Raw genomic sequence first — 483,449 nt, 5'->3', positions numbered from 1 at the left:
AATATGTATGTATTTTATGGTAAAATCTAGGTCACAACATCCTCAGTAGACGGTCTTAGTTGTACTTGTAATAAGACTTTGTCGTGTTTCCTTCCGCGCGTCGCTATGTCTGCCGTCTGCTCTCGCATTCGAGTCATTAGACAGTGTATGTTTTAAGCTCTCAAAAGAGTATTATAAGTCCATTGAGTTAATGCGGGTCGTCTTCATCATTTAGCAAGACAGATAAAACAATATAAACAAATAACAAATAAGTCAATATTAATAATTAGAACATGTTTTTTATACTTTAATCTTAACGTTTTAGTACACAAAAGATTTGATTAGTGTACACTTTTTACATATCCTAAATTAATGAAACATATTATAATAAATATATTATCATGATCTAAATATTAAGTGGAAAACATTACCAGTCCGAACTTGTTAATTCTGTCAAAATTTCTCTAAAACAACTCAGTCGATAAATATGAATTTGTATTCAATTAACAATTTCTATTACCTCCATCAAAACGTTGGAGTAATTGTCATATTGTAAATCGCATAACAAGTACCATTTAAATTACAAATACGTTGAAAAAGTTGTTAAGACTTAAGAATAACTTGTAATTTTTTTTTAATCTGCAGAATACACAGTTGAAAATCAAACAAATTATAGGTGCAATTTCAGTTTTTAATTTTGAGAGGTTAGCTACACATTACCATAAAACAAACTAGTGAGAGGGGAGAAGGGTTCTGATCAAATGCCTTTAAAATATATTACTCAAGTCGTTAGCTAGCTGAAAATGTTGGAGACTCGAGAAAATTCTTAATTCTCAAAGTGGGCAATGGATGAAATGTATGTTTAGTGTAGGTAAAACATTTAAATAAAATATAACGTGACTCCACCCATTGCTATAATAGTAAGTAAGTTGATACACGTACGGAAAAAAGTTTATTTTTATATTATTAGCATCAAACAACGATGGTGATATTCGAGGACGCTTCTATAGGGCCATTGACATTATTATACTGTTAATATAGAACACTTTTTATCAGCTGTAACCGTCCAATATATATGCGAGTATATAGGTAGTTGCTCGACGTGGTAATGTGCGAGTAGTCATCGGCGTAACGTCCACATTACTGCAGTACTCGTTTTCGTCGGAAACTACCAAATTTTTTTAATAAAACGAAATTAGAACGCGCGCAAAGTTGTTATCGTATATTATAATATATAGGTGCCCGCTGTGTATTGATAATGTGTCTGGCTATATGAATAAAACAACGCGATCTCATTGATAATGGTGACGACGAAAAACTTCAAAACTCTATTAAAACTAACTGCTTTTTATTATAATATTGCAATGTGCTACTATGTGTATAATGTTGTAGGTACTATTAAATTTTTCTCAAGGGTCGTAAACACGGCATGAATTAAAATAAAAACGCTACGCGTGTATAGTTACTCCTTTACCATTAACAAAGTAAAAAAAAAAAGAACCCGTAAGCAAATATTATATTTAAAGTAGGCACTAAAACATAGTTGGTACAGTACCTACTAACTAATAAACAATATTATATTTTGTATAAAAGCGCAAAAAATCAAATAAATATCATGTATATTATGACAATTTTCGATAAGAATATAATACACAGACTAGATTAAAAAAAAAATTACTGCGAGAAAAAGTTGTTTTGTGCTACGACGACCCACTGCAACAACATTCGATAACTTATCGTAATTTTATAACACAATCATTTTATGTGATATGCGATTATATTAAAACATTATAACAAACAAAAAATATTAGATATGTCTTAACCTTTTTGTAACTATTGGCCTTTACTGTCGATGATATTTTTTCAAGATCAATCAAAAAAAAAAAAAAGTAATAAAGAATAAAATGGCATTGGTTGTATGGTGTGGTTGTTATACATATTACGTTATTGGAATAATAACCAAAATATAAATAAATCTATCGGAAAAATAATATCTAATCATTATTAATTTTTAAATAGCATTTCATAAACACCAAAAAAACATCAATGTCATAATAATTTACAATTTTGATTAAAGTATCTAAATCTTATTTTAAAATGATTATTAAATTATTCTAATTATCGCAATTGAATTTAAAAATTTTAAAAGTGTTTACAAAAAAAAATCATATAGCAAATAAAAAAAAAATTCTAACTATCAGTGTATTACATATACTAAATCACTCTTATTTTACTATTATTATTATTATTATTAATTTTAGTTTTCTTGTTATAAATCTATTATTTTTTTTTCTCTTCTCTCGTGTTTCAAAGATAAGTTCACTTACCCTTCGATACCTCAATGTAGGGAAAATTCTTGTAATAATTTGCGATATTTATTTGTACTGTGTATATTGTATATTTCTTGTTTCTTGTAGGTAACTAAAATAAGCTATGTCCATCTAATATCTATCTAATAAGTTTCCAAGAGATGTCCACACGCGTGTGAGAATATTCGATTTATTCTATTTATCATGTAAAATATATAATAATTACAATAAAATGTGAAAAGAAAATTCGTAACCACAAAGTATGGTGGCATTATTGAACGCGGACGTTATAATAAATTACCTACAATATAACATCATTCACTGATCGAAAATGAGTTTATTCGAGTGTTTGCATGGTTCGAGTATAATTGGGGAATATATATGTACGAGATGAATGATAAACTTTCATCGAATTGCATCAGAAATGTACTATATTCATTCGATCAGATTTACGTCTAATACATTCGGTGCGTGTAGTGATATTGTATTAAAGGCACCTATATTATATACATGTATACTATATAATTCATGTCTACATACTACCTATATACTTATATTATATACATAAAATCCAGCAGGTATATATACCGTTGCAGTACAACAGCGCGTGCACATTGTTTGGCGTGGTCTTTAATCAGCGGCTAAAAATGATTTATGAACACAGCGGTAACAAAAAAAAAAAAGAGAAAGAGAGGATGGAAGATAGAAAAAATGGCGAATATTATGTATCTCGACAGTGGAATAAAGTTTATATTATAATATATACATATATTATTTAACATCGCGAAAATGAAGAAAACCGTTCGACAGGCGACTTTATTAAACATATGCAACGCGTACATATTTCCCCAGAGCCAGTCGGCAAACAGGCTTTGAATGATTTGTAAGCTCTGAAAAAACCATTTTGATTCGCTCTGGATGCATTCGGCGGCAAATCTCCGGGGAGTGCGTATTCACTCATACATATTTTACCGCCAAACTTCAGTCTGGTCAGGAACATTAAAGTTTTCTTGTGTAATTTATTTTTTTCATCCCCGTCCCGCTCCTAATAAATATTCTTTTACCGTCGTACCGCGAGAAATTAAAAGTAAAAACATGACGTTGCAGCGGGATTCAGGAACAGGCGGAAAGCGAACAATTAACTTTAATTTGGTTTGTTTTCAAATTCATTTTATTCTTTTTTATTCAACAGCAATTTTCCTTGGTGGTTATCAAGTGGTGGAAGGACGTTTCCTTTCTTGGACAGACAGTGGTGTTCTTATTTTTTGTATTAAATCCTTTTTTTTCTTCCATATAATTTAAAAACAAACATTGTGCGGAATGTTCCGAGTAAAAGTGTACACTGTTGCTTACACTGTGAAACATCAAACAATTTTTGTGAAGTTTAAAACCGTTTTAGCAGAGTGTGATAATCAACCATGGCATCTGCAGTTTTGTTTTAAATCGCCTACATAGTTTTTCAGTTTTACTACTTGGATTTAATTTTTCTTAATTTCTTATGTATAAAAAAAGTACTAAATTTTTCAAAGGAGTGAACTTGAAAATCAAAAGTTTATAGTGATTTTTACAGCAAAGAAAATGTGTGAAAACCAATGATAATAAAATATACTGTTCGAACTACAGGTATGCGTGTAATACCTATATCTCAAATATGTTTCCTTAAAAAAAATTCGAAAATTCAGTAGTTATAGCGTTGAATATGTAAATATAGATATACCTAATTACATCTTTACTTTATTAAAGCGTCGAAACATATTATAATAAACTTATTTTTAGAACCAAACTGAAATGAATTATTGCACCTAGTTAAGAGTGCTGCATAGATAATATTACTATTCATTAATCATTTATTATCATTATCTTATAATTATGTATCAATAATATTGAAATGTTCTTTGTTCTGGTGTTATTATTTTTTAATCAATGTATAAGAACTTCGATGTTATTTTAATACAATAAGAGAGAAATCAAGTTTTTTCGACAATAAATTTAAAGTCGACGATAATAATAATATAAAAATGCATAGGACGTATCGGACGCATGGGATAAAATTTAATACTTTGTTTCCAAATCTGAGAAACTAACAGTCCACTTCAAATCGTGCAGCGCAAAATGTATTGACAAATAAATTACCTTGAGAAACCACCCCAAAAACTCAATATATATCCTCGTAGGTATATAATAATAATTAATTAATTATTTGTTTGTGTACGAGTATTTGTGGCATGTGTGGATCGCGCGCGTTATAATATATTGATCTCGAGACCGAATGGCTACTGCAGTGGCGCAGAAATATAACACAACCCAACGTGCGAAAGTACAATAGGTGTATTGTAAGTATTAAAATATAATAGAAAATAATAATATACTATAATCGTATGTATGAATTACGTGTGATTTCATCATGCAGCCTACCGAACAAATTCCGCACTGAGTCGTATACACCACTCGTATATTATATAGGTACAAACACAAACACACACACACACCATCACGCGAATCCTATATAGTAAGTCCAAGGTAGATATAGGTACCTATATATTATGAGTACTTACGAGTACAGTAAAACCTCATTATAAGATGGGAATCTTCTTATCACGGAAAATACTAACAGTCTCATATATATATATATATATATATATTTGTGTCTGTGTGTGTTTAATCCATATAAATCCCGTATATATTTAGTACCCATACAACGGAAACTCCTTAATAACGGAAAATCAGTTGGAAATCGAGTAATTCTGATATAAGGAAGTTTTACTGTAACTAATATTATATTGTATACATGAATATTTTAATACCTATATACACATCATGCAAACCACCGCATGTAGCCCGTAGTAAGTCCATATAAGCCATAAGATATCTCTCATGGCCACCACATAGGAGCCAGAGGGAGAGGATGATGTACTTGGAGTACTACGATCCGGCTATTTTAAAGGCATGTTGAATGGATTTGGATTTTTTGAAATTTTGATAGAAATACTATTATTTTATGTATTTCATATTATTATAACTATATTAATTTCAGCTGTGGGTTAACCACTGATTACCCAGATATTATCGTGTATGTAACACCCATATCGCTTGTAATGGATCATATTTTATTATTGGAAGTCTTGTATAGGGCCCTCAAAACATTTAGTATGCTGACCAAATATGGGATGTGAAAACTTATGATGAGTACCTACAATGTACCCAATATATCGAATGCATGAATTACGTACGTGCGATTTTCTGCAGTTGCGCCAGACCGGCCAAATTGAATTCCGCACTGGGTCGTATTCTGCACTCGTATAATATTATACATGTGCACACCACCATCATGCGTGTCCTGTATATAGTAAGTCCATAGGCCATATATATATAATATATAGGTACTTCCTTTATATGTCAGACCTACCCGTGAGATAATCTCGCGAAGGTTCCTTACTCCAGAGCACTATGCTGCTGCTGCATCGGCGCGTTCGCTATTATAGACGACGACGACCGCGGCGAAAGAATTATGGTAAAAATGTATACATATATAACAAATACACGTATACACGTCTTATATACCATATACGCAGTACGCGTTTTATAATACAATGTCATGATAAAAGACCGACAGAAACGGTCGTGTCGGCGACCGTTTTTATATATTGTATATTATATTATTTTTATACTGTGCGTGGTGTATGCGTTAAACAATAATAATAATAATAATAGATATTGTGTATAACCTCTGCTGTAGTATATATATATATTTTCAGTGTGTCGTATGGTGGATGTCGTCGTTGTAATAGTAGTAGTATTAGAAGAGATGTCTGTGGTAGTGGAGGTGGTGGTCGCTATAATAGTATATAAACCGTATTCAGCGATTCTTGTGGATATCGCGTGGCGAATCGTGATTGAAACGTCGTCCCGAGGCAACTTGTCATACACTGCACGCGCGCGCAGCAATAAAACCCGACTTGTCGATGGACCGTACAGATTAGAAACATACCTCTATATAGCAGTAGTAGTTGTGGCCGTTCCACTGCACACCCCCGCCGACCAGCCATCGTCGTACAAATGACACTGCATAATATTATGCTCCATAGGTATAGATATCTGGTGCAGTCACTTATATATTTAGGTATTTGTATAATATAAACGTATTATATTATATCGCATATTAAACATTTATACCGGAGATTAAGGGTTTTCCAACGGTTCGTGGAAGAAAGTGGGAGGATGTGGCACCTTGACGTATAGATTATGTTGCATACAAGATTATATACATATATATAAATAAATAAGTATGTGAAGGAAAAAATTGTATTAATATTATAATATAAGATTATTAGGTATATATATTATATTATAATGTCCATGTAAAGAGCGAGAGTATAAGCACGTGTGCTATTTGGCAGGGGAAGTATTTTTTATTTTTTTTTCTCTGGTTAACGTAATTTATTTCATCTGATCTATATATTACAACAAGCTCGTGTGTGAAACGATGAATAACATTATAATTTCAGTTTGAGTGACACAAAAAAAAAAATCAACCGCTGATGACATTTTTTAACGTGTTATTTTTTTTATGGCTGCACTTTTCTTTTTCTTTTTTATCAGAGAAATGTAGTATATTATGCAGAAGTTTCTCGTAGATCAGGTAAAGCTGAGCAGGGAGACTACACTATTATGGAATTTATAACAGCCGGGTGACCAACAATAATTATACAAAATAACCTGAATTATTGTATTCGTCGCAATATTAATCATTAATGTAATATCTTTAAATATATATAACAGATAAATATTAGGTAATAATAATAAATAATATTATAACTTACAAAAGTTGATAACAAATATATTTTGATTTTTTTATGCATAATATTTACATGTGTGTGTGGTCGTTGTGTAGTCTGCAGGGAAGTGGTAAAACTGCAAAAGTATGTTTTTTGTAGGGATGGAAATATACTAAAATTATAATTATAGGAAATAACTAGTTTTTCGCCTTAAAATATAATTTTGTTTAATATACTATATTATGCTCTAAAGCTAATTTAATTCTCTTATTTCACGTCTACCTTCACTACTATTAAAGTTCTCGTAACGTGAAGTCGTGTAAATAGGTACGTTTCAAAAACGAGGGTGGTGCGTTTCCGCCTATCTGGATTCGCATATATTTATCTCTTTCATGCACAGGTTTTTGTATGTTTTTTAGACATTAGTTGCACGTGTATTTAATTTTTTTTTTTTTTAATTTTTTTTTTTTATATATATGTTTAAAAATATGTTTAAAACAATTATCAAAAAAAAAAAAAAAAATTTAGTTATGAAACTCAGGAGTTACAATATGTGGGATTACGTATATCCCACCATACATACTGAGCTCTTATTTACTCACACACTGTGCCTGTTCGTATAATGAATTTAAGGATTCGATCATTTTTTTTCTTTGTCTACATTGAATCATTGGTCTATACATTCCTACTATTAACTATGATAAAATCAAATAATATAGAATACGGGTTTATACACATTGATTGAACACCTTACCTAGTAAAATAAATTAAAAATAATAAATAAAAAAAAAAATTATTATTACTCTTTTATATATATTTGAATAAAAAAAATCAAATCCTTTCATATTATACATAAATATATAACTAAATCATATTAAAATTAAAAAAAATATGTATCAATACATTAAAACTTATTTCAAATCATAGTTCCAAGACTTTTTATCAGATTTATCGTAAATAATAATAAATTAAAATTGTATTTCGCGGCGTCGAAACGTGTAGTGTGTACTGACGCGACTAACACTTATTGCACGGTGGGACATATAATGGACGCTCATTATTGCACAAATATTGGGCCATATATTTAGAATAGCTAATCAAAACCAATATTAAATTAAACCATATTATATTTAGAACTAAATGAAAAAAAAATCATACAAATCGGTCGATTCGATAAGGAGAAAATTAAACATTAAGTTTTAAAAATAAATTTATAAATATAATAATTTGATAAAATTAATTAACCGATATTTAATAATCGTAGACTTCTAGAAATGTACACGAATGAGCCATATATAATGGAAAACATATTAAATATCTTAAATAAAACCAACAAACTACTAAAAATAGAAAAAAAAATATTTTATAGGTGGTATACTATTTGTCCCACCGTGCCGGAAAGGTTATTTTTTTGGTGGGACTGTGTATATCCCACCGTGCCGGAAAGAGTTATACAGGGTGATTGATTCATCATAAAACACTCATTATTTCAAAAAGTATTGACTTTTTCAAAATATTTTTTACATGGTTTCAAGTTGTTAAAAAACCAACGTTTTTTTAAAAAAATATATTTTTTATCCTTATCATTTTTTAAGTTTTTTACTTTTTTGAATGACAACATAGAGTTTTAATTTCATATTCCAAAGCAGAATATGTTTCTAAGTATTTTGATACATAGAAATCGAATTTGGGGCTAGTAGTTTATGAGTTATAAGTATTTAAAGTTTTGATAGGCAGAGTGGAGTGGTACGGGGTTACCCCGCAAAATGTTTGTCCACTACTCCGCTTGTCTAAACTTTAAATACTTATAACTCAGAAACTACTAGCCCCAAATTCGATTTCTATGTATCAAAATACTTAGAAAAATATTCTGCTTTAGAATATGAAATTAAAACTCTATGTTGTCATTCAAAAAAGTAAAAAACTTAAAAAATGAAAAGGATAAAAAATATTAAAAAATATAATTTTTTTATAAAAACGTTGGTTTTCTAGCAACTTGAAACCATGTAAAAAAATATTTTGAAAAAAGTCAATAGTTTTTGAAATAATGAGTGTTTTATGATAAATATACTCGTCAGAATGATCGATAATATTATAAATAATTTTGAGATTATTATACAATATATTATTATCAACAAACTTGATCGTAATCATGTCAGACGCACGAAGTCACACACACACACATTCCTAACCCTATATACCACGATATGATTTTATTAGAGGCGTTTTTCGCCACTTGAGATCATTAAAATGGTCCTCGATTTTCGCATAATATAAGCAAACATATATCCACATTTTTCAATATTACATCATTCACTTTATTGTACACTTAGTAGAAAATTGGGTTTTCTTTTGAAAAAATTCTCTAATTATTTTTCCAGCTTTTCAACTGCTCTTTGTTACAACATAACAAATATTAATATGTATAGGTCGGTACAGTATGCATACGGATTTACGGTATGCGCAGACATGTTATTGTAGAGGTAGCATACTACACATTTACTTATCAAAAAAACTTAACTGGAGAAAATGATGCCAAATTAAAGTAAAATAATTAAATAATAATATATTATTAACGGCAAAAGTAATAATTTACAATTTATTCACTCAGTGATTATACAGATGTCAATGATTATCGTTCTTGCTAAGTTATATACATTTTATAATGGTTTATTTAACAAATATTTGTACAAAAAAAAACATGTACAGAGGAATATTTGTATAACTTATAATAAGAAGTATAGTTAAAAAACAAAAACGTGGAATAATAGTAATACTATAGGTACTTAAACGATTTGTTTTAATTTACGTTTTTGAATTAATTAATTAATTAAACATCCATTTAAATATCTCGTAGTTGGGAAAATTTATCGAAATTCTTGTTTATATTATGTTCATTGTTTTCTGAGGTCTAAGTAGTTAAAAAAACGGTTCAATAACTAGTAATTGAAACAATATAAACCTTTCAGTTGTTTCTATGATTTCAATTTGATTACCTAACTGACTCTCGATAATTTTTTTTTTAAATACAATACAAAATAAAATTACAATATTTTACACTTAATAAAAGGCGATAATTAAATAGTTTTTTTTTCTCAACTAATTTAAATAACCTACACTCATTCATCAAAATATTACTATAATTATAAGTCAAACACATTAGATTTCATGTGTGAAAAATTTTATGTTTAAAAAAAATGATGATACTTATTTAAAAATATCTTAATTATTATATTAAATCAATAATACAATATTATTTTAATAAAATAAAAGTTTTCATTAAATGAACAGTATTATTGTTATTATTATTATTATAATTTTTTTTTTTAGTTAAAGGTTCAACGTCTTAGGTCATTAAAGACTGTGCCGCCGAATCCAACCCAGAAGCACGCGGTTCTTAAAGAAGCGGAGGAAGTTTTCAAACTTTTTTATCGAATGGTAGAAAACATCCTTACTGCAAAAGAGGATGAGGAACGACGACGTCAGGTCGCAGAAAGACCTCCAGATTCACCAAACTAATGATTGCGTAGTTAAATTTATTAAAAATATAGCCAAAGGCAAACTCTCGAGTATTATTGTACATAACTACCTACTGTAATATAGCTATCGAACGTGAGATTGGCCCGTCACAGCTATGTAATATTGTGTAATCGGTTATTAATTATTATCAATAAACGGTGTGGCCGGAGGAGAAATACTGGCATCACGTTTCCTCCTCCGGTTCTCGATACTAACGAAAAAAACAAAAGGTCATTAGATTGAATAGATTGGTTTAGAACACATGTGTATACGGAGAAATAAGAACCCGGATGGTCACCCATCTGGAGAATAGCTATACCGAACGATGCTTGACTTAGAACACGTAAGTAACTGTGGCCAACCCCCGTGCCACACCAAGCCCCATGTTTGTTCGTCTTATAAAATATAAATTGTAAGAATATTACTAATGACATAATATTATTAGGTACGTGAGAGAATTTCGAGTGTCAATTACTTACAAATACCAATCAGCTATTCTATTGTCTTCTGTCTCTATAATGTGCTTTGCTTAATGCGTTTTATTAATTTTTAACGCGAACGAGTATACACAGCTGGACTTGTAACAAGTGATTTTTTGTCTCGATTTACTCACCCTGGAGCTGGTCGGTGATGTGTTGTGGTGCTTGATATAAACTATTATTTATAATTTATTTATTTAATAAATTCGATTTGATATCGATTATATATTTTATTATATTTTAACATAGGTGACTATATTTTCGATATTTTGTTTATTATTGTCCGACAAAATTGATGAAAACATTAATCACAAAGAGAGCGGCTAGTATTCAAAAGTTATTCCTTCTTTTTCTCTCTCACTGTCTACATCTAGCGCTATCTGTATGCTAGTGATGCGGAATTCACTGAAATACGTTAAAAATCAATAGGTAGCTCTGTTTGCAGACTGTAAAAATACTAAAAATTGCAATACTCGTTCAATATAAAAGTAAGGCAGTATGCTTTATTAGTTTCAAAAATTACATAGAAATGTTTGAAAAAAAAAATTGACAAAAAGTGTATCTTTAAAATTAAGATTGAAATGATAAGGTGCTGCTTAAGTGCATATTATACCGTAATACAAAATTATGTAAGACATTAGTTATGAAAAAAAAAATTAGTTATAATCAAACTTACATTCTAAACATGGCAAATCGTATATTTAAAGTTCCATCTTAAATGCAATAAAATAAAAATCAATTATTACAACGAAAAATGATTAATGTAGTACAAAATGAGTAAAATGCACGTAACATACTATTATTAATTGATTATAAAATGCTCTTCTTCAAAAATAAAGAAATTAATTCAAATAAATTGAACAGTTATTAATATTATGTTTAGTAGTTTAATTAGTTGTAAGAAATATTTAAATATAGTTTAGACACCTTGGAGTAACCTTTGAATAACGTTTCCATGTATTAACTTATCTAAGTAATATATTATGTAAACATAAATGAAGTGCTAAAATTATTGGAATTGAAAAAAATGACATATTATTTTTATGATTACCGTATTAGTATAAAAGTTTATGACATCAAAACTATGATTAAAAAAAAAAAATCATAAATTGCAAGTTTATAATAAAAAAAAAAATAGATACGTAAAAAATGGCTCCATGTGGAAATTATTTTGATGCAGGCGCTGCGTACGGACATCCCAAAAACTTGTCACAAATCTTTCCGCCCTCACGAAGACCACTAAGAAAAGCTCCATGCACTGTGGCCGGATAATTACGTATAGTATGTTCACCTACATCATTTTAGACAGACACAAAACGTATTATTTAGTTGACAGGTCGTATTTAATAGTAATAATTGAACGTCTTCATTTGCATATATGCCTCCCTTATAAGTAGCGTGTATGATAAAGCATTCAAAATATTTTTAAGAAAAAGACGACACAGACGTACACGTCATTTAGGATTTTTGAACTTCACTATATGCTTAATATATATATATATATATAATATATTATGTAAAAAATACACACAACGGTGATTAGGTATTGAAATTAATTTTACTCAGTAAATATGACTTATTATTCGAAAAAGACACCCCGTCATCTCACGCTCTCTTAAGCCGCCGTCACGGTTGTAAATCAGCTTGACAACTTCTTAAAGGAAGAGTAATCGGTTGACGTGTCAACGGCCGTACAACACCAACTGGCAGGTGAATCAGGTATGATATAATAATATTACGTATATTGTATACGATAGGTACGTCTTCGTTTTCAACTGCAGGGTAGGTACCAGACGGTCAAATACTATAATGTCTATAAGCCGTTGTTCGACCACAGTTTCTTTTATTCTTAAAACCGAATTTTTATGTCCAGACGTTATTTTCATATTTTAAAAATGGGTTGGTTCTTTCCGAGTTCATACAGTCATATACGACTATGTACGCAGGACTAACATCGACGTGACGACGGTTGCGAGACAATAACGCGCGTGCACAGCACATGATTTACCGAGCATGCTAAGTGCTAACAACCCCATAATTTATTTCAATAATGAATTTATTCAAATTATAATTTTTATAATTCTTAAATTTACTAAAATATATTTTTTTTAAAGATCTTAAGTATTTTTTTTACTACTATTAAGGTTTTGCAATTATAAAAAGTTACTAACTTCTGTTCTCCAAATGATGACCCACTTTTATTAAATATATTTTTGAATATATTGATAACTAACTAACAAATTTGAAAAATAGTTTTTCAGAATACTCAGAATAAAAGTCCTTACAAATGGTTTTACAAAAATCTAAAATAAGTGTGACATTGTAAATTTATTACATTTTTTTACAAACTATACCTATTTTATTTATAAATTGATATTTATCACTAATATAATATATATTTCATAATACTATTCACTATAGTTCCCATATCTTCCAAACTCATAATCATGAACTTATATGATTCTTAGTAATTAGTACACAAAATGAATAATTCAAAAAATAGTCGTTTGAATTTTGATACGTCAAATAAATTTCCGAAAAATTATCCACTAAATAATTTACTGTAGAAAGGGGGAGAAATTCTCATTTGAAAAACAGAAGATGTTATCTCTGCAGGACTCTATTCTTCAGTAGTATAAAAAATGTCAAAAAATTGAAAATATAGAGTCTAGCCTTTAAATTAATACATTTATTATTTATACAACCTCAAACTACTTATTTAACAAGCCATCACTAAGTAGGTTAATGTTGAACCAGTGGCTTACTGGTCCCTTGTTTTTAAGTTGAACAATTTTTTCTGTTTTTACTTTTTTCTGCTCTTTAACTGTCATATATACCAAGTTATGCATGTATTTAATTTTACCTTAATAATTTACTGTCAATACTCATAACGCAAAAAAAGGATTCCCCATTAAAAAAATAAATTTACAATTCCCAAAAATCAGAATTCAAATAATTGCATTAATTGAAGACAAAAATGGTTTTTTGTGCTTTGTGAATCATCCTGTATAATATTGTACATCACGATGACGATATTAGTTATGGAAAATATATTACCAGCAAAATGGAGACGTTCGCTTCCGTCAGTCGGGTTCGAATTTGTATTGGGTTCCGTGCTTCTGGAACATGAAACGGGAGCCGCTAGCAAGTCGTAATCGGATCCGGAGGCACCTACAGCCACAAACGAGTAAGATCCTCGTGCCCATGGATCGGCTCTCCAGCGTGAAACGACAGTTTCCTTCGGCTGAAAATAGATCACATGACGGCGTTAGAAAAGTAATAACAAAATAACTTTATAGGAACCTATACGTATATGGCATGATATACCGCGTGGTTATGGATTATAATATACGAATTGAAAGTTTAGTACAACAGTGTAGTAAGTACGTACCATACAGAGTCATGAGTTATTAAAATATCATATGATATACGTTATTGATAGAATAAATGACTAAATCACTTGTACGAAATAACATATTAGATGATAATATGATAATTATATTTTATAAACATAATAGTATACAAAACAAAAATTTACAATATAAAAAAAATATTTTGAACTTATTTTTTAATGAATGGGTAGGTACCTAAGAAATATTATAATATATAGACAAAAACGAGAATTGAAAATAATTAAAATAAATATTAAGTTATTATTAATATTAAATTTATAAATTATTAATAGGGATCTTATTTACAGTTATCAAAAATTAAAAACACAAATATCGTGGCCCGTGGGTTAAGATCCTTAAGATACTATTTCAAAAATAAAATAATAATTGTTTCAACGATTGTAAAATTCAAAAATTAACCAAAGTCGGGGAAAGGTCAGGCATATATCTAGAAATCTGAAATGGGAAAACTAGGTACATTTATTTTCGGAAAAATACAATTATAATGTTAGTACCTACACATAATAGATTATACATAAGGCATGATAAAGATAATAACATAGTTTTTAGACTAAAATGTATCATACAAAAAAGTACGTAATACACTGATATTAATTTAACGATATCACGCGCGTATATTATAAATATTCTCTTTTCAACCGTTTACTTACGTCTGGAACGTTTGCTGTCCCGAATATCCCTCTCAACACCAACATGCACCTGGAAATAATGATTTCGTCCGATACCTCTTCCATGACGCTGGCCGCCTCGCCGGCGACCAAGGCCAAGAGGACGGGCGCGCGGTACAGGTTCCAGAACAAGAACAGTTCTCCGCGACTGGCCGTGGTACTTCCGATATGACCGAACAGGTTACCGTTGGGATCCCAGAAAATGCGATCGAAGCACAGCACCACCTTGTTGAGGTTACCAAAACCCAAACGTTCGATGGCGGCTACCTTCCAGTCGGGCAACGGTGGCGAAAATTGCACAGTGTTTGGCAGCGATTGAGTCTTCGGGTTGGTGGATTGCTTAAGCACGCCCAAAGGTAGTGTACAGAGCACAACATCGCCTATAATTAATAGAATATTAAACGCACACGAAATTATAATAACACTTTTTATTAATATGATCTTCAATGTATATCGCAATAATAAAACAATATAATATATACGTGGCGACGATAAAACTACATTTTATCAAACGTCACATGAATTAAAAAATATAAGTGCATTTAAACAGCATGTAAACGTGGATATACGAGTTATATATATAGTTGTATATATTTGACTTATGATATGCCGTGAATCGGGCAATAATGCAATTGCAGATAGATATAAAATATACCTACTTAAAATATGATATAATAATTACACAGTACTATGGATGCTAGCTGTATAACCACTGAGATCGCTCGAGAAAAAAGAACGAACCTAAAATACGGCGCTATATCCATTTATCTCTGGTTTAGTGTATCTCAGTCAAGAGAAAATCGGAATCACGATGTATATTGCTTTATGGACTAATTCGAGATAAGCGATCGAATATATCATTTGGTACCTATATTTCCAAATGGGGTAAACTCCATAGCAACCTATTATAGGGGTCTCAAGGAAAATGTGTGCGAAATTTCGTGCTAATTGGTTCAGTAGTTTCCAAGTCTTTATTAAATGTCCTATACATAAACGTTCATTAGTTTTTATATGCAATAATAGTTAAAATTGTGAGTCTTAATTTCGTTAAATTTATTGCAATATACAACGGGAACAATATATGCTGTAGAACTACAGTTCTGTTATTGGTTTAAATTATATTTTTACATACGAATTAGTAATTATTATAAGAATAAAATGCATGATAAGGATTGAGCCTTTAGAAATCCCAAACTCAACATAAAAGATTACAAAAATACTTATAACATTTTAATATATAATATCATTATTGTTATTATTATTATTATTTAGTATTATTATCTTGTACAATAAAAATGCTAATACGAACAAAATTAAAATAAAACATTTTATCATACGGCATTATAAATAGGCAAATCAGGTACAACACTGCAGTCGTGGAATAATTTTAATACCGTATTTAGTTACCCATTAGAGTATATAAGACCAAATTGTTTTTAAGCAAAATTGTTGTTTTCGAGAATACGATGTTAAACAACTTTTAATTAAAATATCTTATAATTAATATTAATTATTTTATTTTATAGAACTAAGTTTGAATACGTGTTCAAAGTTTTGTGGTGGCATAGAAGTAAAACAAAGACCGTACAAAAATGTCCGAAATAAAATTATTTGAAACATCGCGGTGGAGACGAGTGCTGAATATTTCTTACGCAGAAAATGTACGGAAAAAGTAATTATAATGTTTAACAAGTAATGCATCGCCTATTATTTTTAATAAACTTGTAAATATGGAGTATATTTGGCATACAAAGAAAGAATAAAAAATGCATATACGACATAATATAATATGAAATAATAAACAGCATAACCTGAGAAGCAGGATTATTGCTTATCTCAGTTTTACCAACTTTTGAGGAGGAACAAAAAACAGTTTTGTGCTTAAGAGTTTTTAAAGTTGGTATCTCTCTGAACAATTATTAACTCTAAAACATATGCTTATTGTATTTTTCTGAAAAGTTATTCTGACAAAAATGTATTTTTACTGAAACTTTATGAGATTGGCTTTGATAGTGGAATATTGTAATATTTAAACTTTAGATGGGCCTTTATAAATAGATAAAGAAAAAAAATTATGTCGAGAAATGGCTATGATAACAAACACATTATTAAAAATAGGTCATAATGAAATTTAAATTTTTCACATCGAACATACCTTTCTAACTTTGTAACTTTAATACCATGGTTTCTTGCGTCATCAAAACACTATCCCAGTTAAATGAAAAAAAGCAAACACGTATGTATTAAGATAGGCAATGATAATGGTTTTAAGGCAACAATAGGTAGCTAGAATAGTTGAAGGTAAACTATATTTTAAGACTGATAAGGCAATACTGAAAATCGAATTTTCAAGGAATATTATAACAATAACAGAAGGCATTGGGAAAGCAACTTTCGAAGACTTTTTAATAGAAGCTAAGAAAGAGTATAGAGAAGGAATCTCAAAGTTAAATCAGTTAATCTAAATACAAAAAGAAAAAATTGTTTTAAATTATGTAATCACTTGAACATTTTTAGCCATTTTATTATACAAGTTGAAATATAGTATCAGGTACCTACTTAATTATTACTTTTAAGCTTTTCAACCTTTGTACTAGGCATTATAAATTTACTCCACACTTTTTACCCACCTAAAATATTTAATTTTAAATTTCCTTTAACATTTTATAAAATTCAGACGTTAATAATACAGACTATACTACCTATAACTTATGCACTATATGAAGTTAGGTAAGTCTATCAAAGGTAATTTTTGTTTATTGATACTATATGTTTAAAACTTCCAATAGTTTTATGGACAACTGTATAAAACTAGGTTATTGCAATATAATGGAAGACATAAATACTTTATAAAATCAATACAAAGGGTACGATATAACAATCAGAACCGATCAACTCTATATTAATGAGTTGAAAAAGAATATATACAAAAACAGCTCTTCTCGGTGACATATTTATATTCAAGACTATTTTTTTTTTATTATTTAAAGAAATAAGGCTGCAACAACTTAGGTTATTAGCCGACATTAGTTTCAAGACTATTCTGATACAGAACTAATAAGTTTCTAACTTTTACAGAAAACCATATTTTCATAACAATAATAGAATATTATTATTATACAGTAAAATATATTATGTATTTATTATAAATATTTTATTATTACCAAGGATTCATTATGCAGTTAAAATGTATATGAATTACAATATGTACCTATTGATACTAAAAAATATGTAAGTATCTATCGTAATTATTATACTATTAATATAATATCTGTCTAACAATAATAACAAGTTAACTATAATAATTTATTGCTTATACATTTATAAGGCCGGTAAAGACAACTATAGAATATTCGGTACTAAAAATATAAAATTTTATTAGGTAAAAAATAAAATAAATTATGACCTTTTTAATGCAATAATATAAATTACATCTATATTGTTTATATTAAACACTTTGACTTACAATCCACCCCTTGTACCTCCTCACATACAAGGACTTGCAGTAGTAGGTATAGAATTCAACGGACACGCTTTGTACCATAGATGATAAATGAGTGTTTAATGTGCACAATGAGAATTCGATTGAAATAAAAAACTAATCGAAAATAAATGAATTTCAAACAACAAAAGGCTGACGAGACGTATTTGACCACGCGAGATTACAACAAACTCGTGTACAAACAAGGGTTGATAATTTGATAATTTAAATTTTTCCCCCTAGCTCATCCGAAAATGAATTAATACAACATATTGCATTGAAAATCTGACGTTTTTTTTTTTTTTTTTAATCTATCCGATTTTAATTTGAAATTCAAACACAAATTGAACAATAATACCGAATCTGTATCCAAATATCAATCAACGACTCCACGACCGTGTTTTTAGAACGTTATATTTATTTAGCATTTGGTTTCACAGTTTAAAATATGAGTATCAACCAAGGTTGTGAAAAAATCGCAGACCTCAAAAAATGGGATCTTAAGTAATTGGTATAAATTTTCTAAAGGTTGGTAATCGTGATTCGTGTAAATTCATTACATTTTCTTCTTTACTTGATATACATAATTATAATATATTATATCGATACTGTCACAGTGTCACTATTTCAATTATCAAACATTCAATATTCAAGTACATTAATTTCATTAAATTTTAGGAAATGTAGAATATTTAAGTTCTTGGTGGGAACTATTATGAGTTAAGAGATTTATAATTGTTAGTATTCATTACCTTTGTATGAGACTCCACTTGTATTTGATCGAGGATTAGAAGTTAATACTTCCACGCCGTTTGGGCCATAAGTGATTTGTTTGACAGCAGTATTTAACTTAATATCCAAACCTTCTGCCATAGCTACAGGTACACACGAGTAACCATTTCGCACTGTAAACAGAAAAATATTAACAAACTATTAAACCACGTTGTATACCATTATGGAATATAATATACGCATTAATAAATACAAAATAAAAATCACAACAATAAAAAGTTAAATTGAAGATCGAGCCAAATGTATTAGTTTAAAACTGTTGACATAAGGGAAAAAAAATATTGAAACGTAGTTTTATTATTTAAATTTTGTACATTCAAAACAGCCCGAAGGTATGAAAACAGAAAACAATTTTTCGTATTGAACATATTGAATTACCTCTGGAGAATAATTTTATATTTTCATATCCCCGGGGCTTGTTTTATCCTTTTCGAAACATGCGATTGTTCCCAATTTGAACAAATATAATAATAAAACAAGATAGGCCACTAAGGAAATCGAGTTTCGATTTACTTTTGTCGAAGATTTAAATCATAACTTTTTTGCATTGAACCACTGATTAGAATATAAAACCAATATAAAAATGTTGCTTATTTATTTCTACAAACAAGAAATTCACAACACCTTGTAATATAATACCTATATATCTTATCTGATATTTGTATAGATTTGACTTATAAACTTACTATGTCACGAAATTACAGAATATCTATAGATAATTTTTCGAAAATAATACAGTTGTTGAAGAAACGATAATAATATTCTAAAACATATTTTAAGATATTATTCAGTTCATGATAATTTAACTTAGTTACTACTGCAAGATGAAGTTTGCACGAGATAATAAAAGTTGATAGGGAGGAATGACCTTTCCGATATTTTCAGAAACATGATAACCCCGTTGTCGGCCACATAAACGTATCATGATTAGTGGCATATTATTATAGTAGGTAGTTTTAACTTCATATTATATAAGTCCATGCAACGACTGCGCTTGGAAACACGGGAAGTAAACTTATTGTTAAAATACTACAACAGCCGCGGCCGTGTACGAACTATACGAAGACAAGACGTGGATTATCTTACAGGCGTTTAGGGAACTTTGGACTTTTGTTTACGGATCGAGTTAATTAGAACGACCGGCATAATAAGATTTCTGAAAGCACGCTGTTATTATATTCGGTCCCTATCATCGCCAAAGACATATAGTATAGTTGCACGGCACGAGACAATGAGAGCGAGTAGGGTATCGTAATATAATAATTATAATATATGTCGTATAATATGAGTCGTAATATCACACCCTTTGGCGAGGCGAATATGCAGAGAATCTGTTCATTGAAAATGTGCCGTTGTAGTTGGTGCATTGGTAGGTAGGTATAATATTATGCATATTTTAATATTACGCATCTGAAAGTTCTGGAACAAAATTCTAATAGGAGTGTCAGTGTATGCATGTGTATCAATTTGAAGAAATGTATAATTATTATCTTATCGTACCTAAGTCATTTTAACCACAAAACTATAAAGTAAGAACGCCACGATTACGTGATAACCGGAATATATAATTATGAAACATAAAGGTAGGAGCATATCATTATATAAAATACTATTTATCTGAGGTGCCGTTAGTGAACAGCTTCATCTATAAGTAATCCATGTGAACATTTTATTTTTCTATGTAGAAACTTATTATAATAGTTACTTTAATCGCGACAATAATAATATTAACCATTACGAATACGACTAGTACGAGTATGTTTATAAAAATAAAATCAATTACGAAAATCAACGATTGCTTTCTTGTTCTTCGTGTATGAAGCATAATATGGTACTTAACGAAGTGTTTAAACATCGAGAAGATAGTATTATAATTAACCATACTTAATAGACGACATCGGCTATATGACTTATGCCTATTCCACAGACAATGCATGCATTGAAAATGTGCAATTATCGTTGATTGTTGATATATATATATATATAGGTAATATGTAATTTGGAAATTGTTGCATTCACAATATTTTTCTTTTTCTTTTAGAGCGGGGCTATTAAATTTATCGCTAAGAGATCTAAAAATTATTTTCACGACACTATGAAAAAAATAAATAAAAATGTATGGTGAGTGCAGAGTGCATATATTTTTTCATATTTAGTGATTTTCAAATTACAAGAGCATATTTTTCAATTTTATTATTATTTAAAGTATATTTTATGATTAATGACAAGTTTGTAATACAATTAATTGAAAATTTGGCGATGAAAATATAATGTACTTATATATTTTATTTTGAAAGTTTTCACACCTAGGTTAATACAAAAAGGGATTAGTTTCTAAAATGTATGGTTACTACAATTTTCTATTTGTATTAATAAATATTTAGTAAAAACAATAAAATATCCAAATTTTTTTTAGTTAAATATTTATGAATATGAAAATTCTGGATAATCAAAACTAAGTGCATATTTTTAAATCCTATTTGAAATTTTTCAAACTCATAAGTATAGTACTTTTTAAGTACATTAAGTTGCGATCCCTAGACTAATATGCATACTATAATGGCACACCTGAAAGTCCCAAGACCAAGTTCTTAATATCAGTGTCAGTGTGTGTGTCTCTCAATTTGAGGAAATGTTTAGTTGTTATCTTATCGTAAGTTGTATTCGCGAAACTATAGAATAACTTATTAAAACACTAAGATTACGTAATAACTTGTATATTTTATACAAGATACGCGCATATTATTCGACACTAACCATGATAAAATAAATTAAACAAGCCTACTACTATCTTGATAATATTTTAACATTTTTAACCATTAAAGTTGTGCGAGTATGTTTATAAATTCAATCACGAAATACAACGATTATTTTCATGTTCTTCGTTTATGAATCATATCGTAGCTTTAGAGTGCTTAAACGTCGAGAAAATAATATAACTTAGCATACTTTATAGGTAGGTAGGTAAACAACATCGGATATGACTTATACCTATAACCGATGCCGTATGCGTATTATATACCTATTATCTATATATATATTATTTTATATACATAATATACCTACGATAAAATAATAATAAATTGATTACTAACTGCAGCGTACTAACTCGTTTTTGTACTGTTCATAAAAAGCAGTTTTTAAATAATTGTACAATGGTTTTACCATTGATTTTATAAAACCAATGGTTTTACTGAATATTACAATTTTATTTATATGTTTATGTTTTTTCTTTTCATATCAATATTACGTTATCAATGTTTTTTTATTATTAGTTTTATGCGATTGACAGTCATCCTATACAATTCTCTAACATAATATTTATATTAAACTCGTGATTTTCTGTCATAATATCTATTTTATATTATAATATTATGATTTTTTAAGGTAAAACTCGGTAGTTTATTATGTATTACTGCAGTCCTGGTTACTAATAATTTTAAACGAACATACATTTTTTATTGTTGATGTAGGTACATTTTAAAATCAGAACTATTTTTTTTTTTTTTTGTTAAAATATTGTTCAAGTGATTTGTTATGCAGCAATACATACAGAAGAGATTATATTGGACTTTTATATGTAAAATTTGCTACTAAAAAAGTCTTAAATGTCAATTTATAATATAGTTGGAATACATTATTGTCCAGCAGTTTAATAGGGTCATATTTAGTACCGTTGGAAAACTTTAATAAATTTGTAGAGTAAAATGTTCCATACATATTCCAGGAATACACAAGCAGTGAATTTTTAAAAACTTTCTAACAATTAATATTTAGCATAACAATTTTATAGGAGCCATATATAATAAAATATTATATAATAGACTATAGTAGATATTATCAGATACAGTGTAGGTACAGTAAATATTATTTATTATTAATTACCTATATTACAATAAAGGTGCAATCACATATTATTATTATAGTTATTGAATGCGACGGTATTATAGTTGGTTTTGTCGTTATTAACTGATCTTGTCGATATTTTATCATTTTATCAAACGAGACAAGTTGTTATATTTGGAAATTCAATAGTATTAATGCCGTACAATATTTCATTGCATATATAAAAAGAACACAATAATGAAATGCTTTTCGTTTCATTTATTTCAAACGAACATTTATTAAACATGGCCAACTATGGTTGTGATCATTCGGGATTTTCATTTAAGATAAATGATAATAAATATTATGCGTTGGAAATAAAATATATTATTAGATTTGGATACAATCTAGGCGATCGTATAAGTTTTATGGCTTAAATACGTATTGTTTGTATTGTGCGTTTTAAATTATTTTCAAAAACAAATGGTTTGTGAGCATAGAAATCGTTGTTATAACTTTATTTATTGTAATGGTTTATATTGAAAGTGTTTTTAGTAGTGACTGTAAAAATGTTACATTTTAGTAATAATTATAAAAATAGCCAAACATTTGTACACGATAAAAAAAAACAACTTAATTGTCTAATAAACATGATGTCAAAAATATTTCAAAACCATCGTGGACATGAACAAAAACCTGGTTATTGTATTGGACATAAATAAATAAGTAACTGTAAATACACAATTACTTTAATTGGCATCGTGGTAGTTGAATTGAATCATTGTACCTAATTCGATGACTAATACTACTATTATAATGTCACTCATTGTTGTAATTTGTGACGATACTATACAACTCTCTCCGTTCGAAAGAAAACTAATTGGTTAGCTTAGATTCTCATTTAATCCAGATTAAAATAAGTGAATAATAAGTGGACCTCAAATGTTTGATGTAGTAAACTAGCAAAGGCCAAAAGGTTAACTTGAGATTTTGAAATTTAATTATTATTTCCTATACTAAAAAAACGTTTTATCATTTTGCAAGGAATTCATACAACCTACAAATTAAAATTAAAACTGTTTTTATTTGTTTATAGGTAGTCATCGCTTGTATATTTCAAATAACTAATAATTACGCAATATGTTGTGATGTGTTCAATATTAACTTATATTAACAGAAATAATTTTTTTATTGTGATTTTATTCACTTATATGAAATATATTATAATAGGTATCTTGTGTAGTTGTGTACTTGTGTGGCTCATATGTAGCTCCCCTAAGAAACAAGTAAAAGAAATAGTAAGATAAATCTTATAAATAAAATATTGTTATACGCTATAAAGAATAATATAATTTAAAATTTCAATGTGTTTTATATAATTTAGGTATTGTGTTTTTTAATGTTCAATTTTCCGATATTTTTCTTGCTATACAAATGTAGGTGCTTAATATTGTCTTTTCAACTTCAGACGGTCATCGTCTTATTTAATATAGAAATATATTTTTATAATAAACATATTATACATATTATATTATCTTTATTTATATTGTTCTTATTAATTTAAAATTAATGAGGGGAAGAACTACAACAGAAAACTCTAAATAGATTTTGTGAAGATCCTAGACGATTATCATTAATATAATTATACGTACAAAATTGTTTTATTCAATTTTTTTTTTATTTATATTTATTTATTTTATTACCTTACCGGTTTTTTTTATTTTACTTTAAAATATTAATATATTTATTATTCACATTTTTATAATCTTGTTTTAATCCCCCCCCCTGATTGAAATATTAGCTACGCCCATATTAATTTTAATTTTTGTTATATTTTTTATTTTCTTAATTACTTACGACTTTGTGTCACATATTCTCTCATTTTGCACAAGCTTAGATTTTGAAAAGAGAACCAAAGATAATAATTAATTTATGTTGTATTGTTGTATAACATGTTTGTAAATTTAATTTTATAATTTACTATCAATAAATATTATTATTATTATTATTATTATTACATATATGCTGATTGTAGAATATTATTTTAAGTCAACTTTTAATGTATAGCATCTTTACATGTTATATTTTAAACATTAAAACTATGGTCAGTCACGTTTAAATAGCTAGTTTGAAATACAACTTATTTGCACTTCAAGAAACCAAGTCGTCGATAATAGATTATCTCATTGTTCAAGTCTGGCTTCATTTTTTCTATCAAGAGCTTAATTTGATTTAATCAGGTATAAGTACGCTTTTATTTTACACTAAATACATATTTTGATGTGCGTGCCATATCAAAATGATGAAACGCTTTATCAAAATAACTACGCAAACCAAGATTTTTCAACTTAAGTTTTTGAATTATTTCTTGAGAACATGTATTACATTGAATATACGAATACACAAAAATGTATTATTCATGTTTCACGTATAGGTCTCATATCATTGAAACTACCACCCCGTCAAGCCATCACGTGCCTCTCATTGTGTTTCGAGGGTTATGTCTTTTGTGAGTACTTAATGTATGATACAATTATATGTGTTACACAATTATAGAATTTACATACGACGACTTTAATAATATTAACTACTGTAACGCCTATTTTTTTAGCTTATTTATAATGCAGTTTATTTCAAGTTTGATTTCGTTTAAATAATTCGAGACGATAAGTTAAACTATGAATTATATAACCAATCGATCAATCAGTGCATTTATTGTTTTAGAAATTGTGTTTGTTTTAAATCATTGTTAAATCCTTTTCGCGGATAATACATTCTGACTTAAGTCCTACATTGCGTCAATAGAGTTTTTTCACACTATTATGCGACTATAATGAAGTATAGTAGACCTATCACGATAAGTAAAGAAATTACAATTTAAAACTAATTTTATTATTATATTCGACAAATATACAAAATCTAGTCAAAAATATAAAAATATTTACACTATTCTTTCTTTAAAGTATAGGTACCTATATTATATGAATAGGTACGAGTGTATTGCTATAATAATATTAGAAATCTGAAATTTATGTTATCCAATATCCCTATAAAAATGCAATTAACCTCGTTTACATAAGTGACTCATTTTATTAAAAGCCGATCGCGCTCTCAGCGTGAACTGAGGTTTTGCGCAAACTGCCAGTGCTGCAGCAGTCGCCACGAAGAATTGGAGAAAAGTGTTTTGGTCCATAAACCATGTGGGTGTGACTATATAGACGACTGACTAACGATAGTATTATTTAGGTGGTATATAGAGGATATAATAATATTATCACGTTGTATTATTATATACCTACGTGCTTGAGGTCTAGATGAACATTGTCCGGATACCGTTTTTTTTTTTAAATATCAAAAAATAAAAAATAAAAAAGGAATACCGCCTAAATTTACACTAATGGGACCGGATTACTACTTAGTCGGTGAACATTAATATGTATACACGGCAGTAATAGTAAAAAAAAAAATCGTTCTAATTTAGATCAGAAACGGATAAAGTCAAACTGTAGGGGGTTCAGTTATAATTGCTCCGATCAACACTACGGCTCGGTCAGAATGGTCAGATACGTATTAAAGTTTTATCAAGATCCGCTGTTGGCCATCTCACCACACCCTCTCACCCGTCCTCGTCGCCTACCCGTTAACGGTCAGCCCGTTGCCCACTCTTCCGTCATCGTCGCCGTCGTTCACCGAGCGGTCTCGCTCACTTCTGACAACTGTCGGAATAATACAACTAATGCGCCCATTTACTGCATATATTATTATAGTGCAGAGTTAAATATTAAATAATAATAATAATAATCAATACCGAGCCGTATAGTTATTGCTGCTGCTGTGACGCGGACGACGCGATGGGCATGCGGCAAGGTGTAATGTAAGACCTTAGGTATATTATGTTTTATATAAGACGTAATAATATAACGTATATCGTATACCTACTTATAGTATATTATTATACGATACGACTTCAATCGTTTTACAATATATAAATACCTACCTAAATGCAAAAAGAGGCAGCGGCGCTACGGAACGCCATACTATTAGGGTTAAGTAGTCAATTTTAATTACGCCAATCGATAATCAACTGGTGCAACTTGCTAATAATATCATGTGTACGTATTAAAATATATTAAATATGTCATAGGACTAAGCCCAAAACGCTTAGGGATTTAATCAAGCGAGCCGTTCGAATGGGAAATTAAAAATGTAAAACTACTCCTGTAACAAGTCTGAACACTAAAAAATAAATAGATGCCTATAGAGTATAAAAGTACACATAGATTTAATGTCAACTAATAATTTCTGGGTGGTTTTTACGTCCAACACAAGTCTAAAATTTTATGCAATTTCAAAGTATATTTTAATATTTTATTGTCTGTAACTAAGTCTGTGACCCTGCTAACAAATTCCTATAGTCTGAGTCCCTCTTTTATAATATGTTGCGTTTAAAAAATCGACTTCGATCACGCATTCTCGAATACAGGATTATCAACATATACAAGATTACGCACGCAAGTGCACACACACATACATACATATGGATTATTACAATATATGACGTCGTATAAAATAATATAATCTTGGAGTTGAACCCTTAAATTATGCGAACAACAATTCGACAGTCACTACTGCAACACATAAAGGACTTGGGACAGTTTCGATCGACGACGTAATCGGTTGTAAGTACACACGACTCGATCGTTGGAATTATCACCGTATAATACCCAAAGCACGAAATAATAATTAATAATATACAGAACAGATAGCTGCTCCTAATCCCGTCGAGTCTTGTGCGTCGCCACTGAATCGTGTGATTCGTGCGAGCAGTACCTCCAACAGTTGTACAAGTGGCCCTTCCTATGATGATCAATACCAATTGACTATAATAATAATTATTATAATTAGATAATACAAATTATTGTTGTACAACAACTTGAAGTATGAGTATTATAGGGTATTATATCAGCTTTACATGACAAAAGTGAGATTAAATCATTATGTCGGATTAAGATTATTCAGACGGGTTCAATATAATATTATATACATATAATACCTACTACACGTCTTTTGTGATTCGTAGAATAATTATTTGGGTTTTTATTTAGAGACATGATATTATTTTAGAAAAAATATTATATCGTGTTTAATTCTCCAAAATTTGAAAACATTCGAATATTTATATAACGCACAACCAACATTTATTTATAAACTACCAAACGTCTTGTTAACATCATAACCTATTAATCGGTATGGTTGGTAACCACTGATATCGATCTGTTAATATATCTTTCAAATTATCCATTCGCATGTAGTAATTATTGTGCTTTCATTTTATTTATGTATCTATATACAAGATAGTTTATAATTGACATTGTGTGAATTTGAAGAAACTATAATATTTATGACAGTAATAAAAACGTCAATTAGTTAAAACCTTGGGTGATAATTATCAGTAGGTAACTAACCGTTCGATCATCTCGATTTAAATAATTAAGTCTGTATAATATATAAATATATAATATAAGAATGTATGTCACACGACGCAGAAGAAGCCGTAGCATCGTTTAAATTTCAATGAAAAATCAATGTATTTATAAACAATTTATCGTATGATTGAAGTCATAATAGTATGGGTAAATAATAAACTAATTAATGTATACGTTTATAACGGACTGGGAACCAAAGTGGATCAGTATTCCAACGATCTGCAAAAGAAGAGAACTATTCAGTGGTATATTAATATATTATATCTAACCACAGGCAGAACATTCCAAAAAAGAAATAAATGTTTAGATCTTATCCTTACTTTATTACTTCTGATTTTCAAAATTAAGATATTTTGTTCTATATGTATATAATTATATACGAATATAAAATGTAATATATGCAAGTGAATACAAATATTATCATATTATTTCAGAAATGTAAGTATGAAAAATATCATGGAGTTGAGACAATTAGAAAGTAATAGTCTTTTAAAGGTGGGCTAGATCCTAGGGCCAACCAAGGGCGCCACAACTAAAGTGTGAGATGATAAAAAAATTTTAATTCTTCAGAGGTTCGACAAATTTTTTTCGCGTGCCACTTAAGTATGGTATTATGGATCATAATCACTATTCATGCATCGAAATCCCACCCCTAATTATGACTTAAAATAGTTGAACTAGATATTAGAAATGCAGTCATTATATTTTTAATGATAATAATTTAGGTACACTTAACAGTTAACATGTATAACAAAGTACCTACAAAACAAAAAACAATACAGAAATGTATTTGTTTTCCGTATACTATACCGCCTATATACAGTAGAAGTGCTACTACCCTCCTGAGTACCACCACGATTCGTAGAGAATCGCTGCAATAATATTATATCATTCAACATAATATAGATTAGAGGTAGTGGATAGGTACTATAGAGGTTAGACTACGCAGCGGTGGCAAACACGTATAACACTTAATAGAGCACCAGCGGATTATAATATAATATACTCAAACGTATATTTATATATTATATTTATAGGGGATGAGGATAACGTCGCGGGGATAAACACAAAGCTCTATATATACAACGTAGCTAGCGCGTGTCTATATCACCCCTCCCCCTCCACCATCGATACGTTATATTATGCAATACGTATATTTGTATATAATGTGTACGATATAATATATTATTGTATTACTGTCGCACAATATAACGGCAGCCAGCGACCGGGGACAGGCCTCGGGCCACACAAATCACGAACACTCCACTACCCTTCACGGCGCGCCACCCCCGCGGTCCCGGAGTATTACCCCCGTAGTTGTATATATATAGTATCATTGCAGTCGTCTACTTCGTTGTTGCCGTCTTCACCGTACGCCACTGTTTCCTCCGTCGTATTAGCGCCCATAGTTCGATTATATTGTATTATATCATATACATATATATTATAACCAAGCGCGTCTTTGCCGGACTAGTAATTTTAATTAGGAACGTGACACGACCGTCCGTCTCATATATATATATATACCCACGACCGACGCTGTATTATTATTATTATTACTGCTGCTGCAGCTATTACTACTATATTGTTTGCATATATATATATGCACATAATATACACCTCTATATAGCGAATTCTGCCGTCGCCCCAACGGGGTCTTTTATCATTGCGGAGCGACCACCGCAAGCCCTTCGGATGACGTGAAATGCGATACGATCGGGTGTGCGAGCTCTGAGACGCCGCCACGGGCTCATTACACGGCCTGAGCCCCCGAACCCATATAATTAATAGGATTTTCCGATCGCGGTCCGTCCTGCTGTGGCCGCCAGTGCTTAGCAAAGCAGGTTTCCACCACGACCCTGGTATATAAAATCGTCCACTACTATAATCGTACGCCAACTAGCTTCCACAATAGTACCTATAATGTATGTATCATTGCAATGACGTTTGAAGTTGAATGGTGTTCGGAAAAATCCGCGGTGCGATGCTAAATCACCTGCAGAAACGTCCTAGATTATAGTATTCACAAACTGCCACGAAAGTGTTATTATTTTTTTTTAATATATAGGTGCCTAATACCTACCTTTAAAGGAAATAACTAAAATACCTTAATAGCCATCATAGGTACATTTCCAAGCGTAACAGAAAGATTTTTAGGAACGGAATACAAATTTAACGCTCTGAATAGTGGCGGGAAAATATCGGAGGGTGTCCGATATTTAGAAATTTAACTCTATGTTAAGTGTTTCGAAAACCGGTTAAGATGCAAGGTGGGTTAGGAACCAAGGCATAGCTTTAGATGTGAAGTACAGTATTCTGTGATGTTATAAAATATCAATACGAAAATTGAATCACATATGTCGCATTTAAACCGTTAAAAATGTCCCATTCACAAGTAGCTACATAAATATGTAAATATGTGTACTCAATAATAGATATTTTCAAGAAAAGAAATAGAAAAAAAACGTTATTAATACATTTAAAATATCAAGTGGAATACTCGGAATTCAATGTTTATAAAGTATAAGCTCAAGCGTTTTCAATTATATTTGAGTCAATAAATACATCCTTATTATAATCTATTGGCTCTTTTTATTTTTTTATTCTAAAACTTTTTTTTTTTTAAATATACCTCATTTAAATGTTGCTTATTATTGATTATTATTTACTCGATATGAAAAAATGGATTGAGAGACTTACTTTAATTTTGTTATTATACCAATAATTTCAAACTCGAGTAGATAACTAAAGTTGAATAATCCATTAAAAGAAAAATCTAATATTTACAATAGCTGATTGATACAAAGAGTTTTATGCTGTAACCCTTTGTATGAAATATTTTTTTATTAGTTTAGACTGAGCAAATTATTAAAAATATAATAATATTATCTACCCAATAAGTAAATAGGTACTAAAATAAATTTTTCGTTTCCTTCTATAAACTTTATTAAATTTTACGTTATGCACCAGATACATTCAATTTTTTTTTTTTAAGAATATTTTCAATCTACAGCGGAGTATAATAGCCAAAATATGTGTCGATTAATATCCATTTTTTAATAATTGTTAATAATATAAGGAGGAATACCAATTAGTGATATCTTACAACGTGTATGATACAAAAGTAGATTCAATTATGCTATTAACTATTAATCTTATTTATTGTTGTTCGACATTATAAAAAATATAAAGAGTGAAGAGACAAATAGTTTTTAAAAAACAAATTTAAGTTTCGACAGTACAATTTGTATTCAAATTATGCTATTAGTCATATTATTTTAATAAGTAATATTTTATTTCCGTTTGTAGATACATTGCAAATAAATCGTTGTCCCAAAGGCATAGTTAATTTATACTATAATATGTAACTAATATTACAATATAACATTTAACTGATTCACTTTACATTATAATATATTATACACTATATACACATAATACGTTTTACAGGTTATAATAATTAATGTATATACTTATAAAAAATGTGTTTATATTTAGTAGTTTAAATATATTCGGTGTATACAAATAAACAATTTATTTACATACATTATACAAAATAATAGTACCTATTATAATATATTGTCTCGAATATTTAAATCGTTATTAATACCACGGTGTCAAAACTAAAGAATAGATTGGAATTTATTTTGAAAAAATATTAAAATCGTTATTTACATAATATAATGTACGCTCTCTAATACCAATGAAACAATTTACGAGAATAAGATTTTCTGTTCGAACATGCATTATATTAAAATATACGTGTTCTATATCAAAAATAAGTTGGCACACACGCGGAAAGGCTATACTTATTATTATAATATTATACACGTACGTGGAAGATAGCAAATACACAATAAACACTGCACGTCTTCGTCGATGAGAACGTATTATTATTATTATTATTATTACACATTTGACAGAGAATTATCATATTGTACCGTTCAGCGGTGGTATTCTTGTCAGACGATAATGGGTTTCTGGATATGGAGACGATAAATCGCCGTGCACGTGGTCCCCTACGTAGGACGAAAAACTTCGATGACCGCGAAACTATACAAGAGCTATATAGTATACATACAATAATCCAGTATATATATATATATATAATATACATAGTATTGTATATACTAACTGATATTGTAATATATAATAATTTATAATAACATATACTCTATAATATTATTATAATATTGTGGTCAAATACGTCGATAATCTAGTAGGTACTAATAGTATAAAATATAATACTACATAGATTCTCGACGATAAAATCGAAACATTTATAATATACACGTTTATTATGAATAGCTGTTGATGGTGTATAACGACTACGACACGGTACTTTAATTGATATAAATATATTATGCGTAAAAGAAAATGTTAACCATTCGAGTATACCTATACCATTATAAAATAGGTATCTAAAATATAATATACTACCTAGCCTACACAAACGCGCGATCGAAAAATCTTATCTGGATCGATACTGCTGAGCAATACGCGGACTCCGCAGTAGACGTTGCATATATTATATATTATATTAATATATAGTATCTAGGTAGGTAAAGGTAAATTTATGAATAATTAATCGTTCTTTTTTTCAACTCGGTTGATTCGCGAATGCAAATTCAGATTAATTTAATACAATATTAGTCGTTCTCGATATTTATTGGCCTAGGTAGGTCGTAAGTAGGTGTACTAGAGGCGTAAAAAAATAAATAACGTTTGCAAAATACAGTGTATGTTATTATAGTGAAATATTACTGTCACGAATCGCATAAACAGCGCACGCTGATCTCGGAAATAAAAATGGCATAAAACCCACCCGTGTCCACGTGAACGTTTATAATATATAACGAGATTGAAAGTTCAGTATATGAGTATATCATGTAGGTTATGCAGACTCAGAATGAAGAGGAAATGGGCCACGAAAAGCGCGAACAACCCGAACCATAAACCGGAGTAGGTATTGTGGTGTTTGTTCGTACCGAATTAATTTACGCTTTACTCGAAGTTCGACCGTAAGACTATAAGAGTATAATTATGTCTGAATTTCGAAAAAAAAAAACTGAAATCGCGACAATCGTCCACCTCGGTGTAAGTACACGATATAATACATTATATACGTAGGTATATGTGCGGTCCAGGAACTTCGGGGATGGTGATTACGCACCCTGTGCAGGCTCTGATCGTATGTGGGGAAAACGCGTGTCGCAGCTGCAAAAGACCCAAAGTGGGTAGGGTAGGCGCTTAAGAAAGAGGATCAGAGTGAGATGAAGAAAATCAAGGGGTAAGAAGCTGCAGGAGCAGGATAAATACCACCACCACCTCCATGATGTATAACGCACAATAACAGCAGTGTGCCAGTGTGCATGATATTATTACGCGGTCGCGCCACGTGCAGTGTTATAAGAGACGAATGATGGCCGAAAAAGAAATAAGGAAAAAGAAAAAACAAGACCGAACGACGTCGACGTGCAGCACTCACACACCACACGATGATGGTCTACGACGACGATGTGACGTTGTAGGCGTCGCTCGAGCAAATGCGTTTCTCTTGTCACCCGTGCCCCGGGAACTCCCGAATCCACTTAATTATCATACTCCGCCGCCGCCGCCCATAAAACAATCGCCAAAGACGGAGAACGGTGAAGATAAAGAGAGAGAAAAACGTGTTTTCACACACGCGCACACACACATTAAGACAAATCCAAAGAAATCTATCAAAGCAACACACGAGCGGCGGCGGCGGCGGTTAACCGGACGTGTTTTTTCTCTGTCATTATTTTTCATCCTTTCCGCGAGAAACACTCGCCGACGCCCCTATAAATATACGCATTGCGTTCACGACATTTCCATTATAATACGACGACGACGACACAATAACATATTTTATATATCGTATTATATTATACGATACGAAACGGCGCCGGCGAACGAGATGAGTTTTTTCTCTATAGATAAATCAGTACAGCATGCGTTCGTCCGTCATCGTGTACGTCATAAAACCATGGTTATAATAGGTGTAGGGTCGTCGAAAAACGAATATTTCAATAATTCTATGTGTCACCGTGCCATCCCCGTGCAGACTCGATATCGAAGGATTTCCGAGAATAGATCGCCTCCGACCGCGGTAAAGCACCAGTATATAGTATCCCGTCGTCCGCTTCAGACAACCATTATTATATTTTCCACACAAGTGGCGGAATTAAGGGAGGATCAGAAAAGGACCAACACCTAACTATGCCATATATATATATATATATATATATATATATCATGATAAATAATATATTATAGTTGTAATACGAAATTCGTGAATAATATAATTTATACTAAAGTACTTTTAAACTTTCATATACCCTTATAAGTGATAGCGTGCATAATATTGTAATTAATAATATAATATGTCTTTATACTAATTACCATACAAAATATAGGAGTAACAAATTTTTATATGAAATAATTGTGTTTAACCCTTTCACTGCTGTGGACGTGTATACACGGTTTTATCAATTTAAATTATTTGACGAGCCGTATAGAAGAATAAATGTTATAACAGACTATAGATTTTTGAATTGTCTATTTAATGGAGGAAAAATCAAAAGCGTATCACAAAAAACGTCATTTGTTATCTGATTCATTGAGCATAGATATATCCTTATATGTTGTTTATATTGCTTATATGTTGTATTAATGTTGTGAAAATCCCCCCCCCCTTACAAACAAAATCCTAGAAAAGTCACTGCAGTCTTCCAAACGCCCTTCATTAGAAAACTACGTATAATGGTGACCGGCTCGGATATAACTCGATTTCAAGAGAAATTCAAATGGTGGGGATGATCATACAAAAGCATACAAATGCCATACCAAAGATAAATAGCACAAACTACCTATATTTCAATATGGGATGGGCTAATGTGACGTACACCGTAAATCAGACAAAAAACAGCTAAAATATTATGCACACAAGGCATAATACATGGTAAAAATACGGGTAAGTATACCGAGAGGAGCAAGAAAAGCTGAACGGGAACGTTCACGTTTGACTTACATAATACCTTACTTATGGAATCGCTTTCGGCTTACGCGCGTTCAGACGATTTAAACAAAGTAAGCATAAGTTGAGACCCCAATAAATATCATGTAAATGATATTTTTTGATATTTTTCCACCACTCGTTTTATATTTTACAGCACTTGTTTGCGGTGCTTTACCATTTTTATTTAAATAATATTCAGTTGAATTTAATCTAATTTTATATATTTTGATAGGGTAAAATAAAAACGACAGTTTCTATATGAATTATAATAACATATTATATCTTAACCTATATGACGTACTGTTAAAAAATTCCAAGAATTTAAATCTGATCAAAATCGTAGCTGTATATATTGTGGGCAATCCAATCAAAATGGTTATAAACGATTATAATTTTTTGTAACTAATATTGCAATATTATGATAAAACTTTTTTTCAATCTCGTTACTATGCATCTGTCACGAACGGAAACCCGGTTTCTGAGTGCTACGATTAAAGATTAAAAGTAATCGCTCCTGAAAGCTTATTTAAGATGAACATAGTATTATAGTGTATATTTTTTAGATCGATATGATATTAAAATATCTATTGGACAATAGACAACTTTATATTATGTGTTTGTTTATAGAGAAATGCCAACTATGTAATGTAAATAAAAAATACTTAAAAAATAATTTTTGTTACAATTAATGATAAATAAATTGTTTATAAATTTATATATTTTTCAATTATTACATTATACGTTTGTTTGAGTAATTTTCATTTTATTATAAGCTTGACGACGACAATTATTAAAACGTAACAGTCTTCCGAAAACTCGTTAAATGTCAAAAACTATAAATTCAAATTCAAACAAATTAAAAAGATTACATAATATTATTATTACGCATTTTAATAACGTTTAAAGACAATAAACATAAACGTGTACAGTTTGTGCGTTGAAAATGATTAACAGATTGTTGATTCAAATAAAACTATTTTTATGTTCGGGTACTTTATAGGCGTTAAGACTAAACTGTGTTTGATTTATTACGAAAGAGGCATTCCATGACGGATGTATTGGTAGTAAACTAACATTTATATAGTTGGAAATGTTTCCTAAACCCATACTAATGCTAAAGGCACCAGGAAAGTTATATTGTAGATTATAATGGTTCTTTTTTTTATTATTAAAAAAAAACTAATAAAATTGATGGTTATCAAGCGTTAAAAAATATAAAGATCAAGATTATTTTTAACGGCTATCAAATTAAAGTTAAAACCCCTTAAAGCCAGAAGTTGTAAATAAAAAACAAACGGCAACAGCTAAATCGTATTTTATATTATATTATCCGTTTAATTATTTTTTATTTTTTATGTATTTTTTATATGAATTATTATTTACATATCCCACAAATCTACATAGCTTAACTTGACGCGGAAAAAAATAATAATTTCCGTTCGCAAAATAATATTCACTTTATAAAAATTTAAAGATAATTGATAATTGTATATTATAAAATATATGTTTATATGATTGTACCATCCAATAAGTTGGAAAGTGGATAGCTATTTGAAAAGTATTATAGGCATAATTTTTTTCCGGTCAAACGTGATTATCATTTTACACTGACGTTTTTATTTCTTTATACCTAAACCACGAAACATTTAAACAGTTTACTACCTATAATTAAAACAAATATGCATAATACAATCATATACATTGGTATATTATAGTATGTTTTCTAAATTTAATTTGTCACATAATTCAAAGGTGTGTACGAAATTAGAATTAACGGATCGAAAATGTATTTATTATTATTATTATACGTATTTTTTTAATGTGCTTAATTGAACACGTATCATTTTTTTTCTTTTAAATCTGTAATAATATAATATTATGCACTCTGTGTCTCGTGTAGCGTGTTTAATATATTATTATAATATCACTGCGCGAACCACCACGTTTATATTATATTATTATACGAGTTATTGTTGAGAGGTTATTTTATTTCCAAGTGTACAAATATCACCAACATTTATCACGTAATGAATACATTACAAAAACACATAAATATATAGATCAGACTAAATTAACTGCACTAAATTCACATTGAATGTGTTTTGCTGTCACTTACAACGTGCAGCGAAATATATTATAAACCTCTCTTAGTGGATTCACGCGCGTCGAGGAAATTTGTTATTGTATGACACGTTATATACATTTGTAGACTGAATAATATTATCAATTATAAATTATTCTCGATCTCGATGTAAAAATATAACGTTTTACGGTTTTCTGTAAATACTGATAATACCGTGTAAGTGTGAGAGGATACATAGTGCGTATATGCCGGAGAATTCGGTTAAATTGTTTATTCACAAAATAATGTTATAATATTGTATCGTTCATATACTTAGACGGATTACGTTTATTAATTTGTTACAGAAACTCAGTAGATTTGTTACTTTTTATGTAGAGATAAAATTAAAAGAATTCATCATCCACCGTGGAGGATTTTGTAATGTGTCATAGTGTTGTTATTTTCTATATATTTGGCATGTTTGATTACATTTGAAACCCGTTTTTTAACGGACAAGTCAATTCACCAGAAAGTAGAAAATTCGCTAAGATTTGATAATATTTTTTTCAGGTGTTTTTTTTAATGTTTTAACACAATATTTATTTCACCTGTTATGATGATATAATTATACGAGTATAATACATGTTAAGTTTGTATTAAAATATTGCTATAGTGACCACCTAGAACTTTGAGCTTTTGACTACACAATAAGGAGTTAAATAAATATAAAAATTGAATTTCCGTTTACAAGTTTTGAGTATTCTAAGAAACAAAAATTCACATTTTCTGGAAGCACGGTGGGAGTAGCGTGTTAGAAGATGTTAATTAAATCATCTCCCATTTAAATAGACGTGTATATTACATAGTTGCAGATAAATATATTTTGTACAGAACGAATTGTATACCTACACTACTTATAAATCATGTGATTTAAACATGATTGTATTAAACCGTTTTTAAGGGAAAAGTCAGTTCACCCAACAGTAGTAAATCTGTTAAAATTTGAAACAATTTATTGATATCACACGATTTCATATCTTTAAGGCACGAGATAATATATACGTGTTCAATTTGTATTAAAATGTTATTGTCACTACTGTGGTCGCGGGGAACTTTGAGCTTTTGGATGATCTTAAAGTGCTATATATAGGTATAGGTTCACGCAAATGTTACGTCATTTTATTATGTTATTATATTTTTATGTAAAATTGAATATCTAATTTCTCTATTGCAAGATTTGAGTTTTCTTTGAAAAAATTCACATTCTCTAGCTAGCTGGGAAGAACAATCCGGGGAAGCGCAGTATATTATATCATATTTAAATCATCCCCCACTGGCCCCACTTGAATATGTGCGTAGATTAAATTTAGGTACACATATACATATGTTATACGGTATACGAGTTGAACTGCACGCTCGGTGTGCATAAATCATGTGCAGTACACATTGAAAAAACTGTTACTGTCGTTGCGTTTATCATGTTGCAAAAAATTTTTTTTTAAATACCAATTCGCATAAAATATGATATTATTAAATTCCACGCGTTAAGGCCGTCGTCAACCACCACGAAGATATCATTATTATTATGTTTGTTTACCACTCTCGGCATTCAGAGCCGCCGTAGCGTGCTGCTGCACATTTGTGTGTTAATTGCGTAGTACAAAATTACAATAACTTACACGTTGATTTAACCATATATATGTATAGCAAATGCGATATTTATATATAGCTCCGTGTGTGGATCATACATCGCCGTCGTTTGCATACGCAGGGAAAATTAATTTAAAACCGAGTATCTCATTTTTCTCGTACGCGATGAAATATATGACTGTTGTACACGCATATTAGTGGTATATACGTACATCGCGTGTTAAGTCTTTTTGCCGGGACCGAAAATAACGCGCTTTCCTGTCAATTCGTGGGCATGTGTGACTTAGGTTATATATTATTTTATTATTGTAAAAATATAACGTGTAGACGTCTGCTATTTCGGGCGTCGAACCGCCGTGTGATTTTTCGAACCTCACATTACATACAATTACGTAAATTGTATATTATTATCATCATCGAGTCAGTATACGTATTATGCTAACGATATTACATTGTAAACTCGCTTATGTTTTAGTAACTCATTTTTTCAAAGCCAATCGTTGTCGATGGTAATGATTGCAGCAGCGCATGCACAAGAAGATCGAAACGCTAGCTATGCATCGACAGTAAAAACGCCGACATAATATATATTATATTATGGATATAATATAGAAAATGTTTGAAAAATATGTATGGAAAATAAAACCTCCGTTTCAAATATGATACCAGGATAAACAAAGACAAAATTCGTACACACAAAATCGTTTCTGATATATTTGAAAAGTTTTGACTTTGTCCCGAGCACCCATAATATGTACGCGAATTAGTTAAAACGTAAATAATCTGTACCTACAACTCGTATATTACAGATTATACGCGTCACGCGAGATTCACCTCCATTGGTTTCACAGAAAACGGGATGGACATGCGACAGACTATCTTATATTATATCAACTCATAATAATTATCAAATTAACAATTATTGTGATCAAATGCACGTCACGGTAACTAAAGAAATTATGTTATTGCTGTTTGTTGCACTGTTTGTGTATAATAATATGCAAAGTTTATGGTTTAAAATTTAAACAATTTCATTCTGAAAGATTTAAAATATGTATTGAATAGTTAAATCATCTAGATACACCCTATAATATAATGTGTATATATATATATATGAGGGTTGAATTTCAAAATATAGTTGAAGGTTTTCTAGTCGAACCGAATCGTTTAACCGTGTGTAAACTTTTTAATTATAGGTCGAATCGAACAATTCAGTGTGGTATCGAACATTACGTTCAATACTAAACTGAGTTGAATTAAATGTAAAATGAATAGACATAAATATAATAAATTTCAGACATTTTGTTTATATAATATAATACTAATTTAATACTATTTACATTTTAACATAATTATTTATTAACTATCAGTTTTAATTTTTTATTTACACTTTTAGAGTTATAATACCAATCACTTTTCTATATTGTAAACATGTTAACACCAACATGGTGTTCGGTGGGGTGTTGTTGAAGGAGTAATAAATTTATTCATTTTGAAAACTTATTGTCTGTTAAAATATAAAAAAACAATAATGTTTTTAATATTAATTTGGGAAAGTATTACATTATACAGTATACGTAAGCTATTAATATATTATATGCATTTAAGCGAATCCATAAAGTCCGCGGCAACGTGTGTTTGGCTACATATTCAAGTCGCTCGCACTCGCACACCAAAAACACACGTCTTTGCACCATGCCCGCGTTGAACCGTGTACTTACTACTTACTAGTTACTAGGTACTAACTATTAAATAACAGCTGTACACAGAAAAAAAAACGTTTTTTTAATTGATATAACATACACGGCTAAGGGATGTGCGCCAAATGTCTGTGCACAATTCGTGTACGATGTGTCCATGGAAACAGGATACACTTTATCACTCGTCAGCCGTCACCATGTAAATATTTTTCAATTCTGATTGTAGAACATGAACGCAACGGTTTTCAACCTATATAGGCGTCGTGACCCGCAAAGTGGTACGAAAGATAGCTTGGAGCCCCCCCCCCCCCAAAAAAAAAAAAAAAAAAAAAACGAACATATGGTTATTCATATCAAAATGTATTATTTAAAAATTTGAAAAAAGGTTGAAAACCACCGAACTAGAGACCTAATAGATAAGCGCCGAACGAATTACGTACGGCCTACAGACATCGCAAGCGCGAGTCGTCGCGTGGGCACACTAGTCCAATTATTATTCTGATAATATTATATCGTATACACATATAGTTAGTATATTATAATATTATAACTATGTCATCATCATAATTATTTTACGCGTCCGATAGTACAGACAGACTTCAAGGCATGTCCTGAAGCGGCTTCTGAGATGAGATAACTAAAATAAATATTATTACAAGACACAATATTAGCGTAGAGTCACCCAATGTGATATAAGTCATAGTTGTCGCTTGTAGGTATGTGTATAATTTCATTACGTGGTGGCAGTCCACAATTTTATGATCAAGTATGTATATACGGTAAATAGAACAAATTTTGAAAAAATAATAAATAATAATATTATATACAAGATGTTTAAACAATATTATCTATATTCATTATTCACACATTACTTCGAAAAATATTTATATTATTACGACCTTTTATTGTCATCATTCATTAAGTTTTTACTTTTAATTTTTTAATTTTTTTTATTAAAACTTACATGTTTATAGTATAAGTACTTATTTATTGTTTGCACGAGTATAGAATAGAATAACACAGCCACACAGGGGTACGCCAAAAACAGTCGGTCAACTACTCCGCACATATAAACTTAAAAAATTTAATTTTAATACCAATAAATTATAACTATACTATTTTTAGAATATTAAATTAAAAATGCATTTGGTGTTAAAAAGAGTAAAAATTTAAAAAAACTATAATGATATGAGATCGTAAAAAATATTATTTTTTTTCTAACTATCGTTTAGTTACGACACTTCAAATTATGCGAGAATAATACTTTCAAAAAAGTTTAAACTTGTCCATATAACATCATAACAAATCACTTGAATGAATCACCTATATAGTGCAGGCTAGTGTTCTATAATAAAATATTATTGTATTTGACGAGTATAATTCAACCTTGAGCCACATCCACGGGCTGTAATTAAAACGTTTAAAAACAAATTGTCGAAACGGGTAAAGAAAATAATATTATTATGTATATTATATACAACACATAGGTACCTATATCTGCCCATGTCGAATACTAAAAAAAAAAACAAAAATCATACCGTGGGCTATAATTTCTAACTACCTATTTAATAAAACATACTTGAAATAACATAATATATATCATGTATAATACGATTGCTACTGCCACGCCACCGCCGTGACCATTTACCATTCGTCCCACATTAATATTATAATAATGCTTCCCTTGTGGAATATTAAAACACAATGCGCGTATCCCGCCATCGAAGACTCGCTTTACCCCCGAGGAGACGGATAGCGGCTCAACGCCAGTTTTTCAGAACCCTTCCCCACTCCCCCCCCTTACTCCTCCACAGATAACGTGCACCGCTCACGTATACATGACGTATTTAAAGAATCCCATTGCTGCTCCGATCGTGCGTATTAATTATTATTATTACTCAATACATAATATTATATTAAACGCGCTGCACTTTCGAAATTTGTTTGAAAATATGATATATATATATTATCATCATCATTGTATTATTATTATTATTTCTATTAATATAATTCGTTCCGCATTGATAATTCGATGGAATTTAATAATAATACGTATGTACATATTATACATATATATATATAATCAGAATCTCGATTGAAAGTTTTAAATATTTTTTAGCATAAACACAGTCGAAATTGAGGAAATTTATAATTCGCCATTTTTTGAATATCATGTAGCGTGTACGCGATATGGATAAATACAATATTCCGCTCAAATAGTTCGTTGGAATTCTAATGGGAAAATATTTTAAACGAATATTATTATATTGCTATGGGTATATGGACTGCACGTTACAACCCTTTGGTAGATGAAAAGTAATGAGAATATATCGAGTTCATCACGACACGCTCTCTTTTGATCATTCTGCTTTAGCTACAACATTTCCATTGGCTGTGTGTTATATATATATATATACATATATTATAATATAATGTATATTTATAGATTGCAGTGGTGCATCGAAAGGGGTTATAAACCGTATCCGGAACGTGTCAAATGTCAAGCAAACCAAACAAAATTAATATTCTTATTTTTTCAATTACATTATAAAATTTTTATTAATAGGATACCTAATACCTAGTGGTTGTTGTACATTTGATGTGATAATTTCTTTCGCTATGCTTGGTGGTATTTTTCTGGTTTTGGGCACTAATTTTTTCGCTAAAATATTATATAGAGAAAAATAGTAGATTTGTACATTACCTCATTCTCCGACAACCCATCAACACATGCAGGTCTTGCATTTTATAGGATAATAATAATATTATAATGTTATCGCATTATTTAATTTATCGATTTTTCCTGCTCTGCAAGTATATCTTATATTATAAAAACGTCAAATTTTCGTCGAACACATAATATTTTAATAATGATAAAAAAAATATGTGCATCTGGACACAAGAGTTTCTACAACCGGATTAAAAATTAATAAGTAGTTTTCGAACCGTTCGCTGATAACTACTGATAAACGGCATACGATTTCGCCTCATTTGAGCTGTTCTGTATATGAAAACAGTATTTTCTCTCCATATAAATACTCTCATGTTGTATATGATATAATATATATATATATATATATATATATATATATATATATATATATATATATATGTATATAGATAATAACGTACAGCTAAGCTCGTCGGACAATATAAATTACGGCCACATAATAATATATTTACTGCCTTTTTCGTTTTTCGCTCGCGAATAGACGCGGACAATGATCGATGTGGAAAACACAACCCATTTCGTCTTAACGATTATACGCAGCATTATGTATAGCGTGTGATTTAATTGGAAAGTCGGCGCTCGTATCGGCGGCACCCGTTAAGTGAAGCGATTACAATAATTATACATTACAACAATGCGATAAACATAATAATATACACCACCACTATGTCATTTGCGACACATAATATTATGATCATCGCCAACCTGTACGATGCGCGTCAGACATAATAATATATTTCATGATGGTTATGAGTGTTATGACAGTCGTCTTTAAATGTATGTTTTGTGTTTTAACGAAACGAGTTGGTAGCTAAATATTTTTGATATTCTGAGAGAATATCTGATTACATTGATTTTGCAAAAACGTGTTTTTCATTTTTTTTTCTGTCCGTAGCCTATGACCCTTGTTGGACAGTAAAAATACTCTGATTTCGAACTTTGTTGTGTTTTCAGATAAAATATAAAATCTAAGTTGGTTTTCTGGAAGTTGAAATTCCCTTTTTATTATTATTTATTTAGATGATTTTTATCACTGGTAACTCGGTTGAAATTCCAAACGTTTTACGTCAATATAAACTGAAGATTTTATGCATATTATTATCTGTTATTTAAAATTAAATATCGAAAATTTGCTGTTTGATTAATTATCACATCGATCGTTGTCTCGGCAGCTATCGTGCACTCAATTTTAACACGACAGCACCACATATTACACACACTCTATACTTTATTATCATTCGAGTGAGTACTCGACATGTTGTCCGTTGCCAGAAAACACATCGAAATATTGCACATAAATCAGGGACCGTTAGAGTAATTCATTTCAACACTGGGACACGCAATTTATTATACTGCAGCACATTTTATCCAAATAAATGCATATATGGCAGGCCACAACCAACACAATGTAATGTAATAATAATCATAAAAACATAATACATATAAAATTATATTATATTGAGAAATAGTTGGCGCTAATGACTTATTATACATCGCCCTTATCTATACTAAATGCTGTTGATAATAATAGTAAAAACATGACAGGAAATCGTACACTACTATAGTATCATAAAGAGATGAAATTTAAACGTTTAATAAATAAAAAAAAACATTCGCAATATTATGCTCACTGATCAGTTAAAACACATAGAAAAACGTATTTTGTTTTGTGTAAGTTACAATTATAACCTATAATGGCTATAATGTGATTGTAGATATAATTAGCAATAGTTTATATTTTGTCATGCAATGATGCACAGATTATTCGAAATCGTATTAAATGGCCTTTCGCCGCTCTTGACGGCCGATCGCGATAAAAGGTTAGACGAACTTAACGTGTATTATCTGTAATAATAATTAAAAACACTTTATCACATTTTCAGTCATGTGTCGCACAGTTCAAGATTGCGAGCATAGTAAATGTCTGAAATCGACACATGGCGTCGATACCGCGATATCGGTTAACGACAGTTTATTCGCGAATGCCGTTCGAATACGCGACCACTGTAGAGACTGCGTGCGAACTCGGCTGCAGTAAATACTCACATGAAGCACAAACTTTTTAAAATCGCCCAACAATAATTAATACAGAAGATACCTTATACCTAATTATGTGACATGTTGGACTGCGTTGGTGGGTTTAAAGATGTTTGTGCTACCCAAAAAATATTGCACAACTGGCATATTATTGTGTTATCGCATTAAGCTTTATAAACAAAACGTTTGTACATATTATAAATAGCTGTCAGATATCACTTCAATTAAAGTATAGATGTAGGTCATGAAAAGTTTGATCTAAATAAACACCTCGACTTATAATAAATATACAACTTACTTTTTTTATCTAAGAATTTGAAGCATAATGATATAAAACTTAATGTATACAATATTATGTTGGCACATTTATTCTGGTCATAAAAATACCTAAGACTATTATAAAACTATGTTAATAATATTATTGTACACAGTTATCAATTATTTAGATTTCAATCGAATAAATTAGCATATACCTACAACTAAAACTGAAGAGCAACAGAAGAATATATTTAATAATATGAGATACCTCTAGATACCTAGGTACTTAATTTGTTTGTTTTTATTTTTTTATTGTTAATAAGCACTAATAGAATTTAAACCGAACAGAACTCTACGAGAACCGAGAAAATACTTAAAAATATCCACTCAGGTTCGCGATCAATTCAAATAATACGGCTCCTCGAGGTTTCGGTTTCAAAGTTTTCGAAATGTTCCCGCGTCACTACACTCGGGTATTTTCAGATCTAGAACCCGCCGAGTATACAAATCAAAACATTGCCTATATCGCGGTATAATTGAAAATAATAATAAAAGATGTGCTCAATATCCTATATAAATATATATTGATATCTTCTCCGATAGTTGTAATATTATATCGTCCAGGACACGAGTCGTGCGGCATTCTGGCGCCAGTGTGGCGACCCTTTCCCCTAGTGTGACTGAATTAGCGCGCCCGCTTGTCTCTCTCTCTCTCTCTCTATATATATATGTATGTATATTTATATAATATGACGTGTACAAAAATATAATAGACCTTCGACTTCCGGCCCGTAAGAAGGTTGGCCGCGGGGGAGACGACCGCATAAATTATTAATATCGACGGAGCAGCAGTATAATTATTATTGTGATCAGCAACAGATTATGTACAGGCGCATATTGACAGACCACTCGTCGTGATAATCTCTCTGCTGACGCGTACCTACCAATCTACCTATAATATAGGTAAACGTACACATTAATGTCGTAAACGGTTACGAACTGACGTACCTACACTATTATCAATTATCAGTTATAGGTACAATTATTGTTATTGGAATTTAATAGTTCTACTGCAGTGACATCGCGGGTCGCTCGCATGAGAACAGGATATTATATTATGTTATACCAATTATTATTATTATCATCATATGCTGAACTATAATTTACCTCGCGAACCATAACACTCAATAATAGTTATTAAGAGAAATATTATTGCGTTACTGTTTAATATTTTTAATTCAAAGATGAATCTAATAAGATTACTTTGAAAATAACTTCTTGTAATTTGGCTTTGTATACACTTGTGTTACAATCTCATGCGAGATCTAAGGTTTTGTTTTGTGAAGTCGTATTATTATATGTTATGTGTATAGTTATATGTATTTTGGCCCTATTGGATTGTTGTGATCATTTTACAGATAATATATCAACGTTCGCGAGAAAGATAAATTTTTTGATTTATTTTAAACCTAGTGCCAAATTCATAAACGTTTCATTATTATTACGCCATCGATGATTGATAAACAATAAATATTTAACTGACATTTATCAAATACAATAATATAATTATTATGTCATTTAGAAAATACATGCAGTAGTCCTCATCGATGTGTGGGTTTCTTATCACGTATTATTTACTAGGTATAGTGAATAGTGATACTACAGAATCGTTAGGATGACAAACCAGTAATGTAAGTATCTAAGATTGTAACCGGCTATACGACTACACGGGTACACGATAATGGTTTGTTTTATGAATTGTTTATCGAAATGGCGTCACTGAAAAAGCTATGCTTATCATATTATAATAGTATGTAAAGATTGTAAAGTGATTTCGACAGACGTCCAAGGGCGCAAAGGGAAATCGCACAAAAGACAAAACGATTGTTGTAGAAAACGTTTCGTGCTTGAAGTACACGTCTATGAGAATTTTAAATCATATAATAGCGAGAAAAAATTACAATGACGATAAGTAGACTTTTATATAATTTTAATGCGCAAGTATATTTTTTAATAATAAATTATATACATAAATAAAATACATTTTGTATATTATTATATTTATATTAATAATAAAAAATTATTAAGAGTGCGCACGGAATAAATTATAATTATAATTTATATTTTCATTGCGTTCCGTTTCAGCTGAAATATGTTTTATTAAAATTCTTAGAAAACGTGACAACGGTATGTATATGAATATACATTATAATATTGTATAAGAGAGGATCGTAAATAATTTACAATTAATTAATTCAGGTCAACTGTTTTTTTTTTTTTTTTTTGACGGGTACCTAAATGTATGATAGCTTAACGTTCATAATTTAACATAATTACCCATGAATACAAATACAATGCCTAGTACAATAGTTAGTTATATAATTTTAACTTTTACAATGATGATAAAACTGAACATATTTCACGAAAAACATGCATTTAAAATGTCAAGTTTTGTTTTACATGCATAACCCTGTTAAGTTAAACGATATATTATAAAATTTTGTTTTTTATCAAGTACCTAGTTCTGTATTTCGATATTTAAAGATACAATTTAATATACAATAATATTAATAATCCTTCACTAAAAAATATTCTTTAACGCAGCAATGATATGTTTCACGAAATACAAAAATATAATAATAAATACAACCCTTAGAACTAAAAAAATAATATATTATTAATCATAATATAAAACGTAAAAATGATCCAACAGGTGCATATTATAATTAATAATAATATGTACCACGACCGGTATACAGAATAATATTATTATAATCTACCTCTTCACATGATTAAGAAATGACAGAGAGGTTTAATGTTAACATGTTTTCAGTATGAATGAATATCAATATACCAGAAACATGCGAGTATCGAAGAATAAATATTTACATAATATAATACCTACATGATGTAAAAATAAAATATTTCTACAAAATAAAATGGACGACTTAATAATATTATACCCCTTTTTAAGTCACATTATGTATTATTATATTATTAATTATGTAGGTACCTATATTGTGCGTAATGTGTATAAATATAAAATATAGTGGAGAAATATGGATGTAATTCAAATTATTGAGATAGGTATATCAATATCAGTTACGGTTACATCATTAAAAATAATTCGGTGATTCTTTTCATTTATTAAAAGCTTGGCGGTAGACAATCTTACAATCACCGCAAGTTATATTTTAATAAGTAGGTTCAACGCTGCAGAGTTCCTGTCACGAAATATGATGAATTGATATAGGCATTGTAATGTACATCCATATTATTACATATAATATGCATTGTGATTTATTGTTCTAAACCATAAAATGTTTCTTGTTTTCGTTGTGTACATGATTTTTCAGTGCGTTATTAAATAAAAACACAAAAATTAATGATGATAGACGTTGCTCTGCGTATTGGGTGACATTTTGTTACAAGCTAGTGTATTTATTATTATTATTATTAGCTATAGTACGCACAAGCCACAATTATACGTGTCTTATTGTGGATAAAACGATATAACAACCACCGTTATCCAAAACGCTCAAAGACGATTCCCGTAAAATTATTGAATATAAAGTGTCAAATCGGGTGACGAGAACGTCCTGCTAAGATGAAGAATGGAGCGGGTTCATCTATACTGTAACGCGTATATCATTGTCATAAGTCCTTCGGAAGTTAGAGGCACTGACGGGTGTTAAAGATTTTATTTTTTTTTCAGAGAGGACTCTAGTGGGGATTTTATTAGACGCTATTAAATATGAAAATAAAATATTTTATTTTATTAATATAATTATTCAGACGCTCTACACAAACTTGGCTCGAGGGGCGATCTCCTTCCGGACTCCTGTAAATATATACGCGCTACTGCAGCTCTGGACCGCGGCAATCATTATACGAAGACGTCACGCGTACATCATAAAATATACTATGATCCAACATGTTGTTATAATAATATTATTATAAACATTGCATTAATATGATCATCGTGACGAGGAGAAAACCCCGAAAAACAAACACATGGCACTATTATTTATTTTAAACGAACCGCTCGCGCGCGTGTACAAACAGTACTACCTATATAGGTATATGATTGAAACACAACGCGCGTCTATGATGAGTGCAAACGATGAAATACGATTTTGGTTCCTCTTAAACCCAACCACATCAATCTTCGAAACATACCACTGCACGTCGGACGCATTTTTCAAAAACAGAAAAATTTTTTGTCACGTCATACAATACTACGCATTCCTATATATCGTTACGACGTAAAATTATTTTAAAATATTACTGGCAGATATTTCACGGTATTGCTTGCGAAAAATTAAATGCTCACGTGATTATTTGCCCCTAATAGATGAAATATGTTAAATGAGAACTGCAAAGATTTTTGACTCGGTTGTTCGAAATGTTTCGACTAACCCATCAGAGTGAGCAGACCCTCTTAAAATTAAAAAATTTAAAAAAAATGGATTTGGAGTGTGGTATACATCCTCAGGTATTTCTATTAACCTTACCTATGTAGTGTGAACTAAAATTCAGAACCATGAGTGATGAGTAGTGTAATATTTCTTAAATATACTTTATTATATATTATTACCATATATACATCGGTCGTTACACGGTTCGCTAGATTTATACGACAAATAACTAAGCCCCGCACTCGTACATTATACTTTTCAGATAAAAACTATAGCACACGCGTTTTTAGTATTTATTTTTAACTTTTTTTTTTTTACGTATCGTTAAAACTAAAAGCACTTACACAAAGTTCGGTCCGCACAAAAAATAAATCGCTTCATATTAAACGTTTAATGCTCAAACTGCTGCCAATTGAATGTGCGTAGTTTATGTAACTTTATAATACGTCAAATATATATATATATATATGTATTATGGTATAAAGTAGCTTAAGGGTAGCCCAAGACCCATTTATAGTTCTACGTGTATTGTGCTAAACTTTTTTGGCCTGCGAGTCCGAAAGATAAGGTCTTTATTATTATATCATACTCGCGCGTAAGACTATTACATTACCTACATTGTAACACACATAATAATATATCATTATATTATACGGTTCACGTTCAGCTACTAGAATACAATATTATATACACCAATATATTGTATATTATTTTTCAAAGTTTTTAATCAATATTAACTGTTTACAAGAAAAAAAAAATAATTAAAAATTGTGTTGACGTGGGTGAACTAGAAATTATCCAATCATACACACAATATAAAGTTATATATAATATATGGATAGATAGGGGTTTGTGTGTGTGCGTAATTTAACCTGCCGGCGTGGCACTCCAATTATTCGAAGCACTTTTCAATTCCAAATTTTGTTCTGAAACCAGTTTTAAGTCATCATTGTCTACTGATTTATGAACAGACATTTCTTTAAATAAATAACTGTCGATGATGAAGTCTATAAACATATTTCTTTTTAACACTTTATAATAATATAATGATATATACAGAAAATATTTCATTCTGAAATCTTATTCGAAAAGTCATCATAAACATACTTAAAGTAAAAAGAAGGTATAATTCATATAATTCATACACTAATATCAAAATCAATAACTTTTCGTTAAATGTTATATAAAGGTGTAAGGTAATAATTGTCAAGAACAATTCGCGTACTTACTACTTTTATAACTAATCTAACCTATATTGCGCTAAACAGAAATCGTTTACGATAGTTCAGTGTTATTATTCTATGGGAGCACAGAAGAATATTTTAGATTTTGGCGTGTGCAGATGGTGTCTAACTTGACTAAAATATTATTATAATGTTATTTACATAGAATCAACATTTATATTTTATTGTAATTGTAATATTCATATGACGTATTGAAAGAGTTGGGCGGAAATAAAAATCATAATGACCTAATATACATTCACATATTATATTATATTAAATTTGAAGTCAATTAAAAATATGAAAATACAAATATGAAGGACTACGGTTTTAGTTCGGAAAAAATGATTAAGTTTTGTTGCATTTTTCTGGAACTACAGCGGTATAAATTATTTAGACTGAATTTTAATTTTAATACGGTCTATTACCACATAAATCTCGTTGAGTAGAATATTTTAAAAATGTTTCTGGTCCAAAAGCGCCGACGGAAGTGATTAAAAAAAAAAACTTCGGATGCCCGTCTCTACACATATATTATTATTATTAAATCGTCGAGAATTGGTGCGGTGATTAGTTTTTTTTTCGCCTTCCGTCGGTAATAATTACTATTTGAACGGTGGCCAGAAAACAGCTTCCACTATCTGTAGCACTAGATCTCTTGCGTAACGTCTTCAGACGTTTTAATTACCCGCGCGCTCCTCTTCCTTCACGTTCACCGGCTCAATATTTTAGTCCCCTGAGCAAAGTTATCGTAACCCGAGCGATTAACAATCTCATTATATTACCGTCGTCGAGGGCATAATAATATCATATTATTATTATTATTATTATATTATTATAATCATCATAGCACGTCATTGTTGCCCACGTCCAAAATAAATAAAAAAAAAATTTTTAAAAACGGAATGAAAAATAAAATACGAAAAACGTCCATTCATAATATTGTAATATTAAGTGTTTCACATGCCCATTTGGTCACGTCGAATGATTAGTATTAACACACACGTTGGGCGTAACTATTGTATTAGGTAGGTAGTGTACCTAGTAGGTACCCATGTCGTTTTGGTGTTTTTATTTTTCATTAAATATCAATTTGAAATATTTTATGATTCAGATGCGATTCACATTGCTATGGAAATAATATATAGGTGTATACGCATAACACAGCGAAAATTATTTAAATGTTCAAAAGCTCTTTAATTATTCAATTTAAAAGAGTTTTATAAAAAATATAATCATTTTTTTCACTACATTGCCGCTGCCGCTGAACGCTGGTGTCAGTGTGCCGTAAAGAATTGCGTGGACTTAATTTTAATCTGGAATTCTCTACGTCTGAAGGAATAAAAACCTTTTCCTCTCGAAATTTCAAAGGAAAAACTTTGATAATTTTTTTCTCTTCAAACTTTCAATGCACGTGGGCAAATGTTATGACCGGGTAAGACCGAGTGAAATATAGAGATGGACGAATTTATATACTCCCTACAGATGAAAAACAAATAGTTGCCTAGCGACTTTGAAGGAACACACTATAGCGCGTTGAAACCGCTTTTGCGAACGAATTGCGACTAACGGTTGACAACAAATGAATCATATTTGATTTGAAAATTTCAAGACTTGAGCGTTTAACAAATATAATAATAATTTAATTATTACCGTATATGCGAAATAATTGTGGTTCCTCCGTTTCAGTGTATATATTTTGAACATTGAAAGAGTGTTTATATATGCCTACATTTATTATAGTGACTTTGCGAAAGTCGCAGTAAAAAAATGTATACAGATAATGTATATTGTTTTCAGTGTTATTGAATTGGTCTTTCAACCAACGAAGTGCAAGTGAAACGTGATTCAACGCTACGATATATAACTTCAATAATTGCATACATATGACAATATATTATTATTATTATTATTATATACCAATGTCGTGCGACAGGAAAATCGGCTAGAGCTTGCCATGGAGAAAATCATATACGACATTGCGCACATCGCACGTATCAGTCCGTCGTAACACACACGTCGACGCACATATATAGTAAAATATTTTGCACGGCTCGGCGAATAAGCGGATATAGCGTGTCAGGCACGAATGATATTAATGGAAACCGATAAGGTGAAAAAAAAACGAAAAATATATTGATAGATACCTATACCTCCTCATATATGTGTAACATTATTATTATACCGTGGAATAATATTTTGAGCGACATCGCACGGCTGCAACTACGACGATCTTAGACGTTACGAAAAAAGTAAAATTTAATTTAAATAGTGTTAACGATAAAAACAGTGCCAGCCCAAAAATGCGGTTAAGTGACGACTTAAAATTATGAAAAATTAATGCGATTTCTGAAACGAAGCGAGTGCACACGTATTGTATACTTTTATGGATCATATGGATGCGCTGTGTATTTATGCAAACTATATTGGGTTTGAGACTGAAGTTTGCAACTTTATTGTACAGCGTTATATATAGTCTTTCAATGAACGATGTGCAAGCGACCCAGTGAAACGCGTTTCAACGTTACGGTAAACTTATAATATCATATGACGTACAATGACATTGTATTATTATCACTTGGCGAAGTCATGTGGAAGGAAAATCGACCAAAAGTTCGTCAAGGAGAAAACCGTATCTGACATTCGCATATATAGTCGGTCAAAGCAGACTCGTCGACGCACATACTAAAATCTATATATTATATTAACGTGTCGGGTACGAATGATATTAATGGAAACCGAAAAGGTAAAAACGAAACGAAAAGAAAATCGTTAGGTCCACGTACCGACCTATATGTAATATTATTTTTAGCGTGGAATAAAACGTCTTGAATAAAGTAATATGATATTGTGGCTGCAACTGCATTGCTCGAGGCCTGTTCGCTAAAACATCCATCACATACCTATCGCGAATACCACATTAATTTATTATTGCTATTATTATTATACTTCTATCAAATCGTAGCATACAACTCATTATAATATTATGGCTTCGGGTACATACATAACATAAAGAGTCGACATGCAGCGCACACAATTATACTATATCTGTATACAATATACTTACATCTGAGCAGACCTTGTTGTCGTCTGAACATTACTACAATAATATTATAATTTTTTTTTCATTATCTAATAGTAGGTAATAATAATAATAATAATAATATGCAGGGTGCTGCAGATTATATTGACCACGCGATCACGCGATATCGAAACGGCGGCATTCCGAGCGACGAGTCCGATAAATCAACCGACTTTACGTACATATTGGAAAGTGATCGGTGCGAAGGTACCTATATTATAATTTAAATTTATATTTATGTATCCTACCTCCATGTGTTGTACGTCGCGTAATGTGCGTTCGCGTGTCAAATGCACATTATAGACGATGGCCGTGGACAAATTTTCGTACTGGCCGATGTATAACAATCGTGTGTTCACTGGACGTGTAAATATTATAATATTACGTATCTACGTTAATGAGACCGGCCGGTCGGTCAGATATCGTATCACCGCATACATTATATTATTATATTTTATATCCATACAAAATTGAAAATACGTAAAATATAATAATGATAGTATTTGGTTAATAATTTTATTTTTTTACAAGGTGGCCGTGTGTTTTAATTTGTATTTTATATTAGTAAAGGATTTGCAGCCCCGCAAGTGTAATTGGGTGTGCAATTCACATGGGCCACCAGCTCTAGGTTACATCCCCAATCAAAGGCTAAAACTAAAAATACCATTTAACTTAAGTAGGTAGTATAATATATACCTAGTTTAGAATGCCAAAGTCATCGCAAACATGTTTGAATGACAATAAAATAACTTTAAAATTGTAATATTATACGTTTAAATAATATCCGATTTCGTCAACATTTGAATTTCAAAGTTCAAACGGTTTTAACATAAAACTTTGGCTGAGCCGAAATATTTAAATCAAAATTTTGAATGGGTACTTTTTTGGTAGACTAAGATCCGTTTTTTAAATATTATATTTGAAAATATTATATAGATATTAATAGTTTGTTGATACTATGAATCGAAAACCTCATGATCTGCAGTACTACAATAAATAAATATAAATATTATAGAGTTGGGAAATTACTAGACTTGAAAACATTTTTGAAATGAGTTAAACTAGTTTAAGTACTCCAATATAGTTTTTTTTTGTGCTTGACTATCCTCCACATATTACTGAACTTTTAGTTTTTAATCCATCACATATTATTACTCGAATTTTCATGAGTACCTACTCAACAAATTTTGTGTACTCCACTTTTGATCTCAAATCGACTGGAGAAGATTTAAAAACCCAATTTTTCAGTACTTAGTAGTTAGTATAAATATATTTAAAAATTCCAAAAGGTTAGATTTCGAATAACTGCTTTGTTGGATTTCAAAAATTTCGTGGACATGCTTGGTGATTCCTTTTGTATACAATAGTAATATTAGTAATAATAATTATATGATAATAACATGGTACTGTTTTTGTCAGGATGTCTGAAAACCCTATATTGAACTATTAACGTATTCTTGAATAGAGGAAGGGGGGAACGCGAACAATGATCTCGTCGATTGTTATAAATTACTACCAAAACATTATAATATTATATTATGTGTGTGGAAGTGTGGATATAATGGTTTATATCATAATAATTAAATATATTTATATTTTATACTTATGTTTTTTATAAATAGTTTGTAGATTTTCTTTTTTTGTTTGGAGGGGGAATCGAAAATTATTTTCGATAGCTTTTAATCACATCATCTAAACGATCGAAAGTTTTACAACTTAATTAGCTCCTAAATTAGACTTTCTCCGCAAGACGTTAAATAATAATTACGTTACTACTACGCAATATTATGAAAAGCTACAGAACTTAATTTCTTCCGATAGCAACAATTTCGGTGTATTCGAATACATTTTACCGTCCTTCGTTTTAATTATTATTACCTACTGCAGCATGTACTGAACCATTAAAACACATAAATTATACACTTCAGTACCGAATACCTATATAAGTCCTATACATATTATATAAAACATTATTAAGTGTTCGAACTAAAATTATTTTAATAGGTTATTCGGTCCGTTAGTAGTTAACAATTAAAACGCATTTAACGATAATCATTTTTGTAAACATTAAGTAACAATATACCATATTGTAGTCTAAAAGTAGTTATCTATTCTATAATAATAATAATTACAGTGCGTAAAAGACAAATTAGCTTGGCACTCCACGTGGTTCCCATGGTTAATATCCATATTAACTCGACCCAACATGATTAGTTCCGTTTTAACATTTTGAATAACGACTATTTTTAAGTACGAGAACAAAATATTTTACGTTTGGATCTTCCGCTCTGTCGTCACCCGCGTATAATCCTACGACTATTTTCAGTAGACTATCATTTCTTGTAGTTGTTTCATTACAAGTTTCTCAATTAGAACACGCCAGAAACTTCGCTCATCGCTTCACACATTTATAATAATAATACATGTCCTAAACTGAATTTGTTTTTAATTTCGTATCCTCTTCTGTCATGCCGGTGCAGAAACAAGTCAACTTATATTATAGTTTCGATGGAAGTTCGTTCGATAATGCGCATCCACTTGATTTATTTTCAACGTAAATTGACAACAAAAGTAATTTTTTATCACAATACTAATGGTATACACGCACGCATTCCAATGGTTCAAATAATATAATAAAATCTGCTACAGATACTGAGATACCTTTTACCCATTGTCTGCAATTCGAGTATATATCAAAGGATATAATTCTTTTTATATTTTAATTTATCACACCCGCCGAGTAGTCTCACTTTGAACCGTTATTGGATTTCATGTAAAGTCGTGAGCCATTTCTATATAAGATATATTATTACATAGGTATTGGATATAATAGGGGTGGTTTGAACTCGAAATACGTCTTACCCCCATGGCGCTTTTTTTTTCAACGCACCCCTGTTACTTATGAGTATTATAATTATGGTTCGGTCGGTTTTCCGTTCAATATCACTGGCACTGGGAACAGCTTAACTGCATCGAAGAGCGGGCAATAAAAAAAAAAAATGGAGAAACAGAAATTTTGAAAGCTGAAACATTATAGTGCTATTATGAATCATTTTTTGGGGCCAAATATTATATTTAAAACTTATATTATATACAACGAAATATAATATATCGCTTTACAGTTTATACACGTTAAGTCACTATATGTAGTAATATTTCCCATAACCCTCGTGATAAATTAAATACCTACTTGCTGAATCATGAGTCCGAAACCAATCGGTTATGAAAATTATGATTTTGATAACAACGCACACATACACACACACACATTTTAATATTATAAAACATATTTTGTGTATTATATATATAGTTTTTTTATTATTATTAATTTGTATCTGTATTTCTTTTCGAAATTCTTTGACGAAGAACTTGCATTGTGTTCCAGCCATCCGGTATTACATGGGAAAAAATGGTAATAATAATAACACAGCTATAAAGATATTATAATATTCTAATGGGCGGGATGACCGTATTATATATAGATGATCTGATTGGCAAAACGGGAAGGTGAAAAAATTCTCAATACGCGTATGACGATATAGTTCACGGTCGAGTGGAAGTTTACGTGCAAGAAACGCTGATTTGAAAAAAAAAAACAGATTACATATTGTTATTATTATTCAGTGGTGATGATGAGAGGAAAAGCTATTTTTTTCTCCGTTTTACAACCAACACAATTTGTCACTTTACAACGGTACAAATGTCACTGACCGCTGCTATGACCACAAACACCAATTAAAATTATTATTATTATTATCATCATCATCATCATCATCATTAATATTATTTCAGAGTGTTAAAATCGCAGAGCACAACCACAACTTTACAGCGTGTGTGTTTATATAATAATGATAATATTAGTAATAATAAGTGTGCGATTTGGGGGCGATAGGTACGTGTGGAAAAAAAAAGGCACCGCACCGCAGCCAGTTCTTCGCTGGCATAGGCAACATAACTGTCATGCTGGTATTCACATTGTCAGTTGAACTACGATATTCGAAACGATAAAAAAAAAATCGAACGCACCTTACTTAACATCGTCGTGATAATAATTATTATCATTGAAGAAAAAATATTGCGATAATTATTATTTCAATTATTCGCCTGACACGTTGCAGAGTGTTTTTATTATTATTTTTTCATATTATACGAATCGGTTACCCGTTTGAATAGGAAAAGTGTTTTCAGTACATACGCGTATCATCTACATTAAAATACGCTAGATATATTGGAGATACATTTGCTAAACGAAACGATAAATCATTAGTAAACAGGTTTTACGAATTCTATAGTTGATGCGGCCCATGGAATAGTATTATTGATAAATTTGATTTCCATCCCAATTGTGAGATTCTCCAAATACGTACCTACGTTAATCTGTATAATATGGTATATAATATAACAATAAGTTTTAAAAAGGTAATAAAAAAGCAACCAAAAAAAAAAAACAATTTTTTAGATAATATACTTGTTTAATGCTGATTTAAATTCCACTGATCAATGTAATATTATAATATGTGGTCCAAGCTAGGCTAGGCGAGTCAATGATGATTGAGTTGAGTTAATTTGAAAACATTTTAAAAAGCTTAAAGTTAATAGTTATCCTAATTTTTTTGAACTCAGTTAAGTTAAGCTATATGGAAACTTATAATTAATTAATTAAGTTAGGTAAGTTATTTTCAACCTAATATAAATAGCCAGTAATATGGTTATAACTTATAAATAATAAAAATTAAATGTGTATGCAATATGCATCATCGATAATGAAACTCAGATTTAAAAAAGTAAAAATTAACTTAATTTTTAAACTCGTTTATGTCCAGGCTTAAACACGTCAAAACTTAATAATAGAATACTGAAGCCATGGAGTTTTTTTTTGTTTTTTGTAAGAGTTGTATTATAGTGTCTTCAGTCTAGTTATGACATGTATATATTATAAATAAACCATAAATGCATTTTAAAATACTTTGTCATTGTTTTAGAATCAAATAACAAATGGTTTAATAAACGTACCAGGGCAGGTGGCATTAACAGGTTTTTTTTATAATATGACATGTTTTGAATGTAGGGTTATCCATCAAAGTTTACACCAATCCTATCATATTCCTATCGATTGGCCTTAAAAAATATCTCAACGCAAATCATGTTTCTTAAATTACATTAGTGTTATTATTTTATTTACATCAAATCTATTAAATATTTTTATTGCTGTTAACGATTTGAACGACACGTAAAATACAGAGATGTTTGAGCCTTAACGCCTAAATTTTATAAAACTATAAATAAACAACTATAATATATTATAATAGTTTATTATAATATATATTATTTTTCTCTTCATTATAATATGAAACCACGCCGGCATTTGTTTTCTCCGTCTTACTAATGTTAATATTATTATCGTAAATTTACGCTCGGCAGTTTATATTGATTTAAAAATTAGGGTGAATCAACCAATTTAAGTATCCTGTGTTCGTATTTTAGTTTTTTACGATACTTAATTTATTTAGAAATTTTTTGAGTAGATGTATAAATAGCGCAATTTAAAAATACGAAAATTCGCTTAAAATCGAAGTATCTTAAAACCCCATTAAACAAACACATACATCATTTTCTTCCCAATTGAGTTTCATAATAGGTCGATTCACTCTAATTTTTAAGCTGACAAGGGTAAACGTGAACAGTTAAGTAGGTATACTCTTCGTGAGACGGAGACAATAAATGTAAACTTCTGAGCATAAATTATTGAAGTCGCAAGTGGGCTTGCTGCAAATAATTAGTTTTACTGACATTTCCAAACTGTGGTCTATAAAATTAATATATCGTTGATACAGGTCAGCAATAATTTCTGATATTCACTGTCAGAGATACTATCATCCCTTTAATCGTCTCGATTTACTGTAAATAAATATACTTAAATATGCATATTAAGTAGAAAACATTAGAAAGCATCATCTAATAACATTCCGTATTTATCGCGTACCATTCAAGAACACCAATTTCAATAAGGTAAGCAGGAGAATTTTTTAATAATAAATTCCAGTGTAGGAAATAGAGAAAAATTACCGTTCTACGAGTAGTATGACGATATAAATTTACAATAGTTATATCGACCGTAAATAATAGATAGGTATTAGGTAGATATTCTTTATTATAATATTACGGAAAATTTATAAAGAAAAATGGCATTCCGTATTATTATTAATACTATTATAATCTACATTTTGTACATGGTGTATGTTTATAACGCGTCGAATTACGGTATTTTCATGTAAAAGAATATAGAATATAATAATCATAATAATAAAAAAAAATACGATCGATAAGCTTTAATAAAATTAAAGCGTTAAATTGAAATCAACGGTTTACGCACGAGCATGTGTACCACCGCTATATGTGTGAGATGGTGGGTAAGAATTAAAAAATATTTTGATTGAAAAAATATAAAGTGTAATATATATAATAAAACCCAATGTCATTGGGACAATCCAAGGACGGAGTTTTCGAGCGGAACACGTGGGTTTTTGTTCTGACCGCGTCCTGGAATCGACGTGTCTATATAGATTATTATTATATATATTATGTTATATATATGTACCTAGCTACGCGCGTATATATATATTATATAAAGGAAACATCTGAGTAAAAAGAGAGCTTTAGTATTTGAGTTCTATTTATTATTATTTTTTTTTTCATCTTCTTTTTACGAGTTCGGAATGGATGGATTTCAGAGACGTCAGACCAAAGAAACCAATTTGTCTTGTCTCCAAAACAGATCGCAATAAACAAATTCTTATACCGCTGCTCTGCAGCCATGGCGGGTCGACGGTGAGCAAAACGCCCGGATTAAATTCCAACTCTTGAGACGAGTGAGATTTAATCGAGTACAAGCGGCACTAATGCAATATATATATATATATATATCGATGGGTACGCATACTTATATATATTGTATTTCTGAGAAAAATATTGCAAAATTGTATAGGCATCCTGCAGCTATCTAAAATAAGAATAATACTCTCATCGCCCATCGGAACTACTACAATTATTATACCTACACAATACTCGTTGAGGAGTCGTAAAAATAATCAATTTACTTTTTGAGAAACTATATGATGGCGATTGTTTAACGAATATATATGAACCGTTATTGTAATATATAGGTAATATTTAATGAAATATAAAATTTCGAAGATTACTCTAGTTTTTTATACATTTTTTTACACATTTATATAAACCACAACGTATACATATATAGCACGGCGTGACATACATACGTAGGTACCTACATAACTGTATTTACCTATATAATATATAATATTATGTAATAAATAGGACACTTTTTTTTTGAAAAAAAAAATTAAATTACGAGTAAGTTATGCGCACAATGTTATACGATAAAATATAATTAAATAAACATCATACTGTTGCCGTTAATTTATTATATCTATCATCGTTCTCGGGTGTATATACATATATATATATATATAATTATTATTATTATTATTCAAGTGAATTTAAAAAAAACAACCCGGACAAGATACTGTAGAGCTACAGAGTCCGAGTATTGATTAGCACACCTCGGCGCAGAATATAACTTATAAGTACCTACAACTAGTCGTGTGATTTAAATAATGATCTTCGTATAATGCATTTTTCTCTCATCAACAATCATCGTAAAACATATAATATAATAATAATATTATTAGAGTACAACAAAATCGAAACGGAGATATCGTGTTGGTTGTTGGAATTGAGAAATGACAGTGTACACGCGTTGACAGTTGTTGTCTCTTCACACCGCAAAAGTAAACGACACCGTAACAGGAAATTAAAATGTTGATTAATGTTTGTACAAACATATATTGTACATATAAATACACTGAACACGCCTAAACGATGTCGACGTCGTCGTTGCAATGTTGTTACTTTTCAAAAAAAAAAAATTTAAAAATTCATTTACAATTAATTGCCATAATATAATATTAAAACATATTGAATTACTTAAAAAGCAGTTAAATTCAATAATATTAGGGTGTGTCGTATACTTAATACCTACCAATCTATCTAAGACTGTAGAACACGACACGATATTTCCATATATGTTATAGTTATATTAAAATAGCAATAATAATTTATTAACCTACACATTTTAATATACATAATACATAACTTTTAATACAATAATAATATTTCTACAAGTGTAAAACGTTTTCAAATTTAGTGAATTAAAATAAGTTTGACAAAATATTCAAGACATCTATTTAATATTAATTTTTTTACATAACCCATCACATACCCACGGCGACATAGGCCCTTGGGTTACAAAATTTAAGTTACATTGAATTGTATTTACATTTTACAATGTCAACTATATTATTTTACAATGTTCACATTTTATTTTGTAGTTCTGCCTCTGTGATGAACTTGATGGTAGCTGAAAGTGATGAACTATTTTGGCCGAGAGACTCCTAAATGTTCTTGAGGCCAGTCTTGATTCAGAGTATGAACGACATTCGATCATTATGTGCTTTATTGATAAATCAGTGCCACCGGTTGGACATACTGGAGGATCGATTTTGCTCATTAAATCGCAGTGAGTAATTTGTGTATGCCTGATCCGTAATCTAGTGAGTATAACTTCAAATTTTCTAGGAAAGTTTGAGGGATGAGACTATGTAGATACATCATGTTTAATTTCGTGGAGTTTAGTTAGGTTTAGTTTAGTTCTAAGACTTGCTTGTGTATTGTATCTAATTTTCTTAATTTTTTTTTTTAAAATTAATTGAGTTTATTGATAGTGAAATCAACAAAATCTATAAATTAATAATTTGATTTCTCACTAAATAACAGATTTTGCTGGACTGTGCTTATCCACTCTACTTCTTACTATAGTATCAAATATTATCTACCTATCAATTATGCACATTAATCAACACATCTAAAAACTAGTCTAAATAAAAAATTGATTCCTATTCCTATTTTGGTTGTTTAAATAATTAGTTTTTCCAATGGTAGGTATTAGTAAATATTAGCCAACACTTGGTATATAAATCACAAAAGTTCAAATTAGTACCTATAACATAAGTGAACAAAGTTGAAAAATAACTATTAATGAAACTGACAGGTAAGAAAAAATATGAAGTATATGGTTCAAGATTTTAACTGAGAAATGCGCTTTGGACTATTCAAAAATCAGACAAAGAAAAATAATAGTAGAGATAGGTACTTCACTTCTCAAAATTTCGATCGCGTTCAAGAGGACCAGTTTGGTTACGAAAATAAAAACGGTGAGAGAGTTTAAAAATTAATAAACGTTGATAAAAAAAAATATATATATCCTGAAACAATTATGCGGACTTTAGAGCATCGTAATTAATTATATTATAAACACACCGGAAAAAATATAAACAGGTTGATTATTTTAATAATTTTAATCATTTCAAAAAATAATAATTTCGTGTTTAACATGCATCTTGCAGCATACTAAATAATTTTAAGACACCATTCTTGAAAATAAATTCTATTTTTCTATATTTTATCGTTACCTACCATTTGTTTTTTTATCCTTTTTTGAATAATAACATTCTTCTTTAATTTCATATTCCGTTTTAAAATATTTCTTCCATTATTTTGATAAATGAAAATATAATTATTAAAGAGCAGTAATCATTATTTAATTATTAATACTTAAAGTTTGGATAAACAGAATATACAGGATACTCTATGACTATTGACCAGAATTTTCCGATGTATACCTTAGGGTCAGAACATTAAATCTTAACTAATTAAATGCTAATAAAAAATTCGATTTGCATATGTAAACATTATCAGTAGACTATTCTGCTCCGGAAAATTAAATTTAAAATGTATGCCGGGGTTTATAAAAGTAAACAACTAAAAAAAAATACTTACAACAAAAATGTATTTTATTTTCATGCATAAGGCTTATAACTTAGAGATAAGGAATGTTTACTGTTAAAACAATCATACTGTATATTATAGTTTTACTTTTCCTATTATATTTTCCGTTTTTTCAAAGAATTTCGTATAAATAAGTAGGTTTTAACGTTTTAAGTCTGCGGTTTTAACGAAAAGAAATCGTTTGACACACATAATAATAGTATGAAGTACACACGTGTTTAATTTTAATCTTATAAAAAGCTTGTCAAGTCATTATTTATATAATTAAAATGTATTTTACGCAGTAAAAATACATTTCCAATTTATTCGAACAGGAGTTAAAAATAAGTCTGTGCAATGCCGTTACCTTATGAGAGATAAAACAATATTTTTTTTTTAAGATATATGTATCTTAAGTACCTATTAGCATTGAATATGAATCGTCTTAAAATATAATTAACAAGTTTAGCCTGATTTCGGGTCAGTATACGAAAACCATTCGTTAAAATTTGATTCATCGTTGTTGACATGTGAACCTAAGCATAATACTCAATAATTACTCATATATATATATAATATATTATACACGTAACAATGATTACTTAATTAACAAACAGGAGCGTTATTTTTATACAGGAACTACTTGAAGTAGAAATTTAAATAAAAACCTAAATATCTTGATAAATTTTAAAACTGATGATATACAGTGTAAATGCGTTGTAATAATTGAAAATACAAAATTAAGTTTAAATATTACCTATTATTGAATAGGTAGAATGACTTACGAACAACGTGCGGCTTCCATAGAGAAAAGGAAATTGATAACATACAATAAATTTATAACGAGCGTGGTGGAACGAACATTAAAGGTGACACGTGTTTAATATTATGTTATTTTATGAATGATTTTTAATTTATTTGATTGTGGGCATTGAGTGGCTATTATTAAGTTTTAATCTTTTTTCGTTTTATAGCTCGATCTGAATTTTGTATGCTCAGAAGTCAGAATTGAAATTGATGATATTTCAATTATGTTCATACGATTAGATATACAAATAATATAATAATATCTATTTATATATTGTATTTAACACAATTTATCTATTTTTTATTTGAGTGACAAATGAAGTACGAAAATCACTAAATAGTTTTAAAATTGTGATTATTGTTTTATTTATAAAATACCACTTACATATTTGCGCTACTATATAATATATCTCGTTAATAATAATTTAGTTGAAAAAATTATAACAATTTATTCTGTATAGTCTATAGATATAATTACCGTAGCCAGGAGTAGATATATATATATATATATATATAATAGGATTTTAAATATATTTAAATAACTAGGATTTCGTTTCAGTTATCATTAAGTTTTATTGTATATTAAACACTTACAAATAATAATACTCAAAAGCTATATAAATTAAATTCTATCCAACTATTTGACTATAACGTAGTTATACGGAGTATTCATTGAGTGTTGAGGTCTAAGGTGCAACTATCTTATTTCATACATGGTGTGTATGGCCATAGGCTTTACAATTATGAGTGTGTGTTAATATTATTGTATTGGTCAGCAGTTGATTGTACATAATGCTAAGTGTGTAGACGTGTAGTACACACACATATACTTAGGTATCATGTAACATATTATAATTGTTACAATATTATATTATAACATGAACAATTTTAGATTAAAGTCTAAATAAGTATAAATTTTAAATGTTCCAAATTAGATAAGAAATAATATAAGTAATAGAATAATTATTATAGGTACAACCAATAAATCATAGCATAAATCAAACTTTAAATATTTCTCGCACCTGTGAAAATAGTAAATATAAGTAGGTTTTTATCAAAGAATTTAAAACTATATAATCAAAATACAAATGGAAAAAGACAAGTGCAAAGTTTATTTAATTATTGACGATGTATAATATTATAAAGAAGTTGAAACAAAATACAAAATATTTATTTATTTATTTAAAATATAGGCAATACCTAGAAATATATATATATATATATATTTTTTTTATTTGAATGTCAAAAGGTTATAAAAAATATATTATTATTTTAACGTTATAGTTATGATTAGTGATTTCATAGTACGTGACATATTATTTTGATTCATATACCTAGGTCTTAAAATATTTTTTTTTGAAACAAACAAAATATAAGCAACAGTTATCTAATGATATCAAATAGAATTTTATATCATTTTATGTTAAAATTAAATTTGAATATTAAATTAAATGTAATATGTTATAGTTTAACTTACTTTATTAAGTATTAATATAAGGTGATAGTAAAATACTACCAAATGGAAACAATAAAATTAGTTTATTTTATCAAAATTTAAATCGTTATTTGTTATACAATTGTTTATCATCTTTACCACAATATTATTACACAAGTTAGGTAATATTTATGCAGAATATGAAAAACACAATTTTGAAATATTTTATAAAAAAATGGTAAAGTATACTGCTCAAAGATGAACTATTAAAAGGTATAGTTTACAAATAAACGCAATCACGTCTGTTTAACTCAAACATATATTATTCTTTTACACAAAGGCATACGTCATATTGTACAATAGGTACATATTATTACAAATTTATATTATATGTTAACTTTTTATAAGATAAAATATCTCGATGATTTCCCGTGATATGCGTACAAAATGTACACCATAAGAATTAATTCCTATACTTATTGATGATTGATCCGTAATAATAATAATGCATTGTTTATATATTATATATATATATATATTTTTTTTTTTTTTGTTAATATTTTTATCGTACTGAAAATATTTTAATTTGTAAAACATAAGATCATGAAACAAATTATATATTATATTGTATATTATACGTCGTAATGCACGTGTCACGTTTTTGAATCATTTGATTTCCAGCGTATCATGGTCGGTTCCGTATAATCATAAAAAAGGTAATGCATTTTGACAGTTACGTTTTAACGGCATGCCATGGCATAGGTGTAATTGTGTAAAATTATCACAGTTATTGTTAATTTTTTTTTCAATTTTGTTTATTTTTCAAGTCCAAAAATTCATCTTCGGAACGAAGTGAACACAACAATAATAATAATACCTGACCACCACGGCCGCTACAACTTAAACGATTGTGACTGACGCGCATTGAACGTTAAACTGCGTGTAAAATAAATAATAATAACAAAACGTCGTTCCGTCAATATAACATCGATTAGTGCGCTTACGCCGTAGTTGCAACCCGCGTGTATATATAATATTTACTATCGTGAAACATTTGAATAGGAACTTGATTCAAGGAGTCTCTTGAACGATGTTTACAGTGGTGAGTCGACAACTATATATTTTATATATTTGATGCAATGTATGTTTATATATATATATATATGTATATATATATACATACACACATACGGTATGCATAAATATATATAGGTACCGCGTAACTATATAAAGTTTTGGAATCCAATAGCTTTGAACGAGGAGGAGGAGTAGTAGGAGGAGCAGCGGGTAAGGACATCGCGTTGAATTAAACACACACACTGCAATACTGCATTCGATGTATATAGTGGACATGTATATACTACACATAAGCACACTCACACACACACACACATATATATATACATATATATATATATATATATTATACTTAAATGACGAGGGGCAATAACGATTTGTTTCAAAACGAGGCTGCATCGTGAGTATAATATATTATGAAACGGGAGTGAAGTCTTAGGGACATTAGTTTTTTTTTACTTTCTTTTTTAAATATAACTTGTGTACATGGGAGATATATACCTATAGGACTTGTTCTCGATTCGGTTTTTGAAAGTTTAATAAACAATAATAATTTATAATTATACAAATTTAGGTAGGTACATATATATATATCCAAAGTTTAATTAAAATAATTACATTGTTTTAGATGTTCACGGGTTGGCACAAAAGAGTTTGTACGCCCCAACTAAAGTTAAGCGTTATATTCTTGGATAAAATGTTTATTGTTATTTACTTGGATAGGTATAGTTGTTTCAATTTTGATTAAATGATTTTAATAAAAGACAATGCCTGCTCATAACTTTGATAATTATTATAAAGTCACTGCACCTGACTCATGTATTAAATATTATAAAATAATAAAAGGCATTTTAAGGACCAAAAGATTGAATTATTTTTATTTTTAAATTCTATAGTGCGCAGTACAACTGTTAAACAGTATCCGTTTAAATTTTAATTTTAATAATATTTTTTAAAGGTATATCAAACAAGTTTGAAGAAATGCATTACCTATTGTATGTATTATAAGATAATATAGTTAGTAAATACCATTCAAGGCGTGTGGGATCGTCTTTGTGAAGTCCGATCTTCGCCAAATCATATCAATTCAAATCTATGCAAATCACATGATGACAGTATTCAAGACAGTATAGGGAGGATATTTCCATACTTCTCAAATCAATTTCATGAGAAAATCATTCGACTGTGATGGAGTTACGCCGTTGTCAAGGAGCACAATTATTTTAGTTCGGTTTCCTTAGTCATCGATCATTAAATAAATGAAATATTGATTGGAAAGAAGATTATGGTATAACGCACATACTTTTTTACTGACCTTAGTATGACTATCTGCTGTAAATTACTACGATGGCGAAAATTTGATTTAGACTTTTATCACCGTGCGCTCCACAAAAAAGCGCATTTGATGTGTGACTAATTTCACGCCTGCACCGTCATAACAATACAGTACATGGGATGATTACAATGTACCTACCTACGTTCTACATATTTTTGTTATTATTATGTTAATATATTATTATGTCCAACGACAGTGATAATAATAATAATACATAACATTATATTGTATACACATAAATATAAATTATTTTTGGGGGCCCGAAACGGGGTTATATTATAATAACGGGCAGTTCTATCTGAGGTATCAATCTCACGGCTATGGTGCTGCTGTTGCAGGTTGTCCATCTCTGCGCGCGCGATGGAATCGAGATTTGAGGTAGGTATATTATATTATAGGCGATGTACCTAGTACGCGTCCAAAGACTTCCCACGGGGTCGCGTCACTTCGAAGTACTTCATAATATACGATAAACTCATTGTGTATGTGCATATATGTATATATATGCATAAACATATTGCATAGCTGTATATAGCTTTAATTTTGTAATATATAAGTAACACACGCTTAAACGTCTTCGGTACAACTGTCAATCATAATAAAACAAAAATTACAAAACCATATATTACATTATTATAGTACATTGGATAATGTGGATGATGTCCATTGTCCATGAATTATGCGTGAACCCACGATAGTGCAAAAGATCTATTTCCTTTTCGAATTTCGTCGATCGGATCCTATGGCCTATATATGTGCACAGATTAGAAGAACTTTTCGTGCGTGTAGGTATATACAGATAAATTTATGGTATGTGGACACATGGTAAACACATATACGCAACCACGAGTACAAAATATATAGTTAATAATTTTTTTCATTGCGAAAATTAAATGTTGTATAGGTGCCTGTGCATAAGTATTCATATATTCAATGACTGCAAGTCCCGTGTATACGCGATTCTGCAGCGGTGTATGTGACGACGTTGGCGTCAAAGAGTTTGTCCAGTTTTTCAACATGTACACATAACACAAACGACGCATACTGATTTTATACATATATCTTACGCACGCACACACTTCTACTTTTGCTGCAGATTCGCCGGCGCGAGCATTTGCAAACAATGACTTGTACGTACGACTATAACAACTACTACAACAGGCGTCTGTCAAATTTATTAAGCGTTTCTGGGACAAAGAACGACGACGCGAAACGTGCGGTGGACGAGATGCAAAAATATAATAATAATAAAAAATCTGCACACGGAATAGCCGCCACCGGCTCCCTCCTCTTGTGTGTGGGGGGGGGGGGGAGAACTATCGGTTTTCCACAACCGGTTGCGGCCGGGGGGCGACGATCCTAGAGACACGCCGAAATTCCGAAGCTGACAAACACACTAATGGAATATGTATTAGCTATCCTGGAACAATGGTTCGGGGTCGAATAAACAATAACGGTATCGACGTACGGCGACAATGCGATTTCGTATAATTTTATTGTCTTCGTCTTTTTTTTCGATCCACTTGCCAAAATTTTGGATCATTATTGAAGTGAGCATCGAAGGTAACCGAATAAAAAAAAAACCCCCGTCCGCGAAGCGTCGGAAATTTGAATACTGCACGAAAAAAGGTATATATATATAGCTGAAGTACCGATAATACCGGGTAACAATAATCCGCGCCACTTCGTACCTAACACAATAATATGACTTTTTCAAAGACCGTTTTTTCATTCGTAATACATATCCGAACACTGCACTTGTTTAATATAATATATTTTGAGGCTGCGTACTTACAACTATACAGGTATAGGTGAAACACATGCATCATACGCGTAATGTGCATACATAAGTGCATACATTAAACATATATGTACATGCACCAGTTTATATAATATTATAATACAATATATTATCATCGGATTTAGTTTAAAAGGTGAACCCGCAGTTTAAATATATATACACGCGTTTTTGAACATCAAATAACCGCGAAACAATTGTTTAGAGTAGTACATTCGGGCGCTCGAGAACAATATAATATAAAATACAAAAATAAGTTAAACAATAATAAAATGAATTGAAATAATATGTTACTGACAACTTCTTGCTTTTAAACCGGGCTGGAAAACGAGTTGGAAGTTTTAACAACTTATTCTATACATATGTGTAATTGAAGCGTATCGAGTATACGGTATAATTGAACTACCAAGAAGTCTAAACCGAAGTTTTACGGAAAAAGTTTAAAAATCTAATTTTCATTTTAATATAACTCGTAAGAAAACATCCTGATGATGTTTCGAGTTTCAATATAAATATTATATAAGAAAATATGCAGTTTAAAGCTGAAGGGCGAGTTAAAAATTAATTCAACAGCAATCATTTTTTACCGCAAAACCTGGGTTTTTGAGTTTTTTTTTTTTTTTTGATTAAAAACTGTAATTATTTCCTAATAATAATATATATTTTCATTTGTTTGAAAAGTATCCGCAGTTATATTATTAGCATTTTTTCTCATCTATAAAAGTAGTGTTTAAAAATTCATACTCGTTTGAAAACAATTTGAATACTTAAATAATTCTATTATATTAAATTCCTTAAAATATTTTTGACATATTTATATGTAACTGATAAAAATAATTCTATATACTTATGAGTAGGTACTACATAAACGTTAAAAATTTCTTTCTGCATACCTATCTAAAAACATTTGAAACACAGTAAGTATGTAAGCTATATTTCATGAATTTTTTAAGATCGATTATCCGAAATATTTCAATGACAAAACGCTCTGTAAGGTTGGATTAGGTTGGGTTAAATTAAAATACATACTAGTTTGAAAACAATTTGCCTACTTCACACTAATACAATATCATAATATTCTTTTGGACATTTTTACAGTATTTATGTGCAACGTATGAAAATAATTTCATAGATAACAAACACTACACGGAACAGCTAAAAATGTTTTTTACATACCTAACAGCTAGTTTTGTATAAAAACTGGTATTAACGCGTAAAATAGTAATGCAGAAAAACGTTTGATACTCAGTGCCTATACATAAATATGTTATATTTTATGGATTTATTTAAAACTGATGGTTCGTATTATTTCAACGAGGCGTTCGTCCGTTATTCGCAACGATTACACATCTCGGCAATAGAAAAACTGTTGGCACGGAACATCATTATATACTTTTACAGGTGATAGTTTTACCTACCTATATAATAATAATAATAATAATAATAACAATATAAATGGTCGTATACATTGGTACAAATAATAAGGTTACCATTGCGAACTGACTGCACACGAGTGCGACGTTTTTTACACAGCATTAAGTCACCACGACACCACGGCGTTAATAATCACCTTTTTTAATATATTATAATATGCTTATGGTATAATATAATATATCGTCAAAACATTATCTACGCCAAATCTAATCCAACAACTGAAACGCGATTAATATCATAGGTATGCGTGCGTGCGATGGAACAAAATTTAAAAAAATAATATCATCAAGTGTATTGTATTATAAGAAGGTACACTTTTTTAAATATTTGTTGTATACGCGTGTTGCACCAACTACACAATACATCATAGTCACTTATTATCGGGTAACAACTATATTAATTATAATAAATATAATAATAATAAAATATCAGTATTAATATTAATTATACGAATAATAACCGACGGTAGGATATAGTAATACTTTTTTAACCCTCTAGATTATAATATGTGTACTCACATATGATCAACCGATCATAAAAATGTCTTATCTTCACAATCCTTAATCGAACATTATATAAGATGGCCCTGAAATAAAGCTTGTAAGTGTACAATGTACAAGTAAATTGTCACGAAATAAGGGATCAAATATGGTTTAATTCTCTGCATTATTCTACATTCCATCATGTTATGGTTTTAATCATCCACTTCATCGTAGGATGCTTCATAGTGCTAATAATATCGTCATGCCTTAACATAATCTAAGTATTTTTTTGTCTATTATATTTGTGTTGTAGGTAAACTCGTTGTGTCATTTTCACAATATTATATTATTGATATTATAAGACGATGGCATTCTTTTCCGATCGCGGTTTGGCATAAGATATTAAAAATAAATCAATAATGACGCTGCAGTTCTAAAAAGGCAAGGTAATGAAAAAAACGTAATTTTAACAATTACATACACATATACATTACAAGGTATTATTATGTTGATCTCAGCAAGCGATATCGAATGAATATGATAACTTTTTCGTTACTCGAAACTGATTTTGGTCAACAATTAACCGATATACACAATAAGTATAGGTATACGAGTATAGTTTATTATGATATAATATTGACATCGTGTTTTGAAATGTTTACCAAAGTTTTGGAATCTATTACGTTTTAATTCATGCGCGTGCAAACGGATTTCAACCTCCGGGCCGCCGACAACTGTTGTGCGTGTGCGCTGCACAGGTGTAATAATTGCAAGGTGAAACGACACATGTTCGTAGACCTCTGTCAAGTATATGGACGAAGACTCGGGACGTGTGTGTCAGCGGTGGACCTTGGGACGTATTATTATTTAAATAAATCGTTCAACGTGTTTACCGACGGGCTTAACGTGGTGCGGATACGTAACAATATTATAATAATACCTACTATACATATTATAGTAAATATATAAGTATACGCTCGCGCCCAAGTCACCGCGCCGATTTACGACGTTCGCAGACCGAGAGCAAACCGCTTTCGATTAAAATATTATTGCAATATTATATTATATTATCATATCGTTATGTATAATATCGCACACAATGAATATTAAAGTAGCCCGTTGCGGTGTTAAATACGCGATTGCGAAACAGAGAAAGATGGAGAATGAAAGAGACACGCGGACACCGATCAGGACTACGCCCAGAGAACTGGTGGACACGTGCGCGTTGATGTCAACATAATAATAATAATATTGCGCGTCAGCGAGGCGTTCGAGTGTGGTACAATAATAATAATAATGTCACCTGACTTATCCCAAAAAAGACGTCTCACGACAATATTGTGGGATATGACGTGTTTGATATTAAAAATATTTCATTTTTTTGTTCGCGAATGTAGAAAAAGTCAAGCAAGGCGCGCGTAAGCACACGCGTATTTGTGTGGTTACCCATGGTACAATCATATGGTATACCTACATGAATACCGAAAATCATATACTATGCGTTTACTTCACATATCTATAACCGTAAGTATTAATTATTACTTAGAATTTAAACTTGCTTAGCATTGATATTACACGTTCAATATATATTATATTATATTAAGCTCTCACGATATAGCTGGTAAATGTCGATCGTTTTTTATCGCGAGGCCTTGATTACAATTTCCAAGAAGGTGCTTAAAATACGCGATATCACGGGATGTAGGTTTAGGCTAAGTTAAACTTTCTATATATAGGAAATCGTACAGCTGCATCCGGCAACTGTTATAATAGGTATCCCATTGTATAAAGAATCTGTGGATACGGAGTGCTTATAATCCATATATCATACGCGGACTAAATAAACCAAACTAAAATTAATTTGAAATCGGAAACGTTTCTCAAACTGATCGATCCAAGACTCCGCCGGAACGCTTCTTGATAAATGTAATTAAGAACCGCAATCGTAGTGAAATTTATTTATTTATTTTCATTTAAAAATAGAAATGTATACACTATACATAGGTACATGTAAATTAATACATATATTTATACTTATTATAAATATGGCATTATACATAAATGATTGTCTCCATAAACTAGGCTTGTTGTGGAGAAAAGATTCTTAAAAATATCTCATACATTCACTAAAATAATTAAATTAACACAATATAAGTCGATCGTAGTTGATTTAGTGATTATAAGTTTATCATAAATATATATTTTTAAATATTTTAGAATTACAGAATTAATATAACAATTTGACTGGAATACAGATATAATAGGATGAAACAATATACAAGATTTAAAACTAATATTATAATAATAAATGGTAATAAAATACAGACATATATTTTACTTTTACGATCAAAATAAATGTATAATACCATAATGTATAAATGTATAAATTAAGCATAAAGGACGAGTATAGTATTAGACGTACATATCTACATTTTACATTCATAAAATGCATATTTTCGTTTTAGAATTGAAAAATAGTTATTTTAAAAAGACCGGTATCAACCGGAAGCGCCAATGAACGTTAAATTCTGTTTTGAATAACCAAGACCAAAACATTAATTTTTATCTCGATTCGTTTAAATGGTTTCAATCCCAGATATTTTCAATACATTGGTGTAAAATATTGTACTACGTTACAGTGTTATTTATTTATTGTTTTTACAATTCAAAATCAACGCGATTTGCGCGTTTAAACGCATATAGTATTGCTCTCGGCCATAAAAATGGGATAGAATAATATATACCAGCTAAGAAAAATGGGTTTATTCAATTTTAATCGGACATTTCGATTCTGGCGAGTTCAACAATTTCACGACTGGACCAAAATAATATAAACGCCAAAATAATCGTCCGACTGTCAACCGTATACGATTTATGATGTACAAGGTTGTTTTCTTTCTTCACGTCGTCGTGTCTCTTTTATTTGGAAGCGACAAATATAAAAGAATGGTAAACGGATTTCGTCTGTCGGCAATATCTTGCTGTAGTTCTGATGGTGGTCCAATGCACTTTATAGCAACAATAAAGATTCTGATATATACATAAAAATTATACAGGTACCTATAATATTACTTTTTATTTATTCTTAAAACATCTTCACAAACCTAATAGTTGTAGGTATCAACCGCGTTTTCTAATGATTTTCTCATAGTTTCATGGCATCATATCGTTATTGGTATCAGAAATCCAATTGAATAAAGTTTTGATTATGTAACAAACGTTTGAAAAAAAACGCGTTTAATTGCTTTTAAACGTCCGATAAAATTATTAAAAACAACAAAATTATCTTATATATTATGTTTCCCACGGAAATTTGAAGATTCCATAGTAAGCTTATAAATATGACGGCGCGATAGTAAGTTAAAATTATCATGATCTCATCAATATTATTATAGAAGCAATATGATGAGAAATAATTGAGAATTCGTTTGATCCGGAATACTAACAATGTACAATCTGATGTCCGTTGAAAAAAAAAAAAACAACAGCAACGATATTAAAATACAAAGATCACAAGACAAACAAATTACATACTATTATTATAAGTGTCAGAGTTGAAGTCGCGACGCGTCCTCATATTATTTATATAATAGAGCGTAATAGTAGTAGTAGATGATGTTGTAGTGAAGATGACAACAATGAGTATCGAGTGACGACGACTTAGGGTCTCCGATACAATATATGTCAATTTATATCGATCTCACACGGTGATAGTGCACAATATAGTACGAAAATAATGACAACGTGCGCACATTATTGTGAACGTATTGATTTTCGTTTATTTTTTTTTTCGTTTTAATAAAATAACAACGACCCGCGTAAACGTCTGATGAAGCAGCTGAGAGCGTTGTTATGTAAGTGATCTAGTTTATATTAAAACATGATATATTATTACAGTTTATATTTACGAACTAAATATATGAATCATAAATGATTGTATTTAAGAGACAACTACAACGACATTAATATTACTACAAAGTGGTGTTTTATTATTATCATTATATAAATAAATTGCATTATGCATAATATGATATTATTTTTTTAAAACTGTCAAGTCTCGCTCCTACGAGAGGGGGGGGGGGATAAAAACATCATAGAGCACGTCAACGACCTTATCTTGAGGCTCGTACACACGCCACCGTCGCCGCCGATGCAATATTCCATTAGTATCAATCAGAAATGTGTATATATATATATATTGTGTATATTATATCAATGTGTATATATGTATATAGGTACCATCTCACTGAGAGGAAACAATTATTATTATTATTATTATTATTTTCGGTTTACCCTTACCGGGGTCACAACGCCGAGAAGTAGTCGTCATCGTTGTCGGTGTGTAAGGAGAAGTGACGCTGGTGTATATAATATCATATTAAAATATATACTTCATATTGTACACGACAAGCGACAGGTCTCTCCCCCCCTCACTTTATCACCTTAAGCAGTCCTGCGCGCCGCTGATCGAATCGCCCCACTCTCTCGGCGGCAACAGCAGATTCGGTACCTTTCGGCTCGCCAAGAACAATGGAGAACCTAGTCTAGGGTTATAAACGCGACCACACTTGTATGTAAGTATATAATATTATTATAAGAACAATAATACAATACACGAGTACTTGGGTTGTTAATATATTAATAACACGCCTGTGCGACGAATATATATATGCTGCACAAATACATATAAATATTATATTGTGATATTATTAAGTCCATAGCACTCGTGCAGTACTATATGCATATAATATATATATATGTATATAATAAACAGTTTATTTTATTTTTTGTACAGTATAAACTCTCATCGCGAGCCGAGCGTCGTCCATTAATCAAGTTGGCGTAGCCGATTGATGTGGAGAGAATCGATTTGTTTAATGTCCCGCTGGTTAACTTGTCTATCTCTGCCGCCGCCGTCTCAGACTATATGGGCGCACATTTACACCTCTTCGGTCGGTTGAGAATTATTATTGTTATTGTTATTATTATTATTATTATTTTTAAATTCAATCTGTCACTTTCCGTGTAAATGGGTTATTTATCGCTCAAAGTACGAAAAAAAACCAACTCGATCGGGTTGTTGGTGTATTGTTGTTACTATTATAACTGTTGTCGGAGAGTTGCTGTATTATTACTGTAACATCTTCTCCAACCATCGGGCATTCGGGCACGATGTGATATACGAGTAATTCTTCTCATACTATATTTTTATTTACATTGGAAAAAATTCAAACGACAAGGGGGGTAAGTGCGGCGACACTATATGTATTTTGTCCAACGAGATGCTTATCTGAGACCATATTATATTGTATATACATAAGTAGGATAATGTATACTGTATATATGACTATATGAGCAATGTATGTCTAGCCGAAAAAACAAGGAATTTGTTCTTATGAAGGTTACACTTGCATTAAAACGATTTGTTCACAAATAAAAGATTAAACAAAATGATATAATTTATCTTAACATATTTTAATAATATGAAATTCTAAACAAACTTTATGTACCTAATAATTTAAAAATATGATTTAAATTAAACATATTTTTATCTTCGAAGTAAGACGAAAAACATGTAACTAATATATTCTAGCTAACCAGTATGAATACCTAATGTTATGTATAATCTAATTTGTGTGGTTAAAAACAATAATAATAATAATTGGTACCTATATGATACTATGTACCATTTTACCTATTTTGTAAAACATATGAATAATTATTATGTTTAAAAAAATGAAGATATTAAATACAAATATAAATTATATTTATATCAAATTTAAAATTCTAAAAATCAAACTTAAGTATAACTTAAAATTATATAATCTAGGTACATTTTATCATAAAAACGTTATAATTATTGGACTAACAATAACGTGTTTTCAGAAATTTAATTTTTATTGTCTAAGTTATTTAATACAATAGTTTTGAACATTTCTCTCGATACATGAGTTTCAATTATATTATGAAATATCCTGGAATGTTTTTTTTTTTTTTACCTACCAATAATTAATAATTAGTAACAATATACGATTAAGCTATATTATTTGATAAAATAAACCGAAAGTAATATGAAACCATCAAACCGAGAGCTCTCGTATTTTACAGTTGAGTCTTTCCAAGAACCGGAAACAAAATTGTCCAGTAATCTGTTATAATTTTAAATTTGAAAGCGATGATAAATTATCCGCAAAACAAGAGCGATTCTGTGTTCAGAATTAAGCTCTCCCGTAGTCACCGTCTTTTTTGACATTTATAGCAAAAACTAAAACTATAGAAACTTCAAAGAAATTCTAGTAGGACATTTTAGTAGATATAACTATATAAGTGCTTATATGGAATATTTCTGTGAAGACTTGAAAAGGGATTTACGAATTTCATGTATCATTTAATAATATCAATATACTTACCAACTTACCTACCTAATTCATTTTATAATTATATAAAATAAATAATAATTAAAAAATACTGAGTATTTCATTTTACTAATAATAGAATCCCACTAAATATTATAGTTTTATATTCCACATTATATTCTGCGGTTTTAAAACATTGAAATTTTTACCTTCGTCTAAAGCCTGCGATTTTAATGAGAAAATCGTCTGACATACACAATAAACCATTAAAATATTCAGCTTTGTTTGCTTAATTTTAATCACAATAAAGATGCTTGGTAAATTATTGTTTATGAATGAATACAAATGTAATTTGCACTTGCAATGCATACCTAACATTATTTATATTTTACATATATTAAAAATATTGCCGAATTTACACAATATAAGGCCCAAAAATGTGTTAAGTAATTCTAAAGCTTGTCATTTATACATACCTAAGGTAATAGAATAATGTTTACCTAAAAAATAAAAACATTAATAGGTAATTCGATACCTGAAAAAAATGTCATAAAATATAAAATAACAAAATTCTGCTCCGAAATATGAAATTAAAAACGAATTTAGTAACCATACAAAACAAAAAAAAAAAATTAAACAAAATATAACATTAAAAATAGAAACAATTTTATAGTATTTTAGAAATATTGTTTTGGAGTAACTTAAAATTACGGAAAATACATGTTTTTAAAAACGATGATACTTTTCAAAATAAGTGCTTACCGCTAAAAAAAAACCAAGTGTATATTTTTTTTATAAATAAAAAATAAAAAAATCTTCGAATTTTTAAAAACTAAAAAAAGGTCTAGTCGTATGAGGACCTGAATTGTACATAAAATATAAGAATATAGAATGATAAATACTCTTTCATGTGGTAAAAAATTAAAATGCAAAATTCAAAGTAAAAAAAAAAAATGTTTTCTTTAGAATTTGAGTTTTAAATTATTATTTGAGCTATAACTTTTGTATTATTATTATTAATGTTATGTTTTTAGAGACTGTCTGTGTCTTAGTTATTTATTGTAAGTATCAAATATTATTTAATTGTCTCAGCTGACAAGTTTTTAGTACATACATTATATTGTGTCTATTTTATCGTAGTAAGAATGTCAGAAAAGTTATACGACAAAACTAGTGTACTAATTTAAGTGGAATTAATTTGAATTAAACTAATCGTTTCTAACTAACTGATTATTTGAGAATTAATCCATTTTTTTTTTAAAACTTATCTAGTAATAATTTAAGCCCATTATTATACAATCTTATAGTTGTTAAGTCCCACAAAAGTGCTAACAATCCATAGATTGAAAACGTAAATAGTTGTAACAATTGACTGCCGCCGAAAGATTAATTATTTTAAAAAAATATTTAAATGCAGGTAAAACACATAATAATATCACAGTTGGATTTTCTCTACCTAACAAAATGAATTATTAGAAAACGCGCTGCAACGCCATATAAATTGAATTATTATTAAACATTTATTATTTATACAAATTTGCATACGTAGTTTGCATACGTAATTGAATAAAAAATAAATAAAAAATAATATAACACCATAAAAACAATTGCAGTGTACGTAATGGCGGCGCGTAACTACTCACGAATCGTGCTTGGTAACCGCGGTATAGTGTCAAATATACATAATATACTCGATACACGGATCGGGCGCGCTTTGGGAAAAATCATCGAACGGAAACCACCATCGCGGTTCTACTTCCACCAGCAAGCCGTCGCGTGGAATAATCATAAAAAATGACCAACATAATGCGGTTGACAGTCGCGTGGTGAGCGGCGACCACGGCGGCGGGTCGGGTCGGTAGAAAAATGATTTAAATAGAGATTAATTTAATATTCAATGAGTTTTAACAGTGGCGAATTTAATGCAGCCATAAAGTGTGCACGAGTGTATATTATATAAAGTGTTTTTCAGTTACACACACACGTACCTAGAACAGTATGTACAATATACATACAATGTGCCGACGACTGCAGCAGCGAGCGCGGGTACGAGCAGAGGAAGAGTGAAAAAAAAATGTTAATGAACTGGAAATTATTTTCAGAAATAAAAAAAAGGGTTTGAAAATCATACAGTTTGTGTGTATACTGTATATGTATATATTCACACAAACTGCATAGTGCAGTATATTATATATAATTTACATAAATCGGCGGGGGTAAACACCATAAAGAATATATACTCACCGGGCCGTTGTTGTTATAAGGGTTTTTTATTATTATTATTAATTTTTTTTTTTTTTGGATATACGTTTTTTAATACACACTCACAACGATGTGCACGGGGCGCGATATAATATCGGGGCTGTCGTACAGTTCGATAAATTTGTTATTTACAACAGCGACGTGCGTTAGGGGCACACGAAGTCTGCTCTCTACACACATCATCATTTTTTTCGAATTAATTTTTACATACGTACATAAATACATATATAAGTACTATTTAATAATATATATGTATGTGTTACATCGTATATATATATATATATATATAAGATATAAGATATGTGCACTGTGTATAGGAATAGTGTATACTAAAGATAAAACACACGACGATACGACGATATGGTAAGACAAAGAAAAAACGAGGACATTGATAAATTGTCAGAGGGGTTGTAATAGGCATCTAGAGATAGACATCTACGGGCGGCCGTTTTTTGGCCAGTGGGAGGGGGTACGGGTATAATAAAGTTTTTTGAATGTCGTATCATTATTGTTGTTGTTGTTTATAGGTAAAATATAATATAATAATATGTAAGCGTATGTCAGGTAAACGAGCGCGCGACCGACCGCGCAAACGGTTAATTTCCATTTTTATGGTAGTTTACAGCTGAAGTCATGTTATTATTATTATTATTATTATTACATTATAGTATGGGTATAAAGTCGTCGTATATCGTAAGGGTGCCCGCATTTTAATGGTAAAAACTAGAATTGGAAAAATATTTATTTTTTTCAAAAACACGATTTTTTATTCGAAAACGGTTCATATATTGTAATATTATATGTAAATGTTTCATTCCGTAGACGACTTTGATTTCCAGCTCAGTTTATGGAACAGAAACTTAATATTTTACTAAACTAATTTTTTTTTATATTTTACCGTGAAAGAATTATTTCAAAATACTCGCAGAATAAATATAATTTGTCCCACTGCAAAAGGTCGAGGAATTGAATACAAACAATACTCACTTAATTATAATATATCTGTGAGAATATGGAAAATTTCTAGGAATTCGTTTTTGAGATGGAGATAATAATATGATTAGAAGCAATTTCGTAAAAACAACAATATCCGGACGTTTTTAAATTGAATTCAGTTGATCTTTTTAAGTATTTTTTTAAATATGCGCTTTCCGAGAGTAACATATTGGTTTAACGTTTTGAATTACCAAGCTATATTAATATTATTTTTAAAAATCAATTACAAATGAAAATGACTATATAGCATTTAATAGTAATAATGTGATATGATGTCTATTTAAATCTCTCGAATTTATTTTTGATTTAAATCATTCATAACATTTTTACTATAGTTTTTTTCACATTGTTCAACTTTAGTTCACCCTAATCACCCACTCATTAGAAAATAATATTTAGATTATTGAGATGCATAATTCAGAGTTTAATCATTTAATGTCGACTCGCGTGATTTTATAATATTCTTGGAATTACTATACTATTCAACTTACTATTTTATAAATTATATACGATAAGTCGATAACGCAATAGATTAGATCGAACCATTGATCTTTCCGCCTAGATAGTAATTATTAATAAGTATTATTATAAGAGAACTTCACACACGTGACATTTTTATAGCTATAATAATATTGTATAGTTTCGAGTGGATACAATTCAGGCTGTTGAGTCATATTTATTTGGAGAATAATTTTTTCACAGAATATAATAAATAAAATATATTATCATCTTTGTAATGATAGTAGAAATGAGCGAGTTATCTGCCATGGTACGATTTATCGTTATTGTTTTACACAACGATTCTTCAGATGATATGACACGATTTATATTGGTGTTATCAAATAACTAAAAATGGCAAAACAAAGATAATGTTGTAGTTTTTTGTGCATACAAATTTGGTCTCTCAATTATTTACGCTTTTACGGGATGTACCTAGTCTGCATCCTGCATAAAGAAAACGTGTAAAATATTTTTTCTACCTAATAATCTCGTAATTACGCAACAACTGATGATTATAATTTCTTCATAGAATTTTAAAAATAACTTAACGAGACTAATAATATTACACAAGTTGTTATTTTTTTAAATAGTTTTCTTTTAAATAAAAGTTCAATGAAGTAGAATGATGTACGTCGTTTATACAGAATACCCGAAGAACAATATTATCAAAACAGCACTCACTATAAGAAAATCCTAAATCTACACACACACACACACGCGCGTAAAAATGTGTGGGCAGCTACCAACTCATATACAGCGGGGATGACGGAGCGCAAAATAAAAATATTATCGTATGGCATTCGGAGCATCGCAGTCCGCGGGAAAGTGCAATGAAGCCACCACCGCCGCCGTCGGGCAACTATATCGGTCCGAAATGATTAAGTACCGACGACTCTTCGCAACAGCGGTCGTCTTCTTATCGTTATTTATTTATTTATTTTTTTTTTTTTTGTTCCATTCGTTCCCCGACCGACGACGATGAGATCGTCTTACGGATAATTATTATTATATTTTCAACCGCACCGAGTATATATTTTGAACGAACAAAAGGGTATACTATATATTATCATACACGCGGTGGTGCTATCTCACTATGCGACGGCGTATATTATATTATTACTATTATTATTATCGTCATCGGTGCGTATATATTTTGCGGATTAAACAACGACGACTCATGGGGCTGCCGTCGTAGATGACAGTGCGTATATTCTATATCTCTAAACGATTATGTAATACCTACGCTCATTATTGTTTTTGTTTTTAATCGACCGCGGCGAGCGTACGTCGCCAGTCGTTTTTAGGGGTTGATCTTCGCCGTAATGGGGTGCCACGAGCAGACCTACATAATATTTTTTTATAATATATATCGCACGACGTACACCACCCCGATCTACAATTTCTCGACAGTATCGCACATCCATCTATGTATCTATATAACAATAAAGAACAATGTGTGCGCATGTGCGTGCGTGCTACAGTCAAGTCTATCGTACTTGTGGATGTTCAAGTAAATTTTTAAAATTTTTAATTTTAAAGAGAAGCTCACTCTCACATGGATTTTTTTTTAGTTTGTCTACGCTGAGTTACCATCAGTTACAGGAAATTAAAATATTATTATGGTTCGACGTGACACGTGATTGAGTGTGCTCACTGCCTACAATCACTAGTTAAATCAAAAAAAAAAAAAAAAAATTATTATTATTGCGTTGTATGTAATATGATTTTAGACCAGTACTTTATGAAAACAAACACAAACAACTGTGATAAAAAATCTGTGAAGTTTACATACAAACGGAAACATAGTTTAAGAAGGGATAAATCCACGTGCAACGCCTTGGAAGTCTCGCAGTATTCGCTAGTACCTATATTTTTTTACATATTTTATAATATTATTATACATTCGACAACTATCACATACTTCATAATTATGTCTCGTTCGCGATGGGAAAACGAACGGGTCGAGTGTAGATGATCTTTGACTATATAGAATATTATTATACACTCACTGACTAACGTGTATATTTATGTTATACGACTGAGTTCTCGTCGTATTGTCCCACACCCCGCATCGCCACAGTAATAATGGTCAATCGCATCGTACGCCGTCGTCATAAGGACCAGGACACCAGAACAACACGTAACACACACATATATATATATATACATAAACATTATAATAAAGGCAAACATCGCAAGGGGGGAGGGAAGGAAGGGAAGGGCAATAAAATTCGTGAATACATATAGCTGAAGATATTGTATATTGTAATGTCCTGCGAGGCTGCGACTAATGTTTTCGAAAACTAAGACTGGACGTCTCACTGCAACATCTGCAGCGGCGGCACAGTACACGACGTTAAAAAAAAAACATAATAGGTACCCATATAATATCATATAAAAATAAACTTCGTCGACAACTTGCTATACTTAAAATGAAATTTATTTACGCTCAACGAGAAAACGACCAAAAACAACAATCGTTAACCGCGTGAACAATAAATGATATAATATGTACACCGTTTGAGCTAAGTATTATATTATTAGTTTATTACGTAAACGCGCATTCTTCTAACCGTCGTCCAATTTGTTAAATTACCATGTATTATAATAATAATTATTATTATTATTTTCGAAAACGAACGCGACGGAAATAACTGAGGTTTAACGGTTTTTCAATCAACGCGAACCACATCAATAATTTATCATCGATATACGTATACCTATATAGGTACACAATATATACCTATATATACAGCTAATTAATAAATGGTTATAATTATTATTCGGTGACTAGACGCAAAAATATCGTTAGTACCTATTAATACAGCTATGATTGATGTACACGAAACAAGTTTCTATGAGGTGAATGATCCAAGGACCAGTTTTTTCTTCGATTTTCAGTATAATATATAATAAAATAATATTCTGCCAAAAAATACCTACTCTATATTTATTCCCACTGGCGTTAAAATACTACAGCAGCACATGGCTACTGTAAATAAGCGACTTGAATTCGGTCAAGTTGATTTATAAGGTTTAAAAAAATGTAGGTACCTAATTTATTTTAAATACTAATCTATAAATGCTATTTATTAGAATGTCTGTATGCGTATTTTGTTTTTTACTGAATAATTAAATATTTAGTTGAATAATGTTAAAGTATATTTTACAAGACTGCCTAATATGACTATAGGACAACAATTGGCAAGACAATATACTATACTTAATACATATTATATAGGTACTATTTAAAATGCCATTACGAATGCAGCGATAATGGCTGCATTATTTTTCCCTCACAGATATCTGATGATTTGATATAATATCCAGAGTTAATACATTATGTACATTATTTGCATTGTATGTATTATTTAGTAATATAAAAATAATTAAATAAATAGAAAATAGTTATTAGCAATTTGTTACAAGATGTATATTATTGTCATCGGTGAAGATAACTGAGGAAAATGTAAAATATTATTAAATCCCGAGGAAAATGTATAAAACTCAATCGTTAAGTTTTCAGCACCAATAAACTTTTAGCTCGCATACAATAGGAGGTAATCAAGTGAAAAAAAAAAATAAAAATACGCATTAACTGGGCTCGGGGTGATTTCTTAATTGAAGCTTAAAACTTTGTTTGCGGCTTGATCAATTTAATCTAATAATTATATCTACAACACGGGGAAGAATAAAAACGCCCACGCTATATCATTAAAACGTTAAAAAATGGATTCTTAAGCGAAGAGTTCATAATAATATATATTTATATATTATATGATGTGCAGGTGATACACTATAATATAATATAAACTGAAATCTAGTCTATGTGACTTGACCGCGCATATTATAGGTACGTTTCAAATGAAATATTTAATAATATACATATAACGCATTTATCTCAGCTCATGCGTTTCAAAGATTCAGAAATTTTTGTGAATGACACGTTTGAAAGGTTTTAAAAACCATCGTGACAATGGGAAAAGGTAAACGTTGGTCCGTGTTCGGAACAATAAATTGTATGTATATAGAACACTCACACTTCAAATCGGAGCTATACGGTACGCATTATATTATATTATATAGTTCGAGACGACAAAACTCGTTTTACAATAATAATTATTATTATATAGGTATTATACGAGCACACAATATTATCATATACCATCTATCTGTATAGGTACGAAGACTGACTACCCGTCAACACCTGTACACAATATATTTATACACTGTATATACATATTATTGTTTATGGAGGTACCTACGTAGAGTGTCGTCAACGCGGTTCGAACGTCGTCGCATGCATTGTCGGCGTGATGTGTTTTCTCCACCCGACGAGCAGATATCAATCAGGGTGCCTAAGTACTCTAACACATACACACACACGCACCGTGTTTTAAGGTCCCTCGATCGTAATTTGTTTCTCGTAGGTACCAACACCTATACACAATATATAATATACGGAGTGCGCTTGCAGTTTATACCGAAATATACGTGGACCGGGGAAAGGGGAAGAGAAAAAAAATTTTAAATAAATAAGCAAAAGACCGTCGTCGCGATTTCCAGGAAGAGATAAGGAGTGCGAACACTACGCCATCTATAACTGCAGCTGCTGCTCGGCATATATATATTATAATAATATAGTAACATGGACGGCCGCGGCATTTCGCCGATCGATCGATATCGTCGTCGGCGCTGTTCAATCCATAAAATAATATAACGCGTGTACCTATGCGACTATAATATGTATATACAATATGCAGTATACTATAATGTAATATATGATCGTATACAGGGTGATTTACCTGCAATCGTGCTAATCCCCATGTTTAATTTTCAAATTTTCAAAACTATTGTAGATAACAACTTCTGTTTTTTTTTCAAAAGATAGAACCCGGTCACTCTCATACTGCAGTACAAAAATCACTGACAACTTGTTGTCCCCTGAATTTTTTTCTATAACTCATGGATTTTCAAATATTTGTCATTCAAAATCGGCTGATAAGTACAACCAAGTAATGCAGCTCATAAAATAATTATTTTAGTGTCCATGGTATTTAAATTAGTATTATATTATGTTAAAATTGTATTTGTAATAGCATTTATTTTAAATTTGTACGTATGGCTCTCGATGAAAAACTGATAAAAAATATGGCCCAAGTAATTGAAAAGGTTGCCGGCCCTTGTACTAAAATCATTTGGCAGATTATTTTTCTGAAAATGTCAACACATCGAAATCGAAATTCCAACGAGTAGTTTTTGAGTTAGCTTTTTCAAAGTTATGCAATATACTCGAAAATATAGTAGGTTCACGACACTGGATTAGAATATTCGGGAGCTGCGATGATCTAAAAATGTTGGTAGATTATATTAGCGTTGATAATTTTAATAAATGATCAAAGTAATATACTGTAACAGATAAAATACGAAATGCATTCTACATTTTTGAACGATCATTTTAAGGACTATTATACTCATTAAAGTATATAAACGTTAAAATATTTTTGACAATTATTTTAAAAACAACATATAGTTGTATCGTCGACGTGGGATTGTCTCCTCGTCCCTCGAGTAAAAATCTCTAGAATTTGAAAATTTATGGTGTTTGAGGCGTATATAGAAATTTTTTTAACGTCATCAGAACTCCAATAAACCCATAGTTTGATTGAAGGAAAATAAAACAGGGACGAACGCGTGCCTGGCTAATCACCCTGTATACACACGAACGACGAGTAATACCGGATGGACTAACAGATTTTTTTTCCCGCCACAAATATCTCGTATTCCTATATACACCTCCATAATATTCTATATTATATAAACGCGTTATAATATTATTATAATAGTAGTATACAATATACAGGAACGGAAATCCGCGAAATTATGGAAAATAATTCAGACTATATCGGGACACACCCCGGCGAGCGTTCACATCACACATAAATATATATATTTACGCATAAACATAATACCTTATACATACATATTATATATATATATATATATATATATAGTATATTATGTACACACAGGTACGCGTGTACGGTAATATGCGCGCGCTAGTGTATAGTGCGGTGCTTATCTGGCCGAAGAAGTCATATTGTCTTTGCCCCGGATGCTTTATTGCAGTCGCACGCACACGACAACACAATAGTCCCGAGGACCCCGGGGACGTGAACTCTCAGCAGGCACGTTTTCGCAGATAAAATACAAAACTAGTCACAACTACGCAAAACATATAATATCTAAAACGGGCAGAAAATTATTTATTGACTCGACGGTATTATATGTATACACTGCAAGCGGCGTGCCTATATATTTTATTATTATATATATATACATATAGTATTATATACGCGCGCACAACACATACCTATCATAATATAACGTACTATATATATAATCATAAAGTTGTACTAAGATACATGCATATATATATATACCTGCATAATATACAATATTATAATGGATACGACGTGCACATCACGACCCCGTTGTGATGATGTTTACAGAAGAATTGCCGTGAAATTGCACGCGCAATGATGATCCTCTGCGCAGGCCAAACACAGTAGGTACACTTAAATTATTATATATATATATATACGCCAGTGTGTGTGTATGTTTGCGTGTTACATATTTCATCGCTTTCGCTTTCTTTTCGGCTATTATGTAGGTATTATATTTTATACACTGCTGCTGCAGGAGAGGGTACCCTGTAATTTTTCGGCATTTCGTAGTATACGCATATTACACACACGTCCCTCGGGTTTTTTTTTTCGTCCATATCTTTTTATTTCGTTACTATATAATATAATATATTTGCTCTAAGCCGAGAGGACCACACACGTCCGCGTGACGAATCTCGGATCGCGTCGCCCGATTAATCATCAGCCCCGTGTGCTGCATATAGTGCACAGTTCGCCGCTCGGGGTCGTCGGAAGCGTGGAAATAATGATAATGATAATGAAATAAAAAATCGTTATATTTTAGAGTTATTGATAGTTTCGGGACACCGTCATCACTGCCGGCGACTACCGTTCAGCATAATATTATAATATACCTAACCGTGTTTGATTACTATTAATATATTACCGATATATATTGTTATTTGTTTTAGACGAATATCGAAAACTGCAGGCATACGCTTATAATACGTATATACGAGTATATACATGTATAATAGGTACCTAACTCACAAGTAGGTACCAATAATCTATACCTATACATTATACGAAACACGCGGCACTCGCCAGACGTACCGCGGCGGTATCGATGATACCTATATTTGAATACATGTACATTTACAAACACAACGTAATATATTATTGTATTATGTAAATGCGCGGCGACGACGATACGAATTGGATAACTGAAATTCGAAAATTCCTTCTCGGACAACCATCAATTAGCATTTTAAATAATGCGCGCGCGAGATGAAGACGAAACGTGACGGCGACGAGACAAGAGACGCGATACGGACGTACGGTATTTTTGTTTACCTATATAATATTATTATATTATCATAGGTACCTACCGGTGTATACATTTAACGTCAAACATAAACAAACACTATCGAAAATCAATCGGCTACGTATAGGTATATATATATACCGGACGCATATATAATATAAAAACAAAAAATATATTATACCATGGGCCGGTATGTGTCACTGCAGCACTGTACGAGATTCTATAGAGAACGTCTTGATTTTAATCTTCGGAAGGGTTGTTTTTTTTTATATGTAAACTCGAAGCAACACAATAATTCGTCGACGGTTAGTATTTTTTTGATGTCCGTCATGACGTGCGATGTTCTGTGTGACTATGTCTATATTATTATATAATAATAATAATATTATTATTATTATTATTATTATGTATGACTCGATGTTTGTATACGATGCGCTGCTGGTCCAATGATAAATTAATCACTGACAACTCGTAATAATCCGAGATCGAAAACCAAACATATCTTGCGTATACCTACTACCGGTAGGATCATAAGCAATAATAATAATTATTATTATTATTTTACTCCACTCACTATACGCGCGCGTGTATTACTACAACAAATATCGAAGGCATTTAAATTGCATTGCAACCGATTATTAATGATATTTAATTATAGGGTTAAAAAATTAGAATCGTATGTTTGAACAACTCCGCGGCATATGAGTGAGTATCTATAGTGGTTTTTCTCGTCTAGTTTTTTTTTTTTAAATTACATGGTGAAGGTGCGCGGATAGGGTGCCGGGGCATTGTTAGTAGCTAGAAATGTCAATAATCGAAAACGAACCGGTACAAAAATATTATATATTAAACAGGTATAGGAGGAAATGGTTAGTTCAAATCTCAAATATAATAAATACCGATAAGATCCCATAATAAACCGGTCGATTAATAGGTCATTTGAATAATATAATATCTTGTCGGGTGTAATATTCTAATATAATATAATGTGCCTATATGTATGGTAAAAAAAAAAAAAAAAATGTTTGATAATTATAATAATAATCACGGTTGTCGTAACGGTGCGAAACACAGTATACAAGCGTAATTAGAAATGTATAAACAAATAAAATACTGCTAACTATTTGACAAACGCTATATTTTTATTTTACTGTCCGCTACGAGAGGCACTCCAAGCGCGATAATAATAGTAATGGAAACCGAATAATAATTAATGTATATGCGGGCGAATTATAAAAAATGTATACTTCTCGATATTTATTACACACGCGGCAGACATAGGTACGCCTAATATATTATATAATATATTGTAATAGACCTACACCCGGGACAGGACAGAAGCGTTCCTCCAGTCGAATATTTTAACACGAAACGAGACGCAATAATAACATAGGTACCACAACACGTCATGCATTATTATGTTGTGCACGAAATAGCATAGCGTCGTATAGTCGGATAAAATGTGTGTTGTTTATATATACACCTATATATGACAACCTCTCCTGCGTATATACATATTATTATATTATGTTATGTATTGAAGATGGCAGGAAATCGGCGCATATTATCTCGGCCGGAGAATACAACGATCTATCGCCATAAACTATATATATTATAATACGCGCACCTACTATTATTCGTGTTTATGATAAATGCCTGCATAGAAACGATTGTATAGTTGTGCTTGGACGCATACAATATAATAATAATAATAATAATAATAAATAGGTACACACGCATATGGTGTAGAAACGGACGGCTGGGGCACGAACTGCTCAAATCGTTATGATATTAATTGTTTATTTTGGTCTTTGATGTCCGAAGACATCGCGGCAATAAAGAAGATTGGCGATAATGTGTCTACGCAACAGGTACTATGGGCTCCCTTAGGTGGATTCCGGGAGGGATTTAACCAACCCCCTGAAAATTATTATACATTGTATAAAGCTCTGAGTCTTAAACTTCATAATATAAATACAACTGCAGTTAATATTGTTATCAAATAGTATCTATACAACCCATATGCTATTCGTTTAAATAGTAATAATCGCAGTTGTTCTCTAAATAATTTAACCACTATTTTTCAGATTTCTATACATCCACTCGATAAAAGCATAAAACAAAAATCTTGTTACGATTTTATAATACAAAATTACAAAAACCGAAAAGCGGTGGTACACTGATAACATAAAACATATTATTTACATCGAGTATATTGTATATAACAGCACAGCGTTACTTGATAAAGGAACTTTCCAAACTTCGTTATTTGCCCGATTAGGCGTTGGAGAATGATTGCACTACGATAGGCATAATAGTATAAAATATATTATAACAACATAAACTATACGAAATAATAATAAATTATACAGCTCGTCGAACCGCAGCAACCGTCCGGAGTGATGAATAAACGTATTCAGTATTCACGATTAAAGAATTGTGTACATTATATTATTATAGTAGTCTGTTCGAGAACATATATTATTATTATATTCGTATATCGACTCATGATAAAACTGCAGAGCGCGCGCGATAATTATCTACCTCCACTCACACGCGGCCACTGCAAGTAAACAATATAACCTGATCGCATTGTATCATACACACACACACATACAGCCACGCACATATTATACAGGATGATTATTCACCGAGTGCGCTCAACTCTATTTTTTTCGTTTAGTACATAACTAATTAATTTAGATTCTTATTTTTGAAATTTTTTAAATATAATATACCTATACAGAGACCATATGATTTTCAATTCTAGTGGTTTTCTAATCAAACCTTAAGATGATGTTCTGCAGTAGCGATAAAGATTTTTGATTTCTAAAATATATTCAAATGAATAGTTTGTCGAGTACCTATTGAAATATTATGAATAATTACCTGAATTCAGGATACAATTCTTTGGCAATGGTTTTACAAAAAATATAAAATAATTACAATTTCTAGTAGGTACTCACGAATTACACTCCGACCATTTTTCACTAACTAAAAATGATATCGATTACTAAAATGTTCAAATTACTGTGGTACACAAAGTTATTATAACTCAACAACTTCTCGTTGGAACCTAACAGCTAAATTATTTACGGCAGAAAAGGTCCTGGGTTTTCGTTACATACGAATACAACTCCACAAGATACTCCCAAAATTATATGCATATAGCAATAAAAAACAAAGGATTCGAAAAAAAATTATCTTATAGTATATTATTTAAAAATACCAAAAATCAAAATCAGAAAAAAATCATTTCAGGGGTCAAATGAAATAATAGGGTCGGAGTTTGCTCGGCGCATCACCCTGTATAATATATCGCATGTAGGTATAACGCAATATATTATACGTGCCTAATAGCAAACACGCGGCCGGCAAAGAGGACTACGACGAGTACGCGTTTTATTCAAATCGGTCGTTCAATCAAAACCGCCACCGTCGTCGTCGCCGACCGATTATCTCGGCGCTCTGATCTCTCGCCAGCATTCATATTATATATAGGGACATTATTACACAAACGGGTGGGTACAGACGTATGGGTGTATTATAATAATATACCGTATAATATATACCAACAACACTAATCGTTTTTAATTGGCGATGCTCGTTTCGTGAGGCCCTGGTGACGTGCGACGCGACGACTATTATATATATACATAATATATTATATTATTATGTAGTTACGTGTTTAATGCACGTTGATGCTGCAGGTCCTGGCGAATGCATTTATTATATATTTAAATGATAAGTACAACATGGAGAGATAATGCTGCATACGCGACGGAAAGAAGAAAACAAAAAAAAAAATTGAGGAAAAACGCAGACGGACAATACGTATAGGCACCTATATTATAATCGTTAATATAACACGTCGGCTAGACACTCGTCATGATGAACAATAATAATATGTGTACCAACTGGATATTTCCGGTGGAATTATATTTTATCATTTATTATATAAATCAATATACGATCGACAGGTCATAACTCATAATAACAATAATAGTTACATGCAGCACATTGTTAAAATGTTTATATTATCATCAAGATAATTGTTTGGAAACATTAGTTACCAAATAATGAAACCTTCATCGATTTATTTTAGTTTTTTTTCTTCAAATTTCATTAAAAACTATTCATTTGGTAAAAAAAGCTTGAAAATATTGAATAATACACAGTTGCTCAAAACTGAATCCAAGTGGATACCAATATGGTATAGTTCATAAGTCTATTCTGTTACTAAAAAATCTTTAATAATTTTTATAAAGCGTATTGGTATGCAAATGCAATATTTTTTCAAAAATGAATTCAATCCACCTATTATCACTACACTATAGAAATATCAATGTAATACAAAATATCCTATAATATGTTGACACACCGTCGCAGTTCAGAATTTTTTTCGTACCTATACTATAAATTATTGAATTCAATATATTAACACAATATTATATACATCGATGTTGCAGTGACTCACTCGACACCTACAAGTGTGCAGCGGAAGGGTGGTATCCATTTGTCCACCTTTTTTAAAAATGTTTATTAATTGTATAGGGTGCATCATTGACGACTGCTGCACGTAGAAAAAATAAAAATAAAAGTATAATCTGGTCCAGTACGTGGTAATAACCGCGAAGTTGTAATGTTTGTATATAGGTAATTAAATCAGAGATAAAATCGTAATATGCATTATACGCTGGAGCAGCAGCTGTGTACCTACCTATAGATAAGTCAATGATATATTAGGCGGAATGGTTGTAGCGCGGGAGACCTCTCTAAGTCGCGGAAAATTAATTGTCACTTGTCACAGTGTCGTTGTTTTTCTTCCCCGAAAACGACTCGCCGATTACTCACTAGTCCGACAGAGCCCTTGGTGACAATTTACGACACATTTTATATATTATACTAGCAAACAATATGTCGACCGCCGCCAACGCTTTTTTACATCCGACTGCATCGTCGTCGGTCACATTATACAGCAGCAGCAGTCGCGCGCTCGGTTAGGTACTATCGAAACTGTCGTCCGGTTTTATATTTTATTTTTCTTTCATATCGCCATATATATATATATAAATATATACACTAAGTATGTGTATTTATGATTATCATCGCAATTAAAATCACCAACATAATATTATTATTGTCGTTGGACTCGTTCCCAGTTGTTAACCCCCGCCGCGATGACAGCGTCGGTAAAATTGACAAAATAATTCTCTTGACTACCTGTCTACCTGTAGTAATAATAATAATATGTGCCTACTCTCGACACACACTCACGTGAGAGGAGGTTCTGACAATAATTATTTGAAATTATGTCGTCTCGTTATTGCTCCACGGTCTCGTTAATGGTATTTCGTCGAGAAAGAAATAACAGATACATCGCTACTGCTCGAACAAGACAAAACAACAGTATAGGTATATGCACGACAGACAAAGTTGATTGGATTTGATTAAATAGAAACATTTCAAAACTAAATTATAATTATTGCCAAGATTGCCTAGAAGTTCTCGATAACGACGACAACGTTATAATCAAACGCAATATTCGTCTGACCCGTTATTAATTATTCAATAAGTATATCATTAATTTATTGATGTTTTTTTATTTCCTGAATTATACCACCCATATTTAGTGAGAATTACGATAGTCCGGCTTTCGGGAAAAAATACATTTATTTTACCATGGATGACGATAATTATTTTTCAATAAAAAAATTGGGACACTGAAATAAGTAGTTTAATCGATAATAAATGAGAACAAGTGAACCACACGTGTCCTCAACAAATCCCTTTTCCGTGTGAGTTGACAGCTTCCCGTGTATGTACATTCTGTTTGTGACGGGGTTTGAAACGGTCAACACACAAAATGCACCCCGAAAAGTAAACACAGGAGAAGAAATAATTTTTCGAAGTGGTTTGGGATTTTTAGAAAATACATTATACCTACTCTCGTTTCACGGTCGTTTTACCGTATTATATTATACAGTATATGAATAGCGTATACGACCAGAAAGAATATTATACCGACTGACTGATGATGACGACAACGGTCGTTCGTATACACGAAGGTCAAACGGTCGTTAAAGGGGTAGGGCCATATATTATTATATACTGGGAAATAAGAATTTTATATGATGTTTACACAGGTTACTATATAGTCACTAGTTTGTTATTCGTTTCTTATATATAAAAATCGAATATTATATTGTGATGGTAATGTATTACACGTATATACCGTGCGCATAATATTCATAATTCTTGTTAACCTCAATCTTTTCGATTTTTGAAAAGTCCTAACTTTATATATTCGTCACTTTCCACTACCACGCAGACATGAGCCAATATTGAAATCAAAAATAGTTCGATTCCGTACAAATGTACTAAAACCAAAACAAGTTGAAGTACTTATATAAATATTACACAGAAATAAATTTAAATTCAATAAAATTAAAATACACAATTTTAGTTAAAAAATAAAAAAATATGCGTGTAACATAAAAAACATAAAAAACAGCATAGGTATATTAATGCATATAAAATAGAGTGACCATCATCATACGTCCCGTTTTTCATATCGCTGTCCCGTTGTCCCCTGTGGAATTTTTGGGATACTAAAATGCAGGCGTATAAGTATTGGACTACAGTTAAACAAGATAGCACTAATGCTTGCTATCACTAGAGTTTTGTAGTTAGTTTTGTACTACTGAACGATTATTTCTCGAGGTATAAAAAAAGTGTTCCAACAGTTTTAAAGAATTTCTTCGACCGTCCAAATTCCGCGAATTATGGATTTGTTTGCCATGTCAAAATTACACAACTAAATTTATGTGAAGTAATGGAATTTCTTGTACCTATATTTTAAAAACTGGACTTGATTGTATGTTCAATGTGTATTTTGCACATTAGTTTGGTAATGGGCGACGCCCTTTATGTTATACGATCCATGTGCAAATAACTCGGACTAGTCGAACTCAAATGTGAATAAAATAGTTTTGCATGAGTATATAATTATAGAAACAGCGATATTTGTTTACAAGTGGCGAAGAAAATAGGACAACAGTGTTGATGCATTTTTTATTCGATCAGAACTGTAAGTATTAATTATTTATTATTTATTATTTTGTAAATTTTAGATCGATGATGATTGATAAATTTGAAGCAAAAACATTTCGTCTAATGGCCCGTTAGAGTATGTTTGGAAATTTTTAATTGCTCGGACCTATAAAAACGTCATCCTTGTTGCAAACGTGATTTAAGCTAAAACCAATAACGGTATAATATGACTTGGGTAATATTATATTAGGTATACCGTATACACTATAGGTATAGTATTATAATGTATATAAGAAACGGCGACGCCAATTGCGGTGTTGCACGGCGTTGCCACGTATTTTAGGGGTTTTGAAGTTTTTTTCTCACAATAATATTTTATAACGGACCCTTCTTCTGGTTTGTGTCACAATGCTTAATGTATGTGGTTCTCGGTATATGTATACATATACATTCATTGCCCTGTCTCGGTAAACATCATATTTTGTGTAAAAATACGGAAAGAGGAAAAAAACCAGTAATAATAATAATAATAATAACAGTTTACGATTATTAAAATGTATGGAAAAATAAAAATATAAATTAAAATGCTACCTTTAACGAGTCGCACGCACGACAGCGTCGGGCAGCAGACCCGCAGACGTAGGTGTGTTCAGGCGACAGACCTCCCACTTGGCGCCCGGGGCCCTCACATCTACTACACACGGAGTTGTTTACGAGTGTGTACAGGCGACACACGGACTTCCATATGGGATGTGCTCGGCTACTGTTTGCCCACTTCACGGAATCGGCGGGACCCAATCTAGTTTTTGGTGGCCGACGGGGTATGTGGGGCACAGCGTACGTCTGCCGCGGCTCAGAGGGCTGGTGGGTGGTGGGGTGTTCGAGAGAAGAGCTGCGATGATGTTTATCTTGAGAGCGTTTCAGGAATTCACGAAACGCGTACGACGGCGACGGTGCATCAAGTAGTTTAAAACCCGACGCAGAACAATGCGTTTACACGTAGGTATATATATAATATACACCTTTATATATTTATATATATATATATACATATATAATATACACCTTTATATATTTATATATATATATATACACCTTTATATATATATAACATTATAATGCTCTGCGCTGGCTGCACAACCGTCCAAAGAGATGAACGACAGTTTTTAAAAATCCCATAACAATACATCGTACCTATACATCCAACGATTTTGTTTCGAACCCTTATTTCAGTTGGGATATATGCATAATAATTTATAGATATGTACTAAACTAATATTAATTTAACATAGATTACAATTATGAATTATACCATTGGCGATTCAACTGACGCATTCTGCACTGCACTATACAGAAGGTTAATCAAACACACTGCATCACCACATAATTTATGATTTTTATTTATTACATAATATATTATGTTTACGAAATTGAAAGTATTTAAGTAATTATGATTTAGATAGGACCCCATATATTATATTGATTTTAACGGAACAATATAAACGCATTGCTTATATTATAATGTAGTAATGGCTATTGTCATTATCACTATATAGAACCAATCAAAAATTTAAGGATTTCAATAAATTTTTAAACGAACAAATACTGCAAAAGTATACGAAAACATAGAATAATAATACATTATATTAATTTTATATTATATTATTATATAATGGTTTTTAAATATGTTATATAACATATTTAAATAAATCATCATATAGTTTATCACATGAATTTTTCATTGCTCTGTTTGTACACCTCTGCAGTTCAACTACAGCTACCGTACCACGAGACTACTCGTTTCACTCGGGAAGTTGCGCAGTCGATCTCCAATTATACAATAAGAATAGCGTGCAGCAATACATATACATGGTAAATTATAACCCTATACAGCCTATTTGGATGGCGATGATTCACGACGTACATATTAATATGTATATACGCGTAATAGTCATCTATACGACAATTTTACGACGTTTGTTTGGATGATGATAATAATAAATATTGTACAGCAGCAACAGTCATTGGTACCTCGACTCAGCGGGATAGGCACCCCCAAGTCGGCATGTCTCGTCGTCGTCGGAAACTGAATAATTATTCGTTTACCATACAAATACAAACTGCAGCGGCTGTTCGTTATTATTATTATTATTATTATACGAGCTGCCGACCTTGAGCACATCGGGACTGCAGCACACCCTTCGACTACGATATTGTATTGTACCACAGTGAATAAGAAAAGGGTTGCGCCGACGACGTTCCGAGGTCAGAAACCGCGGGCACCAGCGTTCACGGTCACCCGAGCCATTCGCGCCGGCGTCACGGGGTGTACGTATACAACATATATACCAAACATTATAGAGGTATACCGTCGAAATATATACATCGAATAATAGATCGTATACGTTACGCATACCATCACGCACATACAGCGACAAAAATATAATAATAATATGTGTTTATTGTGCAGAGGATATAGTATATAATATAGACCTATATATATAGACCTTGGCGATGAGACACACGACGACGGTTGTTGTTCAGGGCCGTTGACGACGTAAAGCATACACGCGTTAAATGACGGTAAATGACGGTGCGGCTCTAAATATCATATTATCAACCCGAAGAAGACGTCACATTAGGACACGCGCCGCCCTGTCGATGGGACATATGCCCGCCGGAATCGCTTGCATATACGCGCGGGTCTATGTAAGCATATTATATATATTGTATCGTCAAGGTTGTTGTAGCGTTCCCGCTGAGAATTTTACGGAACTCAAAGTGTATACAAAACTATATTATTATTATTACTATCGTCGCGTACGACTATAATATACGGTCGCTTCGGGCTCGCTGCTGCAGTAGGATAATATTATAGTTTACTACCCGAAGTACAACCCGGATGATGTATATAATATGCATAGAAGCCATAACTCCTTGGCCCGAACATAACGCAGTCCACTCATCTGCAGTAGTTGTACATATAGGGTCCGTCTGAAATGTCCAGCGGCGATCACATTATATTATGCACGCTCGTCCCCGCAAGGAAATGAAGTGGTTCGGCCCGGATGGCGATGAGGGGTCGGACCCAAAGGCGGAATTCGGATTTGTATATTTCAGAGGGTCTCTTACAATAATTTTTAAACAATACTACTCAAGCTAATACATAATCAGACAGCGGGTGGCTTATTTGGTAATCATATTGTTGGAACGATGCGGGAATCTATCGGCGGCGGTCTTAAAATAATGATTTTTATGCACACGTACTTTTTACATAGTACGTTTATTTCTATAGGCATTTTTGCAGACGAAATTTCTCCAAAAATTTTTTAATTTTTTAAATTACATCAGTATTAATTACAAATGAAACATACCATACAGTATTATAAATATAATATTAAGCAATTATTACTCACCACAATAGCAGTCGTCTACCAAAATGATCAATCACCAATACATAATATACTTTCATTTTCATATTTTTATACTGTATGTAATCGCCAAAATAGATCGCCATGTTGGCTAGTGTAGTGTGCAGTGGTTATTCGGGAGAACTTATTTTAAACTTTTTTTAATTTATAATACATCATGTAGTGCTTTGTTTCAGAAATAATTTTAATGATTATTTAGAGTATTAGAACTACTTTGTAGTCCGATATCAAAAATACATCCAAACTCGTATGATATCAAAATACGATGACTAAGAATACCAAATCGCGGTTACTGTCGGAATCCACGTCAAGGAACCATGAAATTAGATCGTACAACTTTTATATACAGTGGCCGAAACGATAGGATGATGGGTCAATTAGGCTCTATAGTTCGTTATAAAACAGTAATTTTATGTTATCATCAAACGGATTTTTCCCCCTTCGTTCCTAGTGTTGAGGCGGAAACACAACGCTGCACACTTCGCCAGTCGTAACGGAGAAAAACAGACCACGTTTAATAATAAGTGTGGTTTCATATACACAGGTGCATACCTAATACGATCGGCAGGGTTAGTCACACGTTCTAGGTATACGATTCTGGTATAAAGGACCTCCCAGACTTGTGGTTAACTAAAGCGACATTTTCAATACCCTGTTTTTTTTTTTTTTTTATCGAAAACTGTGAATAATTTGAGTATTCACTGTACATTGTAGCTATATATAAAATATATGACTTAACACATTCTTAAGAATATAATATAGGTATAGGTACGTCATTATACAATATACATATTATATACGACTACTTATGAGAATACATATAGTATTATTATTGTTATTATATACCTACCAGTAAACGTGATCATAAATATTTAGAAAATATTTGTTCTCCCTATTATGTAATAAAGAATCTGAAGTACCTATGTATATTAATAAAAAATAAAAAAAGGATGGCAATATTTTGTTTTTCATTGAATCATAAGTTATTTTGTTGAACACTTTACATTCTCAACTTCAATAAGTAGTTTTTACGTTTTTCATTTAATAACACAAACAGTTTATAGAATTTTAATTTACTATGTTCACAGTCGTCAATTACATTAAAGTTTTTACTCACTGCATTGAGTGTTGGATCAAAAATATGAAAACTATTTTCTGCGTTATATAATATTATAGCTAATCATGTTTTGCTGTTGTTATTTATAAATATTTCTATTCACTAAAAATAAAAAAATTATAAATAAATAAAACCTAGAAGTATAGGTAGGTACGTATTTTTAAAAAGCATTTTTACTCGAATGAAATTTCTCAGAAGATTATATTTGATGATAAAGCCTATATACATTAGAAAGTTAACCATATTGTTTTTGAAATATACTTGTGGTATTCGCACATACTTTCAGGGCATGGTCATAATAATAATAGTAATAATAATAATATGACTCACGGTTATACCTATACATATCAATAAATTATAATTACGAATAAATCGGTTAAGATAGAAAGAATTAATATAACTGCATGACACTGATTATTTTAAATCGTCCTACGTATTTTATGACAGGTAAACGTTGGCATATGAATAGCTTATACTCTATACGGTGAGAGTAAACAAACGATGATGACCCACAGCGGGGAGTCGCGTGAATAATTGAATTTATTTGTTTCAGAAGTTTAAGAACAAATTGTAATGAATTCCACGCACGATAAAATGTACACCTAAATGGTATGTGTACTTATCTCTTTGCTATCGCGTGACACCAAAAGTGAAAAAAGGGATTGATAGGTAGATAGGTACACAGAACTTTTTCGAACATTCAAAAACATAAAAATGCTTTCAATTAATCGATTTGAAATAAATAATCGAAAAAAATATCTAAACTCTAAAGGTGGTGTGGGATTACGGCCATTATTATTGTTTCTATCAACGAATATTGACGTCGCATTACCTTCATTTCCGCATAAACCTAGTAGATAATTAAAAACAGACCTTAAAAATAACGAATAATTATATGATATATTTGTTTTCGATTTATAATATATCAAATTATTGCAATATAATATAAAAATTACATTCAAACAAACGAATCGTTAGTTATACCTCCAATTTATTGGACAGGAAATAGATCTGGTAGTACACAGTACAACTGTATTGTCTAAAAAGATCTAATAGATGATCCAATTCGTATCAAAAATATCTGTATCGAAACATCGGTTAAAAACATCGCATTTTTCTATAATAATAATATGTATTGTATTAAGAATATACTTTTGGGATATTTAAACCGCAAATAGATGTAATATGTAGAAGTACTATCAACATGCAATCATTTCATAAATTACCACGTTGACTAACGAGTAGTTATATGTATTAAATGTTTGCATTCTGCAGCAGAGCAGTTTTTATAAGGAAATAAGGAATGTCTCATTTTTATAGTTTATCAAAGTCACGCTCGTCTCATCGAATCGGTAGCCATGTAAAGTTTTAACGAGGAGAGGATAAAAAGTAACACAAAATAAAAATATATATATATATATAAAAAACCAGATTTCAAACGTTCTCGCAAAACACTAAGAAGAGAGTAAACAAAATTATAGTCGTTAAAATATTATATACATACTTAATACTTATATATAAATATTATTTTTATCCCGGGCTTTTATATAATATACCATTAATTCACTGGATTTCTCGTGTGGATATAATATTTATTAGTACCACGCGGATGGGAAGCAAGCAGCAGCTCAAATAAAGCCCTTTAGTTCATTAAAAATGGCCGTCCTCCGGTAATTTGAACCGTGACCGAGTCACTTTTGTGTCTTTTCCATGTTTACACTGCGCGCATATATATTATGTATAGGAAATTGTTGAGTAGGTTTTTTCCACTTTTTATCCTCTCTCGTGTATATACCTATCAGCTCTTTACTACGACGACGCGCATAGGTAGTAAAATCGTGAAGACGCCTCTATGATTACCGCGGGTCAACTACCTTTTCGAGAGATGAGAGGAAAAAAAATGAAAATAAATACACATAAAACACCACCGCGATATTTCTCACGCGCGCGCGCGCCACTGCAAGGCCGACGACCCAAATTCGACGCGAGTGTACGACGACAGACGACCTCTGCAGCAATGGCGCCGGCAGCACTTTTCGGAAGTCATAAAATACCTACCTAGGTACATGCTTGCAACCGGAAGACAATACCACCGTGATCCCACGTTGACGGAATCTGTACTAGAGTAAGCAAATAGAAATATACGATTCATAAAGCTGTGTTCATTTGACTGTTTACAAATATAAAGGTGTAATAGCCGCAATGTACGGTTAAATTCTCATAAAAATGTCAGTTCTTAAAATATACGTTTACAGTAATAGCCAGGTAAAATCGTGTTAAGACATGGTCTTCTCTTGACAGCTATTTAAAATAATTAATTATACGCATCAAGTAAATAATTCGGAAAATTTCTCAATTTTATGAAAGCCCCGTTGCAGCGTTCTCCACAGAGAACGTGGTTGAAATATTTGGTGTAGAAGTTGAGGCTTTCTACGTAAGAATATAATATGGATATGGTTTTATGATTATACTGGTTGTTACTATTGGACGGCGCTTAAAACGAAAGCGGCGGAAGGAAATTTGGCTGTTTTTCACATGATTGTATATCGCTTTGTCGTTATTATCATTATTATTATTACTATTCAATTTTAAAAACGTCAACTTCCATCATCAAACTACGTTGAATACACGATCGTACGCCACGCGGAAAATCGGACATTGTTTGGATTCAATTAGATCCCTCGAAACGCATCGAACCGACCTTAATACCGCGGTCCGCGCACAAAAAGACTGTCCCGACATGTGCGCGAGTATAATTCAGTTTCACGCGCTCCATGTGTGTTTTCGTGCGTGTGTGTGTGTGTGTGTGTATGTGTGTGTGTGTGTGTGAGGCGTATGAAATTGCTACTCACGTCACATATTATACCCATCGGATAACTCATATAGTTTTTGCTTTCAATTAAAACAACATTTCTGTGTCGTTTTGGCCTCGACTAAGACTTGTTACTTTTTTTTTCTTTTTCTTTCTTATGATTTTATTTTTATTTCTTTACACGTATACAACGTTATATAATAACTATTTATATATATATATATATATATATATATATATATATGTGTGTGTGTGTGTGTATAGGCCGGTTTGCGTGTGCAGAATCTCTTGCTCCTCGAGATGTCTTCCGTTCCCGATGCAGACTCACACTCTATCCCGAGCAGTTCATCTACTCCTTCCCATATTATGTTCCACAATGTATCATGCACGTAATAAACTCGAGCGCATACTAATATGCCGGTCACGTCCCGTTCGAAGATATTTAATAAAGCTCTGGCGCGTCTAGAGTGGGCTCAAAAATTATATCAGCGAAAATGATAAAATCCTAACCCTCGCGAATCTACCTCCTCTTCTCTCACCGCAATGTTAAAAGTGATTGATTTTCATGGCGCCCACGGGTCCGAGGAAGTAAATAAAGTCAGATAAATAATATATATTTTACTGCATTGCGTACTTTATGATAGAACTGCGACATTATTATTATCAAACCGTCATGTTTCTTAAATTATTATTATATATTTAATTGGATTTAAATTTTAAGAGGTCTAAGCATGTGATTAAAAGATAAAAATCAGCTTAATGACAATAAAAACAACATATTAACATATTTGTATATCTAGGTCATGTATACATACACGTTAAATAAGCATAAAATTAAACAATTAATTTTAATATGTAAAATTGAAGCAGCCGTAAATAATCACTATACAGTATAGGTACCTGGTACACACATATTATAGTGATTCCGAATATAATTACTATAACATAAGAACTCAACCCAATCAATGGAATCAATTACATAAATAATATAAAATATTGCGTTCATTTGCATGAAATGTTTGATGAATTTTCATAAGAAGTGTAGCAAATTCTAAATGAGTACCATATGCGTACAGCTTAAACCTTCCTCTCACAGTGACACATTAACGCAATGTATTTATGGATAATGCATTTTATTTAATTTCCATATATTTTACGTAAAAAACAACCACTCTAACTATATCTTTTCAACTGGATGATCTTGACTGATTTCAATTTTTTTTTAACCTCGCATAATAATAATAATTTATAACATTATAATTTAAAGACGCTGATTTCAGAAGACGATTCTGTAATTATAATATATTAAGCATATTTTTTAAAGATGCGGTAATGTCAGAGCCTATAATAGGTACAAACGATTGAATTACAATAGTTCGATAATATAATTCAAAGTGGTAAAACATTTGTTTACAATTCCTAACATTCTTATTCCTTTGTCAAGTTTACGACTAAATAAATACAGATGCCACGGAGCCCAAGAATTCAGCATTTTATTATATGTAGCTTCATTTCAATTACGAGGTCAGCTAGTTAAAGAATTTGAGTACCTAAAGGTTTTTATTTTATTTTAAGAACACTTAATTGTATATATACCTACAATTTATATGTAGGTAACGTTTTTGTCCGAGACGTCGCATTACAAGAAGTCCATTTTAAGGGCTCCTTCGCATATTTTTCTCTAGACCAATCAACAAGCTATGGTTTGAAAAAAAAAAATAAAAACGTAATTAAGTTGTTTACAGCAACCAACTACAATTATTAGCAGTAAATTTACTAAAGGAAAGAGCAAGTTACAGTTTAAAATCTCCATTAAAATAATATTATCATTTCACGCCAATTTCCGCTGTGAACAATTTTATAGCAAGTATGTATGCACAAAACACATTTAAAAAACGAAATGCCATTTTTAAAATTAAATTTTACCTTATATTTAAAACTAAACATAATTTAAATAAAATTTCAGTATAAGCCAATGCAGCTTTATTTAAACTGGAAATAATAATAAAACAACAACCGAGTAGTTATTCCAAGAAAATATAGCAAGCAATGGTACATAAATTACACATAGTACAAAACAAAACAAAAAGTGTATAATTATCTAGAAAAGTATATTATGTATATTTTAAGTAGGTACTGCGTTTGAGTAGATGATAAATTATTATTATACTTCGAAAATACCACTACGTTACGTGTAGTTATTGTTGAGTACCTATACCAAAACCTGATAAAAAATACAATATCAAATTGTTAAAAAATTTCAGCCATACTAAAATCATACTCCTTTATTTTTTTTTTTTATTTCAAAATTCTAAGAACTTAAATTTAACATTCCGAATCTAACAAAGTGTATAACGGATATAAAATTAAAAACTAATTGTATTCAATTTTTGGTGCAAACAAGAATTTAGATTTCTAAATTATTTTAACTTAGTAATATGGAAGGTATAGGTGTATTAAAAAATACATTATAATACAAAACTCAATCGCATATGGCATAAAATCAATCGTTAACATGACATTACATGATTAACACTATTTTTTTAATTTCCAGAAATTCTGTAAGGGTTGTAAATTAATTTATTTTATATTTTAGTTGCCAACTTAATTATAATATACTTTTACGCTAAACTTATTCGGTGGGTTGGCACGGATTTTTAACAAAACTGACTTCACAGGAAAAATTTCCAGATAGCATATTAAGATAGTTTGATTTTAATTCTTAACAACTTTTTTTTTTGTCAAATAGAAGAAGACTATATGGCATTGAACTCCTGGAATTTTTATTCAATTAAATTTTTAAAATTAAACTAAATATTAAATTAATTTGTTTTAAAAAAATATTAAAACTGTTTTAGACAGATAATTATTGAGTATGATCGAATTTCCAGAACAGGATCATCAGGATCATCATTCCAGAAAAGTGCAATAATTAAAACCTATAAAATAATATAATATACAAAAATATAATAAGTAGGATTCAATAATAATTAGGTATTATATAACAGGTATTTAAATATTATAATTTATGATGTATACAACACTGTCAATAAAATAAATTAAGTTTTTTTTGTCATAATATATTATTTTTATAATCAATCTATGTAAGTATTTAATACCTATGTAAACCTAATAGTCAAAACTATTCACAACTATAATGCGATGTATACTATATAGGTGTTGATTTGGGGTGGACTAGTATGACGTACGTTTGAATTTAACCATTTCACTATATTAAGTCGAGAGAGAGAGAGAGGATAACGATGGGTCTTGTGGTAACTATGCATAAGGTTAATCGAATTGTTTGTATATGCATTTCAAGAAGAGTAGTGTGATAGGATACTTATACATAATTTATGTAATGTACATAAAGGTTTACACAGAGACGACCTTTGCTGTACAACGGTTATAGTCGTCGTACGGTCTGGATTTATATTATGATCATTATTTTAAAGTAGGTACATTTCTTATAATTTAAACGACGAATTACACGCTGTATTTATTACGTATTTAATCATTTAAATAATTTTCACGGACAATCGAATACGGATATACCGTGAGTACTAGACACTAGACTGACTTTAATAACGGATCATAATATGTTGTTAAACATTGTAACTATACTGTAAAATTTTTACGTTTCTAAACATAAGTTTAGATCGCCTCATATTCCTATCGCGTCCGTCTGTCTATTCGTTAGTTAACACTACTCACAGTCTCACAGGACATACAAACAAATTTATGAATTTTGAATTACAAAATAATTTGCAAATATTCATGGCTTTGACGAATTTTTGTCAATATTTGAACTTCAAATGCTAATAAAAAAAAATTGTGCTTATGTATTCTTATAATTTTTTAACCACTATAAGGATATCTTATGAGAAACTTTGTATTAAATTTTCAAATATTTTGATAGGGCCAAAAAAATGTTATCGACACTTAAAAAAAAAAATTCTCATAAAAATCGAAAATTTCAGTTGTCTATAAATAACTCAAAAAAGTCAAAAAATTTTGAAAATTAAACTGTATATAGATAACACACATGAACATTTGGTGATTTTACAGTGATTAGTTTTTGAATTACAACCATATAAATTAATCGATTTGGTCGAAAAATGGTTTTGCGTAAAAATTCCCGTTTTTCTGTCATTTTTTTTTTTTTTTTTTTTCTCGATTTTTTTGAAAACTGTTGACTTTTACTTTTGACCTCTATAAATTCACCAAGAATATTCACTTTTACATCAAAAACCACCCCCAAAGTTTGAAATTGAATAACTATTACGACTAGTTATGCTGTACACGGACACAAAAAAAAAACACATCATTGTAAAATCAATACATTAATCACTTCGTTCAGAATCTAAAATATGTAATCAAATAATTATTTTTAAATTGTATACTATGGATTTTTAGCTAAGCGCAGTATTGTATTAAAATATGTTGAGAACCGGGAATTCAATACGCTTTCTTAACTGGTTATGAGATATTAAGAAACTGTACATTTTTAAACAAATATAGGTATTTGATTGGTTTCCCGCTCTGGTCCTTTACCACTCTGGTCCTCGATACCATGGCAAAAAAAAAGGTATTTGATTGGACATTATGTGAATATGCACATTGATGATGATTCACTAGGTACGTAATTAATATAAATATAAATATATGATAATTTATCACAAGCACAGAAAAAAGCATTACAGATATATCTTACTATACTTGACCTATATGGTGGGAGCAGAGTAGATAAGCGTATATAACGTTTCGAAAAATCGCTATATTAATACATGTAATTAACCCATTGCAAGCGATGAATTATAAAAAAAAATCGATTTTTTTAAAGCATATTATTTACTATGACAATATTTAATGAAATGGAATCATTTGAATAATACATGTTCAAAGTATAACTATTTTAGGTAGTAATATGGTAACTATGTATAATATATAATAATTTTATATGCAATCAATGACCAAACGAAACGATATTAAGTTTACAAGGTTTATTCAAGTTATAGTATATTATTTATAATTTAATAAAGTACCATGTGGTTTAATAAAATTTTTATAGCTAATTCCATAGGTTAATTTTTACGATGCATTGATCGGTCATTTAATTTGAACATAAAATCATTTTTATGTAACTATCACAAAAATTTAAATTATAAAAATTACAGGATCACATTTTCGAATATGAATACCTACTAAAAATATTAAGATATTTTTTACAATATTATGCCCAGATATTAATTTTTTATGCATAAAAAAAATAAATCGTGAAAGCATTAAAACAATTATTTAAAATCTAACCTTGCCTATACAGTATACACATAATAATAATATGTATATACTATGATGAATACCTCCATTGCCTATATATCATTTTTGATCCATCTAAACTATATTATTAGTTTTTCATTGAGAAACAACTATTATGGGTATAATATATTTATAGGTAAATATTATACTTCGATACACAAATTGTATAATATTGTACATACATATTATATATACCTATATTGATGGTCGGTTAGGTACACGATTTTATAATGTATACATTTTCCATTCGTGAACAATATTATATTTTAATCGATATGGAATAAACTGTTATGTCTGCATATAATGGCCATGTACACACACACACACGCGTTTGAGGTTGTTAACTTTTAAATTATATTTTTGTCTAAATAATAATATAACGACCAACAGCGACGGCTGCGAACCGGATTCTCAATAATAATCGACGTTGACCCGATCTGAAATTTTGCTTTTCTCCCACTCGTAGGCGCCCGGTAATGAAGACGAATTGCTCATTTATGTGTTATTACTATTATTATTTTTATTATTATTACTAAACATCAACAGATAGTTTATAGATAGGTTAGGTTGGGTATACGCATGGAGTATAAAATATGTTCTATGGTATACGGAAGATCGTTTATATACGCATATGTGTACGAACCCACTAACGTACACAATATATACATATTATGAGCAGTAGTCAGACATGACGAGAGTAATTATTGCGTCCAAAAGCATTTAAATATACAGATAGTGATTAACCGAGCGTGTTCACCCCCTACCCCACAGCATTTTTTCCTTTATAATGATGATTGTACATTCATTTAAACTCCATATTTTCAAATTCATGATAATATATATAGAGTGTCTTGTGACAATATACAAACTTCTGTTTTTCAAAAGATATCACCCTTCCTTATTTTCAACGTGAATAATTATTCGGTCGATAATTTTTTTGAAAACGTAGAGGTATCGAAATCAAAATTCCGATGAATAGTTTTTGAGTTATTATAAAATGTGTATACCAAAGATAATTTAATATCGTAAATCATTAATCATAATTTTATCCTTAAAATAGTGTACAAAATATAAAGTAGATGTTATATTTTTTATCCTTGGATCATTTATACAGATTTCAAATGTCGTTGATTAAAATTAATTAGCAATTTCTGTTTCTCCAAATGAAACTCCTTATAGTGATTATATAATATATGAAAACCTCAACAATTTTAAAATATAGTCTCTAAGCAGGTATACCAATATCTGAAAGTTCCAAAAAATCATATTTTTAAAAACTATAAAAGAGAATATGGGGTGAACAATGATGAGCATGGTCGGTAAATCACTCTGTAGTCTGTATACATATAGGTACCCACGTATATACGCAGTGCGTCCGACATTAACCAGTCTCGTCCGCGTTTCGTACGGTTTATTGATGAACGCAAACATTGGTCGGTGTCTAAGCGAGGCGTAAGTACCTAAATGTTATATTAACATATTATATACTCACATACAAGGGATATATTATCAATAAAATATATGCTCATACTGATAAACATTATATATACATGGATCTAGGTATAATTATTACCGGGTCTGCGATCAACATCCCCTGACTTTTCCCACCGCGGGCCACAAAGAGACATGCTGAAAACAGATTTATTACACGAAACGCTATCGCTGCAGTTACGTACAACGTAACGTGCCGTGCGTATATCGCTTCCTTATAATTATTATATCGTCTTCTTCTGCTTCTTCATTGTATAATATAATATCATATACGAATAATATCCGTGTAATATATGTTATCATTTTATAACCTTCAACTATGTGTATTTTTTTTTTCTTATACATTTTTAATGTAAATATACACGGGCGGCGGCGGATGCCCGAGGGAACCGAATTCTCGAGCTTATATATATTATAAACGCGAGCGGGACGGGAAAACGAAAACGAAAATATTATTATATAATATACATTGACGGTCTGATGACTGCAGCGTACTATACAACCGCACGGCGGCGGCGGCGGCAGCTTGTTGTTATATATATATAGGGCTACTTGTGGACGCACAGCATATTATAATATACTGTTATGTATACCATGTATATACTATATTATGATAATATTCGAAGAAATGTTCGGCTAATGGTAAACGATTCGTTGTATCATCATTATTATTATTAGTAGTAGTAGTATTCGTGTACCCCTCCGCCGACGACGGTTTCTCAGTAATGTAAATATGACCCTCGGGCATCCCCAGGGTACGCGTGCGCTACTATTCAATCGACGACGATGACGGAAACTGCAGTATACGAGAATATTCCCGAGAGATGATGAGCGGAAAAGCTGTGTGTGTGAAACTCTCACCGGTTCCGCAGACGATTATTATTATGACTACACCAGTGAAATATTATGTTTCCGCACAGCAGAAAAAAAAAACAATTAATAAACCATAATCGTTTTCGACGGAAACCAACGACCCTTGGATACACATTATACGAGTACAGTGTTTACTTTATATACATATCTGCAGTATTGTGATACCATATTGTAATCGATCTTCAACAACGAAAAAAAAAAAATATTAATATGCACTGCTCTAGATTTTGAAAATTTATATTATGGCCTATGGGGTTCTCTTGAATCATTCTAACAAAAATATATTTACGGGCTGGATAAAAGATTTTTTTGTTTCTGGCCGATTTTTAAAAATTTTTCGTTATCTTGGTTGCATAAAACAAAATATATTTATGATTCATAGATTTTTCTTGTAGGAGAAAAAAGTCGAGTAGCGTGCTACGGGTTTTTTTAAAAGTATTTAATTGTATCTAATAACGATAATTTGTATAAAAAAAATCGGTAAGATAAATGTTCTCTTTTATTAGGTATATAATATGTATATAGCAATTTCTGGGATTATATAAGAATTTTTCTATATATAACACGAGGGTGAAGAGTGGAATGATGAAGAATTAAAATATGTTAAACGTTCATTATTCTACATACAATTCATAAAAGTTCAACGGGTCGCTGCAGGCAGCATAGGTATATGTATATTATTATAACAGGTAGGTAGGTTAGGTTAGGTTAGGTTAGGTAGACGATACCATCGTATCATATTTAGTGGAGCGTCTTAAATCCGTCAACGGGGTGAAAATCGAAAAGTATAATATACTAAAAACTACTAATAATGTGGCGCACGGGATGCACTTACCACGCAATTCATACTATAGTGGAACATTAATGAACGTACCTGAAATCAAAAAACAAACATAATATGTTAAACTTAAAAAATGGAAAATGGTAAAAAAAATTGAGGCCAACATTATAACTTTATTATGTAAACATTTATGTCATATTGAGCCGGTATATTGATCGCAATTTAAACGATTATCATATATCATGAGACATACATCGTTATATATACAGCTGAGGTTGGCTGTTTTACGTAGTAATGGAATGTATATTCTATTTGTACAAAAGTTATATACTTATAATGTTAAATTATTTAATTAATTAATTTTATACTTAATGTATAACCCGCAGTTACGCGATTAAAAATTTTGTATTAAACAGATATAACTTTATCGACTTTTAACGTTTAAGCCTGCAGTTCTATTTATTGCATTATACAAATAATAATACAAATTTCAAAATATTACTATGTATCTACATTCTACAATCCCACATTCGACAGACGACAACCATCGTTTAAGTCACCGACGGCGACGGGTTCGCATAATATTATGTCTGTGAAGTTTTGTAGCTGGTATAACAAGTACCAACCTAGGTAATACTGCGTGGTATATTTTGTGAAGTAATTACTAATTAGCGCATTGTTCGATTGACTCGAACATATTAGAATATATGAATTGCGTGTAACGAGAAAACCTGGCAAGTAAAAAATGAAAACTGAATACAAGTTAAGAGTTTGAAAGTAATATAGATACAAAATAATTATTAAGATTTAAACTTATATCTGAAAATTTTGAAAACAATTTTACGCCTTTTTCAATTTATACTCAAAAACAATTATATTTTTAAAAATGATAAAAAAAAATACCTTAACTACTTAACTTGAACCGAAATTTTTACCTAAAAATTAGACGAACAAATTAAGTGTTTTAAATTTTTCCAACAAAACATTAATATAATTCAAAATGATGAGTACCTAGTAAAAATGAAAAACTAAACATAATCTAAAGCGCAAAATCTAGGTTAGATTCTAATCTAACCTTAGATAGAATAAGTTTACGAAAAAATGTATTAAATATTGATTTGAAAACAAGTCATTCGATTTTTGTCAGGCTATTCTGTTACACCTTGTATATAAGAGTACATGGTACATGCCTCTATCACTACAGGAAAATCCATACATCGGTATTATTATTATTATTATTGTACCTTTTTTTATGATAAGTATTACACAGCGAACAAAAACTGACGTAAATAATTTTCCCAATAAATAGAACGGCGTACTATCCAACACATGTTCTACGTTCGTTTTTTTTCGGATCAATCGGAAATGTGATACATTCATCTTACCCTTTCGTCACCTTACACGATATATATATTATACAAAATGTTATTATTATTAATATTTATATTACCCGCACATAAGTAGGTACTATAGCAGGTAAATCTATATTATTATGTATAATGTACGGGACTGCGCCACGACTTCCGGAAATCGCTCGGTCGTATGTAACAACTAACAATACTTTACAATTATTACATTATTATAATATAATGTACCTATAATAGGTGGGAAACCGTACCGGTGGCGGTGACCAAGTGTCGCCGGGGAGGGAGAAAATGTGCCTAATGAGGTGTAACAATTACCTATACACGTGCATATACCCCTCGTCCGGGGCGGCACCCGCGAGTGATGTAATATTTTCATGTGTACCTACCCACATAATGTTATTATATTATTATTACTGTAACGGAATCGGATTTGTTTGTTCATTTTTGGTTCTACCATTACGCGACCTCTACTAACTCTTCGGCGTTCACGCGTTAACGTCGATTTTCAGAGTGGTTCAGATAATGTATATAGGTAAATGGATGGATGGAAAAAAAAAACTTTAAATATAAAACAAGGAGAAAAATCCGATTTTAACGAGCAACGTCCGTCGCATGTATGTACAACGAGTAATAACAGTACCTAGCTGCCTACCTATGTAATAATATAATTATTGTGCCCCCGCCGAGATAACGCAAATTACGAATCTCTTTATTCCACCACGGAGAATATCGCAGCATATAAGTCACGAGTTATCGCCGTATAAATATCATATGCATATGTATATAATTTATTATTATAACTATAATTCGTTTTATTACGATTATTATTACGCGCGACGTCCCGCGGGGGAAACCGTTTAAAAAAAAATCCCATTTCGCCCGATGACGTCGATCACTGTTAATTTCCGTAGTTGTTGCGTTTTTATAATATCCTTTATATATTATTCTTTAACAATGCAGTTCAAACGTTTGAGCTTCGACTACACAGCACACACACACACACACCACCATCAGTGTGTTCCAGCTAAGTACGTATAGGTACACGTAGCTTCGGTTGCGGTTTTTTTTTTTTTTTACGTGGTATTGTATTTGACAGCATGTAATTTAATCGTCGTTTCACAAGCGCATCGTGTAGCCCCAAGTCATAATCGGTCGGTCCCTAATATTTGTCCGTCGCCGTTAAGAGAACGATTTTAATTTGCTTGTTTTTGAGGTTTTAATAACACTAATAAAACGGAAAAAAAAACAACAACACGTGGGAGTTCGGATTTCATATTATTCAATTTCAGTATATTATATTATATATGCTATTATACCTATTATACTATACCTAAATACCTATTCGGATATAACGTTGGTACCTACACCTATTAAATTATGTACCTATATATTGACGCGACAATGACCCCGAAGGTATATCGAGTCTGGGTCTTTATACAACTACGCGTCACAATAAACATTAATTTCGACGACAATTTTATGGAAATCTGTGTGGCGGGTTCGACGGAAAGAACGCGGTCGGCGTGTGTGTGTGTTTTTGACTATCGCTCGCTCGTTTGTCGGACATCGTGGCAAGTCGTAATTTTATATTATCTACTCATAGGTATAATATGTAATGTTTTTGAAAACTCGAATGGTTATATATAGGCAATGCTATGACACACGTCATCAACACGCGATGTATATAGAATCCGATATTATTATTTTAAGCAATTATGACCTTTTTGAAACTGTATACGTTTTTATTTTCATTTTAAAATGATCAAAACTTACTTAAAAATAATAATAAAAGCTTCCACTGTGCCCTAGATAATATTCTTACCATTTAGTTTTGTAATGGGTCAATACACTCAAATATTGAAAATAACAGAGTAAATAGATTATTATTATTATTAGAAAAGTGAAATTTGGTATGTTGTACGTTTATTGGACAGAGACAACATATGCGAATATCACATCCTCTAAAGAGGATATTGTCATTTTTTGTCTCAAGTGCGTAACATAGAAAATGTATGTTAATTTAAAAATTAGAGTGAACTGACTTCTTACGAAACTTGACGAAAAGAACTTTATCTGTATTTGTATGTTTGTTGTACACGATAATTCAGTTTTTAAGTGAGTTATATAAGCATTTTTAATTTACGCTACATTATATACTAAACTTGCTGAAAAATTATAAAAGTATCGTAAATTTACTGTATAATACAAATTAAGTTCTTGACATTGAGTTTCATAAAAGGTCGATTCACTCTAATTTCTTAACTAACGAAGCTAAACGCGTGATCTGTCGAGAATTAATTTGCCAAGTTAGCCATTTGTCATACGGAGACAACAAATGTCCGTGTATAGCGTCTTCTTAAGTCTTCGACTTACTATATAATATATAAGATGAATAATAATATAATAAGTATGTATAAGATAAGACTAATTTATGGTGACAATTTTTTATGATCAGTTATTATATAAAGGTAATTTAGAAAAATTCGATTGACTCATGGAATAAAATCGACGTTTTCTTTATGTTAATGATGCACGTATTCAGGTTCATTTTATTAAAAGTCACTTTTTAGTTATTTAAGCTGCATGTTTGTTGAACAGCGACAATAAGTCGTTATTTTATATTGCGTATAGAAGCATATATAACAATTTGTTTTGAATTAAAATGGTTACATTACATACCTAGTTGAATATTATGGTTGAATTCAAATATTGTGGTACACGTCATCTATGCATGACGATATGACCATCAAGTCTCCGCCATACTATTTATATTTTTAATAAAGAATAACATAATATGTGCAGTTTAAGAAAAGGTTAAGTTATGGAGACAATCGTTTTACATAGGTTTTTTATGGACATAATTATGAGAAAATAATGTAGGTACGTGTAACTCGCGGATAATAACCTTGCAATTTATTTTATGTTTTAAATGATGCACAACAAGTTTATGGTTTCGATTAGTTGGTAGTTACTTTTTAGTCATTTCAGTTGCGAATGGCCGTCCCAGTATGAACATAAAAATCAATGACATTATACTGTACTTATACATACAGTATTATTATATACGGCCGAACGTTTTATATTAATGATCGAGTTCAAAAATTCAAGATAACCATTTTTAAATCTGGCAAATCAGCTTTTTTTTATGCAATTATAATAATCAAACGGAAAAAAACCACAAGTTAATTTACACATCAGCTAGAACTTTAAGTAATATATTATCAATCATTTAAAATTAAATTTATTAATACCTATAGACGTTATTTTACACTAAAATTTGTTTAGAGAATAACATTATTTATTCTTAATTATCATAACCTATTGGTTTTATTATATTATTAGGTGTACCTAATCTATAGCTGATCGCCAGTATAATATTATGCCGTTCTGATTGTTCTGAAACGATTATTTACAAAATATTATCGTTACGCACTAATATCATAAAATATAATATTATTATAATAAGCCGGAGTCGAATTTAAAACTAGTAAATCATCTATATTGATCTCATGACGTGTAAACGACCGGATGAGCCAAGGTTAAAATGGTTTATACAACATAATATTTTTATAATAATTTAACACCAATCAAATATGCCAATCAAAAAAAACACGATACATGCGAGAGTAAAATAAAATAGGTGTCAGTCTGTATTGGTAAGTACGCGTCCGAATAACGTTGAGTTGCCAACTGAATAACGTTAAAATTTATTTTTAATCAGTCAATGCGCATTGTCAAAAGAAACGCGCGTCCTGCTCTTAATACGTAGGTATATTGTCCTTTTTAGTTTTTAGTCACATGTCTGACGATTCCGGATGTGTCATCGAATTAAAACATTTTTTTTGTCATTTGTACACGACGTGAATGCAGGTTAGGTACATACAACAACAAAAAACTCTAATTTTCTAAAATTCCGAGAAGTTTATATATAATATGACTATATAAGAAGACTATTATTATATACCTATACCTCTGAAGCTATATTATAGTTCGAACGACATCAATCGAGTGTGTCGTTAAAAACAACGAACTATACGCGTTTCACGGAGTTAAAACCAGCTTGGTGATTATGCGTGTATAGTATAAACATATTATTATACATAAGTATATATGTATTTTATAAACATCCGTTTTTTTTTCATTTCGGATGACTCCTCGTCAAAAAAAAAAAAAAAACATATAAATAAAAAACGCGATTGTTCTCGTTGTATAAAATACGCGACGAAGAAAAAAATCACTTCTATCCGCCCAATACGTGGACGACCACTTCCTTCCTATATATACGACGTAACTACATAATATTATGTTGTATAGGATTTATCTCAATCCGTATAATTGGCGTATATTTTCGAAAAAGTCCTGCGCGCGTCTCTGATTATTATTATTATTTGGTTCGGTAACATTTTTTTTCGTTTTTTGTATGTGGCGGTGGCGTGCGGTGGAATAATAACATAATAATATATTTTGACGACTTCTACGCATTCACTATTACATTTCATTGGATTATATAGTGATGTCAATATTATTATTTCGTTTGCAACGATACTACAGTGACATTTATATATAATGAGATTAAGAATTAAATAAAAACCATCATAAGCATATTTCAATGCAAGCATAGTTCTAAGTTATAGCAACAATAAATATAAAATAATGATATTTAGTAAAATTTAAACTTAAATTTCTTTGCAAAAGTTGTTTATTTGTAACTTTGTCGATACCGTTTAGGCTCAACTCGAACTCACTGTTCTTGAACATCCATTAGTAATTTACCTCATGGCCAAGTGGCCTAGCTGTAGTTTCCTTACATTTCTGCATCCTTTGATCCTGAGTACTTCTCCAGGCTTCTGCCTAACCAGAAACTAGGGATGTCCCTGTAGTCACTTCGCTTTTTTTCCCATAGGAGCCATAACCAAGCATGCTGATTATCTATATCATGATACAATATACTTAATATTACAATTTCAATCTTTTTTTTATTGATCATTTTAAGGCTTCAGCAACTGGGTCATGTGGTTTTGAATTACCTAAAACCTATGAATTATATAAGTGTCTTGTTCCTCGGATGCTTCTTCTATTGTTGTAGAGCCAAAGACGGTTAAGTATAGTACCTATACTATAATAAGCGACTAACGGACGAGCAATTTAAATATTAAAACATATTATTATTCTTTTTCAATAGAATATTATCTCTAATTAATAAATTCTATACGCCTTTTTTTTTTTCAAAATCACTGATTTTTTTACATAATTGTATTATAAACCAGCTGCTTTTCGTTGTTATTACCGTCATCGATCATTATATTGTTATTATGCGTCGTCTAAAAAACAATAATTTGTAAGGCCTAGTTTGTTTAGCAGGCCTTAGGCACATATAAATACATTACATGTATATACCTATATAATATATATATATATATATATAAGCTGTAACACGGACCTGGTGATCATAACCGCACGCTTGTACATTACGTATATTATATACATATAGGTACAGCCTGAAACGCTGAAAATATATTATATTATGTTCATTTACACACACGCTGCAATATGTGTAACCTATAATATATAATAATATTAGCTTAGACGACCTAGCTCGAAAGGAATGCACTGGACACTCATCTCGACGACGACATCGGAATTACAGATTCGATCGGCTGCAGAGGCGAGATCGGGACAAAAATTGTACGTACAGAATAGTAATATTGTTATAGTCATGTGAGGAAAGAACACGGAGAAGAGCGTTAGAGCAGGGGAAAAAACCGAACGAATAATACGATCTGTTGCAGAAATCGTATGATTATTATTATTATTTTTGCTGCAATGTTGCGCGTTCAACCTTATATGATACCTACTTCTATATAGGTAGTGCAGGCGTTGCGCAGGCGGCGGGGGAGAAAAGAATTTTTCTCTATTCGATTAAAAACAACAAACGACCGAACGACGACGACGACGACTGTGGCAGCGGCGGCGGCGGAAGAATGAAAAATAAATAAAAAGGACAGAGAAGTCTGCCGCGTCGGCCGCCGCCCTCGATGCGATATAGTAATTGTCACCGGACGATAAACCATCGTGACGTCGTCGGTAGGGGCAGTTCTCGGTTTACTTACGAGTGCTATTATTATTATTATAATTATAAACATAACTGCAAGTTGCAACAGAAGTGTGCGTGATATTTAAGTGATAATTTATATAATATCGTGTTTGATTGGTACGCGACCAGAAGAAACGCGGACGCGGCTCATGCCAGTTTCGCAACCATAGATTTTTCATAGGGTGGTCGGACAAAAAAACCATCTTAATTTCTATGAACAATAAGTATAATATGTTTTTACTAACAATACTATAATACATGACAAGGGGGGAGGGAGAGTCAACCCCCTGGTTGCGCCACTTGCTCACGCGACGTTGACATACGTCATGTGTCCTTACGAATATTGTATAAAATATAATACTATCTGTGTGGCCGAAATCTAGCAGACTTTTCCAAGGAGGGAGGGAACAGAATGAATGAACACACATGAAGTACTGCGCAGCTATACTATATATATATAGGTATTTATCGGTTTTAATGTGTACGTATGAAGATGTAGTTATCGCGGACAAATCGGCGAAGGTGTGAGTAATTGGGTATGTGAACTAATTCGACCGAGACGGTGGGCAATCCGCCTACTTGTCGGTTTTGATACCGCACTAGGTGTAGGTATTTTTGAACATAGTTCAAGTAAAATTCTACACTTAAGCACGATATCTCTGAGATCGAGTGGTTGCTGTAGGTTTCTAAACATAAGTTATTAGAACAATATTTATGTCCGTATGTCCGTCCGTCCGTTGGTTACCTTCGGCACATATAGTAATGATTGTTGATGTTAAGATATAAATATAGTAAGTTATTGTTTGATTTTATTTTATTCAACGGCATTAAACAAAGCGTTACACGAGAATCGGCCTAGCGAAAATCGATTGGAAAAAAAAATTACCTGACCCAAAAACTTATCTATGTTTTTAATATAAAGCGAACTGCACGATGAAGTCCAATACATTGCCTATACAGCAGCTATAGTATACTCATTAGACAAAATGTGTTCAAACTTACGCATGATGGCATCTCGTTTTATAAGGGGTTTAATATAGGCAAGTTTAACGACGTTTTATGAAAAACTGTGTTGCACATCTATAATATGTGCATACAAATTAATGTTAGTATGTATGTCCCTCACCTTTATACCATTACCTTAGCACCATGAAACTTTCGTGGTGGAGTTTAGGAACCCCTAGAAAGGTTTTTAAACTATTCTGAACAAAATCAGACGAAAAGAATGTTGTAAATCATACACGTGTATAATAAGATTTAATGATAATCTTTGGGGATATTCTACACCTATATAACAACGGGAATGTATGTCCGATAGCGATGAAATTTTGGGAAATTGTTGAATACACTTCCGCCAAGGTTTTTGGCATATTACATCTTGGTGTAGGTGTTCTACAATCTGAACTCAACCAAAACCGAGATACGTCAATTATTATTTATTTGTACAACGCCAAATTTTTCATAAATTTATCAAAAAGGTGCCGCCAATAGCGAACGTACGCAATCGTATTTTACCCGATAATTTACATCCCGCATAATCACATAGACGAATCTTACGAGTAACGCCAGTCGGGGCGGCCATAATATAATAAAATAATCGTACGTTTACAACAGACTGACTCACTGACTGATCAACGCCGAACCCAAATAATGGATAGTTTGAGGCTAGAACCATGTAAGTGTGCGCTATGAAAGTTTTTTCCAAAATTCGCATTTTAATTTTGTGCTTGCACAAGTATTTTAAGATTCAAGATGGCCGAAGAGGATATTTAAGATTTGAACACCGAATATTAGATAACAAATTGAACAAAGTCTGAATTTTTTATGCTCTGTTTTAAGTCTCGGCGGCCTAGGGTATGGCCGGCAATACTACATGTCAGTTGTACAGATAATTTACGGTTAGAGGGACCAACGGGTGTTGCCTAATTGCGGCGCGGCGAAAACTGTTCACTGACGACTACGTCTCTTTACTTGAATAAAGTATACATACTTAACATTTTAACGGACAACGGAGAGCACGGTATCAACTATAGTAATACATAAAAATGTATGTATTTAATTGTATGACTTGTAAACTTGGGAACTACCAAACGGATTGGTATTTAATTTTGAATAAACATTTTTGAGACTCAGAGAGTGTTCGTATGATTTTTTTTCAACTCCTATATAAGATGGCTCATACTTTTGTTTTGGCTCCTGAAAATCGAATATTTTATTTTTCTTTAATTATATGGGGTTTCCATTGGTTATTGAAATAAAAGATACTTTTATGCAATCGGTAATTAATTATCGTCAAAGTATATAATATATATATATATACTATAAATAATATCGTATGCTTGTAGCTACTACGACACGATCGATTTCGACGAAAATATTAAATTGTTCTTTCAGAAAAGTTTTGACTTGACTTTCGAAGGCACCTCCTATCGGTTTCTCGCTACATTAAGTCAATTCATTTATTTTATTTTATTTATTTAGATTTCTAAGTTCGTCATTTTTTTTCTTTAAACGTTTTTTAACTTTTATTCTCAGAATACTCAGAAAACACTGATGTGTTTCAAAATGTTGTTATATCTAACTTTGATAACAGAAGTTCTATCTTTATAATCGATCATTTGGTATTTACTCTGCGTAAACTGAAATTCTATAAAAGATCTGTATCGAAGACGTGTATACGGCGTATATGTTTTTATGTAGGTACCGAAAATATTGTGGGGAGAAGTTATCTGCTAAGCCACATCTACTTGAGGAGTGTACAATTTTCTATTTATTTTTTTCATATAATCTCTTATAGTTACTCGCTTATTCTAATAACAATACAAATGGAGCTCACAATCAATATTTAATAAATCACCGCATGACGTTATCATTAAACCAATACAGGAAATTGAAAATCCGTTTAAAATGTCACGACAATGACCATGTTGGTTTGGCGAGTGTACCTATGCAATTTACAGACTCGCAGTACCTAGTATTACGCCGCAGTGGATAAACGAGTTCGCGAAATCTGATCGAATCTACGCTATAGCCAAATATTAAAATTTTTTGTGCCTATATATTATTATTATTAATATTATTGAGAGGCACATAATTATTTTCCGCGCTTCCAATTTGGATGGATATGAATATTAAACTGATCCCATCACACACTCTTAAACATTTCGAAACCCAATTAGCATATACTATAAAAATATTAGCCCAAACAATGTACGAACGTACACATTACACTGCATTATCATATAATATATTATTATAGGTGCTATATAACTAATATATACATATGTAGGTAGGTATACCCATGTACTGAAACCGGAAAACAATAACAATAATGTTTAAATTCGAACATCATATACGTACCTGGTTAGAATTTAAACAACAACATAATATTATTATACGCGTACACAAAACGAGATTGATCTCTCGCAGAGACATACACTGCAACACAGAGTTAGGTAGGTTACCGTGACTATAAACAGGTGTTTTTATGATATTATTATATGCAAATGTTATAGTGTGTGTGAAATTGTTTCAGTGGCGAAAACGGCGCATAGCGCCGTAGCACGATAATTGTTAAATTGTATTATAATTTCAAAGACGATTTGCATAATTATTAATCGTGGAAAAATACACGGCTGAACTTATATACCTATACCTATATACTTTTATCGTTATACTTTATAATGTTATGCACACTACGTATAATATTATGATGTAAGTAGTAGATGTGTTATCTCGGCTAATAAATAATATTCAATCACGTAGGTGAGTATAAACAGGTAGGTAGAGGTACACACACACACACACACACTATAAGTACAATGGGATTTGGATATATACCTACAAGCGCTATTTGGATACGTGTCAAAAGTTACACGCCTGAATAACTTTTAACCCGTTGAAAAACGCATCAATCTACTACAAACACGGCTATAGCACGCACGCATAGACAAAACATACTTATATATAGGTATAAACAAATAATTAACGAAAGGCAATAAATTATCGACTCTACAATTTCCCCGATACACATAATGTAGTACCTATAGACGACCGTGCCGAATAACTTTTCGACCTTTTCGGGAAATTTAATTTAATTGAGCAAGTATGTTGTTCGCATACTCGAGACTAAAATGTTACCGAGTATTGCATGTTGAAAACTAAATTAAATATACCGCGGTATATTATACAATAATATTGTAAAATTATATTTGATATAATACTGTTATTATATTTTAGCCAACACTTTGACGCTGAATCGATTAAATACTCATAATATGAATAGACACCTTAATATGGTAATATTGTGCTGTACACTTACCTACAATGTAATATTGTTCGCCGGTATATGGTTAGGTAGTCATCATTTAAAAACAATATACAAACGAACGACCGTACTGTGATATTTAAATATTTATTATCGTCCGCAGCGTCCATTAAAGCTAGTCGAAGCGGATTTCATCCGTATATTATTATGTGCAAACCACACTTATTACTATTAGAGACATTAGGCTATAAGTTATTATTATTGAGCATTGTTGGCCAGTTAATGTGTACCATAGTTTATTAAATTTTTTTTATTAAACATTCGAGTTGAATTCATCTTTACGAGCATATCACTATAATAAGACTGAAGCGTGGTGTTTGTAAGAAAAATGAATAAATAAAATATAATGTAGAAGAAGGAAAAACAATAAATATTAAACCAATTGGAATGTGCGGTTCTTTGAGCCATTATAATATATTATATTATTAACGGCACTACACGCTTAATGGTTGTCGGTTTGCACAACAATTTGTATCGCGGGCGAAAGAATAATTTCAACTTTAAAGGTAATAGGTAATAATAATCCTATGGTGTTTGTGCAGTTTAACAATAGACGTCGATATACATATTAATATTAATAATATGCGATGCGTTGGTATATAATATTATATTGCAAACGCGTTATTTACTGGCGCGAACGTCTCTAGGCGGTTGCAGGAATGGAAAATAATATTAATAATAATATCGCGGTATGCGAGCATGCGTATATATATTGGTGCGAAATAAACGCGTTTCTGCAGCGTCGAGACATTGAATCGTCTTCCATTCACAAGGTGACCGTCGGTAATATTTCATAAAAATGAGATTAAAAAAAAAAACGAGCGGCAGCAGACATTCTGATGGGAAGGTGTACAACTGTTGTAATGCCATGTCCTGGGGCGTCATTGCTTCCACGAGTTTTCTCTCAGACCACGCGACACACACACACACATACATACAAACACGAGAGACAGTTTATTCTATAACATATTTTGTATTATTTCACGTCTCTGAAAATTATTTTTTCAATAATAATAATAAATACATGATTAATAGGTTTATGCTTCGCGAGACGAACACGTAAATCTCACGTAGAGTATTATATAAGAATTTGAATTTGGTATGACGTATATTATATTATGCTTCAATCGTTCAATAAAATTATGTTCGCCGAGCACAACGGTCAGTGTTTATTGAGCGGTTGCGCGAGTGCGTTAATAAAATATAATATGAAAATAATCAAATAATAAGGTTTTTATTACTCTGTGTGTACGCATAAAATATTGTTGTGCCATTATATTATTATCTAAGGACGTAACAGATTGTTGATTTATGTGCATACAAGTATATTTGTGCGATATAATTAAATGGTATTAATGACTATTTGAAATTTAAATTCATGGCCAACGATTTGTACTTAAGAAACCAAACGATTTTCTGTATACATTAAAAGCGAGTTTTTTGTATGCACCTTTATATTACCTACCTACAGTTTAATAAATATTACTATATGTTATATATTATTATACACACGTACGCACACTACTCTAGGGCGTGCGGAATATAATGATAATAAATTACGAACATTTTTATTCGAATATCAGCTGTTTGTATTACGTTTATTGTGTAAGTCGAAATACACGCGAAATGGCGCTGTTCGGTTAACGGATTTGGTTGAGCGTATAATAAAATTTTGATTTTTAAACTTTGCGCATTAATGTACGGTCACGCGGCAGTCGGTAGGTATACAAAACAACAATATAGCGGAGAGGTAGAAAATAATAAAACAAATAAAACATTTAAAATAATAAATATCACTAAATCGGATGGGTCGAATACGTTTTCATGTAATCCACACGTTGTTGCATTATAAGTATGTTAGTATGTATATAAACGTTTTAATCCTAGGCAGAATAATAATAATATGAATATGAATACAAATGAAAAGGGAGTCAAAAATGTATTTTTTTTTTTTTTGTATCTGTTGCACCATAAACAACGTGTGCTTATTTCTCGGTAAAAAATATAATATAACATTCGCGATCCACTCGATATATTATAATTATTATTCTATATAATATATATAATATTATAATGTAACATATAAAATACCTGTATTACTGCACAGAGATAAATGCGCATAGGTACTATGTATTGCCATAACGGTGCACAGCGATTTCGTGTAACGGCCAAAATCGTTTTTCGTTCACATGGTTATTCTGCTTTATTATTCGATACACTATAAGCATTTTTTAAGCAATAATATAAAATATATTGTACGCATGATGTACGATTATTACCTATATAATCATATTATATGACCGACCATCGGCGTAAACAATCGTATTATTATATTATAAATGTAATAATTTATTTTCGCTTTACGATATGCGCTGCAGCACCGTCTCTGTGCGTTACGTTCATATTTTTACTATCGTAATTAAAATGCAATTAACGCGGATCGCTCAAATCTATAATGCATCATAATAATAAATTATAATATGTGTATATTGCAGCACAGTCGATGGCGGCAAAAAATAGGTACGAACGATAGGAAAACTTGCCGCGGGCGGAGAGCACACCGCCACCGCCACGCCGAAAATAGCGAAATATATTGTATGGATAAATAAAACCGACGAAAAACCACTTTTGCGAGCGTGACGCAGTGCACACATAATAATATATAATATACATTTTAACATAATATGATGCACGCGTCATGTGATTAAATATCGTATTAAACCGCCCGAGTGAATATTCACACCTCGGGCCGCGTAATTCTCGATCGAAAGAATACATATCATGTTATTATAATTCGTTCGGACGTCGCGTAATATGCGAAGGACGACGACGCGCGTGCTGCCGCGGCCGTCTTCGGTCGTCGCGTTAACGATAAGCTCGCGGGTGTCGGCGGAAAAAAACACCGTACGAGAGACCGAGAGAGACGATCGCAGACATCATAAACGGAGACAGATATGTACGCGGAAACAGAAAGACATGCGTGTAAACGGACACAGACAGACGGAGAGCGAGAGAGAGAACCCGAGAATATCAGTCGTCTAATGAGGTGACGGCGGCGGCGGCGGCTTATTCGGCGAGAACAAGGCCCGGAGGGAGCCTCCGTTATAAGAGTCGCCCACGCGGTTCGTGAGTCGGCGGCTCGGGGCTCTCGTCCCACACACACACACACACACACACACACACACACACACACACACACACACACACACACACACACACACACACACACATGCATCGAGATATTCCTATAGGTGGTGATCACACCCGACGACGACCGGTATATGTATACCGCACACTCTGGGGGCTACCGGTACCATTGTTGTGAGCGTACGCGTCGGTTACCGCGTGTGGGTCTCTACAGCAGTATATCGGGGTTCAATTAAAATCCGATATACTCATTATCAGCATCACCTGAGCATTATAATGTATTAATGCGTGCGTGTCTCGATTCGTGTATATATAATATATATATATGACGATGAGGTATATAAATTATCCACGTTTATTTATACAGGGTGATTCACCGAGCACGCAAACCATTGGTTTTTCAATTATACAGTTATAATTAGTATAAAATATATGGTCCGAGTTTAATAAAATATACTAAATATCTATTCTGTATTATAACATCCATTACATTTTTTCTAAGACTATAATAATATAGTATCCTTTGATTCCTTCGTACAAAAATTATGATAACTGATCAACTGCTCGTCGTAATACTAGTTTTCGAATTATTGAATGGTTCCTACAAACGAAATTCAAAAAAATATCCTCTAAAAAAACTTAAACAGTAAATAAGTCCTGAAACCTCCCAGAGTATTTCCTAACTTGAATACTTGACCTCGTAAATATAATAATGATTTGATATTTCTAGCTCTCCAAATTTTTAATATAATTATTAACGCCTACGCCTATATGTTATATATAATATTAAAGATGACATTATTTCTATAAAAATTTACAATATATTCAATTCACACTGAAATCCTAATTATATGTACCACAAAATATAGGCAAAAATCCTTAATATTTAGGTGCAAAATTGTCATTTCAGAACAAGTTCGTCCAGAAGAACCAAAATATTCAACATATTATTTTGTTCATCGAGGTTTTTAGAAAAGTGTTTGGTTTCATAAAATTATGAAATTCAAATTAATATGATATTATGTATTGAATTGTAAAATTCAAAATATTTTATAAGTATTTATTACTGATGGATAATTTAAACAAACATTTGAGTTTGATAAAAAAAATTGGGAAAAATAAATTAATAGAATCACAAACGACATGAAAACTTTACGTTCATTTCTCGAAACAATGAATGATTACTATAGAATCATCCCCTTTATTTATATAATACATTTATAAATTATCGATGATTTCGATACAACTGAAACTAAATCAAAACAAATAATCACTTGAGACGATATATTATACAGATCATCATCGTACAATATAATTTTTATAATAAATGGTAATAAATGTATTTCCACAGAATTCATGATGGCATGAGCTCAATAATACGGATTTTAACCACCCTATACCAGCCTTAACATTGTAATTTCGTGATTTGTGCTAAAATAATAACGACTGCTAGTGTAAAATTTGATGTATCTATAATTTAATATTTGAGGAAGTAGAGCTTCAAAAGAAGTCTTGTTTTTGCATTTAAAATCAGAAAAAATTTACAACTAGTACCTACCTTATCATAACCATTTCAATCCTATATTATACGAAGGATTCAATTCAACAGCCAGACAGCTCTCTTTTTCGTAAAATAGTTTTACTTAAAGTAAAATATTACGAAGAAAAAAACCACACCTAAGTGATCTGCAGTGGGTTTAACAAACGTACAGACGTATACTATAGGTAATCCGGCAATACATAGCCAAATATTAGTCTGATACGAGTTGTCTATTTTTTAATTGAGCTTATGAAGAAGATACCTCTACATATTTTGTTGATTAATATTTTTGTTCCTTAAATATAATTAAATAATATTACCTCAGGTTTGTCCAACTAATAACTCCTGCACAGACGCAGACTGAATTATTAACTTTTCAATCATTTTTTAAGGGAATTATTAAGAAAACAATTTAAAGGTTATTTTTACATTCCGTATTATTATAATACTATGAAATATTTATATTAAATCATAAATTAAAGGTATGTGCATATAATTATTCTGATAAATTTATTTATTTATTTTTAAAATTTAACTATTTTTTTTTTTTTTTAAACGTCATAATATGAAAACGTATACATTACCCGGTCCGTCGCATTGGACGCTTCATTATTTTATAACTACGTAATGACGTGTTTAATTTTTCTGTATACGACTGTACCGCGTAATAATATTCTTCGTTATATTACACTGTTTGCTGTTTCGCTGTACAATATATACCTAGGTAAGTAAGTACGATGATAATAATTCGTCGTTCTCTCGCATCCGTGATTCCTGCTCCTGCAGCAGTACACGACTACGTGTAATTATACGAAGTAACTACGCGTTCAGAGCGCCATAATCTAATCCGAGTCGTAACCGGGTAAGACCGAGAAGGGCGAGTGGTATAGCGAGGGACGATTTACATTCAAATCAAACTCGGTGAAAATAAAAATAATTTCATATCTATATACATACCTACGCGCACTATTGTTGATATGATAATTATACGATTCGGTGAATATAGTAAATGTGCGGTAAACGCGCGCGCCGACAGAGCGCATATATCCTGCACTGCGAACACGATGTGTTCAACAAATGTCTTCCAAACAATAGCTTTTCAATTCAGAAAAAAAAATTACTTTCCACGTCAATAAGTTGAAAAAAAATTCGCATGAAGCATAATGTAAGCCACGTTCGTTCGGTCGGTCGCGGTCGACGTGTCTGTTGCAGACATCGTGATAATAATAAGGACCGCTGCGGAAAATATAATAATATAATATGTTTCCATAGGGCCGTTTTAAATTTTAATGCATTTATAGAAACCTCAGGTATGTGGGATACAATACCGCAGTAGCAGGCGTAGGTACAACTACAACAGCTATACTGTAGTCAGTTAACAATAATTTGTTAGAATATTACTTGAATTGAATAGAACGGCTATTACTCGACTATTCACCATTTACCGGTAAAAATGCAGTAAAAAAACAGCAAACAGTATAGGTAATGTTTATTATTATAATAGGTATTATACCACACAGTAGGTACACGAAAAATGCTGCTCCAGTAATGAGAAAACCTAAAAGGTAGATATGTACGATGTATTGTTATTATTTTCATTTAGGATTTCCAAGAGTATACTGACATTAAAAACCTATAAAATACTAATTTAATTTGTTTCGGAAGCTACAATTAGTGTTATTCGCACAGAGTATTATACAGCGAAAAATAGACATCTCGGTTATCATCATATTATTTATATTGTATTATTTTGTAAAATGGTAGTCAAACATAATAATAACAGATAAACAGAATTCAGCCATTGTACAAGGAGAAGTTTCTGGATAGTATTGAGTTGGTTTTGTTTCTTAGTCTTATTAATAATAAAAGTATACGCGCAAAACGTTTCTCGGTGCAACTGCATTATTCGTGACTCCATACGATTCTGCAAAATAATTCCATCATAATTTACTAACTATATTATTATTAATTTATTGAAGCGTGAAAGCAAAGTACGCGCACGATATATATATATATATATATATGTATATATTATAATATAAGCGTATATCTATAAAGACACGGGTCGCATTAAATTATGCATTGAATATTTAAAAGTTTTTTTTCGGCGTTGAAGATTGTTTGTTGAATCACGTAGGATGAGAAAGAAAAAAAAAATGAAATGGACAAGAAAATAAAATTATTATAATATAGGTAGCGGCGTACTCGGCGTAGTCGTCTCTTTGGCGGAGAATATTATAAACAATAATAAAATATGAATTTCGATACGCAAAGTAATATTTTTTTCTTCTACTCTTTGCAATATTTCCGAAACATCGTATTACGCACACACTCAAACTCACATGGACACATATATTATATACATATTTTTATGCATATATGTATATATGCCACGGATTGTGTGCAACGGCAACCTACCGTCGTGATATTACATATAGACATATATAGATGTGTATTGTACTGAGCACACACACACACACATATATTATAATATATATTATATACATCATGCCTCCGTGATGATGATCTGGCTAGACCGTAACAAAATATAGGCACGAGGTCCCGCAGTATATAGCGGCAAGCGTTTCTCGCGATTTCACACGCCGAATCATTGACCGTACGGAAAGGCGAAAAAAAAACACAATAATTCTATATATAAGATATCAGCACGGTAATAAAAATGAAAAAAATTAATATTATTATTATTATTGCTATTATTATATTGCTTGCGCATCGTGTATTTTCGTTATAGTTTTTGTAGTATTTCGTGTTCGTTGCAGTTCGCGCGCCGACAATACTATATACAAAGCCAGACCTCCTCCACAACCGTATAATTAAACATCACATTAAATTCCTTATATTTTTTTTTTTTTTTTGTTCACCCTCGTGCGGGGATGATGGTTTCATTTTATTATATTATTATATATTTTTTCTTCTTTTGACCTACTACCTATATATATATATATATATATATACCCTATACCCACTATATACACTCATAACCCGCACTATACCGCTGCAGTTGTATACGCTCAGCTGCAAGCACGCACAACAACAATACAAGACTGACCTCGGGTGTATTTACAAAAGGGACGACAAAGTGGACAAGGGAAAAAAATGGAATTCAACTCCATTCAGGTATAATGTGTACATATATAATATATATAAATATGTTTAAATATAGTATATATGTACTATGTAAGTATGGCAGAGGGACCGTTTTCGGATCTCGAAAATGTCACTTCCTTTACTACTCGTGATACAGCACTATTATTATGAACGTACAGCGTATATGGCCGACTTAAATCATAATACACACTACTAGAATACCTAACTGTTTTTATTTTTTATTTTTTGTTATGCTTCTAGTCCGCAGCACAAATCAAAGGAGTTTGTATTTTACAAATGAGTACATATAAGTACATTATAATATTATGGTGAAGCACGTTACTGAAAAATGAAATTTATAAATTTTGTCGTTGGAAACGCGACTCGATCTATACATAATACGATACAAATAATAAAAACGCATACGTATCATGAGTAGGTTTCAAGTGAAATAATAAGATCATGATTTCGGCGAAAACACATTTACGATTTCACACAAATTGAAATTCCCCTAAAATTTGTGCATAATATAACAACGCATAGTATTTCAATACTAAAATTTATACATATCAAGCAATTTGAATTCGTATAGTATGACTACGACGGAAATGAGATTAAATCATCTCAACAAGACCATTTGCAACGTATACGATGCTTACTTACAACGCGTGTTTTTTAATAACTCATTATGACATAGAAGTTTCGCGAAAACATACTAACTAAAATTTCTATTGAATAAAATTAGTGAGGTAAAAAAAAAATTAAAAACTTACTTCATTACATTAAGCTACAAAAATATGTAGTTGAGTTATTAAATTCTACCCAGCACACTTGATAGCACACTATCATAATATTATTATTTGAATCGAAACATTTTATTATTTTTGTACCCACATATGACGAGGTAACCAATATGTTTAAGATTGCCTATTATTCGGTATACTACACATTTCGACAGCGTAAGTTAAAAATATTACAATAATATTTCTGTTGACATTTTTGTTTGAGAGCGAGTTTTACTTTCGAAATTGATTTATTTATATTATTATTATTATACTGCACCACGCGCATATAAACGAATATGTAAATTTATTCTAGTCTAGTAATATATTATTATTTATTAATAAAATGTGCACAAATGATAACTACTACCACTATAATATGCAACTGTTTTAAACGATGATTTAAATACAATACGCGCATAATTAAGTGACTGTATAATATAATATATGATACCGCTTTAGCAGCAGCAGCGTCGATGAGGATCGGAAATTGTTCATTCAAGCTGATATTTATACAAAATTATTGACTTTATTTGTGTATAACTTTGTGTGTGTGTGTCTGACATTATATGCCTATATGTTTAAATAAATATTGATAGAATATTAATCTATTGTCTATATACAATTTCAAAACACTCACATAGGTATAGGTACTGTACGCAGTGATTTTTGAGGTATTTTACTTTTTATATAGGTACACATTCTATCGGTTCGCGAACAACATTTTGCGCACGCCGCACATTATAATATAATATAATATTATAATACCCTCCCCGATGTCGTCGTCGTCCGAGTACCATATAATATGTAAATAAATGTAAATTAAAGGACGTTTCGTTTGTACAATATAATATAATAAAATACTACGAAACTTATATTATTATACCGATATCGTCTTGAACCTGATAATTGCATTAGGAAACGATGCCCACAAGCCCGCAGCAGTGACTTTAAACGGCGTCGGGTGCTATGGGAATTTTGCCAGACCGTTTGCGTCAATATATTACGATATATGTGCTCGTAATATAGGTATATATTATTATAATGCACATCGTTTCGAAGACCGACGACGACGCCGACGTGGAGTGTACAATATAAAAATAAAGTCATATTATATTATATTATATTGTTATAACGGAATAAAAATAATATACATATATAATACGGGATACAGGTACACGGTTTTGTTAAACAATAATATCGTGTTTTTGGTCGTAACCTAACGCATTACAATAATATATTGTTTGTCAAAACTGCGACATTATTATTCGGAACTTATTTCACATATTAATATAATAATAATATGTATAATGATGATATTTGCAACAAGTCCTGCAGCCGAATAATTAAGACGTTTCGCGAACACACACATACACTATACAGATACATTTCGCCCTCCTCGCCAGGTACAACAAGTACATAATCTAATATATATATATATACATAGGAGTAGCTGGTATATACCTACGACATCGTGGTTATGCCCACATACCGGTCTCACGACGTGTTAAAAATAAGGCGCAGCAGCAATCTCTAACTGCTGTCTGCTGTAGTTGTATTATATATTATATTAAACACGATGAGGTATTATTATTATTACTATTATTTTTGTTAAGTTTTTTTCGCTGAAATTTCTCCGCGGAACGAGCTCGTAATAATAATAATAAAACGCAATGGAAAATCACCACCGGGCAATATTTGATTACTGTAATTTGGCCGTGCATTATGCTTGTGCGAAATGTGCGCGGTCCGCGAGCCGCGGCGGAATGATGGCGAATAAAAAAATAAAACAGAACAAACATTTGCCAACTCAGTCTTTACACGGAATATACGACTCGGAACCGCATATATATTCATTGCACCATATATCTAACCTAACCCATACCTATACCAACGTATATTAAATGTATATAAATATATATATATATATATTCCGGGTCTCTTGGAAACGGGAAAAACGCACGCGGAGCGCACCACCGAAGGCAAGCAAAAAAAAATACAGACGTTGCAATGTTTACTGGCACCGGTAAACACGACGTCCCCGACTGCTGCTCGCGTATCGCGTATGTGTGTGTGTGTGTGTTTAAGTGTACGGAAACAGGAGGAGTAGAGAAAAAACCAGCAAAACGAAATAACCTGGGAGGTCCAAAGTAATAACTAGAAAACGGCGGAAAAAATGCGGCGGATTCGCTATATATATAATATACCACCGTCGCCGCTGCGATGGGTGATTAGCGAAAAATTCGCCTCAAATAAAATAATAAATAGGTAATTAACGGACGAGGACGTGACGGTTTTTCGGGTCGTTGAGTCTGCTGCAGATGCACTGCCGTCGCAGTCGGGAGGGACGCGCACAGAAACCTGTTTAGTAGTGCGGGGAGGTAAGTGGCTTTTTTCTATTTCCTTTTTTTTTTCCATTTCTATTTTTTATTTCTGGAATGGGTCCAAACGTCGTCGTCGTCGTCGTCGTCATCGACTTGACATCGGCGCGCGCGCGATGCCCGACAGATAAGATATCAATTATCATTATTATTATAATACACCAAACACAATAACGACGACGACGACGTTCATACATATTATAATGGATGGGTGACCGGTGATTCAGCAACAACTACAATCGGTTTATATAGATAGATTAATATTATGTATTTTTAAACAGCGCGGACTTTCACCACCGATCGGTCATCGTGAGCCGTTTGTACACGGTCTCTAGATATATACAATATAATAATAATAATATTAAAAATATAACGGCAGCTCTCGGATACCGAGCTCGTGGCTCGATTGTTGCCATCATCGAATACATATAATAATATTATGTTATATTATATTGGATTCCCTAAAGTCGGTGAACCGTGAAATCGATGTTTGACCGACCGGGGCCAGGATTTCGCTGAAAAATGCTTTGCGCGTACACGTCCCGCAAAGGCTTGCGATCACAAACGTTATGGCCACTGGGACGTTATTGATGTACAAATTTTGGACGTTGCCGGCACCGGACCAATAATTCGGGTATATACCGTCATAGGGAACTTCTAAAAAATAATATGTGCAAAGGAATCCGGCGCGAGCGGAACGCGACGAATGGCGGCTGTATTGTGCAGTGCACATAAAAATAATATAAATAAACACGAACCGATGAACCGAATCAAATTATAAGCGCGCTGAGGACATGGACCAAGCACGCTGCACGTTTTCGTATATTAATTGCGCGAGTGCGATTATCTATATACAGCTTAAAAAAATAAATGAAAATCCGATGCGAATTCTGCACTGTAGTATGCTGTAGTATAATACCAATATAATGTTATAAATTATAATATGTGCATTATCGAATTCAAATTTAATACAATTCAAATATTTTCGATTGGCAGCAGATCCCGGTGGTGGGTGGAAGGGGTTGGCTGGGAGCAAAACACTCGAGGGACAGACAATGAACTATTTATACGAGGATGAATACTTTAAACACTATTTTATTATTATTATTATTTCGGATATCCCTAACTACCATGATATTATATTATGCAACTTCACCTCCCCGGTCAAGAGGTGCACCCACCGCCGGGTCGGATCACGATTTTATTCAAATCTCCCCGTCTGGTGCACTTTGAAATGCGCGGTGCCGCATAATGTTTGTCAGCGAAAATCCATTATCATTATCGCATACGATATGTTCCTGTTTGTATAATAGTAATAACGTTAATAAAATACAACGAACCGGTCGTTGTGGCATAATAATAATATGTAACGAGCATGTATAATATAATAAATACGCTGTATGTTTGAAGAGAAAAAACGCCTTTAGTGTTGACGGGTTTGTAAATGTGATAATATTTCATCAGTTATAATTTAATATTATATTATATTATGTTGCTGCTGCTGCTGAATTATTTTTATTTGGAAATGGGAAATTGTTATAATAAAAAGCGTGTTTCTAATTAATATTCAACGGTGTCGGGAAATGTGTACATTATCCTAGAAGTTTACTATATATAGGTAGTATAAGGATATATCATTACTGCGGGTTTCATCGAGAACTAGGTTAAATGCATAATATTAATGTTTGAATTAATAAAGATATTAACCTAAACCCAGTAAAACTCAATTCTAATTCAAAGCCAGTGAGACTGATGCCGTTCAATGTTTAATGTTCATGGGAAAATATTAACTACCTTTAGTGACATAATATAATATGTAATTCGTAAAAAACGTGTACGTGCAAGCGGTGGAAAATTCAATCGCTTACAATTGCGAAATGCTGTAAAACCTTTTGCCATTATGTGATTTGTTTAAACGTATTCAATCCCGCGCGTACGAATAAGATTTCCAAAGTAAGGATTTGTCCTTTTTTATACACATAATTTTGACATAGCGTCAACGAAATAAACAATTTTCAAAAAAACTTCAAAAAGCGGTCGTGCAGCATCGCTGTCTGCTGACGGGAACACGGCTCAAAACATGTCTAAACCCCTTTTATTGTGGGTAATGGGTGGTACACAAGGAACGACTTTGATGGAAAAAAAAAACCATTGCATCATACCCAAACGATTTGTCTTTTTCTTTTTTAATCCTCGCCGATCCGTACTCTGATGAATAAGGGTTGTAAAAAACGTATACCACGCGTACGGTACGATATTCCTTTTCAGTTTCCATTTACCTGCAGCGGGAGTAGCATTAATGGACACGCCGTGAGTACCATAATAATAATAATAATATGAAGGTAAGTATAATACACGGCAGCTGATCTGTGTCGCACATTCGAAAAGGTTTTACAAACACCGAGAGCGCGCAATGTTTGCCGAACACACACCCGGCGGTGCTCGTCCGTAAAATGGTTCACGTGAAATTTATTTATGTATACGTCATACTTATAGTTTTTTGATAAATATATGATATTAGTTTAATTTGTTTACTAAGTAAACACCCGAACCTTATTCTATACAAAATCGAACTATATTTTTATTATTATTATTATTTGTTTTTTTTTTTTGCAAACCCTCCTTGCGGTGCTCTTAAAACTCGAGTAGGCCTTCTTATTCAAGTGTATATTTTATATTTTCCAATAATGGATAAACATTGACAAACAATCGATCGAAATTCAACCCCAACAACCATAAAATTTAAAAACACATTTCTATCGAGCAATAATAATATCAGAACAGTAGAGGTATTAAAATTGTTTAACTTGGAAAAAAGAACTGTTTGAAAAATGTACTTGATAGTTGATATTCCATGCATATTGTATTCAAAACTAATAAAAAAGAGTAACAGCATATATAGATATTAAATAGATATTATATAGATATTATATTACATAATATATATGTTACAGATAGAGTATAAATATATATATCTAAAAATAAATAAGTAGGTAGTATCAAACGTGTTCCGATGACAGACAGATCAACTTATAGCCTATTAAATATTACAATAACCGTTTTACTAACTATTACAGTATTACTATAAGACACTTGACATTTAAATAGTTGTTATACCTTCGTATACCTATAACATTTATAATGGTGCACTAAGAAAGGATTTTCCAAAATCATCATTATAAAGAGTAGGTACTCGCACGACGATTTCGACATTTATATGATGGAAATCATACATTTTTTTGATAATATTTCAGGTTTTCAATTATTTACACTCTACAGATTATAGTAATTCGTATTTAGTAGAAATGACTATTTTTTACTAGTTACATTGATTAAAATTGTTATTATATGACTGGATATAACTTCAACCTGTACTTGATATTTGGTCACTATTTATATATTATATGTTATACTAACGATGTAATTGCTAAAATTATAATCGCAAATTCATTTGTATCTGTTAGCAATTGGTTACATGTTAAAAAAAATATGTATACTATCCGTCGCCTTAGAATTAAATTTTTTCAGTTTCGTTTATTCAATTTGGAACATAAAACTAATAATAAAACAACACATTTTTGTATAATAATATATACAGAACATTAAATAGGTAACGAATTGAACAAAGTCTGTTGGATGATAAAATAATAAGAATTTTTACGGGCAACGAAATTAATAGTCAGATAGTTATTATTATTAGTATGGTTAAAAATATTATGATCTTATAATTATTTCAGTTTTTAACGATTATAAAACTGAGTTAACCTAACCTAACCGAGTTGTTCTATGTATCTTATATGCCACGGGCGGTGATCCGTTCTGTTGAATAGTATTTAAATGTTAATTTGCACTCTAACTACTTTTAACACGTTCAATATCTATCATGACTGTTTACCTGACGAATTTCTCAACCCCAAACTGTGGTAATTACAGGTGAGTTTTATAATGGTTACATATAACAACAACAAAATTAACCGGATGAACGCATTGTTTCCGGGATTTTATCGAGCCAATTTAACTCGTTACACACGACATGGGTATACACGTGTATGGTAAGCATTAACGACTGTTCTTTGATAGCGACAACGACGACTCATCGGTGTCTGCAGGCATCCGTTTTTCCCATGGAATTTAATCAAACAGCGATACAACCTGCGGGGCCACCAGTGGCGATAATTGACCGGCAATATTAAAATGAATTATTTTTCTGAAATGTAAATGGAACAATGAGCAAGCATAATGGTTCGAATATAATATGTATGGAGAAGAAGGAGAAGAAGAAAAAACATTTTTCGGGCTCTTTATATTATACTCGTGGCGGCCGGATGAAGAGATGATGGACCCGTTGGTGCAACGGACCAGTGGTCTTTCACAAAGAATACCTCCGGCGCGGCGCGCCGCTGACGATGGTCTAGAAACAATATCGGTGAGCCCCTCTGTCAAATCATCGTTCCTCGACGACACACACACACATACACATACAAACGCATTAATATATATAGTGCGCATGCGTGTGAGCTAGTGTGCGTCTAGTCGTAAAAAACATATCATCTATAGGAGAGACAGAACTCGTACTTGGTATGTATATGACGATATTGTCTACATGTAAAAATACACTTTATCCGTCTTGTATATATGTATATATTGTATATTGTATATAACCACGTGCGTATGGTGTACCCCACCCCATTTTGACAATAATTCACGAGGTCCCCGTGACACGAGAAAGGAAAGTTATTCATCCGATTTTCGTGTTATTATATTATATGTATATAATATGTGTGTGTGTGTGTTTTTTTTTTAAACTCCGAGCTCGGCGACATCCACGCAGAATGGAGTTAAACAATGGCATATTCTAATTTTTCACATTAGTCACACCGGCCCACTTAAAACGGGAAGGTGGCTGAGGGGCAGATTTCGGCGGTGGTCAAAACGACGACGCCGTTCAAAATTCAATTCTATAATAGGCGACACGTATTCATCCACTCGGTACGATATTAATATACGACGTGTTATTAATACAATGCATAATATAATCGTGTTTAGAGAATTAATATTAATAACAAGTAATAACTCGCTGCAGTAATGACACGCGACGTTTGACACGTCGGGTATATATTATTATAATAGTATAATACGAGAGAACACAATGTGTGACTATTAATATTGCTAACACATTATTATTGAGTGGGAGAGCGTATAAGCATAGTATCGTGATGACATTTAAATCAAACATTCAAACACCAATAATTTCGCATTAAATTATTAGGATCGATTAAAATAAATGCAGCAGAGGTGAATTATAGAGAATCATGGCGCGTATGATGGAATTGTCCGCGGTTTAAAGTGTTTAGATTAAATTACAATATATGAGTATTATAATATGTGTACCTATCCATCAACGACAAAAAAAAAAAACATGACCGTGCGGTTTCGGACCGTTTAAAAATACTCGGGGTTATTATTCTTCCCCATCATCGCACGCGGTATGACCGCATTTGTATTTTCCCCTATTATTGCGTGTTTTTCACAAAAATACATCAAAATCCTGACTTTGTCTCCGCTTGTCGTGCACCCGAGACACGCCTACAAATATAACAATTTCTCAAACTTTCCCCTCCGACTGTGGTAAAATAATATACACGCCCCGATGTGATGATTTATCGCGTAATATACAATATTATATTATTATGTAAAAAAAAAAATAAAAACGAGCGCACAAATTTCTGGTGTTCTCTTTTGTAGTCGTTCGATCGACCTTAGTTCCTCCGCAAACGGAAAGTAATTATTGACAAATTCATTCTCGATACAAAAATGTGTACCTATATATATACATTTTATTATTATACCCTCGTATATACACCAGCTACTGCTGTTATATAGGATGTTTTTTTTTTTTTTGTGATTTCTAAATAAACGCGAGTCAGCAGCTCTGTCTCGACCGAAACGACCAGGTGCAGCTTTGTGTATGTGTGTGCGGAAGGGAAGAAGGAGGTCTTGTGCAGAGTTTCGGAGCCTTCTGTTAATACGCCTTTTTATCGCCATCACCGCGTATATTATAATAATATAATAATATTATATTTACCGGAATAAAGACGTAATGATCGAAATTCGATTGTGACAACGTCTGGGCTGGGCGTGAATTAGGTTGACCACGAATGCTTACCTGCATACCTATATACGATAGCACATTATACACGTAAAACGTATAATATTATAGTATAATATGGTTGACACGGACGTCAGGAAATACGATCGATTTTGTGTGTTTGTGAGTTTCACGACAATATTATAAAGTCTTTGAAAACGCGTTCGTTACCGGATAACGTCATTTGGTATCCATAAGTATTTGGTACCTGCCTGCTCGGACTATATATTATATAGGTACGCCTGCAGACGGGATTATTTGTCATCCGACTGTACGCAGTTGTATAGGCGCGTAACATAAATTGTATTTTATGGCATTGAGCGAATAACACGAAAAACACAAATGGGGACCTAAATAAAATAGGCTTATACGCATTGTGTTTCGAACCTCGTTACGGATCTACCTCCATTAATACATTTATCGTGGCTGCAAGAACGGACGAACTGCAGAATTGATCGGACAGTTATTATTATATTATTAATAAGCAGCGATAAAAGTACATGGATTTTGATTTTCCTCATCCCAATGGTTTTATAGATGGACAGCCACCGCACTGCAGGTATATCGTGTATTTTCAATAGTAATTTTTTTTATTTAAATTTTGATCGACAATTATTACGTCGTAGTATATAGGTGAAGATAGGAAATCACAGGTTTTTTTTACAGAAAAAAAGGTACGGCCTATACTCGTATATAGGATTATGATATTGAAAAATACAGTTAAAAATTATTAATTTTATAATTACACGCAACTCATAATAAGTATGTAGAACCATTATATATTATATTGTAAATCTATAAAATGTTATTGATATTATTTTAGTGTGAACCGAGAATAGCATCTGCAGATCGAATAGAGTTATTCGTTTACTGCAGTGATTACATTATTAAAGTTACTATAATAAATTATATAATATTATTGCGTTTTTAGGTATCCGATCTGTCTTTTCGCCATTATTTTATGATTTTTTCGACGTATATATTTCAAACAATAACCTAATGTACAACGTTTTGCGTCCATATTTTTTGCGGCTTTTATTTTCCACCATCGCAGCCCACGGGTAACTACATAATCGCAATGACAGAATGGAAAAAAAAAACACATGTATAACATATAATGTAATACAACACGATTATCGCGGACGCCCGAATCCGCTGACTGAGAAAGTGAGAAAACATGTCCGAACTGACTATGACACTGTATGTACATTGTAATATAATGCAATGTACGAGAGAGTGAAATTTTCGGTACAAAAACCACTCAAATTAGCGTAATAGTGACTATAATACAACATAACGCACTGTATTTGCACAGTTGTACTGCTGTTGAAAGTATTATTTTTCGTCTACCCCTGCAAATTGGTAATACTATTACATGTATATACATATATAGGACCGCTGGCAAAAATATTTTGTTATGTGGCGTTTATAATATTAAATATACGATATGACGTTTGGGGAACAGCGCTGAGCGTTCTCGTTTTTAAGAGCGTATTAACAACAATACGGTCAAAATATTGCGAGCCATATGCGCGGTATATATCGTGCGGTATACATCGTGTACCAAATGGCTATACCAGCTATTATCCGATAATGGATGAGTATATTATAATATATAGGGCAGGAGCACCATCTGGGAAAGGGCGGAGAGCGGTGTACAAACTTTTTGTCGCACTATACTCGCACTTATATTTTGTTTATTAATCTACCTAAGAAAGTAAGAATATACACTAAAAAATACGCCACAGAAAAAGTTAAAATATATTATAAAAAACCCAAACGCGTATAATGAATATGTATGTTATTATTTAGGAATCCTCATTTATGGGAACGAGCCGAACGTGAAAAGGACTTCTTTAGGTATATTGTTTACAATATAAAAACTTGCATTTTTGATTTAAACCAACACAAGATGACATTTAGAAAATATTGCACTCGCCCTAAAGTCATATTTTTTTTTTGTTAACATTTGCCGTAACATTCAACACAAATTTTTATTTTATTCATAATTGATTTTATTTTCGAACGGAGCCACTTTTTTTTGGTTCGAATATTTATTGTTTCAAGTTTGTTTTGGTTCGGTCTGAAATTCAAACAGTTTGTAACATAACTAATTTGTGCTATGTTTAACCTAATCGAATTTTGTTGTCGAGACGACAATTTGAACTCGTAAAAAGCAGCATATTAAATATTTCTTGAAAAATTCAGCATTGGCAACGCAGCAGCATAATAAGAATCACTTAAACAGCAAGAATAATAAATATAATTAAATTGGCATATCATAATACAATATAATAATCGTCAGTGGCATTATTTCTTCAGTATATATTTGCTAGACTATGCGCTGCAGAGCAAACATCACGATCATAATAATTGCGCTCATATATAAAATATAAATAGTATATGATATATATTTTTCGTCTGATGCTTGTTTATTATACGAGAGGAGAACAAATGAATTGAGTACGATATACAAGCAGTAGATATATACTCGTATGCATTCTATCATCTTATAAAATACGAGACGGAAATTTAAATGTACAAATAAAAGTGAAAAATAATTTCAACGCAGATTATAATATATAGCAGACACTAATACAACAACAGTCTGCATGTGCACTATAGCCTATGTCTGCAAAAAATAAAAATAGAGTACGCTCAATTATAACTGTATCAGTTACTTATATTACTCAGTAACCTATGCATATTTTCTATTCTAATTTCGGGACTTGAGAGATGATACTAAAATATGGGATTATAATCTTCAATGATTACTTACAATATTTTTTGACTCTTGTACTTAGCGTAGGTACACAAAACAACTTAATCTTTTTCTGTGGACCCTGTTTTCACGATGGACACACAGTGTATACACCGTGGCGATTACGCCGTATTACTATTATAATATATGTCATATGTGAGTACGTCTCATTTATATAATATTATATTGATGCCACCTAATTCCCAAATCAACCTCGTCATGAAAATCTCCACCGAATTAAACGACGACGTCTCGGTGTATATATACCTATAATACGATAATATGATGATTCGGTAGCGACAATATAGGTAGGTACGACATGCGAGTAAATACGTTGAATATATAATATAATATTATTATATGTGAAGATATTTTACAAAGAGGGTCTTCCCTATAGCGTCGTAGGAAAACAAATTAGTCGCTTCGAGTGTTTGTCCATATTATATATATATATGACATAGGTGTATAATATTGTATATACACGAGTACCTATATATAAATACATATATGGGATAAGGTATTGTGTATAAGTAGGTAGGTGCCTATATAATATAATGTGTGCGGAGGAGGGAGGCGCGAGGGGACACGTCGTATAACAATAATAATAATATATAATATTCTGTTTGAAATGCTCGACAAAAACATCTCGAAGAAAGGACACCCGAGAAATTCACGTATATGTATATATAGGCCTGATGGCAGGCAAAATGTATCGAATTTTAATCCAGTTATTCCGAGCCCCCCGGATCCCTTAATTTGAACCCGTCGCCACCACCGTCGTCGCCGTCGTCGATTATTGTGTACCTATATGTGTATAAATGTATAAAGCGTATACAGAATGCGCGTGTGTGTATATCGTACAAAAGAATCGAAACAGCCTACGGCCGCGATTTTAAAGGGATTACCGCCGGTACGTTTTTTTCTCCTCTTTTTTTCGGGTGCTCATTCAACCGTCAATCACTCTCGCCCGCGCGGGGTGGATCGGAGGAATATTATATTAGCCGGAGAGCACTCACCACCACCACCACCCCTCCCCCTTTCCGTACACTTACCTCCCCACCCGCGTCAGTGCGTTTACCTCCACGCCCTATTACGGCCACCACTGCATCGGGGGGGGACCAGAAACGAATGTTTTTCGCATAAAACCACCACCACCACGCGCCGCTACACCGTCATATATAGGTCCGTGTCGAATTTGTCGCTATCGAAAAATATTACATATTGTACACAAGCACGCGGGGATCGAGGGAGACTGCTACAGCACATACGCCTATTTAATAAGCCGCACGCATGTCTCATCATAATATACGTAAATCGCACACTCATTTGCCCTCTAATGTCCTCCCACCCCCTGTCCCTCCTCTTCTTTCCCCTCTCGTCGTCGTCGGCTGCAGCTGCCCTCCGGCCGCGTCGGGTAGTCGGGTTACTACTCTCTATATACCCTCTTTGCTCGCGTGATTCTGCCGTAATAGTAGTGACAAATCGATTTCCGCGTGATCCCTTTTATTTCAACGGGCGCTCCTCATCGCTGATTATGACAATGACTGGCGCGTGTGCGGCGGCGGTGAGTCTGCGCCGAACAGGTCACGGCACACGCGGCCCAGAGAAAACGAGCGAGCCACGTGTGCGCTTAATACACTTCGCGTCCGCAGCGGACCGAGCGATGAGGGACACGCCGAACGCCCGGAGGTCCGACTACATTATAGAATAATAATAATATTAATAATATGCGATATTAAATACATGATATCGCGCACACAAGTCGGATTTTTTTTTTTAATATTTCACCTTTAAGCGGTCGCCTACGATATAATATGCAGGACTGGGGGTACACATCACCGCTGTATAATCCTCGCACAAGTCCATGATGTGCATAACGTAATCATCATAACGTGCGACATTTGGACGATTCCGTGAGCAGACGCGTGATTTTGCCGCAACGACGATCGTCCTCCTGTCAGGTTTATGTGATGGTCCAGTCGCCGGTGATATTCGAGGAACATCTGGTTAATGTTCATGACATATTTGAAAGACCGGACAGCGTATACATGCGCCAGGCACACGGAGCAGTGTGCGGCTAATATGGATACTGCCTCCATCATCACTATATAACGTGATGTGCTATGATCTTCGTTTCTATACTCATATGTATTTCCAACAAAATCCGTTACGTCAAAATCATTGATACATAATATACGAGTATAATCACTTTATACGAACTTTGCCTTTTTTTTTATACTTCAGTAATATTATAAAGGTTCTTACATATATACGATAATACGATATGCATACACATCATGGTAGGTGAAAGGTGAACGTTTATCAATTGAGCTTTACGTTTATTATGTTTATAACCGTCGGAATTCTCATTTTATGTGTAGCATATAATATGTATGTAGCACAAATATAGTTAATAATAAATATTATGTCATAATAACTGATATATAGGCTAACTACCGAAATTTCATAAGAAATTATTACAAAACGCATGTTATATTTTTTTATTTAAATCACAATTCATTCTAACAATGTATTACTCGTACTACTACTATTATTAAAAAGTCGTATATTATTCAAGATGATTTCCGCAGCAGTTAAAATCTGCATCTTTGTAATTTCTACAAAAGGTTTTGATGGCTGTCTGCGAAGCCGGAAAATAATTTCGACAGAATCAAAAATGTTTTGATCACAGAGTAGCGTTCAGACTTTATACTTTATAGTTATTTAAAAAAAAATGTTTAAACTATAACATAAAAGACCTAGCATTCTGATCAAAACCTAAACGTTTATAAACGTATATATATGTTATTATAATAACATATATACATATATATAATTACCAGCTTTTTTTTAAAATCTATCCCCGTTATTAGGGACCCATGAAGCCTCGGGCCTTGATGAAAAAAATAAATTGTAAAATACAATAGCAGATTTCGACGCCGAGTATCAAAATGGCCACGGATTAACTGCCAAATGATTAAATATTAAAATCTTTAATATCCCTATTTATTATGAACATTATATATTTTAATATTATGGTCATTCGGATGCTATCGGTCGTTATGTATCACAATCATAATGCGTTTTATGATTTATTACACAATCAAAATTAAAAACTAGTGTGTCATAATAAATTATATTCATAAATGTATAATAATAATTACGCATTGAACTTTGTTTATGTACAATTATTAACTGCATGCATACGTTTACGTAGAGTGTAGAGAGTATCATCGCGTAAATTTGTCAGTGCTACATCGAAATCACATCGAAAAACATTGTTACTCATGATAGGAAGGGATATCAAAACACATCCACAGCTGCAACTACCGAAAAAAGAATTTATGTGTATTTCATAATACACATTATTTTATTACGAATAATATGTTATATTATATAATAAATATTAAATACCATACTTTTTTTTATTTTATTCGTATGGCAAAAAATTAAAAAAAACTCTCACCCACGTGTAAATACCATACTAAAACGCGGGTTACGTTAAAGCTCATTAATAATTATATTTTTAACAGTTTTAAAATTCTAAATGAAGTTTTAATGATTACCTTTAGATATCATATTTATATAATTCATATTTTACAACCTCATCTTGAGATTTTTCTATTATTGTATTTACCAACATCTTAATCGTAACATATACAATACAAATCGGCAGTAATTGGTCAAAAACGGTACGTGCAAAATTAAAATCTATAATATCTATAAAATCTAATATGATCAGAATATGATCAAAAAATAAATATAATAATTTACAAAAGCCAGCACTAAACCTCTGCAAATGACAGGTTGTTCTTTTTTAAAGACTAGCTATGTTTAAATTATTGTTTTTCATCTAACGTCTCCCCTACGTTTAATATTGCGTTATCGTTGAGAGTAAAATACGTCAAAAAATACATTTACAAAAATGTCAAACATTAAATTCCAAAACAATTCAATATTTTATTATATTCAGTCCTTGTGCAGACATTTTATGAATCGTATTTAATAGATAATCTAAAGCATTTTCTATATTTTTTTTTTTTACTTCGATTTAAATTTCAAATAATTTTTATAATAACAGCATCTGTAATAATGTATTCCAGTAGAAAATTATCATAAATGGATGTTTTTATATTAGATATTTCATTTATATTATACGCGTAAATATGACTATGAATGTATTGTGATTTGTATATATATTAATATATTATATACTATACCTTAGTCATGTATATTAACGTTTTACATATGAATATTGTATTTAGTGTGTATGTATACGCTACATACCTATATATATTACCGTATAAATGATTTCTAGCTATTTGTTTAGTATTATAAAAGAACATTAATTTAAATGATTTCATATATATATATATATATATATATATATATATATATATATATATATATATATATATATATATATATATATTATTAATATTTGTTGTTCATGGTAAATTCTGTTTCTATAGAATTTTCATTTATAAAATATCTAATGCCGTCGTCGTGAAAAGAATGTCTAAGAGAATTTTTTTTTCCATATAAAAAAATACACTGCATTATCAAATAAGCATTTGTATATTATTATGTTCAGAGCCCAAGAAAATCCTTCGCAGTTTTTTAAACTGATTGAAAAACTATTCCGCTCGCGAGTGCATGGACTCAAAATAAAATAAAATAAAAGTCATTTTAGCAACGCTAACGTGCGGCGCTTAGGTTAGGTATACAATATGGAACATAAATTGTTATTTTGCTCCGAGTGAAGTACCCAAGCTTTTTCTTTCTGGCACTGAAACATCAAAAATAAACATAGTTTCGACCTATATATATATATACGACAACGGTGCAGAGTTTCCCACGGAATAAGTTTAATATTTTTTATTATTTTTTTCATTTTTTTTTTATATATATATCAGGAGTATATTATATACAATAACAACGCGAGTTCGGAGTCTGCTATAGACATAAGGCTGCACCAAACTATACGTTTCTAATTTGTCGTCTTCCCGTCTGGTGGGCGGTTTTTGTGTTGTGGAGAGGGGAGCGGAGGGGCAGCGCGTTCGTATGGTTGTCGACTTGTCACCGTTTGCAGCAGTCCATCCATCATCGTCTTCGGGGCGAAATGGGAAAAAAAGAATGCGTATTATAGAACGAAAAAAAATATGATAATAATAACAACAACAAAAAATATCTCAGATTACAGGTTATTATCATATATTATTATTATTATTATTATTTCTACATTATTGTGTGCGCGAACGACGACGACACAAAAGTCCGAAACGCACAAACCGTGTCCACCGCATGGAATACTAATAGGCCGCCGCCGGAATGACTCGTCGATCGACTGCCCCGGTGCGATTATAATATACACACACATAACACAATATTATTGTTGTGATGGATCGGTTTGCCGTTTTTTCCCTCCCCCTCCCGCCTACCACCACATTCGACTCTTATTCTCTCTCGATAACACCTCATCCTCTGCAAGTCCAAATACACATGCATCATCTCTGCGGTCGTCCGTCCGTGTATTCCCCGCGGGGACCTTCATGACCGTATACGTGCGAGCCGGACTCGCGGACCTCCACAGGGCGGACGGACATTCGACGACAACGTCAAACGAAAATATTCTTCAGTTCGAACGAACGGTCGATACTTTATGATAGATTATAATATCATAACACTATATGTGTATTGTAATATAGTTATAATAATGCAAACGGATTTTTATATTATCATTATTAAGCAGCGTATAAGTACCTACATAAAATAGACTTTTGGAAATTTTTCACACGAGATATTTTGTGCGAACTCATCAATATTTCAGGCATTTCAGTGTGGTTATAATTTATGTTAATACATGCGAGTATACGGTTTCGGAGCACACACATGATGATAGCCTAGAATCCTAACAGCATATACGTTTCGAATAAGTGTCAAAAAAATATATTAAATATCAGCAAAACTAACAACACAAATCCCCAACGGTTCCGTCGATTCGTATTATTTAATATCGAATCTACACTGAATAATAATCGTTCGCACGTATTTAATGGTAATATGAATAAGAGATGGTGCTTAGTAGTTAGTTATATATTACAATATTAACCGTCCATAAAAAATATCACCTCTTATATAATGATACAAACTTTGATTCGTTATGGTTAAATGTATATTTAAACCGGTAAAAAAGTTCACTCTGCGAACGTCCTGATTTCATGGTTTTTGAACTTATTTTAATACAAAGTAATGATATAGCCATAATAAATTCCAAATACAATTTGGCAACCTTAATATTTTGAATAGTTTGAATCTATATTTATATACACTTAATGCATTTAAGTACCTATACTTAACAGTAATCATTAATTACTTAGAAATTAGAATGGACAATTTTAATTTTAATACATTAATTTAATACATACAAACATAACTGTATAAAGTAACCATGACCAATAATGAATAAATAATATTGACTTTACATATCATCAGTCGTAACTGTTAAATATTTATTAGTAATTAACGGACACAACGGGGAAATAAGATGTTCTAACCATCTTAAAACTGAATTTTTGTTAACATATGAATAGGAAAAAAATATTTAGTAGTAATACTGCAGTTAAGTAGAGCGGCCACAGTTATAACATAATGAGCAATTATAATTTGTTAGTGTAACCAATGATGACAACCATTTATAAATTTAAAAAACGTTATATTCGATTTTCGTCTGCTAAGACAAGATCTTTGAAGCACAACTTTAAAATACGAATTTTTGAAAATCCTTTCTTAACGTGCACTCACATTATGAAACGAAAGTTTTGTAAAAATTACGTCTCTCTTCTCATTATAGTTTATATAGGCTCTACGTTTATTCATTGACAGTCAGTCAGGACAAAGCCGCTTATATAATTATGTACAGAGATATTATTCGATTACATTCAATATACTTAATCAATAATTATATCAATCATTTAAAATATAATGGATACCTGTATTATCTCGTTCCTATGGAAACGATTATAAAAAAATAATAAAATATAAATATATAATAGAATATACAATGCTGTCAATATTTGGCAAATGCCCCCTATGCCCCCCGTTGAACACTCATCAGATAAAGTGTGTGGGTAGATATACCACGAGCTAAACAGTGATATGCACATCAGTCATGCACAGGACTAGCACTCTAGATTGAATACGTTCCATCATCTGGTATATTTAAAAATTAATCAGACGACCATCGCGAGTGACAGAGCCACGCAAGTTTTTACCATCACGTCTTGTTGATCGTTAGCTTTACTAAATATTTAAACCGTCTACCAAAGGAAAACACTCGCGACGGCATAAGCGTTAATAATAATTGTAATGCGGGAAATCTGCCCATGTGAATTGGACCTTACAAATTATTATTTATTTTATAAATGATGCGGGCCTTCTCTGAAAAAAAATTAAACCACTTTCATTGCTGCGGTGAGTTCAACCGAAGCGTTTCATTTATTTCATACATTTTTGAAATGTTAATTAACCTCGCGAGGTGTTATTAAAAACTTAAAACTTAACAAAAATAGTATTGATAATAAGTCTAGGTACTGAAAGAAAAAAGAAAGCAGCGCACGAGGATAATTATTTATTTATAGTTATTCTTATTCTATTAGTCATACTCACACGCACTTCCGATTTAACTCGTCGTCAAATTATATATTTTGTTTCTCGTTGTCATCGTTTTTTTTTTTTTTACCTCATCGTTACATAATGTGTGGCCAGTGGATTTTCATTATAAAAATATAAATCGTCGCTTGTGGTATTTAATAATGCGCAAGTGCGCAACAATTCGTGAATTGTACACCAGAGTAAAAATGATGTTAAGCTCTTTAGGAGTGAAACAGATATGTTTTTCAAATATTGCACGCACGACCAAATTCTTAATGAATAATATTATAAGAATCATCAATAACGAACGACTTCGCATAAGTCTACGATGGTTTTAATAGTGTTACTCATTTTTTAATTAAAATTCTCGAAAGTGAGTCATATCATCCTATTTAAATTGTATGCCGTTTTCCTGATATCATGAGAAATTATAATATTGTAAATATAAAAACTAAGTTGCTTATATTTAAAATATTTTTGTTATATTAAATTCTGATTATATGCATATCGCAAAAATTAAAACGCAAAAAAAATATACATAATATCTATTGTCTGTATAAAAACCGGAAACAAAATAATAATAAAAATAGTATTTTAAATACCTTATATAATAATGATATACGTTAATTTCAAATTATATTAATAACTCCACAACTCACAGAAACTGCAGGAAACATATTAATTTCATTAAAGAATTTTTATCTTTTCAAAGTGCATTCCAAACATTTTACATTTTTACAAATAATTCTGGCATCACTCAATCAAATTAAAATTAAAAACCCAAAGTAAATACTTTAATAAGGCTGCAATGATTAATGATAAATAGATTTCATATAAAGCACATAATTCGATTAAATCGTATTAAAAATGCCCATATATCCATATATTATTATAATAATTATTCATATTAAAGTTGGGCATTTTTTGTTAGAAAAATAAGAGACATGGTAACCAGCTGCTGGCAACATCATCGTGTTAATTTTTCACACCATTATCACATCTATAGGTGTAATTCCATATAGTTTGTACTGATTCGTTTCACCATTTCCAATTAACCATTCAAGTAAATTGCAAAAAGTCAAAGCGCAGCAAACAAGGTTCACCAGGTCCGAGAAAATAATTATGTTGTAGAAAATATAATATTTTACAGTCTCAACACTACAGTGAACATCCTGCTGGTGAAATGTTAACGCATCATCCACGCCTTTGATGTTTACTAACAGAAATATTATTTAATACGTCTTGTTTCAAGAGGTACCTAATACCTATGTCTTATTGGAATTTAATATTTACATTCATATAATAATAAAGATATTTATTCATAATATATATATATAAACGTAGGTGGAAAGTAGTATATAAGTAGATTATTGTTATATTTCAGAGGCTTTTCCGTATTACACATGAGCTGTATAATATTTCGTTCAGCGATACACAAAAATGGTTTTTCGGGATTTCTAATATTATGGTCTCTGCACAAGAACAGCGGAAATTGTACTGCGGCAGCGCGCGTCTATCGCAATAATACTATTCTGTAACTATATTATACCATTATATACGTATTGTATTATAGGTATTATATACTGATATATGCATTATTATATTATATGCATCAAAAATGACACTATTTTTTATTACTTTCCTGAAAAAAAAACATTACCTATGCAAAATACCTTTTTTATGCGCTGTAGAGAAAAAACATCCTGCGCCCCTCTCCCGCCAGTGCAGCTTATATAGACTTATTCACACGTCGACGAGGTTCACAATGAATTTTTACGATCTTGTCCGGTCGGTACACCAGCATTAAGTACACGAAACGGAAGATTTCGGCTGAGAAATTATTTTACGACTTTTTTAACACCACTGCAGTTCAGAACCCTGACGGATAAAATCGTAGCACTGCATATTTAAGTACATAATACATACATCATTTTAGTATTTTTTTTTTTTTTTAATTTGTTATATGAATAAATGATTTTAATATATGACTTGACCGCCCGGCGGAGATGTTAATAAAATATGTGATTGGCACATCAGATAAGTGTTAATCACGATTAATAAAATACAAAATGCTATACATAAGTACGACATATCGATGAAATTTAGAATACATAAAACTTGTGTATAGTATTACGACGATGACGCGAATAGCCGAAGTTTGATTGTGCGACATCGTTTTTATAGCTTTACTCGGGAGTTTTTCATTAAATTATTGCGATGTTACAATATATATATACTAGTAATAATAATATTATGCACGCGCTCAATGCTCGATGGGTCGCTTGTTTATGATAATATAATATTATACAGGACGAGTCGCCTCCGCCGCGGTTTTCACTCTCGTGAGACCAACACACGGAAAAACGAGAAATCGCTCGATTAGTCCTGTTATTACGTCATAATTCACACGTATAATTAAAAAAAAATCCCAAAAACGACAGACATTATTATTACATACTATAATAATACGGTACCGAAAGCATCCAGTCGATCGATACATTAATGTACCAACTGCAGTATTTATTGACCATTAAATCTCATTAAAAATCCATATCGTATTATGACGATGAGACGCATAATATACAGTGTAAATGATTTGCAGGCGTTATTATATAACATTATACTAATATACTACGGTACCTACTTAACGTCTGTGGTTCGAAATTTCCCAGGGTCGTACCTCCATATAACATGCACAATATCGTATGCTACACAAGGTGGATTTATAGATCCATCTTGATATTCCACTACCTATAAACATATATTATATCACAAACATATAATACATGCATAATTAATAACGATAGAAAATATGTTTCCCGTCGAATTTGGAACACTACTCACGACGTTATTATGATATACACATTATACACGGCATGACACACGAATTGAATAATTATTATATTATTATAAACTCGTCGTCCCTACAATATGTAGGTACCTATAGAGGATGCAGGTATCGCGGTTTAATGGTTTTTGTTTCTAATCCCTACACGACATATATAATTAGACATTTAGATAGCATCTGAGCCGATTGTCGCGTGACATGAGCGGTTATAATATGTTAAAAAAACAAACTGTTTGTTTGACTAATAAAGAAAGACGAGTATAAAAATGATTGCTTCATTCGGTGAACTGTCGGTCGTGTCGAGCCTGACGATAACGCGACCATGTCAGCGTTAAAAACGAGAAAATTACTTTGGGCACGAAATATCGTCGTAAGATTCCTTTGAAAAACGATTTGTTTTTCTGTTAGCGTTAACTGTCAATAAAATTATTATACTTTGTGCTTTTACGTAATGCGTCAATTGCCATAGGTATTTATAGAAACGCGATTTACAATTTGTCAGGCAACTAAAAGTATTCTAATTTATATGGGATAAATTAATTTTATTTCCGTCGGGAAGAGAATTTAATTTAAATTTATATTTCGTAAGACACAACATTTTTATTACAATTTCTTTGAATCAATTGATATTACAAGTACAAATGTATTTATAAAACATTTTTTTTTGTTCTTTTCTTTCAGACATATAATACGAAACTATTGAATTGATATTGGAGAGTTGGAGTGTTCTGCAACTTGCAAGAATCGATATCTTATATAGACAGATTCTAGCGCCGTCCATGATTTTTTTGTTTTTTATAATTTATTATGAAGTCAAATTAAACAAATGGTACTACGGCAATATTTAATTATATTTAATAAGCAAAAAATGTACTATCATGCTTGTATTTTGTTTTTCAATAAAATATCTCGCTCAAAGACCACCGCATAAATTCGGTCCTGGAGGGTACCACCACAAATTATGTGCAACTTTGTATGTGGTACTAGTAGCACTGCTTTCTACATAACATTATACTGTAATATTCGACTGAATTGCTAAGTAAATAAACATTATAAACAGTACAGACAAAATATAAACAAGCCTGCACACGACATTTTATGATTATTCATATATAAGACGTAGACACATGAATGACCAGAATTTGGTATGCGGTGAGAACTTTGAACAAATGAATTGAACGTCTCACTCGGCGTAACTGAAGCCAACTATACATATATACTACATTTAACAGACCCGTGAATATATAGTTTAATATATATAATATTATTACCGCGTGTCGACCGGATTATTTGCGATAATCTCGAGCAGAAACAGAAATTCAGACCGAAGCGTCAATGCGTGCAAGAAAATTATTGTCAATTTACGGTGTATGAAAACAAAAATATATCAGAATTGTGGGATGGCTACATGTTTTTATTTTGTTTATCGTCGTACATTGTAAACCATGAAAACTAATTTTCACGACTCTTTACTTTTAAGACGAATCGAACAACACAATATTATTTGGAGGTATATTAATTTAACACGCGCTTATATTGCCCCGATACTACCGGTAAATATTAATTTTGACACATTCACCCCGAATTTCAAAACTTTGCAGTCAAAATCTGCTAGCGTAAACGTAACAAATTCTTATGAATAATTAATAATCGTCACTTGTTGATTTTATTTATGTTTGACCTGGCATATTTCATTACTTTTCCACAGAATATTGTCAAAAACTAATTCCATATATTGTACCAACCTTTACTTAACTATGACCTACAAACATAATAACCAAAATCAAATTTACTTAAAATCTATTCTCTGCAGCAGGTTATCATATTATATACAATTAAAATCGACCAGTCTGTTGCAGTACCTATATATTATATGTGTAGTATGTACGCATAATATAGAAAATGCGAACATAAATTTTGTAATCTCGGTTGGCTTGTCAAAGGTCGTCACGAGGAGCTGTTGATCATCCATATATATTATAATAATATGATATATTAAAGTGTAGGTACGCCATAGGTCTTAATTTGCGTTGGCGGCGGCGGGACAGGCGCGTGTCGGAGTGTTATTTGAAATCTAAAAGCATTTGACAGCGATCGAATTATACACACGCGTTAATACAACATATTATAATATGTATAGTATAATATAATCTTTTATATATATAAATTATAATCAAACGTTTTATAGTATTATTATGTATAGGTACGCTAATCCTTTTATAAAAAAACACGCGTGTAAATTTAAACGCTGATGTATACATAATATATATAATATGATGTTGTTATAATGAGCACGCGACCGTGGTATACTTATAATATTATATACCTAGCTATAACTATATATGTGTACAATACCGAACGCTTAATAGGTATATATATATAATATACTATATAGTTGGGTACTGCAGATGATGATGCCCAAGAACACACCATCGCATATTTTTATTAGGTTTGCGGCACTAACGGGTCGGACCATAACTCCTAATTTCGTCGGCGTGTTAACAATTATTTATACAAATAATATATTATACAGATACCTACCTACATAATATTATTCCAGGTTCGCGGCGTCTTTCGTTTACTGCACCACGTCGTCGTCATGCCATATCATCATCATATAATTATTATCATCGTTATTATGTTATTAATTATTATTATTTTGCATGCGACACACTATAGGTACTTGCGTACCTTTATTACATTGTGTCCGCTGACATGTACATAATAAATATTAAATTATACTATTATAATAATATGCACAATACGTTCGCGAAGCGTCTGCTGGCCTGCTGCGGAGCATATATATATATACTTGAGTTGCGGACAACCGTTGACTTTTGATCATTAAATCGCTTCGACGTAATAATTTGATTTCTTCTATAGGAAGTGTTTTTAATTTTTAATCTCGTCTATATACACTAGGAGCTATCCAGACGGTCGTTCTCTGACGATTTCAAAGTCAATTCCTCATTTTAGAACTTATATCATTATGTACATTTAGTACTGCAGATACAGTTACATACAATTTATTATTTCGAATCAACCGGTTCATGCGAAATGGTGTTTTTACATTTTCTCACATTTATGTCATAAAAACAGAATACTATATTGAGTGCTATTGCACTTTTTGATAATCATTTAGAGCTACAGCTTTCAGTTTAATATTTAGCGACTAATCGTTAGATTACGATATATGACATCGACGTGGTCAAAGATATGCAATGATGAAGGATGACTATAGGTTCTACATCAACTGCAGTAATATATTAATATCTAGGTAAGTATTATTATTTGAAAATATTTTAGAATCTAATGAAAAACACAAATTTTAAGATGCATTTACACTTTAATTGCACTGTTTGTATAACTATCCATATTTGTTATTTATATTTATAGTGATAACAACTTATAAAATAAAATTTGTTTCCTAGGAGAAATATATATTCTCAGTAGATCTTAAACGATAAAAGTTTGGCCACTTCTGTTGTCCAACCTGGAAAACTTTTTAAGCTTACTTCCCATTCTCCCCCCTGAATTTTTGCGTGTGTATGGTGATGCTGTGCTATAAAACCACATACATCCCACGAGAGATATACCTACTACTATTCTGTTTATATCCAACGCAAGCGAATCCAGTGAATAGGAGAGATGACAGTATACATACCCGATTAATTGCATAATTTCGAGGTTGCAAGAAGGTGCTGTAATTTCAACCTCTGTAAGTAGTTTCACAGGCCATCCTCTCACATTACACTTTGGTAAAACCATAATTTTTAAAATCGAACAATTATATATTATAATGTATAGATGATGTTGTCACAATATTACGAATATATGTATTTCTATAAACGGTCGAGTTTACAAAAAAAATATAATAACTATCGATTGTATTCTTAAATTTATTTTCATAACATATTTTATTATACATTCCGAGTTAACAAATCTGTTGTTTATTGATTTTGTTTGTAAATGTAGTTCCTCATTTTTGAGTTACAAAACATGCATATAAATGTTACATTATTTTTTGTAAATTATAGGGTTCAACAGTAACGATGGTGTTATTAGCCTACTTTTAGATTTGTTGTACAGGTTATAGATAAAATCAAATTAAATAACTTCCAATTTTTGAGTTGCGTTTAAATTATTGAAAAATAAATATATTGCTTCCGTGTTTTTCGTCAAGTGCGTGTTGTAACGAGTCTGGTTTATATAATGATCCTTCGTGATTCAGTGTATTTTGGGCATTTAGTTTCAGTGTGATTGATTCTAAGGTTTTCTTTGGATGTGTCACTTGTATAGGGGCCGGTTCGTTGATGATGAGGAAAGAGTGGGTTGGAATACGCGTGTCTTCTGACTGGAGCGATAATTAGTGACGGAGTCTCTTATATATTATTTTTAAATTAGGGGAAATTTCTATTTTGTAATTGAAGGTTTTATATATCATCTTAATTTGTTTGTAAATGGTACTTTAATCCAATTATTTCTCTACCACGCTTTCTGAAGCACATATTATTATTATTTAGACGAAAAACCTTCGTATGCCACGGTTGTAGAACTTATGAGTAAACTGACAATAGGATTATCACCCAGGCCAGTAGATACGGAGAGGCAAGAGGGGGAGTTCCCTTCCCTAAACCCAATCGTTGCCCTCTCTAACAATATAAAAAATATTAGAAAGGCTTTTTTTTAGGTATAGGTATGTATTTTATTGCGTATATTATTATATATAATGTACCATAAAATTTCGTTTGCCCCACCTGAAAATTTGGTCTGACTTCAGGCCTGCAATGGTCATAGGATACACTGTGTAGCAGCTTTAATGTTGTCTGAGTGTAATTACGACGTCGATAATGATGAGTCCGATTATAGTCTGATGGATATGCGCCACCGTGTGATTGGATTGTCGTCGATCATAATGTTTTGTATTTTATTTCTATACAACGACGATCAGCGGTCATAAACTTCAGCGTGCAAGATAAATTGTTCTAAAACCATAAATCGCGAACGTCGTTGTGCGTACATACAGCACTTACTATATAGGCACTACATAATATTATGTGATATAATGTACTTAAAGCTAAAGCGGCAGTGAACGTAGGTATACTCGTATCATCTATAGAAAAGTGAACTCGATAAATTTACCCGGTAAGAGGTTTTTACCGTTGTCGAAATAGAACGACCTCCCCCTCATTTTACAAGTTTTTTTACAGTCGTATAATAACTATAATAATTTAGGTACCTATAAACCAATGTACCATTTCGGCACAGTCTTCAAAACTATACATTAATAAAGAAAAAGGTACTGTATAACATTTTAGTCTAATCTACACGTTAATGGAAATTGCCAGGCATTTTCATTTAACATCACACGATGAACGCATACAATCCATAAAATCGATACATATTTACACGATTTGAGTTTTAGAATTTAATACTTAATACTTGTACATTTTATTATTAAGTAAAGGTACATTTTAGGCGGTACAAACTATATTCAAAAATAGTTCAATATAATTTACTGAATAATTTATTTAAGATCACTGGTAAAATATATACGTAAAATTACACACAAAAAAAATGGTTTAAGAAAGTCATCAATTTACCGAATTTTACAATAAAGTTAATAGACATTTTTTTACCGGTAAACTCTACATCTTTAGGCTGTTTATCATAGTATGATGTCTTTTTAATCACGCAATATCGCATTATAGTATAATAATTATCTAAATCGCGTTTATATTTTGTCTTCAATAACTCGGCAGATCTCCACGCTCAGATATCGCGGCGGAGTTTAGATCACATTTTTTCATTCACGCACAATGTCGTCACACAGCACATCCCCTCGTCACCACGACGAAAAAACCAACTCTTCGGCGCGCATTTAATGGCCACTTGTTAAAAATTTACATAAATGATCAATTTGCGTGGAATAATATTTATCGTACTTTGTTTTATTTTCTCTGTATCGAATAGTAAATAGCTATACCTACCTACTTTATAATATATATTATGTCGTTTAACGTCCAATATATTATACATAGCTGCAGGTAGGTATACGCGCTGTGTTGCACCTGACGGGATGAAGCGAGCGAACGGACACGCATACATTTTATATAATATTATAAGAAATGAGAAAGAAAAAAACGAGGACATTCATCAGCGGCGCGATGTTACCGTCGCGGATCCGATAGGTTTTTAATGAAAATTGATGAGTTACTAATTATTATTATAGTTATAGGTACGCGTGTAGTATATGTATATGTATATGTAGGTGGTGAGAAAACTACCAGCGAATTTTCATTGGTTATTTGTTTAGATCGAAATCCTAAACAAAAATACACACGAAAAAAACAGGTTTAAAAAAAAAATATATATATATATATACATATAATAGGTATATTTTGATAAAGTACTTGTCGTTTGTATATATTATTATCGTGAGCTTATAAGCATATTATCATTTTTACGCGCGCATGTGTGTGTGTTTGTATATCTGTTGTTTTAATCCACATGTACGTGTATATTTCCCCGGATCGCTGGTATATAGGTATCGTGTACCACTGATGCAACAAGCGGTAACAGCAGGTGAAATCTGGCCACCCGGGCGAGCTCGTTAATATTATGAATAATGGCTATTAAAATTAATTCGGACGAGCGCGTGGTCGCTCTTGCCACTATATGTATATATAGTATATTAGTATATAACGTATATATATCGTACGTTGAAAAATGTAGGCAATAATATTATTATGCATATTATAATAATGTATATAATTAATATATTTGTCGCGTACACGCTAATAATATCATTATATCGCTGTAACATAATATCATCATACATATTGTGTGCGTGCACGAACGCCAAGTGCATCTGAAAACGAAATACCTAAATAAGAGTGACGAGCAATCGAGAGAGAGATGGTCAACAACGATGGCGACGGTCATCGTTCACATCGTCGTCGAAAAGCGGTTGTATTATAATCATTGCAATTTGCAACTACTGCATACCGTTTTATATATTATAAGCGATTATAATTTATATTATTAATTTATTATTATACTCAATACTTATATCAGTTATATAATATCATAATATACATTTATTTAATTTGTCTCGACGTTCACAAAATATATCAATCAATATATCAACAATAGATAATATTATTATTATGTAAATCAAATTAATTTCACGCCAAACGTAATATTATACAATATATTTAGGTTATCTACACTATATTGTACAGACATTAAAAGACAATATATTATTCTTTATTGAATAAATTGAAATAATTGATTTGGCGTGTACCTACAACACGTATTATACGAATAACATAATATTATAGGTATAGGTACGTGAAGGCTGCTTATTATATTATGTTCACACGTGGCGCGTTCAATCGCGTTGTTGATGAGTGTAAAGTTGTAAAGTAGTGATTTATTGCGCGTAAAAAATACAATGTCGTGATAAGTAGTAAGTATAATTTAGAAAAATATGATAAGTGATAACTTACAGTTCATATTATAATGATTAATTGAATTTTGCTATTCCTATATAATATGGTAGTACCTATTATACAATTCTCGATTTCCGTTTCTTGAAATTTTTCGCATTTATTTTTTATTTCATTTTTTTCCCCATTTGGGTTCATCTCAGTTATTATAATATGATAATGGGCAATAAAACGAAAGTTCTACACACCGCTGCTGCTGTCGCAGTATGCAGTTTTATTACTGTATAATGAGGTACCTGCGCTGCAGTGCTATTCGCAAGAGTGCGCACATTATCACGACGCTGCGGTCAATAGTCCATTAAAAAATAAATAAATATTAACCACGAACCGACCGCAACAAAAGGTTAGAGGTGATGGTTTTTGCGGTGTTAAGATGGGAAAAACAAAAAAACAAAATACAGAACCTAGTCTGCACCACCGCCACCATCATCACCCTGTATATTATAATAACACCAGTCTAACCTCATCGCAACACCCGACGCGACCGGACTTGTACCTATAATAAAGCACTTGACGTGAGGTTAATGAGTCTATTTTATCACGCATTTCTTATATTCTTTAGATTGCTGCGAAACCTAGGAAGAAACGATCGCTTGCTATATTATAAGTGCAAATAATAATAATATGCGCGCACAAAGCCGTTATATAGTATATATAGCGTACTTTTATGTAACTATATATATATACACACATTTGTAAGTATACACGCCGTATATCATATGTATATTTATACGAATATATAGGTGCAGGATGTGCGCGCGTAAGAAACCATTTAAAAATACGCGTCATTAGGAGCTATTACCCGCGCAGATAAGACCTATTAAAACATATTACGAGTATATATTATATATATATGTATATGAATAATATACGCATCTTACAAACTAAATAAGTGTACATGTATATATGTATATCGCAGTCTTGTTCTGACGATTGGCCGCTGATTAACCGGCGCGCGCCTAATAACAAACTGTTGTCGAATATCAATTCATATTGGTTTCTAATGCGTGTGTGTATGTTTTCATAGTACCTAACCCGAGAGGCCGAGTCATTTGAATAATATGCCGAAAATGGCAAACCCGTTTTCGACGGGATATGAATATATTGTGAAAATTTTACACGAAAATCACTAATAACACCGATCGATTACGCGATATATTATTAATTATATCGTATATATTTTTTATAAAACATTTAGTCAGTCTCAAACCCGTTTAATCATTATCGTCGTGGATACGAACCGTCGCATCGCCAACGGTACAGCTGAAGGAGGAATAGGTTATTACATATACGTATACAGATATATTCGATTATTATTAATAAGCCATCGATCTTAACGCGTTTAAAATGATATTTTTATTTTTGATTTGAGTAAACGGTGAATGCATTATGATGATACTGGTCGTTACATATATTGGGCAGCGCGGTCTTTTTGATTCAGAGAGAATAGTTAGGAATATGTAAAGCCAAAGGAATGCATTGGATTGACAGAATATTTTATTTCCGTTCTGTTTTCACGTATTGAAGAAGGCAATTTTGTTTCTATCGAAAAATGCTTCTACTGCAGGTAAAAAGCATCAACCGATTAGCATTAAATCATTATTCCAATAACTACTTTTCCAAATAAATGGTAAAAACTATATTTAAAAACTGTGAGAAAACAGGAATATTTACGCTTCACACGAATATTTCTTGTTGAAATATTCAGAAAGGAACAACTTACATAATAGAAACTTGAAAATGTATCAAATCATTTATATTGATTGATTCTAGACATTATACGTGTATATTATGTCAAAAAATTTGATTAAATAAAAACCCAAATAAATGTAAGTAAACACCTTAATGTTTTTTCACATAATTATAACGTACAACGAAATTTGACTTTGAAAAAAAATTCTACCTTATACTGGTGACATTTTCATTGATGGTCAAGTAACTTATAAAGGTAATGAAAGATTCCTAACTAGTAACTATAGGTTGATTTGGTTGATTCTCGATAAGTTTGTATTGGGTTATGCCTATAATATACCTATTGAATGTAAATAACACTAACAATTCTAAAAAATCGATACTGATCCGCGCTGTCTACTTTTCTGAAAATCGTTTTTTTTTTATTTTATAATGATTTATCATGATAAAATTTAAAATTTACTCGTATATTTTTATTATAACTGCAGTAACATACTCAACGGGGCGCAAGTAGCAATCCAAAGTTGTTGCATCGCAAGTTTCCTGTTTAACCTAACCTTTTTTTTTTTTTTATATTTATCATTCGATGTCTATCGTAGTAAAAAAAATGAGTATGCTTTGGACAAATAAAAAAAAAAATTAATAATGGTATACAATAAATATTTCAACAGAATTATTGGAGTGAAGCATATAACATTAAGTGCGTTGTGCATAACAGGACGCCCGCTGCAATAGGTTAGGTTAGGTGCCTACAAGGTATAGAAAACGACATGAATGAAAAACAAAATAATATAATATTTGTTTGAGAAAAAACCTACAACTGCAATAACGACCGAAAAGAGGATGTAAATCATAATTTTTTTTTACGAATATTATTTTTTAAACTTTTGCGTATACTGCTGCACAGATGTTTGTGGGTTTTAGCGTATGTCCAATAATCAATAGGTACTAAAAAACTATAAACCGCGTATTATTTAGAATACACGATAATAACCGTCGTCGACAAACACAATAAATATAATATAATGTTTTAGCTACTAAGTCGCGTGCGTTCACCCCATGCAGAACTGCAGCTATTGTGTGTCGAAAGGAGATGTCAAATACGCATATATATTATATAGGGTATTACTATTATTATATCATCACGATGAAAACGTCAGATTTTTTTCTATCTATATATAGTCCGCATGCACACAGTACATTTCATCCCGGAATAACGTTATTTTTGGAAACCCTAGGGTCCTGCGATTATCCAAAATATTATAATAACGCCCGCCGGCGACTAATTTGCCGATTGCCACTCGGACGGCGTCGTCCCCGCAGAGACGAGCAATAATAAGCCTTTTGCGCACGCATGGACGCACGCGGACGACCCCCACGCCACCCACGCGCACGAATCTAATTTATCGCGAAAAAAAAAAAGCCAATAATAATAGTATTCGTAAACATAAATCATCCGGTACACGGCGCATATTATCACCCTCCGATGAACATTATACAACATTATTATAATAACGTCACTGCTGTTAAAGTAAAACAAACTATGATATTATGCTACACGCGTCAATATTTGAGCGTTGCGTGATAACAGCCTATAGTCGGCGATAATATTTGAAAATGTCTAAAATGATTATTACTATAGGTATACATATTGATTAGTATATATTGACATACCGTTGTAGGTATGTTTGAGTGATGATTTAATAATTATGTTGCACTAACGTGACAACCTCACGCCATTGCAATAATAGTTAAAAATATATGATACCAAACGCGATAAAAGCCTGTGATCAAAGGTCTAACCTATCCTGGTTTTTATGACGGAAAACAATAGCTGAACATGATTAGGTGTACTACGACAAACAATGAAAATTTACAAAATAGGTATAGCCATATACATAGCTATAGGTGATGTATCTTATGCGATGTTAGTACAAGAATAAATCGAGAAAAACACACTTTATCGTTTCAAATGCACAGACTCCTTGCAAACTGTGACTGAAGTCAACAGACCTGCACAATAGTAATTATATTGGCTAATTGACGCATACCTATAATGCTAGCTGGTGGGCATCTGGAATATGCACTTATACGGGTATAAGATAATGGACTTGAAAGAAAAAACCTATGGCCATAAAAACAAATATGCACTCGACTCGGTCTTGGGTCTCATGGACGCGTGAAAACGCTCGAGCGCGTGTATGATTATAGGTAGCGGTTGCATATATTACAATTTATCTTAATTGGCTGTGATTTACCGATGATGATGATTCGAATCGATTCGGAAACGCGATAAGATTTTATTAGGCAGCGGCAGCGGCGGCGGTGATGGCGAGAAGAGAAAAATAAAATATAAAGTAAAAATAAATAAATAAATAAATATCTGTTGGTTTTTTTTTTAATATTATTTTTTAATCCGTCTCGTTTGCAACACCCACGTACTTCAAGTTCAAGGCTCCCCTCCGCGCGCATATATTCCACCGTGCAATGGTGTGTGTGTGTGTGTGTGTGTGTGTGTGTCAAAGGTTAATTGGAACGCATCCAACGCTCCTCCGCCGCAGCTATATATATGTGTGGCTGTTTAGCGTCTATTTAAAAAACGGTGGAAAAACTACACATATATTATACACATTTCGTGTACAGGATTGTGTAGTATATACGTAATATTATTATTCCTCTTTGGTTCTCATCTCGTTGTTGTTATTATATTATTATTATTTATTTATTAGTTTTTATTTTTATTTCTTCCCGGGACGCTTGACACCCTCTATATATATAATCGGATTCTGAACCTCAAGCGCCGCGAACTCTTGCAGAACGATGATGACGGATAACAATATTACAATCGCTCTTTGCGCTAAATAAATATACGCGTGTAATACACTACGATAATGTAATATGTAATTGTTGGCGTGATGATGATGATAATAATTATAATAATAAAAAAAAAAAAAAAAACGTGCCATCCGCCGGCGCGTTTCAACACTTTGGCAAAATGGCTCGCGCGAGGGGGTATACAATGCCGCCAATCACACATATTTAGAAAACGAAAACTAACTGTTATTAACGAATCGCGGGAATGCGGTTGTATTATAGGTACGTGTAATATATTTTATATAATATTGTGTTGTATATATTATATTATTTTTTTAATGGTTTGATAAAAAAAAAAAATTATACCAAAGCGACGGATTGTATTGAGCTTGAATCGCGGGGCACATCACGAACGAATGTATAATATTTATTGTAGCTTGTGAACCAATGTATGATATATTATGCGCGTTTCAATTGAAAATCATTCAACTGTGTTATACAATAAGTATGCATGTAAGTAACACAATAAGTTATGCAAAACCTAAAACACGTGTATAAGTGATACAATATAATATTCGTTTTACCGCCACGCAAGACTATCGTCTTAAATGGTCCTATAAATTAAGTATTACAATGATTGTTTTTTTAATTCCCGACTTCAATAGCTATATATATTCTCATAGCGAGAAAGCATCATGTTTTCTAGCGACGTTTTTACAAGTCAAATTATTACCACAAGTTTATACATTATATAATATATTTTCTAGATCGGGTTCACGAATTATATGGAAAAATAGGTTGTGTTCAGCCAATCTACAAACAGTAATGCTATTTCAAAGCAGGGTTTAATTCAATTAAAAAATAACTTTTTTTTTATCCAATTCAATAGTTAAATTAAAGAAGGTTGAACCCTCATATAATTAAGACTCGAGCACTTAAAACTCCGTTGAAAAATGAAATGGATTAACGATGGAATTTTTTCGACGCACTTCATTATTAATACATGTATAGTATACGTGTATATAATAGCATAAACACAGTAATAATATTTCTCACGGTACTTATATATGGACAAAAGTAAACAATACCGAAACCTTTTGAAATGTCTAAATTCCACGAACTAGACGATGGCCAAATATCGGTTTAATAGTATCAATATTCGCCTGTCATTTGCTTTATTGTTTAAGATTTTGTAGGTATAATAGGTATATGCATTACAAAAAATATTATTTCGTAGTAAGATTTGCCACATTCAATGTGTTGTCAGTTTGTCACGACGGGTAGGTGAGTCGGACATCTAATCCAATATAGCCATATAGGGTATATGAATTCTATGTAAAGTATATTTCCGAGTGTGTACGGTCAATTGATTACCAGGTATCTTTTTACTTAAATGGATATCAGTGAATTAGTTTCCCGGGAGCAAAAAATTAAGAAATGTATCCTACCAAGAGTTAATACCCTTTTTGTTGTACACCTGCTCTGCAGTAGAAAATGAAAAAAAGTACCCATTTATGAGTGGAATGATCCACAAGTATAGGTATTATAGTCAAAACTTCAAAGGCAGATAAACATTTTTAAAGCAATGCGTTTTTAATTTCTATTTTAAATTTCTACCCCAATATAGTCCTCCGGTATATGAAATAAAGCCTACTACGACGACTTTGATGCTATAATAATCGTTAAATATCAATAAATCTAAAAGTTTTCATATACAAAAAAAAAAATAAGTACCTACGTATATTATTATTGTATTTCCGACTATTTCTTACCCCAGTCGTTTGAATAATCGAGTATTATTGTTCTTAGTATTATAATATTAAAATATACTCGATATAATATGATCAGCCGCCGATCATACTCCAACTACAGAAGAATTATTACGCTTTCGACACGTCAATTGAAAACTATTATCATATAGTTAGGTACGTATGTTGTCAATGAGAATACACTTTATTATTATTATTACATTCTATGGACGCTAAACAAATAGAGCGCATTATAATATTTATTGTATCGAAGTGGACGCGAAAAAAAATAAATAAAAAATAGCCAGCTCTCCAGCCTTGGGATCGTTGTTGTGGGTGCTGCTATATTATATATATATACCGGACCGGACCGGATCGAAACGCTGAACGGACAAAAGAAACCTAACCCGTTGTCAATTTTCTAAAATCGATTTCCGATTAAACGCTCGTTTGTAACGTAGTTACTATCATTATTATTATTGATACTATACCTATTATTGTTGTTATTATTATTATTGTGGTACGTATAGGTAGGTACACATTGTTGGTCGTATTTCGTTATGGAAAGTCGTCGCAGTGTATGCACGATAAAAAGTACCTATATACACAAAGCCGGAGCAATAAATGATTCTGTGGAAACCGTAGAAAACCTCTGTACTGACGGACAAGCGAGTTCGACAGGCGCAGATGAAACGTGTTTTGCAGTAGATGAACTCGATAGTTATACAATGAAAAAGCGACGTGCTCAGTTCTCCAAGTGGTGTTACTTGACGGAACCGAGCCGAATTTTTCTTTAGGGCGATTATCCGTGACTTTGTTTATGACGCGAATATTTAAGGAATTTTTGGGATATCGTTTTTAGTGAAAACCGTCGAAGCATGTTAGACAAAAATTCAGCTAAATTTCAACTCAACACGTCAATACACCTTGACGTATACACATCTAAACGATTCAAATCAAATCAAATTACAGTATCAATCGGAATCCTTTAACTGCAATTATGACCACATATACCTACCATATACGCGGCCAATGAAAATAAGTGACACTGCCATGCAGCAGCTGTGCTACATGGCCTACATGGAGGCACATAATATGTGTCCTATCGTTTAAAAAATCATCGATTTGTCCATTTACATTGATGTGATCATAAACGGCAAAACGAGAAGTTGTAGACAATTATTGTACTATTCGAAAATTTACTAAATTCTCATGTAACCAGGTAAAATAATGATTAAAAAAAATGTGTTGAAACCGTGAAATCCATACACTTTATCTGCTCCTAATTTCGGAACTACGTACATGTTTTCTACTAATTAACTTATACATTACTGCAGTTGTAGATACATGTGGAAGATGACGCGAGACATGTAATATAAAAATCATAATTATGTGTATATACAGTAGCCAGGTGCGTTACAAATTATAGAACAAAAATTATGAAACGGGTGAAATAATAAAAAAGTTTCGGATATAATGCATAACATAATAATAATAATAATAATATACATTGTGTACCCATAAATTACTAAAGAATATTATGTTATTCGGTAAATCGAGTGTCATTCGGTAGTGATTAATGAGTACTTCTCTTATAATAATAATACAATATACAACGGTTTATATGACGTATTTGTCATCGAATATACGCGTATAGTATTACAATCCTCTCAATATGACTATTATTATCTAATTACTCGGTCTATAATGCACATAATATATTGTATAGTATATTTGTAATCGTATATCACATTTTCCACGATAATTACTGGTAAATTAATGTGTCCATTGTTACTTATAATTAGTAGTTACTAATGACTAACGAAATAAATTACGAAACAAAAATCCCATAACACTGTTTTAGGCCCATTACGTGTGTACTGCTATGGTACTCGTATAGACGTATAGTTCCCAATTCCCATCGACGTGTAACAAATTTCCAAATAAATATAAAACAAGATAAATAAGGCTCAAATAACATATAATACAGGCATTCCTCAAATCGAGCAATTAATAAAGCCCGTTTGTGATTCGAAAAAAACGTAAAATCACTTATCTCAGTAATTTATTCAAAAATAGTTTAAGAAAAACTTATAAATATTTTTTTTATTCAATATATTATATGGATTTTTAAAATAAAACAAAATGTTTAAAATATAAATATTTTTTTTTTGTTGATAGATTGGATAATCAATAGTCTATACGAGAGTTATGTAAACAATCGCTTTGATTTGCCCGGTTCAAAACGCATGTGAATATTTCACTTATATAATTCGAAAATCCGGAAAATCTATTATAAGTTACTATGGTACAGGGAAAGTCACGATTTCCTTAAAAAAAGGATATGTATTGTTTTTCATAACAAATGTATTTTAAGGTATTACTAGGATAACCAAAATAATAACTTCTATTCAGTATAGGTACAATTTTTATTCGAATATTTTAATATAATAAGGTGTACCCCTTTCCCTCACATAAACTGAAATTACATAAATAATTATTATAGCATAGTATGGTCTTCATTTGAAACGCGTATACGTTTTTATAACAGTGTTTTCCATAAAATATTTTCACTATTCATTTGATCATACCTATTATTATTATTCTGAAACCTATAAAAACAATAAACACGTAAACAATTTGTTTTAAATCGCGTTTTATTAATTTGACTTAGTTTTATGTCGCTCTTAGACTATAAAGAAGAAAATATAAATAATCATTTAGACTCTTAAATTTCTAATTAATTGAAGTTTCGTTTTAGTGCAGTTTACCATCGTAATGAATAGTCGTTTTAACTACCTACACACTAATACAGCGTATTATATATTTACTTATAAGTTTCTTCAATGACGTCAAAGCGTTTGTATTATTTTGTACTGTGTGTAATTAAAGCCCCGTACAACCGTCGTTTAGAGAACGTATAATATAAGTTTTTGTTGAGCGTTAAGTATGAGACTAAAAAAAAAAAATAAATAAATAAATTTCATTCTTGCGTATGATTATCATTAAATATGTCAAAGAATAAAAAGTGCATCACCGAACGGAAATTATGGCAACCCGGAACGCTTATTTTTTCACAGTATCCCTGTACTTACCTATTCAAAAAATGTAATCATTAATGAACGCCGAAACCCGGCAAGTAAAACTATTGGAAAACCATCGTGATAATATCTTGGACAAAAAAAAAAACTCTTTAATTGCACTCACTCGTGTATATATATATAGTATATACCTCAACATTATATTATTATAATGAATGATATATATGACTATCGGGACAACTGCAAATGCACATGTAAATGACGGTATCTACTCGTGTATGATCGCCAGGCGACACGTGGTACCGATGCAACGGTGCGATGTTGATACAAGTGTTGCATGTGGTAGAATGTAGTGAGTTGTACTCTCATATATATAATTAAATTGTTTTTTCCTCCCTCTCTCTCTGTCGCTCTCTCTCTCTTTCTCTCACCAATAGTAGATATATATCAGCTGTTAGGTATATATTTTATTACACGAACGTACAGTATAATATATAGGTATTGAATCTCTCTGGGGCATCGTAAAAAAGTAAAGGCGAACTCTATCAAAGCGTGTTCGCTGATATTTTTGGAACCTTTTTAATAGATTCTCTTTTACGGCCTTAAAGAATACGAGAAGACTCCCCCTTAAAGTATATTATATACGTAAACCCGCGAGCGTGGCCCCAACGGCGGTGATTTCCACAGAGACCATCGTCACAGTGCGAGACATTAAAAATTAGGCACCAGCACGAGGCAGCTGATTTATAATTCACTGTACTCTGACGTTTATTTATACCTATTCCTAAACAAATTTAGGTCCATGTAAGATAAAATAGTAAGAAAATTCAAGAAAATTTGAATATATGATAAAGTCTATATCTATTTCTCTGTAAATAATATTATAAACTTTTATTTTACAAGCAAGTTTAACGACACCCATAAATATTAAATAGACACACCAAGTAAATATGATACAATTTTTTTTTTTTAGATAAATATGCAAATATTTAGTCTGAATTGTATGTCTATATACTTAAATATTATGTAAATAAGTTTTCTTACTTATTAATTATTATACTATGTGTGGTGCTTTATTTCTGTTCTATAATTTTATAGCAATCGTCAAAATTTAATTTTCAATATTAAATTTACTTTTTATTTTTTATACAAGAGATAAAAATATTAAAAATTCACAAAACTTAAAAATTGTCTCAAAACGTAAAGATCCAAGTAAAATTTTCTTTTTTTTATGAAAAAAAAATCGATTGGTCTTATTTATGGTGAAAAATTAGACGAAGAATTTAAGGAATAGGTACCATATTTTAGTGTGACTTAGAACGTGTTCGGAGAGATATATTATGTTTTACAGTATTTGAGCAGTTTTTCATTTTGAGGGACACTCGTTGCACTTGTTTTTGTTAAATCTATCAAATATATATTCTTTTTAAATACTTTTATTTTGGTTATAGTTAAATTGCAAATAACGTAGTTTTCATTTGATTATAAGCTTAACCAACCATTATGACGGTCATTTAAATATCACACCTCGTAGTTTTCATAAAAGGTTAAGTTGTTAAAATTAAAATATAAATTATACCTATATAAATTATAATATAACAATAAATATCCATTTTATATTTGTTTGTTTCTTACTTTACAAATGATAAAGTTTCTAATTTAGTATAGAATGGATTTATCATGATTGTGCAAAATATGTGTGCATATTTTTTACATTATTATTATTATTGTTATAATATATATTTTTTTTTCATATAAAAACGTGTATTCTCTATTTTGTAAAATTAAAAAGTGGAAAAATATTAAAAAATCCATTCTATTCATAAGTATTATACACAACCGAAACGCGTAAGCAAAAATTAATTATATTGTTGATTGTATTCGTCATGAATGATATAAAAAGTTTAATGGAAATAATGGAATGCTTATATTGTACAAAATCTAGTGATTAAAACTATATTTTCTTGGAAGAATACATATTGCATATATATGATGTATGTATTATGTATACATATTTCTGTATAATATTATACAGTTATACCTTTGAATAAAAAAGTGACCAAAACAGCTACCTATTTAATGAAGATTATTTTTTTAAATTAAAGATAAATATTGATTTATTTATTATTACGACTCTGTGAACGCCTAATTGCATACCTACATTGTTATTACATATGCATACGTAAACGTAAACCTGCATTTTATATATAGTAACAAGCTGTATGTAAGTACTTAAACGAAAAGATTGTTGAAATATGCATTATATTATCCTAAATTTAGGATCTGATAAGGTGGGTGAACAGATCAACTATATAATAAGCATGTAAAATAATATCGAATGTCAGGTGCCCGGATGAGTAATCGTTAACAATTAAAACAACGAAAATCTTGAATAAAACGAGTAGGTATAATATTATACTATAAAAAGTAATAGTCTTTCAAAAGAAAATACATCGTACTTGAAAAACATTAACGTTAATGTTGTACAAAAGGGTAATATATGTCTGTAAATGGATTCTTCGAATATTTTCACCATCAGAACGTTCAAGAATATCAAGTTTTAGTGTTTTAATATTTAAAATTTTTTATTTTTTATTTTTATCATACACGAGACATACCATCTCACATTTAAGGAAAAAAAATACAACAACATCGTTTGTTTGACATAAATAAATAAAAAAAAGATACGGTCACGTGCACTGATAATTATAATACATGTAAAATGCATATATTGTAAATAATACATCGAGACCCCATAAAAAGTGTAAATATATAAAATGTCGAACGTATTATAATCACATTAGCTTTTATTATGATACACACGAATCACATGATAGTTCAGACAAAAACGATTTTATAAAGACATAAAAAAAAATAATAAAAATTAACAAACGATCATATTATATCTACCTAATAAAATAGTAACTGTAGGTAGTACGTACGTTGAGAGGAACAATAAGCGTATATACCTACTATATATAAAAATAAATACAATCATTGGTAATATGTTTAGACATCGGGTAGACTGTGATGGGGATAGGGTATCATCATTTTCTCTACCACATTTTACAATATTATTCTTTGAAAACTATTTTATGCAATATATAATATATTGCATAAAATAATATATTATATTATATTATTTTTTAAACCTCAAACGTGTACGCCTTAAAAGTAGTTTTCTACACGCATTTGTCCAACTATAGGGAGGTAATCACAGCATTTTATTAAGTTATATTATTTCGCATTATGTTTTCATATCCTATCTCGACGAGATGAAATTTTATCTTAATACGGTTAAAAATATTTATACGCCATTTAAAATGAAATGTCTGTGACAGAGAATAATATTGTATTATCATATTATTGTATTATATATATTTTATTATTGTAAAGAGTGCTACTTCAGCAGCTGCCGTGTGGTATCTGCAGTACTACCTACCAGCTACTTTGAAACATTAATTTCCCCAAATCGATGGTGTACAGTCACCACGTGTCAGGAGCACAATGGTAAATAGAATTAATGGCAATGTATGATAATAATATGATCGGCTGGTCGGTAGTCTAAAACGTGATCTTTCGTTATAACAATATTATATACATTGTCAACCCGATAAATCGATCGGATTCGTTTGGGACATCAAACACACGGTAGTCTTGGGGCTTCCGAGAGAGGATAATGATAATAATAATAATAATAATGATTTCTCTAAACGAATTCGTGGCTACGGGTTTCGGAATGCACGCATAACGCACTGTAAACGGTCCGTGACGGACGGCCACCTACCAACATCGGCAGCAGCGATGAGACACCGTCGCAAGAACTTCTCTTCCTCCTACACACGTGTATTATATACTATGATATTATTATAGTATATAATAAACACGGACCTCGGTGGTTATTGATGATGATGTTGAATAAAAAGAAAAAAAAAAATTGTCCAGTCGTTCTCTTATACGTTGAACGCATTTTTCGGGTCGTACGGGTTGTCAACGCAGGTCGTTAAGACCGTGTCCGCGCGGCTCGTTCACGGTGCAAATCAATTTTTATGGTCAAGCCAAAATACGTCATTTATTCTTGAACAAACAATGCCCCGCCGCCGCCGTCCTTCCGGAAGAAAGAATAAAACGCGTAAAGATGGAAAAAAAATGTGTGTATAATACGCGCACTACCTACATATTATAATATTATAAAGCGCGTCGTATGCTCGAAGAAAAATCACACACAAGCTCTTTGTTGTGCGCAGCCGAACGTATTTTTCAAGTCCGTAATGACCGGGTGACACAAAGGAGGAGGCGGCGGTGGGTCCACCCGGACTATATATGTATATGTAACCTTTCGGTCGTAGGCGCAGTGGCGCGCGTTAATGAACGTTGCAGAAAACTAACTCTCTATATATCATATGTATGTCGGACGGATTTTAGGCAAAAATCGATCAGTATACCTAACGATAATGGAACCCTGCTGCAACGTGAAATACCATCGACTCGCAGGCACAGCAAGTGTACAGTATCAGCCTTTGTCGACTAATGTTCTGCTGGAGGGTTTTTTTTCGCGTGAAAAACAACCATTTGTTATATAATATTATATTATGAAATAAATGATTTATCAAAATTCAACAGAAATGACCTAACACACACACACACACTATACGCCCCGAACGCGGTGCCTGACCATAGACGATCGGTTGTTAATAGTCGTGATAAGTAACGAATTCCATTCAGACCTAAACCGCATATGGACTTTTGAGAGAGAGAGAGAAAAAAATGTACTTCCTGTATGTATGAAGCGTCCGCGTATTGTATTTCCACGGACAAAAAAATAACAAAAATATTCGGTTACCACTGACTATCACATACCTAAACGGTCGTATTGAAAAAACTATATTTTTTTTTTTTTTGCCATCAATGGTATTATATTTTTGTACATAGGTACCCACTTAATAATATATCGAACAGATTGAAATGTTTGAAATCGACAGACTGGAAGTCGTTATCTGTAAATAAACATCATAAAATCACGCAAACGACTGTGTGTATATATTATGATAATTCAGTAAAATACTATATACAACACACGAAAGACGATATTAAAATATTTATAATATCGGCATTTAATATGGTATGACAATAAAATCTCCAATTTACATACACAGATCCTTATAATAATCGTATATCGAAATGTATATAATATAAAATACGGGTCGATATAAAAGTCAGATCGTTTTATAGCAACAAATTCTACCCTATATTTTAAGAATATGTAAATAACTATATTATGTCGTTATTATAAGCGTTTGTAAAAGTCACAAAAAATAATGAATATTTCGTGTTTAAAACACTATAGATATACATGTGCTACGCCTACCACACAAACGCGTAGGTAAATATTTATCGAATGGATGTTCAAACAATTTCTATACGTATATATTGCGCGATGTACTGGGAGACTTATATTGTAATGAAATTCATGCTTCGTCAACATTAATACTTAAATAACACGAACGTCTGATTTTCAAATTATTATTATATCCTATGTATAAAGGTTGATGAGCGTATATTTTAATAATGTTCGTATTTTCTACGAAAACCTATTACGTTGAACACGTAATGCCACCGACGAAACGCTTCCGGTAGCGCTTATTACTGCTGCAGCGGCATGACGTAACGTGGCATCATATAATATATTGTGAGGGTGCAAGCTGAAAAGCAACCGCTCTTAAAATTTTAAGGATTTTTCGGCGCATAACAGGAGGGTAAGTGCGAAGAGTATTACTCTCGCTACAATGTTACACTGCAAACAATTTATATTTATATGAGTTCACCGCACCACTGCAGGTAGCAGGTATAATACATATTATATGTATAATATACTAATATATCTTTGAGACGAACTGCTTTAATCCGTCAACGGGGTAAAAACTGAAAAGTAAAAACTAATAACTGAGCACTAATGCTGTTGCGCACGGGGTGCACTTACCCCGTAATATACTGCAAGAATAATTGTGATATGAACGTACCTGAAAGCAAAAAAAAAAAACACACACATTATGATATTAATAACGTACAAAATTTTGAAAATAATAAAATTCGACGTCCACCATCGTATACTATATACAATATAATAAATTATATTTTCTAGACACATATACTACAGACGAGCGCATATATAGATCGCGATTTAAGCGATCATCATCATGTGGCTGTGCGGGTACGTTGACGGGGTGTGCTGGGTACCGTACACGTGTTCCCTAAGTGTTCTCCTCCGTATAACATATATTTACAAAATATTTTACGTACATATAATATCATATTATCTTCTATATATTCGCTCTCTGCTGGTGCGGCGGAAAACACGTTGCATATCGTTAATAGCCTCCCCCGCCGCCCACCAAAAACCGTGTTAATGGCGCGTCCTGTATATTATGCTTGTGCGAGTATATGTGTGTACATAATATGCATATGGGATATTTTTAAACAACGAAATATTATTCTTCGGCAGACAGCCCACCGGTGCTGCTGCAGTGTGTACGCATACTCGTGGTGATTTATGATTTCGGACGGATGTGCTCCGCTCGTATATATATATATATATATATATATATATATATATATATATATATATATACGTATAATAAGTATAATATAATCACCTCGAAAGACGTGTGTCTGCTGCCTACCTACCTTTGATATATATATTATTATATTATGTACGGCGACGATAGTGTATATACTATACAATATTTTGTAAAAACGACGGAAGACGCCAAACTCGCGCACTCAACACATTATGTGTTTATGCACACATGCCTAACACTGGTTAGGTATACCGTTTAGCTAGGTATACGGAAATATGCCGTGGTACTATACCTAGTTATTATTGTCGAAGTATATAATATATGCATCGATGTTGCAGCAGTGCGATATCTGCACCGTTATGCGAGTAATGCATATAAATTACGCTTTGGGACCTCAAATGATTATTAATATAAATAAAACAGAATACGGCTCCTCGGATTTTGTTCGTTTGTCCCTGCAATTATTGCAGGTTGAGGAATCTCAAATAAGAGCAGCGATCGCGTATTATTATTGTCAAACTAACAACTTGAAAGACCCTATATTGCGCATAGAATACGTATAGATCACTTTCCAAACATCATCTTATAGTTAATCGCGTAAAGTAAATTTGTTATACCAACGGAAAAAACCATCTGTTGTATTATGTACTTGTTGTAAAACGAAATCTTAAATAACAATTTTCGCAACGAACGGTCGTTATCATTAAGTGCGTTCAACTGCGTAATACGCGTGAATATAACAATAACGATGTGGTCAACTAAAATATTATCAATACAAATGATGGTAATGACCAATGATGTTTGATATGTATATACTTTGTATGTTTAAGCACATACATTTCACAAATGTGTATGATACAAGATATCTGTATGTACAATGCAGCCAGTGGTTGAATTGATGGGGTAGGTATGAGGGATGAGCCTCTTTAAAAAAAAAAAAATAATATTTATGCATTTATTATTCTACCCTTCTTATTATAATCTAATCAAAAGAAAATTTAAATAATTAGGTATAGTGAATTTTTTATTTTTTAAATAAGTACCATATAATTTATAAACCTATACAGTTAACTTTCGATTATACCAGCCTAGAATAGATAACCACGGATAAGCGGATTCCCACGTTGGAAGGCAAAAACCTTAAAAAAAATGTATAATATTTCCATTTCAGGTTTCAAAAGCTCTTGGGTAAGACTGACATCGTCGTAAGCAACACATCATTCTGGAATAATTTATTCTAACCGATCTCCGTACAACATTGTTTCTTATATTATGTTTTACATACATACATAATTATTATTCGTATAGCTTCGCAGAAGACCTGCACGGTAAATCGAGTTTTCTGAACTCGAATGCAATATTATTACCAAGTATGACGAACACTTTCTAATTTACAGATTTAGGATCCGGATGGAATTTCTAAACTAACGATATGATATGTATCTTCGTATACGTGTGAATGATTTATGAAAGGTTTAGTCTTTAAAATATTGGTAATAATATTGTAGTTGGGTTATTACAATACGAATAGGTATATAGATGTCGATGTCGCCGATGTCAGTTTACAGCTATACATTTTCAATACGGTTAACATCGCATAATCTCAATTTATCGTATAGTATATGTATTGTTATTATCTATACTAACATACGACCATAACTCTTAAGTATATAATATAAATTATTATTATAACGCGATTACTATAATAATAACACAATTAAGCTTCTCCCTTTTCTATACAGCTTGTAAATTATAAACTATGCAAAATGGAATTTTTGTTAATTAGTACCAAAAGAGTAAAAAACAAAATAAGCAATTTATCATTATTTACACAGAAGCGGTATTATACTGTTAAAACAAAGAAAAAGGGTACAAAATTAAAATTATTTACCGTGCGCAGCTAGTAATTTTTTATAAATAATAAAACTTTTAATTTTATTAAAAATAAAAATTACAAAAACAAAATGGTGAGATTACATTATTTTCACATATTATACTGCAAGAACCCGGGATTTAAATAATGACTAAAAACGTACATATTGCATTCGTTTTGATAACAATATATAATATTATACAAATAGAATTAGGTTACATCTATAATAGGACGACACGGCGCACAGTATTATAAAGATTTTAATTTAATTACGGTGTCCTCGTGTCCTGCAGTACAAAATATAATATATGGCCATATGCATAATAGGTAGGTACAAATAATACTATATACACAGTTCCTGCATATTATATTATTATTATTATTATTATTATTATTATATAATATAATGCATGAAGAATATTATTAAAATTGCGCGCAGACACATTTGTGAAGTCAAAGCACGCGTCACAACTAGACCATAAAGTTATAGGTTGTGAATTATTAGACCACAAAACGTCAAGAACGGTGCAATGAATAGTCATAATTTATGGCGCGCAATGTAATTTTTTTTTCCTTAAATAAATTACCCAGTCAATGTAATGACATTCCAAAATACCATTTTATTTTTTACGCAGTGATACGGCGCGCGAGGACTTAAACTAACAATAATTAACCGCCTACGTGCGCTTTTATTGTATATACCTACACCTATATAATATATATAGAGGTACGCGTTTATATACTCGCCACAAGTACCAGCGTTAAACCTACTTTTCAATACTTAAATATACGAGCACAAACCAATATTTCATCCGATATACCGATAGGTACCTACGCGTGTATATATATACACATATATATATAGGAACTACAGTACCACAAGATTAATGTATATTAAAAAAAATAATCGATTACGCTCGTCGACACAACATCCGATACGTAGTTATTTTGTTAATAAAATAACGTGCCGGTACTTATATTATATTATATATTTATTGAACTATACATAATATATATAGCTATAGGTATGTACACAGTGTGTATCCTATATGTCATATATTATATATGTATATAGTTGATAGTTCAATATTCGTCGCGGTCGTCGAATTTAAATTCTGTACATAATCTGCTGCGGAGTAATGGCTACTCAGAGTGAGTGAGATTGAGCTGACATCTTCTAAAAACTTTTTAAAAAAATCTAAGAAATGTGTACCTATTAACTACAGTTCAGTGGATCAAAATAGTCACATTAAGCTGACTGTACTTGATATATATATATATATATATATATATATATATATCTGGATTAACTGATTAAGGTATAAGAAATTACGATCAATATTAATTTGGCGCACCTGCTTGGTCTGTTTATATAATATATCTACCTACAGTAATTTTCCAAAAGTTAAGGAAAACAGTGACACAAGCCGGACCTCTGTCCAAAGTTCCACAGTATTTTGAACTTGCTATTCATATATTATTAGCTACTATACAAGCGATACCCCTCATTATACAAACCCTACCTGCAGGGTTGAAAACCTTTTTTATAATTCACCAACAATAAAGTAATAATTTTAAAAACGATTTTCTAGCGCACCACCATCTGGTGGACTTGTACACTGCACAATACGGTGTAGTTTGGTGACACATTAAGTGGCATCGCGCGGATAATCGCTATACCTATCCGTTTCGTTCAACATGTCACTAAACCATCGACGACGATCGCCGACACTGTATTGTCCACGGTTTTCAACAGTTTTATATCGGTAGGAGCATATTATGCATTGTAAACGTAGACTACGTATAGTAGTGTGTATTATCATCATGGTTGTTATTATTATTATTTTTTTTTTTCGTATCATTCTAACCATGTATGCTTTGACGCGATTATCCGGGCTGACGACGACGCGACGATCGTTTAAGCTCATTATACCGTTTACGGGTCGGCGAAAAGGGCGATGCGACGGGTGCCGTTAAAAATAGACAAACGACGCCGCCATGTTCTTATGTATGTACTGCACACGGTACCTACACAATATATACTATTATATTAATATGGTATTTAATTAAGTGCATTGACAAATGGTCGATGTCGCCCGATCGTGTCGGTCGTGACCCGCGATGCTGAGCGCGGCTTATCGCGGACATCCTGCAGCGGGTTCGTTTTAAAATGGGGGAAAATTGGATTTCCCGCCCCGAAGTACACCGTATCGTGTGGCTCGCGGACGTCAGTTCAATTGAAAACGATAATAATATTTCAACTCGTTTCATACTGTTATTTTTTTTTACCTTTTCGGCTAAGGTAACTATTAAAAATATTAAAAATAATAATATACAGAACAATACTACACGGGAAGAAAACCACACGCGCCTTCTCCACATCTACACATCATAATATATTATATTATTTGCAGCAGTGTTTGGTTTTCGTCACTTATTAGCTATAAAATAGTTCACACACGCAAAGTATATTTTTTCTTCAATCTTTTATTAAAAACCTTTTTTTTATTTATTATCTTTGTCACCTACGGGCTGCGATACACTCATAAAAATATGACGTACCTATATACTACAGGTACACACAGGTTTTAATCGTATTTTCTTTGTTAGATTATATACAATTGTATATTTAATCAATGATAATATATATTACTTATGAATAATGCGTAATCCAATAAACGATATACACATAGACGTATTATTACGTGTGATGAGTTATCAGCCGTGTAAAACAGATACGGACCAAAATGTAACTAATAATAATAATAATAAATAATAATAATATGTATGTACGTAATAATGTAATATATTAAGTATAAATAATAGGTATACGCACGCTGCAACGGAAAATAAGAAATAGTTACGATTGGTGGGACAAAACTAATAGTCGATGATGTGTAGTAATAATTAGAAAACAATGAACCCATCATAGGTACCTATCTTCTAACTCACACATGGGTAGCCAAATATACGTGTATATAAATAGTTATACGTCTGCATGAATTAAATAAGTAATAATATTACGCATTTTAATTATATCAAAAATATAATAATCTTTGATAATGATAATTTAAGATTATGTCAAGGCTCAAGATGCTGGACACAAGACAATCGAAATATCGAATAATATACAATAGTACCGAATGGCTAATACAAATTAACAGATTTTATAGATACCGAATTTCTGTGCATATATAAAAAAATGATTATGATTATAATTAATATATAAATATGATGATGCATAATAGTAAAAAAATATAAATACACCACTATTTTATAAACTGTACGTATTGTGATGTATATAATATGACATAGTATTTAAATTTAATTTCATTGAGGGGTATTGTCAAATCCTACAGCTACAGGTACCTTATACACTTCCTACAGTACAACAGCCGAGTATACCGAGTACCTAATACAAGACATAAAAAAAGTTAACGAGATTATCGAAGAAATGACCTCCTCCCCCCTTACAATCCACAACTCATAAATGCAGGACACGCCGCCCCCAAGAAGAAAACCCCTGATGGGTATATAATATAACGATGTATACACATACATATTAACCTCCATGACGTTTTGAACTGCATCAATTATAGTGCTCACAACTACATATATGTACTTAACCTATTATCGCGAGCCCAAATGCAGACGATAACCTACTCTTCACTGCAGTTAATTACCCCCCTCACCCCCCGACAACCATACACATGCACGAGCGGCTGCGTGAGGAACGTTTGGATAGGTTGCTTTTTATATTTGGTAGTTATATATATTATTACCTATGATGTGTGTGTGTACTCGACAATGTTTATTTTCTTATTTTTTTTTTTTGTTTTTGTTTTTGTTTTTACCTATATAAGGTTGTCGACATCGTTAACTCCTCCCATACGCATTGTAATTACAGGAACCCACGTGTGGGTTTAATGACAACCAAACATTATAATATCGTTATCAGATCGCTGTCGTTCAACGACGTTTCGATGCCTCCGAGGAAGCGAGCCTATACGCGGTATACATAATATATATAATAACAACATGTATATGTAGTATATATTATAATATATAATATGATCAAAACGGATCAAATAGGAAAATAACGTCTATTTAATTACGAGTACACGCTTGTCTCCGGGCAAGTGCCTATTATAATATTATATATACATAATATATTAATATATTATTTGGGTAGGCACGAGGAAATCGCAGCAATGGTCTTCCTTTGCGCATATATATATATATATATATATATTAGGATATTGTACATAGATATGAGCTACAAACAAGTTTTCTTTCTAAAACTAATCTATATACTAGTTAAGAATTATCATTATTACTATTATTAGTCTTTGTTTTTTTTTTACCCAAAAATTTCTTGGTGTTTTTTATTGGTGTTTTCCTATATAGTGGTGTTTAATGAATTTATTTTCGTCCGTTCGTGGGCACTCACAAAATACGTCAATCGTCACCGAACGCTGCTGTCACTGTATATATAGTATATTATATACAGTACTGCTGCGCAGTCGAACGAACAGTGTTTTAGTTTTTTCACCGTCTCGAATTATTTTTTTAACTAATGATAACAGCTGAATTCTATCAACCCCTTTGCACGTGCGAGCGTGTGTGCTCGCATCTCGGAACTCATAATTTTTTGTCGAACCCCAAATAGAAATTCGTTCAGCTTTCCGCGAGTGTAGTGGCAAAGAAATAATCGCAAATGAATACATTGGCATTTACTTATTATTTTTTACGTCCATCCATCCAGAAAAAAAAAATGACTTATGGGCCGTAAAAAATACCACACTAATTTCGTGTCCAATGCGATATGATGAACATTTCTCGGCGGCGCGGTCTCTCACGATTAGTTATAAATCAACGAGCGGTTTGGTATTAAAAATGCATTTTTTAACAGTGTATAAATTATATTATAGTCGTCGTAGTCTTCTTCACCTGGTGCATTCAGGTGGTTGGGGTGCGTTTTAGCACGGGTCGAGGAAGATGAAAAGGACCAGGAAAAAAACTGGGCCCTACCTATGCATACAGTATAATATATATGCGGCGGCGGGTAGTTAGGAATAATGAATACCGCCTGTCCTATTGTTGCGCGAGCTGCTCGCATATATATATATATTCATATAGAAATACACAAGTAGTCATATATGTATAATGTACATGAACCCTCCCGACGACTAAATGCCAAACGAACACACATAATTCGATCTCCCGGTGGAAACGGACCGTCTCCTTTTTGAGTTGAGTATATGCTGCTGCAACGGTCTGGCTGCAACGCATCACAAAAGTAATGATAATATATAGACGTCAAATTAGATAAAAGGACATTGGTCAGGGCTGCGGGGAGGCCGCTCGGGACGCGAGACGGAGAGTAAATATTTTTGAGAAAACTCGCGCATCGACAGGTGAAATGGATATTGCGCGCACCGTTGTAACAATATATATTATCGTACCCATATATTATTATATACACATATCACGTTCCCATAAATAGGGAAATATAAGTGGCATGCACGGACAAGCGAAACCGAATTCGCAAATGGAGGGCGAATGGAGCACGTGGTGATCCAGTACGTCATATGTAGCGCATAGGTAGGTACAACAGTGCAGGACCTCAAGGGACCGTGTGCATGTTATTTTACTCGGCCAAATGTTTTAAAATCGCAAGTCACAGGACAACGGTATACATATATAGAGCCACGAGCAAAGAGCTCCAATAAACATATTATGACATGAGGTACCTGCTGCAATATACATATATATATACATATTAAATATTACATATTTACAAATAAATATCAAATCTTAATTACAATAACACTGTATTATATAATTATTTAAAATGCGGGCGTAAACGCTCGGACGACCATTGCTGAAGTGTACCGACGAGTGTATAAAACTATACGAGAACAAAATTAGTTTTTGTACCTCTATACATATATAGAAGTACACATCATGTAGCACACAACTCATTATCCTTATCGTTTTTCCATACACCATATAATTTCTCTAACGAAAATATTCCATTCTGTTACTCACTCGAAAAATAGTATAATAATAACATTATTCTAATAATGAGATATACCTAACATAAGAATAATATAATATAATATTTTAAATTTTAATCGATTTTAACACACGCTGCGCGTTATACGCCAAGCCGAACCTTATAACAATATGTATGGGTATATATCATTTTTATGAAGCACAGCTTCGCGTCGGCCGTATACGCAGGTACGATATTATATATATATTATGTATATATATATTATATGAGACACATAAAATAGAAAACCGAAACAAAATTAAAAATCGAAGTCATCCGCCGACATGATTGTAAACATTATAATATTATGATACTACCACGGTGTGTACGCGGAAAGCAATAACCGAGTTATTATATTATTATTATTATTATTGCAGTGAAGTCGTTTATAACAGTCGGTTCGGTAATAATTCAAAGTGTGCCTCGTCAATAATAACGTGTTCGACTACTCGTCATGTTCATTACGCGCCGTCGTTGACAGTGTAGTGAAAAAAAGACTGAAAAAAGCGAGAAAAAACTCGGCACTCGACTACTCGAGTACACCATCATGCACGCACGCACAAGTCACCAGCCGAAGTCGGTAGCGGTTGCAGTCTCGTATGCGATGCAACAGAGGTGAATCAAAAAACGTCCATCTCAACGCGTATGCTGACTATTTCTAGCGAGATTTTTCGCACTTATGGTCAATTTTTTTCTCTCCACTCGCGTAAATTTGAAATTGTTATTTTAATAACTTTTTTTGAACAGGGAGATAAACGTTGTAAATTGTGCAATAACCGTCTTAACGATTACAGTAAACTACACAAATACCGCGATGTCTAACGAAATTCGGCGAAAGATTTGAGTAATTGGAAAACATTTTTAATCATTTTATTTGGATTTTATAATATAATGATAAAATATATCGATTAGGAAATTTTACTCTGCGAGCGTTTTAAATATTCTAGGTTTCTAAACGTATGCAACGGAATAAACTGTATAGTTCCATAGTTTGGTAAAAGTATACTAACCACCTATTTTTTTAATCATTGGCTGGTATCAAATTTCAACCTATGTTAAATACACATATTTTTATATTTTTGTATACTGCAGCCAGTATGGCCGTTCTAGTTACTCTGAATAGAACCGTTATAAAAATATCTCAAACAATCGTTTAGCCATGTACCAACGGACGGAGGATCCAACGGCGGGACACAAGTTATTCTAATAAGTCTAAACACAAACACAAACGTGGATGTAAATGAGATCATCATTTATGCATACCTATATAATAATATAATATGATACAAATAATCAATAATATAGCCATCATAACACGATAACGTCATAACATATCTATAACTATTGCACCGAATTCACACCGCAGCGGGTCCATGAACATGTTGTTATTATTATTATTAATATAGTTTGCCGACGCTATATTATAATAAATGCGTACGCTATACAAAGTGTGTTATAATAGTGTGCCACCGCGCACGAAATACCAAACAATGCTGTTATTAAAATATATCGTAAGCGACGAACGAGCGAAGACGATGATTTTTTTTTTTCAGGATATTTTGTAATATTTTATAACAACGCGAGCTGCGGCGGCGGCCGGAACGACGACGGTCCGAGATCCGACCAGGTGAGGAGACCGGGTGAGCGGAGGGGACGGCCCTATGTTAAGTAGGTGTTAAAAGTGTACCGGGTGAATAGACGGACGGACGGACGGACGGACGGACAGACTGCGTGTGTATAATACGTATATGAAACGACGCACGTACGCGCGGCGGCGACGGACTGGGAAAAAAAAAAAACAAGACGACCCTGGCGGCGGCAGCAGCAAAAGCGAACGGAGAGCATAACACATACACATAATAATATTCCATGTGCGGTTGGAGGGAGAACGGCGGCGGCGGCGGCGGCGGCGGTACACCAAACGGCAACCAGTCCTCGTTCCGCCCGCAGCGCATCGCATTCAGTCTCCGAGTGCCTGCCGACCGTCGTAGTGGTGTTTACGCGCCCGCGCGCGTATCTCAGAGTGTTTATTAGTTCGCGTCGCGTTAATTCCGGTCCGACGATAATCGTTTGAATAATAATATTTTTATACGAATAGTATTATTTTTTATATTGCGCGTGTGTATCGTGCGCGGATGTCGCCTGTGCGTGCGTGTGTTTTCCTCGAGTGCGCGCCCGACGGATACCGAGTACAAAATATTAAATTATTATAATACCATATCGGCGGTGGATTTTCGTTGCAATTTTTTGATATCATCGTAATATCTTTTTCTCCCGCCTCGCCACCATGCCCGTTCGTTGATGTCTCTTTTCCGCGATCGCACGTCGCAAATGGTGTCCAGGCGGTGACGGCGATCGAACGCGTATCTCTTGCGTTCCGGTCCCACTTCACGTCCGCGTGAAAGACAATCACCCCCTCCCCCCCGACCAACGCGCCCCCTATCGCCGCCCTCATGGCTCTGACGTCGGCCGCGTTACTTGTCAGCTCGGTGCTGCTGGTCATGTCGGCGTCGCTGAGTAAGACGCTCCGGCACAAGCCGCCCAACGAGTGCGAGTGGCTGGCCGTGACGGCGTACGGCGACGAGACGATCGCGTCGCAGACGGTGTCCGACGAACAGGAGGTGGCCCTGCACTGCCGCGTGCGGACCATGAACTCCGAGCTGGAAAAGACCAATTTCAGTATAATTCAGCCGCAGTATACGGTCAAACTGAAGATCGAGTGCAACTCGCAGCTGTACCTGCTCAGCTCGCTGGGCACGGGCACGTTCCAGACGCTCATCGATCTCAGGGAGCTGACGATCGACTCGTGCAAGCTCAACGGCCTGGGCCGGGAATCGTTCCGCGGGCTCCGGCAGTTGCGCAACCTGACGGTGGTCACGCACAACAACGACTGGACGTCGGTCAACATGGAAGTGCAGCCCGACACGTTCGTGGAAGAGCTCAACATGCTCGAGCGGCTCGACTTGAGCCACAACAATATCGCCAAGCTGCCGGAGGGCGTTTTCTGCTCGCTGCAGAATCTCGTCTACCTGAACCTCACGCGGAACCGTCTCCGGCACCTCGAGCTGTTCCACTTCGGGTCGTCCGGGCAGCGCAAGTGCGGCGCCAGCCTCCAGGTGCTCGACTTGTCGTACAACAACTTCGACTCGATCAACTCGCAAGTGTTCTCGCACCTGTCCAACTTGCAAGACTTGCACTTGCAGGGCAACGTTATATCGGTGATCGGCGACCACGGTTTCGACGGCCTGTCCGCGCTGTCCGTGCTAAACATCGCCTCCAACCGGCTGGTCAACCTGGCGCCCGAGCTGTTCGCCGACACGCGCGACTTGCGCGAGATGTACTTGCAGAACAACACCATCAACGTGCTGGCGCCCGGGCTGTTCAACGAACTGTCCCGGTTGCTGGTGCTGGACCTTTCCGAAAACCAGCTGACCGAGGAATGGGTGAACGCGGCAACGTTTACCGGTCTCGTGCGGCTCGTGTTCTTGAGCATGTCCAACAACAACATAACGAAATTGGACTCGACGATATTTCGAGATTTGTACCGGCTCCGATCGTTGCGGCTGGATAACAACGGTGTTCAGTACTTGCCGGAGAACGTGTTCTCGTCGCTCATAGACATGAGAACGTTGGTGCTCTCCAGCAACAAATTGACCAGAATCGATCAGTTCACGTTCGACGGTCTGCCATCGTTAAACCAACTGTCGCTCGACAACAATCAAATACAGTACATCGATCCGGAAGCGCTGAGGAACTCTACCGATTTGGAATACTTACACCTCAACGGGAATAAACTATACGATATACCGGCGGTCCTGAACAATATTCCCAATTTGAAAACGTTGGACTTGGGCTACAACCAGATCACCGACATATACAACACGTCGTTTCCGGCCATGGGTCAGCTCATCGGGCTGAAACTGTTGAAAAATCAGATATCCAACGTGTCCAAGGGCGTTTTCGATAGATTACCAGAACTGCATCTCATCAACCTCGCCAATAATAAAATACAAAAAATCGAAGCCGGCACTTTTGACAACAACACTAGGCTGGTAGCGGTCAGGGTGGACGGCAATTATTTACGCGACGTCGGCGGACTGTTTTCCAAACTGTCGAATCTCGTGTGGTTAAACATATCGGAAAACTTTTTAGAATGGTTCGACTACGCTCTGATACCGACGGGCTTACAGTGGTTAGACATACACGGCAATCAAATCACCGAACTCGGAAACCGTTACGAGTTGGAAACACAACTGACGGGATTCGACGCCAGTAACAATAAACTGACCGAAGTGACCGGCAGTTCGATCCCGGATAAGGTGCAAAATCTGTATCTGTCCAACAATCAAATTTCCAAAATACAATCGTACGCGTTTTTCAAGAAACCAAATCTCACGCAAGTGGACCTGACCGGAAACCGTTTGAGAACACTGAACCCGCAATCGCTGAGGATATCGACGGTTCCGGTGGGTCGGGCTATGCCACAGTTTCTGGTCGGTAACAATCCGTTTGTGTGCGACTGTTCGATGCAATGGCTGCAAGCGTATAGTGTCGAACCCGACCGGAACAAACCAAAACTGGTCGACCTGGAGACGGCCACGTGCGAAGTTATATACAATCGGGGCGAGTCCCGAGTGTTGCTGAAAGAAGCGTCCGAAGAACAGTTTTTGTGCCAATACGACATGGAGTGCGCGAAACGTAGCACTTGCGATTGTTGCGATTTCGACGCGTGCGACTGCAAAATGATATGCCCGACGAACTGTACGTGTTTCCATAGCGTTAGTTCCACGTCGAACGTGGTCGACTGTTCGAGTGCTGGTTACGTAAACAGAGTGCCGGAAAAAATACCCATGAACACCACGGTTTTATATTTGGACGGCAATACAATCAAGACATTGAGCACGCACACGTTCCTGGGCAGAAAAATCTTGAAAGTTCTCTACTTGAATTCGTCGAACGTGGAGCGCGTGCAAAACCGGACGTTCCACGGGCTCAAGGAACTGGAAGTGCTGCACTTGGACGACAACCGTGTGTCCACGCTGTACGGCGACGAGTTTTACGGGCTGGACAAGCTCAAGGAGCTCTATCTGAACCACAACCGCATAGCGTACATAAACAGCACGACGTTTCGTTTCCTGCAACAGCTGACCGTACTCCGGTTGGACCACAACCGGATAGCTCAGTTCCCGGTGTGGAGACTGTCGCCGACGCTTACACGTCTGACGCTCGCCGAGAACCAATGGAGTTGCGCGTGCGATTTTGTTCAACAAATGAAAGAGTTCCTACAGTACGCTGCCGACGCGGTGGTGGACGCCGAACAGGTCCGTTGCCTCGACCATTCGGGCGGGTACAACATGAACAGCGAAAACGGCACAGTTTGCGGGCCCACGACCACCCCTTCGTCCGTCGAAAAACCGTTCAACGCGTCGTCGAACACGATCGAAGGGGCGCTGAACGGCGGTAACCTGACCGCGCCTACCAAGACCATAATCCAAAGGCCGGACATCCAGGATTACATACCGATGCTGATCGTTTCGTTTTCCGCCGTGTTTTTCATCATTGTCGCCGCCATGATGGTGTACGTATTCCGACACGAAATGAAAGTTTGGTGTCACTCCAGATTCGGCGTGCGGATATTCTGCAAAAACACCGAGTTTGAAATGGACGAGCGCGACAAGCTGTTCGACGCGTTCGTCAGCTACAGTTCCAAAGACGAGGCTTTCGTCGTCGAGGAATTGGCCCCGACACTGGAAAATGGCGATCCGTCGTACAAGTTGTGTCTGCACTACAGAGAGTTTCCGGCCGGCGGTTACATATCCGACACGATCGTGCAGGCGGTGGAATCGTCCAAACGCACGATAATGGTGCTATCGGAGAACTTTATCAAGTCGGAGTGGTGCCGGTTCGAATTCAAATCCGCACATCATCAAGTGCTCCGCGATAAGAGGAAGAGACTGATCGTTATACTACTGGGAGAGGTGCCCAACAAGGACCTGGATCCGGACATCCGGCTCTACCTCAAGACTAATTCATATCTGCAGTGGGGCGACAAACATTTCTGGGAGAAGCTGAAATTCGCGCTTCCGGACGTCCCCAACAACCAAAGGCCGAAAACAATCAACCACAAGCATCACCACCACCATCATCACCATCACAGAGGTGTACACAACAACTACTCAAGACCGCTTGCCATTCATATATAGTACACGGTATGAAAATTCAAAACTTATCTTGCCTAATAATTAAATTTGTGATATTAGATAGTGACTATTTTGTAAAAAAAAAAACAAAAATGTATTTGTACAGTGTATATAAGGCTTAAATGCCTACCACTCCTGCATAATTATTAAATATTGTATTTATATACTATTATGTATGTTTCTTTTATAACTTTTTTTTAAACTTTTCTTTTGTGTAAAATAAAATGTAAAGATCATGAATAAAATGTCCTCCCAGTCATTACTATTAGGTTATAATATTATTATTACTTAAATTCAAATGTGTTTTAGCCCTTTAATAAAAATGTATTAAATAAATTTAGCTCTTTGAACGCGAATCTAAGGTGTATTGTTTTATTTTTTTTTTTTATATCAATAAGTACTTAACGTTTAGTACAAACTTAATTTTTGAGGTGAAAAAATAAGCAGATTAAATTTTTAAAAACAGAGAGTTGCCATATACACACAAACTAGTTATTTGCTGACAAAGAGTTAAATGACGATTTTTTGAGATATATCGCGGGGTTAGTTACCTAGTCTAAGAAATATCTTGTACGTTTGGTAGTATTATGTTTATAACTATTAACCCGATTTATTGTAAAATCAACGTTTTTTTATCAAAACGTTTAACTAAAAACAATGCCATTTTTTACTATTGTTTTTTTTATATATATTATTATTATTTTTATTTATTTTCTTACAATGAAGACTATAAACTTCTAGGTACTAGAACATTGTTGTGATATATTTTTGTTAATTTAATTGATTGACTGGTACTCGAAAAAATATCGAGAACCCAGCGAATAATAAAAAAAAAAAAACATAAAATTTAATTCGACTTTGTTTTTATTTATTATTTTATAATTGCGCCCATACGTAGTATTTAAGTATAGCTGCCTATAGTAAAATAATCGTGAAAAGTGCAAGAAAACCGAGAAGAAAACGGAAACTATTAAATCCAATAAAATTTAATCAATCACGACCGCGTATCTGAAAAAAATACGGTATTCGAATAGGTTTATTTACAATAACATCCGTAATAATAACATTGATATTATAATATTATAATGGTTTCTATTTTCGCAATCGTCCTTCGCGGGATCAAGATAACATATTATTATATGGGTTTCGAAGAAAATGTCGAGTTTGCCTTTGTACGTATCGTTACGCCGTATATACCAATCACGTTAATTAGCTGTCGAATTATTACGTGTGCCATAAAATAATAAACGGTGTGTAGGTAAGTATAAGCATAGGCACTATTATGTAACGGCATGACCGTATTCGTCGATATTGGGTAAACAATTACCGCGAGACGAACTTATGAATGATAAAAGGCACAAAATAATATATTATGTTTAGACCATTGGCGGCGGCAATGTACGCGGTTCTCGGCCGCCCATCATCGTCATCGTACTTTAATATTATACTATTATGCCATTATCGTCGTCGTCGTCGTCGTCGTCGTCCATCTCCGAGACGGCCCCGCGAAGTATTTCGTCGTAGCTCACGCACAATAACAAACGACCGACCCGTAATACACACGACGTCGTGTGCAACGTGCTGGTCTCTAGTTGTGGGTGACGTGTGCGGGTGGGGGGAAAGGTGCATTATATCTGATCGCGTCGAAATGTCACAGACGACGACGAACAACCATTGATCACCGACGACGACGACGACGACTGCGGCGGGGAGAGGAGATCGGCGGACCGGGCGGAGGATAATCCTCCTTGGTCACGGAGTAATTATTACTTCGGAGAATGAAAATGAAAAAACGTAGGTATATAAATATATAGCTAGTGCGGTTATTTTATATACATTTCGTTTTGTAATGTATGCGGTAAACGGTAAAAGTCGAAAAAAAACCTAACCAAATTCGCCTACGGCGTCAAACTGGCGAAACGACATTCTTCTCGGACGGTTTAAGGTATATAGCACGGCGACGACGGCGACTACGGCAGTACAGTAATACATAAAGCGCAAAATTTTTAAACAGTTTTTTTTTGTCTTCAGTTCGTTCGAAACACGTTCGTTTTACATGCACTGCGACAACGACCAGCCGCCGGCGCTTTGTCGACTTGTAGTCGCGCGTCCGACCGACGACGCATCATCGCGCTCGATGACAGTCCGACCGATAACTCACCGACAACGGTTGCGATTTTAATAATATGATAAATTATATTTTCTTCTGTGCACTGTCGTCGCCGTCGTCGTCGGCAGCGTTTTTTGTTTTTGGCGCCGTAAAAGGCTATCGTCGTCACGACGCACTTTCTTCACCAGAGGCGCTCCTCCGCACAACCGGCGACCAACCGGTAAAGCACGATTCCGTACGTTTTACCTTTTTGGGAACACGATTCCGTACGATTTTGATCAAACAATGGATTCTCAAAATGACCCCAAAAACAACACGATTCCGTACGATTTTATGTGCAATGTTGCCATTTATTATATTTATTTTCAATTTGTCATTTAAAAAAGTTGATGAAAGTTTGTCAAATAAAAAAATATGTAAAAATATATAAAGTATAAGTTGTATAAAAAAATATGTAAAATAATAATTATAATTTGATACCTTGATACTTGTTACAAATATTTGACAAATATTTGATTATATTTTTGTGAGTTAAATATTCTTTATATTCGTCAATTGTGTGGTATAAACGTTGTTTGTCGGCTAAGGCCATTTGATTAAAACGTCCTTTAGATACTGATTTTATTTTTGTGCAAGTCTCTTCTTGTGTTTCCTTTAGAACTGATATAACCAAATGAATAGAAGGGTGTGGACTATGAAACTGTGCATTATATGTCCTATGGAAACTTTCCGATCCATTTGTTGTACTAAAAAAAAAAATATGAAAACAAAACGTTATAGATATTAATTTTTTATATCAATAGTTTTACACCTTATATATAGTTATAACAGTATTACCGAGGATTTTCTGACGGCTCTTGAGCCCAAATTGCTGGTGGAAATAAACAATCATTTTCTACGTAAGTATGCAATATGTAATCAGAAAATAAGCATCCTATATCTATATTTGGACATATAGATACAAGTTCAACGAATGCATTTTCGATGTCATGTGGTGGTACGAATGGCAACCCGAAAAATAGTTTTAACCATTTTCCTAACTCATCGTCGTTTGTATATGATGTTCGGAGTTGCTGCTCAGAATTTATCTGTAAAGTTAATACAATACGTTAAATTTTATCATTTTATTGTGTGTATATTTATAATATGTCTTAAGCGTAATTACTTTTCGCCACCAACACTGCCCTAAATGAAATCGACATGCTTGAATTTCCACATTTGGGAATACCTCTTTACATGCTTCATGAGCGCTTATCTCAAAGTCTAAATGTAACTTGCGAATAATAAGTCTTTTGAAAATTAGTTTTTCACTTAATTCCTGAAGAAATGTCCACATATCAATGTAAGTTTGTTTGGATTTTTCAGGCAAGAAAAAATAAGCCACGGGTATATAAAATCCATTTTGTAAACAATTAATTGTATAAAGCTGAATGTAATACTTTGGTGCATAATTAAAAGTACCATCGGCAAAAAAATCTGATGAATCAACCATACATCTCAGATTTTGCTTTGTAGTAATACAAACGAATAATTTGTTTTCGGGTACAAAAACAAATTGGTCACCTTTAAATTTAAGTACATCATAATTCTCCATACTTTTAAGTTGTTCAATTGATTCTATAACAGATTTTGGAAATGCCGGATAAATTTGTCGTCGTTTGTCGTACATAGCTTTTCTGATTGACCGTATATCTTTATGTTCAATTTCTGAATTAACAGTTTTTACAAGTTCTGTTCGAATTATTTTTATAGGTCGGACAGAAATAGAACCACTTGCCTTTCGTTTACAGTTTTCTCTCAAAACTTGTCTTTCAAGACTTTGGACTGAGTTTTCAGAGTGTTTATGATCATTTGCTGTTTCATGGAGTAAATTTCCGTTCGTCACAATGCTAGCGTAGCAAAATTTTTGTATGCATAACCATTTTTTATAACCATCCTTTCGTGTTCGAATAAGCCGATATTTATAGCGATTAAGTAATGCAAGTGGTTTTCCTTTTTCCGAAAAAATAAACTTCACTTCGTTATTGATTTCCATATTGACTACTTAAAAATATGATTTGTATAACACACCGCACTTTACAACTTAACACATTTACAAAGTTACCGACTGGCGACAAGCGACTGGCGACTTGGTAAAATGTATAACGTTCAACGGGGATAGTTAAGATAAGATAGGTATCGTATATTATGATACAACAAACTTATCTGATAGATATATATAACGATTGTATCGCTGTGGTACGTTAACCTTAACATGTTACTAAACAGATGACCGGATTTTACCGTCCGGTTTTTATATATAGAGTTCGATTATGGTAAACTGAAAATGCCGTTTTTCGCCGGCATCGGTCAGTTCGCCAAGTACGCCTGGCGTTGGCTCCGGCATACTGCGTTTGGAGGAACACGGCGACCGGTAGGCAAAATCCGATCGTCTGTACTCTGTTTGGGCCCTCACTATAGTTACAATGTTACAAATACGCACAACGTACGTAAAAGTGTAAAACACTATAAAAGTCAAATATATACGTAATTTTATGGAAACCTGGCAACATTGCACTAAAATCTTGGGTACAAAACGTACGGAATCGTGTGCCTTTAAAAGGGCACGATTCCGTACGCTGATAAGGACCGTACGGAATCGTGTTCTACCCCGACCAACAACACTTTTTTATATTTTTATAATATATATATAACCTTTTGTATTGTGATTTATTTCCAATGCGAGTGAAAAAAAAAACCGATATACATATTAGCTGGCTAGGTACATGTACATACATATACATATATATATATATAGGGCAGCATGTATAAAAATAATAAAGGAGGTACCAGCCACGTGTACCGCGGTATAAACCCGAGCCGGTAAGTATAATATACATTTTGTAAACGCGTATATATATATAAAATATCGGTTGTAGGTTTTTATTATTTTTTACGACGATCCTCGTCGTGTTTTTCCGTCTCCGTCTCTCACGCCCGGGCAGAGTATCTGCCGTCACTCTCTCTCTCTCTCTGTCCCTCTCGCTCGCGCGCCCAACAGCCCGCCCCGTCGGAGAGCTCTGGCGAGTCAGTATTATAACGACGTGGACGGATGATTGTTATGCTTGTATGATCAAACTGATTAGCGGAACAGTAATAACACGTTGGGCAACGATCCCCAGTGCTGTTTAGACCGGGCAATTTATTGCTCCGGAACACGCCGCCGCCGTCCCGAGTATGATTAGTGGTCGGCGGCACTGCAGAGCCGTATACGTCATGTACACGCGCATTATTATTATTATTATATCTACTCGCAAGTCCATTCTCTCTCACCGACCGCCGCACACTCTCCCTCTCGCTCACTCGCCAGCCGGTCGTCTATATATATGACCATATATATGTGTATATACGTTTAGGTGCGCGAGATGGCCCAGTTCGGCGCAAGTACTACCAGACCCATAATACCTAAATAATATTATTTATAGCACGACGTAGCAGCGAGGGCAGTCGCCGGGAAATCACGCCAGAAGAATGTACGGAGTTCCCGAAAAATGCGCTCAAAACTAAATCTATAAATAGGTGCGGTTTGATGTGGCATATATATATACGCCTAGGTACCTGTGCGATTTTTAGAACGGCACAACCGTATAATAAAGGTATATATATGAACATACTATACGCGAGCTGTGGGTGTAGGTGTCGTGTTGGGTTGATTTATTTATTTTTTATTTTGCCAACGCCGCCGCCGCCACCGTTAATGACGGCATTTTCTTCGATGCGTATATACTAATATTACATAGTGTTAAAATCGCAGCGTACGACGACGACGACGACGATGATGATGATGATGATGATGATGATAATATATAATATAATATAGAATGTGATGATGGCTGCCCCGGGAAAATGAGTGCCCCACAGAGTTGGGTTAATGATCGTCGCCGGACACATATGGTGCGTTTCATCCATCATGTCGAACCCGACGCACTACCAGAAACCGAGCGGTTTAGTACATCTCGTTATTATCATTATTATTATTGTTGTTGTTGCTGAAGTATAGTGTCTCCTCCTTTCATTATTTTTAGTGTCACGGCGAAAACCCGTCGTCTGCGGCAGGAAACAAGTCGCGCCCATATAAGTCCGACCGAAAAGTAATGAACGAATAAATGTGAGTACATATTATTATGGGTAGGTACAACAGAAGATATCACGGAAAAGCTGCCGGTTCTTACCTCCGTTTCTAGAAACGATATTAACACTCGTAACGTACGTTCGAAAATCTCGGTCACTTGTTGGCAGACGTGTCTGATATGATATATTATGTATTTTGATATCAGTCGGACACTCGTGCGTTCGTTTTTGTTTTCGAATTTTGTCCGTCGTTAATATAATATCACAATATGATTTGAGACTATATAGTGGTTCACGACGAAATTAAACGATAATCGCTTTCGATTAATGTTTTACGACGTTTGAATGAGCGTTTAACGGCCGATATAATAGTAAACCGTAATAATATTGTATTATAACATTAATTGTAATTCATTTATTTTTAATTTAGCGGCCGTACCGTTGTGATATTTTATTATTATTGTTCGAGCACCATCATTGTCGGAGAATCCATCATCGCTCGGCCAGAACAATTGAAACCTCACAACAATCGACCGTGAGGCTCATCCGAACGCCTTTAGATTATATTATATACATCGTAACACGTGATATTATTATATTGGAAACTGTATAATGGTTTCCATTATTTTTATATACACACTTCTCACGTTCGTGTAAACGGTAACGCTTTTTTCGGTGTCTATTACGACGACGAAAATGCTATAATTATTGTATTATAAATAATATACTCGTCGGTAGGTAGGTATACATATAATATAAGAATGTGTAGGTAGGAACGGATTTGGGTCGGACTGCAATAATTATTATTGGTGAGCTCTAACGTATGAGAAATCGGGTTAAACGGACCACGTGGGTTAATTGTTAAAAAAAAAAAAATAACAAAAAAAGGACATACGCGCGCGCTATATAATATTACTTGTTTTTAAAAACGAATTACCGGCGAACAAAAAGCCATTTAAAACCCCGCACCGGCACCGGTGTGTGTGTGGAAATTCGTGTCCGCCATTTCCGACAAAAGCCCCAGGGCGAACGGCGGCGACCGCTTTAAGGGGTTGCACCCCTTTTATGATTCGCCATTTCTTCCCCTCGGGCTCGCGTAATGTCTTCAATTAGTTTTATTATATACGTGCGCGCCCGCGCGGTATATAATGTGTACATAAATCAGAGTTTTTTTTTTTTTTTTATCCATTTCGCTTTTCAATAATCCACCGAGGCTTTTATATGTTATATATATGTATATATATACATTATTATCGTCATTTATATTCTTTCCTGCGCGCCGAAGGGGATCCGAGTGATCATCGAGCAGCAGGGCCCTGCAAGGAGAATTCCTGCACACGGCGTCACTATACATGCATCGTGACGACGACGACGACACGTCATAGGTACAAAAAGAACGTGGTAAGCGCATTTACTGCCATATGTACAACACAGTTGCAGCGGCAGCAGTAGGATCTGCATTCTGCAGGTCGTCGAGAGACGAAAACGGATGATTCACGTACCTATAATAATAATAATAATAATAATGCGTGTATATATATAGAAAGAGAGAAAGAGTGCGAGGTACCTGTGCGCGTCGATCAAACCGGTCCTGCCGGTGTTCGGTTATCGTGCCTACCCGGCGGATTCCCAGTGGGTCCCAAAAAATTACAAACTATATTACATAGTATTTATATTGTATTATCATCATTAAACACGTCAAATCAAGTACCTACATGGCACACACACACAGATGTGTGCTATACGTGCCAGTGCACATAAATCGCACACGCGAGTCCGCGGCGCATATAGTTACACACACACACACACACATGTATAATATTATACAGGTACACGCGCGAGAGAGGAAAATAATATAAATATTATAGCCATTGTTCGAACAGCGGCCGCAGATATTATTACAATATTGTGTATCGCGAGGTATCGGCGGCGGGGAAAAAGCTAACCCGGCGAGATCAATTAAAAATAAGAGTGCAACGCACGTTTTATTACGCCAACCCGGTCTAATTATATACGCGCCGGGACCCGGGCGAATACAATGGAGGAAACGCGTGAGCATGCGTGTGTGTGTGTGTGAGTACTGTAGTTTAATAAAATATATATATATTATCGTTATTTATTGTAGATGCGTTCCGTGTGCGTACCGTATATACGTTTTTTTTTTTGTTTTAAGTCATGAAAATAATAATACGAGTGCTGCCGCAGATTCGTGGGTTCCCGGGTCGCGATTTTTCACTCGTCGTCGACGGTCGGCCAGTTCGTTTGGCTGATATCACACGCCTTATTTATACCCGCACTGCGTCATAAATATGATAAGGCCGTATATTAATATACGACAATACGTGCGAGACACGGCGGACCGCAAAATCGATGGCGAGAGAGAGAGACTACAACGAGTGATTCAGCAATATGCCAATATCGTTTTTGTGTTTCGCGCAAACACTGCTGCACAACGTACACCGTTGCAATATTAATACGATTACTTTATACACTCGTCAACTGCAATAAAATGTTCCGAATAGTCGCAGTGCAAATTTTTACATAATATTATTATAGGCCCGCTGACTGACCATGATTTCAAACCGTGTTTCGTCGATACTCGATGGTTCAGTGCGCGCGTTGTATTGTTTGAAATAAACGTCATGTGACGCCAAAGCAGACATCGTTCTAGTAAATGGTATTCTCGAATCGACTATTATTAAATTATATTACCTTACGTACGCACAGGTAAAATAGGTCCTACACTATAACATAGTAAGACGATATGCTTAACGTGTAATCTATATGTCCCGCTGCGATCATCTTCTATGTGTTATCCTCGGACCGTGTGCGTAATATATCAAAATATTTAGCGGTATAATATATTATTTTTCAAAAAAAGTCTCACAATCAGAGTTATTAATCAATTCCCAGAAACGTGTGCGGATGCTACACGGTTAGTTTTGTTATTATTTTAGTTTACCTTTGGCGAAATATAATATAATATGAATAGAATATCTATAATAGTTGTTGTCCAATATTATAATACTGCATGCAGTCGCGGCCGGGAAGACGGGCGTGCACGATCACGGCAGGAAATAAATCCTCGAGACGTTATTTTACAAGGAGACTAGCAAACCACTTTTCGGAACCGAGTTTTATTACACGCACAACATAATATAATAATACAAAGAATTAAGGACTGAGAACACAACGCATTATTTATAAATTAATATTTCCAAGTTTCTCTTAAAATGCAGTTAGTATACTAGGTGTATTTTTACGACATTTCCCGAGCAGACCGTTATAAATAGCATGGGTAATTGCACTAAATAACCACTATTTTTAATAGTAACAAATGCATTCAAATTCGGTAATAAACGTGCGTTTATATATACATATTTACACTCTGTGGATGTTTTACAGAGAGCTATTTAATTCCGATTCTGAGGTAGGGAAAACGTAGGGGGAGTGATAGTATAATAATATAATAAAAATAACAGTCAAAACAACAGTGTATGTGAAATGGTTGCCCAAGGCGGCGGCGGCGGCGGCGACGACGACTCGCGAGTTCCGCCGTTTAAAGCATGAGCAAATAAATCATCGTTAATTATACGGAATGAGTCGTCGTATATATACGTATACCTACGGTTTATTTTGTAAATATTCATATTTATATTTATTATCATGTGTATAATATTTGAGAGTAAATATAATGCCGAGCGCAATCTATATGGCGGATATACTAATACGGTACACGTACCACGATTTTGTACTAGAACTTTTCAGATTTATCGCCTAAGCTTGACGTGAAAAAATAAACACTCAGAAAAAACAACGACGGCAACAGAAAACGGTGCGAGCGTTCCGAGAGACTTGAACGCACGCGGCTCACGTCGAGCCGCGCGAGAATATTCACGGCAACAACTTCTAATTACAACCTGCTGGCGTTGGCAGTAATACTACACACACACACGCATCTGGTGCGTTTCTTCAAGAGTACCGTTTCGTTTGCCGCGAGTTTACACAAAATAAAAAAAAAATTTATGGAAAAAAACTGTAGGTACATATTACAATATTTTTATAAACTATTGTAGGCGTTTATTTATTATTATAAACATCTAAAACCGCAATTGCGCCACGTGGACTTATAGTTATAATGAATAATAGTATATTATATACATTGTATTCTTATACATATTTAAGAGATATCTACGTTTTCATCCCTGTCTTATTGTTCGAAACCGTTTTTTCCTCCCTTTCAAATTTCAATACAATACACATTATGTCTGTTCACGACATTCTATTATAATAATAACTACATCATATTATGAATACTGTAGGTATACGCAATAATACAATATATCATTTGTAGCGTCATGTGTCCCGTCAATTTACACAACAAAACTTTTTTTTTTTAATTTTTTCGACCTGTGAGTTGGCGGTCACCGGATTTTTGATACTTATATATCGTCCCATAAGCAGTTGCTATATAGTAACGTGTACAGTTACGCAGCGGCCACTAGTCGGTGAGACGGTGACAGAGTAGGAACTTGAGATACGTATAGAGACGATGACGAGATTAAGAGCTCAAAACACATACCACGCAGCTTATTTTCAATAACGACGACGACGATGATAAAGTAATTACGTAAATTTTTTCTATTTTTAGAACATTAAACATTAGCCACTACCATATTAAATAATTGATATAATATTCAATAAACTAAATAACATAATATTATATTATTATACTGCACAGTGCACACAACGGTTTAAACTATATAATATGACTTCAATTCTGCGAACGCCGTTAAACTTGTATTATAACATGCAAACGGTGATTTAATGTATAGGTATGCTGAAGTTAAAAATCGTTGAGACTATCGATAATAATTACAGGCAAATTATTAACACAAATCATTTTAATGTTATAATATTTTATGTACTTAGCATATAGTTGCATGACCGCGAAACGAACGATAATTAAAACCATTATTATTGAGCGCATGCAGTTCCGCCGCACGATATTTATATTTAATACGAAACCCATTATTAAACATCTGCTCGTATGTCCCGAGATGAAATAAAACCAATGAGCCGTCAAAAACGCGGTCCGGCGTAGAATATTATTATATATAATTATAATATAATGCGATTCCTCGTGGTAATATAATTTGAAGTATATATCGATCAAGCGGAACGTAAGAAAATATTACATATCATAAGACCGTGCAGGTACAATGATGTATGCGTGCATATCGTATACGAAAAAAAAAAAAATCAAAATCGAAACATATTGGATTTTTAATTTATTTGTGTTTTCCATTATTCATCGCAAAATGTCGCTGCGTGCCACGGCACAATACAACAATACGCGCACGTATACCGCGAATACGAACCTAGGTATACCTATATAATATATATATATAACGAACGAGCATATTATCTGCGTGTAAACACAGAAATACACCTATGGGCAGAGCATTATTATTATTACTTTGAATTACATACAATATTTACCTACCCTTCGCGACCCATCGCGCAGTCTATATGGGTATTGGTTTGTAACCACTTCAACCGTGACTGCACCGAGTGTCTTACAATATACTAATAATAATGTATTATATGGGTACCCATCGACGAGCCGTTATCACGGTCGCCTGCACCGCAAAAGATGCAGTGATGTAGTGCATTCCGAGTGCTGATCGCGTGATATAGATCCATATCGGTAAACACATAATATCGGCGAAAGAGGAAGATGAGATACACGCATTGTTGTGTACTATATACTCGTATTATAGTATAGGTACATGTAATACAAATAAGCGGACGGTGCTCTGGATGTTTACAGACGGCAAAGTGCAATTCGAAGAACTGTCGATGCGTTAAACTGGAAGATTGAAAAGAGAATACGAAAAAAAAAACCCATAAAAATTTAACTTACAATCCGAGATGTACGTATTTATATATATATATTATATAAGTGTGCGTGTGTAGGTACGCACGGAACGCATATTATATAGTGTGTCATATAAGAAAAGTATAGAAACCACAGCAATCGTTTCAGTGGTTAGATATGTTTGGTTATTATAAGTTGATATTTAATTGTTTTGTGTTATTAGATTAGTAATTGATATATCGTGCTATAATTTCAAATTGATTCGATTAATTAATTCTTTTTGAAATTTCATTGGTCTGGTTACGATATTATTCTTATATGATCATTTTTCTTTTTGATGTTGCAGATGACTATAATACAGATGTTCATATTTAAATAACCACTGCAGTTGACCTTATGACGACGGTAACATGCTCTTCATCGGCCATGCTGTTGTAGCAAGGCCCATCCTTTTCTTTACTTTATACGATCTTGCTTTTTTTTTTATTGCAGCACGAGGTCGAGACGTTAACGCAAATGAATAATGCTACGTAATTTTTCCATATTTATAAATAAACGGAAATATTTATAGTGGTGGTTTTAACTTCTCTCGATTTTTTTTCCAAATAATGACACACACACATACAATATGTGAAACACGATATAATAAGGGTTGGTCGGACAAAGCGTCTAAGTGACGGTGGAGGCGGCGGCGGCGGCGGCGTTCGGTCTGGCGGCGACCTTTATACTATTTATTGTTTATATCCATATCGGAAGCGGCGAACGAGACACGCGGACACAATAATGATACACAAGTATATAAGCACGACACATCTGCCACGAAATAGCGGCGGAGGGTTCACAAAACGTTTCCGCATCCGCATGTTGCGTGACTGTTAACGACGCATGTATATAGGAAGGTACCGCCAGAAAATAACTCTGCGAGGAATATACTATAATAATATAATATATATATATAAAGCGATAAAAAATAAATATATTAAAACGGTTATTTTTCGCTCTCTAAGACAATTCTTCTTCGTCAAAAAAAACAAAAAAAAAAACTATACACAGGTACCTATATAATTTTTTTTATTTAATACATAATGGCATTGTGTAAACAAGATTGTCTTCACGATATTCACACGCGTTTTTAAAGGAATAGAAACTCCGTAAAAATGTACACACACACACACACTGGGCGCTCGCTCGCGCTGCAGGAGTGTATGGTATACATATATAATATATATATATATTTATATAGGTATATGAATTCACATGTTTATAATACAAGTTTATGTATATATGTGCGTACGTGGATTATTATTTCTCCAACCCCAATAATTACAGGCGTATCACGACCGAGCGGCGGCGCGTTAACGAGATTGCCTCATTCGTGCGCGCGGCGTACACACGCGCCATAGGTCCTGACCATGTACATATAATACGTTTGTGTGTGTGTGTGTTGTTGTTGTGAGTGTGAGTGTGTGCGTATTGTTTATGTCGTCGTCGTCGTCGTCGTCTCGAATTTATTAGTTTCGTATTTATTTCGTTCGCCTATTAATTAAACGACGATGCTATATTATATGCACCACGCGTTGTGCGATAGAGGGAGAGGGCCGCGGCTGCAGCGTTGGCCGAAGAGAGCGGACGACGCGCCGCGGAGAGATGTTATAATATGGTACGCGAAGTCGGCCATAGTCCGGCCGGTTCGAATATTACACGTATAGATATAACACTTTTAGACGCGGCGCGGTCCGGAAAAATAATAATAAAACCAAACGGGATGGAGTATAATATTATTAATACTATAAAACGTGTACAATATAATATTGTGTGTGTGTGCGCGTGCTGATTATTATTATTATTTGTGTTTACGCCGAGGGAAGGGCGAACGGCGGCGGCGACGACGACGACGACCAAAACCGCATAATATAAAATAATATACGCGCTGCAGCACACGCATCGTATACGGTACTTTAGCGGCGTTTTATTAATCAACGCCGCGGACGACTCTCTCCCCCGAGCGATGACGACGACCACTGCAACTTCGATACGCGCCCGTTTATGGTATGATTATATATTTATATGTGTGTAGTGTAATATGTGTGTATATCTTATATTATATGTGATCGGTATACCGGGGTAATGTATGTGTGTGGTGCGGTTTAATATGACCATAACATTATATATATATATATATATATATATATATATATATATATATATATATACAGACAAGACGCGGTAACTTAAGGGATTTTGGGGTGGTATTAAGCGTGCAGACGTCGCCGGATAAAGCTGCGACTATCGATCCGGAAAATTGGTTTTATTTCTCACCCACCCCACATGACTCCAAATTTTGCTAATTTATTGGCGAACCCGACGATATTTCCGGCCCGCCGATGATAACTAACACTCTCGGCGGCGGTACAACAGTCGTTGCATGCAGCTTTATAGCAATGTACATCTGCGTTTCCACTGCAGAAATCGATCGTTTTCCCTCCTCGCATGCATACCATCCCACTCCCCCGCCATAACTGCACCGCTCGACCGTTGTGACTACTGAAAGTCTTGGAAAACGCTTAACTCACTGGAGGCTTAATAATTAAACAGAAACCATGCGCATAAAACTTTGTCTATGCTTGCGTTTAAAACCATAGACGAAATTATAATATCGTATTTTGCACTAGGTCGGGTACTCAGGTCAATTCGTAGGGTAAATATTCGATACAGAATACCTAATGTGCAGCAGCGACTATACGCCACCTACGGCTGTAGGCTTAATGATGTATAGAAAAGTATTAGAAAAGTTTGTTTTCAAAAAGAAACTCTTTCCTGTTATCGTTCAGTCCCTCTAAAAAATATACTTCTACACATAGAATATAAATAACTAATAAGTAATAACCATTCGGAAAACACCATAATCTATTTAAATCTTAAACGAAAAATATTATGACGATAATTATTATAATATCAAACATCAATACGGCATACGAAAATGAATATTTATATAATATATTATATATTATGTATAAATTCAATCGATTTCCATGTCCAACATTCTTATCTGTATAATATCGGTTGCGACGGCGGGGTGTGTAGTGGTCATGTCATTAGTCATGACGTGTAAATAATATACTAATATTCAACTATAGTCTATAAATACCTTCTTACTTCTTAACGCGTAGAAACACCAAAAAATATATTACGATATTGAAGCAGTTCCAATCTTCGTTAATACAAAAAGAACGAACGTATAAAAGGTTTTTATCACCACATTATCGTAGGTACAAATAGGGTACATATTATGTAGTATACCTATATAAATGCATATTATGCACTAACGGAGTGTCGGAGAAACGCATATTGCAAATTCAATTCAATTGCACCCGCGACGATATAATATATTAAGATAATGTACTACACACAAATATAAATAAATAAATATATTCACTTCGGATGGTAAAAAGTCAGCCGACTATCCAACTTTTTCTCTCTCGTACTAGCCGTTTACAGCGTCGACCTATAAAAATACATTTTTTATCGCACGCGAAGACGACGACCATCACTAGGTAGGTACATGCAGAAAATTTACAACGAATTTTTTCTTGTTTAAAGTCTATAACTGCGATTGTCTACATGCTTTTAATTTCTAATTTATTCATGACCAGTGCAGTATATAAATATGTAAAACAACGGTATAAGTATGCACTTTAAATGTACAATTTTAGAAAGCTTTTTTCGTTTTATTCTTCAACGAGTAATGCAATACCACGGTAATCGATGTTCTCCCAGGCTTAAATTGATACGCTCGCGGAGAACCGTTGGATTATTCATAGGTATATAATATAATCGATTCTAAAATGTCTTCATTACGGATCGAGTCTAGCTGCAGTTACAATAATGATGGTAGGTATTCAAATAGTAAAAGAAGACAGTTTTATGACAAAAAATATAAAAACTTTTTGTTAAAAAGTGTATTTTATTTAAATCTTCATTTTGTTTTATTTACACTATTTCGTTTGTGTTTGTGTATATATATTTATACATACAGGGTAATTGATAGCCGGGACAACACTGCAGCACTCGTGAATAATTGAAATTTCCTTAATACAAATAAAAAATAATAGTGTACGATAAAAATGAGGATATGCGCGTTTATTAAGGTAAACTCTATTAAAATATATATTATATTTTAATAAACAGAGGTCATAAAACGGTACAGCCGAGTGTTATAATGGGTCATTCTCGATATAAGTACGAACACATCGCATGTCGAACGGACGTCACAATAAAACACACATCCGACATGGGCTTTATATAGCGTTCGACAAACGCGTCTTGTCCGCTATAAACGCGTATTATTGAGAGCTCGTCCCCGGATTTTACATATGCGTGCGTCGTCGTCGAAGGAGAAGAAATCGTACCGATCGTAAAAATAATAAAATATACGAAACGCTCGACGACGCGCAATATAAATAGAAGTATAACATTATATTAGATATGCACGTATATGTATGTACAATAAAAATATATATAATATTATGTTGTCAGGTTGTCTCATATTCGGTGATATTCGAGGACACGGGAAGAATTTACGAAAATGTTGCGTTATCATCCGGACGACCTAACCGCGTTTCGATATAGGAATGATACATATTTCAACAAAAACGCCATAAAGAAACAATATAACAAATTAGGCAAATAAAATCTGTGCGACCTAGAAATTAAATAAAAGAGAACATCGAATGTAACGATTTCGTCTTCTGTAGCAGTGTAACAACGCGGCGTTTATGTCGCGGAATAGGTACCACCTTTAACATTATTTGCCACGTGATATGATCACATCAGTGGTATAAGATTTTATACGAAAAAATTTGCATGACTGTACGCCATAGCCGGTTTGTGGGAGTGGAAGTTGGATGAGAGCGTTTTCAACCTTTTATTCGCTTTGCATTTTTCATCCTCCTGCAGAGTAGATCCTATTAAGAAAACCTATCACTCCGTGCAAGAGACTCTAATCATATTATGTACTCGAAATAATATAATTGTTTTATTTCATTTTAATCATTATAATTAATAAACAAATCAAAGTGCTAAGTACATTATATAAATATATTGATAATACGATGTCTCTGATCAGTCTTATCTTTTATTGTAATATACCTATTCGAGGCCACGTGAAAACGTGAAGTATTTATGGACAATATTATTGAATTATTTACATTATTTGGTTACCCGCACAACATTACTGTGTTTTGATCTTGGAATGACTTATACAAGTACAAATTATAAACATTGTGTGATGTAAATATTATTAAAAAAAAAAGAGAACTTTAAATGCGATGAAACACTTTCTGCACCAGTGCAACGTGGCGCTTAGAATATCACGATATACTGCGTATACCATAATTTTGTGCTTATAAATTATAATATTTAATTTCGTACCGTCACGTGGCTACATCAGATGTTTAAGATTTTTAAACAGTAAAACTAATAACAATATGCGCGAGTGTACGCCGTGGCCGGTTAGTGATAGTGAGAGCTAAAGGGGGAGCCATTACACCCCTTTTTTCAGTTCACATATTTCATCCCCCTACACGATATTTTAATTGAGAAAACTCCCCACCCCTCGTAAGTGACCCTGGTTTGATTCGTACTCGAAATAATAATATTTCATTCTTACCGCATACTAACTAAAGTGCCAAAAGTAGTAAGTATATACCTAAATTTACCAAATAGTCTACCCCTTCAACACATACACATGTATACGTGCCTTTAGGTATATCGGGAATCGACACTCCGTGGGTGAAATCGCCTGAATACTTAACTACATACGATACGAGTAAAATTGTGCATCCACCCCCTTCACCACCCATGGTGTACATTCAACATGTGTGTCACATAATCGGTCCACTGCGATGCTGATGCAGTGAACATGGTATATGATCATGTATGAATATAAATAAACCTTGTCGGTCGATAGCCACAATAACATGCATCGGTAATTTAGTGCACATATTAAATTAACACGCTAAATGCGTGTACAAAGGACTTGTACAAATATTATATATTTTTATTATGAATACACTTTTTAAAACGTAATCGCCGCGAGCCGAAAACCCGTTCCTCTGGGCTTCCGATCCCTCGTGATGTAACGTTCCGAACGCGTAACATGATTTTTCAGCTCACCGTGAGTAATGAGACGTGAACGGACAGATTTTCAAAATATTTTTATATACGAAATAATGGTTACATGGGCAAGAATGTGGCATTGGGGGGGGGGGGGTGTGGTAGGAACAGTGAAAATTTGACGAAACACAATGTAACATATTATACGACCGTCAATGACAAAACGGTTTGTCTTATAATATTATAATATTGTTGTGTACGTTTTACAATTGCTGCAGTGTACGTTGTGTTTCTATATGTTTACACTATATTATTATAATATTGAAGTTGACTAAGATAAAGCATGGTAAAAACAAATAGATATATATATTTGTGTTTATACAATAGCGTGCAGTGTGTGTGATTATCGATAATATAGTATGTAATAAGTATATGTACAATTTTTCAATGGTCGTTTGCGCTTGGGCGCGGCAACCAAAGGTAAACATTTATTTTTGCGGAAGAAATGGTTATTATTATACAACCGCACTATAAACACGTTTATTGTTTTTTCAATAATTTTTTACACTATGAAAATGTGTAGATGCCACCTATTGGTTATCCCGCGGGACCTTCACGTCCTGTTTGACAACGATTTTTTGATAGCGACGAGCCGAAGTGTTTCGACTATAGAGGGGCTGAGGTGGGGAGCTGTTTATCCACTCTGAAGTAAAAAAATGTTACAGTCTATGGCACACCCTCGCAACCTATAATAATACAGTAAATGCCTCGACGTCCTTCCGAAAATATTATGCGCTGAGAGTGTAAAATACAATATAAACGATTGTGGAATGCAACAACGGCTTACGTCAACGAATACCTATAATAATAAATTAACAATGAATGAAGTCCGACATTTCAAAATGGAATAGCTATTTTTATTGAGTACACACACACACACACACAGCTCGTTCAATTTTAATTAAGCATTTTTTTATTATATTTACTTCACACCCAAAGTTATAAAAAAAATATATATTCAACCCAATTCGTCGAAATTCAATTATTTTCCACCTGAATTTAAGACTCCGATAGATTTACGTCAAATACCTATATATAGAACGCGTTATGCGACGACTATAATATTCAGATCGATATAAACACAGCGAATGTTAGAAAACATAATATACACGTGAAGTATATGCATGGGTAGGTAAGTACCTACGCGTAATAATAAAAAAAAATATATATAGCGATATTATAATGATAATAATAATAATAAACAAAAACCTGTATGCCAACACGGCGCGTAGTAGGTACCTACCTATATAATATTATTATATTAAAGCCGTCTAGTTCTGTTTTGAGAAAAACCGATTACATTTAGCGAATTCGGCGCGAAGTTATTTTGTCTCTAGGGCAGTAATATATCAGAACGCATTATCACCAACACAACGGACGTCCAGCCGTAACGGGTCCATTACAAACAGACAGTCGAACGGATTGTTCTAGCACGCATAGTTATATATTATCTACACAATATAAGCATGTGTGTGTGTGTGTGTGAGTGAGAGTGTGTAATTATGTATGTATATAATAAATCGTAGGTAAATATAACACAAATATTTATATATATATATATATATACATAAATATATTATACAATACGCATTGTGCACGTTGTACTCGCTCACAATATATCTATGTGTGAATATCATTTATAAACAAGACGCTTCATCTCGAAGCGTATATAATATAGTACTGTATACAATATATTATATTGTACACGCCGGGCTGATTCAAAAACGTATGTTACAGCCATTTCGTTTCAAATACAAATTATGATAATTATTTAATATTATATAGGTACCTATATAATGATGGTTTTTGAAGTTATTTATTTCCATAGAATTGTAAGTCGTCGTAAACCAACATTTTCGTTTTAAGTATAGTTATTAATACTTTACTTAATTTTGAATAATATTTATACGGTGACATTAGTGTACCATACATTTTAAATCATTCGTCATAATATAATATTATTATTGAAATTAATATATTTTATTATTATGCAGTCTATAAATAATAGCGGTCTAAAACCTATTAACGCGGTTTTATCTGTGGGGAAAAACGAGATTGATTTTCTACCTTTGGCAGTATTGCGTAGCGCATTTATAAGATCACAACTCTTCCGGTCAAAAATCCGTGTTTGCCGATTGATAACATAGTGACAGTCACTAAGTGACTTGATAAATATTATAAAATATTACGTATAGTACAGTATATACCTAGATATTTATTGACCGCGTTAAATCCGATGGACTCGGAAACGACGAGCTGTGGTTTCACCCAGTTTCTGTTTCAGTTTTTTTCTCGTACCTATGTAACATTTTCGCATCGATTCTATATTATATTATAATATATACATGCCTCAATTTATACGAAACGCGTAGAAAGTTCAACCATCAGGAAAAAACATTTTTTTTTTGTAATAATAACATACACACAGTAGGTACTTACACCTCTGCATAACATCGCACACATACTATAATATACAATCACATAATAAATCGTTCAATATATCATCATCATATTATTCTAATCATCATACAGATAATATATATGTAGGTATACATACACACCTATAATACAAGACTGGTGTGACTTTTCAATTAAAAATAAACATAATTTAACACTTTGATATTGCATGACGATGAATTATTGTTTTACACACAATGTGAGCGTGTGTTGTTTTTTTTTTTTTTTTTTTAATTTTAATACAATTATTTGAGATCACGAGATTAATGCGCGCGGTCGATGGTACCTAACGCACGCCGCGCACGTTGGCCCGTTGTTATAATAATAATATAATATATAATCCGATGACGACGACGACGACGGTGATGATGATGATGATTATTATTATTATTCCTCCTCACAGCTACGCGCGAGATCTATTCGATTTAAAAACGGTTCGGGCCCACGAAACGCCGCACGAGAATAAATAAATTAAACAACGTTCGATATATACGAGATCAAGATTAATAACACGTAATAAGGGTTTCAAAGGATATACGATTTCCGACTGGTTCACAACACGATCTAGAGACAACACAACACAATAATAATATAATAACATTTCGACGCCGCCGCCGCCGTTATAAGAAGGTTGAGTGGGCGTGCCATTTTCGACTTTTTACAAACCATGGTTAGGTGGTGTAGATGATAAAATAGGTACTTGTGACGGGAAGGATGGTGTGGGGAGGGGGTTTTCGTAAACCAAACGGAAATAATATGCTTTTCAACAGTAACGAAATAATATTATCATAAGCTCTGTTCATCGTGAAATTCCGATAATACATTATAATAAATACACAATATACCTACGTTGTGAATTATTAACGGTGAGTGCAGGACCGATTAAAGTTCGAGAAAAGAAGAATTGAAGGCATGTGCAGCAGTGTACCAAGATGAAACGATAACGAATAAGAAAACTTTTTAGCAGAGCAATAGAACAATCAAAGGTAAACAAATATATTATATACTTCATGTAGGTATACTGCAGTTGACGGAATGCCATACGAATATTCATCGAACAAATAAATAGATGAAAAAAATAATAACCTTATAGTAGCTGATATGAATAAATTATTTAAAAATACATTAACACGTAATTATAAATTAGACGTCTAACGACTAAATAAAATTATAATTAAAAACGAAAATAATATTATATAATACCTGATAAAATCTGGTATCCAATTATCTTCAAGGTACATTTCCATGAGAAAATATTATGTTATAATAAATAATAATATAATCATCCATTAAATGGCCGACGGGTGTTTATCAAATAATTAATATCAATCAACATCGATCGGAATATATTTTTCTTCACATTTATAATAGAACCCTAAACGAAAGTTGTGTACCTACAACAGCGTTTTCTTCTCATATATATATATTTTCGAAAGATTGCATCAAATTCTCACTATATGATACATATATTAATGCCATATTATTTGATATAAATTGTATAAATATGCATAATATTTTATTTTTTATGGTAATTTTTATTTTTCAACACACGTCGTCCGCTTGTAACGGAAATATATCGTAGAAATACAAAATATGACTTAATAATATATAACTTAACTACCCATATATTATATCACTCACCAACACCGAAGCCGCAACCGCTGCATTGTTCTTGTAATAATTATAAGATCGGAGGGGGGGGGGGTAGAAAATTGACGCCGCACCTTTACCTACCTAGTTAATAATAGTGTTGTTTTGTGGAAATTTGAAGAACTGTGATTCTACCTAACCGCGGTTTGCAAGACTTGACATTTTTTCATATAATATTTAAGCAGTTTTTATTTTACCATATCATAATATTACGTATAACCGTTGGTTACCGCGGTAACCGTATACGCGTTATGGCATAGACTTTATACTTGGTATATATTATTTATATACTTAGTTATAATTAGTATAAGGTCTATGCATTACGGTCACTATGCTATATATAATAAAGGCTTTGTCCAAGCAAACTGACGGAGAATCGACGTAGAACCTTAACGATATAATACCTAGCTAGTTTCTTTGAATTTCGACAGTACTATCCTCGTTTTGTAACGTAAGTGCATAAACTAAGAAAGAAGGATTTCGATATATTTTGATTTTAAATTTCCAAAAAAAAATTTATATTTAAGATACACTTTTTTGTTAAATCGTGCAGTGGTGATTTCTTTAGACAGCTATATAATATCAATAGTTGAATATTTATTATACGCTTAGCTACACTTTTGTACGAAATCGATTCCGTCGTCGTCGGGGTTGGTGGATAATGAGCGCGGCGGCATAGACGGCGACGATCATGGTATACATATACATATACATATACATATACATATACATATTATAGTATACAGTGGTAGTGATGGTTGTGGGCAGCAATGAATATATATACGACGTCGGTATAATATATATATATAAACAAGCACCTACGGTAGGTACGTCGCGTATACATAATATATATATAGGCACATTGAACGCGGTAAATACGCTTATATACATATATGATAATAATATATGGGTATATGATATTATAATGTATATCTGGGCGCGCGCAAGTACTGCAGCGGGCAGCGTGTCATCACACCAGCGGACACTATCATTAGAACATCACTCGACGCGTTATTATCGGGTCACGTTTATCCCGTCCGCATTATATATGTTATTATACACACACATACATGGTATACGTGTACATAAAATATCGTGCATGTGTGTGTGTGTATTTTGTACACACGAATGCGTTGTATATACTTTTTTTCTCCTAAAAATTTTTTCGACCTATCTTTCTTCACCAAAATAATAAATAATAATAATAAAAAAACCACTCATACATGTATATACTATACAAGTATAGTATTTCCCACACCGCCTTATCCTCTCCGTCTCCACCAATATTCCCAACAACCACCATCGCCCTCTAAATACACACACACACACAAGACGAATGTCAGGACGAATAATCAATAATAATTACGGTGGGTGTAAAATACCAGTATATATAAAGGTGCTCCGGGGGCCTATGCCTTCCTATAAAATTATGTGTGTGCTGTATATAAGACGGCGACGACGACGACGACTACGACGATGATGGCGACGAACAAGACGAGGTACGAATTAACGACCTCCGAAAAAAACAACACACTACCACACCGCTCTCGGGAAAACTGATGCTCGTTATAAGTGATTTTTTTTTTCGTTTTTTGTTCTTCCCGTGTACGCTGTCGTATACGGGGCACTGGGGTCAATGCAGCGATTGCTATAGACGAGAGTATAATACATAGAAACTCGTAGAATTGTATTACCTATTTTATAATATGGTGTAAGGAAAAAAATCACGAAAACGGCTCGGACGATTATCGACGAGCGCACACATAATAATAACGTATTAAAATATACACCTCATCTCGTCATTATAGCGTGGCTCTATAATATGTGTAAAATGGGCCACGGCATTATTGTTGTAATACTCCGGGTGATGTAAACAAGTATCTATACTCATCAGTATACTGCAACGATGCCAGAAATTGTTGTCGTCGATATAGACTTATTTAATACACGAAGTGATCGATTTAAGACATTTTAGACACTATCATTATTTCAGGAAAAACTAATTACATTTAAAAAAAATGTATTTTCGAAAAAATTGCCATTATTATATCGTTTTAATTTTAGAGGATTTTTAGCCTTTTGAATAATAACATACATTTATTGTAATAATACCATATACGCGTTGTACGGTATACGATTATGCAGTACAGTATAGGTATATGACATGTGTATAAATTCTAGTAAGTTCGCTATTATTAACCGAACTAACAAAATATAATGAAATTGAAATTGAAACGAAAATACGTTTTTAATCCGAAACTAAAACATTACACTATGAGTATAAAATAAATATAGTATAACACGTCATGATTACTATATTCGTGGTATATCGACCTTTGCAGTTCAAAATATATTTTGGAGTATCGAGTATCGCAAAGAAGGTAAGTATTATACCTACCTACCGGTCCGTGGGGACTTCAATATTAACAACACGGTGGCCATAATAATAATAATAACACGAACGCGATAATTCATCGAGTTTTAATTATTTAAATACGTTTAGTGTATCTTTGGCAGGCCAATAGTTAAATTTTTAATTTATTTCATGATTTATTGAAATAAATAATATTTTTATAACCGCGTGTGGCACTCAACTCGCCGTGGTAAGGAGGTGAAAAAAATTATACACACACATTATTATTATCATCTCCACGAGAGATGTGTACTATATACCCAAAATATATGTAAATAATACCCAACAGCGTAAAAACAGTAGGTAGAACGCTGTAGCAAACTACGGTATACCGGTGTGTACATAATGCACAGCGCATACATCACTATTTAACTCATTTAAAATCAATCAGACAATTGTAACAAAGTACAAAAACACGTTTGTACTATTTATTAAACCGTATTTTATCGTCCACATCGTGTAAAATATGCAATACCGGTTAACTTTTAATTTCATGCCTCGACGTACCTACAAATAACGATAATAATGTAAGGTATAAAATAGCACGCAATTCGTCCGGTCTGTTAATCGTTTTTTCATGTCGTCCACCGTGTAGGACAGTTTCAGTTCACCACTCGGAAGGAAAAAATGTCAAACAAACAGAACATAATCGTATAATATCGTCTACGTGTACAATATATATATAGGTATTACCAACACACTTTTTTAGTGTTCTAACTGGTTTTCCTTTTAATTGTGACGTTAAAAAAGAAAAAAAAGTCTTAATTGTTTCTGCGACGTGCAGTGCTCGTTATTTGTTTTCGTCTTGGAGATTTTAATATGTTCATTAACAGGGAGAAAAATATACGACGACTATAATATAGAGATGATATTCAGATACATAATAAATACCATCCCATTTCCGAACCAGCAAATGGAAAATAAAATCTAATACTATATAATATTATTATTATTATCATTGTCATTATTATAATAATTTTTTAAGCATTACATCACCATTACATATTATGATTTTAAATGCGCGTGTTATATTATACCCGTCATTATTTTTAATCCCATCGAAATTATTGTATCCGTTTAATATGATCTGTTTGACATATTATAATAATATGAACGTATAGTTACATCATTAAAACGCGGTAACCGCAACACGCATAATAATAATTAATACTCAATACGTTATATTCAATATCATTAATACAGAAACGATCGTTCGAATATGTGGTACCTATAATACTATTAAAATGAAATACAATATTTGGTTAGAAGTCACGGGACTTATCTAATCTTAAACTCAACTAATCGTTAGATTATACTACGGAGCATTAATTAAATTAGATAAAACAAAAAAATAGCAACAATATTATAATTTCATAAAATAAAAATTCGAATGATTATACCTTTGATATTCCTTTGAACTTTACCGCCGAGTTCAATTCACAGATGAACTATAGTTAATCGATTGAATCGATTCTATTCAGGCGCATATATGCTTAATTATAAAACCACTAATAATATAGATCAATATTTTAAGCGATAAACATAAACACGAATACCGCCAATACATTTATAAAATATTATATTATATACGGGAGAAATTGATTCGAGTTTTTAATTAAAATTCTACAATATCAATATTGATAATATCGATAGTTGCTGCCCAAAATATTTTTTTTTTTAAATGTTATTATTTCAATGAACAATTTTTTTAATTTATTCTTATATACCTATACCTGTATAAATATCAAATTAAATAATTCCCTGAACTTATTGTAGAACATATAATGTATACCTAATTATTTCTACTAAAATGTATATAAATAATAAATACCATAGCACCTCATGCAACACCGTGACTACTGTCAAACACCTTCTAACAGAATGCCTCCTCACAAAAGATGCCAGAGAAAAACTCATGCTCCCCAACAACCTATGTGAAATACTAGCATCACCAAACACGGAAAGAACATCTTCACTCCTAGAACTTCTCAAAGAAACGAACCTTCTACAAAAAATATAACTATATATTTATTGATATCATATTATTTATCTTATATACTTTTCTTCTTTATACTCTAGTATCATTATGTAAATATAATTAAACTGTAACATGTATATCTTAAACGCCAATAACCCTGGTAGTTGAGGCGTATTTCTAAATAAATAAAAAATAAATAAATAAATACCATAAGTAATTTTCGGCAGCACATTTCGATAATGTTTAGCAAAATAAACGTGTTTTCGCAGAGTTTATACGACCGTAAACGGACTCATTATAAAAATGTCTTAAAACAATGTAATGTAATAGGTAGGTATACTATATAATATCCAGTTTTTAATAAATTCTGTCAAGTAAAATTTATTGCTTGGCTGATGACGATAATATATAATAAACATGCGATTTGTTTTAAATTCAATTTCGGTACAAACTAAACCGTACATAATAATATGATGAATAAAATATGTTATTTCTGAAAGCTAAATGTGGAATCAAAAAATTAATATAACAGTGGGTAAGTCGTTTTGAAACCATAAGAAAGAGAAAAAAATATACGCGTGACTGTGATTACTGATTTTTAATAAAAACAACAAATGGGCAACATATTATTAATTTTGTGTTGGTATTACGTAAATATTCATTTTATTCACTCAACATATAATGAGATTTGATTTTTTGAGGAAAATTACACACGCATATTATCGTTTAAATAAATATCATATATCATTAACTTTTATTAGTTTATAGTTGCTACATTGACTGACAACATAAAAGCTTCTGGTTTTCGTAAGTAGGCATAGGTATAAATCTTTATTATAATACTATAAATTATTATTGAATATTGATCGTATATAAATTTTTGAGATTTGTGAAGGTTAACCGTTTCAATTTAAAGTTTAAATTAGCCGCATAGTATTTTGACACAAATTTCGTGCAAATTTGTAGAAAAAAGTATTGTTTTCCAGATCATGAAATTAAAACTAATTGAAAAATCTAACTGAAGAATCCTAAATCTACAGCAGTTTTACCTACAGTTTTAGACAGTTTTAGAGTGAACATTCAGCAGGCATTCAGGCAATAAAAAAACACGTTAGTTGAGCTCGATGCGAGACAAAAAAGTCACCACTTTTCGAAATATTCACAGTGCTAACTAATGTTGTATATTCATATTTCTATATTATGTAATGATAGCCACTCTTCACAACTATGCTATACTAAAAAAGGGTGTCATCATCATGTCCCTCAACAATATAATATAGTATGTAATAATAATATGGTATTATAGAGCCACATAGATGTTTATATTATAATAAACATCTGTGGTCATATATTGTTATGTCCTTTTATACAAAAATCTGTTCTATCTGTGCTCGGACGATACCCTTCAACCATCGGCCAGACACATGCAACAGCCGACTTAAGATACTTAATTTTCTATATTTATCTCTCAAATAATAAATGCTCTTTTTATATATCTCTAAATTAACAGTTGTGTTGTCAATTAATATTGATTTATAAATTAATTAGTGTTAATTAGTGAACTCAAAAGACTTCAGTCGAGTGGGGTCAGTTAATTCAAAGTATAAGTAATCAAAAACCTTATATGCATAATGCATATATGTATTTGCGTGTGTATACATATATATATACACATAAGAAGGTAGTAATCTAGAGTGTATACATAATATACATAAAAGAGGTAAACACATATACGTTACATATTCTCCTCTTTTTTACATTACTACAATTATATACATACAAGATCCTGCAATGTTTATTTTTTATATATACTTTAAAAATTCCTGGAATAAACTCTCACAAAATAAGCACCCGTTGCCGTCAACAACGTATAAACTACAGGAAACGTGTTTGTTTCCGTCTATATAGCACACATATTTGACTTAGAAATTTAATCGTATTCTGATAACAAATGCGTAGGTCTGATAATGCAAAATGTGATTTTTTAAACACCGCCGCGAATTGAATATTCGAATTCGCCCCTGAAGTGGCATATGTATTAACATTTTGACAATCATTACATTATTATGAATCATTATAAGCTCGGTTTTTGAGAAAACGAAATGAAAACGGGGGAAAAGCCGATTTCCGCGAGTCACAACTACGTCACGATCGAGAGACTTTAATCTGTTTTTCATTTCAGCGCTCTTGCTGCGTCGCCAGATCGATTCAGTATTAGCGTCGGAAACGGAAATACGACTGTCAACCAAGTCCCCACGCCACATCAGTCGTGCGTTCCGCGCACAATATGTGATTATTTATATTACATATTATATTATTATTATGAAATGTATACACGTCAACGTGGCGGCTGAAGGATTGAATATTAAAATACCAAAATAAATGACGCGCTGCCGATGTATAGACGGACGCGGTCGAGTGACTTTGCGACGGCGGTGGACGACCTGTGTGCTGACAAACGATATCGTAATGCATATAATATAATATAATAACGATTTTCCTCCGTCGTACACACCGCTCGCGATCGTACATAAAATAGCCATATTCAAATGACTTTTTATGATTATTATTATTATTATTCAATTTTTTGTCTCCGTACACTCAGCGCGGCGTACTGCAGGGGCAGTGAACGACGAATGTAAAGAGATTTTCGTATGCTCGGAGCAAAGACGCGCGGAGGGACGATACTACAATGAAACACGTTTACAAAATTTTTCACGCTGTCCGGAGTTAATAATAATAATAATAATAATAATGATAATAATAATAATATATATGCATGCGTGCAGTGTAGTAGTACATGTGTACTAGTATGTAACAACGAGAGCGTGCTTTTCTATTATGCATAATCAATCTGGTAGGTTTTTTGATTGGGAAAAAAAAGTCGATATAATTTTCTCTCTATTCTCATGGTCACGTATATAAAATATTATGTGTGCGAGAAGCGAGCGCGGAGAGAGATGGCGGCGGCGGCATACTTATAATATATACAGTATATACATACAGCCGATGTATAATATTATAATACAAGTAAAGAAAATAATAATATACTATATATATATATATATATATATATATAAATAGTCATATTATACCGCGTAAGAAAAGAATGGGAAAAAAAATGTCGACGATACGTGAAATATAATATTATATAGGTTCAACAATATTTGATATTTATACATAAAATTATTATAATGTATACGGCGTACGCGTAAGTAGGTGTGTGTTGTCAGCCAGACGCCGCGAGACATTTAATTTTTGTCTGTTTTTAACTGAAAGAAATCAATGATTGACAAACGTCCGGACGAAGCGTTTGAAAATTAAAATCAATGGTCACAAAATATCATCAGAATTCGAGTTACAGATTATTTATATTATATCTAAAGATCTGCTCGCAAACACGAAATCAGATCACCACGTCAATTCATTGGCCATCCGATGACGATTAGACGACTCCAACAGCATCAGACGTTTTAACAATCATGCCTGAAACCATACGATTATACGGGTTGAGAAAAGGGCAGGAGCCCCATCGTTGGAAGTGTGACTTTGTCAAATTTGGGTCGTTTATGAGTATAACAAATCTCCGCTGCAGGACATTTATAAGGAAATAAAAACAAAATGTGCGCTATTGACGAGTGCGTAGATAAGAAGCCATGCAGATAGCTAACCTAACTTAAACATAGCCGATGTATATAAAAAATACGATTTAGGCATACATAATAATATATAACAATAGGCGGATTGTATCGCGTGCACCGTGGAAGAAAGAATTTTGAAGAAAAAAAATGTCGGTCATACGTGAAATTATGTAATATATAATATCATACAACAATAATACATAATAACAATATTTATACATAATACTTATAACATATACGGCGTAAGTAGTAAGTGGGTGGGTGTGTGTGTGTACTTGTAGACGGACGCCGCCGCGAGACATTTAAATTTCGGGCTGTTTGAAATGAATATTTATGCGTCCCGCCGCCGCCGAGGTCTCGGGACCCTGTTTGCCCAACCGCGAGACGGTCTGCTGCTGCTACTGTTTTTAAACGGCGGAAGTGTGTTCCGACCGGGGCGCGGTGCATTCTCTTAATGGCGGTTTTTCTGAGGGGTGACTCGCGCCCACCTCCCCCCTCCACATTCCGATTTGAAGACGAACACGTGTGCATGTGTGTGTGTGTCTGAGTGTATACAAGACGACGAATCTATACATATAGAGAGACTTAATTAGTCGCGAGCGTATATTCATGTCGGTACATAATATTATAATACACACGTCACGCGATATTATACACAATAATGAAGACAATTCATTTGGGCGAATAACCTATTTTTTTTTTTTTTTACAAATAGGTTCAACCACATAATTTGAGCTGGTGGAAATTACCAGAAGAAAAGACCAGACGTGTTTAATACAGAACCTAATTTGAGTAAAATCGGATTTTTTTTTAAATATTATTATAATTTATTTCATCGACAAAAGATGTATCCTATATTCAACCCGAGTATTGTACGTTACACACTATCGTAAAAATTACAATATCTGTTTTGAGAATTTAAACGTTCCCTTTATGTTTAACCAAGTTTAAAAAAAAAAAGTATAATCAATAATTTACCGCTTGGGACAAGGAAGATGACAATAAAAATCACATAATAATATTATAATTTATAATAAACCTCATCTGGGCTAATGCTGTGACGTGTCGTGTGTCGGTATGACGCCAATTATATTATATTGTACTCGTATATTTTTTTATTATTATGCATATGCATTTGTTGTCAACACATCACATTGACCATTATCCATAGGTACTATTATAATTTTATAATATATTAATGCGCTATACGACGACAACAATAATTGTTATTGAAAACGTTATTCAACAACAATAAAAAATATGTAAAATGACACAAAGTGTCCCATCGTGTCTTTCCACTCCAATACTTTTTCATTTTTTTTTTATTTTTTTTTTTTGTACGATCGGTTTTATAATAGATTATGAATAGACCAAACATATTCTTCTAAATTATTACTTTTGGTTTATTAAATATCTATATCGAATGTCTATATAGAATGTCTATATAGAATTATGAAACATCAGAATTGTACAATTTTTTCATTTTAAATCATAAACAAGGCCATGCTAGTAGTTTAGTCACTACGTTGGTGAATTAAAACAGTTTGCATTAATATAAAAACGAATTTAAGTAAGTTTTTTTACTTAACACTTGAACGGAAATAGTAATATAAACATATGGTGAAGGGGAAAACATTAATATTATTTTTATTTTTTGTATTCTGACTTGATGTTGAGAAAACTATTATCATACAGGTTTTTTCTCGTATACAGAATACCATTTTCCACAAAATAATTATACAATTTATTTGGCTAAAAAAATACAACACTTTTTTTAAACAATGTTTACTCTATATTTTACAAGTACATAATTAATAGTAGTCATTTTTATGGACGCTGCATAGCAATACTGCATCGTAAGCGACACGTAAGACGAAAAACAAATTATCACCGTGGCAATCTTACGCCTATATGTAGGTTTGGGTTTCGGAAAAAAAACAAGTGGGAAAAAAGTTATCAGAGGGACGAACACCGTATAGTGGTACATCGCATCATGTGTGTACATTGTACGTATAATATTATATGTATAGTTCCACGCCCTCGCGCCGGCAATCGTGAAAATTAAATAGCACATTCCACTCAATGATTGTACATGGACCGCACGACCCCATATAATATACTCTCGTTGACCGTGATCTATTATATTCATTAGCCGTAAGAATAATTATAATAATGAAAAACCAGCGATGAATGATGAGACCCAAACGATGTGTACCTATACACAAAAAACAAAATAATATAACGCGTATAATACCTATACCCATGTATTATAGTACACTCGTGTAAGATCCCGTGATCCTCTACAGGATATCAACCTTAGAATTAGAAAAATCACTATAAGAATTAATTTGAGTAGACCGCGCATAGTAACCTACCTATAATGACACGTTATTATGGAAAATATTACGTTATATTATGTTTGTTGGTGATTCGAGTACCACTATATGTATACTTTTCAATTTATATTTTTCGACCGTTTTCAAGTCTGCGTCAACCGAACAATAGAACCTGCACAGCGATATATGAACACTAAAAAACTGGTTTCCTTATACATATAACCATCAATAAACATAATAATAATAATAATAATATAGCAATAAACACGTGAATATTTTTCGAGTCTTATCGAATGTATCCAAAAGATCATTAATTATATTACATTTAACCCTACGTTTTTAATGACGTTTAACACCAAAATGTCATTAAACCACTATACACACAAACACACAACACCAAACGCGTGGCAGTATTTTCGAATGGCTAAGATCTTGATCACTGTTTTTGGTCTGAGAGGGGGTTCTATACTATACACACTGCTGTCTTATAATTGTTGATAAAAACCTCATCATAATATAGGTATAGGTATGTTTTTTATAATTAATATTAACTCCATGTCTCTAATACACGAAAGGATAACAAAATACTGTGTGATTAAGAATCAATAGATTTTTCCATTAGACTATACCAATCCGATTCGTGTTATATTTACATAAATTAATATTTCTTTTTACCGGTAGGTATATATAATAATATGATACTGTTACATAAATGATATACGCAAGTGATTAGACGCATGTCATTACTCCCTTGGCGTGTGTATAGACGTATATTATATTATTATCGTTATTATTTATTTACGATTTGTATTATTAGGCAACATATATCCACACAATTACACCCAAGAATGTTCGTACGCAATTACTAAAATGATTTTAAATACAGACATATATCTATATATGTTGTAATATATAAATTATAATAACTGTGCGAGAAATGAAAATTATTACTCTCTCTCATCATCGTGGCCCGTGTGTTGTTCCTCAGTAGTCACGCCACATCGATGTCCGCGTAATACAAAATAACGCGACCATTCTCACAAGCACACACACACACACGCGTACATGTGGTATGTACTGTGTATAGTGAGTTTTTCAATTTCGATAATTAGCATGTTTAAACGTAATAACCGATTTTCCATTATTTCGAGGGAAAAAACACGTGTCGGACGGCATTCCTGTACAGTATTGCAGAACAAAACGTTTTGGTATTAAATAAATAAACTTTAGTTTGTTCTTATTTTTATTCATCTCTTAAAAGTCGCTCACAAGTTAATAAGCAATATTATCAACATTGAATGCATATTATTCCGTTGACAAGGGCTGAAGGGGAAAATAGAAATATATACAGAATATATTATGTCGATAGCAATTCGTATACATACACATTATATACATCAGACCATAAGCCCCTCCTCGGCCGTCGTTCGCCATATTATTATTATCTTAAAACGTTTCAAGAGTTGATTAAAATGCAAGTAAACCGAACGTAATCTGTCCTGCCAACACACACACACACGCACACACGGAGAGACAGACGATTATAATAATATTAAATTATGTGTACATTAAGAGCGAGAGACGATTGCATTTTCCGTTCTGTCTTACGCATTAAATTCTCTGGTTCTTAGACAGTGCAGTGCACTACGGCAGCAGCAGTCATCATAATATTATATTATTAATATCATTATTATTAGAGTTCGACACTGGCGTACGGCGCAGGGCCTTACGAAACAGGTATAACATTATTTATATATACTAATTATTCAAGAGTATTACAGGATATTATAAATTATTACAAATGTAACAATTTATCATATTATCATATATGATACGAGAACGTCGTCTAACTGAAATAATAAGAGTATATATTTTGTGTGCCATAATCTCTTAATACTCTATAACCCTTAATACCTACGACCTGCTTTACCTCCCACTTAGCAGAGACACAACCTAATTGTAATATTATATTTAACGGACGATTCCGAATTCTCGGAACGATACGTTTTATGTAGAAATAACCGTAGCCGGTATCGAGTCGAACACTGCACAATGCACACTACACGTTTCGTTTTGAATAGGTACCTATTATACTTGTATATCGTTAGCGATCCCGAAAAATATTTTTTCCCGCCGTCTTTGCCTATATATGCGCGTGTACACATAATATAGTAAAGGTCATAAGGATATAGAATAACTATATAATATTACATGTTTTTCCCCAAAATATCCTTTTCCCTAAACACGCTGTGAAACGACCATAAATAACATGGTCGAAACTGTTACGGTGGCACTTTAAGTCCCTATGTACAATAATAATATAATATATGTACACGCGTCAATACTTATTTGCGCTCTGCCGCCAACACCACCCCGGTGCAGTGGTCACTGGTCGCCACGGTGGCGGTGCTACAATACACCGAGGAGTGGATATGGTCTCCCGCCGACATTCAACCCGCCCACGTCTTTGATATTTCATTATTGTTATTATTATTATTATTTCTTATTCGGTCCTTCCGCGTACGCAGACCGCCGCCGTTCGTATTGTCCGACGGGGTAGTTGCCACCGTTGCCGCCGACGACGATTGTCGTGAGAATGTGAGATTAGCATCGTATACAGGCCTCGAATAGGTAGTGGAGAAAAGGCAGCAAAAGGACTACTTATTTAACGCGGGACATACACACGTATATATATTATATATGTATATATTTAATATTATATACATATAAACGATAAATAATCGAAAAACCTGTCGACCAGCGACACTGTGCAGGGTAGACCTATATGACGTATATATATGCGATAATGCTGCAGCCGATGTCGTATGGCGCGAAAAACGATTGTCGTGCCGATTATTGACATTGTACGTATAATACTGTACACATTGTACACATATATTATATAGTTTGCCACGGTTATACAATAAGTACAGTTATTTTCGGACCTTTTTCCGAGGTCCTGTTTTACGCGCGCACAGCGGTGTACGCGCCAAACCTTTGCTCGCAAATAGATCATATCATATTGTATATGGTGTCGGGCACCGTTATACAGAAGGTTTTTACACGCGTTATAAACACCCTTTTTTGCGATCATATAATAGCGTACGCCCATCCCCGGATGACGATATATATTCAGTAATCGGCTTTTCGTGCAGGCCTCTCGCCACACAAGTCGAAACGGATTAAAAGTGTGTGTGTGTGTGTGTGTGTGTGTGTGTGTACTGGATTTAAGCTCGAACCTTGTGTAAACTATTTAACCATATTATTTGCTTGAACGTATGTTGAACGCATGTCGTGTTTTCATCAAAAAAAAAATATATATATATCTTGTCATCGTGCATTTAAATACTCGTGCTCTAAATAACATAATCATTCGGTGTGTGCGGCATTCCGCTGCAGCAAATATAAAGGTACCTATATATTATAACTCAAATCCGATTTCGAGTCTTCGCGCTGTTCTCTGTTCGAAAGACTTCAAGCGGATTTTATAAACAGCTCAGTGCACACCCGTACCTACACGGACTGCAGCCGGACAGGTAAAACCCAGTTAATGAAAACGAAAAAGGGTTGTTTGAGTGCATCATGTATATGTATATGTGTGTATTTGTGTAAGTACCTACCTATCCCCCGCGCCGTGTCGTACCTACAGACCGTCGTCCGCCACACTGTATAATACCGATATATATAGGTTTAGCTATATGTCGTCAACGCAAACATTCCATAAAACGTGACCTGCAACAGGTGTGTATTTCTAAACCACGCGCGACAAACACGTCGAGCTATTTGCGAACTAAAATACATTTTAATATGTAGACAAACTATATTGCAGGAAATATTTATAGAAATGTAAACTTTTTTTACGAAAATAATGTATATTTGTACAAAAAAATATTTTTAAAACTCAACGTAGTACAGTATACCTACCATCTATAATATACTTGATACAAATGATAAAATGTCGACAACTAATCAAGAGCATTTTTTTTTTTTTTTTATCAAAACTTGTAATTTTATTCGATTTATATTTTATAAATATTAATATATTACGTAGTGAATTATAAATGATTAAATAAATAATCTATATATGAGTTTAATTTCGTGTGAAAATCTCATAACACGTAATTTTCATTAAACATTATAAGTTGGTTTTAATTATATATTCAGTAATATATTTTTTCCTCGGTACAGATATAAATGTTCATAGTTTGATACTTAACTTTATAAACGATGTAAACATATTCGCCTGGCATTAATCCAACGTCAATTCATTATATTTAATGAAATGTCACTTTGTTTATCTGATTAAACTATAATCATTGAAATAATTCATAAGAGCTGCGTCGTATAGGATATATATGCGTACATAATATATACTATATTATGCTATCATAATATAATATAGCAGCACGTACTCGCATTATATATTATACGAGAACAACCGTATATATTAAAAAGAAAAAAAACGATTTTACAAATTTCCTAAAAATTCGACTTGATTTATTAAAAACAAAACGCGGACAAATTAAATTGTGCCGTAAAATGTGTGTTATACAGTGTGTCCCGTGAGGATTTACCCATTACGATATCTCCCGAAATAATGGTGATATCGAAATTCTGGTTTTGTAATAAGACTTACAGGGATAAGAACATTAAGAACTACAATTATTTCATATTTTAATGTTTTGGTAAAAAAGTTAAAAAATATATTTTTTTATTTAATTATATCAAAAAAAAAAATTAAAGATAGCCATTTTGTTGAGTTTATTTTTCTGAAAATATTGACGTTTCAACATTTTAATTTCATTGATTTCCTGATTTTTTATATTTTTTTTAGTTTCGAGAAAAATTACGAATTATTTAACACCGTAATGTTATCAAACATGTGACCCGCCGCGCCGCGCGCATTCCCATAAGGCCGGAAAAATATGTTCCGTGTTCCTAGTTATAATATATCCTATATAATAATTCCTAGTATATACATTATCATATTTTATTTCTTCAAAACTAGAAAAAATATTAAAAATCAGGAAATTAATGAAAATAAAATTTTGAAACGTCAATATTTTTAGAAAAATAAACTCTACAAAATGGCCATCTTTAATTTTTTTTGAAATAATTAAATAAAAAAATATATTTCTTAAATTTTTTACAAAAACATTGAAATAAATTTAAAAATGAAGTAATTGTAGTTGATATCCCTATGAATCTAATTATATAAAACCAGAATTTTGATATCTCCATTATTTCGTAAGATATCGCAATGGGTAAATCCTCGCGGGACACCCTGTATATGCATATAAAATATAACCGATTTACCCGGAAAGCTATGGCTGGAGGTAAATACCTCAAATACGACTTATACCTATATAATATTATAAATGTTAATGTGTGCGCAAGTACTGCAGTGCAGCTGCAGCTGTAGGTAGATATATCGTATATAGGTAGGTACTGTGCAATGCGCCTATTCACCACCCGACGAGTCTAAAATAATACAATATTATATTTATAACGCACCATAACGGTGATTTAAACGCACCTCGTCTTGCCAGTGAAGTAATAAAACTCATCGTGCTTATTATAATATTACATATAGCAAGGTAAAGGTACACACGCGGTCGAGATAGACTCAAAGATCGATGCTCGTTATTTTATATTCGAACGATCCAAATAAATTACGTAATATTATCGTACACACACACACAAATAATAATAATATTATAATGTATAAACATGCCGAGCACGATAATGTCGAGGGGCGCGGCGCCTCCTCCTTTTCACATTATATTTACTCGAGACCGCGAGAGCGCTTATCTTTGGTGTTTACACTGAAACGTTTTCAGGCGACGACGATTACGTGACGTGTCTGGGTATGAGAGTATTATTATGGAGTGTGCGGTTGCGGTGGGGAAATTTTTTTCGAAATTTCCGACGAGGTGAAAACTGTAAATGAAGCACTCGCGGTACATATTATATATTTTTATAATATATAGGTAGGTATATTGTAATGAAAAAACAGGTTAGGTACTGAAGCGACGCCACCCACACAATAGTATGTTTATATAAAAAAATTACAGCCGGGTTCGATGAGGCTTACAGCGCATTTGCAACTTATGTTTTGGACTGGACATAAAACCTATAGCTAAGACGGAGCTGCGGAAAGAGCAGTTTTTAAGCGTTTTTTGCAAGCGTTTATTATGATAATATTATAGGTTAATCCCATACTATGTGTGCACGAATAATAACCATCTGCTACTGCAGCCAAGGTAAACCAGCGAAATTGTGACACGCATTTAAGGGAAATGTAGAAAAAAATTCTGCGTGTAAATCTCAAATTTGTGTCAATTTCTTGAGAGCGTTTATCGGATGCGCGATCGAATTGCGTGTCTGCAGCACTGCTGCACGTTTACAGAACAGACAGAACAAATAACAATCGAATTGCATGTCTGATTTTAACCAATAATTTAGTAACGTTTAAATATTTATCTGCCGTGCAGGCGATTCGAACGAGCCGAAAAAAAAAGAAGTGTTATCAGCACGCGTTGATAATAGTTTAGACTTAAATGATCATCGAGGTTGAGTTTATGGGTCACGAAACATTTGAGGAATATTTTTCGTTGGTTTTTTGTAGTAGCAGTGTCCTAGGAAAATTGTGAGGTTTCCTGATCGCTGACCGTTTTAGTCTTCTCATCCACTACGATATACCACACTCTAGACATAGTTCCTTCATAATTAAAACTGACCAAATAAATAAAATATGTATTGCACGTGCGCGCGGGTATGCTCTCGCGATTACTTACGACGTCCGACGACCGTTAATCTGTTGACGAAAACACGTTCGTGGCATGTCTTTTACTCTGCGTCCGCCATCATTGCCGTTCGATTATTTTAATATACATCTAATAAACCGTCCACTAGGGCGTAAAGCTTGTCGTGTGCGACGCATCTCGTCGAAACCTGTCTTGTTTGCGAATACTAATTATTGGGAATCTCATAACTTCCGGTCCGGCTGAACACGTCAGCAACTATTTCCAGCATGGTGATCTGCCGCCGAGTGTGGTGTGACAAGGTGATGAAAAATACATCGGTGAACAGTGTGCACGTTATTCACAGGTTAATAGTGCTGTGGCTCATGTATAAAACTCTACGACGATTATTTATACGAAATACCTACGTATAGTGGTCGAGCATATAATAATATAATGCCTACAGCGTATACCTAAATATAGCTTTATATATAGAATGCAAATTAAACCTTATTTGAAAAATAGTTGAGCTTGCTAGGTCCTTTAATGCCTATTTATATATACATGTATTGAAAAGTTCCAAAAATCAGAATTTAATAATATATTATTAAGCGTACCTACAGATATATCCAAAAATCATCCTGTGTATACCATATATACATATTATATATATATATATATATATATATATATATATTATACACGAGAAGTGATCTGTATGAAGTTTAGACATAAAGTAATAAGGATTTTTGTTTTTTTTAGAATGTCCAGCTTTTACAGTTGTGTTGTGGCACCGCGAAGTTGCAGCTAAATGAGCTGCAAGAAACTCGAATATAAATTAACTATATCACAAGCTATATTACAGATAACTTTGTTTTTTCTAGGTATATATATTACCCATACCACGCGCAAAGGAATATTATATTACATTTCATAATTCCCGCCATCGTCGTAGTTGGCGAATGCGTTATTACTATTTTATATTTTTTACAGCAGTATACATGAGCTCAGTTGATAAATAATAATAATATTGAATGATTTTATCCCTGAGCCGGTTGGAGTAGATACACCTTTTTATTTCTCTCCTTTTCTCACATTTTTTTTTTCATTTTTTATTTTATCTGAAATCAAACACTCCGAACAAACCAAACACTCCTCGCTGCTATCGTATACACACACATAGGTAAATATTATATTGTTGTTATACAATAACACTTACAAAGATATCATACTACCTACTACCACGCATATATTATTAAAATATAAATACAATATAATATAATCTAAAATATATAATACGGCAGACAGCATTAGAGACGATATAATTGTTGTAAAATGTAATCAACATATTAATTCACTTGACACGGATAATTGTTGTAAATGTTAACCAATAATCGTGTTAGTAATACAACGATGTACATAATACTCATCTTTTATAATAACGATAAAATATTATATATTATAAAGAGCTCAGTGAGTGTCAGTGACCCCCCATGATGGTTTATAATTTTGGCTTGATTATACACCAATAAACCAATGTGTTTATAAAAAGTGTATTCGAGTACTTACGTATGTGGCTGAGCATATATACCTACTCACGCCAAATAGTGCCATCATCGATGCACATTGATCGTAAAATGAAGCACATAAATATGGTTCGCGGTGTTTGTCTTTAACCAAAAAAATAAAAATACGCGAGACGGTAGTAAAAACACAAAATCGACTTCCATATATAAAGCATCACGATGCAGTATAATATATTATATTATACATCTAATAATAACATGTTGTTTTGGATTTAATGGAAAAGCAAAATAATAAGAAACCGCGCAGTTAAAATATCAGACTAAAAATTTGAGGGTCTTCTGCAGTGCGTTATTATTACAGCTTCTGTTTTTTATTTTTGTTCACAATATAATAATATATATATTACTATTAAAAATAGGAGGACGGTGTAAAAATAATAAGGCCAACATTTAAGAGTATACGCAATATAACACGCGAACGAGTGGAGAAAATAATATATTACATCGACGGGATCATCATAAAACTGTGACATATATATGGTGTATAATATACACTGTATATAATATATATATATAGGTATTATGTAGAAGTTATAAAATCCTCGGATAATCAATTGCGCGCCGGTCAACGTGGTAGGTAGGTGTATAGTGTATATAAAAACAAATCGAGTAGACTTACGAGATTTTTTACGCATCGTATCTATATAAATTATTATCAGCGTATACCGGTCGCGCAATAAGATTTAGTATAAGTTAGTACATTACCTAGTATAGGTACCTACTAGATATTATTTATATATTGTACGTCCACGAAAACGTAGTGCACAAAAAAGTTAAATTGTTTCACGTATGCACGAAGTACAAGAGATAAAAAATTGTAAGTCATAAGTGTGATTAAAAGAATCTACGATCCAATAGTTTTAAGTATAATGGCCGGCAGACTGAGTTCAAAAATAGGGTATAGGTATACTGAATAATATATAAGTAACTGAGTTATATAAAATGTACTCTATTTTTGTGGACACACTAGTATAATATTATAATACCCGTACTATATTACGGGTGTAATAGATGGGGGTGGTGGCTTTTTATTGCAAAAAAAAAAAAATTCCCATCGTAATATTATGCGTGTAACAGTAACGTAGAGATGTGGTGATTTGGTACTGTAACCGTCCCTTCTCACCACCACAACACTCCTTATGATGCAAAAAATATATTCTTTACTCGATGACCTACATAATATTATCAAATCATATTTGTTATACATAATTATTATTTTAAATCGCAATATATATATATTATATATGTGAAAACGGATACTGCTGGAAGAATGATCCATGACGTCCGGGCCCAACGGGGTGCGACTTAAGCTGCTTCAGGATAGGGTACAAATATTGCTGTAAAGGGCACTCAAGCTGGTTGAAAGGTCACAGCACGCAATTATCTCGCCACTATATGTATATAATGGCACAGAGTCAAGACGAGGCAAAAGAAGTGTAATTTCGGCGAAAATTTAGAAGTGTCAACGGGTGGCGCAGGCGGACTGCAAGTTCAAGGCGATGTCGACGGGTAAGAATCGTATCGTTATGTTATAAAGCGGTATACAATATACATAATTTCATAGTATATAAGGATCAAGAGACCTGCTGTAGAACCGAATGTCGTGCTGTGAATTATGTTTATAATAACGGTATACGACGGTTCCTTTTCCGAAACAAAATCATATTGAAGCGGATTTATGTTGGGCGATGGGTTTAATATTATTATAATGCTTATATGAATTGAACGGTATAATTTACTGTATTAAAATAAATAATATGATACATAATATAACTTTAAATCAATCTGTATAATACATATAAGTTTAGCATTTGAGGTTTTTTAATATTAATTTTAATATTAAAATTTCGGTAATTTTATCCTGGATCTTTAATGTTGATTTTAGTTTTTAATTGAATTTGTTTTAAAGACATAAAAGTATAAGCATAATATCAAGTAGTACTCGTAGATATTAACAATAGTTTGAATATTTCAGTTGAAACCACCAATAAGTTTTGGGCTTGCCTCTCATTATTTTAATCAAATGTCTTCGAGCGATTTTGATGATAAAAGTTAGATTTTAAGGATTTTAACCTTAGATATAATATTATTACGTGCATAAAATAATAAGTATAATATATAATAATAATATGATTTTGTGACGCTTCAACCGGCTGTACATTATGCGCATAAAAATAACACGATTGGCGTCAAATCATGTCGCTATATTGCAATCGGCGCCGACGACGACCGGGACCTTTAAACACGCGGTAATATTTACTCGGGACAAACGCTACATATGTACACACATTGATGCATTGTTGCATATATTATTATTATTATATTATGTCCTGTCGTCGTCTATACAGGTACGGCCCCGACGATAAAGAAACCCGAACGTGTGGGTAAACCATTAAAATATTAAATAATATCATATGTATATAGGTGTAAATGTTAATAGTCTCGACTTGTGTTGTATTATCTGCAGTTGAACATAATATAATATAATAATAATATACGAATACGTGATATTTTGTCACGTCACACGCCGCCTTGCCCGCACGCAAACAAGCGAGTCGCGTAGTCGGGTTTTAGACGCCCTCGACGGCCAACGAACGCGTCAGGTTTTATGTACGCACGCGCCAACAACGGTCAGTGTTGAGACCAGATAAGTAAAAATTATCTAGATATAGATAAAAGATTATTGCTCTAATATTATCTAGATTAAGATAAGATAGCATGTATTTAAATTATCTCAGATAAGATAAAATACAAACAAAATTTATCTAGATAAAAAAAAAGATGAACATTTAAATGTTTAAAATAGTTTAATTTAACCAACAATTAAATTTATATTTTATCGTGGAAAATTAATATATCTACTAATAATTGAAATCTTAAGATTAAGAATACAGATTTTTTAAACATAACATAAATAATGACCATCAATATTCCACAATTTTCTTTATATATGTTTACCCATTGGCCATTTGTCATTCTTACTTACATAATTTCAAAGATTAATATAAGTATAGTTTGTGTTTTAAAATGAATTAAAAGTTGAACAATGAGACTTATTAAATTAAGTACTCTATCTTATAGTGCCATAAAAATTAATCAATTTTGAAGTTTAAATTGTTAATAAATAACTACTTCCATAAACCATTTTTAAAACATTTATATTGTATTTAATGACAATACAAAATAAAATGTATGCATAAGAAACATTTTAAATTTTAAGCATTATAATTCAAAACATAATTCTTCCAAACAAAAATCTCTTTTTATTAATAACATAAAAATTCCAAACTAAAATTTTACATAATGCATAATAATAATGAATATTTTTAAATAATTAATAAGTGTAATATTATATTTTATACATAATCAGTTATTACTTTTAAACTTTAAAATAAAAAAAAAAAAAATAATAATAATATATACATGTACATATACAAATGTTGGGATTTTTCGATTTACTTATATTATCTAGATAATTACTAAAAAGATAACGATTTTTTTATCTTAAATAATCCTTAGATACCTATCCACATTTTCATCTAGATAAGATAAAATATAAATAAATATTATCTAGATGAAATATCTAGATAAATTTATCTAGATAAGTCTCAACACTGACAACGGTGTAATAAATAATTGTACTAGAACTATATTATTAGATTTTTGATGCCCTATAACGGACGAATGAAAAATAATATATATTATATATATTATGGGCGCTTATGTTCATAAAAATTCACAAAAAATGCTCTGAAAAATAAGAGAATTGCAGAAATAAGACCTGCAGCAGACAGACAGATGAAAAACTTTTGTTCTCATCAATATTTAAACATTATTTGTATAAAATATGTATAATAGACGCTTGCGCTATAAACACACTAACATTTATTTATTTATTTATTAATATTGAAAATAAAAATAAAAATTAAAAAAAATTTTTTTCAAAAAAATACAAAATAGTCGATTGTACATCTAATGTTTGGACAAATTTTTCTGATAAAAATATTTGTTAAACAAGGTAATTTATTATTACAATTTTTTTTAAATATCAATATTGTTTTGGAGTAAATTAATTTGAAACAAAAATAACTTTTTTCAAAATGTTATGTTTTGTAATTTCCTGACATTAGTATATTTCTAAAAAAATTTACTATTCATTTAATATTTATAATTTGTGTCGTACGTTTAACTAAAATATCATTTTTTTGCTAAGTAGTTCTGTTACACCTACATTAGTACACTGCGTCATATATATTTACTAATGTTGTCATGTTGATGACCTTTAAAATAAAAAATTATATAATGTAGGTATGCCTAATAATATTATAATATGTTAAAAATTTAATTAAAATATTTAATCGCAAAGAACAGAAAATTATGCTAAAATTTATTCCGTACATTAAAACGTAAAATATTTAGTATTATATAATATTTTTTTTTTTGAAATGAATATCTAATTCTTAATTTATATTTATATATTTAATTTCGGACATTTTACAATCTACATAATATGTACATTTATAAATTATAACGTTTTAATGTAGTACGTACCTATAGGTGATGACGTTATAATTTATTTATACAATAAGAATAGACTTGAATGCGTGGGAGAAGAACCATATCGTTCAGTGATGTCATTTTTGCGTGAATTATATTTAATTTCTAAATTTAATTTTAGCATTTTGCATACAAACAGTCGTCGGGTCATGGTGAAACCATTTTGGTATACACCTGCAGCTGTGTTTTATTGACCGACCAATAAAGAGACGCAAAGGCATATAAATATATCTGCCTTATGGCTTATATCATCATATTATAATAGGTATACATTATACATTATAACTACGTTATAATTTATATTACACTAAATATATGTTTGGTGTGAATAATATTCGTCGGCATATCGTATAATATGTATATCGCCATTTTCGGTCACGCGGGAGACTGGCGGACCATGGAATAAAGACGATTTTTTTTTATACAACATCGTACAAATCAACGGACACGCGTAAAATTTTCGCGCTGGGCGTATATATACTTACATGGGATAAGATAATAATAATAAGTAATAACTAATAAGTAATAATAGTAATATATAACGGTTCGCCCATAGTCCCGAACTAGTTGTGGCGCTGCACAATCGGTAGGTCGATTATAAAGACGATCACCCGGTGGACTGTGTAAGTTGTATAAAAAATAATAATAATGATAATGCGATTCGTGGTCGATTGGTTTCTTCGAGGAAGGGCGGGGGACACCCGTGGGCGTACGAATTACAAACGAAAATATTAATTTTTTCGTACTCGCGAGACGCGGCAAAAACGTGAACGTGTTAACGTATCAAATTACGGACGTCAAAAGTTTAACAAGTCTTTAAACGTTTTTTATATATAGGACGACCGTAGTTTAGGCGCTCGACCGGAGTTCGCCGCGCAGATGCATAATATAATAAATAATATAAATTAATATGTGTTCGGTAAATTTGTGCTGTAAAAGTACCTACGCTGCGGATAGTATACACATAATAATAATAATATTATTATGCTGTTTTATGACTGTTATATACGGCAACACGGGGAAAAAAATAGTAAGAATAAAAAATAGGTATAACCACAAACGCGTCACGGTGATAGCTGATAATTATTGTACAAAGAGAAAAAAACAAAATGTAAATGCGAGACTATGACCGGATGGCACATTATTATTATCATGCGAACGTATATTATTGGAGGGCGCAATAATAATAATAATACTCGTGTGCGGCGAACACTGCAGCGATTATGGCAATAAAAGGTCTTGTAAGTAAATTATAAAAAAATAAATATAATATACGAATAATATTTTATATTATTTACGGTGTGGTAAAACATCATTTACGAACAGTCGTCGTCAAACCGTCATCGCGGATCGAATGGGGCGATGAATTTATTTGCACAGTACGTAATAATCAGAGATAAATAATGATCTTCCGCCATTCGATGGGCATTTTTGATTCGTACACATATAATAATGAAAACATTTTGTATTTTTATTGCTGCACAGGTCATCGCGGTATTTTTGCATTAATGCGATTCACGCAAAAAAACGTCACTAATTCGTTCGCGACACTTTGCTTTAAGGTAGATTACGCAAAGTTCTTTTTGACGAAATCGATTAAAAACGAGAATGTCCACGTAATACTATTTACATGGACCATAAACTATAATTGTAATTTAACTATAGGTTACTTAAGTCGACGGCAACAGTTACACAATTTTTACATTTTGATATTATTATCTACGATTTTAAAACGATCAATAACCAGCTAAAGCTTCCGAAAGTAGTACCAGTGATTATACCACTTAACTATCAAGTACCTGCACACATCATACAAATTTTCAATTTTTAAAAGTACGTAAATATAATCAGTATGTATCTTCTAAAATTGTATACATTTCATACACAATTGTAATTCGAATTACGTTTGACAAAGAAATTTCAAGATTTTGAATTCGTATGAACTACTATAGTGTACTTGGACGCGCGAACGAATAATCTAAAATTCAGAAACAATATAAAAAACGCATAGATATCCAATGATAAATTATCGAATTATTAATATATTACACACAGCCAGTTTCACGGCATTTTGCTTATTTTTTTCATTAAATTTTCTGCAACAACTCGGAAATACATCTTATTATAATATATATCATTTTATCAGATGATTAGTACTGACAAAAACAAGAATTTTATATGTGTTTGACAGTCTCCATGTCAATTTGACATGAAATGTGTATTGGATGATACTATTTTTAGTCACATAAAAATATATTTTCATAAACGTTATATTATAATACGATTATAGTGGCATACTACTCAAATTTGTCATAGTTACAAGGTCCTGTGAGTACTTATATATAAAGCTAAACGCGTACAATTTTTCATCGGTATACTTTAGAAAAATAATAAAAAATAATTTATTATTATAAGGTATTATCTATATTTTACGTTAAAGATTGATACAGAACGATTAATTGAATTCAGTATAATATTTTTATATTAATAAGGTAGGTATATTATGTTATAGGTACTATCATTATTGTTTCAAGCACTGACAAAAATATTATTAGTTCTTAGGTTAGGTTAGGTAACTTTCAACTTTTAACTCGTTAAAAAAAAGGAAATTAATGAATAACTATAAAACTTATATTTCTAAACACGGTTAAGCCTCCTTATAACGAACCCGCTATAAGTCCGAAATCTCATCACAACGGACAATAACAACAGTCCTGTATTATTATAACCATCATTATCCCGTCGTATCTCTCTGCTATGATAGAAACTTCTGTTCATCAGTCGATTGATCGAGTGATTCCACTATATAATAAGCGGTTTACTGTAATATTATTAATATGTAGTGTGATGTACTTTCGTATGGTAAAAACGTTCAATATTCGATTTAAACGAATAAAACAATATTACCGTCGTAAGTCGTCGACCTTATACAGTTATACGTAATAATATAAACACACGTATCAATTACAAGTCGCGCGCAACAAGCAAGTCTCTGCGCAACGGAGGACGTACCGAAAACCATATAACAATACCTAATAATATACGTCATATATATATAATACGATCATCGTCGATTTAACGTCACTCAACCGAACACATGTGATAATAATATTATTATGCCTTTATAATTTTATATTACCATCATCGTTATTATTATTACATGCTTCATAATATATAATTTAATTCTACAATCTACTTAATTATATACATAATACTATATAGGTATATATTATATTATATATAATCGAGATGTGTATAATAATTATGAGTAGATATATGCGCTACGACAACAATAATTATGATGCGACATGCATTTTTTTACGAATAAAACAAGCGTATACGTACACGCATATACAGTGATATACAATTTGACGCAACACTCATATACTGTTTTATAAAATGTCTTACATATTTAATGACAACGTACATTTTTAATAATTCTTTAGTGGAAAACAGAATATTTTTTGAAGCACTTATCCATACATAAAAATCGAATTTATACCAGTAGTTTAAAAGTTACTTTGAGTAGGTATTTAAAGTTTACACGAATGCAAATTTTTGTCCACTAGTTACTGATCCACTGATCAAAATTTTAAATACGTATATAACTAATGATCTACAATCTACATAATATTATATACTTGTCGGATAAATGATTTTTACTGTTCACACTGTTCGAAGTACTCCGAATAATATTCTGCTTAGAAATATGAAATTAAATTTAAATATAATATAGTTTATCGTTTTTAAGTGCAAAATCTTTAAAAATGATACCGTTAAAAAAATAGTGATGAATACAATTTTATCATGCTGCGAGTATTATTTTGTTACAATTTGATGTAAAAGAAATAGAACGAGTGACTTTTAATTAGGTACTTTGGAAGTAACGAGTGTCTCACGTCAAATGGATCACTCCGTATACACACGTTTAATATTAATATATTATTATTATAAATCGTACGCCGCCGTGTTCCGGTCTGGCGTTTCGCCCGCCACGCCGTCTTGACGCGTTGCGTGCGCCGAAGCAGGACGTCTAACGTCTACTCCGGCAGCATAAAGACTTCATTACATATACGATATTTTGTCCCACGTCGGAGCAGGGAGTGCTTTCGATTTATTAATATTATCGTACACACGGACTTCAGAATGAGTCCTGATGAACGGGAGGAGGGGGAGGGGACGGCGGAAAAACGACAAAATGTACATTACAGGTAGGCACCTACTATATTATATATATACACGAGTGGAAAGACGCGTCGGGGGACCGCATGCTGTCCCGAACATAAATAACACCTATATAATATAAAATAATATTATAATATTATTAAATACCTACACGCAGTACGCGCGCACACACATATACTTCTGTAAATAACACACAATATATGAATATAATAATAATAATAATAATAATATATAATATATATATATATATGTGTGATGTAGGTAAAGCGGCGGCCTTACAACGGCGACATGCGGAAGAGACTCGCGCGGAGAAGCGTCACCGCACCACTGCAGCATATATACCTATATACACGCCGCGGCTTGTGAAGCGTACATACGATATATACATTATATGCCGTATGGGTAGGTCTCGGCGTGTGCGTGTGCGTACGAGTTTCTTTTTTGCCGTCGTTCGTCGTACAGTTATTTTTATTATATTTTTTTCCTCCCGAGTAAATATTATCATAATAATAATAATATTCAATGATGCGATCGTTGCCGCGTCGCGTTATTTATACCCGTTGTTTTAAATCTGGTCACCGAGCAGCGCAGCAACAACGGTAGCGTAATTTATACCGTCGGCCGGACAATGGCCGGAGGTGGACTTCGAGCCCCGGTACCGGTGTGGAGGTGGGCGAGAGGATCGAGAGAGTCGTCGTCGTGTAGCCGCGGACTCGCGACACGAAATTTCCGACTACCCCCCCGCTGCGACCCGAATATAATCCGCCTGCATATAAACGGGACGACTGTGCAGTCGCCCGTTGTTTTACCGCATCGCGTTTCGTACATAATGCAATAACAATATTATATTATTCTATCATTATTTCGAGGTAGGCATATCGTGTGTTATATAGATTGGTACAGGTGCCATAATATCGGATGACTAGTTATTCATCATGGGCGACACTGCAGCACGCGGAGTACGAGTCTCCGCCACTCACTCGCGACCACATAACCATCGCCGAAATCATCCGAAAATTCGAGTGTGCCTACAATTTCTTAAATTGGTGCCGAGTATCAAGAAATAGTAGTTTTTATCTAGATATCCAGGCAGTGAAGATCTACGACACCATAAATTATTATGTTTTGACAGTTTTTTTTTCTTCAAAACTATACGGCCAGAAGGTGTTTAATTTTCTAATACGTTATTTAGAAAGCCTCAAGACTTGGCGCGACTATTTTTATAAAAGTTTTATTTAGCTTTCACAGGCCTACATCAATAATCGCACCAAAAGGTCGTAGTACGTATTAATAAATGGTCGAATTACAAACAACTAATAAACAGTGAATAACATAATATATACCTACTGATATATTATTATATACCTAATTGTAAACATTCAGCCAGTCCTAACGGGAAACAAGTGACTATAATATAAACTATAGACGGCGATCATATCGACCGCGGTATTAATTTGATGACCACTGGGCACCGTCCTGTTCATTGTACCGCGGTTACACGCGGTATGATCACGAGCGGGTGACCACTATATAATTACCATTATATAAGATTTCTTCACCCGGAGAAAATATTATAAATTCATTGGTGTAATATAATTCTGCCGTATATAAAAATGCGGGACGTCATCCACAGTATATGTAATTCGGTATACTGCACGTCTGCAGGACATAATATCCCATACCTACTATTAAAGCCAGACTGCACGCAGTGCCACCACAAAGGGGGGGGGGTCAGAAACACACATGGTACAGGAGTCCGAACTTTCGAGGGGCCCGGTGTTCATGCAAATAATTACTTCAATATAATATATATTAGGAAAATTCAAAAAAAAAATGTTTATTTAAGAGGGGCCTGGATTTAGTTCTGAATTATCAGGGCCAAGAATATAATGTGGGGAGCCTGCCTGCACGAACATTTACGGTACAGTCCCCTTTGTGAAACACTCGCGGTACCCTTCTGCCTATATTATACTGAATTGCACACAACTTATTATATTTATATAGATTTTAAAAAGATTGAAAGGGTTAAGCACCGGCACATCATCGGAAATCGATTGCACAATTTCCAGGCATTTCAGTGGTCAGCTGTACAAACGTAATCCTAAAGTTCGGATAAACGATGACAAAAAACTCATTATCAGCAGCCTATACATAATAAATTAGTATATTATATACATTGAATTCAATTATATACATTTCTCACGATTCAATAATATTAGATTATAATATGACAGTGTAATTAATGAAAATGTCAAATTCAGTATAGTATACTTGCATAAAATGCAAACACGTACAATTTTGATATCAGAAATTCTCGTTAAAGTTTAAAATGAAGTTCAGAAACTTAATCAATGTAATTCCAAGAATATATTTTATAGATGACCCAAGGCTAAACGATTTTACATCTTTATATATTTATATATACTAATAACCCACACATTGAAACTATTATACTACAGAAGAGTTAAAATGCGTCGTTATAATATGTTATACTAAAATGAGTACATTTGCATGCGACGCATTCGAGCAGCGCATGCAGAAAGTATAGACGAAATTCAAAACGTATGGATTTCTAAATTATTTAAAATACCTACGTACAATTTTTTATAACAATATTGATTCATTTTATTTAAAATGTACGTTCGTGTTAATCCACATTGGCGGTGTATATATATACGTTGACGCTGCAGTTGCATTTATTATAACTACAACTATTGGGTTTCGAACGCATCGAAGTGTAACTTTCCGCTTCGGAAATGGCCAACAACGGGAGGCGGATCCCATCGGAGACCAGTGTGGTAATTTTCCCCCGTTAGTTTATTTATTTTTTTTACATGTTTAACTTCATCGCGATCCTGTATAATATTATTTATATATTTATATGCTCTGAGAGAAACGCTACAACAATAAAGGCGATCTTTAATTCGTATAATACACGATGGTAAATCCGGTAAGGAATCGCGCAATGACCTGGAAACGACACGAGCGGAATAATAATATTTGCTGTTTTTTAAATCAGCGTGAAAAAAAAGAAACTCATATCTGATAAGATATACTCAATGATACAAAAATATATACACCACACCATTGCGAAAACGTAGGTACCTAATACATCTAGTGATAACAGTGCGTGTAAGTCGTACATTCCGATTCATACAAAATAATATTTTATTGTCCAACGACGCGTAAGCACGGCCGACTGCCGAATATTGCAGTATATAATATTATATACCTACATAATATTTTCGCGAGTATATATTTGTACATATCGTGTAAGTTGTATACATATATAGTTTTATCGATTTCCATCGCGAGATTGACGTTTAAAGCGTTTACAATGACAAAACAAATTCAGACCGAAGGGCATATATATATATATATATATATATATATATATATATATATATATATATACATACGAATTCGGAATCTTTGATCTCAATAATATAAAATAGCGCAGAGCAGACGGCTACTTGTTCTTATATGAAATAATATAAAACCAGACGTATAGTTTTTTTATTTTTTTTTTATTTCATTAAGAACAAAAAGGCGAAAAGAATCTCGCGAATTCTGCCGTGTCGTCGTCGGCAAGTGCAGAATATTACGCGTTCGCCGTACATGTCAAACAAGAGACAATCGTCGCAGTGTCTATACTTACATACATATATACATACATACATACATACATACATACATACATACATACATACATACACGTTGTATATTGTAAATTATATCACACTGCTGTACACCATTGAACCGTCCTTATAACACATGTTCGCCGCTGTAATGCGCCTCGTTTATAAGCAAACGGTCGAAATAAAAAAAAAAAAGGAAATAATAATAATAATAAAAAGTCGTTCGTGGTTTCAGTGCATAGCCGGAGGAACACGCATCACACCGCACACATAATACATAAGAGACTGCATAGGTGAACCGAACCACGTCCCGTGACATTACTACATTGAATGTAAATTTGTACGTAATATAGGTATATAAGCGCGAAAGAGGCGCTCTGAAAATACCGGCACAATCGAAAACGCTATCACGGTCGCCGCCATTATACACGAAAGTACCTATATATAGTATATAATAATAATAATACATAATACGGTCGAAACTGCTGCAGCTGCAATTGTGCGGCGGTAAAATTGAATTTTTCTTTATAGCTGCATGGTATAGCGACACCGCCGACAACTGCACAAATTGCAAAAGCTCGCCCGCACTGCTCTCGGATGTGTGACCATAGTAATAAATAATAATAATAACATACAGAAAACAGAAGTTTGTCCCATCCTAGGGTTGCAGTTGTGACTGCATACGAACCGCGATGCTCCCAAACAAAACCTTTTACAGGAGCCCAAGGAATTTAAAACATAACTCTATATAAGTCTATGCATATTAAATATAAATACCGCACCAAAATCCCATTTTTCAAATCAAAAACATTTTTTTTTTGTAAATTACATGTATATTGCATTATACTATATATATATATATTGCTATATATTACTATATATATATATATATATATTGCACTTGACGACGGCAATTTAATATGATGAAAAACAACGTACGTTTGTTCGAAACGAAAATATTTTTAAAGATGACCACATAACCGCACACAATATGGGCGTATATTATAAGGTATAGTTATATTGTTATAGGTTACTCTTGTCTTAAACAGACGTCGCGATGACCGACCGACCTGCCGGCGATAGACATCGCACCGTGGACGCGCATTTTTCGTCGCGGCGGCGGCGGGGAAAATACGCGCGAGTTACGTGTGGATTATAATTACACCGCCGCCGCCGTCGTCGGGAGAAGAGCAAAATAATATTACAACTACATTTTTCGAATTCTAAGAGATTAACGACGGCGACAGTGAAACGTAGGTACGGCCGCGCACTGATAACGAGATAAAAAAAAAGAAAAGAAAAAAAACGTAAGACGCGGCGATGTAACCATAATATAATAATAATAATAATAATATATAATATTGTATAATGCCTCTGCAGCCGCCGCTGCAGCACACACACATATGGTATACGTATAGGTGACACTCTGGACGTCATGTAATTTTATTCACAAGTGTGCGTTCTGAGCGCGTGTGTGTATGCTATGTGAATATTTGTACATGTGTGTATTAATAATTTTGTAATAATATATTATGCGAGAAGCCGCTTGATGTGTGTATTTATAATATTATAATATCTTTATCCCGCAACACTCGCTCTTGTCTTATACAGAATGCGGACTAAGACGACGACAAAGAATATTATTATAATAAAATGATAGAAACAGAATTGGACGTATGTTAATTATAATAATAATAACAAACGTAATATGTGCAGCAGCTTTGCACCCGGAGCAGCAACAGCGGTGATTATAGTAATAATAATATAAAGTAAACGAAGCGAATTGATTCGGATACCTGCAAGGTATCCTCCCACGTAGTCGGACGCATATAAGATGTCACACAGTTCGTTTTATACTATGTTACACGTCGTAATTTCTGCAGTACATATAGGTATACACGTTAATAGGAAAAAATGAATTATTCGACTCGAAGACGATCATAAAACAATAGCGTTTTTTGAAAAAAAAATTTGTGTGGGGGATTACGGAATATGACCACTACATATCCTGACGAAATGAAGTAAAATCATTGTTACATTGGTACATTTCACTGATAGTATTATTACAATTCGTAACATGTTCCTTAACTTGTAGCATCACGTTATAAATATTGTATACAATAAAGTAGTCGAAATTTTGGCCGTCCATTAGGGTTGCTGCGCACGAAAAGATGTTAAATTAAAATTTAAAAATTTTCAAATTTTATATTTGATGGGATAGCAGAATATATATGTGAGTTTAGACTTTGTACGTGAGCGGCTTATTATAGTCAGCCAATCGCGTGAATGTCAACTTCAAATTCGAAACACGCGATCCCTCGTGTCCGACGAGATCGTTTTGATTCACTCGCAAAAAGTCACACGAGAATAAAATAAAAAAACAAAATTGATTCGTATACATATTACATACATTCACCAAGCTGGTCTATGAATAATCAAATACTTTACTTTATCTAAATGATAAAACTGAAAAACACGTGGGCTCCTCTGATGTATATATATATGGGTCAAAATATAAGACATAATATTATATGAGTGTAGTAAATATACATATTATGCACTTAAAATAGAACGGGCGGCAGTTTTTAATCGGTTCGCCGAGACTATATAGCGCATTATACATTTCATCGCCCGTAACCATAAAAATAAAAAATAAAACATTGTAAAAATTGTATTCATGATAATATATACATACATATATATATATAAATCTGTGTGTGTGTGTATAAACGGCGGTGCGTCTCCGAGAGGATTTATGGTAAAGAGACGTTGTCAAACAATATTACAGTGTCAATCACAACATGACTAATTGTTTTCAGGCCGTCGGAGAACAATAATTATTATTATTCTTAGACCCGTCCTGCAGAGCTATTCTCAAGATCAAATCGACGGACGGTCAAGCGTTCTCCTATCACAGGCGCGCAATAATATTATAATAATATGAATAATATCATTATGCTGCTCACGCGACTCCTTTGCGGGACTCCAACGCCTACTCGATAACCGCACCGTTCGCGGGATAATAATACGCATTTTCTCTCTTTTTTTACGATGGAAATTGACACTTGATTTCTTTTCACCTGGAAACGATAACGCTGTGAGAAAACGCGGATACAACATCGCGACTTTACGCGTCGGGGCGGAGACTTATATTATTTTTGGTTTGCAGGAGATCTGCGGGATAAGCCCTCGAAAAAATATATCAGAACCTATTTGGTCAAAACGAGAGAAAATAATCGCCATCACTATGATTCTGCGTTACTATATTCGAGGTGTGATTCAGCAGACATGCTCATATTTAAGCTTATTTTTCCTTATGAATTTAATAAAAAACTAATTTATCATTAAACCCAAAGACTTTCTTTTATATCATTTAAGCCTTTTATAAACAGTGTTCTGTGGCGATATGAACTTCTTTTTTTAACGAGGACCAACAGTTTTAGACATTTTTTATCGTTATCTAGCCGTTTAACGGATAATTTTGTTTGAACATGTTGATGTATATAGATACATCAGAAAAAAATAAATTGGTATCGTCAAAGGACACGCTTTAGGTTGAATAAAAATCCAATTTTTTAAAAATATACTCCTTAAAAATTTTGGTGTAATGGGTAATACTTATAAAAATTCCTAAAATCAAAATTCGATTTATTTTTTTTACTAAGCTAACGGGGGCGAGCATGTTTTGTGAATCACCCTGTTCAAGCAATACGTTATTAGGGGTGGATTTAATGTTGCAATGCGCTGGCATAAAATATTTTAATAAAAAATAGATTAGTATTTGAGCTGTACGGGAAAAAAGGGGAATAAGAACGTCATCGTGGTACACGCGTCTATGTGTACAGCACCCAGAAATGATATACAACGTTAAAATATTGTGCGGCTACCGCCGCGAGGCCGAAAAGGGAGAAATTTGAACTTATGATTTGTGTACGCGATATCTGAAGCGCGACTAACAAATACCGGACAACCGGTGTACGCATATAAACCTTTAAAACACGCGAATAGCGTGATGGTGCACGGTCGTCATGTGTGCTGGAAACACTGCACGCATACACATGTGCGGAAAATAAATAATTAAACGACGAAGGCGAGCACGTTGTATAAATCAACCGTGAATCGAGTAATCCTGCGGTATGGTGGTGGCCTTTGAAGCGGAGTGTGCGCGGTTCTCCTAACAGTCATGTTACCATTAACCGCTTCCTCCACTATATATATATATATATATATATTTATATATCGGGTACGCGATAGCTCTTTCTACCGATATGATGACATATTATATCATTTTTTTAATGTAAACTCTCACCTTTATTCCTATCTAAACATAATAATATCATGCTCGCCGACGACGAGTATAGTCCTACTGCAGTATACACACGACGTATGAAAATGTACGTGAAACGTACCTCTATATAGGTATATTCATGGCAAATCAGATGTATATATATATATATATATATAATATATATATTGTATCATATATATTATATTATTATCGTAACGTTGCGCGGCGGTAATAAATAATATACAGTGGCGGTGTGTTAAAAGTATATAATATATTCTCCATATATGTGTTAGAGTTTCGAGCATATTACTGACGACTACGCGGCGACGAGTGAGCCGAGGAAGAGGCGATGGTGTATAATATATATATATATATATATATATATATTATATTCACACTACGCGGGGGGAGGGAAAACCGATGATGAGAATCTATGCAACAAATTTCCCGACCGTTTTGTGTACATTATAATAATATATGTATAGCTCTACTGCATATATATAATACGCGTTTATAATGGACAATCTGGCGACATAAATAACGCCAGCGGCGGCAGCACGAGCAAGAGCAATCTCGCCGAAGATGTCGTAAAGGTATACATTGTGTGGTGTACTTATATATATATATACATGTCGCTGTCCTCCGGTTAACTTATCCTACCAGACCGTATACCAGACATCACTCGCACGGGCGCGCGTGCAGACGTCGTCGTATTAATTGCGTAACGTAGGTAGGTCGGGGTAGGTACGCGTGTGTCGTGTATATGTATGTACTATGTATATACATCGAAGAAGAAAAAGAAGAAGTATAGACGTACAATGTAATAAAATACGCAAACGTACTAACTAGGTATGTACATCGACTTTAGTACATTATTATTCATTATAATAAGAAGTATAGATGGTAATATATTATTAGATAGGTTAAACGATATGATTATAAAATTAATGGTAATACGTTTAATATTCTCACGGGACCCAAATAGAAAGTAGACTATTTTAAATGTTTTTGTTTTATTACTGTTGACAGCTTAGGCCTCTTTTGTAAAACTCAAAAAACTAAAAAAAAAAAATTAATATAATAAATTTCAAATGATTTAGACTTCAAAAAAATTATGTTACCATACATGGATCGATTTCATATTTGATATTATTATTATGAAGATTGAGTGGAGACTGGAGAGTATGTGTTAACTCCCTCTCCCAAGTGATATTTTAATATTAAATTAAAACTTCTCCCTGAAAACCCTTGGCTATTTTTCAAATTGCTCAGAGATCATTTCATAATGCGTTTACTCGCACGAGTACAAATAATAATCAAAAAAAAATCGTTAAATCGAATAATTCGACAAACCACCAAATCTTTATAACCCCGTTAGCTGCGCGGACTACCCATTATGCTGCAGGGTGCACAGTGGCATTATTATACCGACGTATGAAGTGTTATCAAAACTACCCGTTCAAAATATGGATTGTTTGAAAGATAAATCATAATTATAATTGTTGTTCGGTTTAATTAAACCTCTATATGGTACAGATATTAATATAATATTAAATGCATAATAATTTATATGCAAACCTAAAGGTAATCGGAAATAATGAAAATATCTATACATCGGGATATACCTATAGGTACATAACAAGTCGATCCGACTTAAGTAAGCCAGACCGGTCGGGGGGGGGGGGGGGGAAGTTATTACTACAGGATTCAGTTAGTAGTCAAGTACCTACACATACAGAACGCTTTTGTGATCAATACATTTATATCTCGCAGGTATGCGTACGTGAATAATACGCTTAACATTGATAAATATACGAACGGGGCCCGGCGGTAATAGTACCTACTTATTTATATATTAAACGTCAGTTTGTGCAGTAGGTACCTACAATACGATGATAATAATATCATCGTATAATAATGTAATACGTCTCGTCGCCGCTGGACCAAGATCAATATGAGTGTCAGGTTAGCACATTGCAAGTTTTATTTTTTTCATTTATTTTTTTAAATTTTATAACGATACATCGAGCGGTGGCTGCAACGGTGGTGCATAAAAAATAGTAATATTGAGAGAGATTGATAGTGAGAGAGATTGATAGAGAGAGAGAGAGAGAGAGAGAGAGAGAGATGAATGGACGGACAGGCGGATTCTTGAATCACGGCGGCGGCGGTGCGCGCGCACACACACACACACACACACACACACACACACACACACACACACACACATACTTTATTCCAACGTCCGTCTTCCGATTTATTTATTATATATTTATATATAATATGCACACAATAGAAACTCGACAACAGGTCACACGTTCGCGAAACAACTCGAAAATTATATGAACGTTTATTTTTTTTATTTCGCATTTTATTTTCTCGTTACCGAATTAAAAACGGCGATAAATCATAATAATAATAGTATTAAATGATACGCATAAGCGAGTTCCGCACCGCCAAACTAGTCCTGCCGAGATTCCGCAGGTGTTGTGATGCAGGGAAGGGTGGGGGTTGGCAGAAGAGTGTGCCGTGCGGCAGTACACGCAGATTAATGTCTGTGTCGTGGAAGGGGTTGCAAGAGTTAGCGATAGGGAATTGTTGGGGGGAGGGGGATGGTGCGGTAGAGATAATCGGATTAACATTACATATTATAATATAATTATATTTGACCGCAGAATGTGCAGATATCACGCAGATTTTAATTACGAATATCACACGCACGGTATATAAGCGTGTTAAACATTATTATAACTGCAATGAATCCGTTTTTAATTAAGTGTGCATGGCTTTCTCGCGATGTTAACGCACAATATATTTTAAACTCCGGATACAAATTACAATAATAATAATACGTAGGTACACAATTTATATGTGAGTGCAGTGTGAGTGTGTAGACACGAAATACCGACGACCAGCTATTATATACCACAGGTGGTATTTCGATATTTTCACGTGCACATACATAGATACAATATATAATACTATATTGAATAACGGTAAACATATTATACTTATATACTCTGACCAATCGGTTACGTTGAATATTATATTATGCACTACCGGTATTGCAGGGTATGGACATTTTTGTGCAGCAACTAAACAATAAAAGACCATCGTAACAATAATGTATATAATATAATATAATGCCATCCTGCAGCAGGGTCTATTTTTAAAAGTCCCGTTCTTTCCACGTTATATTATATCAAAGGGATGACTCGCTATGTTGTCTTCGCGTCGACAATGTACAGTTTTGACCGTAAAGGTCCACGCTATTGGAATTCGTATTATTTATATATTATTATTATTGCGCTTTCTTTTTTCACCCACATTTTTTCAAACAAAACTAGGTATGCAATAAATATAAAGGAACTCTTTTGCTTATACTTATTGCGTTATTTTTCATTCTGCGATCAATACTATCATATAATATCGAGATACGTCTTTCTGATCTCATCATCAAATATGGGCTTGGACCCGTTGAGATTATAACAAAATTTATATTTTAAGATCAGTGTCTCCACCAATTGCGTATGCATGATTTCGAAATGTTCTTATACTTAAAATGTTGATAGCTGATTTGCAGCAAATGGACTTTTATTTAAGTCACCACCACGGTCAACGTACAAGTATATGAATTTGAGATATACACACAAAATCAAGTTTTCATTTCCAGAAGCTATTTATCCCAATTGATTCTTCGCATTGCACAACACGGGGTAAAAATGATGATAATGTTATTATAGATACTTTTATATGACGTACAATAAATCAAATAATTGTAATTTACTGTAATTTATGTTCATAATACCCAAGTATTAACTATATATCATGTTTTTATTTAATTTAAGAGGACGCTGGCACAACCGTTTGTCGTTTCCGTGCATAACATTGCAAAATTACGATCAGCAGATCACGTTTAAATCCGTTAGTTTAAAAATTAGAGTGAATTGAACTATTATGAAACTTGATAATAAGAACATTATCTGTATTTGTATGTGGGTTTTTTTTTAAGTGAGTTACCTGCGTTTATACAAAATATAAATTAAAAATGCTCATAACTCGTTTAAAAACTAAGTTATCGTTTAAACCCACATAGGTGCAAACATCGATAATGTTCTTACCATCAAATTTCAATAATAGATCAATTTACTCTAATTTTTAAACTAACAGAATTAAACGTGATCTACTAAGCGTAAATTTGCTATGTTATGCACTATTGTAAGACGGAGACAGCAAATAAGTGTGTAGCTTCCTATTAAATACCTACTTAAAGTAACTGTAGGCTATACGGAATAAAATACAAATATTTTTACATATTTTAAGTTTAAATTATCAAAGGTTATTATTTTGCGCAAATTAATATAACAACCCTGACAATCATTGAAGGAACAACAATATTGTTCTATGAATTCTGAAAATCATTGAGAGCAAATGGTATACAAAAAGGTAATTTTATGCATAATTATTGGTAAACTCTCAAAATGATATACTGATTCATGTAGAAAGGTATTTCCGCTAGTTTTATTAATTTTTTTGTTTTTCAATCCAAGAAAAAGTCAAATGAAGACATAATAATATGAAATACATGATACCTAATAATAATTGTGATTATTATAAAACTGTTTTACGAAATAATTTAATATAAAAACGAGACGGAGCGTATATTAGTTTCGAGTATAATAATATATACTATATATAGTAGATACATAACCGTGAATAAAACTATATTTGCTGTTCAAACTTAATTTAAATAAAGTAAACGGTATTATTATATAGTAGTTGCAGCTATAAGGAAAACAAAATTAAAATGGTGAACAATATATATGTATACAATTCATTATTCTGTATATTATACAACACTAAAATGAATTTAATATATGAATAATATAAAAAAATTGAGTTGGTATACAGTTCTTTATTAAATATATATATTATTATATCGTATATATTAATAACAAAGTTATAAACTCTCGCGGAGAACAATATTATATAAACCATTGTACTTTCGCTATTGTTAACTCGATTGCGAAAAAAGGTCGGTTTTTATTTAATAATGGTCATAATGACACCATTACTCTTTACTCGGTTTACAATGTAAAATATTATTTTATGTGTTTTTTGTTTATTAACATACGTGCACGGAATAAAATAATATGCATAATCAGATCACCGGACGTTGTTATGCTATGCTGCTGTCTTACCTACATATCGTAATATACGTTAAATATTAATAATAATAATGATGGTGCGAAAATAAGAGGCTTATGCCGATGTAAGTAGATATTAGGCATACCTACACTTATTATATAAATAATAAAGGTACCTGCTCGCATATCAACTAGGGACGTTTACTCGAAACAAATAGAATTTTTTTTCCGGACTCGCGACTGCAGCAGTAAGTTGTGATACCTATCGTATAGTGTATCTACGGTAGTTTAGAGAGGATACCGCCGAGATTAGAATATCTACCTATGGTTATTCATTTATTTATATTTCCGAAACATAACTTCACTTCGACCGGATAGTGGTCGCGGACATCATGGTCCAGGCACGTAACTAGACATTTTTCTATAAGGGGGCCAATATTTTTTGGCCCCTTTCTGTTTTTTGTACCAAATTCCGCACTCATCTCCTTATCATGCAATATCTGTAAAAAATATTACTACATTTCACAATGTATTGTCTGTATTAGTTAAGCGTTATATTTTTGTTATTTATTAATATAGGTATACAATATACATTAAACATCTTAAAAAACTATATTAGAACAAGTCGTCTATTTATATGGTTCGCTGCTTAGTGCTAAGTCTCTAACTCGATAGATAATAATATTATATTGGGACATATCATTCTGTTAGGCATGTTTATTTTATTATACGATTACCGTATTGGTCCACTATTATATATAGTGTTGTCTGTAGTTGTGTTTATCAAATGTGCGTTCGATACCGCCGTATTTGGCATTCCTAGATTTCAATTTATTATTAGACGTTTTATTGTCTATCTTGTATTATTGACGAATAATTATAAAATTTCGGAATTTAATTTTTGTTATACGGTCGTTAACTTTAATATATTATGGAGTACCATATAATTTACAATTAGGATTTAACCGGCTTGGGACAATTATATTACACACTTTAATATTTAAAAATCAAAATCAAGGGGGCCAGTCCGAGGCCACTGACATTTCTTAGTGGGCCAGGCCCCCTAAGGCCCCCCCTTGGCGACGTGCCTGTCACGGGCACCGCAGCTGCAGCGCCGCCGCGATGTCCGATCGACAGTGATAACAGCGGCTGTCCGTCGTCGGAACTCGGACGTACACGCGGTACACACAGCAGCCCATCATTATGAATACGAACCAGTTTTCCGGTGGACCCTACGGTCATCTGTGTGTGTGTGTATTATGATTTTTTGTATCATTACCTGCCCCAAAAAATAAGTCATGATGAGTCGCCACAGCGCGTGCGCGCACCATAATAATATTATACACATCTCAGCAAGCGCGATGCAGTTGTCCCACGGTCCACGATAAACTGCTATATGTGTATATATATATATATTATATATACCTATATTATAATATGTGTAATACGTCCGCGCGATGTGACAGGTGTAATCCGTTACACATGGGTGGACGAAGTTGGTACGAGAATTTTATAGGTAGAAAAAGAGTATGAAATGTTTTTTTTTTTTTTTTTTTAACGCGTTAACGATTGATAAATAAAATACGAAAATAAAGAAACCGAGAAGCAAAATACTCTTGAAAAATTCACAACTCTACCGTGGCAGTTATGCAAAGAGCGAGCGAGAAAAAAGCATATATATGTTATATATATACCAATAGGTACATAGGGGGGCTTCAGGATAGCTGGTATATATATATAAGTACATAATATTTATATATATATATTTGCGATAATATGGAAAGCATTGTTATTCTAGTCATTTACACTAGAGAACGATTTATTGTGACCATCATTGCATCTTCTCGTCGTCGCAGCCGCTGCCACGCTATTACCCCGTAAGAAAACGTTTTTAATAATATATAATATGTTGAGTCATCGCTGCTGTACACATTGTGCGAACACCGATGCCGACGCACACGCTACTATTGCTGCAGAAATCATCCGGTATGTCGTGAACGATATATCTATAAATATTTGTGAAGACTGAAGGCGAAACAACACGCTCGTACGTACACGGTTATAATATATATAAATGTATAATATATGTATAGCTGCTGGTTTAAAGCCTCCTATTTCTTCGTAAGAAAAATATAACATATATATTTACACCATATTATACTATGTGTGTCTATGTATATAATATATATTTTACGTTTTTAAATGTTAATCAGGTCATATATATACCGCGAGTGCCACCCGCCGCCGTTTCTTCTCTTACCCACACACACACACTCACACAATATATGTATTATACTATTATTATATAGACAGTCGCTTTTGTGCACATATGCACGTCGTCGTCGAATGGGCAGAAGAAGAAAGTGTGTTTGTATTCAAATGTTCCGGCCGGGTATTTTTTCCCTACACGCTGCTCCCACCATGCGTTCAATCCTCTTCATCCTATTATAATTATAATTATTCATAATTCTTTATTACGCACTGCGAGGACGTAGTTTTTCGACTACCTATATTATAATAATATTAAATGAAAGCGTCTTGTTGTATGCGTGCACCATCATCACAAGCTAGCGGACTGCCCTGCAGAACAGCGACGATAATCGCGCGCGCGAGTCCCGAGAACTAAACGTATTGAAATAAATATCGTACACAAAGCTGCATTTCCTGTCCGGAACTATAATAGAAATAACAATAATGGTTATGTAACTGCAATTAATCCATATTTCGTATGTACGCTAGGTTAAGCCTATACAATACATATACATTATACAATGTATGCCACCTTAACTACCGTGGAAGTCTGTGTTTCAAATAAAAATAATAATATCTCATCTATTTAATCACTTCATTGTATCATATTTGAATACAATATTTTTTTTTTAAATATAAACAAACAGATAAACAATTTTTGATTTAATAATTTAGTTGAAACGAACATTTAATCGCCTCAATAAATAAATTATACATTGTGTGCGATAAAAAAAAACATTTAAGAATGATTTTATACCAAAACGGTATAGTGTCATAATAAGGATTTTTTAAATTTAATACATTAAATCGATTCGTTTAACCTACCTGCAGGTACAGACAGCCGAGCACGAATCAAGGTGGCTGCGAGAAACCACATACGCAGCTATAGTTATAATATTATTTGAAACAATAATTGAAAATCACGCGATCACTTAACCTAGGTATAGATATATATATATATATATATGTCTCATGATGTGTGATTCCGGATGGTTAGGTTAGGTTAAGTCACATATAATCTCGAAATTATTCATCAATCGCACGATTATCGTATTTAGTTGGATCGATTTCGGTCAATTCGAAAGAAAAACAACAAATAAATTAATACTATTTGTAAGACTTCGATTGAACTATTGAAGTGAATTATAAAGTATAGTACATACATAACTATATAATCATTGATTATATAAATATTTTATAATAAATAATATATAATATATGCTTCAGCTAGGACACTCCAAGATGAAACTGGTATTCATTTTTTTAGAAAAAGTTGAAAACTACTTGTGGACTTGTGCCAACCGACCGTTATCTTGAGGTTTATATCTTTTACCGTTTTATCACTGTTGAGCATGTCTTCTTGAACATTATCGAATAATCGTAGTTGAGTGTGTATGTAAAATAAATAATTTAAAAATTCACTTACACTACAGTATACAGTGATTAATAATAACTCTGGTGAAGTGGTCAAGCAAAGTATAATTCAAAATATGAGTCCGCAGACGTATTTGTAATTCAAATAGAATGTGATCGGTAAATGGAATTCCTGAATATTGAGATAAACCTATACCTACCAATACCGAAATGAAAGATAATTACAAGGTGATTCACCATTTTTATTCTATTAAAATGTTCACATTTGGAATTATTATGCTAGGATAGGTTAGGACCAAAATATTTTAAATTATTTATAAATTGTTTATACCGTCTAAAGATGTCCCATTGAGTTACGATCTTTTTTAACTTCCAAATAAGAACCAATTTTTATTGTAAATTTATTGTTAAAACAATTTACAAATGATTTTCAAAAATGTTGATGAATCCAAACAAAACTAATAGTTTCTGAATTATTAAATTAACATTTCACTAACATTACCCACGCTAAGGATAATATATAGGTAGTTCTTAAAGATGATTGTACAAAATTATAAAATAAAGATTTGATTTTGAAATTAGTATTCATTATACTCTGACAATTTTTACGAAATAATTAAATATTAATTAAGTATTTCGTGGTTCCCGTTTTATCTTCTAAATCACTGTCAATACCTATTATGGATCTAATATTCTCAGAACACAGAGTTGAATAACTCAAAAACTACTAGTTCAAAATTTCAATTTATCCATCAACATTTTCAAAAAAGTATTTTTTTGACAATTTAATGCATGGAAAAACGATTCTCGTTTGAAAAAAAGATAAGTTATTGGTACGTCATAGTGAAGTATTAAGCGACCGTTATAAAAATGGTCTTATAAGGTATACTCGAAAATTTCGAAAAAAATATCGAGTGGGCGGGCTCGTTGATTTTTTGTGGGGTATTGTGTCGAGTCCCTAACTCATCTAGGGATAGTTAAGGCCTTATGGGTATACAGTTGTATATAGATTTGGTGCTCATCAACCCTAGTGTAATACTACATACATCTTATATTTGTAGGTTAGGTTATTACCGACTAAGTGTTATTCCGTCAACCAAAGCATCTTAAATTGCAATAACCGTGGAGTCGCGACAGTCGCGTCGAAGGCCCTCACCCGAAGACAATAATAATTATCGTGATAATAGTGTCGTAATATATGACCATATCGTGCGGGCGGTTTGTTACGCGACGTCTGCTCGCACAGCCTCCGATGACGTGACGCCCGAGCTCGCGGAGACGAACCTCATCGCGGCACTGGAAAATTATTACCTGCTCTACCGGACCCGCTGGCCAGTTGCCGGCTACTCGCCGTACACGATTATTATAAATAATATTTATTTTTTCGTCGCGTTCAAGGTCGCTCATCATACGCCACATATACTTCGTCATATTATAAACACGGTATTGTATTATTTTTGATGAGTATATGTATATATATATATATGCGACGCGTATTATATATATAGGCAATTAATAATAGTTATGGTATACAGCGTCGTATAATAATATAATATTTGAACTCGGGTCACCACGCGGAATTTACCGTTTATTCGTCCATCAGGCGAGCCGTTTAACGACCCGTCGAGCAAAAATCTACGCATTGTGCTATGATGTTAATATAATATGACGTATATATAATAGGTATTTTGAATTTCCAAAAATTGACCAGAAAAGCTCGTAAGCCGCATAAGACCCGGGCTGTAATCATAATATATAAAGAGCATGTTTCAGGATTTTCAATAACTTTTATATAATCTCGAGATTTTGTGTGCGGGACATCGTGTTGTTTTAATGAAAAATCATAATTTTTTGCGCTTCTCGATGATTTTCTTACGTTTAGTGGGACGAGCAGATCAAGAATGAATTATTTTTTCGAATGGTTACAATTTTTGAGAAGCTGCAAAAATACATTCTACGGAAATAATAAACCTGTTCTGTTGAAATAAGCAAGTCTAATAATTTTTAAGTTAGAGGGAAATAATCCACTGGCCACATGGTACTCCGATTTCCAATATTTTAACATATAACTTTAAAATATGTCTTTAAAGATATATGACAATTTTTTGCTCTTTTTAAAAATTATTTCATAAATTAATTGAAATTAAAAAAAGTTACAGTTCGATGTGCGCGCAACAATTAAATAAATTGACTATATTTTTTAATCTGTGGGTACTAAATCATCAATAAGTAATCCCAAGTGCCTAGTAAAACAAAGCATTTCAGTTACAAACATTTTAATTTTATTTGTTTTTAAAAAGTCAATCGATAAAAATGGCGGTCGATTTTGATTCTCAACAGGACCATAATTAAAACACTGAATTCCGTTATTTAATGTATCTAATGAAAAGTATTTAAATTTTGTTATAAAATTATTTAGTAAAGAAGCCAAGTCATAATTGCACACACCCTCCAGAACATCATGCATAATATCTACAGAATAATTTTGGGTTACATGAAAATAAGGTATTTGGTTTCATACACATATTTCTTTGATACCACTTAAACAATTATTATTCATTGCCAGTTTTTTACGATAATTCAATTTTTAAGTGAGTTATTATGAGCATATACAGTACATTAAAAAAGCACAAAACTCACTTAAAAATTGAATTATCGTAAAAAACCAACGTACAAACACTTTTAGTGTTAAATTAACAACAAAAAATAATAAATTTAACACTATTTAAAATTGTTATACAATCAAACTAGTTATTTGCTAAAATAACTACATATTTTTCTTATTTTAAGAAACTATGGAGTTGTATTGATTTAATTAAGTTTAGATTAACAATATAACTTCTTTAAAATGACATAATCACTATTGCTATTTTAAGATAATTTGTTGTTTACCAAATGTATTTAAATGTACCTTTTTTGGCGTTAATTCAACTACTAAATGTACGTAAGTCTACAATTATACTGTCAACAATGTAAAAATTGTTAAAACAACAACAGTTTTCTCCATGGCTAAGATAAAAAAAAATAGCTTTCAAAATTCAGAAAATTCTACAAATTCTGAGAAGTTTTCCTGCAGTCATTATTGTTCATATAATGTTGTAATATACCATGACGACTCCTGCAGGTAAATAGGTGTCGGACAGTAGATAAGTGAAAAGTATTATAATATATATATTATAATATTAAGGCGACGGCTAAAATATGAGAGGAATAATTAAAAATGTTATTGAATAGCTGAACATTTGAAAAACCGGCACCGCTCCCCCCCCCCCTAAATAATATATTGCCTTAGCAGTATTATAGTCAGATACACATGCTGAACACGCGTTTAGCAGCCCAGGTATGAGTGCAATGATCAAAATGATCAAAATGAAGATGATAATGATGATGATGATAGTGATGATGAGATCACTGCGCGTTCACCTACACAATATTATATCTAGGCGTATAGGTATATAAAATTATATATATACGCTCGTCACGGGCCCGCGTCGAAATTATGTCCTCGCGCGACCGCCAGTACATTACTCGGTATACGGTAGGTATATGTAGGTATATGATGGCCGCTACCAATTAACGGTCATTATAAAACGGTCCCTTCGGTCGAGAGTCGAGACGTAGTTATTATTCTCGTTAACGGTCAACTGTGTGTTCTCGTCGAAACAAATCGTCGACCCAAAACATTAAGGTCCCCGGGTAAATTATATTATACACATATACAATATATTATAATGATATAATGACCGAGCGCGCCATTACATTCCGGCACATATTATTTTCCCCCCTCGTTTTTGTTATTTTATGTACTTTCCGCGTTTACAATCGGATACCGATTTTCTCATTAAAAGGCCGCTACTAAAATAACAAACAATGACAATATTTTTAAGCGGTTTTTTTTTCTTTTTGTCTCATAACGAGTGAGGCTATACAGTGCGACCGAATAATAACTATGTATGTCAGGGGTGTCTAAACTGTTGATGTCTATCGAGAGGTTGATCTCGGACCATTTAAAAGTCAAACCACATTAACTAAGATATTATTTTACATTTAGTAGGTACATATTATGTTTAATAGTAGCCTGTGTGTATGGTATTGCGTTATCATTTATCTAGCACACGGAAGTTATAGGTAAAAAGCTGCAGAATACATAGCTACACTTTCTGATGACAATATTTAGAGCAACGTCTATTCGTTTGATTGTAATTATACCGACTGTTCTCTAAATTACAATTTACTGACAAAAAAGGGTGTGCTTCTACGCCGAAACTATACTCCAGTATAATGTTAATTTATTTAGACATTTAATGTGAAGCACTAATTTTTAGACAATATTGTTTATACTTTTGTTGAATTATATTTTACATAAATAAATGATTATTATTTATATTTGTGATGAATAAATTTAAAAATAAAATACATCATTATTATACTTTTCTTACGTTAATTGATGTCCAAAAGAAAAATATATTCTCAGTAAATCTCGGTAGAAAAAAATTTGACCACCCCTGCTGTATGTACCAACTCACTTAAGATCCAAATGTAGGTGAGTAAGATTAACGCACTGCTTAAGATATAATGCAATGATCATTATCGTTTGTACCGATCGATTACTTTTAATGAGTAATTAGTTTACAGTGAAGCATTCTTCGCTTTACTCGATAACAACTTCTATACCTACAAGTTGTTGTCGATTAAGACCCGCATTACTGCTTGGCTGAAAATGTCAAATATGTCTGCCTCCGTTATTATGCTATAGTAGAACCGATCCGAAATTACATTGTTCATGGTCAATTATAAACAAAGTGTTTACGCGTTAACTATATGAATAATATAAAGTATTCGTCCTCCACTAACACATGGTATAAGTACAGAAAAATTGAAGTAGTTGAGAATGCGCAAAATACAAGAATTAAAAAAAAAGAATGTCATAGGAAATTATGATGCAATAGTTTAATATGAGACTAACAGGATTATCCTGCAAACAGAATAAATTGTTATAGAGTGTAGGTACTCTGTTTTTGTGAACATTATTAGGAATATATCATTAAATATTATGTATTGTGTAGGCATATGAAAATATTTAGTAATCGGTACATGTCTGAGTTATTTCATTAGATTTTATGCACGGAATAATATAAAAATTAAAATCCATCGATTTTAAAATAGATAAATAATAACACCTGATAATGATCGAAATAATTATTATATTGTTTTTTGGGACTTAATCCGAATGAAAATTAAATTTTTTATTATTTATTTTTTAATAGGTATCTACATCATTCGAATCGTAACTCCCGTTTATGGATATTAGTATTTAAGATAGCTTGTAAACGGTTTGGATTAATGCATTTGACTTATTTTTATTGGAATATCGTAAAAAAACACACCCGCGAATAATATAAACAAATAAAACCTACCGCCAAGAAACCGTCGCTGCAAACACATTCATTCAAAGATGTTACGATATTTCAAACAATGGTCATTGATGTTAAACTCAAATTAATAACTAGTATAAATCACTAGGACAGAAATATGTGTCTAGTTCCGTATAATAAAACTCATCATCGGTGTTGACAAATCTCATAAAAATTCCTTATCGACCTTCAAAAGCCACCACCAACCTCAAGCAACTTCTCATATTATTTCAAATACAATAATCATTGGTATTCTTTCTCTTTTCAAACAAAAATTCTATGAAACATGTATAAAAAAACAAGGCGTATGTTTGCTATACCGAACCCACCATAATTTTTCAGCTATTTCCTCGCTGGTTTCGGCACGTCACGTCGACATTATAAATAATCGATATGCAAATATCACATAAATAAAAAAACATCAATTCTTTGATTCTTTCTGTAAATTATGCCACTAAAACTTAACTATAAGGTAGGCAAATGTAACTATCAAAACAAAATAATGTGTCTGCTCCGCGTGATTGAAGCTCATAAAATAGAAAACAAATGTACAATAATCATTATTGCAATATACCTACAATTATTCCTTACACACAGAACTAATGCGTTTAGTTGAAATGTATGGCAATTGTTTTTATTTTAAAACAGTTTGAGTTAATAATATATTTTTTATTACCTATTATGCATAATTAATGCCCCAATTTTATTGTTCGTCCTTGGAAAAAGGGTCAGGTTGGTATCATTAACTTATTTTTGAAAATATCTACAGATACATATTCTATAATGATTAATGATATATAAGATATAGTAATTACCAATTAAACAACACGATTCATTTAACTATTAGGACAGAAATATGTGTTCGAAGAACTTTTTAGTACCTAACTTGAAGAACATTCCTACAGTTAAATTTAAAAAATAATTAATATTATTATTCTTTTATGTTCTAAAAAATTAATGAATTAGCAATTATTAACTATCGATAAACTTGAAAAATATTTAATAATTAACACTTAAAACATATTATAAAATATAGGTAAACTTTTTAAAATAAATTTTCCTAGCGTTAAAAGAAGATATTATTCTTTTTAGTTTGAAAAATCCTTGAGTCATTTTTCCTGTATTTACCTATTTCAGACTCTGTACATTTTGTATCAAGTCCAGTTATATCATGCAGAATCTATTCTATCGTTTCATAGATAGTTTTTAATTTTGTTTTACACCATGTAAAACAAATTTATGATAAAGCTATAACGTTGTATCTTATGCCGCAAAATATATGTTATAAATTATGTTTATGTATATTCCAATGATTTTCAACGGCAGACCGCACTGCCGACTCGGTGCGGTCTGCTGTTGCCACCAACGTAGAGCGTGTTTACCTCCACAATGGATTCCACCGAAATTGCAAACCGTACTTTTTTTACACACTGAAAATAGTAACTATAAAGTGTGTATACTTAAAATCATTACCTATACGTAAATTCTTACACTAAGTGTTCACTACATTTTTATTGACTTACCACATGTAGGTTACAGCCATGCAGATTAGGTTACTATACTTAGGTACTGTTATTATCGAACACACTAATCTAGAAAATCAATAGATATTATAATATATACCCAGTTATTATTATTTATTAATATTTAATCATTGTTTTATTGGGAAAAATAGGTATAGTAAGTGACTCGTAATATTTGAAAATTTATCGACCAAAAATATAATTACGTCCGTGAAAATGATCAGATACTATTTACCCAATTGTGGTATACGTGGTAATTAAATTTTATGAATAATTTCGGTTCAAAGTTATAAAACACTAAACGTTAAACGACCAACCGAAAACCCGAAGTTAATAAATAATTTTTATACAATTTTTGGTAATTATTATTATTGACCGAACTTGTATAACTTTTAGTTGCTTACACGACTTGTTCAAACATCGCCCAGCTAATTTAAATAATGCTGTACACATATAAAACGATTACTAATAATGTTAACGGTGAACTGATTTTAAATAATCATCAATATTTTTTGTCGAAAATCGATGTGTGCGGTTTGTGGAAATGATTAGCATAAATTATTTTTTTCCGTATAGTAAATACATGCATGGGAAAATATAACGTGTTATCGACTAGGTAGTTATTATTCTGTTATTTGAAAAAATGTAATGCTAATAAGACGAAATAATAATTAATTTGGAAAATAAACAATTTAATAAGTAATAAACATAATAAACTCAAGTCAGCAGCAAATTTCCTGTTCAAAATCAAAAAATCTAGCAAACATAATGTCACTCATTGAGTATGTATGCACCGTGCATCACATAATTAATCATACATTTGGATGAATTCGGATAATTCAGATTTTTGTATTCTTTAAGCACACTCAAAAACCTACAGGCTGCTGTCAAATTTAAATACTTAGATTTGTATACTATTTACTATTTAAAGAGAGTCATATGTGATGGCGAAAATAAGAAATATTTTTTATTTCAAAGAAAACCACACTTTTCCTACTGTAAATCAGATGAGGTATAATTTTTGGAAATTTTTAATGAATCGAAGTTTGAATAGGTAAATTCTAAGTTGTTCGGGTGAGTATTGGTAGTTGAATTACTATTATATGTATAAAATATAATATTTACAGTAAGTATTGGGAAATCTGAGAGGCGAATGATAGACGGTATTGTCTAATACCTACATAAATACAGCTGCAGTTGTGAGTGGATGAGAATTATGAAACTTATTTCGTTCTGGCCGATAAAGTGTTTAATAAAAATTATTAAATCGAAATAAATCATGACCACCCATAAGAAATAAAACGAATTTTATCGAACACACGCAGCCCTACATACGAGTATTATGCAGATTTTATACAAAGCTGTAGGTATAGGTGTTTGGTTATGTTATATACACGCTACGAGAAGTCTTATATATTCGATGAAAATTCTTTTCACAGGATTTTAAGTCACCCGCGCGTCTCTCTCTCTACATAGGAGTCATGTCTTCAACAATCTACATCCCACATAGAACGTCGTACTGTGATAGTTATTATATGATATTATTATAAGTATGGCGTGGTCCGTTTCCGATCCAAGTGATCCATCGAGATGTGTGTTAGTATGCATTGCAGCACTGTGGGGTAAACGGAGGGGGCAAATCGAAAAGAGTTTCGTCTTAATATTCTTTTCGATCGTGGCGGGACGTCGTCTTAGAATAGAGCCCTATACAGCTATATATGCTATTGAAGTTTTGGCAAAGTCTCGACCGCTGTCCGCGCCCGTCATCGTAGTCGCCGACACATGACGTCCGTACGGGTCAGATCAAGTCGTCCGTTCGACATAATATATTATTATCGATTCTAGTCGAAAGATTTTATATATTATATTTGAATGTAACATAATAATAATAATAATAATATCATTATAATATTATTCTCGTTGGCGTCTTGAACAATATAGGTATAGTACCCCTACGAGAGTATTATAATAAGAACACAATATTATAGCGCGGGCAACGGGACTGATTGATGATTGGCGCCGCCGTGACTCGACGACGACCGCGATCCGTACCTGCAGTAGAAGTACATAATAATAATAATTTGTTTAGGCACTGCAGCATATCGCATGATGCGTGCGCGCAGTGAAGTCGACCGGGCGAAAATTAAACCGCGAGGATATTATTATAATATTATATCGCCGCGTTGTTTAATAGTGTTATTATTATTATGTTATGAATAGGCGACGAGAGACAAATAAAAAAAAAAAAAAAAAAACCGGCACGACGGTATACTTTACATGGATATAAATCATACACACACGCGCGAGCGGGGTACACAAGCGTTCGTTCACACCGGGCGGAAGACTGCTACGCATGCAAAGAAGGCGAGGCGGGCGGAGACGGACGGACGGGAGATGATCGATGGGCTTCCCAGGCGGTTGTACTACGGGCAACGTGAAAAATTCGTGGTCGACCGCGACTTTTGAGGTGGCGTTGACAAATATTTTCGTAGCCCGTCCATTGTGACATCGACGTGGCATTTGAATACGAATAGCCACACATGATGTGTACATGTATATTTAATACATGTGTGTGTGTGTGTGTGTGTGTGTGTACAAGACACGCGCGTTTAGACACAATATCAGAGGGAAAGAAACTATACACACAAGCGTGGCTCCAAACTCTAACACAGCTCGAAATGTGACGTGCAGCTTTCGTGAGTTATGTAGGTTAGAGACAGCCGAGACACGAGACGACGACGCGAAATCTGTATTGTCTTCATCATATCATTTGATAATCGGTCAATTTTTATTTTCATTATTATTATTGTTTTTGGTGGATTCGGTGAGCGAAACACCGCAGTTGGTTCGAGAAATGTTCGGAATAGTATATTATTGAAATGAGAAAAATCGACCAGCGATCGATCTAGTTGTACAGTGTGTGAAAAACGAAGACGTTTGTGATGTAACTGGTGATGTCTTGTTGAAAAAAGAAACTAGCTCCGACGTACAATTTTATATAATGCGCGCGTACTTAATGCTTATAAAATGGTCGGCAATTCACAAGCACGCGAGAAACGAGATTCAGACGTTATATTATTAATATCATCATCATTGTTGTTATCTTTATTATTATTATTTTATTCATTTCAACCCCTCCTCCCAAAGCGACTCGCCGGTTCTGAGTAAATAATAATATTATACGTTTCCATTATATAGGACAGGTATATAGGTGGGTATTATAGGTACGTATCGCAGCGTGCGGATTTTTAATTGACTCGGCGTTATCGATCTCCATCTCGTGTCCCCGCCGGGCTAGAGGGGTGCGCGAATCGTATTGATTTTCACGCATACATGTGTGACGTGCCACAATAATTATATAATGATATATTAACCATATATATATAATAAAATATGATAAATTACGCATATTTTTGGCGATATTTTACGTGTTGCCCGCGCATGTAGAGGACCGCAATAATAATAATATTGTAATGTGCGAACGCTGCGGGCCGCCGCAATAAATCAAGAATCGCGACCCGAAGACTGTTTTGCTCAATAATTATTTGTACGAAACTAATGGACTTAGCGCCACGGCATGATGACCGCACTATTTTACTATACATATTATATACCAGTTCTCCGGGGCGATGACAATTATTATAAAACATCGCGGTTGTTGTCGCGTTACACGGTCATCACGTGATACGATATAAATAATAATGATATACCGACGATACCTAACACGACGACGGTTATGCGACCTATCTCGGGTCTATCTATAACGCCGAATGTGCGAATATTATACACATACTCGGACTCTCGGACGCGCGTGAAGACGGCGATTTTGAGCGTTCCTAAATATCAAACGAGTTTTCGTCCAATATAGGTACTTATAATAAGAATTTATAATAATTACAAACGCAATCGCCGGGTAGATAGTTACGAGATTATTTTTATGAATAAGGTGAAGATCTAGATATCAATAATTGGGGGCGAGGGAGGGCGTTACGTTTATTTCAGAAAAAATATAGTTAAAATCACCCCGCACAAATGATCATCACTGATTTATAAGCAAAATATCACGGAATTTCGTGCACTTACATTTAATGTTTTCAAAATTACCATATAATACATAAAACCAGCTATATAAATATGTATATGCAAAGTGTTTAATGCAATATACTTATCTTTATTTTTGTACCCAATAAGTCGTATAATTGATATTGATATATATATATAAATATATATAACTACGTGTCGACTATGAAGGGTTAAGCCAGTTTTTAAAATGATAATGTTCGTAACATTTTAAACGACAAGTAGGTTGGTAGAGGTTTTACGGAATAACTTAAGAATGCTTTAATATCCAACGCTGTGCTAAAGAGGATAGTTGTTCCTAATAAAACACGTTTATATTCATAAATATAATACTATATACGGCGTGTGCACATACCGCAGCAACCTATGAAGGTATATAATATAATATATTATATACTATATGCATAGTTGAGCGTGTGTGTATTTTAGTAAAACTAATTAAATACGCGTTGAGAAATTAAAAAAAATATATCAAATAATCAAATCAATTAATATAATTAAAATACCTATTGTAAGTGTAAAACCAATTATTAAATATTTGATACTAATCGTAATTTGTTTTATACATTAAAGTAATATAATTTTATGTATATAAACAGATTATGTATATATTATGGGTAACACTATAATACTATATAGTTTTTCACGAAAATTGGTTAGACCTATAATTTTAACAACACAGAAAATTAACACGTTTAAGATATAAAAATATTTACCTAATACATATTTTGACGTCGGATCGATTCGTATAAGTAATATTGTATCGTTGAAATATAATAATATTATAATCTTCGAATATAATGATAATAAATAATAATAATAATGATCTGTCTGTGCCAAACCTGTGCCCCGGTGAGGTGCATTAACCCACGTGGTAACTTGCGGACGGACAACACGAAGGTTCGTGATGCGAAACCGCTCGATCGACAGATACGAGTAGTCACAGCAATCGAACCGCGGACGACTAGACGGGGCGAAATAATAATTATCATTATCATTATGTTATTATTGTTATTATTATTATTATATTATATTGTGCCGTGCGGAATATGAAGAGGAGGAGCTGGAAGTCGCGCGGAGTCGGTCGGATCGTGGCAGACGACGTCGGGTAGGTTAAAACGTACACACACACAGACGTCGGTCTGCAAAAGGGACGCCACACGCATTGTTACGTTATGTTAGTTATTATTTGTTCAAAATTATACACACGAGGGCGATTTGGCCGAGACATCCGAGTCATCGGGAACGCGAACCCATCGAAACAACAATGCGCGGCGATATGACCGTATAATTATAATTATTTTATATCGTTGTGCCACCGCGCGCAAGGTTAACCTACAATTATTGATATTACGTTTTCGATACACACACAATAATATAATATATGTATTTTTTGTTTTTAGTATTATTATTATACCCCTGAATCGACCACCGCCGCGGTGTATCTATTATACCTATATATATATATATATATATATTGCACTTTAATCTTATACGCCGATCCGCAAAGGTAGTTGGTATATTATGTTGATAAATAATACAGTCATGATGTACCGCAGGAAATGGCGAATAAGTTTGTAACTATATAATATACATATATATTAAGTTCGAAATTGCAGTGTCAATATTATTATTATGCGACCGGCTGTCGTCGCCGTCGTCGTGCTGCCGATGAAAAACATAATAATAATAATAATAATAATAATAATATACATTTATTATATACGACTATCATATATACATATAGGTTCAACGGTTTCTGTTGATATATACATATATATATAGCGAAGAGCCCACCAACGCACTGAACTCGTTGTCGGTTTCAAGTGCATAACATTTTATATACCTACGTGTAGCCTGCGCCTCAAGTACCTCTGTATATTATATGTATATCTTTGGGAAACAAAAAACAACAGAAAATACCACAAAACGGAAATGCGTTTTACACATCATCACCGCACGCGGTGTATGTGGTGGCCGACCGATTGTTTTTTATACGCACTATTTTCGAGCAGTTTTTGTCATAGCCATTGTTAAACCGAACAACTATACCAATGGAATATTATGTTATGCTGCACAAGCGTTATTGCTATTGCGGAGCCCTTGCGGTAGATTATCGACGGTTCGATAAACAAATACTTATAATATGTAATTATTTTTATGTTTTTTTCGTAACCCATCCTATTATTTCAAATAATATACACAAGCGTGTAGTGATGTGTCCGATACAAATATAATACATAGAAAAAGACACGCGTGTTCATAATATACAATAAACATAAGTTATCGTTGCCTAACAAGAGGCGTGGGAAGAAGAACGATAAAGACAATATATTTTAATATATGGGACCTTTTCGTGTGTACGCTTTACTATAGCCCTGCGATGTACGACGAAGAGAAACTCCGAAACAAAATAGTTCAAATATTATGGGACAATCAAGTCGACTGCAGCTGACAGAAGTTAACCAAAAGCTGCAGAGACTGGCATCGCCTCTATACGATCAAACACACTATACTCAAATTAATACGCAGTAAACAGTGACGGATCCAGAAATTTATCAAGGGGGGGGGGGGTAATTAAAATGTATCCAACAGATACTATTCATACTTAATAATTGACTACTTTTTAATATCATTATTTTGAATTTATTCTTACAAACTATTGTACCAATGACAACATTTATGTACTGAAAACAACAACACTAATTTTATAGATATTTTACAGCAAAAATAAGAAAAATTTCCACTAACAAAAATACACATTTAAAATAAAAAATAGAATAAGGTACAATAATAATACATTTAAATAATACATTTACATTGTAATTCGAAATGTATGTTTTGATAGGATATAATATGTCAATAAAATAATAATAAAAATATAATATTGAATTCAAATTTAAAGAATTAAGTCTAGCTTTCTATTTTTACTTTTGGCAAACTGGTCAATGACTTCATCAGACGTAAATTGAACATCATTATGTACATTCAGCAGAGCTAATCCAACTAATCTCTCTTCACTCATTCTATTTATCAACCAGACTTTTAACCTTTTCAGAGAAGAGAAACTTCTCTCTGCCAGATGACACTGTCACAGGTAATACGACCAAAATCTTAACGTAACGCTGATTAGAACTAGTATTTCTCACAGGTAACAATGTAATAATTTTTATAAAATAAGCTCAAGAGGGGTATTTACCCTATTCTCCTCTCCTTGGATCCGCCAGTGGCAATAAATGGACTTAAAAAACATGATTGAAAAAAATGTTGACGGACGACCGACCGATTTAAAAGATGATACCTCTAGGTAATTCGTCCAGTAAAGTCGTAAAGAGACGGATAGATTTCCACGTAGATACATTTAAGCACGCTTGAGCTCCATTTATTGAACAGAAGTGTGGTTAACTCCGGTAGTTAACGAGACACATTACTATTGCAGTTGTACACATTAATTAGCTCTGCAAGGACCTATGCCCACAATGTACAACTCGAGATTAAATCCCCTCGGTATCTTTACACGATAAAAGTATTACTCAATTTCGTACGACATTCTCAGGAACATTTTCATTTGTGTAGAGATTTCAAAAACCAACAGAGAAATGTGGCTTATTGTACATTACTTCTCGCATTATACGTAGGTACCTACCAGCCGGACGAGTTACCCGTTAGCAATTATTTACGTAACCGCTTATCATTTCAAGAACAAAGTGCGCATTAAGGAAAATCTAATGGGCCTATTATATAGCGAAGAATATAGTCATAATAAGAATTTGGACATGTCATTCTCGTCCACGGGGTATACAACGGAATCTCATCACGTTTTACCAAATATGAAGTATAATTACTCGGTCACTATCATTTCCTAAGTGTATATATTTTACACAGAGATAAAATAATATAAATAGCTATAACCCCGAATCTCGCGACCGATGACATTAAACAATAATAACCGTAAAAAGTGAACAATTAATAGGTACCTACATTATGATAATGTTAAGTTGTAAAACCTTCGGGAGAAGTCTTGTCAAGCATTATATAGCACTTAGTAACAATATACAAGAAAGGACGTTGATAAAGTTTTACGTCAAAATATCTAACAAAGTGATTGCAGAGAACTACAGTGATATTTCTGATTTGCTTAACATAAATGTTCGTTATTCTAAAAGCTCTTTCCACTGATTTAAAATTTTAATCCATAAATTATATAAATTTGATTTTTAAACGAAATTATATTTTCATCCATCGCAGGACGCACGTTATTTATTATATAAAATCAAAGGCTTATCTGATGATGTTCCTTATACGTTAAAGTGTTATACGCAAATCTATTGGTTTTGACCAATAGTACCAATAAGTACCCTATATACCTATACGTTTCATCCTATTGGCATTCAACCACCGAATGTTGGCATGAAATGTTGGTTTCGGTTGACAAAAATCAAATATTTTTTCATATACATATATTATAAACAAGATTGCCATTGGTTACAGAAAATACAATTTAGTTATTAGGATTAAATATGATTTTCTTAATTGTATTATATATATATATACACACATAATATTCGGTAACTGTCTACCGACATGCCATTGGACTTCAGAAGGCTTCAATTTACAGTAGGTATTTATGTAGGTATATACCGCGGTTATTAGCATTCACGATAACGATTAACTCCAAGGTCACGGGGATTTATTTGGAAAAACCTAGATTTTCTCACGGTCAATTTTATAATTATCATACATACTTTGTTCTGGATTAGGCACCCCTAACATTTTGAACGTATACATTCTATAAACAACATGAAAAAAAAAATTGTTTACCACACAATATTATGGATGATTGATTTTCTTTTAATATTGTAGGTACATTATATTATACGGTCTTATTTTTATTGCGTCTTGGGTATAAAAAATGTATGGTGTTCAAATTTTAAACACTTTGATTTTTAAAGACGACGTTATATTGCAAAAAACGCACGCAGAGAAGTTGAGGGCTGCTTGTTCGGGAATTGCTTCGAAAGCCGATTTTGTCGAGGGTTTTCACAGATATTTTATTGAAGCAATAACACAGTTTTATAGTTTTTGCCAAAAAACGAAATACCGAACACGCATTAAGTGGATTTTTTTTTCAAACGCACTGAGCACGTTGTTAAAGAGACTTCGAATAAATGTGTGCGATGCATATTATCCGTTTATAATTTACACACCTCGGCAAGACGTTAAACTCGCGTACGTCATACAATACATTGTGTATATATAATATTATAATACGCGATAATGCGTGACCGAGAAACCCATAGATCAACCCGAATCGGCGAAACGGTTTTTCGGCGTTTCGGTGCGTTCGCGAGACGACACGGACGTGCGCAGTGTGTAGGTATGTGTGCGCGCATATGTGCAATGAGGCCCGCACAGCTGCGATGGAACAACGAAAAAAATATATTGTATAATATCCTCTACGGCCCAGGTGCAGCTGCACCGCCCCTTGGAGATATAAAGTTCCACCGCGGACGTCGGATACACAATAATATTATAACGACCGTGGAAACGACATCGCTGTAACGGAGTACACGTAGGTACAGTATAAATGGGTGAGCATTAAACGCGCGGGCGTTTCTGTTTCTTCCCTCTGGTAAGATATTACACATTATTTCAATATTATTAATGCCTTTTTAACGAGAAATCCTTCTACGCGGTCCGAACAGCGCAGTACCGCGGTGACGATCCAGCACAATATAATATTGTTGTATTATATATTATATACCTACGCGTGCAGTGCGTGCGTTCGTGTGTTCAGCACTGGGAGGTATTTAACGACATCGCACTAAAATATATATTTTTATCCAAACAAAAAACTAAAATATGTCGTCGTCGACGTTTTGCCCGCGGCGATTAGTCATAACGCGTTTCGTACGAATTCGCATGTGTGTGTGGTCGTGTATACAGTCACCAACTCTCCTCCACGACACGTAAAAATCTGAACGTAATACCTATACGTGTGAACGAGCACACCCGGTAGTCCATGTCTAATCGACGTGGACATTTATAGGACATAATATATATCTACACATGCTGATATATAATGTATCGTATAATATATGAATAAGAGTGTGCGGGGTTGGAGCTCTACGTGCAGACTTGTGGCGGGAGAGAATTTTTTGTTCGAAAACGAGTCTAATTACTAGAATAGGCTCATACATATTATAGGTAGGTATTATATCACTTATTATTATTATTGCTATTACCATAACCGTCGCACGTCACAACCCGTCATGCGCACCTGCCACACGATGATAACAATAATAATAACGTACCTATACCGATATTCAAACACCTCTGCAGCGGACTATAGCTTTGTTTTCACCGGAGTTCTTAACACCACCATATTATAACCATTGCCATTGTTTTCGTTTATTTTACACGCATATTTTTTATCCTATACACCTCGTTATTACCATTGTCCACGGAACACATCGCGATGGGGCTACTGTATTACAGCATATACAAGTACCCATATTATGTAATATAATATAATGAGGTGTATTAGGCATGTTATAATAGTATTTATAATATATCATATTATGTCCGATGGAAAATTGGCCGACTAATTTTTTTTTATCACGTTGAAAATAAAACACACACCGCACACATAACATATATTGTTATGTTTAACATAATATTACTGTGTAAATACTAAATAGCAAATACCTACGTATTGACTATTGACGTACTGTAGAGCTAGGTTACTATACCTATATATTGTATGGTATGTATAATATCCAATTGGAAACGTCGAGGGCTGATATTGATTGCGGCACGTTTCGTAAATCACCTCGAACTTGGTTATTGGTTTTTTTCTGATTTCGTTTTTTTCCCCCCGTACACTCGTCACCGGATGCCAGTACAAATTACTCCGGTCACGCCTATTATCGACTGCAAATTGATTTTGTCGCACGGTGTATAATATAATATATTATTATAATAACAATAAAAAGAAATACATCAGCATGTTTGCTTATTACATTTTTTTTTCATCGTATACAATATGTATATACCACCTACGTACCAATTGCATTTTTTCACGCCGTATTAAAGACGCGACTACACGCAGCGCCACTGCGTCCACGTAGTCATGACCAAAATTATTGGGTTGGGTAAAAATCCTTTTTAGAATATGTCGAATCCCACGAAATCAGAGTTTCGAAACCCGGAATCCAAATGTATAATCTTGAGGTTGGTGGTTTTGGATTTTTAAGTCCATGAAGGATCGATTTAGTCCGATAAATAAAAAATCGTTTAGAATCATTGAATAGAAACGCTATAGGAACGATATAGGAGCCGGAATTGTTAGCTATTTACCTACATTTTTAGTGATTCGAAATTTTGAGGCATTATACTATAGAGGTTGGTTCTCGTGCGAAATTTTCGATTTAGTGGCATTAAATTCGATCGTCGGATCTTGTTATGATTGCTTCTGACGATGTAATTAATGTTAAATGCCAGTTCACAAAACCGCAGAACCATATGGTTTTTTTTTTTATTTTGGCAGACTTAACCAATACATACAACCACATTAATATGACAGTCCATGTGGTATAGTACTTATATAGGACGTGCCTACACGCAGTACACACTCACTATACAATAATGCAAATAATATAAATTATAAATAGTTTGCAATTTGCGTTGTGAATAATCCGCGCGTTATGTACACGCAGCATAATACGCATATCCTATTATATACACGTCCGATGCCTATTTAAAGGTGTTAAATAGCATTTTTTTTTTTTTTTTTTTACCAACTCGTTTAATATAATATCCATATTGTTGTAGTTGTGTTTGGCGCGTAGGCGTACGACGAAACCGGAGCTGCCGGCTGACCCGGCTGTTGATGCTGCTGCAACGAGTGTGCGTTTGACGGACGTTCCCATTATTGTTACAGCGCGGGGGGCGTCCCTCACCCCTTGGGGGGTCGTCCAAACTGGTTCGTCGGATCACGAGCGCGTACTTATTACAATACGAAATTAAATTATAGGCACTCTCGACGCGACGACGACGAGGAAAAACCGCTCTCCGCCGCCCCGGAGACGCGTGTGCTCCGAATCCGGAAATATCTGTCGCGCCATCAAGACGACCCTTACGCAGCTCAGACCAACGATGGTATTTGATTTAATTATTTATATAACAATATGATATAATGATATGTATATATAAAGCGTATACATGAGTCTAGATTTTTTTTTCCGAGCGAGGTTTCAAGCCCAAAATTTGGACTTGCGATCAAGACACCTCTGCAGCGCGCAACCAGGACGAACGATGGTATTTGATTTAACACCTATATTATAATTTGTTTAATATGATACGATATGTATATAAGTATATAATATGTATGTTTTGTATGAACTCAAACACTTTTCCCATTACGTCGTTGAAGATTTTCATTTTGTTAATTGATAAAAAACTACATAGGTATAATATTAATATTAAATGAATGATGTTGTCCACATATAAAAAGTATATAGTTATTATCCTTCTGTAGCCCAACACAGCTGCACCGAACCCGAGGTGGTACTCCTATACTGTTCACAGCTGCGCAACAGTGTTGGAACTTATCGACTGGAACTTTATACATCAGCTGGCTGCTGTTACGGCTATATGAATGTATTAATGCGTCTCAATGTATAGTTTTAAATCACAAAAAAAGATTTCAAATGTTTCAATGTGAGTTTTCAATCTTGAGAGGACGCCACACGGGCATTTGTTTTATCTGTCTTACAAACGTACAACATAAACAATTTTACTCTCACAATAATACGCTTATTGCTCTGTAATTACTAAAATTAGGGCAAATTTATTTCTTAAAAAATTTAAAGGCAAGAATATTATCTATTACATCTCGTAGGAGATTATTGATACTATTAAGTTTAAGTAAGTCATGATAATTTTTAAACTGTTTATTTTCTTTTATACATTTTAAAATGATCATATTTAAGTTATAGGTTATGATCATTTTTATGAATCTTCCGTCTTTTGCTTATAGACTAAACTTAAACTGTGCAGATGTACCTAACAAGACAAAATACATCGAGACTATAGGTATAGATAAATGTGAAATATATATGTTTATCAAAACAAATGTATCGGGGTATTCGCGAAAAATTTATATACGAGGTCAATGATAAAATCAGACTATTTTTTAAATAAATCGTTAATATTATACAAACAGTGTAATACCTATATGCCTAGAACGTATTTAAAATCATACATTTAAAACATTGTGCTGTACGTGTTGTGAACATTGTTATTTTCTGTTTCAAAAAGTAAATCTAATGCATCTAAGTCATATATTATTTATATATACTATATAGGTATACATTCAAAGCATTTGAGCATTTTAAATATTTGATTATAGAATGTTTGCTGTTATGAAACTTAATTTTCTTAAATATAATAATACGACTAATATATATATATACTCGTAAATTATTTTTTACCTTTATTCACATGGTACGGTTATTTTGTATACGTATTATATATTAAATGTATAAATAGGGTTCCCAAATATATCTTCAGCTTCCACATTGAGTGATTAATACATTATATTATTGCACAATGTGTTTAATAAATACGGACAAAATATATAAAGTTGTCATCAAGTTTCTATGTTTCTAAAAGTTCTTTTGAATGATAATCGTACATACCTGCAAAACAAAAAAAAATGAATTTAAATTTCAGTAAAATTGTCATTATACATACATATATATATATTTTTTATTTAACCTTAAAAATATAGAATGCCTTTCAAATTGTTGTCTAAAAATAGTAAAAGGGAAAACACGTTTTTCATAAACACAAAATTTGTCTTGGAAAATTTGTGTAACCATTAAAATAAATCACGTATAATAAAATAATCGAGTATATAATAAGCCAACTAATAATTTCACGTCATCGTTGCGTTTATACAATAGAAGCGATTATGCTCTCGGATACAACGGCCGTCAATCGTCATTATAGGTAGGCGCTGCTGTAGAAATGCAGTTTAAGCCTCTATGTAAATCGAACCCAATTATTATAGGTACACGTATTATATAATTATATCGTCGCGTCGAAAAGCTTCAGCGCTGTTGCATCACGTCTGCACAGTACATCCATACGATATACGAATAATCATCACTCTATTCGGTTGTCTCCTGCTACACCTAAATACACACCACATATATGTAGTATTCGCGGAGTAGAAGTTCCGAATTGCTTGCTGCAGCAAACACCAACCTCACCACGCTTCCGGTGTCGAAACGACCATATATATTAACAGTTGAATCCGGATATCCGCGGGACGACTCGACGTTGAGTCTCATCGGCACGTCATGACGCGTAGCGTTTTCGCTGCAGAACGTCGAAAAATGACTATATACATATACACAGGCATACATATACCGTGTGTCCGCGGAAACAGGGAGGGTACACTTTACCACTATTGGATCTTTAATTTCGATGACTTACAAATTTTTTTACTCACGTATTTTACGCATGCGCAACACAACTTCACTTTTTTTTAAATGGCAACCCCTATTTTGAATATCATTTTCGGATTAATGAATTTTGATCTAATAACTACTACTCTCAATCCAATATTGACCGAATGAGCGTTTTAAATAATGGAGGGACTCTCGAACAATTTATCGAGTAACTTATGTTAGTGATTTTTGTAAATTGAATTGTAAATAAAAAATGTGAAGTAGAGTTTAAAATAATTAAATTTAAATTTAAAAATAAATGTTAACAAAATAATTGTTTTAAATGTTTTTTTTTTAAATTTTAAATCGCTCTCATTCGGTCAATATTGGATTGAGAGTAGGTAGTAGTTGTTAAATCAAAATTACTTAAAAAAATTCATTAATCCGAAAATGATATTCAAAATAGGGGTTGCCATTTAAAAAAAGTAAAGTTGTGTTGCGCATGCGTAAAATACGTGAGTAAAAAAATTTGTAAGTCATCGAAATTAAAGATCCAATAGTCTAATATAATGTCCCGAAAACAGAATTGAAAAATATGTATAGTGTAATGAGTGGTAAAGTGTACCCTGTTTCCGCGGACACACGGTATATACATAACGTGACCTTACGTACCCCTTTGGGCGGGATAGACACGCTTTCGAGATAAGTGTCCCGCTGTCCCCAAAGAATTTAAAAATGTTCCTCTTTCAAACAAATTTGACTTGTTGTGGTAGGTATTTATTGATCACATATTACAATCATACATTTAAACTGTACCTATACAGTTAACAGTATATGTATATCTACATATTTTACATATACTGTAAAACACTAAAACCCATGTGATCTATCATCTATGATTGTTGGGAGTCTATTGTTGTTAATATGTTATCTGCGTTTTTCTGTTGTCATTTTTTATAGAAACAATTATTAATGTTTTTTTTTTTCAATAAAAAAATTTTTATATTACGCAAAATTATATGGTTTTCTTATTAAAATGTAGAGGTGTTCCCGCTTTGAAGAAAAAAAATTATGGTCACGTTATAATATATACGTATGTAATACACATTGCGACCCATGTGCGTATACTGCATATATTATATACACAGAGCGTCGCGGCTGATCCTCACTATTGTTCCACTGTTCCACATCATGTCGGTCATTAAGTGAACGATACTTAACGAGGAGTCAACCGAGTCGTAACAATAACGAGCCACCGTCCATTTCACCTACAGCATAATATATATACCTAAGCGAGGATTGACAAATGTCGGTCGTAGATAGGCACATATTATATGTAGTTGAGAAAGAGGAGAGTGAGAGAGAGAGAGAGTGCGTGAGTCTATGTGTGGTGTACATTGTGGGTATTGAAGGATACGAAATATTATACGCGTACACGTTATATATTATTATTGTCGATAGGGGGAAGGGGTGAGGGGGATTTGCTGTGATAAAACTATAAGAAAGAGAGAGAGAAAAAAAACACTACGGCGAATATCGAATCTCACGTTGTCAGCCACCGTGGAACACGATCCACATTGGCCATCGCACGTATACGCGTATGCAAACATACACACACACACACACACACACCATACGCTCGTCGATGTACCTATATAGTCTCAACAAATAATGCACAATGCGATATTAAAATGTATGAATATAATATTATGTGTATCGACAGACTATACGCATGCAAACGACCGTACGTACCGGGTGTATAGGTATATGGTATATGTATATACACACACGTATATGGGTATAGTACTGCAATGGTGTATACAAAGGACGGACCGGAGCAAAACGTTTTTGTACCTAAATAGACGAACCGGTTCACGATGGCCAGTAGTGCGTTTAAAATGAAAATAATAATAATAATAACGTAATATTATTATAATAATATGTAGACGATATGGACGAGATTCGACGACAAACTGCTGAGACGCAATGAACGATGGCGGATAAATTATTATGCGCATACATATCTAGTTATAAATTTATAATATGCACCATTGATGCGGGGTCGATTTGGATTCAGGCTTGTAGCGAATACTCCGTCAACGAAAATGTTATTATTGGGGAGATTAAATGCGTTTAGGTGCCAAAAATTACAAAATTTATATTATACTAAAAAAAAAAGAAGCAATATACAATCTATCGGTCTAAACAATGTTTTAACTAGGAATCTAAAAAAAAGTAAACAGTATCAAACATTTGTTATATTAGAAAGTCGATGGCGAAGTTTAGGGTAAAAAAATGGCGACAATATCACCCTAAAGGAGTACTACTGATAACAAACATTCTTGGACGGGTGGGCATGTATATAGATAACGCCATAATGTATTTTTGCGATTATGCACTTGCGGAGATACGATCGTATAAACGTGTACGTTGCAGACACATCCGACGTCTCTGATTGATGATATGACCCACATAGACGCAATTGTGCAGCTACAAGTGGCCGTTATACATAAAAGCGGCGACGGTGATGACGTGCTGGCTTACACTTGATGCAGCATATATTATTCATATACACACACACACATATATATATGCTAATATAATATATAATATTATTATACTGTGTGTAATATGCATGGGGACGACGGCGAACCTGCAGCAGCATTGTTTCCATCTCTAAACCGAAATATTCACGTTGACTTCTTAAGACGGCGAGGGTGACAGGGAGATAGATGACAGCGAGACGAAGGCGAGGGAGAAAGAGTATATCGACGGAGACGGTGATATTGTACGGGAATATATTATGACATATCCCTTATTATTATTCGCACATAAATCTGTGACACTTACACTTAGTACCTACATAATATTTGTAATATATAAGATACACACTATTATCGTATACAAATTAACAACATTGCCTACACAATAACCAACAAATGTAAATATTCAAAAATATTTAAACCACATATTTCAGATCTTGGTACATTCGAAAAAAAATTTTACATCATTTTTATCAACGTACAATACAATTAAAATTGCTCTCTATAAATAATTCAAATCAATAACTCTCGTACAACATTAATTATATTACGATGATGCTAAAAAGAGGAAACGGTTTTACACTGCAGTATAAATCCAAATCCAGTACATAATATGTTTTACAGTTCGTTTAAATTCCAATCGTATACTTGTACACACCCAAGTGTAAATATCCTCAGACATCAGAGTATTGATACATCTACCAATATATACGTACTGTAATATTATTAAAAATACGCTTATATTTGTACTCGCTCCGACGATATTTCATAAACGAACATAAATCAAACTCTGACACGAATAATTACGTTTGAGGTAACCACCATTCAAAAGTCAGAAACTCGCGATTTTTTTTTTTTTAATTATAATTAAAGTTCTAACCGGATAGTTTACGTCAAAAACAATGCGCGATAACAAAACATCTAGCAATACATAACTATACTCACATTACAAACATACGAAGAGGAAAAACGTTTTTCTATAATCATATCACATGTAATACCGACAAATCACAAATACAACGACGTCGATAGGAATGTATACTCACATATTATACTATATAAAAATAAATACGTTACAATATTATGGTGCAGTTTGTTGGAGCGCATTCGGTATTAAAAAAGTAATTTTTACGGTTCGGTTTGCTTGATATAATAATAATATATTATTTAATTATCATATTTATTATGTGACGCGCATAACGCATGTACTTTCTATACGTGTGTTCACGATATTTACAATACCGATGTTATGTATTATTGGAAATTTAGCACCTTTTCCCGCGAGGCTGTAAATTTTGTAATGGCACTAGTTATATATAACAGTATATAATAAAATTATTTTAATATAAGTCATCTGGTTTTTTACACAATACACAATAGTATTATATAATATGCGAATGTAAAACTCGGAATTCCTTCGATAAATATATCGAAACGATCGCGTGTCAATATCGGTCTATAATCGGGCCAGACGAACGTGCAGTTAATCGACAATATTATAATGTAAATAAATACCCATGTGATATATTATTGTTATTGTACGAGTGCCATTGAGATTTTCGATGGAAACGATTTTTCTTCACCCGCAAAATCCTATGCGCAAACGTGTCAGCGGCTACCGAAGCCGGTCCTTCATTGTGCAGGATTTTTGAGGATGGCCGACCGCATATCGTTATCGACTTAAGGATCGTGTCGCGTAAATCCTCCGCGCCGGCGTCCGATCACGGACCGATATTAATCCGAAACTCCTGAGAATATAATCATATATAATATCGTATAGGAGACGATAAATGCATGATAAATTATAATATTTTTACTAATATCGATACATTTTATACGATTGGGGCTGCACCGGTGGAAATCGATGATTTATTATATTTATATTGTGTAAATTAGAGCTGGGGCACGCGAGTGCGTGTCTTCCATCTACGCCCCCCTCTCCATAGAATAATCGATGTGATATTCGGTATATAACTCGACAGAAATTAAAAATAGAATTAATAAAAAAATATGAAAATGTTGCGAGCAGTTAAAAACTCAATGTACAAGGATATATTTTTAGATGGTTATTATAATATACTATTGTCTAATATGATAAATATACAATATTATGAAGGATATGGATATACATTTATCACCTTCTTCTCATCATAAACTAGTGTAAAATCATTTTTTTAGGTTTTACTTAAAAAAGTAATACAACTTATAATATAGTTACATCCTAGGGAATCTGGGAATTCCAAACTATATGTTAAACTTTAACATGTAGTTTAACAGTTGAAGCAGTCTGTATGTTTATTTGTTTGTCGTTTTTTCTATTATTAATGAATGGTATTTCGATATATTATTACTAGTTTATTACATATATAGGGTTGATTTTTAATTTTAATTAAATTTGTTTTAAAGATATCATGAGCATAAAGCTTGTTTTTTTGTAATATTTATTAATATAAAGTACTCGTTTAATAGCAGGACTATTAATAATTATATTATGACTTAACAAGGTGAAATGTATTGAATATATTTTTATTGGTACCTACATATCTTGTATCACGGACGATACCTCAACTGTAAGACACGACACCTTTTATAGTACACACACTACACACACACACGCGCGCGCGCAGCTATATGATAAATAATAATATACAAGATAATCGGAATGAATGGGCTTGCGCAATGGGTCACGGATGATTCGTCGTCTGCGATGTACGCGAGTATAATAACGTCACGTACGGAAAACCGACGATTTTCACGCGTGTGTATGACGGTGGCGTTTCTCGCTCGTTTGTGAGTATACGACTAGATTATTTTAGGGGGCCAGTGAGAATGAGACGGTGCAACAAAACCGCAAGAACGAAACAGAGCGGCGTGTCATTATGTTAGATATATAATACAATATTCATAATGCGCCTATATATATAATGTACATATACAATATAACATCCGGTACATACCGCAGTATCGTGTGTACGCGGACTATTGATGGGAATAAATATCGTTTGTTCTATACTAATAACGGGACAACAATGAGATATTGTTTAAGATTTATCATTCCTAAATAGAATAATTATATTCCAAACAATTATTTACCTGAAAATTAGGGTTCTGTATTGAGATTTTCCCGATTTATGTGAGCTACTGATGTCTATTTACCTTTTAATATACGTCTATCTTTGATAATTCACACGTATATACGAGTTTATGCAAAATGTAGGAAGCTGAGATTGTTACCAAACTAGTAGCAGATATATATTACGAAATGTTGGATGAATAGACAATTATTCAAATTAAAGGATTTCTATCTGTTTTTTTCGGATAAAAATAACATTATATAAAGTGATGGTGAGACCGAGAGCCATATATGCATTCATGTGGCGCATGGAATACAGCAAAAGATAAAGGAAATTAACTAGCAAAGTAGCAACATTCAAACACAAGATCCTTAGAAGGATATTTTGTCCGAAAAGAAGCATCCAAGAACGAACTGAGCAATGAAGAACTGCAATTTTGTAACAGTTGGAAAAGCGGATCCTCAGCAGCTGACCCGATCATATTTATATGGTGGTCAGAAGAATGGAGAGGTCAGATTGGGTTGACTATATACGGATAGCTAGACAATAATGTAAAGATAGATTCGTTAAAGACATAACACATTTGGTAGTATAAAATGGATGATAAGAATGAGTAAGACACAGGCAATCGATAGTTGGGCAATGGACCTAAACTGCCCGAAAAAATCTAAGAAGAAGAAAGAAAATGTCTACAGGTAAGTAATAAATAGTTCGCAGTTTTGGGAGATTAAGTAGTAAAGCCGAATGTATCCTTTCCCCCCCCCTTTTATACACTGGGAACGGGTGGGAACTGTTTAGCACATTACTGCCACCCGAATCCGTATCGTTTATTCACCATAACAAATAACAATATACATAAAACATAACAGAGCCGAATGTATCCTGGAATTTACAAAATCCTCATCAAAGATGAAGTTCTAAGGTAGTACAATTATGTGTATACAATATAAAATACATGTTTGATAAAATATTAGAAATAGGTGACTAATATGGCATCTTAAAAAAATGCGTTAGAATTGAAAACACAACTCCAAAATGTATGTTTGTATGTTAGATCAATATAGGTATCGAAATAACTATTATCTAAGATATGTCTCGTATCATGTTCAAATATTTGAAAAGAAACACCTGATTATTTCTGAATATTTTTGTAGGTATACATAATCAAACCCGATTTGACACGAAACATCGATTTCGATGTTACAATAACTAATAACATTGTAATGCGTATTATAAATGTGCTCACCCCAGCTGTTCTGGACAGTAATCTATTGAATAAACCCTTTTGATGAGACGACCAACTTGTATATGCATTAAAAAGTGATAATAATTGTGTTCGATCATGATCTGACACAGAGCATCGCACAATCATGGACTGGATAATTTAATGGTTTTAAGTTTCGTTTTTAAATTAACCTGTGTTTCCAACTGGACATTTTAAAGGCTTAATATATATGTATATAACCGGTGGTACCTTATTACCTTAATAATATTCGCCCAATTATTTGAACACATAAATCCACCACTGCTATACACTATATTATTGATAACATAGATATAAATTGTAATCACAGCTTTTATCTCATTGTTGCAATTATTTCGGTTTCTTGGCAGTATAATATAATAATATTGCATTGTGCTTTGGGCCGTTTTATATGAAGGTCCGACTACACCAATTTAGCGAGATGTCGTCCTAACGACACAAGATGAACGTAATAAAAACTTACAACTCCGATGCACAGTATACCTACATAGTACAGCAGTTATACTGCAGTTATATGGCCTGTAGGTGTACACGTATGCACAATAAAATAACGAAATAAACGGTGCCGGTAGAACATTATATACATCCCATTTAAATTACTCGCGGGACATGGTCCGAGGACGGTCCATTCGGACGGTTGTTTTGACTCCTAACGGCCGTAACGACGTCGTAACGGATGACATTATTACGAAAAGGACATTTGCAAATGTGAACTAGACCTTTATGCGAAACGACCGTTTTTGTCGCTTTCTTCTTTTTTTTAATGAACGCTGCTATTTTATTATTTATTTTTCGACGAATCATTTTCCAGTCGATAACTCGCTGAAAGCACCATTAAAAAAAAAAATTGCATTTTAAAATAGCACAGCGTGAGTTATTAAGAAAAATAATGACCATTAAAACTTATATATTTTAGATCCAATATAACCATAAAGTAAAGTATTTAACAACCATTTTAGTGCATTTAAAAACAACTTAACTCATCATCTATAGGGAACCTATATAATATTATATAGAAAAATATAGTCTGTACCCACCGATGATAGATGTCGTAAAATAGCATACGCACCTAAGAAATTACTTAAATAATATGAAATATATGAATACACGTTTCAAAAACATAATTTGGTATTGTTTAGTCCCTATCTTACTTATTCTTACTTAATCTTTTATAGCCTACGATAATTGCAGACGGATTATGTATAGATAATAATTATATTATTTTCTTAAATATGAACATAAATTCACAGTAGACGATTAGTTTTCGTATCATTTAACTCAAGAACTGAAAATTGATCGCAACCTTTAAAATTCGCCTGAACTCTAGTTGCATTGGTTGTAAAAAAAAAAAAAAAAACAATTTTGATGATTATTTTCTCTTTGTACAACGCCAACGAATTAAATTTGTAGTTTTTGTTTTATATGCAAAATAAAATGTATGGTCATTGTAATATTTTATTCTGAAATATCTTCCCCGCGGTTACTTTTAATTATCTTAACTTCCACATTTTAAGAAGAAAATTAAAAACTACACTACAAAAATATTACGTTAATTACGTATTACGATAAAACGTCTAGACTAATATATACATAGCGTTATTAATATATATATATGTTATATAACGCGATTAAGATCGATAATTGGACGTAAACAATCAAAATATTACCAAATAAGGCGAAAAATCGTGAATAACTATAATTGTTATTCTTGTCTACTTAGTTTTGACGTCAACGAGGACATTGAGGAATAATCAAATATTTTAAAATCGAATATTCGACAATCGATCAAATTACCAACTCCCGATGCATTTAATATATTCTAATTTAAATAATTCAAACAGAAATTCTTCAGTTCTTTGTTTTTACCGTGTTTTTTTTAATTTAAAAAATCTTAAAACAAAAAAATATTTTTAATATGGTAATTACCTATATGTATATAGATACAAATTTATAAATCGAGTATATTTAACCTAAAAAGTTTAATAAGTTTTAAGTTTAATTATTTAGGCGTACCTATACATCTATTACAAACGCACTATTTAAAATTTTTATTTTTTTGACTTTTAATATCATTTTTTAAATTTTCATGCACATTTAATGAATTAAAGTGAAATTTTGTGTTATAAATGTTTGACGTGTTCTTTCACACATAATTACCTCTTATTCAAAAATAAATTTTTAAATATTTTAGATCGCGATTCTTTTGTGTACTTATAGAGCCACATTTCATAGTAACTTTTTTTATATTTTAATGCACCTAAGTCTTTTTAGTGCATTTTTCTAGATTTCAAGTGCACTTATATGGGCTTAAAATGCATTAAATTCACAGCCCCAGTTAACAGATACTTGTTGACTATATGCTTTCAGGTGGATCCAAAGTGACGCCTATCCCTCGACTGGGCCTTGCATACTATATACATGCAATAACAACCGACGGTGAGCAAGTATATACATCACGAACACAAAGTTTCATAATTTCATCAATTCAACATCCAGAGTTTGCCGGCCAACCACTCCACTGCTCTGGCCAGACTAAGTTTGGCTCAATCCTCTCGATCGTCTAGCTGCGCAGCCATTCTCGCTCTTCGCTCTTCTCTCCTCGACACGCGCTCGTGATGCTTAACGATTCGTTCGACTAGAACCCTTTATAGGTGCACGCGGTGCGAATAATAGCTATACAAATCGTGTGCATCACGGTCAAGGTCGCTGACCGATATTCCCATGGCGATCGCGTGTCCGTTAGCAATAACCATCGGCGGCGACCGCGGTGTCCGCTGGCGAGCGCACTGCACTAGCGATTTGTCGGCAAAATGTTTATGACCCCCGTCGGAGAGCAATATCGATCGAATGGATTGCCAATGCGATTTATTTTTCATTCTTCTTTATTCTTCGCTGTACCTGCCTATATACTTGCCTACCTATGTGTGTATACCCATAATACACGCGCATATTATCATTATATTATATTATATAGCACCAGTGCAGTATTTATTTATTTTATTATTTTTTATTTCCCGGTGCTCCGGAACGCGGTTTTATAGATTTATTTATTATTTTTTTCACGATAAATATCGGAGAGTCGTGACAACGATAAATTCGTCGAGTTCGCGCGCGCGCGTCCGTTCCGTCGGACGAACTCAAACAACAGCGCCGGCCAAAAGTCAATATTTATCTCGCTCTCCCACGTGTGTGTATATACATATATACTGAGATATGATGTTTTGGCGTTCTATACGTGTATACCTAAATATAAGTTTATATATATATGTGTGTGTATGTATATAGATTCCACTTGTAAACCATTTCACTCGGAACCGTTCGTGATGAAGAACACTCGAAACCTCTGGTTACGAAACAGTTTCGAGTACACGAAATGCGTGTGTGTATGTATACCTATGTTATATTGTATGAATGTACTACACTATAAATACAAAACAGGGCAGGTCAGCCAACGGAGAAATACCGAGAAATGCGCCTGAAAAAACATCGCAGGCGAGGACTGACAACGCGTGTATGTACCTATAGCTATAGACAGTGAGGAACGTAATAATTGGTCTATACATAAAGTTCCATCCTTTGTAATCAAAACATTCAAAAACCGAATAAAATTACGGCATATGGTGTAACAATATATATACCGACAAATTGAACACAAAAACGGTGGCATTGGAATTTTAATAGGTTTTATATAGTCATTTCGCATGTAAATATAACACAAAACTAAATAGTTGGTAGATATAGGTGAAAACAAAATAACTTTGAAACCAAAACCCGTTATTTTATTACTTGTAGAAAGATGAGAAAAATGTATAAAGTTTAAAAAAACATGAGTTCCGTTAGATTCTAACGAGGATTCATCCGACGGCAATTAATTATATTATATTATTAATTAGGCAGCCATTTAAAACAATTTCCCAACCTATCATGCTGTAAACAAATAAGAAACAAATGCTGTGATTAAACAATTGTAAATAACAATCAATATAATATTTTAATAATAGCGTATAGTTTTCTATTTAACATAAAAATAAATATTTATTTAAAAAAATAAGATAATATGTTGTTTGTTAAACTATAAACAGAAATAAGAGAGATTATCGAGACCTATTAAAGAATTTAAGATAGTAAATAATCGTTATGTGGAAATCAAATTATTGTCATTTTTTTGGATTATAGGTCATTTTAAAATACTAAGTTGATCCTAAGTTTTAAATCAATTACATTTATTTGTTTGATAATTACATTTTTTGTGAACACTTTATTGGTAGAATAATCAAAACAATTCTTATACCAATTAAAAATACCAAGAATCCAGTCCAGTGATCCTTAAAATAGGTAAATATTAGATTTTGTTTTTAATAGTTTCTTTTAAGTGTATAATGAATATATATTTTGACCAAATATCGAACGTTTTTAAGGAAATAGGCAAATTTGGTTTTACCGAGTTTTACTCGAAATGGTTTTTTGAATAACTCAATACATCGAATTTATGATGACAGCAGTCTACTATCCTGATTAGCGATCACACAGGAATAGAGACGAGTGACAAACATCCGGTATCTGTATATGGGTAGTGCCTAGTAACTGCCATGGGTTTTTGTTAATTTTAAATGTGAAAAATATTTATTAGAAAACGTTAGGTACGAATGTACAGTAGTACCATACACTAAGGTAATAATAAATATCAGATATGATTAAAAACTGGTTATATACCAAAATTGAGTAACACGAATTCTATATAAAATATATTTGTATGTATAAACGATATCAAAATTAGCATATACATAAATGTAAGTGTCAGTAACATATTTAAAATTTATTTCGGATTGATGTAAATTAAATGAAATTTAGATAATAGAATGATAAAAATATTTAAAATATTGATCAGATTGTATAGCAGGTATATTAATTACTTTTAAAAAACGGTAATATTGTATTAGACGTATTATAATATTCAATTTGTATTCCACGTAATACTATACTAAAATATATATTCTCGGAGTTAAATTGAACTCATCTTGATTTTTGTTAACTTATTGTACATCAGCAATTTATATTTTCAAAGCATTAGATATTATATGCTTATTATTTATTTTAAATCTTTACATCGATATAGCGTAATATAACGTAGGAATATGTATGCAACAGTGTACGCATATTAGCATAATAATAATGTGAATACCTGCAAATACAACCGAAACGCATTACTGAGATCTATCGCTGTAGGTAGTAATAGCGTTTTAGCCGATTTTGAAGTTATCGGACGCGACGCATACACTGCAGACGGGGTTTCGGAACGGTTTCTGAATATTTTCAGTTTTCGATGGTAAAAATCAGATTGAAATAATATTGAATATATGATAATAATAATAACATTTAGGTGTACGACCAGTCGCATTTCGAATCATAGTTTTTTATTTCTAAAATATCGCAGCAGCGCTCGTCCGACAAAACTGCAGCATATATATATATAATAATATTATTGATGTCTCGAATAACTACTATAATATCCAACTAGGTAGGTATATATAAAAAGAACGACGGGAAAAAAATCGAAAAAAAAAACCAAAAAAACAAAAACTAGAATCAGTTATGGAAATCGGCTGCGAGATCTTTGGACGACGACGACGACTGTCTATATAGTTCTCCGACGAAGCGGGCACACGTATACAGAAGTCGTGTAAACCGGCGAAACCGGGGTCTCGTCCATAATATCTCGGGGACGACGCACAGCAGATTACCACCGTGTTGTTTATTTAAGTTTTTTTTTTTTTTTATCCTATCCTTAAATACACGTCGTTATTATTATGTATATATTATATACAGTTCTTTTAATCGGGTCGCCGCATCATCCGATCCAGTGACATTGATTGTACACGAAACAACGTCGGACGGAATGAACAAAAAACACCGATGGCTAACCGACCGTGAGCGAAACGCCACCTCGTATTATTTATGTGATGCGTTTAAAAAACGATAACCGACCGTCCCGTGAAATAACCGGAGACGACAGTAAAAACGAAAATAATAAAAAGTGGGATAATGGAATAATATTTCGACAGACTATGGCGAGAGGCGAGACAAACGAACACGGATAGGCGCCGCATGTATACCATCAGTATATAAAATGTTTCTGCCGTCTGAAAAGGTCAAAAAGGTCGATCGTTTTTTTACGGATATTGACTCATAACAATATTACACCTGATAATATACGAGTCACCTAGCTCCCAATGTATTTTAAATCACATATGAAAAGGGTCGATGTAGATAGATACTAGTTACCTTCCAAGACTGGTTAATACAAATTTGATAAATTATTTAAATATATTCCCATAAGTGGTACTTAAACGATTTGAAAATTGTACTACGCATATCCATAATTATAATTATAATTTTATTTTCGATCAAATCGCTTCAAAAACCTTGGTTATAAGCGTTAAGTGTGTTAAAATGTTTGATTTACAATTTTTTACATATATTAATTTATATAAATCTGATTTTTTTTAATGCTTTACATTGTTTTTCATTTCTGCTCGAGGTCTTAGGACTTCGAAGACGTATACTAGTAAATAATTACTTTCTATTCTGTGTTCGTATTTGAGGCAGTCCATTAAAATGTGCTCGATTGTAATTTGGGTTTCGCGTGAGGTATACATATTGGAGCGGCTTCTTTGGCCATTAAGAATCCGTGTGTAAGCTTTGTGATCCCAATCATTAATCTGTTAAGGCTGATTCGAATTTCCTGTTTGAAATGTGTGATGGCCGCTTGTCAATTGTTCTTTTTAATTCATTGAGATTCTGACTTAGTTTTTTCCATGTATGGTTCCATTTTAATTTGCAGATATTTGGTATATCTGCGTATGTTTGTATATTTATAGTTTTTCCTAATTTGTTTAAACTATTTGCTTTTTGAATTATTATATTATCATTTTTAATAGTCATGTATTATTTGTATACATTATATCATAAAATTAAACTTCGATGATAAAATAAATAAAAATATGTATACCTATACATATATGACTACATTTATTATAATTTTATTTTTCGATATTATATTAAACATACGTTATTATAAACTTAATTGATTATAACTATAACGCAATAAAATATTACCTATACACACATTTATTCATTTATTTACGACTTGCGTAGTATATTTTAGTGAAGTTTATGAAAAACTCTGTGGTAGGCAGCAAGTATACTTGATATTCTATAATGGAGACAATAAGTGTGAGCATTTTTTTGCAAGACAGCGACTTGTATAGGTATAATGATATGAACTACTTATAAATATATATGAACTATCGAAGACAAATATATAGTTGTGTATATTATCCTTTTTTACATTTACGATAAAGAAGGATGGCAATAATTCGTATGGAGATATGTCCACTTTTGATTTTCACTTTTTCCATAGCCCAATAGGTCGGTCAACAGCTGTAATTGTATACCTATGCCTATTTAAGAAAAACCAATCGACTAAAACTTTTAAGACACTGCAAGTCCCAAAAGTCATGAGAGGGAACTACAGTACCAATGCACCGAATGAATTATATTCTCGTGTCGTCATCCGATAAGATAGTCGCGTCGTTTCCATTCCGCTGCTTTACGGGTTACGGCTGTACCTGCATAGCATATCGAAAACACTTTTGCTGTCCGGACGTCAAAATCCTTTTATTGGGCAACACGCAACCGCGTCCCGCTGACAGCCCAGACGGGGACGGGGGAGGTCAAGAACGCAATTATGATATATAAAATGTAGTGTAGTCGTTAGCAATCACATATTTTTTCCGCTGTCGATTTATAATGCGTTGCCGCCGATCATCGATTATTATTATTATTACAATCTACAAGCCGCGGTTTGTTGAAAACGAGCCAAATCAGCAGTCGATTTATGTTTAAATTCGATAGGTGCGCGAGTTTTATGAATACCTAAAATGACTTTGAATATTATAATGTAGGAGATACCTACACCATTAAATGTAAGTATATACAGTCATAAATCACAAATCAACTTAGGCGTATATTAGCGTATACATAGCTGGTAACCTATTGTTGCTTATAATTTGTAAATATATTTATGTACGACTTTTATGCAGCGCTCTTTAATATTAATGTCAAGTCTAAGATTTCTGTAAAGGCAATAAAATATTTTCGTAGCTGTATAATATCGCATACATATACCTACTATAGCTATTAATTGACCTAATTGATGCAAACACTCCTCGTCAACCCAGCAAACCGGAAGGGGCGTAACCGCTCCGCTGTTTGTGGGTTTGTTATTCACCTGCAGCAGCAGTTTCCGTCGACGCTCGGCAGACCCTGCAGCGGAAAATTCAACTGACGGCCATTAATTATATCGCGGGTAACATTGGGAAAAAACAAAACCGTTGTGCTAAAAAAAAAGGACAAAATTTACGCCGAAATGGTATTTTTTTGGTATACCTATATTTGGTACATATATATATATTATTATGTACCTATTTAATATACTAGCACGGTTAATTTTTTTTTTTTTTTTGTAGTTCTTGTTTCAATACTTCTTTCCTGCAGCTAAAGATTTACGTTCTGCGTATGCCAACGACACGTAGAAACTGGTTTTCTCAATGTGTGTGTACAGTCCGGAATGATAAATAATTTATTATGGATATTTCTAATCGACCGAATGAATTATCCGAACGGGGTTAATAAAAAAAAAAAAAAAAACATCGGATAATGTAAAATTCTTCTTTTTTCATTCTTCCGTAATGATAGCATGCATCTAAATCCGAGGTATAAATTAAAGAGCTATTAATTCGAAAACAGATTACAAGACCCAGATATATTATATATAATATGTACGTATATATAACAAGCACTGCAGCCGGTATATATCTATAACGCCTGATCGGTTAACGCGTTTCTATTTAATCATATTCTCGTCGCGTTATCATCGCCGTTTTCGTATATTATATTATAGACGCGTGGATGCAGGCAGGTATATTATATTATTATCATTATGAAATAATGTTGTTTTCGATCGTTTACCGTCTGCGCAGTGCCGCCGATCTGCCCGGCATTGCCGCATCCATACGTTTAATTATAATAATTCATAATGATAAAAAAAAAAAAAATGCATTATTATGATCATCAGCACGTGCCCGTCCTGTTGAATCTGCAGTACAAAAGTGCGCAGGTATTCGCGTTATGTTTACGCACAGAGGTATATTAAGTGTAAGTACAGTACTTGACTAAAGTACCTTGAATTTCCGAAAGAACCTATACAAAACATTTGTGACTGAGATCGGATTAATCACGATGAGGACTGAATAGTATTATGTTATTTCTCCGAGTCATAGAACGAGTACAACGTAAGTTTCCTATATTTTGCAGGTCATGCTCTCCAAGTCTCTAGGCATACAGAAAATCTTCAGCATGATTATTCCAATGGCCTACACCAGTAACGAACGCAGGATTTTAGTTCGTTTAGGGTTTTACACGAGAAAATAATTTAAATAAATTCAAATAACAGTTGCTAACAGTTTTTGTATGATTAGTAAGTTATAACTAATAAATATAATCAACAATTTAATCAATATCTATTAAAAATTACCAACAATTTTACTTATGGATTTTGTGTATTGAAATGGTGGTAAATAAGAGTATTTGTAAAATGAAAAAAATGCAGAGAGGGGGTCGGAACCCTACGCCTGCGTACGCCACTGCCCAACACTACCTTGGTTAATGCGCCCTGACTGACAGATGTGTGGCCGCAATTTTCATCGTTTTTGAATAACATGATTATTTGCTCTGTTGATAGTGTTTACATCACAAGTAAATTATATGGTTCCTTAAAACACCTTACGACACTTCATTCCCTTTGTAGTCCCGTTCACGCCATGAGCTATGCTCGTGACCATCATCTAATTCACAACATATTATGTGCGACTTAAGACCCTTCTAACCTCATACAACACTAGTTGTTTTGTAATTTTCAGTTTTGAATTTCTTCAATATGTCGTCTAAAAAAAGTTAAATTTGTACCAAATATTAAAAATAGTAATATAAAACATTCGATTTCTGTACTACATATTACAATACACCTACCTATGGATTGTAGACAGCGCAATTTATTGTCATTGTACTCAGTGGCGTCATGACGTACATTTTTGGAACAATTAACCCAGACAATAATTTAAGATGGTTGGGTAATTTTTTTAGGTGTAAAATATTTTCATACTTAACTCATCTCGTTGAATAAGCATAGTAATATTATGTTAATTCCATTTCAGTGTGATAAATTATTGTACAATAAGTATATGTTTCACTCTAGGAGTCAGCGTATGGGTAAAAAAACATACGTAGTAGGTATGTAATAGCAGTGGAATTGTAAGAAGATAATATTATATTGTACATGCGTAGGGAATTTTTTATAGGGAGACGTGACAGATAACATTAATGCGTTATAACAAACACAAATTATCACACATCGGTAGGTTTTAATTTTATGAGTGGGTGAGTGACTTTTAATATTCACCCTTAAGGATAAAAAATTAGTTCAATACGCCACTAAATTTGACCCATAATCAGCAGGTAACAGGGCAGAGAAAATCACGCCACAAAGAACTACGATTGGGAAAAATGTGCAAACAAGTGTCTTTTATTTTCTCTGTCGCGTGTCGAGACAATGCCATCAAATAAAATGATGAAAACGATAATCACGTGCAAACCACGGATCGACGGGGCACACGCTGTCCGAGAGAAACTACGGGGACGGCGGCGGCGACACCGGCGTTCATCAAATAATGGGATGATAATCATAATAATAATATATGAACCTGTTGTTTTTTGTTTTTTTTTTTTGTCGAGAGAAAAGGTGAGACGATTTATTTATTACTATATTTTTCGGTTTTGTTTTTTCTTATACAGTATATTATATTTACACACTCACACACACCCGACCCAGTACCCACACAATAAAACAGGTTGTGCCGTCGGTCACCGCGATGCTTCGGAACGGCGGAGAGGTCGATAACGACCGGAGATAGGACCATATAATATCATATTATTATATAGTTGTGTATAATATCAGTCGATCGGGCTGCACTCTCTCTCGGCCAGGGTATAATAATAATATGTGCCTCCGCGTGTATCATTATCAGCGAACGCAGCGACGATATAGGTTCGTGCTACACCATGCCCAGTGATTACAATATTATCTCCGAGTTCGTGTCACTGCGAATTAAAAAACGAAATCGAAATCTTCGTGGATGCTTTCGCGGGAGTTATGATATATTGATAGGTATTATAATTTCTCGTTGAAAAAGCGCTAGACACAGCGTTCGCCGCCATATGCCGTAATATATTACTACCGTACAGCTGAGTAATTGAACGATTTTAAGGGACTTGACGTGTCAGAGGGGGGTGGTGGTGTGGTACACGTGAAGGCTGTATGTGTAAAACGAATACTTATATATGCATAGAAAAAAATTTAAAATATTTGAATGTAAATAAATTATTTTTATCAGCTCTCCTCGACAGCAATACTGCATCTATATGAAGGTATCCTGCACAACTGTATAATATCACTAAACAAGCAAAGCATTGGACGGCTGGCCATCATACGCTAAAAGATTTCTCAATATTTTCCCAAGCATTAATATTACCTTTATATTATACTGTATATACATGCACGTTTTGTTCAATAATAATATATGTTAATAATAAACAAATACAAATATCCGGTTATTATGAAACGGTTATAGTTTATTTCTAAATTAAAGATCAAATGATCTTGCTCGGTTATACTGTGTAGAGTACCTACCTATGTATTAGCACGTACAAGTAGTCGATCTTCATAAACATTAATAGCTACGAGATATTTTCTCAGTGTCGTAAAATATAAACTTTAATTAACAACAACATTAAGGTGTATAGGTACTCTGAGTATGCATATAACATAAAACTTCAAGGCTGTATACTCATTCGCTTGAACAGAGCATTTTCTTTGCAATGTTTCAGAACGTTATTATAAAGGTATGTTTTATAGGTACCAATACGTAGTTAGTCGATAAGTAGGTAGGTACGGGTAAAGCATTGTAAAAGTGTATTGCAACTGATTTTTATCTGCTTCTTCGCTTTAAAATAAATTCATATTAGTCTCTTTAGGTACTATTATAGGTACAGTTTATGTTCTATAATTATCGGCTGTGCGGTGCATAAAAAAATTTAAAAAAGAAACATTAATATCACCGCAGTGCAGTGTATTGAAATAATTTCATAGTACACCGACACGCTGCAGCGGCCATTTCCCCGCGCAAAGTGTGGAAATAACCTTCAGATCATTGCTCACAGAGAAGAAAAAGACAACTCGCACATTTCACGACATCACAACTCGCGATGCAATTGAACAAGAGGAAAAACGAGAATTGGGTTTGACGGGCGTAAACTGCAGAGATTTAATCGCAAATTGAAACCATGCAGGTTGAATAATTACACTTTTTTTTTCATTCGATATTTTTTCACGTCCAGCCATCACACCATGGTGTAAGCTACATTATAACAATATTATACAATCGAAAAATATTAAACAATACACGATCACGATAATCATTTCGAATTAAGTTATCCTTAATATTATCATAACTTTAAGATTGGCGAAAACCACAAAAAAGTGTTTGCAACAAAAAAAATGTATTTGAAAAAAGGTGGGCAATAAGTGAACCCCATATTTTTGTACAGTATATACAATAGAGTGAGGTCACTTTAATGGATATGTTAAATTTGAATTCAATGATTAATTAATATTGCATACGAAAAACGATTCTTAGGAAATACGGTCTGTCAACTATTATAGGACATAGTGTTGTTCAACTTTTCTATAATATTTTTCGGGTTTCTGATGCTTTGAAAATTACTAGGAACTTTTTACTTATGATCCTCTCCACTCCCCCTACAACTACAAGCTAGACACTTTTCTACTAGAAAATATGCCTAAGTAGGAAATCGAAGCAATGTTTGTTGCCCTGCAGAAAGTTTATTGATAATTATTTTTTGTAAAATGTATAACCTATATAGTTGCAACAATGCTCCATTCAGAATGTAGAACCCACGTCCCACACTCATAAAACAGTTATGAAAATTTTTTATTAGATAAATTCAAATCACGATACACGATATCTCTCTTTTAATATATATATATATATATATATATATATATATATATATTAGTCTCGAATCACGGAATGGATCCTTCGAAAAATGAGTCAGAGCTCCGCGCGCTGTTAAAAAAATTTAAAACACGTATGTTGACACTTTTACAACAAATTCTTTGACAGTTTTGATCACAACCGCAAAAGCTCAATCGCAAAGTCTGCAACAACGTTGCTATATGTCAATTGTAAAATCAATGTTTACACACGCTCGGTTTTCCAAAGATTAATGTGTTTTAGTTATAAAATCAAAAACATCATCATAATATTATTGATGTCGTGATACACCGCTTATATAATTCTTTATACTATCATAAATTACTTCACAGGGAAAATTTTCAGACATTGCAGAATTTTATAATTTTTTTTGTTTTTTTACCTGAAAGAATAGGTAGAACTCCAATTTTCAAATCAAAGCTTGAAATTGTCTCATGTTTAAGGTCGTATTTCAACGTTTGTAATTAAAATATCGAAAAACGAAGATTAATTCGGCCTATAAATTATTACCATCTAATAGATGGCATCTATTGAAGTTCAAAATAGTGTATTATTATTATTAATTATTAATGTCATATAACTGTCAAGGGCTGGTCCTATTTAATATTGTAATGAAATAAAATTTAAAAAATAGAAAAATAAATGATGACATTTTGTTAGTTCTACAAGACAGGATCATTATTCGGGAGTAGTGTAATTTTTTTGACAAAATGACATTGGCACCGGGTGCTTTAAGTGCATTATAATAACTGCGTACGAAAATTTGTCTACCTGGAAAACGGGTGGAACCAGACGAAAATTAGTAAATCGTAGTACGTCACTGTCTCGAACGGGGAAACTTGTGTGTACACATTATACATATATATACACTATACACACCACCATCATCATTCATAACTATATACATATTATATATTATCATCTGCAGCAATATGAAACGTCACGAAGCAACAGGCAATTAATTAAAAACTCGTTTACCGAATTACATGGCAGGACCAAAACTATGTTTTAATTTTCCAACGGCATAATATTATATTTATTATATAATACTATGTATTATTATAACAACAATATAATAATAATAATAATAATAATGATAATGATAATAATGGCTTCCCGTCGCTGTCGTATATATTATAGTGGAGCGGTAGTCTTCAAGTCGTTGTACATCGCAAGGCGGCGCGGTCGGATTAGATATTATATTTTACTCTTGTGGCGTGTGTGTCTATGGAAATTAGTACCATAAATACGATTGCAAGTGTAGGTACGCGCGAGTGTGCGCGCGTCAGTCGTTTGTTTTGAGTGTGTGTGTGCAAAGACTCGCGATGATATGTATATATATATTATATTATAAACGTGTGCCTATATAATATTATTATATAAAATATATATATACATATTTATATGGGCACGAGGGGGGACCGGTTGTTGGTGGCGGCCATATTGCCGGATCTGGTTGGTCGCCGGGCACCGAGACCAAACGCAGGAAGCAGCTGGCGTAGTGGATATATAAGTCTCCTGCAGCACCTAGGAAATTGCGTTCTACTCGAGATCCCCCCCGGTGCCGCCGCCGACGTACCGAGACCCGGATCCCGGCGGCGGCGCTGCAGCAGATCCTTGTAATAATAATAATAATAATAATATCGAATAAACTACGATGCAGCGATAATTTTTGTGCACCGGTGGTGGGGAAAATTAACCGCGACTGCAGCAGGAAACAATGATGTGGGCCGGCGGAGGTGGTGCAGAAGCAGCAGCAGCGTGCAGTATATTATACCTATAATACTATATTATTATTATTATTATTATTACACATATAAATTATAAGTAGGTAGGTGCGACAGGCGCGAATGCAGCTGCAGGTGTGATAACGAGACCCGCGTACGAGCTAGGGATCCCGCCCCGCCACAATCATGGTGCATCCGCCGAAACCAGTAGCACGTACACGATCGCCAGAGATATGGTGGTCTGCAGGTCGTGCAGACTTCAAGTCGTGACAAGTGGGCGGGGGTTAATATTAGGTATATATAAATAAGTCATGCAGGACACTTCAATTAATATAATATAATATATACATTTTTTTATTTCATCGATCCAAGTTCAAAGTTAGCATAATATTTTCATTACCTATATTATACTTTTACATGCTGCAGTCAATTTACTTATAAGATTTTATGTAGTTACATTTGTATACGCATTCTCTTTACATAAAGTTTGGATCTTTTACTTGTTATCTATCATATAAGTAGGTATTTACTCAATAAAATCGATTGGAACGACGGTAAGCAATAAGGATAGGTATCAAGTGCGGGGGTGGTATTATGCGATACGTTCAGCTATAAATCTTGAGAGCTTATTTTAACAGATTGAAATGACTTAATGGAGATTCCGCATATGGGGTAGTTCCTCTCTTGCTATTATATAAATCCATCATGAGTCATTCTTGTGCAGTGTTCAGTGCACAAGTCTGTATTAAGTATTGTTTTCTCCCTTACGTTTGAGGATGGTGTTTTTTCATCATTGATAATATGTCTGTAGTTTTGTTCTGTTTGTAGTTACATCTTACGCACGGATGTGATCGCTAGAATGATATACGACAATATTGATACGATACGATAACTGCAGATATGGGATACGATATTTTCAAATTTTGTTTTTATTAAATTATTATTTGTTCAACGAGGTGAAAACCCGAACGAAGAGATTGCGTGATTTGAGTATTGTCCCGCCGTCCATACAGCCCACGAGATAATTTAGGCCGAAAACATGATTGAATACACATATAGTTGGCATATATTATATTATTATATGCATTTTTGCGTTACATGCTTAATGTGTATTTTAAATGCTGTTAAAATAATATTATTATTTTATTTTTTTATAATAATCTTGACCAGTATAATAATACTATCGTTATTCCGGCACGCGGAGTTACTGCCAGTTTTATTGCTTCGGTACTACACAGCAAACCCTCCTCCCGTGGCTCTGCAGTCGTCGTATTACGCTTATATACGTATGTAGTGTATACTCACTCACTTGGGACAACGATAATATATTATATTGATAAATATACCTAACTAGATTTTGTTTCGCGATTTGATACGCGTTTTACCGCATGTCATCATAAACGATACGATTAGAGCTATTAAACGTACATAATATTATATATTAACAAAAACATTATATAGTACCTTGTTTTACGCATTAATGTGTTTTATTTTTCAAGAAGGATTACATCATATTATGCATTTAGACGACGGCATGCCAACTATACACTAGCTATTACTTAGCTGCACTCGCACGATTTATCTCTTGCTCTCTTTCTTCTCTCGATTTTAGTGATGGAGCTGAGAGTTGTAGTGCACACGTTGGAAAAAAAAAAAGTCTGAACAAAAATAACGAAACTGAACTAGTAACAACAAGTTAGGAAAGCTCAATCTGCGAGCGTTATAGGTAAGTTCTCTGAAAGTATTTTAATGCAAAGCAACAAATATAATTCCAAACATAATCTAAAAAGAATTTGGTAGAATTAAAATGTCGGTAGTATTTAATGAATGGTATGAATCTATACATCAAATATTTATACAGTAGTAAAAATTATCTTAATACCAACAATCTTAATGAAATAGGCATCTTAATTAATTTAAACAATCGTATCTATATGTGCTAGTAACAACTAGCGGACAGACGGACAGACGTTAACGGGTATTTGAATGTAAAACTTATGTTCAGAAACCTAAAACTATAATATTATACTACTAAGTGCAACGAAACTACAGCAAGTTGTATAATATGATACCTACATTATAAAATATGATTATTTACTGACAAACGCATGTAATAAGATGTCGATAAAAACTGGCTGCAGGCATATATTGTTATTTATTTTATACTTTAAGTACATCGAAATATAAAGCTAAAAAGAATTTTAAAAAACGTGGTAAAAATACTATTTTTAAATATTTGTATTTCGTATAATATATATATTAATTTACTGTAATCCGCCGTCGAGTTATTATACCTGCATCAATTATTATCGTATTAAGTATAGCTGATAGTCTAATCTACTGTTGCAGGTTTCCTCTACTAATTTATCAAGTCACAGTATAAAATGTATTATAAACGCACGTGTTAATAGTTTCCGCCCATTGATGTTTCATTATCATAAAATGTTTTTATCTCATTTAATCTAGAGAAGTAATAATGTAGTGTCATTTTTTTGTTTAATGACAAAACTAACCCTACAGTTATTAACCTCTGGAGACAGCATTGCCATTCCCGCCTTTTTGTAGTAAATAAAATGCGTATCTCCTTTTTTTGGTGTTTATTATTATTATAATTATACAAGAGCAATACTGCCGTTTATAAAACGACCATTACACAACGTACACGCCATAACTTTTTATGAGAACTTTTCAAATGAATGGTTTTGTCAAAAATGTAAATTTACATTAATTTTCGACACACCCGTTTTCATTGTACGCGTATAGTTTTAATGGGATTTTTTTTGTTTGCAAACACACGGATTTTAACGAAAAATTGTCTAGGGTTAGTGGTTAGTTTAACCCGAAAAAGCGTTATTATTTATATACCAAAAATCTGTTTTAAGGGAGGTCATGGATCCGGTTACACACATTTGCATGTTTAAACATTGACGATTGAGGTGCGCTCAGCTCACCTTTGTTCCACCGCATGTTTAGCAAAATATATTTACTCGTTTTTAGCAAATCAATTTTCTCTACCGGAAGTCGAGTGTTGAAACTCTTGAACTACCTAAATCAGACACCTGAAATCTACACATAAAATGTTATATAAAACAGTATTAAACACCCTTGCAAAACGTATGGATTCAAATCATACAGGTCCGAGTCATAGGTATTGAGTTTAAAAAAAAAAATTATCTAGTGTGCACTTAGGTTATAAGTTCTATGTATTATTATACCGATTTATGATAGTAATATAGGAAGTTTCAGAACGATGTTTAATAATAAGAATAACAATAGCCCGTCGTCGCATATATGTATATAGCACATATAATATGAACAGCGAATAGGACAACGGACCCGGTGACTTGTCGGGTCGGAGTCCAAATTTTCCGGACCTACGTTACGTTGTGTTGCGATCGTTTCCTCGACTGACATTCCACACCAGACCCGTTTCTATACATATAAATATATAATATATTGCGCATACGGCGCGCGAGTGACTTATTTTTCACTCTTTTTTTATTTATCTATTTTGTAAACGCTTTTTGTTTTGTTTATTTTTAGAGTTTTTGTTTAAGCACACACACACACACACACACAATGCGCAATAAAAACCGAGTGGTGCAAACAGCGAAACCGCATATATATGTGAAAAACCACACACGCAGACGCGCTGCAGGCAAACGGCCGCGTGGAGAGCATAAAATGAATAAAAGCTTGCCGACGAAGGTTTTTGATTACTTTTCCAAAAGGATATATATATATACCCATACCTACTGATGAGGTGTCCGAACGGTTCTCAGCTGATTTACTGCTCCAGACCGTTCTTATAATAATACATTTTATCGTTCGTTTGGCGCTGCAACACGCATATTATTATTATTATTATTATGTAGGTACAATATAATATATTATTATACTGGTTTGCGCTCAGCGCTTTTTATATTATTCTCTAGCGGTCCTCTCTTGCGAGTATCGTCTCTCGTTCGCTCAGCCCCCGCCTGCCACCGATGACCTATATATATTATAATATACGCGATCGCCCTGTCTATTTTACGACTGCAGTCCGTATAACTATATAATATCATGCCGTTGAAAAAGAAAATCGGAGAAGACTCCTTTACCAGCAGCCAATATTATGTTATGTGTAGGTTATATATACATACATTTTACTAGACAGAAAACGATACTTATCCATTGCCTGATATTTGTACGTATATTTGCAGTAGCAGTATATATCATGTCAGCCAACATCGAAAGTCCAAACCAAATCTGTTGGTTTTTTCTGCAGGCCGAATATTTCTCATCGTAATATTATGCGATATTTTTTTATGTAAAATATGTTTAAATATATAAGAGTTGTGCGTGTGCGTTTTGGGTGCGCGTTTAATATTATAACACTGCAGAGGGTACTTACCTATACATATGAATATCATAACAGATTCCTAACGGTTTTAATTTTTCAGATATTGTGTAAATTTAGAAATTAGAAAACACCTACTCTCCACGAATTTAATTTATAAACACAGACATTTATTGTTTCTGACCATCAGGGGGTATTCGTAAAGCGTCGCTATGCAAATGAGACTACAGCAGGATCGACTGTGTTTATAGTAATGATGTAGCACACTACTATTACATATTATTATTATTATATGTGTTGGGACTGTTGGGAGAGTGTCATATTTTTTTTTTTTTTTATCTCGGGTATTGGATTTTTTCATTTCAAAATTCCATGTGAACTCATGTGGGGTTACGACATAAGAGAAAAAAAAGACAAAACAATCTCGTGCAGCCGCGGCCGACCTTCGCGTGAATACGCTCTGCAGTGCTGTACGTAGTATACGTATAGTGTTAGGTAAGGCGTATATCACAATAAATATAAATGTAGTGCACGTGGGGAATCACAGTCACAGTGTCATATCGACGGAAATTTTTTACTGAAACACATAACGCGAGTTTTTCGACACTAATTGCAAAATACATACCGTACATCAACCTATCAAAAACTGCTGTTCTTACCTACCTAAATTGAATAACACTGCACACTGCAGAAAAAAAGGGCATTCACTTATAATATATACATATAAGGTATCTTCTGCATCAAGTCACGCGTATGTCGTTATGGTCTTAGCTGTCCTAACTCGTGTTTTTTTCTTCTAAATTCTCGTTGATTACTTCCAGTCGAGTGACCAACTAAAGTATTAAACCATAAGCGAACTATATACATATTATATGCCACTGATCGGGTTTCACTGCTGCAGCAGAGTATCGCGCATCACATATTGCAACCATATAGCGCATTATTGACCGACGTTCGAGATTTTTCATAGAGCGGAAGACGCGGTATGTGCGGTTAGTCGATGATATTATACGTTTTATTTTTAAACCCCTCGCTGCAGTACACATAATTTTATATACTTACAAACTCTGGCGAACGGCCAGATCCGGTGCCATACAGACAATGTGGAACGTATTCACCGCGGCTCGGTGCAGAGTTCATATATTATACCTATTATTTGAAGTGATACGATTTCAATATTTCACCGTTACATTATATATATAGGTAAGAAGGTACTATTGAAACTCGTGTAAACACCAAACAGCACTACCTACCTATGCATTGCATATACCTATATACCTATTCGAACCGATATATACGTGGGGCTATGCGGTGTATATACGCGCATTCGTCTGGATCACGAAAACGTGCAAAGATGATTATGAAAAATAAAATAAAAACCTTATCCTAGTTAAGCGCATGAAGAGAATGACGGACAAACAAAAACTCGAGTGGGTCTGATGATGTTGTATTGACGTTACTATATTTATCAATTACGTGTGGACACTACACACACACACACATTCATATATCTAGGTAAGTAGTGTTAGGAGATGGTACCTACACATAAATACACCATATATATATCTATATACTAAGCTCACGACGTCTATTCTATAATCGATTATTTTACGTTATGAATCGAGGTTTAACCGCGCAATAGCTTGTGTACGAAATTGACAATAAGAAACAAATCTAAAGATTGACAATAATAATAAAAATAAATATTGAAATTCAATGGAGAGACCCGACAGTTTTTAAATTCATGATAACCAATCAATAACCTATGAAAAATAAAAGCAGCGCAAAGACCCTCAGGATCATACGAAAACGGAAAATGTGGGTCGGCTAACTAAAATAGTAAAACGTAATGTTAATAGGTATACGATGCACGAAATACATGTATAATATTACACTAGTTGCTTATTATCTTAAGATTTACCAAATCACATTTGTAAAAGTCCGAACTACAAATATCATTTTGAGTTTTACCAAACGATATTTCGTGTATCTTGGGTTTTACCGAATACTGTTACCCCGGTAAATCTTAGGTTATACCAGCGTTTGTACTTTTACAGCCGAGTCACAATACGTCAAAGTTAGAGTGGGATAGAAATTCGCATCGAGATATCTAACCCGAGTTAATCAATATTCAGTTATATAGGCAAATAAAAAGAAAAATTCGAGTTGTCAAGTTATTCGAGTTATCACGACTAGAATGTATTATGGTTTATAAAGTGTGTCGTGTAGATAAGGCATACGCACACGGAAGTGCACTTAGCTTTCCACATTCGCCGGAGCGTTTATGTATTTTAGTGTTTTTCCGATCCTCAGCTGCACCCGTTACATAATATGCACCACTGTGTGCTGCGACATCTGCGACATCTGCATTATGCGTCCATTTTTAACGATTCCCATCGTGTATTATGTTGACATTAGTGCTAAACTTATTAAAACGGAATATATAATTTGCACCAATATTGGTATATATTTCAAAATATTATACAAAATCGTCAATAATCAATAATATTACTTATGTAAAATCGTAAAATTTTATATTATTTTGTTTATTAAGAAAAATTCATAAAAAGCATTTATATTTGAAATGTTTTCTAGGGTTAATTTTCCCTAGATATAGGTTACGCAAATGATGCTTTCTAGGTATGTAGGTATTATAAGTACTTAAAATATAATGTCATATCAGTGCGGAGTACAACCAAGGTTAGATGTGTTATGTGTATTATGACATATATAAAATGATACGCTTTCAAAATTTAAATGCCATACAAAATTAAAGTCACGAAAAGTTATATATGACTATTAATTCATTTTATAATATATTTGATGAGTAGTAAATTATTCAAAAGTATGAATGTATAATAATGAATACATTTCAGTTTGAGTTTGAAATATTTATAAACGGCGTTCAATGCGGCCAGTATACCATTGATTTGTTGAAAAAACAATTTGTTTGAATCAACAGAACATGTGACATTATTACTGTTGACGAGTGCATTTTTGTGGACGAAATAATATTACTGGCACCGTGTGCCTATAAAACTCGAGCTGACATCGCGTGATGTTTAAAACGTCCATCATTAACTATTTTCATCTGTCAGATTTTCGTTATACTGTCACCTTTGCTCAGGCGATCGTCATGCGGATCAATCTATATGTTGTTTTTACGTGTCGTTGTATGCGATTAAACGCAAGCGGATCCGCTCATGATGTGTGAGATACTGCTACAGCACAACGTTTTCAACAATAAATTACAATAATATTATCTAGAGCCAAATACCCACCCACATCACAGGGTTATGGGTTAAAATATGAGACGTTAACGCTTCCGGCAACCGGTGGCGCTATCTACCAGCAGCGAGTATTTTCGAACAAAATATAATAATATATTCATGCGATCGCGCCTTGTCTTCTCGCCTGTTGCCTGTGACGTCTCGTCTGGAAATAATCGCGTCAACACCAATTACGTGTTAATATCCCATCGTATTCCCGAGCTACGCATTTTCCCGTCTCTTTAACACTTGAAAACGTCAAAACCAAATACGTGTTACGTAATCGTCAATGTTTCGTGCCGTTGCGTATCGCTGCGACTTATCATATTCGGCATCTGATGCCGTTAAATAAAAAAAAAAATGTGGTGACTAAAATACTATAGGTAATTCACGTAATGTTGTAACAGTTAGAGTGGACATATTAGACATATTAGCTGTACGAGTGTTTTTTAAACGTTTCAAATAAAATTAACGAAAAGTCTTCTCTCTCGCTGCAGCGGTTCGCCATCCACACCTAACCGAAGTTTCCACTATCACCTCCAACGCGCATTGCGATAATATATCATTATATAACTGGAATAAAATTTTTTTAAGGATTTACGAATGAAAAATTAAGATTTATATTTATCCAATCGGAGCGCTCCGAGACAATAAATCTTGTGGATTTTTTATCCTTTAATTTTGTTTCTGTTATTTTTTTATTTTTTATTTACCATTACATAATAATATTAATTCTATAGACATAAATCAAAATTAATAACAACCGAGAGAACTCGACGAGCAATATCATCGTGTATCACTTTCCGAAGTGTACAGCCCCTCTGAGCCATCATCATCATCATCATCATCATAACGAGTCGTCGTCGTGTGTATGTAATTTTTGGCAAACTAGTATTACGATAATAACAATAATAAACACCCGACAAGATGCCGGCCGGTTCATCTCTCTATAATATAATGTATAATACGGCTGGTTATATACGCATTATGTTCAACGTGATAAACTCGTACGGTTTAATCATCCGATCTCTCGTGTTCAGATTATAGTTGTTGACGAATTGATGAACAGAACACGAAAACAAGTATATATATATACGCAGCAGCTGAACACAAGGGTAAACGGTAGGACTCACTAAAAACGTCTCGAGTATATTATATATAGGACGCACACACATATTTATAATGTAATACATATATTACGATACTTATTGAATATTTGCTGCAGCACCGTAAATTTAATTCCCAAATTGCAATCAGTAATTATAATTTATATTTTATATACACGCAAATCGTATACGACGTCTATAGTATTTTTGGAATTAACATATTATTATGAATATTAATATTTTTTTTGCAAATTTTTTTATTTAATTAACGTTCATTATTGATTCCTCCGCAACCGCTTAATGTACTAGAGCAATAAAAACAATCATCTCGAAAACGAAGACAATCCGAATCAAGTACGAACCACTCAGTTTCGTTTTGGATCACGTAGTTCACAAAATATGTGTCCAAAAGAGACTACACGTGTATCAGTGCAAAATGTATGTTACCAGTAGTGAGACCTTAGGACGGGGGACGTTAAAAAAATAATATCAAGCCCAATGATAATATTGTTGACAGGAACTTTAGACAGATAAGAAACAAACAATAGCCGTAAATTATTAAACATAAGTTCGGAAAGCTCAATCTGCTAGTGTCCGCTAAAAATTCTCGAGGTTTCTAAACGTATTTTAATACGATGCAATAATGTAATATAATTATATTTATAATACAATTTCAAAAGCATACATGGTAACTTTACAGCGAATAGGACCGTTGTACAGTTATACAACTGAAGTATATTAGCTGAATATAAGGTGTTCAAAACATATGTTTAAAAAGCTGAGACCAACCATAATAACGAGTTTTCGGCGGTCGACGATCGCCACATTGAATGAAATAATCAATAACCATAATTTAAAAACAAAATAAATCAAAAATATCAACGTCGAGGCATATTTCTCATAGTGCAACTACATCCCCCCTTCCCTGTACACCAATTTTTCAATTCCTACTGAATGTATAATAGTATCTCGCAGAATGAGACAAATATTTAACATTGGGTCGTGTTCTAAGAATATCCTATCGTAATAAAAAATATTTAAACACATACATGTGTGTAACTCGTGTATCATTACATTTAAATTTGTAAAAAATAAAATAAAAAGATTGTTCGTATGTCTAGGGTAGACGTTAGCGCCTCACTGTCTCTATTATTATGACGCTTGGCCACCGAGTATTACCTATTATAAACCGCCCTCAGACGATTATACAGGTGAACAGTTATTATATCCTCGCTGTTGGAAATTACAAGTATATTACCGACAACAACGACGACAAAACTAAAAACACTATACACGTCTCATTTAACATCCTGGTCGAGTCTCCAGTAGCACCGCGTTCATGTTATGCTATAGATTTATCTCGCGTTGTAAATAAATCTTAGGGTCGTCAAGCGTATTTAGCTCCTTAAACTCACGCCTATAAACCTCTACACCTATAAATGATGTTCTTCCGAATTCATTTTCATATATTTTCTGATTACACGTACAAGCCACTATATACATGATAATGATATACTCGGGATAATAACATATTCTTTAAGATGTGCGAACACTTGACCGTTGTTATTCGAAAAGTTTTGACTCGTGTTCGGAAATTTTCTATTTGAAAAATGTAAGTTACATAATGGAACATTACACTAATTGTATTTCATTACTGTAGCTGTCGGTTGATCTAACTCTTATGAAATTATTATACAAAAATCGATTTATATTTATAAAAATGTTTACACACAAACAATGTGTCTGATCAAAAGGTACTAAAATATAATATGCTATAGTTTTAATTAATTAGTGCATTCAAAGTTTGGATGAGCACTGCAACAGTCCCCCGAAAACTTGTTTCTGTAACATATACGATCCTTATAAGGATACTATAATATATATAATACCCATCTTATATAAATAATCTGCTTCAATAATATATGTGTGTATCACATAATATTGCTCCAAAAATAGCGGCTGCAGAGATATAATATTTTCATATTATATATACTATATACATATCATACGCCGTCACACTAAAGCTCGACACCATATACATAATAATATAATAATAAACTATTATAATAGGTACATATACTGCCGGAGACGCTAAAATAGTTATGCGCAGCAAGTGTGAGTGTATAGTATGTTATGGGTATATTTAAGTCTACATACACGTCGCGTATTCAGTCTGGGATAATTGAAGGGTTCCCGGGTATAATAAGATAGTGTTAATTTTGAAACGGTGTGTTTACCAGAGAAGGCGGAACATGTCACTAGGTGAAAATTGCACACGCCGGCCGGTAGACGGTGGCAATTAATGCGGTGTATATATATTTTATAATCATAATCTACGGTATACCTATGTATTTCCTCCTCCCTTCACTCGTCTCCATCTAACCGCAACTCGGACAACTTCAGTTACCACGCGCGGCGTGGCGTTCATGGCTAAATATATAGCCATGATGGTGGCGTTATATAGTCGTCTGCAATTATTATTATGTATTTTTGATATCTAGAATCCGTTTATTTTTTTTTTTAAGGTATAACCAACTACTCTGGCACATAATAATACATAATCTCTTTGTCTGCGTAACAGACAGCATAATACACATCTCTCTCTCGAACTACTATAATCTATACGTTCATTTCTATGACAAACTAATTCATACATGATACACACCCAAGCCTAAGAGATAGACACATAATGACAAAAATTGTATTTAGTTAATCTCATATTATACATTCTGGTGAGAGAAATTCATCGCAAAAGTAAAAACTGGTTTATTATTCTAGGCGCAATGCAGCGTAAAATCGTAGAGTTATAATAACACTGCAATGGTTTAGCAATCGAAATTTTAAAAAATGTTAAAAAGTCTTTTTGTTTTATATTATAGTTTTTGAAAGTGTAATACACATTGAGTAGGTCACTGTAGCAAAATACGATTCTGTATGTGTGAGTCGGTCTGTCAGAAACTATATTTCTAAACCCTAAGGATATTTTACTATTTATATCTGTAATAATATCAGCAATTTATTTTTCTAAAACTATACATGGGTTGAACTAGTTTTCACTAAAAACATTGCGTTTATTTTAAAGTAATAATTCTGTAATATTATATCATATTATACTATTGATTTTAACTATTGTAATAATCAATATGGAGTATCGACGTACCATTTATTTAAAAGATATAATGTTAAGCTTTTTATTCAATGAAGCGAACAATAAGACGTTTTTTAAACATTTTCTAAACTATAATAATCCAGTTATAAACGGAATATATAAAATTATTATATGTTTGGGATGATAAAAAGAATGTACCATGTAGATTAATCATTCAATTATTTATTACACAATATACGTATATCCAATTATGTTAAAAACAAGTTTGACAGTTTTAGACCCATTTATACATTTATAATCAACAATCCTTTTTATTCCAGTTCAATAATTCGTCATTGGTCTCCACCATACCACGGATGAATTAAATTTATTATTTAATAAAAGTTTGTCAATAAACAAACTCATATGAAATATTCATCATTTCACAAATCCCGAACCCGTGGTGTGCATATTATTATAATTATTCAATACCATCATATTTGACATATAAAAAATTATGTTAAGACTCGCAGATCTTAAATAAAATAGGAACACATATGTTAGGTATATACTTTCATTCATCATATATTTTTTTATTAATATTATAGTAGAACAAATATTTAAGACATTTAAAAATTATCAATTTACATTATATTATTATATTCGTTATAGCGCGAATAGAAAAATAAATCATCAACTATCTATAAAGTAGTTATAACAAATAACCTAATTTATAAGATAAGTGTACATAATAAACAAACGTCAAAACTTTTAAAATTTAACACAGTTAATGTGCATCATCATTTTTTTTTTTTTTACATTTATATGACATACTGTATTTATTGATAAACCTTATAAACATAATACAATACAGTATAGTACAATTCAATTTCACACAATTTATACTGCATATTTCACGATAGTATTAGCCTATACCTATTTACCTAATAAAATTTTGTTGGTAATGCATAAATGCCATACCTAGTGATATTTGATACGTCCAATATCAGTGAAATAACATAAAATGTGTCGATTTAACACTTCAGAGTAAGTAATAAAAGTCTCTGTAAAAATATCAGAAAAACATCAGTAAATCAATATGTCTGCACCTCCTCAGCGAGTCTTGTGACGACTGACAACCACTGTCTCCACACAAGAATGGATCTCATATACTTTTGAAAACGACAAAAATGTTGAATAATATATTATGTAATTGTCAAGAACGATACGAGAATAAGAATAAACAAATAGTAAGTACAAACGCGTGAACAGTTCGCTGGAAACGGACAAATCATTTTTGAAACATTATAATATATTGTAATATTCTAACGTGTGTGCACTTGTCCCCGTCCAAACGTTGACGTTCTGCAAAGGAATTTCTCGAGGAATCGTTCATCTGTGCTGCTCTTGTATCACATGACGTGTCAGTCATGTGTCTGTCCCTATACGTACCTATATGTATTATACTTGAACAAATACAGAACTTTTTCTTATCCTCGCTGTCGTTATTATATTGTATTATATGTTTTTTATCTATTTTCCACCCGAATGCATATATTCGACACATGCACAACGTTTGCAGTTACCACCGCGTTTACAGGTATATGACTATACAAATAAAAAGGCAAGGTGTGTGTATCATCGCACTCATGGTTCTGAATTTGTTACACACATAGCTAATCCGAGGATGCGTGCGCACCTCGAAGCCAAATTATTTGCATTTTAAACAATATGTCGGCTCGTACGGGGTAAGAAAGATGTGTGATTGTTTTATACTTATAGAAGTCGACGCGTTTGTGCATATGTGGTGCTTCGTTAGCTGTTAGGTCTGCCGCCAATTCGTCGCCTGCTTCCGACGCCTGTAGTATATAACACGCGTCCGCGGATACTACTAACTCGAATGAAGGCGGGATTTGCCCGGATGTTGTGCAATTGTTTAATTCAATCCCAAAATGTTTCTTAAATTCGTGACTATCATACGTATAAAATTATAAATAAACAAATGATAATAATATAATATGTTATAATAACTCGCGTAGTAAGCGCTGCGTACAATAATAATATACCTAATATGCCGTTGTTGTTTTCCGCCATACGCGTTTGACCCGCGCGCAACGAAACCACCTTCCGGTTAAATCGGCCGGCCGAGAGATATCATTGTTTTAGAGAAATTCGTGATATAATTACCCGGTAGGTACGGATCGTGTCGAAGCGCCTCTCGGCTCGCAAACATACATTATGCATTGGTACCTACATAACACACAGTTTATAATATATACCTTGGTACACGTGGTTCGCTCGGCGGTTTTTTTATTTATTTTTATTTTATATTTCGTTATCTGATCCGCGAACGCTGGGGCCCGACGCGCGGTTAATTAATGTCGGGACACTACTGCTGCTATAACGCCGACTGCCCGGACCGCGCGCGCCGTTGCTCACCCACACGCCACCGCGCTCACCCACACGCGCGCAGCCGTTTAGCGAACTGCGGTTCTGCCACCACGCGGGTTAAATAATACGAATTGCCTGCACAGCGGATACGGAAAATAAATAAATAGCATTTCGATTTACCGTACATCGTAATATACGCACACACAGGTACACGATACAGTATATTAGATAAATATACAGAGTGATTCACTGAGCATATATTATAATGTTTTTAATCCATCATAGGCTGCTTTGTCCTTTGATTTTATAATAATAATTGAGGATTATTGTGCAAACAATATTGCTGAATATATGCACATACGTTTTTATGTACATTGCACACCAGTGGCGTATCCAGCATTATTTTTCGGGGGGTAAAAAAATATAACATTAAATTGTGTTGAATTTTATTTTATATATTTTTTATAATTTTATATATTTTATTATCTGTAAAAAAAAAAAAATTATAAATGTATATTCAATTTTCGTTTTGATTTCTTAGCAAGCTCATCCGCTAAGAATGTAAAAATACATTGGGGATTATAGTTTGTTAAGATATCGATATCGCAATCGTAAAAGTCGCTAATCGGTTTTATTATATATTATCTGTATTCTGTATCATATACTATCATGTAATGATACCGCTGGGTGTCGCGTGATGTGTCGATCGATCATTAAATGAATTAAACATTGAATAATTTTCGGGGGGGGGGATTACAACCCCATACCCCCCCCCCCCGGATACGCCACTGCACTGCACTGCACAACAAGAATTCTTTATTGTCTGATAAAAAAAATAAAAATAAACGTCTTGTACAAATGTATGATGTAAAAAGAAAATACCTATATCGGTATACTTCAGTAGATTTTACGAATATGTAGGTACAAAACTAAAAACTATCACTAAACAATATAACAATATAGTACACACACGAAGTTACATAATAAGTGATTTTAGATTTTCAAATTAGAAATTTCTGCGATCTTCACGCAGCAAACCTGGGAAAACTTACTTGTACTTCGTAAGATACTATATATATTATGTAGACGCATATTTACATAAGAAACGACCTATGGCGAAAACTCGCTTATCCATTTTTTATTAATTTGAATAAAAAATAATATTAATTTTTTATTCATTATCGTAGCCTTTTCTCAACTGAACAATCCAAAGTTTGTTTTTGATTTGAGAGTCACAAAGAATTTTTGACAATACTTTCGATGGATTAAGTATAACAGAGAATTATGCCTGTTCCTCTTCATTCAATTTATGTCAAATATTTAAAAACACATAATATTATACTTCTGAATTTTTAAAATTTTCTAAGTAAACACGTGGGAAAAAGAGGCCATATTTTCAAAGAGTATACCTATTCTGCAATAGTCATCATAAATAACTCAGAAAATACTAATATAGGTAGGACAGGTAGCTAGATATGAACGTTTACAATAAAACACATAGTTGCTCAACTAAAATGGGAAGTTCTTTTTTGAAAATCAACACACGATACTATATGGTATACTGAAACTGCTATAAAATGGCATAAAAAGTTTTACAGAGTTTTTTAAAATATACTTTAAGATACCATCACTATATGAAATTGAAACGATGGAATATTGGTTGGGGTTGGGGGGTGGAATTAGGTGAGTGTAAATGCTTGGTTAACTACTCAGCGAACACACAATTTATGAACAAACGTGGTCATATATAAATAAATATAATGTACCTAGGCTAAGGTAAAGACAAAAACCGTGGCGATACCTGCACACTATATATGATATATATATATATATATATATATATATATATATATAATTGTGATATACGTACGACAAGAGGTGTTTAAGACACGAGCGAATAGCGAACACGCTGTTTGCCGAGGAGCTGTTATATAAGGCCCCTGAATGGCGGCGGCAACCGAGAAGGAACGGCGGACGACGATAACCATCGTCGGCTGCGGTTGGAAAAAATTCCCGAGCCGCCACGGGGTCGCGCGTCTTTGGTCGCGTGGTCGTCACGAATTCACATAACACATGACATGATATTATTGTATACTATATAGGCACTATGGTTGCCATATGGTCGCGATAGCTAAGGGCGGAACCCATGATGCGGGTGGGTATATATACCGGGTAGGTAGGATTGAAAATAATCGGTCTAACAGTTGTATAGTGCAGAACGTTAGCTTTTTTCCGCCCTTAATCTTAGTGCAAACAATATAGTATATTATTAAATTAAATTTTTTAGACTATCTCACGGCAATAATCAACATAATATTTTATTAGATAAATAATTAAAAATATAAACTGATGACAAATAATCGACAAGTCTATTTACTCCACAGTCCATCACGCTGAAAAGTCTTGACGTTTATCAATGGATACAATTTAAATCAAACTATCGAAAAAATATTGTATCTAATTTAAATATTAGCGCGTATACAAGTGCTGTCGTAATTTGTACCTATATTTAATGATTCAAATGCGAATGTTTATATTTTAAAACAAATTTAAGAATAATTACAGTTGGAAATTTCAAATCAAATATGATTGCGTACATAAGGATTACAATTTCTAACCAAAACAAAAACTAAATACACAAATCAGTCACTTATTTGACTTCGAGTCAATCGAAAGCTAAGAAAAATCTTAATAGCAATAATACAGTGATAATTATACATGCGTGTTTAAGATACAACAACACGAGTAAACCACAAAAATCGATTTTGAATTGACTTAAATAGTTAGTCAATTCAATTATTATATATGTATGTATAACCGAACTAAATTGATATGATATAATCTAGGTCAATGCAGAAACCTTCCTACGCCTTAAAAAATAGGTATGCTATCAGATGTACGTAATATATTATTGAAAGGAATATAAACATGAAAAGATAAATATTACATATTTGACAAACATAATAGCGTATACGCGTTTGAATTGGCAATAATTGTCTATAGAACACAATATTAAGACCTTGTAAAACTATAAGTTTCAAAAGTTTAATTTTACAATCGGAATGAATTTTCTGTTTTCGTTAAGTTCACTAGTCTCTATACGAAGCACGATTTTTTTTTTTTTTAAATTAATAATAAAACGTTCCTATCTACATCTATGGATATAATGAACATATAATTTTTCGGCTATTTTAAAATGATAGTTAAATATAAATAAAAAATATTGGTAATTGAACAAATGTAAACAGATAAACAGACGAGTGAACTAAGTATAAGGTAATTACATGATGACAATAACTAATACAAAATTATATAAAACATAACCGTATACAGATATAGAGACTGGTGGTTGAGTACAAAGCACGATTAGTTGATGAAGTTTTTGCCATACTACTGAATATTGTAGAATATTTGCTTTTTCGTAACGATTTTCGAGAAATTCCAAGATAACCTTTATACTACACACGTGTAACGAATTTCTCAAGCATACTGCAGACCTGCAGTAATGTATGGTGAACTGCAATTTACCGCGGTTAAATTTGAACATATTTAAATCGTGTTGAACCCAACGAAACACCGAACATATCGCGGTGAAAAAAACAACCAAAGAAGCGTGAGGAGTATGAAACAAATTTTGAACTTTATTGAAGCCAGGCGACGCCAAACGTCGGCCACGCGTGGTCATTTTCGATGCGAGGGCGTCGTGAAGATTATACAGCAACAGCATCAGCAGCAGCAGCAGCAGCAAGCAGTATGGGAAACCAATTAGCTATAAATTACGGTTTTCAGTGAGCATAAAGTATATATTATATACCTAATTTTTAATCTTTCTTTCTTTTTTTCTTTTTTCTTTTTATCTTTTTTTCTTCTTCCTCCAATGAATGATCTCCGGCTAAGAGCTGAGCACAATAACGGTCCGACTGGTCGGGATGGGAGGAGGAAGCATAAAGAAAAAAATACGTTACGAAGTTCATTAGGGTTAACAGAGCAAAACGTTTTTATGCATTATGAGTCGATTGTCATGATTAGGAGAATCGATCACGACAACACGTTCTTGTATAGATGTATTTTTTTCAGATTTTTTTTTTTCAAACATGTACAGTGGGAGGATCCACTGACCGTTTGAGGAACCAGCTCTTCACGCTGGAATCCAATCGATAATTACTGTACATTAATTTTTTTTTCCGGCCAAAAGCCAATAACGACCTCACATCATTGTGCCAAATTGTTATTTTGGCATAATTTCTAGTAGAAACACAAAGCATGTGCCTACTTTCATTTGATTCCGTTTCGTTATGCATTCGAAATATTTTAATGAAAACGCATCATATTTCGTTTGATTTTTATTACCATAATAATAATAAAAATAATAATAATAATAGTTATAATTAATAATAATAATAATAATAATAATAATAAATTGTAGAATGAAAACAAGTAACAACTCATATTATTTTATAATACAACCTTAAATATATATGGTTTATCTAGGTATTATACCAATATAATATACAATTTTATTATTATCAAACAAATTTAAATATTACATAATGTGACTACTATTTATTATTAACTTATAAATATTTTTATTTTATTATTTTCGCGTCATAATTATTATTATAAATATTTTGATTTTATTATCAAAATTATATTATATTATTTTTATGTCAAACTACTATTATTATAAGTATTTTGATTATTATTTTCATGCCAAATCTATTATCAAATGGATCTAAATACTATTTTAACGTGACTAGGTATATTAAACATTGACTATGAAATCATGTTATTTTTTTGACATATTATATTTTAAATAATGAATGGTAATAAACTAATAATTATAATTATGTGGAAAACAGACTATAGAACGCTTAAGAAATTCAGCCTTTCAGAGCATATTATTATTGATAATGATTTTTGAATTGATCATGGATAGGTACTGATTCCTGGAAAAAAACTTATCTTGCATACACAGGAACGGATATAATTAACGAAAATAAAAATAATTTTTACATAATGTGTTTTGAATATATTTAAATGTTTGGAATGGCATTGAATATATTAAAATATATTTGAAATAAAGATTAATGTAAAATAGTTAAAACTAAATAATAAACACTATTATTAAACTATTAATGGTTTATTGTAGTAATAATTGCGCACAATTCAATCTTTTGCTATACTTGAACTGACTGAGAAAACTTAACGATTATTAGGTTTTGAGCATTGCAAACTGGTCGTAAAACGTTTCTATACGCAGTTCGAAACAATTGTTTTATATATACATATAATATAGACTTTATGAGAGAATTTTGTATAATGTTTAAATTTTACTAATAAAAACAAACAAAAGGCTATTCAAAAGTATAATGGCATACGCGCTATATGAGTCCGCTATAATTGCACATATAACAAATGGTCTAAACAATCCGCACGAACTTAGGACTTTAACTTGATATAAACTAATATTAAGACTATAAGTGCACAATATGATATAGCAGTTTACCATTCAATTGCCTATTTCTTTTATATATATATATATAATACATAACTACAAACCAAAATGCTTTTAACATGAAATGAAAATGAAAATCTGCGATAAGATTTAGAAATAAGCGTTTTAAGAATAATTTGTAATGATAATATTACAATGATATCACTCAACCTACAGAAACCCAACTCAATTTTCACCTCAACCAAATTTATTAACACCGCCAACCTATACTCAAGTAAATATAACTCTATCTAAATTATATTCGTGTTATTCAAATAGTCATTCATAAATGTATTATACTTATAGGTACATTATAATATATTGTTACTTATCAAGTATAAATATTGTAATTTAAAACCTATCAATATCACTCAATGGTAATTGTTGACGTGGATTTAAATAATACAAACAAACAAAATTAATATCATCATTGCCCACAATAACTGCTATCCGGATAATGGCCTAAATTTACTTGTGTACATTTACACAAAAGTACAAAACAAAGACGCACATCAAATTAAACGACGAATAGTTATTTCTATAAATGTACACCAATATATCAAGAGATGGGTGCTTAAGACTGTAAACATCACTGAGTTTGCGCCGTTTGCGGTAATCATTGAATGACTAATAAAAATGTTTCACATTTTAACTTACCAGACAATATTTAAATGTGTAGCTTAATGATTAAGCGTTAATCTATAGCGTAACCATATTTAAAATAAATCAAAAACAGAATTAAAATAATTTCCATGGTATTTTTAAATTAATATTTATTATAGTTAAATGTTAATTTTTGATTGTTGTAGAAAAACTTGTATAATAGATTATAGGTAGTAGATACTTCGTCATGCTCTACAAGGAGCTTTATATAATAATATATATTTATTTACAATGATATCAATTTTCGTAGTTATTATTTTTTATGAATACAATCACCTATTACTATCGATAGGCGTGATTTATCGATCAATAACATGATAGTTTTGTAAACAAAACATGTCTGTAGTCTGAATTAGAGCGATTGAGTTTAATTGGACGAAATTTTAAATCAAGTAAGATGAAATAATTATAATTTTATTATTACTCTATTACAGCTACAATGAAACGAAAACTTATTCAAACTATTTGAATATATTATTCATCTACTTAAACATGATTGAATGATAATATTTTAGTCAAATTAATCGAAAAAAAGACACTTAAATGAGTAAACTTATTTGGCATAAAGGGTCATAAATTTAAAATAAATATTCAATGAATACTTTTTAGTTAGTACAAAATAATTTATATATATTTTTTTTTTTTTTACACTCATATATATTAATATAATACGTATTATATACTTTTAATATGCTTTTAATAAACTAAATTATATAAAATGTAACTTGTAATTACATAAAAATTTAAAACGATATTGCTTATTAAAAATATATCGTTGACCAACACTAGTAGGTGCTATAGAATATAGATGATTTCTGCACATTGCAAAAAAAAAGGTTCCTTACTGCCTATACTTATTAATTCATGCTATTATTGTTTAAATATTTTATAACCTTTCCAAATGATTTTTTCCTAATATACAAATGTTATTACTATAATATCTCTCTCTCTACGTGTATATGTAGACTCTAGTTGGGCGTTAAAATATTATATATACTATATATATTTATATATAGGTACACGTCGAACACCCATCAAAAATATCGTTCCAACCTCTTGGCAATAATGTAGACTGCACACTTGCACAGTTTCTAGAGATGACCGTCAGTGATAACGCTACGTTATGTTAGTGAAGTCATGACCCGGTTAAGACAAAGATAGACGAGCCCGGGGGACTTGAATAAATGTAAAATGTGAGAGCTAGTATGTGTGATATGCGCGCGTGTGTATGTTTGTGTATGTCGAACGATGACGAGGGGCACCAAAAGTTTTAGCAAATAATGCCACAGAACAATGCGGCGATTGCGACATCGAGAGCACAAGACGGACAGAGACCGCTCAAGAAAGAGAGAGTGAGAACGAAAACGATGACGAAAATGTAGAAAAGGAGAGCTGCTGCCGACGACATAACAGCGTTATGTATATCGACCTTGTTAATCAAACAGTGTCAGTCGATTATGGTTTTCGTGCAAATCAATTTACACGGTCTTGTCATTGAACTGGCAATGGTCGTACGCTCTCATGTATAATATAATATAAAGCATCGAGAGACCGTCTTTTCACTCTGCTGCGCGTCATATATACACATAATTATTTATAATATTGTATTATACACATATATAGTAACAGCCTCGTCGCCGCGGCCGGACGGATTTGTTAAAAAAAAACACGCACAGACCGATGTTTAGTCATTAAGGTTAGGTATAGTGTTATTATGGAATATGAACGCGACAAATTACCAATCACATTTATTTTATTACCTCCTCGCGTTGATTTTCAACAAACTATTATATAATTTAGTGTTTCGATGTTTTTATTAAACGCTTGTCAAAAAAAAAAAAAAAAAATTAGAACAAATAAATAATTATAACACCCTTGTGAGACGAGCGTACAGGTACACACGTACTTATAAATAATGTTACAGAGATACCCTTTCAGTGGAAATTACCTGCAAGTATAAACGAGTGTATACCAGTGCAGTATACCACCACTTTTCAGTGGACGTGTACTGCAACGGAAAACTGCATAATCATTTACTATTATATAACCTACACCTACTCGTCCTACTCATATGCTATTCCGAATGCAACAATAATTGGTATCCATCTACAATATTACACTAACGCTTAGTATTTTTATTTTTATTTTCTTCATGCGGCGTCCCGTTAATTCGCAAACCACCGAAGAATTCGAACATCGTGTTATCGATTTATATAATTAAAACGGAACGCGAACGCTGTGTGGGAACTGCGGACGAAACACGATTTCGTCGACGCGTCGCCTTCGTACTGCACATGTGGTATTATACTATTATTATGATTATTATTATTATTTTACCGGCGTTGCAGCACTACGGACAAACGGTGTTATTACCGATAACCCATACCGATCGACCGGGCTAAATACTATTACTGCGCGGCGCGGATATAATAATATAATATTGTGAAGGAAAAAATAATAGGGAAAATTACCAAAAGGAACCGTCGAGCAGCGTTCACAACAAAATATATTATGCACATATATATATAAATGGACAACAACACTCGTCCGGGCGTGCGCGAGTCGTGACGCGTGGCACAGAAGTCGCCGCACACGCCGCCGCCAAGTCCTCTTCGCGCTATTACCGGGTCTTTGTTTTTTATTTCTTTTTCCCATTATTACTATTATTATTATTATTATTATTATTCCAAAGCCGTTTATACACACGAACACATTCTTCGGGCGAGTGTGTGTGTGCGTGTGTGAAGTGTGTATTTGTCTGTCGTATAGTTGTCGAACACGGACCGACCACGGGATGACGGACGAGGAGAGTGTTTGTGTATGAGAGAAAAAGAAAGAGATAGACAGTGGACCAGCGGCTCACGCGGTCGAGACGAGTGACCAGAGAGAAAGATAAATATTATAAATGTACAGAGAGAGATAGAGAGCGTGAGACGGTGAGAGGAAAATTTAAAAAAATAGAAACAGAGACCGATGCGAGAGTGGTGTATAGGTACCTGCAGTGTGTGTATTATGTGAAGAGAAATACCGGTCATCTCGTTAGCCCCACCGCTGGCATTGCCACTTCCTCCACCACCACCATCACAGTCCACACGAATTCCGGACACAAGTTCACCACCGCCGCCGACACAGCCGCAACGGCTATGCACACCACTGGCCATACGACGACGGCTGCTATGAGACGAGTCAAGCGACGACCACGACAACAATCCCGCGTAGTAGGTACAAATGAGATACAATCGACGACGGCCTCCCCCCCCCCGCCACCGATTACTTCTATCGCGGTTGTCCACGAGATAATTACCTATCCGTACTTAAGCCTCCTGATCGTCCGCCTCCACTTCTGCACCCCATCCACTGAGTCCATCAACACGCCACTTTGTTAACCGCCCAAAACCGTTTTTCAGTGTGCCACGTATACTAATACAATATAATTAAATATACAAAGAGCCAGCTGATCCCCTATACGTACTATATAGAGTGATTTTTGCAGCTGCGACATGTTTTGCTAATTATATTTAAAAGTGGTGATGAATGCTTTTTAGTGTTTCAAGAACATGCGGCGAAACATGTACAATGTTTTTTTTATGTTAAGGCAACAATCAAAGTCCCGCAACTTGTATATTGTTTAGGGTGTCACAAGTGCTTATGTGCATCTACGTAGACTGCGGAACGTTCGAAGTCGAGAAATTCAGAACAACATAATATTATCTTGTTTCGAACTAAATTCGTTGGTTATATAGGATAATATGCGGACAGTAAATGTTTATAAATGTTGCAGTTTGTTTCGGTGGAACAAAAACAGCTAGCAATACCTGTCAACATTTAATAGTGACCACTTTTTGCCTATTATATATAGGTGTGAACCTGCAGACTTAATATATTATTTATTATTATTATTATAACCATCACACTTCTTGTAAATAACACACGTCGGACACACATATACGATATATGTTCTACATATTATATTATTATTATTATTATCATTATCATCATGAGTTTGAACTATAAATATGAAAATCTGGTAAATTTATGACAAATCTCATTACCCTCTAACCCTCCACACCCCACACACAGAAACGTAATTTTGACCGGACCTGCGGCGAAAACAACACTCTCCGTGTGATCACTGATATCATATATTTTATATTATTATTATTATCATCATAACCATTATCATAATCTATTTTCTTGTTGCGAATATCGCCTCGAGTACGCGAACGAATCGAAAACCATTTAGAAGAGACTGACGACATTTTACAAACAACTATAATATAATATCTAATATATTATTATATTTTGCTTCATCGTAATAAGTATACAAAACGTATGCAATAATTATACAATTTGTAGTACACATTTTTTTATGTATTATGCCCGACGGTCTGCATGTCATCTGTCAGGCAACAAATCTAAGATGGTTAACAGTTTATCAATTACCTAGTTTATTTTCTAAATTTAATGCTCTGTGAATTATTTTTAAGTGCAATATATGTGGCTCACTCGTCCGTCTCGTGGTTAAGAAAATTGTATTAAATTATACATTCTAAACGACGGTATACAACGGTATATTATGAGACTTACCATAGGAAGGTGTAGTAATGGTGTAGTAACTAGTAAGATGTGTACTCTGCATCACAATGAGCAATGAATTAGAAATAAAAATATGTTTTATACAATGAAAAACACTGCAGGGCACCATTTATGCATTTTTCCTGCCCCACCTCGCGGCCATCACAAGATTTTTCTCTAATATTATTTATTTTAAATTTTATCTAACGCCGCGACTGTTACAATCGTTAATAACATACTAATTTTTACTTCCATATTTCTATATTATGTTCATAATGGTCAATGAGTTTAAGTGTTCTTCTTTCCTGCTATTAGTTCTTAAATATGAATTAATCCTTTTTAAAGTAGTGATGGGACGCTCAGTTGAACAATTATTGGTAACGTGCGTGAACTCGGAATTATTCTAGATCCATGTCAGTGTATAAGAAAAAATTTTTAAAAAAGTCTTTTTCTCAAACATTGTGTTTTTAGTATACTTTTGGAGTGTTGTCTAATGACTTTATTAAAACTTTAATTACTTCTTAAATGCTCAATTTGAATTAATGTTTTTAAAATCTGCATGAACCTCTTTTTAATGTACCTACTGAGCGTCCCCAAAAACTTGTTGTCCAGGGGGCAATTGCATCTTTCGCGAACCTCCCGGCCTTGGTGAAACAATATTTACGGTGAAATGTAAACGATCGATGTAATTTTTAAATTGCGTATACAAATTGCTGGACGTACCTTTATTAAAAATATGTAAACTAAAGTAATAAAATAATTATTTATAGTATTATTTAATTCGTTTTATTAAAAATACAAACATAAACCTATAATAATAATAATATTTATCACGAGTCATTAAATACTTTTAATATTATTAAACGAAAAAAATATTACCACCGTGGAGTTCTACACTCACTCACACACACATACAAATACTAAAAACGAGTTTGTACAACCAAAATTAAATGCAACAAGAGCATTATATCTGATACGTTGTTTAATTTATTGTTTAAATATAAATTTAAAAATGTTACCCGAGACGAGAAGGGAAAAAACATCATTACGTGTAATTGGACGATAGACCATAAACTCTTACGTAGAAACCCCATTACAGATCATATTGATAACAAAATATCATGTCTACTTACGATACCTATTTATTTATAATTTTTAAATATTTAAATACGTGATTTTTATCAAGGATTTAATGCATCGTTCTCGCGTAAAGTTTATAATTTAACCAATAATAATAATTAATAAGCAACAAAGTAGGTATATAAACTCGGTAGGTACACGAATATTAAAAATGAAATAACATGACTCGATTAAAATGGTATTTATTATTTTAATACGTTGACTAAAATCTTAACTCGTTAGAATGTCAAAAAGCTAATTGATCAATGAATAAATTAATAAATACTATCAATATTCGACTGGATTTTAGATTCTGAGCAGAGCGAGGATGTATTTTACCATGATGTGTATGTGTCTTTTTTAAATTTTTAAATTTTTTTTTTTGTGTCTGTCATCACGTTTTGGGGCAGTAAAAGTGCTTCAATTTTTGATTTCAGTACCTCGTTCGATCACGTTCGAATCTAGTTGGTACTTTGGGGTACCAGTAAGAGTAAAGTAAAAAATTCTATTTTTCTAAATAATCGGGATAAACAAACTAAAAATTAAGGGAAAATGGGAAATTTTACGCTCAATATCAGTTTTTTATAAGCATTCAAAGTATGAATTTAGACAACATACGTAGAGATCACGAAAATTCGCAAATTATTTTAAGCTAGAAATTCATAAAAAAATTTTCTTTTAAATCTAAGATTTGAAAATTTTTATATATATCCTAGACAGATAAACCGTCTCCGCCCAGAATCGTATTTCGTATACAATGATATATCATTGGATTCAAATTTAATTCCATCCATTACAGTAACTCACTTGTAACCTACTATACAACAGAGCGACATCCACTTTCCTGTTTTTTTTTTTTTTGGTTTTTGTATTTAATAGTTTCGATTTCTATAGACATAAAAATACTGTGTGAACTAATTATGACATACATTCAAATATTTATAAAAATGGACTTATGGTCAATGTTTCATGACTTACCTGCTTATTTTTTGTTTTTGGTATGTTTGACAAAATCATCACTAGAAGGTCACTCTGTTTCGTAGTTTATAAGTGATTATCGGTTCACGATTATGTTATTCTTTGATGCTCATAAATTAAAATGATAATTGATAATACTAATATAATATAATATTTATATATTATTATATTTATAACATATTAAAATACAAATTTGATATTATATTAACCCTATAGGCTGTAAATTATAAATTATAATAATACTATTAGGTATGTTAAGGGTTTAATAAATATAAAATTTTTATTTTATTTGAATTCAAATAGGAATACTTTATGTATAAGGTTTTAACTCATAGATTATTATAATAGGGACTCTGGTTATAACTATATCTAATTAGTAATTATAAAATATTAAATAAACATGAATTAAGAAATTGATATAGCTAATTCATATGTGTTTTGAAACTTTGAATGTTTATATTTATAAATTTTATGTAATTTGTATAAGGTACTAGGTATGTAAAAAATATTTCATTAAAATTTCTAATCTAGATTTAAATTAAAATTATTTTTTATTATTTTTCATTATAATGAATTTAATGGAATTTTAGAACCTCACTTTTAACAGAATATTATCAAGTGGGTTGGTATTTTTGGAACATATACTATACCGGCTATGCTTATATTTTAACAAACAACAATGTAACTTTCAGCATATAAAATGTTATATTCGATCAACTACATGAATCAACTAAATCAGCTGTCTACATGTATATGAATGTATAAAAAATACTTTTTCTTTTTTCTTTATGCTCTAGCGATATTGCCTACAGTGGAGTCGGATTTAAAATTAAAAAAACTTGGAGCATACAGGTTCAAGCGGTAAGTTTCAAAAGCATTTTAGTGTCAAGCTAGTCATAATACAGGTCGTTAAAGAAGATTTTATATGGATTGTTTATATCAGAATTGAGCGCTGCTCGTTTTTTTCGTCATTCCATCCCGCCAAAATATTTTGTCTGACGGCTACAACGTCGTGTTGGAATTTGTCACCCAAACGCCGATAAATAAAAATAATAATAATAAAAAATATATTAACAGCAGTGTAGGTACCTACTTACTGTGTGTATCTGTTGTGACATAAAAAACAAAATACACTTACTACACCAACTATATATAACCAAAGATAGCCACCTTAATTATTTTAAACCTAACCGAGTAATTTAAGATGAAATTGTGTTCAGAAAGCATGCTGAGCTGTGTACAAGTTCGTTTTATGATCGCTGTATACCTACAGTAATATAATATTGTTTTGCTTATATTGACACTAATATTATTGAAGTTTATGTATTATTTTAGACATAATTTACGTTTTATAGCCTATACTTAATAATCATGCGGATTCCTACTGTTTAGGTGGTAAAAAAAAATCCTGCATCCAACAAAGAAATCATTTAAATAATAATATGATTTAAAATTTTATTTCTCACTATATGTACTCTATCATAGTGTAATGGTTTATAATTTTATTTGATCTGATAAAATATAACGAAAATAAAATGTATTTAGTAAAGTTAAATTCAGTTAAATATTTTAATTATTTTGTTGTATTTTATATAGAAATTTCTACTACTGCAGTAATCGAATCATAAATTTTAATTGTTTTAAATAGGTTTGTTCGATGAACAAATAAAATGAAATATGCATTTAATTTTTTTTTTTAACAACAAAGTTATTTCCAATCATTAATGTTGGTATGTAGATTTATTTTATTTTTTATATGGAAAAATTAATTTATAATTTTTTTTAAATGTTGGTTTAATCCTATTTCATTTGAAATAAAAATAAAAATGTTTAATATTTAATTATTTAGGAATTTTTTATATCAATCATTCAATGAAATAAATGCGTTATAAAAGAAAACTAAGTAAAAATACATATGTAATAAACCAATAACAATATGCAGTTGTAGTAACACAAATTCTGTTTAAAAATCGATAAATTATTCCATGAACTATTTTGACATGAAGTAACTTCCACCATCACTGCGTATAATATAATATATATTATAGTACCTATATAAAAGACACAAAAGGATCAATTAATGAGAGAACGGTAAATCGATGAAATCAATTGCGGTGCGCGTAAAAAAGGTGTCAAGGATCTCGAAGAGTACGACATGATTTGAAAGATAATACACGATAGAGAAACGAGGAGGCAATAAATATGAATCGACGATTAAGAATGGATAAAACGAGAACAAATAATGTAAGTACAAAATGTCTACTTCAAGGTTCCAATAATACCAATAACTATGAACGCGTAGAGATAGGCAGGTATAGGTACTTATTTAAATAATAATGAAATAATACGGGCTGCTATATGGGCATAGTAAAATTATAAAATATATTTTATCAGCTAACGCAATACATCAATATAATGTTTACACTTTTTAAAATTAATAAACTAGTTTGGATAATCGAACTTTTGTGCTTAATAATTTTACCTGCAGCTCGTCGGTGTACCTATATTATATACGACCTACGGATGCAATCGTATCTATATCTCGTACTCGTTTTATTCAAAAGAAAAACACGCTTCCGCTCCACGTACCCGAGTGTATACCTACGACGAAAAGAGAAAAACTTTCATAATATAATGATTTTTTTCCCTTATCAAAGATCTACTGGTACGATCTTTCAATATATTTATGTACCACCATCGATGGCAACTGTTGCGGTGTAAATGCTGCTGCCGACGTTGAATTACGATTGGGCTGTTAAATTATTTTCTGTAATCCTATCCACTTGGGAGTAATACGATCAGCTGTTTCCACGCATAATTTTTTATCGTCAGTCTTACAACGCGAACTTTGGCAAACGCGTGAGCTATTGTTGTGTCAGACGCGGAGTAGGAGACGTGGGTGCCTAATATATTATAGCAATAACACTTTATACATATCAACGCGCGACGCCCAAAGGTCGAGCCGTAAAAAGTAACAATTAAAAAAGTCACTATAGGTAGATCGAAATCGAATCGCTTCCTGCCGAAACGCTTCAACTTGAATACGCACACCGAAAACCACAATAGATATATAGGTTAGTCTATAATCTATACTTTTCATAAAAGAATACGATCTATTAAACCACCTTTGCAAAATTCTAGAACCTTAAACTGAAGCAAGTTAACAACGAACAAAATAATACAATTTTTAACACATATTTATACAAACTACACCTGAATTATATAGTAGGCAAAATGAAAAAATACAAATTGTAAATGAAATAAATTAATTAATTATCTAAGCGAGCGTATTGATCCTCGGTGCCAAAGCCAATGACTCGCTCCATATATAGTTATATAAAAATAAAATAATGTGCGCACCTGTAGCCAAGGTTCAAATATAATATTATAATTATATATATATAATATATATATTACACTAATACTATTATAAATAATTAAACATAATAAAACATTTTCTTTCGGCGTCAACGTTTAAAAATTATAAAATGCTTATAGATTAAGATTATAATATACTACGTGACTACTGCAGTGATCATCATAATATTAAAATATTTTAATATTATATTATGGACACTGTAATTGTCGAATCATCAACGTTTTAGTGAAAAAAAATCTAAGTATTTTAACATAATGCCCAAGTATACATCGTTCATTTAAGAATAAAAGGGAAAAATGTCTAAGTGAACGCATGCTCGGCGCAGTGATTCGCCCCGTTTACATAAAATAATGTGCGCACTTATCTCTATAGCCGCGATACCAATATAACAATATATTATAATAATAATATATAGCAGGTACCTATCCGTGATGTTGCATTCGCGCGTTATACATTCTTCGCTAATGGAAAACAAAGTGTTCGCGATTACGGTTTATGTATTGAATCTCGCCCGCGTTTCGCGTCGAACATTGTAAATCATGTTCTGCGGCGATCGCGGGTGACCGCTCGACCGTGACCATTGCAAAAGACGAGCGGTGCATAGTAATGCGCGCCGCGACGTCTTCCTATTCAGACCGACACGATGGCGGCGGCGGCGACTTCGGACTCGGGTCGCTTCTATAATATATTGAGCGGACGCGATAAAATACAATAACGATGACGGAGAAACAGCGGCGAAAAACTTTTCTCAGTTATTACAATTTCAAATATAAATACATTATTATACCGCGCGACGTGGGCGACTGCAGACTGCGCGCGGTTCTTCTCCATACAACATCATCGCATAGATCTCGGAATAATTATTTAAAAAACATTATCGTTTTGGATAAGTCGTTTCGACTGACGATACTGTAAGTACAGACTGACGTTACTTACAAATATTATATTTTATTATTATGTACTTTAACACTTAAAAACATTCAAACATCAGCTCAAACGTTAGCTCTTTAAGAAAACACTTTTTGAGATACCCGTTAGTATACATATATCTTACCTATCCTCCTTTAAGTTTATGAAAAGTAATCGTAAATATAATACATACAATTTTGCCGATAATTTACAAACTTAGAGACATAATACAGATGACGTAGAATATAAATGTACACTTTCATTTTTTGTTTTTAAATACTCTCTGTGTTTTATCACATAAATATGTTTTTGGGCTGGGTACAACATTTTTTTCTGACCGATTTTCAAGAGATTCGTAACGCTTTGTTTATTCCCATAGAAACGCAAATCAACAAAATTAATAAATAGAAAATTAAATAAATTATTAATATCAATTTTTATTGATTATTGATTATTTTTATAATTAAATTAAATTATTTAGTATATTAATATTTAATTTAATTTTTAACAAAATATGACATGTCACTAGATATTTTTCTACAACTCAAAAACATATCTATGATTCCTCATGATTCCTCAATTTTCGTTCCATAGGAAAAACATTTATAAAGAAAAAAAAAAATAGTAGCGTACCACTTTTTGTATCCTACTAGCAAAATATAATTCATTGGATAATAAGATATTAAGAAATGTTGTCATAATCTCCAAAACTGATGATGAATTAAATGATATAAATGGATATGAAATGTATGAAGAATTGCTCATTTTTTATCATATTATATAAATAGGTTTCACAGGGTATTATTGTTTTATTTAACATACATAAAACATTTAATATATCTATAGCAGTCAGCAAACGCTTCTGAATAACTAACAATTAATTGTATATAATAATAATATGTGCGTAGTAACTAAGTATATAGCTGGTAATATAATACGGTTGTTGTCCCTATATAATATACATATTATAATGTACATAGCAATTTATTTCAACGCCTACAGTAGATTTGTGATATTTTGTCATTTCTCCACATATTAATATGAAAATAAAAATGGTTAATGAATCTACACGTGAATGTATCAGATGGTCACGTTCATATTATTATTCTCTAATTCTCTACACTTTATTCATTTTATTCGACACTAGACAATTTGGGTTCAGTGTTGGTGATAACGTGCTTGTATTAATGTAGCATACCTAATGGACGGGAAATGTAAATCGAGTTTCAAAACAAACATTGTGTATACGAATCGTTCACGTGTAATCCTCTTAATCAAATCGGTAAAAAAAAAAAAGTTGAAATTCGATACTCAACGATCTATGCGTTCTTCCCACATGCAGTTGAACGAAACCTAGGTATATAATATAAGTACACATCTCGATTCTTAATAACACTAAATTATACCAATAAGAATCGAATTAAATAACGCCACGGAAAAATGCACCACGAAACGACAAAACGCTTTCGGGTGTGATGGAGTGTGGTGAGTACGCGTTTAAGTCGACCGGCAGTGGTCGGCTGTTATAAATATATTTTTAACGTCGGCGCGGGTGCCCACATCGATTTGTTGTATTATTATAGTTTTATCGTGCCGGACAGATAGTTTGTTTTCTACCGACCGAAACCGTTTCGTATCATATTAGGTAATATAATAGACCAACAAACCGTTTTTTACATGCGTTTAAGAGAGGTAATATTCGACGTCGAATCATCACGAATATTTTATCAACGTACATCCAGACTGTGAAAAACTTATGCATTTTGCTACAATATTCGAATTTATGTGATATGTTCCGCAAATTACACACAATATAAAATTCGATCGAGTAATGCGTGGGTACCTCTATACGGGATAATCCATTTAATATATCGACATTTCTAAAAAAAACGTATTTCACATAATTTTAAGTCGTTATTAAACAGTTGCATTTTTGGAGAAAAAATATATTTCTTATCGTTATCGTTCTCTTAAGATTTTTACTCTTTTTAAAGATAACCTACATTTTTAATTTCATATTATTTGGAATATCTATAAGACTATAATAATATTAAATTTCGGACAAATAATGTATTATTATAGTTATATAAGCATGCATATTTAAAGTGAATACGATGAGCAGTGCAGTGTGGACCAATATTTGCGCGGGTTAACCCTGCAATATACCACACAGCTCCAATCGTCCAATCGTCTTAATATTAAAAAATACTTGTTACAAAAATTTTTCTAGCGACTTGAAATATATTTTCAAAAACATTGTATATTTTTAAATTATTATAATAATAATAAGAATGCATTCATTACGTCAAATAGATCACCCTGTAAACGGTATTCGACTTTCCCCTTCCAGTGTCGCTCCTTCGTTGACAAGCGATAAAAAAAAAAACAATTATTGCATACACATATTAAAAAAAAAAAACGGTATCCCACACGTAGTTATAACGATATCTCGTAATGCGCACGTAAGTCTCTCTCGTGCGCGCCAAAACGGGTTTAACCCGGAGGGCCGACTCGCGCAATTATGTGGTCAGCGAGCAGCGTCGCGTGGTAACTTCATGTTATACCTAGGTATATGTGCAATATACCGAGCCACCGGAGGACCCGATTTGATCCCATTGCGGTCGACGAATTCGGCATCGAAACGTCCAAGAATGTGCGGCACCGACACGACCGCTCGCGCTGCACACAAACTCGGTAGCCCCCAAAACGTAATAGGTAATAATATGAATATATATATATATATTTTAAACACATTACACGCGTTCTTGATCCAGTTGTGGCCGGCCGCAGTCGGTTATAGCTGAGCAGTATTTACACTGTCCACCTCCGGCGCAGTTATGCAAGAAAACACACTTCTATAATCTGATCGGACATGTGCCCGCTGGCAGACTCGCATATAATATAATATAGAATATTATATTAGTTTCGAGATTTATTTTTATTTTATTTTTTATAATAATATTCGTAGGTATATTGTACCGTAGGTACGCATTTGTTGACTAGGTATCCTACTACTACTATAATATTGTATCAACCGCAGTGTCGAATTTCTCTCAAGAATTTGACGTGGACAACGCGAACAACTATAGGGCGAGGCCTGCAGCAGATGTATGCTCGTTTTCAAATATATATACGTATTATAAATTAATATATAGGTAACTACTTTCGCTACAAATTAAGTTGGTGAATTTTAAAACTATACCACATCTGTCGTCAGATATATAATTGATACAGAATGCTAGACTCAAGCATCTGCAGTCATGATGTTCAATATCGGTCTCGGTAATATCTGTGTTAAATACATATAAAATGCTTAGAGTTTGTTAAACAATGTGACGAAAACTAAACGTAGTAGAAAAAATTGAATACAAATCGATGTTTATCGACTTTTCTATTATTGATCTATACTAAACTTGCGGCTATATAATATTATAACTTGACAACAAGTTGCAAATTATTATTGAAATAGGTAAAAACATTCTATTAAAAACGTTTTCACTAATGAGAACTTAAACATTAAATAAGTCCAATGGTTTCTAAAACGTCTTTTCTCTAGTTCAAGAACTCTACCACTTTAATCCAACATTTAAAAACCTATATAGGATTAAAAACAATTTAATTAAAATCTCTTGACAATAAAATAACTTCCAGGTGATATCAATAAACGATTTCCTCAATTTATATTAAGCTACTTTCAAATGTTGTAGAAGTGTTTTATATTTTACTTAACATATTAATTTAAATAGCATACAGATTTAAAAATAATATACTTATAGGTAGATAATTATTGCACGAAATATAATAAAATACGATACACAAACTACTACTGCAGGAAGGTGCCTAATATTTATCAGATAGGTTTGGGTAAGTAAAATTCAGAAATTATAATACCGATACAAATATATTTTATTCACTATAACCAATAGATATGGTGTTATAATCTAATCAACAAATTAGATATTCCTCAAATGGAATTATATAATATTACACAATGAGAAACATAATTAAGATCATACAATTACCTATTACACAAAAATGTATATTTAATATCTGCTAACTTTTTAATCGAAATAAATAACTGAATAAAATTTGCCAAATTCAGAAAAGGTCAATAATTTAAATATAAAATTGTAGATTTACCAATTACATATTATAAATTAAAATCATTTAAGACCGTGCCTTAATCCTAGGTTATCACAGAATATGGTCAGTTATATGTTATGTTTACACTGATTCATAATATTCTTAACGTAATGTAATTTATTAGAACATTTTAATATATTGTTACTCGTCAGCATGCCTTTAGTAATGAGAATGTATTTGTGTACTTAGGTGGCAAATTTTACTGAGGTGGTACTCATTTTCTTTTTTAAAAAGAGTAAAAAATACACAAGATCAACAATAACAAAATGATCGTCTTAATGCATTAGGTAGATTTATTAAATACCGAAACAGATATTTAAATATAGATTCATTAATCATTGATTTTGTCCGAGGCAAAAGCAGGAAAAAGAATGTTTAAAAATTTTATACTGTAAATATATATTATTTTAATACTTAAGAAATTCTGTTGTACATTATATTAACTTTGATAATATAGGTGTAATAGGTAATTGTAATGTATGTGAATAACAAATTTACTTGATTATGTAATAAAGTTTAGCCTTTAAAAGGGCCTGGAATTTTGTCTACTATAATATTTTACATTAATCCGACCCTGTTATGCCATCAACGTTTTAACGATAGGTACAAATTCAACGGCGTCAAGAATATGATTTAGTGTAATTTTTAAAACAAGTGAATCATTAAATATAATATAAGTGAGAACATATAACTATTTAAAAGATATTCTAAAAAAAATATGCTGGTGATAGGTACTGGTTTTAAATTTGAATAAATAAAATGACCAGTGGTTATTACCGACACTCGTATAGATGTACACTGCACCGGACCAACATCATCATTACCTATCTATCATAATTTTAGTGCTTGTATCACACGTCGCGGAAAGTGTTGGTTTGAAAACTGTACAAATCGGTATAGGTAGCTGGTACTGCAGTGATATAAATTACTTTTTATCAGACCACACTTCATAACACGCGGTCGTAACACCGCTGGCCTACTATACACAATATAATAATAATATGATCTCTCTGATATTATATGGTTGCAAGTTGTAGTTTTCTCGGTACATAATGACAAACGGCAAAGGTTAGACATCTAAAATATTATCCCGCGCGATCGAGTATATTACACTGCGCTTACCGTGTCGCGATCATTATAGAGATAATAATCAAACAGTTAGGTATATAAGTATAATTAGACGTATATGACGTTGCCGGAGTTTCTATCGAGTCTGCAGCAGGTCACCTGCAGTGAGTACCTAAAGAAATCATTACGAATACTGCTGACTGCCGGACACTCGTCACGCGATTAATTATTTTTCATTTTAAGATATGCCTTGGGAGAATAGTATCGGCTATATGGTATGAAGGTATAGTCACCGTCAGATGATGTTGTTCTCGACGAAAAATTCGCAACGACTCGTGCATTTAGTCAATTGGCAATAAAACGAAGTTCGATATAACGGAAATCTCGATCAATCAAACGTTATTGCAGTATAGTTCACTTGAAAATCTCGTGATCTAGCGGGAAATTAAATGTATTTTAATAACAAAGTTTTTTTGGCCAAAGCTATCGCAACGTGACGACTTTTTACAATTTCGGAGCTCAATATTACGGGTTTTAAATTGTTATTAAAACAGGATACACGTCCGTTATTGTATAATGAATTGATGACTCTACGAAAAATATATAAAAATAAGTAGATCGATGCTACTACTATGATTATCATGAGATAATATGCTCTAATACATAACTATTAATTGCTTTTAATATCCATGCCAAAGTGTGTTGTAAAGGCTCAAACAATATAATACAATAATACATATTATTATAGCAAAAGCAGGTCTCCACGCAGTGTTAATAGTTATATACAGAGGCATGATATCGACGACAATGTGTTTTCTATAGCATTTTAAATCTGGACAATGCTATTGACTAAGTAAGCGCAAGCGACTATCACATAGGTGCAAAAAAACAAATATAAATACATATATATAATGACTCATTTATTTTATACCTACATATTATGTAATATGATCTTACTATGTTATGTAACATATATGTGTAAATAGAAATATTATTAAATGAAACTTAATAAATATATATATATATCATGTGTTATTTTGATAAAACTCATTATACATATAGGTAACGAATCCTGTAAGCTTATACTCATGATATAACGAATTAACTTTCGATGTACAAAACTTTTTTCTCTGTCACTTGAAATTCGTTGTACCATCACTCATATCGCCCATTGACTGTAATAGTATATAGTAATATGCCTACTACTCGAACGCACGCGATGATCGCATAATATGCTTATCTCTACCACCTGTTGGAGACCTAGCATTAGCCGCAGTAGCATGCTATCAATAGGATAATAATTATTTTGCTTCAAAGACATATTATACCTACCCTATATATAGTTGTGGACTCATATAATCGGTGTAACTGTGCACTCGCCACTCGGTCAATAACAATATTAGTGAAGAGAGTATCGCCTATATGTATACGTACAATAATAATGCTAATTTCAAGGCGGCGGCGCCCCAAGCAGACATATTATTATTGTTGTGTACACGTTTTGAGTTATATAGTCTCTGCAAAAATTAGTGTAACAGCAATAAAATAAAAAGTAAAAACCACACTCGAACACACGCATAACGACGACGTCTAACTTGTGTGTGTGAGTGTGTGTATACGATTGCGAAACTAGAGCAGATATTGATTCTTTGGCAGGCGCGCGTATTGCAAAACAGTGCAGAGCTACAACACCGCTGCGGCACAGAACCCTGAGGCCACAAAATGTATATTATAATAGAATATATAATACCGGTCGCCGCCGAAGTCACTGGTCCTGGTGTACACTGCTGCAGCCGTATGACCCATTATAATATACATAGGAGAGCAGGTTATTATTATCATTATTATTATTATTATTATTATTATCATTTTTCTGTACACATATACATACACTCGTACGGTACACACTCGGACAAATTGATTGTTATCGGTTCCCATATCATATAAGTACCTACCTACATAATAATACTGCACTGCGTATATAATAATAATATAATAGTACTCTCATTTGTTCGCAGCTCGTTGGACACTTTCGCCGTTGGTCGCGCGCGCGCCGATTGCGTAAGTCGGGCGCATAAATCAACAAGTTGTTGTTTATTTCTTTCCTTCTATAATATAATATCATATTATAGGTACACACGTAATTATTTTGCTGTTATTATAATATTTATGTACGGCGTATATATTATATAGTTCCTCGCAAGTGACATTTGTGGAACGTAACAACCCAGTAGTGGTGGTGCAGGTGGCGATGCAGTGGCAAAACACGCTGCGAGTGTATTATACGTGTAAATGTATATTTTTATTTATATACCTGCTTATATAGGTAGTGTGTATATAGGTACAATATACCACTACTGCCGAGTTATAACAAATCATCTGTATCATAACAGTTTAACAAGAGACCGCAATCTTTGCTGGGTCAGCGTATAAATAATAGGTACCACTTCACTCTGCTGCAGGACCGCAATCCAGAATTAATTTCAGAACTCCGCACAACAGAGTGAAATCCTTGCGCAAAACAAACCAACTACCTATGTCAAGTTATCTACCTATATATATATATATATATATATATATACATATTCCATATTCATGTATACATCAAACATTATTACGATTAAACCGATGTTTATATACTCCATAATCACCACCTATATTTAACTTGGTCAAAAGTAAGCAAGTAAAAAAAAAACTGAAGGGTAATACAAATTTCAAATTTCAATCTCAAAAATGTTCACTTGGCCACATTTTGCGTAATGACGACGATATAGAAGAATAGACGATTACAGTAATAACACTATTAGGGTATAGTGAAAAAGTGCTCTGGTATACCAATAGCTGGTAATGACCGCAGATCATGAATTTGGACCGAGCAGACGTGATGACCGAATATTATAACACTGAATTATCATAATACTTATAAATTATAATGTTTCAAAATAAAGCTGCAAATCGAACGAAAAAAAATGCAGTCCCTCGCGTGTTGAATTTTAAAATAAATGATATACTCTGTGAACAATTCAATGCAGGTATGTTGTGAGTCATGTACCTGAGATACTTTATTATGTATACTACAGTATAGGTATTAATAATGATAAGAATTTTAATTTGTAAAATTTATATCGATAATCGTAAACAAAATTTACAAAAGACGAACAGACACCATATATATACTACCTATCTCACTACTCTCCGTCCGCCCACCATGATAATAGTCCAATAATATGTTGTAATAATAATAGACGTGCACTAAGAACATAGGACGCCGAAGCCAATTAAAAGTGCGTTTCATTATATGCGAAGTTAAAACAATGTATTATTTTACAGCGCAAGTACAACGACGATGACAATAAAGTAACCCGCGGTGGTGATTATCAACCGATACACAATAGGATCGCATCGGCTAGTGAACTTGGGTCACACTAATGGTTAGGAGAAGATTCTATTTTTCTTTCATTTTTTATTTTTATTTTCTCTTTTTTTTCTCTAACATAATGCAGTCGACCCAATTTTCGACCTACGCGACACAAACGTGTTTATGCAAAATTCTTTGTGTGTGCAAGATATAATTTATATTTTATGTTATATTACATAAACACTATACGTACGTATATTATATATGAAAGTCTCCACGTTTAGGCGTGAGAAACAAATAAAAACGAAAACGTGAACGGCATTCAGCTAAACAAACGTTTACATATTTTTAAGATCATAATATTACTATTATTATTATTTGTATCATGATGATGATGATGATGTAAGAAAATATTCAAATTTTACAAGCATAAATTATATAAATATATGTATACTGTATACATATGATAAACTCTTTTTCGTATAATATCAACGTTAAATGATTAAATGACGAGGAATATAATATCTTAACTGAACCCATAACGATTTTACACCAAAGACGTTATACATTATAGTATTTATATTCAAATCAATACCAACTCTACTCTTTGTGCCTACTTATAAAAACGGTAGTGTTGTTTATAAGTTTTTAAACACCTATTCTAATGGAAAATTATTACCCATCCCGCGAGTGTCAAACACGCGATGCACGCCTACGACGATGACAACGAGGCGTGTTTATAAACATATACGTTCGACGAATTGAAAATTATTACAATACAAGCAAAAATATAGAAAACAAATATTTGTGTTTCACATAATATTAAATTATATGGATATACGAGTATATATATATATATATATCGAAACGCGTATAACATAATTTAAATTCGGTACCTATTGCCTATAGATCGTCGTCGGTTGGGGGGCCCGCGATGTGGCCCATTATACAAGTCTGTATACAACCAACAACAACTGTCGTCCTACATGGATTACACCTCGCGATTGCGCCACGGCGGACGGCGACTTGTCCGACTGGTATATACACATCGTTTGAAATTCGATTACCCCGGATAATTTAATCCAATAAAATACAATTAATGTCAGACTCGAATACGTGTGACGCGTTGTACACATGGACGGAATATTTAGGAAGTGCGGGACGAGACACGATAATGATATGTTCGTAATAACTTATGGTAATTCGTCCTTATTTACATATGCGACCAACATAATAATAATAATATCCTGCCGCAATATTTATACAAAATATATTATATTATATATATAGGCTGCAGTATAGGTAATAGGTATACGGCCACAGCGGTCACACCACCAGTCACCACATACCCGGTAACCGTGTCTATATACATATATTTTATCGATACACGGTTATAGGTACATAATAATACATTGTATGCGAGTTTAAGTAAGCCATAGTGCAGTGATACAACAAAGCGCCTACGTCGAAGAGCTACACCGTCATCGTAGTAGGTACCTACACTGCAGGCCACGGTGATCTGGTGATAATGATGTGTATCAGAAAGACAGTTAACCAAAACATCGAAAGAGATCGAAAGACAAGCGCGACTTAATGCTAATATACCGTGATGATGATGGTTGCCTCGTAATACGCGGAGACCGTTGGCCGAACGACATTCATAATGACAATATGTAATAGGAAAAATGGGCATCAACAGACTAGTTGAAAAGTTAAAAAAAATATTTTTAACTTAACTATTATCAATTAATTTTCTAATTGACTTAGAAACTTGACCAGTTTAATGGACTGTCGAAATAACTTAGCGTTTTACAGTATATAGATTTGAAAATAATCCATCTAGTCGAAATTAATAATGTTTTTAACATTTTTGGTTTTAATTGTTTTATACATCAATAATGTACTTATACGGTTTAAAAAAAAAATCTAATATTGCAAGGATTGTAGGTTCTGTTGCTTGATAAATATATTATAATTGTACAAAGATCGACAAGTAAGAAAGTACATATCATGTGATTCAAGTTTTAATTAAAAAGAAGATTGATTTTTTAAAACAGAATCGAGTCAATATTATTTTCTCTATTAACTTCTAACTAAACGATCTTCTATTCACTTGTCCTTATTTAACCATCGATCAAGTTATTTTCATTAACTTGCCTACCTTTGGTAATATGTGCAATATAATATAAACATGTTCATTTCGAAATGATTCCTAATTTTTTAATTTAATTTAATAGATATATTAGTGTAAATGCATTCGATTTGATGTGCTCGACAAAATACCTTCAGAACTTAACATATACGTACAAGTGAGTGTAGATAAAACTCAAATATATGTTTATCAAAACAAATGTATCGGGCAAACCCATGAATGTCTACAAAAAACGTATGTAGGTCAATTGTATTAAAAAAATCAGACAATTTGTCAAATCGAAGATTAATATTTTACAAACAGTGCATAATATATATATATATATTATACCTGCTTTGAACAATACATACTATTATACGTAAACATTAAACTAAACGTATATAATCTGCTCCCGCTGTGAGTGTTGTGTCCATTTTTTTCTGTATTACTAAGTAAACCTAGTGTACCTATTATAATCATATTATACATACATAAATATTCAAAACACTTGTTTATTTTGAATATTTCACAATGGTATAATATGTTCGCTGTTGTGAAACTTAATATCCTTAAATGTAATAATATTACGAATATATGCTCGTAATTATTTTTTACCTTTATATATACGGTACAGTTATTCTAAAATTCTATATTATGTATAAATAGGGTGGTATCCTCGGCCTCCGAGATGAGTGATTAAAACAATATATTATTGCACAACGCGTTTGATATATACGGACAAAATATAAAAAGGATGTCATGCACGTTTTTACGATTCTGAAAGTTCTTTTGAATGATAACCGTACATACCTGCAAAACAAAACAAACAAAGAAAATGAATATAAATTTCAGTGACATTGTCATTATTTATTATATATGTATACGTGCTATATTGTGGAATAAGCATTATGTAGTGTCATCGGCGCGTCCCTAAACGAGAAGGGAAAACCGCTGATCTATTATATTATTATGTACATCTATAGGTAATATACATGAATGCGTTCGGTTACACGAGCACGCACACACACATACAGTACTATAAGATCGGCGGCGGAATGACATGAAAAGGAGGCGGTGGAAACGCGGTTAGGTACGACGATCAAAGACCTCCCAAATGAGCATTATGTGTGTTATTGTGCTAAAAAAAAAATGCCTCATACACATATTGTCCCTAATTTGAATCACCCCAATAAAACATTTATGATCGTCCGTACGTCGGCGTGGGTCCACTGCTCGTGTATAGTGTACCGCCATACAAACACATTACATAAGTAGGTACACTTCTTATTATACAATATATTAAATTATACAGAGTGATAGGGGAGAATCGTATTCACTCATTGAAAAACACATATTATAGCCCATTAGTAATTAAATATTCATAGGCAGAACATCCTTTACACTCGTAGCAATACGGATTTTGTAGTAAAGTTTGAAAAAAATGAAGATAAGAATATTTTATACCCAGAGCGGCTCATCGTTTAATGATAATTTTTAACATGTTGTTGACCAAGTAACTGTAGTACAAGAGTGAACGAATATTTTTCGAAGCAAATTGTTGTTATCGGGTCTATGCTTTGTAGTTTGTACCGACTAAACGAACGTGTAACGACCATAATATTATTTAATCGGTACTACTCGTTATACCAATGTATACCATACTTTGTAACGAATAGAGTAGTAACGACTTATCATTAAATTAGACACTATTAAAGAGCGACTTTTACTGTAGCGATACAAACTTCTGTTTTTCAAATAAGACTCCCCTTTTTAACGGCAAGTCATTTAGTGGATATTGTATTTGGAAATTTTGATATGCCTAATTCAAAAAATATATTCTTAATTGTTAAAATAGTTATACTAATGGTCCTTAAACGAGTTCTAAAAATATATAAAACTGATGTATTCTTGGATTTATTATATTATTCTGTAAATAGACCATTTTAAAAATTATACATATATATTGATAGATTAATATTTATCACCAACATTTTATAATCACCATATTCATCATATCTTCTTAAGCCAATATTATGATGAACCTACCTTAATACAAAGTTAAATACATCAAAGACTACCCATTAAAGTCGTTCTAATTTTGATTTTGTTCCGTCAGAATATTCGGAAATATCTGTTTAATAATTTATAGTAGTTAAGTGGGATTCTCATTTGAAAAAGACAGAAATTTGTATCTCCACATGACATTTCTCTAGTTATAGTATATAAAATATCTTACAAGTTTGAAATATATGGTTTTAAGAATATTTAAAATTTCAAAAAACTAGCTTAAAAAAATAGCTGCGTACATTATTAAAGAAAATAAGGGGTGAGTATTCTTGATGAATCACTCTGTATAGTCATGTCACGTAATACCTAGTTGTTACAATACGAAGAGTTCGTGACCCAAAAACATTTTACTATTATTCCAGACGACGAACATTATAATATATAATATAGGTATATATTATTATTTTATTGGTTTATGGTAAGTACAAATAATGTGACTCAAAAACGTATCTCGTCGGTATAATATTCGACGGTGGGATAATTGTATTACATAACGATGTGTAGGTACTTTTTGATTGGTGACGCGTCTCGTCCATATTTAATTATTATTAACTTTTTAATGTTGATTAATTTATCTGCTGCACAGTTACAAATAATTTATATATCTATAATTAAATATTATATATTCTCATTAAGTAAGGCGTAAAAAAAAATATAGAAATCGTACCAATATATTCATTATAATATATGTTTTAGATAAGTCGTGAAATACATAAATATTCACAGCCAGTTATTTAACATTAACTTAACTGTTTTTATCGTGTATTTTCATCATCAAATTATACTCCATAATTATAGAAATATTATATTTTATCATAATATATTATTTCAACGTGAGATGAAAGCATAATTATTATTATATCATACACCGCGAAAAAAATATACGTTTTTCATATATTATACTTCCTCTTTCATAGCAACGTAAAATGTAGTTTTAATTGTTGCAAACGTTATAAAACAAACAACACGAGCGTAAATTGAATAGTATTCGCAGTATTTCATTTTGATTCTCAAGATGAGGAAACAATACAACAACACAAACACCGCGGTTGTTTATAAATTAGAAAAAATAATAATGAAATACAACAGACATGTTACACATATAGTTTAAAGCCGGATATCTATATCAAATGTTAGTAAGCATTAGACACGTTGGGTTGATATTATGAAAGCGGCTCTCCACCATTTGTCTAACTCAACGAATATATTAATTAGAGAACATAAATTGTTTGAGAAGGATTATTTTATACCACGTCGGCCATTTTACACGACGGCCACTCGTTATTATAATAACACCGAAATCCCACCTAAAATATTTAAAAGAGCTGATTAACATGTAAATCAACATATTATGTATATGATACATGTATCTCAAGACGTCATATACAATTATAAAAATCTTAATCATATAATAAGGTACGCAAATAAATACCTTCATGCTGCGTATAGAATGCTTATGGTTGTAATAAGTTAATTAAATTAAATACTAATTCTAAAATAAAATATGTGAAGTATACATTCGAAATTCGAATATAACAAAATATGCACAAACAAGTGAAAAAGAGTTAACTATAATATTATGCAAAATATGCAAATATGAAAAAAAATATTATTATAGACCCCTGGATATTATGAAACGTATATTTATATAATAACAATATCTATAGTTATCTATTAAAAAAATAATATTATTCAAATTATTCATACTTCTATATTAAGTCCCTAGTAGGCGCGGATCTATGGAAACACCACTTTTGAAAAAGTTATAAATTATGTATTTACTTAAATGTTTAATAAATATAGTTCATAAGTTGAGAAACCAAAAACAATTATGCCTAACCGTTAATATTGTTATCAATTGTTGTCTATAATCTGTCACGTACTAAAATTATAATTGTTTAGTCCCTCTCCCCTTCCTCCATCTTAGATTTCTAGATGCTGGTCTCTAACCTATTAGTTATTAGTTTATTACCTATGCATTACATAACCTATACCTAGTAATTAATGTGGATGAATATTATAATGTCATAGGTTTTTATAAAAATTCTGACTACCGTTATAATTTTTATTCAGGAAATATAATTATTTAAAATTCTACAAAATATAAGTTGTGTATGTCAATTTACACTTAAATTTCTGATTGCAAATACATCATCAGAGGCGAAACGGGATGGAAGAGCGACAAGGGATACGATATGGGGGCATAAATTGTTTTCGGTCGGAAGCATCACTGCACACTATATATAGGTAAAACATGAAGGGGCACGGCGGCAGTCGAGGGCTTCAAAGTTTGTGATCGCGGTGAGACGGGACACACATAAAACCCAGTAATTCGGATACGAAGAATGCACATGAGAATAATCGGAAGGAGAAACGTAAGTCCAGCGGGACGGTGTTCGACAGCCGATTTTGCAGGATTTAATTGAGAAAGGAACCGAACAAATCCCATTGGCCATTACTCTACACACTATACATAATATACAGACATACAGTGTATATATATGAACACCGTATTTATAATATAATAGAGATAGATATCCAAATGCCTTGGCCGTAGCGGGGGCAGCGATCAGATCGTGATTAGTGATTACCTACTGACCGTGTTTTCCAAAAAAAAAGGTACTCTGAAAGACGCATATTTTATTTTTAACTTTATTTCTGTTTTTTTTTTTTTTTGGCATCACAACAAAATGTCGAGTTTTTTTAAGACGAAAACAATGTTCTGTTATACATGTACACGAGTGCACTTGAAAAACATTGCACACAATATTATCTGAGATTATTTGGTAATGGATTATTGGATTCTTGAAAAAACAATCGATATAATATACTGAAAATGTACATTGTACGGGTATATCGAATATAAAAATAAAAATATTTTTACTACAAAAATTACAATAATTACATTTTGACAGCTTTCGTTTCGTTATACGATATTGCTAACAACTCTATATCATATAATATAATATATAGGTACATACATTAATATTGTGCATTCGATACAACTATAAAATGCATACAATTAAAAACTCCTTGGAATCATTAAAATTATGTTGACGTATAAATGATATATTTATAAATCATTTTTACCTCATAAGGAGGTTATTAGTTTATCCTTGATACAGTTAGTAATTTGTACGAATGTCCGATCCGGACATTATTACTGTTTACATTCAATCTGGTCACGATTTCGTTTCGATGTCAAATTACATAAACAACATAGTATTTATTTGATTCACCTTCAATAACGAGCTCATATACAAAGCAGTATATACACAGATGAGATGATGACTACGAAAATTAATTATGTTCAAATACCAGCCACGTGGATATTATTTGACTTGGATTATCGTTTTGCTGGCTATTTGCACATGCCGAACCAATAAAATAAACGATGACATTGAGTTTTTCGAGTAACCCTGCTATATAATGGTAATGATTTTTGAAGTATATCGCATTCAATCAGTTCGTTTAACAGGGCAGGTACAGACAGCCGACCAAGAGTAATAGGATGGAGAAGCCTGCAGTTATGCATCTAGGGCACACGAGTTTTAGAGGACAGCTTTTTCCCCTAAAAAGGTTTTCATTACAAAATACATTGCAAAAAAATGTAATTTAAAAAATATATTAAATATGTATATTTTATTTATATTCTCAAAATAAAATCTAAATCTCATAACACCAGTTCATAAGAACTATTGTTAAATCTGTCAACGACTGTAATTAGAAATAGGTTATTAGGTTATTGAAAGTTGGCGCATAGTCAAATGTAGTACCTAACATTTATAATATACGGATATTTAATCATATTGCAGTTAGGTTGATATATTTGTATGTAATTTGTTAGAAATTAACTAATGATATATTATGTTATTTCAACACTTTAAAAATGTTTTCTTTATTATAAAAAAGGAAGTGTTACAATAACTAGATTTATAATATATATAACTACAAGTAATATTATAGCATAGTTAATATACGAGTACTATATGTATGTCTTAGGTATTGACGGAATTTCAGTTTTATAAATATTTTATTTTTAAATGATTCAGTTATTGAAAATATCATAGTGAAACAACTTATTATACAATATCCGGAGGAAGTATTAGACATTTGAGAAAGTCCAGCAACTCATAACGGTCTCGTGTGTGTAGCAAAAAACGAAACTTTTAAATTGGGAATTTAATATAGTCACCTACTACAGGTATAACTATTCTTAAGACGTAACCAACATTTACCGACACAGATACCATTTATCTGGAATCTGCGGAACTGCGTAGACGAAACTATGAGTCAGGCCAGTAAGGTATTGGCCTAACCTAATACTGACTCATACAATATAAAATTAAAATTAATAACTTATTTAGTAATTAATTTTTTTTTTTTAGAATTTTGTAGTTTCGCTTATGTGTAAGAGTCATCCCAAGCAAAGTGACGTTAAACGCATATTTATTCATTATACCCAATGATAATTATTGTTATGGACATTTAGGTACAATTTTTGAAATCGGTGTTACAAATCGGTTCAAATTATAGTACGATCAAAGGAAAAAATATTCAAAATTCAAACATTGAGGTGCCAAGGGTCGCACTTTGTGGCGTACATTACACGTAATTAATAATTTGTATAAAATGTGTCCCTCCTGTTATCTCAATATGGACGCTGCTTTGCGGACGGATTATCATGACGCCTAACACAAAACGTATTAAACGTAGATACTGGCTGATGGGATAAATACCCATACCATGATGATACATAAAGTAATAATAATAATATTACAAATTATAATAGTATGCAAATGGACTGTAGTCGATTACCCATTAAACGGCTCGAGTGACTATATAATAAATAAACATCGCCGGGAATGCCCGACGAGGTATTGACGCAAAAATAGTGCTCATTTATATAATATACCCACATAAATACCCGGGTACTATAGGTATAGGTAGGTATTTTGTCGACAGTAAATTATTATTATTTATGAATTCAAAAGAGTTTGTAAGTATACTGAGAGTACGCGAATACAACGCCTGTGCGACCGACAACGAATATTATATTTAACGCTTCATATACCGAGTGTGAACTGTAAAGTAACTCTTAAAAAATCTGTATCCGTAAATAGATTTTCATTGGTTTAAATGAAAAATTGTACAAAATACATATCATTTTTTTTTTACAATCAAAATAAAAAATATACTTTTTAACTGGAAACGTGAAAGTGTAGAACGGAATAATTAAAAATACTATGTCTTGTAATTAGATATTATAATATGTTAATTAATAACTAAAAAAAATTCTTCTTCTGAAGTGCAACTTCTATGAGAATCCTAACTGACCACGCAGTCGGTTCACATTTATTTAGCCTATACCAAGCATCGACTTTGGAATAGTATGGAAACTGCATCTGCTTTTTTTCATATGATTTGACACAACTCTCCATTTATATATAATTAATAATTAAATTATGTTTTTATAACTAATGAATACTTTAACAATTTATATTACCTATAAAAAAATAATTATTTTTTCATAACATAGTTATGAAATAACGAACATTAGTGTTCACTAATTAAACTATTTCTAGTTAGTATAGATACTAATTAAACCTAAAGACAAGCCTAACCCGATTACTAGTAGGTTAGTTATTATTGGACAGCTAGGTATAATTATTGGGTAGGTAAGTCAGTATATTATCGGACGACTAAAAACTTTCCAACCATTTATATTTATTAGATATTTATACAATTTATATGGTTTTTTATATCATATGAAAGCAATATTTATATATATATATATATATATATATATTATGTCATAAAAATTTTATAGTTTAATAAATTTGGACGAATAATCAAGTATAAATCCAAGCAAATATAATTTTATAGATCAACCAAGCTGTACTTGATCAAATTGGTAAATACATAAAATGTAGAATTTATATGATATTCATAATATAACTAGGTTAAATATACGGAATATAACAGAGAGACCTTTCAAATAAAATTAAAATCCGAATATTAGTTAAATTTATAACAAAAACTATGTAAATTATATTAAAAATAAGTATATAAAAAAAATAAACTAGTCAGAAAATCCCTGAAAATGTTATTTTGAAAAAAGTTATTATACCTACGTTTCAAATGAATTTACTCTAAAAGAATATTGATATTTTAAAAATCAATGAAAACAAATTGCTGAACTTAAATAAACGTATTTGGCATGAAAAATTTGCCTTAAAATTATATTTACAAATTGGCTATTTTGAATATTTCCTACTAAAAAATATAAATCGATTTTAATTATTTTTGTTTTCAATATTAAAAAAAAAAAAAAAAATGTTTTATACTGTATATACCTATTTGTAGCACGAACGTCTTAAAATTATATGATTTACGAAAAAATTATGTTTGAATATTAATTATAGAACTAAAGTTGTTCTATTTGTCAGGTCTATTTCTGTTATACCTTATATATTATATACACATAGATCTGTCACGTCCAACGGTGGTCAGTATTATTTTTTGATGAAGTCCATATAATATAATAATATGCGATATAAATGAACTTCTGGTGATTCGCGTTAGATTAGGTGTGCGGGGACATAAAGGTAGGTATATAAGATTTATGGTGTTTCTCGTCAATAAAGATTTATACCGACATTTCGTTGTACCCAATTATCTTTGCACAAGGACTGCCGATCCGTTTAGCTTTATCGCGATCTCTAAACGCCTTTTGTCCGCGCCAGGAATAATAATAATAATATGAAATGTAAACTGTAAAAAAAAAAAAAAAGGCCGCGACGATACACAAATGACCTGCAAGATACACATTGCTGCCGTCCGGTGTAGGGGGGTTTGCTGCAGGTTGCTGGTGCAAAAACAACATGACAGTCCAAAGACCTAAACGCGCGAGTATCGCGATGATTATGGAATCCAGGTGGTGGACACTCGGGCGTGGAAAACGAGAGGAAAAAAAACGAGCCGGGTGTAAAAAAAACTACGGGGGTCAACACCGAAAAGACAAATGGGTCCGACGAGCAGCTATATATATATATATATATATATGAGGAGAGAAAAAAACGCGTTTAGATTTATGATTTAAGACCGTTAATGACGTTTTGCAGCTAGAATTCTGGGTATTTTTTTTTTCGGCGATATATACTATATAAAAACGACACGTTATTATTATTATTATTTGACCGTCCCACCGCTGCAGAATTAATAAAAATACGGACACGCTTGCAGGAGATAAATGGCAGATAAACACTGTACACGTGTCCTCGGAACTATAGAAACTACGAATAATATATTATTATAAATTATATTTATGTGTTTAATAATAAAATTAATTGTATAATATTGGACGAACTCGAGAAACGCAAAAAATAAAAATAGCGCAGTGAAATCGTCATCGTTTACATTAGGTATATAATAAGTAATAACGTATAGCTCGCGAACTACCGGTATACCTACCGCGATATATTTCGCGGTTAATATTGGTTATAAACACGGCTAAGAGCATAAAATATTGCAATCGGATGCCCCCGGAGTGCCGGTTTAATTTACGCGTACTGCTCAATTCGTTCATAAATAACCCGACATCCGATGACGTCTCGACCAGGAATTCTCGCAGTTTATTATTTTTATTTCTTTTTCTCGATCTTTTGTTCTTCGGTATTATAGATCGATCTCACCGTCTGTCACTCTCTCTCTCTCTCTCTCTCTCTCTCCCTCTTTCTCGGTGCAAAGAAGGAGTACAACGACAATAACAAGAGGAAAAACAAAGTATAGAAATACTTCGAGTAACCCGATAACTGGCCGACTACAATACAGTTGTAAATCTCTGTATGATAGATATTATACTCTTCCACTCCGCGCCGGCCTGTAATAACAATAATAATAATAATAATAATAACACATGACCTCACTCGAAGGTGCTTACTGCTTATAATATATAAGTATATATATATATACATTTTCTTTCAATATAATACTTGGACTCGGTGATATATCCATTTTTGATCGGGCAATATTGACCAATGAAACCGCGCTGTTATTATCCGGACAGACTTTTACGACGGGGAAATAAAATACCAGCTGCAATCGTTTTAAAATAAAATAAATACATTTCAGGTACTCTATATAGGTACGCGGTGCGAGTTATTTAAAATGGATTTCAGCGAAAAATGTGCACTAATAATTAAATTATAATATTCTGAGATAAAGACACGCGGCGGTACAATATTAAATTGAATAATATGCAATTAATTAATTCGTTTAGCTTGACCATAAATATAGGAGGCCGCACAACAACACGGGTTAAACAAAACTCGTGTTACGCACTATACGTTTATACCTATACCTACGCTACTTATTCATGAAATACAATTTTCATCAGTCGACGGTCAATAATCTACTGGCAGCCGTCTATAAAAATAAATTGCGAGTAGTAAGCAATTAGTGAATCGTACATATAATTATGAGTACTTACGACATTCCATAATATATTAATATTACGATTTATTATAATTGTTATACGTCATGAGATATAAAAACGAACCTGCAGCAAGTGCAGTAGATATTACGCGCAACGAATGAAATTACACATCGACAGTCAAATGTTTAATTTATCGACGGCTCTCGTATACCTATAACGATTTGACTTTCCCTTGTACTTTTCATAAGCGGACATTTAACGAGAACAACGTATTTTAATGAGACGCCGTCGTATATGCGCTTACAATATAATAATAATATATCTAATGAACTAAAATATTCGCACCATCATTCACCAGGGCATACAGTCATTTATGTCATATATATGTACATTGAACAAACGTTGTAGGTATACCTATGTACGCACTGCACCTATGTGCCTATGCCTATCCATATATTATTTAGCGTCTTACATCATCTATAAATCCATTAAAATAAACGGGTATAACATTATATGTATACATATAAATATATGATGCTATATGATGCTATAGTGCTATACTAATAACGACGAGATCCACAGCGGCAGAGTATTTTTAAGTTTGAATTTCAAGTATAAAAAAACACCACTAACATAATATTATACGTCATCATAATATACTACAACTATATGAACCAATTGACCTGATGAAATATATACATATTATAATATAGGTACATAGCAACATAGCTAAGGCTAGGAAGTTAAAGATTTTGCATGTTTTTTAGGCTAATAATATATTCTATTGCATATACCTTATAGATGTATATATGCCTTATATAGTTATATATATATATATATATATATATATACCTTAGATGGACATTTGTTTCTTGACGTCATGATGACACATATAGAGAAGATCTTTACTATATCATGCTTGGCGTCTATAGCGATATTCAAGTGCCAAGATTTTATTTTGCACACATTTGCATATTTTCCGGAATTTAATATGATGGCTACAATGTACTATGCATATTTTGGCTTTTTTCTGATTTTAATCACTTAACAACGTGGCTTTCAACACAAAACATCATAAAAACATAATTTACTAAATCTAAATTTTTTTGGTATCAGTATTATTTTATATAGATTATAATAAGTGATCGCTTATTTATTGTCAAGAATTCTATATTGCTATTAGTTATTATCACGATTTAAGATAGTATGTTTGCCCAACGACCCACTAGAAAAATGTTATCACACAGCAACGATTTGAATCAAAAAGTCACGTGATCTGTGACTGTTTCCGAATCTAACGCTCATAACGGTTAAAATTATAAAAACTAATTAACATTGTTATGTTAAATACCTATAAATATATTATAATAATTAAAAATCATATAAATCATATTATATTATTATTATTTATTTATATTATAATTAATAATTATTGTCATTATCATTATTGATAATAAAATTACTTATTATATATAATATAGAATGTCATAAATACATTAAATAGTAACGACAATTTTAAAATAGTCCACCAAAAGCACTAGCACCGGCATCAAGATTTAAGTCGTATGCCGTCTTATCATAGCTCGTTGGGCAACCGTATACTATCTTAAATCGTGGTTATTACTTATTTGAGTTATTACAAACAGATATGTACATAGAATATTTGATAGAGCTCTGAGCTATAGACGCCATGTTCATCATTTGTTGATCAATACGACTCTCTTAATTATTGAGACATTTATACGTACTTTTAATTGTGTTTAATACTAGTTAATTATAAACATTTTTTAAATATCTTCTTTACATTTTCATTAAATAGTTAATACATAAAAATGTTTAGGTAGGTCGTAATGCAAAGAATTTTTCAATTATTTCAAACATATTTATTTTTCAGCACAATATATACGCGCATACTCTATATATACTATATACGTCATATTTATTCGTTTCTTAGTGCATTGACATTATTACATCGTAATTCAATAAATAGCGTCCATGAATTAGAATTATATCGTATAATTCGTTAAAGGTACCGGTGCGCGACTTATCCGAAGTTATTTTCATCGCAACCGTAAAAAAACAACTTCGGTACACGCCGCCTAGTCTAATTGACCGCCGTTTTTATGGCGTTTCCATTATGGCCGCCGTAGACACTTGGCTAGCAGGTCATTAGCAATAAAGCTCTACGGTAAATATACTTTCCACCGAGGAGAAGGAGGATAGGGGAGAATCACGAAACCCATAACTGATAATCACGAGCAGGCGAAAAGCCTCGAACGTGTAGATAATATATTATATTATATTATGCACTACCTATATATGTATAGATATATTTGGGCAGGAGTCGTAAACTTAAGAATTTCAATTGGTAATACCCTCCCCTTCTCACCGATGCCGGTGGTATAGGGTAATATCCACATAACATACACGATAAAAGACCTCCCGCGGGCACATGAGCGCAACACAAAACATTCTACATAAAATTAAAATCTATTTCTTGCAATAATACTAAGTAAAATCATCACGAGTTCGGTAATTTATAAATCTGCAAGGAAACACATTACAATCATTCATGGTCTCGTGGACACTTGTGTTTTGTGTATCAAGTCGTGAATTAATGAAAACTAGGTACCGTTAACTTAAAGTCTTCTAATGACTAATATATTATAAATGTACACATCTTAAAAATCTAAAATTTAATTATGGATCGGAACAATATAGACCGAAATAAAAAGCATCGTAACGTACAATACACAACATCCACGCTATGAATTATTTCAACAAGTATCTGAACTTTGAAGTATATGGGCAATAAACGTACATTGAATATTATTAGTGTAAATAAGTGTCGATTACAAGTATAATAATATATTGACCATGTAATAGTTAATGCGATTGGTATTAATATGTTGCTGACTGCTGTTGTTCTCTATCTAGTCAAAATCTTGGGAACATAAATAAAAACCGCGTCTTTATCATAGCCTGTGAAAATGCACAATGATATGGATATGATTTGACACGAAGTCAAAGACACTGTACATAAAAATGAATTATGACAAACAGACTTTGCCTGCAATGACCGAACGTTAAAATGTGTGAAAATTCGGTACCTATACCTACTGGTTTTCATTTTTTTCACGATCTTTGATAAAAAAATATAGGTATTATTTGTTCATGATGCCATGATACCACAAGTAAAAGGTTTTTTTCTCATATGCATAAAATCATACCTCGCTCGTCATCGATGATGATTTGATGATGGGGGGGGGGGCTTCCCAATAAAACTCGCAGACGGCTCAATCGTATTTATAGTGATTACACGTCAAAACGGATCCGATTTCTCAGTGGGACACCAGCAATTCTACGGACTTAAGACTATTAGATACATGAATTAATGATGGTTTGTTGTTGACGGTTTTTTTTTTTTTGTAATATTATTATTATTATTATTATTATTATTCTACGTTGTTATTTAAATAATATTAATATTTGTGTCGGTTGCGTTTGTTAAGTATTAGGTTACCGACGCCATGATTCCGGTTTCTTTTACTTTACCGAGGTTATTGATGTCTCGCAGACGATCCTGGTCAAAATTTCGCAAGGCATCCGGACAGAACAAATATTACAGTGTCTATACCGATAGAGCAAAGAGCAAACCATAAACAAACTTTAACTGCAGTAGACTGGTGCAGCCTCACACTAATTACCGCGAGATCATAACGAAGGTATAAAAACGCTTATATATATTATTAATTATTATATTTACTGTATTGTTAGGAACACATCCATATCGTGGATTATTCTGGCATGTAAAAATAAAATATGATACAATTATTGTAATGATGATTATTATTTTCTATGTGAGTATCGTTTTAATAACAGCGTGCCAGCCTATTGCAGCCATAAATCAACTTAAACAATAAAACGAACTAATTATTCACAGACCTCATAATATAACAATGTGTATCCGTACAAAATTGTAATTGTAGTAGTCATATCATACACTATCGAAAACAGAAAAAAAACGCAGACTGTATAAAATATATAATATTGAGGATTATTTATGTTTGATAATAATTGTGAAACGATTTTGAATACAATGATGAATATTATCGAGTAGATGAAACGTAAGCAGAATTTGATAAAATCTACGTTTGTCGATATTTGATCAAAACCGTTCGATAGCCATCGGATATATTATACTATATAGTTATCCTAAGCTTACGAAAAAACAACGACTACATTGAGAAAGTCGACAAATTATAGATTTTCTGCGCTGGGTACCACTCTATAGAACGACTTGTGATTTCCAATCGGTTATGTAATTAATAGTCTCTGGCTGAGAAACATTTCAAACAGTTTTTCTAACAGAATCAGAGTAAACTAAGACGTTACGATGTTAAGAAAAATAATCTTGTTCGTATAAATTTTTAGCACGCTATAATATAATACATTTTTTTTCTCCGCAAGGAAATTACTAAAATCGTAGATAAGTTTTTGGTTATTATACTGCAGTGGAAAAATGTCTATAAGTAGATGTAGACGATGTAGTAGAATAGGTTTAGTCGGCATTTTATTAGGAATTTAATTCAATTTGTCTACATTAATTATAACTGTTGATTAACGTTTTTACATAGCAATGAGCAAAGTGTCACTAAAATCAGCATCGCGAAAATCTTTTAGAGAATAAAAAGTTGTAGCCAGTCTAAAAACATATCAATGTTAAAACAAAAATACAGTCATTGTAACAACAATACCATAAACTGTTTGTTTTACATATACATGCGATTAAAACAACACAGAATATTAAGCAATACTGCACAGAGCTCGAACCATATTTATAATTCTATATATATATACGAAACAGTGTACCGTATATTATAGGTAGGTAATGTATTCTTTTGTCCAAACAAGGGTCTCTGTGTCCAATGTCCTGCAGGTTTCACTGTTATAAAACTTACAACATTATAATATGACCGTAATATCGTGGTGGTACTCAAGTGTTATATGTATTGCGTATATTGTATGCATTATGCATTACACTGCAATGCTGCTGCAACGATGACCGGAAGTAAAGTGATTTCACGCGAAATTGAAGAGGTATAGCAGTGTGATATATTATAAAGACGAACGTCGCTGCCGGTTGATTAAATCATTGTCTACGACTACGTCGACTTTCTGGAAGGGGGGGGGGGGTGCAACTTTGTGGAAATGAGCTGCAAACAGAACGCTGACACTGCCAGATTTGCGGTCTTTGTAATCCGAGCCACTTCTAATGAAAACCCACCCTATTTGTGTCGACCTTTGCGGGTCGTTGTACGTTTGCGGACGCGCCGTATTTGTCGTCAGAGGGTCCGGCCCGCCCGCACAATACCTTTTAGCGCAATTTCCGTAAATAATTTTCTGGACGCATAAATATTAATAACTCCGCAGCTCTGCAGGTATACGTATTTTACAATAAATTAATGAAGCTGATTGGAATTTCCAAGAAGAAACGTTGACACGTTGCGCAAGACTCCAAATAAATAACTGTACAGCCTATATAGGGGAATACCAGTGGCGGCTCGTGGGTGCTGGTGATGGGGGTGCGACTTTAAATATAATACATTAATGCCCTGCCCCCTAGTCATAGATATAACAAATTGTCAAATTAAGTATAATGAAAATAATAAAATGAAACATTTATTATAACATTATTTGACATGTTGAAATAGGTAATTAAAATAAAAAAATAATAAATTGTTCACTTACAAGTTATAAGATGTATGCAATGACGACAATCTTAGCCGCTTCCTACTAGTCGCAGCCTCGCAGGCCGCAGAAGAAAATAGAAATGAAAATAATATTATAATTATATCACGGACGACGCTACCAGTCGTCAAAAACGCGTATATAAGACCGCAGTTCAAATGTACACGCATGTATACATGTATATATTATTTTATTATTAAAGTGTCATAAATAATAAAAATGTTTCAAGATAATAATTGACAATAACAATAGCGATTAGCAACCGATAACAACGAGCGTATACGGTTAATTTTAAAAATAAACACTAATATTTTTCTTTATGGACGACGCTGCCGGTCGTCCAGACCCCGCAATAAGATCGCAGCTTAAACGTACCCGCACGCACACGATTGCAGTGCTATCGGTTATAATGTACGTATTCAGAATTACGTCTGGACGACGCTGCCGGTCGTCCAGACACTGCTCGTGTGTGCATGCGTACCAGCGTACCCATATGCTCCTGGTATCTAAGGGAAACAAATTTAATGTTCGCATACGACAAAATATACTAGAAATTTAAGTTAGGTCTTAATAAAAATTATTTTTTTTAAATTATAGAATTAAAAAAATAATTAAATTTTCTTCTTTTAATTAATTTTAGTAGGGGGTGCGATCGTCCCGTCGTCCAAGCCACGAGCCGCCACTGGGGAATACGATAATATAGCGTAATATATTATTGTTATTATTACGAGAGGTATAAGCCGAACTCCACAGGAGTCCAATGCGAAAACAATATAACAAATACAGAGTGCGGCATTATGATGGCGATCAAACTATATTTATGACGGAAAAGGCGACGAAGCAATCGAAGAGTCCCATCTGATAGAACTAATTAAGCGGCAACGAGATATATAAATAGATGTATGTTAACAAATTCTCGGTAAAAACCAATAAAACAGAAGCTGTTCGTATAATAATAAATTACTGCAGGTGTACGAAAACAAAACGAACTCTTCATTTTTTGCGTTACTTATATGTAATTCTATTGAAAAACTATTAATTTTTATGATATTATATTATCTGAGAGACTCAGAGACTTTAGACTTATTTTAGAGATTGACATTTTGACAGCATACTGTCGTTTCACCATATAATTGTTAGTATTTTTCGTTTAATGTTCAATGTTACCAAATACCAATAGTTACATAAAATGTAATTGTTATTATAATTTAGATTTGATGTATAGTATTTTAACCTGCATTTGATATTAAATATCATATATTTTAGTGACAATAGTTTTAATACCCGCGGATCACTGCTAACATATCCAATTTAGTTCAAATATCGCTATTAATTTTAATTCTTATAGATATTTCAAAATGGTATACAGTTTCTATTAGTATTAGAAACAATAGAAACACAGTATATTAAAAACCAACATCAGCACAATATTTGTTTTCTCCCTTGGGCATAGATGGATAAGCGCATTCGTGTAAAACCGTTTTGATTTTTAAATAATCTTAAGAGGTAAAATTATTTTTGATAGTTAGACTTAATATAGATTTGTTATACTTAATTTATTATTATTTGACTTAAGAAATAAAAAGAAATTTTCGTAACTTTAAATGAAACACTTTAAAAAATTTAAAAAAATATTATTTTCTTTAATTTTTCTAACAGTCAATTACTAACGGAAGATTTTAATTTAATGCATTTTGTCAATATTGCATGAGCCAGATAGAGTGAATGTGTGACATACAAATTATTTTAAAATCTATACAAATGATTTCCGCTGATATATTAAGTTTGAGTTGTGCTAGTTACTCTCCTAGTTACTCTCTCTTTTCTTTTATGTATGACAAAAATCGGATATACACTAATTTATAAGAAGATGAAAAAAGAGAAAAGATATTCATAAATCCTTCAAATTCTATTTTATTCACACAAAAATAGTAATGGGTGACGACCCATCTTCCCAATGGCCTTAGTTGCCGCGGGATAATTAAAAAAAAAAAAAAATTGTAATGTTTTGTTTTCTGCATAAAAGATCGATGGGACCTGTAGACTTGGTTGTGCAAGGAAAACCGGATGTATATTATATTATTCCGCATAATAATGGAACAATAATACGCGTCAATAATAATAATAATGTGATCATTTTGTGACCCACAATAATAGATCACACCACGGTCTGTGTTTATAACCAAATAAAATAATAAACTCACGGCACGAGAACGAAACATATTGTTTCCACTTATATTATACTTTCATGTACGAGAATAGAAAATATCGTTAGGCATATGCTACGTCACTATAATATTCATATAATATTATATACCACACGACACTTTGCCCGCAGACACTTAACAAGCATACGTGTTGCTGGGTATGCCTACAGATCACGCCCGGACGAGTCTGGTCATTTTTCCCGCTGAGTATAGTAACGCCGTAGTAATGTGCGTTGTAGTAGCACTTCGGATAGGTTACCATACCCAGGTTAGGCATATTATTCATCACGCAATGTGTTCAATGGTTAGGTTAGGTTAGGTAACAAGATATATTTCGTACGTACGTAATTGATTATAATATTGTGAATATTGTGAGCATCAACTTCGTTTGGACCGACTGCCAGCAGGATTTTTGAAAATTAAATTTTTTTAACTTTTTCGCTACAAAAAAATTATTTTGGCAAACAGGCGCGGGGAAAAACATTTAAAAATTGAGATTGATCAAAAATAAGAGCAATATTATAAGTATTTTATTTGTGAAAGTAAAAAATCCGAATAAAATTCAGGGTCATTCGCACTCGAAATATTTAGTGTTACATTTATCGTTGAACGCACTCAGTATGTATATATTATATATAACATTAAATATATTATTGTACACCACCTTCGTGCATTGTTTTTATCGTTATTTTTTTCTGTTATATTTTATTTATGATATCTGTCAACAAACGGAACGCGCGTTGACAGCCTTCGCGTCGCTGGCGACGCATAATAAAAATACAACAATAATAATAAGTAATAATAATAATCATAATCATCATAACAATATTTCCTTTGCTTCATAGTCGTCGTTTCCAAATCGTGTTCATGACCGTGTACACCACCGAACACTGCGCAACGACACACAATATCATAATAATATCATACTATGCTGTGTTGCGGACGTTTACAGTTTCCTGTTCTTGTCGAGGGCCCGTCGTCGTCGTCGTTACGGATATCCAAATTTAAAAAAATATATATATGTATATAAAAACAGAGAGATGTGTATAATACTATAACGAATATATATCACAAAAAAATACGAACACGTTTTCCACCCCTCTCCCAGTCCGGCGTTCCATGTGTACGGTAATTTTGGACGTACCTATACAGTTAATAAACGGAACGAAGCAGTGACTATGTTGTGCGCACCGGGGGAGGAGTTTGCCTGATGGCCCGTTATATGGTCACTTCCTGCTGTCGGAGACGTGGAGCCCCCGATCGGATACGAGCTGAACACATAGGTATTTTACACACCCTGCAGCACACCCTCTCGGACTGCACCCCCCAAAAAATAAAACTCATTTCGAAAGCGAAAGACAACAATTTATTCACCGCGCAACCGTTCGCGTGTATCAAATTATTATGTGCATATATACATATTGGGTATATATTATAATATATGTGTGTACATTATACATATATATATAGTCACGATACTTGTGAATATGCAAATATATATGGATGAACGAACGAATAAGGGTGCACCGCTATATAGCTGGTTGCAGTTTGTTGTCGCTTTTTGTGCTGCGGATATTATTAGCCTGGTCTGTGCAATCTACGCGAGGATTTCCCCTTTTTATCCGGTCCGATTATTATTTAATTAGAGGGACACGTATTATTATTAGCATCAGCTCACGCGCCGCGGGCGGACGTCACTATAAAGACCGTGATCGCCAAAGTTCTGCGTAAAAACGATTTTTAATCTCATTTTTGAGTACCATCGAAAAATATTACTTATAAATGTTCCCCTCTCTTCACCGCGTATACTCGGACTCAAGGTCAAAGGGTCTTTACCCCCCCCCCACTTTTTGCTGAAAATATATGCAAATATATACAAATATCCCTACCTATTACGTAAAAAGCCAGGATCAATTTATTGATGGAAGAGTGAGTTGAACCTAAATATAATGGTCGTGCGTAAATCGAAAATATTCAAAACATACTTACCGACATCCCGTAATTTGTAAAATAAAATGCTAAAATGTTTCATAATAGTACCTACACATATACTATACATAAGTAATTGTCTATTTACCCTATACCTTAATCTCCAGTTTATACTTTAAAATTTAAATACGATTTAATTTTATACATTATTAATAAACCATTGATTGATATTCATTAAGCGATACAGTTTAATATTTATTTATTGAGATTGCATCATATTAAAAATATTTAAATATTTAAATTATATCATTCAATCGATTTCATTGAAATATATATAATATATAAACAACAAAATAAAATCGAGAAAAAATAAAAAAATATTTAGAATAGTACATTATTGGTCTTTAAAATTGTTTGAAGAATCAATAACCAATTAATTAGGTACCTACAAAATATTGTCGTTTTATTTAACAATAGGTAACTGGTAAATAGTTTTTATTTTAATAATAAATAGAGAAAAGACTTTAACGCACTAAAAAAATTATCCAACATGCATCAAAACATTAAAAATATGCACTAAACAATGGAACGGAATAAATGTTGTATAGGTACCAATGAAACATCGCCAAGTACTATTAGTAATATAAAACAAAAATGTTGACGTAATAAATGATTTAATAAACTTTGTGTTGTATATTCTATTCTACAGTTATAACCAATCCATGCACGCTGACCATTAGTCTAAAAACTATAACTCCTATTTCACCTTTACGACATAATTGTTATTCACGTTTAAATTACATAATTGTTGTCCTTGATTAATGAAAAATATTTATCAAAACACTTGATTTTTAGACTCACAAAATATATCAAATAATACAAAAGTAAATTATTATGATTAGGTAATAATTGCTATCATTATTATATTATTTACGAAATAAAATAATTTCAATACTGTATAATATACGAAAAATTAAAAAAAAAAGTGGATTATATATTTATATTATGTAAAATAAACAAAACTGTTATTCATTATTGTCACATGTTTATAATAGTGTTGCGATGGCAAAACAGTTTGTTTTTAAAAACCAAATTCACACGGTCATGCGAGCGTAATTAATAGGTTTTATAGAGAAGGCGGTTAGAGTACACAGTGGAGTAATAAAAATAAAATGAAAACTTGTTGGACACTCGCGGGCGGTCTTAGATGCCTATATTATATTTTATTTTTTTTGATAATGTTTATGTACACATTTACCTTATGATTTTTTTTTTTTTTTGATTAAAATTATTGTAAAAACGCGACCAGAGACGAACGCGACTCTCGTCACCGCGGGGGGCACTGAAGGCGCCCCGTGACAAATGGCGACACACGATCACTTCATTGGACGATCTATTTATTAAATAAAATATATATATATATACAAAAATTACACAAATAAAATAAATCGTAACCGAGTGTAGAAATAAAAAATTTACATATATAATATTACGTATACCTCCATATTATATACCGGAGAACCATTATTAATAATTTTTTCAATTAACATTGCTTCACGCATACGTTTTAAATGATGGCTGGTATTTTTTGGACGACGCTGTGTTTAGTGTTTACTTGACCAATTATATGTGCAAATGAAAATGGTATAAATCATAAGCGACAACTATATAATGTAGCATCGATGCACTTTTACCGTCGTGACCTTTTGTTATAATATGCGGTAATAATAATTATGATTCCTAAAGATTTCTAAATTGGTAGGTATATACTATATATACATAAGTCTATGAAAAAAAAAAATTATACACGCCTAAATAATCATTTTATATACTTATTCGAATACAATAAAAATAAGCCTGTAATATAAACTGATTTAAAAATTAAAATAATTTTGAATTAAAAATATTAAACCATTGGTATGTAATTTAAAACAGATATTTAACCGTCCAAGAAAAATATTTTATACATAAGTATCTTTAAATATTCGATGGGTACATAAGATAACAAGAATAAATTGTATGAATCGTATATACATACAAACAAAATGGAGTATAAAGAAATAAATAACAAATAATTTATGCCTTACCTCATGGTGATAGTGTCACAAATTTAACGGTTTTATGATAAACTTTATCTGTCTTATTTTAATTTTGATCAGCGTCAATGCAAATGCATTTGATTATAAACACACAAATTACACCTTGTACTTGAATTAAAAATAAACGAGTTTACCTTCTACGAGGTATATTTTTTATTTATTTACTCGATTAATTTCACCATCAATCTAACTATATAACTGAATTGTAACAGAACAAAAATCATCGCTTAATTTATTTGAACGCTATATATTATATATTATATTGTAGGTAGGTATTAGAAAAACTTGTTCTGATTATCGTAATTTTTAGCATGGGTATTCACATCGTAACAAAATGTTTAACGTTTTTAAAATATATACAAAACCAATTAAAATAGCGTTGATGGATTTCCAAATATATATGTGTTATTGATCGAGTGGAATATATTTTATGTGTAGCTCTCTAAAACGCGCATTCTGCACACTATGATAGTTATTGTGATATAGGCATATTAATCATAAAGACGGGTTGCCGAATTTTTTTCGTATTGATCGAATCTATTTTGAATAAAAGTCGTCAACTAGCTAATTCATCAACACCGCGGTCTTCTGCAGTGGTCTTCGATTAATAACCCTATAATATGCTTATAAGGTGTCGTTAGACCTCGGTTACCCTTGCTGAAAGGAATAATTATATAAAACAGACGGCATAATGGCGTTAGAAAATATTATGCGCGTCTATAGGTATTATATACGCACCAAAACCCCGGATAAACCGCGACAGGTTTTTTCTCCACGCCCGACCAAAAAATAAAAATAATAATAATAATAATGAAGGTACCTATAACATATACGTAATACATATATATTAAAAAATAGCTCTTCAGATCATAATGATTACGATATTGTCGTACATAAACACGTATTATATAATTAATAGTATATTTTTCAGCAGCATTTTATCCACTCGACTGGTTGACAAATAACACTGCTGGCCACTAAAAACGGACATTACTCTAAAAGCATTCATAGGAAATTAATTTATACCTTAGATCAAACAAACGAAAAAGACGCGCGCGTGTGTGTGTGTGTTTCCAATTGACTGTGAAGTGGATTAATAACCGACCAGTTATCTACGATCTGCAGTTGTGGGCTATATAAACGCGAGCTCGCGCATAGTATTGTGGCCTGTGATTTTTATACACCGCACACTCGTCGCACGGTGTCCACCTCATCGAATAACTGAACAAAAAAAATAAAAATAAATAAAGTATCGGGTTTCGGACGTCTGCACAACGCGGTGCCCGCGACCCGCCAGTAAAAATTTCCCTAGTTTTACCGTCAGATTCCGAGGTCCGATTGTCAAAATGATTAAGTACATCAGGCAACCTTCTGCAGTCTGCGGTCGCACATACATACACACATATACACATATACTTATACTTATATACATGCATATACATACAATAATATACACAAATACATTTATACACAATATGACGTATATACGACCGACAACATTGTAGTACTGGGCGTTTAACATATTGGCTTGGTGTATTCCACCGATCGAATATAAAGCTCACAATTGGCCTGGAAATGCGACTAAAATGCGATTTCTACCGCGTGTCGTCGTCGTCTTATTATTATACGAAAACAACGCAACAAATACAGTACAATATTTTAAGTAGTGTATATAAATCGCATATATACAGTAGCGGCGTTAGGGGTTAATAATCGAAACTGGTTTCATACGCGATGAATACTTTATAATATAATTTTTATTAAACATATTATATTATTGCGGCGCGTACATCCCCGCCAGCGGAAGCTTTTGTAGCGCAATCCAATCCTGCAAAGGCTTAAATAGTATATCACACGAGAAATCGACAAAGTTATCCGAAAAACTATACTTGGACTGCATTATCTTCACAAACCCGTAGAAAGTGTTACAGATTAACATAAGCACCAACAATATACATATATATATATATATATAACTATACCGTTCTTAAATTATATTTTACAATATTTATTTATTGTACGTTCATTTATTCATCTCATACTTATTATAAGGGAAAACTGGTCGGCAACAATCGCAGTTCTTATACGAATTATGAAATGTATTGTTCAATACATTGCTTCAATATGTATATTTGTTAAATTCGGTGCATCACTGTATAAATTCCGTAGGTACTAACACGCCTACCTAGGTACTATAAGTAATGAAAATGTAATCTATTTATATAAATATATATAACTTATCCTCACTCATTAGCCTCTTTCACACCTAGTCGAAACAATTGAAGCTATCAGTATAAAATTTGGTCCATTATTTTGTTTTGTGATTTAGAGACCCACTAAGAAAGAATTTTCCAAAATACACATTTTAGAAAAGCCCTCAAACACAAGATACACGGTGGAAATTGAAATTGTTTGCTTTAAATGGTTGCCATTGGTTGCAGATTCTAATAAAGTAAAAGCAGATAAATAAATCAAGGTGATCTAAAAATAATAAGGGTTATAATTATTGATTAAGTCCATGATATAAAAGCAATTTCTACAGTATGCATATCACATAATAACTGATAAAAAAAAATTGCACACCGGCGAAATCGAGTTAATCAGATATAGTATATACATTACTACATATATCTACAACGAAGTTGTTGTGTATTCAAGTAGTAACTGAAAGACGTATATGATAAAAACAATAGGTGTATTAAACACACACACACATCAGACGTATACAATACCTACATAATAAACCAACATTGCAATAATTATAGTGATTTTATGAGACAGTTTTAATACATTTTCATATACGAGGTTGAATGAAAATAAAAAATAAATAATGTATAAATCCAATTTTGGAAGAGAGAATTTTCTATATGACTGCGTATTCCAGTCGTAAAATTCAACGTCAATAAAATTTAACCAATAAAAGACACGACTACACAACGCCAGACTAGCGTATATCGAATACGTAAATATATATATATATATATGTGTGTATAAAATATATAATGTAAGTACATATTATATTTCTCGGCTGTTCTCAATCCAACGCCGCAATGTTTATGGTCTGTGTGCATAACTTTTGACATTCGTCTCCTTCGACGATATAATAATATTGAATGTTGTGTTTAAAACGGCTTTGCGAACACACTGCGGATAAATATAATACATTTTATAGCCAGTGTATCAGTCATATCCTCAACACGCTGCGCAGTAGTCAATGATGCGATATAACTGCAACACTTCAAATAGTTATTGGAAGGCTATAATATAATAGTAAATCAACGCCTATATCTAATATATATATATATTGCTAATATATATTTATTTAATTCATTACATATAATTTGATATAATATGTGATAGGATGTATACGTGTTTAAGAGTCTAGCGGGCGATCGAGAGAAATATATCTTACGGACAGCGTATAATCGTACTAATCATACGTATATGCGTATTTGACACGGAACGATTCATCATTTTTCCACACTCAGGTAGGTACGCTGTCTCTGACTCTCTGAACACCAATCACTTGTCGCGGTCATCGTTAAATGAGAACAATAATGTTTTATGCTCAGTAATATATATATATATATATATATATATATTATTTTACTTGGGTTTAAATTATAGTTACTAATGTTACCATAATAATTCCTGCGACTTCTATACAATAGTAACTATAACATTGATCGATTCTAATTATTAGAGTCATTATACCAGAGTTCTAAACTAGGGTGTATAATGATTATACATAGACCATATATATATATATATACCTTAAATTATAAGATTCCACTTCGAGTATCCTAAAGTGCTATTAATCTATAATTTAGTGCATAACTGCATTATTGCGATGCTATGAAATGTACGATATGTCAAAAACAGTCGCATATGCAGGAAATAAATCGATTAAAGTTAAATATTACATAATTATTAATGCTTTTTAAGGGGTATTAAATAGGCAATTTTTCAAAATTGTTTGTTATATTATTAAGAGTATAATCCTTGTTGACGTGCACACCATGAACTTCGGAGTTGGTAAATTGAGTCCCAAATGACCCTAACTCGGTAAATTGAGTCCCGGGGAAAAATAGGTAGTAGGTAAGTTGAGTCCCAGAAAAAATAAGGTAGTAGGTAATTTGAGTCCCAGAGAAAAACGATTTATATGCATTTAAAATTTAAAAATATGCACTATACAATTTTTATTTGTGATTTGTAGACATTCATTGACTGCATGTATATGATTTTGAATATAGCAACATGCATTTTTATTGATTATATAATTATTTTTATGCAATCAAAATGCATGTTGCTATTTTCAAAATCATATACATGCAGTCAATGAATGTCCACAAATCACAAAGAAAAAGGTTATAGTGCACATTTTTAAATTTTAAATGCATATAAATCGTTTTTCCCTGGGACTCAAATTACCTACTGCCTTATTTTTTCAGTGACTCAACTTACCTATACTACCTATTTTTCTCCGGGACTCAATTTACCGCTTTCAAAATGTACCAAACTTATATCGGACTCAATTTACCTAGCCCCATAAACTACACGCTTACATTATTCAGATTTGTAAACTTGTAGTGCCCTTCAAGAATACTTTTCCCGGAGTGATATAAACGACTTATGATTTTCAAATCAGAACCCAACTTTTCTGCTGTAAATTATTTGGCTGATGATTTGTCTATTCTATTCGACAAAATTATCCTTAGTACAAACATTTTCATAAGCTGAGGAATACTCATTCGAATTAGGTACATCAAATCCACGATCGCCGGCTATATCGGACGAATAATCGTGTTCGGATGGTGGTCAAATGAATCACTGAATAAGCGATTGATTGCAGGGAGAATGTCAGAATAAAACACAGACAAGAACCGACAGACTGACGAGAGTGGGAGATAGAGAGAAAGAGGGAAGAGTTTGCTGCGAGTGAACCTCCCCCGCTATATAGACTCATAAGGTTAGGTTAGGAAAGGCGGCTGAAATTAACCGTTACATTTCAGGAGTAGTATATGGATAGGTTATTGCTGATCATATTATATTATTATATGGTGCGCGCACGCCGATAAATCAGCAACCCGATGACAGATCAATTAAACAGAAGTAACTAATTGTAATTTAGATACGCCGCCGACCTGTCTGTCGCGAGGGAAAACCGAAATGTGATAGAATTAAAAAATCAAAATTAAAAAAAAACACACACACACATACCTACGCTTTTGCAAAACGAGTTTCAGACCTTCAAACGGTTCTGCACACAATACATCTGGTGGTACCGTGGTGGAAATAATATTGCGAAAAACAATGTCTAAAGTGATGTATTTCTACAATCCATACGTATAGTATAATATGAATACCACGATATACGGCAGTACAGATCGTACTCATAAATCAGAAACTCAATAATATGCATAGAAAATACACATCATGATCACAACCATTTAATTTAATTTCTTATCACGAAAGACTGATATTATTCTATATAGTTTGTGTGCTACATACTACCTACCGAAACTATACAGCGTCGTTTTACTACAAAAAATTAAAAGCCGGCAACAAATATAAATATAATATAATTTAATTTAAAAAATTAGGCTGATTTGTTTTTTTTATAATATTTTACTTTGAGCGCAATCCATTCTCTTAAACCATAAATGATTTTAAATACAATACCAGCTATATTATATAATTCATAACCATTGGTAATCATATTGAGTTACACAATGAGAAATAAATTTTTTATTATATGATAAGTTAATACGCTATTTTTAAATCAAAAATAACTAAAACAACAGTCATAAATTGAATCAGCCTTAAAAATAATCATTTATATAAGTGAAGATATCCCAAAACATCATTACACTTATATATTATGTTTGAAACATTTGTTAAATTTATAAATCAATAGAGTATAATATGATTTTTAAATAATGTATATATTATACCTGTATAATTATAGTCTAATAAAAGTATCTGAAAAAAAATCATTTTGGTATCACATAAGATAACAAATTAAAATTGTGTTATATTTTAAAGTTATTTCAGCACATTTTATGTATGTCAGAGGGTTTGAAATATTCGAATATTATCGTTCAATAATCTATAATAATATGTATCATCAATTTTTCTGTGAAAAATTTAATCGAAAGTTATGGCCATGAATAAATAATATAATTTTGACTTGTGGGTCCGAAAGTCCTAGCAAGTAGCACATTACCACGACGTTATTTTTAAAATGATTATAAGTGAAGCAAATTGCAACATATTTTCTGCTGTGTTTATATACAATTAAATATAAAATCACATATGAATGTATCGACAAAATAGAATAACATTTTAAAACCAGTAGTTTGGCACCGTTTTTGATACAAGTACGATAACAAAATATAATTTACTTTCTAAGAATTAACTTACCTATTTTCAAAATGATTACCAAGGTAAGTATACAATATAATATAATATATATATCAAACCCAAAAATTAAAAACTAATTTTTGACAACAGCCTGGATATATTTTGTAAATTATTTTTGGTCGGTTTTTTTCTTCACATCGAAATATATATATATATATATATATATAGGGTAAAATATTATACCTATTATATATGTAATAAAGTATTGCTATTTCGGTAATATCTAAAATAGCGCATCAGCCTTTTTTCAAGATATGCGCTCAAATTGCAGGATAACATGTTTCTACCATAAGTATAGGGTTAAAAATGATGGAATAATTTGTTTTTAGGGGTACCCTTGTTATAACGCGATTAATATCCTGAATTGAGCCTAATTATAGGTTTGGGCGCACCATAATAAGAGAAAGATGTGGATTTTTGAGCCGCGAGCCTGCAGGTAAACATAAAAAGAGGCGCCTGACACATGTTGTTCTCTGGGTGGTTATGTGGAAAAGGTGGTTTATGTTTTTATGACCTCGATACCACCGCGCTGCTATAATATTATATGATTGATGAAATTAACGAGTTGTATAATATGTGTGTACAAAAAAAAAAAAAAATGAAACAGTGTAATAAAATGTAATAAAACGTAAACGAAATAATGGTTTGTGGTCGGCAGCTGTCGCGAGTCACTTTATTTGAAGACTTCGGAAATCCATATAATATAACCAAGATAACCCTCTCAAATGAAAAATTCAATAAAACTTTGTGTTTACTTTTTATAATACTCACGATGGATATATAGGAAAACGCGACGAGTCGGCGAGACAATCCCTTTTAATCAGATAAACGATGCAGTTGGAATTTTAATTTTTTTTTTCATATTATACTTAGAAATAGAGTACATGGCGAATGAATGATATAAAGATAAATTATAATTTTTTACGTACCATCACGCCTTACCGGGAAATACAAAATATTATGATAAAAAATAAATTCCATTAGAAAATGAAATAAACCGCTTTTGGGACCTCCTAAAGTATCCACTGATATTGTTAACCCCTTTGTTATTTATATTAAAATATTATAAGCGAATTCAATGTGCATATAAGGTAAAGACGACTATCGATTTTAATATATACATATACCTATACAGTTTTGGTATTTGTATATTATACAGTGTGCTTCGTTAACATTATTTCGTTATAATGTTGAAAATATTTAGATCATGTATTATAGCTATTATATGGTTTTTTAATATTGATAAGTTTTATCTACTCAAATATTTATTTTTAAATATGCACATAATATGTACTAGTAAAAACATATTAAACAAAAATATAATTAGTAGAAATTGTTTTTTTTTTTAATTAAAAAAGATAATCGGGCTTATTCTAAATTCAAATGAAATGATTTTCAAAACTGTGTAATCAGAAAATTTTATAAATACCTAGACACTCAGTTATATATTTTTATAACCTAGCTATTATTGTGTATTTATTATAATCTTATCACAATATAACAATAAAATAATTGTTTTATAAAAAATTTAAAAATTACATGATTCGTATTCATAATTATTCATTACCTTATTTGTAAGATTATATTTTAATTGCCTACCTAGTATATTATAACTAGGTATACTTGAATCAAATTAAGAAACACTTATATATTATATACGTAAATATTATAAGAAATAAAACGCATCAACCATGTACGTAAAACAACTGCCAAAAATAATAATTTATATTCAAATAGCTCTCTGCGTGCTGTAATTATTACAGTTATAATAAACTCCCCGAAGAATATAAACGTGAATTCGTTCGTGTGAAACAAGCACGGAAAATCAAAATGCGAATAAAAAATACATAGGTACCTACACAAGAATTTATATTATAGAAGTTTGTCGTGGATTAAAAGTTTTTATCAGGTACTGTCATCGGTATTTTATATTTCGGTCGGCGAAATTTATGGACTGCTGCGAGACGTAAAGGGCAAAAAACCAACAGGCGGAATTTGAGGTCCCGCATCGCTATATATTATATTTATTAAAATGGCAAGCATTTACTTTATAAGCATTGAGGTCGATGAAAAAAAATCACAAAAAAAGAACGTCATAGGTAAAAGTAAAAAGAACCAAACTATAACAATAATAATATATAATAATGTAAATACCAACCTGTAATATTGTATTCCAAACATAAATTTAAAATAATAACATAAAATTCAACACAACACATTATAAAATATGATGAAATTCATTAAACATATATAAATTATAAGAATATCGGAATGTGCAATGTAATAATGTAATATACACACCTGAAGAATAATATATACATATATATTTGAAAAGCATTCATCTTCATAACCAGTTTTAAAAACGCAATTAAATGTAATTCGTCTGTATAACGCAATAATTAAAATGAGCATTACATGATATTACCTACTGTCGAAATCGAAACAGTAGCTTTAATAAAATGAAATACTAAATTTACTTTTAGATTTTTTTTCATATTCAAAAATTAAAAATTTCCAACAGATGTGAATTTTGTAAGAAAAAATTGTATGTACAACTATTCATTATTATATTTATCTCAAAATATCAACATTGCATTAATCAATCAACATAAGAAATTTTAAATGTTTCATTCCATTCATATAAAAAGTAACAACACATTGCAGTCTTGCAGTGTAATGTAAAAATGAAATCATATAATGTATATTTTGTTAAAATCTAAATGGTATTATATATTATATTAGCATCAGTTTATTAAATTAAATATTTTCAAAAGTCTGTCCATAACCTTATCTATATAATGTGAAATATAATGTTCTTATGACGAAGTGATGAATAGGTACGTTAACTGTTTGAGGCGAATTACATTGGATAAACGATACTGAATTTCTCGAATATTTTAGTAAGGCTGTTTTATTAATATATTATTATTTCCTAGTGTCTTACTATTGTTTAGGAAGAAACGAACAATAATCTTAAGGGCGAAACAATTGAACTGCAATATTCATTTTGCACCAATATACTGCATCAACGAGCGTCCCAGACACAACGTTCCATCCTTTGAAAGTTTGACAACTATTGGGAAGGGATTTAGCACAAACGACGGGATCGAAAGCACAAACCAGTTCAAACGAATGGAAAAAGTTAGGTTGTGGGTTTTCATGGTTGGCGGACTAAACATGGCCCCAGCCCCAGCCACATCAATTAAAAGTTGGATAACTTGGGAAGGGGACACAGACCATGTACAAATATTGGAGTACAAATTAATAGTTTATTCTGTTTCTATGAATTCTAAAGTGGCCGGGACATGGAGGTATCGAAATCACAGTACAATATGACTAATAGTATAGATGCAGCGCTGAGTCATTTCAAAAAATTTGTCATCGAAATACCCGCAGCGTCAGGAGACTTCAATATAATACAACATCGTCATATACCTATAATATAACTCACCCTGTGACCTGTATCTATACGACGTACGTATATACACATTATACACGTATAGTATAATATATATATATACCTATACGAACAATAAAAAACAGAGTGTGTACGCGCAGGATATGAAGCAGTGCACTGGAGGTTTGCATAATATATTATTAACTTCTCGTTATATACACAAGCACGTACATAATAATAATGATAATATATAATATTATGTAGTGATGCGCGAGAACTCGAGTTTTCGTTCGCAGGCCAACTATTGTTCGCGGCGTATATAGTAGGTATATAGGAATGCGCGCGTACAGACACGATAATACTAATAATAATAATATGATAATACGAAGAGACAATGCGAAAAACTAGCCGCGGGAGGAAGCCCGCCCGGGCCGGCGCGTTTGTCGTTAGTCCGTCGACGATGATCGCCTTCCACGTTACAATAATAATATTATTATAATAATATGATATGCCTACATGCGAGCAACTATATGTATATTGCACACACACACACACACACACACACACACACACACACACGAACGCTGGGCGATCCGCATAATCATGTCTCGACGACTCGACGGACTGCTTCGGATGCCATTTGAATATTATAATAATAATAAAATATTACTGCGTTTGCCGTACGAGACGGATCCTCGTTATCATTACTATTATTATTTGTGTTGTTGTTGTCCGTGTAATACGCGTGGAATTCAACGACGACGTGCAGCAGACCCCGCGCCGACTGATTGCCGCTGCAGCGAGACGACCGTCTTGTGACGCCGGCCGATTTGCACACAATATATTACACGCGAACGCACACGGTGGATTGCGACCCGGGTAGGCCCGTAGTAATAATAATATATTACCTATATAATGCCTGGACAGGTAGTGCCAGCTACCTGTTGTACCACGCCACCGTCGCAGCGGACACGTGCCAGCGCCTCGACGTGCTCAATAATATTCGACAACGCGTTTTGACGCATCGCTACACGTCATATCCGATGACTGCAGCAGCCGCGTGTGCATTCGTCAGCCATCGTTATGCAGTTTTTACGCCGCTGCGAATTCGTAACGACCGGCGATGTGCGCGAATCGGAGTGATAGCATTTATATAGTACCAATTTTAGTAGGTACGTTTGTTGCAATTTTAGCTACCATTAAGTAGTGGCACGCATCATCATAAAATGTTATCAGCGCCAAAATATAAACATGATGTCATATTTGCCACATCTACAATAAAGTATAAATTTTTTATTAAAATATCTACGTCACACTTTCGATTTCGATTGTTGAAATTAACTTTACTTGATAAAATGTATCGAACTCGCATCGGTTATAGCACATAAAACGTGAATAAATAACACTGTTAAATAGGATTTATCTCTATAATTTAAGGTGCTAGGTATCATACTAATTAACATCTTTAGCAACACTCCGATTCGCGACTACATCGTTTCACCCTCTAAATTTCTTTTTTTTCGCTTATCGGCTTGTCGGCATATCAAATTATAATTTAGTCTTCAGTGGCGGTAGGTCATACAGCTATTAGATTTAAGTTATCCATCCTACATACATACATTGCATCATGGCCACTGCTACACCACAATATAATTACTATCCTATTTCGATTTAAAAGGTTTTCAATAATACCATACATTAAGTAACTATAAAAACGTCACTCCGAAATATGTGCCACCCGAGGCGGTTGCCCGACTTCTTCACCCCCATCTGTCCAAAACGCTGCCACAACATAACACTAGAGCAGACAGACAACATCATATCGCGGCTCGGTGAGCAACCTATAAACGAAACGTCGACGACGGATACATGCATAGGCGGAGTTGCGGGGTATTATATGCAGCTGCGCGTCCTGTAAATTGTAATCATCGCCAAAGGGTCCGCTTTAATTTAAGTTTGAAGAGCAACCAGATTTTGAAGAATTTTCGAGACGTTGAGCTGTTTTCGGTAATTATTTGGTGGTAAATACCTACTATATAATATTATAATGGTTTGGAATTTGAAAGACAAAAAATCGATAACTGCCTAATAATAATACGTGTCCCGCAAAGATATTGATAGGTACACCATGAATCTTAATGATTCGAAATAATATTTTATCAACAATATTAAAATACTCAAAATGCGGAAAAATAATAAACAGCCACAACGGTCAGCTATAATACTAAACAATGCTCGGCTATCTAAATATATTATTATGAGAGCAATGAGAGCATAATATATTTGACGATGTGATCATTAGTTTATTACAAATCACAATAATTTTAGCGGTGGTTTTTCTATTCATAAAATAACGATGATAAGTAGTTTAGTCGAAGATGATATAATTTCGAATTAAGGTTGTCATATCATATAATGTAAAAAAATGATATATTTCGTACCTACTTTGAAAGTTAAGCTCAAGTATTTCAAATTTCTTGAGTTTTTCAAATATCCTAGCTAATAATAGTTGTTTGTAATTATATTAATTTTTAAACAACGAAAATTATGGTCTAGGAATGAACCATCATAAGTTTCTCTAGAATTATTAAGAATCTTAAATGCTCAACAGGACACAACTTTTGGATCCACCATGAGCTTTTCGGCCATAGCTCTGACCAGGTGAAAAACATAATAAAATATAGTTAAAAATGTAAGTTGCTCGCAAGACAATATTTTTATTTTTTTTTACGAATGAATCTCAATATAATATTTTGGGAAATTTTTTAACGGATGTACAATATATTAAATTATGTAGGTACATTCAACGTTATTAAGTTGAGCCTATCGTATTTGAATAATTTCATAATACATCATTATTGTGAATATTTCAATCGAAAAAAGTATGAAGAAATCCGGTGAGTATAATAACTATAATATACAATTATCATACTTTTATTTTTTATATATATAATAGTACTTCAGAGATTTTATTGGACTGTTAGTTTATATTTTTCTTTGACCATATGTATTATACTTATTGCGTGGACAATGCAATTATAATTCAAAAATTGCACATGTTTATCGATTATTAGACTACCAACCTATATATAGACACGAATACACGATTATTTTAAATATTATATTTATCTTCACAGACGTCGTATAATACACACTCACTCGTCGAGTAATTTTTTCTCTTATCTCGATTTAATTTTAAGCCGCCAAAGTTTGGAAATTTATTTGTCTTGTACTGCTGCATTTTTCCGCTGCAGAAGATTTATCATGCGCAAAGAGAAACTCCGCCTTCCACACGTATGGACCGGAATGCGTTGTCGTCTTTTCAAATTACATGATTTATACGTCATGTAATCTAAACACGCGTTTAAAGACGATATAACATATTATATTTATATTTATTTTTAATTTTTTTTTTTTTTTTGTTGATATTTTATTCCTCACCACTACCTCTTCCTCCTCCTTCCACTCTATAAACATTAGCGTAATTTTTTGTGGATAGATTAAAAAAAAAAAAAAATTAAAAGTCATGTGTATATTACACACCACATAAGGCGGCTCGGCAGGATATTTTAATGACTATAAACTAAACGCCGGGTTTGTGTTATAAACCTACCTATATGTAGAGGTTGTCGGGACTTGTTTGTGGAAGGTGCTTGGCCCGGCTAATAAATACCATGCTAACGAGACCTGACCAGTGCCGGTTCACCTGGCACCTTGTTATTTACTGTATACCTACTTTTTTTGTTTAACAAGGCATGTTTCAGACTATAATTAAGTTTATATTTCAGAACAACGATGACGTTACGTTGCCGCGGCGACTACCTCTAAGGGATGTCCGAAACGGGAGAAGAATTAAAAAAAAACCGAAATCGTTTATGAAAATGATTGGAGCATAGCCGTGGTACATAACGGCGATATGGTTACCTATATTATAATCATGAACGTTGGACACCTTTAGAAAAATACTGTTCTTTAAACGGTGCAGAACGAAAATGTAACGAATATATTTATATATGTCGAACGGACAACAATCGCGCAGTGTAATTTAAATTGAATTTCTGAGTTTTTGTACATATTATATAGATAGGTTATATAAATAGCGTATAGATAAATATATAAAAGTATTAAGTAGATACCTCCTATTGTATAAAGGTATAAGTTACATACATATAAATACTTTTTAGGCGCCAGCATATCCATCCTTTGTTTTCCGAACCACTGAATATTGTAAGTGGCTGATATGGCAACCCTTTTACCCTCTTACGAACGTTATCGTTACATCTTCATTGGGAAATAACATTTACACCGTCAATTCAATATACATAAATAGTCGAACTGAGGGTAAAAATTCCGTCCTAGCAGTACCTATACTTTATTTGGCCACCCCGCCGTGTTAAAAATGCGTTTATCATCAACCGTATATTCAAGTACTATTACAGGTAGGTATATTATAAAAAAATATACTCACTATCCTAACTAAAAAAAACACACGCATACAAAAAAAAAAAACAAACGTAATACATAGGTTGTGAACTCTGTATACGGACTCTCATCTCAGTGCTACAAGCCGGAGTTATATAAATATTATATTAAACATTTGAAAGTACCTAATAAGAAAACATCGTTTCACACAGACACTGAAAATTATTATTTTAGTATACTTGAGGAATTTTATTTGATTGTTAAAGGAATTCATGAAAAAATATTTCGAAAATCGAGGGTTTGAGACTTAGGTAATATAAATATTATATTATCACCAAAATACTGTCAATAACTAAAAGAAAATTAAAAAAAACTTGTCTGTCTAAAATAGTAAGCACGACTTAGTACTTAATTACAATATAGTGTACTAATTTTCTACAAAATCATCCAATCAATTTTTTTTTACATCTCTGATGTTGGGTACTTCTCCATCTGTTCTATAAAACTTGATAAGCTATATAACAAAATAACTTGACGTATTATTTTGTTAAATTATTTATAAAGTAAAAATAATAGTTAAACAGCTGAATAAATGTATCGAAGTTTGAAATTAAATAAAAAAATAAAAAAATAATTAAGTAACAATAGAAAGAGTCATCAATGAATATCTCCTTTTATCAAATTATTTTCCTGACTTCCTGTAAATGTACTCTTAGCATATATATAGCATTATATATGCTTATTGTATTAATACTGATTGTATATTGCTTGTATAAAAAATAAAAAAATAAAGTTTGAAATTAAATAGTAATACCTATATTGAACAAATTTGCTCTTAAGTATTTAGAAGTATTTAATAAATACATTTTAATATCAATAAAAAGTATTAAAATATTATTTTTCAGTGAAATTATGACTCTTACATATTTTTACAAACATAAAATGTATATACATGTGTAAAAACAAAGTAAAATTTTCAAATCTTAATTTTGTTTAATATACATATATTCTTGCAATTCTAGAGTAAGTAACGATTGTATAAGCTAACTATCTATATATTTCGTTATCAAACAAGAATCATAGAACAATATTATAGTACATAACAACTTGCACAACAAATGTTATAATAGACGAGTGGCAGTGATCCTGCTAGTAGTTAGAACGATATTAAAATTATTATTATAAAACACCAGCCGTATGTAGGTCTTATAGAACGAGACGAAATAAATCATGTGAATCGTATTATTCCAAGAAATTACTTAATCCATAAAATAGCGAAAATTATATGGAGCATTGACTAATTATGATCTAGCATCGTAGCCTATCATTAGAATCGGTCATTATTTATTAATATACACAGACTGCCTTTCTTATTGTTTATGCATCTCTCTCTCGAGGAAAAAACAATATACATACATAGGTATTAAAATAGGACTTACGTAAAGGGGGGGGGCAGTAAATTTTGTTCTCCATCACCGTATACTGTCTATATACACACATACTTCTCATTCAACAAACTGATAATTACATGCACTAACAAAAGTTCCCGGAACCGAATCATAAACAATTGCATACTCCTCTGTTATTATACACGTGTAACATGGTTTTTATATACTTGTATGGTTAAAAAACAAAAACAATATGCATTCATTCTTTATTTGATACGAGTGAATTAGTTACATATACCTAATTTAAAAATGCTTATACAGGTGTGCTACTTATATTAAGTGTTGCTAACAGGTGAAGGATACGATTAACGTCCGTGTAAAAGATGTTCTTAATTCGATAAAAAAAAAAAATAACAAAAACATTAAGTATGTTCGGAATGTTTATGCGTGTTCAAGTTCTACGACAATTAAACACATAAGAAACCTATTGTAATTTTATTAAAATACCACATCCGGCTTTTTAAACACTTGTCGAAACCATAAATCCTATAAAAAAATGTATACAGGTGTTGAATAGTATATATTCAAAGTACATAAATCGTATTTGTCTTCGGAAAAAAAAAAATTAAATTAATTTATAAATAACACAGATATAAACTAACTGATTAGTAGTTTTCAATAAAAACTTTCGAATATAGTCTGATAAACTGTTAAATAGTTTGATAAGAAGTGACTATTCGAAAATTTCCATCACTAGTAATAAGTAGATACCTACCTACAATATAAATACACTCAAAAAACGTGTAATATAACCTTTAAATATCAATTAGATATACTCACTAACATCGTTAATCATATTTTAAGGGTATTTTGATGATATCATGATGATTGCAGTCTGTTTATTTTCTACAGCCCCAAATGTAGATAACGAAAAATCAAAGCTGTTTTTGTCTAATAAAATGTGTTTATAATCTGTTTAGAAGGATATAAACAACACAAACAATATTTTAACGATATATGTTGGTGTTATGTACATAAGTATTTATATTACATATATAAATATAATAACTATGCATACAAGTATTTGATATATGTATATTATTATATATAGTATTCTAATTACCGACAAGGGAGTAATTATAACTGCAGTCGTCAGTCGGTATTATACTAAATCAATATGCAAATTCAACCGTATATATAGGCATTGGAACGTATTTTAATGGTAATTTCGAAACCAATTTTTGAAGATAAATAAATAATACGACTAATGAATAGGTTGCAGCAGATAGTATCATATTGTATACGGATACAACATGGTAGTATATTATAACTGCAGTTTATATAATAAAATAAAATGTTACACCAAGAGCAAATAAACAGCGTGTAAAGGCCGGCGAAGATAACATGTATATGAAATTGTTTTCGGAATATAATAATATACATTACTTTATAGAGCGCATTAATGTCGAACGACCCCCAACAGATACATATATTATATAACGTATTATAATACTATCATAACGCTATCTGAACTACGGTGACGCAAAAGCTCGCGACATTATTGGAATAATCTATATTGAATAATCGAACGTGTCTTGACTGATCAACGTAGAGTCCCTAAACTATAATAGCTAGAAACTTTGGAATTTTGACGGTGAACTTTGCACCAAAATGTATAATTCCGTAGTGGTGCACTGAGAAAGAATTTCCCAAAAATCGCATTTTAAAAAGGTGCTCACTCCACACAGTTCATAAGGATTTTGAGATTCACAAGGGAAATCAATTTTTTTTTTTTTAATGGTTGTCATTGGTCACAGATTAGAAATTAGTATTTTCTTTTATACATATAATATAGTATAATGTATAAAAATAGTTGCCACTGATTGATATGATTGATGAAGTGAAGTGTATTTAAAAATACCAAAAATTAGGTTTTATTGCATAATTGAAAAAAGGGGGTGAGAATGCTTGGGGAATCACTTTGTATGTTCAAATATCGAGTCTTCATAAAAACAGTCACAATTCGGCTTCAGCGAAAGAGATTGCGAGTACGGTGTAATTAAATACCGCGCGTATAGGCGTGGATATTGTGCGCAGGGTAATCTTTTCTTTGTCGTCGCAAGACACGATCGACTGCAAAATGATGAGATCTGCCGACGTCGATCCGCGCGACAGTAGCCATATATTTCCAATAATATGTTATTACAGTAATATTATAATATGTGCACTAGTATAGGTATTGGCATGATTATCATTACTGACATTACTATTACTATTGGTATATTATAATATGGGTGTTGCCACGCCACCGTCCGTCGCTCGATTTCACATGCCGATCTGATATATCCCTAACCTAACCTATCTAATAACAATAATATATATGAAGCGGCATGAAGTGTATCGAGGGTATAATATAGAAAATATAGTGGTGGTACATATCGATGACGATAGATGACGACCATAGATCTATCAATAAATAAATCTTGCTATCGGAGAAAGTCATCCGGAGGGGGGAAGATCTCTAAAGAAAAACCTTTGACATCGCAAAGATAACAACATTTTTAGTAAATAATATAGCGTTTAACCTAGCCTAACCTAACCTAACCTATAATAGCGCACACAAAGACTTTAGGTCCCCATCAAATTATTGTATACAGTTATTGAGTAAATTATTTTCTATTTAACAATCATTGTACTTGACAACCTATTACGACAGGATACAGAGGGACATTATGTAGTCCGCGTAGTATATAAATAGGTACATATCCATTACACGAAGAAGACAAAAATAGTTCAAACACATTATATAATAACAAACTACGAAACGCATAGGACTATGAGGATCTATTATGATGGCAAAATAAGCCCTAGCTGGATTTAAAAAAAAAGCACAGACTAGGAATAGAGACCTGCTTGGACCTAAACGGCCTCACCCAAGCAGCTGGAGGACACTAAAACGATGTCGACAATGACGGCACAATGTAACACGTGGCGCAAATAGCGTCCTAGTTTGAATATTTCAGCTTTTCGGCGCGATTTTCGTATTTTGTTATACGACACGGTTCTCGAAAAGCCGAATATTCCAGCGTATTACTATATATATATATGTGTGTGTGCAATCGAACATTGTGTACAGTACACAGCACGTCACTAGGCCACCTGCACGCCACACGTATCCAAATGAAGAGGACGACGGGGCACGTTGTTTGTTAACGCGTGTAAATCCCGTGTTCGTTGATTATCAGATCAGGAAACCGGATAAATTATTTATGTTCGGTTTTTCATCATCGAATGCTGGATACACTGAAGGAAGAAACGGCATACTGCAGTATAAAGTAAGTACCTGTATAGTTATTGAAAAAAGTATCCCGAAAAAAAAACAGATTTTATTAAACGCAGACAAACCGATGAGTGCGTAGCGTTATCTCCGTCGGTAATCTATACATAGGCAGAAGAGGAGGAGGAGGAGGAGGAGGAGGAGGAGGAGGAGGAGGAAGAAAAAAACACAACGCGCACAAGTAGTTCTGGACAATGGATCTAAAAAAAGTTAAACCTATATAGGCAATTAAATTTTACGACGAAAGTGGTGTGTCCGATTTTTTTTCAGCGGCTCCTTATCGTCTCACGGAATCGGTACAGCCGGCGTGTATTTAATAATAATAATATAAAGAACGGAGATTTGAATCGGCGGACTATCATTTTTTCTCTCTCGTTTTTCGTTTACGAAATTCCCTAATGGAAAACCGCACGATCGTGTCGTCGTTACCGTCTGGTACTTACATAGGAACCATAATAATAGTAGAGCGATCGACTCGAACGGAGATCCTCGCATGGCGATCCACCGGGAAATCCTTATATATATGATATACAGCTCATTGGTTTGCATCAATACAGCTGATATATATATGATATGGATAATGCTCTCAAACTCTTTACAAACGAAATACTTAACGCAGACCTAAAAACAATACATATACCTATTAAATATATTACATATGCACCGCTATAGCGTGCGTCGAACGACCAACGTCCATATCTATGTGTTGCAAGACAATTTCGAATAGTTACAGTGTATATTTGTCGACGTAATGCGCAAGCAGTTTCGGCAGCGTCGTCGATAACACGAAAAAAAAAGTCAGAGTGTATATACTAAAACGTATGTATAAGAAAATAATAGACGTATATTATGTTAAAAAGACCAACTTTTGAAATATTTCAAAATTAAAAACTTGACTTGAAATGTATCAATGAAGTTATGAAAAAAAAATTTTTCGGTAATAGTTAATTTTTGATTACACACAAAAAACATCGGGCGCTTGTAAATTGCGCCCACATTAAGTAGGTAGTAAAAATAGTATAGTAAATTGCGCCCCGGATTTTTAGGGGTCTAAAACGAGTATAGTAAATTGCACCCATAGTATCTACTATCTTGAATTCATCGTTACCTATTATGTGTATTTTAAAAATACTGTTGTTCATTTATTGGTGGATAAGCCGAACGTTAGGTTAGGTTAGGGCTGAATATGTGAAGATGATGTCTCATTACTATATGCAGATAACTTATAACTGTATTTTTTATTATTAACATTTTTAACCTAGCAAAATCGCCTCCTCGTGGTGTCCTCTGGGTAATGCTAAATGACTATCATAAAAATAATACTTCTATTGGGCGCAATTTACAACTATTTCCTTTGGTTGAGCGCAATTTACGTTTGCCCAAAACATCAATAATGAATGAATTGTCAACCGAGGTTTACGAATAACTATGTTAATGGTTATAAATGGTTTTATATTATTACCAGTTATCACTCGTAAATTGGGCCCCTATTAGGGCCGTAGTAAACGTTCCCATTGAATGATAAACCCTCTGATTTTTAAAACTACTCGTAGTAAAACTACGGGTCAAAATGATGTTTACCCGAGATAAATATATATAAACTCTCTTTGTCTTAAAATTATGTAGCAAAAAATTATTAAGACTATACAAACCAAAAAATAAACATCTTAAGTTAAATCTGCAGGTTTTTATATAATTAAAAAAATAAATTAGAATGTAAATTTAATTTTCAATTGATTTAAATTATTATTATTTTTATTATTGACTTTTGTATAAATAACTGACCTTTTTAAATGAAACTCAAATGTATATTACATTTAAAAAAAGTAATATACGTCCCTATTAAATGATAATATTATGATATGAATTATATACTATATTTATGACTATAATAAACAATTTATTTTTATTTTTATTTTTCAAGGTCAATTAAATATTTTAAGAAAGCACATTTTTATGAAATATTAAAACAATAATTAGGTATACAAATTTTGAAATTTGTATAACTCTTATTAAAATAGCCAAATGTTAATTAACAAACGAATCGGGCATGTTTTCCCAAATTATTAGTAAAATAGTAAATGTAAAAATACATAGGTATTATATTATACCTTCACAAGATACAGCAGTAATTTAGAATAAATATCATTATTAAATTATAACGATTGTTGGTAACTACATAACACATAATATATATTATACCTACATAATAGATGTCAAGCATACAATATTTTAGCTGTTTACTAATCAAAAAAACAATAAAACTTAGTACTATAGATAGTACAAAAAAGCCTAAGAAAACATGTTTGTGTCCAGTGGTTTGGATATATATATATATATATAATATCACATATAATTATTACACTTCAATAAAACTTTACCTAATTCTGAAACTATCGAAAATAAACGTAAATTTCAAGCCACAGGAAGTCAAAATAATTGCATGAGTTTAGACCATTATTCATTCAACTTATGGTTAGATATTATAATATACATAATATTATTATATTTAACCTTTCAACTTCTAAAATATAAGATCCCCACTGAGCCATGTTAAGTATTATAAACGTAATCGTTTAATTCATAAATTGTATTTTACAATCGTCTATAAACGTCACGTTAACAACCGATATTGTATAAAATTCCACCAAATTTTAAACATCTGCACACATAAAAATTATTTGATAATTTTATTATTACAAATTATTTATATATATATATAAAAGAAACGTTTTCGTTCCATACCATTATGATCATCATTGATTAATATAATATAATGGGACATAAAAATTGAAAAAAATCAAGGAGGAGTATCGCGACCTGGTGACCGCCGTTGATGAAGCTGTTTAATAAACTTTATGGTAAGCATGTCATAACAGAATCATCGTCATAACTACATTCATACAACAACATATATAACATTAAATTATGTTTTAACATAACTGCACTATACGTTCTATACAAGGAGCTTTCTAATTAATATATCAAAAAAAATTATCGGATAATCCTACAGACGTTAATTGGCACATTAGAATCTTTTGATATTTTATTTATTATGGTGATTGCATTTAATACAAATATTGTATATGAAATAATAGAGCTGGTTCTAATTCAGTATATATCAACACCAACAGGCAACAGACATCGATCAAAGATTATAATATATAGACTGCAGAAATAAATAATATGTTTGTTATAATAATAATATGCAAGTATTTGATTACTTCTTCATATGAGCTTAAAGTAATAATTACATTTATATATTAAATAGTGTAATCTGTATAATATTCTAAGATATTATGATGATAACAATAAATATTATACATATTAAAAAATTATAAATTAACTTATCGCCGTCCCTGCATAGCTAAATTATATCTTTAATATTATAATTTTGCAAGGCTGGGCAAGTTAATGATTTTTTTAATTCAGTTAAGTTAAGTTAAATTAAAATCCAAATCAAGTTAATAGTTAAAAGTTAATTCAAAATTTTCTATCAATTGAATTAAGTTAAGAGTTAACCAAAATTTAATATTAACTTTTTAACTCAAAACTTCTAAAACAAATGTTTCTTGTTTTCTTATAGGTAAAATTAAAATAATCGGTACCCAAAATTGTTCATGTTATTAGACCAAAGAACTATTACTATTTTATGTGTGCAAAAGCTAACAGTACACGTTTTGTTAGCATACTTATAACCTTATAAAATGTGTACCTATACCAGCAATTTGTATTTCTACAATAGTTCACAAAATTAAATTAAATTAACTTAACTTGTTTAAATGTAAAATTAACTCAAGTTAATTAAAAGTTAATTCAAAAGCTCCTAAAGTTATTAATTAAGTTAATAAACATAAAAATAATAACTTATTAACGCGTTAATGCCCAGCCTTGTAATTTTGCATAATCCATTGCAAAGGTATACTGAAGTACTTACAACGTGTCATGTCGATATAGAGTTATTAAGCGAATAAAATTTATATTTTTAATTATTTAATGATATCTCACTATAAAAACAACTTAATTTTTCATTTTAAACCAAAACATAAGTGAAATTGGCAACGTCATTCAATCGGCAAGTATTAATGCGTATCCGCATGCGATTATTATTAATATTATTATTATTATTATTATTATTATTATAGCATAAAGTCAACACAAGCAAACACCGAAAATACGTGTTGAAGATGTTTAAAAATATTTTTGTACAATGGCCGTGTACGTATAGTAACACGTTTACACCTACACATCGCGCGATGCAAATTAAAAAAACGATGGGGAATAAAAAAACACGAAAAAATAATAGGAAGTCTATAGAAATCTCGAAATAGTGATAAAATTTAAATCGAAATTCCGTTGTAGGCATAACATATATATATATAAATATATAATGGGTGATTAAAAAAAAAAAAAAAAAAAAAAAAAAAAAACAGAGCAATTGCCTACACGATCGGACATAACAACTACTACAGCAGTGTTGTCGTGCGCGGCCTGCAACAGTATATTATACATATAATACCTCCAATAATATTATAATATATATTTTATAGGCACACGGCGGCGACTGTTGAAAAGCAGTTAACCTGATGTGCCTATAATAAAAATATAATAATGATAATAATATTATATTATATTATATTCTGGTCTAATCGGACCTATTTGACCGGGTCGTTAAGAGTGTTAATGGATTGTCGTGTGCGCGGTGGTTGTCGATGGCGGCTCCCGAGGCCGAATCGTTTAATCATTCGCGTATGATATACGGGGAAAATAATAATAAAATTTACGCAGCGCACCAACACACAACCGTTCGCATTATAAGTAGATATTGGAACTAACGAATACTATTATTATATTACTATGATCGTTTACGCGCCGAAATAATAATAATAATAATATTATTATTATTACCATGTCGGTTGGCCGCGATTGTGTCGCAGCGGTCGGTGATCGATGGTCGAAACTTTCTGTTAATAGGATATTTCGGGCGCTGGTGATTTTGCTCTTAATTGCCCTCCGGTAGAAGGCACACACGAGTCATGTACATAGAGAGGTAGAGGTATATACATATAATGTACAATATGCGAAGTAGTGTTTGACGGAGTGAAACGAAGATAAAAAAATAAGTTGTAATAATCTACAATAATAATATGTACCGTGTTAGGTACATGTAAATTACGAGTTTCGAAGCCGCCACACGCCATTAATATCATATTATTATGTGTTGTACTGCAGTTGGCGAACTCGTGTTTTGCCACGTTCCGATAGCAACGCAATTCGAATTTCGATGGACTGGACTCGACAAATTCGTGACGCAGTTAAATCGCACAACGACAACAGTGCCGGACGATGCGAATTTGTTCGGTTTAACTTCCGGTTCAAATGTCTATGTGATATAATATAAAACATACACTGCCACAAATAGAGGGTGGCTTGGGAAGAGATTTGGACCACTCACGCTCGTGGGCTGGTCAAGTCTATCTAAATCAAATTCTCATCAAGTAAATCCCACTTAGGTAGTAGGCTTATGTTATATAAATAATTATTATTAATTTCAAGGAATATCGTTTCTCTCTGAACACTTATCTGCATATCATATCGTCCACATCCCGCCATTATTTTGCAAATTCTAGTTCAGGAACATTAGCAAGTTGTCCTCGTAAACCCGTGTACCAACTCCTACGCAGCAATGAGTATTTACACTTTTAAGTTTGACTCTAATCGTTTTGAATTCTATTTTATAAATATATATATAAAATACTATATGACTATAATATATATATGTAGTGTATAAACATCACGATATTACGTATTTTCAAGTCTTGAAAAAAATAAAAGTATTCATATTTTAATAATATTGCCGAACTTTATTCAAATACGAATAATACATTATATAAACGAAACAACGATTGATTTCGGACTGAATACGCATTGACAATTTCGGCAGGTACATAAATAATATATATATATATATATATATTACATAGGTAAGGTACATAGATAATGATAATTACTCAATACTCGGGCCACAACTAACCAATAGGTACCTAAAATATAATCGGGCCGGAATTCACCAGTCTCCAACACCGGAAAAGACAAGTCGGGCCGCAACTCACCCACAGCCTTCAGGACAATAATAATAATATAATAAATGTCCAGAAACCCACATGGAAAAAAAATAATAAACAAACAAATGTACGCATATCACAAAACGTGTTAATATATATATATGTGTTGTATAATATAATATAATATTATAAATTTGAAAAATATCTCTCTATCCATCTAAACGATTACTAGGATGCGATTTATTTTTCAACCAAAAAAATCGTATACATTACATTCTATGGTATACCAGCCGTCGGTACATTATGACGACGCAATGCGGGGGACGACCATATATTATGTATATATATTATATGTGTGTATGTGTATATATATGCATAAAACACTCGTTAATAAAAATACATTTGTCCCCGAGGACTAGCCACAAGTAGGAAGCGCGCAAGTAATCGCAATAAAGTTAGTTTTTTTTTTTGGGAATTTTTCACGCGAAAACATCGGGGTGGGACAGAACGTAGGTTACCTCTCTGCTAAGGAAAACCGGTCGGTGAAATGAAAACAAAAAATAAATAAACATCTATTTCTCAAAAACCACTGCAGCGGTAACGCAATCTCTTGTTCCGAGCAAATATTCGAGTTTTTTTGGTCATGTAAATTATTATATACAATATAATATATAGTTAGACAAGATACATTTTCACCCACCCCACCCTTGAACCGATGCGCCACACTATCGCCAAACTATTATAATACACTCTCTCACTCTGTATCTTCCCATGCACTGTATTATAATTTATAATAATAGGTAAGCATATTTCCTGTAAACGGGTTACACCATCGTGTATACCAGGGGTGGTATACTCGCGGGTGAATCACTCTGTATAACATTATACTACTTATCGAGAAGCATACATGCACACAACAATATAACGGCAAGTATACCTGTATAATAACAAAATAATACTAACTAGGTAGGTACTTATTTAATTTATACAACACTACTATTGCTGTTCGCATCACGACCGCCGATGAGTGCGCGCGCGCACACACACACGCGGGGCGGGCCTACGTCTCAATTATTGTAATGCTACCACACACACGCATATATATATATGAATATGATATTATACAATGTAAGTACAAGTAAACGCCACATGCAAGCGGCGGCGGCGGAAAAAGACGTCTGCGCACGATCCTTTGGGCCCGGCGCCGTTTTGCATATTTATTAGTGAAATAATCAGCCCCGCGCACGCCCACCCAAACGGTTGTGGCGGCCTCGATGACATTCCCGACTTAAAGTCGATGCGCCGGGGAGTGGTGGAAGAGTTAGAATTCCGGTCACGGTATTTTTTTTAATATCGCATATTATTATAATATATATTCTCGTGTGTGTCTCCTACGAAGAATACAAGATAATATATCGGAGGTAGTGATCGAAGACTATCAGTTTGGCTTTAGGGGGGGGGGGGGGAGTCAACGATAGATCACATATTCACATGACGATTAATACTAAGTAAACATTACGAATATAATAAAAATATTCATCTAGTATTTATAGACTTCAAGCAAGCATATGATAGTATAATTCGGAATAAACTGTGGAAAAACGTAACAGTTTTAGGTATCCCAACTAAAATAGTAAACTTAATAACATTATGCAACAGCGACAAAAAATGTGTGATCCGGGTACAAAGAGGGCCATCATATCCTTTTGAAGTTGGTAAAGGTCTAAGACTGCAAGGTGACGCTTTATCACCTGTATTATTCAACTTTTTTTTTTTTTTAATTAAGAAAGACAATTTACAATCTGTACACAGTAATTACAATAAGCAAATAAGATAAAAAACAGAATAAAGTAGCATGAATGACGTGATGATTCAACTTAGCGTTAGAAAGTGTGCTAAGGAGAATGCCACAACGGCAGGCAATTGAATTAATTAAATGAGAACCATATCCTCTTAGCATACGCGGATGATATAATAATTTTGGGAGATACTAGGCATGATATCGTAAACAGTATGTCAGACCTAACAAAAGTATGCAAGCAAATAGGATTGTCGATAAATCAGGAGAAGACCAAATATATGTTCATGACTAGAGAGGTACGAGATAGAGAAGACGATTCAAGCTTGGAAGTCGGCGGGACATGTACATGACTTCAAATACCTCGGGGTCAACATAAATAACAAAAACTGTATGCATAATGAAATAAAACTCCGTTTAAAAAGCTGGGAATAGATGCTGTTTCGCTATGTCCCATCTGTTTAGGTCAAAATTATTGTCTAGGAAATATAAAGAGAAGCTATATTATACTACATATCTTAGACCAGTTGTGACTAATGCATGCTGTACTTGGGCAAAAACAGCAGGAGATGAGAATAAACTTAATACTTTGAAAGAAAAGTGTTGCGGAAAATCTATGGTCCTGTTTATAACCCTGATACCCAAGTTTGGGAGATAAGAACAAATGAACAGGTACAGCAATTGTACAGAAAAGAAAATATTGTACAAGTTGTAAAAGGCACAAGACTGGAGTGGGCAGGTCACGTTTGGAGAGCTGATTATAGTATGGCCAAGACGGTACATGTAAACAACTTGAACAGAATAAAAGAGATCGCGGTAGACTAAAGCAGCGTTGGTTGGACGTAATCAAAAGAGATATTCCGGAGTTAAGGCCAGATTTCCCAGATTGGCATAGAAATCTAATACATGCTTATAATAATAGAGAAGAGTGGAATAATATTATATTGGCAGCAAAGGGCCTAAATGATCTATAATTCTAAAAAAAAAGAAAAGCTAGACAGCGAAACGACGTAGCGATTAGATATCGCGTGATGACTCGCCGCGGTAGTCGCGTTCAATGGCTTCCAAAGCTTCTGAAATTTTTCAAGTTGCACTCGAAAAATATTAATTGGTGATTCCGGGTAATAATCTATAAGAACTCCACGCTAAGAACCGACAAATATTATTAAAAATTATGTAACAGAACATATGATGGGTAAACGATGTAATATGCCATGCGTATAGTATTATCACCTGCAGTAAAAAATATACATAGTTTATTGTTGACGATTAAAAAAATTAATATGATTTAAAACCATTTATGCTCTAATTGCATTTATACACCCCTAAAAGGGTAATATGCCACCTCCCTTCACCCGTTCATTGGAGCGCTTTAGTCTTATATAGTTTATTACTATATATACTATTACCTACCTACTATTATTACTATTATATCATACTACTATTATTGTAATATTGTATCTATTGTAATGTGTGTAATATGGTGGCACTTATCAGCGGCATTAAGTGGAGATTCATAAACGATTTAGCAGTCAACCACCAAAATTTCTGACGCTAACCGTCGGTATAATATTATATATATTAACCTGATACTGTACTCATTATTTTAGATATTATTCCTAATTCTGAGTAGAACTAATCGAAATTAATTTCATTTGAGTAGATATACATACCTATGTCCTAGCTATATAAAACAATTAACGTGTAAGTACGTAAAACATATAAAAGAATATCTATTTCTCGTCGTCGTTATTTAATTTTTTGTTTAATTTAAACATATTATATATTTTAGGTACTAGGTATGATTCATAAATATGCATAATGTTATACATAGGCGTTTAAATAAATTTAAGACTTTTTACCTATTCACTCTTCTTTTTCATAGCGGCTCTTCAAAAATTCTCATAACCGCCTTATATACAGACACATTTAATTAAATCGCTCACCCGGAATATACTGTATACAACAAGACAACTGTACCGTGGAAATTGTTCGGAAAACCATAAGACAAAATTGTAATTAAAGCCCGTAGAGCGACCGCAATTAGTGAGAATCCCCTCCGCGGCTTTTTGTATACATATAAAGTAATGGTGGTAATTTTTGAAGCTAACAAGCCATGGAATTTGAATTACCATAAATATCAAAAACATACGTCATATTATAATTAATTAAATACTATAGACAGTGTTGTTAAAAACATAAATTTACTAAATACAATTTAAGACATTCTCATTATTATTATTGTTATTATTATTATTATTGTTAGGCACACACTAACATAAATACATATTATTTCATTGCCAAACCGAAGAAAAATTGCACATAACATTATAATTGGCAGTCAGCATAATTCATATAACGTTAAATCGGATCCACAAATAAATCTACGATAATGTCTGGGAATCTGGGTATAACACATTCTTATCAATAATAACCTATTTATCTTTTAAATCTAACACTGCAGATATATCAAAACAGGATAACATGAAATACAGCCACGATCGGCTACTTCTACTGTGTCCCCAAAAACGTATATTTTACAGGTAATAAATTCGAGCTATAATCTCGAGGAGGGGGGGGGGGCGCAAGTCGGCTTTATCATTACAACGATTCTCTAACTAAGATTTATATTTAAAATAAATCGATAATCATTACAACCATCAGATATACAATCTACAAAAAATTCTTGTTTTGTAAATTAGTCATTATTTTTTTATTTAATTATTATTTCTTTTTGTCAATGTACAATTATAATAAAAACCGTATATAACATTAATGCATTGGTCGTTGATACTTTAACTTGCATAATCTAATATAAATTTCAGTTGAAGTTTTGATTATCGTTAAGCTGTGAAATAACAAGTTTTTTTTTTTTTAATATATTAAACATATAGAAGTAATTATATAAAAGTATGCACCACTCCGATCATTACCATGCCACAAAAACTCGATCAAATTGTTTGACCGATTTAATTTTAACGTGACGTTATTAATTACTCCCGAGTACCTGACAATCTGTGGAATATTATAATAAAATCTGCAGAAACAACACCCGCGTATACCTATAGCTTATATATGGAACATACATAATATTATTTATAAGTTGTAACGATAATTGTCGAATACAGAAAAAAAAGGTTCTATCCTGCATAATATTATAAATAAATACTTTTTGGCCACTCAGCCGCTCTACGGGTTGGTTCTATAGGTACCTCTAATACCTAATAATTGTTCTCAGAAACGAACGAGTTGTTTTCTTGTTAGCCGCGGTTAGAAAACATTGATCTTCCTGACAGGGTGTCAAACGCCCACACTGCTATAATATAATAGTGATACGGTGGTGTATGTGTGTGTGTGCGCGCGCGCGCGCGTGCATGTATTTACTTTATATATATGTATATTGTATATACACAAATGTTTCGTGACGTCGGTCGCCTCTGAACGAAAACGTATTGTAATATAGGGTTATAAGTACGGGGTCACGTTCTTATAAACATTGGGACATGCCAAATGAATATAAGGAAGAAAGTGTAAGCCATTTAACATCAATCCTGATGCATGTATACCTATACAGTATTCATGCTGTACGCGCAGCACATTTGTTATCTGTACATAAAATTATAAAATGTTTAAAGCGACACGACCGTGCGTTCAAAACCACGTAGCTATATGTACCTATACGACTTCGTAATATACCTGATTCAGCTGTTGTCTTACAATACAATACGAAAAATACATCGGATGTATATACCTATTATACCTATACATAGGAGTGTCAGCCGAGAAGCAAGTGCACTCGATCAAAATCAAAATATTTCATCCATCGAAGGAATACATTTATATGGCCTGCAAAAAGTATATATTTTTTTTATATACATATATTCAGCGAAGTGGACATTAAAATTTCAAAATACGAGTATACAATAAAATTAATAGTCCAATCGATTGAAAATTACCTTTAAATATACTATTTAAAAACTTAGTATATTGGGCTCGCTGTCTTGTACCCAAGCGCGTGTATAGAGATCATGATCCATCGAGATTTATTAAAGCCACATATTGGCTATAAAGCGACACTTGAGAAAAACTGTATTACACTAATATATTGTTTTATATTGCTAAAAATATATCTTCAAAGTTAATCAATATGCGAGGTTATTGGTTAGATATGGTTTAGGTCAAACTAAATAAAATTATTGTAATTATTTAAGAAATAATGAATTCATATTGTCTACCTATATATTACAAGAAACAAAATTAAATAATATTGTGCTCGTGTAATTATATGCACAATTTTGAGAAATCCTTTTCAAATTTTTTGTAATTTAAAAAAAAAAATATATTTTTCGCTTACGTCAATTTTTAGGCAAAATATATTATTATACACGTTGAAAATAATATACAAATATGCTAATATTAAGCACCTATCTACAGTGTAATACTGGAGACGTACTTTAATATTATCAAGATAATACATACATCGGTCAATATTTTCAATTATATTGTTTCATATAGGTAAATAGGTAATAGATTATAAAAATGTATGTAATTTAAAATTACGTCGACGACGACGTCTAACAAATACATGCTTTTTTATTTGCCGATATATAGGTATAGGTATATAGAAAAAACAATTAATAAGAAATATAATATACTGTACACTACGATATGTATATCTATTATATACTCATCGGTATATGTTTTTCGTTCTGTCGGAACCTGTAATTTCACTGTGATTAACCCTTTAATCTATTCCTGCCACTCGGAGTGTCGTTATCTGAGAGCCACCCCCCCTTCCACCAATCTCATTAAATCGTGACCGTGTCGTATATAGTCTACACGCGCCGCCGCCGTCGGGGAGTATTATAGAACTATCTCACCACACCAACCCTACGACAAAGCACGGCCACGTTGTGGGAAATCTATACGTAATATATTATTATAACCTCTCGTGTTATCACATATTATAACACACCTCGCACTGCACCGGAAAATTGTCTTGATTTTAATGTACCTACCTACTGTTTCTGCATAAACAGTATTAAAGACAAATGCAAATATAGGTACGCGTCTCAGCTGATTACTAAAAGTAAGTTTGGAAGTCCACCCGTTAGTTACTAGCAGTAGATATATGCGGTTACAGTTTAATAAATAAATAATTGTTTAAAACGGTTTTCTGTATTCTATATTCGTACCAAAAAATTAAACAATTTCAATATATGAGTGATTAATATTAGCCAATATAAAAAATGGGTACTAAAATATAAAAGATACCAAATTCTTATATAATTGTATGATTCGGGGAATTATGGATTATTGCGTTTGCATTAAAAACCGTCTACGTAAAAACCACAAATTTAGCACGTTCGCAGAATGAACTATAATATATTGTATAAATTGTTTAGGCGTGTCTAGGATTCGTTCGCAGGTATGGCCAAGAAAAGTTTCTTAAAAATGAAGTACCTATACATAATAAACATTTTTATTTTTCATCCTTTATTTATTGTTGCTATTTATATTTTAGTAGAATTACAATTATTTTTTTTAACTTTTTTTAAAAACTAAATACTCTTATAACTCCAGACGGCGTTTTGATGGTGTCATAACTTTAAATTCTTCAATTAAATCGTCATAGTTTATGTTATTGGTCATCTGTTATTCAATAAATAAAAACATTGATGAATCAAGTCTTTGCTAATAAGTAATTGTACTACGAAGTTTTGATTTCACTATCGTTAATTTCGAAAATGCTCGCTCACAAGAGCAACTTGTTACCGGTATTGTGCTAAAAAGTACAATAACTTAATAAAATTTCAAAAAAATATTTTTTTAAATATTCTTATCTACCTATTATTCTGTGAGCAGATATCACGTGATATCCATTAAATTGCCCTTTTTCTACGATAAAAATTTAATATAATATATTAATATCTGCGTGTATACCCAATGATGGTGGAATAAGTGTATGGTAGGGAGGACCGCTAATTTCGCAGGTCTGGCCATGGCCAGATTGGCCATACCCGTAAACATGCCTATGTTAGTGATTACGCTCTGGCCTCTGCTATCGTCAATAAATATTTTACCAAAAAAATATACGTGTAATATTTGGGTTGTTAGCACACTTTAGATATAATATGTCAACCGTGTCCATCGAAGATGTGCTGCGTACGAGTTGATTCCCGGGTGATTAAGAAGTATATTTACCAGTTGATTCCTGAGTCATTATAAATTATTTTCAATGTTTAGTAAAATATTTACCCTATTACCATAACCCATGAAACACCACGAGGAGGTTGGCTGACAAGTTTCTCAAACATTTTGTTTTTTTCATATTTTGAATATCATTCAATTTTTATTTATTAATTATATCAACTCATACATACCTACCTCTTAATGGCCCAGGAATCAACTCGTAAATACCTAATAATGACCCGGTAATCAACTAATACATAAAATAGGTCTCATGAATCAATTCACCAATCGCGCGTAGATGGTTTCATATTGTCCATGATGATAACCATAACAATATATAGCCAGTAATTATTTTTACTCTTTGAATACTCGTAAAAATAATGTACCTGTTTGGGAGACACATGATACACACAAGTTATCGTGTAAGAATCTGTGTATGTATTAATTAATTTGAACGGAGAACTACCGCCGAACATAAAAAATAAAAAACGAGCACTTCTACATTAAATCTAATAATACGACGTTGTTTTAACAAATCGAATAATAAATTATGCATTATACCAATAACTAATTCTCAATATGGAAATATTATAGGTAGGTACGTTTTGTTTTTTAATGCGGTTACTCACTGCAGTGTGTTATATATATACATATATAGGGATTTCAGTGGCACCAATCTACATTTTATTATTATTATTATTATTATTGGCTTCTAGTATTGAATAACGAACCTCATCTGTATATTATAATGTATCTTTATATATATAGGAGAAAAAACCACCGAGAGAAGTCCGACAGGCAATCACGGTCGTTAATTTCAGTTATCAGTCAGTTATCATTAGGTTCAACATGTTTCCATTTAAATATTATACATTTTCTTTTATCGTATTAATGATTTAATTTCAGCGATAAAGACACGCGGCATAAAACAGCGGACATTCATTTCGACCAGTCCATCTTGCCTCCGGACAACACACAAATCCAACGCCAGGTGTGTGTATGTGTATATATTATATTGTGTGTTTGCAGTGCTTGCGGTTAATTTATTAAAGAAACAACATTTACATAGAAATGCGAGATACAAACTGCGTAGATAACGTCGTAGCCAACTAATACTTAATGAATAATAATATAATATTTTAAATCACCTCTACTTACACACTATATGTATGTGTCAGTCAACGTATGAATTATTTATTAAAATTTGCACGGTACGTATATAATAATAATAGCCATAAAAGGTAATATCATATATACCATATATATCACACCGTACATACTACATATTGTTTACCTATAAACCTACCCATACAAATAGGTGGCAAAATGTAGGTACATTAGACATTGATTAACAACTGTCCACATAATTATTGGGGTGGTATTTTCTATTGAATTTTAATTACCGTGGTCATAGTCCTGCAGTATAACATATTATTTTTAACTCTTTATATTTCAGACAAAACGAAACTTACCTACATGACAAAAAATTTACTGTTTTCACAATCAAATTCATTAACCAACCGTTCGGGAAGGTACATGATACAATTATAATGATGTAACTAGAAAAAAAATGATAACGAATCTGCGGTACACTGGGTTACACATATTACAATATACGACTCGGGAATTTCTTCTCTATAACAAATTATAAGTTTGTTTCATTGCAATTTTTGTAAAAACCAGTCCGGAAATTTTCAAACAGGTTAAATTGAATGTAAAAAATGTATCAGACAACCGGATTTCAACTGTTAGAGAAAATGTTAAACCTTGAATAAGTTATGTAATTAATCTGAATTTGAAAATATAAATAGTTTAAGACACTTAGGTAGGTACAGTGAGTAATTTTTTTACTATTCATTTGATTGTTAATTAAATAATATCGGAAATAATTTATTCAAAAATTTATTTATTTTTACCTCTCTATTTTTAATTTTCGTATTTTTTTTCAGTACGTCTATATTACCTATGTTTTCCTACAGTGTTTGACATCTATAAAGCAAGTATATCACAATTCACAATGATAATCACAGTGTAATGTTTTAGTAAATTGTTGTTGTATTTCATTACACATCCATGATCCATGGTTGCACCTACACTAAGCTTAAATAAGTATTTCATGATTGACGTCGAAATTCGATTAACTCCACGAGCCAAAATGGTTTCAGGCGAATCACGCCCTTCCGCTTACCCTTTTACTCCAACATTGATCTAATTTACATACGTGTCAATTAGCAAAACGAAATAAAATAGTTTTAAACAACACATATTACTAACTTGCATGGTACATGTCGGAACTTTTACTTAACGAAAATATTAATAAAGTTTCTTCTGCATTCAATGAACAACACAGTTTTATTTTCCGATCGCTTATATGCGCGAAATATAAATAATTTGATATTTCGATTGTTAGATAAAAATTGCAATACATTGTTATATAAATACAATAGGAAGTATTATATTCATTGAAATAATTTGTAGCCACATGTCCCGATCAAACGCGCAAAATATTACATACAATATATTTATTATTCTTATAACTTTAACATTTTTCTTAGCTCTATGTTATTCCACGTATGGTTAGGTTATATACATTTACGCACATATATTATATTATAATCATAATTTGTAATTTAATAATTATTCTGTTGCATAAGCAAAGTCAGGTACGATATATTGTAGATAGGTATACGCAGTGGTTTGACGGACTCAATATAATATAACGATCAAACATATAATATTATGCACACGTTGAAAACTCATATGTCAATAATAGTTAATTTATTTTTTAACGCAACATATAACGATATAAAATTATAATAGGTTTTTTGTATTTATATAGATGCGAAATTAAATATCATCTACCTAAGACTATTATCACGTTTGAATTTTTCCCCAGGACTATGACTCCTTTGTCTTAGAATAGGTAATAATAATAATAATAATGATAATGGTAATAATAATAAACACCGCAATAATATATATGCAAAACGATTTTCGTTATACCCGGTGAACATAAAAGAATGTTTCTAGAGCTCCAGAGAGTAGTAGAAAATAGGCGTGGTTAATAACCACCAGGCAATTAACATTACATGCATAGGTGTCACTCGTAATTCTTCTGGTTAACTGTATGTAGATTCTCCGTTTGCATGCTTCAAGAGCCCCCGCAGCTGCTGCCAGCTTCTATACACTATTACAATGATGATAATAAATGTATTTTTTTATATTTATCTTTTTCTCATTTTATTTTTCGTTTATCTTCGGCCCAAACTTTTCTACGATTTATTTTCAATTAAATATTTTTAACAAACAAATATTTTTCAAAATGTTGACAATTTTATTAAAATTCCGTTAAATTGTAATTTAATATTTACACCATCGCGCGCTTCAATAATAATTGTTAATTATAAATACCATATTTTATTATGGTTTTGTGGTAGGATAGTTAATTTAAATCAAATCCAAGGCTTAACAAATCACCTATAGTTAGATATTTTTTCAGTGTCTACCTTAAATAATATTATGAACATATTCATAATTTTCATTAAACATCAGTAGTATAAATTAGTATGTAGTTGTATACTAAACCACCAGAAATATTAAACTAAAATTGTTTATTATTAATTAATTAATTTTTAATAGCAAATTTTCATTTACAGCTAAATAATAAGAACAAAATAAAAGTAGGTAATATGGAATGTATTTAAACGTTAAAGATAACTTGTCTTTATTTATCATTTTTCTTTATAAAGAAAGCAATTATGTAATATATAATTTTAAATAATAATTTATTCCTATTGATATTGGTTTAATTTTTCCAGAATTTTATTCAAAAAATGTTTAATTAATGATGATAAATGTAATTTTGATTAGAAAATAGTACCTTTTTTTTCCGTTTTAACCGACGACGCCGCTTTTGATAAATAACACATAGGTAATAAACTAATAAATATAATAAGAAAAATGAATACAATTTTGAAAGAATATGAATCTTTAAATAAAATATATATGTCAATATTTAATTACAAATACATGACATTGCAGATGGGTTATACATTATTAAACAAAAAAATATTTCATATTCAATAAAAACTATTATTTTATAATAAATATTATCATATGTATAGGTACCCACAAATAGTTTGTACAACATACAATGTATTACTAAAAATATAAACTAAATTAATCATAATATGCTAATAATAATAAGAACATTAAAATATATTTTTTAGTAGGTACGACCATAAGCGTGCGTAGGTATTCTTGGCAGGGGAGGCAATACCTTAGCTAAGGAGGTCCAGACTCCAATCCCCCCACCCGATTTCCCCAATTGGTAGGTATAATATTATATTTTAGTGTAGAGGAAAATCTCGCAGGGGAGGCAGCCGCCTCCCCTGCCTCCCCCGTGCGCACGCTTATGGGTACGACTATTTCACTTATTACTCATTGCATAAGCCATGATATAATCATGATAAAAAATTATCATATTTTAGTTTATTTTAGCAATATTTCATGTAAATCATTACTATAGCCTATAGGTATGACATAGGCCTATAAATAAATACACTACAACATTATTATGTCAATAACTGAATCACTGGTCAATTACTGGATGTACCACATTCTAGAGATTTCTTCTGGCCGTTCAATTATGGATCAATAAGAAAATTGTCATAATACACTTCATGTCTTCTTCCCAATGCCAACAATCAAATGCACATTGGCCCCGAAAATTTTTTTTTTATACACGCCACCAAAAAACATAGACAACATTCGATGTCAAATACATATTGTTTAGGCGTTTGTCAGAGTAACGAATGATGTCAGTTACAAGCAACTAATATATAACAAGTGTAAAGATAAAAAGCGTCTTTCAAATATTTGATATTGACTCTTTTATAGTCAATAAAGATAAGTTCGAGCCAAAAATTATGCAGTTTGAACATTTTAAAAAATAGACATGACATGTGCACATGAGATACCCATGACTGAACTTACTGAATATATTTCATCACTCTATGCGCATAATAACATTAGTTGACAGTTAACAAACTCGCTATATATGAGACCGTATTATAACATAATTAAAATGTTCTACGTTCATTGAAATATATATATTATAAAAAAATAATATCTAAAACTTATGCTAATCAGTTTAAATCTTCAATATGACATAATATAATATCTAAACGGAACAAAGTTTTTCCTCTACTCAGTCGTGTTCTCGTAGGAGTAACAAAACCCATTTATCATAATATCTTAAAGTTATACAGATCGTCCGTCGGTTGGGTTCTGTAGGTGATTTTTATGTTTTTATATTTTTAAATTTAGTTTCTCGACAAGATTTACAAGGCCCGTGGATAAAACAAAATGGAAAATAACACATATAATCGTAAAGCCAGTCGTAAATTTAAAAAAAAAATGAATAACATTGGCGGTCCTATGAATATTTTCTCACTCGCCCATGTGTTAGCCCATCGGGTATAAATTAGTATCGACAAATAAAATAGAGTTATTTATGTCCTGCGATAATCCATTAAAAAACGGTGTACTATATACTGTATAGATTGTTTCAAAACAGCCGACGGACTTTGACAGTAACCATCTATACGGTAAAAATTTTAAAATGTTCACACTCGAAATTTGTCTAAGTCATAATATAGGTATAGTACCTAATAAAAAAATTAGTAATCATTTTTAATAAACAAAAAGTACCTACAATAAATTGAAACCATTCTACGATCTTATGTTACCTACAATCGTTATTTTATCTTTATCTATAATCTTGTTACGTCTTACATATAAAAACTATACTACACTTATATATTATTTATCTTTTTAACGGTCTAAGATATTTGTATAATCGATTGTAACAAACATAGCCCACGTATACACATAAAACAGTACCGATTCTAGTATATTCTACAGACGTTACGTATGCCACTGTTTTGGGTAAGCCATATGGATGGGTAGGCGAGTTATCAATATTAATTTGAAAGTCATTCAAATTTTACAAAGAATTGTAAATGGTAAACATTATACTAGAATTCTATCTTTTATTTAAAAATCTTTGTTCAAGTGTATCTATATAGTTATATTATTATTGTGTGACTATAATTTATGCACAATATAAATAAGCATTATTACCCATCATATAGCTACTGAAGTAATGATTTCCTCAATAAAATAGGTATATTATATTTTTTTTTAATGTAATAGTTAGTGGAAAAAATATTCATGGGGATTTTATTGAAATAAGAAATGATTATTGGATATAATTTATTTGTATAGAATAGAGCTTGGTATTGTTTTATATTCTACAGTAAAACATAATACTTTATACATTTATTTATTTTTTAATGCACGTGATTGCAATCCTATTTATTTGGATTTATATAACAGACTTCATAGTGTATTAAGTATAAGTATATGAAAATGTATTAATACATTTTTTTGAAGGTGTATGAAGATAAATCGTTGATCTGCGGAGGTCTAAAAAATTAATCTTTCTCATTCACAGAAGCGCCCAATTCAGGTGATGAAGACAAAACGTTTGCAATCATTCTTTTCCATTTTTCTCAGGACGTTAATAATGATAATAATAATAATAATACATTTATGTAATATCCAAAAACGGAAAACATATTATTTTTTATTTTTTTTATATACACATAAAAGAGAATGCCGGCCTCGTTCTACGATGTCTTTGTTTCATACGTCACCGACACATTGACCCGGAACGGAAATATGTAAATATATTGTACATTATTATAATATTATTATTTTCAAGACGTCATTATTGCCACGGTTCCCCCGAGAAACTATCCTGGATTTAAGGTCCATTGGAATGTGTCCATATTAATGTGCGATTTATCATACATATACACACGAAGAAAAGATATCTTTCTTATATTCTGTGACTCCCGGAGTCCGGTGATGGATAGATGAGTGAACTAATAATAAATACGAGAAACGGAATGGATCGGTACAATAATATTACAGTTGGACAGCGGTGTACAATAAATGGTCTTAAGTAAAAATATCGTTGTAAATACTTCAAATAAAAATTATAAACCAAATTATAAACGACCAAAGTACGCCTAATCGCATCGGTCAGTCCTATGGGAAAATATTATTTAAATTTCTCAATAAAAAATAGTTATACTGTTATATAGTATGATGTATTTGTCAAACCTATAATTATGCACAACACTGCAACACAGAGACACTGAATTAATTGTGTACCGCTCTTATTTAGGAGTTTAGTTTATGCTGATACAGCCAATGGACAAATAAATTATTTAAGCAAATCGAAAAACAATGATAACTATTGAACTTGGACGTATAAAAATCTTTTCTTACAAGTAGTTTAAATATTAAATTGCTAAAATATTACATAACAACCCGTCAAATTTAAAAAATATAAAAATAATTAAAATAACTGTACACATTGCAAGTACCAATGTGCACTGCGATTTAAAAATTTAATCAATATTAAATTTTGGTATTGAATCGTATGAATCACTTTTAAATAGTAATTATTATTATTTCAGCAGAAAGACAGAAACCCCAACTTTTTATGGTATATTTTTACAGTAGTAAGTTGAATCATGATGAGTTTTACCATGTATACCTACACAACCATTATGATATTGTATAAAATATAAATACATGTTAAAATTATAAACATATAGTCTGCAAGACTATATTTATACAACTTCAACTCTATAACAAATATCAAAGATTGGTAGACATGCAGGACCAATCTCAATATTATCATAAAAATAAATATGATGACATCTTTTCCAAATTTTTATGGATTGCGCACACGAATTGCACTTCTATCGATCGTTTGGTAAATTGTCCTCAAAATGTATTACTTTTAAATAAGTAATCATCATTTATAATACTACTTTAAGATTAATACCTGTTGTTTTATGCATGACATAAACGGATCTCTTTATATTCTTTATTTAAAATAAGAAATACTATTTTATAGAACGTAAAATTAAGTTAAATATTTTGTAGGGTACTTATATAGATATTAGACAATATATCGCAAATTTAAAAAACTTATCTCTATACCTACACACATATCCACCTCCTCGGCAGGATTGTATATACTTGAAAATTTACCCAACTATTTTAATGCTCGATGAAAAACACATTTATACACAACGCATTTAAAACAATTAATATACTTATTAATATTTTCGTTTAAAATACTGCTGCGATTACGACAAAATATATCGATTGTATAATAACAAATCAACGGTGACCAAAAACAGCAAGACACCCTGTATAATATATAGCGAAGAAAACGCGAGGGTCGGGAGGAAATTCAATGATAAGTAATAATAGTACGTAGTTATTATGATTATCCGCAGTCGTCGTTTGGGGATTCGTCTGCGGTTGTTCGGTTGATGTCGAGAAATAAAATTACCCACACGCGTGTATGAATTGCACAACAGTCTATCTACCTCTTATACCTGTACCTATGATATACTGTATCCGCCGATTCGGCGCGCGCGACCGGCTACGACATGTGCGTTGCGTGCCGTAATATACAATGCGACGATGGACCGTGACGAACGGTGATCCGCGAAAGCCAAAGGGACCGCCGCCACCGCCGGCAAAAATCGTCGGGAAAAATTAGTAACGGCATCGGGATCGGAGAAAACATCTGTAAACCGTATACGAATTTCGGCGCGTTTACGATTTATTTAATTTTTTTTTCTTTCAAAAACGCTATAATAATGTAATTTTACAAAAGTATTGTATACGTCCTGTTGGATGTTGCATATATAAGTTATATGGAATACAGTCTAGCACTCTATTTTAAGAAAATATTAAATATATTATGCATTTATACTGGTATCGCTATTGCCTATAGTATTATTATTATTATTCTATTCTATACACACAATGACATTTTCGAATAAAATTTTTTTGACAAAAAAGATTTAGTAAAATAAATTACTTTGATCACAATAATATCATAAAATATACCAACTATTAGTGCTTATAGTAATATTATAGGCAGACGATCATCTTCTCTCAGAATCGATTTTGGTATAAAAAAATTTCAAATAATTGAATTAAAATTTAACACATCCATTACAGTGACTCTTTACTTCATTAGACACCTAATGTACCTATAGCACAGCGTTACCATGCAGTTACCCGTTTTTTCAGCTTTTTTTACTTTACATTCATCTAAACCCATTTTTAAGTTAAGTGCTCAGGGTATTGTGGCTGCATTTTAAAAACCCGAAGTACAAAAGTACAATTATAATATAGGTCAAATCTATTGACAGCTATCAAATATTATAAATGAGTACGCGACTTATAAGTGTGCGTATGCCGTATATGCTATGTGTCAGAGTTTAATAACTTTTGCATGTGGACGGACTTTTCCACACGAATAAAAATGTTTTATCGTTTTAGACAGAAATCGCCAACAACTTTATAATCTTAAAAAGCATTTTCAATCTATGCCGAAAACATATCTCCACCATATACTTATTATCATCTTTGGCGCCAGTCAAAGAAAGTTATAAACTTATCTTTTTTCAGAAAAACGAATACACGCCAGTTTCCACTTATAGGTAGTTGATGGCGGATTAATATCACTAGAAAAGTCTACAGTGTTTACACTGTCAAAAACTATATATATGGAAAACAGATTCGGTGTCTTTACATACTTAGATTTCCCACCGTGGTATAGGAATACAAATACTGACGATAAGTGATTACTGGACGGCTAAAACAAATGTACGACAATTGATTGGCTACTATTGCTACTGTATAATTTAAAATTAAATCAAAATATTTACTGATTGTTCCTAGTGATTATTGTATCAGATTTCCGAGTGTTTTTAAACGGTATGTTTTTTTTTATAAAATAAAACAAATTTTTGTTTCCTAATGACCAGTTCAATCGTTTACATGAAATACAAAACTGGTTTTAAAATTCCTCAAATTAACTGATATGATGTAGTTAATAAATAAATGTGTAAATAAAAAACAGTATTATCTAACTATTTTTAATGATCAAAATTAGATGGGATATGTTTTTGAAACAATATTAACTTGCTCCATTTTAAATAGTACTATACAAATTTAGGGTATAGGGACAATAATTATTAATTAAGTGTATACACTAAAAGTGCTTCAAAATAAAATTGTATAATAAATTAGTTTTAGTTAATATTAATTAAAAGTATATATTAGTAATATATGTATATATGTATACTATAAATATAATATTAATATAATATATTTTAGGTAAGTAAAAGTTAACCGGAATTGCAGAAATAGATACCCACAATACCTACAGTAATAATATACTGTTATGAACATTATCAAATCACATCACACCAAAACCATACAAATTCATATTATAGAATGTATCAGAGAATTTTAATATGTATTCTTTTGTTAAGAAAGTTATAATCTAGATTTTTGGGGTGCATTATATACAATCAAGTTGTAAAAATATTTTATTTAAAATAAGACAGGTCCGTGAAAAAATAATAATTACGTGAGTTTAAAAACTTGAAGCAATAATTTAGATAAAAGTGCATCTATTCAAAAAAATAACAAACAAATCAAATTAATAATAGTTGTTAAAAGTTGTGATTTTATCAAAATCCAATTAATCATAACAAAATAGTAATAATAGCACGTAACTAGTATTCAAAATTTTATATTATATTTAAATTTCATTTTAAATTGTATTTGTATGCAAAGATAATAAACATTTTAACTTAAAGTTTAAATCATTGCATAATAGTAATTAGGTTATTATTTTTTATTTTCTAAATATTAATAATATTTTTATGGTTGATCAAGAATGATTACCTATATTTTATAGAAGTAATGGAAGCACAATTTAAATAAAAAGAGTATTATGTGCAAAGTGTATTTTCTCGTGATACCATTGTATATATATAATACCATTAAATATATACGAATTTAAAAAAAACCTAATTTAAAATGCAAATGCAACTATCCATACAAATACTAAACAATTCTATTATACTTAGGTACCTACATAAAATCCAATCATTTAGAACACCCATCCATATATTTTATAAACTATATTTATTTCATCCTGGCGATGGGAGGGATTGAACTGTAACGAGCTCGATTATCCTAGTCATTTTTCATAAATATCTGCTTAAAAAACGTTCCCCACGTCTATGTGGTTACGCCTAGTCACGAAAAGTGTTGTGGTTAAGACAACACAGATAATAAATAAATATGTTTCAAGCCCTTTTTAAGAACACTTCACTGTAAGGTCAATTCATTAAAGGTACCAAGATTTTAATAGTTAGGTGAACAATTCTTTTTATGCCTACCTACCTTAGATACAGCCTGTATCATACAGGTAAGTAACTCAAAAACATAACACTCTTACAATATATATAAAAATTATAAATACATAAATATAGAATGCTTATTGAAAACCCAAAAACTAATAAATAAATTGTCATAAACATAAAGATTAAGGCAAATATATTTTAAAAATTGTTTAAAAAATAATTGATGTAATGTATTTACAACAACTGTATGTTTATAAATTTTAGAAGTACTTATTTAGTACAAAATTAGTATATCAAAACGATTATTTCACAATAAGTGTAACAACAAATAAATAATAAAAAAAATTCAACTGGTTTTAAAAAATTTTTCAGGCTCTAAATATAAAAATGTTAGAACAATTTCACTTACTACATTATAAGCTAAAATGTTACTTTAAATATGTTATATAGTCAATATATTTGTTTTCAGTCAATATAATATAAACAACAAAGCAATTACTTTTCTAGTCATAAAAAATATGTTTATCGGTTGTTGTTTAGAACCTTCGATTTTTATCGTTTTTTTTTTTTCAATACTTATAAGTGTAAAATAGTTTTAACTATCAAGAAAATATCATAAATTATTAAATGACAACAAAAAGAAATTTATTTTAGATAATAATTGTTATCAAAATTGAATTTAAACACAATTTATAACAATCTATATTATGTCTTACGCAGTACACTCTAAACACTATACAGATATACTCTATAATCTGTAAACTTAATATTGTTTTAGTAGTCACTAGCCTGAATCAACATTAATAACACACGTCAAGATTGGGAGATATTAAAAAAAGATTCCATGGAAATAGAGGCAACATGAGAAGGCAAAAATATCAAGACACACCGACACGACGATTTAATTAAAGACAATTTTAATTAAACATCGTTTATCAAGCACAACGGATCATATTGATATCCTTTATGTTTTACGCTAATTCATGTTACTCTTAACAGCTGGACATCCAGCGAATATTGTTTCACCTCGGGGAGGATTCTTTTGTTTGCTTTTTTCCAGCTCGACTTAATTAGACCTCCTGACCCGATTTAAATTCAATGAAAGTAAAACAATATAATATAAGCTCATTACACATAATATCTTGTATAGAGCATTATATTATATAGGTTCATTATATTATAGTACACTATAATACACAAAAACTTTCATTTGCAGAATTTCTATTTAAATGGCAGTACTTTATTAGTTTATTTGCTCGACTTCTTTATTTTTTGCTTTTTCCGTTGCCAATTTATTACGAGAACGTGCCCGAATTCTTATTTACAGTAGAGGTACACTGAACATTAAAAAAGCCGCCCACGACTTCCATTAACGTCACATCGTTTGTCACAAATTTAGTACCCATCGTCCTGAAAACCCGGAACTCTATTAAATACGTATTTTGGTTTCGGCAAACCCTCTCTATAAATATATACCTGCGCCAGCATACAAATAGCCGATTTAAACATTTTTTACTTGGAGTCTTATCCTTTTTTTGTTTTTACTACTTTCTTTTTTCTTTTCCAGCCAATCCGCATTGGGTAGTTCTATATTCGTGCCTAAAATAAAAAAAACTAAACAACTTCTATACTTATTTTTTACCACTACCACAGTACCACTAAATTAGAAAAACGTAGCCCAAAGTATTTGCACTTAAAAATTTAAAAACTATTAAAGGTAAGTGTTCGGAGTACTCAATGTATAGGTAAGGTATAGGTACTATATTTCTGACTGTATCCGTGAAAGGGCTGACATATTATACTACCATATCTAATATAATTACAACAACTATAAGTACATATCGTGTATTTTAAAATCTGTCGGTTCTTGTGTTCTTATAAAAAGGGAATTGTTTACACACAATAGATAGAAAAGATTCAAAGATCTTTATATTTATTGTGAAAGACACTTTTCCGGTGTAAGGTGACAGGCATGAAAGGTTAGGTACAGCGGTCTTTTGAGATGTTTAAATCGAAACCTGCACCTTTTATAATTATAGTTAAACACGTTCATCTTACACGTGCAACCATACATTGTCGGTATTCCTTTATGAAAACCGCGACCTCTTTGAAACACGAGATGCCGAAAAGCATAAACGCCGCCAGAATCTGCAAAATCGAGGTGTATGCAAAAGAAATGTCAACATGTCTAATCCAACCGCCCCTATTCATCAGCTATGCCGGCGGTGATGCCACACACATCATATTATAAAACGCTTTACAAAACAATTCCACAAAGACATTTTTGACAAATTAGAAAGTCTGTTGAAGGCAATTAGTCACATTTTGCATTCAGACACAACGAAAATAAGTTTTAAAATATGCCAACGCAGTATGAATTATTATGTCTTTTATTAGTAACTACATGTTTCACAGTTTACTCTAACTAAACAATAAAAATTAATATTTACGAATGTCGAACATTATATTAGTTTTTTAGTTAGGTAATCAATCCAAGTTTTGACTGCATAAAAAAAATTGTCTAATATGTGCAATTCATATGTGTACCAAGTTATTGAATAAGTCACGCTGAAATTAATGAATTCAATTTGCCATTTGAATTTAATTTGCATACGAAAAACGATTCTGAGCGGAGACAGTTTAGTCCTAAATGATAATTTATAATTTATTAATATTACTATATTATTCATTTATTTTCTATAAATAATTCGGTAGATTAAACAAAGTTTTTCCAAAAACATGGCGTACATTATGTTGTAATATGCTATTATAATAATAAATTTATGAATATAAGTAATAAAAAAGTTATCAACGCTTACCTAAAAAAAACTAAGAAAATTCGAAAATATCAAATGTCTAAACAAATGCCAAGATATGTAATACTAAAAATGTACTCCAACATTTAAACTACTAGTTACAGTTGAATCACAAATTATTCGATACATGCATTTATCACATAAAGAACTTCAAGTATTAAAATTGTATACCTATTTGTTATTGAAAACAAAATCGTTTAAATTAATTTTAACTTATTAGTAATTTTTTTTTCAGCTTTAAAATCCATTGAAGATCTTTAACGCCAAAACTACCTCTTCCCATAATATCATTACTTATTACTTATTAGTAATATACCAATTATCAATAGGATATTTACATCACTACAGGGATAAAATGAGGATACGTGTACTAAATTTCTTACTAATTCAAATATTTTTCTATTTGTTCGTAATACAAACACTTGTGTCAAAACATCATATTATGTATGATAATACAATACGCTATCTCATGAATATAATCATGAGTTCTTAATCCGAAAGTAGTTTTTAGACACGTAATTATTGTTATAAATTATTTTTAATTTTTGTTTCCTATTATTTCTTTTCTAATTAAAAGCGTTTTGGTCGATGATAGTATGGTGTTGTTCCGACATAGGATAATAGATCAAAAACATATTAAGTCAGTAAAACAGGTGGGCGTGATCCACTCATACGGCCATCCGACATAAATTAATTTGTAGCATAAAAAAAATGTTAATTATGATAATTATCACTCAGCAAACTTCTTGTTATAATACACAACGTAATGGAGGTTAAAGGTATCTAAGCACACTGAGTACCTGGTGATATCAGTTTTAGACAAGACTAAGACATTTATGTAAGAAAAAAAAACATCAAAATACTTGATAAATTATAGACCGTTATATATACTCCGCTTTAAGCATGATGCACTAGTGTCTAGATGGTATACAGACAATCAGCTAAGTAACTTGACCATTTTATAAATCATGCATTATCGTAAAATGAAATTTATTATATTCAACAGTGACGCCTATTTAACAATTGCTATAAGAGTCAATGGGCCTAGTACATCATTTTTGTAACTGCAAAATTATCTATAAGCTGTTCAGTTCTTATAACTTACTATAGTCTTTAGTTTCTAGTTGGTGTTCGAAAATGTTTATGACGAATTAATGAATTATTGTTTTCATTCATAAATCTTATTTCACTAATGATGTAAAACACTTTTTTCAATTGTCGAGTAAGTTTAAAAACGTTAATAGAAAAATAAATATACGAGTATAAATTCTCAATGAATATATTACCTAAAATTTAATGTAAATCTTATTATATTATGATCTTCTTATAATTTATAAAAAAAAAAAACTAGATTATTTGTCATTAAAACACCCATATGAGGTGTGCAATACATAATATAAAATAACGTCTGCTGAAACAACGTTAAACAATTAGTCAATGTTAAGCTCTTTATTACGTTTCATTAAACAAAAACTTTCTCTATGTGGACCCCCGCTGAGGCTGATATGCATATTTACTGTATATTCTTACATTATACAGTATTTGTAATTTAAATACGAAAAACACCTAACAAGATGAAATATATCAAAACAACATAACTCCAAAAATCTAGACAGTTATTTTCTTTATATAAAATATTGTTAAATATAATGAATAAATAATTGCCAAAAAGACACACTTCAATTAAAAACAAAATACAATAATAATGTACAAAATATTGAGCAGATAGTGCCTGATGTATTATTATGTAATAAACAGTAAAAACTAGAGTAAATCAAAAATGTACCTCAGTTTTACTTCACATCATGCGCAAAAAAAGTATGACATCATAATACATGGAACTTTTCTTATATCATCTTTATAATATAATCCATGATTTATAATATAGAAAAATAATTAAGGATATTTGTGTAGGTAGTTTAATAATTTTTACAATTAATAAAATGTATTTTAAATAATATTAAGTTTCTATTTAAGAATATTAATTAAATGTACCTAGCTGAATATTATATAATATTTTATTAATTTATTAACAAAAACATAATATTATTTACCTTGAAATGCAGACAGATAAAACAATTTTAAATATTTTAAATTTTAGATTCTGAGCGGAGCGAGGAATGTATTGGTTTTACAATGATGTTAATTTATTTTTATTTTTTTTCTCCCTCAAAACTTGCTCAAAAATATTTAGTGTAACAACTTTTCTGAAAGGTAATGTTTTTGAGCTAGTACTTTAGAAAGGTCATTTTTCGATTTTCGAAATGGTACTCGAAATAAAAGCGGTAAAAGGAAAAAAAGTACGATTTCACGATTTTAAAATATTAAATGATTACGGACGACGTTTACTACCAGAAATATTGCTTCAAATGAAAAATGACAAGAGATATTTATTGTTGTATTTTGAATTTTGTTCATTAAGGTTTAATGTTCGGAAAATTTTAGCAATTTTTGAGCTATTTATAGACATTTTAATTTTGTAAATTTTTTGTTGTAATTCGGTTAAAAAGATTCGTAAAAACTTGAAATTTGGGTTGTTTACTTATATCGTCCTTACCAAGACATGGTAATTGAGAGACTTTTGAGCTTTTTCTTTTATTTTATATTTTTTTTTTCATTTTTATAATATTTCCTAATTATAATTATCTAAATTACCTATTTACAATATAAATCGTTCTTAAGCTGTTCTTATAACACTTTGTTTATCACCATAGAAATGAATAAAATTAAATAAAAATGATCCCTTGTATGCTCAGAATCGTTTTTTATCGAATGCTATCATTGCATTCAATTTGAATACAGTAATATTACACTATCTTGTCCTGCCCGAGGACCGAAGGGACGATGGACAAACATCGACCACCGAAATGCTGACCTAATTTTCATACTTATGATTAGCAGAAATTATTATTCATTCAGTTCAACCTAATTAACCTAATTAACCTAATTAAAAAAAAAAAATGCTATTCAATGCTGACAGATGTAATATTAAGTGCCCGGAGAGCGGTTTCTTTTATCTCTTTGTCAACACTGAAAGCTGTATATCTAGTTTTTTTAATTTTTTGCTCAAGGCAAAAACTTCATAATCCCTTTGTAAATTCTCAAATCTAAAAAGGAATAGAACAGCACTTCATGCAACATTCTTTATAACCGATCCCTTTAAAATTACTACAGTTGAAGAGCAATTTAAACAACTTAATAGTTTTTAAATTAAATAAGACTAACTAAAAAAGTATGTAATTTTTCAGATAAATGATAAATATTATATACCTACCTAAAGCCAAATGTTTGCATATGAGTCATTAACTGATAATTCACGAAAAAAAATAAAAATAAAGCCTAATATTATTTCAATAAATGATTATTTTTTTAAGTATTTTATATTTTTGTATTTTATCAATCAATTTTGAAATTCTTGATTTTTAAATACATCATCAGCATTATTATGCTTACAAACTGTAATTATTACAATTTTAAAATATACATTATGTGTTTACCACGGTAGAAAATCTATGAAGTGAGGGGGCGGGAGAAATAAGCATCTGCGGTTATTCGTTTTTGAATTACATCAAATAATCAATCCATATGATATCATTAGTTTATTATTGAAAAACCAACATTACAGAAATTTGAAATACAAACACGAAAAACTCGTAAACATGTAAATTTCATGTAAATTTTTCATCAAGCAATAAAATAATGTTATTGATATTTTAAGAAAACAAATTAGGTTTAGGGGGACCTTTAAAATATACAATTTTTTAGGATTTTAAAATGTTTAGCCTTTTATTATACAAACTTGCAACTTGGTACTTGCAGTAAGTTTTTTAAATTACAACACATTTTTAAATAAATGTTTGTCATTTAAAAAATGTATTTGTATTGCGCATAAACACAACAATAGGACGAAATATTTTAAAATCGTCAGAAAGTGTGTATTTCAGTATTTTTTAGATTCTCCTGTAAATCTGATGTCACCAGACAGAAAGATTTTGTGTTATATTTAAAGAAAAATATGTATGACGTACGTAGTTAGTACCATCATTGGAGAGTAATATTGTTTGATCTTATAAGCTAACGATATGCAACTAGCGAACCGCGGTTATTATTATAGTAATTAATTTATAATAATGATGTTATTATTTTCATAACTTACAACCATATTATTCTAATGCCATGTTCGTAACTATATATAAAACATATTTTGACTTAAAATGATTCTATGACTCTTAGCGTCATTTGTTAGGTAAATATTTTATAATTCTTAGATAATAGAAAAATATAACGATAATTATGAAATTAATAAAAGTAATAAATAAATTTTGAATGAGGCTTATTTTTTTTTTAAGGGGGGCTATAATTTCCAATGCGCTAAATTCTAAAAACTTCTTTTATCTATGAATACCAATTTCAAACCAAACAATTATAATCTCTCACCAACATAATACAATCATCATGTAAATTTTAAATGAACTTGAGATTACAAGTAAGATAAAACGACATTCTTTTTTTGGTGTTTAAAATATATTTTGTTAATTAATTTTGATAAAAATTGTAAGAAATATTGATGCCTGTGAATCGAAAACAACCAACAATAGGGTCGGGGTTTTAGCTTCTGGATATTATTTAACCTTATTTTCTTAAAAGTTTATTTAAGTAAATTCTTATCTCTTAAACAGTATCATTAAATTTTAAAAAATGTAAAAATAAATTACGTACATTATAATATAACATTTAAAATATATGATAAACCAAAATAATATTTGATTTATATAAAATTCAAAATTTATCCAATAGTTAATTTTATTTTTAGTTAGCACATATTTTCTTTATTAGATTTAGGATAAGTATATATTGTATTAAGAATTATGAAATAAAAAGTTTAAAAAACAGTAATTTTAACATTAATTATAATATAATGTTTAAGTTGAAATAGTTTGAGATAAACTTACAAACCACAGATTTTTATAATTAATGGACTACTTTTTTTAAAACTTTAAAAATACATTTAGTTGGGATTCTAAAAAATTGACACATACCTCAAAATTGTGTAAAATTTAACTTTAATAATTTCAAATAAAAAGAAAATATTACTAACCTGTTAGATGATTTCCAGTAAATTCAAAGTCATCGTCTTGGTCCCAATGTTTTAATGACAGATTATTAAGCGGAGTGGCATTGGCAAATTCCAAATTTGCAAAATGCCAATCTAGAATTTGACGATCTTTAGTAGATAGATATACGTCACTAAAAAATAAACAATTTCTTATATTGCATTATACAAAAATAATGAAGCAAAATGTATAACTAATAAAAAAAAATATTAATTTAAAAATGGAAGAAAATGTTTTGAATACTATAGTTAATGATAACGAATATAATATATATCTTTTACACATTTTCAGCATTTTTTTTTCCTTTTTAAAGTATTTTTAAGCATAATTAGGTAATATTATTAACAATTAAAGCGTATTAATACATGGTATGAACCATGGTTAAAACAAATATTAATACACAATTTTGAATAAAATAAAATGAATAATTATCCTAAATATACTATCGACATCTATGAGAATTTAATAAAAATATACCTTGGTGGAGATGCTTCCATTTCCTTTAGTTTTTCTTCAATATCATTCTTTTCTTCGATTAATTCATCCCATTGCTACATAAACACACAATTAAATTAAATCACATTATCACAATATTACAATAATATTCATTGTTATTATTGAAAATAAGAATTCTTCTATTTGTTGTAAAATTACATAGACTAACTTTGAGATTAAGAGCCATTTCTCTTCTAGCAGAAAGGTATGCAAAATTTGAACTAGCATCATTACATTTTTCTTCAGCATTCTCTTTCTGCAGAGCAGATAAATCTTCTAAAGTTTCTTGCACTTGAAGTAACTAAACAAAATGATCCCAAATTAGGATATAAAGTATAATAAAAATAATGATAATTAAGTTATTATTGAAAAAACCTTTTTATAATTGGTTTTCAGCTTTTCTTGCAAAGCTACAACATTTTTCATGTGCTGAATCAATTTCTCTTTAACATGTTTCTCTTGTAATCTATGATACATAAAAATTAAAAAGATTAACGATAAAATAAATATTTTAAGTTAAAATCATTAAAGATTTTCCATTGGAAATTGTACTAAGAAGATTAAAATATTAATTTTTTTTTTTTCATAATAACATTATAACATATTTTTTATAGATATAAAAATGTCTTCAAGTTTCATATAATATTTAAATTAAAAATTACATACAAGTTCACTATGAATGTTGACCAAATTATCATCAGTTATTTTAACATTATATTTTTATAAAAATGTATCTTACTAACTAAAAAAAATTTGAAGTTAAACATAATTTTCTAAAAATGAAATACAATCACCACTCTTAAAACAAAAAAAAAAACCATGTAATATAGTAGATACAAACTTTATAACCCATTCCAGTGCATGGCCTAGTGAAACAGGTTTTCCATTACAATAATTGAAATCCAAATGATGAGATAAATAACTAGTAGCTTCCAAAAGACGATTAAATTCTCTCTCAACCATTTCATCTTTATCCTTAGGAACTTGCTACAAAATATAAAATATACACAAAATATTGAGTTATATTCAATAATTTAGAAAATAAGGTGTTAACTTACAGTAGATACCAATGCATTTAATTTTCCAGGTTCATAAAGTGGACATTTTTGACGTATACGATGAAGTTCCATGTTAATTTGTTTGGATAGCACTGTCACTGGATTACCTCCTAGACCAGTAACTACCATTGCACCCAAATCAGCAACATAACTATTCTTACGAAAAGTAGCTATGCGCCCACCAACTCGATCCTAAATTAAGTAACCATTTAGGTATTAAATTATAATTAAATTTATCCAATTTACATTTTGTGCTTTATGTTTGATTGTAAATATAGCTTTTTAAAAATTAAAAATAAAATAAAATAAAAATATTATTTATGTTATACCCTTGCTTCTAAAACGATAACTTCCATTCCAAATTGTTGCATTTGTTGAGCAGCAGCTAATCCCGCAATACCAGCACCAATCACAATAGCTTTGCCTACTTTTTTTACAGGCAGAGGCTATAAAAATTAATAAATCAATAATTTTTTTTATTTAAAATTGTTTTTATAACATGCAATAATATTATAACTAAATATCTATCATATTCTTACTTTTAATCTCTTAAATACTCCAAAGTTTATGAATCCATGACGCTCCAGGTATGCATAAATTCTTTGAATAAGAACTTTATCAGTATTAAAAGGTGGTTCAATTAATGGTAAAGCAGATTCAAAAAGTAATTGTTGTTTTGGATTATCCAACCATTGTTGTAACTTATATTAAAACAAAATAATGGTAAATTTTTATTAAAATTCTTATACAATTAATGAAAAAATTTGAAAAATAATACAATAATTAGTATTTAATTACCAAACGGTTGCGAATATGTAAAAAAACTTTCTGAGTTTGTGTTGGTCCATGAGCCACGTCTGAAAAACAGTAGGCTTCATTTGAAGTCATTTTGTCGAATGGTAAACGACTATGAAACGCTGCTCCCTCCAAACCTAATAAAATACAAAATTTACCCAATATAATATAAATGATTTCTCTAATTCAATTGTCTTAAAATAAAGTTCAAAAATATATATTAAGGGAACAACATTTTTTAGAGAATTTTTAAGTAACATAAACTCTATTAAAGAAAACTAAATATCGAATAAATAAATTAAACTAAAATGCTAAAAAGCTTAAGATTAACTCAGTTTTTTTTATTGGAATGACATTTTAAAGTTACGCCATTTTTAAGTTTTGTAAGTAATAAATAAATGTTACCTGTAGATAAACAATTTGAATTGAACAATTCAAATAATTCAAATTTAACACAAAACATTATATAATGTTATATTATTCTTTGATGATTAAAACACTAATCTTACCTGTAGGATCATCTTGTTCAGAGTCCATTTCAAAATCATTCTCTTCTTTCATAGGTGTTGCATTATCCTCAGATACATTATTTTCGGGAGCGCTATCAGTAACATTGGGAGAAGCTTCATCTTCATTTGGTGCACCTGAATTCAACTAATAAAAAAAAGCTCAAGATAATTAACAATACTTCACATAAAACCAAAAATTAAATCTCACTCGAATCCGCTTACGACGATTAATCAATGCACTCATGGTTATTAGTTTAGACAAACGTCTATAGAGTTCACAATTCTGTAACAACAATGAACTGATTAAAGGTACTGTATATAATAACTTCTAAATAAAAATAGAAAAACAAAATGATAGGCTGAAATAAATTTTGTAATAACTATTAAGTACTATTTTAAATTATAGACTTGTTTGTATTAGTCATTTTAATTTATTAAGGAAATATTAAACATAAATGTATACGAAAAACACTCACCAAGATAATATATTCAATGAATTATCAAAATCCAAATAATCGAGAACCGAAAATAAACAGCTCACGGGAAATGAGTAGGACGATGAATAAAACAAATTCAAATTCAAATTTCAAATGAAATGAAACAGAACTACACGACACGTTCAAAACATCTGTCCAAAATATTCATAAGCCCAGCTGCAGCGAATTTGGCGCTCATTGTGATAATGATAACAAAATACCGGGAATTTTCAGATAACCAGAATTCAGAATCCATTTATTGCGGTTCCGACTTCAAAAATACTCAAATTAATAATTTTTTAATAATTCTAAAACTATAGTAATATTACTGCAATTTAATATAATATTCCTAATGATTATTATTCGCCGCGATACTAAATTATTATTATTTTTATTTTTCATGAATATATCCCATAGATGTATCTAGTCAACAGATAATTTATCATACAATCAAATGGCCAAACCATTTGGCGGGAACTTAAGGATAATTACTGTTCGCCAATTTGTTTAGTTAAAACAGTCTGTATAATATTTTAATAAACAAAATAATTTCTCTGCGCATTATCGTTAACCACAAAATTCAATTAGATTTGGATTTTAAAGAAATCTAAACGAATTTTAAATTACTCATGAAAATAATCATATCTCCGGTCTGATACCCTGATAATTTATTATGTGATATCGCTACTTAAATGATAGCGTCGTGATAAATGTTAGGTTATTTTACATATACCTATCAAAAACGTGTTTGAATGTCAATTTACAATTAATTATTAGAAGCTACAAGCTGATAGTGCAAATTTACGAGTTTAACGTTATACTAATTGTCTATGGTTATGCCGTTATGGTAAGAAAGTCAAAAATATTGCTTATTATTATTTAATGAGTAGGTAATTACTTCTATCCATTAATTTCTTGACATAGCAAGATTCTTAAATCTTATTCAATAAATACCTGTAAGCCGTGAGTAAAATAAATATATTATTTTATGATTAATGGTATTGTACTGATTTTGAAACTTAAATAATAACTAATAACTAATATCTTATTTAGATTTACTCCGTTTTAATTAAAAATCATATTTTCAGATTATCTTTTCAAATGTCTATTTATCACGACGAAGTAGAAATAGAAGATTTTGAATATGATCAAGATGATGAAATGTATTATTATCCATGTCCATGTGGAGATCGTTTTCAAATAACAAAAGTATTTAAAGAATTAAGATATATCTAAATATTACATATTTATAATTTTAGAATAGAACTTTTATTTGGGAGGATTAGTAGAATCTACAAAAGGCCTTATAATGGTCCATAAAGCAAGAAAATATATATATAATATTTAAACCATCATGCCACATTATTTAACATATAATATATTTTTTTAATTTGTTGACTGCCATGTGCTAGCCAGTGGTCTTCTGTAATTCTCAAATTTTGTTATGTATCGCCGGCGACCATAAATGAATATGGTTTTAAATTATTACAGTTTTCATAACACTACAATAATGCACTAAAAAAGCACGGGGAGATACCAAAAATCATTAAATTTTTTTGATGTAATAAATAGTTTTTTTTTTGTTTTTTATATATTAAAATTTTTTCAAACAGTAATACAAATTTGAAATGACAATGCATTGCACTAAACATAACAATCAACATTTCAATGAGAAATCAGATTTTAATAGGTTAATTTACAAGAAAGTAGAAACAGTTTTACATTAGTATGCATTGTTCAGAGTTTTTAATTGATTTATATTTTATTGTAATATTATGATGAGAGAAAAATAATATCTATTCTTATAAAGGTTTATAAACTTTTTTCTATTAAATTAACTATAATATATTTATTGTTATTATATAATTTCATATAATTACCTAAGTTGGCCATACTTTATTTAAATTAATAACTGTACTTAGTGGACAATTTGTGAGCATAGCATTACTACAAGATAATCATACACATAATTAACTTGTTTAAGAGTATAATTTTTATTTTAAATATAATATATTTTAAAAATTGCAATCAGTACCTTTTATTAAAAATAGCAATTCTTTTAAATTTAGTACAACGCTTAGATAATATCCAATACAAATAAAATTTAAAATCATAAGACCTACGTCCTATTACAATAATGTTATTAATTTTCTTTTAAAATTATTATTATTATTTCATGTTTGTGCTTCAATTATTCATTATCTTTAAATCAAAATTTTGTAAATATTAAAAAATTTAGCGATTAACATTTTTTTTTTCATAATGTGATATAATTTTATAAATTTCTCAATGTTATTTTGTATGTTTAAAATTATACAAGTTTTTCATTTTTTTAGGAAGAATTAGAATCTGGAGAAACTGACGCTACATGCCCAAGTTGTTCTTTAGTTGTAAAAGTTATATATGACCCTGTAAGTATTGATTGTTATAATGTTTTGTGGAAGTTAATATTGGAATATATTGCATTCCTATCTTTACTGTTTTTAACAAAGCACAAGTTTGCTTAAATTGAATGATTTATTAAACTGTTGTATCTTTACATATTTTTTATTGTATTGTTGTTAATGCCAAAAGTTTATAATATTTCATTAAACTTCATTAAAAGTAAAAACTGTTTTTGTATTCTTAAAAGAATATTTTTTATATTTTTTCAATACTATTATTCACTCAAAAATATGATAGTGTAGGTTATTTTTTAAATGAATAGTCTGAATGTTAAAATATTTCATGATTGTAGAAATATGTATTATACTATTATCTTAAAGACTGAAACAAATATACATTTATATTTTATAAGTTATTTATTTTAATAAATATTTCTTAGCTCTTACCATAACATTTAATCAAATAGTTTTTAGACATATTTTATGGTAATGAAATTCCAAGAACCAAAATCATTACTGTGCTTAATACAATTTATAATAGATTTTAATTTTTGAAGCAATTTTGTCCCTCCGGTGCAAATGATAAATTTGTCAGTAGCCTCAATATAACCTAATAGGAATCAATATTTAACTCAATTTTACAATCTTATTAATTATAGTATGAATTAATTTACATATGTTTATGCACAAATTGCTTCTTTTTTTTTACCAGGAAACTTTGCCTCATAAACAAATCATATCAACTACAACTAAAAGCTTAGAAAAGTGTTAGTTTAATGGCTGGATCATCGAGAGGAAAGAGGGGAGGAGGACGAGGAGGTGGTAATAATATTGGTCGTCCACATATATCCATTGGTCCCGACAGATTAGAAACAGATGACCCACTTGATTTTAAAGCCCCAGAACTCTTTCCACCTTTGCGGGCTACAGTTACTGAGATTGATGAAGATAGTGAAGATGATGATCTGATATCTTTTGAAAAGAAATTAGCCAAACATTTTAATAATGCTGCATCATTTATTTCAAAAGAAGAGTTTACAAGCCCTTGGTCATACCTCAAATCTATAGAAAATCATAACTACTTTCCACCATCTCTGTTACCAAAAAAAAAAAAAAGTTTACAGGATGAAAAACCATTAAGTGATAAACAATGGATGGAAAAGTTAAAATCTGAGATAATTAATCATGATTATTTATCACTGCAAGAAGTTGTTTCTGCTAAAAAAAATAAAATTGATGATTTTCTTTGTCCTGCAAACAAAAAAAAAGCGAAAACTGATAATCCTACTACATCACTTTTAATTAATGAAAGTATTGCCAAAGAACTTGATGAAGAAGAAGACATTGATGTTGAAGACAGTGAAGAACCAAAAAAGAAAGAAGATGAAGAAAAAGATGAGCCGCCTAAAGATATTGAGGAAGAATTTGAAAGTGATTTGGATGACGAATTAGATGATGGTACAGATTACAATAAAAACTATTTTGATAATGGCGAGGGGTATGATGATGATGATGATGGTCTGGACGATAATGATGCAATTTATTAATTATATTGTGATAAATCTAAAACTTATTGTATTGTAATAATTGTTTAATTTGTATAAAATATATTATAAGTAATGCTAATTTATATTTAAATACTATATTTGTTGTGATTAAGTAAATTACAATTAAAACCATACTATATTACTTTAAATGTATTGTTATTTTGTACAAATAAAACATTGAAATAACATATTTTATGTAATTAATTAATTCATGAATATTTTTTTGTGATATTTGTGCAATTGACAAAACATATTTATTAATTTATTACATTGACATCTTGGTCCATGATCTAAATTAAACATTTTTTTAAATCTCCTTTCTTAAATTGTAACAATAATTTGATATCAATAATAATATCAGTTATTTTTATGAAATTAATTTCTACGCATTTAAATATTTTTATTGATTGGCTTTAAAAATAGCTATCTAAAATATACATTTTAATCTATGCTTAGTTAATAAATTGGCCACATTTAAAAAAAAAATTTCTCATTATTATTATAAAAGAAATTTACAATATATTTACCAAGTTATAATAAGTCAATGTGATGATAGTTACAAGACGTGAAAACTTGAGAGAACTTGAGGAGGGAGCATCCAGTGACACTAATTCCAATTTAAACATAAGAATGAGGTAAATTTATATCTATTGGAAATTTGGAGCATTTCCAATTATTGTGTATGTTTTAATATTTAAAAAATACAATACATAATATCATTATATTTTTAATATTCTTATGCACAGTCAACGTAAAGATGAGAATATTGTCTGTGTTTGTGTGTGAGCTTTAACGTGTACGGTGTACGCAAATTAAATTGTATTTTATTAGCTTTAAAAAACTACAAAAAACTTAATATTTCAAAAGTTAATATATATGAGTGTTGGAACGTTGTCCCAGAAAAACACAGATAATATTGTTATCTTTATCTTGGCAAAGTTTGGTTTTTGTCCGGTAACTGTAGCCAGAATGACAGCGATTCTCCCAAACCATGTTTGTAGACTTCAAAAATGACTGTGTAGCGTCCTCTTAATATACAGAATTAACTGACAGTGACATCTATACATATCTTCACTCTCCAAGCAATAGATTAAATTATCTGGGCATTGTTTTAAACTGACATTCCTTCTAATTTTAAGATTACTGAACACCTACATAAATCAAAAATATGCAATTATGAAATGTATATGTGCTACTAATTAATAATTCCTCTTATATAAATTTAATTCATTTTATCTAAATATATTTTTTTTAAACTATTTATTTGGTTGAAATGTATATATTTATTTTTTTGCATATTTTAATGGTATTAAATTTATAAATTATTGCAGTTACCTATATTTCATAGTATTTAATTGTACGTTTTCAATTCGTATGTTAATAAAATAACACTAAGGATTATGCTAATTATTAGTAGGTTTTTCATTAATAATGCTAAATACTTTCAGTTTTTATTTTTTATTAGAAAACAAACTAGAGCATCAAATTTGAAATAATCCTCTACCACCACAAAATTTTTTAGTTATTAATTAAAGTTTTTTTTAATAGTAGCATAACGATACACTTTTTTAATTCTATAATATAGATAGAATTACCGATTAGATATATAAATGAATAAAATTGTCTTTTTTATTAGCTGGACATTGGACAATATAAAATATTATTATTTGTTCAATTTGTGGTATTATTACGATTGATACATTGATAGAAATAATACGATAAATAAATAGTTACTTTTTATTATTATTAAAAAATACACGTAAGAAAAATGTGTATTTACATTAGTAAATAATATAAATAAGACAAACCTCCAATAACGATAAAATATTATTGAAGATTTTATTTTATTTGTATGGTACAAAAATACAAAATATTATTTATTTTATTATACACTAAATACTTTGATATAGGTCCTATATAGAGCCATAGAGTGATTCGGTTTCAAAAGAAGATAACCAAAACGAGTTTCCTCGTTCATTATCATAATTATTATGCAACAAGTTCGGTGAAAAAAAAAACATAAAAACTACAGCATTGGCAGTTGCCAGTTAGTATAGACGGTGACGATATAGGTTTAGCTATTATAACGTAAAGCGGTTCATCTTCCCTAATCTAAACCGTTCGGTTTAGAATGTTAGTGTCATAAAGATTATATAAACAACTAGATTTACCTGAAATCTATAAGCACTATGTCTCCTTATCATAAAAAAAAGGATTTAATTGACCAACATGAGTTAAGATACGAATAAATAATATTATAATAAAGACAAATAAAGATAGGTTGTGTTGTCATCATTACACATCAACATATTATTATATAATTAAACTTTTGCTTAATCTACACTGATTTATAACATACAACTGATTCTTAACACTAAACACCGTACATTTTTTATTGAGTAGATCATTTTTGTATCTCGCATTTCTTATCTAAACTAAAAATATTTTCATTTTTTGAGTGTTATATAATTTAGGTAGATGTTTAAAACATTATACTCTATAATTATTAAAAATATTTCATTTTCTTGGATTAAAATTGAATAGTTAATAAAATGTAGTAAATATATATATCACATATTAGATATCATAATATATAGGCACCACCTTTATAATATCTCCATAGTTTGTTATTGCAATTTAAAAACCAGAAATTAATTTTTATTTTCCAACAGCAAAGCTGTATATGTGCAACATAAAGCTGAAAAGAAGTGGATACTGCAGTATATTGACTGACCACTAACCTGAATAGCCTAACCGTTCTCCTTAGAGACCTTATAGCTTAGTATTTATACCTAGATACTATAAATACATAGGTATTACATTATATATATTATATGTTAAATTGTTAAGCTTATTAAGATTATAATAGGATGTGCAATATTGGTTTTCTCTCAGATACCTAAGTGAAACATAGATTTGAAATGTATGAAATGTATAGTTTATTATGATGGTTTTTAAGTCATCTTAGAATAAAATCTCCTGTATATAACAAAAGTCAAAAATTATAGAGGATAATATTTCTGAGGGTTTGGCAAATCGGTTTTAGGATCTTTTCTTCTCAACCAACTGGACTTTTAGATTTTGTATGGCTCATCACTTCAACCTCAAGCAAGTAAGTTCAGCTCACTGAGTCAACAAAAATACGAATTTTTTTCAGGTACAGCCTTAAATGAGAGACAAGAATCGTTAACTCATTCACTATGCTAGATCGACGCTAGTACTTTTTAAAACAAAAATGTTGTTAATATCACAATTTATTACGAGTTTTTGAAAACTATATAAATAGCTAGGATGACCTCTAACCCAAAGATTATGGATTTTCTACTAAAAAAACTAAGAGTACATTTAAGTACCTTATAAAAATAAATTTTTTATTACACTATACTCTAATCAGAGTATGTTAGATAAAATTTCAAATTTAAGCTTTCGATACCACGAGAGTGTATAATATAATATTATAATCATTGTATTTTTTTTACGTACGCGAATATACAACCATTTAAACGACTAATGAATATCTTTAAGCTATGGCGTCTATAGAAAAGCATATTATCCATTTGTTTGACTTAAAAAAATGATCTGATCACCAAATCAAATTAAATTGATACACTCACCGAACAAAAAATGTACCCATGGACATCTGATGAAGTAAAGGTTCAAATACACAAATAGGACCAATAAACAAACGATAACTCGATAACTGTAAATGGATTTTACGAGAAAAAGCTGGAAGGACAAATAAAAAAAGGCGGGTAAGTTGTGGATGTCGCTCTGCTGTACAGTAGGTTACAAGTGAGTTACTGTAATGGATGGAATTAAATTTGAATCCAATGATATTATATCATTGTATACGAAAAACAATTCTGAGCGAAGGCGGTTTATCTGTCTAGAATATATATTATAGATTATTAAAAATTTTCAAATCTTAGATTTAAAAAGAAAATTTTTTATGAATTTCTAGTTTAAAATAATTTATGAATTTTCGTGATTTTTACGTATGTTGTCTAAAATTCAAACTTTTAATGCTTATAAAAAAAATTGTGACTAAGCATTTCTTTTATGTTTCAACTGCTATTGTAAAAATATGTAAGGAGCCTTGTATTAAATTTTCAAATCATAGAATTAAAAAGAAAAACTTTTATGAATTTCTATCTAAGATAATTTGAACATTGCCGTAATTTTTACGTATTTAGTCAAAGTTTGAACTTTAAATGCTTATAAAAAAAAAATCGTGCCTATGTATTTTAAATATTTTTTAACTGCTATTGTTACAATGTGTTAGAAACCTTGTATTAAATTTTCAAGCTTTTCTACCCAACAAATAAATTTTTATCGATATTTATAGAAAAAAAACTAAAAAAGTTGAAAAATTAAAATGTCAGTAAACAGCTCAAAACAAATCTAAATATTTTGAAAATTTTATCAAATATATAAAATGCCTATATAAACATTCAGTCAAAATTTCAAGTATCTGTGGTCATTTATTTTAGAGTTACACCAAAATAAGGTGTATTCTAATATGGTATTATTGTGAATAAAGTAATTTAATCTATTAAATAATGCACAGAATTAGACACTATAGTACTATATAGTCTATAGTAGGTTAATATTACAATATGAACTATTTATGATAATCTTTGTCTTAAATGTTCAACATTTAACTATAAGAATTGAATATTTCACGCGTGACCATCATAGGCTTGACGTGTGTAGTATTAGGGCGCGCTATTACGTTTTGCGTATTTTGGTTTTTCATTCCCCACTGCGGTGTATATGTTACGGGGCAAAAGTCGAAATCGGGCAAATCTCAGAAATGCCCGGTCAAAACACGAACTGCCCATAAACCTTGAGCAAAACTTCATATTTCGGCTTTTTACCGGGCAAACCTATAGTTATGACTAACCAACCTAATTTGGGCAAAACCGTATACTGACTTTTATCGTAATGGCAAAACCGTAGTGTCTTATATACGTTCGGTAATATTAAATATAAATAGTGATTTTTGTCGTACGAATTTATTACGATTATAAATGACCCCACGTTTCTTGTTAATTTATCGTTGTAACCGCATCGCCCGGTCAAAATCCGAAATATGACATTTTGCCTATAAGGATTGTGGGCAGTTCGCGTTTTGCCCCGCGGGCATTTCTGAGGTTTGCCCGATTTTGGCTTTTTACCGTAATATATACATTTTGATGAATTCATTGTAGTTTTCTTTAAGTCAGTTCTATTAGGTAATTATCTACCCACGAGCGTGGCCGATGCAGAGTGTCCAAGTTCGGTCAGGGCGTTTGAAATATCTGCAGTTTTGAAAGTAGAGTGGTGACTGGTGAAATGTCTGATTACTAATTACACTGGCGTTTGCGGTGCGGTCGAAGTAGTGAAATTTTGCATAAGTTTCGATTATTATATTGTAGGTTATACGGTTTTTGGGCCAGTCTATAAGAAATGATAGTGTGGATTTAAATACTGTTAATAGTTAATACCTGTGAATGATATTATATTCTTATTGAATATTGACAAATTGCCAATGGGTAATGATTTTTAAGTAAATCACCGGTATTCGAGTGGGCACTGGGCTTAGGTGCGACTTCAGTTTGAAGTAGCTGCTCACGATCAACCGAGTTATTGTTTGGCAGAAATACCACGATTTCGATCTCACACTCACCGTCTACCTTGGCTAATGCGCGTATCGATTTGATGAGATAAACAATTTGATTTTTTTTCTGCTTGTTTTGATGTGCTAGAAACGAGGGCAAATTTTTGATTTCATTTCGTTTTTTTGTGATCATAGAGTCAACACTATGTTTGGCGGATTCGAATTTCGAAGTAATTATTGGAACAGATAATGGAGCGGGCGTGTGCGTGAACGTGTGTTCGGCAAACGTTATTCGCCGAACATGAAATATATTTGATATATTATAGCATATTATTATTATTATTAGGTATGAAGATTATGTATGCTTTAAAAATATTTAGGTATATATATATATATTGTTTACACAGTATATATGTCATTATAGTGAAACTTCCAATAATTAGAATATAATATGTATATTATATGGTAGCAGAAGCGCATAAAAGGAGAAAGATCTCCCCCCCAAAAAAACTTTTATTTTACTGCTAACATTTTATATTTGGTGGGGTAGGTTACTAAGTATATGAAGCTTATAGATTTTGCTAAAAACATTTAATCTCCCCCAAAACCAAATTCCTAATAATTACGCAACTGTATGGAAATCTTCCATATAAGTCATATAACATACAATACAAAAGTACATTTTACATAGGTATATTTATTTTATAAAACTATAATAACTATAACTGTACTCCTTACTCATTTGGGGTGTTAAAACTTTAAATAAATAATGATTTTCCAGCAAATAAAATTGTGTGTTTAACGAAATATTTTTGAAAACCAAACCAAATTAGAACCACAACATTTATTTAATTCTATGTAACGAAATTATCTATAGTACGAATATTATTTGGTGCCCAAAAAGGCTTCGTAATATGGAAGTTTTGGAGTAGAATAAATCATAAATTTCAAAAACATTGTTCCCTTTTAAAAATATTCTATATATCACTCATTCTCACTTTCTAAAACATAAATTTTTATATTTATTATATACATAATATATTATTATGACTGTTAAAAAGAGGTTTTAGCGTATTTAATCCTACGAACTATTATAATAATATGTGGGTACATCAAAAATTAAACACGTTGTTCTTCAAATAGGAAAAAGTCACTGTATAGTAAATTTAGTACAGTACTACAGTCATCTACAATTATTGAGGTGTTTCTAAGTATTTTAGATTTACCGTAAAAGACTCATGTGCAAGGTATTCATATAGAACGCATGTCCATCATGGAGTAATACCATAGAACAGTAATACAGAATACTCTATGATGTTCATATTATTATTATGTTATAATGATATTCACATAAATATATATTTTATTTTCGGTGAATAATCAATATAAATTCATATAAAAAATCGTATACATCTTTAATTATAACTAAATAATTAAGTTATGTTATAATTATTTATGAAATGAAATAATTTAGTTATTTTCCAATATTCTAATTATTTTAGTTAGCAAAAAAAGTAACAATTTAACTTAAACATTTTTAACTAGTTACTGTCCAGCTTTGGCTAATATAAAACCCCAATAATTATGTACTTAAAATAATAAAATTCTATGAATAATTAAGATTTTAAGTAAAATATTTGAATTTTGAATAGGTTTATTATATGCGTTTCTTAGTATTATTATACTCACGTACAATTTATTACATATTACCTACTATGTAATAGGTATGTATATAGTAATAATAAGTAATTTATTATAATACTAACCAATTTACTACGGTTCACGTTTGATCAACGTCCAACTTTTTATATTAAATTGATATAATTACCTACGATTTTTTTATCATTGAAAATGGCAGTGGTAGGGAGTTGCGTTGCGCATTGCAACTTCTGAATAAATTGCATTCTGATTTCTGTTTAAGTGGGATCAATATTTGTTAGATGACTGAAATGTTACATTATTACCTAAAACTTCAGAGCTATGTTGCAATAAATATTAAATAATAAACATGTGTCACATGTGCGATGTGCCAGATTTTATTCTAATGTTCATTGTACAATACTGATAAGAAATCATGATATTTTGATAAGATAAAAACAATTTATAATTATTGTTAATTATTTTCCGTTCGTGCCTACTGCCGGAGCCCGCGATTGTCCACTGTCGGGTTTTCGCCCAATAACCATCTCAAGACAAATAATATAAAACTTACAAACAACAACAATTTTTTAGGTTTCTCATGAAAGAAATTCTCATAAAAAAAGTGAAGGCATTTCACTGACGTTAGCAACGAAAACGCGCTGAGTGAAATCATTTAAATTGTGCACACGCCACACACTTGTGTAATAATAATAATAATACTGATGATTATTTGTTTAATTTATAATCCATCCATACTCGACATCTCGACAAACAAAAGCACTACAACAATCATGTTTTTATTTAGGAGCTGTATGTACTTTGTACATTCATTGTACGTCTTAACGTGAAAAACGTTTGAGCCTTGTGAAATCACATTATGCAACAGCAATCATTTCAATGGGCATAACCAAGTATCAATGGACGAAAGGGTAAGCATCCGTGATAATACGAAACCTTTAAGAAAATATGGTAGCATAAGTAACAACACCAACTTTGTACGCAATGAGCATTACATCAAACATGTTGTCACGGAGACAGACACACTGCAAGGGCTTGCTCTTAAATACAGCGTCACGGTAAATATTATTATTATATAGCATTGTCAATATTTCAATTAATAACCTTCGATGTCTCCATCTTATAATCATGTGTTTATAACATTGTCTTTTTAGACTGAGCAAATACGGTATGCCAATCGACTGTTCACAAATGATAGTTTATTTTTAAGGAAACATCTTAACATACCTACTTGCGATATTAATGCCACTGAAACAAACAACTTCCAACATGACAAAGGATCAAAACCACCAAATATATCACCGATTGAAGAGCACAACATTGATGACTGTAATAATTTCTTAAATAAAATAGATAACAAAATCGCTAGTGCAAGAGCTCAAGTTATAGATAGTCAAGACAGAAGTTTGTAAGTTATTCTTTAAAAATTATCTGGCTAAATGTATTTACAAATAATTTACAATGTCTAAAAAAAATATTAAAATTATTGGAATACATGAATGAACCCCTATTAGAATCTTTCGCCTCAAATCTATCAAGTGCCTAACTTCGAGTTCCATCTCAGTATTTTATAATCTATTAAGGTACCATTATGCCACCCACCAAATGTCTTCATTTAATTCAATTTTATGAATTATAAACGCTGTTATTGAATACTTAATGTGTTTAAATTGACAAAGAATAAAAAAAAATGAAACATGAAATAAAGTATATCAACTTTTATAATAATCCTATTCTTTGATCTTAATTAAAGACAACTAATTCAAAAATAGAAAACTTATTAATTATTTATGCTTACTGTATTAAACTAATAACTCGACCATTCCAATACTATATACCTATTCTCAATTTATGTTTGATAATATTATTGTTAGAAATTTACAATTTTATTATTCATTGGTTATAAAGGTATTGTCCAGAAGAACAAGTATTGTTTACACGCCAACGATTAACGAGTCGTAGAATACAGGGTCCTTCAATAAGTACAGACGAAATACCAATAATAGTGACCCAGAATTTAAAGTTGATGAATTCACGGCAGCGGCTGGAACAAGAGGAAGAAGAAATGTTTACTCTGTGATAGATAGTAATATAATGTACTTAGCCAATAATGTTAAGTTCAACTATAATTGTTTCATTGTAACTATGTATCTTAAAATAATTTTGATTAAAATGTTGACAAATTAATATAATCTACCTGAATTGTAACTTGTTTTTAAAAATCTATTGTAATTAACTTTCAATCTAAGAAAGGTTGTGGTTATGTTATTTTTTATGTTTAAATGTACATTTATTTATTGCATATATCTGATATGTAACAAATTATGTGTTTTTGGTTCCGTTTCAATCTTGTAATTTAAAATATTATTTTTGATCAATAAATTATGTTTTCTGTTAAATTTTGGTATTTTAAATATATTTATTGGTATTATATATTTTTAACTAATTTTAGAATTTCAAAACTCTAGGTGACACACCTGTACTTTGTAGTCACTCTCATTCAAAATATTCAGCATCATATCACTAATATTTATGTACAATGTACTCTTAATTCTCTAACTAAATATTTAATTAACTTTTATACTAATATTTAATAAACAAATTAATGCCTTTTTTTAAAAAGTGCCAATCATAGTTACTCTCAAAATATTATTTTTGTTATAAATAAACATAGTCACTAAATTAGCAATATTTGTTATATATTATGTTATAGAATATTGAACAATGTTCTATGAAAGTTATTTATTTTATTTACAACTGTTAAAAATTGAATAAGTATAGTTTTATTTTTCATAAATGAGAAATATTTATAAATTATTGTTTATTTCATTTATAAGACTTAATGTCCTAATGCTAATGGAAACTACTAATGACTACACAACCTCAAATTAGTAGTTTGGTCAAGGCTAAGTACACAATTTTAGTTTTTAAATAGTATATACTGATACTTAAATTTAAATTGAAAATCTATTATGTTAATGTTGCACTTTGTGGTTTTGACTTTTTTTTTATGAGTAATATTATTTTAAACCGCAACAAAATGAACATTCAGAAAAATCTAAAAATATCTTATATCTATTAAATATTTAAAATATCTCATGCCTATAAATAACTCTATAAAAGAGTCGAAATATTTTGAAAATTGTATGGTGTATATAAAATGCTAATATAAACTTTTGAATTTTTGATCAAGTGTTTATGGCAGTGCAGTGGCGTCATTTGGGAGTGAGCGAATCAAGGTGGGGGCATTTGGCTGTCAGATTTTAAAAGCAGCACAATTGGCCGTTTGTTTTTATACAACTATTTTTATTTTTATTAGTGCAAAAGCATTTTTGTTTTTCAAAGTAGCTCATAGTAGCTGTTTATTATAAATCTAGCTCAACAATTATTTTCAAATATTTTATAATGTAAACTTATTATTAACCTGCTAACATAAATTAGGTATTACCATTGATTATAGAATATAATAGTATAATATAATATTTTATAGTATATAATCAATGGTATTACTAATTAATAGTTGGAATAATATACATATATTTAAAAGGATTCGGGAACGTGCATTAAGGTTAATATATCAATATATGTATGTGTGTTAATTATTTAATTTTTTGAAGAAAAAACAACATAATATTATATTTATACAACTGTGAATAGTATAATACGTACTTGCAAGTGCAAGCGTTTTTTTAAGTTATCCGTTTGGGTGGATCAAAAATGTTCTCAAACTCTATTAAAAACTGAAATGACGCCACTGGTCTACAGTTTGAGTAACATCCAAAAAACAAAATTGATTTTGTTAAAAACTGGATTTGAGTTGGAATTTTTGTTTTTCCCGACATTTTTTAAAGTACCTACTGAAAATTTTCAATTTTAACCATTTAAATAGTAAAATGTTCCAAATAGATACAATTTGCTGTCAAAGACCACTATGAAAAATGAAATACTTACGTGCGTATACATATCAAAACACAACACAATTAAAAAAAAAGAAAGTTATCTTTGATGGCTTTTCATCCATTGTTTAGTAATATTGTATAATATGAATATGGCCTAATCCCTAAGGTAAATAGTCAAATAGGAGGGTACTGAGACTAAGCCCGCCAAAAATTTCATACATTTTTATGCTCATTCGATACCATAATGAATTATAGTAGGGCTCAACACCCTCCCCCCCTCACCCCCCCCCCCCCCCAAAAAAAAAAAAAATGACCGATAATCAATGGTATTTGCGTCTTTGATCTTTAATGCTTTACATAAATAAATAATAATAAATACAAATTAAATACATTCTGTTTGGTGTTACTTAAGGGCCACGACGGAATGATCCATTTCTACAATTTACAGCAATAGCTATAAATGAATAATTATTTATTAACATTCGAAGATGGTGATTTCAGTATAATAATTATATTATTATTAAAAACCAATACGCATAAATGTCAATTATATTTGGTCGACGACTAAATTATTTGTCGATTTAATCATAGATATTAATATGGTATTATACAACTTACAAGATAATATTATTATATATTTTTTGTAAATATTTATGGATTTTTCATTGCTTATCAAGACTGATTGATAATATCTGAAATAGATAATACTATCTACAAACCTTGAATATTACCGATTACAAAAACATTTGTACAAACCACGTTTAAACAAATTTTTTTGTAGAAGCTGGAAAACCGGAAAACCCCTTAGCCATACAAAAATACAAGAGTAGGAACGTTTAAATTAAATATCGGTAATTGAAATTTATAACAGAAAAGTAAATTAATAAAATACTTACATATGTTAATAACCTTTCATGAATTACGTACAGTTAAAGTTTTTCTATAAAGGTTGATAATAGAAATAGGCTAGCTATTAATTTCTCCTTATATAGTTAATTTTCAATTCAAATTGTTTTTTCTAGGTACGTATATTATAATAAGTAATGATTTCAAATGCTACAATGTACGATGTTTGAGTTCATTCATATTTCATTGAGAATCAATATTTATGAAAGCAAAATACGACCTCGACACTGTGACAGTGATTGCTGCTCATTGTATCATCTCAACATTTAATAATGACTACTCGCATTAGTTGTGTTAATGTATAATGTATGTATGTAATTTGATATTTTGAATATATTATTTATAATAAAATACCTAAACTCATAACATAGACGTAAAATTAAAATTTTTATGTGTTCAATAATATTTAACAAATAAAAATATATTTATGAGTAGGTAGCCAATAAATTATAGTTGTTCAGTTGTAAATTTTAAAACTAGGTATAAATAAGAATTTTACCAAAGGCTTTTATATCAAGGCTCTCAAACTATACTCTGTTCAGAATTAAAATGCACTGGTTGGTTGACAAAATCTTGTAGTTTGTGCATCCGTTCCATTCTACGGACAATTGTGCAAGCATGTTCTGTTCTGATTCTGAATAGAGTACAAAAATTTTTGTTTGATAATATTTTTGAAATTATCAAATTACTACTTGATATTTAATAATAATATGATAATATTATTACTAAATAATGGGCATTATAGAATACTTTTATATGAAGAGATTATAAGATTAAATGATAAGTTGGAGAAAGATTTATATTATGTTAATACATATTTTAATTAAAATAATCAATGTTTTTATCTAATGATAAAATTATTTTGTACTTTGTATTTATATGCTTATAATTATTAATTATATAGTATTAATAAATTCTATATATTATTAAATTAACATTATTTTCCTGTATTAGGTACACTCAAATTAGACATTTTTTTTTCACATATAATTTATGATTTAAACTTCTATAGTTATGTTCATATTTTTGTATTTTAACTGCAAATTTGCCATTTCCTAATTATAATTATATAAAATAATTAATCATGTCATGACTATATTAAAATAGATACTTATAGATAGATAATAGATGCTTGGGTATTTTTCCTAGAAGACAATTGGAAAATTTTGCTTGTTCTTTAATTACATAAGGTACACTTTAATATATTTTTAAGTTTTTTTTTATTTTTCACCTAGTTGTATTGGATTACAATATGACATGTTTATGGATTTCTGTCTTTGTTTATATTGTTGCCTTACTAGGTACTCTAGATAATATCAGTTAAATGGAACAAAAGTTATAGTCTGCAATCTAATATTTAATTTAATGAGGTATCAATGTATTATATATTTATATTAGACCAATTATAAAAATTCATAATTTTTGAAATTTCTAGTTATTTAAAACCTATTACAACTTAAAATGATAATCTAATCTTTTTTTTCTTGCAGTTATAAATGGCTGAATCGAAATACTTTACTCAACAAAATGATCCTGAAACTGAAGATTTAGCTGATTGTTTTATAAACTTAGAAAATGATCTTGTATCACAGTTAAACAATCTGAAATATGGTCCTAATGTTGATTATATTTATAATCCATTAGATTATGCTTCCAATTTACATAAGATATTTTTAAAAAAGTTTTTAAATTCAAACAAAAAAGTATTATTTTTAGGCATTAACCCAGGACCCTGGGGAATGTGTCAAACTGGTGTAAGTATTTAATTTCTAATTTTTAAAATGGTACATAAATTATATTTTTATGACTTTTAGATACCGTTTGGTGAAGTTGAAATTGTTAGAAGTTATTTAAAAGTAGATGGAGAAGTATTAAAACCCACAAAATTTCATCCTAAAAGACCAGTTACTGGTCTTGATTGTCATAGAAGTGAAGTAAGTGGTAAAAGATTATGGGATCTTATTATTGACCTCACTGAAGAAGATCCATATAAGTTTTTCAAAGATTGCTTTATTCATAACTATTTTCCTCTGGCATTAATGAATAAAAATGCTAAAAATATTACACCAGCGGATTTGAAGGTAATATTTTAAAATTCAACTCTAGTTATTAATTATTGGTTCTTGTGTCTTATGACCTAGCTTTTGAGTACTATTAATTACCATCGATCAAAATTGTAGACCTTAAACTTGTTTACCTATAATAGTTTAATACTTTGAATTTTTTAATCTAGTATTATTTCTACAATGACACTTAAGACAATTATTTTATACAATAATATTTATATATTTTGCATAATTTATCATATACAATCAGTAAATTTGTTTGCAATAAGAACATGAGGCAAACCATAGATGTGACTTACATTGCCGTGGAGACAAAACTTAGAATTAATCCTGTAGTTAATATATAATTTCATATGGTTATATTTATCCTTCCAGTTTCTAAACCATAGTCTAGAATCTATATTATTTATAGACATAGTGCAAATAATTTGATATCTTATAGCAGATTGTAGGATCAATACTGAAATCTGAATTTACAATTACACAATACATTTATTCTGTTGTATAATATACTTGTTCAGTATACTAGTACATACACACTACACAGTACTATTAATTTATTTGTTTTATCTATTTTAAATTATTTATTATTTATGTTTTAGAGTGAATACCAAAAACAAATACATGAAATCTGTGACAAATCATTGAGTGATTTACTTACTTTACTTCATATTGACACCATTGTTGCTATTGGAAAATATGCCGAAAAAAGATCTAATGAAGTAGTCAAGAATTTTAAATTAAATAATATTAAGGTAAAATTAGTTTAAACTAACAAAGAAATAATTCACTAACGGATTATAATTTTAGGTTGTACGAATTCCTCATCCCAGTCCTCTCAATTATGGCAAAGCAGAAAAATGGAAAAATGAGACATTAGTTATACTCAAATCAAACAATATTCTCCAGTTGTTTAATTAAAAATGGATTGGAGTGATCATATGAATATATCATTATGTTTAGCTAAAGAAGCATTAGAAGTTGGTGAGGTTCCTGTTGGCTGTATTTTTGTTGATAATGACGGTAATATTTTAGCTTCTGGTCGTAACACAGTAAATGAAACAAAAAATGCAACTAGACATGCTGAAATAAATTGTGTTGATACAATCATTAAGGCTGGCTTTTTAAAAAAACTATCTAAGATAACTGTTGTTGTTACTGTGGAACCTTGCATAATGTGTGCTGCGATGTTGATAAATATTGGTTGTTCTAACATTATTTATGGTTGTGCAAATGACCGTTTTGGAGGCTGTGGTACTGTACTTGCTGTTCCTGGTTTAGAAAAATGTAAAGTTCAAGGTGGATTATTTGGAAACCAGGCAATGGATTTACTTAAACAATTTTATAAAGGGCAAAATCCTAATGCTCCAGAGAATAAAGTTAAAAAAAAACCTGTAAATCAATAAAATATATAATTTTATTTTGCTTTAATATTTATAAATTTTGATCTAAGAAGGGTAATAATTTCTAAACTATGTATATATTATTTTTTTTTTTTGAGATGTATAATTTTTAATCTATATAAATTTAGTTCTAAGGTGTTCAATTTTTAAATTAAAATTTTTTAATGAAATATCTTTGTTTGATGTATATTTCACTGTTTTTGTTTTGTTTAACATAACAAATCCATTTTCATTGAAGTTTCCATCGACTTGAGTGACATTTAACCAAACAAACAAACCTATTCCTGTTGATTCCAATTTTACGTTTATTTGATTTCTTTTTTCTTGCCAAATTCTGGAAACCTGTGAATAAAAATAAAAATAATATAACTTACAATATTTTACTTTAACAATGTATTATGTATCTGAATAATATTATAAATTGTTCAGTTGCTCATTTGTTTTAAACTCCTTTATAAATTAAAGTTATTAATTTCCTCTAAGTTATTAATGGTAACGGATTTAATTAGTTAAAAATAAATAATTAATATTTTGAATTTTATTTACATACCTAATGTATAATATTTTTTTGTTTTAAAATCAATGGACAAAATTATATATTAAATCTATAATGAATTTAGGATGAGAATATTATAAGATAGGACATAGGATTGAGGGCCCCACATTTTTTACTTGCCCTGGGCCCAGAAAAACCTTGCGCCGACACTATACTGAAACAAAGGTTTTTTGCATGTATTATACTAAGGATAATTTTTATAGGGTATAATGGACCAATCTTTATTCTGAAAAAATTAATAATGAAGTGTAATATTTTGTTTTTGCACACTTCTGTAAAATGTATGTACAACATTCACAAATATAATAAACTCCTAAATTTGAATGCATGATTACAAAATTATTAGATTATTAATTATTTGTAGTACATTTTGTGTGACAATTTAGAATAATTGCTAAGCTTTTTAAAAACAAATAATGACATATTTATGATCTTCTCAAAAGTTAGGTAGAAATAATTTTAATTAAGTTGAAGCATAGCTCTTACAAATTTTTTGAGATGAGATTGATATTATATCGATTCTAAAACTACCTTTCTATGCCTAGGGCATACATATATATTCATAAGACCTCTAAAATATGGGGTGGTGTAATAATTGTAAATGCTTCTTAAACACATGGAATTCTCTTTACTACTAACAATACAAGATATAATTAATTATAAATTCCTATAATAATCGATACTTGAAAGCAATTTATACAATAAGAACTCTTTATTATTAAATAATAATATATTAACATTTGTATGGTAAAATTTTTATATTTAATGTAAAACTCTTAAGGATTTGCCAGTAATAAGTAATACAGAGTCTACCACACAGTATACATCAACATAGTCCTTTTTAATATTAACTATTAGGTAAAGATTGTAAGCAATCCATTTGTCCTATAAATCTTTTTATCTTTTTATATCTTTATCTCTTTAATAATTACAATAAATTGTTTTATAAGAGACGAGCCTCCCATTTTTCAAACCTGTGGAACTATGTTAATAGTCAAACACATAATTGCAGACTGTTTATTGTACAACCAAGAACAAGTTAAGCACACGATATCATACAGGTCACAGGACTCCGAACTAGGTCCCAATCCTAAAAATAACTCAGATTTATTTAATTTTTAAAAAAACACTCCCAATTATACAATCATATATTTAAAAAATGTACAACCCATTTTATTTATAACTCATCCTTGTAAATATTGTTGTAAACACTTATTCATGCTTATCTTTTAACTTTCTGTAACTAATGGCCTTTGCTATTGATGTTTTTTGTGATCAATAAAAAAAATTGTTTTATTTTATAACCTAAATTAGTACTTTAAGAATATACGTTAAATATTCAATTTTTTTTAGAAGTATTTTATAATGATAATATGGTTAACATAAATATTAACTTAATCTAATAATATTATAAAGTTATTTTTATACAAAAAAACCCATATTTCTAGTCACAATTTTAATTAGTTAAAATTATTTTGATTCCTTAATTAATATTGCTGATTAAAAAAAATAATAATTTTGTTAAACAAAAAAAAATTACCGATATATTAGGTGTCTCGTAACCAATTATTTTGTTGAATGCAGTTGGGAACAGGTAATTTGATGGAGACGCCTCTGTCATATTTATATTATTATAATATAGCTTTGTGTGCAAAAAACAAGATCTCATCTGTTGGTCTTTGCTTTGACCACATTTCTGTGTTATTGCTTTTAACCAATTAAAATAGTTTTCATTTAAAATTAACTGGGCACTATTATTTTTCTGAAACAATTAAAGGAATATTTGATTGAAAATTAACTTTACAATATTGAAATTTAACAATTAAGTATTAAGTATTACGAACCAACAATATAGTATCTGATATGTATGTAGAGAGTGGTATATTGCTTTTCCAGCTGTATACCTCCACATTAAAAATTACTTCCAAATCCACTAAAATATCAGAAACAACATAAATTGTTAAATTATTTGAAATTTCTAACTCTGGAACTATGATTGTTGGTGAGAAAAAATCTAATGCAGAATAGTGTAACATTTTCCAGTTTTGGTCGTAATCTTGAAATAAAAATTATAATTAATATCAATACATCACATCTATTATTTTATTAATCATAGTTTATACTTAAATAACTAATTTTTTAATTTATAGTTTAGTTATCCATTTATAATAAATAGTAAAGAAAAAAGTGTCATATGCACAAATAGTGTGTGGATATGAGGGGTGGGGTGGCGTCTAAGCCTCCCTAACCATTGTGATTTTACACCACATGCAAATATATGAAAAAATGTACATTAAGATATACGCCCCTCTCCCTAAATCTCAAACGTTATTTGTGTCTGTTTATATGACTTTATATCTGTCAAAAAAGTTTGTGATCAAACAATTATTACAGTTTATAACGATTTCATCTTATACCTAACTAAAAATGCTTACATTTTATTAAATATGCAGTATACGCGCATTGAATTTACCATTTCTTAAGGATTAACATTATGCAGTATGTAAAATAAATGCAATTTCATTATTAATATATTAGTGAAATTAATTAAACACAGTTTAAAAATTGAATATGATTTATAGTTTATTTTATCAATTTATTTTTTTATCGTCAAATTTTATAAACATTTTCATTAATATTATTTCATTTTAATCCTTAAGTATTGACAAATCCATAAACAAGTTTATGTTTAATAAAATTTATGCATTTTTAATTGTAGATAAAATCCAAATAGACTTTGTTGGTAAATTAATCAAAGAATTTTTTTGTTCAAAACTGATATGTAAGCAAATCAATTTTTATTGAAACAAAAAATTTTAGAATAGTTTTATTACCTATTGATGACCAAGATGGTGCTTGCCATACATCATTTAATTGCCAATATAATGCACCCATTGTTAAACCTCTACCATCTTTTAATAATGTATTTCTATGTTTTCGATACCATTCTGTTTGTATTCTCATAGCCCTAGCTTGAACAATCTAATATAATATTAATCATAATAGCAAGTAGTAATCGATATCTTATAAGTTATCTTTAATTACAATTACTTACTTGACTCAAGTACACATAATCACTAACACTAGGTTTAGGTGGTACAGGTAAATTCATTTCTATTTGATATAACATGAAACCATATCCTAAAGGTAGATGTTGTCTATGAATTAATGCTGGTGAAGGAAAATTAATTAAATCATTTATATCAAATGCTTTTTGCAGTGTCTGATATGCAGGTAGAGATTGTAGCCCATATTCTGATGCAAATCTAGTCCATGGAAAAAAAATTGAACTCCAACTATTAACCTCATAGTTATAGTAATGTACTAGAAAATGTAAGCAAAAAAAAAGTTAAATAATGATTTAAATACTTGATTTAAAGTTCATATAACTTACCATCTCCGTATAATGCGCTATATGGATTTTCCGCTATATAATTTTCTTCTTCAGATTTTAAGCCATTAGTGGGACTTGACACCACAAAATTTCTTGTTTTATCCTCTTCCATTGCTATTTTTTTTATTGTATTGACATATAGAGTAATATAGTCCGAAGCAAACATAGAATAATTGTTTCTAGTTCCATACCAATTGCCTCTCAACGCAGCTTCGTTTTCATTATTACCAGCCCACAATATTATGCTAGGATGATGTTGTAATCTTCTAATTTGTTGTTTTATTTCCACCCCTACTGTTTCCAAAAACTCATGATTTGCTGGATACATATTACAAGCAAACATCATATCTTGCCATACTATTATACCTAACTTATCACATAACTATGCAAACAATTTTTAATTAACATCAAGATATTTTAATTTTGGATAACTTAATTAATAATTACTTTGTAAAAAATATCACTTTCGTACACTCCGCCACCCCAAACACGAATGGTATTCATATGAACTTGTTTTGCTGCAGTTAACAAATTACTTATGACATTTTCATCATTCATTTTCTCAGGAAATACATTGGCCGGAATGTAATTAGTGCCTTTAGCAAATATTGCTACACCATTAATTTTAAAATAAAAAGACAATCCTAAAAAATATATTTACAAACAATATGCATCAGATTTTTTTGTACCTAATTATTACTTATAAGTTATAAGTAGGTCTTGGAAGTTGATGACTTATAGATTTTTTTTTTTTAATTTTAATATGGTACTTTCCTAGTCAAAAATGTGTTTCAATGTTTATAAATCTAAATAACTATAATTTTTATTTTGCAATTTATAAAATTTATCTATTTCTTCTTCTTTCTATGGCACTAACCGAAAGAAAAATCACAAATTGTTGTTTATATCATTAGTGTCCTATATTACACAGACACATTTCCAGGATTTTATTTCAGGGGGGGTTGGAACCCAAGAACCCCCTGGCTACATCACTGATTTCACAATTAAAATAGACTTTAAAATTATTAATCTGACAAGATATTTGTACTTTTTAAATATTTATACAAAATTTGTCTTTGGGGTCTAAACAAAACCTTAATTTCAAGTCATTATTTAATGTTCTTAGGATAGTCAACTTCTGAGCCCTATACAGTTATACTTATTATTTAGGTACTACATATTTTGTACTACACTTCTATAGTATACCCAAGCTTGGATCATTTTTATCAATTTGTTTCTGGATAAGTTCAGCTGTTCTGAACCCTATAGAAATTGTTCTTGATTGGACATTATCATTTTTAGTTTCAAATTCTATGCTTAAATTGTACAGTGGCTGTTCGCCATATCCATTGGGCCACCAAGTGTTTACATCAGTCTAAAACATAAATTGTATTGTGTGATTGGGTAGGCAAATATTTTCAACAAAAATGTAGCTAAGTACTTTTGTATGTTTCCATTCTTCTAAGTAAATACTACTTTTAACATAAACATATTGTAAAAACCTTAAACTTGTTCTGATAATAGTTCCGTTGTTTAATAAGTAGCGAATAATTGGATTTTATCCAAGTAGGTATTTAATTTATATTTGGGACAGCCACTAACATAAAATAAAAAATTTGGAGAACCAAGGGTGATGGCGAGTGTCTGTACCCCTATTTATAAAAAATATAATACAATTTTTCGTTAACTATTTAAAATTAGCATTGTACAACAGGTTCTGGATCAGCCCTTCAGCAGGACTTATAAATGATGTCTAATGGTCCTATACAATAATTAATACCATAAACGAGTATAGATATTGAGATATAAGATATACAATAGGTTATAGGTAGTATTTTATTTTTATATATGTTATCTTATAGAACTAATTAGCAAGGAACAGGTTTTTTATCTATTCTGCAATTACCTACTTACTTCACTAAATATATTTTATTTTTACTTCTGTAATTAAACCTATCAAATTTAATTGAGTCAAATATTAAAACATTTGGATTTTTATAAAACATTTACCGTGGAAAAATAATACAAATTACTTCATTTGGCAAGAATGTATGAACTATAATAATCATATAATTATAGATTAGGTTACCTACCTATTTACCAAATCAATTAATAAATAGTTTTTAATTTTGTTGTAATATTACCGTAGGAACATATAATTCGATTGCAGTGTGAATTTCGTTTTCAACGCATATATCGTTACAACAACCCTGTTCTGTAGTTAAAATACTTCTTTCAGTATTCAAAGCTAATTTGAATTTAGCATTAGAAATACTTCCAAAACATTTGACGTAAATATCTGTTTTTAATAACCAATGTGATACATTTGCCGCAATTGTTTCAATTTTAATATCTTCTAATACATTTTCTTGAAACATTATTATTTTTACACTTTTCCTATAAAACATAAATAACGTTATTATTATATTAATTACGATTTTTATAAATAACTGCTATAATAATATTATAATACCCACCATATTCCAACAGATGGGAATGCAGGACCCCAATCCCAACCAAATGAACTTTGCATTTTTCTTAAGTAGTTTACATGACATTCACCGTTGTATTGTTTGGGGACACAAAAAGGTGGAATCTTATTCGAATAATCATTAAAAAAATGATTTGCCATGCGTATAGGTGACTTAATGAGGACTTCTAGAACATTTTCCCCTTCCTAATATCATATAAAGTAGCAAATATTAATGTTAATAGGACAACTGTACAGTATTCTACGATTATATAAATAAAAAAAAGAATTATACAATATACTTTAAGAAAATCTTCAACTGAAAAAGTGTACTTCACAAACATATTATTCGTTGAGCCAATTAGTTTTTTATTCAAATAAATTTCACTAAATGTATCTATTCCGTCGAAAATAATATACTTTTTATTGAATGATTCTGAACTCGAATTCACTGAAAAAAAAAACAATACATATAAAGACCATAAAGTATGATTAACATTAAAGACTGTAGACTGTATATAATATGATTTAACATTTTTGAGGAAACACAAGTACCAGTAGTTTTCATAAGCATCAAAAGGGAGGGGGGAGTTTAAAAAAAAAAAAAAATGTTTTCTTATTTAGTGTAATTTAAAAACTAATAACCTTAGATTCTTGACATTTTCAACAAATGTTTAAGTACATGACCATTTTCCATTAAAATTTTAAAATATTTTGACTCTTTTTGAGCTATTTATAGATATTTTTTTTAGTTTTTAATTTTCAGAAATCTTAATTATTGAAAATTTGCATTAAGTTATGTTTGTATTGCCTATAGCAATTTGCATGCATGTCTATTACATAATGTGCTATGAAAACGTGAATTACGAATAAAAATAATAATGTGTTAACGCCAGACAGATCCCGTCAGTTTTTTTTTGTGACTGATATGGTAAAGTTTGATTATCGTCGAGTGGGCAGACATAATTTGAACTACACCAGAAATATAATATAACTGATAATCTGTTTTTTGAGGGGCAAATACCGTTTCAATACTTATTTATTTCATCGATTTTTTAAATTTCGTATAGGTATATAAGTTATAGGTATAATGCTATTCTAATTGTAATTTATATTACCGCACCAAAAACCATCAGTTAAATATAAAATAACCATGGTCGGACAATAGGACAACTTAGTATAGGTACTTTCAAGATACTGTGTGGTAATAACATCAATACATCATCACTGGTCGTAGATATCTTAACTCTATACGATTGACAAGTTGTTATAGTAGTTATATGACGCTTATAATATTATAAAATAAAGCATTCATATTACAACATATACAGTGTATTGCTTAAGTGGAATTTAAAGTGTTTATAAAATATACATGGATATATTATGATTGATATTTTTGCTTGTACTATTATAATTAAGGTATATATTAAAACTAGTTTAATATGCCCATATGGCTATATTGGAGAGCCTATACCATAAAAACTGTATAGACCATTTAATATTAATTTTCATATGCGGCTATTTAAGGATCAGTAGAACCACAAGTCGTATCGAAGCGTATTTGAATATTGATTATAAGTACTAATTAATAAATAGTAGATACATCCGTATATACCTAGGTAGTATATTATTATTATGTATTATCTATAGTAGTACCTATAAGATACCTTCTAAATCCTAAACAACTCCATCCACCAATCTATAAAATTAACCAGTATTATCTAAAAGTATTTTTATTTTTTACAAGATGATACACGAAGCATGCTCACTTTCATTTTGAATTTTAATTATTTATTTATAAAAATTCTGATTTTTAAATATCTTTAAACCATAATTTGAAATTCTGGAATTTTTGTACTACTTTAGATGACGTGTTCTAACGACATAAACTTCTTTTTTTGAGTGAAAACTCCCTTACTATTACTGTATATATTATTTAGTGGATATTTTTTTTGAAAATGTTGATGTTCCTAAACTAAATTTGAATAAGTAGATTCTTAGTTCTTAAAATGTTTGTACTATAAGGAATGAGAATAATATTCTTTAAAAATGATTTTAAATAAAATATAAAATATACATAAATTTGGACCTATTATTTATTATATTTCGGTCACTTTTATATACAAATGATCAATGTATACATATAAATATTAATGATTAAAATGTCAAATCACCATAGCCGCCGTATATTATAAGTTATTATATCATCGACCTTTTATCTTTAGAACATAAAGTTGAATAACTCAAAAACTACTCGTACGAATTTGAATTCTGATACGTCGAAATTTTCAGAAAAATTATCCACTGTATAATTTATAGTTGGAAACTTGGAAAGGGGTATTTTCAATTACAGTTTTTGTCTTCACATATCACATGACACTCTTTATGTACGTAGTACAAAAAATCTCAAGAAAGTTTTTGAATTACTACTTAATTAAAGAAAAAAGGGAGTGAGCATGCTCGATGAATATAACCCTGTAAACAACTAATATATACCTAACTCTGTTCGCCAACCTAGAAATTAACAAATAGTACCAAATAGTTTTTATTTATTTATTCAATATAATATATAACTAGTCATAACCTAACCTTAGCGGAAAGTTTTATAGAATTTTCAAGTTTATTGATACAGCAAAAATAATTTTATCGATATAAAATCGTATGTAAAGAAAATGTCAGTATAAACATTCAGTAAATATCGTACATAACATCTATACAATAATTTTTTTAAAGTTCAATTAAAAAACAATTTCGAAAACAGTTTTTGCGTAAAAATCTCAGTTTTCTTTTTAATTTTTTATTTGTTATTCCTGATGTTTTTGAAAATTATTGGGAATTTTTTACTTTATATACCCCCAAGTACCAACTAGATTCGCTTTCCTTAGGTACCTACCATAAAAGATACAGTTGATGAAAATTGAAACATTTTTACTGTCCCAAGGTCGGTGACAGACACAAAAAAAAAAGTTAAAACCCACGCATCATTGTAAAATCAATACGCTCAGTATCTAATACATTCACAAATTTCCATAAAACAAAAATTAAATAATTCACTTCATTTATGTATCTATAAATATTATATTTATATACTATACTAGATAAAGTTGTAATTAATAATGTAATATATGTATGTGATATTATATTTATGAAAAACTGTGGTAAGGACATAGGTATCAATTATTAAACAGATAACTTATCAATTTTATATAAACCTTATTTCTATTTCATATCAATTCACAACAATTATAAATTATAATTTATTATTATGGGCATTGTAATTTGTAATTATTGACTATGTTTTATTTAAAACTAAGAGTCGTAAATATATATAAATGTTGAATAATTAAATATAAAACATAAATAAGTGATAACCGATATTTGATAAATAATAACTAGAAATGAGAAAGGTAATGGATTTTTTTTACATAAAAATCTATAGTTAAATAACTTTGGCATACATATAACTACATATAATTAAAACAAAAACAATTTTTGTTTCATCGTATTGCATGTAAAAAGTACATAATGCAATTTGCCAATCGTAAGCGCATCTATTTTTATTATTTCATGCTGCCGTGAATTAGATTCTATCTTATATATAAAAATATGTACACATGTGTATGTGACCAGGCCACAAAATAAAATATAAGTTTAATCACTGTATACAAGCTGAGTCAATAAACACGTAGGTTAACTATTTATTAGAAATGATGATACCAAAAACTATCAAGAAATACAACATAAAAATAAGATTATTTATTTTATTTTAAAATTATTAATATGATAAATAATATTTTAAAATACTATATTTGACCTTATTTTTTGGTTTTATTATATTAAATAGATACTTAAATCTAAATAAATATAAAATGAAGACGAATTATTAACTAAACGTTAATTTTTTTATTTAAACACTATTTAAAAATAAAATATAACCACAAAAATATAAACTAAGTTTTTATTTAATAATGATAGGGAACTTATATAATATTGACTAATTTATTCAATAATTTATTATTAGAAACACCCTTCAGGCCACTGAACATTCATACGTACAATACACATTCGATCATTCAAATATTAATAAAAATACATTATGCACCAACGGTTTAATACATGTATATAAATTATATTTAAATCTAATAAAATATTTTTTGTTCATTAGTTTGGGTGAATAGCAAGTACAGCATTATATGACTTTTCATATTTTACGCAAACTATATAGGTAGGCCTAACAGTCCTACTATATATTCTACAATCTACATATTGTCAAAGTAACTTGAGTTGCATACAATACATACTTACATAGTTCAACTCAATAATCATTACTCAAAATACCTAACTATATGTCTATATAGCTATAATTATCTCCTCAACCACTTCGTATAATCATAAGTAATATAAGCGTAAGTATGATTAAAAATCTGGGGGGGGGCTAAAAATATAAATAAACACATATTAACGTAGTATAAATATTAATGAAATCTATTATCGTTTTTGAATTTGTTGAGTTTGTTTCATTTGTGATTTGTTTTCAATTTATTAAGATTATAGTCTAAAACACAGTTGCACGCTACCGCCAAATATTAAAATAAATAAATTTATAATTTTAATAATAATGATAATAGTAATAACTAGTAAATATAATAAATAAATATAAATTTTAAATAATAATTTGTAATATAATAAAAAATACTTGAAATAAAATAATGTATAAATGTACACATGCGATTGTAGAGTGAACATTATTACTGCACACGGTTAGGTTGTGAGCAATACCTCGAAGATACTCCAGAGTTAAGACGTGTTTTACCTTCACGATTGTTACAAATAGTTTGCAAGCGCTGTTCACGTTTTTGCTAAAGATTTGTTGGGTGAGGCTTTGGAGCTCATCGAAGAATTGCTAAGATATCTTCATCAATCTCAACTTGTTCTTTCTGAAGTTTCTTAATGAGCGTTAACAGATCAATATGTGCCCTTCCTAAAATCCCTCTCAATTAAATACCCTTTGACAACTAATTTTTCTCGGTCTCGTTGTGACACAACAATATTACAATATTCCTCCATTTTATGTGTATTATATAAAATACACACAGAGACTGCGTATATTTTCGACGTTTCAACTAAATTTACGCAGTCGGAAAAAGGTAGCGTGTTAATTGAGAGCACGATGTTGTCGTGAAATAAAATGTTTTGATTAGATAAAGACGTATCTGGATGGCTTATCCATTTTATGATCAATTTAATTCTATAACGTTCTAATTTCAGTGTAAACCACATTATTTCTTGTCTTTATTTTATTAAATAAAAGACATATGTGCAATTTTCAAAATGTCCATCAATATATGACACAAGTTCCCGGTTAAATTATATTTAATATATTTCAACAGATTTTTAAAATAAGAATATAAATTAGAAGTGAAATTAAATATCTTGGCGGTATTTTGATTGTCGGTCGATTGTCCATCTCCATCAATATATATATTTTATATATTAATATATTATATAATATACATATACAATATGCCTATACGGCAATACGGCACTAATCCGTGAATTCACATATATACAATAATTTTCTCGCATGCGTTATTTTATGTAAGTACTTATAATAAGCTATAATTAGCATCGTATTATAGTTATTAATTATTTCATTAATAATTTTTGAGACACAAAATAAATTATTAATATGAATATTAACACTATTTAACAAGCAGCTAGCTGATTAATAAACGTTTGTCACTAACTCATAACCATGGCTATAATTAATATAAATCATATAATATTATATAATAAACTATATCAGTACTATTGCCACGATTTTTTTCCGGGAAAAGTAGCTTAAGCCCTTAGGCTATCCTAGTTACAGCACTGAATTACATTAATATATAATATAATTACTATCACTTGACACATATTATTAATACCTGTTATCATAGTTGTTGGTTTTTAAATTTATTTTAACAGTATAAATACTTGGAGCAAATAATCTATCATTGGTACCTAATTAAGGACTTTAGAGTAATAACCTGGTTAAATACATATAATAATTATACCACAATATTTTATAATAATTTATTCTTTTTTCATGTTTTAAATTAATTATTTAAAAATATATTTTTTATACAACGATAAGAGAAGAAAGCCGTGGGGGGCTGTTGTATACTATACTATACCCACTGTTCAACAATACATACAAATTGAAGTGGGCGATTTTTAAAAGTAGCCTTACTTTTATTTGGCCAATTCTAACTGAGTGAAGCGTCGTCAACAACAGATTTCTGTGACCCATCACGCAGCATCGTATGAAATCGTCATTCGTCACCGATTCATCATGAACGACGATCATCGGATATTCCGATGTGCGTTAACAACTCTATTTTAGTAATTTAGTGTCGTATGATCGCAAGGGTCAAGATTTTAATTCAAATCTGGGCACTTAACGCTATATGCTACGTCGTGCGCAGCTCGCCAAAGGTTTTGACCGTCAAAACGTTCAGATTTTATAGGTACCTACCTACTTTGTTGCTTATAATATCATATTATATTCATATTACTATGAGTTATGACTACTGAGGTAGGTACCTACTATAGCTTGGTAGTACGTGTAGGTATTGTATTATGAGTTATGAATGTTATGATTATTATGAATAAATGTATTATTTTAAGCGACCGACGTTGGCGCCCCATTTGGTTTTGTAAAAACAACCGGAAAAATGAACCGACTACAGTTCACGACTGGTTGGTAAAAGAATAATAATATTTTCATGCCATGCATTCCTTACAGGAATATGGTAGATATATCATTAATCGCGGTTAGTGGTTACTTCGGAAACCGTACGCAGTAAGGCCTCGCACTGTAGCAGATAACAAAAATAGAAAACGGGAATTACGTTAAAATTATTAAATTTGTTCATTCTCGTCATTGTGCCATCAATAATGGTCGTTGAATCCATATTAAATGTGTAGTTGCATATATTTGATAGACCTACACATTTAGTAATTGTTGTTCGACCTTGCCACTACGACATTTTTCTTGTGTTTACCTCTGGTAGTAACTAGTAAGATATATATTATTTAATAACAAACGAAAACTAAAATGCAAAAATGGCCCAACCGATCTCATGACTCATGTACACTTTATGCTTTTAGATTTTAGAATCATGTTTTATTATCAAATTTTTACAATAGAAAACCATGTAGCACGTATGAAATACAGAGACAACAAATATCAATACTTAATCAACTTGAGTTAAAAACAGATGAAATCATTGCGCAAACAATATTAACATCCTATAATATGATAAAAATACTATGAAAATATAATATATAGTAAGAAAAGTTATTAAAAATATTATCAATATGCAACAGATAGTAAAATATTATAGGTACTTAAATCAAAAACTTCTATACAACTTGATAAATAACTCTGGGCATTAGTTGAAACCGAGTTCCGCCATTTTCTTGTAGGTTAACAAATAGTATAATATGCTATATGCCTATATCATATATTATGTACTTATAATAAAAATTTATTGATGTTGTATTGTATTTTATTATTTCTAGACTTGTTATTTATAACAACAAAAAAATTATTTTATATAGATTATTTTTTCATTATTATTATATTTCACCTTTAAAAAAATATAAATTTTCATTTATTCCTTATACATTTTGTGTATGATGATAACCAATGTTTTTCCAACCAACAAAATGGGCTTCAATGGCGGTTGTCCCCGTGCGAGCTTCACTAATAACAATGTAAATAATATAAGAGTATAGTGAGTAGTATAGAAGTCTGTAACTTAAATAGTTGCTTATTTACATATTTTCGCTCATTTACGCACGTATAGTAATTATTATTATTATTTATTATTAATTAATATTATCTTTATTCGATGATTATTGACGGGAATTGACATTAGCGCCGTTAATATAATATAGCCATCAAATGTTTATATCGAAACCTAGCTTTTCATCATGTACGGCTTTTCTTTGAAAACAAATCATAATATTATATTTTATTTATTTAGTGGTTAGGTTATTTGGTTAAAACTTTAACATAAAAAAAAAACTTTGCAACAACAATAATTCCTTTATACAATCATCCTTTATTAATGCATCTATATTTTATTATAACTATAGAGCTAACTCCCAAGCCTTATATTATAGTTATGATTAATTGCACATTTGCACTAAAAAGCTCTGAAAATTGATTGCACTATATTGCTGAAAGATAAAATACCCGAGACTACATGTAAATTTATAACTGTCAACTGCAACGAATCTGCAGCAGAAGTGAAGTAGTGGAACTCCAACGTGTCGCCTTTATCTTGTTTACTTGTAATAATATTTACATCTAATCTTAAAAAAAAAAAAAAACAGATAATAGCATGGGCCAAATTAATCGTCTTTATTCTGCTGAAATGTCGCCACACTGCGCATCACTACTGGTTAGGTTAGGCGTGTACTGGTTTTATCGAAAATGAAACTCGCGCTGCATCACAGACGCGGAGAAGAAGGCCGACGATGATAGCGTTTTCCTCGGACCGCAGATTTGCAACAGACGGAAAAAATTATCCCGGTTACCGGTATGTCTGCCATAATAAACAATATGAAACGTGATCGTCAAACTCATGCCGTGGTCGAGGTGACTATAATTCATGGTTTACATTACCTACTCGCGAACGACGCGAATAGATAACCACGGTCCACGATATCTACAGTGACCGCCGACCTTTTTCTCGGCAGCCGTCCGTACGACGCCGTTCAATTTTCCATGAAACCTTTTTCACGTAGTCATTTTCGAAGACATCCGCATGACACGATCGTCATGAATTCATGACATTGTCTGCTTTAGCCGATAAATTTGCGTCCGGCAGAATCAATTTTTGACTTGTTATAGTTTTAATATGTTGTAAGCGATTGTTGAGTATTTCAGTATTTGTAAGTAAAATAGAACAAAGTAAAAATTTCCAAACTAGATAATGTTCTTCTATTTTCGATAATAGATCAATTAAAAAGAAAACATTTTGTATGCAGTTGACAATATATCGACGAAACGAGTCTAATTATTATTTATTAGATTGATTAATTATTTAAATTATTATCTTATAATATATTATTATATACCTACATTATTTAAATATATTTGTGGATAGTCAAACAATGATAAAAATAATGATAAATGTTTAAGTTAAAAATAAAATTATGCAACGTAATATGTAATAGTACTAAACTACTATTTATTATGAATGATATATTATAACGCAAAAAGAATTTATACTAGGTAGGTACACCGTGTCATGCCATGTAAATTAATTTTCTCTCATTGGTTGAATCGTGATATTATGGTTTATCGTTATATTATCATACGATACCTAAGTAACCAAATGATACCAATGATAGGGTAGGTACTACATATATAGTATATATACATTGGGTGGTCCTTATTTATAAGAAAAAAAAATATATTAATATTTTTAATATCTTACCCACCAACATAGTTCATTACTATGAGTAAGTAATTTATGTTAAATATATATATATATATATATACTATACATACATAGGTTAGTTCCTACATATATCATTGGTATTGTATTTTGGTATACCTATACAAAAAACGCACGGTACGATGGCACACGAATAATAAAAATACGATAAGGTGTAAGAATGTGATCCCCTCTTAAGTAATGTCATACCACCTGTTTTACAGTACGTATGTCCTACGCGATATTAGCATTTAAAATTAATTGTTTTTTTTTATGAAATGTACGAACGTATTTATTTAAAATTATAATCATTTTTTTTTCACTGCCACTGAATTTCATTATTTCATTACCAAGTCTTTTTATTTCATTCGTTTGAATAGTGAAAGTTCAGTCACGTTACTCTGGGGTTGTTGTTCATTCCACAGAATTATGATTTAGGACTACATTAAATTAAAGTAAGGTATAGTAAATACTAAAAAAAAATTCGAATTTCATCATACGAACGAATCGAGCGATAAAAATTGTATCTATATAAATAAATTTGTTCGAAAATTTCAAACGCACAACTGACAGGCTTATAATAATTATTGAAGTTTATAATATATAATCGCATTTCACTACATTATATTTGTATATTGTATATTTCCAGGCCTCGCCACTTCCGAATTAACTATTTGCGTCACCGCCATTTCTTGAGTATTTACCACCAAGGCCTATACATCTATGTTCTATGAATATTATTCAAAGACTCCACTTAATAAATATATCCGTTATTAAGAATTTAATGTAGTTGCACGTCAATGTCGTCAATATATGAAATAATTACCTATATAATTATGTCATATATGAACTGAGATGCATTGTAATAACAATATATTGGTGAATAAATCGCATGTAGATCACATCTCAATAATGCATTTATTCAAAATCTGATTTTTGGAATGCTAGACCGAATTAATATTCATTAGGCACTACAGCTAGGCCAGTGGTACAGTATATCACGAGAACAGGACCAATACGCGACTAACAACAGTAGGTGTGCTCCCGAACTATGACCTTCAAGCTTACAAACCAACACAAAAATCATTAATAGAAATAATGTTGCTATAAAAATCTACTTTATTCTATAGGCGCGTGTCGAATGTATATTGTCATTGAGAAGGTCACTGTAATGTATGTATAAATGTATTTACGACGAAAATTATACGATTCTTAACGGACCGATCAGCATAGGCGCACATAGGGTGTGAATTTAGGGGGTGCTGAAATAATTTATAGTACACAGACCCGTGGGGAGCGAAGCCCCCCACTACACCACCCTAATACTATAATAATTGCATTGCAATAATTTTAAATTTTATTAAAAATAAAAATAAATATTTTGTAATTATATTACAAGTTATAATAACATGTATAGGTAATCATTAATTATTAATGTTAGACAAGATTTAATTTTCTGTTTGATATTGCAAATGTTTGCAATATAATTTCCCCTTCTATTTTATTGGTAAGATCACTCTCAATGCTAAGCGTAGATAGCTTGGTAAATCTTTCTATCTTTCTTGGCCCATATTGGTGCGTAACCAGTTTTTCAATCTACGCATAGCTGAGAAGGAGCGTTCACACGTTGACGAAGAAATTGGAATTGTTATTCCCAATAGCTTACAGACATTTGGAAACGAACTTTTATAACATTGATTTTTCATGCCTTCATATATAAAGCTGGCTGGTAGACTATTCATTAAAACCATCATTTCTGCTGATAAACTAACTGTTGATATTTTCAAAATATCCTGATATACATAAACAGATTTATATAATAATATTTCAAAAGATATGAATATGTAATAAATATTTTAAATAGTTTATGCGGTGCTAATTTTAAACCTGAGAGTGCTAAGCACCCCCAAGCACCCCCCTATGTGCGCCTATGCCGATCAGTGAATCCGTTTATGTCGTATAGTCCAAGGACTAAGGAGTAAGGATATTTTATAATGTTATTATATATTCATATTGCTATTGGTAACCTATTATTCAATTAGTACAATAAATTAGTTCACTTAGTTAGATCTAATTTTTTCGAAAAATTAATCACATACTGCATAGATCTCTAACTCCCTGATGTATTGTTGTAACTTATAATATTAGGTGTTTATATAAGGAATGTTAGGTAATTGTTATACCGTTTAACATTGTGAAATACGTAGTATATAAATATCATAAATTAATATAAATATTTTGAAAATTTCATCGATTATAAACAGTAAATAATAATGTTCGCACCACGTGTCCACGTAGTAACGAAATGTCACCTGTAAACAATATTTTTTGAATCACTATAATTATTTAAAACAAATTGATATTTTTTCCAGACAAACAATAAACATGTTTATGAATATTAATTTGGGAGGGAAAAATGCTAAATCTAGCTTATTGATATTAATATTTTGATAATTTGGGATAACCATTTGCCTAGTGCCAACGAATAACTTAATCCGGGACTGCTTTCATGAATAAAAAAAAATTAATATAAGCAGTAAGTAATAAAAAGAATATTTCAAAATTTTGACGAATTGATTCTGTTTAAGGAAAAAGTGATCGATCTCTGTATACAATAAAGGTTTGTAAAATTCAAGCCAATGTAGATTGTACGCGGCTGTGTAAACATAAAATAAATACAACAAATAGTATGTCGTTAATGGCTTGCACCCTGCCGCAGCATGTACGACGCATATGTTATAGTTATAGTACACGGTAATAATAATAGTACACTCTGGCGGCCACTTTAGGAGACGGTGCTGCAGCATCGTTTGAATGTTTGAAATCGTAGTTCTAGTTCAGTACTCACTACTCAGTACTTAGTAATACTGAGTCAGTACTGATCAGCTCATCGCATCACGCCAGGTCCTGACAATATAACTGGACGAAAATATACAATATACATTCTTCAGGATATTTTATTGTTACAATTTTATAATATTATACGCCGATGACGGTAGGTTGGTAATCGGTAGCTCATATGTGATGATGCATTGTTTTGAAATTTTCGATTTTATAGAAACTCCAGTAAGCCACACCAGTAAACAACCAAAGTATCACCCTATATATAGTTTAGTCGGACATACTATAATAGTGTTAGTGTAATTATATAAGTATTGTACAAAAATACTAATTATTTTTTTTAATTGAACAATAAGGTGAATCCTTGATACCCATGATATCGGATAAGAAGGGTGTTTGTTTGGTTCGCTGTTGTGAATTTGTATACAATTTGATTTTTATCTGATTATACTGGTAAGTATAGACATGAATACATGATGCAGTACGCTAAACGCTAGTAGTTAATATCCATCGAATCCCATCCACTGGCGGACTATGCCAGTGTGGAACCGAGACAATTCTCGGTGGGCAGCGTATCTATTATTATTATTTTTTAAATATATTCCTTTTTATTACAAAATAAAATCAATAAGACGTAATAAGCATAATAAGAAAAGTATATAAAAAAAGTAAAAAAAAAAAGCTCAGGATAAATATTTATTTTGTCCGTGCGCAAATATGGCCCCGTACACAACAGAATATTCCAAAAAGTTATTGTTAAATATTTGCATGTTTTATACATTTATAATATTGTACTTAGTTGAAAAATAAATAATTATATATTAACGCTAACCTAGTCCAAATGAGATAACGAAATAAAATTATAGGAACGAGGACTCGTATAAAATATAAGTAGTCAGTAGGTATATAAAAATTCGGCGTCAATTGGATGGTGAAGAAGATAGATATTAGATAAAGTAGGTACGATTCAAACAATTAAAGCGACTACAACACTATTACACAACTATAGTTGACACAACTACACAAGCCACTACGGACGTTAGAATGCTATGGTATTGTGGTTGTGGCTCTGGTGCGCCGGTGGGGATATACGAACCGTATAATATCCCCTCCATTTTTGTAACACAAATTTCTGATTACTCCATACATAGTATATACAACAAAACTACTTTTTTCGTAGACAAACATTAATTGATATGATAAATGTGTAGAAAAACGATCGCGTGTATCTTAGCTATAGGAACCTTTTATTACAGTTGACCTGCATAATAGAATATTAATGAGTATTAAGTTTTTGACCATTTTTTAGTTTAAGTTTAAAAGTTAGGCGTTCTCATTCGTATCGTAACTGATTATTAAAATAAGTAATAAATTACTTATATTAAAACTTGTAAGCTATATCAACTGTCAAGTCTATACTATATATTATTATATATTGACTATAACTATAACATGTTACTGAACAAGACATTCTGTGATTATTTTAAAAACTAATAATGATAATAATATAACATTAATATACTATAATGTGTCAATGCGTGATACGTGTGGTATTATATTTGTAGTAGATGTATACAATGTACATAATTTAGGTGCAAAATACATAATACATATTATTAGGTAGGTACATGCATTTAAATAAGCTGAACTCCCAAAATCCTTGTATACAATTATAATAATACAAGTGAGGTAATTAGTTAACAAATTTTACCTTTTTACAGTACATTATTGTGATTCTAGCGACCATATAAACTAAAATAAGCACTTATATTATCTATTAAAGTTCAGACTTGAAAGATGGGTCAGCAATTTTGTATTCTTCAGTATTGAATTTTGTTTTATATACAAAATGAAACAATTTTAAAATACTAACAGTCGTAATGCGAAGCGGGGGGCTGGCTAAGCCCTTCTAAATATAAAATAAGCCGACTCATTCCCAAAAACTCATACTGTAGGCACTTATTAGTTATTATTATAATATTATAAATAGGTCACCTATATCTACATTTATTTTACTTTTTTTAAATAAAATATATTAATCGATAATCAAAATAAATTATAACCTGTATAAGTTATGCGTGGAAATAATATGATTCAAGCCAGTTATATTTTATATATATATTTTTTAGTAATTATATTTTATTAATTCATGTTATTTCTTTTTTGTTTTGTTTTTTTGTATACTACTACTTTTCTATTAATTAAGGCTCCAGTCCTACCAAATAATCTTAGAAGGTTCCGATTAAGTCGCATAAAGATGATGTCAGATGTCAGCGCGCTGTTTGTTTTCTTTCTTTGCAGGCCTACGTGTAAGTAAGTGTATAACATTAACAAAATTAATTCACGCAAAATCATTTATTTTTATGTTGTAAAGTAATCTTAGAATAAAATCACTCATTATAAAAATTATAGATTATATTATTATTGAAGGTATTACATATAGATTTATCTAAATATTGTCTCAAAATAAGTTTATATTAATTTAAATATAAAACCGATGTGTCAAACTCTCAAAAATAGTATACTCTATAAATTTTGTTACAGCGAATTTTACTCTAAAATTATTCAAAAATTATAAAATAAAACAATTTTACGCAATGCATTTTATGTATGTTCCACATGGGTTCGAGAGACAGTCACATAAAACAAATATTGCGCTGACATTCATTAAAATTGATTAAAATCTATTTTTAATACTATGATTAGTGATTACATACATTTTAGTCTTACAGAACCTGCAGCAAGTTTTAACAGATTATATATATATATATATCTATAATCGCTATATCAATATAATGCCTTGCAGTATGTATCACTGTATATGCAGTAGCGGCGGTATCTCTAAAGTCTGCGAATATTTCAAGTATGTCAGTCCATAAGTACCTTATACCTTTTTATAAAAATTGCCTCTAGCCACTTTATTGTAACAAACGGCGGTCGCAGGGGGTATTGGGATGGCCATGCCCCGCAAATTTAGTTAATATTATTTGTTTTATCTCTAGTAAAAATAAATAAATAATATTCGCTGTATTATTAGAGATTTTTTACTACCCCCCCCCCCCACAGTTGATATACGCCGGAACCTAAAGACGAATATTAATAGACTATATTATTGTGTAGATATAGGTAGGTACATGTACATATAGTTAGATTCGTGAAATGTATTATTGTACGAGTCCTGCTACCTCACCTTTGAAAGTTACGGAATAAGTCCAATCGTCCTCGGATACCCATCTATACGCTACGTCATTGTATCGTCGCAACGGGTCTTCGTTCAGTACGCTGTTGGTTAGCAAGTCGGTGAATACTCCGCCGGGCACACGGCCAGTACCAGAGACACCTGAAAACATATTGTGACGTACATATATAGGTACCTATAAGGCTATAGAGATATACGTATAGCAATAGCATAATATTATAGTAACGCTTATTATTATTCACTTATTCTCGTTCAGATTGGTCGTGCGTATATATTATAATAGTTTATAGGGCACCACGTGATGTGTATTACTGTATTAATATATATTCATATTGGACCCATGTGGAACTAAAAACAAAAAATGTTATTGTTTTCGAAGAGGATTTCAGATATCGGATATTTGGATGTCTACAATCAAAATGTGGATCTGAATTATATTCACTGCAAAATCACTCAATACGGTTGTGATTTGTGATGTCGGTAAAAACTGTAGTTCAAATAAAATAAGTAAAAAGCAGAAAATTGACACCAAAAGTGTCGATTAAAGAGTGATAGAAAAACGAACGAAGTGCCGAAAATAAGTCGAGGTTTATCACAACTATTAAAGTCCCGTCGACCATCTCACCACTCACTGGTATTTCTGTTAGCGAAGCGCCAGTGGGACGAATCCAACGACCATTCCAATACCGTGCCAGACGCAGCCGACAAACGCAGGAGGAACAGCGCTGCAATAATTTCTGATACGGGCTGCATGATTCCTGCGAGCGCGGCGCCGTATCCGGTTCGCCGACAAAAGTCGTACTGAATTCTGATAGTGTCCGAACCCGAGCGTGATGGTCAATCTAATCGTTCGGACTAGCGAGTCGGTGGCGTCTCCCGTGTTTCCTACACGACACGGTTGTGTAGTCTTAACATTCAAACATTGATATTATAAACATAACGCGGTCGTAGTATAATGGAACCAGAGTGGTATTATACCGCGAACACTATACAACGTACGACGTTGTTTAATATTTGAACGCGTTATTGCGTTAAACGTTTGGTATAGTGATTACTGATTTGTACCGAATTGTATAGGTACGTCGGCAGGCGGCAGCAGTCGGTGCTCTACAACTTCTGATGAGCAACAATATTGTATTCAGTGTACGATTTTACGAGTATAATATTATTAGAATAATTAATAACATGAACGCAAATTATTCCAAAGGGTATAGGCGGTATTGCTAGGTTTATTACTTGTGTAATATTATAAAAGTCTAGAACATTACGACATAATACACGACGGCTACGGCGTGGTTCGTATACAAATAATATTGTTGATATATGGTGATCTGTACGTCCGTCCGTCTGTGTGTTAATAATATTGTAGCGTTCCATCCGGTACCAGTACATATTATTATACAATATTATAATTTAAGAAATAATATACAATTATTACTATTGCTGGTTTTTTGTTATTATTGTATATTATTATTATACGATCGTCGCGTTGTTATTATTATTATTAGTAGTAGTATACGGCGTTTGCGTACGTGCCGCGGTACCACGCATGCTCACGGGTCGGAACGCGACCCCTCCACCCCTCGTCGAACAACATCACCACCACCACGGTTGACGACCGAACGCGAATCGTCCAGCGCCACCGAACCGACTGGCAGTCGAAGTTTGACTGCTTTGGCTTGCGGACGTGTGTTCACCGTCGCTACTACTACGCCCCCCAATCGATAACGACACCGTTCGTTTTCGTGTGCCGATTCGAACGTGAACCGTTCGCGCCTCAAACGTTCATTCGTTTCCAGTCGATTCCAGCGATCCACGACCGTCCCGAGAGACTTGGGAGACGCGCGACCAGAACGACTTAAACAACAACAAACAACAATGGAAGAAGACCAAAATGGCGTCGTCGCCGCCGCAGTAGTCGGGAGGCCGCCGAACAGCGAAACCTGCGGAATGATCGTCAACCACAGTGGTGGCGAGGAGGGCCCGACGCCAACGGCTGCGGCTGCAGCGCCGCCGACACCAGCGCTCCCAGCGGCGGCGGCGGCAACAGCGTTCGGAGCTCCGGCGCGCCCAGCGCCGCGGTACGGCGCCCATCTCAACTTCAACAATAACAATTCGGTCATCAAAGGGCAGCTTAATAAGGTACCTACGCGTTGTCTAAACACTCTAAATCACAACGATTTTAGTATTTTACCAACCCGTAACCGATTTTTCCCCGAGCTTTATCATCCTCCACTGAGTTTTCCGATTTTTTTCGTTCACTCCCCGCAGGCCTCGGTGATGTAAAGTAAACGTGACACGAGGTTAATGTCGGCGGACGTAACGTGTATTCGTACGATTAGACTGTTATTTATTTATTATTCGAATTTCCACGAGTAAATCTCGTCGGTCAACGAAGAGTTTCCTTTTTTACGAACTCGGGGTGGCTATCGCCCGTCGCACAATTATATAAATATCATGTTTATTTATATGTTTGGCGTCCCTACGCCTCCGATTTATGTGAATGTTGTCCGTGCAGAATGAAATACAGCAAGCAGTGTGCCAAGGACGACCACTATTATAGACATGTTTTTCACTTCAATTATTATTACTGTTGCTGTTGTTAGTGGTTTACTATTCCAGTGCCTTATGGCTTAAAAGTATTGCGTCGAAATAAACTGTTGTCTAATTAACTATAATATAATATAATATAATTTTATAGAGATTTTCTTCGACCATTTATTTTGTGCCCGGTGGATATTTCGGGAGTTTTTGGATTGAAATAAAAAAAAAAAACGTCTTTTTATATTACCTATGCACGATTTAAGGTAATCGGGTGTTGGACAAGATAATATATTTGTAGGAGGGGAAATTTTAAAAATAACATCTTTACTAAATTATACTGCTTACCTATTTTAACATAAAATTCCCATGGTTCTATTGTGTCGTTTATTTAAACTTAATTGCCTTAATTTACCGGATCTTAAGAATAATCTTTGACGTAAACACCATATGCTCATGTTAATATATTATAAAAATGCAGAATTAAAATATTTGTTTTGTTCTAATGAAGTGTATGTTCCTAATATCCTCATAATCCATTCTAAATTTAAAAAAGTTATATTTTATTTAAAAATATATCCATCCTGAATATAATTCAGATTGAAAGATAATTTCTTTTTCAATCAATAGTTTGTCCTATTTTTTTTTTTTTTATCATAATAAAACCAATAAAATATTTTATAGGGTCCCGGTAATCTAGATCACAGAAATAGACGTACACGTCGTGGCAAACGTAAAAGCAGAAAGCAAACGCCATACATGAAGGATGGGATGTTATATCGAGACAAAGCTGTCGCTCCCAACAATACTAATCAGTTTTTGATGGACGATCATAATGATGGACCAGACATAGATAAAAAACTGTTAGCACGGTACAGCAATGAAAATGGACGTACAAGAAATTCAAGTTACACTAGTGTCGAATCAGAAGGTGAACAGATGTATTCTTCATCAGATGATGATGGGACTTCAATACAAAAGGAATTTATTGATACCTATAGACTTATTCAAGAAGAACAATTGTCAGGGTTGACTCCAAGTGAACTCGTTCAACGAGTGATTGAGCTTGAAGAAAAACTACAAACACAACAAGAGTCTAAGAGGTAAAATAAATTAAATTTAAAATAATATTTATATTTTATCTAATATTATTAATCATTTATTCACTAATAACATTACAAAATGTCATTTTTTTTTTTTATAAAAATATACTTAATGATAAAAAAAATATAAATTACCAATAAATAGGAAAATACACAAAAAAAATAAGTAATTAAGTTGTTTTTATTTAATATAGGTTTAAAAAAAATATGATTACATATTCAAACGGCATACCTAAAGAAGAAGATGAAGATAATTTTATTGATATAGAAGAATATAGATCATTGCAAGTACAGAATAGAGAATTGATGACACAAAACAAACTGCTGCAAGCTGAAATTGAAACTCTTAAACAAATACAAAGCAAAACAATAAATAATGATTCAGATAGCTCTGTAGATAGTGAGAGTTCATCAGACTCCAGTAGCTCTTCCAGTTCATCAGATGGACAAGAAATAGAAATGAAGTTCTTAGTACGGAGTAGTGAAAGAAATGATTGATCAATCAAGTACCAAAATGTAAATGCTTTTTCCTTGTAAATATAAGTATACATATATATATATATATTTTTTTTTTTAAGAACAGCTTCTGATAATACTTTTTGTTAATATTAAGTTTTACCCTTTCTCCATCAAATGATAATTTGGTTGTTTTTTGGAACTCATTGTATTTAATTTACCGGTATGTTACATTATATATATTTATTTTTATTTTTTGTAATTCCGGTAATGATCTCGAGTATTATAATTAATGGCTCATGCTGAATATTTTGGTTTTACTATTATAAATCATCAGAATTTTAAAAAATCATTTTGAAATTATTATATATGTATAATTTTTTTAAGTATATAATTCCAAGAAAAAATCCTTTAACGATTAATCGATTTTTATCAATTAAAAAAACTTTATAAAGTGTTAAATCTCTTAACATCCCATGTTTTGTATAGGTATGGCTATACTTTTGTTTTGTTTAGTTTTTTTTTTTTAGTGTAAAGATTAAAATAAAAATTATTCTATAACCGTTAAAACAAGTCAAGTAGTTAAAATTATATTGGGTTTTATTTTATTTAGAAATGTACACATTTGTGTGATGAAACTATAGCAATAGCATAATACCAGTTCAATCTTGGATACTACTTGTAATCCAATATTATTTTGGTTTCATAAAATATGCTATTTTTAAATTAAAAAATTAATAAATATATACTTCACAATATATAACATCACTTTGAATAAAACAAATTAAAAAATCATTAAATTGGTACAGAAAAAAATAAATAAGTTACTGTTAGGACATAAAATCAGGAATTACAATTTTAAAATCACTTATAAAATTGGCAAAAAGTTATTAAATAAATATTAATGTTGTGGAGTGTCAACCATTGAATACCAAAATTTGCACAACATGTTGTCTTTGACCTGCTGTTCTTTAATGGTTTCTTCTTTATTAACCATTAAAATAAAACAAGCTTCTAAATAATGCCTTGTTTTGAAATAGCTTCTAGTTAGTAGTTCTAACAATTCTGCCATCTCCACATTAGTATCTATAAATAAAAACATATTAATAAATAAATAAAGTTTGCTTACACTTCTTACAATATATAAGCACTTCTATTGCAATAATTCAAAAGTCAATAATAGGTGCCCTAACAAATTATTAAAGGAAATTTAAAAGGTATAATTACAAATTTTAAGCATGTTATCACATCTGTAAATATTATAAAGTAAGTAAAAACATCATAACATAGAAATTGACAAATCTCACTAATTGCATCTCAAATAACATGTGGGGTATACAAATATAAAACATAATATTATATGAAAAGAGTTTATAATGCCTATATAGTTTAACATTGGTTTATAAACTATACATTATTCTTGGCATAAGACTAAAAAACTACACGGGAATTCATCAATTCTATTTAAATTTCAGTAGATACAATTGATCCGTTGATGAGGATTTGTAGACATTTTAAAGAAATTAACATCATTTATTGATTAAAAAAATTAATTAGATATGATAAGTGTTACTAGCAAAAATGTGTATGCAGTTTGTATGATCTTTTATATTATGTTTCAGAAAGTTTAACATGAATTGTGAAGTTTGGCAGTGATCACTTTAATTATGGAATTTGGTGATAACTTGTACATAACAAAACCACCAGGTAATTAATTTATGTAGTACTGTAGTAGTATTATGTGATAAACATTTAGCACTACACTACAATACATAATATAATATTTAAATTAACTGGGTATTATTTTGTATAGGAATAGAACTTATTCAATCATATAAGAGAGAAATATTAAATTTTCTCCATTAGGATAAAAATTTGTCAAAATATCAAGACTGTTGCTGATGAAAGTAAGCGTACAAATCTTCAGCTGTACTTTCTTATTAATATTATTTTAAATTTAATTAATACATAAAATATATGAATAATAGGTTGTATTAAAATAAAGGTGGTTAATAGTTGCTCCATTAAATGTTAAAATACAATTGCACAATTCTTATTGTTTTATATAGATACCAATCTACAACTTACTAGTAATCAATAAATTAATAAAAGAAGCAATTTATATCATTATGAAACAATAATATACATAGACCCTGACAATAAAAAAATAATTTTTTTTTTAGTTCTAACAGCTGTAGAAAAATGACAGCAACTGGTGTAGTATTGACGTCAGAAATAAATTGTTTGCAAAATAAACATCATAGAAGGTAAAGAGACAAATTGTTCTAATAATATTGAATGATAAATTGTTCTGTTGAAATACAATTTAAAAATAATTCTCAATCTGTAGTTTTGATTACTTAAAAATTATATTAGTTAAGGACATAGTTATAGTTTCGTAAGTTATAACAATCGTGCACTTCATACACAGTAAATTGGTAAGTCTCCCTAGTTAATACACATATTTAGTAATATGTACATTTAAAAGAAGAATTAATTACATGACAAACCAGATTGTTTACTTATTTTTTCTAACTTTTATTCTTGGTTTATTTCTATGGTAAAAGAAAAAAAATGTGTTATACATTACGAGTATATACGGAAAATTACATACAAGCAAGTTAAGAGGCTCACTTGCGTTCTAAATTTCAGGTTTCTTCATTTTATATTTTGCTACACAACACAAACATTATTTTTTATGTACATCATTATTAAATGCTCAAAAGTTGGTATTTTTCTAATACTGCCCAGTATAAATTTACATTGAATAGAACTGTTATAATATATTAACACAAACAATTGTAACTATGTCCAGTACATATGAACAAATGAATACAAGGAAATAAGGTGTTCTAAACATTATGTGTAAAAAGCTAAAATAGTATTTTCTTTTAAAAAACTTAAAATTTAAATTCAAAATAAAAATATAACTTTTCTAATTTATTTGGCCTTAACTCGTTTTTGAGAAGTGCCTGTATCTCAAAGTTTAATATAAAAATTTCAAACATTAAATTGTCTACATAACCTCCTATTTGACTAATCAAATTTTATGATTTCTCACAGGTTTATGGACTAAGGTGTCTACTAATGATCCTTGAAGCCAAAAGCTGTATAGATTGATTGATTCAGAACTCTTTTTCTGAAAGCCAAAACGTGTGGTCAAATATCTCCAGGAATTCACATTACGGATATATAATTATTATAAACAGATAAATGCATTTTATTTGTGCATGATAATTATTTCTCAACTATACATCTGGATTAAAAAATATATTGAAGTTTTAAATTCCAACAACTAGTATTTTTAATGAACAATTTTAAGTGATGAAATCTAAATTAAAAGAGTTGTTATTTACATATTTATTATGTTGTATTTGTATTATTTAATAAGTATTTTAAATTGAGAATAAAATTTTATCTTTTTTGTAAGATGCAAAATCATATTTTTAATACTAGTTCTACCATAAAAAAAACAAATGGAGTGAACAACATTTATTAAACAAGCAATATTAAGGTTGTTTAAATAGTAAACATTGGCTTTACTAGTATATAAAATTTTTTGCATGTTATTCTTTTTTTTAATGAAATTTACATTTTTGAACAACCTACAAAAATTTCAATTGTTTACTGATTCCTGGTTTTATTTAATTAATATTAATTAATATTTGTTTATTTAATGACCAGAAAATAATTATTTATTAGAATTAAAGTTGACTTACTATATGGTGACAATTCATACATCTTTGGATTGGTACTTATCTTTTGTAATGTGATTTTCCATGATTCTAGCGTCTCCGTTATATCTTTAAAAACAGATATATTTTGACTGGATAGTATGCATTTCAACAAAATCAATATTTGCATTGCCTGGATTGATGAATAATAGTAATTAATATTAGGTGATTACACATTAAGTTTAAAATTATGAGGAAAAACTATATTGCGATTAATTATATTTAATTATTTACAATAGATTTATAATATTTTACCATTAAATAGTCATCTCGAATCGTAAGATAAATTCGTTCTGTTTCTGTCACAGATTGTCCAAATCCCATTATTCGATTACAAGTATCCAATACACCTAGATCAACTTTTTCCATATAGTGTCTGTAATACAACCACATATGTAAGTAAATTTGTTGTATTTCAGATCGTAGCTCAGTTGAATGTTCAGTAATTAAACTAAGTTTCCATTTTGAATCTTTTATAGGTACTTTCATTATCCTAAAAAATTTACATACTTTACTAAATAAAAAATAAACAGGATCAGAAGAATGTATAGGATAAAATTGCCACTAAAATGTAGTAAAAGGCTGCTTAATTAAACATTTAATATAACAAAATAAATTATTAATCCATTGGTATAAAATAAATTATTAAAAATAATATATTTACTCCAAACATATTTTATAAAAGGGTAAAATTTCTGAAGAGCATTTGTTTACTGTTGATTTCTTAAGTGAAAGTTCTTGGATCGAATCAGGTTTCCTGTGAATGGCTTTTGAGCAGAGCTTTAAAAATAACAAATTAGTGTTAATATTTAAATTTTATAATAAGTAGTTTTTTAAATTAATAAATATGCACATATATATCTAAAAAAAAACTACATAATATTAATAATTCATAAGCATCAACTTATTGAACATTTTTATTTTTATGCTTAGTAAGGTTACTTGTATAGACTAATAAATAACATACAACATAAATTGTTCACTTCTAAAAATGACTATTTTAATAATATACAGGTGTCCCGCGAGGATTTACCCATTACGATACCTCACAAATGATGGAGATATCAAAATTCTGGTTTTTTAATAAGACTCGCAGGGTTAAGTACTACATTTACTTTATTTTTAAAGTTATTTTAATGTGTTAATAAAAAAGTTTCTTTTCTTTTTTCATTAATCTTGATTCTTAATTTTTTTCTAGTTTTAAAAGAAGTAAAATATGATTACAACTAGGCATACTGTAAGTGTTTGGCCATTTGTACGAGAATGCGCACGGTGTAGCATGTCACAAGATTGATAACACTACAGTCAGTACGGTGTTAATTAGAAAATTTTTCTCGAAACTAAAAATATAATTAAAAACCAGGAAATTAATGAAAATAAAATTTTGAAACATCAATATACTCAGAAAAATTAACTACAAAATGGTCATAGTATTTTTTTTTTTTTTTTTTTGAAATAATTAAATAAAAAAATATTATTTTTAACTTTTTTACCAAAACATTAAAATATGAAATTGTAGTTCTTATCCCTGCGAGTCTTATTACAAAATCAGAATTTTGGGAGATATCGCAATGGGTAAATTCTTGCAGGACACCCTGTATGCAAGTTGTACAATAAAATTCTTTCCATACGTAGAAGAGATAATTAATTTCAAGATTAAGAAAAAAACAGAATCCAACAAAACATTTTATCACATAAAAAGTATTTTGAGGCTATACCTTTTTTCATCTGAAGGCATATTAAGGACACGTCAAGGAGCAAACTTAAGAAGAGACAATCACAACAGCGTGGAGGATTTGTATTGGTATTTACCATCTTTTTGGGTATATAACTACTTTGCATAGGGACTTTGGATTTTTGGAATTTTTAAAACCTACAAGTTAAGAATAATGAGTAAGTCTTGAAGTATTGTATTATTTCTAAGTGACAGTTGAAGTATGACAAATAAAGCTCTTTGAGCCTACCGTTTTTTGTAGCAAAACTCTAGGTCTAGTAGCGTCTTGGAAGTTGCAAGTCTCACAGACCTCTTGGTTTGAGTTATAGACCACAACCTCACCAGGGGTGGAAGAAATCAATCTTGGGTAAGAGAGTTGGATGAGATAACATAACAGGTAAGTGAAATATCTAGTTACTTAACCAGTAGTTTGACAAGTCTGAGCGAACAATTTTGATATCTGATAGCACTATCATTCTTGAGTTGTTAAAATACATGTTCCAAAAAATTATCTATATAGTAGTTTTATACCTAAAATTGTAGTTAATAACAATGTAGATAGTATGAATCCTCAGAGCTTTTAAGATTTACTCGTATTTTAGGCAATCATGTTAATATCCATCGAAAAAGATCTGCTTTTCAATATTTACACAGATGAAATCATTAATAAAGTAGCAAGTGGCTAAAAAATATTAACCAAAGCCCTAGTGTACTAATCAATTAATTGTTAATATACATTTGTATATCTAACTAAATTTACTGGGAGAATAATTTTATTCACAAAGGTCTGGCACATGTACAGATTTCTCAGGTTAAATTTTTATCCCAAACAGCCCCTGGGTATATAGTGTTATACTGTAAAATTGTCATAATTTTAAATAGAAACTGGTTGTTTGTAAAATTGGGAATTTTTCCCCTCGGAGTTTCAGTTAAGAGCAACAGCTAAAGAAGTGAATTTGTTTATATTTGGATTTTGGAGTATGTTCATCATAAGAATAAAGATATATTTTAATATTGAGAATGAAAAAAAAAATATCTTGTAATTTATCAAAATTGTAGTATTTTTATGAAGACAAATCTAGTTTTTTAATAATTTGAATCATTAAACGCTCGCATTTTTTTTTAGTTAATTTATTCACTTTTTTACTTTAAACTACTATGTACTTAGTATTATTATCACAATAATAATTCTAATTGTAGCAATGAGATGATCAATGAACATTAATATAAGTACAAAAATAGTATACTCTACCGAAAATAGTCAATATGCTTTAAGATAAAAGACTTAAAATTATATAGTTAAAGTGATGAATGTTTTTTAACAGATAATTACAATATTGTAATGATAGCCACTCTTCACAACTAGGTTATACTAAAAAGATTGTCATCATCATGTCCCTCAACATAATATATTATAATATGGTATTAAACAGCCACATAGATGTTTATATTATAATAAACATCTGTGGTCAATGGTCATATATTGTTATGTCCTTTTATACAAAATCTGTTCCATTTGTGCTCGGACGATACCCTTCAACCATCGGCCAGCCACATGCAATGTCACTCTCCCTGCATACACCCTTAGCGTCAGACATACGTGGTGAGCCAATTTAAGATATTTCAAATGTAATTTTTCTGTGTCTCAAATAATAAATGCTCTTTTTATATATATCTAAATTAACAGTTGTGTTGTCAATTAATATTGAATTATAAATTAATTAGTGTTGAACCTACTTCTCCTTCCTTCGTCCATCAAACACTCAAAGACTTCAGTCGAAGTGGGCTAAGTTAATTTAATGTATAAATAATTAAAACCTTATATGCATATATGTATTTGCATGTGTATACATATATACATATAAGAAGGTAGTAATCTAGAGTGAGAGTGTATACATAATATACACAAAAGGGGTAAACACATATACATTACTAATTCTCTTTTTTATGTTACTATACAATATTAAGAATTAAAAATAAAGCTTGGCAAATTAATAAGATTTACCTGAGTTTCTTTCTTGTCCAAGAAATTACTTAATACAATAGTTTCATTGCTCATCATCATTAATTGCTCATAGTAAGATATCTGCTCTTCATTTGGTAGCTCAAATTCAGGAACTAAAAAAAACAATAATTAACTTAATTTTGTAAAACAAATGATGCCTTAATAAAAATCAAATTAAATATTAAATCATACATTTAGGTTAACATCTTTAACAAATTTAATTGAAAATTAATAATTACTAAATTTTGCTTTGATATGAAACTGAATGTATTCATACATGTAAATATGCAGTATTATTCTAACCAAATTTTTTTTTAAAATTAAATATCAGTCATCAATAATCTTCATTTGTTTTTTTTAAATATGAACTATGAATTTGTAAAATTGTACAATTCTCAAATATTGGACTTTGAAAAATATATAAATTATACGAAATTGATAGTTCATGGATTCAAAGATATAAATATTAAGTAATAACCTGTTGTTACTTACCATTTATAGGATAACTTATGTTGAGAACTTTTCTTTGAGGACCATATACTTCAGATTGCACACACAAGTAAGGATTTTTATCACTATGTAACTCAACTCCTCTAAATTAAAGACAAAAATAACAGTCAAAAATAAACTTATGGATTAAAAATATAAATAAAAAGGTATAATAAGTATAATAATATAAGTTTAAAGGTTATTATTACTAACAATTTTACCCAATGTTTCATCTATCGATTCTTTGCATAATATATATGAGACCTTAAAAAATTTAGTACACTAAGAACTTAAATAATTTGTTACTATCTTGTTTCTTTAAAAAAACTGAAATAAATCTTCATACATGTACGTTACTAATGTAAGATTTTTTTCCCATAAAAATAATATTATATTATATTGTGTGAATAAAAGATGTTATTTGTATTACTAGAGATAAATGAAATCCAGATGGACATTACACATGTGATGGAGGTAGTAACTAGTAATAAGTAACTTTTATTTCTTACATTTAAGTAAATAACCAATTACAAATATAAATTAAAAATCATTAGAAAATTTGGACTTTATAACTTAAAGTACCTATATTTAAAAATTGAAAATATTGATTATTAAATGAAAAATGGGGCATACTTGGTACATTTACCTATATAAAATAAATACTAGTCTGAATAACAAAATATAATATAATCATAGACAATTATACCACACCATAGCACAGCAACTTGATAGGTATATAAATCACTAAAAAATATTCATTTTCATGAACGAACACAAATTCATGTATGAGTCACTCTAAAGTCTATATGGATGGAAATATGAAGCAACAAATCCACCAAGAGTCTTAAGGAATATATTGATATAACTTTTAATGAAAAAGGTTCAGTAGTTATTGAGTCTATGATGGACTTAAAAAGAAATATTAATTTATATAGGTGTATTTTCTATTAAGTAAAAGTACTGAATTATATCTAAGTTAGTAATAATTTTTAAAACCAATTAATGTAGCAAGCTATACTTGGTATAAAACTTATAGTTAGGTATCAGCGATAGCCGACTCTGTCCCTTTCAAAAATTATTGGAAAAATATGTTCAAGGTCCCACGTTTTCCTAATAATACCTAAATAGAAACGCCCTTTTTTATTTAGCCGATCAAATGATTTGTTCTCAGGCCACCAATCCATAGATAGGTACCTAATAAGAAAAATACTAAGTAGTTAAAAAATGGATAAATATGGTAGGTAAGTACCGTGAATATGCATAAGCTGGTAGTCCTTCTCTTAAATTTTTTCTCCTTCCGTCCCTTTCAAATTGTGGTTTGTAATTTGTATACATCTTCTATAATTTTGTAAACATAAAATGACATATTAACACGGAAAATAAAAAATATTTTATGCTATTCATATTCTACTATGCTGATGAAATTCACTCACCAAAATGAAATGCTAAGTATAGTCGTTGATGACGTACGAAAGTAATACGAGTGTACCAAACCTTATATACACAAACTAACGGATTAATTTTAAAACGTCTGACGAAGAGACGTTGTATTAAAATAATATTATGAACACCTATCGCTATATTGTGTTTATAGTCGAAATCGGCAAACGTGGTGGAAAAAACGAGATTCGAAATATTATGGAAAAACACTGTTACTACGCGATGTTTAACGACTAGACAAATGTGATTTGGCGATTATGATAAATGGACGACATGGGCGGACAGACCGAGCCTACGGTAAGTCTTGGACAGCCCTAGGACTCGGAGGAGACGAGAACGTCACGTCGCTAAACGGTGAAACTCACTGAAGTCTGAAACTGACGTGTTTGTAACTTGAATGTGGACACTGGGCACGTGTGGATGTAGAGATATCGATCATCGGTGTTGGTGTGTGTTCGAGCGTTATCGCGTTGAACTCCGCGTTTAACGTTTGTCACAAAAATAGCTACCTACCCATTACAACGCAGTATCTACCATCTTGATTGGACAAGTACCTAGTACAGTTGTAGTACCTGGTAAAGTAGATAGATTGAGACGTATTAAGACGGCAGCTATTAAATGACTTGCAAGTATATTATTACATATTATTATATTTAGTAAATTATTATTAAATGTTACATAATAACAATAATGTTCTCACAACTGAGAAATGATCAGTTTTACCAATAGATTTCTTAGACACGAAAATCCTATTTACATCCAAATAATTTAATTTGCATTTCAGAGATAAATATAGTATATAGATATACGAGTAGATATATTATTTTTATGGTGTCGTCTACAAACACGTCATACTGTACCACTGTATCAACTGATTGGAATTAAGAGACATTTTTTTCATAGACCGAAATTAATTATGCCAACTAAAGCGGCCATAGGACTTACTACTTAGTACTTGTGTATTTATACAAACATTACGTAGGTTCGACGTACCTCTATACGTATGGTCTGATGTTTTTACATCATTTTTATCTATATGTATTAATTACAAAATTAGTTATTACAAACAATAAACTAATTGTCTATTTCTAGTATACCTATACCAGCCACCAGGGCTTGTGGCTAAATAATAAAATACGTATAGAGGACTATTGTCACAACATGATTGAGTGCGCTTGTCAGTGGTATTTCGGTATTTCCTCAAAATAAATTTAATCAATTTAATTTGATCAGACATTGATATCTGAATTCTAAGATTGAAAAACATGAGCACATGGCATGTTTCTATAACACAAGTATAAAGGTATGTATATATAAATGTATATTAGTATTTTCTTGATGTTTCATAGAAATGTTATTGATTATCTTACTGTTCACACCGAAAGGTGAAAGTTTAAATGTTTAATACACATTACACATTGAGTCAATTTGTATCAAACGTGAGATACAATTTTAAACGCTGTAATAGTATATTATAATATCAGGGGTGGCAAACCAATGGCACGCGTATAAAGTGGCACGTGAAAAATTATGTGATTTTTAAAATGTTGCTTGTAAAATAAATCAAAGAAACTAATTATACACGTTTAAAATAATATTATATTCCTATTGAAAATTGATTATGTTATTATTATATAATCAGTTTATCACTATATTTATTATGTTCTATTTGTGTTTTGGGGACGTGAAAAATTGTCACCCTTGCAGGTTAGAAATTTTGACACTGGACACAAAGAAGGTTGACCACCCCGACCACGGGTGGCGGGTATATAATTATAATATATTATGTAATATAAAATAATACTATATTAAAATATTAAATTATTAATAAACAACATAGGTATATATTTATGTATATCGGAGAACCTATTTTTTTCAAAAATTCAACAGCAAGGCTATTTAAATCAGGCTTAGTTTTTTTGCGTACCTTTAGTGCGAGTCGCGAGAGAGTGAAAATGATTATTATTTTTATTTATAAGTTGCTTCCTCGTTGCTACAGTTTTACTTTCTAAATAGGCCATGCGGCCATGTTATATAGTAGTATAGCCTGTATAAAGCTATGAACAACAAAACAACATGATAAGAATTTTTCGACGGTTAGAATCTGACCTTACCCACAGGCTTATTAGCGTATAGCAATAATAATTTAATGATTAATTTTCACGTAGCTGATGGTTTACCTAGGTGCTAGGTTATTCCATAACTTAAACATGCAGATGCTAAAGTTTTATTTTAGATTTTGGTTTCTATAATTCTACATATTATAATAATTTAATAATACACTTGTTTACTTTAAATACTTGGGATATCGTATTTAATATCTATTTTTATAGCAACTTTCATAGACCATTGAAATAATTTTTAATGTTTTTCAATATTTCAGGGGAGGTAGCAGGGCTGGGGTGGCGGCCCAGGGGCGGAGTAGGGCCTAATTTCGGGTTTGGAAAAAATATTTTTGCCGGTACATTAGCTCATCGGCTGATTGTTTCAGGAACTAACCTACTGTTATAAAAATTATAACTGATCTACTGATGATCTATCAAATAACTAAAAAAAAATAACAAATACATATTTTGTTTTAATATTTTCATGAAATAACTACATATACTTAGTACATAAAAAATATAAACATACAAATATCATTAAGTGTATTTAAATTTTTAATATACATATATAATTATGAGAGTAATTTAGAATGTAGTTTTGATTTTTCACCAACTTAATTTATTATCATATCAATATATGATTATCTAAACTAAACAGAATTTGTTTCTCAATTGCCATCAAAATGAATGATTCAAAGTGCTCGGTTTTCATTGAATTTCTCAACCTGTTTTTTTTTTATTTTAATGTAGAAAATGACATTAATTCACAGGCCACTTGTGTTACCAGCAAAGTTAGTAAATATTGATAAGCAATAGATAATGTATGGTAAGCATTTGAGTAAAGATTGTACTTAATTAATGCAATATAACAACAAATGCTAAAATTTTTACATGTTTTGCATGGTTTTGACACGTCTTCATCTTCATTTTCTGTGTCACTGTTTAAGTACATTTCTTCAGTATATTCATCATCTACAAATTTTTTTTAATGTTTCCAAGATTTCAAAAAGCATAAAATTTCTTCTCATAGTTTATTTTTTATTTCATTTTCATTGTCTTCATCAAAATATGGTTTTAATTGTATCGCTATACATAGAAAGCATTTTTAGAAGTCCATTCACAAATGAATCAAAATGAGTAGGCAATAATGTTAAATAAAAATTATTTCTTTATTATTTGTAAATCGGGTTTTCATACTTTGTATAATTGTATCAAATACTCTGTTATATATACTTTTTCTCAACATTTATAATAGTATCATCAGCAGCTTTATAATTTGCCATTTTTTCTCCATAGGAATACGTTTAACTTCAAATTGACTTTGAATTTTCTTCGATTCCCAAATTCATTAGATTCATTAATCCGTGTTGAAATTGTATCATTCATTTTAGAAATAAATTCAATACACGTATACTTTGTATGTTCCATACTACTTTGATTTTTTTCTAAGTTCATTTAAAGACACTGCGACTATTTGTATGCATTTAAGAATGTCTAATCCACTAGTCTGTAAGTATATCTATAGTCTATTAGTCTATATATAATATATATTCATAGATTTTATAATAGATTTTAAAATAATATAATCTACCTTCAAGTATTAAAAAATGAATTTTCCTTAAATTTAACCAATAGAAAAATATTAACTGCTTACCGACTGTACGAAATAACGAGATAAACTTTGTACAATTTTGAGTAGACTTGAGAAGCAACTTTTTTTTTATTACGTTTTTATTTTACTCCTCCTTTTCAATGTGAGTCAATTATTCATGATGAAGAAATTAAATTGTAAAAAGGTAAATTGTTTGTAGAGAAAAAACCTAAACAACTAACAATGAAAAAACGGGCGAAAACGGCGGTTTTAATGATCTTAGAATATTGTGATATTTCGGTTTTTATTAAATCGGTTATATTATTATTATTGTAACAAGTATCATATATATTATTATATTTATATATGATATTGTGTAATTATAATCTACGATATTGTTATAATGTACAGTGATGAACTGATGAGTGATGAGTGATATATATGTATAATATACTATTCAATTCTATAATTAGAATTTAAAACTGATGCAATAGGTAGATAAGAACAGTTCGTGCAGTTGTGTGTACTAGGAAGTGGAAATACCATACGTCTTGACAATAATATTATCGACATTCAATATTTCATAATAAGTTCTGATGTTGATATTACTCTTATTAGTATAATTCTGATAATTCATATAATTTCATAATCAGGGTTCGGGACTAAATAATAGCATTTGCATACTTTTTTTATTTATTGTAAAATGTAGCAGAGTACGAAATAAATTCATTTCTCAATGTCGTGATACCAAATCTAAAATTTGAATGTACATATTTTTGCATATTTCATACATTTTGCGGGAAAGTACTTATTTTTACGTTATTTTGGAAAATTATCCAAAATTTCAACCGATCTAAAATAAATAAATAGTAATGCAATCTATGTACCTATTTACTATATACAACTCACAACTCTTTATAATTTTCGTGATTAGAAAATATTATGGCCCGTATTGCCCGTATCGCAATGCAAAATGCGGAAACATTTAATTATTCAATGTAACAATGAAGGTAAGGCACATAATTAATATAAAATTATTTATTTATTGATTTATTTATTGAATTTTATTTTTCCCATCATTATATAGTTTACGAATAAAATTCAAGAAACAATCAGTTGATTTTTTTTTAAATTTTTTATGTGACACTAATTGTAACTCGGAAAGTGCAAACTATGTGTATAAGTTGTTCTATGCCTTTATGTTTAGATTGTTTTTTTACGACACATTCGTCAAAAAGAATAAAATTTTAAATAATTTATTTTTATTTTTATATTTAGTTGACAAGTATTTTAAGTACTTTTAGTTAAGCAGTTTTATTTACAAGTATACTAAGAAGTATTGTTTTATTATTTTTTTCATTATTATACAATATTTTGTAAGTTAATTTACACAAAACATAAAAAAAAATTTTTATATGAACAAATAACAATATCATGATGCTATTTACATGGAATAAATAGTCTTTATCTGTATTTTCTATGCCATTAATTGGTTGAGTACCAATATTGGTATTCAATGACGTAATCACGAAAAATTATGAGTACCAAAATTGACCCTCAAAGCTTGAGAGTCAAATAGTGTGAGCACCAATATTAGTACTCAAAGCGTCTAGAAGAA

At 31.6% G+C, this 483,449-nt stretch overlaps 11 protein-coding genes across 19 annotated transcripts; 7 read left to right on the top strand and 4 right to left on the bottom strand.

Moving 5' to 3' along the window:
- Window positions 1-11,544: 11,544 nt before the first annotated feature.
- On the bottom strand, window positions 11,545-423,428 carry Su(var)3-3 (lysine-specific histone demethylase Su(var)3-3). Its single transcript, XM_089223916.1, has 16 exons — window positions 423,237-423,428; window positions 422,969-423,043; window positions 422,761-422,905; window positions 422,255-422,388; window positions 421,996-422,157; window positions 421,786-421,902; window positions 421,457-421,648; window positions 421,240-421,385; window positions 420,774-420,864; window positions 420,568-420,699; window positions 420,381-420,454; window positions 419,888-420,036; window positions 19,376-19,528; window positions 15,125-15,522; window positions 14,119-14,305; window positions 11,545-12,352 (listed from the first exon to the last, which is right to left on the bottom strand). The coding sequence occupies exons 2-16, from the start codon at window positions 423,002-423,004 to the stop codon at window positions 12,228-12,230; spliced, it is 2,241 nt and encodes a 746-aa protein (XP_089080042.1). The 5' UTR covers window positions 423,005-423,043; window positions 423,237-423,428; the 3' UTR covers window positions 11,545-12,227.
- On the top strand, window positions 189,086-194,185 carry Tollo (Toll-like receptor Tollo). The gene has a single exon (XM_015524924.2). It carries the CDS (start codon window positions 189,588-189,590, stop codon window positions 193,335-193,337), a length of 3,750 nt encoding a protein of 1,249 aa, XP_015380410.2. The 5' UTR covers window positions 189,086-189,587; the 3' UTR covers window positions 193,338-194,185.
- LOC149057767 (uncharacterized) lies at window positions 195,554-198,073 on the bottom strand. The gene is made up of 3 exons (XM_089223054.1): window positions 196,610-198,073; window positions 196,282-196,532; window positions 195,554-196,190 (listed from the first exon to the last, which is right to left on the bottom strand). Exons 1-3 carry the CDS (start codon window positions 197,477-197,479, stop codon window positions 195,911-195,913), a joined length of 1,401 nt encoding a protein of 466 aa, XP_089079180.1. The 5' UTR covers window positions 197,480-198,073; the 3' UTR covers window positions 195,554-195,910.
- Window positions 423,429-423,931: 503 nt separating the features above from the next.
- Window positions 423,932-426,521, top strand: Dph3 (Diphthamide biosynthesis 3). 3 transcript variants are annotated; one of them, XM_089223918.1, is made up of 4 exons: window positions 423,932-424,083; window positions 424,325-424,445; window positions 425,573-425,647; window positions 426,333-426,521. In XM_089223918.1, exons 2-4 carry the CDS (start codon window positions 424,338-424,340, stop codon window positions 426,390-426,392), a joined length of 243 nt encoding a protein of 80 aa, XP_089080044.1. In that variant the 5' UTR covers window positions 423,932-424,083; window positions 424,325-424,337; the 3' UTR covers window positions 426,393-426,521. The 3 variants fall into 3 exon arrangements, with proteins under 3 accessions (XP_089080044.1, XP_089080045.1, XP_089080043.1); XM_089223919.1 differs by having other exon boundaries at window positions 423,980-424,192; XM_089223917.1 differs by having other exon boundaries at window positions 423,982-424,199.
- On the top strand, window positions 426,397-427,357 carry LOC107174097 (RNA polymerase III subunit G). Its single transcript, XM_015524916.2, has one exon. The coding sequence runs from the start codon at window positions 426,397-426,399 to the stop codon at window positions 427,165-427,167; it is 771 nt and encodes a 256-aa protein (XP_015380402.1). The 3' UTR covers window positions 427,168-427,357.
- Window positions 427,358-434,830: 7,473 nt separating this feature from the next.
- LOC107174094 (LysM peptidoglycan-binding domain-containing protein red) lies at window positions 434,831-436,824 on the top strand. Its single transcript, XM_015524913.2, has 4 exons — window positions 434,831-435,108; window positions 435,213-435,483; window positions 435,580-435,833; window positions 436,334-436,824. Exons 2-4 carry the CDS (start codon window positions 435,325-435,327, stop codon window positions 436,503-436,505), a joined length of 585 nt encoding a protein of 194 aa, XP_015380399.1. The 5' UTR covers window positions 434,831-435,108; window positions 435,213-435,324; the 3' UTR covers window positions 436,506-436,824.
- Window positions 436,825-439,027: 2,203 nt separating this feature from the next.
- On the top strand, window positions 439,028-442,319 carry Smug (Single-strand-selective monofunctional uracil-DNA glycosylase). 5 transcript variants are annotated; one of them, XM_015524935.2, is made up of 6 exons: window positions 439,028-439,175; window positions 439,347-439,536; window positions 440,721-440,984; window positions 441,045-441,311; window positions 441,899-442,051; window positions 442,107-442,319. In XM_015524935.2, exons 3-6 carry the CDS (start codon window positions 440,727-440,729, stop codon window positions 442,215-442,217), a joined length of 789 nt encoding a protein of 262 aa, XP_015380421.1. In that variant the 5' UTR covers window positions 439,028-439,175; window positions 439,347-439,536; window positions 440,721-440,726; the 3' UTR covers window positions 442,218-442,319. The 5 variants fall into 5 exon arrangements, with proteins under 5 accessions (XP_015380421.1, XP_015380425.1, XP_015380422.1 ...); XM_015524939.2 differs by having other exon boundaries at window positions 439,347-439,540; XM_015524936.2 differs by having other exon boundaries at window positions 439,030-439,150.
- On the top strand, window positions 442,220-442,869 carry LOC107174112 (uncharacterized). Its single transcript, XM_015524940.2, has one exon. It carries the CDS (start codon window positions 442,220-442,222, stop codon window positions 442,700-442,702), a length of 483 nt encoding a protein of 160 aa, XP_015380426.1. The 3' UTR covers window positions 442,703-442,869.
- On the bottom strand, window positions 442,780-466,204 carry beta-Man (beta-mannosidase). The gene is made up of 13 exons (XM_089223914.1): window positions 465,286-466,204; window positions 464,645-464,794; window positions 449,422-449,570; window positions 449,127-449,326; window positions 448,794-449,046; window positions 447,856-448,024; window positions 447,097-447,293; window positions 446,650-447,031; window positions 446,311-446,579; window positions 446,090-446,237; window positions 445,100-445,311; window positions 444,796-445,017; window positions 442,780-443,041 (listed from the first exon to the last, which is right to left on the bottom strand). The coding sequence occupies exons 1-13, from the start codon at window positions 465,404-465,406 to the stop codon at window positions 442,814-442,816; spliced, it is 2,700 nt and encodes an 899-aa protein (XP_089080040.1). The 5' UTR covers window positions 465,407-466,204; the 3' UTR covers window positions 442,780-442,813.
- Window positions 466,205-466,321: 117 nt separating this feature from the next.
- Hexim (Hexamethylene bisacetamide inducible) lies at window positions 466,322-472,182 on the top strand. 3 transcript variants are annotated; one of them, XR_001506386.2, is made up of 7 exons: window positions 466,322-466,795; window positions 467,879-468,297; window positions 468,492-468,813; window positions 470,376-470,460; window positions 470,567-470,660; window positions 470,937-471,020; window positions 471,817-472,182. XR_001506386.2 is itself a non-coding variant. In XM_015524928.2 (3 exons), the coding sequence occupies exons 1-3, from the start codon at window positions 466,532-466,534 to the stop codon at window positions 468,793-468,795; spliced, it is 987 nt and encodes a 328-aa protein (XP_015380414.1). In that variant the 5' UTR covers window positions 466,322-466,531; the 3' UTR covers window positions 468,796-468,853. The 3 variants fall into 3 exon arrangements, 1 of the variants encoding a protein (XP_015380414.1); XR_001506387.2 differs by lacking the exon at window positions 470,937-471,020; XM_015524928.2 differs by lacking the exons at window positions 470,376-470,460; window positions 470,567-470,660; window positions 470,937-471,020; window positions 471,817-472,182 and having other exon boundaries at window positions 468,492-468,853.
- LOC107174108 (uncharacterized) lies at window positions 469,336-478,726 on the bottom strand. Its single transcript, XM_015524929.2, has 8 exons — window positions 478,129-478,726; window positions 477,945-478,033; window positions 476,699-476,799; window positions 476,207-476,319; window positions 473,152-473,267; window positions 472,743-472,980; window positions 472,473-472,620; window positions 469,336-469,839 (listed from the first exon to the last, which is right to left on the bottom strand). The coding sequence occupies exons 2-8, from the start codon at window positions 478,028-478,030 to the stop codon at window positions 469,655-469,657; spliced, it is 987 nt and encodes a 328-aa protein (XP_015380415.2). The 5' UTR covers window positions 478,031-478,033; window positions 478,129-478,726; the 3' UTR covers window positions 469,336-469,654.
- Between the last annotated feature and the right edge of the window lie 4,723 nt (window positions 478,727-483,449).

This window comes from Diuraphis noxia, unplaced genomic scaffold (genome assembly GCF_037042655.1).
Source record: "Diuraphis noxia isolate RWA-SAM2 unplaced genomic scaffold, SU_Dnox_SAM2 contig0003, whole genome shotgun sequence".
Lineage (NCBI taxonomy): Eukaryota > Metazoa > Arthropoda > Insecta > Hemiptera > Aphididae > Diuraphis > Diuraphis noxia.
The sequence above is the reverse complement of the archived record's forward strand: the minus strand, read 5'-3'. Positions and strand labels throughout refer to the sequence as shown.

Coding starts and splice junctions, on each gene's coding strand:
- Dph3 (XM_089223918.1), top strand. CDS start 424,338: ATGTCTATTTATCACGACGAAGTAGAAATAGAAGATTTTGAATATGAT. Junction 424,446..425,572: donor ATCGTTTTCAAATAACAAAA/GTATTTAAAGAA, acceptor TCATTTTTTTAG/GAAGAATTAGAATCTGGAGA. Junction 425,648..426,332: donor TAAAAGTTATATATGACCCT/GTAAGTATTGAT, acceptor TTTTTTTACCAG/GAAACTTTGCCTCATAAACA.
- Smug (XM_015524935.2), top strand. CDS start 440,727: ATGGCTGAATCGAAATACTTTACTCAACAAAATGATCCTGAAACTGAA. Junction 441,312..441,898: donor TTACACCAGCGGATTTGAAG/GTAATATTTTAA, acceptor TTTATGTTTTAG/AGTGAATACCAAAAACAAAT. Junction 442,052..442,106: donor TTAAATTAAATAATATTAAG/GTAAAATTAGTT, acceptor TTATAATTTTAG/GTTGTACGAATTCCTCATCC.
- LOC107174094 (XM_015524913.2), top strand. CDS start 435,325: ATGGACGAAAGGGTAAGCATCCGTGATAATACGAAACCTTTAAGAAAA. Junction 435,484..435,579: donor CTCTTAAATACAGCGTCACG/GTAAATATTATT, acceptor TTGTCTTTTTAG/ACTGAGCAAATACGGTATGC. Junction 435,834..436,333: donor GATAGTCAAGACAGAAGTTT/GTAAGTTATTCT, acceptor TTGGTTATAAAG/GTATTGTCCAGAAGAACAAG.
- LOC107174097 (XM_015524916.2), top strand. CDS start 426,397: ATGGCTGGATCATCGAGAGGAAAGAGGGGAGGAGGACGAGGAGGTGGT.
- Hexim (XM_015524928.2), top strand. CDS start 466,532: ATGGAAGAAGACCAAAATGGCGTCGTCGCCGCCGCAGTAGTCGGGAGG. Junction 466,796..467,878: donor TCAAAGGGCAGCTTAATAAG/GTACCTACGCGT, acceptor AATATTTTATAG/GGTCCCGGTAATCTAGATCA. Junction 468,298..468,491: donor ACACAACAAGAGTCTAAGAG/GTAAAATAAATT, acceptor TATTTAATATAG/GTTTAAAAAAAATATGATTA.
- Tollo (XM_015524924.2), top strand. CDS start 189,588: ATGGCTCTGACGTCGGCCGCGTTACTTGTCAGCTCGGTGCTGCTGGTC.
- LOC107174108 (XM_015524929.2), bottom strand. CDS start 478,030: ATGTATACAAATTACAAACCACAATTTGAAAGGGACGGAAGGAGAAAA. Junction 472,621..472,742: donor TTCGAGATGACTATTTAATG/GTAAAATATTAT, acceptor TCATCAATCCAG/GCAATGCAAATATTGATTTT. Junction 469,840..472,472: donor GTATGAATTGTCACCATATA/GTAAGTCAACTT, acceptor TTTTATTTATAG/ATACTAATGTGGAGATGGCA.
- LOC107174112 (XM_015524940.2), top strand. CDS start 442,220: ATGGATTGGAGTGATCATATGAATATATCATTATGTTTAGCTAAAGAA.
- LOC149057767 (XM_089223054.1), bottom strand. CDS start 197,479: ATGGAAATCAATAACGAAGTGAAGTTTATTTTTTCGGAAAAAGGAAAA. Junction 196,533..196,609: donor GGCAGTGTTGGTGGCGAAAA/GTAATTACGCTT, acceptor TTAACTTTACAG/ATAAATTCTGAGCAGCAACT. Junction 196,191..196,281: donor GAGCCGTCAGAAAATCCTCG/GTAATACTGTTA, acceptor TTTTTTTTTTAG/TACAACAAATGGATCGGAAA.
- beta-Man (XM_089223914.1), bottom strand. CDS start 465,406: ATGCAGCCCGTATCAGAAATTATTGCAGCGCTGTTCCTCCTGCGTTTG. Junction 464,795..465,285: donor CTTCGCTAACAGAAATACCA/GTGAGTGGTGAG, acceptor ATATGTTTTCAG/GTGTCTCTGGTACTGGCCGT. Junction 449,327..449,421: donor CAGTTGAAGATTTTCTTAAA/GTATATTGTATA, acceptor ATATGATATTAG/GAAGGGGAAAATGTTCTAGA.